General features: G+C 46.0%; 5 protein-coding genes, 2 long non-coding RNA genes and 3 other non-coding genes across 25 annotated transcripts; 7 read left to right on the top strand and 3 right to left on the bottom strand.

The window, feature by feature from the left end:
- Positions 1-6,666: 6,666 nt before the first annotated feature.
- CSE1L (chromosome segregation 1 like) lies at positions 6,667-55,264 on the top strand. Its single transcript, XM_050807442.1, has 25 exons — positions 6,667-6,839; positions 19,095-19,190; positions 22,333-22,475; positions 25,276-25,377; positions 25,449-25,594; positions 26,258-26,348; positions 27,574-27,681; positions 29,404-29,496; positions 31,486-31,653; positions 31,768-31,897; positions 33,320-33,385; positions 33,853-34,055; positions 35,158-35,242; positions 36,713-36,774; positions 42,156-42,292; positions 43,406-43,509; positions 46,090-46,187; positions 47,315-47,465; positions 47,606-47,814; positions 48,800-48,897; positions 48,992-49,077; positions 50,102-50,183; positions 52,504-52,650; positions 53,104-53,335; positions 55,024-55,264. The coding sequence occupies exons 2-25, from the start codon at positions 19,106-19,108 to the stop codon at positions 55,111-55,113; spliced, it is 2,916 nt and encodes a 971-aa protein (XP_050663399.1). The 5' UTR covers positions 6,667-6,839; positions 19,095-19,105; the 3' UTR covers positions 55,114-55,264.
- Positions 55,265-68,882: 13,618 nt separating this feature from the next.
- STAU1 (staufen double-stranded RNA binding protein 1) lies at positions 68,883-149,353 on the bottom strand. Of its 13 annotated transcripts, XM_050807454.1 has the most exons (15): positions 149,064-149,353; positions 131,185-131,255; positions 122,340-122,628; positions 114,477-114,541; positions 109,644-109,778; positions 107,654-107,819; positions 91,504-91,602; positions 80,248-80,478; positions 78,976-79,119; positions 75,848-75,994; positions 74,200-74,275; positions 73,644-73,963; positions 72,993-73,115; positions 71,335-71,420; positions 68,883-70,430 (listed from the first exon to the last, which is right to left on the bottom strand). In XM_050807454.1, exons 3-15 carry the CDS (start codon positions 122,406-122,408, stop codon positions 70,415-70,417), a joined length of 1,677 nt encoding a protein of 558 aa, XP_050663411.1. In that variant the 5' UTR covers positions 122,409-122,628; positions 131,185-131,255; positions 149,064-149,353; the 3' UTR covers positions 68,883-70,414. The 13 variants fall into 13 exon arrangements, with proteins under 13 accessions (XP_050663411.1, XP_050663406.1, XP_050663409.1 ...); XM_050807449.1 differs by lacking the exon at positions 114,477-114,541 and having other exon boundaries at positions 109,644-109,782; XM_050807452.1 differs by lacking the exon at positions 114,477-114,541 and having other exon boundaries at positions 80,248-80,460; positions 109,644-109,782.
- DDX27 (DEAD-box helicase 27) lies at positions 81,251-216,492 on the top strand. Its single transcript, XM_050807448.1, has 22 exons — positions 81,251-81,260; positions 192,711-192,836; positions 194,850-194,996; positions 196,185-196,244; positions 196,499-196,661; positions 198,175-198,218; positions 198,339-198,425; positions 199,665-199,770; positions 201,646-201,819; positions 203,114-203,264; positions 205,933-206,032; positions 206,194-206,335; positions 207,562-207,715; positions 208,466-208,547; positions 208,653-208,830; positions 211,287-211,393; positions 211,574-211,676; positions 214,623-214,717; positions 214,813-214,936; positions 215,326-215,413; positions 216,052-216,126; positions 216,249-216,492. Exons 2-22 carry the CDS (start codon positions 192,744-192,746, stop codon positions 216,265-216,267), a joined length of 2,292 nt encoding a protein of 763 aa, XP_050663405.1. The 5' UTR covers positions 81,251-81,260; positions 192,711-192,743; the 3' UTR covers positions 216,268-216,492.
- A 1,780-nt stretch (positions 216,493-218,272) lies between these two features.
- ZNFX1 (zinc finger NFX1-type containing 1) lies at positions 218,273-251,156 on the bottom strand. 4 transcript variants are annotated; one of them, XM_050807424.1, is made up of 15 exons: positions 250,960-251,076; positions 249,445-249,563; positions 248,747-248,855; positions 242,855-244,663; positions 239,153-239,284; positions 237,749-237,897; positions 236,139-236,288; positions 233,304-233,418; positions 229,631-229,878; positions 228,046-228,185; positions 227,113-227,267; positions 225,970-226,115; positions 225,018-225,128; positions 223,852-223,947; positions 218,273-222,080 (listed from the first exon to the last, which is right to left on the bottom strand). In XM_050807424.1, exons 3-15 carry the CDS (start codon positions 248,805-248,807, stop codon positions 219,636-219,638), a joined length of 5,757 nt encoding a protein of 1,918 aa, XP_050663381.1. In that variant the 5' UTR covers positions 248,808-248,855; positions 249,445-249,563; positions 250,960-251,076; the 3' UTR covers positions 218,273-219,635. The 4 variants fall into 4 exon arrangements, with proteins under 4 accessions (XP_050663381.1, XP_050663379.1, XP_050663380.1 ...); XM_050807422.1 differs by lacking the exon at positions 249,445-249,563 and having other exon boundaries at positions 250,960-251,156; XM_050807423.1 differs by lacking the exon at positions 249,445-249,563 and having other exon boundaries at positions 248,747-248,847.
- Positions 251,157-251,575: 419 nt separating this feature from the next.
- On the top strand, positions 251,576-260,738 carry LOC126964401 (uncharacterized). The gene is made up of 5 exons (XR_007729355.1): positions 251,576-251,672; positions 252,040-252,144; positions 253,406-253,491; positions 253,823-253,871; positions 260,519-260,738. It is a non-coding gene; the product is annotated as an uncharacterized LOC126964401 (long non-coding RNA).
- Positions 251,874-251,964, top strand: LOC126929928 (small nucleolar SNORD12/SNORD106). The gene has a single exon (XR_007717360.1). It is a non-coding gene; the product is annotated as a small nucleolar SNORD12/SNORD106 (small nucleolar RNA).
- LOC126929926 (small nucleolar SNORD12/SNORD106) lies at positions 253,238-253,328 on the top strand. Its single transcript, XR_007717358.1, has one exon. It is a non-coding gene; the product is annotated as a small nucleolar SNORD12/SNORD106 (small nucleolar RNA).
- Positions 253,606-253,695, top strand: LOC126929927 (small nucleolar SNORD12/SNORD106). The gene has a single exon (XR_007717359.1). It is a non-coding gene; the product is annotated as a small nucleolar SNORD12/SNORD106 (small nucleolar RNA).
- Positions 260,739-334,980: 74,242 nt separating the features above from the next.
- KCNB1 (potassium voltage-gated channel subfamily B member 1) lies at positions 334,981-453,961 on the bottom strand. Its single transcript, XM_050807446.1, has 2 exons — positions 453,209-453,961; positions 334,981-346,121 (listed from the first exon to the last, which is right to left on the bottom strand). Exons 1-2 carry the CDS (start codon positions 453,773-453,775, stop codon positions 344,112-344,114), a joined length of 2,577 nt encoding a protein of 858 aa, XP_050663403.1. The 5' UTR covers positions 453,776-453,961; the 3' UTR covers positions 334,981-344,111.
- On the top strand, positions 453,881-470,849 carry LOC126964404 (uncharacterized). The gene is made up of 3 exons (XR_007729361.1): positions 453,881-453,971; positions 454,524-454,637; positions 470,788-470,849. It is a non-coding gene; the product is annotated as an uncharacterized LOC126964404 (long non-coding RNA).
- The last annotated feature ends 1,548 nt before the right edge of the window (positions 470,850-472,397 follow it).

Here is a 472,397-nt window from a genome sequence, read left to right as displayed (position 1 = left end):
TTCTTCAGCCTTTAACTCTCACAATAACCTGCATAAAGTAGGTACTATTATCATCATCACCAACACCCCTCCTTTTTATAGAGAGGTACGGGCTCAGAGAGGTTGACGAACTTGACTTAGGCCACTCAGCTGGATTCGAAGCCCGGCAGCCTGGCTCTAGAGCCCGCCTCTTAAACACTGCTTAGATCTAGCCTGGTACCATGCTTCACACCTGTAACCCCAGCTCTCTGGGAAGCCAAGGCAGGCAGATTGCTTCAGCCCAAGAGTTTGAGACCAGCCTGGGCAACACAGTGACACTTTGTCTCTATTTATTTATTTTTTATTTATTTATATATTTTTTGAGATGGAGTCTGGCTCTCTCGCCCAGGCTGGAGTGCAGTAGTGCAATCTTGGCTCACTGCAACCTTGGCCTCCCAGGTTCAAGCAATTGTTGTGCCTCAGCCTCCTGAGTAGCTGGGACTACAGGTGCGTGTCACTATGCCCAGCTAATTTTTGTAGTTTTAGTAGAGATGGGATTGCGCCATGTTGACCAGGCTGGTCTCGAACTCCTGACCTCAGGTGATCTACCCACCTTGGCCTCCTAAAGTGCTGGGATTATAGGAGTGAGCCACCACATTCAGCCTTGTCTCTATTTAAATAAATAAATAAATAACTGCCCTGCTCCACTTCCAATGTATTTCTTCCACTTCAACCTTGATGCTCTTTTCAGTCTTGCCCTGGAGAGGAAGGGCTGCTCTGATGTGCTGGAGAGCAGATGGACAGTGGTAGATAATATGGGGCCCTGGCTCCTGTGTACAGAGAACACACTTAGTACAGGACTAACATTTGCAGGCTCTAGGGCAGAAATACAAATGTCAGCTCAGATGCTCTGAGGGTCAACGTTTTAAAGCTCTATGTAAAGCTTTTGAATAAGACATTCTGTCTTCCTTCCTTTATAAATGTACCTTTGAAAAGATCTGGAAGAGCAGGTCAAAGATGGAATTCTCAGGCTCCTCAGAGCTCCACACCAGAAAGCAGCAGCACCGGGTGGCTGGCCCAAGACCAGCACCTTGCTCTCTCCACCTCAGGCTTCACCCTGCACCACAAGGCTTTGCATGTGTGCATGAATGCCCAGCCCTGTCCAAACCCCCTGCAAACCCCTTTTTGACCCAAGTCACCCTTCCAGCATGTGAGTGCTCACAAGCTGCTGTGCAGCCCGCCTCTGAAGAAGTGACCCAGGCAAGGGTCTCCACAGGCCAGGGGCCTATGGGTCGGGAATTCCAGGGCCCTGTGCAACAGCAGCGTGGTCTCAAAGGGAGTGGCATGTGTTCTAGATGTGCACACCCATTCGGCTCACAGACAGGAGGGAACAGCTGGAGGAGGGCCAGGATGAAGCCCTCTAAAGCAGGGGCATGGCAAAGGTCTGCAGGCTTGCCCAGGTCTAAGGCAGGTCTAAAAATCCCACTTCAAGAGATGGAAAAAATATAATTTCCCATCAAGAAGCGTGAAAAATACACTTCTAGGTCAGGCATGGTGCCTCACACCTGTAATCCCAGCACTTTGGGAGGCAGAGGTGGGTGGATCACCTGAGCTAAGGAGTTCAAGACCAGCTTGACCAACATGGTGAAACCTGTCTCTACTAAAAGTACAAAAATTAGCTGGGTGTGGTGGCACATGCCTGTAGTCCCAACTATTTAGGAGGCTGAGGCAGGAGAATTGCTTGAACCTGGGAGGCGGAGGTTGCAGTGAGCCACTGTAATCCCAGCAATTTGGGAGGCCAAGGTGGGTGGATCACTTGAGCCCAGAGGTTTGAAACCAGCCTGGGCAACACAGAGAGACCCTATCTCTGCAAAAAAAATTTAAATATATACATTTAAAATTGTTTTAATTAAAAATATATAAAATAAGGAAATAGAGGACATAAATAATATATTAGCTACAACTTATATCCTAATAAAGGAGATTTCCTGTTTTGTATGAGTAGATTTTTTTGTATTTTTGAGACGGAGTCTCGCTCTGTCACTCAGTTGGAGTGCAATGGCGCAATCTTGGCTCACTGCAACCTCTGCCTCCTGGGTTCAAGCAATTCTCCTGCCTCAGCCTCCTGAGTAGCTGGGATTACAGGTACATGCTACCACGCCCAGCTAATTTTCATATTTTTAGTAGAGACGGGGTTTCACCACGTTGGTCAGGCTAGTCTCAAACGTGTAGATTTTTGTAACATGTAAACATATATTTAAACAGAAATAGGCCAGGCGCGGTGGTTCACGCCTGTAATCCCAGCACTTTCGGAGGCCGAGGCAGGCAGATCACCTGAGGTCAGGAGTTTAAGACCAGCCTGGCTGACATGGTGAAACAATCTCTACTAAAAATACAAAAATTAGCTGAGCATGGTAGTCGGCGCCTGTAGTTCCAGCTACTTGGGAGGCTGAAGCAGGAGAATTGCTTGAACCTGGGAGGTGGAGGTTGTAGTGAGCCAAATTTTGCGCCACTATAGTCCAGCCTGGGTGACAAAGCGACACTCTATCTCGGAAAAAAAAGAACAAAACAAATTAAAGTGCCTCCATTTTAAGAAAGATAACAAACAACAATCAGATACTTCTCAATGTTTAGCTGTTAACACTCTTCTGCATCTCAGTTGGGCTTTAAAAGTGAGATTGAGACATAAGACTTGTTCTTTCCCAGCATAACCAAATGTGTCCATGCCTTTCTGGATCCAAAATAAAATGAAAAGTTATCTTCCTCAAGGAGCACATCATAAACAATGTGTCTTTTCAGAATGTCTTACATTAGACAGATTGGGATTTTTTTTTTGTTTTTTCGGGGGGGGGCGGTTCAGAATCTCGCTTTGTCGTCCAGGCTGGAGTACAGTGGCACGACCTCAGCTCACTGCAACCTCTACCTCCCAGGTTCAAGTGATTCTCCTGCCTCAGCCTCTCAAGTAGCTGGGATTACAGGCGCCCGCTATCACACCCGGCTAATTTTTGTATTTTTAGTAGAGATGGGGTTTCACCATGTTGGCCAGACTGGTCTCAAACTCCCGACCTCAGGTGACCCGTCCTGTCCTCCCAAAGTGCTGGGATTACAGGCATGAAGCACCGCGCCCGACCTAGACAGATTGTTTTATAAGGGTTTGGAAAGAAAGGAAACTACATGAATGAGTACTTAGTCTCCTGCTCCTTGAAGTGGATGAATTGTTTTCTTTGGTTTCCAACACAGTCTGTCAAGAGTTGTAGCAAACCCCAAGAGTATGTGTACGTAGTAGAGGTGGGGTGGGGAGGATTCCCAAGGGAATCTTTAGCTATCACCATGCAGAGCAGAGAAGGAGGACACTCAGCCTTTCCGTGGCTCTCACCTGCATCATTCTTCCAGTGGCTGCAAAGGGCGATAGGCATTAGGCGAAGACACCCCGACACCACGAGCGGTGTCCACAGACATGACTGTTTGGCACAGCTCGAGGGTTTTCTACAGAAACTGGCAGAGATGCTAGACAGACACAAGATGCCAGCCAGCCTCGTTTGTGACTGGCTCTTTTTTTTTTTTTTTGAGACAGAGTCTTGCACTGTCGCCCAGGCTGCAGTGCAGTGGCCCGATCTCCACTCACTGCAAGCTCCGCCTCTGGGTTCACACCATTCTCCTGCCTCAGCCTCCTGAGTAGCTGGGACTACAGGTGCCTGCCACCACACCCAGCCAATTTTTTTGTATTTTTAGTAGAGATGGGGTTTCACCGTGTTAGCCAGGATGGTCTTGATCTCCTGACCTCATGATCCACCTGCCTTGGCCTCCCAAAGTGCTGAGATTACAGGCGTGAGCCACCGCGCCTGGCTGTGACTGGCTCTTAGAGGTAGAAAATAGTAAAGTCGGCCGGGCGCGGTGGCTCAAGCCTGTAATCCCAGCACTTTGGGAGGCCGAGACGGGCGGATCATGAGGTCAGGAGATCGAGACCATCCTGGCTAACACAGTGAAACCCCGTCTCTACTAAAAAATACAAAAAAAAAAAAACTAGCCGGGCGAGGTGGCGGGCGCCTGTAGTCCCAGCTACTCGGGAGGCTGAGGCAGGAGAATGGCGTAGACCCGGGAGGCGGAGCTTGCAGTGAGCTGAGATCCGGCCACTGCACTCCAGCCTGGGTGACAGAGCGAGACTCCGTCTCAAAAAAAAAAAAAAAAAAAAAAAGAAAATAGTAAAGTCATCAGGCTCATTCTCCCTAGGACTAGAGGAACATGTTAATTATATTAAAGCATATTAGTGGGCTGGCGCCGGTGGCTCACACCTGTAATCCCAGCACTTTGGGAGGCTGAGGCGGGTGGATCATGAGGTCAGAAGATCAAGACCATCCTGGCTAACACGGTGAAACCCCGTCTCTCCTAAGAACACAAAAAATTAGCCGGGCGTGTTGGTGGGCGCCTGTAGTCCCAGCTGCTCAGGAGGCTGAGGCAGGAGAATGGTGTGAACCCGGGAGACGGAGCTTGCAGTGAGCCGAGATCGCACCACTGCACTCCAGCCTGGGTGACAGTGCGAGACTCCATCTCAAAAAAAAAAAAAAGGCCGGGCGCGGTGGCTCAAGCTTGTAATCCCAGCACTTTGGGAGGCCGAGACGGGCGGATCACGAGGTCAGGAGATCGAGACCATCCTGGCTAACACAATGAAACCCCGTCTCTACTAAAAATACAAAAAAATTAGCCGGGCGAGGTGGCGGGCGCCTGTAGTCCCAGCTACTCGGGAGGCTGAGGCAGGAGAATGGCGTAAACCCGGGAGGCGGAGCTTGCAGTGAGCCGAGATAGCGCCACTGCACTCCAGCCTGGGCGACAGAGCGAGACTCCGTCTCAAAAAAAAAAAAAAAAAAAAAAAAAAAAGCAGATTAGAATGATTAAGATGATTACTGGTACTATTGCTGCAATAGTAAAAATACATCTTTTTCACCAATGTCTCTCACTCATGTACCTTTCTCCATAGACTTCACTTATTTATATATGGTATTTCATTCAACATGCAACAAACATTTATTGAGCAGCTACTGTGTGCCTAGTGCTGGGGGTACAGCTGTGAATACCATCAATACGGGGTTGGTGCGGTGGCTCACCCCTGTAATCCCTTCTCTTTTTTTGAGATGGGAGTTTCGCTCTTGTTGCCCAGGCTGGAGTGCAATGGCGCGATCTCAGCTCACTGCAACCTCTGCCTCCTGAGTTCAAATGATTCTTCTGCCTCAGCCTCCCAAGTAGCTGGGATTACAGGCATGCGCCACCATGCCCGGCTAATTTTGTGTTTTTAGTAGAGATGGGATTTCTCCATGTTGGTCAGGTCTCAAACTCCCAACCTCAGGTGATCTGTGTGCCTTAGCCCCCCAAAGTGCTGGGATTACAGGCATGAGCCACCACGCCCGGCCCTATCCCAGTGCTTAAGGAGGCTGAGGTGGGAGGATCACTTGAGGCCAGGAGTTTGCCTGGGCAACATAGTGAGAGCTCATTTCTACAAAAAAAATTCAAAATTAGCCGGGTGTGGTGGCAGGCACCTGTAGTCCTAGCTACTCAGGAGGCTGGGGTGGGAGGATTGCTTTAGCCCAGGAGGTCCAGGCTGCAATGAGCTATGATTGTGCCATTGCACTGCAGCCTGGGTGACAGAGCAAGACCCTGTCTCTTTAAAAAAAAAAAAAAAAAAAAAAAAAGAAAAGCCCTTGCTGTATAGAATCCCTTAGGTTATGGATGGGGGGGAAGGGCAGGGGTTTAAGAGGGGAGAGGCGGAAGGAGGAACGACAATAAAGAAGAGACAATTAGTTGGGGAGTGATAAATACCATAATGATATCATGGAACTAGGGCTACCAGATCAAATACTGGGCACCCAGTTCAATGTGAATTTCAGATAAGCAATGCATGATTTTTAAGTATAAATATGTCCTATAAAATATTTATACTAGAAAATTATAAATTTTTTTCTAAAATTCACATTGACCTGGGCAGCCTGCATTTTATTTGCTAAAACTGGCAGCGCTAAATTGTGTTCTGGGTGATGCTGTGTGGGCAATTTCAGACAGGCCTCTTTGTGGAGGTGACATTTGCGCTGGAATCTAAACGTAAAGAAGGAGCCAATAATTCAGGGATCTAGAACATCCCAGCACAGGGAACAGCAAGTATAAACGCTCTAAAGTGGAAATAAGCTTGGAGCTTAGAGGAACAAGAAGAAAGTGGGGTGGCGGAGCTGAGTGAGGGTGAGGAGGAGGGAAGCAGAAGGTGATCAGGGCAGGCAGGGACCAGATCATGTAGGTTTGTCGGCTGTAATGAGTACCAAAAACTTACATACCAAGCCAGGCGCGGTGGCTCACGCCAGGAATCCCAGCATTTTGGGAGGTCAAGGTGTGCGGATGACTTGAGGCCAGGAGTTCGAGACCTGCCTGGCCGTGTCTCCCTCTAAAATAGAAGCTCCAAAAGGGACAGGAAGTTCTCCTGCGTCTGAGACCCTATGTGCATGACCTTGAATCGATCAGCATTGAACAATTCCTACGTGCCAAGCCCTGACATCAAAATAGGTCACAAGCCAGCAGCCGCTCGCTGAATCTGCGTTCCTCTTTGGAAAACGGAAACCGTGAAGCCTGTTGGAATGGTCAGAGCCAAAGGGCATTGTCACTTGTGACATCAGCGCAGAAACAGAGCGGGGTCCGGATTGGCCCTTAGAACTTGGGTGGGGACAGAGCATTCCTGGCCCCGCCCCCTGCAGCGGGCCGCTCGCGCATGCGATCTGGCCTCAGCCTCGCTGTCGCGCCATTTTGCCGGGGTTTGAATGTGAGGCGGAGCGGCTGCAGGAGCGGGTAGTGCCAGCTACAGTCCGCGGCTGGGGTTCCCTCCTCCGTTTCTGTATCCCCACGAGGTGAGGCGCGGGCCGTGCACGACCTACCAGAGTGGCTCTTGGGCCCCAGCTGAGGAAGGGATGAGGCGCTCCCGGTACTTCCGAGCTCTAGGGAGTGAGAACCGCGCCTCTGGGCGAGAGCGGAATGTGGGCCCGGGGCTCGGGCGGTGCGCTGAGGCAAGGTCTTCGCCTCCCTAGGCAGCGCTCGCCGCGCCTCGCGCCGTCCTAGGTCTCTGACCCAGGCCCGACGGCTCCGGGGCCTGTGAGGGGTGAGGGCAGCTGAGGCGCGGCCTAACGCGAGCCTGCGGATTGCCCGCCCTTTCCTCTCCATCACGGCGCTGATTGGTTGCGCCGCCGCGTCTCCGCTCGGAAAGGCTGCTTCTTATTGGTCGCGCTCGCGTGTCCGTTCTCTGCGACGGGGGCTTCCAGCCGCGCGAGCTGGGTGTGCGGCTCCGAGGCCTGCCCAGGCGGGGACTGCGGACGCGTGGAGCTGCGGCTGCCGCGCGATCCCCCCTTGCCCGAACTCTAGTGAAGCCCCCGAACTCACCCTCTCTAACCTCTGTACTTGAACCCCTGACTGTAAAACGGGCATCGTGATCTCACTTTGCTGAATCGTTTGTGAGAATTCTAGTCGGTACACCCGGGACATAGAAATCCCCTGTAACAGGGGGGTTCCCTCATTCTGGGTGAAACGCTGTGCCGTGGTGGTTCGGAGCATAGACTTTGGAATTATATCGCCTGGGTTCATTCCAGACGTAGCCTCTCTCTAGGGGTGTAACTTGGGGCTGGTCACCTTAGCTCACTGAGCCTCCATTTCCTTAGCTGCAAAATGGGTTTAATAACGGAATCTACCTCGTAGAGTGGCTTTGAGGATGCTCTGAGTTATTTACCGTTGTTTACAAAGGTTGCCTGGGAGCTGATGGTTGTTTATTCATCTCTCCCACCCATCTTTCTCCTTAGCCAGTATGGTTTTCTGTTTTCTTCCATATTCCAGGCTTATTCCGATTTAAAATTATTTGCACGTTCCTTTTGTTTGCTGGGGAATTACCAACATCATTTTTGCAAGGCAGGCCCCCTCCCAAGTTTCCCTCACCTTAGGCCTCCGCTAACCAACCTCTTTTCTTTTTCTTTTTTGTGAGAGGGAGTCTCGCTCTGCCTCCCAGGCTGGAGTGCAGTGGCGCGATTTCGGCTCACTGCAGCCTCCGCCTCCCGGATTCAAGCGATTCTCCTGCCTCAGCCTCCCGAGTAGCTGAGACTACAGGTGCATGCCACCACACCGGCTAATTTTTGTATTTTTATTAGAGACGGGGTTTCACCATGTTGGTCAAGCTGCCTAATCAACCTCTCTAGGACCCTTCTCTCATGGCTGTCCATCAACATCACCTGGTTTATTTACTTCATAGCATTTACTAACAATTACTTATTGCTTACTTGTTTATTATCTTTCTCAACTGCTAGAATGTAAGCTGTTTGAGAGCAACGACCTTGTCTGTCTTGCTTACTTCTCTCTCCCTGGTGGGTGCCACCTCCCCCTCGCCCCCACCGCCCCTGTGCTTGCCACATGGTAGATGCACAAGTATTATTCTTCCTTGGAGGCACAGAAGAGGACCCTTTACTCTTGGATTCCACCAATTGTTCTTTTTCGCCTCACCTTGGACCCACATCGTCAGATCTTTGGCCTTTCTTTGTATGTCTTTTTTTTTTCTTTTTGGCATGCTTTCAGAGGATCCTAATGGACCTAGTCGCTCCCCTCCTACAACCCTTTATCTTTCACTTCTTACCACCAGTGCAAGGGAAGTCTCTCTCCCCTTCTGATTACTTCTGCTGGTTGGGGTCTGGGATAGGATTGGATGGATGCAAGAGCAGTGCTCTAGTTTTGGAATTAATTTGTTTATTTAATAACTTTATTGAGCATCCACTTAATCTCTGGGAATATAGTGAAAAAGCAAAAATGGAGAGGGTCCCTTCCCTTGAGAACCATGTATTCTCGTGGGTGAAAGAAAAAACATTAGATAATTTCAGATAGTGACAGAATTATGTGACAGGTGAAGAAGGCTTTTCTGAGGAGGTGATATTTGGGTAGAGACCAGCCATTAAAAGGTGAGGGGCAGAACATTCCAGGTAGAGAGAATAGAAGACTCAGGGATAGGAACCGGCTTGGAATATTGAAATATTTAAGGAATATCTTAGGTTCCTAGAGTGTTATGTGAAGAAGGGAGAAGTATCCAGGACCCGGATCATAGAAGGCTTTGTAGGCAATGTAAGGAGTTTGGATTTGATTCTAAGTGGTATATTCCTATGATTAGAAAGCAGAGGGTAGGTTGAGGTGTTGGGATATGTTCTTCATATATGGGTGCCAGATAGTTTTCATTCATTGGATCTCTTTCCCTATTCCCAAATTTAAGGCCTCGGGAATGGTTCTCTAATGTGTTGAGGACATATCTAAGAAAAAGGCAGATATCTTGGATCAGCTTATGTCACAGATGTCTGTGAAATGGCTTTGGAAAACAAGGCTTTTATTCCAGAAATCTCCACCTATAACTGAGGGCCTATGGGAAGATGCTAGACTTAGGTCTGGCCATTCATTCAACAAGAAGAACTTGGAAATTTAGATGTCAGGCATAACTGATTTATTGTGATGCTTTTTTAAATTTTTAAATTGTGTATTGATAGGGATTTCCAAAGATAGTTCCGTGGAGAAAGAAAAGTATCACCCTCTCATTTAAAGGTGATAAAAATGAATTATTCTCTCTCTCTCTTTTTTTTTTTTTTTTTTGAGACGGAGTCTCGCTGTGTCGCCCAGGCTGGAGTGCAGTGGCCGGATCTCAGCTCACTGCAAGCTCTGCCTCCCGGGTTTTTACGCCATTCTCCTGCCTCAGCCTCCCGAGTAGCCGGGACTACAGGCGCCCGCCACCTCGCCCGGCTAGTTTTTTGTATTTTTTTAGTAGAGACGGGGTTTCACCGTGTTAGCCAGGATGGTCTCGAACTCCTGACCTCGTGATCCGCCCGTCTCGGCCTCCCAAAGTGCTGGGATTACAGGCTTGAGCCACCGCGCCCGGTCTCTTTTTTTTTTTTAAAGACACCATCTTACTGTGTTGCCTGGGCTGACCTGGGCTCAGCCTATCTTACCTCAGCCTCCCAAGTAGCTAGGACTACAGGCATGCACCACCACACTCAACTAATTTTCATATTTTTTTGTAGAGATGGGGTTTCACCATGTTGCCCATGTTGGTCTCAAAATCCTGGACTCAACCAATCTGCTTACCTCGGCCTCCCAAAGAGCTGGGATTATAGGCATGAGCCACCCTACTTGGCCAAAATAATTTTTTGTTTCTAGTTTGAGTCATTTTTAGATCAGTAACACTTTTTGCATTTATATATTGCTAATATTTCAGAATGTCAAAGTACCTTTACTTGTGGTCACATAAGATTAGACCTTGATCTTGTTGATAATTATGAATACCTGCAGAATGTTCTCTAAAAGTCCCTGATTTCTCTCATTTTCTCAAATCAAAGATAAGCTTAGAATTTGGTTTTATAGACTTTATCAGTAAGGCGATATAAAAAGGATTTGTTGACAAATAGTTCCTTAAAGAAAATTCCCAAAGAATAAACTTTGGGAGGCCAAGGTGAGTGAATCACTTGAGCTCAGGAGTTCTGGACCACCCTGGGAAACATGGGAACCCCGTCTACAGAAAGAACACAAAAATTAGCCAGGTGTGGTGGTGCGTGCCTGTATTCCCAGCTACTTGGGAGGCTGAAGTAGAAGGATGGCTTGAGCCCAGGAGGCAGAGGTTTCAGTGGGTCAGAATTATACCGCTGCATTTCTCCAGTCTAGGCAACAGACCCAGACCCTGTCTTAAAAAAGAATATTAAGATTCTGGGATCTATGTAGTATTTTAACTTTGAGGGATTATAACATGCATATTTATGTAACCCCTCACTTTTTCTAAAACTTAAAAATAGTCCCACCCTAGCATCTCAACTTAATCATTTTAGGTTTCATTCTATTATGTGGTTTTATTTATTTTTATTTTATTTTATTTTATTTTTAGAGACAGGATTTCACTCAGTCACCCAGACTGGACTGCAGTGGCAAGACTGCAGCTTATTGCAGCCTCGACCTCCCAGGCTCAAGCGATCCTCCTGCCTCAACTTCCCTAGTAGCTAGGACCACAGGAGGGTACCACCGAGCCCAGCTAATTTTTAAAATTTTTGTAGAGACAGGATCTCACTATTGTTGCCAAATCTGGTCTTGAACGGTCCTTGGGGTCAAGTGATCGTCCCATCTCGGCCTCCCAAAGTGCTGGGATTACAGAAGTGATCCATCTTGCTCAGCCTGTTGTGGTTTTAGAATCTAAAAGGTCGTGTCCACCTCTTCCTGTTTGACACAGTCAACCAACCAAAATAAAGATGAAGAATAATATTTTTGATGGAAACATCAAAGGTATCTAGCTTTTTAAAATAGTACAACAAATATATAATAGGTGCTCATCACTATTGTAAGACTCTAGGGAGATAGCAGTGAACAAAGCACAAAGTCCCTGCTATCGATGGAGTTTGCAATCTAGTGAAGAAAGAAGCACAGTAAATGACAAAAGAAGTTAATATGCCTGATAAAATGTACTTGGAAAATAGTAGAGTAAGGGCATGGAGAGTAACTGAGGTGAATCCTCTTTTAGATAGGATGGTGCAGCAAGGCATCTCTGAAAAAAAGATGACATTTGAAAAGAGTCCTTTCAGGCTGGGCACGGTGGCTCATGCCTGTAATTCCAGCACTTTGGGAGGCTGGGGCGGGCAGATCACCTGAGGTCAGGAGTTTGAGATTAGCCTGGCCAACATGGTGAAACCCCATCTCTACTATAAGTGCAAAAATTAGCCAAGCGTGGTGGCATGCACCTGTAGTCCCAGCTACTTGGGAGGTTGAGGCAGGAGAATCGCTTGAACCTGGGAGGCAGGGGCTGCAGTGAGCTGAGATCACGCCATTGCATTCCAGCCTGGGTGACAGAGCAAAGACCACTGTCTCCAAAAAAAAACAAGAGAGTCCTGAATGAGAATGAAGTAGGCAGTGAGAACCATGTAGCTTTCCATGGGCAAAGCTCTGCAGGCAGAGGGAACAGTAAGTACAGAACCCTGAAACAAAAGTGAAAGCACTGGCATGTTTGAACAGGTAATACAGGATAAATCTTTTTTCAGAGACAAGAGTCTCACTCTGTTGCCCAGATTAGAATGCAATGGCATGATCATAGCTCACTGCAGCCTTAAAATTCTGGGCTTAACCTGTCCTTCTGCCTCAGCCTCCAGAGCAGCTGACACTACAAGTGCTCGCCACCATGCCTGGCTAATTTTTTTTATTTATTGTAGAGACAGGGTCTCACTTGTTGCCCATACTGGTCTTGAATTCCTAGCCTCAAGTGATCCTTCTGCCTCGGCCTCCCAAAGTGCTGGGATTACAGGCATGAGCCATTCTTCCAGGCCAGAACAAGTCTAAAAGTTCACTTTCTTGAGGTACTTTTGAATAAACACATTTAATTGTGGCAATTAAGTTGGTCATTTGTTCCTCTGACATTCATGCAACTGAGTTCCCACATTATGTTGGGGCTGCTAATGATTGATCCTAAAGGAATAATCTCCAGTCTTGGCTGGAAACTCACATTTTGCTGGGTGACTGACATGTTGTGACTTATGCTTTAGGTCATACAACAAATGCTTACAAAATATGTACTGTGTGCCAGATAATGCTGAAGGTCCTGAGCATACAGACAAAAGTCCCTGCCCTCAGGAGCTTGCAGTCCAGTATGTGTGTGAGACGACAAAGAAGTTAAAGATGATTTCAAATGAGGGTAATTGCTAACACAGTAAAACAAGGATGATGTAGATGGTAGTCGTAGAAGGCCTTTTTGAAGAGTTGACAGTGGGCTGAGTGCTGAATGGTGCCCATTATCAAATTAGAGGATGAGCATTATTATGGTCAGGGAGAACTCTTGTGGCCAGTTTGTAGAACAGAAGGCTTTTGTCCCTGGAATGTAGCAAGAGCCAGGAAGAGGTACGACATGAGGTCAATAGATGCCAGATTGCGTGGACTCTGCTGTGGTAAGGGATTTGGTGGTGGTGGTGGTGGTGGTGGTGGTGGTGGCGGTGGTGGTGGTTTTGGAGACAGGGTCTCACTCCCATTGCCCAATCTGGAGTGCAGTGGCCTGATCACAACTCACAGCAGTCTCAACTTGCTGGATCTACAGGTGTGTGCCACGACACCTGGCTAATTTTTTGTATTTTTAGTAGAAACAGGGTCTTGCTGTGTTAGCTCAGGCTGGTCTCAAGCCGGCTCAAGCAATCCACCTGCCTTGTCCTCCCAAAGTGCTGGGCTTACAGGTGTCAGCCACTGCACCTGGCCAGGAATTTTGGTGTTTAATACAAGTAATTATGAGGAATCTAAGGAGTTTTAGTTGAGAAATAATACAAATGCTAGAGAAACATAATGAAGAAAGTGAAATGCAGATTTATTAAGAAGTGTGTTTTTAAAAATCAAGAAAATAAGCCCTGTGTGGTGGCATGTGCCTAGTCCCACCTATTCCAGAGGCTGAGGCAGGAGGTCTGCTTGAGCTCAGGAGTTAGAATCCAATCTGGACAATACAGTGAGACCCCCTGTCTCTCTCTCTCTCTCTCTCTCTCTCTCTCTCTCTTTTTTTTTTTAAAAGACAGAGTAGATCTGTGAATCTCCCCCTGCACCCTCCCCAGGCAAGTTTCTAACAAGCTACCTTGCCTGAATCCCCAAAGGTAGAATAAATTTGCGTATGGCAAAGAAAGGCCAATTTTCTTTAACTCAGATACACTGATGTTAATGATTTAACCTGACCACAGCAAACTAACTTTTTTTTTTTTTTTTTTTTTTTTTGGAGACTGAGTTTCTCTCTTGTTGTCCAGGCTGGAGTACAGTGGTGCAGTCTCACCTCACTGCAACCTCTGCCTCCCGGGTTCAAGTGATTCTCCTGTCTCAGCCTCCCGAGTAACTGGGATTACAGGCATGTGCTACCATGCGTGGCTAATTTTTAGTAGAGACGGGGTTTCATCGTGTTGGCCAGGCTGGTCTCAAACTCCTGACCTCAGGTGATCCGCTCCTCTCAGCCTCAGAGAGTGCTGGGATTATAGGTGTGAGCCGCCACACCTGGCCCAAACTTTCATGATTTCATAACCGATCCAACATTTCAACACAGAAAAAAGGAATAGGAAGATACATAGATTAAATCATTGCTTTCCAAAGTATGTTCTATTGAAAAGGGGTTCTGTAGCCAAATAATGGGAGAGACTAGGCAATCCTCCCACCTCAGCCTCCCAAGTAGCTAGGACTACAGGGCCCCACCACCATGTCCGGCTAATTTTTTGTATTTTTAGTAGAGATGAGGTTTTGCCATGTTGCCTGGGCGGGTCTTGAACTCCTGGGCTCAAGCGATCCATCTGCCTCAGCCTTCCACCAATGGAGACTCTGAATTAATCTATGTAAACCAGTAACTTTGTGAGTTTAAAGTGCTTTGTATTGTGAGTCTCCAGAGTGGGGCAGGATATAATGTGTAGTATTTTCCAAACTTGTGACATAAAAAAACCATAAAGGGTGTAGCCTCTCAATAGATTGTATGTGTGGTTTAATGGGACTTGATTTTCACACCTATAGAGTGGTACACCCTGGATTAGAGGGAGTGATTAGGTAGGTGGTGGGCTCTACTCAGTCAGTCAGAACATTAGCTTCCTGTGATAAACACATTTTCTAATTAAGGGGAAGGACTGCAGCATGTAGAATACAGATAATTCTCTTTAGAAGGTTGGGGTTTCTGGCTGTTGGGGAGTGCCCTGCATAAGCACAGCATTAGATATATTTTCTTATTTTCTGGCTTCCTGCTGCTCAGTTGTCCTCTGGCTGCCCTCTTTTCACATCAGCCTTTCTATTGTGTTGTGAGTGCTTTCACTCTAGGTCAGTCCTCTGTCATTTCCACCTAAGAGGCAGCCTTGGGTAGTAGAAAGAGGGTAGACCTATAGAGTCGGACTGATTTGAATCTGATCTTTATTTATTAACCATGTGTGACTTAGTCAACCTGAGCGCCCTTCTTTGTGTGTAAAATGGTTGTGTGGAATAGATGATACAAAGCCTATGAAAACATCTAGCATCATGTGCCTAGTTCATACATGTGACACCTCCCCCATTCTGCAAACCATTAACAGCCTAAAGGTCCTCTACTCCACTTACTCCACTTTCATTACATTTTTACCCACTTCAGAAAACCTTCGTGGCTTCCCCATACATTAAATCATGGCACTCTTCAGCCAAGTATGGAGGAACCTATATGATCTGATCTTGATCTCCTAGTCCACTATTCTCTCTTCCCATCTCTGTTACTTTGCTCACACAATTTATTTTGGCAGGTGTGCCCTTGTCCTACTTTGCCTATTCAGATATACATATTTTTCAAGGTTCAGCTCAAGGCTTAGGCTCTGGGAAACTCTTGGATGGCCACATAACCCCGTGACTCCCTTCTTAACCTCCTAACATTTAAGGTGCTGTCTTTGTGATTCATTTGGCACTTCAGAGGACACATGTTTCAGAATTTTGGATTTTTTTTCGATGCACGTAGTGTGGATTACACAACATCCCCAGTGGGGCTTGGGGTAGCATCCTGTAATCAAACATATTGATATTTCTTTAGTGAAACAAATTTTCATACTAAGTGAGATAAATCTATGTTGATAGCCTCAGGCAGTTTAGGCTGGTTTTGCTGCCAAGTGAGTTTGCCACAAACTTTTTTAAAAAAACAAACTTTCAGTTTTTTGATTTTTGGATTTCATCACTCTAGTAAAGGGTGTATAGGCCTGCACTTGGCATTTCAGTTGTGTCTTGTCTTCCGAAGCTCCTTCCGTATACGAACAAGAACTTGATTGCATATTGTCATAGACATTTTAAAAATAAATGGGTCCTGGCATGGTGGCTCATGCCTGTAATCCCAATGCTTTGGGATGCCAAGGCAGGAAAATTGCTTGAGGTCAGGAGTTCAAGACCAGCCTGCACAACATGGTGAAACCCTGTCTCTACAAAAAATACAAAAATTAGCCAGGCATGGTTTATTGCGCCTGTAGTTCCAGCTACGCAAGAGGCTGAGGTGGGAGGTTGTGGCTTGAGCCCTGGAGGTTGAGGCTGTGGTGAGCTATGATCATGCCTCTGCACTCCAGTCTGGGCCACAGAGCAAAACTCTGTCTGAAAAAATAATAAAATTATTTAAATTCCTGACTGTGAATGTGTAATAGATATAAGTGATTATAAGATCAGAAAAGTATGAAGAGAATAAAACTCTCCTTATATCCATCACCTAGATGTTATCACTGTTCTGCATTTTGGAGTGTATTTTTGTTTTCTTCTATATGTGAAGTTTTTTTGCATAAATCGAATTATGATATCCTTGAACTTCTTCCACTGACCTTTTTTACATTTTAAAAAAATTGTGTGTTTAATTTTTTTCTTCTTTTTCATAGAAGCCTCTGGTTAATTTGGTGCATGATTTCCCTGAAAGGGCTCCACTTTCCCATCTACATGTTGCTATGTATCTAAAAGCTGCCTAATAGGATCTAAGCATAAGTGGAGTTTTCTAAAATTTTGTTTGTTTGTTTGTTTTTTGTTTTTGAGACAGAGTCTCACTCTTTCCGAGGCTAGAGTGCAGTGGCACAATCTTGGTTCACTGCAGCTGCTGCCTCCAGGTTCAAGCGATTCTCCTGCCTCAGCCACCCAAGTAACTGGGATTACAGGTGCATGCCACCACGCCAGGCTAATTTTGTATTTTTAGTAGAGACAGGGTCCACCATGTTGGCCAGGCTGGTCTCAAACTCCTGACCTCAGGTGATCCACCCCCCTCAGCCTCCCAAAGTGTTGGGACTACAGGTATGAGCCACTGCGCCCCCCCTAAAATAGCTTTATTGAAGTACAATTTACATACTATAAGATTTATCCATTTTAAGTGAACTGTTTGGGAAATTTTAGTAAATTTATGGAGGTTATGCATGTGTCACCACAGTCCAATTTTAGAACATTCTGTGACCCCCAAAAAGTTCCCTCAGTTTGCACCTAATTTTATCATCTCACCAACAGGTTGAAGACCGTAAAGCTCCATTGATAAGATTCCCAGGATTTGTGGTCTGTTGGTAATCATGCACATCTGACACTTGTACTTTGTGTATGTGCTGTTTCTATGGTTTTTTTTTTTCCATTTTCCTTTTAATTGGGTGGGTTCAGACTCCTTTTTTTTCCATTTTTAATGACAAAATTGTATATATTTACGATATGCATGTTTTGAAATATATGTACACTGTAGAATGGCTAAATCATGCTAATTAACATATATATTACTTCACATGCTTGGGGGGGAGGGTGTGTGTGTGTGGTGAAAGCACTTAAAATATACCCAGTACTTTTCAAGTATACAATACATTTTTTTTTTTTTTTTTTTTTGAGACGGAGTCTCGCTCTGTCACCCAGGCTGGAGTGCAGTGGCCGGATCTCAGCTCACCGCAAGCTCCGCCTCCCGGGTTTACGCCATTCTCCTGCCTCAGCCTCCCGAGTAGCTGGGACTACAGGTGCCTGCCACCTCGCCCGGCTAAGTTTTTTGTATTTTTAGTAGAGACGGGGTTTCACTGTGTTAGCCAGGATGGTCTCAATCTCCTGACCTCGTGATCCGCCCGTCTCGGCCTCCCAAAGTGCTGGGATTACAGGCTTGAGCCACCACGCCCGGCCTACAATACATTATTATAGTCACCTTGTTGCACAATAAATCTCTTGAACTATGTATTTCTTAGCCTACGTTTTACTAGTTAAATCGGCGTAGGCCATTTAGTCAGCTTAAAATTTGTGGACTGGGCACAGTGGCTCACGCCTGGCAGGCCAAAGCAGGAGGATCGCTTGAGTCCAGGAGTTTGAGACCAGCCTGGGCAACATAGTGAGACCATGTCTCTACAAAAAAATTTTTTTTAATTTGTCATCTGTTAGATGTGAAGTTTTTTGGTCACTTACAAGCATATTCTGTGATTTAGTTTTGTTTAAGCTTTATGAAAACTTCTAGAATCATAATCTTAGCTGTCATCTTCTGAACTCTAGAATTTATCTCCCTAGATGCAAATTCTTAGCACATTGTTTGTAGTATTTGCGATTACATGTTGTACATGAAGGAATTTATTGTTTCTTTAATCTCAGAACTTTACGTGGGATATTTATTTGCTGTTTAAAATTTTAATTTCTTATTGTGGGGTGTTTTTTTGTTTGTTTTTTGTTTTTTGTTTTGAGACAGGGTCTTGCTCCATCACCCAAGCTGGAGTGCAGTGGCACCATCTCAGCTCACTGCAACCTCCGCCCCCAGGCTCAAGACATCTTCCCACCTCAGCCTTCCGAGTAGCTGGGACCGAAGGTGCCCACTACCACACCTGGCTAATTTTTTGGGTGGGTTTGTTTGTTTGTTTTGAGACGGAGTTTTGCTCTTACCGCCCAGGCTGTAGTGCAATGGTGCGATCTCAGCTCACTGAAACCTTGCCTCTCCGGTTCAAGCGATTCTCCTGCCTCAGCCCCCCGAGTAGCTGAGATTACAGGCTCCTGCCACCATGTCTGACTAATTTTTGTATTTTTAGTAGAGACGGGATTTTACCATGTTGGCCAGGCTGGTCTCAAATTCTTGACCTCAGGTGATCCGCCTGCCTCAGCCTCCCAGAGTGCTAGGATTACAGGCATGAACCATCATGCCCAGCTTCAATTTTTTTGTAGTTTTGGTAGAGATGGGTCTCGCCCTGTTGCCCAGGCCGGTCTCTAACTGCTGAGCTCAAGCAATCCACCTGCCTCAGCCTCCCAAAGTGCTGGAATTTACAGACCTGAGCCACTGTGCCCAGGCTCCTAAGGTCCTCCAGTGATTTTTTTTTCTTAACCTTTGTAAGCCCTTTCCCATAGCATTGAATCGTATAAACTTCCTGATGGCTTCGAGCAGTCCTTCAGCTTTTTTTTCTTATGACTATCTTTTTGAAATTTTGGGATTTTTTTTCATCTCCCTTATCATAAAATTGTCTCACTGTTGTTTTGGGGGAAAAAGACACATCTCATTTGCTGGACTCTTGCCTCAATAAATAAACTCTTTATTGCCCATACAAGAAACAACAGATGGATGACTTTCAGAGGGACCCATAATATAAATGGATTTTTTTTAAATGTAAATCACTTTTTCCTTAAGTGACCAGTTACCCAAACCTCATTTTATATTTTAGATCCTATAGCAATGGAACTCAGCGATGCAAATTTGCAAACACTAACGGAATATTTAAAGAAAACCCTCGATCCTGATCCTGCCATCCGACGTCCAGGTAAAGAAAATAAATGTTTTTTGGTTGATTAATTCCTTCAGGAGAGGTGAGAGAAACCTATGTATTATCTGCCTCCTTATAAATACATTTAAAAAAAAGATTGGTTCTCAGCCATAGTTTATATGTGTTACAGCTGCTATACCATGGTGTGTTTCTTTTTTTGAGTAAAATAGCTTTTATTTGGCATCTTCTGGGATTAAAAAGTACTAGTTTAGGGATAAAAAGTACTGACATGTTTAGAATGCTTTGTCTTTGACCTTTTCCAAAATACCCACTTAAAACCTGCCTGCTTTAGAGATAAAATAATTAGGGCATAGAAAGGAGAGTAATTGCCTAAAAAGTGATTAAGTGAATGAAACCAAATAATCAGTTACTGTCTTTTAGTTTTCTGTTGGGTTTGATTTAACTAACATATTTTAAGACCTGGAGCTTTTTTTTTTCTTTCTTGAATCTGACCAGATTCCATTAAAAACTTAGAAATAAAATTTTGATCTCAGGTGTTCACAGGACTCAGACGTTAAGTTAAATGAGGGAGATAGGCCAAATAGAGACTGGTAATATCAGGAGAATACATGCCCTGGTTAAGTGGCAAGTGTTTTTTGGAACTAGCTAATTTTGGGGATTCAGACAAGTTTTGCAAGATCAGATTTCCAATTTTGCTTGAAAAATAAGGATATTTATATGAAGTGCCCTCAGTTTTAAATATTAGCAAGTAACTTCAAAAGATTTTGGGGCCGGGCATGATGGTTCATACCTCTAATCCCAGCACTTTAGGAGGCCGAGGTGGGCGGATCACGAGGTCAGGAGATCAAGACCATCCTGGCTAACATGGTGAAACCCCGGTCTCTACTAAAAAATACAAAAACTTAACCAGGCGTGGTGGCGAGCGCCTATAATCCCAGCTACTTGGGAGGCTGAGGCACAAGAATCGCTTGAACCCAGGAGGCGGAGGTTGCAGTGAGCCAATATTGCCCCCACTGCACTCCAGCCTGGGTGGCAGAGTGAGACTTTGTCTCAAAAAAAAAAAAAAAAAGTGAAATACAGTGCAAACCAAACTACTTCTGGGCCAGATACGTCTTGTGAGCAGTCAGTTATTGATCCTTGATGTGGGCCATATTAAAATGCTCTTAACCTGTTTCTTCAAAACTTACCAATGTGCATGCTCATAGAGGATTTTGGAAGGGTTCCATGAGGAAGAGATTGTGTGTTATATATGATGAATAGAATCATGAACATGTTAATGCATCTGTCCTATTCTGGAAAAGTCTTTGTGGTTTCTGAGACGGCAAATTAGTTTTTCTATTAGTGTGTAAAGAAGTAATGTGTTCCTGGATAAAGGGAAGTTAATGGCTCTAATCTTCTTAGACTTTCAAAGAAAGCCGTTGCCAACACTATTAATTTTTTTTTTTTTTTTTTTTTTTTTTTTTTTTTGAGACGGTGTCTCACTCTGTCGCCCAGGCTGGAGTGCAGTGGCGCAATCTCCGCTCACTGCAAGCTCCGCCTCCTGGGTTCATACCATTCTCCTGCCTCAGCCTCCCAAGTAGCTGGGACTACAGGCACCCGCCACCGCGCCTGCCTAATTTTTTGTATTTTTAGTAGAGATGGGGTTTCACCGTGTTAGCCAGGATGGTCTCCATCTCCTGACCTCATGATCTGCTCGTCTCGGCCTCCCAAAGTGCTGGGATTACAGGCGTGAGCCACTGCGCCCGGCCAGTTTTTTTTTTTAAATAGTGTGTGAGGCAAGGGTACACTATTGTGAGGCAATAGTGTATGAATTCAGGACAGAGTGTAAAAATAATCTGGTGTTTCTGGGAAGTTGGGAACATAGCATTTCTCAGGGATTGAGACTGACTGACAAGACTGACTCAACTAGACTTTTTGAGACTCCTTGAGTGTGCAGAAACATATGCATATGAATATTGTGGTAAGTTGAAAGAAATGAACATAGAAAGGAACAGACTCAAACTCACTTCCTTGGTATTTATCACAATTTAGGAAAGAGACTTGGCAATTTACATGGGTTTTTCCTCAAATCATGTATGTAGTGTGTTGCCTTGTACAAAATGCTGGCTACTATGTGGAAGAAACAAATCGTTCTGTACTCATATAAAACGCTAGTATGTCCCCTCCTGAAGAACATTTTTCAGTTTAACAGTCCTCATCCTTCAAAAACAACAAGATAAGCACAAAGCAGGGAGAGTTTGAAAATGTCAGTGAAACTCTTGGGACTCAATCAGAAAGAGGGAAGGTGTTAAATGATACATGAAATTAACTTTTCAAAAAATATTAGAATCTTTGGTGTTGCCGTATGAAGCTAAAGATAGAAAAAAATTAAGAGAAACACTGTACTGCCATCACACGTGATAAACCCAGGAAATTTATCCCAGAATGTAATCTGGGTTGAAAAAATATTGGTAAATTTTTTGGATAAATTCATTGCTGGTATTAAGAAATTTTTAGTTTTTTTTTTTTTTACTTCGACAAAAAGGCTTAGGGCTGGTAACGTAGAATAAGGACTGCACTAAAACTTTTTCAGTGGTGAAGCCTAGCTGTGTGATCTTGAACAAGTTGCTTAACCTTAGTGCCTGGATTTTTTAAATGCTACCTACTTTTCTGAGTAATAGTGACGACTAGATGAAATTTTATATTTATATATATAAATAAATATAAATATATGTAATATATACTTACATATATATGTAAATCACTGGACCCATATGGCTAATAATAATATATTAGGATGAATTGACTCATTTGCTCTTCATCACTAGCCTATAGAAGAAATATTAGTACTAATAGTACTAATAATACTCCTTTCTGGAATAAAACATGGGTATATGAAGTCTTGAAGTCACTTAATCTCTCTGGGAAGCAGCTTCTCTTATAGATGAGATGATCATCCAATTAGGCCACTTTATAGGTTTGTGAGAATCATGTGAGTTAACGGATGATAAAGTGATTTGAAAACTGAAGCATTATATAAGTTTAATGTAACATTATATAGAATCCATTTAATAGAAAAGTGAGGCCCTGTAGACCCACAAATAACCTAATCTTTTCTCTTTTTTTGATATGTATGTGATACATGTATTAGGTGGAAAGATTTTTATCTTAGTCGTCTAACATGAAAATTCTTTTACAGCTGAGAAATTTCTTGAATCTGTGGAAGGAAATCAGAATTACCCACTGTTGCTTTTAACATTACTGGAAAAGTCCCAGGATAATGTTATCAAAGTATGTGCTTCAGTAACATTCAAAAACTATATTAAAAGGAACTGGAGAATTGTAAGTATTTTGTGAATACATAATTTAATACCCTGTATGTTTATAAGGTTTATATAAGCAGTGTTCTTCAAAGATAAGGCACGTGCTTGTAGTCCCAACTACTCTGGTGGCTAAGGCAGAAGGATCACTTGAGTCCAGGACTTCAAGGCTGCAGTGAGCTATAGTTACACCACTGTACTCTAGCCTTTTAGTTATACAATGAGACATTGTTTCAAAAAAAGAAAGGATTCAGATATGGATCAAAGATAAAATTAAACAGGACCTTTTTCCAAAGCTTCTGTTATTTCATTTGAATTTATATAAATTTGTCCAGCTTCATACCTCAGGTTGTTGGGGAGTGAGACTTGGTCTTAATCTCCATTATGTTTGGAATTTACACTTTACTCACTGCCTAGTGACGAGACATTGTGGGAAGACAGTCTGAATAAATGAAGTGATTTCTGATGTTGGAAAATTAAAGCTGAGAAGAAATCAGATACATAGAAAATTTGCAGAATTTAAAATAATTTAGATTTCAAATTTTTGATAAGGTATTTTGCCCTATGTCTTGTGGGATATGTGTATGTATGTGTTCTAATTTTGAGATTAAACCTATTTTATAACAGGTTTAATGATTAATAAATTATAAATTAAGAAACAGGCATTTTTTCCCTTAGCTTAGGACAGTGGTTCTCAATTGGGGGCAGTTTTGCTCACCAGGGGACATTTGGCAGTATATTTGGAGACATCATAGCTGGGGGATTGCTACTGGAATCTAGTGGGTAGAGGCCAGAGATGCTGCTGTGCATCCTACAGTGCACAAGATAGCTTCATACAACAAAGAATTATCTGAGCCAAAATGTCAGTGATGCTAAGGTTGAGAAGGCCTGGCTCATGATAGAGAAAAAGATGAGGCTTTTTTGTAGTGATAGCAGATGTTACAAAGTATTAGCAGTTGACAGAAATCATCAGTTTATCTAAAAAGTCAACTTTAAACCGCTCAGAAACTTCTTAGAGTCTTACTTTTTTTCTCATTCCATAAAAGAGAAAGTAAATATTGTTTTAAGCCTGTATAATTTCTCAAGTATCACCATGAGTGGTAAAGAAATCTTAGAGGCCAGGCGTGGTGGCCCATGCCTGTGATTTCAGCACTTTGGGAGGCTGAAGTGGGTGGACTGCTTGAGCTCAGCAATTCAGGACCAGCTTGGGCAATAAAGTGAGACCCCATCTTTACAAAAAATATAAAAGTTAGCGAGGCATATGGTGGTGCATGCCTGTAGTCCCAACTATTAGGGAGGCTGAGATGGGGGGATCGCTTGTGCCTGAGAGGCAGAGGTTGTGATGAACTGAGATCATGCCACTGCACTCCAGCTTGGGCAACAGAGCCACATACTGTCTTTTAAATCTCAGAATGCTTAAAAGTCCATCTCTACTGGTAGACATGCCAGCCCTCTCCCTCTATTTTGATTTGTAAAACTAGTGAGACTTCTAGAATCTCTTTGGGTGATATAATCTAGGATGCATTCTAACTAGTAACGGTCAAGAAATTTTCATAGAGGACTGGATATGGTGGCTCACGCCTGTAATCCCAGCACTTTAGGAGGCTGAGATGGGAGGATTGCTTGAGGTCAGGAGTTTGAGACCAGCCTGGACAACAAAGTGAGACCCCCATCTCTACAAAAAATTTAAAATTAGCCGGGTGTGTCATGTGTGGTGTGCATCTATGGTCCTAGCTCCTTGGGAGGCTGAGGTGGGAGGGATTGCCTGAGTCTGGGAGGTGAAGGCTGCAGTGAGCCAAGGTTGCATGCTACACTCCAGCCTGGTTAACAGATGGAAACCCAGTCTCGGAAAAAAAAAAACAAACATTGGAAAGATTTTTGTTCTAAAGTGAGAGCTAAATTGAAGCTTTTGAGGATGTGTATGGATTAAGTAGCATATATCTATAAAGATTTTAATTATGTGTCCTGATTAGTTTACATATAAAATGAAAATTTTTTTTTTTTTGAGACGGAGTCTTGCTATGTCGCCCAGGCTGGAATGCAATGGTGTGATCTTGGCTCATTGCAGCCTCTGCCTCCCAGGTTCAAATGATTCTCCTGCCTCAGCCTCCTAAGTAGCTAGTGTTACAGGTGCCCACCACCACATCCAGCTAATTCTGTATTTTTAGTAGAGATGGTTTCACCATGTTGGCCAGGCTGGTCTCGAACTCCTGACCTTGAGTGAGCCATCACACCTGGCCTAAAGTGGGAATTTTTTTGAGACAGAGTCACTCTTGTTGCCCAGGCTGGAGTGCTTGGCACCATCTCGGCTCACTGCAACCTCTGCCTCCCAGGTTCAAGTGATTCTCCCACCTCAGCCTCCCGAGTAACTGGGATTACAGGTGCCTGCCACCACGTCCGGCTAATTTTTGTATGTTTAGTAGAGACATAGTTTCACCATGTTGGCCAAGATGGTCTCAAACTCCTGACCTCAGGTGAGCCACCTGCCTCAGCCTCACAAAGTGTTGGGATTATAGGCGTGAGCCACTGCGCCCAGCCTAAAATAGAAATTCTTAATTGGCATCAAGGAGTAAGAGAAGTTCACTAATTTGTATGTAAAATATTTGCATTTGGGAGGGAATGTACATTTTTCTGGGGAAAGGGTTCACGCTGTCATCAGATTATTGAAGGAATCTGTGACCCATTCATGTAGAGGGAAACTAAAGACCAAACCTTCCTCTGTTTTCTTAGAAAATTAGGAAATAAAGTTATGTTTTACCTAAAATCATAAGGATATGAATATGGATTTTGGGTTACTTCCTCAGTTACTGCTTTGCTTTTAGGTTGAAGATGAACCAAACAAAATTTGTGAAGCCGATCGAGTGGCCATTAAAGCCAACATAGTGCACTTGATGCTTAGCAGCCCAGAGCAAATTCAGAAGCAGGTAACATCACTCTGCTTTTTACATGGGCTTCTCTGTAAAGCTCTCATCTAATTAATCTTTTCCTCTCCCAGTTAAGTGATGCAATTAGCATTATTGGCAGAGAAGATTTTCCACAGAAATGGCCTGACTTGCTGACAGAAATGGTGAATCGCTTTCAGAGTGGAGATTTCCATGTTATTAATGGAGTTCTCCGTACAGCACATTCATTATTTAAAAGGTATTAATGCATAGATTCATGTTTTTAAAATACTTTTTAAAGTTTTATTTGCTTGTGTAAACAGTTATGTTTTTGTGACTGTTGTCATTCCTTTGAATGTGATCACCCTGGAATGAGTGCTGAAGTTTCTGTATTGTGTTTGTTACTTCTCAACTAGGATATTTATTTCATATTGCTCTATTACCTATGAAATACTTAGTCTTAATAAACTGCTTGATTTCTTTAAAAAGAAAACTGGCTGGGCATGGTGGCTCACGCCTGTAATCCCAGCACTTTAGAAGGTCAAAGTGGGTGGATCACCTGAGGTCAGGAGTTCGAGACCAGCCTGGCCAACATGGTAAAACCCTGTCTCTACTAAAAATACAAAAAAAAAAAAAAAAAAGCCAGGCGTGGTAGTATGTGCCTGTCATCCCAGCTACTCGGGAGGCTGAGACAGGAGAATCACTTGAGCCTGGGAGGTGGAGGCTGCAGTGAGCCGAGATCAAACCACTGCACTCCAGCCTGAGCAACAGCGAGACTCCATCTCAACAAAAAACAAGAATTCCCTTTGAATTTCAGAAAACCATCTATCCATAGATGTCCAATCAGCATCTATCCTTGAAGACCTAAAGTAAGTACATAAAAAAAACTTGTAAATGTATCTGTTTTACCTTGCTTTTCTAGATACCGTCATGAATTTAAGTCAAACGAGTTATGGACTGAAATTAAACTTGTTCTGGATGCCTTTGCCTTGCCTTTGACTAATCTTTTTAAGGTATGGAATGCATCTAATGCATCTTGATGGTATTTTTAAATTAATGTTTTAAATTGTTTGAATGTTTGTATACATGTTAACAGAATGCTTTGAAAGCTTATTTGATAGATAATGTTTAGAGCATTTCTTTTGAAAAATTTCAAACCTACACAGAAATAGAGATGCTATCGTGAACTCCCATCTATTATGACACAAATTTAATGGTTAGCAACGTTTTATTTTTTCTGTTCCCTTTCTTAGGAATATTGTAAAAGCAAATTCTAAGCATCATATCATTTCACCCAAGTATTTGAGTATGTGTCTCTAAACATATTTTTATTTGACTATGTTTGGAGTTTAATTAATTTATATATTTATACATTATTTTACAGTTTACAGGATACTTTCCTGAATGTGTTCTTGGCGTTTGCAAGAATCCTATAAGATTTAAAGAAATACATAAATACTTTTTTTCTTTTTTAAAGACAGGGTCTCACTCTCATTGCCCAGGCTGGAGTGCAGTGGGGCATGATTATAGCTCACTGCAGCCTCAACTACCCAAGCTCAGGTGATTCTCCCACCTCAGCATTCCAAGTAGCTGGGACTAAAGGTGCACACCACCACTCCTAGCTGCTTTTTCTCTTTTTTTTTTTTTTTGAGATGGAGTTTCGCTCTTGCTCACTGCAACCTCCGCCTCCCAGGTTCAAGCAGTTCACCGAGTACGCTGGGATTAGAGCCTGCGCCACTGCGCTTGGTCAGTAAAACCTGTTAATTGCATTTAGAATGATAAAGACTCACAATCTCTTAAGTGACTGTATATTATTTAAAAGCCAAGGCCATGCATGGTGGCTCACGCATGTAATTCCAGCACTTTGAGAGGCTGAGGCGGGTGGATCATGAGGTCAGGAGATCGAGACCACCCTGGCTAACATGGTAAAACCCCGTCTCTACTAAAAATACAAAAAAATTGCCGGCCGTGGTGGCAGTCGCCTGTAGTCCCAGCTACTTGGGAGGCTGAGGCAGGAGGATGGCATGAACCCAAGAGGCGGAGCTTGCAGTGAGCCGAGATTGTGCCACTGCGCTTCATCCTGGGTGCAGAGCGAGACTCCGTCTCAAAAAAATAAATAAAAGCCAAATTTTGGAGAAGAAATATGAATAGTCTCAGCTTAGTGCAAGGCTGTTTCACTAAGATCAGCATGCTGGGTTTACGATGCACTAAAACGGTGTTGCTATATTCCTTTCCAAGGCCACTATTGAACTTTGCAGTACCCATGCAAATGATGCCTCTGCCCTGAGGATTCTGTTTTCTTCCCTGATCCTGATCTCAAAATTGTTCTATAGTTTAAACTTTCAGGTAAGTTAATTTGATTTCTTGCTTTTGGTTCTTACTCTTCGATGTTAGAGAGTTTTCTTTCTATTTGATAAGACTTTTTTGCCAGCATTGATTTTTCTAAAAGACAAGGTTTTTTCTGACTCCCTCTATTTATCTATAGTCTTCTGTTTTACGATATAGTTCCTACAGATGCTAATGAGATGTTTCATGGAAAAAAGCAGTATTCTTTTGTATCTGGTAGGTTAGCAAAACCCACCATCCTAACTTATTCTTGGAGAGTCACCCTGTACACTGTTTTACTGACGGCATTAAGAAGCTAGATTTCTGAGGCCTTCCTCTTTCGTTCATTTATATGGGTATTAACATTTGGGGAATCATGTTTTGGTTAGGGGTTGCTGTCCAGCTTATACAAAAGGACTTGTATTGGAAGCCATATGAGGGAGACAAAAGGCTTGAAGTACCAGACTTTGAAAGGGGTAAGAACTAGTAGTATTTCAGAGGAAACATAGCCACAGGGTTATAGCAGGGAATGCCTAGTTACCCTGTTGCTACTGAGATAGTGGCCTCCAATCATTTTTTCTGTTCTTAGCCATTAATTCAAGATTCAGGACCAAGAAAGGGGTGTTAATTGGTACAGATTGTTGCTATACTGCGATGCAAGGAGGACCTAGCCCATTCATTGTTTGTAGCCAGTACCTGGACTTATCTTCACAACATGAATAAACTCATAGTGGTAGGGAGAACATTCCCCAAAAGGAAATTGGGTTGTTTTAGCTAGAATAGGAGATGAACAGCCCAAAAGGACATGTTCCACATCAGTGTTCAGCTGGATAGCAGTTTGAGAAGTTCTTTTTTTTTTTTTTTTTTTTTTTTTTTTTTTTGAGACAGAGTCTCGCTCTGCCGCCCAGGCTGGAGTGCAGTGGCCCGATCTCAGCTCACTGCAAGCTCCGCCTCCCGGGTTCACGCCATTCTCCTGCCTCAGCCTCCCGAGTAGCTGGGACTACAGGCGCCCGCCACCTCGCCCGGCTAGTTTTTTGTATTTTTTAGTAGAGACGGGGTTTCACCGGGTTAGCCAGGATGGTCTCGATCTCCTGACCTTGTGATCCGCCCGTCTCAGCCTCCCAAAGTGCTGGGATTACAGGCTTGAGCCACCGCGCCCGGCCTGAGAAGTTCTTACTTAAATGAGTACTACTGTTTTTTCTTGCACCTTTTGAATTCTGAGAAGTCAGGTTTAATGAAGCTCTTGATAACTTGTCTGGCAGGGAGACCAAGGAAAGAGGCATAATCTGCCCTCAGGGGACTTGTACCCTCATTAAGAAGGCAGTACTATGCCACAAGAAATCAATAACTATAAGACAATTAGTTTGTCTGCCTTGGTGGTCATCTTACAATAAATGTAGTTCAGAAAAGAAAGGGGATGTATTAGTATGCACTGAGCTTGAGCTTTGTAAGGAAAGTCTTCATATAGTCTTAGCTGAACCTTGAAGGAAGATTTAGATTAGGACAAGAACTAGAGGTGGCATCATTTATAGCATACAAACAGGCAGAAGTCAGAATGCTTTATACAGCTGCCAGATGTAGCTGGAGCAGAGAATTCTTGTCAGAATAGGTAATGCTCAGGCTGTGAAGCCTGTGTATAAAATGTTTTGTCCACATGGTGTTTGTCCACATGGTGAAGGAACTTATAAAAGTAGTGTTCTTAATATTTTAATCAAAAGTTTCAAGTCAGTGTTTATTCTGTAGGATCTCCCTGAATTTTTTGAAGATAATATGGAAACTTGGATGAATAATTTTCATACTCTCTTAACATTGGATAATAAGCTTTTACAAACTGATGTAAGTATTTAAAATGTTGCCTGAGTGGTCTTTTTCTTTCATTAAGAGTTATTTGGCTACAATCTAGAAACCTATTTACTCTTGCTTTGTTAAAAGATAAAATTTCAATACTATAATAATATTTGATTCTATTTGACGTTACATGTTTGGTATGTGCAGTATACAGAATTACTCTTACCATGGGCCTGGCTTAAGCCATAGTATACAGGTAAGGCTGTTTCATTACATTATTGAAAGTGAGGCTTTAAAGTAGTCACATTGTGGATATTTCATGAAATAAAATTATTTTTCATTGAAGATACTAAGAAAACTTAAAACTCTATAATGGTAGCCCCTTTTTAAAAATCGTCTGGCCAGGCATGGTGGTTCACACCTGTAATCCCAGCACTTTGGGAGGCCAATGTGGGAGGATCCCTTGAGCCCGGAAGTTCAAGACCAGCCTGGGCAACGTAAGGAGACCCCATTGCTACAAAAAATAAAAATAAAATTAGCCAGACGTGTTGGCTCATGCTAATGGTCACAGCTACTCAGGAGGCTTAGTTGTGAGGATCCTTTGACCTTGAGCCCAGTAGGGCAAGGCTGCAAAGAGCTTTGACCATGCCACTACACTCCAGCCTGGGAGACACAGGGAGACCTCGTCTCAAAAAAAGAAAAAATTTTCCACAGCTCGAGAAAGAGAGAAAATGGTAAAAGGTTGTAATTTGTAAAGATTTCTGATACAGGTTTTATACTGTGTACTTTTAAACATACAACACTTATTCTGTGCTACTCATTTGTTAATATATTTATGACCTTTCTGAAGAGACAAAAGACAAAATATTAAGAATACTTCAATACCAAATAAACTAAAAATTGGTGATTCAAATCAGGTTTGATTTCTTTCTGGGGTACAGAAAGAAATCATTACTATAGTTGTACAACAGATTTTGTCTCAGAGTTTGACTGTATTAATAGGAACTTTAAAAGATGTAGCTCTCATGAAATAATTATTTCAGTCCATTGGGGGAAAAACTTCAGAAAACAAAACTTTTCTTCACACAAAAGTCTCAAGGAAATTTTTCGGATAGAATTCTTACAAGGACCTTTTTGCCCAGTTAACTATGTGCTACCTTGTGTCGTTTTACATCCCTATTTATGCCTTGAGTAATCAGTGTGAGGGAGTTTTGGTTTTGGCTTTGGTTTTTGGTCTCCCTCTGATGTCTTCCCCTGTCTCACTCTGTCACCAAGGCTGGAGTGCAGTGGCGTGATCATGGCTTACTGCAGCTTCAACCACCCTGGGCTCAAGTGATCCTCCCACTTCAACCTCCCAACTAGCTGGGACTATGGGTATGCGCCACCATGCCCAGATGATTTTTTTTTATTTTGGGGGCTTGCTGTATTGCCCAGGCAAGACTCAAACTCCTGGGCTTGGCCGGGTGCAGTGGCCCATGCCTGTAATCCCAGCACTTTGGGAGGCCGAGGCCATCCTGGCTATCCTGGCTAACACGGTGAAACCCTGTCTCTACTAAAAAAATAAAAATAAAAAAATTACCCAGGCGTGATGGCAGGCATCTGTAGTCCCAGCTACTCGGGAGGCTGAGGCAGGAGAATGGTGTGAACCCGGGAGGCAGAGCTTGCAGTGAGCTGAGATCACGCCACTGCACTCCAGCCTGGGTGACAGAGCAAGACTCCGTCTCAAAAAAAAAAAAAACACTCCTGGCCTCACGCCATCCTCCCGCCTCAGCCTCCCAGAGGGCCGGGATTACCAGCGTGAACCACTACACTAGGCCAGAATATACTGTTTGAATCTAATACGGAAATATTTTGTAATTCAGCAACTTATTTGAAAGACTTGGTGAAAAGATTGATGGTGACATAGCTGTAGTTTACAATAACTGATTTGATTTGGATTTAATTGATAATGAGTCTAGTTCAGGAATTTCAGTTACTCCTCTTACTTATGTTAGCATTAGAGTTGTATGTTGGAGTTTTTGTTTTCTTTTATGTGAGGATGAAGAGGAAGCCGGCTTATTGGAGCTCTTAAAATCCCAGATTTGTGATAATGCTGCACTCTATGCACAAAAGTACGATGAAGAATTCCAGCGATACCTGCCTCGTTTTGTTACAGCCATCTGGAATTTACTAGTTACAACGGGTCAAGAGGTTAAATATGATTTGGTAAGATGACGGTGGAGAAAAATAATTAAAAGACATTCTCTCCCTATTTTCCCCAAGAAATAAGCTGTTGAGTTTTGCTTTTAAAAATATTCTTGTTTTTGTGTTTTGTTCCAGTTGGTAAGTAATGCAATTCAATTTCTGGCTTCAGTTTGTGAGAGACCTCATTATAAGAATCTATTTGAAGACCAGAACACGCTGACGAGTATCTGTGAAAAGGTTATTGTGCCTAACATGGAATTTAGAGGTAATTATGGCAAAAGTATATTAGTATAAATTTACTAAGTCTTTGTTATTTGTTATATATTCAGTCTAATTAATTCAGTCTAAATAATTCAGTCTAACTAATTAATGAATAAAACTTGTATATCATTTATTTCTTATTTTCTAAACCAAGACAGAAGATGTAGTATCTGTAATGAGTTTTCTTGTGCCATGTGAAGGTTTTCTCATGGAAATATTAAATAAGACTTCAAAAATTCCTTTACATTAAGACGATAAGCTACCTGGAATCTCTGTTTAGCGAAAGAATTTGATTTTGTTTCATTTATTGTTTCACTGAATTTTTAGCTGGCTTTGTGTATTTATTTATTTGAGACAGGGGTCTTGCTCTGTCACCCAGGCTGGAGTGCTGCGTATGGTGCTGGGATTACAGGCATGAGCCACCATGCCTGGCTAGGATTGTGTTTTATATCAAAATAGTTATTAGATCAGTGGTTCTCAAATTATGTCTAGAACAAAATAAGGAAATTAAGGACAATATAGCATGAGATTTTATTTCCTGTTATGTTTTCATAAAAATATGTTTAAAGGATAAATCTTCTGGCTGGGTGTGGTGGCCCATACCTTTAATCCCAGCACTTTGGGAGGCTGAGGTGGGAGGAACACTTGAGCCCAGGCCAAAATGGCAAAACCTTATCTCTACAAGAAATAAATTAGTTGGGTATAGTGGCATGTGCCTGTGGTCCCAGGTACTCAAGCGGCTTAGGTGGGAGTTTTGCTTGAGCCCAGGAGGTGGAGGCTGCAGTGAGACATGATCACACAACTGCACTCCAGCCTAGGTGACAGAGTGAGACCCTATCTCCAAAGTGTGTGTGTGTGTGGATATATATATATATTTTTTTTTTAATTTATATGATAAAAATAGAGATGAGATCTCGCTGTGTTGACCAGGCTGGTCTCAAACTCCTGGCCTCAAGCGATCTTCCCATTTCAGCCTCCAAAAGTGCTGGGTTACACGCACGAGCCACCATGCCGGCCAGATCTGACATTGTCCACTCTACTTATTTGTTGTTGAAATGACTTTAATGAAATAATAGTGATTAAAATTAGGTTGTTGGTTTTTTAATCTTATTTGGTGAAATTTAAAGCTGGCATTCTGATATTGATCCCTAACATTTTTGACAGTTGCAGGTGTAATCCAATTCTGGGGAAATTGTCACATTAGAACAAGTGAGCCTGTCTCACAGTTGTGTGAATTACCTAATACCTCACCTTTCAGGGTAGCATTTGCTGCTCTAGATAATGATTAAGAGTATGTGAAGTAGTCATCTGATAGGAAAGAATTCTTTGCTGTAGAACAAGGCAGTTCTACATACTCTTCTGCATTCTCAGCTGTAAAGTACAGTGACGTCTTTTGGAGTGTTATCTGAAATATCTCTCTCTGTAGCTGCTGATGAAGAAGCATTTGAAGATAATTCTGAGGAGTACATAAGGAGAGATTTGGAAGGATCTGGTGTGTATCTTGGTTTTTTAGTTACTAGTCTTTTAGCAAGCCAGTTTTAAGGTGGTTCTCTTTCTAGTAAATGGGAGAAGTGGGATTGAGCATTAGTGTTTTTTCAGCTGGCTTTCGTTGAGAACTGTTGTCCTTCTTCAGCTTGTCTTAAAAAGCTCTTATATATGACCTGCATGAAAGTATCAAAAGTTGAATCATTTGTCTATTCTTACATAGTTAGTATTTATCAAAATTCTGTGATTCTGTGACCTCTTTAGTTTCATTTTGATTTTGTATTTCTTGGGGGATTTTTTTTTCATTGTTTGTGTTGCTGATAGCTATTGGGTGGCCATTTGTGTTTTGTTCTTTTTTTTTTCTTTCTACAATCATAGCCAAATTATTCCAGGCAATTTGTTTTCTTATAAATTGGGTCAGTTTGTTGTTAGTTGTTTTTTTTCCCCATAATATATTTTCTTTTCATTTCATAGATATTGATACTAGACGCAGGGCTGCTTGTGATCTGGTACGAGGATTATGCAAGTTTTTTGAGGGACCCGTGACAGGAATCTTCTCTGGTTATGTTAATTCCATGCTGCAGGAATATGCAAAAAATCCATCTGTCAACTGGAAACACAAAGATGCAGCCATCTACCTAGTGACATCTTTGGCATCAAAAGCCCAAACACAGAAGGTAAATATTTTTAATGTGGTTTTGTTTCTAAAACAGACATCAGTGACACCCACACAAGTCAAAAAGAAATAACGTCTCTGATAATAGAGCCTACTCTGCCAGATAACCTATTAATTCTGATTTAAGATTTATATAATCTCTGAAGATGGCTTTATGTTGATGTATTGAGCACTTAAGTTTCTTATAGACCAGAAAATTGATTATGCCCCACTTGTTACCTTAGCTGAGATCTGCTGTATAAAATATGCTTAACTTAGCTGTTCTTTAATTTTGGAAAGTTTATTGTCTATTAGTATAGTCTTATTTTACGTTTTTACTTTTTTGAGACAGAGTCTCGCTTTGTCACCAAGCTGGAGTGCAATGGCGCGATCTCAGCTCACTGCAACCTCCACCTCCTGAGTTCAAGTGACTCTCCTGCCTCAGCCTCCCAAGTAACTGGGATTATAAGTGTGCACCACCACACCTGGCTAATTTTTGTATTTTTTGTAGAGACAGGATTTTACCATATTGGCCAGGGTAGTCTCCAATTCCTGACTTCACGTGATCCTTACACCTCTGCCTCCCAGAGTGCTGGGAAACAGGTGTGAGCCACCATGTCTGGACAGTATAGTCTTATTTTATATTTTATACATAAGCAATTTGTGTTTTGAAGTGTTCTTTTTCTTTTCTTTTCTTTTCTTTTATTTGAGACATCATCCAGGCTGGAATGCATTGGCAAGATCTCAGCTTGCTGCAACCTCTGCCTCCCGGGTTCAAGCAATTCTTGTGCCTCAGCCTCCCGAGTAGCTAGAATTACAGGTGCATGTAACCACACTGGCTAATTTTTTGTATTTTTAGTAGAGATGGGGTTTTGCCATGTTGGCCAGGCTGGTCTTGAACTCCTGACTTCAAGTGATCCACCCGCCTCAGCCTCCCAAAGTGTTGAGATTACAGCCGTGAGCTCCTCTACCCAGCCAGTACAGTCTCATTTTTTACATAAGCAGTTTGTGTTTTGAAGTGTTCATCTCCATTTTTAACGTGGTTTTCTAAACTTGCCTAAATTTCTAATGTAGATATATACAGGTATTTTGTTATCTTACCATGTTATGAATTTGCTTTTCAGCATGGAATTACACAAGCAAATGAACTTGTAAACCTAACTGAGTTCTTTGTGAATCACATCCTCCCTGATTTAAAATCAGCTAATGGTGAGTTGTGAAATTCTTGCTTTTTTTACAGCTTACCACACTATATCTGCAATTAAAAACATGGCTTCCTATCCTTGTTCCCATTCATTCTTTTTTTCTTTTCTTTTGAGATGGTGTCTCACTCTTACCCAGGCTGGAGTGTGGTGGCGTGGTCTCCACTCACTGCAACCCCTGCCTCCTGCGTTCAAATTATTCTCCTGCCTCAGCTTACCAAGCAGCTGGGACTACAGGCACATACCAGTATGCCCGGCTAATTTTTATATTTTTTGTAGAGACAGGGTTTCCCCTTGTTGGCCAGGCTGGTCTCGAACTCCTAACCTCAGGTGATCCACCTGCGTTGGCCTCCCAAAGTGCTGGGATTGCAGGCATGAGCCTCCATGCCCTGCCTATTATTTCTTTTATTAATAAAATCTCAAATGGTTTCCCCAGGTCTTGTCCATGTGAAATTAATTATTGATAAAATATTGCTTGATTAGGAAGAAAATAGGAATAAGTACAACTAAACTGTAACTCAGTTTTGCTACCTAGTGTATAAATAATTATACATTGGCTTCCTTTTTTATTTGAAAAATGAATTCTTAAAAATTGGAGTACAGTTCAAAGAACTAGAAAATTGATAAATATTAAGGATATCTTTTGGCTGGGCGCAGTGGCTCACCTTTGTAATCCCAGCACTTTGGGAGGCCAAGGTGGGCGGATCATGAGGTCAAGAGATCGAGACCAACCTGGCCAAAATGGTGAAACCCGGTCTCTACTAAAAATAAAAAAACTAGCCGGACGTGGTGGCACATGCCTGTAAGCCCAGCTACTCGGGAGGCTGAGGCAGGAGAATCACTTGAATCCAGGAGGCAGGGGTTGCAGTGAGCCGAGATCGTGCCACTGCACTGTAGCCTGGGAGGCAGAGCGAGACTCTGTCTCAAAAAAAAAAAAAATTAAGGATAGTTTCTGATGTTTATGAATGTATTCCTCTAGATTCAGATATATTCTTTAAAAAAAAAAAAAATTTTAATGTGGGAAATTTATATACACCTAAAGGTGAAGAGAATATTGTAATACGCTCCTATGTGACTATCATCTAGCTTCAAGAATTATTAACATTTAGTGATCTATTCCTTTCATTTATTTCCCTACCACTGGAATAATGTAAAGCAAATTCCAGCTAGAGAGACATGTTTCTAATTCAGAATAGCTTCACTTCTGGGAATGTAGGTAGACATGCTCACCGATGCATGGTCCAGCTCATTTTTACTCAATTATATAATATGTGTTCCTTTGTCATGAAAGAGGCATGAGGAAAAATAAAATTATTTATAATCCTACCAAAATTAATGGCTAAATAGTAAATCATTATATAATTAACTGTGCTTTAATTACTTGACATTTTATCATTTTTTTGTAACTCTGATGATATCACTAATTTGGAAGTAATGATCCTTACCACTTAACTATGGCTTTCTGTTTTTTTAATAGTGAATGAATTTCCTGTCCTTAAAGCTGATGGTATCAAATATATTATGATTTTTAGAAATCAAGTAAGTAGCTTTTTATTTGTTACATGCTGCTTAATCTCTTTAAGAGTTTTATTATGTACCACCTTCTTGTCTACTGTGCAGTCATTTTATATCCACATCTAACAAAATCAACAGTGATTTCTTTATAACTTAGAATTTCAGACCATGCTTAATTTTCCTCAGATGTCTTTTTGCAATTACAGTAATAGAATTGGAATCTAGATACTGTCCACACATTGCTTACAGTTGATTGTGTCTTAAGTCTCTTAATTTACAACAGAGAGGTCCTTCTTTCCCGCTTTTTGTTTGAGATGGAGTCTCATTCTGTCACCCAGGCTGGAGTGCAGTGGCTCCATCTTGGCTCACTGCAACCTCTGCCTCCTGAGTTCACGTGATTCTCCTGTCTCAGCTTCCCGAATAGCTGGGATTACAGACACCTGCCACCACACCTCGCTAATCTTTTGTATTTTTAGTAGAGACAGGGCTTCCCCATGTTGGCCAGGCTGGTCTCAAACTCCTGACCTCAGGTGATCTGCCCACCTAGGCCTCCCAAAGTGCTAGAATTACAGGCATGAGCCACTGCACCCAACTGCCTTCCTTTCCTTTATTTATTTATTTATTTATTTATTTTTGAGACGGATCTCGCTCTGTCATCCAAGCTGGAATGCAGTGGCTCGGCTCACTGTAACCTCTGCCTTCTGGGTTCAAGCAATTCTGCCTCAGCCTCCCTAGTAGCTGGGATTACAGGCATCTGTCACCACGCCTGGCTAATTTTTTGTATTTTTAGTAGAGATGGGGTTTCCCCATGTTGGCCAGGCTGGTCTCAAACTCCTGACCTCAGGTGATGTACCAGCCTTGGCCTCCCAAAGTGCTAGGATTACAGCCATGAGCCACTGCACCTGGCCTCTACTCTCTTATGCTTGTTGTTGGAGAAAACACTCATTTATCTTAGAGAGTTTCTCGCATTTTACTTTTGGCTGATTGCATCCTAATGGTATACAGTCATCCCTCAGTATGCAAGGGGTATTGGTTCCAGGACCCCTGAATATCCCAAAGTTCATGCATAGTTAGGTCCCACATTTGGCCCTGCAGAATCCTCATACATGAAAAGCCAGTCTCCCATATACAGATTTTGCATCCCAGGAATACCGTGTTTTCTATTTGCATTTGGTCTAAAACAAATCCAGCCAGGCACGGCGGCTTGTGCCCATAATCCCAGCACTTTGAGAGGCTGAGGCAGACAGATCATTTGAGGTCAGGAGTTTGAGACCACCTTGGCCAACGTGACAAAACCCCATCTCTACTAAAAATACAAAAATTAGCCGTGTGTGGTAGCACACGCCTGCAGTCCTAGCTACTCGGGAGGCTGAGGCATGAGAATCACTTGAACCCAGGAGGGGGAGGTTGCAGTGAGCCAAGATCGTGCCATTGCACTCCAGCCTGGACAACAGAGCAAGAGTCAAACCTGTGTTGTTCAAGGGTCTCCTGTAGTTTATGTTGTCCCTCTAGTCCCCATATTTTCTATATCGGTAAATCTGGGGACTTGATTAGACTTAGATTCCTTGGTCGGGGGTGACACAAGAAAGCATCATAGGTATACTTTCTGTTTCATTTTATCAGGATATACACAATATCTGGTGGCCTTTTTTTTTTTTTTTTTTTCATTTTGGCTCACTGCAAGCTCCACCTCTTGGGTTCACGCCATTCTCCTGCCTCAGCCTCCCAAGTAGCTGGGACTACAGGCGTCCGGCAACACACCTGGCCCTTGGTTATCCATTTCTAATGATGTTAAGAGTGATCAGTGGATTCAGATGAAGGAGAACGTTACATTGTCAACACTTTTTAAGTAGCATTTTAAAAATTGAGATATACTTTACATAATAGAAGTTTTGCCATTTTATTTATTTTTGTTTTATTCTAATTTTTTTTTTTTTTTTTTTTTTTTTTTTTGGAGACGGAGTTTCCCTCTCGTTGCCCAGTCTGGAGTGCAGTGGCACGATCTCTGCTCACTGCAACATCCGCCTCCTGGGTTCAAGCGATTCCCTTGCCTCAGCCTCCGAGTAGCTGGGATTATAGGCATCCGCCACCACGCCCGGCTAATTTTGTATTTTTTTTTTTTTTTTTTTTGAGACGGAGTCTTGCTCTGTCGCCCAGGCTGGAGTGCAGTGGCCGGATCTCAGCTCATTGCAAGCTCCACCTCCTGGGTTTACGCCATTCTCCTGCCTCAGCCTCCCGAGTAGCTGGGACTACAGGCGCCCGCCACCTCGCCCGGCTAGTTTTTTGTATTTTTTTAGTAGAGACGGGGTTTCACCGTGTTAGCCAGGATGGTCTCGATCTCCTGACCTCGTGATCCGCCCGTCTCGGCCTCTCAAAGTGCTGGGATTACAGGCTTGAGCCACCGCGCCCGGCCTAATTTTGTATTTTTAGTAGAGACGGGGTTTCTCCATGTTGGTCAGGCTGGTCTCAAACTCCCGATCTCAAGCAATTCGCCTGCCTCAGCCCCCCAAAGTGCTAGGATTACAGGCGTTAGCCACCGTGCCCGGCTTTATTCATTTATTTTTGAGACAAGGTCTCACTGTCGCCCAGTGCACTACTATGATCATAGCTCACTGCAGCCTTGAACTTGTAGGTTCAAGCGACCCTTTTGCCTAAGCCTCCCTGAGTAGCCAAGACTATAGGTGTGTGCCACACCACCTGACTAATTTTTTATATTTTTTACTTAGTTTATTCTTTCCTTCTTTTCTTTTCTCTTTTCTTTATTTTTCTGTCTTCTGTCTTTTTTTTTTTTTTTTTTTTTTTTGAGAGGTAGTCTTGCTCTGTTGCCCAGGCTGGAGTGCAGTGGTATGATCTCGGCTCACTGCAGCCTCCGCCTGCCAGTTCACGCAATTCTTCTGCCTCAGCTCTGGGATTACAGGTTCCTGCCACCATGCCCAGCTAATTTTTGTATTGTTAGAAAAGACGGGGTTTTACCATGTTGGCCAGGCTGTACTCAAACTCCTGACCTCAGGTGATCCACCACCACCTCAGCCTCCGAAAGTGCTGGAATTACAGGTGTGAGCTACCCACACCCGGCCCATTTCTTTATTTTTTGAAACACGGTCTCGTTCTGTCGCCCAGGCTGGAGTGCAGTGACATGACCACAGCTCACTGCAGCGTTGAACTCCTGGGCTCAAGCAGTCCTTCCACTTCAGCCTCCCAAGTAGCTGGAACCCAGGCATGTGCCGCCACGCCCAGCTATATGGCATTACTTTTAAAAAATGAATTGAGAAAAACAATAGAGAATACCTGCTTCCCCAGTTAGAGTGTGTTGGAATTTGCCAATCTTAAATGGTATCTATCTCATTGCAGTTTTAATTTATATTTGATTTATTTTGAGTTCAATTAAGCACCTTTCCATTTGAAGGGTCCATTTTCATTTCTTTTCTGTGAACTGTGAATTCATATTCTTTTGCCCATTTTTCTGTCTGATTGTTGGTCTTAATTTTTAGAGAACGTGTAGTTTTTCTTCTGATTCTTAACGCCTAGGTCTGAGAAAAAAATCAAAATGTTTTTTCTGAGATGTACTGAGAAAAATGTACTGAGAAAAAAATGTACTGAGAAAAAAATCAAAATGTGCAGTCATTTTATTCCTTTGATGTCTTTGCCCAGTAAAAGTGGTGCCATCTTGCAAAATATTTTAAACACACAAGCAGGAATAAAACAATATGATGATTACTGAAATAATCCTCGAAAATCTTAAAACTCCAGGCCGTATTTATTTATACATACATATACAGTGGAGGTACTCCAGGTGCTCCCTGCCCAGTCAGTGCCTTTCTCTCTATAGGTAATTACTGTCATGAATTCAGTGTATTTTATACCCATGTAAGTGCTTTTCTTATACTTTCACTACGTGTTTATGTTTCTGCAAAAATTATTTAGTATTCTGTAGGTTTTAATTTTTTTTGTTTTTAGATGGAGTCTTGCTTTCTTGCCAAGGTTCAAGCCATTCTCCTGCCTCAGCCTCCCAAGTAGCTGGGACTGCAGGTGCCCACCAATTTTTGATAGAGACAGGGTTTCGCTATCTTCGCCAGGCTAGTCTCGAACTCCTGACCTCAGGTGATCCACCCGCCTCAGCCTCCCAAAGTGCTGGGATTACAGTCGTGATTCACTACGCCTGGCCTAGGTTTTAAATTTTTGTTTATATAAATGACATCATACCGTGGGTTTCATTTTTTTTTTTTTTTTTTTTTTTTTAAAGACAGAGTCTTCGCTCTGTCGCTCAGGCTGGAGTGCAGTGGCATGATCTCAGCTCACTGCAAGCTCTGCTTCCCTGGTTCACACCATTCTCCTGCCTCAGCCTCTTGAGTAGCTAGGACTACAGGCGACTGCCACCATGCCCGGCTAATTTTTTTTGTATTTTTTAGTAGAGACGGGGTCTCACCGTGTTAGCTAGGATGTTCTTGATCTCCTGACCTCGTGATCCACCCCCCTCGGACTCCCAAAGTGTTGGGATTACAGGCGAGAGCCACTGCGCCCAGCCTTTTCTGTTTTATTTTGAGAATGGGGTCTTGCTCTGTTGCCCAGGCTGGAGTGCAGTGGTGCGATCATAGCTTACCTCAGTCAGGAAATTCTGCACTCAAGCGATCCTCCTGCCTTAGCCTCCCTAGCTGATGGGATTACAGGCATGCTCCACCATACCCTGCTACATCATGACTGTTTGTGCTTAACATCGTTTTTGAGTTATTCATTTAGTGCCTAAAGTGATCCACCTACCTCAGCCTTTCAAGTAGTTGGGACTACAGGAATTCACTACCATGCCCAGCTAATTTTTTATTTTTTATTTTTTTAAATAGAGATGGGGTCTCGCTATGTTGCCCAGGCTGATCTTGAGCTCCTGGGCTTAAGCGATTGTTCTACCTTGGTTTCCCAAAGTATTGGGATTACAGACAGGAATGAACCATGATACCCAGCAGGCTTTTCTAGTTTAGACTAATGAATATTTCAAATTTAGAGGTTTTTAATGAAGATTGTTCTTATATTTGTTGCTTTTTGGGGGTGGGGAGAGAACAAAAAATGAAACACAAAAAGGTTAAATAAGTTTTTCAAGAAATATCTGCTACTGATAATTCTTAGGTTTGGTGAAATCTTAGTCTGCTCCTCTGTGATATTATTCTATGGTATGTTGATTTATCTACAAGATGTTATTTATCCTCATAGTTTTGTGCTCTGAAAAGGAGAATTTAGAAAGTGGAAACTGAACCATTATGTGCAAGTAAAAGTTTTGATCTGGGCAGCAGCATCATCTGTTAGAGCTTAAAAATAGCAAATTGTTTAAATCAACAGGCCCTTCTCTTCCAATTGTTTTTTACTCAAATATGGAATCATTGCATTTAGAGCATGTATATTATTGTGTTTTTTAGGTGCCAAAAGAGCATCTTTTAGTCTCGATTCCTCTCTTGATTAATCATCTTCAAGCTGAAAGTATTGTTGTTCATACTTACGCAGCTCATGCTCTTGAACGACTCTTTACTATGCGAGGGCCTAACAATGCCACTCTGTGAGTATTTTATTCTAAAGTTTTTAAGCCTGGGATAGGGGCTGTACTGTGCTTCTCAAAGATATCTCTGAATGTTTTCATAATTTCACTAGCAGGAAAACAAATGTCTGCTTTTTATTCATTTATACTGTCTCATTCTAAAAGGATTTGAGGCTGCTTACCAGAATAGCTGCATTATGACAATACAATTAAATAAACTGGAGCCGAGGAAAGTAACTGGAATAAAGTTAACAAACAGAAATGTGTGTCAAAGGATCCTATATAGTAGTTAAAGAAACTCTAGATTTTATTTGGAGTCTCTTAGCAGCCAAGGCAAAGAGGGAAACTTGGGGAGTTAAAATTTTCACAGTGTCTATTAAAATTAAAGCAAGAGAATACTGTACAATAGTAGTAGTGGTGTTCTCAGCAACATCATGTAACAGTTATTTTCATGTGGCTGTTTGCCTAATGTCACTTATTTCTGAGATATGACCAAACCGAATGAAAGTAATTCACTAGGGGCCAAGAAAATAGCTCTTCTGGCCTGAACTAAGGATGAAATATAGAGGAATGGATGGTCTGCCTGTCTTTCAGGCCACTGTTCAACAGTATTATTTCTTGAAATTAAGCTTTGGGTAAGAGATGGAAAACAGTTCTAGGTTCTTTCCTTCATCAAGAACTTGAAGTACAGATACTCTCAGTGGCCAATTAAGAGTAGAAAGGACATCCTTTGAGGTGAGTCAAGCCAGTACCTATCTTCAGGCCCAGAATTTATACAGTTCTGAATCTTGCTCCACCTCCAAAAAAAAATAAATAAATGATGGAGACTCCTGAGATTCTGAGTTCTGTTCTCAGTGGTAATAGTTACAAACCAGGGACAACTGTTGCAACATTAGATGTTGTTGGGTTTAGCTGGCTTTTTGGTTCAGTTGTATTTGGTTCTCGATGTGCCTTCTTAGGAGATTAACATGAGCACATGTAAAAAAGTTATTTTCCTAAACCATCTATCAATTGTCAGTGGTGGGAGATGGCTCAGTTTTATGCTGAGAAGGGTGACATAGTGGTTGCCAAGGGTAATCCACAGTGACAAGCTCAAGAGTTGGTAGTGACTGAAAGCTGTTTTTTCATCTATAGCTTTACAGCTGCAGAAATCGCACCGTTTGTTGAGATTCTGCTAACAAACCTTTTCAAAGCTCTCACACTTCCTGGCTCTTCAGAAAATGAATATATTATGAAAGGTAGGCTGTTTCCCTGGTGTGCAGACTACAGGTATCCAATCTCAGATTGTAAGGGTAAGTATAACCTGAGTTATACTTCAGGTTATACGGTCTATGAACCAGATAATGTTTACCAAGGAGTAAGTTAGTTTAGGTATTTCAAAATGAAAAACATTATCTTGTTTATTGTTGACAGTAATCTTTTTTTTTTTTTTTGAGACGGAGTCTTGCTCCATTGCCCAGGCTGGAGTGCAATGGCTTGATCTCAGCTCACTGCCACCTCTCCCTTCTGGGTTCAAGTGATTCTCCTGCCTCAGCCTCCTAACTGGGATTACAGGCGCGCCCCACCATGCCCGCCTAATTTTTGTATTTTTAATAGAGACAGGGTTTTGCCATATTGGCCAGGCTGGTCTCAAACTCCTGATCTCAAATATCTGCCTGCCTCAGCCTCCCAAAGTGCTGGGATTAGAGGACACTGCACCTGGCCAACAGTAATCTTAATTTGATATGGAACCTCTCGTTACAGAAAATGTAGCAAAGCCCTTTTTTTCTTCCCTAGGCTGAGTTTCTTTAAGGCAAAGAAGAGATCATGCAACATTTATTAACTACATGTTCATCTTGGTAGGGGCGAAATGTGGGTGCCTGTGGTAGACTATACAAACCGTCTTCTTACATACTGCCAAGGACACAGGCAGCTGTATGCATCCACAGTCCGGTGTATCCATCCACCAGGCACTACATTAGTTGGGTGTCCTGGTGCCAGCTCTGAATTTAGAGACAGTCTCAGTGTTTTTCACTGTTGAATCCCAAAAGCCTAGCACATTGGGTCATAGGAAGCACTTTTCACAGAAACTCCCTGATCCTTCCAGTCGGGATCAGAAATCCTAGAGTGGCTGTGTGTGTCTGGGTGTATGTTTCCAACACTGTCCTTCCCCCAACAATGATGTGTAATTACTGTTGTTTAATGTCTTTTTTTTTTTTTTTTTTTTTTTTTGAGATAGAGTTTGACTCTTGTTGCCCAGGCTGGAGTGCAATGGCACAATCTCAGCTCACTGCAGCCTCACCCTCCTGGGTTCAAGCATTTCACCTTCTTCAGCCTCCCGAGTAGCTGGGATTACAGGCATATGCCACCATGCCCAGCTAATTTTGGATTTTTAGTAGAGACGGGGTTTCTGCATGTTGGTCAGGCTGGTCTCGAACTCCCAACCTCAGGTGATCCACCCGCCTCGGCCTCCCAAAGTGCTGGGATTTCAGGTGTGAGCCACTGCGCCCAGCCTTAATGTCCATTTCTATGAGAGCAGCTAACTAGTTTGTGGTCTTCATTACTGTGTTTTTAGGGTATGTAAGTATACACAGTATATAATACCTTCTCTGTACAGCTGTATGAGTGAATGAAATAATTATGTGCCAGCCTAGTGGAGGAGCACCAATTTATCCTCTACCCTTTTAACCCAGGTCAGGGAAAGATTTTCTCTAGGAAGTGATGTCTAAGCTGAGATACGACCTAACCGAATGTTAGGTGTGAGGGATAGGTAGCAATCTGTTGAAGGGTGGATGAGTCTTTGGCTCTGGTAAAGGAGGAAACATTATGTGCACAGTTCAGGAGGCAAGAGCAGATGGCCTTCTATCCTTTCTACCTGGCATGTATTTGGGGCTCTGCTTAGTAAACATTTATTTTGGAAATGTTATTTGTGGAAAGAGCTTTCATATATTTTTAGCTGACAAATTTCTTTTTCTCCCATGCTTCCTATTTTTAACCCATTTATGGTCTTACTTTTGAGCAATATTTTTGCAATTTGGACTCTCTGTGGCTTTACATGTATTTTTAGAATTTTTTAAGGCTCCTAATCTCCCTTTTTTTGAGTGAGGTGGGTAGGCAGTTTTCTCTTTCAGTTTCCTGTAGTGTGAGATCATGTTTCCTTTAGTCTAGGGCTAAACATTTTCTGATGCTGATTTCTTTTTTTTTTTTGAGAGAGAGTCTCACTCTGTCTCCCAGGCTGGAGTGCAGTGGCATGATCTTGGCTCACTGCAACCTCCACTTCCCAGGTTCAGGTAATTCTCACACCTCCGCCTCCCGAGTAGCTGGGACTACAGACGTGCACCACATACCTGGTTAATTTTGCTATTTTTAATAGAGATGAGTTTCTCCATGTTGGCCAGGTTGGTCTCAAACTCTGGCCTCAAGTGATCCGCCAGCCTTGGCCTCCCAAAGTGCTGGGGTTACAGGTGTGAGCCACCAAGCATGACCTCTGCTACTGATTTCTAAGAGAAAGAGACCCCCAAACAGTTCTCTCAGACTCACCTGCTCCATTCATGTCAGCTCACTGTTTCTTCCTCTTAGCCTCTTTAGTTCATTATTTTTTAAACCTTGAGCCTTCTAGAAATACTTATTTCCCAGCTAAATTTTGTTGCCAACCCCTGTCCTAATTTTAAAAGGAAGGGAAATTTAGATTATTTTTAAATGTGGAGAGCTATCTTGGGGTCGTCTAAGCATCTTAAAATTTAGTTGATGAATTAGTGCGCTTTTTTTCCCCCCAGTCGCTCTCTTATTCTGAAGTTTAACTAAACTCTATTTGTTTTTGCTGTTTTTATATTTTACAGCTATCATGAGAAGTTTTTCTCTCCTACAAGAAGCCATAATCCCCTACATCCCTACTCTCATCACTCAGCTTACACAGAAGCTATTAGCTGTTAGTAAGGTAATAGAGCCAATTTTGAAAGTGGGGTTCCTTTTTTATTTGCTCCAAACTGTTTGGGCCTCAGAACTCTTTGGCATTACGTGAAGCTTTAGAGAAGGTCTATGAATTCTTACTGACGAGCCGCTAATGTACTTTTCTGAAACTGTGGGCATGCTGCTAGATTGGAGACATAATAGCAGTCACTTTTAAGTGTATGCTAGAAGCTTGAATACATTTTCATTCTCATTACAAAAGCAACATGTTTATTGTAGAAAAAGAAAGTGCAGATGATCCAGAATTACCTTAAATAGAGTTAAGTAGGCTTTGCACTAAGATACAAAAGAGGCTATCTGGACTTCCATGAAATGATTATTAAAATTCCTTTGTGTTTTCTTCCTTACTCTTATTTCTCAAAAGGAAAGTTTACTCTTCGATCAAAATTTTACAGATACTTAGATTCATGTTTATTAACACTGTTTTAGAAATAAAATATCAGTTTAAGGCTGACAATTCCTTTTTAGATGCTATTCTTGATCTTATGAGAATTACATCAATTCATAGGAAGTGTTGGAGGGATTTTGGAGAACAGAGTGATTATTGTTCAACTGAGTAAGGGTCTTTGGATTACTTAGGGCCTTGAGGGATGGAGGGGGAAGGGAACCCAAGTCTCCACTTCCCATACGTATACAATCTCATGTTCTGATTCAGATTTGTATGCTAATAGCCTTCCAAGAACCTATTTAAAGAAAAACGGGGTTTTGTTGCTTAAAAAGAACATAAAAAACTACTCGTTTGGGGGATTATCACTCAATAGACATAGACATTGCGGCCCACAGAAGTTAAGGCTAGTGGCATTACTAGGACTTAGTATTTCTTCTCTGCAAGGGCACATGGGTTTAAGACAAGTTACTTACAGCTCTGGGAGCTGAGGTTTGTATAAGCAACTCTGTAACTCTGAAGTATTTTTTTCATAGTGGACTTTGGGCCATTAAAAAAAATTCAGATGAACAAGTACTAGATTGTTGTAATTGGTGTTTTTTTCTTAATTTTGATTTTTAAAAAATAAGATGGCCTCTATTTTAAATGTGTTTTATAAAGGTTAAGTGTGGATTATTAGCATAATTGGCTTTTTTTTTTTTTAATTTCAGAACCCAAGCAAACCTCACTTTAATCACTACATGTTTGAAGCAATATGTTTATCCATAAGAATAACTTGCAAAGCTAACCCTGCTGCTGTTGTAAATTTTGAGGAGGCTTTGTTTTTGGTGTTTACTGAAATCTTACAAAATGATGTGCAAGGTAAGTTAACGAAAATTATTTTCTTTGTAATGGAATAAAATTAACATTGCTATAAAATGCAGCCTGCCTAAGCGATGTGGGCCTTTTGTGTCAGCCATTCCTTCTGAAGCTCACAGCTCTGTTTTTACTTTTATCAACAGAATTTATTCCATACGTCTTTCAAGTGATGTCTTTGCTTCTGGAAACACACAAAAATGACATCCCGTCTTCCTATATGGCCTTATTTCCTCATCTCCTTCAGCCAGTGCTTTGGGAAAGAACAGGAAATATTCCTGCTCTAGTGAGGCTTCTCCAAGCATTCTTAGAACGTGGTTCAAACACAATAGCAAGTGCTGCAGCTGACAAAATTGTGAGTCAGGTTTTGGTATAATTGTAATTTTATAAAGTAGCTTGGAGAAACTGGGGATGGCAGATGTTTGGAATTTTTTTATTTAAAATAAATTTAAGGCTGGGGGCAGCGGCTCAAGCCCACCACTTTGGAAGCCTCTAGTGGAAGGATCCCGTGAGTCAAGGAGTTTAAGACCAGCCTGAGCAACATGGTGAGACCCATCTCTACAAAGAAAAAAAAGCTTTTTAATTAGCTGGACACAGTGGAGCAATGCCTGTGGTCCCATCTACTTGGAGGACTAAGGTGAGAGGGTTGCTTGAGCTCAGGAGTTTGAGGCTGCAGTGAGCCATGATCTCACCATTGCACTCCATCCTGGGCAACAGAGCTAGACCCTGTCTCTTAAAAAAATGTAATAATAAGGGAAATAATTCCTAGAAAATGTTATGGTATGTTTTATTAGAATTCTATATCCTTTAGTTATTTATATCCATGATGGAAAATTGTAAAAACAGAGCCAAACAGGTTGATTTTAAGAACTTAACTTTGGTCAGGCGTGCTGGCTCACACCTGTAATCTCAGCACTTTGGGAGACTGAGGTGGGCACATCACCCGAGGTCAGTTCAAGACCAGCCTGGCCAACATGGTGAAACCCTGTCTCTACTAAAAATAAAAATTAGCTGGGTGTGGTGGCGCGTGCCTGTAATCCCAGATACTTGGGAGGCTGAGGCAGGAGAATCATTTGAACCTGGGAAGCAGAGGCAGTGAGCCAAGATCACCCCATTGCACTCCAGCCTGGGCAACAGGAGTGAAACTCCGTCTCAAAAAAAAAAAAATTAATAGCTATGTGGGAGGAATTTTTCCCCATATGTTCCAGAAATAATTAAAGAGAAAAGGATAATTAGATTATTACGGTATGAACTCTGTTTTAAGACACACATCATGTTTAACTTTTTGAATAATTATTCCTGTTGGTTAACCATTTGCTCTTGGATCTCATTTCTTACAGCCTGGGTTACTAGGAGTCTTTCAGAAGCTGATTGCATCCAAAGCAAATGACCACCAAGGTTTTTATCTTCTAAACAGTATAATAGAGCACATGCCTCCGTGAGTATGACTGCTTTGTGCATTTATTCAGAAATTTTGTTAGGTGCTCAGAAAAGTGCTGAATTTATATTGTTGATTTTTTTAAATTCTTTAGTGAATCAGTTGACCAATATAGGAAACAAATCTTCATTCTGCTATTCCAGAGACTTCAGAATTCCAAAACAACCAAGTTTATCAAGAGTAAGTAAAATCATCTGGATGTTCTGCAGAAGTAATGAAAGAAAGTAGCTAAAACTCTTAGACTTTATGGTTGCAGATAAACTTTTTATCCATTTTAAACTTTATGCAAAAAATACTTGGCCACGTGTGGAGGTTCACGCCTGTAATTGCAGCACTTTGGGTGGCCAAGTGAGGCGGATCACCTGAGGTCAGGAGTTCAAGACCAGCCTGGGCAACATGGCGAAACCCTGTCCCTACGAAAAGTGCAAAAAAATTAGCCAGGCATGGTGGCATGTGCCTGTAGTCCCAGCTGCTTGGGAGGCTGAGGTGGGAGGATCACTTGAGTCCCAGAGGTTGAGGCTGCAGTGAGCCAAGATCATACCCACTGTACTCCATCCTGGGTGATAGAGTGAGACCTATTTCAAAAAAAAAAAAAAAAAAAAAAAATATTTTAAGGGCCTGGTGCGGTGGCTCTCATCTGTAATCCCAGTACTTTGGGAGGTGAAAGTGGGAGTATTCCTTGAGCCCAGGAGTTAAAGACCAGCCTGGGCAACATGGTAAGACCCTGTCTCTGCAAAATAGCCAAGCATGGTGGTGTGTGCCTATAGTCCCAGCTACTCAGGAGGCAGAGGTGGGAGGATCCCTTGAGCCTGGAAAGTTAAGGCTGCGTGAGCTGTGATCACCCTATTGCACCCAGCCTAGGTGACAGGGTGAAACCTTCTCACAAGAAAAAAGAAAATAGTTTAAGATGTTTGTGTTCTCCAAACATTTAGTGTCAGTCATATTGTGTTCCAGAGGTTGGTTTATGGTTGGATACCAAAACATTTTTTCAATAGAGAGAATGATATAAGGAAATATAAATCAAGGAGAGATGGCATGTAAAGGTCTAGGATAGAAAGGCAAGTTTGTATTTATTAGAAGGCAAGTATTGACGCCACAGCCTTTGGATGTTAATGATTATGCATTGGTTTATTTTGCAGACTTCTCAATTACCAGTTCAGTGTGTGAGTTCTCTGTGTTGATATTCTGCATCTTCTTTCAACAGGTTTTTTAGTCTTTATTAATTTGTATTGCATAAAATATGGGGCACTAGCACTACAAGAAATATTTGATGGTATACAACCAAAGTAAGTTTGTTTTTATTATTTTTTAAAGGAAGACAATGTTTTGACTTTTTTTTTTTTTAGTACAAATCAGTATCTCTGTCTTATAGATGACGTTGTGGTTCTTGGTATGGAGATAGTATCTGTGGTTTTCAAAATATTCTTAGGTATTGGGTGTAAAGAAAAAGTAGTCCTGGCCCGGCTCACGCTCGTAATCCCAGCACTCTGGGAGGCTAAGGAGGGAGGATTTAGCTCAGGAGTTTGAGACCGGCCTGGGCAATATAGTGAGACCCCATCGCAAAAAAAGAAAAAACATCCTGGAATCATTGTTCTAATCCTCTAGTTAGAGGCCCCTCTACACGCTGGCATTCTCCACAGCCAGTGTTCTGTATTATGTTAAATGGTCAGTGTTGTCTCCAGGAGCCTGCCTTATTCAAACTAACAGCAGAAAACACCACATGTTCTCACTCATAGGTAAGAATCGAACAGTGAGAACACTTGGACACAGGGCGGGGAACATCACACTCTGGGGCCTGTCATGAGGTGGGGGGCAGGGGGAGGGATAGCATTAGGAGAAATAAGTAATGTAAATGATGAGTTAATGGGTACTGCAAACCACCTTGGCACATGTATACATATGTAACAAACCTGCACGTTGAGTACATGTACTCTAGAACTTAAAGTATAATTTAAAAACCAAAAAAACCCTAACAGCAGAATTTTCCTTCCCCCTTTTTAAAAAAATCATGCTAATCTTCTCCATATTGTTCCAATTTTAGTATATGTACTGCTAATGCAAACGCAGCAGAATTTTTCAAATGAGAAATACTTAGGACCAATAAAACTTTGTTTTTGACTTATCTGGTAGATATGCAAAGAATGTATCTAGGTGGCATTTCCCATTAGGGAATAAAACAATTACAACGAAAATAAAAAGAACAACTATTAGGGAAAATTTCTTTGGAGACGGTTAGATCACTGTACCTCAGTTATGTCTCAAAAATTCTACATTGACTAAAAAATGAATTACTCTGGAAAGCAGACCAGAAAACATGGCTTCCGGCAGTAGGGGATTTTGAGGAAATCTCATGCACTGCTAGTGGGAGCCTGAATTAGCATGATCTTTCTGGAAAGCAAAACATAAGGACTTTTTATCCAGAGCATTAGAATTGCCATACTCTTTGAGCCATATTTCCACTTCAAATAATTGATTCTATTAACGCATAAACTGAGGATTTTGCATCATTTAGAATTGTGGAAAGCTTCACTTCTAGCATGTTTGCAACAACATAGAATGATTGGCCAAATTATTTTAAACAGCCATTAGCATTTATATACCTGCAGGTATGTAAGCAAAGACAGTTGGGAAGCTTATAACCCAAAAATGTTAAAACTAGTTGTTTCTGGGTGGTGGGATGATGGGTGATTCTTTTTTCATTCTTTGCCCCTCTCTGCCTTTGTTTTGTTTTGTTTTGTTTTGTTTTGTTTGAGACTGGCCAGGTGTAATTTTTTTTTTTTTTTGAGACGGAGTCTCGCTGTGTCTCCCAGGCTGGAGTGCAGTGGCGTGATCTCGGCTCACTGCAAGCTCCGCCTCCCGGGTTCATGCCATTCTCCCGCCTCAGCCTCCCGAGTAGCTGAGACTACAGGCGCCCGCCACCACGCCCGGCTAGTTTTTTTTTTGTATTTTTAGTAGAGAGGGGGTTTCACTGTGTTAGCCAGGATAGTCTCGATCTCCTGACCTCGTGATCCACCCGCCTCGGCCTCCCAAAGTGCTGGGATTACAGGCTTGAGCCACCGCGCCCGGCCGCCAGGTGTAATTTTTAAAGAAAAAAGCAGAGAGGTCTAGGAATGGTGACTCACGCCTATAATCCCAGCACTTTGGGAGGCTGAGGCAGGTGGATCACTTGAGGTCAGGAGTTCGAGATCAGCCTGGCCAACATGGTGAAACCCCATCTCTACTAAAAATACAAAAAATCCGCCGGGCATGGTGGTAGGCGCCTGTAATCCCAACTACTCAGGGGGCTGAGGCAGGCGAATTGCTTGAACCCCGGAGGTGGAAATTGTAGTGAGCTGAGATCGTACCGTTCCACTCTAGCCTGGGCAACAGGAGCGAAACTCCGTCTCAAAAACAAAAAAAAGGTTATGGCATTTGGCTTCAGGGTAGAGGTGTGATGGGATTTTTTTATGTTTTGACTTTCAGTCTCTTCAGCTGATCAAAAACAGCAGTCTTGTTATTTAGTAATTTATTATATTCATAAGAAGTAACTGAGTGTAAATAACATCTATTTTACTATTTCATTATAGTGATGGTCTAATATTGAGTGGATTTATTTTGCTTTAATAGAATGTTTGGAATGGTTTTGGAAAAAATTATTATTCCTGAAATTCAGAAAGTATCTGGAAACGTAGAGAAAAAGATCTGTGCGGTTGGCATAACCAAATTACTAACAGAATGTCCCCCAATGATGGACACTGAGTATACCAAGCTGTGGTAAGAACTTCGTTTTAATGTTTTTGTAAGTTATAGCTTCCTTCCCATATGACTGCAAAATTAACAAAGCTTAGTCTCTTGGGGGCCAAGAGAATTTTGGTCTGATCTCAGCTTATCCACAAGCTACCATCAGATCCAAGACATGATTTCTGGATCCTTCTGGGCCTAGAATTATCTTGTTTCCTGGTTCTTTTTCAGGGGGATTCATGGACCCCTTTAGGAGTCTGATCTAGGTTATCTCTAAGACAGTTTTATGACAGAAGCCCAACTAAACTGACTTATCTTTAAGGGGAAGAACTGAATAAGCCAAGAAAAGAACCATCTTAATTTCAAAGGTCCCTTTTTCTTGAGACTATGAGTCTGTAATTTTGTGTCTCTGAGTAATTGCTGCTTTTAAGTCTTCAGGGTATTTTCTTGACCTTTTTATCTCTTGCTTTCTTCCATCCAATCCAGGACTCCATTATTACAGTCTTTGATTGGCCTTTTTGAGTTACCCGAAGATGATACCATTCCTGATGAGGAACATTTTATTGACATAGAAGATACACCAGGATATCAGACTGCCTTCTCACAGTTGGCATTTGCTGGGAAAAAAGAGCATGATCCTGTAGGTCAAATGGTGAACAACCCCAAAATTCACCTGGCACAGTCACTTCACAAGTTGTCTACCGCCTGTCCAGGAAGGGTAAGTTCTACTCTGTGATAAATGAAGACTTTAATGGGAGGGCAAAAGGATAGTAGTTGTTCTGGTGTCTGTTTTCATTGGTGGGCATAATAAAACTAAATCTCATTGAGTTACAGCAAGCTTATTTTCTTTAATTAAAAACACTGAGCCCCTTTTTTTCTTGTATTATGTACTACATATATATATATATATATATTTTTTTTTTTTTTTTTTTTTTTTTTTTTTTTTTTGACAGAGTCTCGCTCTGCCGCCCAGGCTGGAGTGCAGTGGCGTGATCTAGGCTCACTGCAAGCTCCGCCTCCCGGGTTCACGCCATTCTCCTGCCTCAGCCTCCCGAGTAGCTGGGACTACAGGCGCCCGCCACCTCGCCCGGCTAGTTTTTTTGTATTTTTTAGTAGAGACGGGGTTTCACCGTGTTAGCCAGGATGGTCTCAATCTCCTGACCTCGTGATCCGCCCGTCTCGGCCTCCCAAAGTGCTGGGATTACAGGCTTGAGCCACCGCGCCCGGCCTACAAATATATTTTAAGTGAATGGATTTAGGAGTGAGAACAAAGGAGGAAAAATCCCTTCATTAGAAATGTGTTTATTTCCCAGATCGAAGTACTCCATCTGTTATTAAAATGTGGTACCATTTTTTCACTTTTATTTTATTTATCTATTTATTTATTTATTTATTTATTTATTTTTGAGACAGGGTCTCTCTCTTATCCAGGCTGGAATGTAGTGGTACAATTATGGCTCACTGCAGCCTCAACCTCCCAGGTTCAAGTGATCCTCCTGCCTCTCAGCCTTCCAAGTAGCTAGGACCTACTGTACCCAGCTAATTTTTTATTTTTTTATGGAGACAGGGTCTCCCTGTGTTGTCCAGGTTGGTCTCAAACTCCTGGGCTCAAGCCATCCTTCTCCTTCAGCCTCCCAAAGTGCTGGGATTACAAGTGTGAGCCTGGCCACAGTTTTTTTTTTTTTTAATTGCAGCATACTCAGAAATTAATAGATCACGGCATAAACCTAATAATGGCTGTATAGTTGCATTTTGTCAGCACTTTATAGAGTTCTTACATGTTGCCTGATAAAATATATATTTTTCAAGCCAGACACACTGATTTATGCCTGTAGTCCTAGTGCTTTGGGAAGCCAGGGCTGCAGTAAGCTATTATGGTGCCACTGCAATCCAGCCTGGGCAACAGAGCGAGGTCCTGTTTCTTAAAAAACGTGTGTGTGTGGTGTGTGTATATATATATGTATATATTTTTTTTCATTGTATTATTACGGAGACTTTCAAACATACATAGAGCAGAATGAAGCCTGCATGTACCCAGCTTCAATAATTACCAGTATCTTGCCAGTTTTGTTTCATTTGTTTCTCCTTTTATTCTCTGTATTGAGCAAGTCTTAGACATCATATCGTTTCACCTGTAAGTACCTCATTCTCCATCATTAACCAGTAAGGACTTTTTAATTAACCACAATACCACTATCACACCTAATAATAGTAATTCCTTATGGATCTATTCTTTAGACCTGTTTTTGAAGGCATTAAAGCAGTTGAGTTTCTGGAGAATCTTTGGATGGTGATTAATGATTGGCTGCTCTTCCCAGAGCTGTGGCAGCTTTCCCGTGGAAGATGGGGTTTGTATTGGTGCACCAAGATCTCCAACAGCCAGTGTTTGTTTCCCATCTCTTGTAGGTTCCGTCAATGGTGAGCACCAGCCTGAATGCAGAAGCGCTCCAGTATCTCCAAGGGTACCTTCAGGCAGCCAGTGTGACACTGCTTTAAAATGCATTTTTCTAATTGGCTAAACCCAGATGGGTTTCCCAGGAAATCACAGACATCTGAGCACAGCTGCATTAAAACAAAGCAAGTTTTCCTTTTGAACTTGTCACAAATTCCATCTTGTAAAGGATATTAAATGTTGCTTTAACCTGAACCTTGAGCAAATTAGTTGGTTTGTGTGATCATACATTTATGTGGGTGGCTTCTAGTTTGCAACTTCAAGGGACAAGTATTAATAGTTCAGTGTATGGCACTGGTTTGCGTTGAATATTTGCACGGTTTGGATAATCTTAAATTTTGACGGACACTGTGGAGACTTTCTGTTACTAAATCCTTTTGTTTTGAAGCTGTTGCTATTTGTATTTCTCTTGTCCTTTATATTTTTTGTCTGTTTCTTTACGCTTTTATTGGAAATGTGAGTAAAGAATTACTTGTGTTACTTGCCAAGCAGTGCACATTTCATAGTTTTAAATCTCTAATCAGCAATAAAAATCCTAAAATATGTACCTAAGAACATCTTAAGGACAGGTTTTCGGTGCGCTCTCATGCTTTTGTAAACATGAAGAATTTCTTTAAATTTCTCCCTTTTCCTTTCCTGGACTCTATAAAATCCTAATTTCTAAATCATATAAACTCAGATTATTTAGTCTTTTTTAATATGGGGGAAGGGGCATTAATATAGATTTGGGACTTATTTACTAGAATTTTCTATAGCAGTTCCTAGGTGGCAGTGTGAGTTTTGGGTAGGTGACTCCTCTGGGAGAAATGCTCTGCCTGGCTTAATGGGGTGGTGGTTGAGAGTACTTGAGACTGTGGATGTTTGATCTCTTTCATCTCTGCTCTTTCCTGGAGAGTGGAGGTTACTTGGAACTTTCCAAACCCAGACACCTTAGAACCATGTCGTCCAGTGGTGCATCTGGCAAGGATGCCTGGTGAGGTTGGTTGCACTGGCTCCCTCCCTTGGCCTGGCCTATGGAATTGTATAGCATTCGTTTTTGAGGAATGAAGAATCAGTATCTAAATTTTGTGAGGCACAGTTTATTTATGCTGGAATTGTTCATTGTCCATTCAGTGTAAACTGGAACTTTCGTCTTCCAGCTCAAGTGATTTCTCACAGGAGTTATCAATAACCCTCACTCCCCTCTCAAGATGGAGTCTTATTCTGCTGACCAGGCTGGAGTGCAGTGGCACAATCTCAGCTCACTGCAACCTCCATCTCCCAGGTTTGAGCAATTACCTTGCCTCAGCCTCTCAAGTAGCTGGGATTACAGGTATCCGCCACCACACCCAGCTAATTTTTGTATTTTTAGTAGAGATGGGGTTTCACCATGTTGGTCAGGCTAGTCTCGAACTCCTGACCTCATGATCCACCCGCCTCAGCCTCCCAAAGTGTTGGGATTACAGGCGTGAGCCACCGCGCCCGGCGATATCTTTAATTTTAGGCACTTCACTCGAATGGTTTTTCTTACTTTTTTTTTTTTTTTTTTTTTTTTTTTTGAGAGAGTCTCTGTTGCCCAGGCTGGAGTGCAGTGGCATGATCTCAGCTGATCGCAACCTCCACCTCCCAGGTTCAAGCGATTCTCCTGCCTCGGCCTCCTGAGCGGCTGGGATTACAGGCATACACCACCATGCCTGGCTAATTTTTGTATTTTTAGTAGAGACGGGGTTTCACCATGTTGGCCAGGCTGGTCTTGAACTCCTGACCTCGTGATCTGCCTGCCTCGACCTCCCAAAGTGCTGGGATTAAAGGCTTGAGCCACTGTGCCCAGCCACTTGTTGTTTCTGTAATGTTGCGTGAGAAATTTCAAGCTATCTTATGAACCATCTACTCATTTAAGTGCTTTGTTGTTGTCGTTGGTTTTGACACAGTAATGGGAATACTACATTTTATATTATTACTTTGGCTTAAGTGGTCGTTGGTGGAGATACTGAGATATTACTGGAATCCATTTTTAAGCCACAAACAACTTATGTGGAAAGTCTGGGATGGACAACAGGGAATTGCTGGTGATGGTTTCTGTATGTTTTTCACTCACGTGAGCTCCTTAAGTATTTGGCTTCGCTCTTGCTGAAGCTGCTTGTGAACAGTGAGTCAGTGCCCAGCAGATACCGTTCTGGAGGCTGCTTGATTCAGCATATTAAACTCAGATCGTGTTCCAGACGTTTTCCTTCTTCAGTTCAAAAGGCTGAGTAGTAGATGGTGTGCCTTTTAAAATAGTTACTGAACAGCAAGACTAGTACCTTTACTTACTTTACCACAGTTCATTAATTACCAGACATTTTTTTTAAATGCCTTCTACTGAAGTTGCTTATTCAATCATCCAAGACAGTTTTTATATCTGGCTTTAAAGATTTTAGGACATGGTGGACAGAAACTGCTGGAGTGGTTCTTTCACAAGCCTTAGTGACTGTAGCTCAGTGGTGATGCACACCACTGTGATCTTGAGCAAACTATTTGACCTCTATGCCTTTATTTTCCTCTTCTGAAAAATGAGCGTATTACTCACCTTCAAGGTGGTTGTTAAGAATGAGATGGTGCATGTAGAATACTCAAGCAGAGAACTTATGCAGAGTAAGCACGCATCAGGAAAAGCTGCGGGGGGAGCGGAGGACTTGGCTGGGAGAAGCGTTTGTTAGGGAGCACACTTGCCAACGTGCCGCATCCCTGGGAGGCGAGAAGGCTTTGTGGGGAAGAGCCCGGGCATGGGCGGCCCCACCCACACCCCAGGATGTTTTTACAGAAGGGAAGTATTGCCAAGTTTCTCATCAGAGCTAGGTCCGCTCATTCTCCATGGTATTCAATCATGTCTTTTAACAAGCTGATTTTTAAATAACTGAGTTTTAAAAGTATTTTTATGTATTTATTTTTTTGAGACGGATTCTTGCTCAGCCCAGGCTGGAGTGCAGAGGCGTGATCTTGGCTCACTGCAACCTCCGCCTCCTGGTTTCAAGTGATTCTCCTGCCTAAGCCCCGAGTAGCTGGAATTATAGGTACGCACAACCACGCCCAGTTAACTTGTGTATTTTTAGTAGAGACAAGGTTTCACCATGTTTGTTAGGCTGGTCTCAAACTCCTGACCTCAAGTGATCCGCCTGCCTCAGCCTCCCAAAGTGCTGGGAGTACAGGCGTGAGCCACTGCACCTGGCCACTGAGTTTTTATTTTAAATGTATTTTCTTTGTGGGAAACTTGGAAAATACAGAAAAAATATTTTAAAATTAAAAATCATTCATATTCCAACCTACATTAAGCATTTTGGTTCATTTGAGATCATTCTGTATATAGTTTTGTAATTTTTTTTTAACAGTAGTTACTTGGTAAACATTCAGTGGATATATGTGATTTATCATTAGGATATTTCATTACCAGATTATGTAATTGTAGCCATTGTTGAATGTCTTGGAGGTTTTCTTACTTTGTAGACAACTTGAGATGAACATCTTTATGCATCAATCTTTATTTCCTGAAGGTGGAATTAGTGAGCCAATTTTCTTGTGCAAAGTTCATGTCAATTTATTTAACACACCTTTACCTACACTGGGCATTATTTCTTTGGCTGCCATTTTGATAAGCAAAAATGGTATTTTTTCCTTACTTCTGAGGCATAATCAGATTGGCATTTAATCAAGCTATTACATACATGTGGTAAAATTCATTTTTTTCTTTAACTTTTTTGTTGTTGTTGAGAGGGAGTCTCGCTCTCCTGCCCAGGCTGGAGTACAGTGGTGCAATCTCAGCTCGCTGCAACCTCTGCCTCCAGGTTTCAAGCAATTCTCCTGCCTCAGCCTTCTGAGTAGCTGGGATTACAGGCACCTGCCACCGTGCCTGGTTAATTTTTGTATTTTTAGTAGAGACAGGATTTCATCATGTTGGCCACGTTGGTGGTACAGTGACGAGCATAGCTGCTTTCCAATTTACTTTATTTTTTTTGTTTTTGAGACAGAGTTTCACTCTCCCACCCAGGCTGTAGTGCAGTGGTACGATCTCGGCTCACTGCAACTCTACCTCCCAGGTTCAAGCGATTCTCCTGTCTCAGCCTCCCAAGTAGCTGGGACTACAGGTGCGCACCACACACCCAGCTAATTTTTTGTATTTTTAGTAGAGGCGGGGTTTCACCATGTTGGTCAGGCTGGTCTCAAACTCCTGACCTCAGATGATCCACCTGCCTCGGCCGCCCGAAGTGCTGGGATTACAGGCATGAGCCACCAAGTCCAGCTGAGCCGGGTTTACTTATTTTTAATAAAGACAGCGCCTTGCTACATTGCCCACGCTGGTCTCAAACTTCTAGCCTCAAGCAGTCTTCCCACCTTAGCCTCCCAAAGTGCTTGGATTACAGACGTGAGCCACAGCACCCAGCACGTGTGGTAAAATTGTCATAATAAACAGGGATTGTAACTGAGCAACAAGTTTCTACCCTACCCCTACTTTCGCTCTTGGAGGTACCACTTGCAACTAATGCTGTCCATAGTTCTCCTATGGGTTTCTTCCTTAATTCTTCACCATTACATTCATCTTAATAGGTGTCTTTTTTTTTTTTTTTTTTTTTTTTTTTTTTTTTTTTTTTTTTTGAGATGGAGTCTTTCTCCATCACCCAGGCTGGAGTGCAGTGGCATGATTCTGGCTCACTGCAACCTCTGCCCCGGTCAAATGATTCTCCTGCCTCAGTCTCATGAATAGCTGGGATTACAGGCACCCACTACTATGCCCAGCAAATTTTTGTATTTTTAGTAGAGATGGGGTTTCACCACATTGGCCAGGCTGGTCCCGAACTCCTGACCTCAGGTAATCCACCCACCTTGGCCTCCCAAAATGCTGGGATTACAGGCGTGAGCCACTGCACCTGGCCTAAGACAACGGTTAATCCCTTGCTATGAAATTAAGGATTTAGTTTACATTACTACTCCTACCGTCCAGGTTTTAAAGTGTGGTCCCTGGCTTCAAATGTTGCAAGTTCCAGGGGCTTTTTCACTTTATGATAAAAAGGTGACACATCCTCAGCAGAAACTGTAAAGTACCCATATGACCATTCTGTTTTTCACCTTCAGTATTCAATACATGAAATATTCAACACTTTTTTCTTTTTTTGGACATAGTTTCGCCGTTGTCACTTAGACTGGGGTGCAGTGGCGCCATCTTGGCTCACTGCAACCTCCGCCTCCCGGTTTCAAGCGATTCTCCTGCCTCAGCCTCTCAAGTAGCTGGGATTACAGATGCCCTCCACCACACCCAGATAATTTTTGTATTTTTAGTAGCGATGGGGTTTCACCATCTTGGCCAGGCTGGTCTCGAACTCCTGACCTCAAGAGAGCCGCCTACCTGACTCTCCCAAAGTGCTGGGATTACTGGCTTGGCCTCAACTCTTCATTATTAAATTGGCTTTGTGTTAGATGATTTTGCCCAACTGTAGGTGAATGTAAGCATTCTGAGCGTGTTTGAAGTAGGACAGACTAGGATAGTGGGTCGGTTAAGTGTGTTAAATGCATTTTAACTTACGATATTTTCAGTTTATGGTGAGCTTATCAGGATGTGACCCCCATCGTAAGTTGAGGAGCATCTGTAATAGCATTTTGTTTTTTAAAAATATTTAATCATCTTTGTCAATGTCTCTTGAATCCTCAGCATTGACAACGAAGATATGTCCCCACCCCTCTGCCTCTCAGGCTTGCTAACTGGTGGGTTCTGCTTTCACTTTCACATTGTTAAAGGAGATGGTGTTTCCAGTTTTCTGTGCATTATCTGTAGTTCCCTTTTAAAAGCTGAAGCTGATAAATACTTTTTATGACAGTGTAAACTGGGCTTAGTGCTGTGTCAAGCAGTGTGCAAAGATTACATTTCCCCCTCCCCATGTCTTGACTTCTGCATCCCTCCAGAGAGAATGAATGTTCATAAGGTTAAGGTCAAATGGAATAGAGTTTGCCTCTCATATTTCATCAGTTGCTCAAAGGCATTCCCCATTTTAACTTGTGTTTGGATCCTTTCTCGTGGTGGTTTTTCTGGACTTTTATTAGCTTTGTCATCCTGGGTATTACATGCCCCTGGATGTTCTTTTTACAGTCCTGGCTCGTGAACCAAAACAGTTCTTGGTTTGGTAGGCTGCTAGGGCTCCCACTGGGGCCTCTCCATTCTGGTGTTCCTGGGCAGATGGGCTCCTATCCCTACTGGTCTGTCCCGCTGGTGTTTAGGGCCCTGACTTCCACTTTGCAAGGTCACCTTTCAGGATTCATGTGTATCCACTTTCCTGTGTCAGAAACACTCTGCTGCTGACCTCCCCCTCCTCTTTGCTGTCATTAATGGCCTCTCATTGTAGGAGATAAACATATGCTCAGCCTAGAATACCACATGATGTTTGTTTTCTTGATTCATTGCTTTTTGCCTATTAGCCTTGTTGTTCTTAAGTAGTTCGTTTTTCTAGTGTGCTGCTTCTTTCCCCTCAATGACCCCTACCCCAAAACAGTGCCTAAATACCATTCATGCAGGCTTTGATTTGAGAATCAAACAGGTTCACACTCTTTATTCCTGAGAAGTACAGAAACTTACCGAATCTCACAGCTGGATAAAGCCGGGATTGAAACTCTGGCAGCTTTGCTTTTGCGCAAGAGGTGGCAGAAAAAAGATCAGCTGTGGTAATTAGGGCCCATGGGGCCCAGCATCATCACCCCGGGAACCGTGGGCCTCGCTGGGCCAAAAATAGTGTGGTCCCTGGGCTGCAAAAGTTCTAAGCATTTCCGGTTTTCTCAGCTGAAGTTTGATTCAGCCTTCAACCGTGTTTACATTTTTCTTGTTCATAAATCCAAGGAACCAGGAAAGAAACTTACTAAGACTCAGAATTTTCAGGCACACATTACAAAGTTGCCAGCACATTTTCAACCACCCACCAGGTGCGCATATTCTCTGCATACAGCGCAGACACCCATCAGAGGTTAGCACAGCAAAAGGGCCAAGTGACTTCCAAACTACAGAGGATCTCAGGCCATCTGCCTTGGGAGGTCTTCTGGCAGCCATCACAAATAGACTGAAAAAGGCAAATCCTACAAAGAACACAGTCTGAAGAAGTGACACACAGGATGCTGACAGACCCTTAGTAGAGATCCTTATTCGAAAGGGGCATCAGCTGCTTGCTAATCCATCCAGGGTCAGAAAGAGACTCCTAGTGAAGCCGCTACTGCATTCTAAGGAGTGGGGACAACCACCAGCCAGACTGGAGCAGCCCAGCTCTGAAGAGAAGGGGCTGTCACCTGATCCTGCCTGTGCCCCATCAAGCTCTGGGGACCAAGCAAAATCAGAGCTCCAGGCACACCTCAAAAATCAGAGCTCCAGGCACACCTCAAAAATCAGAGCTCCAGGCACACCTCAAAAATCAGAGCTCCAGGCACACCTCAAAGCTCGCCTGACAACTGATGGAGCCAGTGTGTGCACTGTAGGTAAGGTCGTGATAGAGCTACCTGGGGAAGGATGGAAGACACGTTAAGATTTATGATTGGATACAGGGCTTGTAGGCAACTTCCAAATTACTTTTAAATTAAAAAACCATCGTAGGCCAGGCACAGTGACCCATGCCTCCTCCTAGCACTCTAGGAGCCCAAGGTGAGAGGATTGCTTGACCTCAAGAGTTTGAGACCAGCCTGGGTACACAGTGAGACTACATCTCTATGAAAAAAAGTTCATAATTAGCTGGGCATAATGGCACATGCCTGTAGTCCCAGCTACTGAGTAGGCTGAGGCAGGAAGATCAGCCTGAGCTTGGGAAGTCAAGGCTGCAGTCAGCTGTGATAACACTGGTCTGAGCCTGGGTGACAGGGATCCTGTCTCCAAAAAGTCCCAAACAAAAAATAATTTTAAAAATTACTGACTGGACGTGGTGGCTCACACCTATAATCTCACGCTTTGGGAGGCCAAGATGGGTGTTAACCTGAGGCTAGGAGTTTGAGACCAGTCTGGCCAACATGATAAAACCCTGTCTCTACTAAAAATACAAAATTAACCTGGCATGAGGGCATGCACCTGTAATGATAGCTACTCGGGAGGCTGAGGCAGGAGAATCGCTTGAACCTGGGAGGCAGAAGTTGCAGTGAGCTGAGATTGTGCCATTGCACTCCAGCCTGGGGGAGGAGAGAAACTCTGTCTCAAAAAACAAAATTACTACTATACATAGACTGCTTTACTGTTGCCATTGCAGACCTGATGTCTGTAGGTTTCAGTGACTGTAAAAGAATGTGTGGATGAAGGGGTTTTTTTTTGTTGTTTTTGAGACAGAGTTTCGCTCTTGTCGCCAAGGCTGGAGTGCCATGGTGAAGTCTCAGTTCACTGCAACCTCTGCCTGCCCAGTAGCTGGGATTACAGGTGCCCACCACCACGCCCGGCTACTTTTTAGTAGAGAAGGGGTTCCATCATGTTGGCTAGGCTGGTGGTCTTGAACTCCTGACTGCAGGTGAGCCACTGCACCCGGCCGGATGAATGCATTTTTTAAATATTAAACTTAGGTTAGAAGCACATAACAAAGCAGTACAAATCTCCTACAGTTTTTGCTAGTGAAAATTGGGATGCCATTTAAATTACAAAGTCTGAGAATGTCCTACAGCCTAGTTTCACATGCTCTACTTACATGCCTTGTATATATACATTAAACACGTCAGTACAGCACACAAAGTAACAAATTCCAAGAACTCAGCACCATAGGAAAGGTTTACCAAAAAATCCAAGAAAACGGCTATGCTGCCTCTTCAACAAACTCCACCTCCTATCTTTGAGTTAGCCATTGCTTCTTAAAACAACATATCTCTTTAAAAGCCCTATTTAAGAACATTGGCCAACTCCTCCACTCTTCCCTCTGCCAATCCTGCTCTGATTAAGTGCGTGACAAATCCAGTATCTATGGATTTGGAATTTCAAATAAGTTTTGTTTTTAAGACTTGCACACAGACATTTAAGCCCTTAAACCAGACGTAGTGATGAATACTGCTTTTTATTGAGGCCGGGTCTCTGACACCCAGGCTGTAGTTGCAGTAGCATGATCTCAGCTCACTGCAGCCTGGACTTTGGGCTCAAGTGATTCTTCCACGTCAGCCTCCCAAGTAGCTAGGACTCCAAGCCCACAGTACTGCCATGATACCATGCCGGGCTAGTTTTTTGTTTGTTTTGTAGAGAAGGGGGTCTCTATGTTGCTCAGGCTGGTTTCAAACTCCTGGGCTCAAGCAGTCCACTCACCGTGGCTTCCCAAAAGGCTGGGAATACAGGGATGAGCCACCGTGCCCGGCCAGTGGATGCTTCTGACATGTTACGTGCAAACAAAGCCAGACCTCTCAGGCCTCAGGTTTGCTTCCTGCGATGATCCTATTCTACTGAACTCACACTGATCCCTATAAAAGCAGGCAGCAGCAGCATCATGCTTTTGGGAATGGCCAGTATCTTTTCCTGTTGATCACACCAATCCCAGGTGTCCTCCTAACCGGAGGGATCCAGACTGCTCAGTGTCTGTCACTGAGCATTCACCCAGCAAAGCCACTTAAAATAGCTCAGTGAGCCCTAGGAGGAAACCTAAATTCAAAAGTGATACTTGTTTCTAAACCTAGCCACATTACTCTGGCTTAAGGCGGCCTGGAGAACCAGAAAAACACCCAGCTATAGGTGAAAATACTTACAGGTGAATGTTTTTGTCTACGATTAGCATTAAGATACTTTAGGAAAAAATAATGAGGAAGATGATACAAGAACAACAAACTCAAGAAAAGACAGCTATGAGGAAATAACCATTACCCATTAAATTTTCCCTTTAATGACCGTGAGGACAAAGTCATGACAATGCAGTCACCACCCACTTTCTGAAAAAAACAATGCCAATGTGGGAGTCCCAAGCTTGTCTGCCCTGATGACTGTAGGATCCGAGAGAGAGAGAGACAATCTCAGTGTTGGAGAATGCACTGAGAACACACAGACGGAAGGATACAAAGAACCCTGAGTATACAAATGCATACAGACAGATTTGTGTAGATACATATACACATAGATTTCCTGTCCGTTACAGGGGTCTGGAAACAACACCCCAGTAGCAGTAAGCCCTCAGAGCATCCAGATCTTGGTTTCTAAATGCTGTCTTCTACTAAAGGGAACCAAGGCTCCTTAGAAAAATGGCTGAATCAGGCCAGGCATACGGTGGGTCATGCCTGTAATCTCAGCACTTTGGGAGGCTGAAGCGGGCAGATCACTTGAGGTCAGGAGTTCAAGACCAGCCTGGCCAACATGGGGAAACCCGTCTCCACTAAAAATACAAAAATTAGCCAGGTGTGGTGGTGGGCCTCTGTAATCCCAGGTACTTGGGAGGCTGAGACAGGAGGATCACTTGACCCTGGGAGGTGGAGGCTGCAGTGAGCCAAGATGGCGCCACTGACCCCAGCCTGGGCAGCAAAGGGAGACCACGTCTCAAAAAAAAAAAAAATTATATGCAGCAATTCCACTTCTGGGTACATACCCCAGAGTTGAAACCAGGGTCTCAAAGATTTTGTATACCAATATTCACATGCGGAAGCAACCCAAATGCCTTTTTAAAATTAATTTATTTTTTTTGAGACAGAGTCTCGCTCTGTCGCCCAGGATGGAGTGCAGTGGCGCGATCTCAGCTCACTGCAAGCTCCGCCTTTCAGGTTCACGCCATTCTCCTGCCTCAGCCTCCCGCAGGCTGGTCTTGAACTCCTGATCTCAGATGATGTGGAGTGCTGGGATTACAGGTGTGAGTCACCATGTCCAACCCCAAGTGTCTATTGACAATGTATTGATAAGCAAAACATGGAATAAATACACAGAATGGAATATTACTCAGCCTTAACAAAGGAAGGATATTGACATATTACAGCATGGATAAACCTTAAGGACATTAGGCTGTGTAAGATAAACCAGCCACAGAAGGGCAAATACTGTCTGATTCCATTTACAGGAGGTTCCTAGAATGAAAATCATAGACAAGTGGTGGTTTCCAGGGGCCAGAGGGAGCATAGAAAGGGGAGTTTGTGTTTCATGGGGACAGTTTAAGTTTTACAAAATGAAAAGAGTTATGGAGTTGGATTGTGGTGGCTACACATTATGAATAAACTGTACACTTAAAAGTGGTTAGTCTGGGCAACATAGCCAGACCTCAACTGTACTAAAAATAAAAAAAATTAGCTGGGCATGGATGTGCACACCCGTAGTCCCGGCTACTCGGGCGGCTGAGGTAGGAGGAAAGCCCAGGAGATCAAGGTTGCAGTGAGCCAGGATCACACCACTGCACTCCAGCCTGGATGACAGATTGAGATGCTGTTTAAAAAAAAAAAAAAAAGTAGTTAATAGGATGGTAAATTTTCTGTCTTACCACAATTTTTTAAACATGCTAAAAGAACACAAAAGTCACTTTGACAGGTCTTCTGATGTCCAAATTTGAGGTAATATGAACATCAAATAAATGGTTGCAATGGATTGCGACCCAAACTAGGAGTCCATTAGCTGACACAACGAATCAATGGGGAGGGAAGGCTTCTCCACACAGGGGCGGGGTGTCGGCAGAGGGAACAGTGGACATGGAGGCTCATGCATGGGCAGTGGTGGTGGATTCAGATGGGAGTTGTCAATGAAGGACAAGGATGGAGGGTAAAGGTTTGGAGAACAACAGGCTGGTCATGTGCTTTGAGGATGCCTCCCCACAAAACACTCCTTGATTAACAAGAGACATAGTGTGACCTGACAGTGGAGCCATCTGCCTGTGTCACCAACGTTAACAAACTGTGCCCCTGGAGTGACATACAAAGAATAGCGCAGCATAATTTCTGTGGCTTTCCTGCCACAAAAGTGCTGCCTAGGTTTGGTCACCATCAGCCAGACCCAGGCTGAGGGTGTACTACAGAGAGGCCTGGAGACTTCACCCCACTAGGACGTGAAACAGAAGCCGAGAGGACTGACGCAGACAGGAGAAAACTAAAGGAAACACACACCTCTTGACAGGGACCCTGGACCCGGAAAGGACAAGATACTGTTAGGAAAGCTGGCGAGATCTGCATGGGGTCCACAGACTGGATGCAGCGTGCACTCCCTGACTTGGGGGGGGGGGGGGAATATCTAAATTTCGAAGAGAGAGGGAGCCAGAGGGAGACAATAATTTCAGTAGAATGTACCTTTTCTCCATGAAATCATTTTGAAATAAAAATTTAAAAGTTAAAGGACTAGGTGCAGTGACTTACACCTGCACTTTGGGAGGCTGAGATGACAGGATCTCTTGAACCCAGTTGGACCGGCCTGGGCAATGTAGTGAGACCCTAACTCTCTCTTTAAAAAAAAAAAAAAAAAAATTTTAGCCAGGAATGGTGTCATGTGCCTGTAGTCCCAGCTACTCAGGAAACTGAGGTGGGAGGATCACCTGAGCCCAGTCAAGGCTGCACTGAGCTGTGATCATGCCACTACACTCCAGTGTGGGCGACAACAGGACCCTGTCTTTTAAAAAAAAAAATGTAGTAAAGAAAGGCTATATACTGCTGGGCGCAGTGGTTCACACCTGTAATCCCAACACTCTGGGAGGTCAAGGCAGGAGGATCACTTGAGGCCACTGCACCCCAGCCTGGATGACAGAGCAAGATATTGTCCCAAAAAGGGGTAAAAAAAACAGCTATATTGTAACGTCTTACTATGCAAAGCTACTCATGGAAAAACTCATTAGGCCAGGCGCAGTGGCTCACTCCTGTAATCCCAGCACTTTGGGAAGCCAAGGCGGCCAGATCACTTGAGGTCAGTTCACGACCAGCCTGGCCAACATGGTGAAATCCCATCTCTACTAAAAATACAAAAATTGGCCAAGCACAGTGGCACATGCCTGTGATCCCAGCTACTTGGGGAGGGAGGCTGAGGCAGGAGAATTGCCTGAACCCAGGAGGAGGAGGTTGCAGTGATTCGAGATCTCACCACTGCACTCCAGCCTGAGCGACAAGAGCCAGACTCTGTCTCAAAAAACAAAAATTAAAGAAAAACTGTTTTTGAACTATAATTTTTTTACTGTAATATTTTAAACTTAATGCTCAATTAATTTGAGTGTGTTACCAAAGTTGCCTCAGGCCACCCCTTCTTCAATGGAGTGCCCAGAATGAGTTTTTATAAACAAGTCAGAGACACAAAAGATCACACTGGTCGGCTTCCAGTGTCGCTGCCACCACGTACACTCCCTGCGAAAGTGCATCAAGTCAGGGCCCCAGGCTCAGCTGCTCGAAGAACCTTCAGTCTGGGGGAGGGTTGTGATGTGAGTCACAGGTCCATGAATCCTTTTTTTGTTGTTTCTAAAGATGTAAAGACACTTTTTCTCCTTTCATTGCTTTTATCCTCAAAATGTTGCATTTCCTTCTGCCCTTAGCGTTTTCCATAACCTTCTGATCACTTTCAATTATTCTGGCAGTACACTCATCGGCTGGATTTATAGTGAAACCTTTACAATCTTCTTCCACTTCTTCTAAAATTAAGAAACGAAAACCAACTAGCCCACCCCTCAACCAGGCTGGAACGCATGTCATCCTCAGTACTCAGTATGGTGAGAGATGAGGGTGCCCTGGGAAGTGTCCGGCAGTCTCCCCTCAGCTCCTTGGGGTCATTTCTTTGGGTAGCAATGTCAGGTCTGGACGGGGCACAAGTCCCTACATCCAGGTACCCAACATGCCCGAGAGGCAGCAACGGTTCCCGCAGGGGCTGGCCCTGGTCCCCCACGACGAGCTTCCATCCCCTTACTCATATCTTCCCTTATTTTAGTTACTGCTCAACAGGACCAAACACTTCATTAGTAGCTGTTTATTGATCAATGGTTTGATATAAAGTTATTTCAGATCTTCAGATTTTTGCCCAGATGGAATCACAAGCATTACAAAGTTTTTTCTTAAAAATAAAAAAAGGATAGGGGCAAGTTGGGAGGGGACCAACCTAGCAGTAGTGGCATTTGAGAATAAATTAACAAAAAAAATTTAGTATTACCATTTATTGGTGACAAACACTAAGTTTTACTTACATTCCATGGGGAGAAAAATTCCAGCGTAAACAATGAATGGAAGCAGTACTTAACTCGCAGGGCTACCAGGCTTTCCATATGGACCACACGCAGAGCCTCAGTGCACACACTTCTGTGTACAATAACACAACATCAAAAGCAACACAGCTGTATAGAGAAATGTAGGTCATTCTTTTCAGCCCTAATGGAGATGTAATTAACAGTATCGAGCACTCTGGAAAATCAGTCTGCAGGTTTATATGGACTACATGGAGATCATATCCTGTAGTGTAGTGAAAGCTAAGTCCTCAAGAGCTGTATGTATAGATACACAATTTTTTTTAATAATCTTTAAAACAGAGATCAAAGTTCATTTAAGTCCTGTTTGCATTAACAAAAATAAAAAAGAAATAAAAATGGAACCAAATGATCATCTAAAGTTTAAAATTCCTAAATTGTCCAATTTATACAACTGTGGGAGACTTATTCAAGGTTTTTGAAAGTCCAGGACTGTTTCAGCAGAACCAGAGGGCACACAATTTGCATCACTGAAATTGTCCTGGGTTAGTCAATTAAATAAAAATATCTAACCACATACACATGGATATGATCTTTGTCGGTTAGATTATTGATAAAGTCAGTCTCAGACAAGTTTCCAAACTGTGCTATATAACTAGATACAATTGAGAAACTCTCAAATGAAAATTTTATATAGTGTCATATCAATCAAAAGAAAATAATGAAACTAAGAATACAGATCACTGTTGGAAGATAAAGCAGTGGTGATGGTGTGGGTACTGCAGGAGGTGGTGGGGCCATAGCACGCTAGAAAAGTTGGGTCACGCTGAGTAGGAAGCATTTGATTTTCTCTGGTGCTTTTAGCTCTGGGGCCGGTCAAAGGCCTTTCTCTGGCATGGCTGTCCAGGGTTTGTCCCAATGTGTCTGAGTGAGCCAGCCTGAGAAAGGGTCATGCTGTTTCTTCTTTCACACAGGGGGAAAAAAAGACCAAACACGGAGGTGCCCAGGGTGTGGATCTGCTGGTGTCCCGGGAGAACCAGCTGGCTGGGCAGCCCTTCTTCCCCACAGGCAGCTGCTATTGCATAGGGACCACCAGGTCACCGAGTGGCCGTCACAACCCCAGCACAGTCCAGCCCGGCCACAGCCGCCGCCTCGTGTCTGTTGTCTTCCCTGCTGCTGCCCACATCCTTTACCCACCGTGTCTCTCGGCCCACTGGAGGTATCAGAAATTCCAAATTTTCAAAGCAGTTTCAGTATTTTCAGTATATATGTTGGGATTTTTTAATGGTTCATGGCCAGAAAAGGTTCAGCACCTCCCACACCTTTAAGGAAGAAAAATGAAAATGATGCTAGTTTTGAAATGTAGGAGAATTAAAGTACTATTAAAAATGAAAACAAATTGGCAAGCATCAGGAAGTACAATATACAATACTAAAAGCCCCAGTTTATGATAACAAAAGTTTTCCCAGGATATGCCAGTAAATAAAATAAGCAAGGAGAGTGTGTGTATTTGCTACCTCTGCGGGGGGAAAGGAAGAAAATGAGGGAAGAAATATATGTCTATATTTGCATAAAGAAACATACAGGAAAGATACAGGAGACACTAGTAAAAATGTGATCTATGGGGGAGGCAGTGGGAAGAATAGGAGGGATGGGATGGGGGCTGTCTGAGGAGAAGATTGTACCTTGTAAAATAAAAGAGAGCTCTGACCATGTGAAGGTATGACCGACTCAAAAAGGTAAAAAGGTTTTTTTTTTTTTGTTGAGACAGAGTCTTGCTCTGTCGCCTAGGCTGGAGTGCAGTGGTGCTATCTTGGCTCACTGCAACCTCCACCTCCCAGGTTTTAAGTAGTTCTCTGCCTCAGCCTCCCGAGTAGCTGGGATTACAGGTATTTGCCACCACACCCAGCTAATTTTTGTATTTTTAGTAGAGACAGGGTTTCACCATCTTGGCCAGGCTGGTCTTGAACTCCTGACACCTCATGATCCACCCACCTCGGCCTCCCAAAGTGCTGGGATTACAGGCGTGAGCCACTGTGCCCAGCCTCAAAATGTTTTTTAAAAGTAGAGCTCTCTGCCCAGAGAATTTGGAAACCTTTCAGGCAAAAGGGCCAGAAAGTAACTCAGGCAAATATTTCCCCGCTGAGTCAGCAGATGGTGTGAACTCAACACAAACGAGGGGCAGCCTCCCCATCATCAGTGCCTCCCCTTCATCAGTGCACTCACACAGACATTGGTCCGTTTCCTGTTCTTGGCATCTCTGTACTTTGTTGGTCCAACTCAGACAGCAACTTTAAGATGTTCAGCGCAGCCTAGTGGGGATGGAAAGAAGAGTAAAGCCACAGCCATCACTTGGGACCACAGCATGACACACTGGTTAGGCAGGCAAGAGTTCCTGCTGCCCAGCAAACAGGTGGCAACTTCTTAAACTCTTGTACTACTAAATAAAACTTTGAATTTTTAATTTAAAATACAAATTTAAAAAATACTCAGTTACCTCATTGAATCATAACCTCTGAAAATGTTGTATTTTTCCTTCTAGTATTTTTAGCCTTGTGGTAACCAGACTGTATAAATGTTATATCCTGCTTTCTAACAAAAATCTATCATGTATTTTTCTTTCTACAGAGACAGGGTCTCACTAAGTTAAGTTGCCCAGGCTGGTCTCAAACTCCTAGGCTCAAGCGATCCTCCCAAAGTGCTGGGATTACAGGTGTAAGCCTCCACACCCGGCCTATCATGTATTTTTCCTATTACGTTATCTTCAGAGACACTGTTTTGTTATTTTGTTTTGAAACAGAGTCTCACCCAGTTGCCCAGGCTGGAGTGCAGCAGTGCGATCTTAGCTCACTGCAACCTCCACCTCTTGGGTTCAAGCGATTCTCCTACCTTGTCTCCCAAGTAGCTGGGATTACAGGCGCCCACCACCACACCTGGCTAATTTTTTTGTATTTTTAGTAGAAATGGGGTCTCACCACATTGGCCAGGCTGGTCTCGAACTCCTGAGCTCAGGTGATCCGCCCGCCTCAGCCTCCCGCAGTGCTGGGATTATAGCGTGAGCCACCGCACCCCACCCAGAGACATTAATTTCATGCATGCATGATGTCCCATCAAGTAAATACACCACAGTTTGCTTAGATTTGTTAATCTGATCAATTCCTTTTCTGAGTTTTCTTTTTTTTTTTTTTTTTTTTTTGAGACGGAGTCTTGCTCTGTCGCCCAGGCTGGAGTGCAGTGGCCGGATCTCAGCTCACTGCAAGCTCCGCCTCCCGGGTTTACGCCATTCTCCTGCCTCAGCCTCCCAAGTAGCTGGGACTACAGGCGCCCGCCACCTCGCCCGACTAGTTTTTTGTATTTTTTAGTAGAGACGGGGTTTCACCGGGTTAGCCAGGATGGTCTCGATCTCCTGACCTCGTGATTCACCCGTCTCAGCCTCCCAAAGTGCTGGGATTACAGGCTTGAGCCACCGCGCCCGGCCCCATCTCAGTTTTCTTATAACAGTAATTTCATCTGAATAGAACACCAAAGCAAGTGGTTTTTACAGCTGCCAGAACATGGACCTGCAGTTCCTTGTTCTGGTGAGAGAGGAAGTGAGTGCAGTCTCCGGGTGAGCTGCAGGATCCCAGTCGCCCCTCCAGACCAGCAGGGAAAAGGGAAAGGTGGACTAAAGCTGATGAGTTCTGATCAAGAGTGAGAAATCAATCCAAGCAGCTACGACAAAAAGTCTTAAAAAATATGAACACTATCAAAGAATTAATTGTTCTCAAAGTCTATGGGAGAATCTTTCTCCCACATTCCTCAGGCTAGTAACAAGCTGAACCAAGGCAAGCTCCACATAAACACACAACTTAACACCCTAATCCCTCACCCAAGGTGTGACATACCATATCATGGCAGGACTCCACATCCTTGCCGATACCATGGCTGATCAGAGGTGGCTGAGAGGAGCAATTGATAAGAGATACAAATTCGTTCTTGTTGTTTTTGGGGAAGTCTTTGTATTCAACCTAAGGAGGAAAAGAGAGCTGAGGCTAGGTAGGGTAGGGAACAGCAAGTATGAGTGGGCTGAAGGGCTACAGCTCCGGGCCCCACAAGCAAGGAGATCACCCGCTCTTCTCTCCAACTCAGCCTGACTGTGGCTATACCAAGACCTGCTCTGTCAGCCCAGAACCTTCCAGGAACCTAGGTGTCTGCTCAGAAGCCCTAGACTGGGAGAAGCCATATCCTTTCCCACCAGGCAGAAGGTGTCATCATGATGAGTCCATTCTTTGAAATCCAAATTTACAACACTGCAAGTGGTTAGAAGCTTTGTTTTTAGGGTTGGCTTGCATTTTGAAATATTACTAAAGGATAAAGATGTTTCTCTCACCACATATGCTTACGATACTTCTATACCTCCTTCCCTGCCACCCTTCCACCACTGCTCCCCAACCCATCCCTGATTTAAGAAACAAAGTCCAAAGTTCATTTTCTGAGAGAAGCCAAAGGATGACTGTCCTGAGGCACAGCCATCACAGCTCAAGCCTGACAGTTACCTGGAATCCCTGGACTCTGGAAAGATAGTCCAGTTGTTCAGAGGGTCTCGTGAGAGGTCCATGGGGTACGTGGCCTGAAGAGATGTTATTCTTTAAAATGGTCTCGGCTGTGGGCGAGGTGCCCCCATACAACAACTCTCGGGCTATCATGGCAGTTACCGTGGCCTTGGCAGGATTTGGAGCTGCCCTGGTAAAATCTTTGGTGTGATGTCCTTGACTAACTCCTACAGCCTGGGCGACCTCGGGCACCATGGGAAGAATTCCAGCAGGCAGCTGCTGATGACTTAGGTAAGGCATCCTGAACTCATCCTCTTTATTACCTGGGAGGGACACACACGGTAAACACGAATCCACATCCACAGCCTGGAAAAACGCGATGACACCATCAAACCCCACGCTGGCCCTCCCCTTGCCATGCATGGCGGCGCAGGGAATCGGGCAATGATACAGACACTTTGCATGCAGGACCTCACTGGCTGGACTCCTGCTGTCATTCAGGACCCATGCAAATCCCAGAATCACGTTCAGAGGAAGATGATATTAAGATCACACTTACTAGTCCCATTTTCATCCCCAGAGCCAGGTTCAAAAAAGGTTACTTTTCTTCCATCCCCTGGTTTCTTTATGGGTGTCTTAAAAAAGAAACAAACAAACAAACAAAAAAAAAGGCCATGAGCATAAATCAGATCATTGAAAAATTAGCTCCTGCTGTCTAAACCTGCATAAAATCCAATCAGCAATAACTGAGGCAATCGGCAGAAAAACCCTGCCCCACCTGACCACTGGCACGCTGACAGACACCTGGGCAGAGCCTGTCTCCTTCTCCTAACGCACCCTCCTGCCCACACCCCTGCCCACAAAGAGCATCTAACAAAGTGCACTAACCTGTGAATGCTGAGCTGCACTCTGCACCCACAGGAAGACGGGAAGCATTTAACCAGAAAGAGCAGAGATGCTAGACGGTAGAGCCCACCAAGGTGGGGAAAGAAGCTTTCAGACTGAAGCTAAACAAATAAATCAAGAATATTTCCTGGAGCTGATATCCAATTAAAAAATAAGGTGACATTCCAAAATTAACACCCTTATGGGGAAAATGTTATTACCTAAGAATTCTGTCAAACACTACCTCACCTTTCTACGAAGTAACAAAGGACACTATGAATGTCCTACAAGATTCTGAAATGAAAAACTCAAAATCCAAGTCTAAGATCTATACTGGTGGTATCTGGGGTCTCAGTCAGTTATTAACTGGCCACGACTGAAGCTGTTTCTCACTGTCAATACGACTGGCAGACATCAATGAATTAGGCTTGATTTCAAGTTTATCTCACCAGGACCATACAGTGACGGGAAAGAAGATCAGCCTTGGCTTTTGCCGAGGTCCTGCTTACCACTTCTGGCAGACAAGAATTTTTCTTTTTACGTTCCTTTTTTGTTGTTGTTGAGACAGGGTCTGTCGCCCCGGCTGAGTGCAGTGGCATGATCATGGCTCACTGCAGCCTTGACCTTCCAAGGCTCAATCCTCCCACCTTAGCCTTGTAACTCAGACTATAGGCACAAGCCACCATACCTGGCTGATTTTTAATTTTTTGTAGAGACAGGGTTTCATGCTGCTCAGACTGGTCTTGAACTCCTGGATTCAAGGTCTCAGCCTCCCAAAGTGCTGCGATTACAGGTGTGAGCCACCACACCTGGCCGTGAATTTTCCACAGGGGATTATTTTCATCTGATATTTAACTCACATAGTAAAAAAGAAATCCCAAACCTAAACTTTGGATTTGGCCTGTCTCTGCTGTCATACCATCTTATTTTCCCAGAAAAAACTGTCTGTTCCACAATTAACGAAAGCCTAACAGTTATAAATCTTTCACACGGGCTTCATTTCTAGAGTGCAAATCACACTTAGTAACTTCAATCCTAATTACCATCCTACGAATGGAGAGGAGCAAGCTGCCCTCCACAAAGGGTCCCCAGACCACAAAAATACTGACACAATCACGATCTAACCAGAGCCTACTGGGGCCAGTGGACATGCGAGGCCCCTCTGAGCACCTTATGGTCCAAATGGATGAGACACTGCTCAGCAGGACTGCTTGAACTGCCGGGAGGATGAAGCCTTGCCTTGAAGCCTGCCCCTGAAGGTGCCCCAGTTCCCTAAGGTGAGGCGAGAGACCATTTCGCAATCAGAGAGCCCACACACTCACCTTCTCCTCTGACTTGAGTGCTGGTTTGGTGGGCTGTGCCTGCGGGACTTTGAAACCAAGGATCTCCAGCATGTTCTCGGCTGCATTGCGCTTGGCCACCTTCTTGTTGGTGCCCGCTCCTTCTGCAGTGTGGTTTCCAACCTTCACCTGCACAAAGAAGTCAAAACAGACCAGTGCTTAAACCTTCAGAACAACCACCAGGCAGGAATTGGTGTGTCAGCAAAATAACCCAACTATGGTCAGAAGCGAGATAACAGCAGTGCCCCGAACCTGGCCTCCTCGTCTGTGGGAGCTAATTATCAAACAGTCAGTAGTTTGGGAAGCTGGATGTTAAACATAGCTAGTATTAAACCTTTAATTACATAAGCTGATAATTATTTTAACAGAGGTAATTTTTGACTGCATTTTATAATTATCTGTGTTCGAGGGTCCTTCCGGCTATTGCATTTGTACGATGGAAACAGTCTGTGATGGTGAACTACTGCACATCTCTTCTGAGCACTGCGATTGGAAGTATCACGTTGAGAGCTTGAAATCAGCCATAGTGAGACTATTGATACCACAGAAACATACAAATGCTACATATCAAAGATTAAGTTGTTTACTGATTGTCTAAACCTACAATGATGAAAAGGCTAATAAAGCACGTTAATCTTAAAAGCATGAGAAGTCTGCAGCCATTACATTGTAACTATTACAAAAAACTGAAATATCTTCCCATCTTTGAAAATTATTATCTAATTTAGCAGAGAAGCCACTCATATCATTTACAAATGAGTGATATTACATGTCTTGTTTTTACTTTTTTTCTTTCTTGGGGGAGACAGGGTCTCACTTCATCACCCAGGATGGAGTGCAGTGGCATGATCTTGGATCAATCACTGCAACCTCCACTTCCCAGGTTCAAGCAACTCCCCTGCCTCAGCCACCCAAGTAGCTGGGATTACAAGCGTGTGCCACCATGCCTGGCTAACTTTTGTATTTTTATAGTAGAAACGAGGTTTCACCATGTTGGTCAGGCTGGTCTTGAACTCCTGACCTCAAGTGATCTGCCTGCCTCGGCCTCCCAAAATGCTGGGATTACAGGCGTAAGCCATCAAGCCCGGCCTGTTTTACTTTCATCTTACCTGTTAACATAAATAAAAAATATCAACCAGCCAGGCGTGGTGGCTCACGCCTGTAATCCCACCACTTTGGGAGGCTGAGGTGGGTGGATCACCTGAGGTCAGGAGTTTGAGACTAGCCTGGCCAACATGGTGAAACCCCATCTCTACTAAAAATACAAAAATTAGCCAGGCATGGTGGTGGGCGCCCGTAATCCCAGCTACTCGGGAGGCTGAGGCAGGAGAATCACTTGAACCCGGGAGATGGAGGTTGCAGTGAGCCGAGATCGTGCCATTGCACTCCAGCCTGGACAACAAAGCAAGACTCCATTCACCCCCACCCCCCCCAAAAAAAAATGGAGCAAGACTCCATTCACCGCCCCCCCAAAAAAAACTCTATATGTTATATATATCTCAACCAGTATTCATGCTAGAACCAAAATCTTAAAGTATAGATTTGTCAATGACATGAGCAACACCTTTGCTGAACTGGATAGTAATAAACCATTATGTGTTGTCTGATTTTACAAAACTATCGTTGGTGACTGTCACACTGAAATATGTATGAAATTTACAATAAAGTGTATTATATATGATTTATAAATTGTGCTACACATCCTGTCAGTAAAATTTATAAAACACATGTATACATGTCAGTATAATTTATAACACACATCCTTTGTGTCAGTAAAATTTATAACACACATGTATATATATAACATACATATATTCAGCTCCTTCCACCAAACCACCCTCCCCCAAGAGCTGGATGTTAAACATGTTCCAGCACATCACTGCTTACAACCCCCTTCCAAGTTGATTGTAATAACAGGCACCTGGCTGCTAAAACGAAAGCCCAGGTCACAAGACTCAGAGAGTCAAAGAAACCATTCCCTGGCCTGGGACTAAATTCCAACCTGGCCATCTACCAGCTATTTCATCTTGGGCAAATTACTGATGCTCTCAGCAAACTGCAATTTCCTTGATCATTCTTTTCCTACCTTCTGACTGCATAGGTAAAACATACAAGGTCAACTTTGTAAGTTATACATTGCTATACAAGATATAAGAATTCTGTCTTACATCAGAAAGCACTTAAATTCAAATCACAATTAAGTTAAGCTGCCTATGTGAAATGACCACTTAGCTTTGAACTTAATAAGCTAAGTACAAAGAAATATTCCATACTAATCTGAAGTGTCACCCAATCTAAGGAAGAGGCAACCCTGGATTCCAGACTCCACAAGAATTAGGAGGAAGAGGAACAGATCTCTTGATACTACTTACAAAATTTACCTTTGGAAAAGAGCAATGTCATAAACCTTCAAGGAGATGTAATGAAGAAAAACTTCACTCAGCACCCACCACCCCAGGACTCTCTTCTTCCAAATTTCGGTGCAACACACCTACATTCCCACCAGTGCACACAGCAGTAATGCTGGTGTGCAGACATTACATTCACATGTACTAAGTGTTTATTTTAAGCATTAAGATAAACAACTTAATCTTTGATATGTAGCCTTTACAGATTTCTGTGGTATGTTTAAGCTGTCAAATTATTGCAAGCCACAAGGTCTTAATAAGGATCACAGTTGGCTGGGTGCGGTGGCTCACGCGTGTAATCCCAGCACTTTGGGAGGCTGAGGTGGGAGGATCACAAGGTCAGGAGATCAAGACCATCCTGGACAACATGGCAAAACTCCATCTCTGCTAAAAATACAAAAAATTAGCTAAGCGTGGTGGCACGTGCCTGTAATCCCAGCTACTCAGGAGGCTGAGGCAGGAGAATCACTTGAATCAGGGAGTCGGAGGTTGCAGTAAGCTGAGACCGTACCACTGCACTCCAGCCTGGGCGACAGAGTGAGACTCTGTCTCATAAATAAATAAATAAGGACCACAGTTGCTGGCAGAACATGGCCACAGGATCCAGCCTCCTCATGAAGGTGTCCAGGCCTTGAACCGCCATCAGCCCCCAAGGCTGGACGTGGTCAGAGGAAGAGGCGCCCATCATCCATGCTGACCCACCTGCATCACAAACTCCCTGCGGCGCGGGAGGCCTCGCTCTGTGAGCAGCATGTACTCTGGCTCCTTCTCCTTTTTTGCCTGCTGGATCTGGGCCAGTCTGCTAATCGGATTGATCCCCTGGCCATATTCTGGGCTTGTCTGTGGCTGAGGAACAAACAAGGCAGAAACTCTGTAATGTTATTCATTCCATGAACTTGGTCAACTCAGAGATCAGGATAAGAGAGGAGATAAGAGATTTTGGGTTGACCTAATGGCTCAGAATTAGATTTTTTTTAATTTAACATTTTGAAAATGAAAAGATGCTTTGATTTTGTATGATTGTTCTAGGTGGTTTTAAGTTCTTAACAAACCAACATCAACATTTCACTATAACGAAGCATCACTATTACTGCAACGGCTGCTTTTTAACATATTTCAACATATGACAGTAAATGGACAGCAAAAACATAAACCAATATTCCTACAACTCCCCAAAAGTCTGAGCTATGATGGGTTCCCAATTTTCTTGAAAAGAACTCAAAATCCAGAAACCATTTTTTAAAAAAAGCTCAAGCTGATGCCACATGGCAAGAAGAACCTCAGAATCCCAGTTACTTCCTTGTGGCCACCTTTTGTGCCAAGGAACCCTCATTCACTCTGCTGATCAGAGAAGTGACTTCCAGGCTATATTAAGCAAAAAAGGGAAACAAAAGGGTATACACAGTATGCTTTTATGTAAGAAAAATTTGGATCTTGATACAGCACGAAATTACACATACTGAAAATCACAAAGTCCCCCATGGAATTATGTCCCCTTTCTGGGGTTGGGAAAGGGGTCAATATAATGCTTTCACAGATCCATTAGTGTGGTTCAAAAATCCAAAAGAAAAGGCACACAGAAAAATGTCTCACTCCCACCCTCCCGCCATGGGCCTCCTGCCTGGCACAAATCTCCTCCACCTTCAGAACAGCACCATGGTCACTGAGACAGAGGCACTGTTATTTCACCACGTGCCCCACAGACGGGCATGGCGTTCCTGCCCAATACCCCACTGTGATTGCCGGGGCTGTGATGATGTGTGTGCCCATCTGCAGGTACCCCTACTGAACTGGCACAGTGTCCTTATCTTACCTGACAGGTGGCTCTTGCAGCACCTCTAAGGGGTCTGGCAGGCCTGGGGTGTGACACGCTGGTCTCATCCCCTTTCACCTCGGGGACAGCAACCAGCCTTCTAAACCCCCCAACCATCTACAGGTCATGAAAACACCTTCTGTGTTCAGAAAAGTTCTCACCTTGACGATGGGTTTTGTTTTCTTTTTGATTCTAGGCTTTACTCGTTCCACTGCAGGCAGGGGCGGTAACTTCTTCAGCTCCTCAAGAACAGCTATGGCGGCGTTTTTCTTTGAAATCTTCTTGCTTTTCCCTTCACCTTCCCCCACAAACTCCCCAACCGAAACCTTGGTCACAAAGTTCTTCATGTGGGGTGGGCCACTCTCCCGGGCCACCTGTTTCAGAGGGAAAGACTGAGTGAAAGCGGACAGACACTTATTAAAAGCTGCAAGGCACACTGGCTGGCACACTTCACACAGACAAAGGGAAGGGGAATCAAGGACAAGGCCTACTAAATGAAATGAAGCGGGGATCATTTCAAATGCTTTCTCGCCTTTCTTCTTACTTCTCAAACTGGTTTATGCTCTTGAGTCTGGTGAGTCCCAAACAGTCAGGCATGAAAGAAGAAGACCTTTTTACTCCCATGCCCCTGGCTCGCAGGCTGTCCTGAGTTTAGTGTGGTCCAGTGCAACTGGCAAAAAGAAAGCTTGCCCAGCAAAGCCCAGAAACAAATGCAGCACAAATGCTCAAGTTTAATATCTGCTCTGAGCCTCCAGCCAGGACTAGGCCTACTAAATACTGGCTGCTATGTGGCCACAAAAGAGAATGAGACAAATCTCTAAGCACTGATAAAGAGGGATTCCCCGCACACATTAAGTTAAAAAAAAAAAAAAAAAAATCAAACTACAAAAGAGTGTATATGGTATGGTAGCTTTAGTTTAAGAAAAAAAAGGACTTTATATAAATATCTACACATACATAACAGACACATGTTTATAAGCTCATTTATGAAAAAAAAAAAAAAGACAGAGGAAGGATAAAGAAATCAATGGGCTGGACGTGGTAGCTCACACCTGTAATGCCAGCACTTTGGGAGACTGAAGCAGGTGGATCACTTGAGGTCAGGAGTTCAAGATCAGCCTGGCCAACATGGTGAAACCCCGTCTCTACTAAAAATACAAAAATTAGCTAGGGGTGGAGGTGCACCCCTGCAATCCCAGCTACTTGGGAGGCTGAGGCACAAGTATCCCTTGAACATGAGAGGCAGAGGTTGCAGTGATCCAAGATCACAACACTACACTCCAGCCTGAGTTGGACAGAGTAAGACCCTGTCTCAAAGGGGAAAAAAAAAAAAAGCAAGCATTGGGCCGGGCGCGGTGGCTCCCGCCTGTAATCCCAGCACTTTGGGAGGCCGAGACGGGCGGATCACGAGGTCAGGAGATCAAGACCATCCTGGCTAAGACAGTGAAACCCCGTCTCTACTAAAAATACAAAAAAAATTAGCGAGGCATGGTGGTGGGCGCCTGTAGTCCCAGCTACTCGGGAGGCTGAGGCAGGAGAATGGCATGAACCCGGGAGGTGGAGCTTGCAGTGAGCTGAGATTGCGCCACTGCACTCCAGCCTGGGCAAAAGGGTGACACTCCGTCTCAAAAAAAAAAAAAAAAGCAAGCAACAAAATTAGTTACCTACAACAGGTGTGAGGGATTAGGGTAGAGAGACAGGGGATGAGATGGGAATGCTAGTTTTGACTTCTGGAAGCATTTACTGTTTTACATATTAAATAAATAAAACTAAGTCAACAAAGATGGGAAAAGAACCTAAAACAGCTGCATATTAAAGTGATTACAATCTCAAAATGGACCAAAGACCTACACAGAGGTGCTAACATGCACAATTCTCAGAAGCAAACATGGGCGAATCTTCATGACTCTGGGTTTGGCAACTGGTTTTTAAGATATGAAACTAAAAGCACAGTCAACAAGAGGGAAAAAAAACAAGTCATGCTTAATCAAACTTTAAAACTTTTGTGTATCATGGACATTATCAAGAAAGTGATTACAATCACATAGACAGAAAAATCAGGCTGGGCAGGGTGGCTCGTGCCTGTAATCCCAACGCTCTGGGAGGCCAGGGTGGGAGGATCACTTCAGTTCAGAAGTTCAAGACAAGCCTGGCCAACATAGCAAGACCTTGACCTACAAAAATAAAAACAAAATTAGCCAGGTGTGGTGGTGTGCCCCTGTATGTAGTCCTAGCTACGTGGGAGGCTAAAGCAGGAGGATCACTTGAGCCCAGGAGATCAAGGCTACAGTGAGCTATGATCGCACCACTGCACCCCAGTCTAGGCAACAGAGCAAAACCTCGTCTCAAAAAGTAAAAAAAAAAAAAAAAAAAAAAAAAAAAAAAAATCTAACCGACATTAGCCAAAACACTCAAAAAAAGAAAAACAAAGTTAGAAGACTTACACTACCAGATTTTAAAACTTCCTATAAAGTCACAACAGCTAGCATATGGTTTCGTGTAAGGATAAACAGATCAACAAAACGGCATGAAAAAGACCTGCACATACAAGGTCACTCAATTTTTGGCAAACACACCAAAACAAATTAAAAATCTCTCTTAAAAAAATAGTACCAAAGCAACTAACTAGATACCTGCATGGAGCGGGGGAAAAAGAAAAAAAGAAAAAAAAAAAAAAAAATCAAACCATCATCTCTAACTCATACCACAAACAAAAATTAATTAGACCTAGGATCACTTAAATGTGATCCAAACTAAAACTACAAAGATTTTAGAACAGGAGAAAGCCTCAAGCTGTAAGGTTGACAAAGAGTTGAACACAAAATATATCCACCATAAAGACAAAAGAAAGAAATTCCTCAAAATTAAAAACCACTGGCCAGGTGTGGTGGCTCATGCCTGTAATCCCAGAACTTTGGGAGGCCAAGGTGGGCAGATCACGAGGTCAGGAGTTCGAGATCAGCCTGGCCAACATAGTGAAACCCCATTGCTACTAAAAATATAAAAAATTAGCTGAGTGTGGTGGCAGGCACCTGTAATCCCAGCTACTCAGGAGGCTGAGACAGGAGAATTGGTTGAACCCGAGAGACGGAGGTTGCAATGAGCCGAGATAGCACCACTGCACTCCAGCCTGGGCAACAAGAGCGAAACTCCGTCTCAAAAATAAATAAATAAATAAATAAATAAATAATAAAATAAAATAAAACAGCTCATCAAAAGACATTTAACAAGTAAAAAAGGGGGCCGGGCACAGTGACTCACACCTGTAATCCCAACACTTTAGGAGGCTAAGGCAGGTGGATCACCTGAGGTCAGGAGTTTGAGACCAGCCTGGCCAACATAGTGAAACCATGCCTCTACTAAAAATACAAAAAGTAGCTGGGTGTGGTGGCACGTGACTGTAATCCCAGCACTTTGGGAGGCTGAGACAGGAGAACTGCTTGAACCCAGGAGGCGGAGGTTGCAGCGAGCCAAGATCACGCCACTGCATTCCAGCCCGGGCGACAGAGCAAGACTCTGTTTCAAAAAAAAAAAAAAAAAAAAAAAAAAGAGGGCTGGGCGCGGTGGCTCAAGCCTGTAATCCCAGCACTTTGGGAGGCTGAGACGGGCGGATCACGAGGTCAGGAGATCGAGACCATCCTGGCTCACACGGTGAAACCCCGTCTCCACTAAAAAATACAAAAAACTAGCCGGGCGAGGTGGCGGGCGCCTGTAGTCCCAGCTACTCGGGAGGCTGAGGCAGGAGAATGGCGTAAACCCGGGAGGCGGAGCTTGCAGTGAGCTGAGATCCGGCCACTGCACTCCAGCCTGGGTGACAGAGCGAGACTCCGTCTCAAAAAAAAAAAAAAAAAAAAAAAAAAAAGTAAAAAAAAAGTAAAAAAGGGGCCAGGCACAGTGGCTCACTCCTGTAATCCCAGAACTTTGAGAAGGCCAAGGCGGGCAGATGGCTTGAATCCAGGAGTTTGAGGCCAGCCTGGGCAACATGGCAAAACCTCGTCTCTACAAAAAAATACAAAAATTGGCCGGACTCGGTGGCTCACGCCTGTAATCCCAGCACTTTGGGAGGCCGAGGCGGGTGGATCACCTGAGGTCGGGAGTTTGAGACCAGCCTGACCAACATGGAGAAACCCTGTCTCTACTAAAAACACAAAACTACCTGGGCGTGGTGGCGCATGCCTGTAATCCCAGCTACTAGGGAGGCTGAGGCAGAAGAATCACATGAACCCAGGAGGCAGAGGCTGCGGTGAGCCAAGGTCACTCCAGCCTGGGCAACAAGAGCAAAACTCTGTCTCAGAGGAAAAAATACAAATATTAGCCCAGCATGGTGGCATGTGCCTGTAGCCCCAGCTACTTGTGAGGCTGAGGTAGCAGGATCGCTTGAGCTGAGGAGGTCAAGGTTGCAGTGAGGTGAGATCGTGCCACAGAACTGCAGCCCGGGTACAAAGTGAGCTCTTTTCTCAAAAATCAAATAAAATAGTGATTTCAAAATATACATATTTCCTAGCTCTATTCCTAACAAGGCCTAGGAGCCATGGCTCTCCAACAGGAACAAGCATGCTAGCACTCTGTCCTGTCTCTACACACAACTCCCAATTAGAAGGAACCGGAACTTCTTGGAGGAATGGCCAAGACTGTTTCTATTAGAAATTTCTGTTTCCACTGGGGCTAAAGCTAAAGCAGGGAAAGTTCAAAGTGGGGCTAAAACATTTTATTGTATCAGAAAGCATGGAAGTTCTCAAAATGTGAAGAGGGGAGGTACAAAGGTTATTTAATAAGGACCGTCTTGGCCAGGCGTGGCGGCTCAAGTCTGTAATCCCAGCCTCGGCGACAAGAGCAAAACTCTGTCTCAAAAGGAAAAAAAAAAAAAAAAAGGACTGTCTCTTCAATAAACAGTGCAGGCACAATCAGACATCCAAATACAAAAAAAAAAAAAAAAAGTCCCTTATGTCACAGTACATATGAAAACTAACTTGAATCATAAACCTAAATTTAAGAGCTAAAACTAAAATTTCTAAGGAAAATGACTTTAGGTTAGCAAAACATATCTTAGCACACAAAAATTTGATGGCCAGGCGCGGTGGCCCACGCCTGTAATCCCAGCACTTTGGGAGGCCGAAGCGGGCGGATCACGAGGTCAGGAAATGGAGACCATCCTGGCTAACATGGTGAAACCCCATGTCTACAAAAAATACAAAAAAAAAAAAAAAAAAAAAATAAGCCAGGCGTGGTGGCGAGCGCCTGTAGTCCCAGCTATTCGGGAGGCTGAAGCAGGAGAATCGCTTGAACCTAGAAGGCACTTGAATCCTGAGGTAGGAGAATGGCGTGAACCCAGGAGTGGAGGTTGCAGTGAGCCGAGATCGCGCCACTGCACTCCAGCCCGGGGGACAGAGCAAGACTCCGTCTCAAAAAAAATGGACAAACTACACCTCACCAAAATTCAGTACTTCCGCTCTTTGAAAGTCACTTAAAATCAAATGACAAGCCACAGACTTAGAGAAAATATCTGCAAAATACTTATCTGAGAAAAAACCTGAATTCAGAATATATATAGAACCTCCAAAACTCAGTAATAAAAAGACACTCAAAAAAACTGACAAGACATGAACCTACATTTCATCAAAGAAAATAGTAAAATAAAAACATGAAAAGAAGCTCAGTATTGCTAGTCTTTATGGAGACATATAAATTAAAACCACAACAAGATACTACTATCCACCTGCTAGAATGACTAAAAAAAATTATTTTTTTTGAGACGGAGTCTCACTCTGTCCACCCAGGCTGGAATGCAGTGGCGCGATCTCGGCTCACTGCAACCTCTGCCTCCTGGGTTCAAGCAATTCTCCTCCCTCAGCCTCCCAAGTACCTGGGACTACAGGTGCGCACAACCATGCCCAGCTAATTGTTGTATTTTTTGTAGAGAAGGAGTTATACCATGTTGGCCAGGCTGGAATGACTAAAATTTTAAAAGCTGACAATACCCAAGTGTTGGTGAGGATGTAGAGCAACTAAAACTCTCTCATATAGTGCAGGTGAAGTGCACAACGATACATGTGGTTTAGAAAACAGTTTGGCAACTTTTTTTTTTTTTTAAACAAAGTCTCGCTCTGTTGCCCAGGCTGGAGTGCAGTGGCATGATCTCGGTTCACCACCGCAACCTTTAACTCCCATGTTCAAGCGAATTCTCATGCCTCAGTCTCCTGAGTAGCTGGGATTACAGGCACATGCCACCATGCCTGACTAATTTTTTTATTTTCAGTAGAGACGAGGTTTCACTTTGTTGGCCAGGCTGGTCTCGAAATCCTGACCTCAAGTGATCTGCCCACCTTGGCTTCCCAAAGTGCAGGGATTACAGGCTTGAGCTCATGAACCCAGACAACTTCTTACAAAGATATTTATTTATCATGTAACTCAGCAAATCCACTCAAGTATTTATTCAAGAAAAATGAAAACATTGTCTCCATAGATGTATATGTTTACTGTAGATTTACTAACGATCACCAAAAATTCAAAACAATACAAATCTTCAACTGGTAAATAGATAAATACCTTGTAGTGTGTACACACCATGTAACACTCTTGGTGATAAAAAGGAACAAACTACTGAAACACAACAGCACGAATAATGACTCCAAGCTAAGTTAAAGAAGCCAGACAAAAGGCAATGTACTCTATTTTTTCATTTATGTAATATTCTTAAAAAGGCAACACTATAGGGACAGAATGAGATCAGTGCTTGCCAGAGCCTGAGGATAGAGGGGAGAGACTGACTGCAGAGGGACACAGGGAAATTTACTGGGTGAGAGATGTTCTATTTTGACTATGGTGCTGGTCACAGAACCATATACACTTATCAAAACACATCAAACTGTGCACTTACACAGGGTGACTTTCACTATAAATTATACCGCAAGAAGCCTGACCACCCCTTCATCCAAAAAAACAACTGATGGGGGCATGTTAAAGGGCACAAGGGCCAATTTAAAGGACAATTTGGACATCAAAATGGGTGACGATAACAATGGAGTAACACTTTGGGTAAAAAAAAAACAGCAGCAATGCATCTATACTGATAAAATTAACTATAAGAGGGGAGGAAGGAAACTTTTTTCTTTACTGTAGAATGCCAGCCTGGAAATGCAAAAAATCATCATTTTGACATCTACCACAGTGACAATCAACGCCAGCAAGAATCATCAAGATCCCTGGGGCTGGGTGTGGTGGCTCACGCCTGTAATCCCAGCACTCTGGGAGGCCAAGGTGCATGCCTAATCCTAGCTACTTGGGAGGCTGAGGCAGGAGAATCGTTCGAACCCAGGAGGCAGATGTTGCAGTAAGCTGAGATCATATCACTGCACTCCAGCCTGGGCAACAGAGCGAGACTCTGTCCAAAAAAAAAAAGAAAAAAGATTGCTGGAACCACCGGGGAGACCTGTGAAGGCCCAGCCTTCAGGAGTTAATTACAAAGTGACATGAAGTGATGCTCTGAGAAGGATCAATATCACTCCCATGGCGATCCTGCCAAAAATGCATAACTAGACCTAATTATGAGTAATCCATCAGAAATACCCAAATTGAGGGCCACTGTACAAAAATAACTGATCTTTAAACGTGTCAACGTCATGAAATACAGAGAAAGGCTGACAAAGTACTGCAGATACTAAAGATACTGCAGAGGCTAAAGAGAGACGTCAGCTAAGTGCAAGGTCTGAGTCTGCATCCGACACTAGAGCGGAAGAAACATTTCTATAAAGGACATCATTGAGACAACTGGTGAAATGTGAATATAGGATGTGTATTAGCTAACAGTACTATAGCAATGCTAAATTTCCTCTACTTAATAGATTGTGGTTAAGAGTATGTCCTTGCTCTTAAGAGATACATGTTGATATATTAGGAGTTAAAGAGTATATCTGCCACTTTCTGTCAATCCAGCAAGTAAAAAACAGAAAATAAAATAATATGTATATTTATGGAAAAAGAAAAAGCAGGCTGGGTGCGGTGGCTCACGCCTATAATCCCAGCACTTTGGGGGCCAAGGTGGGTAGATCACTTGAGGTCAGGAGTTCAAGACCAGCCTGGCCAACATGGTAAAATTCCATCTCTACTAAAAATAAAAAAATTAGCTGAGTGTGGTGGCATGCACCTGTAATCCCAGCTACTCAGGAGGCTGAGGCAGGAGAACTGCTTGAATCCGGGAGGCAGAGGTTGCAGTGAGCCAAGATCATGCCGCTGCACTCTAGCCTGGGAAACAGAGGGAGGCTCCAAGGAAGGAGCGAGCAAATATGGTAAAATGTCAACCACTGGTTAATCTAAGTGAAAGTTATACTCATTGTTCTATTCTTGTAACTTTTAGATAGATTTGAAATTTTTGAAGTGAAAAATTCAAAAAATGTCTAGTTAAGATAAGTGAGCCTATGAAATGGATGTACCTGTTTTTCTTCTTGTTGGTTTTTTGTTTTTTGGTTTTTTTGGTGTCAGGGAGGGAGACAGCAGGGAATGGGGGTAGGAATTCAGCACAGTGGCCAGGAGCAGAGATGTGGGAAGGACCTGGTCTGCTCAAGCACCTGTGGACTGATTTTAAAGAACTCCCATAGGTGCCGTCCACACCCAAGGGTGGAGATTCTGAAACACTTCTTCCCACAACAGTGTTTTTCCTGTCCTCAGGTTAGACTTTGGAGGGACAGGTCAGCCACCCTGACGGCTCATTACAAATTCACCCAGACCCACCCTGGCCCTCTCCAACGGCTTGCATTGTCTGCCCACATCAAGATCCCAGCAATCTAAATCTGGAGGATCACCTGGATTGCATGTGGTATGAGCATGTCACAACTGCCTCCCAATGACCGTATCAATCAGCACCATTACATTTTCTAACTAAAACTGTATGTTATATCAAAAGTCAAATTGGTGGCTGGGCACAGTGGCTCATGCCTATAATCCCAGCACTTTGGGAGGCCAAGGTGAGTAGATCACCTGAGGTCAGGAGTTCAAGACCAGCCTGGCTAACATGGTGAAACCCTGTCTCTACTAAAAATACAAAAATTAGTCAGGCGTGGTGGCGTGCACCTGTAATCCCAGCTACTCAGGGGGCTGAGGCATAAGAATTGCTTGAACCCAGGAGGCGGAGGATGCCGTAAACCGAGATCGTGCCATTGTACTCCAGCCTGGGAAACAAGAGCAAAACTCCATCTCAATAAAAAAAAAAAAGTCAAGCTGTATATATTTTCCCAAAAAACCGGTTCCTGTCTTCCCCTATTAAAACACCTAACGCATCTTCCTATATGACAAATTTATTATCAAAAATTACCATGTTCATTTATTCAATAACTGTTTCCTAAACATCTAATACATGCCAGGCAATCTTTCAGTGGCAAGAGAAAGGAAAGACCTTGCTCATCATATTAATGCAAGCTAGTAAGAAATTCCTGATACGTGAGTTAATGAATGTAAGTACTCATGCCACCAACTACATGCAAGCTGTGATAAATTACTTTAAAAGATCACCACCAGAGGGCACTCCTACAATTCTTTTATGTGACTACTGTTAAGATTCCTGAACACAGTTGAGAGCCAAATCTGAAACCTTAGCAAAAGTGAAGGTGGAGAGGAAGCACTCTGACCCCAAATACCCCAGAACAGAAACATAAAATAGCAATCTCTAAGTTTCCAGAAATCTCAGTGACTCTGGGTAGCAGCAAAAGTGGTAAGCTTCTCAGGAATCCAAGGCTCTGGCCCAAGCCATCAACTCTGAACATGAGGTGACCCGGGAAGCCAGCCAGGCATCTCCCACTCCCCACAGTCTTGGTAACCCTCCCCAACAACCTGTAAAAATCCACTCTCATGATAGACTAATCTGTCAGCAAGGCAGAAAAGCAACACTTCTCCCCTTTCCTGAATCAGGTGCCAGGGGAGACCTCATGATTCCTTGGGATGCAGCTCCCATCTCGTTCCCACTCAACAGTGAGCCCAAACAGCCATTCTGAATGTCACCTGTCTCATTCCCTCCCCAAGTGCATCCCAGCCTCCACTGATGGAGAGAGAAAGGCCAGGGAGGGAATGTAGGGCCAGGTGAGAAGATTCCAGCCCTAGATCCATGTGGGAGCTCTGGACTCCAAGAGAACAGTGTAAACCTGCTCTTGCCTGCTGAGGGTGGAGGGGCAGGAATGAGTGTCAGGGGAATGGAGAGGAACAAACAAGCCCTCACACCTAGGTGGGCCACAGGAGGGAGCCCTGGCAACTACCATCCCACTTCTGGCCCATGGCAGGCAGAAAGGCATCAGCAGGGTGAGGTGAGAAATCATCATCACTTGGCCGAAGGATGGAGCACTGAAGCTGGGTAAGTTTAGGGTGCTAGCACATAGGAGGAGAAGGTATACATCGCCTGTAACTGTAAAGAATACTTCAGAATTATTTTACAGGAATGTAAGCTTCAGATAGGCTTTTTAAGAAATAAGCCACAATCAAGTACATAAATCAAAAGAATCTGCAAAGAATCTGTTGTGGGTCAGATCTTATTTCTAAGGGAAACATTAAACATCCTCTCTTACTGGGCCGGGAACGGTGACTCACGCCTGTAATCCCAGCACTTTGGGAAGCCAAGGTGGGTGGATCATCTGAAGTTAGGGGTTCGAGACCAGCCTGACCAATATGGAGAAACCCCATTTCTACTAAAAATACAAAATTAGCTGGGCATGGTGGAACAAGTCTGTAATTCCAGCTACTCAGGAGGCTGAGGCAGGAGAATCGCTTGAACCTGGGAGGTGGAGGTTGCGGTGAGCTGAGAACGTGCCACTGCACTCCAGCCTGGGCAACAAGAGTGAAACTCTCTCCCCAAAAAAAAAAATCCGCTCTTACCTCCCTCATCAATTTGGATGGACTATATTGTCTTTTAAGGCAACATATATTAAAATGTATCTTATTTCCCACTTTGCACAGACAACTCATTGATTATTGTTTTTAGAACACAAGGTCTCAACAACAAATGAAGTTATTAAACAGGAATTGAGGGCAGACGCTAGACAATGACAAAAACTGAGTCCTTTTCACAATTACTCTGAAGAGACCTTTAGGGATCACAAATGCTTCTGAGACTGATCTAAGTGATGAACCAGCCCCTCCAGTCCTCCCTGTCCAGAAGAATACACATGTGAACACTAACACAACCATCTTTAGGCCGCTCAAGAGGTACCCACACCAACTGAAGCCATCATCAACTCTCTACACATCCATGAATGCCCCTTAGTTAGGGGCTCCCAGAAGAAGAGAATAAACACTGCTTCACTGAAGTATGAATCTTAAATCTGGAGGTTCATATTATGTGAATATTACTCCAATGTTATTTAGGGAAAAAAATCACTCTTATGATAAACGCTAACAGGATTTTATAATACAAAGTCCTACATGTAAAATTAGCTTACCTCAAAATTCACAGGCAAGTTCCGTTTAAGTGCAATCTCAAACACTTGACTTATTTCAGATTTATTTAGATTTTCTTCTTCGGATTCTCTTCCATTCACCTGTAAGAATAATTGTTTAGTAGTTAGCTCTTATTAAAATCATCAATGGCCGGGTGAGGTGGTTCATGCTTATAATCCCAGCACTTTGGAAGGCCAAGGCAGGAGGACAGCTTGAGTCCAGGCGTTTGAGACCATCCTGAGTAACACGGCAGTTTGAGACCAGCCTGAGCAACCTTGTCTCTAAAACAAAAATAAAAACAAAAAAACAAAACTTAGGTGGATGTGGTAGTGGTACATGCCTGTAGTCCCAACTACTTGGAGGGCTGAGGCAGGAGAATTGCATGAGCCCAGGAGGTCAAGGCTGCAGTAAGCCATGACTGCGCACCACTGCCCTCCGGCTGGGGTGACAAAGCAAGACCCTATCCCCTGCAAAAAAAAGCACCCATAGACATCCTAGCTGCAATGGTAAACCTTAAAAGCACTGAGTCTTGGCTTTATGAATTTAACCAAGGCCACACACACCTATCAAGTGTCACTGAATTTAAGAGGTTAAAAATATGTATGTCCTGTCAAGTTTGAGTCAAATTGTACCTCGTAAGTTCACCATAAACAATCCGCACATAACTGACCTTTGGATATGAGTCAGCCTGACTGTGGTTCAGCAAGATGTCACTGCTGCTCGGAACAGTGACTTACAAAAGTACTCCTCAAGTAGTGGGAAGCCACACTTTGGAAAAGTCAAAGTACAGACAGATACATGTGGGACGTGGCAAATTCAGATTAAGGCTGTCCACCTGAGTATGCAGGCTTATTTGAACATGAATTCCCTGGAAAACCACTTTTTCTTTCTTCCTTTTTTTTTTGGAGATGGAGTCTTGCCCTGTCGCCCAGGCTGGAGGGCAGTGGCGTGATTTCAGTTCACTGCCACCTCTGCCTCCCGGGTTCAAGCAATTCTCCTGCCTCAGACTCCTGAGTAGCTGGGATTGCAGGCATGCACCAACACGCCCGGCTAATTTTTGTATTTTTAGAGAGATGGGGTTTCACCATGTTGGTCAGGCTGGTCTTGAACTCCTGACCGCATGATCCGCTTATCTTGGCCTCCCAAAGTGCTGGGATTAAGGCGAGAGCCACTGCGCCCGGCAGGAAACCACTTTTAAGAGAATGCAGCCAGGCATGGCAGTACACGACTGTTGCCCCAGTACTCAGCAAGCTGACAGTTGAGGATCAGTTGAGCCCAGCAGTTCAAGGCTAGAGTGAGCTGTGTTCATGCCTGTAAACAACCACTGAACTCCAGCATGGGCAACAAAGAGTCTCTATCCCTATAATTAAAAATAAAGAAATAAATAAGGATACGGTGAAACAAAGTACAAAACTGCCATGTATCTCATACTCAACTGCTGTTGGCAACAATACAAGGCACAAACTAATAAAGCCTCCTCAACAAAGGCAGAGATTCCATCTTTCAAACAAGGTTCACTGGTGTGGTGGCTCAAGCCTGTAGTCCCAGCACTTTGGGAGGCCGAGACGGGCGGATCACGAGGTCAGGAGATCGAGACCATCCTGGCTAACACGGTGAAACCCCGTCTCTACTAAAAAATTAAAAAAAAAAAAAAAAACTAGCCGGGCGAGGTGGCGGACGCCTGTAGTCCCAGCTACTCGGGAGGCTGAGGCAGGAGAATGGGGTAAACCCGGGAGGTGGAGCTTGCAGTGAGCTGTGATCCGGCCACTGCACTCCAGCCTGGGCGACAGAGGGAGACTCCGTCTCAAAAAAAAAAAAAAAAAAAAAAAAAAAAAAAAAAAAAAAGAGTCTTCCAATCATGGATGAGATTAAAGAGAAGCAAGGATCTTACTTCTGCGTGCTGATAACATGGATTTTATACTGTGCTGTAGTGATAATAAGAGGAACTAGATAAGCTCAAAACTTATCTAGCAAAGTCCCCCAAAACATGGCAAAAGAGCTGTTTTTCTTCACATTGTTGCTTATTTTGTCAAAGAATTTATAAAGTCCTGCTTCTAAGATCAGAACTATCTGAACAGGAACCCATGGCTGAAACTGCTAAATAGGCAAGGTATAGGACTATCCAAGATGTTACCTGTTGTGGATTTCCTTGTTTATCAGGTATATTCCACCTACAGTCAACTTTTTTTTTTTTTTGAGATGGAGTTTTGCTCTTGTGTCGCCCAGGCTGGAGTGCAATGACGTGATCTTGGCTCACTGCAACCTCTGCCTCCTGGGTTCAAGCGAATCTCCTGCCTCAGCCTCCCAAGTAGGTGGGATTACAGGCACCCACCACCACACCTGGTTTTTTTTTTTTTTTGTATTTTTAGTAGAGATGGGGTTTCACCATCTTGGCCAGGCTATTCTCGAACTCCTGACATCAGATGATCCGCCCACGTTGGTCTCCTGAAGTGCTGGGACTACAGGCATGAGCCACCATGTCTGGCCATTGAATATTAAAAGCTGTAATTGGCTGGGCATGGTGGCTAGCGCCTATGATCCCAAAACTTTTTTTTTTTTTGAGACGGAGTCTCGCTGTGTCTCCCAGGCTGGAGTGCAGTGGCGTGATCTCGGCTCACTGCAAGCTCCGCCTCCCGGGTTCATGCCATTCTCCCGCCTCAGCCTCTCGAGTAGCTGAGACTACAGGCGCCCCCCACCACGCCCGGCTAGTTTTTTGTATTTTTAGTAGAGACGGGGTTTCACCGTGTTAGCCAGGATAGTCTCGATCTCCTGACCTCGTGATCCACCCGCCTCGGCCTCCCAAAGTGCTGGGATTACAGGCTTGAGCCACCGCGCCCGCGATCCCTAAACTTTTTAAGGACAACGTGGGCAGATTGCTTATGCCCAGGAGTTAGAGACCAGCCTGGGCAACATGGTGAAATCCCATCTTTACAAAAAAATACAAATATTAGCAGGTGTGGTGTCACACATCTGTGGTCCCAGCTACTTGGGAGGTTGAGAGGGCAGGATCACCTGAGCCTAGGGTGTTGAGGCTAAGGTGAGCTATGATCACAGCATTCTAGCTTCAGTGACTATGAGACTGTGTCACGCACACCAAAAAATGCTATAATTAAAATTAAAATAAAACAAACTCTAGGTTAAATACATATACAACCAAGGGTATAATACTGGATAAATATATTTATTCCAGATGCTTTTTGTAATTCCTTCTATCTATCCTTCCATAATCTTTTCTTTCCAATCTGGTTTCAGTGTATCTCACCTTAGTCAAAACTATTTTCATAGCACTTGTGGTGGTTTGTTAACCTACACATATTTGTTTTGTTTTGTTTTTTGAGACAGTCTCTCACTCTATAGACCAGTCTGAAGTGCAGTGGTACAATCATAACTCACTGCAGCCTCAAACTCCTCACCTCAAGCAATATTCCCATCTCACCCTCCTGAGTAGCTGGGACTACTGGCATAGGCATCACTCCCAGCTATTTTTTTCAATGTTTTGTAGAGATGGGGTCTCACGACATTGTTCAGGCTGGTCTTGAACTGGGCTCAAGCAACCCTCCCACCTCAACCTCCCAAAGTGTTAGGATTATAGGTGTGAGCCACCATACCCAGCCCACACTTGTATTTTTGTTTAAATCCTAAGCAGAAAAAGGGTCTACTTCTTTATGAGTGAATCCTTAAAACTGGAAATTTCTTTTTTTTTTTTTGAGACAGAGTCTCGCGCTGTCGCCCAGGCTGGAGTGCAGTGGCCGGATCTCAGCTCACTGCAAGTTCCGCCTCCCGGGTTTACGCCATTCTCCTGCCTCAGCCTCCCGAGTAGCTGGGACTACAGGCACCTGCTACCTCGCCCGGCTGGTTTTTTTGTATTTTTAGTAGAGACGGGGTTTCACCATGTTAGCCAGGATGGTCTCGATCTCCTGACCTCGTGATCCGCCTGTCTCGGCCTCCCAAAGTGCTGGGATTACAGGCTTGAGCCACCGTGCTGGGCCAAAACTGGAAATTTCAAGCAAGGTGCCTTAAAGGCTGGGGTTCTACAGAGGTTTGGCTTGAAATTTATAGGTTGGTGCAAAAGTAATTAGCAATCTAATAGTTAAATAGATACTAAACTTAAAAAAAATAATAATACTGTAAACTTGTTCAACAAATGGTGCTAGGAAAACTAGATATCCACATGCAAAATAATAAGGCAGGACCCTTACCCCACACCACTAAGAACTCAAAATGGATCAAATACTTAAACATAAGAGCTAAAACAGTAAAGCTCCTAGATGAAAACATAGGGGAAAAGTGTCATGACACTGTATTTGGTGATGATTTCTTACATATGACATGAAAACTGCAGACAACAAAAGAAACAGATTAATATTAGACTTCATCAAAATTTAAAACACTCATGCATCAAAGGACACTATCAAGAGAGTGAAGACAACCCACAGAATGGGCTTTGCAAATCATTTATCTCATAAAGGATTAATATCCAGAATATATAAAGAACTACAACTCAACAATAAAACAACCCAATTAGAAAATGGGCAAAGGACTTACATAGGCATTTCTCTAAAGAAATACAAAAATACAAATAGCTGGCCTGGCGTGGTGGCTCACGCCCGTAATCCCAGCACTTTGGGAGGCCGAAGCAGGTGGATCACCTGAGGTCAGGAGTTCGAGACCAGCCTGGCCAACATGGTGAAACCCCATCGCCACTAAAAATACAAAAAATTAGCCAGGCGTGGTAGCAGATGCCTGTAATCCCAGCTACTTGGGAGGCTGAAGCAGGAGAATTGCTTGAACCCTGCAGGCGGAGATTGCAGTGAACTGAGATTGTGCCATTACACTCCAGCTTGGGCAACAAGAGCGAAACTCCGTTTCAAAAAAAAAAAAAAAAAAAAAAAAAAAAAAAACCACAGTAACACACCTCTCACACCCTTAAGGATGGCTGTTACCAAAAGAAATGGAAATAACAAGTTTTTGGATATGGAAAAACAAGAAGCTTCCAGCCACTTATGAAAATGTAAAATGGTTGTGCCAGATTTGGATTTTATTAAAAATAAAACAGAAAATGGGCAGGGAGTGTGGTGGCTCACACCTGTAATCCCAGCACTTTGGGATGCCTAGGCGGGGGGATCACCTGAGATCAGGAGTTCGAGACCAGCCTGGCCAACATGGTGAAATCTCATCTCTATTAAAAATACAAAAATTAGCTGAGCATGGTAACGCGCACCTGCTGTCCCAGCTACTTGGTAGGCTGAGGCAGGAGAATTGCTTGAACCAGAGGCGGAGGTTGCAGTGAGCTGAGATCACACCACTGCATGCCAGTCCAGTGAGACTCCGTCTCAAAAAAGAAAAAGTAATTTAACAGAAAATGTAAAATGGTACAGTTGCTGTGGAAAACAGTTTGGTAGTTCCTCAAGAAATTAAACATACAATTATTATATGATCCAGGAATTCCACTTCTAGATATACACCCAGAACATCTGAAAGTAGTAACCTGAACACATTTTTATACACCAGGGTTCATAGCAGCATTCATAATAGCCAAAAGGTAAAAACAACCCAAGTGTACATCAACAGATGACTGGAAAAACAAATGTTTACTATTCATACCATAAAACATTCACATTTAAAAAAGAAAGGAAATTCTGAAACACGCTATAACAGAGATGAACCTTGAAAACATTACAGTAAGTGACATAAGCCAGATATAAAAAAACAAATATCCATTTTTATGAAGTGCCTAGACCAGGCAAATGCATAGAAACAGAAAGCAGAGTAGAGATTACCGGGGATTGCGAGCAAGGGAGTGAGGAGTAACTCTTGAATGAGTCCAGAATTTCTATTTGGAATGATGGAAAGGTTCTGAAAATGAGTACTAGTGATAGTTGTGCAAAACTGAGAATATATTTTAATGCCACTGGTACACTTAAAAATGTTTAATACTAAAAAAAAAAAAAAAAAAAAAAGTTTAATACTTTTAGATGTATATTTTGCTTGAATTTTTTAAAAAGCAGCAACAAAACTGTTTCACACCAAATATTAAGATACTAGAAAAACACAGTATTTGTGCTAACCCCAGATTAACTCATTTTTGTGCACAACAGAATAAAGCTTGAAAGCTGTTTCCTTAAAGAGCATCCAGAGTTTTTTTAAAATAGATGGTCTGTTTAAAAAAAAAAAAAAGGTCCACATGCTAAGAACTGTGCCAATGGGAATGCTCTCCTTATGTGCAGCCAGAACACAATTTGGAAATAAACTAGGTGCTCAGACTGTCATAAGACTTTGAACACCATGTACATGCCCCAATTTTCAATGTTCTGCTCATTCTATCAGCCCAATTAGGTTTAACTTTTATTTTTATTTATAACCTATTTCAAACATACAGAAAAGTACAGATAATAACGTAACAGGCAATTTCCTGGATTTAACCAATGTCAACAGTTAGGTGCTACTGACATCAGACTGTTTTTTTCTGTTTTAAGAAAAACAATAAGCCATGCACGGTGGCTCACGCCTGTAGTACCAACACTTTTGGAGGCTGAGATGGGTGGTTTGTCTGAAGCCAGGAGTTCAAGATCAGCCTAAGCAACAAAGTGAGACCTTAATCTCTACAAAAAAATTTTAAAATTACCCAGGTACAGTGGAGTGTGCCTATAGTACCAGCTACTGGGGTGGCTGAGGCAAAAAGATCACTTGATTGATTGCCCAGGAGTTTAAGGCTGCAGTGAGCTATGATCGTGCCACTGCACTCCAGCCTGGGTGGCAAAGCAAGACTCCACCTCTTAAAAAATAAGGCAACAGGCCAGGCAAGGTGGCTCACGCCTGTAATCCCAGCACTCTGGGAGGCTGAGGCAGGCGGATCACTTGAGGTCAGGAGTTCAAGACCAGCCTGGCCAACCTGACGAAACCCCGTCTCTACTAAAAATACAAAAAGTAGCCGGGCGAGACTCCTGTCTCAAAAAAAGAGGCAATGGCTGGACGCGGGCGTGGTGGTTCATCACACCTGTAATCCCACCACTCTGGGAGGTCAAGGCGGGCGGATCACAAGGTCAGGAGATCGAAACCATCCTGGCTAACGCGGTGAAACCCCATTTCCACTAAAAATACAAAAAATTATCCAGGCATGGTGGCGGGTGCCTGTAGTCCCAGCTACTCTGGAGGCTGAGGCAGGAGAATGGCGTGAGCCCGGGAGGCGGAGCCTGAAGTGAGCCGAGATCGTGCCACTGCACTCCAGCCTGAGCGACAGAGCGAGACTCCGTCTCAAAAAAAAAAAAAAGGCAATGAAGTCCATCTCACTATCATTCCCAGGGCAGTTAATCACTATCCTAAAGTGAGACTGCATCTTTCCCAGCCGTGTTTTTAAATGAATATATTTTTGTGTTTTGAAAACTCACATACCTCATTCTCAGAAATTGCCTTTATCATTATTATAAATCCAAACTTATAAGTTTACACTAATGACTGTAATCCCAGCACTGTGGGAGGCCAAGGCAGGAGGGTCACTTGAACCCAGGAGTTTGAGACCAGCCTGGGCAACATAATAAGACCTTATCTCAGCAACAACAACAACAAAAAATATTTATTTTTGTTGTTGTTGAGATGAAGTCTCGTTCTGTTGCCCAGACTGGAGTGCAGTGGTATGATCTCGGCTCACTGCAACCTCCATCTCCTGGGTTCCACTGATTCCCCTGCCTCAGCCTCCCAAGGAGCTGGGACTACAGGCACATGCCACCATGCCTGGCTAATTTTTGTATTTTTAGTAGAGATGGGGTCTCATCACATTGGCCAGGCTGGTCTCGAACTCCTGACCTCAGGTGATCCACCCGCCTCGGCCTCCCAAAGTGCTGGGATTACAGGCGTGAGCCACCGCGTCCAGCCAAAAAAAAATTTTTTTAGTAACAATTTATATTAATGAAATGGTCCTTTTCTATTTTATATACATGTATCAAGGTTCCACATAAGACTGATAGAAAACTATGGGTCTACTGCTCAGTTCCACACCCTAAGCCAGTGGTTCTCAACCAGAGCAGCACTACAATCACTTGAGAGCTTCACAAGTTCAGATACTGGAGCCTGCTCCAGACAATTGAACTCAAATTTTTGAGGGCATGGCCTGGATAGCAGTTTTATTTATAGTATTTGTTTATTTTTTAAATAAGTCCCCAGGTGACTGGAGTTGCGATTCACTGCTCTAAGCCATTGCTTCCAGAGGAGTATCATTAGGAACAAAGCAGCCAGTAAAATAAAAATGCAAAAACCATATATTTGAAAATGAAATTATATTGCTCTTTTACATAGTTTTTGTTTGTTTTTTGAGACAGGGCCTCAGCTCTGCTGCCCCGGCTGCAGTGCAATGGCATAATCAGAGTTCACTGCAGCCTTGATCTCCCAGGCTCAAGCAATTCTCCTGCCTCAGCCTCCACAGTAGCTGAGACTACAGGTACTTGCCACCATTTTTTTTTTCCAAGTATTTTTGGTAGAGATGAAGTCTCTCCATCTTGTCCAGGCTGGTCTCAAACTCCCGGGCTCAAGTGATCCTCCCACCTCGGCCTCCCAAAGTGTTAATTATAGGAATGAGCCACCACGCCTGGCTCATTAAAAATTTCCTATTATCCAGACTGAGAAAATGTTCCAACTAGGGAGGCAGCAAATGGTTCAAAACTAATCCACAAAAACCATTCCCACCCAGTAAAATGAGGAAAGTTTAGTGAGCACCCAGTCTTGTCTTCACAACACAGGAATTACTGTTAACACTGATTCCATATGTCTAGTTCAGCAATAAAATCCAGGCAACATTAAGAAAGAGGCCAGGTGTGATAGCTCATCCCTATAATCTCTGCACTTTGAGAGGCCACAGTGGGCGGATCACTTGAGCCCAGGAGTTCAAAACCAGTATGGGCAACATGGCAAAACCCGCATCTCCACAAAAAATACAAAAATTAGCCAGGTGTGGTGGTGCACGGCTGTAGTCCCAGCTACGAGGGAGGCTGAGATGGGAAGATGGCCAAGAGGTCAAGGCTGCAGTGAGCCGCAATTGTGCCATTGCACTCCAGCTAGGGTGACAGAGGAAGACCCTATTTCAAAACAAAACAACAGAAAAGAAAGAAATGCTCTGAACCATACTTAACCCTCACAGTATGCTAGGAAAATCAGCCATCACCATTTAATAATGGCTCCAACACTCTTTTATTTTTCTATATCTAAAGCCATTTTACAAATAATTTACCAAATAAAAGGATGACAAAAGCCATTTTATCAGACATTTTAACAAGAACTTAAACACAGCAAACCCAGCTTCTTATCCCAATGTTTCTAATTTGGAAGGCATATATACCCCAAAAAAAAGCAAGGTCCTCTATATGCAACTAACTGCTCATCGCCTGCTGCACCTGCACCTGCACCTGGGGCACAGCCCACCTGCAGAGATGTCAGATTCCAAGTCCATCTCCAACCGGTTCTAACTTATCAGGACCTCAGATTCTTCATGTACTGGCACTATCAAAACATACTCCTTTTGAAACAGACTCATAATTCTATTGAAGAGAAAGCAGCCATTTCTTTGCTCTGTAAGTGCAAAATGCTTTCATTTTTGGATTTATAAACACCAACGGAAGGACCAATCCAGTGACTTTTGTCATTTTTATATCTACTTTCTTCCAATCACCTTTGGACACACACCTCCTTGTGCATTTGTTCACTTATTTTGTTAACAATAAGTGGTAAGAAATAAATGTTGGCGGCCAAACATAAAAGAATGTTGTCACGCGTATTTTTTTTTAATGCAAACAGGATGGGGCAGGTTCTTGTTGAAAAATGTTGCATGATGAAGTCCTTTCTGTTGAATGACTAGATGAGAATACCACATTTCCTTTCCATACATCAGAGAAATAATCACCAGCTGATTCGTGAGTATGGGAAAATTTATGCTAGCATCTGAAGACTCACAGTCTGAGATTTTGCTTAGACAATCTCACCATCATCATTAACGTCTGGAGTGCTGCCATCTATCTGTCTTTTTGTGTTCATCTTCTGATTTGTTAATCATCAGAAATGTCTTCCACTGTCAGTTCTCTTCTCCTTCACATTACAGATGAAAAACAGAAAAATTCTGGATTCTCACTTGGGTTCAATGAAAGCAAAAAGGAGACTCAAAAGATGGTGTCTCCAGTCTTCTTTTTTTAACTTCTTGAAAGATAATGCAATAGACTAGGCAAGGCCATAAGAATAAAAAAAGATGGTGTCATCATGACAATTATTTCACTATTATATATCCACCTCAGAGGCTTTATCATTCTTCCATTTTCTTATGATTTTCATCTCATCTGGTATATGTGGGAGTAGATGATGAATAGTATTGAAATAATTACGTGGAATAACAAATAGCAAAATGTTCAAAACGCAGGAAAATTAAGATCCCTAAGATCCCATCATGTAAAGGTTTATAAAAAGGTCCAAAAGGCCCCTATGATAACTGTAAGAAAGAATGAGTTTTGCACTATTTAAAAAATATATATACTTTCTCTCAGTTCTTTATAATACCTCTAAAAAAGAATACAACTCATGTAATATCATTCCTTAAAGAGCTTAAAAAAGCAGCTTCAAAAACGAAAACCTGGCTGGGTGCGGTGGCTCATGCCTGTAATCCCAGCACTTTACGAGGCCAAGGCGGGCGGATTACGAGGTCAGGAGCTTGAGACCAGCCTGGCCAACATGGTGAAACCCTGTCTCTACTAAAAATATAAAAATTAGCTGGGCGTGGTGGTACACACCTGTAGTCCCAGCTACTTGGGAGGCTGAGGCAGAAGAATTGCTTGAAGCTGGGAGGCAGAGGTTGCAGTGAGCCGAGATTGCGCCACTGCACTCCAGCCTGGGCAACAGAGTGAGACTCCATCTCAAAAAAAAAAAAAGAGGCCAAGTGTGGTGGCTCACGCCTGTAATCCCAGCACTTTGGGAGGCCGAGGCAGGTGGATCACGAGGTCAGGAGATTGAGATCATCCTGGCCAACATGGTGAAACTCTGTCTCTACTAAAAACACAAAATTAGCTGGGCGTGGTGGCACATGCCTGTAATCCCAGCTACTCCGGAGGCTATGGCAGGAGAATAGCTTGAATCAGGGAGTCAGAGGTTGCAGTGAGCTGAGATCGCGCCACTGCACTCCAGCCTGGCAATAGAGCAAGACTCCATCTCAAAAAAAGAAAGAAAACCTGAGCCAGGCACAAGCATGCCTGTAGTCCCAGATAATCAAGAGGCAAAAGGATCACCTGAAGCCAGGACTTCAAGGCCACAGGGTACTATGATCATGTCTGTGTATAGCCACTGCACTCTAGCCTGGGCAACAATAGTGAGACCCATCTCTGTTAGAAAAAAAAAATAATAAAAAGAAAACTAGGTCCAATGAACACTGAGGAAACAAGAGGGGTTAAAGTCTCCAATTTTAGGCCAGGTGCTATTGCTTATGCCAGTAATCCCAGCATTTTGGTAGGCCGAGGCAGGTAAGTGGTCACTTGAGCTCAGGAGTTCGACACCAGCCTGGGAAACATGGTGAAATCTCATCTCTACCAAAAATACAAAAATTAGACAGGTGTGGTGGCATGCACCTGTGGTCCCAGCTACTTGGGAGGCTGAGGTGGAAGGACTGCTTGAGTCCAGGAGGTGGAGGTTGCAGTGAGCCAAAATCACACCACTGCACTCTAGCCCAAGTGACAGAGTGAGGCCCCATCTCAAGAAAATAAATAAATTAAATACTTAAGTATGCACCTGTCCCAAGTGAAGATAAGGACTCAAAACCAGAAAGAGCTGCATTTATTCATTTTTACAAAAGTATAAAAAAGTATTTTAAAAACTTCAGGCTGTTTACAGTGGCTCATGCCTGTAATCCTGGTATTTTGGGAGGCCAAGGTGGGCAAATCATTTAAGCCTAGGAGTTTAAGACCAGCCAGGGCAACATGGCGAAACCCCATCTCTACAAAAAAATACAAAAATTAGCAGGGCGTGGTGGCATGAATCGATAGTCCCAGCTACTCAGGAGGCTGAGATGGGAGGATCACCTGAGCCCAGGGAGGTCAAAGCTGCAGTGAGCCTGCATGCTGGGCCTCTGCGCTCCAACCTGGGCAACAGAGTGAGACCCTGTCTCCAAAACAAAAGAAAAGAAACAAACAAAAATACATACACACTTACAGCTGGCTCTACTGTTTACTGAAACACCAACAGGATCACACTGTACACACAGTAACAGCTCTGCAACTTCATCCCCTTTCATGCCTGTGTATACGAGATACCACACTCGTACTCATGGGATAAACATAGCCATTTTTTTAACCACTTCCCTAGTAATGGGCATTTAAGCTAGCTCCTGTTTTTCTCTATTACAGATACTGTAGCTATGACCATACTGCTCCTAATAGCTCGGACACTGAGTAAAACTCATCCTCCGTTAGCACAAACCTTAGATTAAATAAACAAATAATCCATGCACTTTCTTAACTTGGGGCCTTTGCAGCTGCTGCTCCCTCTCTGGGCATACACTGTCCCTGCTCTTTGCTGATCTTTAGTCTCAGCCAAAATGTCTCTTCCTCTGAAAAGACTGCTCTGAACTCACCACCATTACTCCAACCTAAATGAAATACTTTACGTTCTTCTAATCCTTGTCACTTTTCCATCCTTGTACTAACTGCACTTTTTGCTGATATTGATGTTAATGTGTGGCAGCTCCATTTGACCAAGTTCACAGGAAAAGGGACGGCACTGGCTGTTTTCAACTCAGGGTCTAGCGCAGCGCCTGGCATAGAGGGCCCAGACTATACCTGTCCTGTAGACAGCAAGTGCTGGCTTTACTGCGTATCTTCTAGAGAAGATGCATTGATCCACCACACAATCACATGCTCCAAAAATTTGCCACAGCTAACCTGACAATTTGTTTAAAATTATCATTTCCAATGCTGGCAGGCTGTGGACAGACAGGTTGCTTATGGCCTGTCAGCAGGTTGTAAAATGGCACCCTCTTCCTGTGGAGAACTTGGCCATATGTACCACTGTGCATACCCGCTGGTTCAGCAATTCTACTTCTAGGACTGTGGACAAAGACTTTACTGCAACAATGTTCTTCCCGACCCATTTCATAAGAGGGAAAACTACAAACAACCTAAATAATCAAGTCCCTGCTGGAAAACAAAGCAGTGCATTCACTTAGTGGAACACTTTGCAGCCATTAAAAAGTGCTTAGGTGTGTGCTGAATTTGAGTCCTCCAAGGAATTTTAAGTAAATGACGTAACATATTCAAAATATACACGTCAGTGAAAAAAGGTGTTTTTGTTGTTGTTGTTGTTTTTTCCCCAGCAAAGCTCCTCAGAGTTTTCACAGGACCCAGTGAGAAAACAGCCCAGGAGAACATGTCCACAACAACTGCTGCCCTCAGGACTGTGCCAACCAACGCTGCTCTAGTGAGTGAAGGTGGGAGACTCAGAAATACCAATAGGCACTTATCCTTTGTAGCAATACTGTCATCATTCTCATGGAGGAGTCAAGGGGAAGAACTGCTGGGGAAGTGCTGACAGCGCTTAGATCCGTGGTTCTCCAACCTTGACCATACCTCAGAATCACTCCAAGAGCTCACTAACAACAACATGGCTGGGTATGGTGGCTCATGCCCGTAATCCCAGCACTTTGGAAGGCCAAGGTGGTCAGATCACCTGAGCTCAGGAGCTTGAGACCAGCCTGGGCAGTACAGTGAAACTCCATCTCTACTAAACATACAAAATTTAGCTGGGCGTGATGGTAAGCACCTGTAGTCCCAGCTACTCGGAAAGCTGAGACACAAGAATCGCTTGAACCCAGGAGGTGGAGGTTGCAGTGAGCCAAGATCATGCCACTACACTCCAGCTTGGGTGACAGGAGACTGTCTCAAAAAAAAAAAAAAAAAAAAAAAAAAAAAACCCAGCAAGAACAATAAAAGCAAAAGCCAGATTCCTGAGTCTTACCCTAGACCTACTGCATTAGAATCCCGGGGTTGGGCCTAGAATTTCTTTTTTTAACTTCTCAAGTGATTGTGATGCACAAAATCCATATAGCAGTGTCCAGCAATTGTTTATCAACTATTGGCTGGAAGTACTAGAAATACCTATTCCATCTGACTCCAATTAAGATTAGCACCAGTCAGGTAAAAAGCTGAAGAGCCTCCAAAATAACTCAAATTCCACTACCTTTTTGGTGTTTTAACAAATCTCACCACTGAAAAGCTCATCCTTTTAACTTCACTAAATCCTCCTCTTTTAGCTACAGCCTCATTTTCTTTGATTTGGTCCTTAGTGGGCCATGGAAACAGATCATCTACTAGAATAGGTGATTACAGTGGAAAATGGAAACGCAGCGTAACAAAAGAAAAACAAATCGTTCCTGTGCAGCCAGCCATGAAGCCCGAGCTGGGTCGCCCTGGGTGGCAGTTGGATACAACAGACCTCAGCAGGCACCCTGCCCAAGGTCCGCTTGGGTCTACACCTCTCATCACATACTTAGCCCACTGTTCTGTGCAGGATCTTCTTGTTCTTTGTGAACATGTTTCCTGGTGAAGAAAAGTCAAATGCTACCCAGAGATATTTTCAGGTGGCATTTCCTGCTGTGATTAAACAGAATTATGAAATCTCAATGTTTTCAATTCACTGGGCTTCTTCTGGCCTTTGTGACTCTACCTGTGATAAGATTCTGCCTGGCCAAAGATATTCACTAATGCTTTGACCCCCTCAATGGCATGGAGTTACTGATTCCCTAAGAATTATATTGCTATTGAGTCACAAAAACGTTAATAATCCTTTTCCTATCATGGTGGTTTTAAAGCATGGTCCCTAATTCTTTGACAATCCCTTCATCATCTGGAAATGGGATTCTCCATATTGTGAATGTACTAAAATCTACTGAATTGTACACTTACACTAGTCAATTTAGGTTATATAATTTTTACCTTCAATTTTTTTTTTTTTTTTTCTGAGACACAGTCTCGCTCTGTCCCCAAGGCTGGAGTGCAGTGGCACAATCTCGGCTCACTGCAAGCTCTGCCTCCTGAGTTCACATCATTCTCCTGCCTAAGCCTCTCGAATAGCTGGGACTACAGGCTCCCACCACCACGCCCGGCGAATTTTTTGTATTTTTAGTAGAGACAGGGTTTCACCGTCTTAGCCAGGATGGTCTCGATCTCCTGACCTCATGATCTGCCCGCCTTGGCCTCCCAAAGTGGTGGGATTACGGGCGTGAGCCACTGTGCCTGGCCACCTCAATTTTTTTTTTTAAGTGACATTTTATATCTCCTTCCTTTGAATCTGGGCTCTGTGCCTGCTTGACCTGTAGAACATGGCAGACACGATGCTGTGATTTCTGAGCCTAAGCCTTAAGAAACTGGCAGCTGCTTCCATTTCCCATCTTCTAGGATGCTTACTCTGGGCAACCAGCCACCATACCATGAGGAAGTGTAAGCAATCCTTCCATAGGTCACCCAGTGATGAACTGAGGTCCTGGGGCCAGAGACCCAGCTGAGCTCCTAGCTGACAGCAAGCACCAACTTACCAGCCACACGAGTGAGCCATCTTAAAAGCAGATCTTCCAGCCCCCTGCAGAGTCACCTCAACCAAAGCTGTGTAGAATGAAGACAAGCTACCCTTACCAAGCCCGGCCTCAGTTGCAGACTTATGAGCAAAATAAATGCCTGGAGATGTTTAAACCATCACTAAATTCTGTGACGGTTTGTTATGAGGCAATAGATAACAGGCGCTTCTATATAATCAAGAGTGGCTGGTCAAAAACAGCTTCAGAAAATTCTCTAACCTGGTACCATATATCACAAGCAAAATCTTCAGTACTGAAGACTTCATCCGTACATGTTCTTCACAACTCAATTGAATCGCAAACTTTCTAACGTGTTCACACCATGTCACTCAAAACCATGCCATAGACTGAAAAAGAAGGCAACTGACTTTCTTGTTAAGAAATTTTAAAACGAAAAAAGGGGTAAAAAGCAAGAAAGCTACAGAGCATAAAATCTTGGAGGCATTCAAATAAAAATTATGGACAGCTGTCAACATGCCTTCTTAGAAAAGATAACGTGCAGTGACATCTCCCCACTACCCTCCCACCCTGTCGAAGCGTCAGGGAGCCTGGGCTCCGCTCCTTACCTCCAGCCTCTCCGGTGGGGGCTCATTCTGCAGGATCCTCAATGCTTTGGCAGCAGCATCATGTTTCGCAGCCTGTCTTGTCTTTCCTTTCCCATTAAATTGCTGTCCTCCCACAGAAAGTTCCACTTGATAAAGTAAAGGTGGAACTGGAAATGGGTAAAAGTACCTAGAAATAAAAGGAGGTTAGGCAAATTACAGTCTCAAGTTGATAAGTCACCTATACACTCTCTGGCAAATGTTCCTTCATCACGATCCTACTCACATTAGTGTTTGATGCTAATCACTCTTCATCAATATATCCAGAGATTTCATAAAAGCTTAAACTGGATTAGAATTGCTACACAGTATAAGAAAAGAGTTTTTAGCAATCCAAACTTACATCTCAGGAAACACAATGGCTTAGAAATTATGAGTTTATCATGCTAACCTGCACTGACAAAATCTAAAATGAATTAGGCTTTGGCGGAGACAGACACTTGGTTTGCTCTGCCTTCTCAAACCTTAGCTTTAAATTTGCATGTCTCCAATAGAAGGCTGGGAATTTTAACGCACAAGTCTTTTAGAAAGGACCCTCATTTCAAGAAATCCCAACAAGCTGTAGCCTACCTAGCAGAACCCAGTTTCTCATTCATTTCCCTAGCAGAACCCAGTTTCTTATCCATTTCATAGCTTGTATTTTTAAAATGGCTTTATCCCCCAACAGAGAGCAGGGAAATGAAGAATTCCATTTTGTTCATCATCTATCCACTAATTTTTTTTTTTTTTTTTTTTTTTGAGATGGAGTTTCTCTCGTTGCCCAGGCTGGAGTGCAGTGGCGTGATCTCAGCTCACTGCAATCTCTGCCTCTTGGATTCAAGTGATTCTCCTGCCTCAGCCTCCCGAGTAGCTGCGATTACAGGTGCCCACTACCAGGCCCAGCTAATTTTCATATTTTTAGTAGAGACAGGGTTTCACTGTGTTGGCCAGACTGGTCTCAAACTCCTGACCTCGTGATCCGCCCACCTCAGCCTCCCAAAGAGCTGGGATTACAGGCATGAGCCACCGCGCTCGGCCTCCACTAATGTCTTACTACTGCCGGCAAAAGATTTTTTAATCCATGGCATTTTCAGGTTTCAATTAATATTTTACTGCAGCAAAGCTATTTACAAAGCGCACAAGTTCAAAAGTCAGAAAGTACCCAATTATCAGGTAATCTACAAATGCTGGGAATCACTGTCTTGCAGGAATCATGATGCTATGGGAATCATGTTTGAATAAGATTCAGTTACACAAAGCAGTTACAAGGGTGATCTTTAGCCAGGCTGCTAGAGGGCACAAGCCACACTGCCAGTGAGAAATATGCTCAGGCCCTTTCCAAGAGCAGTAAAGAAGCACAAAGGGCCGGGTGTAGTGGCTCATGCCTTTAATCCTAGCACTGTGGCAGGCTGAGGCAGGAGGACTCCTTGAGCCCAGGAGTTCAAGACCAGTTGGGGCAACATAGGGAGACACTGTCTCAATGAATTAAAACAAAAAAAAAAAAAGAGGGGCGGCCGGGTGCTCTGTGAGTTTGGGACTCACTTTGGGAGGCCAAAGTGGGCAGATCGTCTGAGGTCAGGAGTTCAAGACCAGCCTGGCGAACATCGCAGAACCCGGTCTGTACTAAAAAATACAAAAAAAACTTAGCCGGGCGTGGTGGCAGGCGCCTGCAATCCCAGCTACTCGGGAGGCTAAGACAGGGAGAAATCACTTGAATCCAGGAGGCTGAGGATGCAGTGAGCCGAGAAAGCGCCACTGCACTTCAGCCTGGGCGACACAGCAAGACTCTGTCTCAAAAAAAAAAAAAAAGCAGGGGAGGGGCACAAGGCACAAGAGTAATTAAGACCGACTTCAACATTTGGCAGGCCCAAACCAAATCATTACTCCCTCCACAATCTAGAGGTACTAGTTTATGTAAAATATCACATTTTCACCTGTATTTTATGGAGAAAAAAAAAAAAAAACTCACACATACCTCGGGGGATAAGCACCTCCTCTCATGTTGTAGTTATAGGTGGACTGCATCCGAGAGTAAGGGTCAACAGGCTTATACATTGGTTTTTTTCCAAGTTTCATGCACAGTGCATTTAGTTCTACAGTAGGAGTTATGCTTTCTACAAGAAAGAATCGACAAATAACTGTTTTGTTCTGATATGAGAATGATACTCACTAAAATAAAATGTAATAGCATGCTTTCTGCTAATCGGATTCATGATACATAAAAGGACCTGGGTCACTGCTAGGCATCAGACAAGGAAATCCAAGAATATGCTGTGATTTCTCGATATTTATATACAGTCAACAGCACAAAATCTACTCTGAGGGTTATCAGAGGAGCCACAATTTAACCCAAGACATTATCAGTGAAAGCTATATGGTACAGCTGTCAGAAATAAGTTCCAAAACACATCAAATTTCACGATTAAAAAATCCCATGTAAATGTCCAAATTATTTTAGTGTCTGAGAATATTTAATCAATATAACCTTGGTTGTACTGATTTACAGGATTATTGGCTTGCACTCAGAAGTATATCTGTACACACTATTGAATGATGCATTTATTACATTACTAACTGGATGCAAAGCACTGTGCTAAGCTTAAGAAATACAATTCCTGGCCAGGCATGGTGGGTCACGCCTGTAATCCCAGCACTTTGGGAGGCCGAGGCAGGCGGATCACGAGGTCAGGATATCAAGACCATCCTGGTTAACATGGTGAAACTCCGTCTCTACTAAAAAATACAAAAAATTAGTCGGGCGTGGTGGTGGGCACCTGTAGTCCCAGCTACTCAGGAGACTGAGGCAGGAGAATGGCCTCAGGAGGCAGACCTTGCAGTGAGAGTGGCTCACGCCTGTAATCCCAGCACTTTGGAAGGCTGAGGCGGGCAGATCACCTGAGGTCAGGAGTTCAAGACCAGCCTGGCTAACATGGTGAAACCCCATTTCTACTAAAAATACAAAAAATTTGCCAGGCATGGTGGCACGCACTTGTAATCCCAGCTACTTGGGAGGCTGAAGCAGGAGAATCACTTGAACCCAGGAAGCGGAGGTTGCAGTAAGCCGAGATTGCCTCACTGCACTCCACATCGGGCAACAAGAGTGAAACTCTGTCTAAAAAAAAAAAAAAAGAAACAATTCCTGCCCCAGAGGAGTTCAAAGAACACAAAGCACACTTAAAGAGCTACAATACAACACGATGTGCAACTCAAGGAAAGGTGAAAAATCACTGAGGCGGCCGCAACCCAATTCTTTTTGGAGAAGTTACACAAGGCCCACAAAATATTCAGATATTTCCATTCTTGATATTTCTAATGGAATTTGACCTGTGGTAATACTTGCTAGGAAAATGAGTTCCATTTTCATATACAACAAGTTATCTCAAAATGTATCAACTTCAGAAGATACATGCTATTCATTTTCCAATTTTTCTTTCTCTCAGTTCATCCAATCCATAAACTTTTAAAAACCATTTAAAAAGAAAACCAGCCTGGAAAGATTAGTGTCAGTGCACAATCATACTTAAAAACAACACTTTCATATCAAAAACAGAACACTAGAAATGGCAAAATCTAAATGCACACAAAAATCCACTTTAAAATGCCTCTTTAGGGTGTATATACAGAGAAATAAAAAAGACCTTATTCTGTACTATAATTGGTTCAACTAAATTTAATGCATGAATCAACTCTATAAGAATAACATTGGGTTGCCGGGCGCGGTGGCTCAAGCCTGTAATCCCAGCACTTTGGGAGGCCGAGACGGGCGGATCACGAGGTCAGGAGATCGAGACCATCCTGGCGAACACGGCGAAACCCCGTCTCTACTAAAAAATACAAAAAACTAGCCGGGCGAGGCGGCGGGCGCCTGTAGTCCCAGCTACTCGGGAGGCTGAGGCAGGAGAATGGCGTAAACCCGGGGGGCGGAGCTTGCAGTGAGCTGAGATCCGGCCACTGCACTCCAGCCCGGACGACAGAGCCAGACTCCGTCTCAAAAAAAAAAAAAAAAAAAAAAAAAAAAAAAAAAAAAAAAAAAAAAGAATAACATTGGGGTTTGCACAGAGGGCCACATGAATTACAGATCTCTCTCTTTCTTGCATTAGAATTATATTTTTTACAGAATTCATATAATTGCATTTTAAGTACAGTCTGAATCATTTTAAGAGCAGTTCTGATCCACAGAATTTGTCTGCAATAGAGAATAACCATGAAGAAAGTATACTGCAAAGAAATCAAAAGTAACAAGAAAGATGTGACTGATAACTTCCCAGATTCCTTCCTACATACCAAGATCTGGGATGACTTCATGCATCTGAGGGGGTCTCTGCTAAAACAGCCATTAATGACACAGCCTCCAGGTCACTGATCCCCAACCCTTTACCAGCCACACCTTCTTGATTAGCATACTCCCCTTGCATGGGTCCCTTGTTTGAGGAGATACTACCTGCTGGCTTGTATTTAAGTAATATTTACATTTAATATTACATTTTCTCATTCTTTTTAATTAAGAGACATACAACTGACAATAAGCACTTCTGACCAACAAAATTACAATCGATATTACCACACTGACTTGATGTGACTCTAGATAAAATTTATATTATTGCTAATCTATACAATCTTATCAAAAATATATTTCATTAAATTTTTCGGAAATCTTTGAAATTATCTGGTCACCTGCCATCCTTCCTACGACCGCCTTGACCGCCTTTCCAGACTGTCAGGCGTTGAGGCATCACAGATTGGAAACCACTGCTTTACAATGAAGTTAAGGATTCCCAAAAAATAAGCATTTGTCACTGGTTGTGTAGAATCTGTGCTTTCAAAATCGACAAGTTTGTTAAGAAACCATTCGTATACATATTAAATGGTAGTACCTCTAGATACACTTTTGAAAGGTACCTGTTTGGCCCATGCATAAGACCTGGATTCCTTCCTTCGCTACCAAAGGACAGACTGTGGGCTTAGGAAATTTTGTTCCCTCCAAAGCTTTAGCAGCAACTGTGTGTTTGACCTTTTTAATACCAGTTCACTCAGCTCACCGGTGCTGATCTCCAAGTGTCAGCAGTACTGTAAATTCCTAGAAATGAAAAGTGTGAGCTCTCAATTCGTGAAACCTGACATTGACTGCAGTAGGTCACTTGAACCTTGAACACTTTCTATGGTCACGGTTTAAGAGGCCTGGTCTTATCTTGATAATTCATCCTGTCTTCCCCTTCTTATCCTTTTTTGTCGTTTTTATAAACAAACAAAAAAAAAGAGATTGTGTTGTGTATGCACTGAAATTCTTTTTTGTTTTTAGAGACACAGTCTCACTCTGTCCCCAGGTTGGAGTGCAGTGGTGTGATCTCGGCTCAATGCAACCTCCACCTCCTAGGTTCAAGAAATTCTCCTGCCTCAGTCTCCCAAGTAGTTGGGATTACAGGCACCTGCTACCATGCCCGGCTAATTTTTGTACTTTTAGTAGAGACGGGGTTTCACCATGTTGGCCAGGCTGGTCTCAAACTCCTGACCTCAAGTGATCCACCTGCCTCAGTCTCCCAAAGTGCTGGGATTACAGGCATGACCCACCATGTCCAGCCTCAAAATTCTCTTCCAATTACTTCTCATGAAAGAGATTTTGTAAACTTGATTTAAACACATAGTAGTACTTCACACAAATTAAGACAATGTTTTGATGCTGCAATGTGTTTGTGGGCTTTTGTTTGAAAGCATAACCACCCTTTTTTTCAATTTTTGAGATGGGGTCATACTCTGCTGTCCAGGCTGGAGCTCAGTGGCACAATCATAGCTCACTGCAGCCTCCAGAGTAGCTGGGACTACAGGCACACACCACCATACCTGGCTTTTTTTTTTTTTTTTTTTTTTTAAAGACAAGAGTCTTGCTCTGTCGCCAGGCTGGAGTGTAGTGGCATGATCTCAGCTTACTGCATCCTCTGCCTCCCAGGTTCAAGCAATTCTCCTGCCTCAGCCTCCTGAGTAGCTGGGACTACAGGCATACACCACCACGCTCAACTAAGTTTTGAATTTTTAGTAGAGACGGGGTTTCACCATATTGGCCAGGATGGTCTCCGTCTCTTGACCTTGTGATCTGCCCGCCTCGGACTCTCAAAGTGCTGGGATTACAGGCGTGAGCCACCGTGCCCAGACCATACCTGGTTAATTTTTTAATTTTTGCAGAGGCAGCGTCTCCCTATGTTGCCTAGGCTGGTCTTAAACTCCTGGGCTCCAGTGATCCTCTTGCCTCAGCCTTCCAAAGTGATAGGATTTAAGGAATGAGCATTTGTATTTTTAACAAGTTCCCAAAGTAATTCTGATGCACCCCAAAGATTTGAGATTCATTACTTCGGAATTTATCAAATCAACTGAAGCGGCCCGGCGTGGTGGCTCACACCTGTAATCCTAGCACGTTGGGAGGCCGAGGCGGGCCGATAACCTGAGGTCAGGAGTTCGAGACTCGCCTGGCCAACATGGTGAGATCCTGCCTCTACTAAAAATACAAAAATTAGCCAGGTGTAGTAGCACATGTCTGTAATCCCAGGTACTCAGGAGGCTGAGGCAAGAGAATCATTTGAACCCTGGAGGTGGAGGTTGCAGTGAGCTGAGAACACGCTACAGCACTCAAGCCTGGGTGACAGAGTAAGACTCCGTCTCAAAAAAAAAAAAAAAAAAAAAAATTAATTGAAGCTTTTACTTTTCTGATGTTATCGCTGAATATCACTTTATCTCACTTACAAACAATTTACAAGGGAAATCTGGATTTCAGTATGTCTAGGTCATTTAAGTTTGGTGCCTTAAGGGGTGGGGCAACTTGCCTTCATAGCTGATTTTTCTTGTAGGTCTTACTTTTAGGATTCCCTCAGTGCACAGCTTCCACTAAAGGAAAAAAACATAAAGAATCCTTTATTGGCCAGGTGCAGTGGCTCACGCCTGTAATCCTAGCACTCTGGGAGGCCAAGTCAGGCAGATCACTTGAGGTCAGGAGTTCGAGACCAGCCTGGCCTAAATGGTGAAACCCCATCTCTACTAAAAATGCAAAAATTAGCCAGGTGTGGTGGCACGTGCCTGTAATTCCCGCTACTTGGGTAGCTGAGGCAGGACAATCACTTGAACCCAGGAGGCAGAGGTTGCAGTGAGCCAAGATTGCGCCAGTGCACTCCAGTATGGGCAACAGAGTGAGACTCCATCCCAAAAAAAAAAAAAAAAGAAAGCCAGGTACGGTGGCTCGTGCCTATAATCCCAGCAGGTCGCGCCACTACACTCCAGCCTGGGCCACAGAACGAGACTCCATCTCAAAAATAAATAAATAAATAATCCTTTACTCCCCCCGCGCCCTTGACACTTGACACATCAGGACATCAGGGATCTCCTTTATATATTCTGCAGTTCACCGGGCTACTCATTTAAGAACAAATAACAGTATGACCTCAAAACCCTGGCAGGCAGGAAGGTCAAACGGCAGAAGCCTGCAACGCGGTACAACCCCTGGGTCATCTTGGTGATTGTCTCATGGATAAATGCTGAAGGAGAAAATGCTAAAAAAAACAAAAAAAACAAAAAAAAAAAAAAAACAAAAAAAAACCACACACACACACACAGTTATTCTCATGAACAGTCTTGCCTTTTCCCCATCCGGCGCTAGCTGCCACTCTGCTGCATGCTGTTGGTAGCGAGGTTAGAATCTTGGTTTTGACAGAACTAAAGTACACCACATTTCTTGATTTTTCAAATAATCTAAATCACCCAAGAGAACAACTTCTCCTCTTTGAACAACTTGTGGGTAAAAAAATATGCGGTTAGAGATGAACACACAGCCAAACTACCTAAATTATTAAAAGTTAAAGTGAGAAAGTGCATAAGCCAAAATATAATAAAAAGTTAATAAAGGGAATCCCAAAGTTAAGGTCTGCAAAAAAATCCTGTAAATACAACAGTTACAGAAAAATTACTTACGGCCTTCTATTTCTATTTTAATTAATTGATTTTTTGATAAAGGGTCTCACTCTGTCACCCAGACTGGAATGCAGTGGTGCCATCTCAGCTCATTACAGCCCCCGCCTCCCAGGCTCAGGTGATTCTCCTGCCTCAGCCTCCTGAGTAGCTGGGACTACAGGCGTGCACCACCACATCCAGCTAATTTTTGTATTTCTTGGTAGATACGAGGTTTCACCATGTTGGCCAGTCTGGTCTCAAACTCCTGACCTCAAGTGATCTGCTGGCCTTGGCCTTCCAAACTGCTGTGAATACAGACATGAGCCACTGCTCCCAGCCCCTAATTGCCTAAAAGTGTCTATAAAGACACATTTCAAATAGAATTATGCTTTAAAACAACATTTTTAAGCTAGTTTTGTGTGAGTGGGAAATATTCGTTTTTCTTAAATGCTTAATCCTGCCTCAGCTACCCAAGTAGCCAGAATTACAGCTACCATTTCTCAAGCATTTACTAGGTGGCAGGCATTGTGCTCCACACGTTAACATACATGCTCTCATTTAATTCTCACAATAAATCTATTTGGTGGGTATTATTATCCCTATTTTACAGATGAGGAAACAACAACAAAGTAGTAACTTGCACAAGATCACACAGCTAGTAACACGCTGAGATTCAAACCCAGATCTGTCTGACTTCAAAGGCAACTCAACCGTGTTATGCTATGGTGACTATTCATGTTTGTGCCTGATGCTACTTTCAGTCAAATGAAAAGAAACACTTGATTTATTCAAGGCTTGAGGTTTGCATGTGAAGGAAAATGAGGCATAATGAGATAAACAGCTCATCCTTAATTAAATTATCTTTGCTGCAAGGTTATGATCAGAAACAGCGTTAATTCCTTATCTCTCATACTATATCATCTTATGCTACAACTGCAAAAGACAACTCCGTATCTCCGTGTCCTTAGATGGTTGGGAAAAAAGATAACTACAGATATGCTGTTAATACAGATAACAAACAAGTTTCAAAGACTGAATTCTTTTTCCTTTTTTCCACGTGTTCTAAAAAGACTGAATTCTTGAATAATGATTAGCAATTTTAAAATTATAGTCAGACTTTCATTCTCTAAGATAAGGGGAATGACAAGGATAACTGAAACCGGAGACAATACAAAATACTCACTTTGAGACTACATGGTGAAACCCCATCTCTACTACAATGCAAAATTAGCCAGGCAATTGCATCTTCAAACCTTTTGCCTGGATTGCTAACAAGTGAAAAAACTGATTTCCCATCATCTCTTCTCCCTACCCTAAGGTCCTTGTGCAAACAAGCAGGAGAGGAGCCAGAAGTAACCAGCAGACAAGAGGTGGCCCAGAGCTGGAAAACTTACGGGCAATCAATCACAGGTGCTTGAGAACTGTCTCTGTTCAGAATCCCAAACAACCACACACTATTTGGAGTTTTAAAAGCAAAATATGTCCAGGCGGGGTGGCTAACACCTGTAATCCCAGCATTTGGGGAGGCCAAGGCAGGCGGATTGTTTTGAGTCCAGCAACTCAAAACAAGCCTGGGCAACACAGTGAGACTTCACCGCCACAAAGAATTAAAAAAAAACTAGCTGGGCATGGTGGCATGCCCCAGCTACTCAGGAGGCCAAGGTGGGAGGATTGCTGAAGCCTGGGAGGTCGAGGATGCAGTGAGACATGATCACACCACATTGCACTCCAGCCCAGGCGGCAAAGAAAGACTCTAAAAAAAAATAAAATAAAACCCAAATATTCCAAAAAGAAGCAGAGATTTTCTTTGACCCATTGGCAAGGATGAAAAAAGAAGAAACTTCAAAAATCTATAATCTTGTCTAAGTATAGTTTTTGTTTAAGACAACCTCATCAGTTTGAAAATACGTATTTTGAATCACAGCACCACTTTCAGGAGTAAAAAAAAAACAGAAAACATTCCAGGTGGGTTATAAATGCACTAGCAGTATGGATGCTATTTACCTTACAGTGGTGAGCCGGACCTTGCTCACACAAAAGCTTATACTCGGCCGGGCGCGGTGGCTCAAGCCTGTAATCCCAGCACTTTGGGAGGCCGAGATGGGCGGATCACGAGGTCAGGAGATCGAGACCATCCTGGCTAACCCGGTGAAACCCCGTCTCTACTAAGAAATACAAAAAATAGCCGGGCGAGGTGGCAGCGCCTGTAGTCCCAGCTACTCGGGAGGCTGAGGCCGGAGAATGGCGTGAACCCGGGAGGCGGAGCTTGCAGTGAGCTGAGATCCGGCCACTGCACTCCAGCCTGGGCTACAGAGCAAGACTCCGTCTCAAAAAAAAAAAAAAAAAAAAGCTTATACTCAAACTAGATCTTGCTGAAACAAACTCACTCATTCACAAGACACAGCTGGGATTTTTTTCTATGGGGTTTGCCACACGAGAAGGAAGTGAAAAATAATGTAAGAGCACTGAAGTCAACTAGCAGTATGTAAGACTACTATTCTCCTAGGGATATGAAAATAGAGGAAAAACAAATGGAAGGCCTACAAATGTAGGCAGCCATGATACAAAACTGCAAATCATTCCAGGAGTACGTTCCCAGAGAAGACACAACTAGGGTCTTTTCTGAACCAGTTGAAGCCAGGTAATCTAGGAGAGGGTGTGTCTTCAAAAGACTGAAGTCAGGGGAATAACTAACCCATAATGGGCAAGCAAGATTTGAAATCAGATGAAGCACTGCTATTAAAACCCACTGGAATACAAGGTCTTCTGAGCACAGACTGGTTTCTGAAACAGTTGCCAGCTGTTTATGACAGTTGCCAGCTGCCCATTATTTCGCTAAACTCAACATACCACTACCATCTCTCAAACAACGGTTGTCATCTTTCATACAGTGAAACTCTCATTCCCGGGCATCCTCTAGTCTTTTCTCCAAAGGCTGCCATCCTAAGACCTTATCTATTTCTAACAATTATATAAGTAAAATAAAATGATGTTGGTGGGCAGGAGTTTTACAAAGTCAATAGGATTTGGACACCAGAACTCATTAGAAGAAAAAGCAATAAATCCCAGAGGACTGAAACAGTCTGTGCCTTTTCCTTTTCAGAGAGTCTCACATGACAAATATGGGGAAAACAACATCTCTACAGGACTATGAAAAATCAAGAATGTTATCTGGTGAACCAGTCCAAGGAACCGTGGGGGTGGCGTGGAAGATACCATGCAGCCGAGTGGGAGAAGCAAACGCTCTAAGAACAGATTCATAAAGTAAAGGAAATGAGAAGACAAAGGAGGAAATTGAAAGGAAATAGGCATAAGGAAGGGGAAGAAAAGACTCTGTTATGAGGTGACGCTGGTATAGAAATACCCACACTAGGCTGCGTGTGGTAGCTAATGCCTGTAATCCCAGCACTTCGGGAGGCCGAGGCGGGTGGATCACGAGGTCAAGAGATCGAGACCATCCTGGCCAACATGGTGAAACCCTGTCTCTACTAAAAATACAAAAATTAGCCGGGCACGGTGGCATGTGCTTATAGCCCCAGCTACTAGGGAGGCTGAGGCAGGAATCACTCGAACCCAGGAGAAGGAAGTTGCAGTGAGCCAAGATGGTTCCACTGCACTCCAGGATGGTGACAGAGCGAGACTCCATCTCAAAAAAAAAAAAAAACCCAACAATATTATATAATTCATAATATTATATTATTATAAAATTCTTTATTAATAAATATCAAATTTTACCATTATTACATATTAGACACTGACACTCCATTTATTTCACTGGTCTTGCCATGTAGCAGGGAGGGTGTTGGGAGGCAGAATATTGTTTTTATTTATTATCCCCCCCTCCCTTTTTTTTTTTTTTTTTTTGGTCAGACCCTGTCTCCTATTCATAAGAATATTGGTTTTAAGTTTTCTTTCTTTAGCCTCAGTTTCTTGTCTATAATATTTTTAGGTATTTTTCAAAGGTTTTAAATCTTTTTTTTTTTTTTTGAGATGGAATCTCACTGTTGCCCAGGCTGGAGTGCAGTCACGTGATCTCGGCTCGCTGCAGCCTCTGACTCCCAAGTTCAAGCGATTCTCCTGCCTCACCCTCCCAATTAGCTGGGAATACAGGCGCACACCACTACACCTGGCTAATTTTTGTATTTTTAGTAGAGACATGGTTTCACCACGTTGGCCAGGCTGGTCTCACACTCCAGACCTCAGGCGATCCACCTGCCTCAGCCTCCTAAAGTGCTGGGATTATGGGCATGAGCCCCTGTGTACAGTAAAGTACCTTTAGTTCATTTTCCTAATAATCAGATTTGAATGCTTCTAAACTTTGTTTTGAGTCAGACGTAGTCTGCTGCCCAGCTGGAGTAAGACAGCACTATCACAGTTCACTGCAGCCTTGAACTTCTGGGCTCAAGCAATCCTCCTGCCTCAGCCTCCCAAGTAGCTGGGACTACAGGTGCACACCACCAAGCCCAGCTAATTTTTAAATTGGCCTCCCAGTCTGGCACAATGACTCACACCTGTAATTCTAGCAATCTAGGAGGCCAAGGCAAGCTGATCACTTGAGGTCAGGAGTTGGAGACGAGCCTGGGCAACACAGCGAAACCCCGTCTCTACTAAAAATACAAAACAGCCGAGTGTAGTGGCAGGCACCTGTAATCCCAGCTACTCAGGACGGCTGAGGCAGGAGAATTGCCTGAACCCAGGAGTCAGAGGTTGTAGTGAGCCAAGATCACACCATTGTGCTCCAGCCTAAGCAACAAAGCGAGACTCTATCTCATAAATAAATAAGCATACCAAAACACTGAAATTACAGGTGTAAACCACTGTGGCCAGCCAAGAAGGAGAATTTTTTATTTTTTTAATTTTTTTTTTGAGACAGGGTCTCGCTCTGTCTCAAAATTTTTGTATTTTTTTGTATAGATGGGGTTTCACCATGTTGCCCAGGCTGGTCTCCAACTCCTGGGCTCAAGCAATCTCCCGCCTCGGCCTCCCAAAGTGCTGGGATTACAGGTGTGAACCACCATGCCTGGCCATGACGCAGAAAATTTTAACAAGAAAATAAATTTGGACATTGTAGCTCACACCTATAATCCAGCAGTTCAGGAGGCTGAGGCAGGAGGATCCACTTGAGCCCAGGAGGTTGAAGCTGCAGTGAACCATAATCACACTACTGTACTCCAGCCTAGGCAATAGAGTAGAGACCCTGTGAAACAAACGAAAGGAAAGGAAAGAAGAGAAAAAAACTCTGCTTCTTTATTCCATTTCTAATTGGTCCTCATTATGATTTCTGAACTACTTCTGGAACCTTCCAAACTTAAACTTACTTGTTCAAAACAGAAATAAAAATAAATAAATGTCAATGTACTTTTTTGCTTTCTAGTAAATCTGGCTGCCCCCTTGCTTGGGATAAAATCTTACAGACACTCAAAAAGAAGGCTTATGCAGATACAAGAGCTCTTCGTCAGTTGTTAGAAATTTATTTGGCCGGGCGCGGTGGCTCAAGCCTGTAATCCCAGCACTTTGGGAGGCTAAGACGGGCGGATCACGAGGTCAGGAGATCGAGACCATCCTGGCTAACACGGTGAAACCCCGTCTCTACTAAAAAATACAAAAAACTCGCCGGGCGAGGTGGCGGGTGCCTGTAGTCCCAGCTACTCGGGAGGCTGAGGCAGGAGAATGGCGTAAACCCGGGAGGCGGCGCTTGCAGTGAGCCAAGATGTGGCCACTGCACTCCAGCCTGGGTGACAGAGCGAGACTCTGTCTCAAAAAAAAAAAAATTTTTATTTATTTATTTATGAAGCAGAGTCTCTTGCCCTGTCGCCCAGGATGGAGTGCGGTGGCGTGATCTCGGCTCACTGCAACCTCTGCCTCCTGGGTTCAAGCGATTCTTCTGCATCATCCTCCTGAATAGCTGGGACTACAGGCACGCACCACCATGGCCGTCTATTTTTTGTATTTTTAGTAGAGACAGAGTTTCACCATATTGGCCAGGCTGGTCTTGAACTCCTGACCTTGTGATCCACCCGCCTTGGCCTCTTGAAGTGCTGGGATTACAGGTGTGAGCCACTGCGCCCGGCCTAGTTTTTACTTTTTTCTTTTTTTGACATGGAGTCTCCCTCTGTTGCCCAGGCTGGAGTGCAGCGGCACAATCTCAGCTCACTGCAACCTCCACCTCCCAGGTTCAAGCAGTTCTCCTGCCTCAGCCTCCTGAGTAGCTGGGATTACAGGTGTGTATCACCAAGCCCAGCTAGTTTTTGTATTTTTTGTAGAGGCAGGGTTTCACCATGTTGGCCAGGCTGGTCTCGAACTCCTGACCTCTGGTGATCCAACTGCCTCAGCCTCCCAAAGTGCTGGGATTACAGGCGTGAGCCATGGCACCTGGCTTGTTCTGGGAAATAATTTTAAATGCAGAATTATCCCATACAACGATGAATATCCAAGGTGGTATTTACTGCTCAATTCTTTCTGCCAGCCACCACTCTTTAACAGAGGAGGCTTTATAGTCTGTGTAGTTTTCAGCTTTCAATTCTCTTTCTCACAACCTACAATGGTCTGTCAACTGAGGCCTCTGCAATCCCCTACAAAACCAGTGTTGTATAACTGGGATAAAGAAGTGTGGGTGGTGATATTTTCTTTTACTTTTTGAAGGTAAATGTGAGAGCTCCCTAAATCTGCAACCTACTTATCAGATCAGAAAACAGGGTAAGAAAACATTTGAAATAGAAGACACTTGGATTCATATGCTTACCTGCAGCTGCACTGGTGGATGTAATAGATGCAGAGGGTAAAGCAGAGTTTTGAATGGGTCTACCTGCATTTTCAGAGGGCAGAGAGCTAGTAGTAGAAGGAATACTCATCAAAGGCTGTGAGAGAAGAGACTGGTTCTTGTTCAGTATTTGGCTCCCTGAGAGAGCAGCAGATGGGTTCTGAACTTGCACTTGAACTTGAGACATGGTCACTTTCAACAAAAGTGAACAAATGCAGGTAAACAGCTTTCAGTGCAGGTTAATTCAGTGCTATGAAGTCTAAAGTTCTACCTAAAAGTTGTAAGGGAAAGAAAATAAAAAGGTAAATTATAGAGGAGATATGTAATTGCCAATATTCAGTCAAAATGGTGTCACCTACTCAGTTATGAAAATAGTTCCATTTAGCATGGAGCTATGTTCATTTATTCGAAATATGTTTCTCCTTGGTATACAGTAAGTTTCTTGGCCTTGTGACTTTCCCACAGTGTTTTTTAAATGATTTACAACACCCGTGTGCTCTGCATATTCATTATACAAAGAGAATCAGTAGGGTACAATATTTATTGGTGAATATTAAGAATTGCAAACTACAGCTTACATTCAAAAATGCAAATTAAAAAGTATGGAGAGGTTTCTATAGTAATTGGGGCATAGTAAAGGTTTCTTTCTGGTCTCAAAATTACGAGAAATTGAAAGCAAACTAGGTTTATAATACCAGGAACAGGTGAATGTGAACACTGCTTCCTCTTAAGGACCAAGGCTCAGGTTGGCAACCTTAGGGTTTTAAGTTGACAGAAGGAAGGTAGGATACTTCTGTTGTTTCTTTTTCCCTATGGTGATGACAGATGTATTGTTTTCCTAAAAGGCTTATTTGAGGTCTCATTTAATTACAAACCCCCAACAAGAAAACTATCCCACCCCTACCCAGGCTCACAGATCCTGAGAAGTGATGAGAGTAATGAAGAACATACTAGAGAATTTATACTATTAAAAGCAAAAGCGGAGATGAAGAAGACAGGAACGGATTTTAGACTGGCAATTTTACTGGTGTGGTGGTGGGGTGGGGAGCACTGGAGCTTGTTTACCTCATCTTGTAAATTAAGAGAATAATGAAGGCATTACATCTAAATACATTAAATTTCTTCACGAGTCAAAAATAAGGACAGTTGTGCTCATCTTCGTGGCCATCCTTTAAAAGCCGAAAATGTTTTTAATGAGTCAAAGTACTTAAAAATAACCAGTGGCAACAAAGGCAGAATGACAGGTCTCTCAGGAAATAGCCAACCAATGTAGACACCAGCAAACCAACTAACTAGAAGTTCTATTATAAAGAAACAGTTTGTTACGTTAATTTTTTTTTTGAGTATCAAAATGATTTTTAAAGCTGGTCCTCAAGAAAGAGACGAATGACCAGAGCAATTAAGCTACTTGAGGAGTCCTGGCACATTCTCTCTTACTGAGAACAAAAAGGACTGCAAAACTCAAAAGAAACTCAGTCGAAATGTGACTCTGGATAGCAGAGGCATAAGTATTACCTTATTCAACAAAATTCCCCAAGAGTGCAGTTGTTCCTTTTTACTTTTGGAATCAGAACAAAATAACAGAGGAGTTCCATTGAAGATCTACATAATGGTCTTAGAAGACAAGTCACCAGTGTCAAGAAACAAGTCCAGAACCATTCAGAAGTCAGCTATGACCTTATTTCATAGGGTATTTTTCCCCCGTCAGCTGCTAAAATAGAAACTTTTTTCCTCCTCTCTTCCCCTCTCTTCATTTACTCACTCACTCCTTCTCCTTTTCCTTTTTGTAAACTGTCTTAAGAAGAGCACTTTTCATAACAAAAAAAGTCACTCGTAGTATATGTACGACTTCACAACACCAACCACAGGTCTCAAGGTCAAATAATAAGCTAGGAGTAAAGTATCTGCTCCAGAATGTACTCCCATCCCAGAAAGAGCAACCCAACTGTGTCCTGAGTGGCCCTTAGAGTTTGAGACTCTGAATGAATGCCTAAATTTAGAAAGGGTGTGGACCAAGGGATTTTTGGTTAATGCTCTCTAAAGCAGGCTGACTGCCAGGATTTCAAGTCAGTCATAAATCTTTAATTTTTTTTTGAGACAGAGCTCTGTCGCCCAGGCTGGAGTGCAGTGGTGCAAACTTGGCTCACTGCAACCTCCGCCTCCTGAGTTCAAGCAATTCTCCTGCCTCAGTCTCCCAAGTAGTTAGGATTACAGGCGTGAGCCACCATGCCTGGCTAGTTTTTGTATTTTTAGCAGAGACAGGGTTTCACCAGGTTGGCCAGGCTGGTCTCAAACTCCTGACCTCAGGTGATCTGCCCACCTTGGCCTCCCAAAGTCCTGGGATGACAAGCGTGAGGCACTGCACTCAGCTCAAGTCAGTCATAAATATGTAAGTTTTCTAGAAGCTGAGAAAGGAACAGGCTTTTTAAATTAAGACTGCCTCAAAAATGTTATCCTTAAATTCACCTAAAGGAGTTACGTCTAACAGTTGGTTGAAACATGTAGTTCAAAACAAAACAAAACAAAAAAAAGTTAAACTCTCCAAATAAGACTAGGTAAATTCAAATTTCCAACATGATAAATATGAAAATTCAACAAACAATACTCATAAATTATTAGTCACCTGCTAATTTAACATTTTTATGTGTCTTATTTAAGCCTGAACAGAGCATCTAAGGCAATGATTCTCAAGACCGGGCAATTTTGTTCCCCCAGGAGACATCTGTCAACGTCTGGAGACATTTTTTGGTTGTCACAACCAGTGTGCAGAATGGGGGATCTACTGACATCTAGTGGATAGAGGGGCCAGGGATACTGTTTCAAGCACACATATACTAACCCACAAAATACAATCTTACTAATGGAACAAGTAGCTTATAGTCCTATTTTTTTTGTTTTTGTTTGTTTGTTTGTTTTTTGAGATGGAGTCTCGCTCTGTCACCCAGGCTGGAGTGCAGTGGTCGGATCTCAGCTCACGCAAGCTCCGCCTCCCGGGTTCACGCCATTCTCCTGCCTCAGCCTCCCAAGTAGCTGGAACTACAGGCGCCTGCCACCTCGCCCGGCGAGTTTTTTGTATTTTTTAGTAGAGACGGGGTTTCACTGTGTCAGCCAGGATGGTCTCGATCTCCTGACCTCGTGATCCGCCCGTCTCAGCCTCCCAAAGTGCTGGGATTACAGGCTTGAGCCACCGCACCCAGCCATAGTCTTTTTTTGTTTTGTTTTTTTGAGACGGAGTCTCACTCTGTCACCCAGGCTTGAGCGCAGTGGCGTGATCTCGGCTTACTGTAAGATCCGCCTCCCGGGTTCACGCCATTCTCCTGCCTCAGCATCCTGAGTAGCGGGGACTACAGGCGCCCACCACCATGACCAGCTGAATTTTTGTATTTTTAGCAGAGACGGGGGTTTCACCATGTTAGCCAGGATGGTCTCAATCTCCTGACCTCGTGATCCGCCCACCTCGGCCTCCCAAAGTGCTGGGATTACAGGCGTGAGTCACCACGCCAGGTCACAAGTAACTTATATTCTTAGACAGGAAAAGAAAATCCCCTTCCCATCTCAAAAGGCCCTAAAAAATAGATGCTAATTTTTTTTTTTTTTTGAGACAGAGTCTTGCTCTGTTGCCCAGGGTGGAGTGCAGTGGCACAATCTTGGCTCACTGCAAACTCCATCTTCTAGGTTCAAGCGATTTTCCTGCCTCAGCCTCCCGTTGAGACGGAGTCTCACTCTGTCGCCCAGGCTGGAGTGCAGTGGCCAGATCTCAGCTCACTGCAAGCTCTGCCTCCCGGCTTTTCGACATTCTCCTGCCTCAGCCTCCCGAGTAGCTGGGACTACAGGCACCCGCCACCTCGCCCGGCGAGTTTTTTGTATTTTTTAGTAGAGACGGGGTTTCACCGTGTTAGCCAGGATGGTCTCGATCTCCTGACCTCGTGATCCGCCCGTCTTAGCCTCCCAAAGTGCTGGGATTACAGGCTTGAGCCACCGCGCCCGGCCCCGAGTAGTTAAGATTACAGATGTGTACCACCACACCCAGCTACTTTTGTATTTTCAGTAGAGACAGCGTTTCGCCATGTTGGCCGGGCTGATCTTCAACTCCTGACCTCAAGTGATCCTCCTGCCTCGGCCTCCCAAAGTGCTGGGATTACAGGCATGAGCCACCGTGCCCAGCCTGATGCTAGTATTTTAGCACCCAAGCAGATGCTCCTCTCCCAAAGAGAAGCCGGGACAGACATCACAGTTATGAATGGGGGAAAATATATCATTTGCCCACATAACTCAAAGAACAAATTAAGTTTTTCATTACTGATATTGATATAGTTAATAGCAGCCTTCAAGGAACTGTGGAACTTTAGAAATGCAACTTCTATATAAATTCTGAACCTGTTGCTCAACAGTACTGTCCTGAAGACTAAGTCCTTAAATGCAAACAAGTCTTCCTTTAAACCTGTCTTTAAGGATTGTTTTCCATCAGGTAAATTAAGGACTCGAGAGATCAAAATGCTTTGTTAGAGTCTTCTTAGAGACAAACACTATTTTATACACAGTAAAATTAGGTTGAAAAGTTTGAAACGCAAAGATTCTTCAGATCTTGCTGGTGCTGGAAAACACCTCTTACTGTGAATTGTGTCGTGCTGCCATTTCCCTGCCTCTCTGCCTCCCACACAGATGAGGACCTTTCATCTCCTGGTTTTTTCCCTATTTGAAGGGCTTCAGACACCAGATCAAGAAAACATACTCATCTTAGTCTCAAGCCCTAATTTTACATAGCATACATAAGCACCATAATAAAACGTGCAAAATGATGGAGTTACAGGTATTTCTTTTAAAAGATTCCTTAATTCCATGTCCTCCTGCATCTTAAGATTGGCTTGGTAACACAAAAATCTTCTCATAAAAATAGAATCTTGCCTTGGCTGGCAGTTACCATTTTACAAGTGTCAAATAGCTTTTATGGGTTGTGGTGAAGAAGAATCTGGGCACATGAGCTCTACGAAAGTTTTTTTTAATTACACATGATGTACTTAAAAATGGTCACAAAATGTGTATTTGGCACTCAGCAGTGAACCTACCAAGACTAGACTGTACTGAGCACAATCTGAGTGATTTAATATACAAGAAGGCAGACCCTTCTAGAAATGGTTTACAGAACTATCTGCAATCGTGCTTAGTCTTTTTTTAATTATCTTGTGCTATGGCTAATACATGCTTAGTCTTATCCACTTTCAACTTACAGATTGTTAAATCTTTGCACTATGAAATATTTAAGCAATTATGGGAAAACATTTTTTTTTTTTTAACGGAGTCTCGCTCTGTCACCCAGGCTGGAGTACAGTGGTGCAATCTTGGCTCACTGCAAGCTCCGCCTCCCGGGATCATGCCATTCTCCTGCCTCAGCCTCCTGAGTAGCTGGGACTACAGGCGCCCGCCACAGCGCCCAGCTAATATTTTGTATTTTTAGTAGAGACGGGGTTTCACCGTGGTCTCTATCTCCTGACCTTGTGATCCACCCGCCTCGGCCTCCCAAAGTGCTGGGATTACAGGCATGAGCCACCATGCCCGGCCTGGGAAAACATTATTTTTTTTGGAGACAGTCTCACTCTGTCGCCCAGGCTGGAGTGCAGTGGCACGATCTTGGCTCACCGTAACCTCTGCCTCCTAGGTTCAAGTGATTCTCCTGTGTCAGCCTCCCGAGTAGTGGTAACTACAGGTGTGCACCACCACACCTGGCTAATTTTTTTGTGTTTTTAGTAGAAACAGGGTTTCACCATGTTGGTCAGGCTGGTCTTTAACTCCTGGCCTCAACTGATTCACCTGCCTTGGCCTCAACAAAGTGCTGGGATTATAGGCGTGAGCCACCGTGCCCAGTCAAAAAAACATTTTTAATAATCAATTTTTAAACTGGATTAACACAACTTATAATGTAGTAGCTGTACTTTTGTTTCATCAACATATCATTCCCCTTCATAGTAAGTGATATTTCCAAACAAGATGTGTCTGAAAAAAAAACAGAAGGAAAGAAGTGATCCCAATTTTGGAGAAGCCTCCTTTTCAGATCGTCACAAACATTTCACTAAATGTCTCCCCTTGGAAGTCTTTCGGTAAATCTGATGTAACACGGATATACAGATACAAAGGAGCACTCCTGTGCCTCGCTGTTATAAAGCAAAAGCAATTCTAAAATATACTCACTTAATAGTCTACAAAAACTTATTAAGCATCTATTACATGTAAACCCACAAATGGCAGACTGCACATTCTTAAATGCTGGAAAGGATCTGTGTGTTAAACTCTTCCTCAAAGACACAAGACGACACCTTTAAGCAATCACGTGTAAATCTATTATTCTGTTCTCTTTAGTTTTTTGAGAGGCTCCACTCCTACAGAAACTTGGTCAATTGAAAAACATTAAGTAATAAACCACTTTTTCTACAATATAAAGTCCTTTTCAATAGCCTTTAAATACATCTAAAATACCCACATCATTCCTTATACCGGTTATTTCTAAGATTCTTTTCTGACACATCTTTCTTGTTGCAATATGGTTGAATGTTTTCTGAAAGTAAACTCACTCTCCATTACTTCTCCCTCCCAGCCCCCCAAAACAGTAATTCATTGACTCCAAACATTATCCAAATACCTGTAGGCAGGGCAGACGCTAGTACACGAAGCATGTCAATCACTATCGTCCTATACGATCGTTTCCAAAATGACTGCTTTAAGGTCAATGTCAAGCAAATAATGTTCAATAGCAGGCCTATATATACTAAATAACCAATAACAAAAGGTTTTTTTAAAAGAAGTATGACCAAACTACTTAAAAAAAAAAAAAAAGAAACAAATCACTATGTACCTGATGCTCAAGCACAAAGAGGAGATTAGCCCTGAGGAGGCACACTCACTTGCAAGACAATAAAATTAACCAAAAATAATGTCTGGAAACAACCCAGGTTGTTCAAGATCTTTGCACTTGCAATACAAGTGAGACTGAATGTAGTCCCTGTCTCACACTTGGCCCAATGCCATGGGCAATGGAGGACTTTCTTTCCACACAAATGTAACAGTTGGGAGGTCAGATGGTCTGCTTAAAGAAACACTTCCTAAAAGAGATTTTCATTATTAATTTTCATCCTAGAAAACCCATCACACCATGCTAAAGTGAAAAACAATTTACCTCTACAGCCTAAAAAACTATAAACCTTATTTTCTTTTCTAGTTTTAAAACTTTATCAAGCTTCCGTCTCTCCTTCTCTAGGAGATATTCTCAAAACTAACAAAATTCAAGCACATATATTTGTAAACAGTTTTTAATCTAAACTTATACAAACATAGAAAACTTTCAAGGCAATAAAAATGAATACCTGTTCATGATCTGCTGGAGACTTTTAAAAGTAGTACCGTGTGACATATTCTTGACTATGAAGGGGCTTGGTTCAACATAATGGTTAACAGGCTTTTCCTTTCAGAAAAGGGAAACTGTAATCTGTAACCATGTGCCACCTACCTAGAAACACAACTGCATTTACCAGCATCTTCATGCAAAACAGACCAGTGCCAAGACTCACTTTCTAAGAAATCACCCTTGCTGCTAAGTAGCAACCAACAATGTTAAATCAGATCAAACTTCTGAGTTGTAGCTTTCAATTCCACTCCCAGCTCTTGGCAACCCACTCCTCTGTGCCTCAGCTTCCCCAAAACACTTCATAATAGGATATTTGATAAAGCCTCAGTTGCAGCAATCAGACAGTCAAAACACTAAAGGAATCCTGAGGCATGATAAAACAATTATTTAAAAAGAAAAGCATTAGGCCGGGCATGGTGGCTCACACCTGTAATCCCAACACTTTGGGAGGCCAAGGTGGGGGGATCACCTGATGTCAGGAGTTCAAGACCAGCTGACCAACATGGTGAAACCCCATCTCTACTAAAAATACAAAATTAGCCAGGCGTAGTGGCACATGACTGTAATCCCAGCTACTTGGGAGGCTGAGGCAGGAGAACTGCTTGAACCCGGGAGGCTGACGTGAGCCGACATGGCGCCATTGCACTCCAGCCTGGGCAACAAGAGCAAAACTCTGTTTCAAAAAGAAAGAAAGCAAAGCAAAGCATTATACAAATCCAGTGTGGTGAGTTTAAAACCATTCGCTGAGCTTTGTACAACTTCTATAATTTCCTTATGTTTCCACTTCCTCATTCTCAAAAAAAGTGGGTTAACTTGTCTCCTAATTACTACCTCAGAGATATGGTATGGCAATGTGCTTTCAGCTTTTAGAGGGAAAGTGTTAAAAGCAGGAAGCAGTGCTAACCCACATAGTGTATTTGGCATTGCCCTGACAAAAGACCAGAAAATCTTGAACACTCTTAGAAAACTCCTTTTTCATCTGAATGTTCACAAGCTGCTAGTGGTAAACGAAGCTTGATTCATAACCCTATCTCACGATAGAAAACAATGCTAAATTTGTTCCACAATTTGAAAATCACATTTAACAAACAATCTGAGAAATCGAAGGGTTTTTTTTAAAAAACCAAACTACAAAAGATACTATGACCAAGAAGCTTATTGAGCCAGTCATGTTTAATGACAGCTTCAGTCATCAATTCTCATGTCTCTATATTTAAAGAACATAGGCTTTACATTCTTGCCAATAACTTTTCGTACTTACTTTCTAATTAAATCAAGAGTAAAGATGAAATTCAAACTGCATAAAATTTATTTTGCTTCTCTAATATTACAGCCAGAAGTAAAAATCATTCTCCACACAACTCATTAAAGAATTCAAAAGTACCACTGATTATCAACAGGCCAGAAATTATAAAGCCAAATTATATGTACCTTAAAAAGAGGGCGTTCCAGGAACAATGTTGTTTTCATTCAGTTCTGAGAGGTTAAGTGGTTGATAAACTCTGGAAAATAAAAAATAGTAATTTAGTAGGGTAGGTCTTTTTTCTGAAACTGAAGACATACTGCTCAAGTTTTGGGGAAACCTATAATTTACAAGTAGGGAAGACTGAAGGCATGATGTCACAGTTTGAGGCAGCATGCAGTAGAGTCTTCAAAAGACACAAAAGACCTGGTGGCTCATGGCCTGTAATCCCAACACTTTGGGAGGCTGAGGCAGGCGGATCACCTGAGGCCAGGAGTTCGAGACCAGCCTGGCCAACATGATGAAACCCCATCTCTACTAAAAATACAAAAATTAGGCTGGGCACGGTGGCTCATGCCTGTAATCCCAGTACTTTGGGAGGCGGAGGTGGGCATATTGCAAGGTCAAGAGATTGAGACCATCCTGGCCAACACAGTGAAACCCCATCTCTACTAAAATACAAAAATTAGCCGGCATGATGGCATACCTGTAGTCCCAGCTACCTGGCAGGCTGAGGCAGGAGAATCCCTTGAACCTGGGAGGCGGAGGTTGCAGTGACTTGGGATCGCGCCACTGCACTCCAGCCTGGCAAAAGAGCAAGACTCTGTCTCAAAGAAAATAAATAAATAATACAAAAATTAGCGCAGGCATGTAATCCCAGCTACTTGGGAGGCTGACGCACAAAAATGGCTTGAATGCAGGAGGCAGAGGTTGCAGTGAGCCAAGATTATGCCACTGCACTCCGGCCTGGGCCACAGAGTAAGACTCTTAAAAAAAAAAAAAAAAAAAAAAAAAAAAAAGACACAATTGCCTGGAAGCTGAGTGAGGAATATTTTGCAGACACATTTATAAGAGACAGCAGAACTTTCCTTTTCCAGTTCCAATTATTTCCTGATGAGAGTAATGTGAATATCTCATAATCTTTGGGTTTTTTTGTTTGTTTGGGTTATTTTGAGATGGAGCCTCACTCTGTCCCCCAGGCTGGAGTGCAGTGGCGTGATGTCGGCTCCCTGCAACCTCCGCCTCCTGGGTTCAAGCAATTCTCCTGCCTCAGACTCTCGAGTAGCTGAGGTTACAGGTGCCCGCTACCACGCCCGACTAATTTTTGTTTTTTGGGGTTTTTTAGTAGAAACGGCGGGGTTTTACCAAGTTGGCCATGCTGGTCTCGAACACCTGACCTCAGGTGATCCACCCACCTCAGCCTCCCAAAGTGCTGAGATTACAGGCATGAGCCACCACACCCAGCCTCATAACTTATATTACATATTGTCCAACCACATAAGACTGATTTTCAAACCTGTGTTTTCTTTCCCTTTATACCTACTACTTTATTCATAAATGTCGTTAGCATATGCTTGGTGACCCAAATACAATTTCATGGAAAATTTTACCAATAGGCACTGGGTACATAAAATAGTGGTATATTAACTTGCAAAATATGAAAAAAGCACATTATCTCTAATAAGTACAAATCATAATCATTTTTAGAAGTGAACTTTAGATGACAGAATTTGAGTTTAATTCTCAAATTCTGCAGTCTATCTAGAGGTCCCCCAAGTTAAATGGTAGTCGTCAGTAGTAACACATAGAATTTCTTACCTTGAGATGCTTTTATACATTCTTACACTGTTTTTGCTTGTTTCAGTTTCTAACTGCTACTATGGCTTCACAGGCAATAAAAAAATCGCTGTTCACTGTCTAACTGATTCCACAAATAAACCATGAGCTCTAGTTTATTTTCTGGTATTTTAACAGTTCAGGTTCTTTTCGTAGATAGTATATTATACTAACAACTTTCCAGTCTAGAGCCCAGTTGTTCTAATACCTCAGCTATTCAAAAGACTGGCATGAATGGGAACTGAAAAAGGCCTCTGAGCAGCCCAAATACCTAAGACCTTCTAACACAGCCCATGCTTTTTAACAACAGGGGCCTCACTCAAGCCAAGCTTTTCCATGTTGAACAATTATTCTAAGTTTGGGTGTCTAGTTTTTGTTTTGTTTCCAAATCCCCTATTCTGAGAAGCAGGGTGTCTAGTTTTCTTTTTTTCTTTTATTTTTTTTTTTGAGACGGAGTCTCATTCTGTTGCCCAGGCTGGAGTGCAATGGTGCAATCTCGGCTCACCGCAACCTCCGCCTCCCGGGTTCAAGCTATTCTCCTGCCTCAGGCTCCCGAGTAGCTGAGATTACAGGTGGGTGCCACCACACCTGGCTAATTTTTGTATTTTTAGTAGAGACGGGGTTTCATCGTGTTAGCCAGGCTATTCTCCATCTGTGACCTCGTGATCTGCCCATCTCGGCCTCCCAAGGTGCAGGGATCACAGGTGTGAGCAATCACACCCCGTCCAGGGTGTCTAGTTTTCTAGCCCAAAGCAGAAGTAAAAAATAAAAGACAAGTGTGATGGCTCATGCTTGTAACCCCAGCACTTTGGGAGGCTGAGGCAGGTGGATCGCTTGAGCTCAGGTGTTTGAGACCAGCCTGGGCAACATGGCGAGACCTTGTCTCTATTAAAATAAAATTTAAAAATTTAAGGGCCGGGCGCGGTGGCTCAGGCCTGTACTCCCAGTACTTTGGGAGGCCGAGGCAGGCAGATCACGAAGTCAGGAGTTGGAGACCATCCTGGCTAACACGGTGAAACCCCGTCTCTATTAAAAATACAAAATAATTACGGCAGGCACCTGCAGTCCCAGCTACTCAGGAGGTTGAGGCACAAGACTGGCGTGAACCTGGGAGGCGGAGCTTGCAGTGAGCCGACATCACACCACTGCACTCCAGCCTGGGTGACAGAGTAAGACTCCGTCTCAAAAAATAATAATAATAATTTAAAACACACACACAAAAAGTTAAATATAAGAATGGGAAAAGGGGCTATTAGAGTCAGACATAAAGATGATGCTAAAAAATAACCATCAACTTAGCAAAGAAAGAAGAGAGAGAGAGAGGAGAAATACAGCAGACTGCGCCCATATGGATCTCAAATACTTTTACACAGTGATAGCTGAGATTCATACAAACATTCACATTTTGGCCAGGTGTGGTGGCTCATGCCTGTAATCCCAACACTTTGGGAGGCCAAGACAGAACTTCTTGAGCCCAGGAGTTCGAGGCCAGTCTAGGAAACAGATGGAGACCCCATCTCTACAAAAAATTTTAAAACTAGCTAGGCATGGTAGTATGTGCCTGTAGTCTCAGCTACTTGGAAGGCTGAGATGGAAGGACTGCTTGAGACCAGAAGGTTGAAGCTGCAGTGAGCCCTGACAGCATCACTGCACTCCAGCCTAGGCAATAAAGCAAGACTCCATGTCAAAAAAACAACAAAAATTCATATTTCCATATGCAAATCTATTTTTTCAAATCCTCCAATTTCAAAAGATAATTCAAAGCCATCATGATCATTACCAATATATCTACATAGTGCACACTTGCCACTGCAATTTTCCCCAGTCAAGAATGCGTACTAAGCCGGGCACGGCGCTCACGCCTGTAATCCCAGCACTTTGGGAGGCCAAGGTGGGCCAATCACCTGAGGTCAGGAGTTCGAGGCTAGGCTGGCCAACATGGTGAAATCCCATCTCTACTAAAAATACAAAAATTAAGCCGGCGCAGTGACTCATGCCTGTAATCCCACCACTTTGGGAGGTCAAGGCAGGTGGATCACCTGAGGTCAGGAGTTCAAGACCAGCCTGGCTAACATGGTGAAACCCTGTCTCTACTAAATATAAAAAAAATTAGTCTGGCATGGTGGCACATACTTGTAATCCCAGCTACTTGGAAGGCTGAGGCTGAAGAATCACTTGAACCCAGGAGGCAGAGGTTGCAGTGAACTGAGATTGGGCCACTGTATTCCAGCCTGGGTAACAGAGCGAGACTCTGCCTCAAAAATAAAATAAAATAAAAATATAAAAATTAGTCAGGCATGGCCAGGTACAGTGGCTCATGCCTGTAATCCTAACACTTTGGGAGGCTGAGGCAGGCGGATCACAAGGTCAGGAGATTGAGACCATCCCGGCTAACACTGTGAAATCCCGTCTCTACTAAAAAATAAGAATAAAAAAATAGCCAGGCGTGGTGACGGGCACTCGTAGTCCCAGCTACTCCAGAGACTGAGGCAGAATAGCGTGAACCCGGGAGGCAGAGCTTGCAGTGAGTGGAGATCACACCACTGCACTCCAGCCTGGGCGACAGAGCGAGACTCCATCTCAAAAAAAAAAAAAAAAAAATTAGCCAGGCATGGTGGCACACGCCTGTAATCTCAGCTTCTTGGGAGGCTGAGGTGGGAAAATCGCTTGAACCTGGAAGGTAGAGGCTGCAGTGAGCCGAGATCACGCCAGTGCACTCCAGCCTGGGTGACAGAGCAAGACTCCATCTCAAAGGAAAACAAAAGCATATTAGAATACAAGAGCATGAATTAAATTCACTACTTTATTCATTCAACAAATAATTATTCAACACCTATTTACAGGCACTATTCTAGGCACTGGGGAAAGGTATGCACAGTAAGACACAGTCACTGTCCGGATGGAATTCACATTCGTACACCCAACACAAATTTTTTAATAAATAACTCACAGTAGCCCTTTAGTAGTAACATAGCACTGGCCAGGCGCGGTGGCTCACGCCTGTAATCCCAGCACTTTGGGAGGCCAAGGTGGGCGGATCACAAGGTCAGGAGATCAAGACCATCCTGGCTAACACAGTGAAACTGCATCTCTACTAAAAAATACAAAAAATTAGCTGGTCGTGGTCGTGGGCACCTGTAGTTCCAGCTACTCAGGAGGCTGAGGCAGGAGAATTGCTTGAACCCGGGAGGCAGAGCTTGCAGTGAGCCAAGATTACACCACTGCACTCCAGCCTGGGTGACAGAGCGAGACTCTGTCTCAAAGAGAAAAAAAAAAAAACACAGCACCTCATAACTGAAAAAGACACATAAAAATGTAAAAGATGGCTGGGTATGGTGGCCCACGCCTATAATCCCAACACTTTGGGAGGCCAAGGTGGGAGAAAGAGCCCAGGAGTTTGAGACCAGGCTGGGCAACATACTGAGACTCTGTCTCTACAAAAAATTTTTTTTTTTTTTTTTTTTTTTTTTTTTTTTTTGAGACGGAGTCTCGCTATGTCGCCCAGGGTGGAGTGCAGTGGCCGGATCTCAGCTCACTGCAAGCTCCGCCTCCCGGGTTTTTACGCCATTCTCCTGCCTCAGCCTCCCGAGTAGCCGGGACTACAGGCGCCCACCACCTCGCCCGGCTAGTTTTTTGTATTTTTTAGTAGAGACGGGGTTTCACCGTGTTAGCCAGGATGGTCTCGAACTCCTGACCTCGTGATCCGCCCGTCTCGGCCTCCCAAAGTGCTGGGATTACAGGCTTGAGCCACCGCGCCCGGCCTACAAAAAATTTTTTAAAAGTAGCCAGATGTGGTGGCACACACACCTTGATCCCAGCTACTTGGGAGGCTGAGGTGGGCGGACTGCTTGAACCCAGGAGGTGGAGGCTGCAATGAAGGGTGATTGTGCCAGTGCACTCCAGCCTAGATGACAGAGTGAGACCCTGTGTCAAAATCAAACAAACGACGACAACAAAATATGTAAAAGGGTATTTAGGGTAAGGGCAAACCAGATGTTGGGTATGATGTAAAAAAACTCTCAACTGGGGATCTGAGTTTGGGTTGCAACTCTGCCACTCACCTGAATAACCCTAAACAAGTTACATCTGCAGGCCTCACCCTTTTAATATGTAAAATGGGGTTATGCCTGTAATCCCAGCACTTTGGGAGGCTGAGGCAGAAGGATCACTCGAGGCCAGGATTTCCAGACCAGCCTGGGCAACAAAGTGAGACCTCCATCTCTACAACAGTTTAAAAATTAGCCAGGTGTGGTGCCATGTGCCTGTAGTCCCAGCTACTTGGGAGGCTGATGTGGGAGGATTGCTTGGGCCCATCAGGTTGAGGCTACAGTGAGCTATGATCGTACCACAGCACTCCAGCCTGGGGTGATGAAAAAAAAAAAAAAAATGGGATACCATCACAATTTTTTAGGGTTTTTTTTTATTGTTTTTGAGACAGAGTCTCACTCTGTCACCCAGGCTGAAGTGCAGTGGCACCATCTCCACTCACTGCAACCTCCACCTCCCAGGTTCAAGCAACTATCCTGCCTCAGCCTCCCGCACAGCTGGAATTACAGGCACCCACCACCACACCTGGCTGATTTTTGTATTTTTAGTAGAAACAGGGTTTCACCATGTTGGCCAGGCTAGTCTTGAACTCCTGACCGCAAGTGATCTGCCTGATGGCCTCCCAAAGTGCTGGGATTACAGGGGTGAGACACCGCGCCCAGCCTACCACAATGTCTGGGTTTTTTTTTTTTTTTTTTTTTTTTGAGACGGAGTCTCGCTCTGTCTCCTGGGCTGGAGTGCAGTGGCCGGATCTCAGCTCACTGCAAAAGCTCCACCTTCCGGGTTTATGCCATTCTCCTGCCTCAGCCTCCCAAGTAGCTGGGACTACAGGCGCCCGCCACCACGCCCGCCAATTTTTTTTTTTTGTATTTTTTTTTAGTAGAGATGGGGTTTCACCGTGTTAGCCAGGATGGTCTCGATCTCCTGACCTCGTGATCCACCCATCTCGGCCTCCCAAAGTGCTGGAATTACAGGCTTGAGCCACCGCGCCCGGCCACAATTTCATATGATTAATAAAATGGTAATCATATGATTCTTGGGTGGATTAACTGGTAATGTAGGCGAAATGCTTGTAAACTATGACATGCCGGCTGGGTGTGGTGACTCATGCCTGTAATCTCAGCACTTTGGGAAGTCGAGGCAGGTGGAGCACAAGGCCAGGAGTTTGAGACCAGCCTGGCCAACAGGGTGAAACCCTGTCTCTACTAAAAATACAAAAAAAAAAAAAAAAAAAAAAAAACCTAGCCGGGTACAGTGGCAGGCACCTGTAATCCCAGATACCCGGGAGCTGAGCCAGGACAATCGCTTGAACCCAGGAGGTGGTGGTTGCAGTGAGCAGAGACCACGCCACTGCACTCCAGCCTGGGCGACAGGGCAAGACTCCGTCTCAAAAACAAAAAAAACAAAGTCCAGGCACAGTTGCTCACGCCGGTAATCCCAGCACTTTGGGAGGCCGCAGTGGGCGGATCACAAAGTCAGGAGTTCAAGACCAGCCTGACCAACATGGTGAAACCTCATCTCTACTAAAAATTAAAAAATTAGCCGGGCATGGTAGCACAGACCTGTAGTCCCAGATACCTGAGAGGCTGAGGCAGGAAAATCACTTGAACCCAGGAGATGGAGGTTGCAGTGAGCCAACATCACATCACTGCACTCCAGCCTGGGCAACTCAGCCACACTCCTTCTCAAAAAACAAAAAACAAACAAAACAGTATGACATGCCATGCCAAAGTCAGCTGTTAAACATTATTAGGGTAGACCATAACTTACATTATAAAATGATAATAAAAAGCCACATTCAAAACACCCTATTACGAAGATTAAAAAGGCCAAGGCCAAGGCGAGGGGATCGCCTCAGGTCAGGAGTTCGAAACCAGCCTGGCCAACATGGTGAAACCCTATCTCTACTAAAAATACAAAAATTAGTTGGGCATGGTGGTGGGTGCTTGTGATCCCAGCTACTCGGGAGGCTGAGGCAGGAGAATTGCTTGAACCCGGGAGGCAGAGGTTGCAGGGAGCTAAGATTGAGCCACTACACTTCAGCCTGGATGACAGAGTGAGACTCCATCTCAAACTATATATATATATATATATATATAAATAAAAAGAAAAGCAAATGAAAAGGCCAGGCACAGTGGCTCACACCTGTAATCCCAGAACTTTGGAAGGCTGAGGCTGGCAGATTACGAGGTCAGGAGATCAAGACCATCCTGGCTAACATGGTGAATCCCGTCTCTACTAAAAATACAAAAAATTAGCCGGGCGTGGTGGCGGGCGCCTGTAGTCCCAGCTGCTCAGGAGGCTGAGGCAGGAGAATGGTGTGAACCCGGGAGGCGGAGCTTGCAGTGAGCCAAGATCGTGCCACTGCACTCCAGCCTGGGCAACAGAGCAAGACTCCATCTCAAAAAAAAAAAAAAAAAAAAGGCTGGGCATGGTGGCCCACACCTGTAATCCCAGCACTTGGGAGGCTAAAGCAGATGGATCACCTGAGGTCAAGAGTTCGCGACCAGTCTGGCCAACATGGCGAATCTTTACTAAAAATACAAAAATTAGCTGGGCACGGTGGTGCATGCCTGTAATCCCAGCTACTCAGGAGATTGAGGCAGGAGAATCGCTTGAACCTGGGAAGCAGACGTGGCAGCGAGCTGAGATCGTGCCACTGCACTCCAGCCTGGGCTACAAGAGAGAAACGCCATCTCAAAAAAAAAAAAAAATGATAAAAAGTAGCAAATTATAGAAAGTCCTTCACGCAAAAGAAAGTTGATTTCACTTGTATTCTTTTTTATGTTTGGTGCTTGAATAAATTCTCAGCTAAAAGGAAAATTACTATACAGAAATAGTCACTTGCTAAACATTACAGGTTGCAAAGGTTTACTCAATGATAAACCAAAAGGAAACTTATTTGCCTAACTATATTTGAATGTCATCTAGGTAAAGGGTCATGGAGCTTTCATGAGCAGGTTGGTTCAATTGTGCAACAAGGAAAATAAGCTTCCAAGCATAATTAGAGTTATCATTACACATAAATTGTTCTTTCTGACAGAGGAAAGGACCGCCCAACATTCTGCATAAAATCACAATGGCTTCAGCAAACAACGGCCCTATTTGTATCGGGGTGGAATCTGCAAGGGTAGAAAATTCATGCCTCAGTTAATTGTAATCTATAGACGGCACAGACTTCAAAAAAGCAAAGACAGGAGAAAATCAGACAAGATCTAGTTAGATCCTAAAGCACATCTCTGAAAGGAGCTAATATAGTAACAATGTAAGCAGCATTATCTGCTCACTTCATCCCAAGGGGTATTTCCAACACCTTTTAGTGATTAGCGAGACATGCTATGTCATTACAGACTACACGGTAGCCTCAGTTGAAGTTAAACACAAAATGGAACTTCAGACACCATCTCACTAAAAGCTCAAATCCAAAGGCAGATTTAATTTCATTGATCCAGCCTTTTAAGACTAGCCATAAAAGACGACGACTGCCCGGGTGGAATACCAAAGAAGCTTCTGATTCAGATCACCGATTCAAAGAAAAGTAAAACAAAATTGTTCAGGAAGCAGCTCAATTCCAAACAGAAAGCTGCATTAAATACTCCCAACAGTATCAGCCACAAAAGGGATGTTAGAAAGGGCTAGGAAGCAAAGAGGACAACCAGCACCTATCCTATAAAGTTAATTGGAAGCTTAATTAACTCATTTCCACTAAAGCAGAACGTTAGAATTCAGAAGAAATGAATTTTTTAGCAACAATCTGGACTATTGGTTTTTTGTTTTTGTTTTTGTTTTTGTTTTTGAGACGGAGTCTCGCTGTGTCTCCCAGGCTGGAGTGCAGTGGCGTGATCTCGGCTCACTGCAAGCTCCGCCTCCCGGGTTCACGCCATTCTCCCGCCTCAGCCTCCCGAGTAGCTGAGACTACAGGCGCCCGCCACCACGCCCGGCTAGTTTTTTGTATTTTTAGTAGAGACGGGGTTTCACCATGTTAGCCAGGATAGTCTCGATCTCCTGACCTCGTGATCCACCCGCCTCGCCTCCCAAAGTGCTGGGATTACAGGCTTGACCCACCGCACCCGGCCATTGTTTTTGTTTTGTACATGGAGTTTTGTTCTGTCGCCCAGGCTGGAGTGCAGTGGCACAATGTCAGGTCACCACAACCTCCACCTCCCAGGTTCAAGCCATTCTTCTGCTTCAGTCCCCCGAGTAGCTGGGATTACAGGCACACACCACCACACCCAGTTAATTTTTGTATTTTCAGTAGAGACAGGATTTCACCATGTTGGCCAGGCTGGTCTCGAACTCCTGACCTCAGGTGATGCGCCTGCCTTGGCCTCCCAAAATGATAGAATTACAGGCGTGGCCACCGTGCCAGCAATTTTTAACAAACTTGATGGCACATGATAGTAGTAATTTAGGAGCTGGCCTCCTTCAACACAAAGGTTAATAAGACAGCCCCTCCCCACACACAAACCTGTGGATCAGTTTTAAGTTTTAGCTTAATTTGACAGAACAAATAAAAGGAAACTGGAAAGCTATTTCAAGGGTCCATTTAAAAGACTATTACTTAACCAGGCTTTCTTTCAAACTGATCTAAGGTTCTAATGAGCAAAATTCATCCTAGCTGCTGTGGTGGGGAGAGTCGGGGGAGGGCCGCTAGTGACAAGCAGAAACAATTATCCTAAACAAAAAGCACCTAAGCATAATTTAGAGACAAAGCATGGTTCAGTGGAAAGAGCACTGACTTCGGAGTCAGACCAGCCTATGCTCTAGAACTAATACTTGCTGTCTCAGGACTCTGAGCCAGTTATCTGGCCTCTCGGAAGTATCCTCAGCAATTATGACCTTTACGCTGCAAAGATGTTTGCATTAGAAATACAACATAAAGGGTCTAAGAAACCCTTTTATTTTGGTTCAAGGAAAGAGCTAAATGAACTGCAACTTTTATATTATTAGGTAAATTCAACTTGACCTTTTAGATTCCTTTTCTGCATAAAATAACCTTCATCCTGTAATTCTAACCTGGCCCATGGTTAGAATCACAGAGCTCAATAGTAGCGAATATTATTATCCAGCAAATTCACTAAACCTGTTCTTACACATGAACATCTATAAAACTTACAGCGACACTCCACTTGTAAAAAGTTTTAAATGGGATCAGAGAATATGCTGACTAAAACCAACCCACTCACTGAGCAACCAGTTCTGTAGCTACATCAAATACAGGGGTAAGGCCGGGCACAGTCGCTCAAGCCTGTAATCCTAGCACTTCTCGAGGCTGAGGCGGGCAGACTGCCTGAGCTCAAGAGTTCGAGACCGGCCTGGGCAACACAGCAAAACTCTGTCTCTACTAAAAATACAAAAAATTAGCCGGGTGTGGTGGTGCTCGCTTGTAGTCTCAGCTACTCGGGAGAATTGCTTTAACCCAAGAAGTGGAGGTTGCAGTGAGCCGAGATCACACCACTGCACTCCAGCATGGGCAACAGGGCAAGATTGTCTCCAAAAAAAAAAAAAAAAAAAAAAAAAGCAGAGGCAATCTAATGAAGGTTTAACCCTCAGCAATCATTTTCACTCAGGGGAAAAGACCCCAATGTATTTAAATAGATTTTCTTAGTCTTTATTGTCTGGGAGACATGACACAAAATTTTTATCATAATAAAATGGCCAGTTTTGCTTCCATTACTTTTATAAACCCAAGTAGTCATCACACTTCTTTCCCAAATTAGATTCCAGATTAAACAGAAGCCAGATGGGTTACAGATTTGATATTTAGAAGACTAATTTTTAATCGAAAGCAAACACTTTCTCAAATTTTTCCACTTTTGCTTTCAGTAAATATACTTTGAGGGAGCTCCCTGAGTCTACTTCTTTAATAAACACATGTAATCCCAGAAAATATACAGTAATTAACAGCCTGAGGGATTTTTCTCTACTTCCATTTATCTGGTGACATAAATCACTGTTACATCAACCTTATTCACTAGTATGGGAATGTAAACATTTAAAAAATAAATTAAGCTATTTGCAGTAATTTCCATTTTACCACTTTAAAAATATTACTTTTCTTTTGGTAAGGTTTTCTAGTTCAGAGCATTAAGCTGTCAATAAGACAGATATCTAAGCCATCCATCCGGTGGCATTTGATAAGATAAACTTAGCTATATATTTATAATCCTATTATCTCCTTAGCAGGTGAGAACAATGGATTTAGCCAACATTATTCAAGCTTCATAATACTGTATGGTAAAATGTTAATGATAAAGAGTAGATGGTATTCACCACCATGAAACAAGGCAGAAATAAACAGAAAGTAGACAGTATCTAAAGAGATGTACAATAAAACTTCATAAACTTTGTTAATATGTTTGAAATTTTTCATAATAAAATGGTGGGGGTAAATAATCATAGCAACTAACATGCCCTCTCATAGTTCAACCGTTAACTGGCAATTTATATTTTTTGGAACAGCACAAATGGTATACAGCTTTGATTCTGGTGAAGTTTTATTTAAAGAAAACCTCATGTAGAAAATTACACGAGAAGCATTTCAACCACAAATGTCTCCATCACCAGAAGTCAAGGTAAAATAACCTGTTATAGGTCTAATGTGAAACAAATCTGTCATAAAATTCTCTAAATATTTTTGAAAGCTCTAAAAAAGCTACCTCAAAGCTCTTGAGAGGGGAGGAATTTATACTTCCTGAAACTGAACAATTCTGCATCACTAAATATGACATCAAATAGAAGCTCATGAAAACAAGGCCTCTGCCTATAATTGCAGCTACTAAGGCGGCTGAGGTGGGAGGATCACTTGAGCTCAGGAGTTCAAGATCAGCCTGGGCAACAAACTCTGGAACTGGCTTGTGGAATCCCACAAAAAGATACCTTTTTCATGAAAGTTTCATCTTTATGCTGAATTACACTCTTACTCAATCCAGTAAAAAGGCTCAAAGAAAGTTGCCCTACAGGCCAGGCGTGGTGGCTCACGCCTGTAACCCCAGCACTTTGGGAGGCCGAGGTGGGCGGGATCACAAGGTCAGGAGATGGAGACTATCCTGGCCAACACGGTGAAACCCCGTCTCTACTAAAAATACAAAAAATTAGCTGGGCGTGGTGGCGGGCGCCTGTAGTCCCAGCTACTCGGGAGGCTGAGGCGGGAGAATGGCTTCAACCCAGGAGGCGGAGCTTGCAGTTAGCTGAGATTGCGCCACAGCACTCCAGCCTGGGTGACAGAGTGAGACTCGGTCTCACAAAAAAAAAAAAAAAAAGAAAGAAAGCTGCCCTACAAACTGAGACTACCTTGTGGTATTGGGGAGAGAGACGGGATGAAGCAGCATCCAGTATGATAACACCCAGAATGATATTAATGATCTGGACTTTAGAATGGGGGTGGAGGAGAGTTCCATGAGTCATGGCCATTTCTAAACTTAAAACACAGTAAATCCTCTCTTTTTTTTTTTTTTTTTTTTTTTTTTTTTTAGGCGGAGTCTCGCTCTGTTGCCCAGGCTGGAGTGCAGTGGCGCGATCTCGGCTCACTGCAAGCTCCGCCTCCCGGGTTCCCGCCATTCTCCTGCCTCAGCCTCCCGAGTAGCTGGGACTACAGGCGCCGCCACCACGCCCGGCTAATTTTTTTGTATTTTTAGTGGAGACGGGGTTTCATTGTGTTAGCCAGGATGGTCTCGATCTCCTGACCTCGTGATCCGCCTGTCTCGGCCTCCCAAAGTGCTGGGATTACAGGCTTGAGCCACCGCGCCCGGCCAGTAAATCCTCTCTTAATATAAGGGATAGGTTCTGGGAAACTGAGACTTCCGACTAACACAGGCTAACTGATACAAAGAAGAGTTAGGTTCTAGGGCATATTTCTCATCAGAAAAACATCACCAAACTTTCAAATAAAGACCAAACACTTCTAATATTAAACACTGAAATAAATGTGAAGTAGATATAATTTTTTTTTTCTTGAGACATACTTCCGCTCTTGTTGCCCAGGCTGGAGTGCAATGGCATGATAACCGCTCACTGCAACCTCTGCCTCCCAGGCTCAAGTGACTCTCCTGCCTCAGCCTCCTGACTAGCTGGGATTACAGGCGCCCACCAACAAGCCTGGCTAATTTTTTGTATTTTTAGTAGAGACAGGGTTTCGCCATGCTGGCCAGCTGGTCTCCAACTCCTGATCTCAGGTGATCTGCCCGCCTCAGCCTCCCAAAGTTCTGGGATTACAGGCGTGGGGCTGCAGTAAGCCGAGATTGCACACAGCCTGGGCGACAAGAGTGAAACTCCATCTCAAAAAAAAAAAATTTACCACTTATTCCAGTTCAGGGTTGGGGTGGCTGGAGCCTATCCCAGCAGCTCAGAGTGCAAGGCCGGAACCGGCCCTGGACAGGACATCCACTGCAGAAAGCACTCACACATACACACACTGCTCCACACACCAGTGAACCTCATGTGCACAGCTTTGGGATGTGGGAGGAAATCAAGAGTACCCCGAGAAAACCCATGCAGGGATAGGGAGAACGTGCAAACTCCACAAACAGTTTTTTTCCTCACATTATCTTGAAACAACATTATTCAAGGATCTGCTGTAATCTGTATATACCTGGGCTTTCTGGCTGAAGCATAAAAGAGAGCAACTTATTCTGAAGAAACTCTATTTATGGTAACAATTCTCAATGCTTATAATTTTTACTTTAAGCTTAATGAGAAGCACTACACATTTTCTAAAATGTGTTGTGTCCTTTCCCAGATACTAAATTGGTGTTTCTTTCCTAAATCAATTTTAAGAGGTGTATCCTTCCCCATCTTCCAGGTAGTAATAACTAAAACGTAACATGTAACATTTCCACTGTACCAGATCAAGCTCAAAAGTAAACCTACAAACCTGAAATAACGTTACAGATCTAAAAGCTGAAAACTATTCATGAATAGAAATTTGAAAGTTATGCAACAATGACAAACATTTATAATATTCCTGTCAAATTCCATTATAAGAGAGATCTTTTAGACACAAGAAAGAAAAACGTGAACACTCATGCTGTGATTTCATACTATTCACAAAAATTAAGGTTTCATTCATATTTGCTAAATTTGTTATTTGGAAATAGAGCACATGGGGGCTCTTTGGAAAACAATTCTATGATAAAAGATTATCTTTTGCTTAATTCTTAACCTAAGGTAACAGCAGTATCTTTACACAACTACTGTAAAGAAACTTTTTAAGTTTTCGTTACGAATTATTAACTGTAGTTTAACTTTGACACAAAGTTATCTCTATTAAAGTGGGTTAACAGGCAGGTCTCTGCCAAACAGGACTAGGGAGATCTGTATTTCTGTTTGCTTTTCAATTATAGTCATTAATAGCTCAAGAATTTTTGCTTTTGTACACAACAAAGAAGCAAGGCTATATTTTGACTTTGAGGAGCTGAAAGCATTGAATCAAGAGTTAATTTTCTTTTTCTTTTCTGCTGTACAGAAACCATTTATAAACAGAGAAGGGAAGCCCAACGAACAAAATGATAACTATTATTCTACTAAAAGTAAATTGTGACATTAATCTAGAGCAATCTGGTAAAAGCCAAAATCGCTAATGTTGCGATACAACGTTTAAGATTTGTTTCAAAATAATCTAGTTTGTGTGGGGGGATACAACATGAAACAAAACCGACCTTGGCTATGAGTTAATAATTGTCAAAGCTGAGTGAGTGACTAATACATGGGGTTCTCCATACTATTCGAGTTTTACATATTTTCCAGAATAAAAAGATTTTTTTAAATGGTATTTAAAATACCATTTCCCTATTGCAATATGCCATAGTGATATGGCAGTATTAGACATGCTTTACACTGTTTGTATAGTTGTTTGCTTACGTGGTTTTTTTGGTGTTTTTTTTTTTTTTTTTTTTTTTTTTTTTTTTTTTTTTTTGAGACAGTCTCGCTCTGTCGCACAGGCAACCTCCGCCTCCTGGGTTCAAGCGATTCTCCTGCCTCGGCCTCACGAGTAGCTGGGACTGCAGGCGCCCGCCACCGCATCCGGCTACTTTTTGTATTTTCAGTAGCGACGGGGTTTCACCATGTTGGCCAGTATGGTCTCCGTCTCCTGACTTCGTGATCCACCCGCCTCGGCCTCCCAAAGTGCTGGGATTACAGACATGAGCCACCGCGCCTAACCTGCTTATGGAGGCCGAGGCGGGTGGATAACAAGGTTAGGAGTTCAAGATCAGTCTGGCCAACATGTCAAAACCCTGTCTCTATTAAAACTACAAAAATTAACACGGTGCGGCGGCGGGCGCCTGTAATCCCAGCTACTCGGTAGGCTGAGACAGGAGAATCGCTTGAACCCAGGCGGCAGAGGTTGCAATGAGCCGAGATCGTGCCACTGCACTCCAGCCTGGGCGACAGCGTGAGGCTATCTCAAAAAAAAAAAAAAAAAAAAAAAAAAATTCAAACAAATATTTTAAATTAGAAACAATGGTAAGACTGTCAGAAAATTCTAGGAAAATGTCAAAAACAAGGAGGCCACTTTGCCGCATGTGTGTTGAGAAGCGTATAAGTAAAAATATTTTCAGTCCACTAATGAAATTTAATGCCTAAAACAATCCTAAGATACAGGAGGATCACTGAGGTAAACACACACTCCTTACTCGTATAAAACTGAACACCCATAAGTTGCATTTCCTTAGAGTACACCTATAAAACTAAGTACAGAATTTTTCAAAACCCAGTATGCTTTAATAAAGTTGCTGTACTAAAAATCCCACCTGTCATCAGGAAAACCGAAACTGCTCCCTCTACACTCCAACTGTATTTTTAGTTTTTACCTCAACAAGTAGCAATGTAATTTACATTTGGTAAGCACGGATTCCTGAAAGGCCAAAATCAACCAGGAACCTGACTGAACTCTTTCCACCACGCTCTTAACAATGAAAGCTACAAGCAGAAGAGAAGTGTGAACTTAAAAACGTCCACACAGCCGAAGAACAGTGGCAGAATAGACTGAAGCACGTATCTTCGCGGAACAGGAGAAAACTTCCACACAAGCAATACTGCAACACGGAGGCGGGGCAAGGGCTTAAAAGGAAAGCCAACAGGGAGGGGGGAATATAAGCAAAGCTTCAGTGAAAAAAACTTATCGAGGTGTAGAGAAAGAACAGACAGACAAATTTTTCCATCTTCGTACACCCCGCTTCAGAGCCTGATACACAGTAAGTGCTCCAGATAGGTTTGCTCAACTCAAGGGAAGCTTCTGCCAGCAACTTTCCCAGAAATGGAATGACAACAAGAAGCTGGCTGATGGCGGGGCGGGGGGAAATGGACAGGTTGCTCATCCTGGGGGAGATGGTGAATATCCTGCAGTTGGCTAAGCGGAGGACATGGAAAGAAATAGCATCCATCGTTTACAGACTGCAAACGACAATGTACCAATTAAGCGTACGCCCCTTTCAGATGTTAAGAACTCAAAACAATGCCCTGGCTCTGGACATGGGCACGCGGAACACTGCAGCCTCTAAGAAACCCAAACGGATAGGTAGGTCAACTTCTATCCACTCTGTCCATTAAATTATACCTTCATATCACGCTAATAAATTATGCAGACGGTTTATTGGGACACGCTCTGCGTCTGGCACTCTGATAAGCGCTTTACACGCCCCATTTCACTGAACCTTAACAGTCTTAAGAGGCAGGGACGGTATTAGCAGCCCCCTTTCCAACCAAGACACAAAGAGTTTAAGTGTCTTGCCTAATGGGGCAGAGCCGGGTTTGGCACCCGTTTTGGACACCTGGGCCGTGCTCTTAACCACTAAGCTACAGACCTGGGCCGGCGACACTGAGAGGCTCCAGCCCTAGGGGACCTGAAGCGGTCCACCCCCCAACCCGCGCCCCAGCCCCGGGAATAACTTCGGCATCCCCGCGCGCGCCATGCGGGACGAGGAAAGGCGGCCGCGGCACCTGTTTGTGACACCGGCGAGGGCTGGAGGGGATGGGGGCGCCCGAGGCCAGGCCTCAGGGCGCCCGGAGGCGGGGGGCGCCAGAGGACCCGCCTCCTCCGGGAAGGCCCCGCGGGCTACATAGGCCCGGAGGAAGGCGGCGGGGCGCGCGGGCCCGCCGAGGCCTAGGCCCCACCCGCCGCCCACCTCCCCACCACCGCGGCGCCCGCGCGGGCTCCGCCAGGCCCGGCTCGGCCCGGTCGCCTCACCTGGCTGCTGCCCCGAGCTCGTCCCCCGGCCGGCGGTCCTGGGCGGTGGCGGCGAGGAGGAGAAGGAGGAAGGAAAAAGGGAGAGGAAGAAGGGACGAAGGGAGGGAAGAGGCGGAGTGGCCGTGGAGGAGGCGGGCGCCGCCGGGCCGGGGGGTGGGGGGGCGGTCAAAGGAAGCAGGAGCCGAGAGAGACGCGGCGGTCGCCGGCGCAAACGCTGAAGAGCCGCTCCGGCGCCCGCAGCCCGGCAGGAAGTGACGGGGGAGGGGCAGGCGCCCGCCCCCGTCCCCCGCCCGCCTCCAGGCCCGGCCCCACCCCCACCTGCGGCCCGGACCACAAGTTCCGGCGGGCGCTGCGGCGGAGCCTGCGCTCGCAAGGCACGCCGGGAGCTCAGCGGGAGTGGCGCCCTGTCCCGCCTGGGCCGCCGCGGGCCGCCCTGGGCCCCGGGGCCTGCCGGGAGTTGTAGTTCTGGTGGGAGTTTCGTGCTGCCTGCTGGACTTGAAGCGTGTCTGGGAGAACCCAGCCTACCTTCTTTCCTCCTCCACTTCCTTTTTCCTTCCTTCTCTCGGTCTTTCCTCTTGTCTTGCCTCTGGCCCTCCTTTCCTTCCTGCAGTTGTTGCTTCCTTCATCTGTAAATGTTTATTAAATGCTTGCTGTATGCAAGGCATTGCTCCAAGGGCTAAGAATGTAGTGGTGAACAGACAAAAATCCCTGCCCTCGTAGAGCTTACATTCTTGTGTGAGTAAAACACACAATAAATAAAATCAGAAAATTTTACAGTGAGATAAAAGACAATAGCCCGGATGCGGTGGCTCACGCCTGTAATCCCAGCACTTTGGGAGGCCGAGGCGGGCAGATCACTAGGTCAAGCGATCGAGACCATCCTGGCTACCACGGTGAAACCCCCTCTCTACTAAAAATACAAAAAATTAGCCGGGCGTGGTGGTGGGCGCCTGTAGTCCGAGCTACTCGGGAGGCTGAGGCAGGAGAACCGCACCCGGGAGGCGGAGATTGCAGCCGAGATCGCACCACTGCACTCCAGCCTTGGCGACAGAGTGATACTTGATCTCAAAAAAAAAAAAAAAAAAAAAAAAAAAAAAGACAAGAAGTGCTAGATTGCTATTTATTTCACCCACTTAGTTTATCTAGATCACCCACTTAGATCTAGATAAACTAAGTGGGTTTTAGCAGCCGTATTATATGGGAGGTTGGAGGAAGCGTGGCCAGTAAAGAATCAGTGGCTCACGCCTGTAATCCCAGCACTTTGGGAAGCCGAGGCCGGCGGATCACCTGAGGTCAGGAGTTCAAGACCAGCCTGACTAACATGGGGAAACACCATCTCTACTAAAAATACAAAAAAAATTTAGCCGGGTGTAGTGGTGGGCGCCTGTAATCAGAGCTACTTGGGAGGCTGAGGCAGGAGAATCTTTTGAACCTCGGAGATGGAGGTTTCAGTGAGCCAAGATCACGCCGTTGCACTCCAACCTGGGCAACAGAGCAAGACTCCATCTCAAAAAAAAAAAAAAGAAAAGAAAAAAAGAATCTTGAACTTCTGAGATCAGACTCAGTGAAAATTATGCTCGTGTTGTAAGAGGTCCAGGAAACTGAGAATGAGTGAAGGAACTGCAAATACACAGAGCTTGTCTCTCCTGCTCACTCTAGGACTGCTTCCCCACTATTTAAAAATAATTTTCTCTCTCTTAAATATCTCTCAATCTAACAATTGCTCAGTCTCTCTTGCCAAGGGAATATAAATTCAAAATACGAGCTGCTGTGTCTGAAGGAGCCCCTCCAAGCGAGACTTTGGAGCCTTAGCCAAGCCTGGGAGGACACTGTTCTCTAGACAAGGCCTCCATACATTGCTTCTTGTGAAGTGCAAAGACACTGAATTTCAGAACACCAAAAATAGTCAAAGGACTTTCACCGTTCCTTTAGTGCCCATCCAAGACAGTACTAAGCAACATTCAGATATTGTCCAGCCCTCTGCTAAAAGTGATCTTTTTTTTCTTTCTAACTTCCAAGCAGTGTGGATCCCATACCTCCTTGGGTAAAGGAGCAGATGCAGAGAGGTCTCCCTAAACCCAAAGCTGTGCACAATCAGACAATCTCATCAAAGGTGATTTTGCTATCACCCATGGGGACAAAAGTGGTGGGTCTATGACTTCCAGCCCCAATTTTCTTTCTTCCCTCTTCCCTCCTTCCACATATCTTTTTTTTTTTTCTTGAGACTGGGTCTCGCCCTGTCACCTAACTAGAGTGCAGTGGCATGAACACGGCTCACTGCAGCCTCAACCTCCTGAGCTCAAGAAATCCTCCTACCTCAGCCTCCTGAGTGGCTGGGACCACAGGCATGCGCCACCACTCCCAGCTAATTTTTTACCTTTTTTATAGAGAAAGGGTTTTACTAAGTTGCCCAAGGTCTTACTAAGTTACTAAGTTGACCAGGCTGGTCTCAAACTTCTAGGCTCAAGCAATCCTTTTGCCTCGACCTTCCAAAGTACTGGGGGGATTATTCCAGGTGTGGGCCACCGTACCTGAACAGGAGTAGGTCACCTAGATTTGTTTTCTTCAAGAAACTGTCAGTCATTCTCTTCCAAGATCCTGAAGACTTCTTGACTCTTGCTAAGTAATTAAGGAATTATTTTTCTTTATCTTGAGAAAAAGATTGAAGCTATGTATTCTTAGTTCACAAGAAACTGTGAGCATTAAGTATGTTATGATAAATTCTGTGTGTTCCTTCTCACAAGATAAATTATATGCATTTGAACTAAGGAATGGAAACATGCAAAACTCATAAAAGCCTTTTGAGACATTGACTTTTTTTTTTTTTTCTTTTGAGACAGAGTCTCACTCTGTTGCCCAAGCTGAAGTGCAATGGTGTGATCTCGGCTCTCTGATGCAAAGCTCATAAAAGCCCTGTGAGACATTGATTTTAATTTTTATTTTTTATTTTTTTTGAGGCGGAGTCTCACTCCCAGGCTGGAGTGCAGTGGGGCGATCTCGCTCACTGCAAGCTCCGCCTCCCGGGTTCACGCCATTCTCCTGCCTCAGCTTCCGAGTAGCTGGGGCTACAGGCGCCGGCCACTGAGCCCGGCTAATTTTTTTTGTATTTTTAGTAGAGACGGGGTTTCACCGTGTTAGCCAGGATGGTCTCAATCTCCTGACCTCGTGATCCGCCCGTCTCAGCCTCCCAAAGTGCTGGGATTACAGGCGTGAGCCACCAGGCCCCGGCCTTTTTTTTTTTGAGACAGAGTCTCACTCAGTCACCCAGGCTAGAGTGCAGTGGCACGATCTCGGCTCATTGCAACCTCCACCTTCCAAGCTCAAGCAATTCTCCTGCCTCAGCCTCCTAAGTAGCTGAGACTACAGGCGCATGCCACTATGCCCTGTAATTTTTGTATTTTTAGTACAGATGGGGGTTTTGCCATGTTGGCCAGGCTGGTCTCGAACTCCTGACCTCAGGTGATCCACCCACTTCGGCCTCCCAAGGTGCTGGGATTACAAGTGTGAATGTTAACCTCTGATGAATTATCTCTGTTCCACTCTCATAGCCTCTTAGTAGAACTTTGTACCCTCATAATTTTTCTTTTTTTTTTTTTTTTTTTTTTTTTTTTTTGCTGAGACAGAGTCTCGCTTTGTCGCCCAGACTGGAGTGCAGTGGCCGGATCTCAGCTCACTGCAAGCTCCGCCTCCCGGGTTCACGCCATTCTCCTGCCTCAGCCTCCCGAGTAGCTGGGACTACAGGCGTCCGCCACCTCGCCTGGCTAGTTTTTGTATTTTTTAGTAGAGATGGGGTTTCACCGTGTTAGCCAGGATGGTCTCGATCTCCTGACCTTGTGATCCGCCCGTCTCGGCCTCCCAAAGTGCTGGGATTACAGGCTTGAGCCACCGCGCCCGGCCATAATTTTTCAATTATCTGTTGAGTATATTAGGCTAGGACTAAGAGATCAACTTCCATGACAGCAGAGACTCACCCTGTCTTAAGTCATCATGATAGTCCCTGGCCCCTAACACAGTGTCAGGGACACAACAGGTACATGATAAATTTCCATAGACTGCTGAAAAACTACAGCCTTGCTTATCTCTGCGAAAGTCCCGAAGAAACAGGGAACACCTGTAGGGTTGACTGGTGTATGTCAGGGTCACCTATAGTATGTGTAGCACAGGAAAACAAGGTTGAGAACTACTTGCTGGCCTAAATAAGTAATTCTCAAGCTTATTTGAGGTGGTCTGCACCCTGGGGATATGTCAGAATCTAAGAGCAACAAGTAGAAGACATAAAAATATAATGGGGCCGAGCACAGTGGCTCATGCCTGCAATCCCAGCACTTTGGGAGGCCAAGGCGGGCAGATCTCTTGAGGTCAGGAGTTCAAGACCAGCCTGGCCAACATGGTGAAACCCCTCCACCTCTACTAAACATACAGAAATTAGCCAGGCGTGGTGGTACGCACCTGTAGTCCCAGCTACTCAGGCGTCTGAGGCAGGAGAATCGCTTGAACCTGGGAGGCGGAGGTTGCAGCGAGCTGAGATCACACCACTGTGCTCCAGCCCAGGCCACAGAGTGAGACTCCATCTCAAAAAACAAAACGAGGCCAGGCACGGTGGTTCACGCCTGTAATCCCAGCACTTTGGGAGTATGAGGCGGGCAGATCGCAAGGTCAGGAGATCGAGACCATCCTGGCTAACATGGTGAAACCCAGTCTCTACTAAAAATACCAAAAATTAGCTGGGCGAGGTGGCAGGCGCCTGTAGTCCCAGCTACTCGGGAGGCTGAGGCAGGAGAATGGTGTGAACCCAGGAGGCAGAGCTTGCAATGAGCTGAGATCATGTCACTGCACTCCAGCCTGGGCAACAGAGCGAGATTCCATCTCAAAAAAAAAAAGAAAAGAAAAGAGAAAAAAAATGAAACGAGAAAAAAGATATAATTTACAAAGCAGTAAAAACACCTAGAAATAAACTTTACAAGAAATATGCACAGTCTGTGTAAAGAAAAAATGTTTAATTCTGCAAAAGGATACAGAAAAAGACTTGAACAAAGAGAAATATAGGCTATGGTCTTGGCTAGGAAGGTTCAATGCAGATCATTAAGATATCAGTTGATCAAGACATTGAAGGACAGCCTGGCCATCATGGCAAAATCCCAACTCTACAAAAAAAGTACAAAAATAATTAACCGGGTGTGGTGGCGTGTGCCTGTGGCCCCAGCTACTTGGGAGGCTGAAGTGGGAGGATTGTGTGAGTCCAGGAGGTTGAGGCTGCAGTGAGCTGTGATTGCACCCCTGCACTCCAGGCTTGGAGTAAGACCCTGAATCAAAAAATACATTAAAATTTAAAAAGATGTTGAATGAGATCCCAAGAAAAATACAAACATGATTTTGTTTTGGATCTCTATGAGCCATTTCTAAAGTCTTATGGAAAAATTAATAAGAAAAATAGCCAAGAACTTTCTGAAAACTCCTGACCAAATAGCAAACATGCTATAAAGCATTACCAATTAAAATAGTTAGATGCTAGTGCCTGATTAGTTCCACAGTCAATGAAAGAGATATTTCCAGATAGACACAAACACATGTATGAATTTAATACTCAGTAAAAGTGGTATTTCAAGGTTGGGCATGGTAGCTCACGCCTGTAATCCCAGCACTTTGGGAGGTCAAGGTGTGTGGATCACTTGAGATCAGGAGTTCGAGATCAGCCTGGCCAACATGGTGAAATCCCATCATTACTAAAAATACAAAAATTAGCTGGGGATGGTGGCAGGCACCTGTAATCCCAGCTACTGGGGAGGCTGAAACAGGAGAATTGCTTGAACCCAGGAAGTGGAGGTTGTAGTGGGCCAAGATCACGCCACTGCAGCCTGGACAGCAGAACGAGGCTCTGTCTCAAAAAAAACCAAAAAAGTGGTATTTCAAATTTGTGAGGAAAAGATAGATTTCATTTTATAAATGCTTTGAGACAACACAGTAGCTTCTGGGGCAGGGGGAATTAAATGTGTACTTCATATTATATACTAGGGAACATACCAAATTGATCAAATATTTAGATAGAAGAAAGGAAACTGGGCTGGGCGCGGTGGCTCACACCTGTAATCCCAGCACTTTGGGAGGCCGAGGCGGGCAGATCACCTGAGGTTGGGACTTCAAGACCAGCCTGAGAAACATGGAGAAACCCTATCTCTACTAAAAATACAAAATTAGCCAGGCATAGTGGTACACGCCTGTAATCCCAGCTACTCGGGACGCTGAGGCAGGAGAATCACTTGAACCTGGGAGGCAGAAGTTGCAGTGAGCCGAGATCGTGCCATTGCACTCCAGCCAGGGTAACAAGAACGAAACTCCGTCTCAAAAAAAAAAAAGAAAGAAAGAAAGAAAAAAGAAAGGAAACTGGCCAGGCATGGTCACCCATGTCTGTAATCCCAGCACTGTGGGAGGCCAAGATGGGAGGATTGCTTGAGCCCAGGAATTCGAGGCTGCAGAGAACTTAAATTATTGTTACTATTACTATTATTATTTTGAGACAGTCTTGCTCAGTCGCCCAGACTGCAGTGCAGTGGCATGATCTCAACTCACTGCAACCTTCACCTCCCGGGTTCAAAAACTTCCTCGTGCCTCAGCAGCCCAAGTAGCTGGGATTACAGGTGCACACCACTACACCTGGCTAATTTTCGCATTTTCAGCAGAGATGGGGTTTCACTCTGTTGGCCAGGCTGGTCTCCAACTCCTGACCTCGAGTGATCTGCCGACCTCGGCCACCCAAAGTGTTGTAATTACAGGCATGAGCCACCCTGTTGGCTTATAGTGAGCTATGATCTCACCACTGCACTCCAGCCTGGGCAACAGTGAAACCCTGTGTCAAAGTAAAAAAAAAATAATAATAATAACGGGAAACCATAAAAGTAACAGAAGAATTCCTGCAAGAATGTTTGTATCACTCTGAAGTGGAGAAGACTCTTAACTATAACACAAAATTCAGAATCCTTAAAGGAAAAGATCAATTCATTGACTCAGGAAAATAAAAAATGTGGTAAGAGGCAATAAAAAGAAATGATAAACTGGAAAAAATTTGCATCTCAGTCAGAGAGGATGATTTCACAAATTTCATGACATATAAGGAACTCCTATGAATAACAAAATGATTAACAACCCAATGAAAAATGATTAAAAGATAGCAACAGGCCTGGCGCGGTGGCTCACGCCTCTAATTCCAGCACTTTGGGAGGCCGAGGCAGGTGGATCACGAAGTCAGGAGATCGAGACCATCCTGGCTAACACAGTGAAACCCCATCTCTACTAAAAATACAAAAAAATTAGCTGCGCGTGGTGGTAGGTGCCTGTAGTTCCAGCTACTCTGGAGGCTGAGGCAGCAGAATGGCATGAACCCAGGAGGCGGAGGTTGCAGTGAGCTGAGATCGTGCCACGGCCCTCCAGCCTGGGCGACAGAGCAAGATTCCATCTCAAAAAAAAAAAAAAGATAGCAACAGACAGTTCATGGGAAAGGAAAAACAAATGGTTCTTAGAAATAACAACATAGGCTGGGCGTGGTGGCTCATGCCCGTAATCCCAGCACTTTGGGAGCCCAAGGTGGGCAGATCACCTGAGGTTGGGAATTTGATACTAGCCTGACCAACATGAAGAAACCCCTTCTCGGCCGGGTGCAGTGGCTCACACCTGTAATCCCAGCACTTTGGGAGGCCAAGGCGGGCGGATCACAAGGTCAGGAGATCGAGACCATCCTGGCTAACACGGTGAAACCCTGTCTCTACTAAAAATACAAAAAATTAGCTGGGCGTGATGGCGGGCGCCTGTAGTCCCAGCTACTCGGGAGGCTGAGGCAGGAGAATGGCATGAACCTGGGTGGCAGAGCTTGCAGTGAGCTGAGATTGAGCCACTGCACTCCAGCCTGGGGGACAGAGCAAGACTCCGTCTCAAAAAAAAAGAAAAGAAAAGAAAAAAGAAACCCCGTCTCTACTAAAAATACAAAATTAGCCGGGCATGGTGGCGCATGCCTGTAATCCCAGCTACTTGGGAGGCTGAGGCAGGAGAAGCGCTTGAACCCAGGAGGCGGAGGTTGCAGTGAGCTGAGATAGCGCCATTGCACTCCAGCCTGGTCAACAAGAGTGAAACTCCCTCTCAAAAATAAAAATAAAAATAAAAAGAAAAGAAAAGAAAAGAAAAACAAAGAAACAACTGGGCACGGTGGCTCACGCCTGTAATCCCAGCACTTTGGGAGGGCGAGGCGGATCACGAGGTCAGGAGATCGAGACCATCCTGGCTAACACAGTGAACCCCCGTCTGTACTAAAAAAGAAACAGGCCGGGCGCGGTGGCTCAAGCCTGTAATCCCAGCACTTTGGGAGGCCGAGATGGGAGGATCACGAGGTCAGGAGATCGAGACCATCCTGGCTAACATGATGAAACCCCCGTCTCTTCTAAAAAATACAAAAAACTAGCTGGGCGAGGTGGCAGGCGCCTATAGTCCCAGCTACTCGGGAGGCTGAGGCAGGAGAATGGCATAAACCCGGGAGGTGGAGCTTGCAATGAGCTGAGATTCGGCCACTGAACTCCAGCCCGGGCTACAGAGCGAGACTCCGTCTCAAAAAAAAAAAAAAAAGAAACAAAAAGGTAGCCGGGTGCGGTGGCAGGTGCCTGTAGTCCCAGCTACTCAGGAGGCTGAGGCAGGAGAATGGCGAGAACCCGGGAGGTGAAGTTTGCAGTGAGCCGAGATCGCGCCACTGCACTCCAGCCTGGACGATAGAGGGAGACTCCATCTCAAACAAACAAACAAACAAACAAAAAGAAAGAAACAACAACGTAATGGCCAGGCCCACTGGCTCATGCCTGTAATCCTGGCACTTTGGGAGGCCGAGGTGGGTGGATCACTTGAGGTCAGGAGAATAGCTTGAACCCAAGGAGGTGGAGGTTGCAGTGAGCCGAGATCAGACCACTGCACTCCAGCCTGGGTGGCAGAGTGAGACTCTGTCTCAATAAAATAAAATAAATAAAATAAAATAAAATAAAATAAAATAAAAACATCAATGTCTATCAACCTAAGATTGGCTAAATAAGTCATGACACATTCATACAATAGAATAATGATCAGTGGTTAAGAAAAAAAAAAAAAAAAAAACCGAGGAAAGACACCGTAAAGAGAATGAAAAAGCAAGCTGCAGATTTAGAGAAAACATTTGTAAAATAAAAAGTTGTATTTAGAATACATATATATATACACACACATATTTTTTTTCTTTTTTTTTTTTCTTCTGAGATAGAGTCTCACTCTGTTGCCCAGACTAGAGTGCAGTGGTGCGATCTCAGCTCACCCCACCTCTGCCTGCTGGGTTCCACTGCTTCTCCTGCCTCAGCCTCCTAGGTAGCTGGGATTACAGGCATGTGCCTCCAGGCTCAGCTAATTTTTGTATTTTTAGTAGAGATGGGGTTTCGCCATGTTGGCCAGGCTGGTCTCGAACTCCTGACCTCAGGTGATCCAACCTCCTCGGCCTCCCAAAGTGCTAGAATTACAATCTTGAGCCACAGCACTGGGCCTATAATTTTTTTTTTTCCAGTCAGAATCTTGTTCTGTTGTCCAGTCTGGATAGCTTGATCTTGGCTCACTGCAGCCTCAAACACCTAGGTTGAAGCAAACTTCCTGCCTCAGCCTCCCAGGTAGCTGGGAATACAGGTGCACACCACCACCGCCAAGTCAATTTTTTTTTCATTCTTATAAGAGATGGGGGGCTCACTATGTTGCTCAGGCTGGTCTCTAACTCCTGGCCTCAAGAAATCCTCTGGCCTCAATCTACCAAAAGTGCTGGGATTATAAGCGTGAGCCACTGTGCCCAGCCATATCTGGAATATATTAAGAACTCTTACAGCTTAGCAATAAAAACAAATGGGCAAAAGATCTGTACAGACATTTTGACAAATAAGTTTATAAAAGTATATGAGTGGCAAATAAGCATATGAAAAGATGTCATTAGGAAATGCAAATAAAACACACATATACATACATGTGGGAGATACCATTACACATTTATTAGAATGGCTAAAATTAAAAATAAAAATAGGCCGGGTGCGGTGGCTCACAACTGTAATCCCAGCACTTTGGGAGACTGACGTGGGCAGATTATGAGGTCAGGAGTTCGAAACCAGCCTGATCAACCTGGTGAAACCGCGTCTCTACTAAAAATAGAAAAATTAGCTGGGTGTGGTGGTGTGCGCCTGTAATCCCAGTTTACTTGGGAGCCTGAGTCAGGAGAATGACTTGAACCTGGGAGGTGGAGCTTGTAGTGAGCTGAGATCATGCACTGCACTCCAGCCTGGGCAACAAGACCATCTTACAAATAAAAAAAAAAAAATGAAATAATAAATAAAAATAAAAATGGGATGGGTGTGGTGGCTCATGCCTGTAATCCCAGCACTTTGGTAGCCCAACACAGGCAGATCACTTGAGGTCACGAATTCAAGACCAGCCTGGCCAACATGGTAAAAACCCATCTCTACTAAAAATACAAAAATGGCCAGGCGCCATGGCTCCCACCTGTAATTTCAGCACTTTGGGAGGCCAAGGCAGGCAGATCACAAGGTCAGGAGATCGAGAACATCCTGGCTAACACTGTGAAACCTTGTCTCTACTAAAAATACAAAAAATTAGCCAGGCATGGTGGCATGTGCCTGTAGTCCCTGCTACTTGGGAGGCTGAGGCAGGAAAATCGCTTGAACCCAGGAGACAGAGGTTGCAGTGAGCCAAGATAATGCCACTGCACTCCAGCCTGGGTGACAGAACAAGATGAGACTCCATCACCCCCAACAACAACAACAACAAAAATACAAAAAATAGTTGGGCGTGGTGGTGGGCACCTGTAATCCCAGCCACATGGAAGGCTGAGGCGGGAGGATCACTTGAACCCGGGGGGCAGAGGTTGCAGTGAGCTGAGATCATGCCACTGCACTCCAGCCTAGGCAAGAGAGAGAGACTCTATCTCAAAACAAAACAAAACAGACAACACCAAATAGGAGAATGCAGAGCAACTGGAACTTTTTGGACTAAAGGTGCATACCACCATGACTGGCTGATTTTTTTTTAATTTTTATTTATTTTATTTTATTTTGAGATGAAGTCTTGCTCTGTTGCCAGGCTGAATTGCAGTGGTGCGGTCTCAGCTCACTGCAACCTCTGCCTCCTGGGTTCAAGTGATTCTCCTGCCTCAGCTTCCCAAGTAGCTGGGACTACAGGCATGCGCCACCATGCCCAGCTAAGTTTTGTATTATTAGTAGAGATGGGGTTTCACCATGTTAGCTGGGATGGTCTTGATCTCTTGACCTTGTGATCCGCCCACCTCGGCCTCCCAACATGCTGGGATTACAGGCCTGAGCCACCGCGCCCGACCATGTTTTTTTATTCTTTATTTTTATTTTATTTTTTTCTTTTATTTACTTACTTTTTTGAGACAGAGTCTTGCTCTGTTGCCCAGGCTGGAATGCAGTGATGCGATCTTAGCTCACTGCAACTTCTGCCTCCCAGGTTCAAGTGATTCTCCTGCTTCGGACTCCCGAGTAGCTGGGATTACAGGCACCTGCCACCACGCCTGGCTAATTTTTTTATTTTTTAGTAGAGATGGGGTTTCACCATGTTGGCCAGGCTGGTCTTGAACTCCTGACCTCAGATGATCCGCCCACCTTGGCTTCCCAAAGTGTTGGGATTACAGGTGTCAGCCACTGCCCCTGGCCATATTTTTTATATTTCGTAGAGATGGGATCTCACTATATTGCCCAGGTTGGTCTGCAACTCGTGGCCTCAAGAGATCCTCCCACTTTGGCCTCCCAAAGTGTTGGGGTTACAGGTGTGAACTGCTGCACCCAGCCAGGAACTCTTATTCATTGCTGATGGGAATGCAAAATGGTACAGCCACCTGGTATGACAGTTTGGCAGTTTCTTACAATGCTTAACATACTCTTGTCATACAACCCAGCAGTCCCAGTCCTAGATGTTTACACGACTTAATTAAAAATTTACTTCACGGCCGGGCGCGGTGGCTCAAGCCTGTCATCCCAGCACTTTGGGAGGCCGAGATGGGCGGATCACGAGGTCAGGAGATCGAGACCATCCTGGCTAACCTGGTGAAACCCCGTCTCCACTAAAAAATACAAAAAAATAGCTGGGCGAGGTGGCAGGCGCCTGTAGTCCCAGCTACTGGGGAGGCTGAGGCAGGAGAATGGCATGAACCCAGGAGGCGGAGCTTGCAGTGAGCTGAGATCCGACCACTGCACTCCAGCCTGGGCAACAGAGTGAGACTCCGTCTCCAAAAAAAAAAAACAAAAAAACTTACATTCACACTAAAATTTTACACTCATGTTTATAGTAGCTTAATTCATAACAGCCAAAACCTGGAGACAACCAAACTGTCCTTCAACATGTGACTGGACGAACAAACTGGTACATTTGTACAATGGAATCCAACTTAGTAATAATAAAGAACAGGAGCTGTGTCCATGAAACAATATGGATGAGCCTTAATTGCATCTCTCCAGGTGGAAAAAAATTAGACCCAAAAGCCCCCATATTGTTTGCTTCCATTTCTATGACATTCTGGAAAAGGTAAAATTATAGGGGCAGAAAATACATCAGGCCCGGTGCAGTGGTACTTTGGCAAGCCCAGGAGGGAGGATCACTTGAGCCCAGGAGTTTGAGGCTAGCCTGGGCAATATAGTGAGATGCTGTCTCTACCAAAAAACCCTCAAAAATTAGCCAGGTATGGTGGTGCACTCCTGCAGTCTCAGCTGCTCAGGAGACTGAGGCAGGAGGATCGCTTAAGCCCGGGAGATTGAAGCTGCAGTGAGCCGTGATCATGCCACTGCACTCTGCACTTCAACCTGGGCACAGAGTAAGACCCAGTCTCAAAAAAAAAAAAAAAAAAAAAAAAAGAAAAGAAAAGAAAATAGATCAGTGAGATCAGTGGTTGTCAAGGGCTGGGGAAGGGAAAGGAAGTTGTTTGAACTGTTCTCTATGCTACTAAAATGATAGGTACATGACTGCATATTTCAAAACCCTTATGCAGTAACCTTTAGTGTACACAAATATTTAAGAATCAACAAGGATGTCTGAGGATACGAGGATGGAATGAAAACTGTAACAAACTAATGTCACTGATGAGGAAGGGAGAAAAAAACCGTCACTGACTTAATTAACTTTGGAAAATGTTTTTTGACTGACTAAGGCAAAAGCCAAAAGAACTGCACATTGACACTGTACTCTAGTTGGTAAATTTGTCTCTCACAAAAATGGGGAATATTGGCCTGGGTGTGGTGGCTAATGCCTGTAATTGCAGCACTTTGGGAGGCTGAGGCGGGAGGATCACCTGAGATCAGGAGTTCAAGACCACCCTGGCCAATATGGCGAAACCCCATCTCTACTAAAAATACAAAAATTAGCCGGGCATGGGGGCAGGCACCTGTAATTCCAACTACTCAGGAAGCTGAGGCAGTAGAATTGCTTGAATCTGGGAGGCAGAGGTTGCAGTAAGTTGGGATAACACCACTGCACTCCAGCCTGGGGGACAGGGCAATACTCTGTCTCAAAAAAAAAAAAAAAAAAAAAACAGTTGGTGGGGGGAGGACATTAAAATATCGTGAACTGAATGAAGACAAAATTACATGTCAGAAATTTGGGGATGCAGTTAAAGAAATACTTAGAGAGGGCCAGGCACAGTGGCTCACGCCTGTAATCTCAGCACTTTGGGAGGCGGAGGCTGGCATATCACAAGGTCAGGAGATCAAGACCATACTGGCTAACATGGTGAAACCCCATCTCTACTAAAAATACAAAAAATTAGCCGGGCGTGGTGGCGGGCGCCTGTACTCCCAGCTACTCGGGAGGTTGAGGCAGGAGGATGGTGTGAACCCGGGATGTGGAGCTTGCAGTGAGCCGAGATGGCGCCACTGCACTCCAGACTGGGTGACAGAGCAAGACTCCGTCTCAAAAAAAAAAAAGAAAGAAATACTTAGAGGGAAAGTTGTAGCATTAAATGCTTGCATTAGAAAATAAGAAATGCCTCAAATCAGTAATCTAATTTTCTACCTTAAGAAACTAGAATAGGCTGGGACAAGGGGTGTGATGGCTCACACTGTAATCCCAGCACTTTAGGAGGCCGAGACAGGCGGATCTCTTGAGGTCAGGAGTTCGAGACCAGCCTGGCCAACATGGTAAAACTCCATCTCTACTATAAAACATAAAAATTTGCCGGGCTTGGTGGTGCACGCCTGTAATCCCAGCTACTGGGGAGGCTGAGGCAGGAGACTTGCTTGAACCCGGGAGGTGGAGGTTGCAGTGAGCCAAGATACACCACTGCACTCTAGCCTGGGTGACAGAGCAAGACTCTATCTCAAAAAATAAAAAAATAGAATAGGCTAAAACCGGTGGCTCACGCCTGTAATTCTAGCACTTTGGTAGGCTGAGGCAGGAGGATCGCTTTAGCTCAATAGTTCAAGACCAGTCTCAACAACATAGGGAAACCCCCGTCTCTACAAAAAAAAAAAAGAAGAAGAAGGAGGAGGAGGAGGAGGAGGAGGAGGCCAGGCTCCGTGGCTCACGCCTGTAGTCCCAGCACTTCTGGGAGGCTGAGGAGGGTAGATTGCTTGAGGCCAGGAGTTTGAGACCAGCCTGGCCAACATGGTGAAACCCTGTCTCTACTAAAAATACAAAAATTAGCCAGTATGGTGGTGCTCCTGCCTGTAGCCCCAACTACTCAGGAGGCTGAGGCATGAGAATCGCTTGAACCCAGGAGGTAGAGATTGCAGTGAGCTGAGATCACGCCACTGCACTCCAGCCTGGATGACAGAGGGAGGCTCTGTCTCAAAAAACAAAAAAAAGGAAAAAGAAATTAGAATAAGATCAAATTAAACCCAAAGTAAGTATAAGAAAATAAATAATAAAAGACAAGAGTACATATCAATGAGGGGCGGGCACAGTGGCTCACGCCTGTAATCCCAACACTTTAGGAGCCTGAGGAGGGCAGATCACCTGAGGTCAGGAGTTTGAGACCAGCCTGGCCAACATGGTGAAACTCCATCTCTACCAAAAATACAAAAATTACCCAGGCGTGATGGTGCATGCCTTTAGTCCCAGCTACTAGGGAGGGTGAGGCAGGAAGATCACTTGACCCGGGGAGGCAGAGGTTGCAGTGAACCAAGAACAATACAGAAAATCTGTGAAATCAAAAGTGATCTCTTTGATGAGGGAAAATCAATAAAATTGATAAGTTTCTAAGTAGGATGATCAAAAAAAAAAAAAAAAAAAAAAGCCAGAATATTTGTGACAGGTCCAGAGCATACATATATGCTTGGTAATGAACATAGCTCCTCTGGATTTTAAGGCGACGATTCAAGAGGAAAGCTTGGGGATGAGAGAAGAAAGAACACTTTCACTGAAATACCTTTTAGTATTCTTTTAAATATGCATATATAATTACATATGCAATAATTATTCGGCTGGGCACGGTGGCTCACGTCTGTAATCCCAACACTTTGGGAGGCCGAGATGGGCGGATCATGAGGTCAGGAGTTCAAGACCATCCTGGCCAACATGGTGAAACCCTGTCTCTACTAAAAATACAAAAATCAGCTGGGCATGGTGGTGCGTGCCTGTAATCCCAGCTTCTTGGGAGACTGAGGCAGAAGAATTGCTTGAACCAGGACCCGGGAGGCAGAGGTGGCAGTGAACTGAGATCACGCCACTGCACTCCAGCCTGGGCTACAGAGCAAGACTCCATCTCACAAAAAAAAAAAATCACAAATAAAATGCTTTATATTTTTATTTATTTATTTAACTTTTTTTTTTTGAGACAGAGTCTCGCTCTGTCTCCCAGGCTGGACTGCAGTGGCCGGATCTCAGCTCACTGCAAGCTCCGCCTCCTGGGTTTACGCCATTCTCCTGCCTCAGCCTCCCGAGTAGCTGGGACCACAGGCGCCCGCCACCTTGCCCGGCTAGTTTTTTGTATTTTTTAGTAGAGACGGGGTTTCACCGTGTTAGCCAGGATGATCTCGATCTCCTGACCTCGTGATCCACCCGTCTCGGCCTCCCAAAGTGCTGGGATGACAGGCTTGAGCCACCGCGCCCGGCCTATATTTTTATTTATTTAATTTATTTTTTTGAGATGGAGTCTCGCTCTGTCACCCAGGATGGAATGCAGTGACACAATCTCAGCTCACTGCAACCTCCACCTCCCTGGTTGAAGAAAATCCCCCGCTTCAACCTCTCGAGTAGCTGGGATTACAGGCCTGTGCCACCACGCCTGGCTAATTTTTGTATTTTTAGTAGAGACGGGGTTTTACCGTGTTGGCCAGACTGGTCTCAAACTCCTGACCTCGTGATCCACCGCCTTGGCCTCCCAAGTGCCAGGAAAACAGGCGTGGGCCACCTCGCCTGGCCAGGGGGTAGTAGTTTTAAAAGGTATATTTATCCATTAATTTAATAACTGGTATTTATTATTTCTATAACACACTTTTTTTATACTAACAGAGTACTGCAAATGAAGGTTTTCTAAAACAATATTGTCTTGTGTATTTACTTTTTTTTTTTTTTGGACAGTCTTACTCTGTCACTCTGTTACCCAAGCTGGAGTGCGGTGGCATGATCTCTGCTCACTGAAACCTCCCAATCCCAGGCTCAAGCAATCCTCCCACCTCAGCCTCCTGAGTAGCTGGGGCCACGGGCCTGCACTACCACGCCGGACTAATTTTTGTATTTTTTGTTGTGTACTTTAAAATTTTATGTAAATCGGCCGGGCGCGGTGGCTCAAGCCTGTAATCCCAGCACTTTGGGAGGCCGAGATGGGTGGATCACGAGGTCAGGAGATCGAGACCATCCTGGCTAACACGGTGAAACCCCGTCTCTACTAAGAAATACAAAAAAATAGCCGAGGCCGGGCGCGGTGGCTCACGCCTGTAATCCCTGCACTTTGGGAGGCCGAGGCGGGCGGATCACGAGGTCAGGAGATCGAGACCATCCTGGCTAACACGGTGAAACCCCGTCTCTACTAAAATACAAAAAATTAGCCGGGCGTGGTGGCGGGCGCCTGTAGTCCCAGCTACTCGGGAGGCTGAGGCAGGAGAATGGCGCGAACCTGGGAGGCGGAGCTTGCAGTGAGCCGAGATGGTGCCACTGCACTCCAGCCTGGGCGACAGAGTGAAGACTCCGCCTCAAAAAAAAAAAAAAAAAAAAAAAAAAAATAGCCGGGCGAGGTGGCGGGCGCCTGTAGTCCCAGCTACTCGGGAGGCTGAGGCAGGAGAATGGCGTGAACCCGGGAGGCGGAGCTTGCAGTGAGCTGAGATCCGGCCACTGCACTCCAGCCTGGGCTACAGAGCGAGACTCCGTCTCAAAAAAATAAATAAATAAATAAATAAAATTTTATGTAAATGACATCATGTTATTTGAATTCTTCTAGACTTGCGTTTTTTCTCTTCAACATTATATTCGAATGGTTCGCCTATGTTTATACGCATAGTTCTATTTTGTTCATTTTCAGTGCTGTGCAGTATTCCCACAAATGGGTATGTTATTTTATATTTACCTAGGCTTGTTCCGCGGGTCTTAGGTTGGTGTCCTTTGTTGCTATAGTAAACAATGTTGCTGTCAACATTCTTGTATATCTCCTCATGCAATTGGTGGATTTTACATTTTACATATATATACACATATATATATATACACACACACACACATATATATATATATATATTTCTTTCTTTCTTTCTTTTTCTTTTGAGATGGAGTCTCACTCAGTCACCCAGGCCGGAGTGCAGTGGCATGATCTTGGCTCACTGCAACCTCCACCTCCCAGGTTCAAGTGATTCTCCTGCCTTAGCCCCCGGAGTAGCTGGGATTACAGGCGCCCACCACCATGCCTGGCTAATTTTTGTATTTTTAAGTAGAGAGAGGGTTTCCCCATGTTGGCCAGGCTGGTCTTGAACTCCTGACCTCAGATGATCCACCCGCCTCGGCCTCCCAAAGTGCTGGGATTATAAGCATGAGCCACCAAGCCTGGCCCATTTTTTATATTTTTTATTGGCTTCTTCCCAAGGCACCCATGACGTCCCTTTTAGTAAGGACTATCTTACCTGTTGATTTTTCATAGATCTGCTAATTATAGATATAACTTATGATAACTTTATTCACATCCTTATAGACCTTGGGAAAGTGGGGCGTTACAGTCACTCACTTAGTCACATAGTAGGTAGATGTTACTGAGCCTTAACTATGTCAGGCACTAAGAATACTGAGACAAACAACACAGACAGGACCTGTCAGGAGGTTACATGAAGAGCCTGTCTCTTTTTACTCCTGGTCTTTTTCTTTCTTTCTTTTTTTTTTTTTTTTTTTGAGATGGAGTCTCACTCTGTCACCCAGGCTGGAGTACAGTGGCACAATCTCGGCTCACCGCAACCTCTGCCTCCCAGGTTCAAGCCATTCTCCTGCGTCAGCCTCCTGAGTAGCTGGGATTACAGGCGCCCGCCACCATGCCTGGCTAATTTTTTGTATTTTTCGTAGAGACAGGGTTTCGCCGTGTTGGCCAGGCTGGTCTCAAACTCCTGACCTCAGGTGATCCATCTGCCTCAACCTCCCAAAGTATTGGGATTACAGGCGTGAGCCACCATGCCCAGCCCACTTGTGGTCTTTTTCTCCACACACTGTCATAAAAAAAATTCACAAGATTTTGTACAGAAATATTATGGGCTCAAGGGTAATTGAGGAGAGAGGCAGTGATCATGAGTTCATTTTAGGTCAACGAGATAGCCCCTGTTGGCTTAACTGACCTGGTTATTTCTCAAATTTAATACCAAGTAACCCAATGGGAAAAGCAAATCTCTTGCTATATAAGTTTAAAACATATTTTCATATTATACTCGAGGTAGAAGGCTAAAGGGAATCATTCTCCTCATAATGATGGAGAGTGTTTTGGTCATGCAAAATAGCTTTTGGTGGCCTTGTGCAAGTTACTTCTCACTATGCACACAAGTGCTCTTGTTATATCCACATATTGCGTGGTCTCTAGATAATTTCTATGCTTTATGACAGTTTTTAAAATTAATTTTCTTTTTGAGATGGAGTCTAGCTCTGTCGCCAGGCTGGAGTGCAGTGGTGCCATCTTGACTCACTGCAACCCGCGCCTTCCGTGTTCAAGTGATTCTCCTGCCTCAGCCTCCACAGCTGGGATTACAGGCACATGCCACCAAGCCTAGCTAATTTTTGTATTTTTAGTAGAGATGGGGTTTCACCATGCTGGCCAGTATGGTCTGGATATCCTGACCTCGTGATCCGCCCACCTCGGCCTCCCAAAGTGCTGGGATTACAGGCGTGAGTCACCGCGCCCAGCCAAAATTAATTTTCTTTTTCTTTCTTTCTTTTTTGTTTTTTGAGACGGAGTTTCACTCTTGTTGCTCAGTCTGGAATGCAACGGTGCACAATCTTGGCTCACGGCAAGCTCCGCCTCCCAGGTTAAAATGATTCTCCTGCCTCAGCCTCCCAGGTAGCTGGGAATACAGGCATGCACCACCACACCCAGCTAATTTTGTATTTTCAGTAGAGATGGGGTTTCTCCATGTTGGTCAGGCTGGTCTCAAACTTCTGACCTCAGGTGATCCGCCTGCCTCAGCCTCCCAAAGTGCTGGGATTACAGGCACCCGGATCCTATCCTATCCTCCCCTCCCCTCCCCTCCCCTCCCCTCCCCTCCCTTCCCCTCCCCTTTTTTGAGGCAGAGTCTAGCTCTATCACCCAGGCTGGAGTGCAACTGCATGATCTCGGCTCACTGTAATCTTCGCCTCCCGGGTTCAAGCGATTCTTGTGCCTCAGCCCCTCAAGTAGCTGGAACTACAGGCACTCACCACCACACCCAGCTGATTTTTTGGGTATTTTTAGTTAGTACAGGGTTTCACCATGCTGGCTAGGCTGGTCTGGAACTCCCGACCTCAAGAGATCCACCCACCTCGGCCTCCCAAAGTGCTGGGATTACAGGCATGAGCCACCGCACCCGGCCAAAATTAATTTTCTTAATCAAAGTAATATGTGTCCATAGTTTAGAGAATCAAATAATTTTAAGAAGCTTATCATAAAAAACAATGTCCACTCAACTCTTCCTCTTAGCATCTTCCGTTTTTTTTTGTTTGTTTGTTTGTTTGTTTTTTTGAGACTGAGTCTTGCTCTGTCGCCCAGGCTGGAGTGCAGTGGTGTGAAATTGGACTACCACGCCTAGCCATCTTCCGTATTTTTTGAGACAGGGTCTCACTCTGTCACCCGGGCTGGAGTGCAGTGGCATGGTCATGGTTCACTGTAGCTTCGACCTCCTGGGCTCAAGTGATCTGCCAAAAGTACTGGGATTATAGGCATTAGCTACCATGCCTGGCCAACATAGCAAGACCCTGCCTCTATTTTTTAAAAAAATAAATATTTCAAATGAAATTTAAAAAATATATATTTTTCGAGACAGAGTCTGGCTCTGTCACCAGGCTGGAGTGCAGTGGCATGATCTCAGCTCACTGAAATCTCTGCCTCCCGGGTTCAAGTGATTCTCCTGCCTCAGCTTCCCGAGTAACTGGGATTAAAGGCACAAGCCACCACACCCAGTTAATTTTTGTATTTTTAGTAGAGACGGGGTTTCACCATGTTGGCCAGGATAGTCTTGATCTCCTGACCTTGTGATCCACCCGCCTTGGCCTTCCAAAGTGCCTGGATTACAGGTGTGAACCACCACACCTGGCCAAAAAAAAAATTTTTTTAAAAATTAGCTAGGCATGGTGGTGCATGTGCCTGTAGTCCAAGTTACTTAGGAGGCTGAGGTGGGAGGATCACTTAAGCCCTAGAATTTGAGGCTGTAGCCAGCTATGATTATATCACTGCATTCCAGCCTAGGCGACCAAGTGAGACCCTAAAAAAAAAAAGAAGTCAAAAGTTCCCTGGGAGAGGAATAGTCCCTTATAAGCACCTACCAAGTCAGAGTGCCCACCCTGCCACTTTTCTCTCACCTCCACTGCCCACTTCTGTCCTGGAGGAGCCAGGGGCCGACTCGTGAGTGGAGCAGGGTTAGTGGAAGGCTTGGGTGGAAGAAACAGGAGCAGTCCTCCAGGCAGCCCTCTTTTTCTGTCTTCGTGTGGCCAGTCCAAGCAGGCTGAAGTGGAAGAAGGGAATTTAATTAAATTTAAATGAATTTTGAAGTTTTTTCGTTTGGTTGGTTTGTTTTTGAGACGGAGTCTTGCACCGTTGCCTGGGCTGGAGAGCAGTGGCGCAATCTCCGCTCACTGCAACCTCCGCCTCCCAGGTTCAAGCAATTCTCCTGCCTCACCCTCCTGAGTAGCTGGCATTACAGGCACCTGCCACCACACCTGGGTAATTTTTTGTATTTTTGTTTGTTTGTTTGTTTGTTTTTGTTTTTGTTTTTTTTTTTTTTTGTTTAGTGGAGACAGGGTTTCACTATGTTGGCCAGGATGGTCTCAAACACCTGACCTCGTGATCTACCCATCTCGGCCTCCCAAAATGCTGGATTATAGGTGTGAGCCATCACGCCCGGCCCCAAATGGGCTTTTAAATTACTGAACCAAGACTGTTTGGGGGTTGTAAGCGACCAAGATAATTTTATTTTATTTATTTTGAGATGGAGTCTCTCTCTGTCACGCAGGCTGGAGTCCAGTGGCTTGTTCTCAGCTCACTGTAACCGCTGCCTCCTGGGTTCAAATGACTCTCCCACCTCAGCCTCCCGAGTAGCTGGGATTACAGGTGTGCACCATCACACCCAGCTAATTTTTTGTTTGTTTGTTTGTTTGTTTGTTTGTTAGGCTGGAGTGCAGCCATCTCAGCTCACTGCAACCTCCGCTTCCCGGGTTCAAGCGATTCTCCTGCCTCAGCCTTCCAAGTAGCTGGGACTACAGGCATGTGCCACCAAGCCTAGCTAATTTTTGTATTTTTAGTAGAGACGGGGTTTCACTCTGTTGTCCAGGATGGTCTTGACCTTGTGATCTGCCCGCCTCGGTGTCCCAAAGTGCTAGGATTACAGGTGTGAGCCACTGTGTGCGGCCTATTTTGTTTGTTTGTTTGTTTTTGTATTTTTAGTGGAGATAGGGTTTCACCAAGTTGTCCAGGCTGGTCTTGAATTCCTGATCTCAAGTGATCCGCCTGTCTTGGCCTCTCAAAGTGCTGGTATTACAGGTGTAAGCCACTACGCCTGGCCCAAGAAAATTGTATTACCTGAGAGTCACTAAGAAAGCAATGGCTTTGGGAGGCCGAGGCAGGAGGATTGCTTGAGGCTAGGAGTTCAAAACCAACCTGGGCAACACAGTGAGATCCTGTCTCTTTTTTTTTTTTTTTTTTTTTTTTTGAGACGGAGTCTCGCTCTGTTGCCCAGACTGGAGTGCAGTGGCATGATCTTGGCTCACTGCAAGCTCTGCGTCCCGGGTTCACACCATTCTCCTGCCTCAGCCTCCGGAGTAGCTGGGACTACAGGCACCCGCCACCACGCCCGGCTAATTTTTTTGTCTTTTTTAAATAGATACAGGGTTTCACCATGTTAGCTAGGATGGTCTCCATCTCCTGACCTCGTGATCTGCCTTTCTCAGCCTCCCAAAGTGCTGGGATTACAGGCGTGAGCCACCGCACCCAGCCGATCCTGTTTCTTTCTTTCTTTATTTAGAGAAAGTGTCTCACTCTGTCACCCATGCTGGAGTGCAGTGGCGTGATCTCGTCTCACTGCAACCTCTGCCTCCCAGGTTCAAGTGATTCTCCCACCTCAGCCTCCCAAGAAGCTGGAATTACAAGCACATACCGCCCCACCCAGCTAATTTGTGTATTTTTAGAAGAGACGGGTTTCACCACGTTGGTCAGGCTGGTCTCAAACTCCTTGGCTCAGGTGATCTGCCCGCCTCGGACTCCCAAAGTGCTGGGATTACAGGTGTGAGCCACCATGCCAGGCCCCTGTCTCTATCTAAAAAAAAAAAAAAAAAAAAAAAAAGCCATGAGACTTTCCCTAGGTTTCATTCAAGGTATGAGGAAGAACTGGCTTCCCAGAGACAAACTGAACATGCAAAGAATAAACTTGTTTTCTGTCTACACCCTATGCATGAGTCCCACCTGATCAATAAATTGGCTGGACAACATAGTGAAACCGCATCTCTACAGTAAAAAAAAAAAAAAAAAAAAAAGAGGAAGGTCAGGCATGGCACCTCCCACCTGTAATCTCACACTTTGCATGAGGCCAAGTTGGGTGGATCACATGAGGTCGGGAGTTCAAGACCAGCCTGACCAACATAGTGAAGCCCCGTCACTACTAAAAGTACAAAATTTAGCCGGGCAAGGTGGCAGATGCCTATAATCCCAGTTACTTGAAGGTTGAGGCAGGAGAATCACTTGAACCCAGGAGGCAGAGGTTGCAGTGAGCTGAGATCATACCATTATACTACAGCCTAGGCAACAAAAGCAAAACTCTGTCTCAAAAAATATATATAATAATAATTGGCCAGGTGGCTCATGCCTGTAATCCCAGCACTTTGGGAGGCTGAGGTGGGCAGATCACAAGGTCAGGAGATCAAGACCATCCTAGCCAACATGGTGAAACCCCATATCTACTAAAAATACAAAAAAATTAGCCGGGCGTGGTGGCAGGTGCCTGTAGTCCTAGCTACTCAGGAGGCTGAGGTACAAGAATCCCTTGAACCCAGAAGGCAGAGGTTGCAGAGAGCCGAGATAGTGCCATTGCACTCCAGCCTGGGCGGCAGGGCGAGACTCTGTCTCGAAAAATAATAATAATAAATAAATAAATAAATAAATAGGCTATGCTTAGTTTTCTGTATACTTATCTCTGATTGGCATGGTTTCCTCTCCAGACCAGTTGGGCAGCTGTGGCATTGTGTCTAGCTTTAACCTCTTTCCTGGGCTGGATCTCCTATTTCCTCAATTCCATGAGTTCCTTTTGCATAGTTTTCTGTCTCATGCTCCACTCACTTCCTGTCAAAGGGGTGGACACTACATATCTGGAAATGTCTTTCTGTTCTCACACTTCATGGATAATTTAGCTGGGTATACAATGCTAGGTTAGAAATCACTGTCCTTCAGGAATGGTATTCTTTCTCATTCCAGGGGGCAAATGTGTTTCTTAGCTACTTTACACATGGATGGGAAACCAACTTTTTTCTTCCTCCTCTTCTCTCTCTCCTTTTTTTCTTCCTTCTCCTTGTTTCTGGTAGTGGTGGGGGAAAATTCTACATCATTAGGTTTTCAAACTCTAGAGCTGTCAAAAAGCACACAGCTGTTTTCCTAACACAGATTTTATTTACATAGCAGAAAAAGGACTTGGCACTTACACTTTGCATATTGTTTGAATTACTGTTAACAGGGAGAGCAGGCTTATGTAATCATGTCTGGCTTTTCTTGGTAGAAAAACTTGTGCTTGTATCTTCATAAATGGTAAAAATGACTTTTCTATCATCCCCAATACTGCAACTCTTCCTTTTAATTTTTTCTTTTTAGAAATTATATATTGAGATGAATTCACATAATATAAAATTAGCCATTTCACAGTGAACAATTCAGTGACATTTAGTACATTCACAATGTTATGCAACCATAATCTCTATGTAGTTCCAAAACATTTTAATCACTCCAAAAGGAAACCTGCATTCATTAAGCAGTTAGTCCCCATCTCCCAATTCCCTAATCCCCCACATTTCTGGCAACTACCAATCTGCTTCCTGTTTACCTAAATAGGATTTACCTATTCTAAATAATCAATATGAAGGGAATAAAATAATATGTAACTTTTGGTGTCTGGCTTCTTCTACTTAGCATAATGTTTTTGAGGTTCATCCACAATGTTGCATGTATCTCATTTCATTCATTTTTATAACTGAATAATATGCCATTATATGGATATACCCCAAATTGTTTATCCATTCATGTATTACCATGCTTGGCTAATTTTTGTAATTTTGTATTTTTTGTAGAGATGGGGGTCTCATTATGTTGCCTAGGCTCATTTCTCTCTTTTTTTTTTCAGACAGAGTCTTGCTCTGTCACCCAGGCTAGAGTGCCATGGCGCAATCTCGGCTCATTGCAAACTCCGTCTCCTGGATTCAAGCAATTCTCCTGCCTCAGCCTCCTGAGTAGCTGGGATTACAGGCGTGTGCCACCACACCCAGCTAATTTTTGTATTTTTAGTAGAGATGGGGTTTCACCATGTTGGTCAGGCTAGTCTCAAACTCCTGACCTTGTGATCCACCCGTCTTGGCCTCCCAAAGTGCCGGGATTACAGGCATGAGCCACCGCACCCGGCCTCAATTTTTTTTTTTTTTTTGAGATGGAGTCTCGCTCTGTTGCCCAGGCTGGAGTGCAGTGGCCAGATCTCAGCTCATTGCAAGCTCCGCCTCCCGGGTTTACACCATTCTCCTGCCTCAGCCTCCTGAGTAGCTGGGACTACAGGTGCCCGCCACCTCGCCCGGCTAGTTTTTTGTATTTTTTAGTAGAGATGCAGTTTCACCGTGTTAGCCAGGATGGTCTCGATCTCCAGACCTCGTGATCCACCCGTCTCGGCCTCCCAAAGTGCTGGGATTACAGGCTTGAGCCACCACGCCCGGCCCCGGCCTCAATTTTTAAATTGTAATAGACTCCTTTACTTTTTGAAAATCATGTGTCCATATAAAAAATAAAAATAGCCTGGCATGGTGGCTCACACCTGTAATCCCAGCACTATGGGAGGTCAAGATGGGCAGATCACCTGAGATCAGGAGTTCAACACCAGCCTGGTCAACATGGTGAAACTCCGTCTCCAGTAAAAATACAAAAACTAGCCCGGCATGGTGGCATGCGCCTGTAATCCCAGCTACTCATTCCGCTCTGACCCTGCTGTCCTCTTCCTACTGCCTTCATGTATTTTGGCGTCTGACTCACATAATTCCCTTCCATCCATCATTCTTGTGACCTCAACATTCACACAGACAGCCAATCCAAGACCTGGCCATTCAGTTGTAGGCCGCAATCCTTCCACATTCAATGACTCACGAAAACCCTTCTTCTAGCTCATTAGATCTCCAGTCAATTTTCTTATCTAGGCCAGATACAGTGGCTGATACTTGGAATCCCACCCACTTGGGAGGCTGAGGTGGGAGGATAGCTTGAGCCCAGGAGTATGAGTTCGAGACCAGCCTGGGTGACATGGCAAGACGCTGTCTCAAAAAAAAAAAAAAAAAAGAGGGCCAGGTACAGCCACTCACGCCTGTAATCCCAGCACTTTGGGAGGCCGAGGTGGGCCGATCACGAGGTCAGGAGATCGAGACCATCTTGGCTAACACAGTGAAACCCCATCTCTACTAAAAATACAAAAAATTAGCCGGCTGTGGTGGCGGGCGCCTGTTGTCCCAGCTACTCAGGAGGCTGAGGCAGGAGAATGGCATCAACCCGGGAGGCGGAGCTTGCAGTGAGCTGAGATCGCGCCACTGCACTCCAGCCTGGGCGACAGAGCGAGACTCCGTCTCAAAAAAAATAAAAAAATAATAATAAATAATAAAAAATAAATAAAAATAAATAAAAATAAATTGAGATGGGGTCTCACTATGTTGACCAGACTGGTCTTGAACTCCTAGCCTCAAGCAGTCCTCCCATCTCGGCCTCCCAAACTGCTAGGATTAAAGACATGAGCCACCGCATCCAGTCAATTCATAATACCTGTTCTAAGACTGTAAATGTCGGATATGGTACTTAAAAGTTGGTGCAGCTACAGGAGGAACTGACAACAAGACTTGGAAGAAGGACGTTTATTATATTCACAGGTCCCAGAGAGGGGATCTCTGCATGCCCTGAAGGACAACAGGGGAAGCACCAGATTTTGGTCAGGTGGCAGAAAATAGGAGTAAGGGGGAAAGCCTGAGCCAGACTCTTATTGGGGTTAACTTGGGAATGTCAAAACATCATAAAATACCTTTTTTTTTTTTTTTTTTGGAGACAGGGTCTTACTCCATTACCCAGACTAGAGTGCAGTGGTATGATCTTGGTTCACTGCAGCCGCCAAATTCTGGGCTCAAGTGATCCTCCTGCCTCAGCCTCCCGAGTAGCTAGGACTACAGGAATGCATCACCACCCCTGGCTAATTTTATATATATATTTTTGTAGCGGTGAGGTCTCTCTATGTTGTCCAGGCTAGTGTCGAACTCCTGGCCTCAGATGATCCTCCCTGCTCGGCCTCCCAAAATGTGAGATTAGAGAAATGAGCTGCTGTGTCTGGTGCAGAAAAAAAAAATAAAAAACATGACTAATGCAACACCTTCCAGGGAATGGCATTACTCTTTCACATATTCATATGTTGTCCTGATATTTTCCATTAAATATTAGAAGGATGGCTCATGCTTAGGGACCAGGCAGACAGACATTGCATGAAGCAAGCACATTACATCACAGCTACAGCGGTTGAATGCCTAGATCAAAGAGCAGGGATGGTATTACTTAGATTAAATATCCTTCATACTTAAAAGAATAGTACAATCCAAGGCAAACAGAGTAGACCCGTGAAGCAAAAGCTTTTGGATGGTGTAGGCATGAACTGGGCTTCTGAAAGGAGCAGCTGGCTTGACAAGTTTTTGTTTTATAAGCCTTAGAAGAACACAAAAGGAAGTAACTACTGGTAGGTGAGTAAAGGAACATCCCTTGGTTTTCATCAGCACTTAGGAGAAAAGAGGGAGAACCATGACTCAGTTACTGTTATGATAAAGGGTTGCCATAATGAGGAGCTCAGGTTTTGGTTTCAGATGAACTTGGGTTCAAATCCTGAATTGACCACTCATTTTCTTTGGACAATTCCAAATGCTAATACATAATATTTATGGAGCATTAAGTATGCGTCTGGCACTGTTTTTGCTTTGTTTTGTTCTGTTTTGTTTTGTTTGTTTGTTTTGTAACAGGCATCTCGCTCTGTTGCCCAAGCTGGAGTACAGTGGCTTGATCATGGCTTATTTGCAGCCTTAACCTCCTGGGCTCAAGCCATCCTCTCACCTCAGCCTCCTGAGTAGCTGGAACTACAGGCACGAGCCACCACCCCTGACTAATTTTTGTATTTTTGGTAGACACAGGGTTTTGCCATGTAGGCCAGACTGGTCTCAAACTTCGGGTCTTACTCCATCTTCCTGCATCAGCCTCCAGAATGGCTGGGACTACAGACATAAGCCACTGCAACTGGCTTAACACGAACCTTCTACATGATACGGCCATCAAAATAAATATTAATATGATACTTTACTATCATCTAGTCTTTGGACTTCTTTATTCTTATTTTTTTTATTATTATTATTTTTGAGATAGAGTCTCACTCTGTTGCCTAGGCTGGAGTGCAGTGGCGTGATCTTGGCTCACTTTAACCTCTGTCTCCTGGGTTCAAGCGATTCTTGTGTCTCAGTCTCCTGAGTAGCTGGGATTGCAGGTGCATGCCACCACACCTGACTAATTTTTGTATTTTTAGTAAAGACAGGGTTTTGTCATGTTGGCCAGGCTGGTCTTGAACTCCTGACCTCAGGTGATCCACCCACTTCGGCCTCCCAAAGTGGTAGGATTACAGGCATAAGCCACCATGCTTAGCCCTTTTTTTTGTTTTAGATAGAAGTTCACTCTATAGTCCAGGCTGAAGTGCAGTGGCACAATCCAGGCTCACTGAAGACTCAACTTCACAGGCTCAAGTCATTCTCCTATCTCAGCTTCCAAAGTAGCTGGGACTACAGGCATGTGCCACCATGCCCAGCTCTTTTGGGGGGCTAGTCTCAAACTCCCGGGCTCAGGCGATCATCCTGCCTCGGCCTCCCAAAATGCTAGAATTATAGGTATGAGCCACCCTGCCCAGCCAGAACATTTTCATCACCCCGAATACAAAATCATGCCCATGAAGAGTCACTCTGCTTTCTTCTCTCTCCCAAGCCCTTGGCAACCACTAATCCACTTTCTGCTTCTATATATTTGCCTCCTGTACATTTCACATAAACAGAATCATACAGTATGTCACTGGCTTCTTTCACTTAGCACAATGTTTTCAAGGTCCATTTTGTAGCATGTGGCAGCAGTACTTAATTCCTTTTTATTGCTAAATAATATTTCATCGTATGGCTATATATCACATTTCCGTTATCCACTTATCAATTGATGGACATTAGGGTTGTTTCCACTTTTTGCCTATTATGAATTATGCTGCCATGAATATTCATGTACAATATTTTATGTGGAGATATATATATGCTTATTTTGGGTTTTTTTTTTTTTTTTTGAGACTCGGTTTTACTCTGTCACCCAGGCACCCAGGCACCCGGGCCCGGCCTGATTTTCATATAAAGTAGAAAGTATGGGTCGAGGCCAGGTCTGGTGGCTCACACCTGTAATCCAGGCACTTTGGGAGGCTGAGGTGGGAGGATCACCTGAGGTCAAAAGTTCAAAACCAGCCTGACCAATAAGGTGAAATCCCTTTTCTAGTAAAAAAAAAAAAAAAAAAAAAAAAAAAAAAAAAGTCAGCTGGACATGAAGCCGCGCGCATGTAGTCCCAGCTACTCAGGAGGCTGAGGCAGGAGAATCATTTGAACCTAGGGGACAGAGATTGCAGTGAGCCAAGATCGAGCCACTTCACTCTAGCCTGGAGAACAGAGTGAGACTCTGTCTCAAAAATAATATAAAATAGGCCAGGCATGGTGGTTCACGCCTGTAATCCTAGCACTTTGTGGGGGCTGACGCAGGCAGATCACGAGGTCAGGAGTTCAAGACCAGCCTGGCCAAGACGGTGAAATCCTGTCTTTACAAAAAATTCAAAAATTAGCTGAGCACAATGGTGGGCGCCTGTAATTTCAGCTACTCGGGAGGCTGAGGCAGAGAATATCTTGAACCCAGGAGTCAGAGGCTGAGATCGAGCCACTGCACTCCAGCCTGGGTGACAGAGTGAGGCTCTGTCTTAAAAAATAAAACACAAAATAAATAAAGTAGGTGTCCTATTTCAATTTTTTTTTTTTTTTTTGCACATAGATTTCCAGTTTTCCCAACACCATTTGTTGAAAAGACTGCTCTTTCCCTGTTGAATGGCCTTGGAACCCTTGTAGAAAATCAGTTGACCGTGTGTGTGTGTGTGTGTGTGTGTGTGTGTGTGTGTGTGTGTGTGTATATATATATATGTATATGAAGGTAAATGTCTGTACTCTCTTTTCTGTTTCATTAGTCTATATGTCCACTTTATGCCAGTACCACACTATTTTGATCATGATATCTTTGTGGTATGTTGTGAAATCAGGAAATATGCGACCTCCAATTTTGTTCCTTCTTTTTCAAGATTATTTTGTTTGTTTGGGGTTCCCTTGAATTTTAGCGTAAATTTTAGGATGGATTTTTTTATTTCTAGAAAAAAGAAGTCATTGGAATTTTGAGAGAAATTGCATTGAATCTGTAGATCTCTTTTGGTAGTGTGTGTGTGTGTGTGTGTGTGTGTATATATATATATATATATATATATATATATATATATATTTTTTTTTTTTTTTTTTTTTCCCCAAATACCCAGACTTCAAGGAGAGGGTAATATAGACATCTTAACAATATTAATTGCTCCAACCCATGAACATGAGATGTTTTTCTGTTTATTTATTTATTTATTTTTTTTTTTTTTTTTTTGAGACGGAGTCTCGCTCTGTCGCCCAGGCTGGAGTGCAGTGGCGCGATCTCGGCTCACTGCAAGCTCCGCCTCCCGGGTTCACGCCATTCTCCTGCCTCAGCCTCCCGAGTAGCTGGGACTACAGGCGCCCACAACCGCGCCCGGCTAATTTTTTGTATTTTTAGTAGAGACGGGGTTTCACCGTGGTCTCCATCTCCTGACCTTGTGATCTGCCCGCCTCGGCCTCCCAAAGTGCTGGGATTACAGGCGTGAGCCACCGCGCCCGGCCATTTTTCTGTTTATTTATATCCTTTAAAATTTCTTTCAAAGGCGGGTGGATGTGGTGGCTCACGCCATAATCCCAGCACTTTGGGAGGCTGAGCTGGGGCAGATCACTTGAGGTCAGGAGTTCGAGACCAGCCTGGCCAACATGGTGAAACCCATCTCTACTAAAAATACAAAAATTAGCAGGACGTGCTCGCTTGATCCAGGAGGTGGAGGTTACAGTGAGCTGAGATCATGCCACTGCACTCCAGCCTGGGCAAAAGAGAGACTCTGTCTTAAAAAAAAAAGAAAAAAGAAAAAAAATTATTTCATGAACATTTTGTAATTTTTATTGTATAACTCTCTTTCTTCCTTGGTTACATTTAGTCCTAAGTATTTTATTCTTTTTCATGCTATTATAAATGGAATTCCCTTTTCAGGTTGTTCATTGTTAGTGTACGAAAATGTAGCTGATATATGTATGTTCATTTGGTATCCTGCAACTTTACTAAATTCATTTATTAGTTCTAACAGGTAGGGTTTTTTTTTGGTGGAATCTTAGGGTTTTCTACATATCTAATCATGTGATCTGTGAACAGAGAAACAGAGATAAGTTTACTTTCTCTGTTTTTTTTTTTTTTGAGACAGGTTCTCACTCTGTTGCTCAGGCTAGAGTGCAGTAGCACAATCATGGCTCAATGCAGCCTCAACCTACTGGGTTCAAGTATCCTCCTGCCTCAGCCTCCTGAGTAGCTGGGAGTACAGGTGCTCACCACTACACCCAACTAATTTTTAATTTTATGTGGAGATGGGGTCTCACTACGTTACCCAGGCTGGTCTCAAACTCCTGAGCTCAAGTGATCCTCCTGCTTAGGCCTCCAAAATTACTGGGATTGCAGGCATGAGCCACCGTGCCTGGGCTAGTTTTACTTCTTTCTTTCCAATCTTAATGCCTTTTCTTTCTTATTTCTCTTTCTCTTTCCTTCCTTTCTTTTTTCTTTTCTTTTTTTTTTTTTTTTTGATGGAGTCTCTCTCTGTCACCACCCAGGCTAGAGTGCAAGAGTGCAGTGGTGTGATCTCGGCTCTCTGCAACCCCCGCCTCCCAGGTTCAAGCAATTCTCCTACCTCAGCCTCCCAAGTAGTTGGGACTACAGGCATGTGCCACCACACCCGGCTACTTTTTTGTATTTTTAGTAGAGATGGGGTTTCACCGTGTTAGCCAGGATGGTCTCGATTTCCTGACCTCATGATCCACCTGTTTCGGCCTCCCAAAGTGCTGAGATTACAGGCATGAGCCATCGCGCCCGGCTCTCTTTCCTTTTCTTTTTTTTTGAGACAGAGTTTCTCTTTGTCACCCAGGCTGGAGTGCAGTGGCACGATCTCGGCTCACTGCAACCTCCACCTCCTGGGTTCAAGCAAGTCTTGTGCCTCAGCCTCCCGAGTAGCTGGGATTACAGATGTGCACCACCACGCACGGCTATTTTTCGTAAAGACCGGGTTTCACCATATTGGCCAGGCTGGTCTCGAACTCCTGGCCTCATCTGATCCAATCACCTTGGCCTCCCAAAGTGCTGAGATTACAGGAGTGAGCCACTGTGCCTGGCCTTATTTCTCTTTCATGCCTAATTGCTCTGGCTAGGACTTCCAGTACTGTATTGAAGAGCAGTAGCAAAAGCAAATATCTTTGTTTTGTTCCTGATCTTAGATTTCCTCTAAGGATTTCTTCGAAGGATCTTAGATTTAGAGGAAATCTAAGATCAGGAACAAGACAAGGTTTTGGTTTTGTTTTATTTGTTTTGCATATCCCATCATACTTTGAGCACTTCCTTGCTTTCTGGCCCAACAAGATGTTCCAGAATAATCATGCACTTTTCCTGTCCCAACCCCGGAATTAGTCATTTCTCCAAGTGACTCTGGTTCCTGTTAGTGTAGAATGGTATTTTAAAAGCCAAGATCTAGACGCCAGACAGGTTCATTGCTACTGAGTCACTATTTCCAGATCCTCTAAGAAAACATGCCTTCAGTGGTGTGCTAGGGAAGCTAGGCAGTGATGTGCTGACAAATGTAATTTATCAGGGAAATGGGCAGGGGGAATTTGTAGTGTTTGGTAATGTTTGCTGATTTCTATGGTATAAATACTTGCATCACGGCTAACTCAGACTACCAACATGGTGTCACTGAACATGACATTGGGGAGACACTCCCATGATGACTCTCTTAAGCAGTATGATCTGATTCCAGCACATCACTGAATGTATTACACACACACACACGCACACAGACACATATTCACACATATGCATTTGCATCTACACTTATTTCCCTATATACTGAAAGCCATAAGTGAGCAGCAATACATCTGATCCCTGCCTACCACAAAGTTCTTTCCAGTTTTCTCCCTTTTCATATGTTTTTTTAAAAAGTTTTCTTTTATTATCTTTATTTTAAATTTGATTTACTTATTTATTTATTTATTATTTTTTGAGACGGAGTCTCACTCTGTCACCAGGCTACAGTGCAATGGTGTGATCTCAGCTCACTGCAACTTCCGCCTCCCAGGTTCAAGTGATTCTCCTGCCACTGCCCCAGCCTCCCGAGTAGCTGGGATTACAGGTACGTACCATCACGCCCGGCTAATTTTTTGTATTTTTAGTAGAGACAGGGTTTCACTGTGTTAGCCAGGATAGTCTCGATCTCCTGACACCGTGATCTACCCGCCTTAGCCTCCCAAAGTGCTGGGATTATAGGCATGAGCCACCGCGCCCGCCTCCTTTTAAATTTTTTAAAGAGACAGGCCGTTAGTTCAGTGGCTCAGTCATACCTGTTGCCCAGGCTGGAGTGCAGTGGCATAATCATAGCTAACTGTAGCCTCAACTTGCTGGTCTCAAGTGATCCTCCTACCTCAGCCTCCTAAGTAGCTAGGACTACAGGCACATGCAACCACACCCGGTTAGCATGTGTGTGTGTGCGCCTGTGTGTGTGTGTGTAGATGGGATCTCACTGCGTTGCCCAGGCTGGTCTCAAACTCCTGGTCTCAAGTGATCTTCCTGCTTTGGCCTCCCAAGGTGCTGGGATTATAGGTATGAGCCACTGTGGTAGGCCTATGGTAAACTTTTCTTAATGAAAAGCCTCCTCCTTGTAGAAAAATTTGAAAATAAAGATAAATTTAAAAGAGAAAACAAAATTTTCTTTTATTTAAAAACTTTCAGTACACAAATAATGAATGTTGATTAGAACAAAATTTTAAAATGTGGAATAGTTGGCTGGGCGCAGTGACTCACGCCTGTAATCCCAGCACTTTAGGAGGCCTAGCTGGGCAGATCACTTGAGGTCAGGAGTTGGAGACCAGCCTGGCCAACATGGTGAAACCCCGTATCTACTAAAATACAAAAATTAGCCAGCTTGTAATACCAGCTACTCAGGAGGCTGAGGCATAAGAATTGATTGAATTCAGGAGGCAGAGGTTGCAATAAGTCAAGATCACACCACTGCCCTCCAGCCTGGTGACAGAATGAGACTCCATCTCAAAAAAAAAGAAAAAAAAAAAAAAAAAAAAAAAAGATATTACCTTGCCAGGTGCGGTGGCTCATACCTGTAATCCCAGCACTCTGGGAGGCGGAGGCAGGTCAATCACCTGAGGTCAGGAGTTTAATACCAGCCTTGCCAACATGGTGAAACCCTGTTTCTACTAAAAATACAAAAAATTAGCTGGGCATGGTGGTGCACACCTGCAATCCCAGTTACTTGGGAGGCTGAGGCAGCTATTCCACAACTAACCACCCAGGAGGTGGAGGTTGCAGTCAGCCGAGATTGTGCCACTGCATTCCAGCCTGGGCAACAGAGCTAGACTCCATCACAAAACAAAACCAAACAAAAAGAAGGGCTGGGCGTGATGGCTCACGCCTGTAATCCCAGCACTTTGGGAGGCCAAGATGGATGGATTACCTGAGGGCAGGAACTGGACACTATCCTGGCCAACATGTCGAAACCCCATCTCTGCTAAAAATACAAAAATTAGCTGGGCGTGGTGGCGGGTGCCTGTAATCCCAGATACTAGGGAGGCTGAGGCAGGAGAATTGTTGAACCCAGGGCATGGAGGTTGCAGTGAGCCGAGATTGAGCCACTGCACTCCAGTCTGGGTGACACAGAAAAACTCCTTCTCAAAAAAAAAAAAAAAAAGAAAAGAAAAAGAAAATAAACCAAAGACAACAACAACAACAACACAAGATATTACCTCTAATGCACAACCAGAGATAAGTTCTATTAACATTTTATGGTATATCCAAGCAGACTTTTATATGAATATTTCATTGCTGGAAAAATGGCATTATGCTGCACATATTGTTCTGTTACTTTATGTTTTCATTGAACAGTATGTTGCAAATATATTTACAAGTCAATAAATACACTTTTACAATACCACTGTCAGCTGCTGAGTGTATTTTATTGTATCTAGTCTTTCTTTTCTTTTTTTTTAAGTGAAGTCAAGTTTACTAAGAAAGTAAATGAACAGGCTGTGTGTGGTGGCTTACTCCTGTACCCCAGGAGTGCAGTGGCACAATCTTGGCTCACTGCAACCTCTGCCTCCCGGGTTCAAGCAATTCTCTTGCCTTAGCCTCCCAAGTAGCTGGGACTACAGGTGCCCACCACCACGCCCAGCTATTTTTTGTATTTTTAGTAGAGACGGGGTTTCACCATGTTGGTCAGGCTCATGTTGAACTCCTAATCTCGTGATCCACCCACCTCGACCTCCTAAAGTGCTGGGATTACAGACATGAGCTACCGCGCCTGGCCTGCTAATTTTTTTTATTTTTATTTTTTGTGGAGATGGGATCTCACTATGTTGTCTAGGCTGGTCTCAAACTCTTGGGCTCAAGTGATCCTCCTGCCTTGGCTTCCTGCAGTGCTGGGATGACATGTGTGAGCCACTCCACAAGGTCAACAATGCCTTTTAAGGGTGACGAATTGTTAATCAGGTGAATTTGCCCTGTGTATTTCTATAAAACAAATTATGTGAAGCTTAGTGGCTTCAAATAAACATTTTAATACTATTATCATGATTTTGAGACAGGGTCTCACTCTGTCACCCAGGCTGGAATGCAGTGGTGCTACCAAAGCTCACTGTAGCCTTGACCTCCTGGGCTCAAGTGATCCTCACACTTCAACTCCCAAGTAGCTAGGACCATAGGTGGGTACCACCACACCTGGCTAATTTATCTGTTTATTTTGTGTAGAGATGGGGTCTCACCATCTTGCTTAGGCTGGTCTAGCACTCCTTGGCTCAAGCTATCTACCCACCTCGGCTTTCCAAAGTGTTGGGATTACAGGCGTGAGTCACCACACGGTAAAATAAACATTTAAAAAGAAAACAAATACTTATCATCTGTTTTTGTGGGTGAGGAATTCAGAAATAGTGGAGCTGAGTGCAGGATTCTATTCAGTGTCTCTCATGAGGTTGTGGCTAAGATGGCGGCAGGGGCCGCAGTCATCTGAAGGTGTGACTGGGGCTGAGGGATTCCCTTTCAAGGTGGCTTCCTCATGAGGCTGTTAACAGAGGCCTCAGTTTCCTGCTGGCTGTCAGCAGGGGGCCCCAATTCCTCATTACATAGGCCTCTTGTATGTTGTTTGAGTGTCCTTAAGACAAGGCAGCTAACTTCTCCCACAGCATGTGATTCAAGAAAGAGAGCAAGGTAAAAGCCAGTTTTTTATGATCTACCCACAGAATTCAAACTCTGCCATATTCTTTCGAAGCAAGTCACTAAGTACAGCAAACACTCAAGAAGAGAATTAAGCTCTACCTGTTTTATTTTATATTTTATTTTGAGACAGTGTCTTGCTCAGTTGCCCAGGTTGAAGTACAGGGACATTATTATGGGTCACTGCAGCCTTGACCTCCTGAGGTCTTCACAAATGATCTTCACACGTCCACCTGCTGAGTAGCTGGGACCACAGGTGCAAGCCACCAAGCTCAGCTAATTTTTTTTTTTTTTTTTTGAGATGGAGTCTTGCTCTGTCACCCAGGCTGGAGTGTAATGGCGCGATCTCAGCTCACTGCAACCTCCGCTTCTTGTCTCAGCCTCCCAAGCAGCTGGGATTACAGGCGTGTACCACCACACCTGGCTAATTTTGGTATTTTTAGCAGAGATGGGGTTTCACCATGTTGGCTAGCCTGGTCTCGATCTCCTGACCTCAGGTGATCTGCTTGCCTCAGCCTCCCAAAGTGCTGGGATTACAGGCGTGAGCCACCGCACCCGGCCTCAGCTAATTTTTTTTTTTTTTTTTTTTTTTTTGAGACGGAGTCTCGCTCTGTCTCCCATGCTGGAGTGCAGTGGCACCATCTCAGCTCGCTGTAAGCTCCGCTTCCTGGGTTCACGCCATTCTCCTGCCTCAGCCTCCCGAGTAGGTGGGACTACAGGCGCCCACCACCGAGCCCAGCTAATTTTTTGAAGTTTTTAGTAGAGACAGGGTTTCTTTTTTTTTTTTTTTTTTTTTTTTTTTTTTGAGACGGAGTCTCGCTCTGTCTCCCATGCTGGAGTGCAGTGGCACCATCTCAGCTCGCTGTAAGCTCCGCTTCCTGGGTTCACGCCATTTTCCTGCCTCAGCCTCCCGAGTAGGTGGGACTACAGGCGCCCCCACCACCGTGCCCAGCTAATTTTTTGAAGTTTTTAGTAGAGACAGGGTTTCTTTTTTTTTTTTTTTTTTTTTTTTTTTTTTTTGAGACGGAGTCTCGCTCTGTCTCCCATGCTGGAGTGCAGTGGCACCATCTCAGCTCGCTGTAAGCTCCGCTTCCTGGGTTCACGCCATTCTCCTGCCTCAGCCTCCCGAGTAGGTGGGACTACAGGCGCCCACCACCGTGCCCAGCTAATTTTTTGAAGTTTTTAGTAGAGACAGGGTTTCTTTTTTTTTTTTTTTTTTTTTTGAGACGGAGTCTCGCTCTGTAGCCCAGGCTGGAGTGCAGTGGCTGGATCTCAGCTCACTGCAAGCTCCGCCTCCCGGGTTCACACCATTCTCCGGCCTCAGCCTCCCGAGTAGCTGGGATTACAGGCGCTGCCACCTCGCCCGGCTATTTTTTATATTTCTTAGTAGAGACGGGGTTTCACCGTGTTAGCCAGGATGGTCTCGATCTCCTGACCTCGTGATCCGCCCATCTCGGCCTCCCAAAGTGCTGGGATTACAGGCTTGAGCCACCGCGCCCGGCCAAGACAGGGTTTCACCGTGTTAGCCAGGATGGATTAGCCAATTTTTTTTATTTCATGTAGAGATGGATTTTGCCATGTTTCCCAGGCTTGTCTCAAACTGCTGGGCTCAAGGGATTCTCCCTCCTTGGTCTCTGAAAGCGCTCAGATTATAAGCATGAGTCAACGTGCCCGGGCTTAAGTTCCACCCCTTGAAAGGAGAATATCAAATAATCTGCAGACATATTATAATATGTCTTGCATAATATGTCTTATATAATATGTCTTGCATAATAGGGCCAGGTGCGGTGGCTCACACCTGTAATCCCAGCACTTTGAGAGGCTGAGACTGGAGGATCACCTGAGGTCAGGAGTTCGAGACCAGCCTGGCCAACATGGCAAAACCGCATTTCCACTAAAAATACAAAAATTAGCCGGGCGTAGTGGTGGGCACCTGTAGTCCCAGCTACTTGGGAGACTGAAGCAGGAGAATTGCTTGAACCCAGGAGGCGGAGGTTGCAGTCAGCCAGGGTTGCACCACTGCACTCCAGCCTGGGCAACAGAGTAAGACTCTATCTTAAAAAATTAAAATGAAATAAAACTAAGTAGTTTAGAGAAAGGATCCTATGTGGAAGGAGCTCAGATCTTCAAAGAGATGGTGCTGATACCTCAGCCCAGAGGTTCCCATGGCGCTGGGACCCAAACCTTGGAGAAGGAGGCGCTGCTCAGCTGTTGCTGGTGCTCTGCCTGGGTCAGAAAAGCTGGTTCTGTGAGTGTTAAAAAGAAAAACAAACAAAATCCCCCCGCGCTGCCAAGTGGAATGAATCGCTGCTTCCAGGCAGAAGTGCTGCTGGAGTGACACAGGAATGCGAAATAGAACAAGACCAAGTTTCCACTTCCTACTCCAGCGCTCCGTTCTCTCTCACACGCGCCCCCTGCTGGCAGATCCTAACAAGGAACTTGACGGCAAAAGACAAACATGGTTCCCGGAGTCCCGCCCCAGGCACCTGAGCCAGGTATAGAAGGGTTAGTTTGAAGCTGACAGTACCTTAATAACGGGCACAGCTTATTAATTTGAAAAGTATTAGATGAAACTACACAAAGAACCAAGAACAAAAACTTGTGTTCCCCAATACCATTTTGCATCCTTTGTATCCAGAGTTTTTCTTTAGCTGTTGTATATCCTTCCTAACAGTGTCCTTATTTTATAAATAAGCAAACTGGAACAGAAACTAGGAAGTTACCCAAGTCCACACAGTAAGGAGCAGAAGCAGATTTGAATCAAGGCTGTGTGACTCCAAAGCCCATCCTTTTTTTTTTTTTTTTTTTCCTTTTAAAATATATATATATATTTTTAGGCCAGGAGCAGTGGCTCATGCCTGTAATCCCAGCTACTCAGGAGGCTGAGGCAGGAGAGTCGATTGAACCCCGGAGGTGAAGGCTGCCGTGAGCTGAGATCGTGCCACTGCACTCTCACCTTGGCAACAGAGTAAGACCCTGTCTCAAAAAAAAAATTAAATAAATAAAATAAAATAATTTTTTTTTTTTTGAGACAGAGTTTTGCTCTTGTGCCCAGACTGGAGTGCAATGGTGTGATCTCAGCTCACTGCAACTTCTGCCTCCTGGGTTCAAGCAATTCTCCTGCCTCAGCCTCCCGAGTAGCTGGGATTACAGGCACACACCACCATGCCCAGCTAATTTTTTGTATTTTTAGTACAAACAGAGTTTCACCATGTTGGTCAGGCTGGTCTTAAAACTCCTGACCTCAGGTGATCCACCTGCCTCGGCCTCCCAAAGTGCTGGGATTACAGGCGCAAGTCACCGTGCCCAGCTGGCAATATATTTTTTTAATTCACATTTTCCATCACTCTTACAAAGCCCAATCTTTTAACCACTATGCTGTAGTTCCTATGTACACAAATCATAGCTCCTATTCTATGGACACATCTTTCTGCAACTCCTTTTTCACTCATAATCATGTTTTTGAGATCTATCCATGTTGATATCTATATTTTTAGTTATATCATGTAAACTGCTACTCACATTCTAATATTAACCACATTTTATTTATCTACTGTCCTATTAGTGGACATTAGATTTATTTATTTAGAAACAGGGTCTCACTCTGATGTCCAGGCTGGAGTGCAATGGTGCGATCATAGCTCACCGCAGTCTTGCACTTCTGGGCTCAAGCCTCATAGGATTCTCCTGTCTCAGCCTCCTGAGTAGCTGGGACTACAGGCATGAGCCACCATGTCTGGCTGATTTTTTTTTTTTTTTAAGTGATGGGGTCTGACTATGTTGTCTGGACTGGTCTCAAACTTCTGGCCTCAAGTGATCCTCCCACCTCAGGATGAAAATGTTTTTAAATTATACTGTGATGATGACTGCACAACTCTGAATACACTAAAACCATGAAACTGTCCACTTTAAATCAGTGAACTGTATGACATGTAAATTATATCCCAATAAAGCTTTTTAAAAAATTCATTTGAGATGGAGTCTCACTCTGTTACCCAGGCTAGAGTACACTGGCACGATCTCATCTCATGGCAACCTCTGCCTCTCAGATTCTAGCAATTCTCCCGCCTCAGCTTCCTGAATAGCTGGGCACCTGCCACCACTAATTTTTGTATTTTTAGAAGAGATGGGGTTTTATCATGTTGGCCAGGCTGGTCTCGAACTCCTGACCTCAAGTGATCTGCCCACCTTGGGCTCCTAAAGTGCTGGGGTTGCAGGCGTGAGCCACTGTGCCCAGCCTAAAGCTTTTTTTTTTTTTTTTTTTTTAAGTAAACCTTTTATTAGGATACAGTGAGGCTGATGCATTAGAATGGAGTAGGAGTAGCAAGTTGATAAGGACGGAATTGTTTGTCCCCAAAATTCACACATTGAAGTCCTAACTCCCAGCACCTCCAACTGTAACCATATGTGGAGATAGAGCTTTTAAAAAGGTAAGTAAATTAAAATGAGGTCATTAATGGGGTGCTAAGCCAATATGGCTGATGTCTTGATAAGAAGAACTTAGGGTTTGGTGAGGTGGCTCACACCCGTAATCCCAGGGCTTCAAGAGATGGGAGGACCTCTTGAGCCCTAGAGTTTGAGAGGAGCTTGATAGCAAGATCCTATCTCTACAAAAAACTTAAAAAAAATTAGCTAGGCATGGTGTCGTGCACCTATAGTCCCAGCTGCTCAGGAGGCTGAGGTGGGAGGATTGCTTAAATCTAGGAGATTGAGGCTGCAGTGAGCTGTGATTGTGCCACTGCATTCCAGCCTCGGTGACAGAGCAAGACCGTGTCACACACACCAAAAAAAAAAAAAATAAAAAAAAAAAAAAAAAAGAAAAGGACTTAGGTCTTATGCACAGAGAGAACACCAAGTGAAGACATAGAGGGAAGATGGCCATCTCCAAGTGGAGGGGGAGCCCTGGGAAAACCAACCCTGCTGATACCTTGATCTCAGACTTCTAGACCACCAAACTGTGAGAAAATACATGTCTATTGTTTAAGCTACCCAAACAAACTAAAATGTTTCTAGGGCCCGCAGGAAGCATAAATGTGTGAAGAGTGTGGTGCTCCCAGGGTGCAGAGAGATCTAGGATGAGAGGATGAGCTGAGAGTGTGGATTCTACTTAAAGCAGCAGGTTCTCAACCGTGATAATCAGGAGACAATTTAGGTTATCACAATGGGTGAGAGGGGTGCCTCTGGCATTTAGTGGGTGCAGGCCAGGGATGCTGCCTACCATCCTACCATGCACAGGGCAGCCCCCACAGCCAAGACGGAGAAATTCCTGATTTAAAGGAATTAAAATTGTTTTGATGTCCCTGATTCTACATTGGTCTTTGATGTTGTGATCCTTAAACTAGATTTTAAATAAAGGAGTGGTTGGATCTCATTTGCATTTTATTATTTTTTTGTATTTTGTATTTTAGTAGTTTTTTTTGTACTTAGTAGAGATGGGTTTTCATCATGTTGCCCAAGCTCGTCTCAAACTCCTGAGCTCAGACAATCCTCCTACCTTGGCCTCCTTAAGTTTACAGGCATGAGGATCCTCCTTAGGAGGATCAATCCTCCTAAGGATTACAGGCATGAGCCCCCGCACTTTGCATTTTAAAGACTGTTCTGGCTGCTTCGAGGAGAGGAAAGTGGAGGGGATAAGTCTAGAAGACCTGTGTGGTAGTTACTGGCCCATCGAGAAAGGAAGGACGGCAGTGAGGGTGGTGGGGAGGTCTCCATGTATTCAATACAACACATAGTCATTCATTCTTCATTTTTTGAAATAAAGGGTCTCGCTCAGTCACCCAGGTTGGAGGGCAGTGGCGCGATCATAGTTCACTGCAGCCTTAACCTGGGCTCTGGGGATCCACCTGCTTCAGCCTCCTGAGGAGCTGGGACTACAGGCGTGTGCCACCATGCCCAACCATGCTCTGTCACCAGGCTGGAGTGCAGTGGCACGATCTTGGCTCACTGCAACTTCCAACTCCTTGGTTAAAGCAATTCTCCTGCCTCAGCCTCCCATAAGCTGGGATTACAGGCACGTGCCACCATGCCCAGCTAGTTTTTGTATTTTTAGTAGAGACGGGGTTTCACCATATTGGCCAGGATGGTCTCGATCTCTTGACCCCGTGATCCGCCTGCCTTGGCCTCCCAAAGTGTTGGGATTACAGGCATGAGCCATCGCGCCCAGCCAACATTATTTTTAATTAAAAAAAAAAAAAAAATATATATATATATATATATATATATGAGATGGGGTCTTGCCATGTTGCCCAGGGTTGTCTGGAACTCCTGAGCACAAGCCATGCACCCACCTGGCCTCCTCAAGTGCTGTGACTAAAGGTGTGAGCCACTTTGTCTGGTCTTGATTTTTATTTTCTTCTGAGATTTTTTTTTTCCCTATAATAAACATTAATTTTCATTAAAAAGTTTCGGGCTGGGCGCAGTGGCTCATACCTGTAATCCCAGCAGTTTGGGAGGCTGAGGCAGGAGGATTGCTTGAACCCAGGAGTTCGACACCAGCCTGGGCAACATGGTGAAACTCCGCCGGGCATGGTGGTGGCGCCCGTACTTCCAGCTACTCAGAAGGCTGAGGCGGGAGGATCGCTTAAGCCCGGGAAGTCGAGGTTGCAGTGAGCCATTATCTCCACTGCACTCCAGCCTGGGGGACAGAGCCAAACCCTGCCTCAAAAAAAAAAAAAAGAAAAGAAAAAAAAGAAAAAAAAATTACTTAGAATTTTACCACCCAGAAACAATCACAGCTAACTGCTTATTGTATTTTCTTCTACATTTTTTAATATAAATATCCACATCTAGAGTTTATAAATGCAACTCTTTAGACTCTCTCACCCCTTGCACTTTCCTCAAACATTCCCACCATTTTGAGGCCGGAGACCGTGGAATTTGCTTACCGAAAAAAGCCCCTCCCCTTGATGTCGTCATACGAAACTACGCCCCAGATTGCCGCATGCGCACTCTTAAGAGGTCGAAACGGGGAGGGGGCAGGGGCTCTCGAACGGAAGTGACGCATGGTACATGCGCAATGACGACGAGGAGGTGGTAAAAAGTCAAGTGCTGGTCCGCACGCTGTGCTCGCTTCCGGAAGTGGCTTCTGCGACAACATGCTTGCAGACCTCGGCTTAATCGGGACCATAGGCGAGGATGACGAGGTGCCGGTGGAGCCCGAGTCTGACTCTGGTGACGAGGAAGAAGAGGTATGAGGACGGTTCTGGTCTTTGGGCTTCCTTGACTGCTTCTCTTCCCCGCGATGCCTCAGGTCCCTGTCCCCGAATCCTCATCATCGCCTGCCAGCCCGGGAAGTTTCCCTAAAAGGATCTCGCCGGGACCCCAAGATCTTCCTCAGTTTTCCGGCGACTAGGTTTTCTCTACGTCCGCCTGCTTCTTTGGCCGTGTCGTTCCCTGTCTCCTTGCTGAACTCAGTATCCATTCACTGAATTGATATTTAACCACGCCCTGTGTAAGAGACATGCAGGTCTCTTACACCTTGTAAGAGGTGAAGTCAGCCCTGGTTCCTGCTCAAGGAGCCGTGGTTAGCTGTCCATTCATATGTTCATCGAGCCAGTGTTTATTGTATACTTATGTGTGCTAGGCCTAGTGTTAAGCGTTGGGGACGTAGCAATGAACAAGGTGAGTGCCACTCTTCTGAAGCGTATGGTGGTGTGGGGGCTTGCAGATATTAAGCAGTATGGCAATTAAAGAGGGATCGGTGTTCTGAAAAGGATGCTTGCCCTTCAAACATTCAGCCCAGATGTTGTCCCCTCTGCAGTCTCATCTGTCCGCTTGATACATTTATTCAGATGTCCCATGGCCTCTACAAATTCAACTCCTCCGAAGTTGAACTTGTGTTCGCTCTCATCCTGTTCCCTTCTCAAGCCAGCAACCTTAGAGTTATTCTTTTTTTTTTTTTTTTTTTTTTTTTTTGAGACGGAGTCTCACGCTGTTGCCCAGACTGGAGTGCAGTGGCGCGATCTCGGCTCACTGCAAGCTCCGCCTCCCGGGTTCCCGCCATTCTCCTGCCTCAGCCTCCTGAGTAGCTGGGACTACAGGCGCCCGCCACCGCGCCCGGCTAATTTTTTGTATTTTTAGTAGAGACGGGGTTTCACTGTGGTCTCGATCTCCTGACCTTGTGATCCGCCCGCCTCGGCCTCCCAAAGTGCTGGGATTACAGGCTTGAGCCACCGCGCCCGGCCTAGAGTTATTCTTGACAGTTTTTTCTTCCTCAGCGCCGCCAGTGCTCTGCAAGCTAGCTCATGAATCTCTCTTAAGCTTCTCCCGCCTCTCTCCATTCACACTGTACCCACCCTAGCTCCGGCCACTGCTGTCTCATGCCTGCACACCAGCACACCAGCACACCACCAGTCCAAACATACTTCATTTCTTTATCTTGAGCACTTCCAGTGTATTCTTCGCTTAGCAGCAGAAGGATCTCTTTGTGATACAGTCACGTTAGAGACCTCCCTTGCTTAAAACTCTCCAGCCTGCTGGTAGAGAGCCCCAGGCCTGTCCACTCTGCAGAGACTCCTCAGGCAGCCTGTGGGTCCTGCACACTGCCCTCATTTCCCTGATGTCCCCTGTGGGCGCAGGTGGCCTACTGGCTGGTGCAATCTTGGCTCACCACAACCTCTGCCTCCTGGGCTCAAGCAATTCTCCTGCCTCAGCCTCCTGAGTAACTGGGATTACAGGCATGCGCTACCATGCCCAGCTAATTTTTCTGTATTATTATTTTTTTTGAGATGGAGTCTTACTCTGTTGCTCAGGCAGGAGTGCAATGGTATAGTCTTGGCTCACTGCACCTTCTGCCTCCCGTGTTCAAGCAATTCTCCTGCCTCAGCCTCCCGAGTAGCTGGGACTACCAGTGCGTGCCACCACACCTGGCTAATTTTTGTATTTTTAGTAGAGATGGGGTTTCACCATATTGGCCAGGCTGGTCTTGAGCTCCTGACCTCGTGATCCGCCCACCTTGGCCTCCCAAAGTGTTGGGATTACAGGCGTGAGCCACCATGCCTGTCTTTTTTGTATTTTTAGTAGAGACTGCATTTCATCATGTTGGTCAGGCTGGTCTTGAACTCCTGACCTCAAATGATCCACATGTCTTGGCTTCTTAATGTGCTGGGATTACAGGTGTGAGCCACTGTGCCTGTCCCCTTCTTCCTTTCTATTGTTCTTTATCTCAGCCCCAAAGTCACTCTGTCTCTTACTCTTCCCAGGGGCCTATTGTGCTGGGCAGACGACAAAAAGCCTTGGGGAAGAACCGCAGTGCTGATTTCAATCCTGACTTTGTTTTCACTGAGAAGGAGGGGACTTACGATGGCAGCTGGGCCCTGGCTGATGTCATGAGCCAACTAAAGAAGAAGGTGAGTCTGACAGTGATGGACAGTTCCAGACCTTGGACTATTAAGATTGGACTGTGGGTTTCAGGGCCTAGTCCTGACCTGACTGACCATCTGTTTACATTCAGCAGATACTAGAACTCCTTTGAAAATAACTGGTTTAAAAAAAAAAAAAAAAAAGAAAGTATCTGGTATACTTTTGATGAGATCACAAATGACTCACTGTCTTTTTTTTTTTTTTTTTTTTTTTTGAGTCTGCTTGCTGGGGAAGACTCGTCTTGATTAATACCAAATGAAGTATGAGCACTTGCCAGGTGTCTCCTGTGGTGTCACTGTGCAGTGTCCCTGCCCACACAGCACAGCCAAAGCTACCACAGATGTCATTGTCATCTGCTTGTTTGCCAAGATCCCATGCCTTTCTGTGAATCTGGTTAAACTAGAAGATGCATCCAAGTTATTTACCATTTCATGTGCATCAGAGAGAAAGATTGCCTGTCCAGAACAGTGTAATCCAGGCTTTGCTGGTCCTTATTCTGATTGAAATAAATCAGCATTGCCTTTTCTTTTTTTTGAGACAGAGTCTCTCTCCGTTTCCCAGGCTGGAGTGTAATGGCGCTATCTCGGCTCACTGCAACCTCTGCCTCCTGGCTTTAAGTGATTCTTGTGCCTTAGCCTCCCGAGTCGCTGGGATGACAGGTGCCCACCACCACGCCCAGCTAATTTTTTGTGGTTTTTTTTTTTTGTTTTTGAGATGGAGTCTCACTCTGTCACCCAGGCTGGAGTGCAATGGTGCGATCTTGGCTCATTGCAACCTCTGCCTCCTGGATTCAAGGGATTCTCCTGCCTCAGCCTCCTGAGTAGCTGGGATTACAGGCATGTGCCACCATGTCCAGCTAATTTTGTATTTTTAGTAGAGATGGGGTTTCTCCATGTTGGTCAGGCTGGTCTCGAACTCCCGACCTTAGGTGATCTGCCTGCTTTAGCCTCCCAAAGTGCTGGGATTACAGGCGTGAGCGACTGCGCTCAGCCTTACCAGCATTGCCTTTTCAAGATCATCTGGAGAGGATTTTAAAATTTTTGTATATATAATATGTATATATATTTTCAGAGAATGCCAACATTTTTTCTTTTTCAAATTAATTATGAAGAATTTGTTCTCTTATTCGATGTTTCAATGACAATTTCTTTTCACCTCTTTATTTTTATCTGCAGAGGGCAGCCACTACATTAGATGAGAAGATTGAGAAAGTTCGAAAGAAAAGGAAAACAGAGGTGAGAGGAAAAGTGGCTATTTCTCGTTGTTATGCCCCACACTTTACTCTCACCGCGACCCCAGCATCTCTCTGGAAGCCCTTACAGAGCGGGGCATGGCTGGGGCAGGCACGCTCTTCTGTGCGTTTGCTGTGCATCAGTACTGAGAATCCCCACAGCCGTCTGTTCAGGCCGGAGAGCTTCCTGTTGCTCTACTTAAGTTCTGTATCTGTAGAAGTTTGTCATCACCGTTGCTTTAATTTTTTTTTTCCCAGGTTAAAGAAGCCAAGTCTGGGAAGTTGGAGGAGAAGGAAACAAAGGAGGGCTCTGAACCAAAAGAGCAGGAAGACCTTGAAGGGAATGATGAGGAAGGCTCAGAAGATGAAGCCTCAGAGACCGACTACTCATCAGCTGATGAGAACATCCTCACCAAAGCAGGTAGACGTTACGGCGGAGGTGTCAGCAACGGGGACAGGAGATCAGAAGGCATCCTCCTTTATTTTGTAGGGTTTCCTTCACTCTTCTGCACAGTTTAAGATATTCTGCCTACTACATTGAACTCCATTGAACTCCTTTCTGTTTTTTTTTTTTTTTTTTTAAGAGATGTTGGCTGGGCATGGTGGCTCATGCCTGTAACCCCAGCACTTTGGGAGGCCAAGATCGGTGTATCGCTTGAAGCCAGGAGTTTGAGACCAGCCTGGGCCACATGGTAAAACCCCGTCTCTACTAAAAATACAAAAATTAGCTTGATGTGGTGGCATGGACTTGTAATCCCAGCCACTCAGGTGGCTGAGGCATGAGAATCACTTGAACCTGGGAGGTGGAGATTTCAGTGAGCCGAGATTGTCCCATTGTACTTAAGTCTGGGCCACAGAATGAGACCCTGTCTCAAAAAACAAAGCAAAACAAAAGAGATGTGGTCTCACTCCATCCACAGGCTGGAGTGCAGTGGTGCCATCATACCTCACTGGAAGGCTTGAACTCCCTGGTTCAAGTGATCTTCCTGCCTTAGCTTCCCAAGTAGCTGGGCCTACAGGTGCATGCCCCTGCGCCTGGCTAATTTTTTTTTCATAGGGATGGGCTCTTGCTTTGTTGTTCAGGCTAGTCTCAAACTTCTAGGCTCAAGCAGTCCTCCCGCCTCGACCTCCAAAAGTGCTGGGATTACAGGAGTGATGAGCCACTGTGCCCACTGAATCCTTTCTTTTAGGTTCTCTTTTCTCTTGGGATTTTGTTTGGGTTGTTGTACTTTGTAGGTAGTTTACTCTTTTCCCATTTAGCCCCGTGCGGCTGCTGGATGCCTCTGTGATACAAACTCATTTGGGGTGACATACTCAGATGGGTCCAGCCACATAGTGGGTGCTCAATATATATATATATTTTTTCCTTTGAGATAGAATCTCACTCTGTTACCCAGGCTGGAGTGCAGTGGTATAATTTTGGCTCACTGCAACTTCTGCCTCCCGGGTGCAAGCAATTCTCCTGTCTTAGCCTCCCAAGTAGCTGGGACTACAGGCACACACCACCACACCTGGCTGATTTTTGTATTTTTAGTAGAGATGGGGTTTCACCATATTGGTCAGGCTGATCCTGAACTCCTGACCTCAGGTGATCCATCTGCCTCGGCCTCCCAAAGTGCTGGGATTTTAGGCGTGGGCCACCGCTTCTGCCCTCACTAAGTATTTCTTGCAGAAATGTGTGCTAAAGCATCATAATGCAGTGTAGTGGTCGAGAGCCTGGTCTCTGGACCAGAGACACTGGGTTAGCTTTCTCTCTGACTTTAGGCAAGTTACTTCACCATGCTGCCACAAAGTGTCCTCATCTGTGAAATGAGGTTGATGATGGTCACCCCTCAGAGGCTGATGTGTGGTATTGGCACTTAGGACAGTGTCCAGCAGAATGCAAGTGCTTTGTAAGTCTGAGCCGTGGTCATCAGCTAAGTTTTTCTCCATAGATACACTCAAAGTAAAGGATCGGAAGAAGAAGAAGAAAGGACAGGTGAGCTCGGGGCTGCAAGATAGTGTGCGGCTCGCTGGCAATCTGAAAGGAGTTTAAGGTCGTTTGGGTTTCTTGGCCCTTTTGTTGAATTCTCATCTCTCTTTTGGTTTTCTGGCATAGGAAGCAGGAGGATTTTTTGAAGATGCATCTCAGTACGATGAAAACCTCTCGTTCCAGGACATGAACCTTTCCCGCCCTCTTCTGAAGGTAGCAGCTTCTTGTAAAAAATTTTCTTTGCAGAAGCAGGGTCTTGCTATGTTGCCCAGGCTGGTCTCAAATTCCTGGCATCAAGCAATCCTCTTGCCTCATCCTCCCAGAGTGCTGGGGTTTGAGCCACTGCGCCTGGCCAGTAGTGGCTTATTTTGGCAACCATGGGATTATTGCAGCCACCCCTAACTGGACTTTCTGCTTATCTGTTTGCCTTCCTCAACTCTCTTGTCCACACAGTTGCCAGAGAACTCTCTTAAGCAATGAGTTCCATCATGTCCCTCTTCTTCTGTAAGCCCTTCACTACTTTATAGTCTCACTCAGCTTAAAAGCCCAAGTCCTTATATTGACCTACAAGGCTCTGCCCCTTCTGGCCCTCTCTGATGACACTTCTGCACTCATTCTGCTCTGGCCACACTGGCCTCCTTGCTGGCCCTCAAACAGGTCAGGCCTCCTCTTCCTCAGGACGCTTGCACTTGCTGTTCCCTCTGCCTGGAAGCCTCTTCCAGAAACCTTTTTTTTTTTTTTTTTTTTTTTTTGAGACGGAATCTCGCTCTGTCGCCCAGGCTGGGGTGCAGTGGCCAGATCTCAGCTCACTGCAAGCTCTGCCTCCCGGGTTTACGCCATTCTCCTGCCTCAGCCTCCCAAGTAGCTGGAACTACAGGCGCCCGCCACCTCGCCTGGCTAGTTTTTTGTATTTTTTAGTAGAGACGGGGTTTCACTGTGTTAGCCAGGATGGTCTCGATCTCCTGACCTCGTGATCTGCCCATCTCGGCCTCCCAAAGTGCTGGGATTACAGGCTTGAGCCACCACGCCCGGCCCTCTTCCAGAAATCTTTTGGGGTGCTCTCTAGCTTCCTTCAGGGTTCAACTCAGTATCCCTTGCTCAGTGACACCTTCCCTGGCAGCCCTACTGTGAACAGCACTCCCCCGCTGCCCCTCTGACCGCTGCATTGTTTTCCGCAGCATATCTCCATATGACATGTGTTTGGTTTTGGTCTGTTTCTACCAGACTGTAAGTTTCCTGAGGGCAGGGTTTTTATTTCTTTTATTTACTGCTGTGTCCCCAGTGTCTAGAACACCACCTCACACGTAGTAGGCGCTCAGTTCAGTGAATGTTTATGGAATGAATGATTGGTGGGGATTGGTGTGGTCCCCACTTGTATGGAAACCTGCCCTGTTTGCGTCGTGCTGAGACTTCCCCTGCTCAACCCTGTCTGACTCAGTCTTTTTTCCTCAGGCCATTACAGCCATGGGCTTCAAGCAGCCCACCCCAATCCAGAAGGCATGCATACCTGTGGGTCTGTTGGGGAAGGACATCTGTGCCTGTGCAGCCACTGGGACAGGTGAAAAGGATAGGGACCCGGGGTAGGCGGAAGGGTGTTACAGCCAGGGCTGGGCTCTAGGTTGACTTATCAAAAGTCTGTTTTGCTAAATAAATACTCTTGGTTTTTTGAACTATTTTGTTTTTATTTTTTATTTCATAGAGATAGGGGTCTCACTTTATTGTCCAGGCTGGTCTCGAATTCCTAGGTTCAGGTTCAAGTGATCGATCTTCCCATCTTGGCTTCCCAAAGTGCTGGGATTACAGGCATGAGCCACTGTGCCTGGCCATAAAATTTTTTTTAACACAAAAAAGATATACTGGTGCAATTGAGAGAGTAAAGGACTTTTAAATTTTTAAGCATTTTATTTTGAAGTATTTGTAGATCAATGGCAAGTTGCAAAAATAGTGTGTAGGGTCTCTCGAATCCTTCATCAGTGGTGACATGCCACATAACTGTAGGACAAAATCAAAACCAGGAAATTGACACTGATATAACAGTGTTTCCTAGACTGCAGAGCTTATTCAGTTTACTGAAGGATTAATGTTTTGTTTTGAAATGGAGTCTCACTCTGTCCCCCAGGCTGGAGTGCAGTAGCACAATCTCAGCTCACTACAACCTCCGCCTCCTGTGTTGAAGTGATTCTCCTGCCTCAGCCTCCCCAGTAGCTGGGTTTACAGGTGCCTGCCACCACATCTGGCTGATTTTTGTATTTTTAGTAGAGACAGAGTTTCACTGTGTTGGCCAGGCTGGTCTCGAATTCCTGACCTCAAGTGATATACCCGCCTCAGCCTCTCAGAGTGCTGGGATTACAGGTATGAGCCACCGTGCCTGGCCTACTGAAGGATTAATTTTGTAAGATAAACAGTGCATGAGAGGATGTTTGGGCCTAGTAATGGGCCCGGTCTAGTAATGGGCCACAAATTTCAAAGGGTCTGGTGAAGGTCATTTTCATTTAATGCTCTTGCGGTATCCTTGATCTCTGTGACCATGGCTTCCTGGCCCTGTCATGTCAGAGGAGTAAAGTTTTTTTTTGAGACAGAGTCTTGCTCTGTTGCCCAGGCTGGAGTGCAGTGGTGCAATCTCAGCTCACTGCAACTCCACCTCCCGGGTTCAAGCGATTCTTCTACCTCAGCCTCCTGAGGAGCTGGGATTACAGGTACACACCACCATGTCCAGCTAATTTTTGTATTTTTAGTAGAGATGGGGTTTTACCATCTTGGCCAGGCTGTCTTGAACTCCTGACCTCGTGATCCACCTGCCTCAGCCTCCCAAAGTGCTGGGATTATAGGCATGAGCCACTGCGCCCGGCCATATTATTATTATTATTTTTTTGAGGCAGAGTTTTGCTGTTGTCACGCAGGCTAGAGTGCAGTGGCACGTTCTCAGCTCACTGCAACTCTGCCTTCCAGTTTCAAGCGAATCTCCTTCCTCAGCCTCCTGAGTAGCTAGGATTACAGGCGCCTACCACCATGCCTGGCTAATTTTTATGTATTTAGTAGAGATGGGATTTCACCGTATTGGCCAGGCTGTTCTCGAACTCCTGACCTCAGGTGATTTGCCTGCCTTGGCCTCACAAAGTGCTGGGATTACAGGCTTCTGCCACCATGCCCAGCTAAGTTTTTTGTATTTTTAGTAGCACTGGGGCTTCACTATGTTGGTCAGGCTGGTCTTGAACTCCTGACCTCAGGTGATCCACCTGCCTCGGTGTCCCAAGGTGCTGGGATTACATATGTGAGCCTGACCATATGATTTGAAAGCAGAAAAAATATTCTATGAAAAATTAATTCCTTTATTTTCCCCGACCAGACGTGGTTTTTCTGTGCTCTGGTGAAAACCTAACCCTGGAGGGAACTGAACGTCTTCTCATTGCTTCCTTGCTGCCCTTCCCTCCAGGTAAAACTGCCGCCTTTGCCCTGCCTGTCTTGGAGCGTCTGATTTACAAACCCCGCCAGGCTCCAGTCACCCGCGTGCTGGTGCTGGTGCCCACCCGAGAGCTGGGCATCCAGGTGCACTCTGTCACCAGACAGCTGGCCCAGTTCTGCAACATCACCACCTGCCTGGCTGTGGGTGAGTTTCTGGCCAAGGGTTGCCAGCCCCTCAGAGACTGTGGTGGGGTGGAGGATGGATGTGCCCTGCCATCTGTTGGTGTTGGTGCCAGGTGCCAGGATAGGCCTTTGTGTTGATTGAATTCACTTAAAACCTGGAAGACATGTTTTTTTGTTTTTTGAGATGGAGTCTTGCTTTGTCACCCAGGCTGGAGTGCAGTGGCGCGATCTGGGCTCACTGCAAGCTCCTCCTCCCAGTTCACACCATTCTCCTGCCTCAGCCTCCCAAGTAGCTGGGACTACAGGTGCCCGCCACCACGCCCAGCTAATGTTTTATATTTTTAGTAGAGATGGGGTTTCACTGTGTTAGCCAGGATGGTCTCGATCTCCTGACCTTGTGATGATCCGCCTGCCTTTGTCTCCCAAAGTGCTGGGATTACAGGTGTGAGCCACTGTGCCCAGCCGACGTGTTTTCATAGTGCTTTAGGCAGGTGGGATTTGATTGAAACTTACCCAACCTTGACAAATGAAACCTGACAACTATGAACATTTTTTTCTTGGTACTGAACAAATTTGGAATATAATTTTTGCTTTGTGAGAATAATAAATATTATTTTGGACAGCGTTTATCCAATGAAGTTATATGATAGTGTTATCTAGCCTGCATTTTGTCCTCCTTGTGCAATTGGAAGTCAGAAGTGATCTTTGTCTCCCTGTAACAGAGACTTCATCACTTTCCGCAGCTGCTTCTCTTAGTCCTTGGATGTTTCAGGCATTCTCTTTTTTTTTTTTTGAGAGGCAGTCTCACTCTTTTGCCCAGGCGGGAATGCAATGGCATGATCTCGGCTCACTGCAACCTCTGCCTCCTGGGTTCAAGCGATTCTCCCACCGCTTTCAGGTAGCTGGGATTATAGGCGTGCACCACCACGCCCAACTAATTTACATATTTTTACTAGAGATGGGGTTTTGCCATGTTGGGTGGGCTGGTCTCGAATTCCTGACCCCAAGTGATCCACCTGCCTTGGCCTCCTAAAGTGCTGGGATTACAGGCGTGAGCCACCGCGCCTAGCCCATGCATTCTCTTCTGAAATGCTTTTGTGTCATCATCATTGTTGATTTTTGCACTTAGCACAATTTTAATGACATGATCTGTCTTTCCCAGTGTGTTGGGAAACCCATGTGCTTGGGCCTTTGTTAGTCTTACTCTCTCAGTGGTTTCCTCTGCATCTGGCCTGAGGCCTGGTGAGTGGCTGGTGCTCAGTCAACACCCATGAGCAGCTGACCTGGCCGCCTGGTGGGGCTCTTCCTCTTTGCAGGCGGCTTGGACGTGAAGTCTCAGGAAGCAGCTCTTCGGGCAGCGCCTGACATCCTCATCGCCACCCCAGGCCGGCTCATCGATCACCTCCACAACTGCCCTTCCTTCCACCTGAGCAGCATCGAGGTGCTCATCCTGGATGAGGCTGACAGGTGCTCCTCCCAGCGTGGGGCCCAGGGCACTGTGGGGTTCCAAGGCCGACAATCAGGATGTGGACCTGCTACACTGCGTTGTTCTTTGCGGCTCTGGGCCATGGCCTTTGGTGTGCGATACCAGATCAGCCACTGGTGCTGGGGCCTCTGTCCAGCCTTAGCCTGTGTTTTCCTGTTTTTTCTCTTTCTCTCTCTATTATGGTGGTTAAGTGATGAGGCCGGTCAGATGTTGGCCCTGCCACTTCCTAAGGGAGATCTGGAAACATTTAGATTCTCAAAACAAAATCTTTTCTGGTTTGTAAATGGGAGATAAGGACATACGCACATCACAGTGTCGAGGAGCTGAGGAGGGAGGAAGAGGAAGTGCCAGCGCGGCTCCCACAGGGCCTCTGTGACTGCAGCCAGGACTCCCTCTCCCCCCACCCTGCCCCCCAGCTCTGTTCCTCTCTTACGTGTGCCGTCTGCTCACCTCTTTGCTCTGGGACTGAACAGAAGGAACTCTTCCTGAACTCTGGACTGAGGCTGGAGGCGGGGCAGGGGGAGGAGCTCTCAAACAGCCCCAGGGCATGCTAAGGTTACAGGCCCTTAAACCGCTTCTGATCCTGACACCCCTCCCTGAATCTTCACCAGCTTGGGGAATGGCAGCTCCGTCCTTCCGGCTGTTCTGAGTTCTCTGCGTGTTCTCCTGTTTTCACACCCCACAGCCCGCCTGTCGGCACAGACTGTCCACACGCCCCCACTTTGTGTCTTCTATGTTTGCCTTTTCCTCAGCCTGGAGCCATCTCCTGCCCCTTCGGGTTTCTGTTCCAGTTGTCACCTTGTTAGTGGAGCCTTTGCTGGCCGCCCTGTGATGGTCCTGCCCTAACTTGCTCCTCCCGTCCTGCCTGCATTGTCACTGAGGGTTCATGGAGTGCCATGTCTCCCCTGTCTCCCCAGGATACAGTATTCATGAAGGGGCTACATGCATAGGGGCGTGTCTAGTATATAGCAGGCACTCAGTAAATACTTGTTGAATAACCGATTGGCTGACTCCCTCAGAACAAAAGACCCATTCCTGAGGCCTAAAGGATGAAAAGGAGATCATTTTAAGTCAAGGGGACTTGATCTGGTTTAGGTTTTAAAGGGGGAGGGAAACTATTCAAGTATGTATCTCAAAAGACCAAAAAAGGCGGAGGAAGTATTTGAGATTTGGAAGATCAGAAGACAGCTCTGTGTGACACCTGGACCTAGACTGCAGCCTGCACTGGGGGAGAAATGCTGTAAGGGGTTGGGCTTGCTGAAAATATGGAATCCAAGGAATCTCACAGATTACTATTATATATAAAGAGAAAAAGGATCCTTTACAGTGGAGCGATCTGGCAGACACTATAGCCAGTGACCAACCTCACATCCCCGGTTCTAGAACAAACCGGCTGTCAGTGTCTGGTGATGGAGCATGAATACAGGGCACAGCTGCGCCCAGCAGTGCCGTCCCCTTGAGAATTTCTCTGAATCCAGTTACTGGGAAATAATTAGATGAATCCAGAGTGCGAGAAGGATGAGGGGACTTTTTGTTCTTTTTTTTTTTTTTTTGAGTCAGGGTCTTGCTTTGTCACCCAGGCTGGAGTGCCATGGTGCGAACACTAGCTCATTGCAGCCTCTACTTCCTAGACTCAGGTGATCCTCCCGCCTCAGTCCCCCCACGTAGCTGGGACTACAGGCACACGCCACCATGCCTGGCTTATTTTATATTAAATAAGTAGAGACAAGGTCTTGCTGTGTTGTCCAGGCTGGTCTTGAACTCCTGGGCTTAAGTGACCCTCCCGCCTCAGCCTCCCAAAGTTCTGGGATTACAGGCATGAGCCACCTTGCCCGGCCCCAGCTCATTTTTGTATTTTTTGTGGAGACGGGGTTTTGCCGTGCTGCCCAGGCTGAGGGGGCTTTTCTAGATGCAAGAAGACTAGAGACGTGGCAGCCAGTTGCAAGGCAGGAACTTTGGTTCTTGTACTAAAACAAAAGGTAACTATAAAATAACACTTGGCCTGGCATGGTGGCTCATGCCTGTAACTTCAGCACTTTGGGAGGCTGAGGCAGGCGGATCACCTGAGGTCGGGAGTTTGAGACCAGCCTGACCAACATGGAGAAACCCCATCTCTACTAAAAATACACAATTAGCTGGGCGTGATGGTGCATGCCTGTAATCCCTGCTATTCAGGGGGCTGAGGCAGGAGAATTGCTTGAACCTGGGAGGCGGAGGTTGCAGTGAGCCAAGATTGCGCCATTGCACTCCAGCCTGGGCAACAAGAGTGAAACTGCATCTCAAAAAAAAAAAGACACCTGGAGGCAGCTGAAGGAATGTGAATGTGGCCTGTACTTTAGATATTCACCCACTTGAAAGTCTTGGGCGTGTTGATGAAGTTGTGTTTCTGTAAGAGAAGGCCCTAGTCCTTAGGAGTTGTGTGCTGAAATATTTGGGGTCAGGTGTTACGACATCTGCGACTGACTTGCCACAAAAAGACAAAGCAAATGTGGCAAAATGATAATTCTTGGTGAAAAGATAAAATAATAAAATAGATGAGTCCTAAATGTAACCAATGACAACAAACAGCAGCCGGTATGCGATCCTATGCCCCTCACTGTGACCGAAGGGCACTCTCCCCAGTTCTGACATGTCTTTCTTTGCTCCCAGGATGCTGGATGAGTACTTTGAGGAGCAGATGAAGGAGATCATCCGAATGTGTTCCCACCACCGCCAGACCATGCTCTTCTCAGCCACCATGACAGACGAGGTGGGCTGAGGGACTTCTCTGTGGCGGGTGGCAGGTGTGCGCGGAGGGGGCTGTGCAGAGGACCCTGACTGGGGTTGGGGGGTTTGCCGGGGGTGAGCATTGCTGCCTCCTTCCCCACTACCCGGTTGCCAGCTGAGCAAACCCGGCTTTGCGCTTGGCAGGTGAAAGATCTGGCTTCTGTCTCCTTGAAGAATCCTGTTCGGATATTTGTGAACAGCAACACGGATGTGGCTCCCTTCCTGCGGCAGGAGTTCATCCGGATCCGGCCTAATCGGGAAGGAGACCGGGAAGCCATCGTGGCAGGTGGCAGCTGAGGGCGAGCCTGGGCAGGGTGGGCTGGTCAGCTTCCTTGAGCTCGTGGTGTCCATGCCGAAGTGTTTGGTTTTTCCCCCGCGCCTCTGCCATCCAGTCTTCCCCAGCGCAGAGGCTGCACTGCACTAACGATGATCCACTGCCTCACTTCTCCATGGGTCCTTCCTCCCTTTGCCTTATCACCTCACCAATCCTCTTTGTGTCCTGTTCAACTCCCAACCACTTGGCATCAGCTGTGGTTGTACGCATCGGTCCAGACCACTGGTCTCTGTCGCCTGGATTGTTGTGCAGCCTCTTGCTCGAGCTCCCCGCTTCCACTCGGCCCTTTGTGACTGCATTGCAGAGCATTTATGATGATTGCTTGCAGAAGACATTTGTACTTGTTACATCCTTATTTGAACACCCTGCTGTGGCTTCCATTGGTTTTAGACTAAAATCCAAACATCTTAGTGAGTCTTTTAGGACTCTTCGGGCCTGGCCCTTGCCTGCCCGGGGTCCCCAGCCATGTAGGCTTGCTCATGGCTCCAGCCACATTCGCCTGCTTGCACTTTTTTTTTTTTCCTTTGAGGCAGAGTCTTGCTGTGTCGCCCAGGCTGGAGTACAATGGCACGATCTTGGCTCAATGCAGCCTTTGCCTCCTGGGTTCAAACGAGTCTCGTGCCTCAGCCTCCCAAGTAGCTGGGATTACAGGCACTCGCCACCACTTCTGGCTAATTTTTGTATTTTTAGTAGAGACAGGGTTTTACCATGTTTGCCAGGCTGGTCTTGCACTCCTGGCCTCAAGTGATCTGTCCTTCTTGGTCTCCTAAAGTGCTAGGATTACAGGCGTGAGCCACTACATCCGGCTGCCTGCTTGCACTTCTCACTATAAGCTCGTTCCTGCCTCTGGGCCTTCATATTTGCCATTTCCTCTGTCTAGAATCTTCCCCTGGATCTTCCCATGGATCATCTGCCTTATCATTCAACCTAATGTCACCTCTTCAGAGAGGCCAGCCCTTAGCTGCTTCCCCTCCTCCCTGCACTCTCTCTTACAACATTTTTCACCCCCCAGGAATTGGTTTCTCTGTATCCACCCTGGAATTTGAGTTCCACAGGATAGGGACAATGCCTGTCTATCCAGTGCCAGGCACAGTGACCATACTTTGTGGATGAGGAGGGGGTACATGTTGAATAAGAGCCTAGAAACAGCTGCCAGCTCAGTCCTCTCTTCCTGCCAGCCTTGTTGACGAGGACCTTCACTGACCATGTGATGCTGTTCACGCAGACCAAGAAGCAGGCCCACCGCATGCACATCCTCCTGGGGCTCATGGGACTGCAGGTGGGCGAGCTCCATGGCAACTTGTCACAGACGCAGCGGCTGGAGGCCCTCCGGTAACATTTGGGGTGGGGACTCAGGCTGCCACCATCCTTCTGGGGCAGAGCAGATAGAGGGAAGAAGAGGACCCTGAGCATTCTATTAGAGCATTAGCAGGGGACACATAGGATGATCTTGGCCTTGAACATTTTAACCCAACCACTGTGAGGTCATGTCTTAGATGCATGTAGAACTCCAACTTCATAGTCAGAGATGACCCTCATGCCCTTGGGTGCTTGTCCCTAGCATGGGAGCTGTTGTGTGGGGCGACAGAGGAAGCCGGCTTGGAAAGGCAGCACATGGTCCCTTCTCTGAAGCTTTCTGAGAGTGGTGAACATTCCTGGGTCTGATTGAACAAGATTTAGAGTCAAAGTCAGCAGCCATTACTTGAGCATCTACTTTGCCAGGCACTGTGCTGTGTGCTTTCCACGTGATTTCTTGTTTAATCCTCAGAGAATGGCATCAAGGTGGTTGGCAAGGAGGAACCCTTTAGAACTCTCCACCCTGTTCATCAGAGGGTGCCGAAAGGTGTTTGTTAAAGATAGGCTGATTTAAACTGAGACAATTGCCCATGCTGTTAGCAGACACAGAACTACGCTTGCTCTGTGTGATGGGTTGTTGAAGGGTGGGTGTAAACATCCCATGTGCTCACATTTAGAATCTATCCCCATTTTAATGCCCTGTTCTGTCCTCTGCTGGCTCAGGCTCTTGTGGAACATTATTAGGGGAGGGTGTCTGGATGAACAGCTGTTTGTGATTGTTTCTAGGCGTTTTAAGGATGAACAGATTGACATCCTCGTGGCCACTGATGTGGCAGCCCGTGGACTTGATATTGAGGGGGTCAAAACGGTGAGCAGACCCTATCTTCCTTGGACTTTTGGTGGAAGTCTTTTTGCCTCTTCGCACCCCCCTTCCCTTGCCAGGCCTGACTGATGTTCATTTTTGACCTTCTAGGTAATCAACTTCACAATGCCTAATACTATCAAGCATTATGTCCACCGGGTGGGGCGAACAGCGCGTGCTGGCAGGGCTGGGCGCTCAGTCTCTCTGGTGGGAGAAGATGAGCGGAAGATGCTGAAGGAGATTGTAAAAGCTGCCAAGGCCCCTGTGAAGGCCAGGATACTTCCCCAAGGTGAGCAGGCAGCCCTGTGGCAGTGCAGAATGGCTTGGGTGGGTGGGGCAAGGGCAGAGTGTAAGGGCTTTGCAGTTCAGAGCCAGATTTGAATTCTAGCCCTGCTGCTTCCTTGCCGAGTGACCATGTACAGGTTTTGCCTCACCTCTCTGAGCTTGCCTCCTGTGTGTAGAAGGGAATTATGACAGAATTGTAAACACAGTGCCCCATTTAGGTGGAAAATTAGGAAGAGAGGGTCGCTTGGGGCAAAATTCTCACTAACCTCCTCTTTCCCTTACTATTGGTGAGGGGAAGAGAGAGATCAGTACTCATTCCTTTTGGGTCCTTTCATTGCTTTTGTTCCTCTGATCTGTGGGGGTCCTATAAAGCACAACCTCTTTAAAGTCTTTTTTAGTTTTGTTTTGTTCTTGAATTCCTAGGCTGAAGCAATCCACCCACCTTCTGCCCCCAAAGTGTTGGGATTACAGTAATGAGCCACCATGCCCAGCCTTAAAAATTTTTAAGTTATAAAAATAATACATATTTAGTCTGAGCATGGTAGCTCTTGCCTTTGTAACCCAAAGTAACCCAGCACTTTGGGAGGCCAAGGCAGGAAGATTGCTAGAGGCCAGGAGTTCAAGACCAACCTAAGCAATGTAGTGAGATGCCTGTCTCTTAAAAAAAAAAAAAAAAAAAAAATTAGCTGGGCGTGGTGGTGTGTGCCTGTAGTCCCAGCTTTTCAGGAGGTTGAGGCAGGAGGATCGCTTAAATCCAGGAGGTTGAGGCTGCAGTGAGCTATGATTGCGCCACTGCACTACAGCCTGGGCAAAAGTGCAAGACCGTCTCTAAAAAATGAAATAAAAAGCATATATTGATTGATGGAAATTAGTAAATAAAAAAACAAAAATGTAATTCTGTGTCAAAGAGCTCACCACTGGTAGCATTTAGGTGTATGTCCTTTCAAACCATTTTTCCTTTCTTAAATGTCCCTTTTATTTTTTTCATTTTCATAGTCTTTATTTAATCAATGACTAGTTATTGAGTCCTGCTGTGGGCCTAGTGCTATTTATTATGTTCTAGGTGCTGGGGATACAGCAGGGAACAAAGCAGGGCTGTCGTTGTGGTGGGAGAAAGAGACAATAAATAAGCTAACAGTAGATGTGATTGAGAACAACAGGAAGAGAGTGCCTCATTAAGCTGTTAAGGAAAGACCTCTGCACAGCTGGCATTGGAGCTGAGTCCTGGATGATCGGAATGAGGCAGCCAGGAGAGGTCTGAGGGCAAAGTGCTGAGCTGAGAGAACAAGGGCAAAGGCTGTGAGGTAGGAACGAGCTTAGTGTGTGAGAACAAGAGAAAGGGCAGGAGGCTCAGGCGTGGTGAGCAGGGACACACAGAAGATCAGAGCAGTAGGCAGGGGCCACTCTGACTTTGGGGGGTATGAAGCAGAGAAGGCACACATTACAAACACCATTTCCTATGTCAGTAAATGCACAGCTAAATTATTTTCATCAGCTACATAGTATTAGTAGTCACCCGTATTTTATTTATTTATTTTTGAGATGGAGTCTTGCTCTATCACCAGGCTGGAGTGCAGTGGTGCGATCTCGACTCATTGCAACCTCCGCATCTCGGGTTCAAGCGATTCTCCTGCCTCAGCCTCCCAAGTAGCTGGGACTATAGGCGTGTGCCACGATGCCCAGCTAATTTTTATATTTTTAGTAGAGACGGGGTTTCACCATGTTGTCCAGGATGGTCTCGATCTCTTGACCTCGTGATCCACCCGCCTCGGCCTCCCAAAGTGCTGGGATTACAGGCTTGAGCCACTGCCTTATTTTTTTTAATTTTAAGATAAGGTCTTGCTTTGTTGCCCAGGTACAGTGGTGCGATCATAGCTTACTGTTGCCTCGAACTCCTGGGTTCAAGCAGTTCTTCTCCTCAGCCTTCTGAGTAGGTGGGACTACAGGTGCGTGCCACCATGATGGCTAATTTTTTTTTTTTAAGATGGAGTCTCACTCTGTTGCCCAGCATGGAGTGTAGTGGTGTCATCTTGGCTCACTGCAACCTCCGCCTCGTGGGTTCAAGCAATTCTCCTGTCTCAGTCTTTTGAGTAGTAGCTGGGATTACAGGTGTGTGCCCCCACACCCAGCTAATTTTTGTATTTTTAATAGAGACCAGGTTTCACAGTGTTGGCCAAGCTGGTCTCGAACTCCTGACCTCAGATGATCCACCTGCCTCGGACTCCCAAAGCGTGCGATTACAAGCGGGAGCCACTGAGCCACTGTGCCTGGGGTTTTTTTTTTTTTTTTTTTTTTTTTTTTGGTAGAGACACAGTCTGGCCATGTTGCCCAGGCTGGCCTCAACTTCCTGGGCTCAAGCAGTCCTCCCACCTCAATCTCCCAGAGTGCCGGGTTACAGTTGTGAGCCACCATGCCCGGCCTACCCTTATTTTTAAATCCTTTTTATTTTCTCCCGTTGAGATGTCATCCTCAAATTCCGGGACAAGATTGAGAAAATGGAGAAAGATGTGTATGCAGTTCTGCAGCTAGAGGCGGAGGAGAAAGAGATGCAGCAGTCGGAAGCCCAGGTGAGGGTGCAAGGTGGGATCTTGTTCACGAGGCTGCTCAGTGAGCAAGCTGCTGCATCCCTGCCAGTGCTGCCCTTCTGAAATGTTTCTCCCATCAGAGCCACAGGCATTTGCAGGCCATGGCTTCCTGTGTTAGTAGATACAGGTTTCACAGCAGGCATCCTTTTGTTATCTCTACAGATCAATACAGCAAAGCGGCTCCTGGAGAAGGGGAAGGAGGCAGTGGTCCAAGAGCCCGAGAGGAACTGGTTCCAGACCAAAGAAGAGAGGAAGAAGGAGAAAAGTAAGTCAGGGAGGTTCTGCAGAAATCTCAATACAGAATTACCCCACAGGACTCAGCAGTTCCATTCCTAGTTCTATACTGTAAAGCAGCGGTCCCCAACCTTTTTGGCACCAAGGACCAGTATTGTGGAAGACAGTGTTTCCACATTTGGCGTGTTGGGGGGTGCATTAGATTCTCATAAGGAGCACACGCCCTAGATCCCTCGCATGCGCACTTCACAATAGCGTTCATGCGCCTATGAGAATCTAATGCTGCTGCTGATCTGACAGGAGGCCGAGCGCAGGTGGCAATGCTTGGTTGCCCACCGCTCACCTCCTGCTGTGCAGCCTGGTTCCTAATAGGCCATGGACTGGAACCGGTACGTCAGCCTGGGGATTGGAGACCACTGTCGTAAAGGACTGTAAACAGGGACTCAGACAGATACTTAGATGCCAGTGTTCTTTGAAGTACTGTTCATAATAGCAAAAAGGTGGAAACAAACTATGTCCATCAACAAGTGAATGGATAAACAAAATTTGGGGTGTGTGTATATATACACACAATGGAATATTATTCAGCCATGAAGTTCTGATACATTCCATAAGGATGAACCTTGAAAATATTAAGCTGAATGAAATGATCCGGACACAAAGGGACAGATACCGTCTGATTCCACTTACCTGAGGTACCTAGCTGGGCAAATTCACAGAGATAGAAGTAGATTATGGATTACTTGGGGCTAGGGGAAGGAGGGTAATAGGAAATTATTAGTGGTTGTAGAGCTTCTGTTTTCGATGATGGCAGTGAGTAGCCTCCTGGTAGGAGTTTTGGAAACAGTTAGTGGTGATGGTTATACAATGTTGTGAATTTAAGTAATGCCACTGAATTGTATACTTAAGATTGGGTAAAATGGCAACCTTTGTTTTATATATGTATATATAACCACAATAAAAATAATTTTTTAAAGGTCAGGATATATTTAATATAGATTTCCTCTCCATCTTCCTTTAAAAAACACCCAAAACACTTATAAGTTCATATTGTTCTATGCCTTGCCTTTTCACTTAATTTTGAAGCTTAGAGATATGTTTTATATAGGCCCACACATGGCTGCCCTTTTTGTTTTTTGTTTTGAGACGGAGTCCTGCTCTGTCACCCAGGCTGGAGTGCAGTGGCACAATCTCGGCTCACTGCAAGCTCTGCCTCCTGGGTTCACCCCATTCTCCTGCCTCAGCCTCCCAAGTAGGTGGGACTACAGGTGCCTGCCACCACACCCGGCTAATTTTTTGTATTTTTAGTAGAGACGGGATTTCACCATGTTAGCCAGGATGGTCTTCATCTCCTGACTTTGTGATCCGCCTGCCTCCGCCTCCCAAAGTGCTGGGATTACAGGCGTGAACCACTGCACCTGGCCCCCTATTAGTTTTTTTGAGGCCTCCCAAAGTGCTGGGATTACAGGTGTGAGCCGCCACGCCCGGCCCCCTGTTGGTTTTTTTTTAATGGCTTCACGTTCCTCCATCATATGAGTAGATTGTTGAGGGACACTGAGGTTGTTTACAATCATTTGCCATCCAGCCTGGGCAACATGGCAAAACCCCATCTCTACTAAAAATAAAAAAATTAGCCAGACGTAGTGACACATGCCTGTAGTCCAACTACTTGAGAGGCTGAGGTAGGAGGATCATCTGAGCCTAGGCAGGTCAAGGTTGCAGTGAGCTAAGATTCTGCCACTGCACTGCAGCCTGGGCAGCTGAATGAGAACCTGTCTCAAAAGAAACCACCATCACCAACAACAAAAAACCCAAAAAACAATCATTTGTTATTATAAACAAGTGATGTAGTGAATAACCTTGTACATATGCCCTTTTACAATTAAGCAAGTATATATTTTTTTTTTTTTTTGAGACGGAGTCTCGCTTTGTCGCCCAGGCTGGAGTGCAGTGGCCGGATCTCAGCTCACTGCAAGCTCCGCCTCCCGGGTTTATGCCATTCTCCTGCCTCAGCCTCCCGAGTAGCTGGGACTACAGGCGCCCACCACCTCGCCCAGCTAGTTTTTTGTATTTTTAGTAGAGACGGGGTTTCACCATATTAGCCAGGATGGTCTCGATCTCCTGACCTCGTGATCCGCCCGTCTCGGCCTCCCAAAGTGCTGGGATTACAGGCTTGAGCCACCGCGCCCGGCCGCAAGTATATATTTGCCTTGCAGGATTCATTCCTAAAAGTGGAATAGTGGGTCAGAGGATATTTGTATTTCTAGTTATGTTAGAGGTTGCAAAATTACCCTCCTAGAGGGTATACCAGCAGTTTTAGAAATACTGTCTATATTTGATGGGACAAAAAAGGCTGTTTATAAGTTAAATTTCTGATAAAAATAGAGTCATAACTGTATTGGTGGTAAAGTAGTGTAAGTGACCTAAATCTTCATCTTTCATAGCAGGAGGTTTGTAATGAGTATCTTAAATGGATTGAGAAATAGTCAGAAAAGCATGTTATTTAGTGAGATGGAGGTAGTCAGTGGAAGAAGTGCTTGCGGCTTTTTTTTTTTTTTTTTTTTTTTTTTTTTTGGAGGCAGGGTCTTGCTCTGTCGCCCAGGCTGGAGTGCAATGGCGCGATCTCAGCTCACTGCAGCCTCCTCCCAGGTTCAAGCAATTCTGTCACTCAGCCTCCCGAGTAGCTGGGATTACAGGTGTACCACCATGCCCGGCTAATTTTTGTATTTTTAGTAGAGTCAGGGTTTCACCATGTTGGCCAGGCTGGTCTCAAACTCCTGACCTCAGGTGATTCACCCACCTCAGCCTCCCAAAGTGCTGGGACTATAGGCACAAGCCACTGCACCCGGCCAAGAAGTGCTTGCCACTTTTCATTTTAATCGGCTAACTTACCAATTTAAAACATGTGTACTTCTTATCATAAGCTTAAAAAAAGATAAAATCATCCCTGAAATCTTATGCTTTCTTCTCATCCCAGTTGCCAAAGCTCTGCAGGAATTTGACTTGGCCTTAAGAGGAAAGAAGAAAAGGAAGAAGTTTATGAAGGATGTCAAAAAAAAGGGGGAGATGACAGTGAGTGGCCTCCCTTTTGGAGTTTGGACCCACTTGGTGGGGTGGGTCAGAGTGGCCTGGTGTGTTCCACACTCACACCTCCCCACTCCCCCTAGGCAGAGGAAAGGTCCCAGTTTGAAATCCTCAAGGCGCAGATGTTTGCTGAACGGCTAGCGAAGAGGAATCGCAGAGCCAAGCGGGCCCGAGCAATGCCTGAGGAGGAGCCAGTGAGAGGTCCTGGTAGGTGAATGGGGAGCCCAAAGGAGCTTGTACGAAGGTTTTCCCTGAAACCTGTGCTTTGGGTCAGGGAGAAAATCTGAGGGATGACGACGATAGCCCACATGATTTGAGTAATTAGTATGTACCAATGTGTACAGCTATCCCTCCATTGGTGTAAGGGGTGCAGTGATCTTGTGGTTGGTAAGAACTAGGATTTGAACGCCAGCTTTTCTGACTCCGGAGCCTAAGGCCTTACCAGCTGCTACTTGGAGGATCTGGTGAGGACAGAATGAAGATAGTCTTTGGATGCCAGAGCATCCACTGAACTTGGAATCATTACCTTGAACTTAAGGGGATTTAGGAGCTTGGGCCAAAGACAACCATATGTAACCCATTCTCTCTGTGCACAGCCAAGAAGCAAAAGCAGGGGAAGAAATCTGTATTTGATGAAGAACTCACCAACACAAGCAAGAAGGCCCTGAAACAGTATCGAGCTGGGTAGGATTTTAAGTCATCATGGAGCCCTTGGTATTCTAATGGAAGCTATGAGTCTTCTCCCTCCTTCCCTGTTCCCAGTTCTCACATACCTATAGCTTTATACTATGTAAATTCAAGGGTACCTGTCTGTTCTTCACCCCCCACCCCTCTCAGGGCCACCTGAGGATCCCGAGATGAGACCAGGAGACGGGTGTTCAGTTAGCACTGTTCCTGCCTTGGAGGAGAAATAGTACATTGTTGGGTTCAGAAATGGAGCTTTCCTTCAGGGGAGTGATAACTCTTTCATCTCAAGTTCCATCCTACAGAACCCCAAACAGAGAGTCCTGGCTTGCTCTTAGGCATATGTTGTCCCACGCCACTTTCCCCAGCCCAAGGTTGGGATGGGGCAGACTAAGCTTCCCAAGTAGTTGTATATACTTAAGAAGGGCCTCTTTCAACCTTGTTTTAAAGTTGGGCCCTGACTTCCAGAAACACACGTTATCAGGTGGAAACACATAAAGGCTTAGAACTTAGGGCCTGAAAATGATGCATCCCAGAGATGCTGCTGCTTCATGTAGGAGCTGGGTAGGGTGGGGGTGAGACAACACCCATTTGTTCAACAGCTTGCTCATTTCAGCATCTCATCTTCTCTTTCACAGCCCTTCTTTTGAAGAAAGGAAACAGTTGGGCTTGCCCCACCAGAGACGAGGAGGAAACTTTAAATCTAAATCCAGGTGATACTGGCTGTTTTGGAGGGGCATAGGTTATGGCTGTTTGGGATTAGAGATAAAAACCTTTCATGGAAAAGGAGCTTCTCCATCCTCATTCTGGTCTTCACTCTCTGATTTTCTTACAGATACAAGAGGAGGAAGTAGCTGTTGTGGCCTGAAGAAATTCTTGGGGGCAGCCCTTAAATCCCTTCCCTGTGGGAAGTCATCCTGGCTGGTCTGTCTTTTCTCCGTTTGTTCAAAAAACAAAGTTTGGTGTGGTGGTATGGTATGTAGCTATTTTCCTAAGCATGTCTATCAATCTCCTTTCTTGCTGATTAGCTTTCACATAATGACTATATTAAATGGAACTATTTTTGGAAGAGAAACCAATCCAAGTGTATATCTTATTACTATCTCGTTCTCAATGGCAAAGTGTGCCCACAGTCTACTAGCTTGGTATCACCATATACCACTGGAATGCATCATCTTTATGCTTAGAGAGGAACTGGGTATGGAGTGAGGAAATTCTTGGTAGAAGTTCTCTTCTAGCCTGGGGAACATAGCGAGACCCTGTCTCTTAAAAAAAAAAAAAAGTTCTCTTCTGTTGATATTCTAGAACTAAGAGCTAAATGATAGCTGAAGATAGCTAAATGATAACTCTTAGTTCTAAAACATCAACAGAAGAGAACTTTAGCATGAATGCCAACCATGCACCAGATATTCTGTGTGCTGAATAGAATCCAATCAACTCACTGCACTCCTGTGAGGCAGGCAGTGATATCCTCATTTTCCAATAAACAGAGGCTTGGAAAGAGTAACTTTCCAGAGTTGCACAGCTAGGAATTCAGGTTTTCAACCAACATCTACTTGAACCCACACCCTACCTCTTGCTGCTGTACTGTGGAAATGCTGCTGGAGAAATGGAAGCCCAAAAAGGACAGGAGTCTTGACACCATAAATTAGTTACTTGCTGCAAAAACCAGAGTCTCTTGTCCCCCAGGCTGGAGTGCAGTGACACAATCTTGGCTCATTGCAACCTCTACCTCCTGGGTTCAAGTAAGTCTCCTGCCTCAGCCTCCGAATACCTGTGATTACAGGCGTCCGCTACCACGCCTGGCTAATTTTTGTATTTTTAGGAGAGACAGGGTTTCACCATGTTGGCCAGGCTGGTCTTGAACTCCTGACCTCAGGTGATTCACCTACCTCGGCCTCCCAAAGTGCTGGGATTACAGGCATGAGCCACCGTACGTGGCCAAAAACCAGTTTTGATCCTGTAAGAATGTCGGTTCTCATCCTTTTCTGACTCAGAATGAGATGAAAGCTGTAGGGCCCCACCTGGGAAAACTGTATAGTTTGTTGTAATTTCAGGGAGTACTTAACCACCCTACCCCCAGCTTAAAAATTATAAGTTATCCAGTAGCACATACCCTAGATACTAAAGAGTGTGTTCAAAGCTATTCATTCAGGCTGCACCTAAGTCACCAACAGAGGGTCCAATTCAGAAAATGATGGCACAACTGTGGGATAGGAGTACAGTTCAGACTACTGTCTTACTGGATTTTACAGAAAGTAGGTTATTAAGCTAAAAAAAACCAAGTGCAGAACTGTGTACTTTTTCTTTTCCTTTTTTTGAACCTTTTTTCTCACTCAGTGGCTTCACTGCTCACTGCAACCTCGACCTCCCCAGGCTCAGGTGATCCTTCCACCTCAGCCTTTGGAGTAGCTAGGACCACAGGTGTGAGCAAGCACAACTGGCTTATTTTTGTATTTTTTTTGTGGAGATGGTTTCGCCATGTTGCCCAGGCTGGTCTTGAACTCCTGGGCTCAGGCGATCTGCCCACTGTGGCCTCCCAAAGTGCTGGGATTACAGATGTGAGCCACCATGCCTGGCCTAAGGGATATGTATTACATGTGCATAAGCTCTCTGTGGGAGGACTCAGGAAGTGCAGGGTTTGCCTCTGGGGAAGGAAACTTCAAGTATACCCTTTGTACAGGTTGAAAAATGTTCTTTTTACCATGGGTAAAAATGATTCATTCACCAGGTAAATAAAAATCCTGTATCACAAAAACAAAATCACAGCCTCCTTGTGGACAGTGCCTGCCTTGTCCCTGTCTTCACTGTCTTTGGCTGAGTTGCTTCTGAAAATTGAGGATACACATGGACCACTGATTTTCTCAATCATCGTTTTTAATTGGCTTTATAAGCTAAAGTGCATAGTAAAGACAAAAAAAGGAAATGCATACACAGGAAAGGGACACTTAGAAAGGACCTGAGATACCTAAATGTCTGTTCTAAGGAACACTGGAAGGAGGGAATGCAGATGCAGGCAGCAGGCCTGGGTCTGGCTTCTGGCCTGGGTTTGGAGCCTGCAGAAGCTGCTGGCATGCTAGCCCTACCCAGGCAAAAGCTCCAAGAGGGAGTGTTGGGATGAAGGATCACACTTGGGATAGGTGCTGCTGGTACCAAATGTGACTTTAGCTCCACTCAGGGCCCAGGGGTAACCAGCAGTGCCACCAAACCTGTCAGACAGCAGGTAAAGAAATTTCCACCATCCCAAAGTGCAGGTTACAGGAAAGGGGTCACTCCTTAATGACGACCTGGGCCTGCTGCATAAGGCCCATCTTATGCAGCATGTGGGCTGTCCCATCTTCCCCACTCTCGGTGACTATGTAACTGGGTCAGGGTGAGTTGGTGCAGTCTTTGTCTTATTACATGCCTCCATCTCCTGGAGGCAGGGTGCCCAAGGAGGGCAGGAGGGGTTCTTGTGCTCCTTTTAAGAGATAAGCAGTTCATAAACAACTCTGGGCCTCTGTTTATTATGAGAGTTAGTTTGCAAATTAGGGCCTGGCAGTTAGAATCAGTCTGCATCAATGAGCTCATACTCTGTTCCTGGGGAACATAGAATAAACATTTGACCAAGTAAAGACCCAGAGATACCACTAGGTGGCCCTAGGTGGAAGCCCCAAACATATTCCAGGAGTCTGTCCACTAATTTGCAGGAGAGAAGAGGTGAGATTTGTTAACTTTGCTCTCAGTTCTGGAGATAAAGTGCTTACTCTAGCGCAGGGATAAATCTAGAAACAAATGTGGGCGAGCCCTAAAAGTGGATCCTTAAATAGGTGCTAAGACTAAAAAGGATGATTTTTTTTTGTTTTGTTTTTGAGACAGAGTCTTGCTCTTGTTGCCCAGACTGGAGTGCAATGGCATGATCTTAGCTCACTGCAACCTCCGCCTCTGGGGGTTAAGCAATTCTCCTACCTCAACCTCCCAAGTAGCTGGGATTACAGGCACCCACCACAACGCCCAGCTAATTTTTGCATTTTTAGTAGAGACGGGGTTTCACCATGTTGGTCAGGCTGGTCTCGAACTCCTGACCTCGTGATCCGCCTGCCTCGGCCTCCCAAAGTGCTGGGATTACAGGCGTAAGCCACCGCGCCTGGCCTAAAATAAAAAACAAACTTCGGTTCCTTCATAAGGGAGCTGGCCCCAGTCATTCGGTGGCAAGGGCAAAAGGCAGTGGTATACCATCTTCCTACATCATTCTCTGGATCTCCTCAAAGTTCATCAGGTTGTTGGCTGTGTCAGACCAGGCAGCATGCTGGGCTCCATCCATTTCAGAAGCAAGCTGGTTGCTTCTTTCCAGAGTATGATTTGTGCCACCAATCACTTCCTTACAGTCAGGACACGTGCCCCTCTCCATGGCTCCCCCACAATCGCCAATCACATAGATATGGCCATTGCGGCACTTGAACCAGTGACCACGAGGATAACCTATAGCGCTGACAATCTGCACTCGCTCTTCCTCTGAGATGCCCAGGCCAGAGCAGGGAAGGGTGGCTTTCAGAGCTTCCATCTTTTCCTGCACAAGTTGTTCATCCTCTTGGGTGAACTTACATGTTTTCTCAAGGATATTCTGGACACTATAGACCTCTACTGCTATGCTATCTTTCACCTTCTTCTCTGCTATCTTGTAGCGGGTCAGAAGGTTCACCAGGTACGTGAGCCTCTGGATTTCGCTTCGGAGGTCACTTAGTTCCTGGCTAGTGAAGCTCAAGCGCTTCTTGGCCAGCCACTCATGGACCTGGTCTAGTCGAGTCCTCACTCTTTTCTGTTCTAAGACATGCATCTTTTTCAGGGAATCCCACAGGCTGGCCAGGTGGTCATAGAAGCTGATGTAATTCTCAACCAGACCCAGGTCCTTCACTGACAAATTTTTCTGGGCCAGCTTCTCCTTTATCATCAGGAAGTCTTCAGGAAGCAGCTGGTGGAGGAGGCTCTTCCTCTCCAGCAGGGCCTTAAGCCGTTCCTGGCTGGTTGCTATTTCCCCTGCTGAACCCTGGATCTTTTCCTTGATGATTTCAATCTCTTCTAGCCGCTGTTTTATGCTAGTTCCATACCTCAGGTTTTTGCGGATGGGCACCTGGCAGATAGGGCAGACTTTCAACCTGATGGCGACTTCATCATCCTTCTGTTCATTCATGTAGCGGTCTAGGGCTTGCACCTCAAAGATGTGGCTGCAGTCTTCCAGCTGCACAAAGCGGGCATCAGGCTCATCCTCAAAGCCAAAGAATATTTGAGTGACCTCATCCATGTGGCAGATCCGGCATTTCTTGGGGCATGGCTCCCCACAGAGACCAATGCAGGGGTGGCCACAAACTAGCAGCTTAGTACAAGGCACATAGCATGGGGGTCGGTTGCAGGGCTCAGAGCAGAGTTTGGTGCACTGGTAGTGCTGGCAGCGCCAGACACAGGGTTCCACGCAGGGGCTACACAGCTCCCCACATTTCTTCTTGCACTGGCTGTGGACACAGCGGTTCTGACAGGTCCGTTGGCAGGGTGGGCACTCACCAGTGCATGGTTCCTGGCACTTGTGTGAGCAGATAAGCAGGCGCTTGCAGGGCTGCTGACAGCGTTCATGGAAACGCCCTTCAAAGCAGCTGTGGCAGGAGCCTGGGCAAGGATGCCCACAGTCCAAGATAGTGCCACACTTTGTGGTACACTTGACTGGCAGACCACCATACATGAGGTCTTCCACATGACCACATTTTACCTGCTGACTGTGCCCACACTTGAGTTTTACGGTGACCATTTCTGAACACAACTGCACACAGTCCTCACCACATGGGTGGCTGCATCTGTGCCCACATCTCAGAGACTTGGAGCAAGGCTCCTGGCAGCAGAAATCTGACTCAGGCACGGAACAAGGGACCATTTGTTCATGGCCGCACCGAGGAATGGTTTTGGGCACCTTCACCTGACAAGGCTGACACTCCTGGAAGCAAACAAGGGGACACCGGTGCCCATCCTGACAGATGACCTTCTGGCATGGCTTCATGCACTGGAACTCCTTGTGTGAAGAGTCATAAGGGTGGCAGGCACGGGTGCAGACATGCCCACAGCCCAGGCGGAACTCACAGGGCAGGCTGCAGCCTCCTTCGGGTACTTTTTGGAAGTCAGAAGCTTTGGATACTAAGGTGTGGGTATCAGGGTGGTTCTGGCAGCAGAGCCGGAGCATGGGGCCTATTTGATTGTTCTCTCGAAGTGTATGAATGATCTTGCTCCACAGGGGCACCTTGGCCAGCATCTGCATGTTTCCGATGCAGTACATTCCCTTCTTGGCTCGGGACAAGGCCACACAGATGCGGTTGGATATCTGCAAAAAACCCACCTTGCCTTCTTGGTTGCTCCGCACTAGGGAGAGGAGGATGATGTCATTCTCTTCCCCTTGGTATTTGTCCACAACATGGACCCTGACGCCAGCAAATGTCTTGGCAGGCATCAGTTTGCGCAGGCAGAAGAGCTGCCCGGTATAGGTAGTGAGGATGGTGATCTGGGAAGGCAGGTATTCCTGGCACAGGAAGTACTTGCACAGCTCTACCACAAAGTGAGCCTCGTGCTGGTTCTGATGGCTTTTGCCCTCTTGGATTTCCTGTTCAGGAAAGCTGTGTTCTACAAAGAAAAGGTTGGAAGACACCCCCTGACAGGGAAAAGAAGTGACATGTTAAAAGGTTCACTCATGGCACTTGTTTTTTTCTTCCTCTCTTCACATGCACTGGCCACTGACTGCTCCAGAGAGAGACCTTGGAAGGCTTTTTGTACCCTCAACATCACTATCTTTAGTTAGTCACTGTGTGCTTTGGGGCCACAGCAAGTTATGAAAATAAAAGATTATGTCTCTCAGTTTTCAAAGTACTTGTTTGATGTTAATATTTAAAACAGCTGGCCGGGTACAGTGGCTCACGCCTATAATCCCAGCACTTTGAGAGGCCAAGGTGGGTGGATCACCTGAGGTCAGGAGTTTGAGACCAGCCTGGCCCACATGGCGAAACCCCGTCCCTACTAAAAATACAAAAATTAGCTGGGCGTGGCAGTGGGCGCCTATAATCCCAGCCATTCAGGAGGCTGAGACGGGAGAATAGTTTGAACCCAGGATGCAGAGATTGCAGTGAGCTGAGATCATGCCACTGCACTCCAGCCTGGGTGACAGAGTGAGACTCCATCTCAAAAAAAATAAAAAAACAGCCATCCACAACCCAACCATTATAGCTGAGAGAACAAGCAGTGCTGTGATGATGACAGAGCAGCTAACTTACTGAGCACTCCACTGTGCTGACTGCTTTATATACATTACCTCCTTCCATACAGTAATGGGATATGGCAGGAGCCATTATTCTTATTGTCCAGAAGAACCTGATACTCAGAATTTATTTATTTTTAAAATAGAAACAGTCTTGCTATGTTCCCCAGCCTGGTTTTGAACTCTTGGCCTCAGCTGACAATTTTTTTTTTTTTTTTGAGACAGAGTTTCACTCTTGTTGCATAGGCTGGAGTACAATGGCACAGTCTTGGCTCACCGCAACCTCCACCTCCCAGGTTCAAGCAATCCTCTTGCCTCAGCCTCCCAAATAGTTGGGATTACAGGCACCCACCACCATGCCCAGTTAATTTTTGTATTTTTAGTAGAGACGGGGTTTCACCATGTTGGCCAGGCTAGTCTCAAACTCCTGACCTCAGGTGATCTGCCCATCTTTGCCTCCCAAAGTACTGGGATTATAGGCAGGAGCCACCACACCCAGCCAAGCACACGCCACCACACCCAGCTAATTTTTATATTTTTAGTAGAGACGGGGTTTCACCATGTTGGCCAGGATGGTCTCGATCTCTTGACCTCGTGATTCGCCTGCCTTGGCCTCACAAAGTTCTGGGATTACGGGCATTAGCCACCGCGCCTGGCCAGAATTCTTATATAACTTGCTTAAGGTTACATGGCTACTAACAGGCAGAGTTGGGATTAAAAACCCCTGGTATTTCAATTTCCTCCCAGTAACCAGCTTTTAAAAAGCTGGCTCTACTCCCTTCTGAAAGGCTTTCTTTTTGAGAGGGAGTCTCTCTCCGCTGCCCAGCCTGGAGTGCAGTGGTGTGGCACGATCTCAGCTCACTGCAACCTCCACCTTGCGGGTTCAAGCAATTCTCCTGCCTCAGCCTTCTGAGTAGCTAGGATTACAAGTGCTTGCCACCATGCCCGGCTAATTTTTGTATTTTAGTAGAGACAGGGTTTCACCATGTTAGTTAGGCTGCTCTTGAACTCCTGACCTCAAGTGATCTGCCCACCTCGGCCTCCCAAAGTGCTGGGATTACAGGTGTGAGCCACCGTGCCCAGATGCTGAAAAGCTTTTTCATCTTGAGAAAATTACAGCCTTTTTAGGTTGCTGACACCATCCAAGAAAGATCGGGTAAGAGAGACTCACCTTAATCTTCTCATAGTTAAGAACAGATGGATGATTCTCCAGATCCTGGTAAATGTGGGGGGTCAAAAGGCGGGCAATTTCAGGGCACATACGGTGCTGAAAAAACACATGCATGTCATTAGAAACATGGGCAGAGCACACACGGACAATTTCTTTAAAGATGAGGTTGCTGTTAGAAAATTTAGGGAGGGCCAGTTGTGATGGCTCATATCTGTAATCCCATCACTTTGGGAGGCCAAGGCAGGAGGATCACTTGAGCTCAGGAGTTCGAGACCAGCCTGGCAACATAGTGAGCCCTCGTCTCTATTTTTCTTTCTTTTTTTTTTGAGACGTGTCGCCAAGGCTGGGGTGCAGTGGCACAATCTCAGCTCACTGCAACCTCTGCCTCCCAGGTTCTAGTGATTCTCCTGCCTCAGCCTTCCAAAAGTAGCTGGGACTACAGGCATGAGGCACAACACCTGGCTAATTTTTTGTATTTTTAGCAAAGACAGTGTTTTGCCACGTTGGCCAGGCTGCTCACGAACTCCTGACCTCAGGTGATTCGCCCGCCTTGGCGTCCCAAAGTGCTGGGATTACAGGCATAAGCCACCACACCTGGCCTCTATTTTTTTTTTTTTTTTGAGATGGAATCTCACTCTATCACCAGGCTGCAGTGCAGTGGCATGATCTCGGCTCACTGCAATCTCTGCCTCCCGGGTTTAAGCGATTCTCCTGCCTCAGCCTCCCGAGTAGCTGGGATTACAGGCGCCCACCACCACGCCAGGCTAATTTTTGTATTTTTAGTAGAGACAGGGTTTCACCATGTTGGCCAGGCTGATCTCGTATGCCTGACCTCATGATCGACCCGCCTCGGCCTCCCAAAGTGCTAGGATTACAGGTGTGAGCCACCACACCTGGACTCTATTTTTCTTAAAAAAAAAAAAAGGAAAGAAAATCTAGAGATATAGAGATTATCATTTGAAAAAAATAATAAGGAGAAGGCATAACATAAACAGATCCTTTGTCCAACAAAAACTCAACACAGGGTGATCTTGTGGTGTTTTAAAACAGAAAATGTGAGGTTGACAGAGTCATTTCAGTATTACATTATTTTTATTTATATGAGACCTCTTTTGCGAGCAACTGGCAGCTTCCCAAGAGCTTTCTCCTGGGCATTTGCTTCTCACCTGGTAGTTCAGACGGACAAAGGGAATGTTTACTTTCACTAGCCGTTCAAAAAGGGACACCTCAAGGTTGAAGTTCTTGGCCAGATCATACACGTTGGCACTGGGGCGCAGCTGAGAAGAGAAACATGGCTGAAGATTCTCTACTGATAAAGTCATTTAACCATCCATACTTCCATCCATCCAACCAACCATCAAATGTTTTTCAAGTGCTATGTGCCAGGTACTCTTCTACATATTCACAGTTTAAGGATTAATAATGACAAGGGTTAAGGATTAGTAGAACTAAAGGTGGTATGACAGAGTGCCCCATGGTGGGTTTTTTCTAGTTAGGCCTCTGAACAGTGACATCTGAGTAGACACTAGCATGGCAGAGGTTGCCAGTTCTTCATTCATTTGAAAAGCAAGATCCACAATGGGGAGCGGAAAGGACACAGAGGGACACCATAAGCAAATGGGATGAAGTCAGAGAAATAAGCTGAAACCTGATCACACAAGCCTTTGCGGGCCACTTTAAGAAGCTTGATTTTTATTCAAGTGCAATGGGAAACCACTGGAGGGTTTTTAGCTGGAAAGTGATATTATCTATCTACCTTTTTCTTTTTCTTTTTTTTTTTAATTCACTTTGGCTCCTTTATGTAGAGTGCATTAGAGGGTAGCAAAAATGGAAGCAGGGAGACTGAGGAGCATGCTATTATAATACAGTCCACTCGAGAGACCATGGTGGACTAGGTAAATAGCAGAAGGAATGGATGAAATAAATGATGTTGCCACTAAAATATACCCCAAATCTAATAGCACCTGCTCTTAGACTGAATGTGGGAGGTGAAGGCAAGAGGAATCACAAAAAGCTAATAATAAGCTTGAGGACTGTTGAAGCAGAGGCCAGGGTCTTCCTTTATGATCTCACCCCCAAAGAGAGCCAGCCCATCTTCTAGGGGAGCTCCTGTGTTACCTGCTGGTGGTCCCCAATCAGAATGAGATGCTGGCAAGCTTTGCTCAATGTGGCAATGGTATGGGCCTCAAGGACTTCTGCAGCTTCTTCCACTATGACAATCCTCGGCTCCACCTTCTGTAGGATCTGGCGGTATTTGGCAGCACCTCAAGTGAGGAAAGAAGAGAAAGGCTCCTCTGGGCTGAGGCACAGGACCCGCAGGGCCACTGAGCCTCTGGGAATCCGCTTTTGTATCTTCCCTGAACCTGGATCAGCGACAAGTAGTCCTTATAGCGTTCTGGGTGGTCTCCAGAACATTAAAGCTGTGTTGGTCACTGTTAGAGTTTCAAACCCAGTAGGAGAAAGTGAGTGAATTTCTTTTCTTTTCTTTTGTTTTTTGAGACAAAGTCTCATTCTGTCACCCAGGCTGGAGTGCACAGTGGTGCAATCTTGGCTCACTGCAACCTCCGCCTCCCAGGTTCAAGTGATTCTTTTTTTTTTTTTTTTTTGAGACGGAGTCTCGCTCTGTCGCCCAGACTGGAGTGCAGTGGCCGGATCTCAGCTCACTGCAAGCTCCGCCTCCCGGGTTTACGCTATTCTTCTGCCTCAGCCTCCCAAGTAGCTGGGACTACAGGCGCCAGCCACCTCGCCCAGCTAGTTTTTTGTATTTTTTTTAGTAGAGACGGGGTTTCACCGTGTTAGCCAGGATGGTCTCGATCTCCTGACCTCGTGATCCGCCCGTCTCGGCCTCCCAAAGTGCTGGGATTACAGGCTTGAGCCACCGCGCCCGGCCTCAAGTGATTCTTGTGCCCCAGCCTCCCGAGTAGCTAGGATTACAGGTGCCCACCACTACGCCTGGCCAGTTTTTGTATTTTTAGTAGAGATGAGATTTCACCATGATGACTAGGCTGATTGCAAACTCATGACCTCAGGTGATCCACCTGCCTTGGCCTCCCAAAGTGCTGGGATTACAGGCGTGAGCCACTGCGCCTGGCGAAAGTGAGTGAATTTCACCAAAAGTTCTCAAAATATGGGTGCTTTCAGTAGCTTTTCATGTTATTTTCCTCTAACCTACCAAAGAAGTTCCTCTTTACCTGTCCTTAGATAATCTGGCACCAGAAGTGAACTTAGATGCAACAGGTAAATTTCTCCACAGTTTCTCACCTGTGGTTGTCATTCCTACAACCTGGGCATCTTTAAGAATGTGCAGGTCTTCCTGGAGTCTCAGCTCAGCCATTCTTTCTGCTGATGTGCGGTACTGGCGTTCATAGCTGAGGATCTTCCGGCGGGTGTCAGCCTGGTACAACTGTAGCCAGAGCCTGGAGAATGGGAAGAACCAAGGAAAGAAAGCCACATGCTCTTTGAGAAGGTGGAAGAACCCCCTTCAGTGTGCCCAGTATATGAAGTGAACCTTGGACCTTTGGAGCATAGTGACAAACAGATATATTCAGGGAACCAAGAATCCAAAATGCCCAACAGAAAGATGTCCAGAGTGGTCAGGAGCTAAGGAAAGGGGTGAGATAAAGAACAAAGGTTAACTATGGGAAGAGAATAAGAGACTTTAAAAGTGATGATGTCACTAATCGCTGTAAAACTTTCCAACGGCTTTCTACTACTCTTTTTTTTTTTCCCCCTGTAGAGATGAGGTCTCACTATGTTGCCCAGGCTGGTCTTGAACCCTGGGCCTCAAGTGATTCTCTAGCCTCAGCCTCCCAAAGTGCTGGGATTACAGGTGTGAGTCACTGTGCCTGTTACCGCTCTGTTCTTTTCTGAGTTTTTATACCCATTTGTAACTTTTTATTTATGGAATTATGTGATTAATTTGTTACCCTGGATAGACTCCATAGGCTCCATGAAGGTAATAATTAATTTGTTACCCTGGATAGACTCCATAGGCTCCATGAAGGTAGAGCAAAGTGTCTATTCTATCCCATGGCTGTATCCCTATCACTCAGCTCAGTGGTTCGTTGAAGGTCTTGGAGGTGGAGAATGTTTGAACGGAGGTGGAGAATGTTCCAGGAACAGAAAAGGAAAATGTTCCAGGAACAGAACTTCCTGGGGAAATTACATGGGTTGGCTGGATGTGGAACACAGTACCTATAAAGCTGCCAGCGAGAACTGAGGTCCAGCTGCCAAACATCCTCGATCTCATTGGCCTCGGCTGCAGTCATGGTGTTCAGTTTGCGAAGCTCATCCTTCACTCTTTTTTTCATTTTCTTTTTCTGGTTGCGCTGGGTCTGCAGACATCAATACCAGCAGAGGCAGGCTTGGTTTTAAGCCCAAGGCAGGGGCCACAGCACAAGAAAAAGGGCTGGCATCCCTGATTAATGTCAAGTGTCTTACATTCTCCCAACAGCTCTTCCACTGTAGAGTGGCTAAACAAGGACTCTGGAGCCAGTTTGCCTGACTTCAAAGCCCTACTCTACCTCTTACTAGGTTGTGGAACCTAAGGTAAATGACCTACCCTCTGTGTCCCTCAGTATCACCTTCTATAAAATGGGAATAATAATAGTATCTCTTTATAGGATTGTTGGCTTGTCAGGAATAAATACATGGAAAGCATTTATACTACTGCTAGCACTAGTTATCATTAAACATCTTTGACCATAGCCTGTTTCTTGTTCCTAAAATGTATGCCATGAAAGTCATGGGGGTGGTATTTTCTTGTTGAATGCTACACAACCAGTGCCCAGCAACTGGTGCTTCACACAGGACTTGGCACAGTGCCTGCTAAAATGGTCCTACTGCCATCGTATCAACACAGTACCTTTAACAAGTGGGTAGAAAGCAGTTTATGAGAAAGTGCTCTCTTCTGTCACTGAGTCTGAGGCTATGAGCCTTTAGAAGGACTTGCAAGTCAAACAGATGTCACTAAATAAAGATCTCCCTGCTGCTTCAAAATGAAACAAATCAACCTTTCCTGATGCCTCCTGGGAGAGATGCTGAAACCATGCTTCTAAGAATTGAGATCATGACTCTGCTCACCACATATAGTGATACTGAACTGAACTAGGAGATCAGGTGCAAACCCAGCACTCAGGTGAAAACAGCATCCAAAGTTGCCCTTCAAAGTTCTCGAATCATTGGTAAGGTTTACAAATTCTTATTTTGAGTATCTAATCCTCGATCATCGTAGTTATGCATGGTAAATAGTGAGGGCTACTAGGCTCCACCAAAAGGAGCAGAGGGAAAGCTACATGAAGACACCTGGGCATTCATACAATTCTGGCTTTAAGAGAAGTGTCAAATTCCAGGGTGAATGAAGGAGGAATAGTCCATCCAGCCTGGAGGTCTCATTTCATTGCTTACTTTAATCCTCTAAAATCTTAGTACATGTTTACAAACTCATTTGAAATGAGAAGACAACACTCCTGAAGGCATTAAGTGCTGAGACCGTGTTTGACCTGACTCATATGTGCTACATTCTTCCACAAGTTCTACAAAAGCACTTGGCTACCTGCTACCTGTCTTTCTAAGCTGGCATTTCTTGCCAGAGGCCCTCTGAAGAACTGTAGTATTTATATCCATGGGAATTAGTACACCCATCTTACACCAGGGTAGGCTGTAATACAGGTACTTAGTTAATTGCAATGATGAAGTGAATATACTGTTATCAAAAGTGGGGGAAAACAAATGGTCAGAACACTCTCAAGCCTGTTTCAACCCAAGGAAGTGAGTTTACCTGCCACTCTCCCGTGGCTTGCTCCTGTCCAGCTGCTGTCCCAGGGCCACAATGGTCTAGCCTCATGGCCAGAAGCATTTTAGCCAACTCCTGGTCTGCCCCACTCTCTTCCTTCTTCCGTCGCTGGGGCCTCACCACCTCTTCCTCCTCAATCACTCGGTCTGCTTGAATCAGGTCAGCTTCCTCTGCGATCTCAATCAGCGAACTCTCCTCCTCCCCTTCTTCCTCCTCATCCCCTTCTGCCTGGGCTAAGAGAAACAGATAGAAATGAACACTCTTTTTTTTTTTTTTTGAGACGAAGTCTCGCTCTGTTGCCCAGGATGGAGTGTGGTGGTGTGATCTTGGCTCACTGCAACCTCTGCCTCCTGGGTTCAAGTGATTCTCTGGCCTCAGCCTCCCGAGTAGCTGGGATTACAGGCACCCAGCACCACGCCTGGCTAATTTTGGTATTTTTAGTAGAGATGGGGTTTCACCATGTTGGCCAGGCTGGTCTCGAACCCCTGACCTTGTGATCTGCCTGCCTCGGCTTCCCAAAGAGCTGGGATTACAGGCGTGAGCCACTGTGCCTGGCCAGAGATAGAAACTCTTGAAGCTAAGGGACAGAAGAGGGCACCTACACGAGCTCAGATGCATGAAGACATTATCAAGGGTTTATGTGATTTTTTTTTTTTTTTTTTTGAGATGGAGTTTCGCTCTTGTGGTCCAGGATGGAGTGCAATGGCACAATCTTGGCTCACCACAACCTCCACCTCCCGGCTTCAAGTGATTCTCCTGCCTCAGCCTCCCAAGTAGTTGGGATTACAGGCATGCACGACCATGCCCAGCTAATTTTGAATTTTTAGTAGAGACAGGGTTTCTCCATGTTGGTCAGGCTGGTCTCAAACTCCCGACCTCAGGTGATGTGCCTGCCTCGGCCTCCCAAAGTGCTGGGATTACAGGCGTGAGCCACTGCACCGGGTCCTGTATGATTATTTTTGAGACAAGAAACTAGAAGGAATGAGAGGAGAGTTAGGAAAGGCTTAGGTCTCCTTATATACTTTTTGTTACATGTTTTACATTTTAAAAAATCATATGAATGTATGCCTTTTAAAGAAAGGTTTTGGCTGTGCGTGGGGCTTAGGCCTGCATCCCAGCACTCTGGGAGGCTGAGGCGGGTGGATCACCTGATGTCAGGAGTTCGAGACCAGCCTGGCCAACACGGTGAAACCCTGTCTCAGCCGGGTGCAGTGGCTCATGCCTGTAATCCCAGCACTTTGGGAGGCCAAGGCGGGTGGATCACGAGGTCAGGAGATCAAGACCATCCTGGCTAACACAGTGAAACCCTGTCTCTACTAAAAATACAAAAAAAAATTAGCCGGGCATGGTGACGGGCACCTGTAGTCCCAGCTACTCGGGAGGCTGAGGCAGGAGAATGGCGTGAACCCGGAGGTGGTGGCGCTTGCAGTGAGTGGAGATCGCGCCACTGTACTCCAGCCTGGGCGACAGAGCGAGACTCGGTCTCAAAAAAAAAAAAAAAAGAAACTCTGTCTCTACTAAAAATACAAAAATTAGCCAGTTAGCCAGGTGTGGTGGTGCATGCCTGTAGTTCCAGCTACTTGGGAGGCTGAGGCAGGAGAATCGCTTGAATCCAGGAGGTGGAAGTTGCAGTGAGTCGAGATCATGCCATTGCGCTCCAGCCTGGGCAACAGAGCAAGACTCCATCTCAAAAATAAATAAATAAGGCTGGGCGCGGTGGCTCCTGCCTGTAATCCCAGCACTTTGGGAGGCTGAGGCGGGCAGATCATCTGAGGTGAGAGCTCAAGACCAGCCTGGCCAACAGGGGGAAACCCCATCTTTACTAAAAATACAAAATAAGCTGGGCATGGTGACTGTGCCTGTAATCCCAGCTACTTGGGAGGCTGAGGCAGGAGAATTGCTCAAACCTGGGAGGCAGAGGTTGCAGTGAGCCAAGATCACGCCTTTGCACTCCAGCCTGGGGGACAGAGTGAGACTGTGAGACTTAGTCTCAAAAAAATAAATAAACAAAAATAAAAAAATTAAATAAATAAATACAAAATAAATAAATAAATAAAAGGTTTTACTTATACCAAATACATATACAATGGAGGGCATTCAATGTAAATACGTAATATAAAGGATAATAAAAATATATAAAATGAATACCCACGTACCCTCCACCCAATTTAAGTAGAAAACTGCCAAGTTTTTTGAAGACCTTTGTGAGCCTTCCTAACCCGAATTTTACTCATTTCCTTTCTAAAAGATAATGTTACCACATTTATACTGTATCAAAGTAACACACTGTCTAGTATATATGTTTCCATAACTTGTCTTTTTTTTTTTTTTTTTTTTTTTTGAGACGGAGTCTCGCTATGTCACCCAGGGTGGAGTGCAGTGGCCGGATCTCAGCTCACTGCAAGCTCCGCCTCCCGGGTTTTTACGCCATTCTCCTGCCTCAGCCTCCCGAGTAGCTGGGACTACAGGCGCCCACCACCTCGCCCGGCTAGTTTTTTGTATTTTTTAGTAGAGACGGGGTTTCACCGTGTTAGCCAGGATGGTCTCGAACTCCTGACCTCGTGATCCGCCCGTCTCGGCCTCCCAAAGTGCTGGGATTACAGGCTTGAGCCACCGCGCCCGGCCTTTTTTTTTTTTTTTTTTAGACTATGTCTGTCACTCAGGCTGTAGTACAGCATTGCAGTCCTGGCTTACTGCAGCCTCAACCTCCTGAGCTCAAGCCATCCCCTCGCCTCAGCCACCTATGTAGCTGGGACTACAGGCACGCACCACCACAACCAGCTATTTTTTGGTTTTGTTTTTTTTTTGATAAAGACAGGGTCTCATTATGTTGCCCAGGCTGGTCTCCAACTTCTGGGCTCAAATGATCCTCCTGCCTTGTACTTGCAAAGTGCTGGGATTACAGGCATGCGCCACCATGCCTGGCTAACTTGCCTTTTTCATTCAGCATGTTTTTGAGATTCATATGTGTTACTGTATATGCTGTGATTCATTCCTTTTCACTGCTGTACAGTATTTCACTATCTGAGTTGACTTAATTGATCCATCCATTGAAGAAATGTTGATGAACATTTGAATTCTGATTTTCTGGTATGATAAAGTGGTTATATAAATTTAAATATCCGCAGCAGCAGTGCACAGAGTTTCCATTGCTTCAAATTCTCATCAACATGGGGTTATATCAAACTTTAATTGTTGCCAAACTGGCGCGTATGTAATAGTATCTCATTGTGGTTTTAATTCCTCTAGTTTTTAATGAGTACTTTTCATATATCTATTGAACAGTAAGATTTCCTATTTTGTGATGTGCCTGTTAGAAGTCTTTTATCTCATTAACTGGGCGTGGTGGCACATGCCTGTAATCCCAGCTACTTGGGAGGCTGAGGCAGGAGAGGAGAATCACTTGAACTCAGGAGGCAGAGGTTGCGGTGAGCCGAGATCGCGCCATTGCACTCCAGTCTGAGCAACAAGAGTGAAACTCCATCTCAAAAAAAAAAAAAAAAAGTATTTTCTCTTTTCCTTATTTTAAGCTATTTGTCTTTCTCTGACTGACTTATAGCTCTTTATTTATTCTGGGAATTATTTTTAAGTCTCCCTGTTCTGGTATTTACTATATTCTACCTTAAGATTTGATTCTAGTAAGACATGCACTTCTTACCTGTATTCTCAGGTCCTGCTGGAGAAACACTTTGGGTGAAAGAACCGACACCAAGACCTAGCCACTCCAGCATCATGGAATGCTTCCAGTGCTGGAAGCAAATCCATTCACTATCCTAAGGAAAGAAGAAAGATCATTTGTGAGGATTCTATGACAACCAATGTGAAGGCAGGGTCTCCTCAAAGAATCAAAAGCAGATTGGGGCATGGTAGCTCATGCCTCTAATCCCAGCAATTTGGAAGGCCAAGGCAGGAGGACTGCCTGAGCCCAGAAATTCAAGACCAGCCTAGGCAATATGGTGAGACCCCATGTCTTAAACAAACAAAAAAAAAAAGACTGGGCGTGGTGGCTTGCGCCTGTAATCCCAACACTTTGGGAGGCCGAGGCAAGGCAGATCACCTGAGGTCAGGAGTTGGAGACCAGCCTGGCCAACATGGAGAAACCCCGTTTCTATTAAAAATTCAAAAATTAGGCTGGGCGCGGTGGCTCATGCCTGTAATCCCAGCACTTTGGGAGGCCGAGAAGGGCGGATCACAAGGTCAGGAGATCGAGACCACAGTGAAACTCCGTCTCTACTAAAAATACAAAAGAAACATTAGCTGGGCACGGTGGCGGGCGCCTGTAGTCCCAGCTACTCAGGAGGCTGAGGCAGGAGAATGGCGTGAACCCGGGAGGCGGAGCTTGCAGTGAGCCGAGATCCCGCCATTGCACTCCAGCCTGAGGGACAGAGTGAGACCCCGTCTCAAAAAAAAAAAAAAAATACAAAAATTAGCCAGGCATAGTGGTGCATGCCTGTAGTCCCAGCTACTCAGGAGGTTGAGGCGGGAGAACTGCTTGAACCCGGGAGGCGGAGGTTGCAGTGAGTGGAGATTGTGCCACTACACTCCGGCCTGAGTGACAAAGCAAGACTCTCTTAAAAAAGCTGGGTGTGATGGCATGTGCATATAATCCCAGTTACTCAGGAGGCTGAGGTGGGAGGACTGCTTGAGCCCAGGAGGCCTAGGCCGCAGTGAGCTATGATTATGCCACTGCCCTCCAGCCTGGGCTCAAGACCCTATCTCAAAAGAAAAAAGAATCAAAAGTAATTCCCTTAAAGTTTATAGGCTGTACTATTCACAACAGCAAAGACATCTAATCAACCTAAATGCCCATCAATAAAGGACTGGATAAAGAAAACGTGGTACATATACACCATGGAATACTATGCAGCCATAAAAAAAGAATGAGATCATGTCCTTTGCAAGGACATGAATGGAGTTTGAGGGCATTATCTTTAGCAAACTAACACAAGAACAGAAAACCAAATACTGCATGTTCTCACTTATAAGTGGGAGTTAAATGATGAGAACACATGGTCGCATAGAGCGGATCAACACACTGGGGCCTATCGAAGGGTGGAGGGTGGGAGGAGGGAAGGGAGCAGGAAAAATAACTGATGAGTACTAGGCTTAGTATCTAGGTGACGTACAACAAACTGCCATGACACAAGTTTACCTATGTAACAAACCTGCACATGTACCACTGAATATAAGTTAAAAAAAAAAAAGAAACATTATATCGCTAAAAAACAAAACAAAACAAAACAAAACAAAAAACAGTTCATAGGCTGCAAACTGGCATCTCCTTGGACAACTGGAACATTTAACATGACTTGCATAGAATTTTAAAAATCAAAGGGCTGGGCACAGTGGCTCATGCCTATAATCCCAGCACTTTGGAAGGCCGAGGTGGGTGGGTCACCTGAGGTCAGAAGTTCAAGACCAGCCTGGCCAACGTGGTGAAACCCAGTCTCTACAAAAATTAGCCAGGCATGATGGCAGGTGCCTGTAATCCTAGCTACTCAAGAGGCCGAGGCAAGAGAATCGCTTGAAACCAGGAGGCGGAGGTTGTAGTGAGCCAAGATTGCACCATTGCACTCCAGCCTGGGGTGAGAGAGTGAGATTCTGTCTTGGGGGAAAAAAAAAAAAAAGAGAATTTAAAAAATTTTCCAGCCTATTTTGACAAAATCAGGAGCTATGGCAACAAATGGCTGGAGCTGGGTTGCTACCACATCTGTTCCAGTTTGCCACAGTCCTCTCTGCTTCTTAATATTTCAAATCTAGATTGCTTCACTTATTTGTAAGACCTGAATGACCTCTGTAAGCTTTTGGATTTGTAATCCTATAAATCAGCAACCTAATGATAATAAAGCTACCATTTCACTGGGTTCCTGGCCCGCCACATTACACAGACTGTCTCAGTTATTTCTTACAATATCTTTTGAAGGCAGGCATTATTATCATCCATGTTTGATCACTGAGGATCACATGAGCCCAAGTCACATAGTCAGTCTGCATGACTATATCTATCAACTCCCAAGTTCTCTATCTGTGCTAGTTTGCCTCTGGTTATGATTTTGTTCATTTAACAAACACATAGTACAGTTACTAAATGAATAAGTTTACAAATACTACCTTGCTCATCTAAATAACAATCCTGTAAGAACAAATATCTGTAAGAAATTGCCTTTTTGCAAATCAATATTATAGATATTGGCAATTTCATATGGTTCAACTTAATGCTTATTATTATCCCCATTTTATAAAAGAGGAAACAGCCACAGGAAATTAAGTAACTTGTCCAGAGCCAAGCCCAGATTAAAACCCAGCAGGCTGGTTCCAGAGTTTTGTTCCTGACCAGCATATTCAGCTGCCTCTCATCACAAAAGGTAACTTTGCACATTGTGGCAGCATCAGATTATCAAACAGCTAAAGTTTTGGACTGATGATTCTCCTGGAGGCTACCTCAAAGTACTGAAGCCAGAGACATATTTGTGTCCCCCAGGATGACCCCTACCTGCACTGGTCCATTCATGAGACTTTCCCAGTGCTGAGGTGAGATGTACTTCTGCAGGTACTGTTCCCGTAGGACACCGCGCATGGTGCACTCCAGGGTCTTGGCTCCTTCATGAAGCTCTTGCTCTGACTCCTTCATCTGTGTCATGATCTGCCAAGAAGAGAGGGAAAGAAATGATGAGGAAATATCATCATCCCCCAAACTCAGTCCTCACCTTGAGGGAAAACAAAGCTAAGACAGGACAGTAAGGAGGGAGAATAAATAGACTGGTCAACAAACCGATTTCCCAAGGCACATTATTGTGGTCTTGAAACCAAAGAACTAGTATCAGCCGGGCGTGGTGGCTCATGCCTGTAATCCCAGCACTTTGGGAGACTGAGGCAGGTGGATCACTTGCGGTCTGGAGTTCAAGACCAGCCTGGCCAACATGGCAAAACACCGTCTCTACTAAAAATGCAAAAATTAGCCGGGCGTAGTGGTGAGTACCTGTAATCCCAGTTACTTGGGAGGCTGAGGCACAAGAATTGCTTGAACCCGGGAGGTAGAGGTTGCAGTGAGCTGAGATGGTGCCACTGCACTCCAGCCTAGGTGACAGAGTGAGACTCCGTCTCAAAAAAAAAAAAAAAAAAAAAAAAAAAAACCAAAATCTCTGAAAGATTCCTACCAATCAGTAAAAAAAGAAAACAAGGAATGCAGGTTGAATATCCCTTACCCAAAATTCTTGGGACTAGAAGTGTTTCAGATTTTGGAATATTTGCATTTATACTTACTGGTTGAGCATCCCAAATCTGAAAATCCAAAATGTGAAATAATGTTGGGCAGGGCGCAGTGGCTCACACCTGTAATCCCAGCACTTTGAGAGGCTGAGGCGGGCAGATCACCTGACGTCAGGAGTTCGAGACCAACCTGGCCAACATAGTGAAATCCTGTCTCTACTAACAATACAAAAATTAGACAGGTGTGATGGCAGGTGCCTGTAATCCCAGCTACTCAGGAGGCTGAGGCAACAGAATGACTTGGACCCAGGAGGTGGAGGTTGCAGTGAGCTGAGACTGTGCCACTGCACTCCAGCCTGGGCAACTGGGCAAGACCCTGTCTCAAAAAAAAAAAAAAAAAAAAAAAAAGAAAAAAAATAATGTTGGCATTCAGAAAGTTTTGGTTTTGGATTTTCTGATTTGAGATTCTCAACCTACACAACAGAAAAACAAACAGGCCAAGAATACTGTGGCAGAGACTTCAAGCTTCACAATATCTGTTCTCTCTCTTTTCCTTAGTAATAAGAATCCAGATTTTGATTGGGGACATTGCTGCCCAGCTAAAAGATGACATTTCCCTGGTCAGTTGGCTCTACACAGAGGTGCTGTGGGTGGTATGGGGGAAGGAGCCTTAAGGGAGGGTGGGATGGGCAGTGTGTCCTTGTCTTTTCTCCATCTTGGATTGCGAAGGCAAAGGTCATACCAAAGGATTAGCAGAATACAATGCTGAAAGGAACCTGGGTCCTCCAGAGCTCTGAGGAGCCTCTACATCTACCCTGGGCTGCCTACGCAGAAAGCCACTGCTATCTTGTTTAGGTCCCTCGTTACCTCAGATATTTCAGAGCTGGGACTTACACTCATGTAGGCCCTTCGGAGGTGCATGGGGAGGTTGCGGCGGAATTCCCTCTTGTTCCTCAGCTCCCTTAGGGTGAACTGCTTCAGGATTTCACTGTTGCTCCTTCCACCCACCCGCACAATGCTGGTCTTCTGACACTTGTAGATGCCTGTGGAGCAAAGTGGAGCACGGCAGAGTTGAAAGGAGCTATGCTAGGTTCTCTCAGGTGAGAGCTGTGTGTATTTGGGATCTAGTCTGGTTCCTTAGAGAACACACTTGTGCTTAAAGGAAATTTACCCCATTAATGAGTGAGAAGGTCCCCGAGAAGATGTGACCTGCAGAGCAGTAAAGTATAGCGCTTAAAGAGTACAAGTTCTGCAATCATACAACTAGGGATCTAACTCTTAGCTCTACCACTTATTGCTGTGTAACCTGGGGCAAGTTACTTGAGTCTCAGTTTCTCTGTCTGTGATTTAGAGATGGCAACATCTCCCACATAGGGCTACAGTCTGGATAAATGAAAGAAAATCTTTAAAGCTCCTAGCTAGGGTCCAGCACAAAGCAAGCATCCAGGAGATGTTACATATTTTTCACTCTGCAGATTTACTGATTGTTCGTATGTTCTAGGCATGTGCCAAGTTCTGAAGATATAGCAGTAGAAAAACAGGCCCAGTTTCTGATTTGTTATCATTTCTTTGTCTCTGGCAAGAAGTTACTCATTAAATAATCAATACGACAGCAATAAATGTAGTGAGTACTGGTAGCAGGGGACATCACCTAGTCTGGGTGGCGTAGGGATCTATTCTTAAGAATCTAATATTTAAATTCAGACTCTAAGAATAAAGATTTATCTAGGTGAAAGGGCAGTATAGAAGAATGAAAAATACAGGAAAAGCATATTCATTCATCCATTAATGTTACTTAGTAGTTTTTGAGTGCCTAATATGTGCCAGGATATGTGAATACAGCAAGAAAAGGACCAATCCTCATCTAGGGTAGAGATACATAAAATAGATTATAAAAAAATAAAAAATGCAAAAGAGACTTCACTTCAGGGCTACAGAAAAAGTCCACCTGAGAAGAGAGATTTAAAGTGGGACTAGAAGAATGAGTAGGGCCAGCCAGGTTGAATAAGCTCAAGATGGAGAGGGAAAAACTATTCCAGGCATGAGGATGGCATGGGCCAATGGAGGACGTAGAGGCTTTCAAGGAACTGAAGATAACCAGTGTTGCTGGAGTTGGGGAGAACAAGGTTAAGAAGTAGGAGCTGTGGTTCACAGTCCAGCTGGGACAGATCACAAACGGCCATGTAAGTGATGATAAGGACTGTCAACTTTGTTCGAAGAGCAATAGAAAGCTACTGGGTTGCTGATGGTTCAATCATCAACATCTTGATAGAGAGCAAATTTGCCTATAAATATTACCTTCCAGAAACTGGTCCAAAGCATGATTAGTATAACACACAACCAAGATGGGGAACTTCTGGAGGCTAATTTGCCAAACAGACTCGTTGGTTAGGAGGGCCTGAACAATTTTTAGACCCACATAGGTTTTGCCTAGAAAATAAGGAAAAAGGAATTTAATAATTTAGATATTTTCTAAATAATTAATTACTTAGAGCAAAATCTTGTTTTTTTAATTTAATACATTAAGATAGTTTAAAATCTAAGAAGCATACATGGTATATTGTGAAAAGTCCCTCTTGTACTCTGTCACCCAGTTCTCTGGGTGGAAGCAACCAATGTTACCAGTTTCTTTTGTAACTTTACAGTGGTAGTATATCCATGTATATACAAACAAATACAAATGTATATTCTTTTTCTAGCCTTCCCCTTTTCTCCTTAAAATAGTAATAGTAACAGACTATTTTCACCATTCTACATCTTGATTTTTTTTCACTTAACTATCTTTTTTTTTTTTTTTTTTGAGACGGAGTCTCGCTCTGTCACCCAGGCTGGAGCGCAGTGGCCAGATCTCAGCTTACTACAAGCTCCGCCTCCCGGGTTCACGCCATTCTCCTGCCTCAGCCTCCTGAGTAGCTGGGACTACAGGCGCCCGCCACCTCGCCAAGCTAGTTTTTTATATATTTTTTAGTAGAGACGGGGTTTCACCGTGTTAGCCAGGATGGTCTCGATCTCCTGACCTCGTGATCCGCCTGTCTCGGCCTCCCAAAGTGCTGGGATTACAGGATTGAGCCACTGTGACTGGCCACTTAACATATCTTGAAAAAGGTTGTTCTCTATCAATACACAGGAGAATCTCGTCCCGTCCCCCGTTTTCTTTTTACAGCTGTAAGGTAGTTTTAGTCAGTTTTCTATTGATGACATATATGTTGTTTCCAATCTTGCAGCAAATTCTTTAGAAATACTTTTTATATACATGGTAGATTTGCTTTTGTGATGGGAGGGGAAAACTTGTAGAAATCAACATTGGAATGAGTTACAGGCTCATTAGTAAATAGCCATTCATTAATTAATTAGACTAAAAACTGCTGCATTCTTTTTTTTTTTTTTTTTTTTTGAGATGGAGTTTCACTCTTGTTGCCCAGGTTGGAGTGCAATGGTGTGATCTTGGCTCACCACAACCTCTGCCTCCTGGGCTCAAGCGATTCTCCTGCCTCAGACTTTCAAGTAGCTGGGACTACAGGCGCGTGCCACCATGCCCAGCTAATTTTTGTATTTTTAGTAGAGACAGGGTTTCACAATGTTGGCCAGGATGGTCTTGATCTCTTGACCCTGTGATCTGCCCGCTTCGGCCTCCCAAAGTGCTGGGATCACAGGCGTGAGCCACCATGCCTCGCCTGCTAAATTCTCACATTGTGTCAGGCTGGTAAGGTAGACACTGTCCTCAAAAATCTCCTGCCTCATTCTCCTGCCTTAGCCTCCCGAGTAGCTGGGACTACAGGCGCCCGCCACCTGGCCCGGCTAATTTTTTATATTTTTAGTAGAGATGGGGTTTCACTGTGTCAGCCAGGATGGTCTCGATCTCCTGACCTTGTGATCCACCTGCCTCGGCATCCCAAAGTGCTGAGATTACAGGCGTGAGCCACCGCACCCAGCCAACTGTATAATGGTTTTAGTAATGGTTTCTATTTCACAAGGTTGTGAGGATGCAATTAGTTAACATATGTAAAGCAAGCAAAATGTTGCTTCACACATAGTGCTATTATATATTTGATACTATTTACTTTAATATAAAATAGAACCAATTATATAAAGCAGAGATCACACATCTCACTACATTTGACCTCTAGCAGTCCTGTATCTATTACTATGCATGACGATGGGTTCCTATTGGAAAATCCCTATAACCAGCTACTTTATAAACAATTTTTATGCCCATTTCGGGAGGAATGTTATTAACTAGACATTCTATTGCAACAAAACCAAAAATGGACCAGTGGTACCTAATTAAACTAAAGAGCTTCTGCACAGCAAAAGAAACTATCAACAGAATAAACAGACAAGCTACAGAATGAGAGAAAATATTTGCAAACTCTGCATCCATCTAAGGTCTAATATCTGGAATTAAATAACCCCATTAAAAAATGAGAAAAGGGCCGGGCGCGGTGGCTCAAGCCTGTAATCCCAGCACTTTGGGAGGCCGAGGCGGGTGGATCACGAGGTCAGGAGATCGAGACCATCCTGGCTAACATGGTGAAACCCTGTCTCTACTAAAAATACAAAAAACTAGCCGGGCGCGGTGGCGGGCGCCTGTAGTCCCAGCTACTCGGAGGCTGAGGCGGGAGAATGGCGTGAACCCGGGAGGCGGAGCTTGCAGTGAGCTGAGATCGTGCCACTGCACTCCAGCCTGGGTGACAGAGTGAGACTCCGTCTCAAAAAAAAAAAAAAAAAAAAAAAAAAAAAAAATGAGCAAAGGACATGAACAGACACATCTCAAAAGAAGACATACACATGGCCAACAAGCATAAGAAAAAAATGCTCAACATCAACATCATTAATTATTAGAGAAATGCAAATCAAAACCACAATGAGATACCATCTCACACTAGTCAGAATGGCTACTATAAAAAGTCAAAAAACAACAGATGCTGGCGAGGTTGCAGAGAAAAGGGAAAGTTTATACACTGCTGGTGGGAATGTACATTAGTGCAGCCACTGTGGAAAGCAGTTTGGAGATTTCTCAAGCAACTTAAAACAGAAATGCCATTTGACGTAGCAGTCCCAATATTGGGTAATAACGGGAAGGAATATAAATCATTCTCCCATAAAGACACATGCATATGCATGTTCATCGTAGCACTATTCACAATAGCAAAGATATAGACTCAACCTAGATGCCCAACAATGGTGGACTGATTAAAGAAAATGTGGCATATATACACCATGAATACTATGCAGCTATGAAAAAGAACAAAATCATGTCCTTTGCAGCAAAGTGGATGGAGTTGGAGGCCATTATCCTAAGCAAATTAATTAAGGAACACAAAACTAAATACCACATGTTCTCACTCATAAGTGGGAGCTAAACATTGAGTACACATGGACACAAAGAAGGGAACAGGCACCAGGGCCTACTTCAGGGTAGGGTGGGAGGAGGGTGAGGATCTAAAAACTACCTATCAAGAGCTGAGTGCAGTGGCTCACACCTGTAATCCCAGCACTTTGGGAGACCAAAGTGGGTGGATTACCTGAGGTCGGGAGTTCAAGATCAGCCTGGCTAACATGGTGAAACCCCGTCTCTACTAAAAATGCAAAATTAGCTGGGCGTGGTGGCGCACGCCTGTAATCCCAGCTACTCAGGAGGCTGAGGCAGGAGAACTGCTTGAACCCAGGAGGCGGAGGTTGCAGTGAGCCGGAATTGTGCCACTGCACGCCAGCCTGGGTGACAGAGTGAGACTCTGTCTCCAAAAACAACAACAACAAAAAACTACCTATCAGGTGCTATACTCATTACCTGGATGACAAAATAATCTGTACACCAAACCTCTGCAACACACAATTTACACATGTAACAAACCTGCACAGGTACCCCTAAACCTGAAATAAAAGTTGGAAAATAAAATAAATAAGTAAATAAGACATTCTAGAAATCTAGAGTCAAGGCTCTGTCCCTTGCTTATCTTACAAAGCAGACCTTATGTACTCTGAAACATTTTGTCTTACCTGTTCCAGGAGGTCCTTGAATAATAGCCAGTTCCCTTGTGAGAGCAAACTGCAAGGCTTCCATCTGGGAGTCATCCAGCTTCAGGGCTTCTTTTGAGGGCCACTGGCTAGGATCTAAGACATTAATTCTGGGATGTCTCAAGCCCTCGACATTTCTTAGAAATTCCCCAGTGGCTGAGGGATTCTCTATTAAGGGGGTAAAGTCATATCTGCCCCCCATTAGCAAGTACCTTGGCTCCTTCACATGAGAGTCACACTCCACGATATTCCTCTGAAAAGGGACATCTTCTTCCTGGACCTCCTGGAGTCCTTCCAGGACATGCCTGTAAGCCTCAAAGTATGCAGTTGTCTCCACCATGAGGAAAGAGTCAGAGGGCTGGACTTCTGCTAGCAGCTGTTGGCTCTGCTCATTGAAGCAGAGCTGGACAATTCCTCGACAGAGATCTTCCTGCTCCCTGTTAGATACGGTGGCAAAAAGAAATGTCTCAAAGTTGTCCTTGGACATGCATACCAAAGACCCATAGAGCAATCGTTTGGAATTCTGCCAGCGAACAAACTTCAGTGGTTTTGTGTCAAACTGCACCTTGTAGACTATGCCTGATGATGAACACATGGGGGTGATAATCCTGGTGTCAAAGTAGATTCGGATGTCATCAAACTTTCTCTTTCTCAGGCCCTGGTCTTCAAAGCTTTGGAGAAGTTCCAAAATGCCTTCCCGTAAAGGTCTGACGAAATCTTCTCGCAGGAGCCGGAAATGGGTATCCAGATAGATAGCAGTGCTGTCATATTTTCCAGAAATGATATTGGGGCGAAGGAAGGGCCTCTCATCCAAGTGCACTTCATTGTAGGTAGGGTAAACGGGCATGGTTCGGTAGCTCTCAACATGGTCTTCTGCCTCAGGCTGCACTAGAGTGTAAGTATCCACTCTCAAAGTGCCCTCTCGCCTCTTTTCCTGCAGATGTTCAATGATAGTCTGTACCTTTTCCAGGTTCTTCTCTGTCTCCTCTTCTATGTCAACACCAGAGGCTCTCAGAGCATTAAGAGAGGTTGGTAGGAGGGAAACCAGCATGGAAGTTTCCTGCACAGAGCTGGCAGGGAAGACACTTACAAGGTCCTGGAGGAGGGAGATGATGTTGCTTATGTGCTCTGGATACTGATTTCGGATGTCAGGGATGGGTTCAGTGATCATCCCTACCACATAAGCAGGCAGGCAGACTTTGAGAAATTTGGAGTTTTTCAATATGCCCAGTACGTGGAGAACACTCTGACGATCCATTTTGGAGCTGCAAGCCTTCCGAAGAACCTGGCATATGAGCTCAAGGAAGTTAGATTTCATGGAAGAATGAGAAAGGAGCTCTTTCAGCCCTAAACTTGTGGCAAGTGTGATGACCACCTCAGAAGGGTCTTTCTGCAGAAGACTTTCTAAGAACTTGTAGCCCAGTTTCTTCGCCTGCTGTGGCTGTTCTGTAGGCTTCTGGTGGGGAGTCCGCCACTGCTGGAAGTTGTCATTGGACCATGGTGGTCTGCGGTTCCTACACTCCTGGTTGCCATTTCTCCACCTGGTGTCATTCTCCTGATCATGTCTTTGGTCTCTAGCTTCGTCACTGGCATGCCCCTCCTGGTTTCTTCTTCCTTGATGTGGGTTCCTGCCCATGGCCCTAAATCTCTCTTCCCTCTGCCAGTAAGCAGCAGGATGGTTGTTGGCCCTAGGATGCCTTCCAGGATGGCTGACTCCTCCTCGGAGAGCACTGGCTGGTGGGTTACTGGCCTGATTTCTAGCTCTTGGTGGTAACTCTCCATCCATAGGGCCTAAACACAATGAAATACTGAGTAACCACAAGAACCAAGTTCTGTTGGAAACCCAATAGAACAACAACGAACATGTTTTCATTTTCCAAAATAACTGAAGAGCTCAGGTTTTATATGATGAGAAAAATGGTTTCTACCAAGTCATATGATAAATGAAAGACAATTATTGTTGCTGTAGAGGTTAGGAAAATATTATTTTTCCAAAAGATGCAAAAGGGAAAAGGAATAAACATTTGTTGAGTATCTGATATGTGTTAGAAAATAAATACATAGGCCGGGTGCGGTGGCTCACGCCCGTAATCCCAGCACTTTGGGAGGCTGACGCAGGTGGATCACGAGGTCAGGGGATCGAGACCATCCTGGCTAACATGGTGAAACCCCGTTTCTACTAAAAATACAAAAAAATTAGCTGGGTGTGGTGGCAGGTGCCTGTAGTCCCAGCTACTCAGGAGGCTGAGGCAGGAGAACAGCGTGAACCTGGGAGGCAGAGCTTGCAGTAAGCTGAGATTGCGCCACTGCACTCCAGCCTGGGTGACAGAGCAAGACTCCGCCTCAAAAAAAAAAAAAAAGAAAAGAAATACATACAGTATGTCTCATTGCTTCTAATCTCACCCCAGTACCAAATAACACTCAGAACATGAGTTTAGAGGCCAAACTGACTTGGTTCAAACCTTGGCCTGGCCACTTCCTTACTATATAACCTTCGCCAAGTTGTATAATTTCTCTAAGTCTCAGTTTCTGCGTTTTTTTTTTTTTTTTTTTTTTTTTTTTTAGACGGAGTCTCGCTCTGTCTCCCAGGCTGGAGTGCAGTGGCGTGATCTCGGCTCACTGCAACCTCTGCCTCCCAGGCTGGAGTGCAGTGGCGTGATCTCGGCTCACTGCAACCTCTGCCTCCCAGGTTCAAGCGATTCTCCTGCCTCGGCTCCCAATTAGCTGGGATTACAGACGTCCGCCACCGCGCCCGGCTAATTTTTATATTTTTAGTAGAGATGGGGTTTCACTATCTTGGCCAGGCTGGTCTTGAACTCCTGACATTGTGATCCACCCACCTCAGCCTCCCAAAGGGCTGGAAGTGCTGGGATTACTGGCATAAGCCAGCGTGCCTGGCCGGGTTTTTATAAAGATTAAATGTTTATAAAGTGCTTAGTATAGTACTGGACACATTAAAAACTCTCAATAAATGTTAGTTATTACTAGTAGCAGTAATTGGGAATATCCTATTGATTCTAAGGGGGCCACTGGTTCTACCACTAAACAATTATCACAGCCAACAGAGGCATCAAGTGAAATAATATTACAAAGGGAAGTACTACCTGAATGCTGTCCAGCATCAGCAAATGCACTTTGAATGGGAAAGAGAAAGGTGGGGTTTCCTTTACTAAGATGTTTTTGAGCTAACGGACTGTGAAAGAAACTGAAAAATGAAACTCAAGTTTTCCTCCTTTCTGTAGCATGAACTTCACCCTCATAGTACTTACCAATGACCAACCCTTATACAGGAAGCCCAGCATACCCAAGTCCAGTTTTTTTCACTTTCCTTTTTGCTAAAACTGATTCAGGGGCTGACCTAACTTAGCAGAATGACATGGAGATTTTAAAAACAAATAAAATATGACTGTATACAATGATTTGATTAAAAAGTTATAAAAGCTCTAAATGCATGTTATATTTGAGATGATTATACCATTTCCTGACATCAGATACTAAATCCATTTATGTACACTTTCCCTTGTTTTGCATTTTGTAGAGAATTTTTTTTTTTAATTTTTTTTTTTTTTTTGACAGGGAGTCTGGCTCTGTCACCCAGGCTGGAGTCCAGTGGCACGATCTCGGCTCACTACAACCTCCACCTCCCAGGTTCACACCATTCTCCTACCTCAGCCTCCCGAGTAGCTGGGACTACAGGCACCCGCCACCACACCCGGCTAATTTTTTGTATTTTTAGTAGAGATTGGGTTTCACTGTGTTAGCCTGGATGGTCTCAATCTCCTGACCTCATGATCCGCCTGCCTTGGCCTCCCAAAGTGCTGGGATTACAGGTGTGAGCCACCGTGCCCGGCTGAGATTTTAATGTGACAACATAAAGGAATATTCAGTAAAATATAAATGATCTACAACTGAACCCTAAATTTGTACAATTGTTACTCACGTATTTACTTTTCAAACTACCCCTAAAATCAGAAGAAAGTACTACTTTTAATATTTTTATCTGATTAGAAGACGCTATGTCGTGGAAGAATGGAAAATCGTACCATTTATTCTTTTAGCATTCATGGCTGGGTGTGGTGGCTCATGCCTGTAATCCCAGCACTTTGGGAGGCTAAGGCAGGCAGACAGCTTGAGCTCAGGAGTTTCAGACCAGCCTGGGCAACATGGAGAAACTCTGTCTCTACTAAAAACACAAAAATGAGCCACACGTGATGGTGCATGCCTGTGGTCCCAGCTATTTGGGAGGCTGAGGTGGAATGACTGCTTGAGCCCAGGAGGTCGGGGCTGCAATAAGCCAAGATTGTGCCATGGCAATCCAGCCCGGGCAACAGAGCAAGACCCTGTCTCAAAACAAAAAAACAAACCATTCACATAGCTCATAAGAGCCCATAGTTCTTCCTCACTTGTTGCACAACTAAAACTCTTTGGAAAACACATTGCAAACTTCTGGAAAAACAGGAATCCATTTGGTTGTTCAGTTTTAGAAAGTGTTGAGCAAGCAGAGTAATTCCTTTAGTAGAGTGATGCTCTTGGAACTAATTTAGCTTTGGTGACTAGGATTCATGATCTGCACTATCCAATACAAAGCCATTAGCCACATGTGGCTGCTATGTTTGTGAAATGTAACTACTTTGAATTAAGACGTGTAAAACACACAGGAGATTTTGAAGGCTAGTACCAAAGACTGTTAAGCATTACATTAAAAATTTTTATGTTGATAGTATCTTAAAATGAGTATTTGAGGGAAATAAATATATGTGAATTATTAAAGTATGATAATAAACTATAGTCAATTATTACAATCAAATGATAATATTTTGGTTATACTGGGTTAAATAAGACATTATTAAATTACTAAATTTTATTAAATTGTCATCAAATTTAAAAAATAAATTTCAAGGCCGGGCGCGGTGGCTCACGCCTGTAATGCTAGTACTTTGGGAGGCCGAGGCGGGTGGGATCACCTGAGGTTAGGAGTTTGAGACCATCCTGGTCCAACATGGTGAAACCCTGTCTCTACTAACAATACAAAAATTAGCCGGGCATGGTGGCAGGTGCCTGTAATCCCAGCTACTCAGGAGGCTGAGGCAGGAAAATCGCTTAAACCTGGGAGGTGGAGGTTGTAGTGAGCCGAAATCGTGCCACGGCACTCCAGCCTGGGCAACAGAGCAAGACTCCATCTCAAAATAAATAAATAAATAAATTTCATCTGTTTCTTCTTACGTTTTAAAATGATGTTTCTAGAAAATAAAAAATTATGCTCTTGGCTTACGTTGTTTCTGTTGGATGCTGCTCTACACCAAACATTACTTCCCTTTCTGAAACTCTATCACTGTTTTTGTTACAGTGAACTGCATCCATTCATCAGTTCTCTTAGGAAAAGCGGAGGGTTGGCTATTTTTCACAGTAATTCATGCTGTAATTAAGAAATAAGTTATTCTTTTTTTTTTGAGACAAGGTCTCTGTCACCCAAGCTGGAGTGCAGGGGCCAGATCATAGTCCAGAGCAACCTCTGCCCTCTGCACCCACCCCTTTCTGAGGTTCAAGGGATCCTCCCACTTCAGCCTCCCCAGTAGCCTAAGTAGCTGGGACTACAGGCACACAGCACCATGTGGCTAATTTTTATATGTTTTGTAGAGAAAGGCTATTACCATGTTGCTCAGGCTGGTCTCAATCGCCTGGGCTCAAACAATCCTCCTGCCTCAGGCTTCCAAAGTGCTAGGATTATAGACTTTAGCCACTGCATCCAGCCATAGTCATTCTTTACTTGAGAGATGCAGATAATCTTAGGTAGGCCTGCTCATTCATAGAGAGCCCGATTTCTTTTTCTTATTACTAGAATTTCCTTCTCATTAGGTAGGAAACCTTGCTTACCTCTGTGGTTGGTATGGGAATTCCTGGGCCTGGCATCCAGACGAGGTCTTCTCTCCTCCATGTCTGAGTCACCTGAATTCCTCCACGTTACTTTCTGTTATCTGGAAAACTGTACATGTTGAGTTATCAGTGTCCTCGAAACACAGCATCTAGCAGCAAAAACCCCAACATCATCAAGCCAGTCCTTCTGCCTTTGTTAACATTTTAATGATTTGTTAACTAAGGGTTAAATACAGATTTTAATCTAGAGCACAAGTGCTCAACTCTGCAAATGCCCAATTATGATATAAAATATTAAATTCACAATTTAGCTAATTTCAAGAGATAGAATTCCCCTTTCTTTTACCCTTGCACTTTCTTGGGGTAGAGGGAATGTCATCAATTCCCATTCAAAACTGCTGTTTCGTTTATGCCTTTAGCCAAGTTACTTAATCAGTTGCTAGGTTTCATTTTCCTTTCCTAAGAAGCAGATAATATTGTTGCCAGGGCAAAAAGGAGTACATTTTTGTTAATCCAAAATCATGTAGTCACCACCCTATCTGGCATTTACAAATCTGCCACTTACATAGTACCCAAATAGCTTGCAGTACCCTATAGTTTATAAATAATTAGTGAGCAGTTATCCCCTTAGCCTACTCTTTGGAATGGAGCCAAATGATTAAACTCTCTGCTCTACTGAATCAAGAGAAAGAAATTACATGTTTCAATAACCAGGAGGCTTGGCAACTACGAGGTGCTGTTTCCTCAGGACCAACTGGAAATCTGATATTCTTTCTTCCTCCTCGTTCTTCTACTTTGATGATTTTTGACACTGCTCCTATAAGAGGAAGAGGAAGCCCCTTTAAGGGAACTTCTCCACCCAACTCATACACATTGTGTGGGCTGGGTCTAAGGAAAGAGTGGGTGACTCAGAGTCCTCAGCAAAGGGATTTTTGAGACGGTCTTCACCGAGTTTTAAAATATTCATACTTGGAAACTGTGACTACATTTGGCATTATATGAGGGGCAGCTTTTATCCTCATCTGAAAAAGGAGTCTCTTTTCTTCCCCATGGGAATATCTCTGGTAACTCCCCTCCCTCATCTTATCAAACCCAGCCCTCCTGGCGCAGGCTCAGTATTTAGAGTTTGTTTGTTTATTTTCAATTCTCCGAGGGGAAAATTCCTTCTTCCCCTGGTTGAAAAATGCTAAAATAGAAACTCCAGAAAATTTAAAGAAACGGAAGAAAAAAAGAAATGTTAAAAAGAAAAGGCAAGGAAAGGAAGGGAGGAGTAGATATGAACAGGAAATGCTGGGATCGAAAACAGACTGAAGTGTTTTTTTGGGGGGTGAATCAAGGCCTAAAGGGCACGAAGAAGAAAATCAGTGATGATCAAGCTGGCCTGGGGTCAGAATGAGAGGGGCTGGTCATCACCAGGGTGGGACGCAGGAGGCTGAGGCCGGAGGCAGAGCTGGGTTTGGGGAAAGTCTCCAGGCTCCTGGGGAATCCCACTGTCCCTAATGGAAATGTTATGGGGTCAGGGAGCGCCAAGGCTGTGAGGTGGCGGGGTTATGGGGGCCTCCCGGAGAGGGTGGCAGGGAGCAGCTGGGGGTTCTTGCTGAGGACGGAGGTGGGGGGCAGGGAGCAGGCTGAAGGGGGTGCCGAGGTGCTTTGTAGAAGAGGGGGATTGATAAGGTGACAGGTGGTGAGGCCGGAGGAATGAGGGGGTGCGAGTGGCAGAAGGGAGGGCACAGACAGGGGTGGGGGTAGAGGAGATCGAAGTGTTGAGGGCAGAAGCGGTGATGGTGTCGGGGGTGCTGGGGAGAGCGACGGGCCAGTTGAGAGGGGATGGGGACACTAAAGAGAGTACAGGGGAGCCGAAGGGGCGACGGGGCGCTGAGATGGGCCAGGGGCTGAGTGGGTGACGGGGAGCTGAGTGGGTGATGGAGGTCTGGGTCTGAGGAGGCGACGGGCGCTGAGAGGCGCTCTGAGTGGGTGCTGAAGCCCCCGGGGGCTAAGGAGGTGACAAGGCTGAGTGGGTGACGGGGGTCTGGGGGTTGAGGGGGCGACGGGGCGCTGAGGGGCCAGGGGCTCTGAGCAGGTGACGGGGGCGCTGGGGGCTTGAGAGGGTGACAGGTCTTCTGGGCAGAAGCAGTGGCCGGGCGGCGCGGGCGCCGGGGGTCGCGGCGGGGCAAGGAAGAGGCAGGGGCAGGGGCAGTTGCGGGGCCACTCACCCGGCTCCGGCGCGTCCTTTCACTGCCGCCGGCGAGTACTGGGGCTTCGGCCCAGGCAGGTCGGTGGCCCCGCCCGGCGCCGCGCACTTTCGGTTTCCGTTCCCCGCAGACCCTGGGCGGAGCCGGGCGGGCGGCCCAGAGGAGGAAAAGGAGGAGGTGGGGGCCCCGGGTGGAGAGCGCGAGGGCCTGGCCCAGGCACAGCCTGCGCCTCCGCCCTCGAGGAGGGCGTCACCTCAGCTCCCCCGGGCGGCGGAGCCGGCGGGCTCAGGCGGGCGCGGTGGAGGGGAGCGGACCGCAGGGGGCGGGATGACTGCGCCCAGAGCCTTTGCGGGCCTCAGCCGGCCCCAGAGGAAGGGGGACCCGTCGAGCGGTTTGGTGCGTGTGAAGCGCGACATGGCGGGGAAGCAGACGAGCCCGGGTGGCCCAGCGTGTACAAGGAAGGGGGCGGGGCTAGATGCGGCCTTGACATCTACTAGAGCGCCTCGGGCTGTGCGGCTCGAGACTACATTTCCCAGGGGGTCCCGCGCGGAGCGGGCGGAAAAGAGAACGCCTCGGATCCAGTGCGCAGGTGCGAGAGCCATCCTTGGTTATATAAGGGAGGTTTAGGCAACCGTTCGTTCCTTTGCGTTGGGGGCGCTCGTAGTGTGGTCGTACGGCTTACAGCCAGGCTTCATATGCTATCGTCCTGCCCGTGAGTTCCCGTTTTGTGGGTGGTGAGTGGAAACTCCATGTTCTTCGTTGGAGACCCCTGGTCCTCCCTTCCCTTCTTTGTGCCGTGGTCTCCGCGGCCAGCCGTAATCTCCCTCTCGTGGCTTCTCCGGCTCTGATCCCAAACAGGCCTTAAGGGCGTGGGAGAAATGAGTTTATAGAGCTGGAAAAGCCAGTGCCTTCTGCACGGGCCTGAGAAGCCCTTGGCTGGTGTAAATGATGACTTTTCACTTTTTTCCCCATCAGATCGACAATGCTGACGTCTTATATTTTGCCAGTTAGTTCTGATACATCGGCCTCTAAAGGCTTGGTCTTGTTCATTTCTGACCGTGGGAAGATGGCGGTTGACGCCCTTTATTTGTTGGTTCACAGGTTAGAGCAGCCAGCGGGTATAGAATGGATTTTGGAGGAGGGAGTCACCACTGGGCCTCCAAGGAAGCCACGTGCAGACATCTACAACCTTCGATCTCCTGACGAGTAAGACTTTGTCTCCTATGGGCCTACTGTAGAAAACACGTGCTTTGAGAAGCTTTAGCTTCCTGGGAAAACGTGGGATTTAATAAAGCAGTTTTTATCGAGTACCCGTTAGGTATTTAAAGTGTTCTGACGGCCGGGCGCTGTGGCTCACCCCTGTAATCCCAGCACTTGGGGAGGCTGAGGCAGGTGGGTCACCTGAGGTCAAGATTTCGAGACCAGCCTGGCCAACATGTTGAAACCCCGTCTCTATTAAAAATACAGAAATTAGCTGGGCGTGGTGGTGGGCCCTTGTAATCCCAGCAACTCGGAAAGCTGAGGCAGGAGAGTTGCCTGAACCCGGGCGGCGGAGGTTGTAGTGAGCCGAGATTGCGCCACTGCACTACAGCCGGGGCAACAGAGTCAGACTCCGTCTCAAAAAAAAAAAAAAATGTTCTGAATGTTTTATTCTCACAACTTAACTATTGGACCTAGGTTTCTGGTGAAGAAACAAGTTTAAGAGAAATGCTTAAAGTGGAAGAACCTTGTTAATGAAAAGGCGTTTAACATTTTAATGCCACTTAAACATCTTTTTGGATTCCATTCTTCCTGTGTGTGGGGCACTTAAATTTCCAAGTGGAGGGGTGATTTATTGACATATTTTGGAAAGCCAAATGTGTTTTTCTGTTGAACTAGCCCCTCAAACCAGTGCCCGACTACATAACTAATATTTTTGCTGGAGTCCAGGAGTGAGGCATTTATAAAGTCTGGGCTTCATGGGAACACATGTGAAGCTTATTGTTCCAGATTGTTCTTTTGTAAGGTAACTTGTGTTAAAATGCAACCTCTTGGCACTCGTTCACTTCCCAACTCAGTAAATGCCAACTACTTCCTCAACTCTTCCAGCCACACTGGCTTCTATCATGGGCCTATATACTCAAATAGAGTGGAAGCACCGAAGACAGGGGTGTTTGTTTTGTCTACTAAATTATTGCCAGTTACAGGATACAACACAGTAGTGCTTAAACCCTGCATGCAGATTTGCAGATACCAAACATACCAACTAAATCTTACTCCTCATGGCTTTCAAATCTTACTCCTCACTCAAGAACTTCCTGCTGGCATATATGATGACTTAGCTTTTTTCCCCGACAGATCGACCATGTTGATCTAACTTTTCTAAGCCAGTTTCTGTCTGATATGCCAGCTTGAGTAGCTCCTTTGTCCCATCTCCCCTGGGCATCTAACTGATGGGAGCTCATTTTTCTGTTTTTTTTAATTTCAGGTTTATTGTTGGCCAAAACCAGGCTTTGACTGAACCAGGATGAATGCGGGTGTTGGGAATAGAATATATATATACATATAAAACCGGTAAGTGGTGCCAACATGTCTTCCTTGGCTGAGTAGACATAGGCTCTATGGAGGGGGTTGTAGCTGCTTTTCAGTGTGGGTTTGTCACCCTACTTCCTGTATGACTCAAATGTGGCCTTTGCAGCTGATGATACAGCTTCTTTCCCCATCAGATCGACCCTGTTGATCTCTACACTATTGGCCAGTTTTGTCTGATGCATTGGCCCCAGTAATAACTCATATCTTTGTTTTCTGCTTATCTTTATCAGAGATTATTGCTTGTTCATGGGAATTGGGCTTCTCTTTTTTCCAGCATTCAGATGGCTTATTTTGATCTATTAACTTTCTATAGGTTGGGAGCCACGTGCACCAGTGTGTTGATCTTGGCTTGATTCAGTCAGGTGAGGTTTCTGCTTTCTAGCTGTCAAACCCCACAGCAAAATTTGTCCAACTGGGCCTAACTTCGGGACCCATTTCCAAGTTGGGTGTAAAACTGGAAGAATAAGTCATTAGGACTGACATTGGCCTGTTGGTATTAATAGGTCTTTGTTGGAAGTAAGAGCTTGGAGTTGCAAAGAAAACGAGCACTGGAACACAAGATTTCTCAGCAAGGCAAATTTACTTCTGCTGGAGGGTGTTGCTAGCATTCCTGGCAAGAGCACACCGAACAAAACAAAAGAGAGAGACATTTTTTATCCCTAATGCAAGTAGTCCCTGTTTCTGTGTTCTATCCCCATTGGCTGGAGTCTACAGCACAATCTAAACTAGTCCTGATTGGCTATTTTAAACAGGAGGGGTGTAGGTTACAGCTGTGGGAAGGGCAGGAAACTTGTTTACAGAGCGGGTTGCTAGGAGTGAAGGGGACTTTTCCAAATAAGGAACAGGATACAGGTTGGGATTGGCCAGAGAAGTTGTTTATAGAACGGGTAACTAGGAGCAGGCAGGTATGAGGAAGTTGACCTTAAGAATAAGGAAGAAACCCATTGTATCTAACAATTTCCCCCTTTTTGATTTTTATAATTCTTTCTCTTGAGACTTTTTTAGCATGTCTTTGTTTCTCTTGGTCCTCAAATTAGAAACTTACCTGAATAAGGCGAGGAAGGATTGAGGAAGATTTTGGTGATAGCTGTTCAAATAAGCTTTTGTATTAATCCTGAGATACAGGGTATGATACAGCCTCCTGCAAGAATGAGCTGATGGCAAGAGAGGTGATGATTGAGGACGTAAATCCTTTCCTTTTGCCAAACGATTTTTCCATTAAATTCGTGAAGAGGTCGTTTATTCCAGAATTTTTAGCTAGCTTATTGGATAAAGTAGTAAGTTCTTGTGCCTTTGTTATGGTTCCATCAGGAGCAGTATTATTAGGGATAAAAGTACAACGCTGGGTTCCAATCATGACACAAACTACACCTTTCTCTGCTAGTGTCATGTCTAATGCTATTGTGTTTTCCCGGGCCATTTGACTGGTGGGCCCTAATTGTTCAGCTATTCCCTTAATAGCATCCCTAGTATAATTAATGAAATGTTGCTGGCTTACCTTTTTTTTTTTTTTTTTCTTTTGAGTTGGAGTCTCAATGTCGCCCAGGCTTGAGTGCAATGGTGCAATCTCGGTTCACTGCAACCTCTACCTCCCGGGTTCAAGCTACTCTCCGTCCTCAGCCTCCTGAGTAGCTGGGCTACAGGCGTGTGCCATCACGCCTGGCTAATTTATTGTATTTTTAGTAGACATGGGTTGTCACTATGTTGGTCGGGCTGGTCTCAAACTCCTGTCCTCGTGATCCACCCGCCTCAGCCTCCTAAAGTGCTGGGATTACAGGCGTGTGCCACTGCTCCCGGCCCAATCTATTTTTATTTAGAGTTGGCCACCAGAACAACATGGATTCAAACCTTGTAGCTATTTGATTTAGGGCCTTAAGTTTATCTGGTATCTATATAAACATGAGAGTCACGAGGGACATCCATTGTTTTACGATGTTTTGTTTTTATGTTTTATGTTTTCTGGTTGAAATGCCAGGGTGAAAGGGAGTAGCCAATTGGATTAGAGCACAAGTGCCACTCCAAGTTACTTGGCATAGTATTCAGTAATGGTCCACCACAATACCACCATACATCTGCTAGAGAATGAATAAGGGACGACTGATTGGACGATTGAAGCCCTGGAAGGGCTTAAGCTCACTGCGTCTCGTTAGGTCTCCAAGGAATGCCAAGTTCTCCCCCTGTGAGAGAGACAGGTAAAATTGGCATTGGAAAGAGGGATGCTGGATGACCCTCGGGGGCTGACCTGCAGAGTGTTGGACTTCAGGGAACAGCAGCGAGTTTGGCATAGCTTATTGCCCCAGGCTGTGCGGTCTTGGAAGAGAGCTACCATGCAACTCATGCCTCAGCGGCTGGAGGGCCATCTGAGTGGAAAGGGGACAATCTGGGGCTCTGGTTTACCATGTGCATAAGCATAACAATCGCTTTGTTTAGAGAGTGGACAGAATATTTAATCCATTTCACCCAGGCATTTGCATCTTGGTACCCTGTTACAGTTGGTAGAGTTTGCTTTAGATCTTTAACCTCTACAATGGTCACTTTGGTTTTGTCATTGGGTGTTTGTTTAGAAGAAGGGGATAGAGGAGCAATGAAGCGCATTTCGAAAGATCTCATGGGGTCTATCCCTAATGTTGCAGCTCCCATGCAAGGGTCGTGTGAGGATTTAGAATTTATCTTGGAACGGCAGATATACTTTTCTGAGGAGGCCAGCTGCCTCTGGTTTTGGAGATCCCCACAGGGTATGACAAGACAGGCATCAAACGTGATTGAGGTGAGCTTGATCTAGTTACATTAATGATAAGGTGGCTGACAGTAGAGAGAGGAAAAAAGAAGGCAGTATAAGAGGGTTAAAGTTTTCTTAGGTTGGTAGAAATTGGTCCTGGAACAATAGCGCATGACTCTGAAGATGGCGATCCTCTTTTGACTCAGGTATGATGGGTCCCCCCCTTTTCGGCGGTTCAGGCTGCTGTTTCAGTTGTTAGGAGTACTAGGTATGGTCCTTTCCAAGCTGGCTCAAGTTTTCCCTCCTTCCAGCTCTTGATGAGGATGTGATCTCCAGGCTGGTATTGATGTGCCAGGAATGTAAAGGTGGCATCTGTGCTAAAAGACCTTTAGTTCTGAGGGAAGAGAAAGTGGAAGATAAACCAAGTATATAATTTGATCCTTTGTTTCAAAGGTAGGAATGTCAGTAGTAGAGTGTAAATAAGGCAGTCCTCTCATAGAGAGGCCAGTATCTTTCCGAGGGGCAGTCCTGATTTAATTAGGTGAATCTGTAAACCCTTGGGGTAGGACTCTGCATTGGTATTGCTGCTTCCATCCAGAATGAGGATTTTTCCCACTCAAAAGTACATCTCTTGTCTTCAGCCAAGGGGCATGCCCAGAAGGCATCTTTTAAATCTATTACTCTGAACCATTCTGCTGAGGATGGTGTAAGGATTGGGGACAACAGGGTGGGTAGTCTGGACTATTTGGTTGGTAGCCCAGAGATCTTGTGCTAGTCGATATGACCTGTCTGATTTCTTTACAGGTAATATTGGGGTGTTATAGGGGGACATAGGGTTCAGGGAGTCGTCCTGAATGAGACCTTCAACTCCAGGCTTTAAGCCTATTCTGCCCTCTAGGGGAATGGGATATTGCCTTTTTCTTACTATTTCCCCTGGGGTCTTTAGCTTTATATGCATTGGAGTGACTTGAAGTCTTTCCTGATTTTTTTTTTTTTTTTTTTTTTGAGTTGGAGTCTCGCTCTGTCACCCAAGCTGGAGTGCAATGGTGTGATCTTAAGCTCGCTGCAACCTCTGCCTCCTGGGTTCAAGCAATTCTCCTGCCTCAGCTTCCTGAGTAGCTGGGATTACAGGCGCCTGCCACTGCGCCCAGCTAATTTTTGTATTTTTAGTAGAGATGGAGTTTCACCATATTGGCCAGGCTGGTCTCAAACTCCTGACCTCATGATCTGCCCATGTTGGACTCCCAGGTGCTGGTATTTCAAGCGTGAGCCAGCACGCCCAGCCTCCCTGATTTCTTTTTCCTGCCTGTACATCAAGACAAATGTATTTTTCTTCTGTGGTGGTAAGTAGATTTAATGAGATGAGGAATCTCTCTGGGCCAACATGTGAGCCTATACCTAGTTTTAGCATTAAGTCTCTTCCTAATAAGTTAGTTTCAGCCTCAGGGACTAACAGGAATTTAACATGGGCTGATCGAGTTTTGTATTTGATCTCTGTCTTTTTAAGATTTTTGCTTTAAATCTTTTATCCCTGAGATAGAAAGTTCTTCTGAAGAATAGGTGATAGATGGGAGGGAACAGGAGCGAGTTGCAGCTGAATCTGTTAAAAAGGTTGTAAGTTCACATTTGGGTCCCACCTCTAAATTTATCAAGGGCTCTTGGTGGGACGCAAGGTAAAAGAGACAGAGCCCCTGACCTCCCTGTTCTTCCTCAAAGGCTGTAAGTGGAATGATATTTTTTCTCTTTTTCCCATTTGGGGCATTTTGAAGTGACCTACTCTTCCACATTTGAAACATTGTTTTCCCCTCTTCCCTGTCCTGCACTGTGACTTCCAGGTTTTATTCCCTTACTCCTTGTATAGAGTTTGGTTGCTGGTGGCCTAGAGGGTTTATAAGTTTTACTTCCTTGTGTCTCCTATTGCAGAGCTCCCTGTCGTAAGGTAGACAGCATGATTTTTGCCTTTTGTTTCTGCTGTTCTTCGTCCCTATTTACATGCTTCTCTAAGAAGTTTGTCTCTGGGACGATCTTTCCAATTCTCTATCTTTTGTAGTTTTTTTAGGGATGTCTGGCCAAATCTTAGTAGCAAAATGAAGCTTTAGCATCCCTTGTCGCAGTGGGTCTTCCATTTCTAAACCTGCATATTGTCTCATCTGTTCTTTAAGCCTATTTAGGAATTCCATGGGTCCTTCATCCATCCCTTGTATGTTGAATGCTCAGGAAATATTCTCAGTTCAGGATACTGACTCCCAAACTCCCCTGACTATCATATCCCTAAGGTCTCTCATTTTCTTGGTGAGCTGCGTTGTTACTCCACTGGGATTTTGGGCTGGGAATTTTTGCTCTGCAGCAGGAACATTTTGACCAGTAGGGTGTTCATGTTCCCAGACTACCATAGCAACCCTATGGATCATAGTTCTTTTAAGAAGGAAATGCCTAAAATGGACATAAGCTTGGCCCAACCATACAATTGGGGCCCTAAAAATTGATCAATTTGATTTTCTACCTCATAAGGGTCATCTTAACAAGGGCTTGAGTGTTTTTTTAGATTTGGGACTTCTGAGCTGGTTAAGGGGGCATTTATGACGCTGATGCCTCCTCCCAAGGGGAAGAGTGTTGGGGCCGATTGGCTATGTTAAACAGGAGGGGTGTGGGTTACAGCGGTGGGAAGAGCAGTTTACAGAGCTGGTTGCTAGGAGTAAGGGGGACTTTTCCAAATAAGGAACAGATGCGGGTTACAGGTTGGAATTGGTGGGAGAAATGTTTACAGAATGGGTAATTAGGAGTGGGAATGTATGAGGAAGTTGACCAAAGAACAAGGAAGTTAAACTTTGAAGAGAAACCCATCATACCTAACAGTCTTGTAAGAAAGGATGACAAAGTGATTGAACATTGGGTGGAGCTAATTTTCCCTGGCCAATGCACTTAGATAAGGAGCTCCAAGTTGTATTTAAGTTGGGAGTCAATTTACTTAATTCTTGTGAGGTTCAGGTGTAAGATTCCTCATACTACTGCCATGAGCCACCCTAGCTCCTTGTTACATGGGCCTGTTAACATGGCAGCTTTGTCAATGAGCGAACCCGGGAGAGACAGACATAGCAGAGACAGATGTTTGAAGTCTACACCTTCCACCCCCTTTAAAGAGAAAGTAACACCACTCCTTTTCTGTCCCTTGGGGACACTGCCTCCATGTCTGGTCACATGGCTGGAATTTACAGCAGATAAGCATACTGCGGTCTGAGACGTGATTGTATGCTTTCCTTCTGCTGACCTTTACAATCACTCAATAAATTGCATTAACACAGGGAAGTTCTTTCACCAAATACCTGTGTTGCAAAGCTTGCCATCATAGATGAGGAGTGGCTCGTGATAATTCTCCAACTTTTACATAAAAAAACCAAAACCTCAAAAAGAAATTGTAGTTCATGTCAGTTAGTGATGATTCATCTTAGAAGTATTTTGTTTATGGATGTATGAATGTGCATAGTTCACTAAAGTCCAACATTCATGTAATAAGACTTCTTGCATATAAAATGACCCTCTAAGATGTTAAATAGATCCTAAGCCTGGTATAACTTTATTAAAGTATCCTTATTTGCCCCTAAAATGTCTTTAGTACACATTACTTTTGGGTTGTCTCTTGAATGAACACAAAGGTATCCAATTTCTTTTAAGAAAATGGGGTCTCTCCAGCACCCAGGCTGGAGTGCAATGGTGCAGTCATGGCATACTGCGTCCTTGATCCTCCTGCCTCAGCCTCCCAAGTAGCTGGGACTAAAGGCACACACTGCCATGCCTGGCTAATGTTTTACTTTTTTGTAGAGTTGCAGCCTTGCTACGTTTACCCAGGCTGGAGTGTAGTAGCTATTCACAGGCATGATTGCTTGAAACTCAAGGCCTCAAGGGAAACTCCCACCTCAATATCCTCCATAGCTGCAACTACAGCCACACACCCCACTGCTCAGCTTCTCATCCTTTAAAAGATTTTTACTGGTAGTGTCCTCATTCTGGGTTTCTGTCTTCTGTGTTTACTGTGACATGAAGTCATTTTTAGATGAAGGTTAAACATTTTGCCAACACAGGTACAATATGGGATTCAATAAAAGTACAGAATTAGTTGTCTTATTAGAGACTGGGAAGTTTCCCTGCTCCTTTTATCAGTACTTGGCTATACCGATAAAGGGGATGGGCTTGGAGTGACCAGGTCTTAGTCACATACATATTTTCATACCCTCAACAGGAAGCACTATAGACCAGAATGGAGCATTGATTGTAATCCACCTTCTTTCTTAGAAACTGGCGAAGGAATATGAGAGGAGTCCTCTGGAAAGAAAAGAACAGACCCTGTGCTTTCATGAAAGTGAAGATCTGGCTGAACCAGTTCCACAAGGTTATTGTATACATAGCCTGGGTTTAAAAGGCTGTGCCCACTTTGAAGAATGTCATTGTTAGACTTTGCTGAAATTTCTAACTGCCTACCTGGATAAAGAAAATAAAATCTTTTAAATCAAAATGCTGTTTGTTTGGCCATTGGAGATAACCATTGAACAGGAATAACAAGTAGTAGTTGGGTATTTGCAGTTTCATTTGGTTTTAGTTTTTTGAGGGGAAAATCACCCTAGTGGGCAGTTGGTTTCTGTGGGCAAAGCATGGCTTTCCACAGGTGTTAAGTGCCTCATGATTGGCTTCTGCATTGGAAACCTAAGAATAAGCAAGCACACTTGGGCCAGAATTCGAACTCCAGGGGCAGAGAAGCAGAGGGTCAATACAAAGGTATCTCACTTGTATGCTTATACCTGTGCAAGATTGTATATGTTAAATCGTGGGTATTGGGCCTTAATGGTTGCATGAGATGAGTAAGGATGATTTGGGCTATGGTATTTGTGTTTATAAACTTCATAGAAAATTGCAAATATAGGCTGTATCATTTATCAACGATGATTTTTAATTTAAAATAATACACACTGAATAATTTTTAAGTATCTGAAAATATCACCTCAAAGATGGGACCTCTAAATTTTTTTTTTTTTTTTTGAGGCAGAGTCTCGCTCTGTCTCCCAGGCTGGAGTGCAATGGAGTGATCTCGACTCACTGCAAACTCCGCCTCCCGGGTTCACACCATTCTCCTTCCTCAGCCTCCTGAGTAGCTGGGACTATAGGCGCCTGCCACCACACCTGGCTAATTTTTTTGTATTTTTAGTAGAGATGGGGTTTCACTGTGTTAGCCAGGATGGTCTCCATCTCCTGACCTTGTGATCTGCCCACCTCGGCCTCCCAAACTGCTGGGATTACAGGCGTGAGCCACTGCGCCTGGCCTGGGACCTCTAGATTTCTAAAATGGCTCCTGGTATTGACTCAGAATCCCCTCCCCTTGACTAGGCTGGACCTAGTGTAACTTCTGAGTCTTACTAGCTCTTTTTCTTATTCTCCTTAGCTTGCTCACTTTTTTTTTTTTTAGATCTCAGCTCACTGCAACTTCTGCCCCCTGGGTTTAAGCAAATTCTCCTGCCTCACCCTCCCAAGTAGCTTGGATTACCACGCCTGGCTAATTTTTACATAGTTAGTAGAGGGGGTTCACCATTTTGTCCAGGCTGGTCTTGAACTCCTGACCCCAAGTGATCTGCAGACCTCTGCCTCCCAAAGTGTTGGGATTACAGGCATGAGCCACCACGCCTGGCCTAGCTTGCTCACTTTTAAATAAGCTGCCATGTTGGGAGAGGCCAATGTAGCAATCAACTGAGGGTGAACCATTAGTGTAGGAGGAGTAATCCAACAACCATGTAAGTTTGTAAGTACACATGGTTGTTGGATTACTTTCTATAGCGGAGGCTTGATGACTGCCACCCCAACAGACTTCTCAGAGATGCTTGTGAGAAACCTTGAAACAGGACCCACCCAGATTGTGCGTGGATTTCTGACCTATGGGAAATGTACTTCAAGCCACTAGGTTTTGAGATAACTTGCTACAAAGCAGTAAATTCACAACTCTGTAATGCCCACTCTAAAGGTCCTGACATGGGCATCTCCATTACCTTAGTCATTACCTAAGTCATCTCCATTACCTAAGTCTACTTCAGTTTCTCTGCACAGCATTTGAAGCGTTTATGTCTGGCCCCAATCTGCATTTTCATACTTAACATGCATTTGACTTAACATGTCCAAAACTAGATGCCTGATGCTTCACTCCCCTAACCCCATTCCCTACAAGTCTGTGCTTCCTATAATCTTCCCTTCCCAGGTATTGGTAACACCAGCAGTCCAGCTGGTCAGGAGCTATGGAATCAACCTCATGTACCCTGTGAATCCCCTCAGCAAATCCTATTGGTTCTACCTTCAAAATACGTCTGAAACCCATCCCCTCTTAGCATCTTCATTGCTACCACCTTGGTACAGACCATCAAACAAGCTTGGAATACCGGTCTCTACTTCAACCTTTGCTCCCTACAGTCAATTCAGATGGAACCAGAGCGATCTGTGAAAACATGAATTAGGTATGGAGCTCTTTGCTCAGAAGCCTCCAGTGTCTCCCCACCTCACACAGTAAAAGCCAAAGTCCATCAGGGCCTACATGACCTTCCCCTTCCCTTAACCTCCCAACTTTATCTCTTCCCTTTCAATCTTAGCCACGTGGGCCCCCTCACTTCTCCATTCCTTTAGGATTATTCCAACCTCAGTATCTTAGCACTTGTTTTTCCCTCTGCCTGGAATGACCAGCCCTAGACCTGCAGAGCTTTGCATGGCTGTCTGCCTTGTGTCTTTCAGGTATTTGCTCAAATATCCCCTCTGGGGAACCAATCATCTTCCCTATCACTTTCTATTCCCTTACCTGGTTTTTAATTTTTTTAAATAGAGACTCTATGTTGCTCAGGCTGGTTTCAAACTCCTGGGCTCAAGGGATCCTCCCTATTTGGCCTCCCAAAGTGCTAGAACTACAGGCATGAGCCACCATGCCTGGCCATGTTTTTACCTACTGCCTAACACATACTGCCTATGCGTATGGTATATACATACATGTGTATATACATCTGTATATGTGTATAGTGTGTTATACAGCTGGTAAGTGGCAGAGCATGCATTTGGTTCTGCCAGTCTGGCTCTTGTATTTCTGGGGTTTTTGTAGACGGAGTCTTGCTCTGTCCCCCAGGCTGGAGTGCAATCTCGGCTCCCTGCAACCTTCGCCTCTTGTGTTCACACAATTCTCCTGTTTCAGCCTCCTGAGTAGCTGGGATTATAGACACCCGCGCAGTGTGTCTTAATTTTTGTATTTTTAGTAGAGGTGAGTTTTCACCATGTTGGCCAGGCTGGTCTCGAACTCCTGTCCTCAAGTGATCCACCTGCCTAGGCCTCCCAAAGTGCTGGGATTACAGGAGTGATCCACTGTGCCTGGCCTGGCACTTGTATTTGTAACCCTTGGCTTAATTGCAGCATGTTACTTAAATGCAGTCTAATGGATACAGGAAGGAGATAATTTCTGGCTCTTAAAAGCTCAAATGCTTTTGCTGGATTTCTGTGTTGATGAGATACCACTGAGGTCAGAAATGGCCCCAAATACCTGCCAGCCAAGGGCCAGCTTCCTGGAGAACTCCCAGCCACACCTATAGTCTCAGCTTTGCTGTTGCTTTTTTGAGCTCCAAGGTAGTTGTAGGCCTCTAATGATCAAACTATTTGCAACCCGTCTCTAGCTTTAGCTCCCACGAGTCCCACCAAACATTTGATGCTTCAGTCTAGTTTTAGCTCTTCGTCTTCTTGACTGAGGAGTCCTTTCCTTCTATAAGCTTCAGTTTCCTCATATGTGAAATGAGGTTTATTGGGGGCTTGCCACGTGCTGATATTGTGCTATTACCTTATTTAATCTATACCCCAACTCTGTTATTACCCTATTTTATAGATAGGAAAACAGGCTCAGGGAGGTTTGGTGAGTTCATACACCTTGAAGGTGGTTCTTGGAAGCTGGGATGTGAACCAGTACTATCCTAGGCCCCTAATTTGCCAGGGCCTTTGCTTAAGACCCTCACCAACTGCATGGGTAAAAGCACAAGCATGGCCAGGCGCAGTGGCTCACGCCTGTAATCCCAGCACTTTGGGAGGCCAAGGTGGGCAGATCACGAGGTCAAGAGATCGAGACCATCCTGGCCAACATGGTGAAAACCCGTCTGTACTAAAAATAAAAAATTAGCTGGGCGTGGTAGCATGCGCCTGTAGTCCCAGCTACTTGGGAGGTTGAGGCAGGGGAATCACTTGAACCCTGAAGGTGGAGGTTACAGTGAGCTGAGATTGCACCACTGCACTGCAGCCTGACAACAGAGTGAGACTCCATCTCAAAACAAAAACAAACAAAAAAACCCACACAAGCATTTCTGGGAAGCTGTGGGAAAAAATAAGAGATTCACAATGTCTTCCAGAATTTTAGCTGAGAGGTGGTGGTATTATATCCCCCGTACCTCACTATACGTTTTCTGGGAACAGAGCAGTTTTACAAACGGTTTGGAGCTTGGGCTTGCTTATTCCCAGCTCCTGGCAGACAGCAGTAACTTCCCCAGATCTCCTGTCTATAAAGTGGGCATAACATGTCTTTCCTCCTGGAGTTACTGTGAGGATCAAATGAAAATGTGTCCTCTAAATGCTTGGCCACAGGGTTAGGTCAGTAATACTCATCTTCATCAGAGTGAAAAGGAATAAACTAGTGATTGTGCAACAACTTGGATGAACCCCGGAGACGTGACGCTGAGTGAGGGAAGCCAGCCTCAAATCTCAAATGGTCACATGCTGTGTGATTCCATTTGACATTCTGGAAAAGACAAAGGTATGATGATTGGGAAGAGATGATGGTGTTGCCAGAAGTTAGGATGGGTGGTGGATATGGATGTGAAGGGATCACACAAGGAAGTCTTTGGGGTATCATGAGTGCGGTAGTGGTTACATGAATGTGTACATGTGTTAAGATTCATAGTACTGGGCCAGGCATGGTGGCTTACGCCTGTAATCCCAGCACTTGGGGAGGCCAACCCCTAAGGTAGGTAGATCACCTGAGGTTAGGAATTTGAGACCACCCCGGCTAACGTCATGAAACCCCATCTCTACTAAAAATACAAAAATTAGCTGGGCGTGGTGGTGCATGCCTGTAATCCCAGCCACTTGGGAGGCTGAGGCAGGAGAATCGCTTGAACCTGGAAGGCGGAGGCTGCAGTGAGCTGAGATTGCACGATTTCACTCTAGCCTGGGCAATAGAGTGAGACTCCGTCTCAAAACAAAACAAAACAAAAACCCAGATTTATAGAACTGTACAGCAAAATAAAAAATAGTTTTATTGTATGGCAATTTTTTTTATTATTTATTTTTGAGACAGGGTCTTGCTCTGTCACCCAGGCTAGAGTGCAGTGGTACAACCACAGCTCACTGCAGCCTTGACTTCCCAGGCTCAAGCAATCCTCCTACCTCAGCGTCCTGAGTAGCTGGGACTACAGGTGTGTGTTACCACACTCAGCTAATTTTTAAATTTTTTGTAGAGATAGGGGTCTCACTATATTGCTGGAGTTGATCTCGAACTCCTGGCCACAAGCGATCCTCCTGCCTCACCCTCCCAAAGTGCTTTTAAAAATGTTAACAGGCCGGGCACGGTGGCTCAAGCCTGTAATCCCAGCACTTTGGGAGGCCGAGACGGGCGGATCACGAGGTCAGGAGATCGAGACCATCCTGGCTAACACGGTGAAACCCCGTCTCTACTAAAAAAAATACAAAAAACTAGCCGGGCGAGGTGGCGGGCGCCTGGAGTCCCAGCTACTCGGGAGGCTGAGGCAGGAGAATGGCGTGAACCCAGGAGGCGGAGCTTGCAGTGAGCTGAGATCCGGCCACTGCACTCCAGCCTGGGCGACAGAGCGAGACTCCGTCTCAAAAAAAAAAAAATAAATAAAAATAAATAAAAATGTTAACAAACATAGTCTCTGGAGTTAGACTTGGGTTCAAATCCTGGATTTGCTATGTATTAGCCATTGGCTCAATCTTCTTTTTCTTTTCTTAGATTTTGCCTGCCTGAGTTCCTCTAGTAGTGGCCATGATTGCCAGAGAAGATAGAGCAGGTCCCTCCCAGGACTTGCAACTCCAGCCTGTGTCTGCAGGGGGTGCTGTAGGGACTGATTTCTCCAGCCCATGGCAAGAGGCCTTCATCTTGTGCCTGGAAAGAGGGAAGTCCAAGTCTGTCTGGCAGAGATGGTGCAGATGGGCAAGTTTTTCAGACACTGCAGCCAGCACTTCTGGGACCGCAGCAGTGGAGCCTGCAGAGGGCCAGTTCCCCAGGCGTGGGCTATTGCCACTGTCACTTACAGACTCCTCATGTGATAAACAACCCCTAAACAGATTTATCCACAGTCTCTCCATCCTAACAAGTCAGTGATCAGTTTTCACTTTTCCACGTTCCCTTCTGTCTCCATTATGTTCCCATAGTGGGGCAGCTTCTACCTGCATGGTTGGAGCTTCCCATTTTTAAAGAGGCCAGAAATCCTTTAAAGTTCTTTAAAATGTTTGTAGCCTGTTCCAATTTTGTAAACTGTGAAGACTGAGCAACACACATGCATGGGCCTCATATGGCCTGGAGACCACCAGCTGGAGACCTCTGTAGCTTGTGTCCCTTTCAGCACTGTTCTTGTCATTCCTGAGCTGGGATGCCAGCTGAAACATAGGATGCTCAGTTAAATTTGAATTTCTTTCTTTCTTTCTTTTTTTTCTTGAAATGGAGTCTCGCTCTGTCACCAGGCTGGAGTGCAGTGGCGTGATCTCAGCTCTCTGCAACCTCTGCCTCCCTAGTTCAAGCAATTCTCCTGCCTCAGCCTCCCGAGTAGCTGGGATTACAGGTGCGCACCACCACATCCAGCTAATTTTTGTATTTTTAGTAGAGACGGGGTTTCACCATGTTGGCCAGGATGGTCTTGATCTCCTAACCTCATGATCCACCCGCCTTGGCCTCCCCAAGTGCTGGGATTACAGGTGTGAACCACCACGCCTGGTCGATGGCATTCATTCTTTAAGATGCAGCCTCCGTGGACCTCGTACCTTCTCAGTAATTTCCATATTCTTTGCTGACTTGGGTTTTTCCTCCAAAATTGTCTGGGAGAAATTGAGGTTTGTGGAGTTTCCCAATGGCTAGTTTCCAAACTGGCTTCAAAGCCTGGGCTTGTGGAATTGGCAGGGTCTGCAGCCAGCCTAACCCATCCTTCGGTCGCAGCCTCCCATGGTCCTGATATTAATTCATCACAGGTCTGTTTAGAAGGTGGCAGAAACAGACCGTCTTGGGCTTATTTATATCTGTGACTTTTTTTAAAAGACAGAAAAGGAGAAATCTGGATCCTTTCCCTTGTCAGCCTCCTTTAACTAAATGGTCTTTTGCTAAAATAGACTGGCCCTACTGTGTGGGTAGGAAGGGTTGAGATGGGAGTGGGCCGAGTGGGCGAGAACTTTTTTTTTTGCCCTGATATTAAAATGGCAGCATGTGCAGTCTTCTGCCTCTGCCCAGGTTGGCCTGATGTTTTCATAGGGAGAGAGGCCGCTTGTTGAGTGTGGTGGTGTTTATCATAGTGTATGTTAGGCTGCCTGAAACATCCCTCGCTGTCGTACCTTTCAGCCATCTCTAACGTACCTCTCTCAGCCTGATTTCTCCCCACTTGAGTTATAATAACAACAACTGCCTTTTAAAAAATTTCCTACTGGGCTTCATGCTAGGGACTTTCCATGTTTTATTTTTATTTATTTAGTTTTTGAGGCAGAGTCTCACTCTGTCCCCCATGCTGGAGTCCAGTGGTGTGATCGCAGCTCACTGCAGCCTCAAACTCCGGGGCTCAAGCGAGCCTCCTGCCTCAGCCTCCTGAATAGCTGGGACTACAGGCGTGTGCTACCACACCCGGCTGATTTTTCTATTTTTTTGTACAGACAGTGTCTCCCTTTGTTGCCCAGGCTGATCTCTCCTGGGCTCAAGCAATCCTCCTGCCTCAACCTCCCAAAGTATTGGGATTACTGGTGTGAGCCACCATGGTATGTTTTAAATAATTTATTCTTCACCTCAGGTGAGTGAGGTAATATCCCAGTTTTACAGATAAGGAAACAGATTGGGCAGGGGAAGTGACTTGCCTCAGATGCACAATAAATGGCTCTGCCAGTGTCTTCCTTGGCGCCTCCAGATCCCCTTGTCACCCTTGTCCCCTCTGCTCCTCTCTGCTCCATGCTTCTGGAGCATGAACTGCATTAACAGCTCCTTGTCTGGTGGCCTTAAGGTTCCCCAGGAGGCAGGGAGGGTGAGGCTGAGATGTGTGTTCCCCTAAGGCACATGCCTCAGCCTGGCCGCCTCTGTTTAAGGCCACAGGCCCTCAAGTGCTTCCCCACCTGACTTTCCAGGCTCGGGTAACTGCTTCCTGCCTGCCCCGTCAGGTGTAGGGGGTGCTTCATGGGTCAACACTAGCTTATGTGGTTTCCTTATATCCTGGGCACACCTTTGTTATTCTCAAATTACACTCTGCTTGAACTATTCTCTATCCAGCGGGTTGTGACTATCCAGAGGCGGAGTTGGGATTTGAACCCCAGGACTTCAAAATAAGCTCTGTGCAAATGGCCTCCCAGAGCTGCCTGCTGGTTTCTTCTCCCAGGCCCGGCTTCTCCATTCTGGCTTGGACCATGGTCTGCTGTCATTTCCACAACAATTGCAGGAAGTTGCCAAATGCGTTCTCTGTGACTGCCAGGCTGATGACCCTGTTTAAAAGCAAAACAACAACAAAAAAAGCAATTTCTTCAATTAAAATTACAAAACAGAAAAAAAAAGATGTCACACTTGGGGGAAGCTGGGTGAAGTGTACTTGATATTCTACATACTATTTTTGCAGTTCTCTGTGAATCAATGTTATTTCCAACTGAAATGTTAAAAAAACTTCATTACTAAATCAGAAAAAATAAACAACAAACAACAACAAAAACCAGAGGAGAATATGTGGTGCACTATTGAGGGAAATATAAAAGGATAAAAACAAGAAAATACTGACACAACTCAGACTCCATTGTTGAATCCTATTTTATTTTATATACTTCTAGGTCTTTTTTTTTTTTTTTTTTTTTTTTTTTTTTTTGAAAAGAGCCTCAGCTCACTGCAACCTCTACCTCCCGAGTTCAAGCGATTCTCCTGCTTCAGCCTCCCGAGTAGCTGGGATTACAGGTGCCCGCCACCACGCCTGGCTAATTTTTGTATTTTTAGTAGAGACAGGGTTTCACCATGTTGTCCAGGCTGGTCTCGAACTCCTGATTCAGGTGATCCGCCCGCCTCGGCCTCCCAAAGTGCTGGGATTACAGGTGTGAGCCCCTGCGTCAGGCCACTTCTAGGTCTTTTTCTACATGTTTATATATACACTATATGTATTTTTTACCAAAGTGGGATCATACCATAATGCTGTTTTTTGTTTGTTTGTTTGTTTTTGTTTTTAAGACAGTCTTACTCTGTTGCCCAGGCTGGAATGCAGTGGTGTGATCTTGGCTCACTGCAACCTCTGCCTCCCAGGTTCAAGTGATTCTCCTGCCTCAGCCTCCTGAGTAGCTGGGACTACAGCTGCCCGCCACCACGCCCAGCTAATTTTTTGTATTTTTAGTGGGGATGGGGTTTCGCTATGTTGGCAACACTGGTCTCGAACTCCCAACCTCAAGTGATCCACCTGCCTTGGCCTCCCATAGTGCTGGGATTACAGGTGTAAGCCACTGTGCCCGGCCAATAATGCTGTTTTGTAACCTCTGTCAGTTAACCATCTCCATTTTTTCACATCAATAAATTTCCCATTTGTCCACAAAAGTCCTGTACAGCTGGCAGAGGGTATATGTGACTGGAGGCCATTAGGTCCTTCAGGTTCTTCCAACCTAGCACCACCCTTTCTTCCCCTTTACCATAGAAGCTTGTCCTGGAGAACGTCTCACCTTCTGGATTCATCTGAGTGTTGCCTTCTGGGGGTGTCATTTCATTTGTTCCTCTGTATCCTGCATCCTCTGTAAATTGGAGAGTCATTCTAAAGTTTTGATAAGATCAAGTTAAATATTTTGGCAAGAAAGCATCATAGATGATGACGCTGTGCACATCAGGTGACATCACATATTTAATGGACAAATAAAAGTTGTATATATTTACAGTGTACAACACGATGTTTTGAAATATGTGTATGTTGTGGAATGGCTAACTCAGGCCAATTAAAATATGTATTACTTCACTTTTTTTTTTTTTTTTTTTTTTTTTTAAAGAGGCAGAGTTTTGCTCTTGTTGCCCAGGCTGGAGTACAGTGGCGCAATCTCAGCTCACTGCTACCTCCGTCTCTCAGGTTTAAGCGAGTCTCCTGCTTCAGCCTCCCAAGTAGCTGGGATTACAGACATCTGCCACCACGCCCGGCTAATTTTTTGTGTTTAGTAGAGACGGGTTTCACCATTTTGCTCAGACTGGTCTCAAACTCCTGACTTCAGGTGATCTGCCCACTTCAGCCTCTCAAAGTGCTGTGATAACAGGCATGATACTTCACATTTTTTTGTGATGAGAACACAAAATCTCGAGCAATTTTTAAGTACACAGCGTATTCTTATTGACTATAGTCACCATGATGTACAATAGAGCTCTTGAAGTTATTCCTCCTGTTTAACTGGAATTTTGTACCCTTTGATCAATATCTCCTGAACACAATTTTCTCTGCTTCTCTCCTATGACTTTGACTTTTATGTGTAGATGCCACATAGAGGTGATATCTTCCAGCCTGGGCAACAGAGTGAGATTCTGGTTTTGTTTCTTTCTTTCTTTTTTTTCTTTTTTTGGAGACAGTCTCACTCTGTGGCCCAGGATGATCTCGGCTCACTGCAATTCTGCCTCCTGGGCTCAAGTGATCCTCCCACTTCAGCCTCCCGAGTAGCTGGGACTACAGGCATGCACCACTACACCTGGTTAATTTTTGTATTTTTTTGTAGAGATGGGTTTCGCCAAGTTGCCCAGGCTGATCTTGAACTCCTGGGTTCAAGCGATCTCCGCCTGCCTCGGCCTCCCAAAGTGCTGGGATTTCAGGCATGAGCCACCATGCTTGGCTGAGACTGTTTCTAAGACAGTCTCACTCTGTTGCCCAGGCTGGAGTGCAGTGGCGCGATCTCGGCTCACTGCAGCCTCCGCCTCCCAGGTTTAAGTGATTCTCCTGCCTCAGCCTCCTGAGCATCTGGGACTACAAGTGCCCACCACCACACCCAGCTAATTTTTGTATTTTTAGTAGAGACGGGGTTTCGCCATGTTAGCCAGGCTGGTCTTCAACTCTCGACCTCAAGTGATCCACCTGCCTCGGCCTCCCAAAGTGTTAGGATTGCAGGCGTGAGCCACCATGTCCGACCTCACACAGAATTTTAAAAACACATTTTAAAAGTGTATTCAAGGGTTGACATGCAATAAAATTAGCAATTTGTACTGCTTTATCAAGGACATTCCTAAGTGAAACTGGCTGTCTTTTCTTGTTACTGTGGGCTTGTAGAGGTGAAGAATACAGTGATTACTAATAGAATTAGGTGCCACTACTTTGATTCATGCTAAGGAGCTAGCAGCTTTGCCCTCTTTTGTTTTTATATCATTTAATGCAAATGTCACACAGGGGAATGTTAAAAGATAAAGTCTTACTATCATTATGAAAATTCTTTTGACCTTGCACCCCCCTGAAAGGGTCTTAAACACCATACTTTAAGAATTACCAATCTGTTCTATAGACTTCATTCAAATGTTGCCAATTTTCCTACTAATATCCTTGTTATGGTCTAAGATCTAACCCAAGAGCACATTAAAAAAAAAATCAACTTTTACTTTAGATTCAGGGGGTACACGTGCAGGATTGTTACAAGGATATATTTCGTGGTGCTGAGGTTTGGGTATGATTGAGCCTGTCATCCAGCTAGTGAGCAAGGTACCTAGTAGGGGGTTTTTCACCCCCTGCCCCATCCCTCTCTTCCCCCTCTTGTAGTCCCTGGTGTCTAATGTTTCATCTGTATGTGTCCACGTGTACCTAATGTTTAGCTCCCATATATATGTGAGAACATATGGTATTTGCTTTTCTGTTTCTGTGGTAATTCGCTTATGATAGTGGCCTCCAGCTGCATCCATGTTGCTGCAAAGGGCATGATTTCCTTCTTTTTTTTTTTGAGACGCAGTCTTGCTCTGTCACCACACTGGAGTGCAGTGGGGTGATCTCGGCTTACTGCAACCTCCGCTTCCCGGGGTCAAGCAATTCTCCTGCCTCAGCCTCCCAAGTAGCTGGAATTACAGGGGTGTGTCACCATACCCGGCTAATTGTATTTTTAGTAGAGATGAACGTTTACCATGTTGGCCAGGCTGGTCTCGAACTTCTGGCCTCAAGTGATCCACCAACCTCGGCCTCCCAAAGTGCTGGGATTATAGGTGTGAGCCACTGTGCCTGGTCTATAAATCTCTTTAATGCCTGGGAAGCTGAAACACAAGAATTGCTTGAACCCGGGAGGCAGAGGTTGCAGTGAGCTGAGATCACACCACCACACTACAGCCTGGGCAACAGAGTGAGACTCTGTCTCAAAAAGAGAGAGAGCAAGCCTAAGGAGAGAGGACATCTAAATAGAACATGTTTCAACATTAGCTCTTCATGCACACATATGTTCATCACAGCACTGTTCACAATAGCAAAGACATGGAATCAACCTAGGTGCCCATCAGCACTGGAATAAAGAAAATGTGGTACATATACACAACAGAATACTACACAGCCATGAAAAAAGAATGAAATCCCCGGGCACAGTGGTTCATGCCTGTAATCCCAGCACTTTGGGAGGCCGAGGTGGGTGGATCACCTGAGGTTGGGAGTTCCCAGCTACTTGGGAGGCTAAGGCAGGAGAATTGCTTGAACCCGAGAGGCAGAAGTTGCAGTGAGCTGAGATTGCACCACTGCACTCCAGCCTGGGCAACAAAGCAAGACCCTATCTCCAAAAAAAAAAAAAAAAAAAAGGATGGGAAAGAAAATTACTAGAGGGTTACTTTGATTACAATATTCAGGAAAGGCCTCTCTGAGGGTGTGACATGTGAGCCAAGATCTGAAGGATGAATAGGAGCTGGGCACAAGAAAATTTGAAAGGGAAGAGCATTCTGGGAGCGGGGACAGAAAGTGCAAAGGCTCAGAGATGAGAATGAACTTGGCAACACTACACAGAATTGTGTCCAACGTTCTTCAGCTGCTGAAAAACTTGTTCATGATAAATTTGGGCCCCAGACACATACGACAGCCATCAGTTAAACCCTTATCAGAGCTAGACTCAAAGGTAGAATAAAAATGTCAAACTCCAGACATTTCCATAAACACTCAGCATGTTTCGTTTGCTTAGGAGGAATTTTCCTCATCTCTAAATCACGGGGCTCCAGTTTCTCAAACCCTCTGCCAGGAAGGGAAATTAAGCTGGAAAGTGAACCATCAGGGAAAGTTAAGCACCCGGCTCCACCCTGAGCTTTATCATTTATCAGTGGAGACAGCTAGACATTTGGCAGAAAACGGTGAAACTAAGATTTGCCTGTGTGTCTAATGGTTCCATATGCATTTTGGGTTGGGTGGCATCCAGAAGCAGCTGGGAAAATTCCAGTTGTATCAGGCATTCACCTCTTCTCTCTGACTGTGGCTAGCCACTCAGGAAGTCACATGGGTACCTTACTGCTCCCTGATTTAGCTCTGTCTTTAAAAAAAAAATTCTTTTTTTTTTTTTTTTTTTTTTTGAGATGGAGTCTTGCTCTTGTTGCCCAGGCTGGAGTGCAATGGCGCCATCTTGGCTCACTGCAACCTCTGCCTCTCGGGTTCAAGCAATTCTCCTGCCTTAGCTTCCCAAGTAGCTGGGATTACAGGTGCCCACCACCATGCTCAGCTAATTTTTTGGTAAAAGTGGGGTTTCACCACGTTACAGGCGTGAGCCACTGTGCCCAGCCAAAAAAATCTTTCTTAAGATATAAACACACACAAAAGGCAAAAGGAAGGCAACTTGAGGAAGTGGCTAGATCACTATATTGGACTTTACAGAATCTGGGTTCAAGGCCCATTTCACACACTAACTGACTCAGCCCTCTCATTTGTAAACATTTACACCAGGCCGTGCATGGTGGCTCACGCCTGTAATCCCAGCACTTTAGGAGGCCGAGGCGGGTGGATCATGAGGTCAGGAGATCGAGACCATCCTGGCTAATACGTTGAAACCCCGTCTCTACCAAAAATACAAAAAAAAATTAGCCGGGCGCGGTGGTGGGCGCCTGTAGTCCCAGCTACTCGGGAGGCTGAGGCAGGAGAATGGCATAAACCCGGGAGGCGGAGCTTGCAGTGAGCCAAGATCGCCCCACTGCACTCTAGCCTGGGCGACAGAGCGAGACTCTGTCTCAAAAAAAAAAAAAAAAAAAAAAAGTTACATCAGTTTCTTACAAAGTGGCAGGTACTTTTTAGCTGTGTGATCTTAGGCAAGTGACTTCACACCTCTGAGCCTTGTCTTAACCTCTGAAAATGGGCATTAATAATATTTATTTGTGGTAGACACTGATGGTTTCTACCCAACAGCTGTTTTCCCCTCTTGGGTCTTTGCTTCCTTCTCCCATGACAGAAGCAGATGAGGCCAGACCCTCACCTTCCCAACTTCCTCTGCAGCTGATGAATGCAACCTAGTTCTGGCCAATGAGATGCATGGAAAAATTGGCTAGGGAGCTTCTGTATGTAGTGCCTGTGATTTTTTGTTTTCACGTGGTTAATAATATGATTTCATGCTATTAGTAGATGGGGCCAGGCGTGGTGGCTCATTCCTGTAACCCTAGCACTTTGAGAGGCCAAGGCAGGTGAATCACCTGAGGTCAGGAGTTCAAGACCACCCTGGGCAACATTGTGAAACCCTGTTGGTGCTAAAAATACAAAAATTAGGGAAGCATGGTGGCACACGCTTGTAATCCCAGCTGCTCAGGAGCTGAGGCAGGAGAATCGCTTGTGTCTGGGAGGTGGAGGTTGCAGTGACCTGAGATCAGGCCACTGCACTCCAGCCTGGGTGACAGAGTAAGACTCTGTCTCAAAAAAAAAAAAAAAAAAAAAAAAAAAAAAAAGTACGTGGGGCTAAATAGAAAGGCCTAGAAAATCCAAAGCATGTGTGCTGCTGTATAAATTGGAGCAGTGCTTTTGGATGGTTCCCAGCTAAAATGCAGATTCTGGTTCAGTGGGTCTGTGGTGGCGCTTGAGAGATGTGCCTAAGGAGGACCATTTAGGGTTGGCTGATCCACCATTTCAACAAGTTCTTCAAGGGCCCGAGATCTCTCCCACTTTTCTGCCTGCCATCCTGGATGGTTGGTGTGTTGTCCCCAGGCTTGTTGCCTGAAGGTTACAAGGTCAAGGACACAATACCAGCGACCACACCCAAACATGACTGAACTTTCAAAGGAAGAGGAGCACGTACCCTTCCAGGCATCTCTCTATCAGTGGGGAAATCTTTCCCAGGAGCCCCTTTGTCCAACCCCCATCACTCATCCCAGCCAATGGCTGCCGTGTGGCACAAGCCAGGAGTACCATTTTAATAGAGTCTCTGGGAATGTTGCCCCAGAAGTCGCAGCAGCCTTCTCCTTATATCTCATTAGCCAGATGTGTGTCATGTACTTCAAGCTTAAGCCAGTCATAGCTAGGGGAGTAGAATGACTGTGATTGGCTCAGGCCAGAAGTCTCAAACTGAAGTGCTGGGACCAGCTGCACCTGCATCACATCGCCTGGGAAGCTTGTTAGAAATACATATTTTGGGCTGGGCGTGGTGGCTCATGCCTGTAATCCCAGCACTTTGGGAGGCCGAGGCGGGCGGATCACAAGGTCTGCAGTTCGAGACCAGCCAGGCCAACACAGTGAAACCCCGTCTCTACTAAAAATACAAAAGTTAGCCAGGCATGGTGATGCATGCCTGTAGTCTCAGCTACTCGGGAGGCTGAGACAGGAGAATCGCTTGAACCTGGGAGGCGGAGGTTGTGGCGAGCCTAGATCATCTTACTGCACTCCAGCCTGGGCAACAGAGCAAGACTCTTATCTCAAAAAAAAAAAAAAGAAAAAGAAAAAGAGAAAAAGAAATACATATTTTGGGGCTGCACCCCAGACCTACTGAATTAGAAAGTCTAGGGGTAGGGCCCAGCAATGGATTCTAACAAGGGCTCCAGATAATTGTGATACACACTAGAATTGGCCCTGGCTGCGCATTGGAATTATCCAGGGATCTCTTAAAGCTACTGCTACATAGACATCGGAATGGTGGTTACCTCTGTAGGCTGCATTGGAGTATAGACCCTGAAGTAGTGTGACCAACTTGTGGTTTGCTTGGGAGTTTCCTGGTTTTAGTACTGAAAGTCCTCTGTCCCGGAAAATCCCCTCAATCCTGGGCAAATTGGGATGGTTTGCCACCTTACCTTGATGGAGCAAGAGGGAACTTTCTGGGGTGTTGGAAATGTTCTATCCCATCATCTGGGTGGTGGTTGCATGTGTGTACGCATGTGTAAAAAATATCAAGCTGAGCTGGGCACTGCGGCTTGAGCCTGTAATCCCAGCACTTTGGGAGGACAAGGCAGGAGGATTGTTTGAGCTCAGGAGTTTGAGATCAGCCTGCCTGGGCAACATGGCAAGACTCCCTCTGTACTAAAAATAAATTTTAAAAAACTTTAGCATTAACCAGGCATGGCAATGTATGCCTGTAGTCCCAGCTACTAGGGAGGCTGAGGCAGGAGGATCGTTTGAGCCCAGGAGGTTGAGGCTGCAGTGAGCTATGATCGTGTCACTGTGCTTCAGCCTGGACAACAGAGTGAGACTGTCTAAAAAAAAAAAAAATCAAGCTATCCATTTAAAGTTTGTGCACCTTACACATGCTACTAAACGTACATCACAACTTAAAAAAATACTGATGTCCAGGTTGTATTCCAGACTGATTAAGTCAAAATATGTAGCAGAAGATCCCGGGCACTGATATCATGGAAAACTCTCCAGGTGTTTCTCACGTTCAGCCAGGTTTGTGAATGAGTATGATCAAATCTCCAGGGAGTTAAAGTGAAGGTTCTGATTCAGCAGGTCTGGATGGGCCTGAAATTGGGCATTTCCACTACACTTCCGGGGATGCTGATGCTGGACCACGCTCTAGGGAGCGAGGGCCAGGCCTGGTCAACATCTACCTTCTCGGGCAGGCAGAGGGGCGCTCCCCTGAAACATCTTGGTGGTCTTAGTGAGGAAGGAAGAAAGTGGGGCTCATGGAGGACTAGCTGTGGGGTAGGCAACTCCCGTGGCATTCAAAGAATTAAAGGTTAGGGTGAGGTTAGAAGCTTACACCTGGGCAACCACATGAATGCAAAAGTTCAGACATCTGTTCCCAACTCCCTGATGTGCCAGGAGGGCCATGTTTGCCTAGGTCTTGGCTCTCCTTCCTAGCCAGAGTCAGGCCTGAATACCCCAGTGTGGGCTTAGTTTGCTTCTCCTAAGGTTACCCAGGAACCTGCCTTTCTGGAGAAGCCAGTGCCATGTCCAGAGGCGCCCTCCTCCTCTGCCCTGCAGACACCGCAGAGACTGATAACAGGGCTGCCAGCTGGTTTAATTACCCAGATGGGAAGCTGGCAGGCAGGAGCCTAACCTTGAGAGAGATTAATGACTCCATTATCTTCCTAGGCTATCATCCCGTGCGGGCCCCAGTCCGGAATGTAGATATAAGGTATAAATAAAGTCCTTCTTCTGAGGGAGCACAGTTTTCATTGTCTTCAGATGGGAACTTGCCCCCAGAAACCCTTGACTCAAATCCAGGAAGTATCTTTGTTTGGCAGAATGACCTGGTTGGTTTCCGGATATGTGACGGTCTCCTAAAGGCTGGGCTGAGGCTTGCGGGCAAAACCAGTATTGCTTTTTTCCTTAAACTCATAAGTAATACATGCCTGTTGTAAACAACTTAAAGTGACAGCTCTTGTCCCCTTTCCCACTCTTCGAAGGTAATTATTATACTTAACTCTTTGGTGTATAGTCTTCCAAATATATTTCTTTTTCTGTTTGTTTTCTTCTCCAGACAAAGTTTACCCCCAAACTTTATTGGGGTATAATTAAAGTACAGTACATGGCATATATTTATTTATTTATTTTTTGAGATGGAGTCACTCTGTCACCCAGACTGGAGTGCAGTGGCACAATCTTGGCTCACTGCAACCTTCGCCTCCTGGGTTCAGGTGATTCTCCTGACTCAGCCTCCTGAGTAGCTGGGATTACAGGCACCTGCCACCACTCCTGGCTAATTTTTGTATTTTTAGTAGAGACTGGGTTTCACCATGTTGGCCAGGCTGGTCTTGAACTACTGGCCTGAAGTGATCAGCCCTCCTCGCCCTCCCAAAATGTTGGGATTACAGGCCTTGAGACACTGTACCTGGATGGTGGCACATATTTAAAGTATATGACTTGATTGGTCTTTAAAATTTTTTTATTTTATTATTTGTAGAGATAATAAATCTTCCGTAATAAATAAAACAATCTTCCTTCCTCACTTTGTTGCCTAGGGCTGGTCTGGAACTCCTGGGCTCAAGCAGTCCTCCTGCCTTGGCTTCCCAAGGTGTTGGTATTATACACATGAACCTCCAAGCCCAGCCCCAATTTAATTACTCTTGACATAGACCCATTAAACCATCTCCCCAACTAGGGTAGAGCACATATCCATCACCCCCAAAAGTTGCCATGTGTCCCTTTGTGATTCCTTCCCCCCTGCATCCCCTCCACTACTGAACAACTTCTGTCACTATAAATTAGTTTGCATTTTCTAGATTTTATGTAAATGGAATCATGCAGCATGCATATATATGCTTTTGCCTGGCTTCTTTCACTCAACATGATAATTTTGAGATTCATCTATGTTGTAGGAATCAATAATTTGTTGCTTTTTATTGCTGAGTATATCCCATGGTGTGGATATATCACAATTTGTCTATCCATTCATCTGTGGATGGACTTTTTAAGTTGCTTCTAATTTATGGTGATTACAAATAAGGCTGCTGTGAACATTTGTGTACAAATCTTTGTGTGGACAAATATTTTAGTTTCTGTTGGGCAGACACCTAGGAGTGGAATGACTGAGTCATGTCACATGGTAGGTACATTTCACTTTTCAAGAAACTACCGAACTGTTTTCCAAAGTGATTTATCTCATTTTGTGTTCCCACCAGCCCCGGGTGAGAGTTTTATGCACTCCACATCCTCACCAACCCTGTGATGATCACTCTTTCTAATGTTTGCCATTCTAATGAATACGAAGTGGTATCTCATTATGATTTTAATATGCATTTCCCTAATGCCTAATGCTATTGAGTATCTTTTTATGTGCTTATTGGCCATTTGCGTGTATTATTTTGTGAAGTGTCTGTTGAAAATTTTGTTGCTTTTTCTTTTATTGGGCTGTTTTCTTATTGTTGAGTAGTAAAGGTTCTTTACATATGTTAAATGTCTAAAACGCTACATTTTAATATAGTGGTGTCCTCAAAGTGGGATTGATGAATTTTATCTAATTTTATCATCGTCAGGGGAGGAGTTGGGCTCTGGAAGCCCATCCATGGGGAAGGTGAAGTTCAAACTCTAAGATTAAAAACTCTAGGCCGGGCGCGGTGGCTCAAGCCTGTAATCCCAGCACTTTGGGAGGCCGAGGCGGGTGGATCACGAGGTCAGGAGATCGAGACTATCCTGGCTAACACGGTGAAACCCCGTCTCTACTAAAAATACAAAAAATTAGCCGGGCGTGGTAGCGGGCGCCTGTAGTCCCAGCTACTTGGGAGGCTGAGGCGGGAGAAGGGCGTGAACCAAGGGGGCGGAGCTTGCAGTGAGCCGAGATCGCGCCACTGCACTCCAGCCTGGGAGACACAGCGAGACTCCGTCTGAAAAAAAAAAAAAAAAAAAAAAAAAAAACTCTAGATAAAATTTTAAGTCCTGCTGTGGATGGCTGTTGTTTCTTTCTGCCCAGTATTTACACCTTTTCTGATAACAACTCACCCCAGTGTTTTCCAGGGAGAATCATTCTTCCACCACTTTTAGTACCTGTGATTTGGGTGAAGCTGACCCTAAACCCTGGCTCCTGGGGAGGGGCATGACCTAGGCCTGGCCAATCAGCATTTTCATCTTCCTGGCTCCAGAATGTGCAGGTAACCCAGATGGATCCAGTGGGATTCAACTTTAGCACTTTTGCAGGAGTGACTCTCTGTATTGGTCTCAGCTTTCTCCTCAGCCACCTCCTTCCTCAGCCACCTCCTCAGAGAAGCCCTCCCTGACTTGCAGAAGAGATGAGGCACCTCTGATGTGCTCACATAGCTCGCTGATCTTTCATGCACAGCACTTATCACAGCTATTAACTAAATATTTGTGTGATTATCTGTGTAATATATTTCTGCCCTTCAGACTGCAAGCTCCATGAAACCAGGGGCTGCATCTGTTTTGTTCACTCTTGAGTCCCCAACATTGGTATAGCCTATCTGTATATTTTGAAGGTGAAGATGACAGGATTTGCTGAGGAATTGGATGCATGCTGGATGTGATAAAAATAGAAAGTTGAGACTTAATACATACTTATTGAGTGAATGTAGGAAGCTATATTTGTACATGAGAAAACTGAGGTCCAGAGAGGTGAAATGACTCTCCCCAAATCACACAGCAAGTCAGGAGCAGAGCTGGAATGTGAATTCAGGGCTGTCCAACTTCAGAGCTTGTGCTCTTCCTCACCACGCTAAATGCTTCCTTGCAAACTGAACATAACTTTTCCACAACAAACACAGCTTAGGCATGGCAGATACCTCTGAAATAAACTGTGTTAGTTATCTATTGCTTCATAACAAATTACTTCCCAATCTTAGTGGCTTGAAACAACATTTATTCATTCATGATTTCTGTAGGTTGGGATCCAGGTGTGGCTTAGCTAGGTCCTCTGCTTTGGGGCCTCTCATAGGCAACAGTCCAGCTGTTGGGTGGGGCTGCATTCTCATCTTAAGGCTTGACTGGGGAAGGATCTGCTTAGGGAAGGATTTGCTTCCAACTTCTCCGTCTGTTTCATTGGAGGGATTCCGTTCTAAGGGTTCTTGGGTGAGGTCCGTTCCTTGCCACATGTGCCTCTCCCTTGGGCAGCTCACAGCATGCCACCTGGTTTTATCAAAGGAGTGAGTGAGTGGGGAAAAAGTGAGCAGAAAGGAAGTCCTCATGGTATCTTGTAGCCTCCTCATGGAAGTGACATCCCATCATGTTTGCCTTATTCTATTCATTGGAAGTGAGTCACTAGGTCCAGCCCACACTTCAGGGAAATAAATTACATAAGTGAAAACACAGGTGTAAACGCCTAGGTCAGTGGGAGTCATTTGAGAAGTCTGCCTACCATTTAAACTAAGTCTCTTTCTCATGTAGCTTAACTTCTGGTCAGGGGAAGTGCACAAAAAACAAACAAATAAATAAAAACATAACACGTTAGATGATGCTAAAATGCAGAAAATCATGTGGAGGAGGTTACGCAGGGCTGGGGGCAGGAGGAGACTAAGCATTCTTACTTTATATCAGGTGGTCTGCAGAGACCTCGGTGAGAGGGAGACATCTGAATAGAGAGCTGAAGGAAATGAAACAAGCCAAGAGGATACGGGAAAGAGCATTCCAGCAGCAAGAACAGCAAGAGCAAAGGCCCTGGGGCACAAACCTGCCTGAAGTGTTCTAAGAACAGCCAAGGTAGTGTGGCTCCAGTGATGACAGCAAGAGAGAGAGTACCAAGTCACGGAGTTAGAGAGATAACAGGGCAGCTGAGCATTGTGGCTCACACCTGTAATCCCACCACTTTGGGAGGCCAAGGTCAGGAGTTCGAGACCAGCCTGGCCAACATGGTGAAACCTGATCTCTACTGAAAATACAAAAATTAGCCGGGTGTGGTGGCAGGTGCCTGTAGTCCCAGCCACTCGAGGCATGAGAATTGCTTGAACCCAAAAGGCGGAGATTATATTGAGTTGAGATCATACCACTACATTCCAGCCTGAGTGACACAGAGAGACTCTGTCTCAAAAAAAGGAAAAAGTGATAACAGGGCGTCGGGTCATGTAGGCCCTTGCAGTTCCACTGAGTGAGATGAGAAAACATTAGAGGTTTCTGAGCAGAGAAGGGACATGATCTGACTTAAGTTTAATAAAATCCCTGGCTGCTGGTTGGAGGACAGACCTTGGGAGACAAAGGTGGAAGAAAACAAATTATGAGGTGTTTTTTTGTTTTTTGTTTTTGTTTTTTTTTCACCTGGTTCAAGTGAGCCATGATGGATATTTGAAGAATTTGCTAAGGGTGACAACACAGAGGAATCCAGGCCAACTCCAAGATATTCGACCTGAGCAACTGGAAAGACAGAGCTGCTAGTAGCTGATTTGGGGAAACTTTGTAAGGAGAACGTTGACTGAGAGCAAAGGATGAAAGGCCCCTTTATTTTATTTTATTTTATTTTATTTTATTTTATTTTACTTTGTGTGTGTGTGTGTTGTTTTGTTTTCTTTTTTGAGACAGGGTCTTGCTCTGTCACCCAGGCTGGAGTGTGGTGGCGCTATCATGGTTCACTGCAGCCTTGACCTCCCAGGCTCAAGAGATCCACCTACCTTAGCCTCCAGAGTAGTTGGGACTATAGATGCATGCCACCACGCCTGGTTAATTTTTTAATTTGTTTGTAGGGGCAGGATCTCCCTATGTTGCCCAGGCAGGTCCCAAACTTTTGGCTTGAAGTGATCCTCCATTTTGGCCTCCCAAAGTGCTGGGACTGCAGGCGTGAGCCACCACGCCTGGCTGAAAGGTGGCTTTGGAGCTGCCAAACATCAAGGTCCCTGTGAGATATCCAAGCAGAGATGCCAGGTTGGCAGTTGGAGACTAGAATCTAGACTTCAGGGGAGAAGTCCAGGCTGGGGATGTAAACTCAGAAGTTGTCAGCTTATTAATGTTTAGAGCCATGAGTCTGGACGAAATGGGAGAGAAAGAAGAGGCCCAAGCCTGAGCTTTGGGCACTTGATTAATTCAAAGCCACAAGATGAGGAAGAACCACCTGAAGAGGTTAAGAAGTTGTGGACAGTGAGGTAGGAAGAGAACTAAGAGAAGAAAGTACTGAATGACAAGCAGCATCATGGTAGCTGGCTGTGGGAAATGGCCCGCCAAGAACTGCACACTGCAGTTCACATTCTTGCTCGGCCCCAGCCACATTCCTCTGGGCTGGCACCATGGAACCAATAAAAAGCAGCAGAAGTGACAGCCTGGCTTCTGAGGCCAGGTCACAGGAAACCTCACAGTTTCTACCTTAGCGTTTTTGAATACTGCTCTGGGGTAAGCCAGTTGCCATCAAAGAAGTCTGACTACTCTGAGCCACCATGATATGAGGAAGCCCAAGCTAAGCGTGTGGGAAGCCCAGTATGGAGGGAGAAGATGGTCAACCAGGGCTGTGGTTGTTCCAGCCATCTCAGCTGAGGCACCAGCCACGAGAGAGAAGAATTTGTTTTAGACATCCAGTCCAATCAAACCTTGTGATGACTTTGGCTACAGCTGCACCAGCATAAGAAACCCTAAGGGAGAAACCCACAGGACCAGGAGAGATAGTGACGCACTGTTGTTTTAAGGCTCTACATTCTGGGGTGGCTCATTCCACAGCAGTAGATAATGGAGACAGGAGTTCATTGCAAAGGGAGACTGACCAGTCCCCTGCCCCCAACAGAGCACAGCCCTCTTCACCCAGACCCATGGAGAGGTGGCTGAGCAGACCTCAGCTGGGCAGCCCTCCACACTCTGAAGGCTCCCCCTTTCCTGCCTTAGTGGGGAGAAGAATAATTTTCTCTTTGTGCCCAGAAAGCTGGCAACTGCCAAGTGCCCTGCTGTGCCCAGGGTCCTTACAAAAGGACTGCAGGGGAGATTTTTCTGAGAACTGGGTCACTGGTTACTTAGATGCTTCAAACCTGGCAGAACAGAGAAACATCAGATAAAGGAGACTGGGAACTTCATAGGAAGCCACTGGTCCTTGTCATGGGGACACACCGTGGTTGGGAGTGGCTGCCTACCCTCTCTGGACCCTTATGTCATAGGGACCTCCTCTCTTCTAGAGAGCTCTCTCTTTCTTTGTAAATGTTTGCAGATCATTCTTTGTAAACATTTTGGAAAATACACATTAATCAGGCCAGGCACGATGGCTCAAGCCTTTAATCCCAGCACTTTGGGAGGCCAAGGCAGGCAGATCACTTGAGGTCAGGTGTTCAAGACCAGCCTGGCCAACATGGTGAAACCCCATCTCTACTAAAAATACAAAAATTAGCCGGGCATGGTAGTGGGCACCTGTAATCCCAGGTACTCAGGAGGGTGAGGCAGGAGACTCACTTGAACCCGGGAGGCAGAGGTTGCAGTGAGCTGAGATTACACCACTGCACTCCAGCCTGGGTGACGGAGACTCCGTCCCCCCAACCCCCACCAAAAAAAGTACTTATTAATCGTTGTGTGTGTGTGTGTGTGTGTGTGTGTGTGTGTGTATATGTATAAAAGTGTTCCTGGCCAGGCGCAATGGCTCTGAGGTGGGCAGATCACGTGAGGCCAAGAGTTCGAGACCAGCCTGGCAAACATGGTGAAACCCCGTCTCTACAAAAAATACAAAAATTAGCTAGATGTGGTGGCACATGCCTGTAGTCCCAGCTACTCGAGAGGCTGAAGTGGGAGGATCACCTGAGCCTGGGAGGTCCAGACTGCAGTGAGCTGTGATTATGCCACTACACTCCAGCCTAGTGACAGTGAGACCCTGTCTCAAACAAAACAAAATGAAACAAAACAAAACAAAACAAAACATTCCTTGTTCAGTTCTCGAGAGGCAATTGCTTAACATTTCTTTCACATTTATTGGAATACGTAATACAAGGCATATGCTAAAAATTTCAAAAGGTACAAAAAAGGTAAAGAGATTAAGTCCCCCTCCTTCCATCTCCCCACCCAGCTCCTCTCCCTAAAGCCAACCACTTTTACCAGTGTATTACATCTCCTTCCAGAGATGTGCTATGCATATGTCAGCATATAATATAAACAGCATTAAAAAAATAAAACAGAAAGAGCTGGGAATGGTGGCTCATGCCTGTAATCCCAGCACTTTGGGAGGCTGAGGTGGGTGGATCACCTGAGGTCAGGAGTTCAAGACCAGCCTGACCTACATGGTGAAACCCTTGTCTCTACTAAAAATACAAAATTAGCCGGGTGTGGTGGCTCATGCCTGTAATCCCACTTACTTGGGAGGCTGAGGCAGGAGAATTGCTTGAACTTAGGAGGCGGAGGTTGCAGTGAGTTGAGGTTATGCCATTGCACTCCAGCCTGGGCAACAAGAGGGAAACACTGTCTCAAAAACAACAACAAAAACAACAATAACAACCACCACCACCACCAACGCAGAAAGGGCAACTTGCTACAAATATTGTTCTGCACCTTGCTTTTCCACTTAACAATATATTTTGGAGGTCTTCCCTATCAGTCAGTAAATAACTGCTTTATTATTTTAGGGGACTGCACAATATTCCACTGTAGGGATGGACCATAATTCATGTAACCAGCCCCTACTGAGGGACATTGAGGTTGATGCCAACCTTTTGATATTACAGTGAAACAGCAAATAATCTTGTACTCATGTTTTCTTGCACATGTATGCCTCTCTCAGTAAAGATTCTTGAATCAAAAGATGTGTGCTTTTGTTGTTTTAAAAATTTTTATTTACTCATTTATTTTTGAGACAGGGTCTCGCTCTGTCACCCAGGCTGGATTGCAGTGGCACGATCATGGCTCACTGTAGCTTGACTTCCCAGGCTGAAGTGATCCTTCCATCTCAGCCTCCTGAGTAGCTGGAACTGCAGGTGTGTGCCACCCTGCCTGGCTAATATTTAAATTTTATTTTTAGTAGAGACAGGGTCTTCCCATGTTGCCCAGGCTGGTCTCAAACGTCTGGGCTCAAGCAATCCTCCCACCTCAGCCTTCCAAAGTACTGGGATTATAGGCTGTGCTTTTGTGATTTTAATAGGTATTGACAAAATGAGACTACATTGATGTTCTTGTTTGCAGACTTCATACTTAAGTGCCCCTTTCTCTGCACCTTCCCCAATTCTATCTGAATAAAAATCAACATTTTTAAATCTCTGCTGTAGAATTGGTAAGAAATATATTTATGTACTTTTACATTTGAAATATATTGTTAGAAGGTTGAGCATCTTCATATGCTTAATTGTCATGACAACCACTTCTAGCCTTTGTAGCGATTTCTTCTAGTTGTTTATTTCCATAGAGCTAAGTAATGCTTGAATGTAGCCATTCATTGATTTATCAGCTTTAGACGTTATTTATTGATTTTTGCTCCAGTACATGAGGATTTAGCTCACTTACAGTGTTATCCTTGCACCTCCCCTATCTTTCTACCTTTCCTTCCTTCTCTCTTTTTTGTTTTTATTTTTTGAGACAGAGTCTCGCTTGTTGCCCAGGCTAGAGTACAGTGGCACAATCTTGGTTCACTGCAACCTCCACCTTCCAGGTTCAAGCAATTCTCCTACCACAGCCTCCCAAGTAGTTGGGATTACAGGTGCCTGCTGCCACACCCAGCTAATTTTTGTATTTTTAGTAGAAATGGGGTTTCACCACATTGGCCAGGCTGGTCTTGAACTCCTGACCTCAGGTGATGCACCTGCCTCGGCCTCCAAAAGTACTGGGATTACAGGCATGAGCCACCTTGCCTGATCTCTTCTCTGTGTTTATGAAAAATTTTGCTGGTTTTCCATTTATGGTAGTGATATATTTTTTCCTTTCCTTTCCTTTTCTTTTTTTTTTTTTTTGAGATGGAGTCTCACTCTGTCACCTAGGTTGGAGTACAGTGGTGCGATCTCGGCTCACTGCAAGCTCTGCCTCCCGGGTTCACACCATTCACTTGCCTCAGTCTCCCAAGTAGCTGGGACTACAGGCACCTGCCACCACACCTGGCTAATTTTTTATATTTTTAGTGGAGACGGGGTTTCACCATGTTAGCCAGGATGGTCTCGATCTCCTGACCTTGTGATCTGCCCGTCTCGGCCTCCCAAAGTGCTGGGATTACAGGTGTGAGCCACCGCGCCTGGCCCCATTTCCTTTTCTTATTAAAATAGACTTTATTTTTTAGAGAAGTTTTAGGTTCACAGCAAAATTGAACAGAAAGTACAGAGTTCTCATATATTCCCTGCTCCCCGCACCCCTCAGTTTTTCCCACTACCGAGGTCGTACACCAGTGGTACATTTGTTACAATCGATGAACCTGCACTGATACATCCTTACCATCCAAAGCCCATAGTTTGCCTTAGGGTTCACTCTTGGTGCTGCACATTCTATGGGTTTGGACAAATGTACAATAACATGTATCCACCATTATAGCATCACGCAGAATAGTTTCACTGCCCTAAAAATCCTCTGTGCTCCACCTATTCATCCCTTCCTCCAGCTTAACCCCAGGAAACTGCTGATAATTTTACTGTCTTCATGGTTTTGCTTTTTCCAGAATGTCGTATAGTTGGAATCATAGAGTATGTAGTCTTTTTCAGATTGTCTTCTTTCAGTTTAATGCACTTGAGTTTCTTCCATGTCTTTTTGTGGCTTCATAGCTTATTTTTTTTTTAGTGCTGAATAATATTCCATTGCCTGGATTTCCCACAGCATATTTATCCATTCACCTCCTGAAGGACACCTTGGTTGCTCCCAAGTTTGGGGAATCATTAACAAAGCTGCTAGGAACATCTGTGTGCGGGTCTTTGTATGGAAAAACATTTTCAGCTCATTTGGGTAAATACCAAGGAGCAGGAATATTGGATTATATGGTAAGAGTACATTTCATTTTGTAAGAAACTGCCTAACTGTCTCCCATAATGGCTATACTATTTTGTTTTCCCACCAGCAATGAATAAGAGTTCCCGTTGCTCCATGTCCTCACCAGCGTTTAGGATTTTAATCCTTTGAATAGACATGTAGTGGTATCTCATTAGTATTTTCATTTGCAATCTCCTAATGACCTGTGATGTTGAGCATCGTTTCATATGTTTATTTGCCATCTGTATATCTTCTTTGGTTGAGGTATCTGCTTAGTTCTTTTGCCTATTTTTTTTTTTTGCTCTTGCTGCCCAGGCTGGAGTGCAATGGTGCAATTTTGGCTCACTGCTACCTCCCCCTCTTGGGTTCAAGCGATTCTCCTGCCTCAGGCTCCTGAATAGCTGGGATTACAGGCACCCGCCACCACACCTGGCTAAAATTTTGTATTTTTAGTAGAGTTGGGGTTTCACCATGTTGTTCAGGCTGGTCTCGAACTCCTGACCTCAGGTGATCCACATACCTCGGCCTCCCAAACTGCTAGGATTACAGATGTGAGCCATGTTGCCTGGCCTCTTTTGCCTTTTTTTTTTTTTTTTTTTTTTTTTTTTTTGAGACGGAGTCTTGTTCTGTTGCCCAGGCTGGAGTGCAGTGGCCGGATCTCAGCTCACTGCAAGCTCCGCCTACCTGGTTCAGGCCATGCTCCTGCCTCAGCCTCCCGAGTAGCTGGGACTACAGGCGCCCGCCGCCTCACCCGGCTAGTTTTTTGTATTTTTTAGTAGAGACGGGGTTTCACCGTTTTAGCCAGGATGGTCTCCATCTCCTGACCTCGTGATCCGCCCGTCTCGGCCTCCCAAAGTGCTAGGATTACAGGCTTGAGCCACCGCGCCCGGCCTCTTTTGCCTATTTTTTAAATGAGGTCTTTTGTCTTCTTGTTATTGAGTTCTAAAAGTTCTTTATATATTTTGGACAGCAGTTCTTTATCAGGCATGTCTTTTACAAATAATTTTTCCCAGTCTGTGGGTTTGGTAGGTTTTTCTTCTCATTCTCTTGAGTGATGTGGCATTAAAAAAAATAAAAATAAAAAAAAACAAAAACGGCACTTTTTAAACTTTAAGTTTAAAAAGCAAGTCCATTTAAAGAGCAACACCCAGGAAATAATAGCCAAGGTGGTAGAATACGGTGAAAAATGAAAGGGCACCCAAGAGACCCAGGCTTGGGCAATACGGATAACACATACCGCCTGGTTCCCTGGCAATTATTATGGTGGTTACTACTATTTTAATAATATTAGCAGTTACTGTTGGTATTTTTGCTATTACAATTAATGGCATAGGGGCTGTATCGCCACTGTCTTCCTGGAACCTGGAGGCAATGAGGAGCTTTGCAAAGTTTTTGAGGTTATTATGACCATATCTTGGTATTTCACCACCACAAAAAGCTGCGCAAAGTTTGGACGGTACGAATGGGGGTGGATATCAGTTCGGTGACAGGTAGGAGGTGGGTCCGAGGAGGGGTCGGGTCTGGGAGCCTCCGCTCCCAACTCAAGGCAGACTGCACAGGATCTGTCCCCGTTGGGGTCCCGGTACCCAGCTTGAGCCCGACCATGGGCCTGCGTGGCGTGGATCCTGTCCCTGTCGCTCGTCCTGGCTGAGGTGGCCACGGGGGCCTGGAAGCGGGGGCCGTTGGGCGTGCTCTTGCCCTGGAAGGGCTGCGCCGCGCTGGGTCGCTGCTGTCCCGGCCGTGACCCGATGTGCGTCGCCCGCGGGGCCCAGCGCTGCTTCTGCCACCAAGCGTGCCGCGCGGCGCGGGACTGCTGCGCAGACTACACGCGGGTCTGCGGGGGAAGGGCAAGGCACTAGCGGAACGCTCAGAGGGGAGGGGAGCTGGGGAGGGGGACGCGCGGAGGAAGGGAGCCTAGCACCTAGGGGGCTCTGGGCTTGGAGGGGGCACACAGGCCGAGGGCGGAGCGCTTGGGGACTGGAAGGGTGCGCTGCGGGGCAGGCGGGACGTGCAGGGGGTCGCGCGGGCAAGGAGGGACGCAGACGCTCAGGACCTAAAGGGGAAGCACGGGCTGTGGAGCTGCGAGTCGGGAAAGACGCGCAGGCTATGAACCTGGGTGCGCTCATCTTGGGGGACCTGAAGGAGAAGGACTCGTGGAGAGTTGAGCGGTGTTTTGGAGGAGGGGCGCAAGGACTGCGCACAGGGCTTGAAGGGCGACAGGAAAGTGGGGGATTCGGCCCAGGTGCAGGATGCAGCGGGTGGAAAGGAAATGAGCACAAGAGGCGCAGGCAGGAAGGAGAGCGCCTGGTGCGAGGAAGGAAGGGGTCGGGGGTCATGAAGCTTGGAGGGCTTCGAGGCGGCGGAGGCGCTTGGGTTGAGGTAGGGTGCCAGATTTCGCAAATCAAAATATAGCATACCCAGTTAAACTCTCATTTCAGATAAACAAATCTTTCTAGAGAAAAATATGTCCTAAATATTGCATGGGATATACTTACACTAAAAAATTATTGGTTGTTTTTCTGAAATTGAAATCTATCTCGGAGTCCTGTATTTTATCTGAGAGCCCTAGCTGGGGGATGGGCTTGGGGCCAGAGAGCTGCGAGGGAGGAGGGGTTGCAAGCTTCTTTTGGGCGGAGGGGTCACAAGGCGAATGGAGAAGTCGACAAGGCGAATGGAGAAACCAAGAAAAGGGCTCACGCTTGGAGAACAAGGATGAACGCTCGAAACGAAGGCGGAATGGGCTGAGTGATTCCAAAACTAGTGTACCCAAGCTGGTTAGAACTCGGGCAGGCGGATCCAGAAGCCGAGAGGCCTGATAGATACGCAGGTGAAGTCCCTCTGCGGTCCGCGTGCTGGGCGTGGCCAGCGGACTAGTCCAAGCATTCCTGGTAAAGGCCGCTCCAGAGTAGTACCTACAGCGCTCTATTAGGGGCTATTTTAGTTGAATCATTAGTGGGAAGGACGCTGCCTCCCCCTCGCCCGCCCCACCCCCTTCTTCTAGAGATGGAGTCTTGCTCTGGTTCTCATGGGCCCAGTTTGGATTAAATGGGATCATTGCTGACCCAATCAATCACTGAGCCTAGGGAGAAGGAATATATCAATTGGCCATGTTGGGGTCACCTGCCTCACACCAGGAACGAGAAGGTGAGATCAGCCCTGTCCAAACCATGTGAACTGAGAGCAGGCAGTGTTGGTTTCTCAAGAGAAAACTGAGGTGGTGTTCCCAGAAGATGGGGGAAAGGAGGCTGGGAGGGTACTACTCAGCTGTGGGAGACCACGTGCTTTGGGAAACTTTGGGTACAGTGTGCTGAGACATTGAATAGGAAGAGGGCGCGGTAAATGACTGTGGATGAGTTGCAGGAAAATGTAGATGTTTAGCCGCTGAGCTTGTGGGGGTCTCCATCTATGATCCGCTATCAAAAATGATCTTTCTTGAACCTCCTCAGTAGGAGATGGGAACCGCTGAGGGATTTCAGGGCACAGGCCAGAACTGTATTCTAGAAAATCCTTTTGGTAGACAATAAGGAGGGCAGATGGTAAGGAGGCTGGGCAGTGAGGTTCAGAGGAGAGAGCAGCGTTTGGATAATGTAGAAAGAGGTTCCTTGGCCAGGCACCATGGCTCATGCCAGCATTTTGAGAGGCCGAGGCAGGTGGATCACAAGATCAGGAGTTTGAGACCAGCCTGGCCAACATAGTGAAACCCTGTCTCTACTAAAAATACAAAAATTAGCTGGGTGTGGTGGCATGTGCCTATAGTGCCAGCTGCTCAGGAGGCTGAGGCAGGAAGATCGTTTGAACCAGGGAGGTGGAATTTGCAGGGAGCCGAGATGGCGCCACTGCCCTCCAACCTGGGCGACAGACGACACTCCATCTTAAAAAAAAAAAAAAAAAAAATGTTCCTTCATGAGCCTGGGCCTGTAAGGATGGGGTTCAGCAATTCTAAGGGGTCTGTGGGAAATGTGGCCTGGCCATGGCAGGCTCAGCTGGCATGATGTTATCTGGGTATCCAGGACTCAGTGAACAGCCTTACCACTGCCCTCCACCTTTCTGTAAGACTGGAAAGCTAGAATTTCTCCCTTAGTCAGGAAAAGCGGGCCAGGCTTTGCTTTGAGGAACATCGCTATCTGGTGGTGCTTTTTTGCAATGTCAGCCTGTGGTTGTATTTCCTTTGTTGTTGCTAAGGCAAGATTTGCTCACTCAGTGTTCAGTGGCACATCACTTCCTGAGTTGCTGTGTGCCAGGCCCTGTGCTTGGTGATGGGACACAGCAGGGAACATGACAAATGAGGACCCCATTGCTGTGGAGCTGACACTCTAGTGGAGGAGGCAGGCACGGCACGAATAACCACAGATGTACTGAGTTTGTGATCCTGGGCCTATGCGAGGGGTGATGATGGTTCTCTCTTGTGTGCGTGCTGCCAGCGAGATGTGTAGAACACATGCAGGGTGGTGTCTGCCTAATTTTCTGCAAAATCTCTCACCTGCCTGGCAGGCAGAGCAGGAGATCGTGGTGGACTTTGGGGATCCCCCTTGGTCCGGCTGTCCAGCTAGTGCCTGAATCTGGTCTGCAGTCTTCCTGCTAGGGTTTTTAGTCACTTTGTGAACACTTCCAGTGACACAAAACTCATTCTTCTAGTAGCTTCTTCTACTGTAGATAATCTTTTCTCTCCTGGGAAACTGCAGGAGCCATCATGCTTCTACCCTCACCCCCACCCAGAGAGATGGGCAGTCATCCTTTTGAAACCTTTGGTGTCACCACATCACACCTCTGCTCAGAACTCGGCAATGGCTTTTCATCATGCCTACAATAAAATCTGAACTCCTTACAACAGTCCTCAAGGCCCTGTATGCTATATCTGTCCCCTCCCTCTCTGATGGCACTTCCTACCACTTTCCCTCTGGCTTATTTTCCTGCAGCTACACTGGCCTCCTCACTGTCCCTCCAATATCCTGCCTTTACCGTGCCTCAGCGACTTTGCACTGCCTGTTTTGTGCCCAGAATACTTTCCCCGAGATTCCTACACAGCTCCCTTCATCACCTCCTTGGGGTCTCTGTTCAGATGTCCTCTGTCTTGGAGGATTTCCTTGACTCCTGCCTAAAATAGTTTCTTGTTAACCCACCCTTGGCACTCTTTCTTTTTTTCCCTGCCTCTCCCCCAACCCTTGCCACTCTTAACCTGCTGTTTTTTTCTCAGAGCACCCATCACTAGTTGAAATTACATGGTTATGTTATTGTTTATTGTTTGTTTCCCCCACTGAATGTCAGCTCCTCCAGGGCAGGGCCGTACCTGCTTTGCTCATCTGTGTTCCCAGCACCCAGCCCAGTGATCTGCACACTGTAGGTCCTAAATTGTTGTTGAAGGAATGCATAAAGACCGTTGAATTGGGCATTTACGATATGGCCAGTGCTTTGCATTCACCATTGCAGCAAACCCGAGACTGTGGTTCAAATCCAGGTTTGTCTGACTCTGCATCCTTGACTCGACTTAGGGATTCTGCCTCTTAAGCCCCAGTGGCCTCATCCCTGAGCTGGGTTTGACAATAGTGCAAACACATTAGGAGTTGGGGTCCTGGCAAGTGACAGATGGTATCCCCAGAAGGGTATAATAGAAAACAAGGGCTGTATTCACAGAGGTGGGGGCAGCAGTACAGGACAGGAGGAAATGGTATTATTGGAGCCTGTGAGGGTAGGATCCGCAGCCGAGGGCCCCATTCCCCAAAATGGGAGACAAGAAACACCTTGGGTGCACTCTCCTCCTGCCCTCTGCCCCTCTCATCCCTGCTGGCGTTCCCCACTGGTTCAACCCTACTGGCAGCCAGGGAGAGGCTGGGAGATGCACAGGCTTGCTGAGGGCTGAGTATGAATAGGGAGTACAGAGCTTCAGGAGACTGTTGTGAGAATTAAATGAAGTCACGTATATGACTTGCTTGGTTTAGCACCCAAAGCACAATGAATGGGGTTATTAGATGGATAAGGAAAGCACTTGGTCATTCTTAGGTTGTCACACTGGATTTCTCCCCTCCCTCCTCCTCCTTGCCCTCCCTCTTTCTGTTTCCTTTCTTCTCTCATTTACCTTCCTTTCTTTCTTTTTCCTTCCTTCCCTCTGAGCATTTCAACTCTGCTAAGATGGGCAGATTGAAGGATTCTTTGCTCCAAGAAAAAAAGTTTAAACCTCTGAGATTTATGCAAAGAATATGTGACTTCTTGACATGCCAGAGGCACTGCTGTTTGTCTTCAGTGCAATAACGCCATTCCTTCATCAAGGATGCGCACGATTTTTTTCCCCCTTCACATTTTCACGTTGCTGAATTAGGACATGTCTCATAGCTGGGAGTGCTTTTCCTGAAGACAGACCTCATCTTTCTTGTTAAACTCTGTGTCTCCGGCATCCAAGACAGTTCTGGGCTCGCTGCAGATGCTTGCTAAATATTTGGGGAATGAGTGAATTAATTCTGACGGTGGTAGCCGCCTTGCATGTGCAGCAAATGTGTGTGCGCCGTTGACAAAACCTGCTGGCACATCCGTAGAAAGTCTCTCGCTGGGGAAGTGCCCAGATTCCGTTTCTGCCAGACTGCCTTTCCCTGTCTGATTTGCTCCAGTCCTGAGCTGGGACTGTGGACTTGGAATGAAGAAGCATTGGTCCCAGGGGCGACATCATTAGAAATACTGCCTGTGGTAGACAGGTGAATCACCTCAAGGGTGGGGGAACCCAGCATGTTTCTTTTGTGATGATGAAATATTTCGGACATACACCACCGACGTAGAGAGATAATACAACAAACCCTCGGGAAAAGCTAAGAAACAAACCTTGACAATTGCCACTGGAGTGTCTGTTTCCCCCCTGCAGTCACCTTCTTTCTCACTCTCCCCAGAGATAATCACAATGCAGAATTTGACATTTAAAATTCCCATGCGTGTGTGTGTGTGTGTGTGTGTGTTTATGTACATAAATATATATCGTACTTTTTTTTTCCCACAGAATCTTGATCTGTCGCCCAGGCTGGAGTGCAGTGGTGCAATCTCGGCTCCCTGCAACCTCCACCTCCCAGGCTCAAGCGATCCTTCTGCCTCACTCTCCCTAGTAGCTGGGACTACAGGCATGCACCACCATGCCTGGCTAGTTTTTGTACTTTTCTTTTTTGGTAGAGATGGGATTTCACCATGTTGCCCAGGCTGGTCTCAAACTCCTGGGCTCAAGCAATCCTCCTGCCTTGGCCTCCCAAAGTCCTGGGATTACAGGCGTGAGTGATGGCACCTGGCTACAGGACGTTCTTGTGATCCACAGTAGTTATGTTCTGTAAAGTTGCCACAAAGACTGAATTAACCAATACCGAATTAACCAGTGGCCCTTAGGGGAAATATGCACACACATATCTCACTTAGATTATGCTTTAGATCCTAAAAACAACTCATTCTGGTCAATTCCATTTTCTTCATTTTATAAGAGTGTTAGGAAGTGTTAGGAGACTCGCCCGAGGCTGCCTCCCTAACAGGTGCTGGAGTTGGGATTCAAACCCCATCCAGCTGGCCCAGGGCTGGAGCTTCTTGTGCTACATAGACCTGTCTCCACTGTCTCTGTCCTCTGGTAACATCCATATGAGGCTGGAACAAAAAGACAGAGTGGGGCCCTGTTTGACTTCAGCTTGGAACCTGCACATTGAGTAACTCAAATTTTTCACTCATCTTCGCTTGTCCGTGAGTAACTACAAATGTGCTGCAACTATTGATTTTAGGGTTAAAAATAATTTTAACAAATAAGCAAAGTAGCAAATACAGAATCTGTAAATCATGAGGACTGGCTGCATGTGTATGTATTTACTATACCTGTATGAATGCCTAAATACTTTCTAGTACCCTTTTGCAGGTTTTAAAAACTGTATATAGGCCGGGCGCGGTGGCTCACACCTGTAATCCCAGCACTTTGGGAGGCCTAGGTGGGTGGATCACTTGAGGTCAGGAGTTTGAGATCAGTCTGGCCAACATGGAGAAACCCTTTCTCTACTAAAAATATAAAAAAATTAGCTGGGTATGGTGGTGGGTGCCTGTAATCCCAGCTACTAAGGAGGCTGAGGCAGGAGAATCGCTTGAACCCGGGAGGCGGAGGTAGCAGTGAGCCGAGATCACACCACTGCACTTCAGCCTGGCGATACAGCGAGACATCGTCTCAAACAAACAAACAAACAAACAAAGACTGTATATAAAAAGCATCACATTAGACATGTGAATCCTTTTGCAAGTAATTTATTTCCCCTTCAGGTTACTGATAGTGCAGCTGTGGCTCATTTTCACTGATGTAGAGGAATAGTTAGTGTTTATTAAACACCTGCTATGTGCCAGGAGCAAATGCTTTATATTTCACATTTGGTTGAACCCTTAAGGCCACCCTGTTAGATACTATTCTTATTCCCATTTGCCAAAAGAAGAAATCGAGGTATCAGTTGGCTTAAGTGCTTAGGAAATGTTTATTGAAGGAATGAATGAAGTGATCATCAATAGGATGCTTGGATAAAGGTGGAATTCTAAGTTTAGGTGGACATATGAACAGTTGCCATAGGGAAACTTTCAAGGAAGACATAGACTGAGGTTTGCAAGAGTTCTAGCACTTGGTGTGGTGTTTTGGAGGTTCAGATTGTAGGGAAGGTGGAGAAGACTTGGATGCTGGCTAGCTAAACCCCACAGAGGTCTCCCTTGACACCACCTTCTCTTCCAGCGGTCTCCTGCACTGTGGCACAGTGGAGTGGCTGGAGTCGCTGTGTGAAGCCCTGCCAGGTCTCCTACCGTGTACACCAGAGGCATGTCCTGCAGGAGCCGAGGAATGCAGGTGTCCCCTGCCCCCTGCTGGAAGAGTGGGCTGGCTGTGTGGAGTACTGGAGCCACCAGGGAGTGGAGTGCCAGCAGTCCTTGCGTGAGTGGGGGTGGGCCCCAGGGGTAGCTCTTAGTGGGAACAGTCAGGCTGGACTGCAGGGCCCTCCATGAGTTCCTGGGTGGGATCTGAGTTTGGAGTGGGGCTTAGCCTTCCTTTGCCCTGATCGCCCTTCTCGTCTTGTGAATGAGCTCAGAAGCTCTGAACTCCATTGGGCTTCTCAGTCTTTCTGAACCTCTCCCTGTGTGAATCAGTCAGGACTTTTGATGCAGGTGATAGGAGACCCGACTTAACCTGAACTGAGGAAAACCATGTGGCTCCTGTAACGAAAATTCCAGGGGCTGCATTCAGGCATGGCTGGATCCAGGAGCTCAAGCAATGTTGCCAGGAATCTCTCTCCATGTCTCAGCTCTGTTTTCCTCTCAGTTGACCTCGTTCTCAGGCAGGCTTTTCCCTGTAATGGTCTTTGACAACTTCAGGTTTCCCTCCAACCAGCCTAGCAGCTGAATAGAAGGCCTCTTTTCCCATAGTTCCAGCAAATATCCTAGGATGAAGTCTTACGGCTTGACCCAGGTCCTGTGTCCACTGCTGAACCAATCAGTGTGGTCAGGGAGATGGCATACTCTGACTGCCAAGCCTGGGGCACGTGCTGTCTTTGAAGCTGCAAAGGTGACTCAGCCCCATCTGAATGAGAGTAGAGAGGGGTGTTCTCAAAGGACAATTGTGGAGAATGGCTGCCAGGCAGGCAAAGCAACAGATGCCTGCTACATTGTTCACCCTGGTCAAGGTCGCTACAAAAAACAGGTCGTGATTTTTGTGGCTACAAAAAGTGGTGATGCCCATTTTATAGCTGACGACACTGACCAAGAGAATGAAAGTGGTTTTCCTAAGGGGTAGAAGACAAGCAATGGAGCTAAAATGTCCCCTTCCAATCTCTCCCCATGCTATAGCCTGATGGGGAGGGAAGGCTATTCTGAAACACAGATCCCACCATGGCGTCACTCTCCTGCTTTAAATCCTTCAGTAGCTGCCCATTGTCCTCTGGTTAAAGCCCAAACTCCTCATTAGGCATATAAGTTCCATGTGGGCTGGCTGTTGCCTTCTGAGACCTGGTTTCCTCGCTCCTTCTGCCTGTGTTTTAAAGGATCAGGTTGTGTGTGGTGGTGAGCACACCTGCAGTCCCAGCTACTTGGGAAGCTGAGGCAGGAGGATCACTTGAGCCCAGAAGTTTGAGGTTGTAGTGAACTGATTGCACTACAAGACCCTATCTCTAGAAATCAATCCAATCAATCAATCAATCAATCAATCAATCAATCAAAAAAGGTTGTTCTGACTGTTATGTGGACAGCAGACTGAGAGGGGTCAGAGGGAATCAGGGAGCCTAGGGAAGAGGTGGCTGCAATGGTTCAGGCAAGAGACTATGGTGGCTGGACCAGGGAGGTGGTAGTGGGGTGATGAAAAGTGGGAATGTTGTTTCCTCTGCTTGAAATCCCTCTCCCTACCCCCTGCCACCCCCATCCAGCCATTCCTGGGTCATCACTTCCTGTAAAGATGTTAGTTTCCCTGAGGAAGATCAGGAAGGTCATCCTGACTTGCTAATATGTGCCAAGTGCCTCACCACATGACCTGACTCTGACTCTGTGAGGTCAGCGTTACTGTTCTCTTCTTACAGACAGGGAAACTGAGGCTCAAGGAGGTGACAAAGCTTGTCCAAGTCACATGGCTATTGACTAGAGAACCAGGACCCTCCTATTCTGACCCCAATATCACCCACCTACAATCTTTTTGTTGTACTGTTTTTTTTCTTTTTTTGAGACAGGGTTTTGCTCTTGTTGCCCAGGCTGGAGTGCAATGGTGCAATCTCGGCTCACTGCAACCTCCTCCTCCTGGGTCCAAGTGATTCCCCTGCCTCAGCCTCCCGAGTAGCTGGGATTACAGGCACCTGCCACCACACCTGGCTAATTTTTTGTATTTTTTTTGTAGAGATGGGGTTTCACCATGTTGGCCAGGCTGATCTCAAACTCCTGACCTCAGGTGGTCCACCTTCCTCAGCCTCCCCAAGTGCTGTCAGAATGTAATAAGATGATATATGATGAGCACCTACGACATAAGTGCTCAATAAACAGCAGCTGAATTATTTTCTTTGCTCACTGTTCCAGCCATGAGGCTCTGATCTTTGTGACTGAGACCTTGAAAGAATTTCAAAACATTTCACCTCTGTATTTGAGTGCTTGTCTCTTCCCCATAGCATGAAAGTAATAGCTGCATCACAGTAGCTAACAATGTCAAGCAAATTACAAAGGGAAGAAACACTCTCTGAGTACCTGCCTTGTGCCAGACCCTTGACCAATGTTATATTACATTCTGACAATAGCACCAGCTCGTAGGTACTGATATTATTCCCATTTTGCTGATAAGGAGAATGAGGCTCAGAGAGGTGCAGTAACTTGATCAAGGTCACTCAGCTATAACAAGGGGAGCTGGGACTAGAACCTCGGCTTAGCTGGGGCTCTCCTTACTGCTCTAGGTGACACCAAAAGTACCACTATGGCTGTTGGAAGAGAGAAGGGAGGCTGTGTGTTAGGGATTCCTAAGGAATCACCAACCTCTTGTGAATTGATTATCAATTCTCCTCTTCTATGTTCTCCTCTGTTTGATCTAGAAAGGAAATTTGGAAGCTGGCCCAGTAAAATAAATTTATTTATTCATTTGTCTATCAATCCATCCCCCATACCTCCTTTCTTCTATCCTTCCATTGTTCCATTCACTCATTCATCTATTCTCCCATCCATCCATCTATCCATCTACTTGTTCATCTAGCCATTTCCACTCATCTCTCTGCACATCCCTTCTTCCATTCTTCTATCTTTCCATCCATCCATCCATCCATCCATCCATCCACCCATCCATTCCTTTATTCATTCCCATATCCATCCACCTGTCAACTCTCCATCCATCCTTTCCATTCATCCTCTCTTCCACCCATCCATCCTTCTGCTCATCTCTGTCTCTCCTTTTCTTCCAGCCTCCAATCTTCCCATTTATCTACCTATTATATATCCATTCTTTCTTTCTTCCATCATTTCAGCTATCTATCCATTTATTCATTTAGTCATTGACTTTAAACATTTTTTCTTATTTTAAAATTATTTAATGTTTTACCTTTCCTATGGTGCTGATAGTTATTGACTCTTTTTTCTTTTCTTTTCTTTTTTTTTTTGAGACAAGGTCTTGCTCTGTTGCCCAGGCTGGAGTGCAGTGATGTGATCATGGCTCCCTGCAGCCTTGATCTCCTGGGCTTGGGTGATCCTCCCCTTTCAGCCTCCCAGGTAGCTGAGACTACAGGTACATGCCATCACATCTGGCTAATTTTTGCAGGATGAGGTTTCACCATGTTGCCCAGGTTGGTCTTGAATTTCTGGGCTCTAACAATCCTCCTGACTCGGCCTCCCAAAGTGCTGGGATTACAGGCACGAAACATTGCTCCTGGCTAACTAACTCTTTTATCTACTCTTTTAAAAAAAATCATTCACTTATTCATTCAGCAAATCATTCATTCAAAAAGAATTTTTGAGACCACTATACACCAGGCCCTGGAGTCTCAGAGATGACTATGATCCTGCTTCCAGCACTATAAAGGGCACTGGGAGGGATCATCTAACCAGTTCAAAGATCATACAGTCTCCTTAGGGCTGTCTTGTAAGTGACTTGAATACCAGAGGTTCCAAGCTCAGTGTGCCTATGGCGCCATAGCCTGGGATGCGGTCCATCCTAGCTCTGTTTTCTCCTTGACCCACCATCCCTGCTTTGATAACCACAGGCAGCCATGAGAAAGAGCGGGAAAAGCGAGATATTCCCAAGAAACAGGCAACAGCAGGGTAAGTGAAGACCAATGAAGCTAAAGTCAAACTAAAATTTGTGAACACGTTTTCTTGAACTAAATTTCTTTTTCTTTTTATTTGGGAGATGGAGCCTGCTCTGTTGCCTAGGCTGGAGCTCAGCGGTGTGATCTCAGCTCACTGCAACCTCCGCCTCCCGGGTTCAAGCCATTCTTGTGCCTCAGCCTCCTGAGTAGCTGGGATTACAGGCACACACCACCCTGCCCAGCTAATTTTTGTATTTTTAGTAGAGACGGGGTTTCACCGTCTTGGCCAGACTGGTCTCGAACTCCTGACCTCAGGTGATCTGCCTGCCTTGGCCTCCCAAAGTGCTAGGATTACAGGCGCGAGCCTCCGTGCCTGGCCCTAAATTTCATTTATCATGTCTTTCTCTTACTTTGGCAACATCCATATCTCCCCGTTTCTCACTCTGTTATATCTGCAAGCTCATTAACATGGATTTTAAAGTCCCTAATAATTGGTCTCCATTCAACTTCATTCATTCATTCATTCAACTTTGATTGAGTGCCTACTATGTGACAGGTACTGTGCTAGGCCTTGGGTTATGACAAGGAACAAAAAAGACAGAAATACTTGGTCCTCATTGAGTGGACAGTCTAGTGGGAGGAGAGAGACAAAAAACAAATAACATGTTGGAGCCTAAGTGCCATGGAGAAGATAAAGCAGGGAAGGGGGTGGGGGTGCCTTGAGAAGGTAACATTTGGACTAAGATCTGGAGGAGGAGATCTGGGGGAAGAGTGTGCTTGGAAGAGGGAAACAGCAAGTGTAAAAGTCCTGGGGCAGGGCATGTCTAGTGTGTTCAAGGATCAGCAAGAAGGCGGGTATAGTTGGGGTGCAGGGAAAGAGTAGGAAATGAGGTTGGAAAGATAACGGGGTAGGAGGTAGATCCTGTGGGGCCTGTAGGCAGTGGTGAGGAGCTGGGCACTTTCTCACATGAAGTGGGAGTCATGGTAGAGTTTTTAGGAGAGGAGTGACATGATCTGACTTAAGTCTTTGCAGGATCCCTTGGGATCCTACTTGGAGAATGGATAGAGGAGAGGCAAGCGGGTAACTCGGGAGACCAATGAGGAGGCAATTGCAGTGGTCCAGGCGAGGGAAGAAGGTGGTTTGGACCAGGGTGGTTTCGGCGTACCTTGTGAAGGATGGATTGTGAGGACTGATGACAGATCAGCGTGTTGCAGGATCGCAGAGCTGAGGTCAAACTTCCAGGAGAGTGCCTGGCACATGATAGGTACTCAGTAAATATCAGTTGAAAGAATAAGGTCTGAACTAAGTCAGCGGCAATGGAGATGGACAGGAGAACTAATAGAGTTAGGATTCTTTTGATTGCAAGTGACAGAAACTTAGCTCAGACTGTGGCAAGTGAAAAGGAGAAGTATTGGTTTAGATAACTGGGAAGGAAGTTCTGAAATAACATTACTTCAAGCAGGGCTGGGGCCAACGGTGCGTGTAAGGCCGTCAGGGCTGGCTCTCGTCCCCTCTCTTTCTGTCACCCGCTCCGTGGGTTGGCTTTATTCTCAAGCAGGCTCTTTCCCTGGAGTGGTCAAGATGGCAGCTTGCAGAGATCGTGGGGATAAGCAGCCCTACAGCCTCCCAGATCAGTAACCCCAAAGGTGTCCTCTTGGAAGTCTCAGTGGATCATATCTGGAGGAGACCCCGATTGGGCCAGCTTGGATCCCGGGCCCATCCCTGAACCAGTCGTCGTGGCCAGGAAGATGGGGAACTCTGGTCGGTCAGCTCCAATCATGTACCCAACTTAGTGGCAGCTGCAGGAGCCACGGCCAGGCCGGCCGAATGATGGCCCCTCCAATACCATAGGGCGAGGGCAAGAAATTTCCAAACAAACTGCCAAAAGGGGAAGAGAAATTATATGGGGAAGACGCAATTTCTAGTTATCACAGACTTCTGGTAGGGGACAGATTCCCGAAGGGATATAGGGGCAGTTCAGAGAGGAAGGGACTGGGGATGGGTTTTGGGCTGCACCTGAAAGAAAACCGTGGACTCCTCTGGCCACCAGGGGGCAGCAGCTTCACACAGAGTCATTCACAAGTCCTTGACATGCGGCATCTCTTCCAGCAGGGGGTGCTATTTACTGCTCCTTGTAGAAAAAGTTGGGTAGAAGCAACATTTTGGCAAATTCTGGGTCTTATTTCAGATACCCTTGAATGGGGAGCTTCCCTTTTGAATAATTCTCATTGCAAATCTTTTTTTTTCCTTTTTTTTTTTGGAGACCGAGTCTCACTCTGTTGACCAGGCTGGAGTGCAGTGGCGCCATCTCAGCTCACTGCAACCTCTGCCTCCCCGGTTCAAGCCTCAGCCTCAAAAGTTGCTGGGACCACAGGCGTGAGCCACCACGCCTGGCTAATTTTTGTATTTTTAGTAGAGACAGGGTTTCATCAAGTTGGCCACTGCGGTGAGCCACCGCACCTGGCCTTTCCCCGCCCCCCCCTTTTCTTTTTTGAGGCAAATCTATCTCTTTCTTTCTTTCTTTCTTTCTTTCTTTCTTTCTTTCTTTCTTTCTTTCTTTCTTTCTTTCTTTCTTTTTCTTTCGTTCGTTCGTTCTTTCTTTCTTTTCTTTCTCTCTTTCTTTCTTTCTTTCTCTCTCTCTCTCTCTCTCTCTTTCTTTCTTTTCTTTCTGGCAAATCTTTTTAATAAAATAGTATCTTTTGAAAAAACGCACAGTGCGCGGTGGCTCATGCCTATAATCCCAGCACTTTGGGAGGCTGAGGCGGGTGGATCACCTGAGGTCGGGAGTTCGAGACCAGTCTGACTAACATGGAGAAACCCCGTCCCTACTAAAAATACAAAATTAGCCAGGCGTGGTGGTGCATTCCTATAATCCCAGCTACTCAGGAGGCTGAGGCAGGAGAATCACTTGAAGCAGGGAGGTGGAGTTTGCTGCGGTGAACTGAGATCGCGCCATTGCACTCCAGCCTGGGCAACACCAGCAAAACTCCATCTCAAAAAAAAAAAAAAAAAAAAAAAAAAAAAAAAAAAAAAAAGAAAAGAAAAGAAAAAAAAGAAAGAAAACACACAGTGGAGTGCTTAAGAGTATCCGTTTAGGCTTAGGCTTAGTTTCAGCAGAGATGGTTCCATTTTAGGTCCCACGGCTTATTAGTTGTGTGAACTCGGGCGAGTTGTCTCTCTGATCTTCAGTTTCCTAATCTGTAAACTAGGGGAAACACCTACCTTGCAGGGGTTCCATATTCCGTCAGCCCCAGTGACTTATTTAACATTTTAAAAATTGAACTGGATATAATTCTAGGAGTTGGACCCAACAGTAAACAAAACAAATGAACATTCCTGGCATTGTGGCGCCAGCGTTCTAATGGGGAAAACAGATGAAAAATAAAACATTCAGTCTTTTGGATAAAGTGCTTAGAATAGGGCCTGCCTGGTACATAGTAAACCCTCAATAATGTTAACTTGAAAAGCAGAAGCTGAATCTTGTTGTATGCAACCTGTCGAGGCCAATTGGGTTGCACAAAAGGTTCCTGTATCAGGGAGAAATTGTACCATTCTGGGCCTAAGATAGGGCTGGGTGCACAGTAGGTGCTTCATAAATGCTCATGGGCACTTGGGGTGGTATCTCCCTGTGTGGCTGCAGGTACTGTGTCCAGTTCCAGTTGGGGTCCATTCCAGGGAGCTGCCGGCAGGCAGTGGACAAGGTGTCTGACCCAGGGCCACACGGTCTGTGTGAAGTGTGAATGGTCTGCCCAGGACACCAGGAGCCGGCGCTGCTATGGGGACAGTGGTGGGGCCAAAGGGTGAGCGACAGGACTTGGGCATGGGTAGGTGTGGCTGTAGAGCCCAGGGAGTCTCTGCTGCCTGAGATAGCACCCCGGGAGAGCAATGCTGCTCCCTGGCCAGGGCGGGGGCCAGCAGAGTCCCGATCCCAGGGTCCAAAGAGACCAGCGAGTTAGGAGCCGCGCTCCTGCCACTTTCGGTGCTGTAAACTTGGGCAAATCTCATCACCTCTCAGATAACTAAGTGCTTCATCTGAAGACACAGATAATGAGAGGACTTCCCCTTCAGGCAGGGGTGGGGGCTGAGTGAGATTGTGCAAGGTGAGAACCTAGGACAGTTTCTGACATCCAGAAAGTATCCAAGAAAAGGGAACTTGCATGGTCATTGAACCCTCACGAGTCCCTTAAAGGCCACATTTCGTTACTCTCATTTTATAGATGGGCAAACCAACTCAGAGAGGCAGTGTAACTTCATCAAGGTCGCACAGCAGGCTTTGACCCACATTTGGCTTACATTACCCCTCCAGACAGCCTCCCGTGGGGTCAGGGTATCTTGGAAAGCGCTTCACACATACTTATTATAATACTGGCTTACATTGATTGAGCACTTCCTATGAGCTGAGAATTATTCCAAGCTCTTTATATTCCTTCATTCATTCAGTGTTGAGCATGTGCTAGGCACTGTTCTGGGCACTGGGGATTCTGCAGTGAACGAAACAACTGTGGTCCCTTCCCTTATGCAGACAGTAAGGTCCCTTCCCTTCTGCTGGGAGGAGGCAGACATTGGGCAGGTAAATCTATAATTTGTCAGATGGGAGATGAATGTTAGGAGAGAAAGCAGAGTGAGGATGATGTCCTGGGGGTTGTTAATTTTTTTTTCTTTTCTGAGTCTCGCCCTGTTGCCCAGGCTGAAGTGCAGTGATGTAATCTCAGCTCACTGCAGCCTCAACCTCCTGGGCTCAGGTGATCCTCTCACCTCAGCCTCTAGCTGGGACTACAGAATGCGCCACCATGCTTGGTTAATTTTTGTATTTTTTGTAGAGACAGGGTTTCACCATCTTGCCTAGGCTGGTCTTGAACACCTTGGCTCAAGTGATCTGCCTGCCTCAGCCTCCCGAAATGCTGGGATTATGGGTGTGAGCCACTGTGCCCGGCCATTATTTTTAAAAGCCTGATCAAGGAGGGTAACAGAAAGGAGGTGATATTTGGACGGACACCTGAAGGAAATGAAGGAGGAGCCATGTGGATCTCTGGAGGAATAGCTTTCCAAGCAGAGGGACGGCGAGTGCAAAAGCCCTGAAGTGGCACGTGCCTGCTGCACTGCGGACCAAGAGAGGCCACTGGGGCAGGAGCAGAGTTAGTGAGGGAGAGCGTGGAAGGAGGTAAAGTCACACAACGAACAAGGGATGCAAGAATCTAACATGGAGACTTTTAGGATCTCTGCTTTCCAGATGAGTTGACTGAGATACAAAGAGGTGCCCAAGGTCACACATGTAGCAAATAGCAGAAATGAGATTTGACCCTGAACTGCTCAGACCCCCAAGCCAAGCTCTAAAATCTGGTGTAGACTGTTTCTTTTTTTTTTTTTTTTTTTTTTTTTTTTTTTTTTTTTTTTTTTTTTTTTGGAGACGGAGTCTCGCTCTGTTGCCCAGGCTGGAGTGCAGTGGCCGGATCTCAGCTCACTGCAAGCTCCGCCTCCCGGGTCTACGCCATTCTCCTGCTTCAGCCTCCCGAGTAGCTGGGACTACAGGCGCCCGCCACCTCGCCCGGCTAGTTTTTTGTATTTTTTAGTAGAGACGGGGTTTCACTGTGTTAGCCAGGATGGTCTCGATCTCCTGACCTCGTGATCCGCCCGTCTCGGCCTCCCAAAGTGCTGGGATTACAGGCTTGAGCCACCGCGCCCGGCCGACTGTTTCTTAATGAACATGCTTTTCCAGCGCAGGGATTAGTACACTGTTGGAACGTGAGCTCTCTCTGGGGTCTGTACAGGGAGTTCTACCATTTCCAAGGGTGTTAATTTCCTTCTTTTAAAAATTAAGCAGCCCTGCTCACTGTAAACTTAGAACAGGGAATGCCGAGGCCAGTTTGGGTGTCAGGGACAGACACATCTATACAGGAGGCATTGGATCACACAGATCTGGGTTCAGATTCCACCTCTGGCCCTGATTGGCTGTGTGACTCTGGGCAAGCCCTGCACGTGACCCTGACAGTCACCACCACATACGACTGTGGGGAGGATCCTGAGCCCTTTGTACGCACCTGATCCCCACTGGTGGGGGCTGCTGTCATTATGTCTAATCTGTAGAATAGATATAATAAGATCTATCTTGTGTAAATGAGATGTAATGGATGTGATGAACTTGGCACATAGTAGGTGCCCAGTAAATACATGTCCAACAATATTATCACACTATAGGGTGGCCCTTCCTGCCAGCCTCCCTTCTAACCTCCCTCCCACTTAACTGTCCTAGACCTGAGATTCCACTGTTAGAGATTCATTCTTTGGGATAGGCGGTCACTTTTTAGAGCCTCAGTTTATCCATCAGTTTTTGGAAACCCTTTCTAGCCTTAAGACTCTGATTAATCCCAAATTTCTCTTTTTGGACACAAATACTCTGGGATGTGAAACACGGCACTTTGGCAAGGCTGAGATGTGGGTCCCAGGGACCACAGTCTCCACCAGGAATGGGAAGGGACAGAAAGGAGAGCCAGGGCTGGGTCCGAGACAGGCATCTCTCCATACTCCCCACCTGGGGTCAGGCTGGCAGAGCAGGTAATGGAAGGTCTGATGGGGGCATGAGCTCACCAGGAAGGACTGGCAGAGCAGGCAGATCCAAGAGAGGAGAGGCATGAGCCGTCAGCCGAATTCTTTCCACGGGCAGCTGTGAGAGCGGGCGTGCCAAGGGCATGGGCCTGGAGAGGGATTAGCCTGTCAGTCGGGAATTTTTGAGGGTTTATTTAGCTTGAGAAGTATCCCTGAGTTTGGGTCAAGCGTAAGGAACACCTGCCATGAGCCACTCACCTACTGCATGCTGGGCACCAAGCAGGTGCTTCACACGTGTGTTCACAGTTAGGCCTTAGGGGCCCTTTTAGACAAGGGACATGAACTCCATTTTATATAATGATGATGGCAGTAACAATAGTAACTTTAAATGCTATCATTTGTAAAACACCTATTATCTGCTAGGTATTGGGCTTAGAAGCTTAAAACGGTGCCTGGCACCACGTGGAAGGTGCTCACTCAGTGTTGTTTTTTTTTTTTTTTTTGATGGGAGTTTTGCTCCGTCACCCAGGCTGGAGTGCAGTGGCACGATCTCGACACACTGCAACCTCCACCTCCTGGGTTCAAGCCATCCTCCTGCCTCAGCCTCCCAAGTAGCTGGGACTACAAGTGCATGCCACCATGCCGGGCTAATTTTTGTATTTTTTGTGGAGACATGGTTTTCCCATGTTGCCCAGGCTGGTCTGAAATTCCTGGGCTCAAGCAATCCGCCTGCCTTGGCTTCCCAAAGTGTGGGGATTACAGGTGTGAGCCACTGCGCCGGGACCAGTGTTTGTCATTATTGATATTGTTTTGCATTTTTTTTAAAGATTCAGATTGTACCTACAGAAAATTGGCTTAAAAATATATGAACAGGTTCACAAATGTTTGAGAAGGTCACACACCTAGGTAAACACTGCCCTGGCAAGGAACAGAGCCTGACCAGCCCCCTAGCCCTGCACAGGCCACCTCCCTCGGTCCCTCCCTCCCCATAAAGGAGGCCTCTGCCCTGACTTCTCTGGTGATCCATTGTGCGACATCCTTTCCGGCTTTAGGAACGCGATGTGGAGCCCTAAACACTGTCGTTCCGTTTCATTTCGTTTTGTTTTGTTTCTTTCCAACTTTACATCAATGAAACCACGCAGGATGTGCTCTTTGGAATTCGACTACCTTTGTTCCACATGAGGTTTCCAAGGTTCATCCACGTGGTTGCGCTTGCAGCATTAACTGGTTCATTCTTGTTGCTGAAATAGTTAGCTATTATTATTATTATTATTATTTTGAGACAGAGTCTGGCTCTGTCGCCCAGGTTGGAGTGCAATGGCACGAACTCAGCTCACTGCAACCTCCACCTCCCGGGTTCAAGAGATTCTTATGCCTTAGCCTCTCAAGTAGCTGGGATTACAGGCAAGTGCCACCACGCCCAGCTAATTTTTGTATTTTTAGTAGAGGTGAGGTTTCACTATGTTGGCCAGGATGGTCTTGAACTCATGACCTCAAGCAATCTATCCACTCAGCCTCCCAAAGTGCTGGGATTACAGGCATGAGCCACCACGCCCAGCCGGTTAGCTATTATGATTATCATTTTTATTTTCTTTGCACACAGCATCTCAGATGACCTCCCCACCAACACCTCGGGACGGGGGGGCAAAGATTATTGATATCTCTTTCTTCCACTGAGGAGAGAGAGGCTCCTATGAACCAGGTCCCAAATCCCACCTGATTCCAGAGCCTGTGCTCTTAGCCACTCCACGGTGTGGCCTCTCAACAGAGGAGGAAAAGGGGACACAGAGCAGTTAAGCAACTTGCCCAGGCTTGCCCAGCAGGGATGTGATCGAGCCACCTCCCCAGACCCTCAGAGCTGACTCTGGAATGCCCTTGTGGCCTCTGAGGGTCGCTGCCTCTGTGGCCATCCCCAGTGTGACTTACGAGGGCCCAGTACCCATACGCTTTTAGGGCCCACAAAAACATTTTAATTTTAATTTCTTTTAAAACCAGAAGAAAGAAACTGATGATATAATAATCATAATCATAATCATAATCGTAATAATATTAGTGGATCACAAATCCAACCTGGATTTTGCTTATCTTTATACAGTGCAGTCACAAGCTAGAGGAAGGGTCCCTGAAAGCAAACGTCCTTGGAGCCCAGGAAAGCCATCATTTGACTGAGCCAGTCCCATCTATGGCAGGAACAAGATGTTGCTGTGGCAAGCGGCCGGCCACCCCTGGTGCCGAGGGACCTGGGAGAAGCTAGGGCAGCTCTGGCATTGTTCGTGCCCTGTGGTCCACAGCCTCGTCTTCATCTAGCATCCGCACCCCCTAACCGGCCAGAATCCCTCTTTCCAAAGCCTCTGGGATGGCAGGGAAACTGCAGGGCTTGGGATACTGCAGGACCAAAGAGTTGGGAAAGTCTGCAATTTTGAGACTGAAGGAACAAGCCTTGTCGTTATGTTGACACTGAAAATAGCTTTATGCTTCCACTCAGTGCCAGCTGAGTCACAGGCCTCCTGACATCTCCTGCCCGTTCAGGGCTTCCCACACTTCATCTCCCAAACACACTCTCCTGGCCTTTGCCCTATTCTCCTTATTGTGTACTTAATTTTTTAATGAACTCTCTACTTTCCTTCCCTCCCCCCTCCCCTCTCTCCCCTCCCTCCCCCCTCCCTCCCTCCCTCCCTCCCTCCCTCCCTCCCTTCCTTCCTTCCTTCCTTCCTTCCTTCCTTCCTTCCTTCCTTCCTTCCTTCCTTCCTTCCTTCCTTCCTTCCTTCCTTCCTTCCTTCTTCATCTCTCTCTCTCTTTCTTTCTTTCTTCTTTTTCTCTTTTTTGGATGGAGTTTCACTCTTGTCACCCAGGTTGGAGTACAGTGGCATGATCTTAGCTCACTGCAACTTCCACCTCCCGGGTTCAAGCGATTCTCCTGCCTCAGCCTCCCGAGTAAGCTGAGATTACAGGTGTGCACCACCATGCCTGGCTAATTTTCATATTTTTAGTAGAGATGGGGTTTCACCATGCTGACCAGGATGGTCTTGAACTCCTGACCTCAGGTAATGTGCCCGCCTCTGCCTCCCAAAGTGCTGGGATTACCGGCATGAGCCACTGTGCCCAGCCCCTCCCTCCCCTCCCTTCCCCACCTCCCCTCCCCTCCCCCTCCCCCTCCTCCCCCTCCCTCCTCCCCCTCCCTTCCTTCCTTCCTTCCTTCCTTCCTTCCTTCCTTCCTTCCTTCCTTCCTTCCTTCCTTCCTTCCTTCCTTCCTTCTATCCTTCCTTCCTTCCTTCTTCTCTTTCTTTCTTGACAGAATCTCCCTCTGTCACCCAGGCTGGAGTGCAGTGGCACAATCTCTGCTTGCTGCAACCTTGGCCTCCCAGGTTCAAGTGATTCTCTCGCCTCAGCCTCCCTAGTAGCTGGGACTACAGGTGCACACCACCATGCCCAGCTAATTTTTGTGTTTTTAGTAGAGATGGAGTTTCACCATGTTGGCCAGGCTGGTCTCGAACTCCTGACCTCAAGTGATCCACCCACCTCGGCCTCCCAAAGTGCTGGGATGACAGGCATGAGCCATCATGCCCAGCCTTCTTTTCTTTACTTAAATAAATTTATTTTAAAAGAAAACTTCTACTTAAATATATGTTTAAAGAGGAAACATTTTATCACAATTAGAAAATAAATAATAATAGCAAATGTTTATTAAGCACCCATAAGAGTGCCAAGCACTGTCTCAGCCTTTTACACATATTGACTCATTGGATTCTGAGTTAGATGCAATGATTATCCCCATTTTATAGGTGAGAAAACTGAGGCTCAGAGAGGTCTGGCCACTTTGCTGGAAATTGCACAGTGAGTGAGTGGCAGAGTGGGGATTCGAACCTAGGAGCTGCACTTACTGCTTAGGTTCCCTGCACAGTATATCAGCCTCACAAGGGCAGGGGTTTTGGTTTCTGTGTCCCTGGGCCTAAAATAGTGCCTGACACACAATAATGCTCAATAAATATTTGTTGATAAAAACAAATGAATAAATGATCAGTTGCTATACTAAGAAGATAATCAGGCCGGGCGTGGTGGCTCACGCCTATAATCCCAGCAGTTTGGGAGGCCAAGGCGGGTGGATCACCTGACGTCAGGAGTTCGAGACCAGCCTGGCTAACATGCTGAAACTCCATCTCTACTAAAAATACAAAAATGAGCCAGGCATGATGGTGGGCACCTGTAATCCCAGCTACTCGGGAGGCTGAGGCAGGAGAATCGCTTGAACCCGGGAGGTGGAGGTTGCAGTGAGCCGAGATGGCACCACTGCACTCCAGCCTGGGTGACAGCATGAGATTGTGTCTAAAAAAAAAAAAAAAAAAAAAAAAAGGCAATCAGAAAAATAAATACAATGGAATCCAAAGAAGTCCACTGTTGCCTGCTTGAGATACTGAGCATGAAGCCTCCTCTCCTGATTCAAACAAGAAACTAGCAAGTGTGGAGTGATAGGAAGAACACACTCATAGCCAATGGAGACTTGCTCCTTAACAAATTAGAAAAAATATACTGGAATCCTGGCACTTTGGGAGGCCTAGGTGGGAGGATTACTTAAGCCTAGGAGTTTGAGCCCAGCCTGGGCAACATGGCAAAACCCCATCTCTAAAAAAAAAAAAAATACAAAAATGAGCTGGGTGTGGTCGTAGGTGCCTGTAGTCTCAGCTACTCAGGAGGCTGAGGTGGGAGGATCACCTGAGCCTGGGAGGCAGAGGTTGCAGTGAGCTGAGATTGGGCCACTGCACTCCAGCCTGAGCAATAGAGGGAAACTCTTGTCTCAAAATAAATTAAAACAAAAATTTAAAAAAAGGCTTAAAATGGGGCTAATTTTCTTCCTTTAGGAGTCAGTTGTTATAAACATTTTTAACAGCAAACTCACGTACCACGCCATTCATCCATTTAAAGTGTACAGTTCAATTCTTTTCAGTATATAGAAAAAATTGTACAACCATCACCACAGTCCAATTTAGAGCATTTTTATCCTCCTCTAAAAGAAACCCTGTACTCATTAGCAGCCTCTCCTTCCTCCGACCCCTCTAGCCCTCAGCAACCACCAATCTTTTTCTGTCTTTATGGATTTGCCTATTCCGGACATTTCATATAAATGGAATCACACAATATGTGGTCTTTCGTGACTAGCTGCTTTCACTTGGCAGAATGTTTTCAAGGTTCTCCCATCTTGTAGCCTGGATCAGTACTGGAATCAGATATTTAATGCTGCATCCTGGGTTCGGGTAAAACGACCTAAAATATGAGTCCCCCGCTTCAGGAAGCGCCTCTGTGATGAATAAAGAACCTTTTGGGGGAATCTCTTCCTGGTTCTAAGCAGGCGGGTTCAGGCTTCCCTGCGGTGGGGTTGGGGCAGGAGGTTTATCTTTCAGCTGTCCTTGGGACTGGGCAGGAACTGGTTCAAATGTTACTGCTACTCTATCCTCCTTCCTAAATCAGGACTCTGGGTGCTCCTGGGAATCACTGTCTGTTCCTACTCTCTGGGAGTGTGAATGAGTCACTGGGTGAGCATGTCAGCAGCACCTGTGTGTGCTGGTCTGGGGTGAGAATCCTGGGCCAAGGGGCAGTGAAGGGGAGAAAGAAGCAGACGGCCACGAGGCCAGCAAGGGGCTGTCCGACTCGTACCCCGCAGCCAGCGTTCCCTGCCTCTACCCTTACACTTGTTTTGGCTGCAGGAAGCTGTTTTAGGTGGAAATTGTTTGATATGTGTAGGTGCTGTCTTCCCAAACACACCGTGCTTGACAATTGCCCCAGCTCTGCAGGATATACTTTTTGTAGCTCTTGGTAGCTATCAGTTTTTTCAGCCCCTAAATAGTGGTGGTGCCTGTTTTAATACCCTCATGGATTGTGTAAAGTAGGTGAGCTTTTCCCCATTCACAGATGGGAAACTGAGCCTCAGGATAGTCACATGACTTGTCCAAGTTCTCACGATTAGGAAACGCTGGAGCTGGGCTTTGAACTGGACTGCAGAGCTTTTGCTCTTGACCAAATAGGAAGACAGAGGCTGTGGCGGGGAGCAGCTTGGTCATGGGTACCCGGAAGGCAGAGCCATCTCTTGCATACCATAAAGTGGGACATTTACCTTGGGTACTCCCTTTGGAGTGGGTTGCTGGAACTTGTGCAGGGACTTAGGGAATCTTCTGGGGAAGAGACCAGTAATGTGTTGGGGGTGGAGACGAGTAACATTCAGTGTTACGTTTTGGAGCCTTGCTCTATACCCGAGGACCTCCAAGTCTTTCTATCAGTCAAGGCCCTTTGGGAAGTGAGTGAAAGAACTCAACTCAACCAACTTGAGCAAGGATAATTTATTGACTTATGCAAAGAAAATATCCAAGCTAAGACTGCCTTCAGGTATGGCTGGATCCAGGGGTTTAAAGGTTGAAGTCACTGCCTCACTTTCTTTTGGCACTGCTCTCCTTTCTGTTGACTTCGTGCTTAGGCAGGCACCCTGTGGTGGCACTAATGGCTGCCAGAAGCTCTAGGCTTTCCTCCTCCCCGTTCTGCATCATGAAGGTGAAGACAGCATCTCATTTCCAGTGGTCTCGGTCTCAGCTAAAGTTCTGGGGTTGCTGCTTATTGACCAGGCTCATCTCACATCCCTGGTTCATATTCCTGAATCAATGGGTGGGGGGAAGTGTGGGGGAATGCACTGTTTTGATTGGCTGGTGCTGAGTCAGGTGCATATCCTTGGAAGTGGAGGCATGGCTAGTCCTACTTGAACCACGTGAACCAAGAAGTTAAACTTGGGACCTGTGTATCAGAAATAATGGGAATGGATGCTGGGAATGTTGCAGGCCACAGACATCCTCCTCGTGGGTGGTAGAGAAGCCACCATTCATCTCTCTGGCTTTGCTGACAACTTGCCATGGGACCTTGAGCAAGCCACTTCCCTTCTCTGAGTCTCCATTTCCCCATCTGGACAGTGATTATCTTTAAGGGTCCATACAGCCCTGAACTTCTGAGGCCAACAGATTTTGTCTAGCCAACAGCCTGGCATCCTAGCTTGACAGGTCCAAGCTAAGGCTTAGGAATGCATGGCCTTCAGAAACCCTGGGGTCGAACCTGGGGCTGGGCGCCTGGCCTCTTGTTCTTGCCCATCCTGGCAGGGTACAGCCTGTGATGTGGGAGGGAAGGGTTCTGAGGAGGTTTCTTTGCACATCCCCAGCATTCTCCGTCTATAATTGGCTCCAAATGAAATGATCTCATCCCTGAACACTGAGGAAGAAAGGGTGGGGGTGAAACAGCTCGCTGGCAGCATCTGACATAGTTTATGACTAACCGCTTCCCTCTCGAGGCGGGGAGAGACTGTCCGCTCTCTCGAAGACAATGTACAATTTTGAAAAAAAAAAAAAAAAAAAAAAAGTCTTGGTAAATAGATTGAGGGGGCTCCAGCCTCCTGGGTTTTCGGGAGGCCCAAGGCATTTCTCCCCTCTGCCCAAATCAGGTATCTTTTGACCATTGCTCACAAGTCAACGTGACCCATGCTATTACCATTCCCCAAACTTTTCACGTCAAACCCTGGCCGGGAAGGTGGTGAGTGTAGCCAGTCCATCAAGCGATTTGTCCCATATGGATTCTCGATTGAGTTTTGTGGCCGGCTGAAGCTTGTTTAAATGCCCATACATTAATTTTGAAAGATGAGCTCCTAATCAACTTTTAAAAAGCTTGTCACAGCACCATCTGTTTGGCGTTTGTCACTATTGCATTACATAAGAGGAAAGACATTTTTAAAGAATGCGGCTACATTTAGTAATTGGATCGCCGGAGAGAAGCCAAACCGGGGCGGATGGCACCGTGATTCAGAAATGCCACGGGCCCTTCTCCGGGGCGTGGCGGCCTCCCCAAATTCCACGCGGTCTTGGCAGAGACCTGAGTGCAGCCCAACTTGGGAGACAGGCTTGGGGCAGCTTCTCTTCCTCTTGCCTTGGTCTCCCTCTTATTTTTTCCATTTGTTCTCCCTCACCCCTTGCCACCCCAGAGTTAGCAGTGACCAAGTGGCTTCACTTCCCTGAGTACCAATTTCCTCATCTGGAAAATGGCATTCACAAGAGCACCATCTTATGGTGCTGGTGTGAGGTTTAAATGCATTGATGCCTACGGTGCCTGGCACGTGGTGAGTGCTTTATAAGTATTGCTATTTTATAAAGCTATGTCTGATGCATAGTAGGTGCCGACACATATTCATTTTCCTTCCTTTTTCTCTTCCATTTATTTATTTATTTATTTAGAGACAGAGTCTCACTCTGTCGCCTAGGCTGGAGCACAGTGGTGCGATCTCAGCTAACTGCAGCCTTTACCTCCCAGGTTCAAGCAATTCTCCCACTTCACCTCCCTGAGTAGCTGGAACTACAGGCGTGAGCCACCAAGCCTGACTAATGTTTTGTATATTTTGGTAGAGACGGGGTTTCACCATGTTGGCCAAGCTGGTCTGGAACTCGTGACCTCAAGTGATCCATCAGCCTCGGCCTCCCAAAGTGCTGGGATCACAGGTGTGAGCCACCGTGCCTGGCCCCTTCCTTCCATTTCGTTCAACAAGATTTTAGAAAGTGCCCATGTTTGAGGCAGAGCTGGTGTCATGCACATGCACAGCCATTTGCACAGGGCCCCACACTCACAAGCAGGCTGAGTTTGGTTTAGCATTCTGCTGTCGCTGGCTTGACATTCTTAATTTTTGAACAAGGGGCCCTGCATTTTCATTTTGTCCTGAACCCCACAAATTATGTAGCCGGTTTCATCGGGAGGTCTAGAACGACGTTGTCTTATTTGAGCGTCTGATATTTAAAATAACAATGGAGTCAACGTTTTAAAATCAGGAGCGTTCACACAACAGTCTGGCTTATTTTAGCAAATTAGAACATCTTGCCACTGTGAATCTGCATTCCCACACACTGCCACATGGGCTGGAGCTGGAGTCCTCTACACAGGCCACATCCGCCACTGTCCCCACCACTCCTGGAGGCTTTGGACTGAGTCTCTTTGCTCATTTGCAGAGCTTCCAGCATGATGGCTGGGATCACAGGCTTTGAAGCCAGGTGTGTATTCAGCCGTACTGTTAATCATCACAGTAACCTCTCTCTTAGGGTAGTAAGGATTAAACTAGTTAATATATGCAAAGCATCTGGAATATGTTGTACTGTTATTGCTACTTTTCTGCTTTTTCCTGGTGCTGAAGCTCAGACCCCAAGTCTGAGGGCTGCCCCTCCAGGAGCTGGAAACTGCACCTGTGAAAACTGGCTATGAGAGCGTCTCTTCCTGCTGTCCCACGTGGCAGCCCTTGTCAATGTCCACTTTCTCCACCTGCAGCACCAGAGTTCACACCTTGGGCCCGCCCTCCTAGCGTTATTTTGAGAGAAGGGCCTTCTGTCCTGTAAATAGGCTGAGTCATTGCTGCCTCCGGGCCTTTGCACACGCTGCACTTGCTTCCTAGAATACTTCTTTTCCCATCGCTTTGCTTGGCCATCTTCTCATTTTGGTCTAGCTCAAATGGTACTTCCTCAGGGAGGCTTTTCCTGATCGCCTAAGAAGAGTAGCCCTGTCCTCTTTCCCCCATCATACACATCGGTCTATATTATTTTCTTCCCAGAATTGGTTTGTCGTGTAACTCCCAGAGGACCAGGTCTGCCTTGGTCACTGCTATATCCCTAGCACTTAGGCTGCTGCCTGGCACATGGTAGGTGTTCGATAATTATTTGTTGAATGAATGAAGGAAGGAAGAAAAGAACTCATCAACTCTTCATGACCACCCTATAAAGCAGGGACGAGAGACCTGAGTCCTGGAGAAGAGAAGGGACTCCTCAAGGCACAGCCCAGAAGGAACAGAAAGGGTGATGGGGACCCAGGTTTTCTGCTTCTACACCCCCTGTCCGCCAATCCCCCAGGTGGGAAGCAGCAGGGACATTTGGATCTTTGACTCACCCAGCCGCCCAGAATGGGTCAAGTGTGCAGCAAGGCCCAGGGCACAGTGTCTGAGGGTGGTGAGAGCGATTCACCCAGGCAGCCAGGAGGCAAGACTGTTTACAGGGACTGGCGGCTGTTGCCATGACAACTGGACAGCCTACAGCTTCCTGCGTCACCAGGGACGCAGGTTTGCTCTTGGCTGGGATGCAGTGGGGACAATGGAGGGGGGGCTGGGAAATGAGGGGACCCTAAACACTCAGTCTTGGAGGAGGGAGTTCTCATTTCTGTTTGTTTTTTTTTTGAGATGGAGTCTCGCTCTGTCACCCAAGCTGGAGTGCAGTGGTGCAATCTCAGCTCACTGTAACCTTCGCCTCCTGGGTTCAAGTGATTCTCCTGCCTCAGTCTCCTGAGTAGCTGGGATTACAGGCATGTGCTACTATGCCCAGCTAATTTTTGTAGTTGCAGTAGAGAAGGGGTTTCACCGTGTTGCCCACGCTGGTCTGAAACTCTTGATCTCAAGTGATCTGACTACCTCAGCCTCCCAAAGTGCTGGGATTCCAGATATTAGCCACTGTGCCCGGCCGGGAGTTCTCATTTCTGAGAGTTGCTTGAAGGCTGGGAGGGACTGGTGATGCTACCTAAGTGTGTGTGTGTGTGTGTGTGTGTGTTGTGTGTGTGTGTGTGTGTGTGTGTTCAGTGTCTGGGCTGTGTGGAGCCAGGTTGCCTGAGTCTCAGCTTTGCCTCTTCTGTGCTATGGCATTTTGGGCAAGTGAGTTAACCTCTCAGTGCCTTAGTTCCCTCTAATGTAAAATGAGGTGGACATTAGTACCTCATAGGACTGTTATGAGGATTAAATGAGATACTACTCTCACAGCACTTACAATGCACCTTGCATTGTTCCTTAATTCTTGACATCAATCTACATCTGACTCTAGGTTGCCTTCTTGCTGGGGTAGTGGGAAATTTGGTCTCAATCATCCTCAGAGATCCCCACTTCCCTGGATTTTTTCATTCGTTCAACAAATACTTATTGAGCACGTACTGCGTGCCAGGTATTGTTCTAGAGGCTGAGACCACAGCAGTGAACAAAGCAAACAAAAATCCCTGGCAGAGTAGAGCTAATATTCTAGTGGGGATAGATAGACATTAAATATGACAAAAAGGAAAATAGATATTATATCAGATGATAATAAGGAGAAAAAGAAAGCAGGGCTGGGGGATTCCAACTGTAGAGGAGCCATTGCAATTTTAGAAAAATTGGTGTGAGGGGATGTGAGTGTGTCAGGGTAGGCCTCACTGAGACAGTAACCTTTGAGTGCAACTTGAAGAAGGTAAAAGAGGGGAGTCACATGGTTATTTGCAAGCACATTCCAGGCAGAGGGAACAAGTGCAAAGGCCCTGAGGCAGGAGCATGAACATGTATGTTACTGTATCGTGTAGTCATATCTCTTGGCACGTCTGCATGTGTGATGTTATGTGGGACACATTGGTGGCATATAGCTGGTTATGCCTGTCCACATGGGTGGCAATGCACATACATGTTTGTTTATGTACAGGGCTGCTGTGTTCAGTCACAGAGGCTGTGCCTGCACAATTCAGGGAGTGGCATTCACACAGATTGCAATGAAGTGGGACCTCCTGGAGTTGTGCAGCACAGTGGCCCTGAGCATATACATAAGTAAATCAATGTAAAAATGTCTGTGAAAATGTTCATATGTGTATGTGTCTGGATATTTAAATATAATAATATGCAAATATGTATATATGAATGTCTTTATTTAAAATGCTGATATTTAAAATGCTGATATTTCATTCCTCATGGACTTTTGCATGAGTATTGATTTTTAAAAAATATTGCATTAAGATATTATTTCTCTTGATTACTCAGTTTTTGGGTGCATCTTACATTTGCATCAGAGGCAAGTGCCTCACTCTCTTTATGCTGGTCCTTGCCCTGCCTTGGAGCTGGGCAATGAATGTGCGGAAGGCAGGGATGAGGCAAGGGAAGCCTCTCCTTCTGGCTCCTTCCAGCATCTGGGCTCATCAGCACATGACTAGAATCCAAACCTAATCTGAACACATTTTGTTCCTTTAAAACAGGATTTATTGAGAGCTGACTGTGCGCCAGGGACTCTGCATACATTATTTTATTTTATCCTTACCACCATCTCTGGGGGTAGATATTTGCTCATTCAATTGAACAGACATTTGCTTAGGGCCTACTATGTGCCAAGAGTATACGCTGGCATTTGTGCTGGCCTGGCAACCACTCCCGATTTTTCTGGTAAGAGCACCCCAGTTTTCCTTAAGGGAACCTACCTCTTCCCTTTACCGTCCAAGTGGTTTCACCTGGGCTTTCTGTACCCATCCCTCAGACTCCAGGGGTGGGGGTGTGATCCAGGTGACCCAATCAGCATACTCCATCCCTCTTGCTCTAGGGGTTAGTTATAGGACGAGTATCTAACCCAAGTTGGTCCAATCAGAGCGAATCCTGGGATTTTTGTGCCCTGTTGGGAAAAAGGGCTGACTTTCCTTCCGGATTCCTAGCTGTAAGAATTCTGTAACCCTGGAATTCCCTATGAGAGTCCACTACACGGAGAGAGAGGAAAAACTCATTCTTTATGATGTCTTTGGAGCCCCTGGATCCAGCCACACCTGAAGTCAGTTACCCTAAGATTTTTCAATTCTGTGAGTTTATACTTGTTTTTCTTTTTAAAAGTCAGTTTGAGAGAGAGGTTGAAATCCTGTGCTTGGCATCTTTGTACATTTTTTCCTTTAATTTAGAGATGAATCCTGTTGGGAAGGGGCTCTGATTGTAAAAGAACTCATCTTCAGAGAGGGAGGTGACTTATCCAAGTTCACACAGCAGGTTAGTAGTTGGAGCTTGAATTCAAGCCCAGGTCTCTACTCCTGAGCCTTTCTGCCGTTCCACATGGTCTGAGCGCTGGACAAGAGGGTTTGTGTGAGTATTAGTGACATAGACCCGAGTCCTGTTATGGCCACTGTTTTGCTCTGTGACCTTGATCAAGTCATTTGTCCAATATGAGCCTCAGTTTCCCATCTGAAAAAATGGTAGTGCTTACCCCATCATGTTGTCATGAGATGATCCATGTAAGTAAAGTACTCAGAGAAGGGCTAGACATGCGGCAATGAACATAAACTATTGTTACCATGGCTCTCTTTTTTTTTAGATTTTTTTTTTTTTAATTTCATAGGTTTTTGGGGAATAGGTGGTATTTGGTTACATGAGTAAGTTCTTTAGTGGTGATTTGTAAAATGTTGGGCGGTATACACTTCACCAGAGCAGTATACACTGAACCCAATTTATAGTTTTCCATCCCTCACCCACTTCCCACCTTGTGCCCCCAAGTTCCCAAAGTTCATTGTATCATTCTTATGCCTTTCCATCCTCATAGCTTAGCTCCCACTTATGAGTGAGGACATAATGTTGGTTTTCCATTCTTACCATGGCTCCCTCTTTGAAGGAAGAAAGGGGACCCAGGGGGCTCCCCTGCCACCCTGCTCCCATCCTCCCCGATGGCCACAAGCTCCCAGCAGCCCTTGATGGCACCTTCATCCATCTTCTGCCAGACACACAGAACTGGCTTACTTACCCGGGAAGCAGGCACTTAAGGAGGCGCTTCCCCAGTTTCTCTTTTAATTTTCGTTACATAAATTTCACATTTCCTGGAATAGAGAGCTTGAACGTCTGGACTCATTTGGAAATCGAGTCAGCAAAGGGCCTCATTTATATTAATGGGGCCTCGAGCCTGACTTGAGACGTGGCAGAGACAAGGATGGATGGCAGCAGTTCGTAGGCCCAGCCCTCCAGGCTGAGCTCAGATGCTGCCTCAAGAAGCAGATGCCTCCAGATTTAGGCTGGGATCGTTCCCATTGTGTGGGGGGCTCCTGGATGCAAGGGCGGTGTTGGCACCCCTCCCCCACTGAAACCTTCCCAATGGCTGCTCACTGCTCTCAGAGGGAACTCCAGTCTGCTTAATCTGCTTGACAAGGAGGCTGCGTGATGGACCCCTGCTAATCTCCCCGCTCCTGCCCACCACTCTCCTCCCTCATCCTTTTTCAGTCCGGCTGGCCTCCTGAGAGCATTCCTGGCTCAGGGCCTTTGCACTTGCCGTGCTCTCTGCCTGAAAGGTTGTTCTCCTATCTCTTCCTGTGGCTAGCTCCTTCCATGTCTTGTCTCACAGTCACCACCTCAAGGAGGCTTTCCTTGATTGCCCATCTGGAGAAACACTCTCCAGTTACTTTGTATCACACCCATTTCATTTTCTCCATCACACTGAGCAATAGCTTGTATTTTCTTGTTTAGTTATTTGCCTATTTATTTACTGGCTCTCTTTTCCATGAGAGTATAAACACCATTAGAGCACAGACTACATGTCTCCTTCAGCTTTGGCCCCCTAGGATCTGGCTCAGAGAGACAGATTTCTTAAGCACCTTAATAAATATTTGTGGAATGAATGCCTGCACTCATTCAGCAAACCCTTTCTGAGTGCCTGTCTGGTGCCAGGCTCTATTCTGGGTGCTGGGAACACAGGTAAGAAAAGATAAGAGGCCGGGCATGGTGGCTCATGCCTGTAATCCCAGCAATTTGGGAGGCCAAGGCAGGTGGATCACTTGAGGTCGGGAGTTTGAGACCAGCCTGGCCAACATGGTGAAACTCTGTCTCTACTAAGGATGTAAAAATTAGCCAGGTGTGGTGGCACGTGCCTGTGATCCTAGGAGGCTGAGGCACAAGAATTGCTTGAACCTGGGAGGTGGAGGTTACAGTGAGCTGAGCTCGTGCCACTGCACTCCAGCCTGGGCGACACAGTGAGACTCTGTCTCAATTAAAAAAAAAAAAAAAAGAGAGAGAGAGAAGATTGTTGCCTGCATGGAACTCGTGGTCTGGCACAGAGAGGAAAACACCATAGTAACGAACATTTATTGAGTGTGACAAGGATTTCACAAACAGACATCACATTTAATCCTAACTATAGCCCTCGGAACTATGATTTGTACCAGTTCATGAGGCACGGAGAGGTGAAATAGCTTGCTTAGGGCCATACAGTTAGAAAACAGAGGAGCCAAGATTGTGGCCAGGCCATCTGGCTCCCCACTCTGCTGGTTTAACCAGCTCACTGAAGCCACTGGGAGTTAAAGCCTTGTGCTGTGAAACCTGTGATGGGGGAGGCTCTGGAGGCTGTGGGAGCCCAGAGAAAGCACCTGACCTATTAGGTTCGTGCAAAAGTAATTGCAGTTCTTGCCATTGAAAGTGATGGCAAGAACTGCAATTGCTTTTCATAACCTAATAGCTTTTGATAGGAGAAAAGATGAGCAAAGCCTCCTGAAAGATGCAGTACCTAAGCTGTGTCTAGAGTTTATTTATTTTTAACTTTACGTTATAGCTTAAGAACTTTTAATATCTCCATGCTGTCCACAGTTAAAATTTGAAGTAATGCATAGTATTCCAGTGAGAGGCAGCACCATCCATCATTGTTGGGGAGTTTCATGCTTACAATTTTGAGGTTCTCTTTAATGCTTTGAGGACCAACTCCCTGGACTTACTGGAGTAAGGCAGTGCTCAGGTTTCGGCTCCTCCCTTTACTTGGCTCTGAGGATTCTACATGCCTGGAACAAGGGGCATCTCCAAAGTCACTGACGTGGCTAGATAATGGATAACTAGAAGTGCCCGCCCCCTCCACCATCCTTGCCTTGATGCCAGGTGAGATCCAGGCTCCTCTGCCCCAAGAAGGGCTGAGCTTACCTTATCTCCAACTCAGCAGGTCCTTGGAAATTAGATTGTTTTAAGGAAATAAAGAAGTGTGATATTTCAACAAGATACTAGAACAGCGGTTGCCTCTGCAAAGGGAAACTGGGTGGCCAAAGGATAGGGTAAGAGGGAAATTTTCGGGCCAGGCGTGGTGGCTCACACCTGTAATCCCAGCACTTTGGGAGGCTGAGGTGAGTGGATCCCTTGAACTGAGTCCAGGAGTTTGAGACCAGCCTGGACAACATGGCCAAACCCTGTCTCTACAAAAATCCCTTCAAAATTAGCTGGGTCTGGTGGTGCATGCTTGTAGTCCCAGCTACCTAGGAGGCTGAGGTTGGAGGATCACCTAAGCCTGAGAGTTTGAGGCTGCAGTGAGCTGTAGTGGCACCATGCACTCCAGCCTGGGTGACAGAGACCCTGTTTCAAATTAAAAAAAAAAAAGGGAGATTTTCTTTGCAGATCCTTTTATACCTTTCCCATTGGGCACCACGTGAAATTATTACCGAGTTAAAAAAAAAAAATTTTTTTAAAACGTAGAATAAGTTAATGTATTATTTCTGCATATCAGTCTGTGGACTAAGCTTTATACGATGCATTCATTCTTTTCATTTACCTCAAATGTGGGAAGTAGCTATTATTGCCTCTGCCTGACAACAAAAAAAAAAACTGAGGACTGGAGATGGGCTGTGCCTTACCCAAGCTCGAATGGTGAATTAGTGTCAGAACTGAGACTCCACTGGGTGCAGTGGCCCACGCCTATAATCTCAGTACGTTGAAAGGCTGAGGCAGGTAGATAGCTTGAGCCCGGGAGTTTGAGACCAGCCTTGGCAACATGGTGAGACCCCATTTCTACTAAAATAAAAAATACAACAGTTAGCCAGGTGTGGTGGCATGCACCTGTAGTCCCAGCCACTTGGGAGGCTGAGGCAGGAGAATTGCTTGAACCTGGGAGATGGAGGTTGCAGTAAGCCAAGATTGCACCACTGCACTCCAGCCTGGGTGACACAGCGATACTGTCTCAAACAAACAAACAAAAGAATTGAGACTCTACTCCAGGCCTTCTGACCTGTCCAGGGGGTCTCCACTTCTCCAGGTACCCCTTACTTTACTAGCAGAAGCCATGCGGAGGTGTGGACAGAAGGGCAATGATACCTCTGTAGTTATCACCTACAGTAGGGTGGTCACACGTCACACCGGTGTTACGCAATCTGGGCTCAAATCCTGGGGCTGTCCCTGGCCTGCTGCGTGGCCTTTGGTAAATCACAAAACCTCTTGGGCCTTGGCTCTGTGGTAGCTGGGCTCCAAGATGGCTCCAATGACTCTTACCTTCCGGCACTCACTCCTTCGTGTGACCCTCTTTGGCAGTGAATAGGGCTGACCTGTGGGACCAACAAGGTATTTTGGAAGTGACTGTGTGTGACTTTCACAGCTAGATAATAAAGGACCACACAAAAAAGGTATTTTTTGGAAGTGGGCGGATCACTAGGTGGAGATCGAGACCATCCTGTAACACGAAACCCCGTTTCTACAAAAAACTAGCCGGGCGAGGTGGCGGGCGCCTGTAGTCCCAGCTACTCAGGAGGCTGAGACAGGAGAATGGCCCAACCCGGGAGGCAGAGCTTGCAGTGAGCTGAGATCCGGCCACTGCACTCCAGCTTTCTCAAAAAAAAAAAAAAAAAAGAAAGGACGTTCTGGAGTATGCTACAACACAGATGCACTTGGAGGACATTGTGCTCCGTGAAATAAGCCAGACACAAAAGGTTACATATTATATGATTCCATTTATATGAGATACCCAGAATAATCAAGTTCATAGAGACAGAAAATGAGGAGGTGGTTGCCAGGGGCTGGCGGGGAAGAGTAGAGAGTTACTGTTTAATGGGTATGAAGTTTCAGTTTGGGAAGATAAAAAAGTTCTGGAAATAGATGGTGCTGCTGGTTGCACAAAAAAGTCAACATACTCAATATCATGGAAGTGTCCAGTTAAAAATGGTTAAAATGGTAAATTTTATGTTATGTGTATTTTACTGCAATAAAAATATTTTGGGGGAAAAAGACATTATGGTTTCTCTTTCTCTTGGATCACTCATTCCGGGAGAAGCCAGCACCTACGCTGTAAGGACACTCAAGAAACTCTGTGGAGAGATTCATGTGCTGAAGGATTGAGGCCTCCTGCCAGTAGCTCCACATCAATATGCCAACATGTGAGGGAGCCCTCTTAGAGGCAGACCCTGCAGCCCAGTAAGCCCCTGGAGAATGTCAGCTCTGGCTGACATTTTTTTTTTTTTTTTTTTTAAGAGATGGAATCTTGCTCTGTTGCCCACGCTGGAGTGCAATGGCACAATCATAGCTCACTTCGGCCTTGAACTCCTGGGCTCAAGCAATCCTCCCACCTCAGCTTTCCACGTAGCTGGGACTCCAGGCGTGTACCAGCATGCCTGGCTATTTTTTTTTTTTTTTTGAGACGGAGTCTCGCTCTGTCGCCCAGGCTGCAGTGCAGTGGCCGGATCTCAGCTCACTGCAAGCTCCGCCTCCCGGGTTCACGCCATTCTCCTGCCTCAGCCTCCCGAGTAGCTGGGACTACAGGCGCCCGCCACCTCGCCCGGCTAGTTTTTTGTATTTTTTAGTAGAGACGGGGTTTCACCGTGTTAGCCAGGATGGTCTCGATCTCCTGACGTCGTGATTCACCCGTCTCGGCCTCCCAAAGTGCTGGGATTACAGGCTTGAGCCACCGTGCCCGGCCTCCTGGCTATTTTTATTTTTATTTTTGTAGAGATGGGATCTCACTGTGCTGCCCAGGTTGGTCTCAAACTCCTGGCCTCAAGTGATCCTCCTGCCTCGGCCTCCCAAAGTGCTGGGATTACAGGCATGAGCACTGCGCCTGGCCCTGGCCGACGTCTGTCTTGACTGCAACTTCTCAAGAGAGTCTGTACAGGAACCATCCAGCTAAGCCACTCTCAAATACCTGAGCCACAGAAACTGTGTGAAATGTAAGTGACGATTGTTGTTTTAAGCTGCTAAGTGTTGGGATAATTTGTTACACGGCAATAGGTAATGAATACGGTTCTTCATCTGTAAACTAAGGATTGTGGTAATTTCACAGCGTCATTGATGATGATAATTTCATGATGACTCCTCTGATGATGACTTCATAGTTTGTATTTCATAGGGTTGTTGCTAAGAAATTAGCAAATGCTAATTAGTGCTTGGAGCAGTGTCTGGCACCCAGTAGATGCTGAGTAAATGTTAACTGGTTTCATTTTATGTTCTTTGTGATTTCTGGCACTGTGAGATGCTGAGCCTGAACATAGATCCGCCCCCCCACCTTTTTTTTTTTTTTTTTTTTAAGATGGAATCTTGCTCTTGTCACCCAGGCTAGAGTGCAATGGCATGATCTCGGTTCACTGCAACCTCTGCCTCCCGGGTTCAAGCGATTCTCCTGCCTCAGTCTCCCAAGTAGCTGGGATTACAGGCATCTGCCACCACACCTGGCTAATTTTTGTATTATTAGTAGAGACAAAGTTTCACCATGTTGGCCAGGCTGGTCTCGAACTCCTGACCTCAGGTGGTTCACCTGCCTCGGCCTCCCAAAGTGCTGGGATTACAGGTGTGAGCCACCATGCCTGGCATAGATCCCCATTAAGGAACATAGCTAGGCCCCAGGCTGCAGTGGGATAATAGAGATGGTTAGGATGAGAGCTACCATTATTGAACGCTCACTCAATGCCTATTCATAAGCACTTCATATCCTTCCATTGAAGCCTTAGCAGCAGCCCCTTGAAGTAGGTGCTATTATTTCCCCCATTTGACAGACTAGAAAATCAAGGTCCAGAGAGAGAAAATGACTGGTCCTAAATCACACACCAAATAATTGGGGTAGCCAGGGTCTGAACTCAGATGTTTCAGACCCCAAAGTTTCTATTCTAAACCACTAGGCTGAGCTGCAGCTTGACTCCCCATCCCACATCCCCACCCCTGACACAAAGCTTATCTTTTCCCTTTACCAGTTTCCTGCTTATTGGTACAGAGTTAATTGCCCACACATCTGAATGGAATCATTAGTTCCTTCACCTCCTATCTGCAGAGTGTCAAACTCCTTTGCATTCAGGAGACTGGAGAGTACATTCCATTAGAAGTTTGTTCTTGTGATCCATGTTCCCTCTCCCAGGCTATCCCCTTCGATAGCTAGGATTGGGAATAAGAATGCACACATGTACAGAAAAGCACAGAAACATCTGCCCTGCCTTAGTTCCCTACAGTGTCTCATCAGAGGTGGTTTCATTTGCCCCAGGCCTTTGCAGTCTGGCACCTTCAGACATGCCACCAGCTGGCTCTCCTAATAGTTGCTGTGGGGCCATGTGGTCATCAGGAGGGACAGGTCCTCAAACAGGCGATGAGCTCAGGACATGGGCATTGCCGCACCTGCTCCTCTCCCCAAGGAGGGGGGAAACTGTGCAGCCACTGACAACATGGCCTTTTATAAGCTTGAATCTGATGTGCATACTTGTGTGTGGGCAGGAGAGCAGACAGGGACCAAGCCAAGGCTGACAGGGATCAGAGGGAAGGACAGGGGTGTTTGTGGGTGCCTGCAATGTGGCAGTGGCTGAGCTGGGCCTGCGTACCTGCACACCATTGTGTTTCAGATGTTTTTGACTAAGTTTCAGGATGAAGTGTATTTTGCAGCATGACCTGTAACACACACACACAATTGACATGACAGTTTCATGAATCTGTACTTACCTTTTATGAGCAATGCTTGATGACTTCAATTTTATTCTAGTTTATTCTACTCCAGTCTATTTTATTCTTTCATTACAAAACTGCTAGTCATGACCCATGAAACATATGTCAAAACCCCCAAATGCAGGAGTTCATAATCTGGGTCTACAAACTTGTGTAGAACAAAACTGTATAATTTTATTTTTACTGACCTCTAGGTGAAATATAGCACTTCCTTTAGGTATGAATATAGGCAACAAATCATAGTAATATGTTCCAGTGACCTTGTCATACACACAAAAGTCACAGGCTGGGAGTGGTGGCATGCACCTGCAGTCCCAGTTACTTAGGAGGCTGAGGTGAGAGGATTGCTTGAGCCCAGGAGTTTAAGGCTGCAGTGAACTATGATCATGCCATCGTGCGTCAGCTGGAGCGACAGAGTAAGATCTTGTCTCTAGAAGAAAAATCACAGATTGTTTTTTATCTCATTATGATTGTTTCAGATATCTCAAAACAACATTTATGATTTCACTACCTCAAAATTGTGGTCAGTATTATACTTAGTGCTAGATCTTTTTATTTATTTGAGACAGGGTCTCACTGTGTTATCCAGGCTGGAGTTCAGTGGCTCAGTCATAGCTCACTGGAGGCTTGAATTCCTGGCCTCAAGTGATCCTCCTGCCTCAGCCTCCCAAAGTGCTAGGATTACAGGTGTGAGCACCAGGCCTGGCCCTATCTTGTTATTTAATTTGTTAATAAAGAAGCACTTGTATTACTACATCACACATATAAAATATTTTGGTAATTGCATTTCAGTAATTGCATTTCAATATTATGGTAATTGCATTTCAGGTGCAGTGGCTCACGCCCATAATCCCAGCACTTGGGAGGCCAAGGCAGGAAAATCACTTGAGGCCAGGAGTCCGGAGAGCAGCTTGGGCAACATAGTGAGACCCTGTTTCTACAAAAAATAATAAGAGACTCCGTCTCTTAAAAAATAACTGAGCGTGGTGGCAAGCCCCTGTAGTCCCTGCTACCTGGGAGGCTGAGGTGGGAGGATTGCTTGAGCCAGAAAGATCGAAACTGCAGTGAGCCATGATCATGCCACTGCACTCCTGCTTGGGTGACAGAGTGAGACCCTGTCTCTTTAAAAAAAAAAAAAAAAAAGAGAGAGAAAAAAAACCCCTCATGTATTGGCATTTAAGTATTATTCTGAGTCTGAGAAGGGAGTCTGTGGGTTTCATTGGACTTGTGAGAGGGTCCGTGGCACACAGAGTTTGAGAGCTGCTGCCCCAGTGGGTCCTGATACACAGTTCATGAAATGCTACCCCATGCTGAAAGCTCCTGGGGGGCAGAGCTCCGGAGTCTTGAACCTCAAGCCCAGCATGGAAATCACATCGGTGGCCAATGTTTCCATAGCACATATGGTGCCAGCCTCTGTACGAGGCCCTTTGCATGGATTATTTCTTTTAATCTTTACACCAACTCTTGTGTGAGGGGTACTATTCTTAGCCCCATGTCTCTGTCTCTTTACCCAACTTCATTTTTCTTCTCAGCACCAGAAGTGTCATATATTTTTATCTGTTTATTGGCAGCCTCCCCCACTGGGATGTGTGTCTCTTGAAGGCAGAGATTTGCTTTGCTGAGTGCTTCATCTCCAAAATATCAAAATATGCAAGACCTAAGGGGGTACCAACAACGCAGGAATCATGCTATGTCACATAACATGTTCACACACACACAAAACCTCAGAAGTCAAAATAAGGAACATTTTACTGCCTTTTGTTGAGGGGGAGGGGGACAGGGTCTGGATCTGTCACCCATGCTGGAGTGCAGGTGTGATCATGGCTCACTGCAGCCTTGAACTCCTAGGCTCAAAAGATCCTCCTGCCTCAGCCTCCCAAGTAGCTGAGACTACAGGCACACGCCACCACACCCAGCTAATTTTTTTTTTTTTTCTTTTTTTTTTGAGACAAGAATCTTACTCTTTCACCATGCTGGAGTGCAGTGGTACGATCTCAGCTCACTGCAACCTCTGCCTCCTAGGTTCAAGTGATTCTTCTGCCTCAGCCTCTTGAGTAGCTGGGGCTACAGGCACACGCCACCACGTCCAGCTAATTTTTGTATTTTTAGTAGAGATGGGATTTCACCACACAGGAATCATGCTATGTCACATAACATGTTCACACACACACAAAACCTCAGAAGTCAAAATAAGGAACATTTTACTGCCTTTTGTTGAGGGGGAGGGGGACAGGGTCTGGATCTGTCACCCATGCTGGAGTGCAGTGGTGTGATCATGGCTCACTGCAGCCTTGAACTCCTAGGCTCAAAAGATCCTCCTGCCTCAGCCTCCCAAGTAGCTGAGACTACAGGCACACGCCACCACACCCAGCTAATTTTTTTTTTTTTTTTTTTTTTTTTGAGACAAGAATCTTACTCTTTCACCATGCTGGAGTGCAGTGGTACGATCTCAGCTCACTGCAACCTCTGCCTCCTAGGTTCAAGCGATTCTTCTGCCTCAGCCTCTTGAGTAGCTGGGGCTACAGGCACACGCCACCACGTCCAGCTAATTTTTGTATTTTTAGTAGAGATGGGATTTCACCACATTGGCCAGGATGGCCGCGATCTCTCAGGACAACTCGTGATCTTCCCGCCTCAGCCTCCCAAAGTGCTGGAATTACAGGCGTGAGACACCGTGCCCAGCCTAATTTTTGTATTTCTTATAGAGACGGGGTTTCACTACGTTGCCCAGGCTGGTCTTGAACTCCTGGGCTCAAGAGATCCTCCTGCCTTGGCCTCCAAAGTATTGGGATTATAGGCATGAGCCACTGCACCCTGTCTGTAATATTTAAAAAAATAAAAATTAATGCCCAAATCCATAAACAAAATGTCAAATTTTCAAGTAAAGATAGCATCCAACCTCCCGCATGTGTACATTACTGTCTGGATCTCCTTACCCTGTTACTAGTCCTGAGGGGCTTAAAACCTAACAGTTGCTAAAGTGAATTAACCTCATTCTGCAGATGGAGACATTGAAGCAAGGATGCTAGAGAACTCCTCGGTGCCAATTGCCAGTAAGTGGAGCAGTCAGGATTTTGAACTCAGACAATTGAGTTCCAGACCCATCTTTCTTAAACCCTGCACAGCCAACCTCATGAATTATCATGCTTGATCTTTTTGGTAGAGGCAGTAATCTGGTAAAATCGGATAGGTTTGAGTTAAAACCCCAGTTTTGGCTGGGTGCAGTGGCTCACGCCTGTAATCCCAGCACTTTAGGAGGCCGAGGTGGCGGATTACTTGAGGTCAGGAGTTTGAGATCAGCCTGGCCAACATGGCGAAATCCTATCTCTACTAAAAATACAAAAATTAGCTGGGTGTGATGGCACACGCCTGTAATCCCAGCTACTCAGGAGGCTGAGGCAGGAGAATTTCTTGAATCTAGGAGGAGGAGATTGCAGTGAGCTGAGATCACACCACTGCACTCCAGCTTGGGCGACAGAGCAGGACTCTGTCTCAAAAAGAAAAAAAAAAATCAGTTTTGCCCCTTCTTAGCTGGGTGATCTTGGGCCAGTCATCTCAGTGCTCTCTGCACAGATTAAAGAGGGGAGAGGGGACTGGAAGGGGATCAGAATGTGGCTACTTCATTAGGTGGGCCCACAGTGGGTGTGTCTGAGAAAGAGTGAGGAGACCGGGATGTTAGAGCAGGCACCATTGGGTGACAGCCATGGGAGATGAAATAGAGAGGCATGCAGGAGCCAGTGGATGTAGGGATTTGCAGGCCAAGCCAGTGACTTTGGACTTTATTTAACATGTGACGGAAAGCCTTTATTTAACATGTGACGGAAAGCCTTTAACATGTGATGGAAAGCCTTTGGAAGGTTTTGATGGCAAAGTGACATGATCAGACTGACAGAGCTTGACAGGACCCCTCTGGCCATTATGTTGAGAAGAACCTGAAAGATCAAGGGCAGAAATAGGGAAGCTGGTCTGGACACAGTACAATATGAGGGCAATAAACAATGGTGGCCTGGCCCCAAGCTGCAGCAGTGGAGGAGCAAGAAATGCAGATCCCAGATCTATTTTGAAGGCAGAGCCCAGAGGAACGGCTGACAGGCCATTCATTTCAGCACTGTTTGTTATAGCAAAAGTTGAAAGCAACTGAACATTCAGGAGTAGGAGACTGGCAATTACCACGTATAATAGAACACAACATAGGCTATGGAAGAATGAGGAGGCTCTTCGTGTATTAATACAGAATGATTTCCAAGATACATTAAATGAAAAAAGCAAGATGCAGAGCAGTGTATATGGCACTTTTACTCTTTGTATGGGGTAAAATAAAACAAAGCAAAACAAAACAACACACACACGCTACACATCGGGTATATGTATGTGTGTGTGTGTTTGCAGAAATGATCTCTGGAAGGATACGTGAGATACTAGTGGCAGTAATTGCCTCTAGGGACAGGAGGACGGGGGTGCAGGGGTGTAAGGGAAATTTCACTTTTCATTGCACCTTTTGGATTTGAGAGTTTTGTACCTCTTCTCAACTGGAGGTGATGTCCCCCAGGGGACATCTAGCAATTTCTGGAGACATTTTTGGTTGTTGCAACTAGGGGGAGGTATTACTGGCATCTGGTGGGTAGAGGTCAGAGATGTTGCTAAACACCCTACAGTGCCCAGGGCAGACCCCACAACAGAGCATGAGTTGGCCCTAAATGTCAGTAGTGCTGAGTTTGAGAAGGTTTGATCTATTAAAAAAACATAATAAGGCTGGGTGTGGTGGCTCACGCCTGTAATCCCAGCACTTTGGGAGAGCAAGGCGGGCTGATCACCTGAGGCTGGGAATTTGAGACCAGCCTGGCCAACATGGTGAAACCCCTTCTCTACCAAAAATACAAAAATTAGCCAGGTGTGGTGGCGGGCACCTGTAATCCCAGCTACTCAGGAGGTTGAGGCAGGAGAATTGCTTGAACCTGGGAGGCGGAGATTGCAGTGAGCCGAGACTGTGCCACTGCACTCCAGCCCAGGCGACAGAGTGAAACTGAGCCTCAAGAAAAAAGGGAAAGAAAGAAAGAAAGAAGGAAAGAAGGAAAGAAGGAAGGAAGGAAGGAAGGAAGGAAGGAGGGAAGGAAGGAAAGAAAGAAAGAAAGAAAGAAAGGAAGACATAATAGAAGTTTTGTTTTTTTCAGGTTGGTCTTTATTCTGAGATTGTGTATTTGATGGGTTTGATATATCCTTTGTTTTACTAAGATAATATATAGTACATGATAGTCACTTTTTCCACATCTTTACTTGGCAAAATAAAATGTCAGCAAGGCTTATACACTTCCCTAAGCTGAATAAAAAATTATCTGGGCATGGTGGTAGGCACTTGTAGTCCCAGTTACTTGGAAGGCTGAGGCAAAAGGGTGGCTTGAGTCCAGGATTTCAAGGCTGCAGTGAGCTAAGACTGCACCATTGTGCCCCAGCCTAGGTGTCAGAGTGAGACCACATCTCTAGACAAATAAGAATAAATTTTTTTTTTTACCTTATGACATCCTAAAGTCTGGAAACTACCCTTTTCACTCAATGCGCTTTTGAGAGGTAATGATTTTAAAATATGTCCACAAAATATTTGATCCTTTTTCCCCAAGAGGTAGAATTACCTCTCTCTAAGTGTGAACTGGATTTGGTGACTCACTGCTAACATATAGAATTTGGTGTGAGTGATGGTTTCTGATTTCTGAGACTAGGCCACAAGATGCATTGCGCCTTTCTCCTTACCCCTCTCTTTTGGACCACTGCCCCTGGGGGATGCCAGCTTCCATGCTGTGAGGACATTCAAGACCCCTATGGACAAGTCCACATGGTGAGCAACCGAGGCCTTCTGCCAACAGCCAGTAAGGAACTGAGGCCTCCTCAGTCACCTTAGAGACAGGTCTTTCATCCCAGTCAAGCAGAGAACTGCAGCTGGTGTCTTGATTGCAACCTAGTGAGAGATCCCTAGCCAGAACCACTCAGCTAAAGATGCTCCTGAACTCCTGACCCACAAAAACGACGAGATCATAAATGCTTCAACTTGCTAGAGTTTGGGGGGGTAATTTGTTACACAGCAGTAGATAAATACAGAAGGCTGGGCACATGGCTCATGCCTGTAATCCCTGTACTTTGAGAGGCTGAGGCGGGTGTATCACTTGAGGCCAGGAGTTCAAGACCAGCCTGGCCAACATGGCAAAACCCTGTCTCTATTAAAAAATACAAAAAATTAGCCAGGTGTGGTGGCATGTGCCTATAATCCCAGCTACTCTGGAGGCTGAGGCACAAGAATTGCCTGAACCCGAGAGGTGGAGGCTGCAGTGAGCAGAGATTGTGCCACTGCACTCCAGCCTGGGCAACAGAGTGAGACTATGTTTCAAAAACAACAACAAAACCCCCTAAAACACAAGTACAGAAATCTTTGAGCCCTATCAGTAAGGCATGGATCACAGAAAGGTAGCCTATGGGCTCTGGTCTGCCTACAGATATATTTCATCTGGCCAGTAAAGGACTACAAAAAATGGAATTAGTCACTAATATTTATTTATTTTCGTTTTTTATTTATTTTATTGTTTAGTAGAAACAGGATTTCACCATGTTGGCCAGGCTGGTCTCAAACTCTGCCTTGGCCTCCCAAAGTGCTGGGATTTCAGGTGTGAGCCACATGCCCAGCCATAGTTGCTAACATTTAAAAGTTGGGTATTTCCTGTAAAAATGCAGATTTCTGACTTCTCTTAGAAAGATCTAGCATTGCTGGGCCCACATCCCTATGGGGTAACAACCAGTTGGAGATGAATAGTGTTCACCCCTTTAGACAGGGTGTGTGTTCTCTTTTTTACCACACTCACCATCACCCCCTTATGTCTCTTAGTTAGGTTGCTTTACTCATTTATGTTACCTGCTCTGCCCTAGTATTCATTTGAGCTTATACCTTCTATTGTGGGATAGTTTTTAATGAGATGCCCAGGCATAGTTGACATGAGAACTAAATGACCATAGTTGGAACTTTGATTCATGAATGTCATATAGGGTGGGCTACCACTGGCTTACACAGCAGGGGTGACAAACCAGTTATATTTTCATGTCCTCCCTCTTCCAGAAAAAGCTGATGCCGCCTAGAGACAGGATCCCCGATTCAAGTCCCCTTACAGCGCTTCCCATCTCACCTCCCTGTGCCCTCCAAAAAATAAATTCCACCAGGCTTGTTTTTTCCATACCTTTTATTGAACTCTGCAGACTTCATTAAAGGACCATTTGCTTAGAAATTCTTAAACATTTGGACATATTTTACAAGACAAGACAGCAGCTGGAGGTCACACAAAGATCACAATTTCATCTCACCACATGCATAAAAAGACACTGGGATTTTTGTTTGTGTGTGTGTGTGTGTGTGTGTGTGTGTTGCGCACATGTGCAACGCTCGTTTTCACCTTTACGGGAAGGACTAGAGACGTTAACTGACGAGAGATGAATAGGACCCACAAATGCACCCCCGAGAAAAGAGTGGCTGAGGACATTGGTCATTTATGGCTAATGTGATTGGCTTGGCCCCTGTCAAGGGTGGGGTGATCAGAATGGCTTTACTGGCAGAAAAGCCCCAACCTCACACCACGACTTCCTGGGACAGACAGGGTCTTAGCTGATGGAATCTGGGGGCATACTATCATGACGGCTTTGGGGCTCAGAAAAAAGATCTTCGGCTCTAAAAGCTGGAGGGCAGGCTGGCGTTAATATCCAGCTGGACTCCCATGGCTCAGGGAATGCGATCCAGTTTCCAGATGTCAGCTCCTGTGTTTCTGCCCCAGCAAGTCCCAGACCAAGGGAAGTCCCAACTTCGAACCCTTGGCTTAGTCCATTGGAAAACCACTTGGTGGTCACCCCCATGGGTCATGCGTGAGCTAAAATAGAACATGAGGCTGAGAAATGCAGGGTAGGGGAAGAGGAAGGAGGCCGGAGCTGCCCTGTGGGCCCCCAGAAAGTGTGGCTCTGAGAGGGCTGTGGTCCTTATCAGCTTGGGGCCTACAAGCATCAAATTGAGATGTCATCTTGAGTCAAAGAACAGATGACATTGATGGGGCAGTTATGGGTTTCAGTGGGAGAGGGGCTCCTCATTTTTTTTTCTCTTCGCCGTTAGGTAGGAATTCGTTAATTCCCCCATTCACTCATACATTCACGCATCCAGTCGTCCACTCAGAGGCCAACCAGTCACACATTCACTCACTCATAAAAACACAGGTTGGATGACCATCATGTGCCAAGGGCATAGGTTGGGGATAACCCTGAGTTCCTGGTGCAGAAAATAAGATTCTCAATTTTTGACCTTGGACTGAAATCAAATAGGCCTGGAGAATCCTCCCTGTTCCCACCCACTCAGGCACACTCAGCTCAACCAAGAGGAGGCCCAAACCCCAGTGAAGTCCAAGGGATGGAGCCAAGCTGTGGAGATGTCAGAGTTTCTTGGGCATCTTCTCTGCTGTCTGCCTCTTTCCAATCTTCGTTCAGCTCAGGGAAACAGGAAGTACAGGAAGATCCCCCTGAATGGCCCTTGAGGGCATCCTAATGGGACGGAATTGGGAGTTTCCTACATTTTCATGAATTATCTTATTGTTGCCTCCTTGGGTTGCTGCAACTTGAGTGATTCTGCAGGGCAGAGCCTCCAGTGAAGAATTGGGAGGAATCTTGAAAACTGGTTTTTATTTTATTTTGGTTTCAGAGGAAGGCGGCTGCTCATTCTACCCATCCAAACATATCATCCTGCCTAACCTCATAGTAAAACAACTAAAGATCAACCGGTCTTGGGTTCACCCTGAGGTTGAAGTGTCACTTCCTCCCAACCCACCATGCATAAACCCTCTCTTGTCAAATGCTTTCCTTGGAGAATGCAGTATACAGGCTGATTTGGGATGGAGGCCACAGCTGCAGGAGAGCAGGCATTCTGCCTGGAGGCAGCCAAGAGCCTGGTTTTGCTGTGAAACTGGATTAAAAGCTGCCTTTCACTTTTGACCCCTCTGGATTTTTTTCATCGATGGGGACTTTCAAAGGTCTTGAGTGGGATTTCTTATTTGATTTACCAGAAAAACAAGCCCTTTTGGAATGGATTTGTTTTGAAATGGGTTCGTTCCCAGGCAATTTGCTGTTGCCTGGGAAGTTGTTCACTGTGGGGATGGCTAGTGGGGAACAGATATCATTGCATCTTTTGTACAGAAAGCCCCAGGCTCATGAGGGCACAGGAGCTGGGTGGAGGGGCTGAAGCACCATAAAACAGCCAGCCAGGGATGGGGAACAGCGTGGATTGCTCCTTGGCTGGCCTGGGGAAGTAGCATGAGTCTTATCCCAATGTGGTACCTGGTAGGCCATTGGGGATGGGTTGGATTGGTGACTGACAGTCATTAAAATATTCCAAGACAGGGAGCCGGAAGGAAGCAGACTTGTGTTTTGGGCACACCCTCTGACAGCTCCAAAGCCCAGAAGTTGTATTCCTGCTAATTGTGCTGCATGCCTTTGCCTCAGTGGCTTGAGCTTGTGTCCAGAGTGTTCAAACCACCTACACACACACACACACACACACACACACACACACACACACCACCCCCCCAAGAAACAAAGATGAATTTCTGTGGTTGTTCAGCCCAGTTTCCATGCAATGCTAGGGCCCCTCTGCAATGCCCATTTTGTACACCATCTAGCCAGCCTCTCTTTAAACATCTGTGATATAAGGGAGCTCACTGTCCACCATGGCATTGAGTTCCATGGTCAGACAACCCAGCCTATTAGGAGTGCTTCCTTAATTTGAGCTGAAATTGACCCCATCCCTTTCACACAATAGAAATTTTCGGAGAACTTGCATACAGCCAGCTGGCAGCTAAGTGGTTTTTTTCTTCAGATGCACTGCCCCACTCCACCCCATCCTGGCCAGCCTTTAGGAGATCTTTTCAGGATCTTTGGAGGGAGGAACAGAGAATTAGGTTTATAAGTGAAGATGAGGGTTCCTTCGATTAATGGAGCCCCACCCAAATTCAAGCTGGCATTTGGGGAAGTTCAGGAGAAATTCTAGGTTAAGATAAAATCGGGGAGAGTGGATGGAAATGCAAACTATATAACCTCTTTCTTGATGAAAACAGCAACAGCCATAGGCAACAGTGTTTGCTCATCTGGGCATCAAACCCAGGAAACTACTGGCAGACATTTTTTTTGTTGTTGTTTTTGTTGCTCTTGTGCAAAGGAAAAAAAAATCTTGTCTGTTTCATTTGACTCTGGTTCAAACCAGACTATCAGAGGTTTTTGGGGTGGGAGAACTCTGATCAGGGTCACAGTCCAGAATAATACAATTCATATTTGAGTTGGCTTCCTCTTGGCAGTTATCCGATGGGATGGCTCACTGCCATCTGAGGGTCCCAGTTTGGCTCAAATTTCTGATTCTAGGCAGAGCCCTGAGCCCTGCAGCTGACAGTGGGGTGGGTGGGATACCAAAACCTAAGCGAATGCCAGTTGGAGATTATTTGGGCTTTCTTCATCTTCCTGCGTGAGTTGACGGATGGAGAATCACTTTCTGCTGAAGATCCTGCCTAGTGAGATGTCCTCCGCCTACCCAGGGCTGAAAACTGCCTCGTGGAATTAATTATCAGGACCGTCCAAAACTGCCCCAGGCGTGGATAGGTGGAAGCTGGAAAACTGCCCCTGTCCTTGCCACACACCTCTTGCTCTATGGAGCCAAGCAGCTGGCAAGGGAAGGGGAGATGAGCTAACAGATTTGGGGACATCTCTTCTCAGGGTTTGGCTGCAAGGGTGTCTGGCCACTGTTTTTTGGTGAAGCTGTTAGAAATGGATTGAAATGGGCTGGGTGCGGTGGTGACTCACAACTGTAATCCCAGCATTTTGGGAGGCCGAGGCAGGCGGATCACCTGAGGTCAGGAGTTCAAGACCAGCCTGGCCAACACGGAGAAACTCTGTCTCTACTGAAAATACAAAAATTAGCCGGGTGTGGTGGTGCACTTCTGTAATCCCAGCTACTCAGGAGGCTGAGACATGAGAATCACTTGAACCTGGGTGGAGGAGGTTGTAGTGAGCCGAGATCGTGCCATTGCACTGCAGCCTGGGCAACAAAGCAAGACTTTGTCTCAAAATAATAATAATAATAATAAAATAAAAATAAAAAATAAACAGATTGAAACAAGGAACTGATAAACAAGTCGGTGAGATCTGAGGCCCAGCATGTTCTTGTGAGGTTCACGAGAACCTGAAAAAGCTCTGACCTTCAGATCTGATTGACGTTACAGGCTGACAGGGTGCTGGACATGGGAGCAGCCCAGCCAGGAGGGACTCACATGTGTTCTGGATCTCAGAAATGTCAGTGATGAGTTTGCTTGCATGAGATTTTTGGTTCCCCAGAGAGGATGAGAAAACTCAGTCCCTTCAGATCCCTAAAGGGGTGTGGGATATAAGCGAAACCAGCCCACATCCCATCCTGATTTTGAGGGCCATCTGTAGCTCCGCTTCCCTGGGTCTCATTCCTGCATTCATGCCCTGGATTCTTAAGAACAACGAATAGGAGAAACACACAGAGTTGAATGAGGAAACTCACAGCATTGACAGACTCCAGGCCTAGTGTCAAGAAATGCCTACACAAGGAAGTCAGACCCCAAAGTCTTTCCCCACCCTCAAGAAATCAGAATCAAAAGGAAGAAAACCCAAACAGCCCAAGGGACAATGGTAGGAACTGCAAAAGACCAGAAAACATCAGCTACGATAATGACCAACAATGAAACTCCTAAGATATTGTTCTGTATTACAAAAGAAGAAATCAGACTCAATTGCCCTATTATAAATTTGCTAAAAATACATATATATATATATATTTTATCTGAACAGAAAAATAGACTACTCTGAGATGCGTGGACATTCTATGACATAGTCGCGCATCAGATACTTCTAGAGCCAGAAAAATGGCAACAGAAAATGCAGAGGTAACTCTTATTTCTGGGTGTAGCCAGGACTGGTTTGGGTTGCCTGGGCTGAGCGACATGAAAGCATTTGGATGCTGTCCTATAAGCAGTGATAGGTGAGGAAACATCAGCTCAGGACTGGAAGCTTTCCATTGTCCTGCCGGGGTCTCAGGGGAGCCCCTTCTCCCTCCTTCCCACTCTGCAGCTACAAAAAAAGTCCTTTCCCAAAGAAGCACGTCCGGAGGCTTTTTGCCTTGCTCTCTTTTGATTCAAAGTTACTTGAATTGAGGCTGAAAAAAGCCTGGGGTATTGTTACTTGAGATTAGTTGGTAGAGAAATAACAGGAGAGAGATTAGCAATAGAGACCTGGCTTTAGTGGCCCTTGTCCGTGGTGAATTTTAAATATCCCCTTGTCCATGGAACTAGACACTCCAGCTGGGACTGGAGCAAGACAGAAATATACAATAGTTACAAATATCAACAATACATTACAGTTTTACAGAAGAGAATACTGTTTTGTTTTTCTCCTTAGAAACATGGATCTTATTAGGAGAAAGGGCAGAGACGAGGCTACAGTTACCAAGACACATGGAGAAGCTGGGAGTCAGTTTGAAAAAGTTTGTGTCACCAGCAGTTTTCAGGGGCAAGCTGGGTGGGTTAAAAGAAATGGCCTCCTCAGGATTTTGTCGTTTTTCCTTCTTACTCTTCTTCCTTCTTGATCCCCAGTCCTTTGGAGAAAGGGACTTCACGGGAACAAATGTTCTCTCCTCCTTTTATCTTTCCCCTTGAAGTGTGCTTAAGATAGAATTCCTAAAGAAGGCACTGAGAAATCTACTGCACCAAAGTCCTGTTGGTTTCTTTTACCCAAAGATAAAAAGGTGAATATACTGTCTCCTCCAAAGCTTCCCCACCTCTCTCACCGCTGGTGGCAGACTCTCCCCCGTGTGATTGGGACACATAGCTACCTGGTCCCTAGCCCTTTCTGATAATGGTGTAAGTTGGAACGCAAGTTCAGCTGGGTTCTTGATGAGTTTCAGTGAATTCGCCAAACTGACCAGCATCCATTCGCCGCGTCCAGCCCCTAGTTTGCTTGTTTGGGTTGACTTGTTTCTTTCTGCTCTCATTGGTTCAGGAATGAATGGGAAATGGACCAGCAAGTTAAAGCAGGATTTGCCTTCAGACCATTGCTTTCCTCTTCTCTATCAAGACCTTTCTATCAAGTGAACTTCTCAGTGAAGACTCTTAGGTAGATTCCCCAGTGTGTGTGTATTCACACATGTAGGTACAGGTGGGGTGGATGCATATTAAAATTTGGATATGTTCTTTTTTAGCGGGTGGATGGGCTGGGAAAACTTATAATACTCTATTTCGAATTGAGCACAGAATAAAAGCTATACTCCCCCAATACATACACACGCAAGTAAAAGAAAAAAAAAAAAAACCCAGTCGAACCCAAACGGAATACTTTCTAAGGCATAGTATATGCTGAATTTCAATTATTCTGTTTCTATAAGAACTCTATAGGACTCTGGCTATGAAGCCTGAAAAGGTAGGTTCTTAATGATACTTCTGAATTCGTCTTTCAAAAGTGACTCAATAAAATGCTACTTTAAGGTCGGACAAAATGCACAAGGAAGGAAGGGCCAGGTCCTACATGACCACAGAAGGCAGAAAGGGCCTTTGGTTACAAGGAGAGTTGCACCAATTGGTTTCCTTTTTTTTTTAAAAAAAAAAAAAACAAAGAAATCATGTTCAATCTGTACACTTCTCATCTGCTTCAACCAACAAATGAAATGCCTCGACTGGAAGAAGGGGTGGTAAGTTCCTTCTCAATATATATGGCTATATTGAAACATGTTCACTTTCCTGATATGTAAAATAGACTATATTATCATTATTATTAATTTTTACAGATAGCATCAGCTCTAAAAATATCTGAATTGGAAATCACAACTATTTACTTTTATCAAAAAGCATTTGTTTTTTTCCCTGAATTTTCACATTTGTGCTGATGGTGGACATTAATGGTGATGAAAACAAAGAAGAGACATGTGAGATGGTCGGAGAACTGTCCCACAGTTGTTCCTCAAGAGGCCCCCAGCTCAGACTGCATGTTCAGCAAAGTGTTTTGGGAGTGCTGCTTCCTCTGCCTGGCACAGGACGCCCTCACACTCTCCCTGCCCCTAAGTCCCTTTGTAGTTGCTGCGTGAATACTCTGAAGATACCTAGGAAGAGTGACGTTCTCGTTTTCTTTGTTAATGCAGCAAAGAACAGGGCTGCTCCCTCTTGGGGGGATCCACAGTCTCTGGAGATGCTGAGAAGTGTTATGAATTGGGTTTGTATACAGCAGAGAAGACGTATTTTTAAAAGTGGTGGAATGATCCCATCTCATCATACGTGTGGCAGGTGGCTCAACCTTATGCCTTATGTATGAAGGGCAGGCAGAACAGCTCCATGATATTTGTGTACTGAGAGGTGAATCATTGCCATTGTACTAACAGGCAGACCAGCAACAGATGATATTGAGACTTAAGACTAGGTGAACCAATACTATATCTTTCTTCCATTGGGAAGACATATGCCTGTTACTGTATTGAGGATAAGCAGAACTACACTATTGTACTTGGGACATCATCCATCAATATTACATTAAGAGAACAACATTGTTCCATTGTACTACAGACAGGCAGACCAATAACATGTCATCTTTACTGACAGGTGAGCCAACACTATAGCATTGTATTCATCAGTGGTTCAACCCAATGCCACTGTACTGAGGAACGGCCAACAACACCATGCTGTTGGACTAAAAGCAGGCAGGACAATGTCAGGTCATCAAACTAGGACAGGAAAACCAACACCAAGAAATACACCAGAACCACTCAGGATGCACACAAATACTTATTGCTTTTGTCTGTACTGGCTGCATCGATGGCTGCAGGAAGGAGAGTTGAGCTTTGAGTACAGACAGTGACACTGAAAAACCAATAGCTGGTTGACAAGAAAGAGAACAAAGTAAAACACCCAATGTCCAACTGTCACTGTGTCCTTTGAGATGTGCATGTCTCCTGTATACTCGACTTCATGAGAGGCCCCACCCAAGGGGCAAGAACCCCTCCTGACCCATGAGGGTTAAGGGAAGGCTTCAGAGGGGCGGGGAAGGAGCCCACAGACTTTGATATGGCAGACAGTAATACCAGCACAATATTACCCACGGTGGCCAGAAACAGGCAGGTAGCAACAATCCAACTACAGTCCCAACAATTGGCTCACGGGAAATAGTGCTTGTTTTAAAGTGCAAGATGTTGACACTGTCCCTGGCAGAACCTATTTTTGAAAAACATAAAGTGCTTTTTATTTTAACTTTTTTTTAACTTGAAAACCACAGAAAACAAAACAGAATTTCTATTATAGTAGGTACTTTCCTTGCTGCAGCAGGAATTATTCAGTCTGAACTGGGCATTTCAATGCGGGGTATTTTTTTCCTTTCATTTTTGCAAGTAAAAAAAATCATATTTTTATACTGTTCTTCAGTAACACACAGTCTCTTTGAATAAACTATTTCTTTTGCATATTTGACACTTGCATATCTTTTGAGTCTACACTAGTGATGTAAAGAAAGCGTGTTCCTCCTCCAACCCTAAAGCAATGCTCTGAGTTCATGCTGTTGGCTGGGTTCCCACCTTCTGAACCCTTCCCAGATTGCCAGGGGGCAATTAGAATTGAGTACAAGTGGTGCAACTCACCCTGATGGTATCTCAAAATAAAATCTCAGGTACTACGGAATACTGAAGTCAATGAAGACATTTGAGTAAGGGTTTTGAGCTGGGATCGTGGCTTATGGCGCAGAGACTTCCCCGTGACCAGTCATTCCCTGTAGCTGTCTAACAGTGGAATCCATCCAGGAGGTGATGGACAGGTGTTCCTAGGGGTGGCCGGGCAACATTCAATACCAAATTGGTCAACCCACTCTTTCAACACCAGCCGCTTGTTCCAGCATCCTTCTCCAGCTGAAGCCAGGAGGATTGGAAATGTTGCCCTCCAAGGCTGAGATGGAAAGCCATGAGAGAAGAATGGGGAGTATGTGGCCTCAGTCTTGTCTAAAGTGGTGGTAGTGGTGGCTGTGAGTTACACTCATGTCATCTCCCAAAAAGGGCAATAGAGTTGTTACAAGGAGGTGCTGTGCCCTATGGCTTGGCCAACTTCATGCTGATGGACCTGTCATGGCTCTCAAGGTCTTAGGGAGCCTTCTCTGGAGTCTCTCTTCTCTCTGAGGGCTTTACAGGGCCTTTCTGTTCCAGAGTTCATGCAGAAAAGCTCTGTGGCAGGTAAGCTGGACAGCTCTCCTCTTTGGACCTCACCCAAAAGTCTCTCCTCCAAGGTGGGGCAGTTCAGATGCTCTGGTCTCGTGTGCTTCCATGGGCTCCTCCCCCTGGCAACACACGGACGTCAGGGGAGATATGGTTTTCAAGTTTGCACTTTTCCTGACCACTGGGGCCTTTTCCAGTCAATGCTTCTGTGGAGTAAATACAGTTCTGCCTTAAGAACTTAGGGGAGGTGGGTAAAGGGGAGCTTTCAAAGTGGTTTTTCTCCGATCTTGTCCCTGTGCTGAACTTCGGACTGGTGCTCCCAGGGAGGCTTTTGGGGGGGCTAGAGTCCACACTGTAGAGCAGCTGCCCCTCATCATCTGTGTCTGCGTCAATGTACTGGTGGACACCCGCCTCAAAGTTGAACGCTATTGCTGTGTGTTTCTCAGGAGACCGGGGGGGTGTCTTAGCACTTGCTGTGGTGTAGATGGAGGACTCTGGGCTCAGCACAGCCTTGTCCAAAAGTGTGGCACACTCCAGTCCAGCGACAGCAGCTGCAGCACTCCCCCGGTTCCTAAGAGGGTCATGGTACATCCCTAGAACGGGGAGGAGTGGACTGGGGTCACCCTCCATGAAGTTGACTTTAAGTGCTCGGAGCTTCAAAGGGTTGTTATTTTTCATGGAACTCTTGGGGCTCTCAATGAAGAAACTAGAGTGCTGGCTGGCATCAGGGCTGGGGTTGGCCTCCACGAACCTACCACCACTGGCACCCAGAGCTCCTCGCCAGCCCACTTCTGGGGCTGTGCTGCCCCCAGTCTTGCTGGGGAGTGATGTCAAAGGGCTGTGGGAGAATCTGGTGGCCTCAGGGAAGTCTGTGGCACAGCTAATGAAGCTATCAATACTCGACATACTTCGCATGTCGATGACCCCTTCTGTGCGAGTGGGCAGAGGGGCTACGGGGCTAGGGACACTCTCCATTTCAAGTTCTTCCTTTGGTTTGCTCTGTGCTGCTGACTCCTTGGTATTGAGGATGGGTTGGGATTGGGTCTTGGCCATCTTATTGTACATGTCTTCCAACTGCTGAACGTTCAGGTGCTGAGGACTAGAAGATGATCTGGCTTTTTCAGGGGATCCCTGCTCCTTAGTTTCAAAGGACTTACTTGAGCTGGTTTCAGACAGTGTTCTCTTTGTCCATTTCCATTTGTTAGGAGACAAGTGGTTATCTTGTACTTTGTCTTTCTTACCCATATTCTCCCCATTTTTCTCAACCACAATGTCCATCATCTCAATGCTCCGGGCAAAAGCATCCTTCATGTTCATGGATACGATGCTGCCATTCCTCTTGGCTCTCTCTAGAGCCTCTCGCCGTTTGATTGCTTTCTCCTGTCTCTTCTGCTCCTTATAGAACTCAGAGAAGTTATTGACGATGATGGGGATGGGAAGAGCAATCACCAGGACTCCCGCGATGCAGCAGAGTCCCCCAACAATTTTCCCTAGGAGAGTCTTGGGGTAGATGTCTCCATACCCAACAGTAGTCATGGTGATGGTGGCCCACCAGAAAGAGGCTGGGATGCTTTTGAACTTGGTGTCGTCCTCATCCTTCTCAGCAAAGAAGACAAGGCTGGAGAAGATCATAATGCCCATGGCGAGGAAGAGGATGAGCAAGCCCAATTCATTGTAGCTCCTCCGCAAAGTGAAGCCCAGGGACTGGAGGCCAGTGGAGTGGCGTGCAAGCTTAAGGATGCGGAGAATTCGCATGATGCGGAAGATCTGGACCACGCGGCGGACATTCTGGAATTGCAGCACGCTCTTGTTGGATTCGGTGAGGAAAATGGTGACATAGTATGGCAGAATGGCCAACAAGTCAATGGCATTGAGTGGGCCCTTGAAGAACTTCCACTTCTTGGGCGAGGAGAGGAACCGCAGCAGGTACTCCATGGTGAACCATGCGATGCACACAGCCTCCACGTGGGCCAGCTGGGGGTTGTCTGTGGACTGGCCGAACTCATCAAGGCTCTGTAGCTCAGGCAGCGTGTTGAGGGACAGGGCAATGGTGGAGAGGACGATGAACATGATGGAAATTATGGCAAGGATCTGTGAGGAGAAGAGAGTGGGATTTAGTTATCAACCACCTCATGGGATGATCATCGTAACACCCTGGATCTACAGGGCACTCCTCAATGTTCAAGAGCATTTTCACATCTCACTAGTCATTTAATGAGCCAAAAAGAGAATTTGTTGTAATCCATTTATTGTCCAGATGTGGAAACCAAGGCCCAGAGAAATGAAATGTTTTAAAGCTATCAGCAAGTCCAGGGTTCAAACATACTTTTTCAGATAGTAACCATTTTATAGGCCCTGAAACACTGCATTCTCTGTTGCAACAACTCGACTCTGTAGCTGTAGCATAAAAGCAACCTTGGATAATACATAAATGAATGGGCATAGCTGTGTTTCAATAAGACTTTATTTACAAAAACAGACAGTAGACTGAATTTGGCCTGTGAACCATGATTTGCTGACTTCTGATCTAGACCAGTGGCTCACACTGGGTGGGGAACTACCTTCATGGAGATGATACTAATGGTAATAGCTATCCTTGATTGAGTGTTTGTTGTGTGCTAGGCACTTTCCATGAAATAGCTCGTTTCATTCTTATAATAACCCTGTTCAGTGCTATTAGCTCCATTGAACAGATGCGGACACTTGGGTTTCCACAGCTAGTAAGTGGAAGGGCCAGCATTTTAACCCAGGTCTGGGTGACCCAAGAACATGAGCTCTTAAGGCTGTGTTAAAAATCGGATGTGGCTGAGTATGGTGCCTCATGTCTGTAATCCTGGCACTTTGGGAGGCCTAGGCAGGAGAATCGTTTGAGGCCATGAGTTCGAGTCTAGCCTGGGCAACATAGTGAGACCCTGTCTCTATAAAAGAACAAAAGAAAAAAAAAATCAGATGAAAGCTAACCTTTTGCTGGAAAAATGCCTAGACTTTCAAGATTTTGCAGGTAATTCCTAGGGAGGCACAGACATTCTGGGCCCATGTTAACTCTTGACTGGAACTATGTGCCTTTGAGGGCTAAAGACCTTAGCTTAGCTACCTTCGAGTGCCCTGGATCAAGAAGAGGGCTTGGCCCAGAGAAAGGGCTCAATGGATATATGTTGAAATTAATGGAATCTAGGCCAGTCTACAGACTGTGCAGGAAAGCAAACAGATGTAATCAATTGCTCTGAGGGTCTTTTTTTTTTTTTTTTTTTTTTTTTCCAAAAATACAAATCCAATCACACTACTCCTTTGCTTAATAAATCTCCAGGGCTCCTCATGAAAAAATCCAACCCCCTAAACCTGTCTATTGGGTCCCCTATACCTGTCTTACTTTTGTAGATTTTTCCCTTTCTCTTCCTCTGACCCTGTTAAGTGGGAAAGGGGGGCCTGGTCACCGTGGTTGTATTATTTGATCCTGGCTGCCACTGATCAGAGCACGAAGTTTGGATAAAAAATCTAGGCGGAGCCAATCTGTATACTGGGGCTTAGCCAACCTACCTTTGAGAAATTTGAGCTCAGGAACCCAGGCAGCGAGTGGGTTACAGGAGGGTGAGTCCCTGAATTAAATGTTAAGTAGAATCTAGGCTTGAATCAGCTTCATGATAAGCCCAATCCTCAAGCAACTGTCTCCCAAATGTAGGGGACAGAGATGCCATAAAAACATCAGAGAAAGCTGAACCTTAGCCTAGGCATGGTGGCTTACATTTGTAATCCCAACACTTTGGGAGGCTAAGGTGGGGGAATTGCTTGAGCCCAGGAGTTTGAGACCAGCCTGGTCAACACAGTGAGACCCTGTCTCTACAAAAAATAAAAAATCTGCTGGATGTGTTGGCACATGTCTATAGTCCCAGCTACTTGGAAGGCTGAGGTGGGAGAATCTCTTGAGCCCAAGGAGGTTGAGGCTGCGGTGAGCCATGACCACACCACTGCACTCCAGCCTGGGTGACAGAGAGAGAAACCCTGTCTCAAAAGAAAACAAAAGAAAAAGGAAAAAAAAGAAAGAAACGAAATTAGCCGGGCGGGGCTGCACCTGTATTCCCAGCTACTTGGGAGGTGAGGCAGGAGAATCGCTTGAGCCCGAGAGGCAGAGGTTGCAGTGAGCCAAGATCGCACCACTGCACTCCAGCCTGGGCGACAGAGTGAGACTCCATCTCAAAAAACAAACAAACAAACGAAACAAAAGAAAAAGACAAAGAAAGCTGAACCTTCAAGAAAAGGCAGAGAATGAAGGGAAGGTGCAGATGAAGGAGGAGTGGGGACCACAGGAGGGCCATAGCAAGGTGCAGAGGGCAGCAGTTAAGAGCTGAGGCACTGGTGTCAGCCTGTTTGAGGTTCAAGCCTCAGCTCTCTGCCATTTCCTTACATTGAGCAAGTTATTTAACCTCTCTAAGCCCCAGTTTCCTCATCTAGAAAATGGGCTGATAACAGTATCTACCTCAGAGAACTGCTGTGAAGATGAAATGTGTTAGCACAGGCAAAATGCTAGGACAGCTTCTAGCAGCAGTGGTGAGTGTCTAATAGATGCCAGCTGTCATCACAGGGGAAATCTCAGCCCACATCACCCCATCCACTCAGATCACCCAGCCTTGGGGTGGCCCAGTCTCGGTCTTTGCCTTCTGTCCTTGTTCTGAGACTGTCTGCTGTATCCTGTAAGTCAACCCAATGCTGCATGGGTGAGTGTGAGAGGTTTCTGGCCCTGCAATGAATCCCCAGGAAGGACACATGGTTGTCAAGTCCTTCTCATTTTGACTCTGACCCCTCTCTCTGGCCACTCCTGCCATGGGTTCTCAAAATTCACGCTCCTCTAGTCACACACTATCATTGGTCAATTCTGTATGTCCAAGCTTCTTGCTCACTGTCTGGTGAATTCCAATCCATCTTTTCAAATCCAGCCCACGCGACTCCTTCCCTCTGGAGTTCTCCCTGCTTTCCCCAGGCAGGGTTGACTGCTCCATCCTTGGGTTTCCTCACCATTTTACCATACCTTGGGGATACTTACCACTCATATCCCATCACAGATGTGCGTGTGTGTGTGCATGTGTGTGTATGCGTGCATGTGCGTGCGTGCGTGTGTGCGTGCGCGTGCGTGCGCGTGCGTGTGCGTGCGTGTGTGTGCATGCACGTGAGTGAGTGTGCTTATTGCTGCTCAGAATCAGTCAGCACTGGGAGGATGAGGATGGGTTCTGAGGTTTATCTGTGGGCCCCCAGCACCTGACCCAGGGTGGGACACCTAACAGGCGCTCCCCACGTATTTGTTGGCTGTTGCTCAAGTTCATGGAGCTAGAAGTAGAAGGGTCAGGACCAGAATTCAGTTGTTATTGTTGTTTTAAGAGACAGTGTCTTTCTCTGTTGCGCAAGCTAGAGTGCAATGGTTTAATCATAGCTTACTGCAGCCTCAAACTCCCATGCTCAAGCAATTCTCCCACCTCAGCCTCCCAAGTAGCTGGGACTGCAGGAGAGTACAATCAAGCCCAACTAATTTTTAACTTTTTTTGTAATGATGGGGTCTCACTTTGTTGCCCAGACTGGTCTGGAACTCCTGGGCTCAAGCTATCCTCCTGCCTTGGCCTCCCAAAGCACTGGGATTACAGGTGTGAGCCACTGCACTGGCCTGGGAAATATTTCTTGGTCATCTACTCTGCGTGAGGCACTAGGCTAGACACTTGGGATGCCACAGGGGGCAAGAGAGTGCCAGTGCCCTGATGGGCCAGCTCTGAAGATGAAAGGGAATGTTCTGAGGTGTGGTGCCTCCCCAGCCTCAGGGGTTCTATAACTTCTGATTTTTTTTCCTGTAGTTAAGTCTGACACATCCTATGTTTAAAAAAATAGGTTTTGAGTTTCTTGATTTGCACCCATTGAAAAAGAAATATTCTGTAATATTTTATAAAATGAAATGTTTGAGGCCGGGTGCGGTGGCTCATACCTGTAATCCCAGCACTTTGGGAGGCCGAGACAGGTGGATCACCTGAGGTCAGGAGTTCAAGACCAGCCTGGCCAACGTGGTGAAACCCCGTCTCTACTAAAAATACAAAAAATTAGCCAACCATGGTGGCAGGCGGCTGTAATCCCAGCTACTCGGGAGGCTGAGGCAGGAAAATCGCTTGAACCTGGGAGGTGGGGGTGGCGGTGAGCCGAGATCATGCCATTGCACTTCAGCCTGGGCAACAAGAGCGAAACTCTGGCTCAAAAATAAATAAAATAAAACGTTTGATATATACAAAAGTAGACCTAATTTATATATATATATATATATATATATATATATATTTTTTTTTTTTTTTTTTTTTTTTTTGAGACGGAGTCTTGCTCTGCCGCCCAGGCTGGGGTGCAGTGGCCGGATCTCAGCTCACTGCAAGCTCCGCCTCCCAGGTTTACGCCATTCTCCTGCCTCAGCCTCCCGAGTAGCTGGGACTACAGGCGCCCGCCACCTCGCCCGGCTAGTTTTTTGTATTTTTTAGTAAAGACGGGGTTTCACCATGTTAGCCAGGATGGTCTCGATCTCCTGACCTCGTGATCCGCCCATCTCGGCCTCCCAAAGTGCTGGGATTACAGGCTTGAGCCACTGCGCCCGGCCTAATTTATATATAATTTATGAACCATAATCAAACGAACACCTAGAACCCACCACCCAAATGGAGAGACAGAATAGGCAGCAGTAACACTGACACTTCCTTTGTGTCCTTCCCACTCCAGAGACAACCTCTGTGTGCAGTTTTTCATCCCTTGGTTTCTCTGTATGATTTTCAATAAGAATGTATGGGTCCCTAAATTGTCATTTTGTTGCGCTTTTTTTTTTTTTTTTTTTTTTTTTAAGAGAGAGAGTCTCCCTCTGTGGCCCAGGCTAGAGTGCAGTGGTGCAATCACAGCTCAAATGCCTAGGCTCAAACGATCCTCCTGCCTTAGCCTCCCAGGAAACTTGGACTACAGGCACATGCTACCATGCCTGGCTATCCTGTGTAGAGATGGGGTCTTACTATGTTGCCCAGGCTGGTCTTGAACTCCTGGCCTCAAGCAATCCTCCCACCAGGGCCCACAAAGTGCTAGGATTATAAGCGTGAGCCACTGCTCCTGGACTTCCCTCAGTTTTGAGGCTATACTGTATGTATTTTGCTACTTGTATCACTCTTTCCTTAATGGTAAAAACAAAAAATCAAAAAAGCCTACTCACCTTCTTTGTTTCATTTTAGCTTTATTCTAAGAAATAATATGCAAAATTGCTGATTTTTCATGCCAGGGCTATATGTATTAAATATTCACCAAAATAAATATGTGATTGTTGGAATAACATCTTGGCAGCACACTTTTTAGCGCTCCTGTGTTGAGGTGAGGAGTGTGGGTCCTGGAGTTGAAATTCTAGCTCTTGCCATTCATTGGTGGGATGGCCTTGGGCATCCAAATGTTCACTGCCACAGTTTCCTTATTTGTAAAATGAGGACATACTAGTGGTTTTTAAGGGGATGATTTTTACTCCTAGGGGACACTTGGCAATTTTGGCAGAAATTTTTGGTCATTACAACTGGTGGGGGGGTGCTCCCGACATCTTGAGGGTGGAGGTCTGGGATGTCACTAAATGCCCTACAATGCACAGGACAGCCCCCATGGCAAAGAATGATCCAGCCCGAAATGCCATTAGTACTGAGGTTGAGAAACTCTGGGACATGCCAATAGTCAGCCCCTCACAATTGCGGAATTGGGGACACGGACTGGGTCAGAGAGGTCAGTCAGTGGGCTTTGGGCTGAGCCCTACAGGAAGCCGCTCTTGTCTGGCGACTTCTGGCAGGAGGGCGCCTGCACAGGGAGGAATGGATTCCCGGGGAGTCTGTTCCTTTAAGAGCTGGGAGGTCCTATTTTCCCCCAGAGGCTAGCAGGAGAAGCCTGCTTTGGTTTCTAACCCCCAGACAACTCCAGGGAAGGCCCACATAATTGATGTTCTGATGACAGATGCATGAATTATGCACCCAGCTATTGTCCAGACCTAAGGCAGGCACCCACTTTGTACTGAGACTGCCCTCCCTCTCCCCATCCCTCAGCCCAAGGAGGCCTAGGAAACGAGCAAAGCAGGGGCAGGGGCCCTACTGGACCCCAAGGTGTAGGGGTAGGGGGGAGTGCCTGCTGCTCAGGGTTGGGTTGGGAGGTTCAAAGCACACCTGGCGTCTGTCTGTGTGAATGTGCATCACACAGCATGTGCGGTAATGCAGTGTGGGGGTCTCCCCTGACCCACTCCTCCTGGCCCCACCTGCAAGACCTTTTTCTTTTCCAGACTCAATGAGGCCCTTAGAGTTAGGGCCACACTTCCTGCCTGGGGAACTTCCCAACGTGAGTTAAGCCCTCTGTGCCTCAGTTTCCCCATCTGTAAGACGGGGATCATTGCAAGACTGCAGTGAGAATTCAATGAATTCAAAATGCCCTTAGCTAGTGGCACAGTTACTTTAAACTTTAATAGTATTTATTTCTCCACATTTCTTTACATTTATTTATAAGCTGATTTTGGACTTGAGTTTGAGTCCCAGGGCTATTAATCCCCAGCTGTGTGGCTTTGGACAAGTCACTCCCCCTCTCTGAGCCTCTGTTTCCTTTTCTCTAAAATGAAGATGAAGGTAACTGAGCACTTGACACCTAAAAGCTACCTAATATATAATGTTATTAAACTATTATTCAGGGCCAGGCGTGGTGGCTCACCCCTGTAATCCTAGCACTTTGGGAGGCCGAGGTGGGCGGATCACCTGAGGTCAGGAGTTCAAGACCAGCCTGGCCAATATGGTGAAACCCATCTCTACTAACTATACAAAAATTAGCCAGGTGTGGGGGCGCCTTTAATCCCAGCTACCTGGGAGGCTGAGGCAGGAGAAACACTTGAACCCAGGAGGCGGAGACTGCAGTGAGCTGAGATCGAGCCACTGCACTCCAGCCTGGGTGACAAGAGGGAAACTCCGTCTCAAATAAATAAATTATTATTCAGATAATTTATGGTCAGCCCCACCCTTAACCTCTGTGCTGGTTGCTTTTGGAACCAGGAGTAGGTGTATAGACCCCAGTGACTGCCTAAGGCAGCATGCATCCTCTAAATAGCTTGTGGACCCAGATGGACTGTGTTGATTTGGTTTCTGGGATAAGCCCCAGGAGTGGGGAACTGGCCACCACCTGGGAGTCCTCCCGGCCCCAGCTCAGGCCTGGACAGGCCTCTGCTTTTCTGGGATCTGAGCCCAGTTGGGCTTGGCAGAACTCCAGGAACCCGGGGAGCAGAGGCAGGAGCCAGTACCAGAGACTGGGAGGCTGTCCTCAAATTCCCTGTGAAGAGGTTCTGGATCCTGGAGCCTACCTGTCTGCACCAAATGGGAGAGGGGGCTTTGGTCCTCTGGGGGAAAAGATTGGCAGGTGGGGATCCCCAGGGTGGAATCCAGGAGTGCTGGAACCAGGCCCTCCTCATCCTAATTGTTGACTCTGGTGGTTGATCACAGAGAGGCCTAAGGTCTGTTTATCGTGGCCTCTGCACACTTCTCTGCTGTTCCAGGAAGGTGGATGAGGCACAGACTGGGGCACAGAAAAGGGCTCAAGCTCCCCGCTGGGAAGATGAGGAAACTCAAGCAGAGAATGGAAGAGACTTGCCCACAGTCACACAGCCCATTGCGGTCAATACTGTTCAGTAACACTAGAAGCTTTGGCAAGCTGGAAGCTGCACCTAGTGTTTAGGGCTTGCAAATTGCTCTTCATAAACATGCAGGTTTATAGCTGCGGTATTCATAATAGCCCCACAGTGGAAACAACCCAAATGTCCATCAACTGATGAGTGGATAAACAAAATGCAGCTATCCATACAATGGAATATTCTCATCCATAAAAAGGAATGAAGTGCGGATATTTGCTACGACACAGATGAACCGTGAAAACATTATGATAAGTGAGAGAAGTTAGACACAAAAAGCCACTTATATGATTCCACTTATATGAAATGTCCAGATAAAGCAAATCTATAGAGACAGAAAGTAGGTCAGTGGTTGCCAGGGTGGGAGATAGGGATTAACAGTTAATGAGCATAAAGGATCTCATTAGGATGAAAATGTTCTAAAAACTGATTTAGGGCAAAGGCTGCACAACTTGGTAAAATTTAATAAAAATTATCGAATCGTATGCTGGAAATGGGTGCGCATTGTATGATATGTAAAGTAAAGCCTCAATAAACTTATATAAAAAGTTGCTTTCCATAAACAGAAGCCCATTGCTTTTCTTTTCTTTCTTTTTGAGACAGAGTCTTGCTCTGTCACCCAGGCTGGAGTGCAATGTTGCGATCTCGACTCACTGCAACCTCTGCCTCCTGGGTTCAAGCGATTCTTGTGCCTCAGCCTCCTGAGTGACCGGGATTACAGGTCACTACGTCCAGCTAATTTTTGCATTTTTAACAGAGATAGGGTTTCACCATGTTAGCCAGGCTTGTCTTAAACTCCTGACCTCAGGTGATCCACCCGCCTTGGCCTCTCAAAGTGTTGGGATTACAGGCGTGAGCCACTGCACCGGGCCTTTTTTTCTTTTTTTTTTTTTGAGACAGGATCTCACTCTGTTGCCCAGGCTGGAGTGCAGGGGTGTGATCTTGGCTCACTGCAGCCTCAACCTCCCTTTTCGTATTTTTTGTAGAGATGGGGTTTTGCACGTTGCCCATGCTGGCCCATTGCTTTCCATCCCCACAACATATGGCTAGTTCAAAGGAGAGAATAAGAAGCTGAGCAAGCCACAGAGCTGCTGTAAGCCCTGCAGCGACTCCTCATTCTCTCAGTTAAGTTCCAGTTCCTGTGCATTTAGTTGGCATGTGCTTATTGAGCACTACTAAGTGCTATGCTAGTTGCTGAGGGTGCTGCATGAATAAGAAAGAAAATTTCCCAGCCTCATGGAACTGGTAGGGAGAGGCAGACCAAAAAAACCCAAAAATGTAAACCAGGAAAGAGGCAAGGTGATGTCAGCTAGTGTTAGGTGCTGTGAGTTACTGAGAAAAGCAAACCAGGGGGATCGATGGAGAAGCACTAGGGGTGTCCACAGGAGGCCGAGTGGTCAAGGCAGGCCTCTCTTAGGAGGTGTCTGGTTGCTGAGACTTAAAAATAAGGAGTGTGTGTCATTCAAAGATGCGAACAGTCTAGGCAGAAGGCACAGCACGTATGAAAGCCTTGGGTGGGAATAAGCCTGGTATATCAAGCAACCCAAAGAAACTCAGTGTGGCTGGGGCTGCATGAGTGAGAGCGGGAGAGCGGGGTGAGCCTGATGAGATCTGAGGAAGAGATTTGGGCTTTATATTAAGATCACCTTTCTTCTCTCCCCTGACTATTTCCCCTATTCCCACTGTATTCCACACTGAATCCCGGAGAAACCACTTACAGTTGCCAAACTACACCACCATGGGTGCTTGCAGCTCTAGATCTTTGCTGTTCCCTTTGCCTGGAGTACCCTTCCTCCTACTCCAAACCCACTTCTTCTGGCTGCCTATTCAGGCCTCGGCTTTGGGGCCACTTGCCCCAGCGAGTCCTCTCTGGACCCCCGGTCTGCATTGGGTATATCATTTCTTTGAGCTCCCACAGCCCCTGCACATCTCTGATCACAGCCCTGGTGCTGCTGAGCTGAAATTGTTTTCTCCTTTCTGTCCCACACTAAAGTGTCAGCTCCATGAGGGCCTGGACTGGGTCGGTCTTGTCCACTGCCGTGTCCCCAGCTCCTGAAACAGTGCTTGGTACAGATGGGAGCGTCCTACATAGCTGACAAATGAATGAACAAACGGATAAAGAAAACCGAGGCTCAGAGAATGAAGCGACTTTTCCAGAGTCTCGCAACTTGTAAGCGGTAGTTCCAGACCCGCAGACTTGAACTCAGGTCTGTGGGTCTCCCCAAGACATTTTCAAGGACATAGGAGGAGGTGACTGCTGGCCCATCAAACCTTCGGTCCTTTTATGGTGCTTCCGCTTCCCCCAGCTTTAAGTGGGGATTATAGCTGGGGAGTTTTAATTAGAAGGGTCACTGGTGCAGATCCGATTAAGGGGATTGGGAGCAGTCTGATGGGGTTGCCCGCATCCCCTACAGGCAGTGGCTCCTGGCAGAGGATTGGTGAGACATTGGAGTCAGGAGCCTGCAGGGGGCGCTCGTGGGCTCAAAGGGACAGGAATCCCGTGCTTGTACAACAAAGGATGAAGGCAGAGGGCTTTGCCATGAGAAGAAAACAGTCTCAAAGATGGAAAGAGGATGCAGGGCCAATGTGGAGGGCGCCCTAGCCCTTATAACCCAGAGGCTTTGCTGCTGGGAAGTTTATTTTTACTTGGTTGACCGAGTTTCAAAATTGGGAGATTTTACGTAAAAATCCAGATTTTCAGATTCTTTTGGAAAATTAGATGCTCTGTCTTCAGTCAACCTGCATTCCCAGTGGCAACCACTGGCTGGAGCTAAGGAATAGCAACCCCTTGGGACAGGGAACCGGCTGCCCAGTGTGCCACAGGCCCTTCACCTGTTTTGTGATCCGTTTCTGAGGCAGCTGGGTTTGCAGTCACTGACCCACCTGAGGCGATAATGAAGACAACACCTGCCATAGGGTGTGAAGAACTTTCCAGACAAGATCTGCATCGGACTCCACAAACCAGGAATATGGGGGTCACACGTGCTATACACTGCCCTATTCTGTTTCCCCATACCCAGGAGTCAGGAGTCAGGAGCCTGCAGGGGGCAGGCTAAGAGCTAAGAAGGATGAATAGGAAGTAACCAGGCAGAGTGAAGAGAAAAGCATTCCAGGCGGAGGGAACAGTGTGGGAAAGGCCCCATGGCAAGAATATAGTGGTTGCTAAGTCTGATCAATTCAAGTTCACCAACATCTGTGCATCCGTTCCATTCTCTCCACCTGCACAGCCCCCACCCTCCCGCATCAATACTTCTTTCTGGCCTCCCCAAAACCACTCTCTGGCCCACTATTGCAAAGACCACTAGCTGTCACCAATATCTGTTCTTCCCCTCTTCCATTGTCATAGAGTTTTAGCTGGACCCAGGGCTAACCAGAATAAAGACTACATTTCCCAGCTTCCCTTGCAGTTAGATGTGGCCATGTGATTAACATTGGCCAATGGAAGGTGAGCAGAAATAATACAAGCCCTGTCTCCTTTTCCTCCTTCTTGCTGGCTGGGAGGCAGATGTGCTGGGCAGAGCTGGAGCAACTGTCTTGGATCTGAGATGGAAGCGAATCCCAGCGCTAGACTGGCCCTTTACGGAAAAAGTTTGCTAGCTCCTGGTCTATCTCATAACATCCATCTTGTTTAAGTCACTCACTGTATTTTGGGGTCTTTGTTACAGCTGTTTAGTCTCTCCCTGCCTAACTCTCCAGCCTTCTCTTGTTCCATGATCCTCTCTGCCCTCTCCTCTCAGGTACATTAATCAGTAACCTTCCTTTGGTCGTTCATAGTCTCCACTATCTTCTTGCCACGGGGCCTTTCCCACACTGTTCCCTCTGCCTGGAATGCTTTTCCCTTCACTCTGCCTGGTTACTTCCTACTCATCCTTTTTAGCTCAAGAGCACCTGTTCGAGGAAGCCATCCTTGACCTTCCTAACCAAGTCAAATCCCAATCACAGACTCTCATAGCACTATTATCCTTTTCTTCATAACACTGTTCAAGTTGCAATTTTGCAGTAATGTCCACCTCTGCAGACTGTAAGCAGTGTGAGGGCAGGGGTTATATCTGATTTTTCTCTATCTTGAATCCTTAGAGCACATAGTTGGTTTTCAATACATATCTATGCAACAAAGGATCTCATTTCATCCTGATAACAGTCCTACAGGCTGTGCTGTGCCTCCACCTGTTTCATAATTGGGGAAACTCAGGCTTAGAGGACAAATATCCAGAGGAACACTTAAGAAAATAATAGATGGCCAGGCATGGTGGTGCAGGCCTGTAATCCCAGCACTTTGGGAGGCCAAGGTGGGCAGATCACTTGAGGGCAGGAGTTTGAGACCAGCCTGGCCAACAAGGTGAAACCTTGTCTTTACCAAAAATACAAAAATTAGTCAGGTGTGGTGGCATATGACTGTAATCCCAACTACTCGGGGGGCTGAGGCAAGAGAATCGCTTGAGCCTGGGAGGCAGAGTAGTGACACTGCACTCCAGCCTGGGCAACAGAACAAAATTCTGTCAAAAAAAAAAAAAAAAAAAAAGAAGAAGAAGAAGAAACTAGTAGAGAAAGAGTTTAAATTGATGTTTACTAGACTTTGATGCCCTTCTTTATTTTAAAAAATATATATACTTGGGACCTTTCTTATCCTAGTATCCTGGGGTCTGGTTTTTAACTTATGCCTTCACTTGAACCGTCTCCCTGAGGTAACTGCACTCTTCTTAACAAGCCCTGGGTTGGGCAACGTCTTCCTAACAGGCCAGCCAGGTTCCCACAAGCCTCTCCAAAGGCAGGAATTCTGGGAGGTGGTGATGTCACCATCTCGTGCCCACCTGAGGACAATGGTCTCTGGTGGAGGAGGAGGAGGGACTCAAAACTGATCCCTGCGGAGGGAAGAGAGGATGAGGAGGCTTGTCTCTGGAGGGGAGAAATGCGGGACAGTGTGCTCCCTGCCTGGGTGATTGCCAATTCCCTATATTTGCCGAGGACATGAGCAGTTGAGGGAGGAACTGTCAGTGTTAACTGTGATGAATGGCATGGGTCCATTCCTGTTGTTGAGAGCAATGTATTGAATGAAAAATGAGGAGTGCAGGAAGTGTTAGGCAAGGACAATGTCCCCAGGTTCTGCCGGCCACAAACCAGTTCCCTTGTCCTCTGAGTCTGGCAGGAGGGGAATTGGGGAGGGTAGTCTCTGAGAGCTTGACCAAGGTGGCTGGGGTTGCTAATGGAAGCTAATTACGTGAGTCTGGAGAGATGCTGGGGTTAGGTGCTACTCTGGCTAATGTCAGAATAATGGCTCTGTGAGTGGTCTTTTTTTGATAATAGCCAGATTTTCTGGTTAATGTCCAATCTACTTTTTGAAAGAGACATTTGGGTGGCTTAACAATAGATCTTTCTCATCTATTATGAAATTATAGCAGTTTAGTCTCACTAGAGATTCATACAGAGGTGAAATGGACACGTGGGTAGTCTGGAGACCTACTTTTAATTCTGGCTGGGCATCCTTAGGCAAGTGTCATCACATCTCTGATCTTTCTCATGCAGGATCCACTGAGAGTCTAATGGGTCTCCAGTACAGTTCCTTTCTAGGTGGCAAGGATCTAGTGGCTCTACCATCTCAATAGGTGGCCTCCAGTCTTGCCAAGGCAGAGGAAGGGACAGTGTGGACAAGTCACACTTGCTCTTAAATGCCTGCACCCAAAAGTGATACACATAATTCCCTCCCTCAATAGTGAGGCCTCTGGTCTCTTACTGTGTCCTCCGGGGGACACAGTAAGTGCTTTGAAACTTACAAAATGCTTTATAACAGGCTAAGGAGATGGTCCCCAGTATGGGTGTGTGCAAAATATGATACACTGGAGTGCAGAAACAAATGACTGGCATTTCTACCCTTTACTGTAAACCAAACAAACAAAACAAGAAATCAAGTTTTCCTGATGTTAAGTCCACGAATTAACGTCGGGATCTTTGTTCACGCCGTATGTCAGGCAGCCTTGGAGAAAGGAGAAGTGCCCTGGGGGAAGAGTAGGGGTGCTTCAGCTTAGCGGGGTCGGCAAGGAAGCCGTCACATTTTTGTCTGATGGCCACAATGCCACGTATGTGTGTCTGGGGTGGACAGACTTCTAGCACTCATGGGTGTCTGGTTCCAGTCTTCTTCCTGGGCATAATGTCTATTTCCTAGAGGCAGTGGGGCGGAGATATCTGGTTCTGCCTGGGCTCTGTGTGGATACTGGCAGAGGCATTTAAGAGTGGGTGTGAGTTCTTCACACACAAACTTTGATGGGTAAAGTCAAGAGATTGTGGATTTGTTCATTATTGTAGCACAATCTAGCATCTTCTGACTAATTCATCTGGTCGAGTCAGATTACAGATTCTATTCTCTGATTTTAAGCTAACTAGTCCTCTCAGACAAAGATGAATGGCTTACAAAGATCCTGGAAAACGGGCATGGTGGCTCACACCTACCATCCCAGCACTTTGGGAGGCTGAGATGGGAGGATCACTTAAGGCCAGGAGTTCGAGACCAGCGTGGGGAACATAGTGAGACCTTCCCTCCCCCCCAGTCTCTAAAGAAATAAAAATAAAACATAAAGATCCTGGTAAAGCCACAAGGGTTTGGGGGTAGTATTAGTAATGGCAACACAGGAGAACATCAAGATAGTGGCTGAACTGAAGCTTCCCCCACCCGGTGGTCCGAGCCCTTTGGCAGTGACAGCACGAAGTTAAAAATAATGATGATCTCATCAGATCTGACAAGAGGTTGGCCAGAAAAGGGTTGAAATGATCAGGAAGACTCTTTGTATGTGAATTTTCATCTACTGTCTTTTACAGTGAGCCCTATTTTCATTCATTCATCAAAGAAAGAAGGCAGGATAAATGAAATTTGATAAGGAATGAACGAGCTGGATCCAGGGGGAGGGAGGCACTAGAATGCGTTGGTTAAGAACCGGGACTTACATTTTCATCTGTTTCCTAATTTTCCAGCTGTGAGGCCTTAGATAAGTTTCTCAACCTTCCTGAGCCTCCATTTCTTCATCTGTGCAACGGGGACCACCAGGGTTTCTCCCTCACTGGGTTGTCATATGGGAATTCAATGAGAGAATGCATGTGGTACCTGGCATGCAATAAGGCCTCGATGAATGTCAGATGTTCGTTTGTTTCAAAGCCGTGAGGAGTACTTCGCCTTGATATCAGGAAGACTGTTCTAATGGCGGGAGCTGTTACAATGAGCTATTGTTGTTATTCAATGGAGGGAGGCCAAAGAGAAGGGTGGAATCAGCAAGACCTGGGATCAAATCTTGCCCCTGACATTTACTGGCTGTTTGAATTTACACAAGGAACTTCATCTCCCTGAGCTTCAGTTTCCCCATCTATAAAAAGGGACTATTAATACCTACATGGTCAGATTCTTATAAGGATTTGTCTCATTCATTCATTCATTCATTCATGTGGGGATGTGCCAGGTAATCCTTTAGGCCCTGGTGATACTGCAGTAAACAATTCAGGCAAAAATCCCAGTTTGCACGGAGCTGAGGGTTTTATAGAGGGAAGGGGCACACAGTGCACAGTAATAAGTCAACAGGATCATTTCAGGCTATGATAATTGCTATGAAAAAATGAAGCTGGTCAGGGGAAAGAGAATGACTATGAGACGGTTTACTTTAGCTGGGGTGATCAAGGAGGACCTCCTTGTGGAGGTGACATTTGAGCTGAGACCTGAATGATAAGGAGGAGTGGGCCACATGACCATCAGTGGGAAAAGCATTCCAGGCAGAGGGAACAGTAAGTGCAAAGGCCCTGAGGTAAGAATGTGTTTGGCAGGTGTGGTTGAAGTAGGGTAAGTGGAGGGGAGAGTAAGGAATGTGGTAAGGGGGACAGACCTTAGGGTGCCTCTAGGCCACACACAATGGGTGCAGAACATGCTATTTTTATTAGTATCATTAGCAGCAGTCTTCCTCTGACTCCCTTTTTCGTCCCCCACTAAGGATCTCCTTTGGAAAATAAGGACATCCATTCTTGTGGTTCTCCTGGAAGATTCCTTCAGTTATTCAGCTGTTCCACATGAAAACATTCAGGGCAGCAACACTCCAAGTCCTTGGTCTGGTTGTTGAAGGGGAGGTTGACTCATTAGAATGTAAGGAATAATTGCATTAATTGTCCAGGAAAGTGACAAGGAGGTGACTCTGGTCATGCAATTTTGAGCTTTGGCTTCAACCTTTGGGGGCCTCGCCCTGCCACCTCACATTCTCTCAATTCTTGAGGCTAAGGGGTGAGATCTCTAGGGGCCTCGGGCCACTTTGAGGACAGCCATGTGTGCAAGGACAAGTCTCCATATTCTACTCTTTCACCGAATCCTGATTTTCAACTGGCTTCTATGACTACTTTGCTTAAAGATCACACCGCCAAGCCTCAGCCTCCCCTGCAGCTAGATGGAGGTCACATGCTTGGATCTGGTCAATAAGATGGGAGTGGGAGTGTTGTGTGGGACTTCCAGAATCTCTTTTTTTGTTGTTTTTTGTATTATTATTATTATTATTATTATTATTATTATTTGAGATGGAGTCTCACTCTCTCGCCCAAGCTGGAGTGCAGTGGCACAATCTTGGCTCACTACAAACTCTGCCTCCCAGGCTCAAGCGATTCTCTGCCTCAGTAGCTGGGATTACAGGTGCGCAACACCATGGATGTAATCAGTAGCTGGGATTACAGGTGCACAGCACCATGGATATAATCAGTAGCTGGGATTACAGGTGCGCACTCTTGAGTAGCTGGGATTACAGGTGCGCACCACCATGCCTGGCTAATTTTTTTGTATTTTAGTAGAGACGGGGTTTCACCATGAGCCACGGCACCAAGCCCCAGAATCTTTTTAAAGCAGGGAAGGCTGCCTCCTCTTTTTAGATCTTCCTCTATCCTGCTGCCAGGGATGATTACATGATTGCTGGAACTCTAGCAGCCACTGAGAGTCATGAGACTGAAAACCCCGCTCTGGGAAAAGCAGAGCAGAATGGTGGAATGAGGCCGGGGCCATGATAACTTTATAGAGCCATGGTACTAGTTCTGGACTATTTTCATGTGGACTGATGAGAGAAATTTACTTCTCTCCCTGTCTCTCTTTGTTATAGCAGCCAGGCCTAGATTCTAATCAGCACCACAAAGGTTAGCCCAGTAATTCTGCAGTTTATGGAGAATACAGAGTACAACTTACACATGGACTGCCAACCCATCTGATAGTAACACAGGCAAAAAGACACCGGTTGCCCAGAATAACATAGCAATGGACTGGGAACAAGTTGCTATGAACACAACTCCACTCCATGGAGCTTGAGTAGTTCCCTGTGTCCTTAACCAGCTCCACTCCACACCCTTCCTTCCTTCCCTTTCCGGACTCTCAGGAGACTCTCATTTTCCTGTTCTAAGAGATCAACAGAGACCTCCGCACCTTCTCGTTTGCTGTTCCCTGGGCCTGGCCTGGAGAGACGTTTTCCCGTCACCTCCCCTGCCCCTTCACCAATTTGCTTTCTTCCTTCTTTCAGGACTCAGTAGCAATGTCACCAGCTTTTCCTAGACTGAATTAAGTTGAGTCAGGCCTTTGATTGCCCTGTCACAGCAGTCTTTGTGAAATCAGGTTTCATCACTGTCCTTCTTAAAGTCCTCCAGTGGTGTCCTGCTGCACTCGAAACAAGGTCCAAACTCTTATGGAGGCTGCAGAGCCCTGCCTGACTTGGCCCATGTTGCCCTCTCTGATCTCTTTTCCTCTGTGCTCTCCCACACGGTCACTCCCTTCCAGCCACACTGGCCACCTGTCTGCTCTTCCACATGCCAAGCCCACTCCTGCCTCAGGACCTTTGCACTTGCTGTTTCTCTGTCTTGAACGTCCTCATCCCAGATTGTCTGTGACTGGCTCCTTCTTATCCCTCACATTCTCTCCTTAGAGAGGCTGTCCCTCACTGCCTGATTAAAAATAACCTCTTCCGGCTGGGCGTGGTGGCTCACGCCTGTAATCCCAGCACTTTGGGAGGCCGAGGTGGGTGGATCACGAGGTGAGGAGATCGAGACCATCCTGGCTAACATGGTGAAACCCCGTCTCTCCTAAAAATTCAAAAAATTAGCCAGGTATGGTTGCGGACGCCTGTAGTCCCAGCTACTCGGGAGGCTGAGGCAGGAGAATGGTGTGAACCCAGGAGGCGGAGCTTGCAGTGAGCCGAGATCGTGCCACTGAACTCCAGTCTGGGAGACACAGCGAGACTCCATGTCAAAAAAAAAAAAAAAAAAAAAAAAAAAAAAAACAAAAAACAAAAAAACAAAGGAAAAAACCTCTTCCTCAGTCATTCACTCTTGCTGCACTGTTTTACCTCCTTGGTGATTTGTCACAATCTGCAGTCACTTTTTTTTTTTTTAGACAGGGTCTCAAAAGGGTACAGTTGTGTGATCATGGTTCACTGCATCCTTGACCTCCCAGGCTCCGGCAATCCTCCCACCTCAGCCTCCTGAGTAGCTGGGACCACAGATGTGCGCCACAATGCCTAGCTATTTTCCTTTTTCTTTTTTCCTTTTTCTTTTTGTAGAGATGAGGTCTCACTATGTTACCCAGGCTGGTCTCAAACTCTTGGGCTCAAGGAATCCTTCCATCTCAGCCTCCCAAAGGGATAAGGGATGGGATTATAGGTGTGAGCCACCATGCCCGACCAAGTCGTTTTGTTTATTTGTTTGTTTACTCATTTATTTTCTGCTTCTCCACCAACCCAGGTTAGCACATCGAGGGCAGGGACTGTGTCTGTTTCACAAGGCTGGATCCCCACTGCCCAGCACAGAGCCAGAGATGGGGTTGGTACTCAACAAATACTGGTGCACTAAATGACTGCCTGAATGAATGAATAGGCGAATGGTTTGTCGGTTGGTCAGCTGGATGGAGGGATGGATGGATGAATGGGTTTAGAAGCCATGACCCCAACTGGACCACCCAAATGCGGTATGTTTACTGAGCACCCCTCCTATGCAAGGCATTATTGGGAAATGCAAGCTTGAATTAGCAGCTGAATGCCTGATACTAATGATATAATAACAGCTGATATTTATTGATTTCTCACCAAATCAGGCACTGCGCCAACCGCATTGCATGACCAATCTCATTTACTCCTTATCTCAACCCCAGGAGGTGTTCCTGCTTTGCAATTATGAAAACCAAGCCTCAAAAAGGTGAGGTTCCATTGGAGGAGGAAACATCTGGGCTGGGGTGTGAGGGCTAGAGATGGATTCCAGCAGGCAGAGATGGGAGTAGGGGGTGTTCTAGGCAGAGGTAACTGCATATTCAAAGGGTTGGAGGTGGGGAACAATAGTTAATTCAGTTTGACTGGGGCAGGTGTGCACAGAGAGAGAAAACTGGCAAGAGGGGAAGCCACCATTTACTGCACACCTGCAACGTGTAAGGTACCAAAGCGTTTATTCACCATCACCCCAGGAAGTAGCTCCTCTTTTCACCTTCATTTTTCAGAGGATGGATCTGAGGCTTGGAGCCACTAAATAACATGCCCAGAGCCACACAGCAGGATTAGGACTTGAATTCATGCCTGTCTCACTCTGAGGCTGGGTCAGAGATGGATAGTCAGGGGTTCAGGAGGGAGTTGACAAGGCTAGCTATGGAGTTACTGAGCATGTACCAGGAGCCAGGCACAGCATATTATCTCATTTAATCCTCACAAGTACCTAGGAGGTAGGTATTAGCATGGTAGATGTGTTTTTGGATAGTTTAGCATTGTTTTTTGGGAATCGTTCCTCCTCCACAATCACGTATTAAGTGAAGTTGACCCTGTTTCTCAGTTTCAGGGGGTAACAGTGAGATCCAAGCTTACCAGTTAGGATCATTCATCTCCCTGGCCACAGAGATTACTTTAGTAGTGTGGGCATGACACAAATTGGTTAATCAGGGTTCATCTTGGAACTTTTTCTCGAATTATTGGGAAAGAGGCGGTCTCTTTCATCAGGGGCTGTTGAGTTGACAGGATACCAACCAGAAGGGGCTGGAGAGTCAACTCTGGCTCTCTGGGGAAAAAAAAAATCTGCCCAAGAATGTAGCCAAAGCAGAGGGACTCTGTGCCAAGACACAAAGACAGGTTTCTAATGACATTATTTGAGCACCTGGATCCAGCCATCCCTGAAGCCATCCCTTTGGATTTTTCAACAATATGAACTGATGAATGCTCTTTTTGGATTAGGCCAGTTGGGCTGGATTTCTGACCCTTGCAAATAAAGTGACCTGACTTAACAAAATTGTTATCTTAATTTTACAGGTGAGAGAGCTAAGATTCATAGAGGCAAAATGACTTGCTTTTAGGATCCATAGGAAGGAAGGGGCTGAATCACACTGAGATATCACAAAGAAAGTGCATGGAGCCTACCAGGTCCTCAAGAAATGCCAGTTCCCTTCTTCCATAGACCAAGGAGTGGTGGAGAGAAGGACGGGAGGAGGTATACCCACTGGTGGAAGCTCCCCCATGAGCTCCAAGCTTCTGGGCAGATTTTAGATTGCATCTGGAATCCTCCAAACTTTCCCAGCCTGCACTGGGGTCTGGCAGGAGCAGGAACCAAAGCCCAGGAGTTGACATACAAAGTGAACCAGCAGTCAGATGTCAGCATTTGAACAAAATTCCTGAGGATCCCACTCTCTCCAAAAAAGTGTCATCCAAGAGTCCTGGCTGCAACACAGGGTTTCCACAGAAGGGCCAGAAGTCCTAGCACTTCTCAGGAGCTTACGCTTAGTAGGATCTTGCACAGAATATTGTTTCAGTACCAAAAGGATTCTGTCACTTGAACTTCTCAAAGCTCCTTCACATTGGAACTGGACAGAGAGTAAGGGGTTAGCCTACAAACTTTGACTTTGGACAAAGTTGAGTTCCAATCCTGGTCCTTGCCAGCTGGGTGACTTTCAGTACATTACTTAACCTCTCTGAGTCTCCCGCGTGAAACAGGCAGAATTGGAAGTTGAAGTCAGACAAAACAGGTAGACACTCTTAGTACAGAGTTTGGAACCTCTTCAGCTTTTGGGCAAGCAGATGAGTTCTAGATATAGGTGGAACTCTGGCATGGATGATCCCATTATCTCCCTGAGCCTCAGCTTCCTCATCTGTAAAATGGGGCTCAGAATAATACCCCCTGCACAGGTGGTTGTCAGGCAGCAATGAAATCGTGCATGGCAAATGTGTACCCCAGGGTATGCATGTGAACCGAGGCCACCCTGCCAACAGGAGGGCCCCTCATCCACCGGCAGGGAGTTTTGGCTCACACAGTGAATTTGTTGCCAACATTGATTTTCCCTATGAATTCACATTCGAGCTTCTCAAGAGAAATCTGAAGCTCTGGGTATTCTTGGTCCACGCTGCTCTGTGGCAAGCCCGGGCTGCTGCTGCGCGGTGTTAAGTCCAGGCCTGCACTCTAAAATCTCACATGCACCCTGTGCGTGTTGTTTATGAGGCTTGCTTGGCTTCTGCAGGAATCTGGGTTTGGGAGCCCAGGAATAAATCATTAGAAGTGTAGCCAGCGATGAGGGAAAAGATTAAACAGTGCCAGAGAAGCAGTCATGGGTTCCTTGGGGAATGCTGAGCCAAGAGCTGGGTCCACGAGACGCCCTGGATCAGGAATATGGGGATGGAATCCCTGCCTGGGCCAGCCCCTCATCCATCCGTATGTCTGCAGAGAAGCCGTGTTGCTGCTTCCTTAGAGCCCCTGGCTGCATTTTCCCCTCGTCTCTCCTGCTTCTAGACTGCTCTGAAGCGCCTCCTAGTCCCCACCACTCATCCTGCCACACCTCAGTAAAGCAGAATTATAGGATAAAAAAAGACAGGCAGGAGATAGGGGACTGCTTTAGCTCAAGTGGCTTTGGAGGGCCTCCCTGAGGAGGTGATGCGTGAGTGGGGATCTGAGGAATGCAAAGGAGCCAGCTCGCAAAGATCTGGGGAAAGGCCAGTCCGGGCAGCAGTCACAGCAAATGCAAGGGTTCCGGGGCAGGGAAGAGTTTGGCAAGAAGAGGAGGAGAAAGGAGACCAGTGTCCCTGGTGCTAGGGAGGAAGACAAAGGGCGTGACAGATGAGGTCAAAGAGAGAAGGGAGGCAGGCCTTGAACCTGGGGAGGATGTTTTTTTTTGTTTGTTTTTTTTTTTTTTTTTTTTTTTTTTTTTTTTTTTTGAGACGGAGTCTGGCTCTGTCGCCCGGGCTGGAGTGCAGTGGCCGGATCTCAGCTCACTGATCCGCCCCCCGGGTTTACGCCATTCTCCTGCCTCAGCCTCCCGAGTAGCTGGGACTACAGGCGCCCGCCACCTCGCCCGGCTAGTTTTTTGTTTTTTTAAGAGATGGGGTTTCACCGTGTTCACCAGGATGGTCCTGACCTAGTGAATCCTGGGCCTCCCAGCCAGGCTTGAGCCACCGCGCCCGGCCTGATAGGATGTTTTTAACCAGAATCCTGGCCTAATGTAGGTTTAAAGATTCCCTAGCTCTAGCAGGTGTGGTGGCTCACGCCTGTAATCCCAGCATTTTGGGAGGCTGAGGCGGGCAGATTACCTGAGGTCAGGAATTCGAGACCAGCCTGGCCAACATGGTGAAACTCCGTCTCTACTAAAAACACAAAAATTAGCTGGGCACGGGGATAGGCGCCTGTAATCCCAGCTACTTGGGAGGATGAGACAGGAGGATTGCTTGAACCTGGGAGGCAGAGGATAGAGTGAGACGAGATTGCGCCATTGCACTCCAGCCTGGGCAACGAGAGTGAAATTGCAATTCAAAATAAAATAAAATAAAATAAAATAAAATAAAAGATCCCCCAGTTGCACCTAGGAACAGCATGTAGGGGGACTGGAATAGAAGCAGGAATGAAAGTGAGGAGGCTGTAGTAGGTGTCCAGGCAAGAGACAGTGGCTGTTCACAATAGAGAAGACAAATTCAAGTTATATTTTGGAGGTGAAATCAACCAAACTGCTGATGGCTCAGATGTGTGGGGCAAAGGAAAGAAGAGTCAAGATGGAATCCCAGGGTTTTGTCCTGAGCAACTGGGAGGATACTGGTGGTGTTTCCTGAGATGGAGAGGAATTGGAAGAGCACCTGGGACCAGATCATGGGGGCGCTGTGAACATCGGCTGAGGGGTCTGGATCAGACCCCGCAGACAATGGGGAGCTTGGGAAGGCTTCTGAGCAACAGCAGAATATTCATTCAGTCATTCAACAAACATTTGTGGTAAAAGCTTGCTCATATTCTACTCTCTCACAGACGGCAAAGCTCCCCACAACCAGCCGTGGGTTATGGGCCACAAACATCCTTCCTAGGCCTATAGAGTACATGAGAAAGTTCTACCTGCCCATCCACATTTTCCCTTCCCGCCTTCTTTACCTCTGGCTTGAGGAGCTGAAGGGCATTTAAAAAATATTCATGGCCGGGCGCAGTGGCTCATGCCTGTAATCCCAGCACTTTGAGAGGCTGAGATAGGCAGATTGCCTGAGTTCAGGAGTTTGAGACCAGCCTGGGCAACATGGCAAAACCCCGTCTCTACAAAAAATACAAAAATTAGCCGGGTGAGGTGGCGTGCACTTGTAGTCCCAGCTACCTGGGGGGCTGAGGTGGCAGAATCGCTTGAGCCCAGGAGGTCGAGGTTGCAGTGAACCATGTCGTACCACTGCACTCCAGTCTGAGTGACAGAGCGAGACCCCATCTCTAAAAAAAAAATAAAAAATTAAAAAATGAAAATATTTACTCCCTGCCTGTCTTTTCCTCTAAAAGCTCCATGAAAGCAGGGACCATCTTTGTAACTTCAGCATCTCTCATGCCTAGACCTGTGTCTGGTACATAGTGGGTGCTTAATAACGATTGAGGAACTGAATTTTAAAAATAAATAAATGAGCTATAGTGTCCCAGACTGAAGGACTGACTGAGAGCCTGTAAAGTGTCCCGTTCAGGGCCTGGTACACAGTAGATGTTCAATAAACAGTAATGAAAATATACACAGAAAATACAGCCACTCTGTCAGGTCTCTGGTAGGTCTTGAGGCTTCTCCAGGGTAGGAAGGGCCAGAGGAGTAGGAGGGAGAGGTGGCCTGTGACTCACCCTCCTGGAGCCCCTGTCTTGGGCCTGGGCCTGTGGGCGTGGCATCTGCACTAATCCGGCTAAGCAGCTGGATGTGCAAAGGTGTGTAATCCCAGGCCTGCTGGCTTTAGCCTGACCTTGGCTAGGATGACCCAAGTCAAGAAGAACACTCCTGTCCTCTTAGGCCACCCAGAGCTAAGACCCTCTACACAACCGGGGACAGGGACCTAAGAGAGCCCTTCTTGGGGGACAGAGGGTGGCAGGCTCACCTAGGTCTCCCCCCAAAGCTCCACTCCAGTTATTTGGGGTATGCATCTCTGCACCCCTCCCCCATTGCTACATCTTTGCTCCAGTGTCCTCCCTGATGCGTGATGCAGCACAGAAACACTATTGGCGAAGAAAAGGGGCATTCATTCATCAAACATTTATGGAGCCAAGCTATGTGCCAAACACTTTTCCAGATCCTGAGGACACAGCAGTGATCACGACAGACTCTGTCTTCAGGGAACTGACATTTGGGTGGGGGAAGCAGACATGAAATGAGGAAATAGGTAAATTAACAAGGATCTCTTCAAGGTGCAAGAAAGTAGGCTAATGGGATAGAGAGTGATTGGGTGTAGGGACATCATCCACTATGGTAGTCAGGGAGGGCTTCTCTGAGGAGGTGACATCTGAGCTGAGACCCAAAGATGGAGGATCGAGTTGTACGAAGATCTGGGAAAGGAGCATCCAGGTGGAGGGAAGAGATTTTAATCCTAGTGAGTCATTTAAGTTGGCACCATTAAGTCCACTGAATAGATAATGAACATAATAACTAACATTTACTGAGTACTTATAATGTGTCAGGCCCTCTTCTAAGCGCTTTGAATGCAATAACTCATTTAATACTCAAAACAATCCATCATTATCATCCCATTTTACAGATGAAGAAATCAAGCCACAGAGAGGTCAAGTGCCATGCCCAAGGCCACACAGCTAACAAGTAGCAGAGCTGGAATTTGAACCCAGGGCTGCTCTACCTCACAACCTATGGGTTGTTCCCTATCCTTACAGCACATTAATGTTTTACAATTACAAACATTAATTGTTGAGCATTACCAAGCACCAGGTCCTGGGACCCATGGCATCTTTACCTGGTCCTGCCTCTGAAGGCCACCCGCTGGTCCTCTGCCCTGCACCTCTCTCTCACCCTCTTCTGATGTCTCTACTCTGAGGCCACCTCCAGCTCCAGGAGTGGCCATGTGACTCAGCCTGGTCCAATCAGCATAGACCAACCCTCCCAGCCTTCATGACTGACTAAGGGATGGGCTTGTGACACAAGATGGCTTCATGAGAGTGGATCTTGGAACTTTGCAACCATGGGGGAAGAGTTCTCTTTGTTTTTTTGTCTTTTGGTTGTTTGTTTTTTTGAGATGGAGTCTCACTCTGTCGCTCAGACTGGAGTGCAATGGCACGATCTCAGCTCACTGCAACCTCCGCCTCCTGGGTTCAAGCGATTCTCCTGACTCAGCCTCCCAAGTAACTGGAACTACAGGCATGCGCCACCATGCCCAGCTAATTTTTTGTATTTTTAGTAGAGACGGGGTTTCACCGTGTTAGCCAGGATGGTCTCGATCTCCTGACCTCAGGTGATCCACCGGCCTTGGCCTCCCAAAGTGTTGGGATTACAGGTGTGAGCCACTGTGCCCGGCCAGGAGTTCTCTTTTGAGGGAGACTGTCTAGCTGGGAGATAGGAAGCCTGGGAGCCCAAAGAGCTTGCTTGAGAGTGAAGCCTTCATAGGGGAGGGCAGAGACAAAAGATGGAGAGAGACTGAGTTGCAATGACAAGCACTGATGGTATTGTTCGAGGGCCTATGTATCTGGGCCAGAGCCAGAACCACTTCTGAACTTTGCAGTTGCATCACCCCTCCCATTTTTTTCAAGCTTAAGCCAATTTGAATTGGATTTCTGTCTCTTGTAACTGCAATCAGAACCTGTTTTCCTCCTGGAATGTTCTTCCTTCTTTTCTCTCCTGCTACCAATTAATGTTACTCTTATTTTTATTTTTTTATTTATTTTTTAGACGGAGTCTTGTTCTGTCGCCCAGGCTGGAGTGCAGTGGTGCGATCTTGGCTCACTGCAACCTCTGCCTCCCAGGTTCAAGCAATTCTCCTGCCTCAGCCTCCCAAGTAGCTGGGATTACAGGAGTGCACCACCATGCCAGGCTAATTTTTGTATTTTTAGTAAAAGGCGAAAGATTTATACGATCTGAAGAGAAACCGGAGAATAATTTTTGTATTTTTAGTAGAGACGGGGTTTCACCATGTTGGCCAGGCTGGTCTCGAACTCCTGACCTCAGATGATCTGCCCGCCTCGGCCTCCCAAAGTGCTGGGATTACAGGTATGAGCCACCACGCCTGGCCCCAATAATGTTATTCTTATGACCACCATTAATATGACCATCACTGCCATCACCAGTACGGTGACTATTCTCATGAATACTTCTATTGCCACTGCCAGGAATGATAATGATAGCATCATCCTACTTTTAACGCAGTGACCACAGGGGCCGTTATTGCTACACTGATGCTGTTTCTACTACTCTTTCTATTAGTGTCGTACTTCCCATTTGTAAACCTCTCCTGAGTTTACAAAGCACTTTCAAAATCCTGTCTCCTACTCTTCTAAATCTCACCACACCCCCCATGAGTGGGGCACGGTCGCTACTGTTAGTTCCATTGTAGGGGCAGGGGAACCGAGGTTGCAGAAGTGACGGGAACTGCTTGCAGCCACAGCCAATGGGACTCAAACCCACCTACTCATTCGTTTATTGACGAGGTGGCACTGAACGCCTTCGGTATGGGGACGGGTTCTGCTAGATGCTGGGATGCAGCAGTGAACAACACCGACATGGCTCCTGCCCTCTCTGAGTTGCCCTTTGGGTGGGCTCCAGAACATTCCAAGAGCCTCCCTCACAGGCCCCACAGGAAACCAGGCCAAGATCGTTCTGTTCTCCTCAGGGTTCTGAGACCAGAGTGGAGGAGCCCAGTTTGTGAGCAGAATTGAAGCACTGCTGTGGATTTTACTTCTTACCTGAGCTGCCTTGGGCAACAGACTGAGCCTTTGAGGCTTCCAACCAGACAGTGAATTCCTTGGCAAGGAGGGTCCTGACTTTACTTTTCTGTTTCTGCCACAGTGCCTAGCACAGGGCTGGGCACAGAGTAGGCACTCTGTAAATGCTTATTAATGGGTTGCTGCTCAGAGGCAGAACTAGGCCTCCTTCCATCCACCCATCCTTCCATTTGTCTAGCATCTATCAATTTCCTTCCTTCTTCTATTCATCCATCCACCCATCTACCCACCCATCCACCTGTCCATCTGTCCATCTAAGCATTTTCCTACCTTGCTTCCTCCCTCCTTCCTTCTCTCCCCATCCCTTCCCTGTTCTCCTTGGGCAATGAAGAATTAGTCCAGCCTCCAGGTTTTTGCTCCTGCTGTGGCTGCTCCGAAGGCTCCTTCCCCAGGATGTTAACATTTTCCTGGCTCTTAGCAATTTGCAAAGAGCTTGGGAGATTGAACAAACAAACAAAAACCCTGATTCTGTCAACCACTTTTTTTTTTTTTTTGAGACAGAGTCTTGCTCTGTCACCCAGGTTGGAGTGCAGTAGCGTGATCTTGGCTTACTGCAACCTCTACCTCCTGGGCTCAAGCAATTCTCCTGTCTCAGCCTCCCAGGTAGTTGGGACTACAGGCATGAGCCACCACGCCCAGTTATTTCTTTTATTTGTCATACAGATGGGGTTTCGCCATGTTGACCAGGCTGGTCTCAAACTGCTGACCTCAAGTGATTCTCCTACCTCGGCCTCCCTGATTGCTGAGATTACAGGCATGAGCCACCGCACCCGGCCTTCATCCACTTTTTGAGGCACTCTGAATTCCTACTAGATTTCTTATCTTTCCTGACAACCCAGTCCCAATCCTACGCTTACTTTTAAAACTCTTTCTTCTGGTTTTCTGAATAATGTGCTCTCTCTCCTCCCCTCTACTGCCAGTTTGGGATTGAAAACTCAACCAGGCCAGAGCGGTGACTCATTCCTGTAATCCTAGCATTTTGGGAGGCCAAGGCTGGAGGGTTGCTTGAGACCAGGAGTTTGAGACCAGCCTGGGGAACATAGTGAGATCCCGTCACTACTAAAAATTAAACATGTAGCCGAGTCTGGTGGCACACACCTGTAGTCCCAGCTACTGTAGGATATAATAAATTCCTCTTCAAAGGTTTTAGCCTGTAAATTGTTTTTTTTTTTTTTTTTTTTTTTTTTTTTTTTTTTTGAGACGGAGTCTCGCTCTGTCGCCCAGGCTGGAGTGCAGTGGCCGGATCTCAGCTCACTGCAAGCTCCGCCTCCCGGGTTCACGCCATTCTCCGGCCTCAGCCGGACTACAGGCGCCTGCCACCTCGCCCGGCTAGTTTTTTGTATTTCTTAATAGAGACAGGGTTTCACCGTGTTAGCCAGGATGGTTTCGATCTCCTGACCTAGTGATCCGCCCGTCTCGGCCTCCCAAAGTGCTGGGATTACAGGCTTGAGCCACCGCGCCCGGCCTAGCCTGTAAATTGTTAAGTACGATGAGCTCTGAGATCCTCTCCAAAGAACCAATGTATCAGTATGTTCAGCTCCCCTGTACTTTGTTCTTCATTTTAAAGTTTAACTTCCTCGTTCTTTACGTCTCCTTGTCCCTAGTTTCAGTAAACAGCCTCCTCCTAGCCTCTATCACCTGCTCTGACCTTAGTCATCTTTGGTCACCTGCTCTGTTCTTAGTCATCCCGGGTCACCTGCTCTGTTCTTAATCATCTCGAGTCACCTGTTCTGTAACCATCCTTCCCACCAAACTACTCACCCCACCACTCCAGGTGGTACCTCTGCTCTCTTTAAAATAGCCAATCGGAATTAGCTTAGACTGTGCAGTCCAACTCTAGCCAATAGGGGAAAGACGCAGCAGCAGGAACTAGCTGCGTTAGGATAAGAACCCCTTCCCCTCTCTTGTCTGGTGTGCCCTCCCCATCGCTCCATCTGCAAGATGCACCCTTCTATAGAAGTAAAATTGCTTTGCTGAGAAAATTAAATTTATGTTTGAGTGCTATTTCTTTTGCGGCACCGAAAACTTATTTCTAACACTACTCAGGAGGCTGAGGTGGGAGGATTGCTTGAACCCAGGAAATTGAGGCTGCAGTGAGCTATGATTGCATCACTGCATTCCAGCCTCGGTGACAGAGCGAGGGCCTATCTCAAACAAAAAGAAAAGAAAACCTAACCAGCTAATGGGGCTAGGCAGGAAATGCAAATGACCAAAGCAGACTGGATCTCAAACCCCAGGAAGGAGTGCATGGGCCACCTCTCAGGCGGGCGGCCACTACCGGCTCCAAGAGGGACTAGATATGGCCCAGAGTGGTCTAATTTTCCAATTTCTCAGTAGAAATAAATGAGTGAATGTCTAGGGGTTCTTTTGGTGAACTCTTCCTGATTTGTTAATGTGGATAACTCATTAAAATATGTAAATGCAGTTCAGTTCAAATAATACACGCTTACAGGCTAGAGCTGCCTCTCTTCTCTTTACAACCCCTCTGGTCACTGGCCCCCTCTTTCCCTCTCCACCCCCCAAATTGCCACAAGAGAACTCAACTCCAAGAAGAGCTTATTGCTTTGAATACGAACAAAATACTACTAATAATAGCAGCTATCCAAAACTGAACATCCAAGTACTCAAGTCACCTCTGTTGTTATCGTTGTTTTACAAATGAAGAAAACAAAAGGCTCAGAGAAGTTAAGGAACTTGCCCAAGGTCACACAGCTAAGAGACACACTGAATTTGAGCCTAGGGCTGTGTGACTCCGAAGACAGTGATCTAGCCCAGTGGTGGTGGCATTTTGCCCTAGCAGGCATTTTGGAAATGTTAGGGAGGACAGGTGTTTCTGGTTGTCATGCTGGTACTGGCATTCAGTGAGTGGGACCGAGGGACAAGAGACGTCTTGCAATGCACTGTCCTGTGTCGTGAAGTCTTGTCTTGCTCCCAATGCTAATAGTACTGTGGTTTTCCCTCTTCTCCCACAATGGCAGCCATTATTGAGTGCCTGGTGTATGCCAGGGACTTTAGATCCAGCAGTCCAGTAAGGTAGGTACTATTAGTATCTCCATTTTACAGACAGAAAAACTGCAGTTTGAAGAGGGGAGGTGACTTAACAAAGGTCACATGAACTGGGAAATGGCAGCAGGGCTCAGTCCAGGGTGAAAAAAATTACGGGTGTGAAATTTAAGGCATTGCCAAATAACTCAGTAATCAAGATAAATAATACTTTAATGTAACGTTTAAAAAAATCAAACTTAATGTAAAAATCCCCATGATGAACAAAATATCTACATTTTCAATAAAGACAGGATCAGTAACAGTGGTGCGCTAAGCCATATGGGAGTGTAAGGGAAAAGGAAAAATTAATACTGATCTTGTTTTGTTTTGTTTTTTTTGAGACAGAGTCTTGCTTTGTCGCCCAGGCTGGAGTGCAGTGGTGCTAGCTTGGCTCACGGCAGGCAACCTCTGCCTCCTGGGTTGAAGCGATTCTCCTGCCTCAGCCTCCCAAGTAGCTGGGATCATAGGCATGTGCCACTATGTCTAGCAAATTTTTTTTGTTTTGTATTTTTAGTAGAGACAGGGTTTCACCATGTTGGCCAGGCAGACCTCGAACTCCTAACCTCAGGTGATCCGCCCGTCTCGGCCTCCCAGAGTGCTGGGATTACAGGCGTGAGCCACTGTGCCTCACCTGATCTTGGATTTTTGTGCCCAAGGTGAGTGCTTCCCTCGACTCACTTTAGTCCTGTTCCTGAGTGGCAGGCCATGCTAATGGGATCTGTCTCTATCTCACCAGCTTCAGTAAGATGTGGGGAGTCCATTCTTCCACTCCCAGTGCCCCAGGACTTCAGCACGAACGGTGAAATTACAGGCTCGGGAAAGCCATGATTTGTAAAGCAGAAGACAGACAGGCCTTTAATTAGAGCCAGGCGGGTGGGTGGCCAGCTAATACTAAGTTCCATAATACTAAGTTCTGTAATAAGCACTATATTTTTGAATTCACTGGCTTGATCACACACATCCTGGAGGCATCTTTGGAAATCTGTTCATAGAAAATAGGGTAAACAGCTATTTCTACCCTAAGAGAAGGAAAATGGCTTTACAGTGGGGTGGCTATGACAAGGGTGTGCTCTGGGGGCAGCAGATCTGGGACAAACCCCCCCCTGCCACTCTCTGGTAGTGTGGGGCTGAGCAAGTCACAGCCCTCTGAGCCTCTGCTTTCTCGTCTGTAATGGGAATGAGAACACTGACCTTGCAGGCGACGGGGAAGATTAGGATTAACAGACAGTAGAGTCACATCCTCATGGGCTTGGTTCCAATGATAACCAGTAAAATGAATATCTATCACCTGCTTTTGAAAATCCCTACCTTTATATTGTGATGACCTGAAAACTAGAAGCTCAGAAGCCAGGAAATGATGCATTTTATCCCAGATGTGGCCTCTCTGTTTGAGGCAGGAAGGTAACCAGCTAATGCGGACGGTAGGGTAGGGGACGGTTAGGGAAAGGCCAACAGGTGAAGGAGAAAATAAAAGAATTTTTCTTTGTCTCTCTTCCTTCTCAAGTCTCATAGATTAGATGCTCAGGTGCGAAACTCTGTTCTAGCTAAACTTCTCTGGCATGTAGAAGAGCTCATTCTGGTTCAGGTTTTTCAAAGAACAATCGGCAGGGGTTCCAGACTGCACAGATTGCCTGTTTCTGGCTGTAATCACACGTGGGAGCTGGCTAATGTCCACGGAGTCAGGCTGGAGTGGCCGAGACAATCACCGTGGATTCAGCCAGGGGCTGCTGCCCTGGGAATCTTTATCTGTGCTTGTGTTGCCTCCTCTACTTCCAAGGATGATTACCAGGGGTGTGTACAAATTGGAGGCAAAGACAAGCCACTGGTAGTGTGCAAAGGACCCTGAGACAGTGGAAGTAAACAAACCATTAGGAATGCAAAGATCAACAGATAACAAACAAGACGCACGGGCAGGTGCAGTGACTCACAGCCGGTAATCCCAGCACTTTGAGAGCCTGAGGTGGGTGGATTGCCTGAAGTCAGGAGTTCGAGACCAGTGTGGCCAACAGGGTGAAACCCTGTCTCTACTAAAAATACAGAAATCAGCTGGGTGTGGTGGTGGGTGCCTGTAATCCCAGTTACTTGGGAGGCTGAGGCAGGGAAATTGCTTGAACCAGGGAGGTGGAGGTTGCAGTGAGCCGAGATCGTACCACTGTACTCCAGCCTGAGCGACAGAGCGAGACTCCGTCACAAACAAACAAACAAACAAACAAAAACAAACAGGATCTTCTGAGCAGGGGCCACTGTTAGCTGGAGGTTGGATCCAGTGATTCTCAGCAGGATGGCACTGCCCATAAGGGCATGCTCCGGAAATGTGTGAGGGTGTCACAAGGATGGGAGAGGATACCACAGGCATGAAGTGAACAGAGGCTGAGGACACCAGGCCACCCGTAACGCACGAGACAGCCCTGCTTATGGATAACCTTCTCTTGTCCTGCTCAATGTTGGAATGTCCCAGGGGATACTAAGGTAGGTGAACAACAACTTGTTTAAATTAATTTTAGACTTGAACTCCCTTTTATATATAAACCCGCCAAATATGTTTTGCCAATGTTTTAATCTACCCTGAATTTTCCAGAAATGGCAACACTTGGTAAAGCAAGGGAAGAACTGGACTTTCTTCTGTTCAGAACTTTACCGGGAGTTATTCGTCGTATTGGAAAAGTCACGCAGCTGATGTCAGTGCCGCTTGTGATAGCAGAGCTGCTGGCACACCTGTACCTCTGTTTTTGTCACGGTCACACTCACAGTGCTTCTATGTATAGTGGAAGCATCTGACAACCTCATGGTGTTTTCTGGTGTCATTGTCGTGACCAGGCATATTTGCATACTGAAACACATACAAGTACAAATGTCCTTGTAATTATTCGTTCTAAAGTTAGGGAATTATATTGATTTTTTTGAAGTTACATGTATAGTATATTATCTGTGAATTTCATTTTAGAGTATGAAGTGGTGGGAGAAGTTAACAAAATATTTATCATGTATAAAAGGGACTTGGGCTTTGGGAGTGGAAAACTGTGACTCTGAAAGGTGCACGTGTTTATATGTCTCACCCATGCAAGGTGGCCTTCCTTGACTGTCTTCTACCTCCCTGATTAGGCTACAACTCTCTGCTTATATTTTCAGAGTGTCTGCACTGTTTTTCTTTGCGGCACTTATCAGAACCAAAGTGCACATGCACCCCCTGAGAGCGAGCTCCTACTTTAATTTTGCATCCTGGGCACTTCACTCTTCCACCCTCTTCTGGGTCCTGCGAACTAGCTTTGGCTATTTGTAGAATTAGCTGTAATGCCCATCTCCCCAACCAAGCTGGGCACTCCAGTTCAGGGATTATGTTTGCTGCATTTATTGCTATATCTGCAGTGCCTAGCACGGTGCCTGGTGTGTTTTAGTCACTGACTGAATGAGTGAAGGGCTGTATATTTCAGATATATATCATAGGCAAATAAAAATGAATGAATTTTAAATTTATGGCAAGGCTAAAAGACGATCAGCCCTGGGTCAGCACAGAGAGGGTCTGCGAAAGCAAGTAAGACCTAGTCTTCCTCCACCTAGCAGCGGAGAGACAGATGCAAAGCTGAGGCAAGGGAGACAGGGACCCTGCCACTGCTTGGGAGAAACACGTCTACCTTAGCTGGGGGCAGGTGAGGGAAGATTTCCTACAGGAAATGCCACTTGAGTCTTGTGGGCAGAAGAGTTTTCCAAGCAGCCACCGACCACACGGTCCAACCCATTATTTTACAGATGGGGAAACTGAGACTGGTGGGGAAACTGAGAATGGTTCTAGGCCTGGCTCTGCCACTGTCCCGCTGTGTGACCTTGGCCAAGTCTTTCTCCCTCGGTCTTCCATCTGTACAATGAGATGACCTCTAGGGTCAGCCTCACCTTCTGGGACAGAAGTTGCAAACTGGCAGCCCCTGGGCTGAATTCTCCTGCTCCTGGCTGTTACCTGCCAGAGGTCAGGAGGTGTTTGAGCTGCTCATCTATGTCTGAGGCCTGTGTGAAGGTCACCGACTCTGTAAATTAGATGCCGGTATTTCAGATGCCACCTAAAAGCAGTGATTCTCGATCGGGGTGGTTTCACCTTCCAGGGGACATTTGGCAATGTCTGGAGACATTTTTGGTTGTCACACTGGGTGGGGGTTGTGTGTGGGGTTGCTAGTGGCCTCTAATGAGTATAGGCCAAGGATGCTGCTAAGCAATCACAGGACAGTCTCACAGCAGAGAACTCTCCAGCCCCAAATGTCACCAGTGCCGAGGTTGAGAAGCCCCGCCTAAAAGTCAAGTCCTTCTGGGCCACTCTGGCTCCTGGGAAGGCCCCAGGCCCCTGTGGTCTTTGTACTTGGTGACTGATCTCCAGCCTTCCTGCCGCTGTCTGGAGCTGTCCTCTGACTGCACCGTCACCAGGCTTTCTGCCCACTAGGCCCAGGCTCCCTCTAGCCTCGGCTTCCCAGGGCAGGGCCTGCCTCTCCAGCTCACACATTGACTTTTCTGGGTCAAACCTCACAGCACCCTGGACATAGGTGCCTGCCTGTTAAGACCCCTGTTTTCCACAATTGCAGACAGATGCACAGAGAGTGTCACTAGCTTGACCAAAGTCACACAGCAAAGGGAGTGCTGGGGCTGGGATTTGAACCCAGGTACCCTGACCCCCCTGCCCCATTTACTGCAGTTTTTGTTTGTTTGTTTGTTTGTTTTTTTGAGACGGAGTCTCGCTCTTTCACCCAGGCTGGAGTGCAGTGGTGCGATCTCAGCTGACTGCAAGCTCCGCCTCCCGGGTTCACGCCATTCTCCTGCCTCAGCCTTCAGAGTAGCTGGGATTACAGGCTTCCGCCACCACGCCCCCCAATTTTTTGTATTTTTTAGTAGAGACGGGGTTTCACCATGTTAGCCAGGATGGTTTCGATCTCCTGACCTTGTAATCCGCCCGCCTTGGCCTCCCAAAGTGCTGGGATTATAGGCGTGAGCCACCGCGCCCAGCCTCCCTGCAGTTTTGTCTCTGAGAATTGACTTCCTCTGGGTCTGGGTTTTCTATGCCTCCTCTTCTCAACATTCGATGCCTTCCTGGCTTGAACCGAGCCACAAAGTTACGTTGGAAACAGAAACGGAAGTTGCCTTTGAGATCGTCTCCCAGCATCATGTGCTGCGGTCTCAGAAGGACTTTCTGACAATGTCACACTAGGGAGGACAGAAGAATGGTGGGAACTGAGGTGACAGCCACAACACAGTGGTGGGAGAAACAGGCTCTGCACTGGGTTCCAGCATTGGAGCTTCACGCTAGACCCAGGACAAATTCCCTCACCGCTCCAAGCCTCACGTTCCCCATCTGCAGTGGGGGACAGTGAGACCTCCTTAATCATGGAACTGTGAATATTTAATGGGAACATGGATGTGGGGGGCTGGCCCAGGGCTTGTTCAATGAGGGGACCTGGGGTGGCCGTTAGCTCCTGGGTCTGTGGAGGCAGGGGATGCTCTGGTGGATTCCAGAAGGTGACAGTGTGCTCTCCTCTCTGGAGGGTGGACGAAGGCAAGTGCCTCTCTGACTGCCTTGCTTTATCTTTGGAGAATTCTCCCCAGTGCCCCTCTGTCCACTTTCATGCCACAGTTATCATCCCAGCCCTTTAACCAGCAGTCCCCTGGGGGCTGAGTACGTAACCAAGAGGGGAGCCCCGAGCCTCCGTTCAGCCCTTCTCTGGCTTGGACACGCTCCACGTTGCATGTCCATTCAGTTGCATGTCCTGAGTGCTTTCTGTGTGCCAGGCACTGTGCTGGGCTCTGAGAGTCGCTGTCCCCAAGACAGCAGAGGAGCCAACAAACAGATGAAATAGCAGGGAGGGAGTTAGTGGGCCATAGAGAGAGTGCCAGTGGGAGGGAGGCAGAGGGTTAAGAAAGCCCCTGTGAGGATGCCTCGAAGCAGAGGTCTGAGACCAAGCACCGTGGGGCAGAGGACACAGTGCGTGCAAAGGCCCTGAGATAGGAACGATCACATTTGGGCACCAGAAAGGAGGCCAGTGCAGCTGATGTGGAAAAAGCAAAGGAAAGAGTGGTCAGAGATGATAATGGAGAAGCAGGCAGGTGGCAGATCAGGCAGAGTTTTGAAGGCCAGGGTGAGGAGCTTGCATTTTATTTTAAGGACCTAGAGGAAGAGGAGGCTCTGGGCCCTGAGTGGATGAGCTGCATTAGTTCTTGGGAGCACCAGGGCTCATGGGAGAATCTGACTGTCACCCAGCCCCCAAAACCTGGCTGGCTTGTATGCAGCCTGTCCCCGCATCAGGAGGGGCCGAGCCACTACTCGCTGCACACAGCAGCCTCATTCCTGCCTCCCTACCTTTGCTCGGGCAGGGTCCCCTGCCTGGAGTAGCCTCTCCTCTCCCTGATTTGCCCACTGTGCCTCAGGAAGCCTTCCCTGGCAGCTAGAGCCTATGGGACCCTCCTCCTCCCAACCACCCTCCTGGGGTTGAAATCCACTGGGGAAGTTTGCTAGCAATGAAGATCCCAGGGCCTTCCACAGAGATAATGATTCAGGTGGTCTGTGCTAGGACCCAGGAGTCCATATCTTTACAGACTCTTTCACGTGATTCCTCTGGCCAGCATTGGAGAGACACAGCTGCTGGCACGTTCCCAGAGCTACTTTAGGCAGCAGGGCATGCAGTATGTGTGAGGGGGAGAAGAAGGGGGCTCAGTGGAATCAGAAGGCCCTGGGTTCAAATCTCAGCTCTGACACTTACGCAGATGGGTGATTGTGGGCAAATCAGGCGGAGCTTTGAAGACCCGGGTGAGGAGCTTCCACTACCTCTTAGAGTCTCAGTTTCTTTCTTTCTTTTTTTTGTTTTGGAGACAGAGTCTTGCTCTGTCACCCAAGCTGGAGTGCAGTGGCGTGATCTTGGCTCACTGCAACCTCCACCTACCAGGTTCACGCCATTCTCCTGCCTCAGCCTCCTGAATAGCTGGGATTACAAGTGCCCGCCACCATGCCTGGCTAATTTTTGTATTTTTAGTAGAGATGGGGTTTCACCATGTTGGCCAGGCTGGTCTCGAACTCCTGACCTCAGGTGATCCACCTGCCTTGGCCTGCCAAAGTGCTGGGATTATAGGCGTGAGCCACCGCGCCTGGCTGAGTCTCAGTTTCTTCATCTATGAGGTGGGAATAGTCACACTGACCTCAGAGTATTGTGAAAGGGATGACAAATATAATGTGCCTGACCCAAGGGGTTGCCCACAGTTGGTGCTTAATAAATGCAATCTGAGGCTCGCTCCACACTTGCTTCCCTAAGGGCCTGGATAAGGCAATGCTCTCCAAACCAGGGCTCAGCAAACTTTTTCTGTAAAAGGGTCAGACAGTAAATATTTTGGGCTTTGGGGACCACACAGTCTCTGTCACAACCTGTCAACTCTGCAGGGCAGCACAGACGAGCCACAGATAAACAGAAATGAGTTTGTGAGTTTGGCTCTGTTCCAAAAAAACCCTGATGGTCCTCAATTTAAATCTTATATGGTTTTCACATGTCACGAAATAATATTTTTCTTTGGATGTTTTTCAGCCTCTTGAAAATGTAAAAACTGTTCTTAGCTTGAGGGCTGTACCAAAACGGGGTGGGCTAGATGTGGCCCACAGGCTCTAGATTGCTGGCCCCTGCTCCAGGGGCTTTGCATGTATTAGCTCACAGGACCCTGATGAGATAGGCAGCCCTGCGTTCCGATGAAGAAACGGAGTCTGAGAGAGACTGGAATCCTCGGGCAAGGTTCCACAGCAGAAGTAGTAGATATTTTAGTCTTCGTGCAGCATTTGGTCTCTGCTGCAAGAGACAACTGTGAGATTTGAACTCAGGCAGTGCTGGGTTCAGAGCCACTGTTATTAACCACTGTTAATAACCACTGTTACTAACCAGAGTATACTGTCTCGTGGAAGCCACACAGGCCACAGATACACCACATTTCAGAACCAGTGACCTCATCTCTTAAAACCAGAATCTCTTTGCCTTCCTATTAGCCCAGGTGGGAAAGGCCAGGCTGGTCAGGCAGGAAGACAGTCTTTTGAGCTTAGAGGGTGGAGAGGGCTTCTAGGGCCATTAGCCACCTGAGCTGCAGCCCCGGGCAGCCTTTGCAGGCCCCTTTCCTGTGCTGACCCTATCTGGTAGGGGTAAGCCTGCCTGAGTAATTAGGTCTGACTGCTGCAGGCCCGCTGAGGACCTTCAACCTCCCAATGTTCTCCTCTGTCTTATTCATGTTTGGTATTTTTATTACATTATTTTGACATGACATTCCCTAAGTGACATTCAGCTAAACTGTATTTTTGTAGAACAGGGACTTGCCACCCTCTCGGCACTGCTGCATTCATGATGACAGCCACATGTCTGACATCTCCCCCAGGGTGCAATTACATGTTGGCAAAAGAAAAATCTGAAAAAATTTAGTGTGGAAGGAAAAAGCTCAAGCTGCCTTAATTAATTAGTTAATTAATTAATTTTCGTTCATTTGTACTGTTGGCAATACAGTGGTGAACATGACAGTCCAGATCCCTTACCACAATGAAGCTTACTTTCTAATAGGGGAGACAGACAATAGACAAATAAACAAGATAATAGCAGATTGTGATAAGTGCTATGAAGGAGAAAAAAATACTGAGATGGGATATTAAGTGGGGCAGAATATGTCCCTGTTATCTATCCTCTCCTTTTCTTAGTGTTATAGATCCACTGATGTGTATTGGGAAACATACTGCCCAGAATAAAGACTGTTTTCCAGCCTCCCTTACAGCTAGGCATGGCCAATGGATATGGTAGAAGAGAGCAGATGGCTGGGGTTTTACGTGTCCACAGGCATAGAAGGTTGTGCCTGACACTAGCTCTTTCCCTCTTCCACCAGCAAGAAATTCTCTTTCTCATCTCTCTTTTCCTACTCCATCCATCTATCTGTCTACTTATGCACCATATATATGTTCAGTAATCTGTCCATTTGTTCATCTGTTATCCATCCATCCATCCATCCATCCGTCCATCCATTCGGCAAGCATTTATGGAGAGCCTGTGGCAGATTCTGGGGATGCAAAAACGAAGTAAACTCGATCTATCCCCTCAAGAAGCCCAGAGCCCCTACAGCAGAGTAAGCACCTAAGTTGCTTTATGAAACATAACAGAAATCATAGAGTTCAAATTCCACTCTGCCACTTCGCTCATGTGACCTCAAGATAGTGACTTTTTACTCCTTTGAACCTTAACTTTCCCATGAGTACAATGGAGATGATAATCTCTGCCTCTGAAGATTCGATGAGATCAAAAAGTAGAGCACTTTTTAGAGAGCCTGGCACACAGTAGGCATTCAAAATACGGTTCTTATTAGTCTATGTGGGAACCAAGGAAGTTTCTTGGAGGCTTCTGGCCTTGACACAAAAGGATGAAAAGAATTTGGATGTGTGAGATTGGAAGAGGAGAAAGGGAATTCTGGGCAGAGGGTACAGTAAGAGCAAAGGCAAAGGGGCAGGGAAATTTAGGGTTCATCCAGGAGCCAGTGGGAGAGGAGTGCTCTGATTTCCCTTCCTGAGCATTCTCCTGGCAGCAGGTTCCAGAGACTGAAAAGGACAGGGACAGCATGGGGTGGGGTGGGGGTGACTGACATGCTCAGAGGGGTGAGGACCTGCAGTCCAGGTGACCCAAATAGCCACAGGCAGACAGAACTGGGTCATGTGCATTAATCTCCACCACCAGGCAGGCTCCCCTCCACCCTCTTTCTGGGCTCTCGGGCCTTGCTGTGTGGGAAGAGGATTGTTTTGACACTTGGATGTCTCTCAGACTTCTCAAACTTAACGAGGCCAAATGGAGCTCTTGATCCCCCACTACCTGCTCTGTACTATGTTTTGCCTGTTTTTGGCAAATGGCGCCTCCATCCTCCATCCTCCCAGATCTTCAGGCCACGATCCAAGAGCCCTCCTCGACTCCTCTCCCTTCATCCACAAATCCCATGGGCTCTACCTTCAAAATAGTCTGAGCGCTTCTCCATCTCCCTGATCATCACCCTGGGCCAGGCCCCTGATGCATCCCACCAGGACTGTGATCTCCTCACTGCTGTCCCTGTGCTATCCCTATGTCCTCCCTCACCCTCGCAGTCTGTTTTCCAATCAGAATGCTCTTTTTGAAGCATGCATAGATCCTGCCACTGCCCTCCTCAGAAGCCCCCAGTGGAGTCCCAGTGCACCTGGAATGAAAGCCAGCGGCCTCACACATCCTTCAAGACCCTGTCTGATCTGGCCCCAGCTACCTCTCCCCGCTCACCTCCACCAGCTGGGCTCACCCTGCTGCAGTCACTGGCCCTGCTGCTCCTCCAATATCCCAGACTGGGTCCAGCCTCAGGGCCTTTGCACTTGCAGTTGCTGCCAGGAATGCTCCTCTCCTAGATCTCTTCAGGTCTTTCTTATCTTTCAGCGTTCAGCTCATGTGTCATCCCTAGAAGGGCCTTCCTGGCCACCCTGGTACCCTCATCTATTATCCCATGACCCTCTTTCAGGGTTTTGGAAGCACTTGCCATTTCCTTGTTGACTTGGTAATTGTCTCATTCACTAGAATGAAGTTTCCCTGAGAGGACAGGAACTATGTCTGTCTTGATTCCTATGCAAACCTAGCTGCCTGTTACACAGTAGGTACTCAATAAATGTTTGCCGGATGAATGAATACACCATGCCTTCCCTAGTGGGAATGTTGACGTGACCTCTCAGAACCAGAAACACACTCAACGGGAGCATTTTCGAGACATCTGAGTGGTGTGGCCCCTAAAGATCATGGGAGCTGCCACACCCACTGTACAGATGTGGAAGCTGAGGCCCAGAAGGAAAGGGAAGGAACCGGGCCCCAGGCGCACAGCCCTGCCAGAGCAGAACCAAGGCTGGGACCCAGACCTCCCACCCCTCAGCCTCTCAGCGGGGCACTGGATCCCAGTCCTTGCCTCATGGAATCTTCCGGAAAGTCCCCGAAGTTTGCAGATCTGCCCTACTTCAGCTGCTCATCTTCCCCTGCCCCACGTGGAGAGCTCTTCTAGATGGGTTGGTTTCTGGAAGGCCCACGAGGAAGCAGGGAAATGCAGCCTTTCCCCTCCGGTGCCTGTTTCTCTTGGTAACTGTGGGCTGTGGGCAGGTGGGGGTGTGGAGAGGTGAGATATCCAGGGTAGGGGTTTGTGCTGCCTCCAGGGCCACAGCCAAGGGTAGCCCAGCCCCAGAGGCCCCTACCAGCCTCTATCCTGCGTCCTGCCAGACCCTGGCTGCCCGGAGCTCTCATTATGCCATTGGCAGCCACGTGACTCTCCTTCAACCTCACGAAGATTCTGGGTGGGAGTTCAGACCATATTCAGGCAGGGTCAGGCACAGTTCACAGCTCAGTGTGGTCATGTAGCTTTGGGGTGTCTTCTTCTCTCTGTGAGCCTCAGTCTCCCCACGAGTAAGATGGAGCAAAACCCAATAACATTGCAGGGAAATAAAAAAGAAAATCTTTTGCTACCACAAGAAATATCAGCAACCACAGTTTGAGCACCTGCTGCATGCACTTTCCTAAGGACTTTAATTGTAGCTTTCAAGCCTTCTGGACTGGGGACCAGAGTAATAAATATAGTTCTAAAAAAAAACCCAGCGAGTACACATACCCTGAAATAAACGCTCCACCCACAAGACGTATCCTCATGATGATAATGCACTCTGATGCTTTCTGTTCTTGGTTTTTCAATGGTGGTTGTGATCCCTTAGATTGATTTTATGACCATCAGTTTGAAAAGCACTGTGTTAACTCATTTAAACCTCACAAAACCCTATAAGAGAAGACCTATTAATATCCCCATTTTATAGATGAGGAAGCGGCTTCAGAGGTTGCGTCACTCTCCCCAGTAAGTGATGGAGCTCAGAGGCCACCACAGTGCTCGTATCCTTAAGCATGGCGCACGGCTGCCCCTTTAAGTGCTGGACCTGGGTAAGAGGGGCCCCCTCCTGCCACAGGGCAGATGGAAACCTTTCCTCGATCCTCTGGCAACTTCCCTTCCTTGGCTCCGGGCAACTCCTCTTTTGGTTTTCCTAAGCAAGATGTCAGGTTAGTAAAACAGATCCCAGAGTTTAATTAAAATAATGAGTGGTACTAGAGGAAGGGCGCCAGGGCCAGCCAGAGGGAGAAAATGAGTTACCGTTTTGTTCATGGAGAGGGGCGGAGGGAGAGCGCCAGCAGAGGGAGAGAGTCTGTCTGACTCTAGCAAGGCAAGAATGTTTCGATTTGGTTTTGCTCTAACTCTTGTCTCCTCTGACTCCTCTTTCCAGAGAATCCCAAGGATCTTTCTATAAGATCTAATCTTGTCACTCCTCTGCTTTAGAGACTTCTATGGCTCCCCAGTGCCTTCAGAATAAATCCACACTTCTCACTGAGGTTTGAAGGCCCTACGGGATCTGAGTCCTACTAACGGCATCCCTATTGCCATGCGACTCCCTGTTCCCCACACCAGTCGGACCCCAGGGGTCTCACGTGGCCTGTGTTCTCTCCCTACTCCTCTTGCCTGGGCTAACTCTAGCTCTTCCTTGAAGGCCTGTTTAAATATCACTTGGGGCATAGAACTAAACTCAAATGATAATACACGCTTCCTGTGCTCATGGTTCAGAGGGGAGACAGACAACACATGCATAAATGCATAAAAGGATAGATCAGCCGGGCACCTGTAATCCCAGCACATTGGGAGGCCAAGGCAGGAGGATTGTTTGAGGCCATAAGTTCGAGACCAGCCTGGGGAATATAGTGAGACCCCATTTCTAAAAACAAAACAAAACTAACACAAAAAACTTAGCCAGGTGTGGTGGCACACGCCCGTAGTCCTAGCTACTTGGCAGGCTGAGACAGGAGGATCACTTGGACCCAGAAGTTTGAGGTTGCAGTGAGCTATGATTGTGTCACTACACTCCAGCCTGGGCAACACAGTGAGAACCTGTCCCTACTAAAAATTAAGACAGATCATTTAAGACAGGGATCAGCACCAGGTGGAAAGGCAAATGACCAAGCTTTTTGAGGACCATCTGCCTGGCTTGTGTGCATTTACCTGTTGAATCTTGCTCTGGCCAGAGAGGTGGAAGCTCTATCACCTCCACCCCATGAGGGAATGAGCTGGAACGCAGGTTGCTCACAGCTTCTCCTGGGTTTCGCTCGAGCAGCCTGGCTTTGGAACTCAAGCTGTTAACTATCGCGCTTCATGGTGGCTCCAAACATCAAGGGGATGGGACAGGCTGGGTAGGTGGTGGGAGAAAGAAGGTGGGGAAGCAACTTGATATTCAGTGGCCTGAGAAGGTGACTTGTGAGCTGAGACAGGGGTTCTGGCCATGGAAGGACAGAGGGAGGAATAAGGAAGCAGCAGATGCCTTGAGAATGTAAATACAGCAAGGAGGCCAAGGTGGCTGAACTGGTGGTCCCACGAGTTCCCATCCACCTAAAATGTGATTGGCCCAGGCCAGCATGGGTATTGGGAGAGGCCAGAGCCAAGTCCACTGAAGGAAGCTATGGGGGGTGCAGGGGGTGGGGGCTGTGAGGCTGTGAGCCCCAGCCTTGTGACAGGGCACACAGCTCTTTCCTCTCTATGGGTGATGCTGGGAAAAGGCCTAGGGGATCCAACTGGGGAGGGACTGCCAGTCTTCCCAGCAACCAAAAGTCAGGGGAGGACCACGCCTCTTTCTTGGAATATCATGTCTTTTCACTTATCATTCATTCATTCCCTTTCCATTCATTCATTTCCTCCCACTCACTTTTCATTCATTCATTCCCTCCCATCTCACCAAAGCTCACCTGTCCCCCAAAGTCCTCTCTAACCTCATCTCCTACTACCCTTCTCTTACATGGTCCCATGCAGCCACAATGGCCTTCTTGCTGTTCTCCCATATATTGAGCTCATTTCTACCCCAGGCCTTTGCACTATAGCTTCCTCTGCCTGGAATGCTTTTCCCCCACTCTGGGACTGCCCTCCTCATTCAAGCCTCCGCTCCCAGGAAGGGGCTGTGCTGGGCAAAAGGGAGTGCCATTCCTTGCGGACCTCACAACCCCTAAGGATCTTTATTTTGTTTTATTTTTGTTATTTTTAGGGGCAGGATCTTACTCCATCACCCAGGCTGGAGTGCAGTACCACAATCATAGCTCACTGCAGCCTCGAACTGCTGGGCTCAAGGGAACCTCCTGCCTCAGCCTCCCGAGTACAGGGACTATGGGCAGGACCCATGTGCCTGGCTTCTAAGGATCTCAAACAAGAATTTTCATGATGTAGGTCTAAGATTATTCACTGAAGCATTGTTTGTTCGATCAAAAAGTTTGGAAACAACCTCATGTCCATCAACAGGGAAAAGTTAACTCAACAGAGGGTCATTTATATGCAGCTGTAAATATGAACACTATGCAGCTGTAAAAAAGAACAGAGATGGCTCAATATGCATAAATAGGGAACAGTCTCTGAGGGATGCTGTTAGCAAGCAAAGCACCGCGAGAACAGAATGTATAACAAACTCCCATTTCGATAAAACAAGGAGAAAAGAATACGTACATACATGCATTCACTTACATATGGATATGTTATTTGTGGAAAGGACCACAGGAAATTGGTAACAATTTCCTGGGTAGGGGGATGGGGTGGCTGGGGGACAGGGAGGGAGAGAACTTTTCACTGTGTGACCTTTTGAACACTTTGACTTTCATACTAGGGAAATATAGTACCTATTCAGAAAACTGACATTCCAGTATTTTTAGAATTTTGACCTTATCTCCAAATGGGTTATGTACACAAACAGGGACAGAATGATAACAATGAAAAAAAACCGCATTCCTCAAACAGCGCTACTCCTGCATCCCTTACTGAATCACTCCTAGAGGACGCCATGGGTTTAAAATATGAATATAGAAATAAATCGAATAAATCCTGGGGTTATCTTGTGAGTCTCACGTTTATATTACATGGTAATTTTATGCAGGTTGTCACGATTTGCTCAATGTTACATCTTAAATGGACCACAGCTTTAGAGATGTCTTCATTTTGTTGTTGTTTTCTTTATAAATTAATATTCCAGGAGTCTCAAAAAATAGAAGTCTTCTAGGCTTCTCTCCGCCGGAGGGACTCTGTCCCGATTCTCCTTAGGGAGCGAGAGAGACAACGGAGGCCCGAGAACAGGGACAGTAAATCCAAGTTCTCAGGAGGAACAGCAGCCCACAGTCCCAATTTAGGTGCTCCCAGGGGATGGGGACAGGTTCACCAGGGCACAGAGGCAGGGCCAGGCCTGCCCCTGGGGATGTAGCTCTGCTGAACGTGGGCAAGAGAAAATTCCCAGCCTGTGAAGCTGGTCTTGCTGTGGACTGGAGGGGAATGTCTGTGGTTTTTAAGCTGCCTCCTCTGGAAATAGCATCTCACAGTGCCGAGCTAGGAGGGCTACCCAGTTCTGAACAACTCCAGAGCCCAGGCTTTATAGCCACTAAATCAAAGAGATGTTGACTTAGTGTGGCCATGGCCTGATCTGAATCAATGTTAAAGTTTCCCAACAGCCCATGAGATGGTAGAAAGGACGAAATGATACTATTAATAATGTACACACACTTAACCCATTCATGAGCATCCCCTGCGCTGTCTTCAAACCCTATGTCCAGCTTGTATCTCACTTGATTCTCCCAGCCACCCTAGGAGGTAGCAGTATTGGTTTCATAATTCCCATTTTACAGACAAGAAAGCTGAGGTTCCAAGTGGGGAAGGAACTTGTCTAAGGTCACAGAGCTAAGGAGTGTCATGCATAGAGTAAAATCTCCTATCCATAGCTCCCTCTGATTCACCCCCTGGGGAAGCCCGGGGGGTGCCTAGCTCGGTGCCTCAGTGCCCAGGACATGGATGGGAGAGGCCCTTCATCACCAGGCAGGCAGAGTGCAGGACAGAGGTGGATGATTCTAGTCTAGACTGTCCTGCTGAGGCTGGTGGTGGGGGAGGCTCACTGAGCCACCAGCTACAGGGAGTCTCAGAATATCTACCACATCAGCAAGACCTGCCAGATCTGCCTGCAGAAGGCACCTGGAACATGCCCACCTCTCACCACCCCCAGAGATCTGCCCTGGGCCAGGCCACATCCTCTTCTACCTGAATGATTGCAGTTGCCTCCTCACTGTCTTCCTGCTTCCATCCTGGCCCCTACAATAAAACACAGCCCATTCCCCAGATTCATCCATACAGACCCTGTTAGAACCTAAGCCAGATCAGGGCACTTTTCTTTGCTCAAAACGCCTCCCTATCTCCCAGCATACTCAGGACAACAGCCAAAGTCCTTAGAACAGCCCACAAAGCTCTGCAGGGCCTGGACCCTCCGTATCTCTCTGGCCTGATCCCCTTTACTCCTCCCCTTGCTCACTCCCCTCCAGCCATGCTGGCCTCCCCTCTGCTCCTGGAGCACAACAGGCATGGTCTGGCCTCAGGGCCTTTGCACTTGCTGTGCCCTCTGCCTAGAACACTCCAGCCCCATATATAGGGCTGTTTCCTTTCTTTGTGTCTTTCAGGTCTCTGCTGAAATCTCACATCCCTAGAATGGCTCTCCCTGACCACTCTATTTCAAATGGCACCCACACCCCATCAATAGCAGTGTCCTTACTCCTGATATTTTACATATATGCATATATATTATATATTTAATTGTCTTCTTATTTCTTTAGTGTTCTTCTTTTGCTTCTAGAATGCAAGCTTTAAGAGCCACAGGCCTTTGTTCTTTTTCTTGATTGTTGTGTCCTTCATGCCTAGCAAGGGGCTGGCATACAGTAGACACAAACTAAAGAACAAACAAACAAATGAGTTCCAGGACTCCAGGCAGACTCCTCAGGACTCTGGGCCAACAGAGAGTCCGCTGAAATGTCTCATGAATCTCTCTCTCCATGAAAGGCAAACCCAGCATTACACCATGGGTTGGGCAGTTTATGGCCACATGTCCAGGTGGCTGTAGCAACAATACCCATTAGTCAGTGTATTTTTGTGGTTGAAGGCAAGGTACACTCTGTTTCCTCAAGGTAGTCAAACAAACACCATGAGAACTATGTGGAGCTTGAAGGAAACTGTGAGCTCCAAACTTTCCTACCAGAAAAGGAAACCAAGGCTAAGAGAGGTGAAATACCTTGCCTAATGTCTCACACCACTAAAAGGAAAAGTCAGCCCTCAAACTCTGGTCTTCTCACCCTGAATCCAAGAAAAGATCCTCAAAGGACACTGGCACTGGCAATTTGTTGTTAAGACAACCATGCAGATAAGCACAGGCCTGCTGGCCAGGGCCTGAACAAAACAAGGATTCTAGGTCTTCCAAAGGACAAAGGTGACCAGTCATGCAGCACCATGAGTTCAGGTTGAGGTTACAACTCATTGTCAATGTGTTCCTGGAAGACATCCAGAGAGCTCTGGCCATTTTCTCCTAAAAGCTTTGGTGAGAGGCAAGGGAATACGTGTTTGGAAACATTCTCTGAACTCCATTAAAGCAGGTGTTCTCGGGACCCAGGCTGCCATGTGCATGATGTCCTGCTGACTCACTTGTGGGTCTCCCTAGTTTGGAGAAAACATGTGGCCAAAGCTGGGCAAGAAGGTCTGGATTTCCTGCACAGGCCCTCAAGGAGGTGGGGGGTAGGGACACTGGCCTGAGGACAGAGAACAGACAAGCTGGGGAACCACTTCACATTTGGTCTGCTAGGCAACATGACATTTGGCCCAAACCAACTTTGGCCAATGTGAAGTTCTAAGAAATACCTTCTTCTGGGATGAGCACTTATGGTGTAACAGTCCCACAGAGCATTTTCTTCCAAAACCTTCTGGCCTACTGACATGCCATGGACTTGCCAACCATGTGAGTCTCAAAATATAATCCCCACATTCTCTGACACTCCTCCATCAAGAGACTAGGCTTTTGTCTCTTCCCCTTGAGTTTGGGCTCTGCAATTGCTTGTTCAGTAGAATATGGCAGAAATGACCCAGTGCCAGTTTCAGGACCCAGACCTTGAGAAACTAGCATCTTTCATTTCCTGTTTCTTGGTATGATCACTCTTGGAACCAGATGCCTCCTGTGAGGAAACTCAAGCCACCTCATGGAGAGGAACTGTCAGAAAGCAACATCTTTCCAGCTCTGCGAGCAAGTGAGCCCCAGCTGAGCCGCTCCAGGGGAGGCTGTGTGCAGAGCAGAAATGAACCAGCCCTGCCCATCCCAGCCCACACTGCAGATTCATGAGCAAATAAATGTTTTGCTTTAAGTCACTAAGTTTCGGAGGGTGGAGTGTTACGTGGCTGTAGAGAAATAGAACATCTTCCCTACTGGGAAGGAATTTCCTGGACCCTGCAGGAACCCAATCCAGATGTAGGATTTTAATAATAACAGAGAGGCCTGGGGGTTATTTTAAGGAAGACCACAAATCAGGTCAGAAAACATCATCTGCTGACTTCCCTCTGGCACTCCCTAGCCTTGTCAATGAGAATAGCTGAGAACAGTCTAGGAGTCTTCCCTATTTGAGATAGAATCTTCTGCTAATCAAACACACCTCGGGATCCTCTATGGCCAGGGTGGAGGTGGCAAAAGTGGAGAACAAATGTTTTCCCTTAATTCAGGATCTTACATATTTTTCACAGAACGTGGAATTACCTGGTGGCTATCGTCCTACTTGGAATATCAAAGAAAATAAGGCCGCTCTATAGGCAAGCATCAGAAACCTCTCCTTCTGTTCCTTTCCTGTTTTATTTATTGTGTGGGGCTGCCATGGAGATGGAGCTGGGAAGAGACAGAGAAAATTCAGCCTACAAAATCTTTGTGAAGCTGAGTGCAGTGGTGCATGCCTGTAGCCCCAGCTGTTTGGGAGGCTGAGGTGGGAGGGGTGCTTGAGCCCAGGAGATCAAGGCTCCTGTGAGTTCTGGTTGCACCACTGCACTCCAGCCTGGGTAACAGAATGAGACCCTATCTCTTTTTTTTTTTTTTTTTTTGAGATGGAGTCTTGCTCTGTTGCTCAGGCTGGAGTGCAGTGGCATGATTTTGGCTTACTGCAACCTCTGCCTCCCAGGTTCAAGTGATTCTCCTGCCTCAGCTTCCTGAGTAGCTGGATTACAGGCGTATGCCACCATGCCTGGCTAATTTTTGTATTTTCAGTAGAGATGGGGTTTTACCATGTTCGTCAGGCTGGTCTCAAACGCTTGACCTCAAATGATCTGCCCATCTTGGCCTCCCAAAGTATCGGGATTACAGGCGTGAGCCACCGCGCCTGGCCTGAGACCTCCTCTCTTAAAAAAAAAATTGTGAATGCCTCTTTTTGTTGCAGTAGGGTTTGGACTGATTCTTGGCTTGCTTTTCATAGAAGTGGGTTTGTCATGTGATTTTTAAAAGTCTCTAAAACTCTGCCTGCCAAACTATCCCTCTGTCTTATTTTATGTTAGCTAGAACTCCCCAAGGGGCCAGGATGGCAGGACAAGCTCCTAGTGGTGATGTGGGCAATAACAGTCAATGTCTGCTCTGCACTTGATGGTGCACAAGAGCTTTTATCATCATGATCTTGGAAAATCCTTTTGGGAATCCAGTGAAGGTGACTGGACAAAAACTATGGTATGCCTATACAAAGGAATACTACTCAGCAATAAAATGGAATGAGCTACTGATGCATGCCACACCATGGATAAACCTCAAAACCATGACACTGAGTGAAGATAGCCAGATGCAAAAGGGCACACACTGTGTGATCCCATTTATGTGAAATGTCCCAAAGAGACAAATCCATAGAGAAAGAAAGCCGCTTGGTGGTTGCCTGGGCCTGGATGAAAAGGGTGTAGAGAACGAATGCAAATTGGCATGGGGTTTCTTTTGGAAATGTTCTGAAATTGGATTGTAGTGATGGCTGCACAATGCTGTAAATTTACTAAAAATTATTGAATTGCACACTTAAAATGAATGAATGTTATAGTATAAAACTCCATAAGGCTGTTTAAAAAAATTTATGGTATGAAGCTGTTTAAAAAACAAAAAAAAAAAAACAGAGGGGAGTCAGAGGAAGGAGACAAGGGGTGGAGGGTGGGGTTGGTAGAGCTTCATGGGGTATAGGAGATAAATGAATATGTACTGGCTGGAAAGGGTAGAAGCTGTGATTTTCTTAGTCACCTAACTGGGGAAATCCCGGAGCAGGAGGCCTCTGAGTTCCTACTAGCTGAAAAGTGATAAAAGCTGAGAGTAATAATGACAACTGCTAACACTGATTAAGTGTCAGGCACACGCCAGGCAACTATGCAGAGCATGTTACAGGTATGAACCCATCTGCTCCTCCAAGGAGCCCTTTGAAGTGGTATTGGGAGACAATTCTCCATGGGTCTCTCCAAGGTCTACATGTCTTCAGATCAAAAGACACTGAGACCTTTGTTCTAGACTATCATCTCAAGGACATCTGTATAGCAAACACACTTGGAGGACAGAGACAATATCTCTCTCTGGAGCAGAAGGAAGAGGATAGAGTTGTTTCCCAAGCAGTACAATAATGTCTCCGTCGGAGGCAAAGGCTAGACAGGTTTGGCAATAGACCCCTTATAAGATTGCAGGTTTCCTAAGCTCTGGGAACCTCCATTGTGACCCAGATCTGCTGCTGTGTGTGCAGAATCCATTTGGGTTGTTTTGCATTGCTCTCATGGAACTTGGGAGACAATTAGAATTGACACAAATATGAAGCTTGTGCTGCCTGCTATACTGTGACTAATAAAGTCCTTTGTCTCTGACCTGGGATCTCGTGTCTTCTGCGGTCATGTATGGAATTGCAGCAGGCTAACTCATTAGCTTGTGAGCAGTGCACAATCTCGGACCCATCATAGTTCTTCAGTCATACTCACACCACCCCTGTTTTACACATGAGGACTCTGAGGCCCAGAGAATTGAAGCTTCTTTTTCAAGATCACATAGCTAACAAGTAACAAAGCTAGGATTGATACCCAGACCGATTGGGAAAGGCAGGAGAGATGAGTAGGAGATTGGAGAAGAGAACCACTGGAAATGACAGGAGCTGAAGGCCCCAAAGGTACACAGAAGGTCGTGCCTCTCAGCTTCCCAAACCCACACACCCCCAGATGCTGCCTGTCCCTACATCCGGCTGCTAGGGCTGAGCAGCCAATTTGGGACGACCGTGATATATTTAACGGTGAGTCACGCTCTCCCCCAGCAATCAGCAGTGGCAGGCTCGGGAGGATGCAGGGAGCATCTCTGGAAATCCGTGCCCGAGGGTCGCCATGGCAACCCCATCTGAGTCGCTTGCCAGCAGCTGGGATGCCAGTGCCTGAACCAAGGCACAAAATAGTCTCACAGGCTGAGTGCGGCCGAGGACAGGAGCAGGCCCCCTGCATGGCATCCCCGAAGGGTTTGCCAGGGATTGATGGGAGGGACGTGAGGACTTGGTGACAAGGGAGATTCATGGGCTCACTGTTCAGGTCACAGTACTCTGTGGAAGCCTGGGGTCCCTGGCTGGTGGGAATGAGCACACTTGGCGTGATGGGTATTTTGGTGAGCACCATCTCTTCCCGCCTTGGTTCCTCTTGGTTTGTCTGTCTCTCTCATAGTCGCTCTCCCAGAGGCCCTGCCCCATTTGAGGCTTCTACTCAAGTGTCACAACCTCTGAAGACTGACAGCAACTTAGGAATGTAACCAAGATCATCTTCCAGGATAATTCTCAAGACTTCAGAACCTAGGGCGAATCAACCACACCCACCTCAGCCTTCCAAGTAGCTGGTGGACAACACTTGAGGCTGGGAGGTTGAGGCTGCAGTGAGCCATGATCATGCTACTGTCACTCCATCCTGGGAGACGGAGTAAGACCCTGTCTCAAAAAAAAAAAAAAAAAAAAAAAAAAAAAAAAAAAAAAAGAAAAGAAAGAAAAAGATTAAGCTGCACATTCTGCATCTGTAACAGCAACTGGCTGGGGCATGAGCATTCCAGCGCCAAAGGCCCTATGTGGCCCTCTTCATTCATTTATGTGGCCATCTTCTACCTATGGGAGTCTTTGGGCTTGCAGCCCAAGTCTCTAATCTGAGGTCTTTAAGGGTCTTTGGTTTGGGATGGAAAGAGTGCAACATAGTGGTTAAGAGTCAGGCAGGTGGGGCTGGAATCCTCACTCATTCCAGTGATCACAGCTTCAGTTTCCTCACACGTAGTATGGAATCTCAGAGAGTTAATGTGCAAACTGAACAAAACAATGTACCTGGAAAAATGCTTAACAAAGAGCCTAGAAAATAGAATACAATAAGTGGAAACTTATAAAAAGCTTTTTCTGGTCTTTAATGATAGTCCATTCCTTGACCTGACTCACCAGGTCTCTTCGATCAGAAACTGGGGAGACAAGGAAAGGCTGTTTTGCTGCAATTCACTTAATGTCAAAACAGGAAAGACCTTGGACAAGCTTCAAGTCTAACCTTTTTTGTTCTCGGGTGAGTAAACCAAGACCAGAGGATGAGTCTTGCCCAGAAGAGTTTCTAACCACTCCTCCCCCGGGTATTTGTTTCCTGGTGAAATTTGCTTAAAGTTGGAATTGGCTGAGTGTGGGCCAGAGTTATGGGCATTGTTGTGGGCAACTGCTTTTAACTGCTCAGTATCTACTTGCCCTTTATCTGTAATAACTCCCTGATTTTTCCCTGGCACCATCCCTCCTCTGATCCCCAGGAAATGGCTCCAGGTGTGGGCATGTGGTTCGTGACCACAGTGGTTGGCTCAGAGATGGCCATATGATGCAATCCAGGCCAATGCATGTCAACCACAGGGCTCCTAGGAACTACTGGTACCCAATGGAGCTGCTGGGTTGGTTGGATACAAGCCTGGGGCTGCTGAGAGCCATTTTTGCTATGACTTGGGGGAGCTGCCTGAGAGGATGCCAACACAAAGGAAAAAAGGTCCAGGTGATGCAGGAAAACAGAAACCTTAGAACATAATTTAAGCACCTTGATTCAGTTGAGCCTGAAGCCGTGTACCCCTGGGCTTTTCAGTTACATAAGCCAATCAACCCCTTCTGCCTTCCTTCTTTTTTGCTACGATCAGTTAGAATTAAGGTTCTGGACTCATCCAGGCATGCTAGGTGAAGGCGTTGGGTAAGCAAAGGCCCAGAAGCATGAAAATGCAGAACGAGTTCTGGGATTTCCAATGAACAGCCTGGAGTGGGAAGAGGCCAGTAAAGTCACTTAAAGCCAGAACCTGGGGAGCTTAGAATGCCTTGCTACGTCACTTTGACTTTATCCTAAGGGTAACGGGGAGCCATAGAAGATTCAGAGGAAGGGAAAGGACCTGCCAGAGTTGGCAATGGTGTGGGGCAGTGGGAGTAAGGATTATTCTGGATATTAAGTCTTGTTCAGGGTTCTCCTGGGATCCAACTCCAGCCTGGGGTGCATGCAGTGGTGAGACAGGGTGTCTTCCACCAGCACCCACAGCGCCAAGTCCCTCCTGACTGTCTTATAATAACAGTGTTTTCAATGCAGACCTTCTGGGTTCCCTGCCGCGAATCACTCAGCCACCCTTCCAGGGAGAAAACAAAAAGCAGTGTTTTTCCGTGTCTATTTTAGGCTGCTGCCTACATCTTTGTTCTTCGTGAGGAACACGCACTCCTGGGGGGTCCTTTCCTCAGCTGCGGCCTGGCAGTCGGGTCTGGACCACCAGGCTGGGTTCCGTTATGGGAAAGAACCAGCAGATGTAATGGAATCATGCCAATTAGGCCAGGAGCTGCGTGGGGATGATGTTATCATTAAGTTCCAGAAGATGTGGAGGTGAGGGGGAAAGTAGCTCATCCCCGTCCACATGCCCATCCCAGACAGACTGCCTTTTTTGATTTGTCCTCTTCGACTATCCTGAGCAGCTAGGAAGAGCCCACCCTTGCTCGCTATCCCCTGAGCGATAGAATTTAGAAATCTGCATTGTATGAGACACTTGCGCTCATTTTACTGTTGGGCTGAAAGCAGAAGTAGAAATTCTACTGCAAATGGGTGGATCCAGCCCACCCATTTTACAGATGATAAAACTGAGGCCTGAAGAGGAAGCATAGTTTGCTCAGGATTATAGAACATTTGGTGGCAAACTATGACGAAAAAGACCAGAACATAAAATGTCGGAGGGCATGTACCTTATCTGGCTTGGTCAACATCGTGTCCCATCACAGAACATAGTACATGGCAAATAATAGGCCCTTGATATACGTTGGATGAATGAAGAACATCTCTGCTGCTGTTTTCAGCTTTCACAAAGAATTCTCACACACATTCCCTCATTTCCACTGTCATGATTGTCTTTGTAGCCAAAAATTGCTTTTGTCCTTATTTTGCAGGTGAGGAAATGGAAGTTCAGAGAGGTTTAGTTGCCTATCCAAGATCACACAGCCTAAGTAGAGACTGAATTTGAATCCATGTCATCTTGATGCAGGCTGGGGCATCCCTTAAACTTTGGTAGAGAAAGACACCTTGGAAATGTCCAGCCGGGAGGTAAAAGCCTTGATCTACAAGGACAACTCTGACCTTAATTATACTATAACATTTGGAGTGAGGGGACCAAGAGAGCAGGTCCTCAAAAACGTTCAAAAGAGTTACCATATGACCTAGCAAGTCCACTTCTAGGTATATATCCAAGAGAATTGAAAACTTATGTCCATGCAAAAAATTATACATGAATGTTCATAGCAGCTTTATTCATAATAACCAAAAAGTAGAAACCCCCCCATGTTCATCAACTGATGAAAGATAAATAAAATGTGGCCTATCCATACAATAAAGTAGTATTCCTCCACAAAAAGGAACAAAAACGGATACAGGCTGCACTGTGGGCGAGCCTTGAAAACATTTTGCCAAGTGAAAGAAGTTAGTCACAAAAGGCCACATATTGTATGATTCCATTTATGAGAAATGTCCAGAATAGGTAGCTCTAACGAGACAGAAAGTATAGAATAGTGGTTGCCAGGGTATGAGGGGAGGAAGGAATGGGGGGTGACTGTTAATGGGTACAGGTTTTTTTGGGGGTGATTAGAATGTTCTAAAATTAGATGGGATGATGGCTTCACAACTTTTTGAATATGGTAAAAACTATTGAATTGTACACTTTAAATGGGTGAATTTTACGGCATTTGAATTATACCCCAATCAAACCCTTTAAAAAAAAAAAAAGACCAAGAAGAGCATTTCCACGGCCAGGGAGCTTTAGAAGGGGGAACACACAAATGAGGAAGGGTCCCCAACATGGACAGCTCCATGCTGTCTTCTTGGATGTCCCAGGAAGAATTTCAAGAAAGTATTTTGAGGGCTTGTTCCTATGGAGTTCAGAGTCTGTAGGACACCTCCTCCAGGTAGCTCTCCCAGATATCCCAACCAGAGACAAGAAAATGAACTCATTATGATAACTGGGAACTACTCAGTGCCCTGGTTCTCTGCTTGTGATATCTCACTGAAGCCATGCAACAACCTTACTGAATGTGAGGTAGTACCATCACCCTTATTATCCAGGTGAAGAAGTGGAAGCTCAGAGAGGATAAAATGACTGGTCCAGGGTCACACAGCTCTCGGCTCTCTCAACTACATCATAGCACGTGGGACACACCCAGAGTAAGGTCTGAGGCCACTTTCCGAGGGAACCCAAGCAAGTTCCTTGACCACTGTGGGCCTTGGTTTCCCCATCTGTCCCATGAAATCCCAGCTTACTCCATTGCCCGGGTGGGAGCTTCAGCCAGAGCATCATCACCTGCCTCTGAAATAATGGTGCTTCACATTTCATCAGATTTCATTTGAACAAAGCCAAACATCTTTTCTCAGTGCCCCACCTGCCCAGGGATCCTAGTCCACATCTACGCTGTTTTTCTTCACTCTGTCCTTCCAGTGCTTGGCATGCTGCACCGCTTCTCAAAAAACCCTGATGTTGCCTGCCATTGGGTTCAAGGCAGATGATGTGATTTCACAGGCTTTCTTCTTCAGCACTAAATAAGGTGCTTTTGTGGGGCCCTTCCTTCACTTCTGAAGCTTTAGGTTCAACTTTGGAGTTTGTAGACTTGTAGAGAATTTTCCATCAAAGCGTACAGGCAGAGATGCAAACACACACCCTTTTATATCTCCATCCATCCTTCCATTCATTCACCCATCCATCCATTTACTCATCCATCCATCCATCCATCCACTCATTCACCCATCCATTTATCCATCCATCCATCTATCCACTCATCTACACACCCAATTACCCATCCATCCACCCATCCATCCATCTACTAATCCATCCATTCATCCACTCATTCATCCATCCACTCATACACCCATTAAATCATATATTCATCTACTCATCTATCCACCCATTCATTTATTTTCCCATCTGTTTTATTCATTCATTAATTCAATAGATATTTACCAAAAGCCTACTAAATGCCAGGCACTGTGTTGGCCAATGGATACAGTGGAAGAAAAGACAAAATGAAGTCCTTCTCCTCATGGAGCTCACAGTCCACTGAAGGAAGATGGGCCTCAATAGACACACAAAATGTAAGCATAAATCAGGATGAAAGCTACCAAAAAAAGTTCAGAATAATAAAGGTGCCTAATTTCCACTGGGAGATGGGGGAGGCTTCTCTGAGAAAGTTGACAGTTAAGATGAGATCTGAAGTATGATTTATGATTTATCAGTTAGGAATGCTCTTGGTTCAAGAAGCAGAAAATGCTAACCAAAAGAGGCTCCAGCAGTTAAGGTTGTTTATGATCCCACATAACCAAAAGTCCTGAAATAGGGGTACCCCATCACCGAGGTGGTATCGGTGTCAAGTATCCAGACTCTCTACCATCTACTCTACCACCCTCAGAGGACTGGCTTCATTCCCAGGCTGGCTTACTTCATGGACACAAGATAGCTGCCTTTGCTCTGGCCATCAGGTGAAGACATGCCCACTTTCATACTCAGACCATCATGAGCAAAAGGGAATGGGGCCACTGTGATTGTCTCAGACCAGCTGTTTGCAACGGGGCATGATTTTGCCCTCCAGGGGACATTTAGAGACATTTTCAGTGGCATAATTACGTGTGTGTGTTGGGGGGACTTCTACTGGCATCTTGTGGGTAGAGGCCAGGGATGTTGCTAAACATCCTACAGTGCACAGTACAGACCCCACAACAGATGATTATTCAGATGTCAATAGTGCCTGCTTTAGACCAGTTAGAACAAAATCCTGAGTCATGGGGGCACACAGTAGAAAAGGGTAGGGGAATTGCTTAAGAAAGCTTTCCTGGATGATGTAATAGCTCAACTTAGTCTTGGAAGATGGACACTGGCCAAATCAATCCAGGTAGTAAGTCAATCTAACCAGCTGGTCACATGGATGAGCAAAAATACAGCCCTTCCCTCTTTTCTGCCTCTTCTAGTGGATGTGAGCCCCATACGGTCAGGGACCTACCCGGTCCCATTCACTTCTCTATCCCCATTCTCATTTGATGCCCATTACCACAGTTGCTCAACACATTGTTGTCAAATAACAAGGGACTAAAATGGGGAGAAACCCTCTCTGGAGACTGAAGCCCCAACTCTGAAAATTCCTGGCAGTCACACAGAGTGAATGTTGGGGGCAATGACTCTGGGATAAGTATAGGAGGATATCAGTCAACATGAGGAAACTCCAAGAAAACATTTGGTTCAATCCTATCATTGTACAGATGGGGAGACTAAGGCACACAGAAGGGGAGAAAATGGTTCAAGGTCACTCAGAAAGCTGGTGGCAGATGCAGCCAGAACCCATGTGCCCATTTTTTAACCCATGATCAACATCAACTGGTGGATCGGATCCTGAACAATTGTTTAGAGACTCACGATCCAGCTGAGCACAGTTCCGAGTTCCTGAATTTGGGAATTTGGGCGTTTCCCACCTCTTATCTTTTTAGAAAGCTTTCTTCCTGGATTCACTTACCTTGGGACCCCAGAAGGATGCTGAGTGGGGCCACCTTCTGTGAGTGTGTACCCTGCTTAGATGGCAAAATGGTTACCAAACTGCCCAACCCAAATGGCCGGTTCATGGACACGTTTTGTTTGGCCCATGTTTGCTTAATTCTTAAAAAAAAATTATTATTTGCATTCTTCGCCAACAATAAAAATAACCAGTACAGTGTGCCTTAATCCAAATTTCCCTCTTCTCTTTGGTAATCAGAAGGTTTGACAGCACTGTGTCCATTTTTCTGCATGACAGCTATTTACAGGAGCTGGGCAGTGGCTGCCCCTTTTGTCAGAATACAAGTGCCCCATTTCATCCCAGTGCCCTCCTGGCTACATCACTTTCATATGGGGCTGCCTGGCCCCCGAGAAACAGTCTCAGATTGCAGCCCAGCCCCAGCTGATGGGACACAGGTATGAGTGGGTGAGGCCATGCAGGGACCACAAGCAGGACACTCTCCCTCTCTGGGAAGGAAGCACCTTGGTTACCGTGGCAACATGCTGCTGTTTGTAACACATCTTCCACCTGAAAAGGAGAGGAGATGACAAGTACATCTCTCTTCTCAGCCCAGGCAACATCAGCTCCTGGCACCCCCCAAAACCTAAGAGCGAGAAGGGGGAGTGTGATCTGTCTTCTCCAATCTGGGCCCCAAATGCAGATGCCCCAAACACCCCCATTTGTTCAACCAACCCAGAGATGAGGCGTTGGGAGGGGTTGATTTAGATTCCATCTTATATAAAAAGACCAGAACATTTTTGATTAGAGATGGAGGAAGGTGTGGGAGTCTGAGACAGTGCTTTGTTTCTGGGCAAATGTACACATTCCCTGATGCCTCTCTTCTCTCCACGTCCTCTAAGCAGAAGTATAGACTCCCTCCCCTTACCACTCCTCACAGCCAAATTCCCCTCAGCCAGGACCCCAGACCTTTCCCGATACCCAGGAGCCAGGAGACCCCAGGGAAGCAGGCCTGTTTCTAGGCTGCCTACAGAACCTGAAGGAAGTAAGGGACTGAAATAAGAGAATCAGCCAGAAATAAGGCAGGACACCGTGCGGTATTTTCCTTTGAAACTAAGAGGCTGAGAGCTGAAACAGCAGCGGAAATCAGAAGAAATCTCATTCAGAAAAGAAGCACAGAGAGGAGTGCCAATTAGCACCCAGGTCCCCTCCTGGGAGTGTCAATCCATAAATATTAATAACCGTAATCATCCAGTATTAGTTATAATGCCTTGTAAATTAAGGTCATTTTCTGTGGAGTAAATAGCCACGTTAATGGCAGCAAAAGGTAACAGCGTCCCTGGCTGCGTGCCAGGTGATGCCTGCCAGGATGACAGTATAAATCAGGAAGGACAGGTCCAATCTGTGAAGACAGGCAGTGGCGTGGGGGCAGGTGGAGTGACGGGGCAGAGTGTGGCCGCAGTCCCACATCCCATGAAAGGCCTTTGGGCCAATCTGATCTAACAGGGACCCGCTTTAGACAAGTGATGTCTGGGGCAGATGGAGTTCCCAGGGCACTAGGTGTAGGTAGGAGTGAAGAGATGGGGCTGGGTGGGTAGGGAGAGGGCGTCTCAGGGGGAGGTGGCACCAAGACTTCAGACACTTGGGTTAAGAGCAGAGGGCCATGCTTTGATCTGCTGCCTGTGGCATTTCACTTCAGACCTTGGCAACTTTGCTAAGCGACACAGCCCTTCTCTTCTTCCTCTACCTCCTTTTCCTCCTCTCCATCTTCCTTCTCTTCTTCTCCTCTTCTCCTGCCAGGGCTGACTTCTCCATTAGGCCCAACAGACACAGCCTGGGGCTCACACTACCTCTAGGGCCCCTTCTCCAAAGTTTTAATTTCTTTTATAATTAGAAGAAAAAAAGAACTTTCAGCCGGAAGAAAATGTTGTGATACTGTATGTGATATTAATATGTGATATTCATCTTTATACAAATGCAGACATAATATAGAATGTTTGATTATTTTTTCGTGGAGAGAGGCATAAGTGCTGAGGGCCCACAGAATTAATCACATGGCCCTACTTTCTGCTCCCTGCCCCCTCGTCCCACTAACCATGGGACCCTAAGCAATTAGCATTGCCTTACGGAGTCTCGGTTTCATCCTTTGCAAATGGGCTGGTAATGGTGATGCCTTCCCAAGCAGGATGAAGTAAAATAATATTGGAAAAAGCTTTGGCCACAAAGTGGTGTTTGCCTCCTTTTCAGAAGGCTCTGGGATGCCGGGAGTCAGGCGAGTGATGTATTTGAAAATCTCAGCAGATAGAGTCCCTGGTAATGCTCCCTATGGGCTCCCCAAGCTAAATGCACCATCCGTCAGGCCCTTCTCTGTCCCATCTTCCTGGGCTCCCTGGTTTCTCTAAAGAGCAAATGCTTTTCTTGACCCTCTGAGAAAACTCACAAGGCACTTGATTATATTAGATGGATGAAATAATGCCTCTAAATTCCAATGGAAAGAAAGCAGCCGTTATGACGGGCTCCAGCAAGGGTAGGGAGCTGGGAGCCTCCTTGTTCCTTTACTGCGGGGACTGGACACACTGGGTTTTGCAATAGCCAGTGCAAATGAAAATGCGGGGCCCCTTGTTCAAAAATTATGAATTTCATGACAGTGACAGCACAGCCTCAAACAAAGTGTGGGGCCCTTCTGAGAGTGGCGGCTGGTGCTACCGCACTGGTTGCACATCCGTGCCAAAGCCTGTTGGTAGCTTGCAGCTGGGAGGACGGGTGTGGCAGTGGCTGGGGAGGGGACAGCAATGATGATGATGATGTTTGATTTTCCCCAACTCCACCTTTGCCTAGTACAGTGCCTGGCATGTTGTAGGTGCTCAAGAAGTACTAGTTCATTCTCTCATTTCCCTAGCATGGGGCCCACCATGGCAGATGAGGCCTGTCCCCACCAGGGTGGAAGTTGGACCACTGGCCCCGGCTTGGCACCTGGTAACGATCCCTCCCCAGGGGGCTGTGCCCTGGATCCTCTCTCTTCCCTCTCCACCTTCCCCCAGAAAGAGTGATCCTTTATTTTGCTCCTGGCCTGTGGTTTTTGATTGGCAGAAGTGGAGGTGCTTATGGCCAGCATAGCCTCCAAACTAAACACTAAACACAGCAGAAGTATTGAGTATTATTATTATTTTTACTATGTAAATTTGCAAACTACGCCCCCCCATCACTCAGCTCGTCCCTTTTCTTCTTTACTTTTCTTCTCTGCCTTTGTCCCCTCCTGATATTATAGTGTATATCTGTCTGCTTGTGTGCTGTCTGTCTCCCAGACTGAAGGGTGGACTCCACGAGGACAGGGACTTCGTTTTAGTCACTCTGGAACCCCAGAGTTAGCACAGGGTTCGGCACATCAAAGACACTCAATAGATATTTGCAGAATGTACATACAAATCTTGGAAAGAGGGGCAGTGATGCTGTGTGTCCTGGGGCCAGGAAGCCACCTCTCTGAGTCTCCCTTTCCTCACCTGTAAAAAAGAGGTAATAGCAGCTCTTGCAAAGGCTGAGGAGCAGATGAAAGGAGACCACACCCTGCAAAGGCACTGTGAGCTGGTGAGGGAGTGAAGCGATATCACAGCTCCTAGAGCCCGGCCTGCAAATCTGGCCACAGCTGCCAGTCAACAGACCAGGCTCGGCTAAGGGTGCCATAACTTGGTGCCCACTTCGGATTTTCACACCCAGCTGGCTACGAGCCACCAGATGGCATAGAGGGTCTGACCTGGGAGGCTGCCCAGCCTCAGAGAGCATCCTTCCTAGGGACCACCTGGGCTCCAGACCTCAGCCCGGCCCTGGCCTGGAGGGCAGTGGAAGGGGCTCAGCCATTCAGACTCCTGTGTGGACTCTCACCTGACAGCATGTCATTCAATCCACTCTTTCAAGAAATACTATGATAACCATCAGGGAAATGCAAGCCAACATCACAGTGAAATACCACTTCACACCCACTAGGACGGCTAGAATAAAAAAGACAGAACAAGTGCTGGCAAGGATGTAGAGGGACTGGAACCCTCATATATAGCTGGAGGAAATGTAAAATGGCAAAAGCACTTTGGAAAACAGGCTGGGAGTTCCTCTAAAGGTTAAACATAGAATTACCATATGATCCAGCAATTCCACTTCTAGGTATACACTGAGAGAAAGAAAAACATATGTCTACATAAAAATTTGTACACAAATGTTCATAGCAGCATTATTCATGATAGCCCAAAGTGGAAACAACTCAAATGTCCATCAACTGATGAATGGATAAACAAAATGTGGTATATCCACATAACGGAATATTATTTAGCCATAAAAAGGAATGAAGTACTGACACATGCTGCAACATGGATCTAAAATCTTGAAAACATTATGCTGAGGAAAAGAAGCCAGACACAAAAGGTCACTTATTGTATGATTTCATTTACATGAAATGTCCAGAATAGGGTAATGTAGAGAGGTAACAATTAGGTTAGTGGCTGCCCAGGGCTGGGATGCAGGTGGGGAGGGATGGGGAGTGACTGCTAAGGGATAGAGGTTTCTTCTTGGGATGATAAAAAGGTTCCAAAATTGATTATGATGATGGTTGTACCACTCCGTGTATGTACTAAAAACCATTGAATTGTACACTTTAATGGGGGTAAATTGTGGCTTTAATTTAATAGGTAAATAGAACATCTCAATAATATCTCAATAAAGCTGTTATATGTGTATGTGTGTATGAATTTGAATAAAATATATTTATAGGGCATCTAATATGAGCCAAGTGAACAGCACAAAATCCCTGCTTGCTCAGGAAGCTAACCATGAAGAAACAGAGGAACGGATAAAAGTGCAATTTGACTCGAAATATGAAAAGTACAATTTGACTTTAAGAAAAATAAAGCAGGCTGGGTTAGGATTGGCCAGGACTGGAGTTGCATTAGATGGAGGAGAGGCACTGTGGTTCAAGGAAGCCACTCTGAGGAGGTAGCTTTTGAACAGAGACTTTAATGAAGAGATTGGGCCGGGGGGGGGGGGGGTGGGAGGGCACAGAAATTGGGTGGAAGAGCATTTGCAACAGGAGAAATAGTAAGTGCAAAGGCCCTGGGGTGGCAGCACTAAGGAGCCACAGGAAGCTAAGAAGTAAGGAGGGAGAACTGATGGGGGCTGGATCCTGGAGGGCCAGGGAGCTCCTGCTGAGACCTGTGGCTTGGTTCTGAGTGAAGTGGGAGCCATGGAAGGATTTGAGCAGAAGAGGGACGTGCTCTGACTTAGGTTCGCACCAAATCTCTCTGGCTGTGAGTGGAGAATGGACTGTGGGGTGGATGTAGGCAGGATGGAAGCTGGGAGACCAGCTTCCTAGGCTACTGAAATAGACCAGGCGAGAGACGAAGGGGGCCCAGGGGGTGGAGGTGGAGGTGTGAAGTGGTCAGATGCTAGTTGTGGACTAGCAATTCTATCCATGGAACCTCCATTTGCAGGGATTTTTATTGCCATTTAACTTGACCCAGATGTCAGCTGAGATCAAAAGCTTCCTACCTGATGAATAGTCTTTGAATCTCTCCCAATCGCCAAGGTCAATCCCTGATTCACAGCCCCTCCCCAGAATTCTATAAACGCCAGGGTCCTTGCTGCTTCTGTCCCTTGGGTTCAAATGTCCTGAACCCATCTGGGTGCCATCTCAGCGTCTGCCACCAATTTCCATGAGAAACTCAACCCATCAAACATGTTATCATTCTGGCAGACTTAACTGAAGAGTCAATAGCAGTAAACATCTTGTAAGATTCTTCTCCAGGTTAGATGAGTTAATGTATGTAAAAGCACTTAGAACAGTGCCTGGCACATGGTTGGCACTCAATGAAGGCTCACTCCTATTATTTATGTATTTATTTATTTTTATATTAGATTCAGGGGGTACATGTGCAGGTTTGTTGCACGGGTATATTTTGTGATGTGGAGGCTGGGCCTCTAACGATGCCATTGCCCAAGTAGCGAACATGGTACCCAATAGGTAATTTTTCAATCCTTGGCCCCCCTCTCCCTCCCCTCTCTCCCCTTTTCTGGACTTCCCAGTGTTTATCATTCCCATCTTTGTGTCCGTATGTACCCAATGTTCAGCTCTCACTTATAAGTGAGAACATGTGGTATTTGGGTTTCTGTTTCTGCATTAATACGCTTGGGATAATGGCCTCCAGCTGCATCCATGTTGCTGCAAAGGATGTAATCTCATTCTTTTTTATGGCTGCAGATTGTTTTTCTTTTAGAGACAGGATCTCGCTCTGTCACCCAGGCTGGAGTGCAGTGGTGCAATCATAGCTCAAGGCAGCCTTGAACTCCTAAGCTCAATCCATCGTCCCGCCTCAGCCCCCTGAGTAGCTGGGACTACAGGAACGCACCACTATGCCCAGCTAATTTTTTTTTTTTTTTTTAAAGAGACAGAGTCTTGTGATATTGCCCAGGCTGGTCTTGAACTCCTGGCTTCAAGTAATCCTCCCGCCTCAGTCTCCCAAAGAGCTGGGCTTCCAGGTGAGAGCCACCGTGTCCCGTCCTGGCTCCTATTATTATCATGTGGCTAGTGTAAGGGATAATGGGTAGGTAGCTTCCTTTCTGGGAAACATTGGCCCCACCCACCCACATCCAAAGGGGCTCTCCCATTTCAACAGGTCTTAAGAAGCCATCTTCTCAACAAAAGTGGGACCCTAGGAGGAATTCTCCTGACAGCCACTAAAACAGTATGCTTAACCTACATCTCATAACACATCCAGGAGGAAATGGAAGCATGGAAAGTTGGAGAACTAGGCCCAAGGTCACAAAACTTAGGGGTAGCAGAGCTGAGAATTCAATGTGCATTTGACGCTAAGCCAGGTGACAAAAGAAGGAAAGCCAGTTTTATTGAGTGCATGTTATATTCCAGGCATCTTTATATGCACTGTGTTTTTATTTATTTATTTATTTATTTAATTTATTTAATTTATTTTTTGAAGCAGAGTCTCACTCTGTCACCCAGGCTGGAGTTCAGTGGTGCGATCTTGGCTCACTGCAACCTCCAACTCCCAGGTTCAAGTGATTCTCGTGCCTCAGCCTCACAAGTAGCTGGGATTACAGGCATGTGCCACCACATCCAGCTAATTTTTGTATTTTTAGTAGAGACGGGGGTTCCACCATGCTGGCCAGGCTGGTCTTGAACTCTCAACCTTAGATGATCAGCCTACCTTGGCATCCCAAAGTGCTGGGATTACAGGCATGGGCCACTGTGCTCAGCCTGTAGTGCGTTTTTTAAAATTTCACTTTTTATATAAATTATATTAATTTTGAAGGGCAGCACCTGCATACAGTTTGAAAATCAAAAAGGTACAAAAGGGTACACAGTTAAAAAGGGGGATCTCCCTCCTGCCCCTGTCCCCTGTCAACCAGCTCTCTGCCTCAGAAGTGACTACTATTCTGTTTCTCAGGGATCTCTCCAGTGATGGATTAGGAATGGCAGAATCTACTAGCTGCCCACCCAATATCCATCCTCCACCTCCTCCTTGCTAACAGAACCCCAGTTTTGCTCACAGGTGGCCATCCGCCCAGATGAAAACACTCACATTCTCAACTCCCTTGCAGTTAGCAGCAGCCATGTGACCTGGTCTGTACAAGCAGATGTAGGTGGAAGTCCCTGGCAGGGGCATTTCTTTTCACTCCCTCAAAAGGCAAAGCGCCTGGAAAAGACAACTTTTGTGTTTTTGTTTTACTTTTGCCCTTTGCCCTTAAAAAAAAAATTTCCTGCCTGGGTGAAACTGTCTTAATTTAAAAACAAAAAAAATTCCTGCCTGGAATGTGGACTTGATGCTTGGAGGTGGAGGAGCAACCACCTTGAGACTGTAATGATCAGAGACACATACTCAGAATGGGGGAAAGGAAAGAAAGATACTTGAGTCCTTCAGCAGCTGCACCAGTGCTGGGCTGCCCAGCTCTGGACTTACTATGTTTGTTCAAGCCATCGTTTGTTGGATTTTTCTCATCCTTGCAGCTACATGCCTTCTTAACTGAAACTGTGCCTAAATAAGTATTTGCATTTATCTATGTTCTTTCTTCCTCACTAAAATGGTAGCATATACTCCACCTACCTTTCAGGAACTTATGTCTTCACTTAACAATATATCTTGGAGGTTGTTACAAATAGGTACACACAGAGCTGCCCTGAACTTTGAAACGAATGTGCTTACGACCTTGTACAGATGCTCCCTAGAGCCTTCAACTAGGTTCCTCTTGGTGTGGGTTGTTCTCAACTTTTTGCTGTCACAGATAATACTGCAGAGACGAAACAGGGACATTGTTCATATCCCACATGTGAGGGTTTGTCTTCAGAAGAATTGCTGAATGCAAGGGCAGATGCTTTTTCAGTGTTCTTAGATTTTGTCAAATTTCCCTGCAAAGAGGTCTAGCTGACGTGCATTCCACCAGCAACGTGGGAGTGTACCCACACGTTGTCTCTAATCCTTTCAACAACAAACTATGATGGTGTCCATTTTGCTGAGGCTCAGAGAATTGTACATGGCCTGCCCGAAGTCATCACGGGCAACTGGTGAGATGGGGATTTGCACCAGGGTCTGTCTGATGTCAAAACTGTGCTTGTAAACACGTGACATTGCTTTTCAGGCAGGCTGGATTCCAGAGACTTTCAGAAAAGAGGGAAGAACGAATCTGACCCAGGTGCTGGTCTGTACCTGAGAAAAGCCTTTGGGCTGAGCAGTGGGGAGGCTCGTGATTGTCTTGGGCTGCATCATCCCAGCTCAGATCTGTCACGGCTTTGCTGTGTGAGCAAGTCCGGCCCCCTACCCTCTCTCTGGGCCTCAGTCTCTCCACCTGTCAAATGGATGGCTTGGAGTTGCTGGTTCCTAAAATCCTTTAATGTTAGGTGTCTTGAAAATCCCCAAGTCTGAGGGTCTTTTGGGAGCTGCTTTTCAGACCTCAAAATGGAAACAACGATTTTTCCTCTATTCCTGACCAAGCAGAGGTCAGCAGCGTCAGGGGCATCTATTTCTATCTGTGGACTGAGGTCACATTCCCCGGGGGAGGCTGGGCCGTGGTGGGGCAACAGTCCACTGCCCTGTTTTCTCTGTAGGGCACATCTTCTCCCAGCTCCGACGGCCAGATTCTGAGGACAAATATTCCAGTTATGGTTTCATATACTGAGTGTTTTCCAAAGTGATGTACATACCTCATCTGGAACAGAGGGACTGTTCTTATCCCCATTGTACAGATGAGGACACAGGGGCACGGAGAGATTGATCAACTTGCCTGAGGTCATTCGGCCAGGAAGTGGCAGCCGGGATTTGGCCCCAGGAAGTCTGGTGCCAGAATCTGTGCCCTTCACCCAGCATTTCTCAACCTCGACCTATTGGCATTTTGGGTCAGCTCACTCAGGTGGGAGGCTGCCCTGTGCATCCTGGGATGTTCAGCAGCATCTCTGGCCTCCACCCACCAGATGCCCCCTGGGTATGACAACCAAAATGACCCAGACATTGTCAAGTGTCCCCTGGAGGTCACAATCACCTCCAGCTGAGAACTACTGTCTTAACACAGCTCTGGAGATGTGGAATCTAGGCCCACCTGGGGACTCTTGGTTTTTTTTTTTTTTTTTTTTTGAGACAGAGTCTTGCTCTGCTGCCCAGGCTGGAGTGCAGTGGTGCGATCTCAGCTCACTGCAACCTCCACCTCCCGGGTTCAAACAATTCTTGTGTCTCAGCCTCCTGAGTAGCTGAGATTACTGGCATGCACCACTACGCCTGGCTAATTTTTTTAAATTTTTTGTGGAGACAGGATTTTACCATGTTGGCCAGGCTGGTTTTGAACTCCTGGGTTCAAGCAATCTACCCACCTTGGCCTCCCAAATGCTGGGCTTACAGACGTGAGCTACCGCACCCAGCTAACTCTTGACCCTTCTGAGCCTGGTTCAGGCTCTGGACAGACACCGACAAAGGCCTAGAGAAGAACCTTGCCAGAGGGCCAAGCCCTGTGCAGGTGATAGAAGCATCACAGGGCAGCCTTCTCTGAGGCTGGCGGTGGGACAACTGAGCGAGGGGCATTGGTGGGCAGCAAAGAAAAAGCTTGGGTGGTGGAATGGGCTTGGAGGTTGGCTGAGTGACCTTAGGCAAGTGCTGAGACTCTCTGACTTTAGGCAAGTGCCTTACATTCTCTCAGATGCAGTCTTCTCAGCCAAAATCAGAGTTAAGCCTTGTAGAGTTGAGGTGTGAAGCTTAAATAAAGTATTGTCATGATGGGGGAAGAAAAACAAAACTGAAAACTATATCCATGAAGAGTCTAGTTAAATAATGTATGGTACATCTAAGCCATGAAAGATTATGCAGCCATTACAATGAGTGAGGTAAATCTGGTTTTTGCTGATATGGAAAGATCTCTAAGGTTTATTTATTTATTTATGTTTTTTGAGACAGAGTCTCACTCTGTTGCCTAGGCTGGAGTGCAATGGCATAGTCTCTACTCACTGCAAGCTCTGCCTCCCGGGTTCAAGCGATTCTACTGCCTCAGCCTCCTGAGTAGCTGGGACTACAGGTGCACGCCACCATGCCTGGCTAATTTTTGTATTTTTAGTAGAGACGGATTTCACCATGTTGGCCAGGATGGTTTCGATCTCCTGACCTCACGATCCGCCCGCCTTGGCCTCCCAAAGTGCTGAGATTACAGGTGTGAGCCACTGTGCCCCATGGCTTATTCATTTACTAATAGTTAAAAAGTAAAGTACCCAACAGTATATGTGACATAATCCCATTGGTATTAGAAATAAAAATAATCTTTCTACATAGCCTCATTGAGCACCTACTGCTTGCCAGGCACTGGAGTAAGCAGGGGAAATACAGTGTGGATAAAACAAAACTCCTATTTCCATGGAGCTGGTGGAATATGAAGACGAATATACAAATATGTGGAGGTTCTATGGGTTGGTGCAAAAGCAAATGAAATCAACCTAATATAAAGACGTGCAATAAAATGGCTTCTTCTGAGCCTGGAGATGTGGGAGTGAGATTTCTGTCTTTCCATTGTATGCCCTCTGGTATTTGAATTAGTCTTACTGTGTGAATGCATTTATTTATTTATTTATTTAGATGGAGTCTTGCTCTGTTGCCCAGGCTGGAATACAGTGGCACAATCTCAGCTCACTGCAACCTCTGCCTCCCGGGTTCAAGCTATTCTTCCAGCCTCCCGAGTAGCTGGGATTACAGGTATGTGCCAACCAGCTAATTTTTTTTTGTATTTTTAGTAAAGACAGGGTTTCATCATGTTGGCCAGGCTGGTCTCGAACTTCTGACCTCAAATGATTCACCCACCTCAGCTTCCCAAAGTGCTGGGACTACAGGTGTGAGCCACCGCAGCCAGCTGAATGCATTTATTTTAATGATCAGTTTTTAAAAGACTGGATTAAAAAAAAATGAGAGAGAAGGCAAAGAGCTCTGTTTGGCTCAATGCAAATAGTTGCTTTTATTATTATCATCATAATAAAACATTTATTAACTGTCTTTTGAGCACCTACTGTGTGCCAGGTACTCTGCTAGGTGCTGAAGATATGTAGTGAGCAAGAAAGATAAAAAACTGGTCCTCAGGGAGCAGGTGCTTTAGCTGGGGGGACACAGGAATCAGAGAAGTAACTGCAAATGTCATTAGTGTTACAACAGTCGGGGATTATGGTGGCATCGGAACCTAATAGAGGGGAGGCTTGCAGGTCTAGGGAGATGGCCGGGGGTTGGAGCCTGGGCTCCAGCCCTCTCTCCTCAAGCCTGGGCAGTTCACGAGGTTGGACCCCTCCATGACTTCAGAGCAAATAAAAACAGTTAAAATTGATGCAACACTGACCCTGTATGATCCAGTATGACCCAGTATGATACTGACCCAGTATGATCCTTGACCCTAGTTACATACTGATCCCTGACTCTGATCACAGACTAACTCCTAGTGTGATCTATGACCCAGGTCATGTACTGACCTCAGTGTCACACTGAACCCTGATCCTTGTCAAGAATAAGCCCTGACCCTTATCACACACTGAGTCCTGACCCTGCTCACTGGTTGAGCTCTGATGCAGGACACAGACTGATGGAACACATACAGCCAACAGGCACACTGTAAGTACTTTACATGTACTAACTTACTTAGAATCCTTACTACAACCCTATGAATACTATTTTTATGCCCATTCTAGAGATGAGAAAGTCAAGGCACAGAGAGATTGAGTAACTTGCTGAAGGCCACACAGCTAGTAAGTGGCGGAACCAGAATTCAAACCCAGGTATTCTGCTACAGATGCCATACTTGTAACAACTTCATTTCATGACTTTCTTCTCCTCCCCTTCCCTGCTTATCAGAGAGAGTCCTCTGCCTCCCTGTCCTCCCCAGACATGAGGATGACCCTCTGGCCCCAGCTGCAGCAGAACACGCAAGGATTGGAGGACACTCTCCAATCCTCCCCTGTCCCAGGGGCTCCTAAGGTGTCCTGGTTTTTCCCTCAGAGCCCAAGTGGAAGAGGGGACGAGGGGGAGCAGGAGCCAGCCAGGTACACGCTGGTCCCCCGTCTGCCTGTCCTTCAGGCATAAGAATCTGGGTTGTTCCTAGAGCCCAAATGTCCAAACTGAATCTAACTCCAGCACCTGAATGAGTCACAAACTGAGTCCTAACCCGGGTCACGCTGAATCTTGACCCTGGCCGCACATTCCTTCATAACCCTAGTCCTCGGCTAAGCCTTGACCCTGGTCGCACATTGATCCCTGACCCTAGTTACATACTGATCCCTGACTCTGATCACAGACTAACTCCTAGTGTGATCTATGACCCAGGTCACGTACTGACCTCAGTGTCACACTGAACCCTGATCCTTGTCAAGAATAAGCCCCAACCCTCATCACATACTAAGTCCTGACCCTGTTCACTGGTTGAGCTCTGACCCAGGACACAGACTGAGCCTTGATCCTGGAGACACACTGAACCCTGGCCCTCATCACTGACTGATCCCTGATCCTGGCCATAGAGTCAACCATAATCTGGTCCTAGGGTGAACCATGACCTACGTCACATATTAGTCTCTAACCTTAGTTATACATTGAGTTCAGCCCCGGCCTTAGATGCCCAGCCATCTCCAACTGCTGCTGTCTACTGCCCAGGAATCCAGAGACTCCCAGAATGCCTTCTTCCCACCTTACCCCAGAGCTTAAAGTAATTCCACTGGCCTGTGCAGAGGTCACCCAGCCTGTCATCCCCAGGCCTCATCTGGGGGACCTAGAGGGCTCTAAAAAAGACAGGGAAGGCGTGATTTAGACAAAGCTAAATTCTCGAGAGGCTGTTTTCCATCTAGAGGCTCCCAAACTCTTCCTATTTCTCTCTGTCCTGTCTCTTTCCCCATCCGACACATATTTCTCCTGAAACAAAATTCACCAGAAAATTCTGCCTTTAAAGAAGGGAGGTCAGACAGCAGCCGGCCCAGCAGCCGGGCAGAATTCTATTATCAGGAGGAAAGACAGCCAGCAGGAAGGACTGCGCCCTCCCTCCTGGCAAAGTGTTACTCACTCTCCCCAGCTTGGTTTCCTTCTGAAGGGCCGTGGAGCTCCTGACAGGTGGAGGTGGTGGACGCCTGCTGATGCTGACCAGGGAGCCCGTGCTCCCTCCCGCCGGTGGCTGGCTGCCCCAGACCTGGCCCCTGTCCTGGGAATCTGCCCCAGTGTCTGAGCAACACAGGGGTGAAGAGTTTGAAATGGTTCCCCAAGGTGCTTTCCAGGATTGCAGGGCCCGGGGAGAGCCTCACATATTGGGAGAGTCCTTATGTCCTCTTCGGGGAAGGCTGTTTCCCGCTTAAGACCCCCGAAAACAGGGGTATGGGATGAATGAGGAACACAGGGCTCACCCGCCATCCCCACCTCCAGGCAGTGCAAACATGTGAAACAAGAACGCATGGGCAGGCATTGAGGTTTCCACTCAGTTCCCCTTCCCTGCTCTGGCAGGTAAACGACTTTCGCTCCTCTGGACCAGGGAGCCCTGGAGGGAGGGGAGAGGCGTGGTTGCCGAGGCTGGGTGGCGGCTTCCAGATGGGTGTCACCCATGCCCTTCCGACCATCTAGGACAGCCTGGGAATTGTGTCTAGTTAGGAAAGTTGACAGTCAGGTATCCAGCGAGCTGGTTATTTGGATACCGAGGTGGGAAACAGGTAGTCAGCCAGACGTAGAGACAGGCAGATGGGCAGGCCATCACTTAGCCATTTGATCAGGCCTGCAGTCAGAGAAGCAGGCTGACAGACCGACGGTCAGTCAGTCAGAGGAGGAGATGAACAGACAGGCTTCTTCATCTATTAGTCAGATACAATAGATACCCAGCAGACAGACAGGCAGACAGACATAGACAGACAGACAGACAGGCTGTCCGTCAGCCATCTTGTCAGTCAGTCAGACAGGAGATAGACAGCTAGGCTTAGTTACTCAACTAATTACAGTCAGCCAAATACCCAGGAAGACAGACAGACAGACAGACACTCCAAAAGGCATTTGAATGAGGAGATGCAGAGAAAGGCAATTTGTTTTGTATGTAATTAGTCAGGTGCAAGAGCTGCAGCCAGGTAGACAGAGAGACAGTCTCTCTGTCTCAGAGAGGGACATTCAGTCAGACATGGAGACAGGCAGGCAGGCGGACAGGCACAGCCTTTCATCCAGTCAGTCAGCCATCCTGTCCATCAGGCTCTCAGCCTTGCGGTGGACAAGTCAGTCAGACAGTGTCCGTCGGAACCAACCTGGCTTCTGGCCAGTGATGCAGCCGGCCATTATGACAGACGTCCAGGCTGGGCAGAGACAAACACTGGATGCTATGAGGGATGTTAAGAAATGGGACCGGGGGTCCTGAGCTCACAGAATAACCCGGGGGGTAACAACACCCCTCTCAAGAGTGTGATACAGCCCCTGGACAATCAGGGAAAGCATTCTGGAAGACGAGGGAAGAGGCACCCCACCCCAAGAGCATCCCCCATCTCCCTCTGAAGCGCCTGGCCTCCCTCTACAGGCCACAGGCCTAGAGAAGGAGCCGTGTGTGTGTGTGTGTGTGTGTGTGTGTGTGTGTGTGTGTGTGTCTCAGCTCTGCCAAGTTCTCCTCGCCTCCCTCCTCCACCGGAGTGGGGGTTGGGCGGCCCTCCCAGGCCACTTCCCGTTTTGGGAATTGGGCTGAGAACTATGCAAGAGACAGAAATAATTCCTTTTTCGAGCTTGGCCAGGGCTGTAGCAGCCCAAACATTGGCACAAAACCAGTGCTGGGGAGGGGCCCAGGAAGGGGCAGCCAGGGGTGGGACGGAGCCCTGGGGCCCAGGGAGACAAAGGCCTGGGAGTCTCCAGAAGAACCTTCTCATCCAGTCCCAGGGCTAGGTACAGGTACCTGGAAGATTTGAGACTCTTAGTGGAGCTGCCAGGCCAGAAAATGTTCAGGGCGGGGAGGGAACCAGGTTACAGAAAGAATAAGAAAGAAGTCACAGAGTCTCTGCTGGCAAAGACAACTTGAAAAATGGACCATTTCTGGTGGCCAAGAAGGGATCCCTGCTATCTCCTGAGAACACATCCCCCGCTACAGGCAGACCCACTGAGCACTCACATAAGAGATAGTGGCCTGGGAAGCACCTAGCACACAGTAGGCACACACTAAATGCAAGTGTCCTTGGATCAGAATCATACAGAGCCAACTTCGCAGCCCTTTGGCACTGCTTCTTAGGGTGTGACCCTGGGCAAGTCACCTCAGCTCTCTCAGCCTCACATTTCCCCTCCGTAAATCGGGAGTAACAGCAAAACCCGCTTCCCAGGGTGGCTACAAGGATTAAATGACATGACAGGTACAGAAAATCTACCACCTAGTAGGTCTGCGATCTATTTGAGTCCTTCCTCCTTTCTTTCCTTCTTTCTCAAAGCATTATTTTCATCTCACTGGGGTATTACAGCAATCAACCAAAGGCAGATCTTGATCGTCATTTTCCAAGGGACACCGTCCTGAAATCAGCCCCTCTCTCTCTGAGCCTCAGTGTCCCCCTTGTGTAAAACAATAGCTCTGGACAGGAGATGTTCAGACAGCCCTTTCAGAGCCTCAGGTCTAGAGTCCCTGGTGATCTTCAACACTTGATTGCATCATTCCCAGCATGGAAGTGCCCTCCCCAACTACTCCCTGGGGATTCCTGTGGTTCTGAGGAAGCTGACCCTGTCCCCTGCCCCAGGGATAAGCCAGTCAGCACATGGCATCCCCCAGCTAGAGAGCTTGCTGAGTGGGGCATGTGATTCAAGCTAGGCCAATTTATTGACTTCTGAGCTTTGGCCAGGAATGCTGGGAGTTCCCTTCTCTTCTGGATAACGTAGTGTGCATGTGTGACGTCTAGAAATGCTGCAGCCTTTGGGACTCCCATGAGGGGAGTCAACCCAAGAGAAAAACTGGCTCACAGAGGAGCTCAAAGCAGAGTAAATCCTTGACACAATGATGACATCATGATCCCTTCCCTGCCCCTGCTACACACTGCCTGGGCTTTTCAGTTCCACTATCCAATAAATGCCCTTTATTGTCCATGCCAGTTTCATTTGACTTTCAGTTTCTTGCACCCAAATACACCCCAAAATACACCCCAACGGTCTAGACTTCTTGCCAGTTTTAATCCTCAATATGACTCTTCTACATAGATACTATTGTTCTTCCTGTTTTAGAGATGAGGAAACCGAGGCTCAGAGAGTGAAGTGACTTTCTGAAATCACACAGCCAGAAACTGTCAGTGCTGGGATTTGAACTTGGAAATGCCTTATGCTCTTCTCACCATGCTATAAGACCTTCTCCCTTCTCATCTATCTCTGGGCAAGTGGGAGGGAGTAAAACAGTAACAGCCACCACCAAACTCCAGTAATAATCATCCCGGGGAAGACTAATCACATAACATCAAAGCCTGGAAGATGCTTAGAGACCATTCAGCCCAACTCTCCACTTCACAAACGGGAAACTGAGGACCAGAGGCGGGAAGACACACAGGGAGCAGGAGGCAGACTGAGAGCCAGAGCCTGGGACAGCAAGAGGAGATTATTCTTGCAAGGGCAGAGGAGTCACCTGCTGCTCATACCTGTGGGGAGAGGGGGCTTCTTTTTGGTAACAAACCGTCTCACGTTTTGGGGAACTATCCCTTGCCTGCTCTCAGGCCACGTGGCTTGGAGCCTGGCGTCACCTCTGGCTCCAGGTCTGGCCAATCAGAACTGTGCATTCCCCTGGCAACAACGATTGGCCGAGTCTGGGCATGTGACCCCAATCAAGTCAATCAGAGTGAACCCTGGCACTTGTCCTGGGACTACCCGGAAAGAGATGCTCCAGGATTCTAATGGAGCTCCGCCTTCATCACAGGTAAGGACAGGCTCCAGGCCCAGAGCTGCCAGTTAGAATTTAATAACCGAGTTTATTTTCATGGTATTCATTTTAAAACCTGTGTTCAATTTAAGGTGGCTAACTTCATACGGTTTGCCGGAACCATCCAGGTTTTTTTTTTTTTTTTTTTTTTTTTTTTTTTTTTTTTTTTGAAAACTGAAAGTTCGCAGGTGAATGGAGGCAGGGGTGGTTGGTCACCCCTGCTTCAACTTACGGGTATCAGATACTGGTTTTCCACTGATGGATGGCAGCTTCCTTTTAAATATGGTTTTCCAAACATTCCTTTTAAAATAAACATTTAAATTTAAAAAGGGGCCGGACGCTGTGACTCACACCTGTAATCCCAGCACTTTGGGAGGCCGAGGGGGGCAGATCACTTGAGGCCAGGAGTTTGAGACCAGCCTGGCCAACATGGCGAAACCCCATCTCTACTAAAACTACAAAAATTAGCCGGGCGTGGTGGTGCGCGCCTGTAATCCCAGCTATTCGGGAAGCTGAGGTAGGAGAATCGCTTGAACCTGGGAGGTGGAGGTTGCCATGAACCGAGATTGTGCCACTGCAGTCCAGCCTGGGCAACAGAGCAAGACTCCATGTCAAAATAATAATAATAAAAATAAAACAAAATAATTTTAAAAATTTAAAAAGGGGGCCACTTGAGGGAAAATACCAAGAAACTAATGGTACCTTTGGTGAAAAGAAATGGCAAAAATATTGTGAACGCTGTGTCATGTGAGTGAGTGATGGTGTTGAGAAATGTACAATGCCTGCAAGTCTGGAAACCCAAGCTCAGTTCCTGGGTTGGTGGCCCACTGGCTGTTTGACTCGAAACAGGTTGCTCACCTTCTCTGAGCCTCCACATCCTCCCAAGCTCACAAGGTCAGCCATCCTCAGAGGGGGCGGAGAGGTCAGAGGCGGGGCTGTTGTGGGCAGACAGGCTCTGTTCACCCTTATCTCCTCTTAAGGTGTGAGTTGCTCCCCGTGCAAAAGCTGGCACCAACAGTAGCAACTCACAAATCTTTGGAGAGGCCCGGCATTCCCCACTCAGTGACTGCTGAGTTTGACTGATGGGGCCGTGTCAGCAAATTAGCTACCATTCAGCAGAGACACCCTTTAGAGATGCTAATTGCCAGTGCCCATGCGTCCCCACTCCTCCCTGGCACAGGCAGCTGGCTGTCGATCCCCTGCCATTATTGTCTGATAACAGTGCTTGATTTGTCTACACAGACCAGGGCCCCTGCATGCATGCTGTTAGCATCTAACTACCAGCCAGCACGGCGCATGAAGCACGGTTCATTAATGCTCTTGAGGGGAGCAAACAGGTGCTGGCAGAAATCTATTCCCATGGACAAATCTGTGGACACGTGCACCCTCATACGTGCCCACTTAGCCCCCAAGTATAGGAATGAGTCAGTGTCACGTGTGCACATGCATTCTGTGAACTACTCATACGCTGGCTAAGAAGCAGCCTCAGACACATACGCACAGGATGGAGTACATGCATGTACATAACAAGCAGTGCTACATGGGGTTGTGTTAGGATTACAGAACACCTGTAAGGCATCTTGAACAGTGCCCAGCACGTGGTTAATTACTCCTCAGTAAATTAGATCTCTTCTTATTTTTTCCCAGTGCTTTTATTTATTGAGGTATAACTTACACATAATAAAATGCACACGTTTTAAGTGTTTGGTGCAATGCCTTTTTGATAAATAGATACACTTCTCTACCCACCACCTTAGTTAAGGTCCAGAACATTTCCATCATCCAGAAAGTTCTCTTGGGTTCCCTTCCAGTCAATACCTCCAAAAGCAATCACTGTTCTGATTTCTCTCACTATGGTTGAGTTTTGCTTGTTCTTGAGCCTCATATAAATGGAATCATATGGCGTGTCCTTCTTGGCAATGCCTATTATGGATGCTCAGATGTGCGCACAGCCACGCACACTTACACACATGTGCATGGATACTCAGTCAGACTCATTCAGAAATGGGGATTTCTGAGCTGTAAATCCCTTGGCCTCGGCTGCTTGCAGCTCAGCTAAGCCTCTCTGGGTCCAGGGGGCTAAAGGAGGTGGGGAGAGCCCCTGACGCTGTGTCCAGCTGCCGTGGGGGGCTCCTTCCCCATCTCCTTCAGCTTCTCTTGCTGAGTGACCTCAGACAAGAACTGAAAATCTGTTTTCTCTTGTGAAATGAAATGAATAATAATAACATACAGCTCATAACTCCCCTGTATTGAGCACTTATTATGCAGTAGGCACTGTTCTAAGGACTGCGCAAGTTCGAGTCCACTCTGTCCTCCCAGCAACCCTATAATCCAGGTATCATCATTATCTGTCTTATGGGAAAGGAACCTGAGGCACAGAGAGGCCCAGCAGCTTGTCCGAGGTCACACAGGAAGAGGCAGAGCTGGGATTTGGACCTGGTGCAGCTCCATAGCCTTCACCTGCAACCATTATCCCTCTTTATGAGGGGATTATGAGAATTATTGATTATGTCCATGCCTTGGAACCCAGTAGGTGCTCAATAAGTATTGCATATGGTTACTACCAAGAACATTTACATCCACTATCTCACTGATGCCTCAGAACAGCCCCATTTAACAGATGAGGAAACTGAGGTTCAGAAGTCAGTGGCAAAAGATTCTGGTCTTCTGATTCTAAATCCCACATTCTTTCTATTCCCTCAGCCTGGGATATTCTATTCCACAAGGCAGATGCTTTGTTTTGTTTGCTGCTATGTCCTCAGCATCTACAAGAGTGCCTGGCACATACTTGACACTCAATACATGTTTTTTCCAATGAATGAGTACAGCAGGGAGTCAGGAGGAATCACCCAGCCCAATGCCCTCCCGTTACAGTTGGGGGACCCAGGACCTAGAGAGAGGGTGTGACTTGTCCAAGGTCACCCAGCATCTTGGTGCCATCGAAGCTATTGTTTTTTCCCTTGCCTGGCTCACCTCCTCTACCCTCGGAGCTGAACGAGCCAAAAGATTTGGGAGCCCCTGAGGCTCTCTCAAAGGCCACGTTAATGGGGAGCTGGCATGGAGCCACTCCCAACTTCATTAAGCCATCCAAGGTCGGCACGGAAGCCTGCCAAGCTAAACCTCAGAAAACGCCGGCTGAAAGGAAACAAGGCTTGCCAGAGCTTTTGCGCTGGGATGGGGACCATTCCTGGCAAAGAAGGTGGGGAGGGAGGACCAGGCCAGCCTTTCAAAGCCCTTCATGAACAAATGCTTGGACTGCAGCCCACTCTGGTCATTGTCCCCTCCAAGTCAGCAGAAACAGCCAAGTTCTTCAGCCCAGCAGGGACAATGGAAAATGGACCGGTGTCTGTGGGTGTGGGGACAGTGCCAGTGAGAGCCCACCCTGAAGATGGAAGGGAAAAGGCAGGAAGATGGTGAAGCTAGGTAAGGGGAGACCATCCCATCCTGAGGGTCACTCTTAGTTGCCAGTCCCCAGTCCCTGGGCATGGAGTAAGTTTTAAATAACACTGATCACCTCCCTTCACGTCAGGGCATCCCTAAAAGCAGAGCCTGAGACAGGGATTCTTAGGCACGTGATTCATTCTCTCCCCACGTCTCCTTTAGGAGACGTGATGGGAGAGAGAGAAGCAGGAAGGACAGGGGAGGAGCTCAGCCAGGATGTAGCCTCAGCTGAGGTCTAGCTTCAGCCTGAATTGCACCAGGTGTTGATCCCACCTTGCAGAAAGAGGGCTGAGGTTTTGTACCCCTGACTCATTGAGTCCACAGGCTGCCTGGTGGGAGGAGGGGAGAGCTGCCACGGGTTAAAATCCCCTGGCAGGTGACTCCCATAGGCCAAGGGCAATTGTGAGAGGTGGGAGTCGTGAGAAGGGGGTAGTGGCGAGCTGTTAGCAGCAGGCACCGCCAGCAGTCGGGGTGTGGGTGCACCAGCTTGTAAATGGAGTGCAGGTGTGGAACTCACGGTGTCCACCACACTGGCTGTCCTCTTTCCTTTTAAATTTAAAATCTGTGTATTTTTTATTTGTGTGGGTACTTAGTAAGGGTATCTATGGGGTACATGAAATGTTTTGATACACGCATGCAATGCATCATAATCGCATCATGGAGAATGGGGTACTCATCCCCTCAAACATTTACCCTTTGTGTTATAAACAATCCAATTACACTCTTTTAGTTATTTTAAATGTTGGATGTCCTCTTATTGTATTAATTCATCACTACCTAAACCTCCCAAACTTAGGGTCAACCCTTAGAAGAAAAGGGAGACTGAACTGAACCAAGATTCAGTTTCCACCACCCTCCATCACAGGCCATTGAATCCAGTGTACGAACAAAACAATGGCCCTGCTCACACATCTAGGCTCACAGCATGCAAGCTGTGCCTATTCCAGTTGTAGGACTCTAGAACCTTCAAGACACTGAGGGCAGAACTTCAGAATTGTAGCTTTCAGGCTCTCTGAGCTAATGTACCCACAAAGGGGGCTTCCCCAGGGAAAGACAGAATGGGGCCTGGCTCGAGGACCAGGCTGGGCAGATGAAGTTACAAGGTGAGGAAAGACAAGGCAGCTTGACCAGGTCTCACGGGAGGCCCCATGACAGGCGGTGGAGAGGATGGCAAGATCTGAGATTGTGAGAAGGTGTAGGAGATTAGGTACCAGTGAAGAGACCTTGGGGTAGGTGAGGACCTGGCTGCAGCCCTGACCCCAGCTGCAAAAGGACCTGGATGCTTTGGCTCTGAGCAGGCCACACTTCAACACCACCCATGCCAAACTGAACCCCCTCACCTGGGCACAGCACTGCACAGTGAGCAGTCTACTAGCTCAGCATCTGGAAGTGGGTGAGTTGGGGGCTAAATTTGTCGCAGGGGGAAACTGAGGCCTGGAGAAGTGCACTAACTTCATTCATTAGCAAATGCTGATGAAGCACCTACTCTGTGCCAGGCACTAATTCAGGTCCTGCGATACTTCAGTAGACAACAGAGAAACCCCTGCCCACATGGAGCACATTTTCAGGTGGGTGAGGAGGGGGGAGGGGAAGGAGGTAGTAATTGCTGTGGAAATAAAGAATGAAGCAGGGAAGGGAGATAAGAAGGCAAGAGGACCGGGCGTAGTGGCTCACGCCTGTGATTCCGACACTTTGGGAGGCCAAGGCAGGCAGATCACTTGAGGCCAGGAGTTCAAGACCAGCCTGGCCAACATGGCGAAACCCCATCTCTACTAAAAGTACAAAAAAATTAGTCAGGGCGTGGTGGCGCATGCCTGTAATCCCAGCTACTTGGGAGGCTGAGGCACGAGAAAATCGCTTGAACCTGGGAGGCAGAGGTTGCAGTGAGCCGAGATGGTGCCACTGCACTCCAGCCTGGGCAACAAAGTGAGACTCTGTTTCAAAAACAAACAAACAAACAAAAAACGGAAGGCGGGGGTGGAAACTGCCATTTGAAAATAGAGGGTCAGGGAAGGTGTCACTTCCTAAAAAGATGATGTTTGAATAAGAACGTGGAGGTGAGAGAAGTTGTGCAGGGAACAGTGGGAACAGCCAATGCTAAGCTCCCCCAGGTAGATTTGTGATGGGAGGCGGAGAGATGAGGTCACAGACGTCATGGGGGGCAGGTCCTGCAGGGCTCTGAGGACTTTGCTGTTACACTGAGTGATGTGGGAGCCACTGGAAGGCTTTGAGTGAGAGGTGAGGTGACCTGACTTGGGTTCTCGCAGGATCCCTCTGGCTTGCAGGGAAAAGGGACAGCGGGGGTGAGTGTGGATGCAGGTGACCAGTGAGAAAGTGACTGTAATAGTCCAGGTGAGAAATGACAGTGGCTTGCTCTAAAGTAGAATTTTTTTTTTTTTTGAGACAAGGTCTTACTCTTTCACCCAGGCTGGAGTGCAGTGGTGCAATCATGGATTACTGCAGCCTCAACCTCCTGGGCCCAAGTGATCCTCCCATTTTAGCCTCTCAAGTAGCTGGGACCACAGGCATGTGCCACCATGCCCAGTTAATTTTTTGAATTTTTTTTTTTTTTTTTTTTTTTTTGTGGAGATGGGGTCTCACTATGTTACCCAGGCTGGTCTTGAACCCCTGGGCTCAAGTGATCCTCCTGCCTCAGCTTCCCAAAGTACTGGGATTACAGGCACAAGCCACCGTGCCTGGTCCTAAAGGAGAGTTTCCCAGCTTCAGCGCTGTCATCATCTGGGCTGAATAAATCTTTGCTGTGGGGTTGTCCTGTGCACTGTAGGATGTTTAGCAGCATCCCTGGCATCTACCCACTAGGTGCCAATAGTACCATCCCACCTGGTACGATAACCAAAAATGTCTCCAGACAATGCCAAATGTCCTCTGAGAGGCAAAAAGCACCCCCAGCTGAGAACTTCTGGTCTGGAGCAGGAGTCAGCCAACTATGGCTCACAGGTCAGATGCAGCCTGCCACCTGCTTGTACAACCTGCAAGCTGAGAGCAGATTTCACATTTTTAAAAGGTTCCGTTTTAAGTGATTATGTAAGTACCTACAGAATATCCTCAATTTAGCCTCTTGGCCTGTAAACCTGAAATATTTACTATTTGGCCCTTTCAAGAAAAGTATGCTGACTCCTGGTCAGCAGTGTTCATGGGGGTGATGAAAAGGGGTTGGAGCCTGATACACTTTGAAAGCAGGGCCCTGGGATTTATGCAGAGGTCCCACACGGAGTGTGAACAAAGGAGGAGTCATGAGTAGCTCCCAGGTTTTTGGCCTCTGTGACTGGAAAGAGATAGATGGGGGGAAATCGGCAGAAGCGAGTTCGCAGTGGGAGGACGTGGGGCTTAGTTTTGGAGATGTTAAGTTTCAGGAATGTCGCATAGACAGGGGAAGGACACCAGCTTTGGAGTTAGGCAGGGTCAGTGTTTGAATCCCAGCTCTGCCGTGGACTCACTGCAGAACCTTGGGTGAAGAAGGACTAGACACTCTGAGCCTCAGATTCCTCACCTGCAAAAAGGAGGGCATGTTTCATGTGGGCTGGATCTCTGGATAAGGGGCTTTTATGGTGAACACCGAGGCATAGGCCATATGCTTTTAAAGTGTTTTGAGGATCACCTGCATCAGAATCAATTGAGATCCTTGGGGATGCAGATCCTGGGCTGCCTCTAGAGGCTTTGATTCTGTGTTCTGGGTGATGGACCGGGAATCTGAACTGCCTGGGGTTTGAGAACTCCTGACCTAGGGCTTGGGTGTCCAGTTAAGGAGCCTGTGGCTGCCTCTCAAGACTTGCAGGTTCCCAAGTGGAAATACCTTTAAAGATCACAGAGAACCAGCAGCCTGCCCCCATTGTGCAAATGAGAAACCTGAAGACCAGAGAAGCTGAGTGCCTTGCCTGAGGCCACACAGCTGGGAAGCAGCAGAGCTGGGTCTGGGATGGTTGATGGATAGATGGAAAGGTAACAAGCAGTTGGATCCAGACAGTGGGGGTAGGATTCAGGTCAGAGTTGAATTTCATTTTGGGAATCAAATCCTTCTGGACTTGGGAGATAGACATGTGTCTTCTTCCCATTTGAGAGTGTTAAATGACTCTCCCAGACTCCTGTTCAGCTAATGCTTGGGAGAAACAGGAGCCCATTCTCTGTGACACTCTTTGGCCAGCCAGGCCACCCCAGTCTGCAATAAGCCCCTTCCTGCGGCCCAATGGACATGCTGACCCCTTGTGGGTAGCAATGTGGGGCACACACCACCAGTATTAGATACACTGAAATCTGGATTTCTCAACCTTGGCTGCACAGTGGAATCACCTTGCAAGCTTTGAAAAATACCAATCCCTGGGTCCCATCCCCAGAGATCCCGATTTAACAGGTCTGGCGGGTGGTCTGGCATTGGGATTTTTCAAAGATCCTCAGCTGATTCTCATGCGCAGCCAAGACTGGTTTAGCTGCCCAGGGGTAAGCCATCAGAATCACACCGATTCACAGAGTGAGAAGGAGCTACCCTTTCCAATTGTCTTCAGACTCCCAGACACCCTGAAGGGGAAAGTCCCAGTATGAAGCCAGTGACATTTTAACACCTCTCTAACAGACATCTTCCCTTTTAACCCAGAGAGTTGGTGTCAGGCTTCAGCATCTGGCTGGAATTTTATGACATGATTTATGGCAAATGGCACCAGTTCTTCATGATATCAAATTTCCTGTTAAAACAACTTGATTTAGTAAAATTAATGACTTAATCTAAAGAAGACTATTAAGAAAATTCTATTCCAGGTATTTCCCCTGGACCTAATGGTGGTCTCTGACCCAAGCTGGTCCCCTCACTCATGATCCCTTCCAGCCACAGGGATTGGCTCAGAGATGATCATGTGGCTCAAGTCTGTCCAGTCAGTGGCAGTCTTGGGACTTTCATGGGAAGAGTCAGGAAAAAATGGCCATTTTCTCTGCTGGCCTTCATGCTGGGAGGATGAAATCTGGAGGCAATGTCAGCTGAGAGATGGGGAATAACCTGCTAAGGCCACTGGCATTAGTGGTGGAGTAGGAATTTGAACCAGGCCCACCTGCCCACAAAGGTAGTACAACTTCCGGCTAAACCACATTTCTGTTGAATTTCTTGGGATTCTTCATTTTATTTATTTATTATTATTATTATTTTAAGATGGAGTCTCTCTGTGTCACCCAAGCTAGAGTACAGTGGCCCAATCTCAGCTCACTGCAAGCTCCGCCTCCTGGGTTCACACCTTCTCCTGCCTCAGCCTCCCAAGTAGCTGGGATTACAGGCGTCCGCCAGCACGCCCAGATAATTTTTTGTGTTTTTAGTAGAGATGGGGTTTCACCATGTTAGCCGGGATGGTCTCGATCTCCTGACCTCGTGATCCGCCCGTCTCGGCCTCCCAAAGTGCTGGGATTATAGGCACGAGCCACCGCGCCCGGCCAGATTCTTCATTTTAAAATCTCCCTCAGAACTTCTATTTCCTGGGTTTTGAGTCTTCATATGTAGGGTTTACTTAAGTAAATGTAACGGCACCCCGTAAAATATAACCCAAATAGGTACCTTTGAAAAGCCGATGGAAGACACTGTAATGATCATTCAACACATTCTGGGCACCAGAGAAGGTATTTGGCCACTTGTAAAGAATTTGGTGCCCTGTGCTTTCAGTGGATGATAAGAAACTTCTGGCTGGAGTTCGAGCTGAACATTTCAGACCATCTCACACTCCTCAACCAAAGGAAGGTGAACTGTGGTTTCTGCCAACTTTGACTAACCTCTGAATTCATCCATCCATTCATCCAGCAAAATTTCATGGAAGATTTGCATGGAGGTAGGCAGAGTGCTAGATGCAGGAGGGACATGCCTACAGCAGACAAGGTCCTACTATTGGGGAGATCACAGCCCAGATGGAGAGGCAGGTGCTAATCAGATCGTTGCTTAAACCTATGTGAAATTACAACTGGAATGGAGGCCACCCAAGAGAGGCACAGAGAACTTTGAAAATCCATATCTGGGGAATCTGACCTATTGAGAGATCAGGAAAGGCTTGCAGGAGGAGGTGGCATTCTATCTGGGAGCTTTAGGGTGAGGAGGCAAATAACTGGGTGAAGAAGAGAGGAACAGCATTCGAAGCAGAGGGAACAGCACGTGCAAAGACTCAAGGCAGGAAGGAATTTATAATAGTAAGTATGAGATCAGCGTGGCTGGACACAGGGAGGCAGGAGATGATAGTGGAAGATGAAGTCAGAGAGTGTTAAATGACTCTGGCCTCATGGAGTCTTATAGGCCTCTGTGAGGAAATTTACCCTCTCCTCCCAACCCGTTCTGCAGCAAATCAAACAGAAAACTCCCACCTTTCCATCCACCCTCGCTTATAGCATAAAGATGTGAAAAAATTCCACTGCTCTTATGATTTTTGCAATTTGAAAAATAGAACAACGCATCCATACAATTGGGGTTGCTTATAACTTGGGGAGTTTGAGTTACTTAAGGAGAAAGGGAAGAAGAGCAAAGAGAAAGGCAAGAAGACTAAGAGTAAAAGGAAGAAGCAAGTGAGGAGAAGGCTGTGGGGAGGAAAAGGGGTGGACAGGGGAGGGGGTGTAGTGGTTCAGGGCCCAGGCTCTGGGGGTAACCGCTGGGGTTCAAATGCTACCCTGCCACCTCTTAGCTGCATCCTTGCATGTGTTACTTAACCTCTCTGGGACTCAGTTTCCACATCTGTAAAATAGGGATAATAATAACACCTTCCTTATAGGATGTCGTGAGGGCTAAATGAGGCGATGTGTGTAAAACGTGGTATATGAGTATTAGCTATTTTGCCATTGTCTTCAGAGGCTTCGTTGCACCCTCTAACTCCTGCGGTGTCTTCGGGGAAGCCCTAGACTTAGCCTGGACAGCTGGAGGGTGAGCGGAAACAGCAAACCCCATTGTGATGGGGTTAGTATGGGACAGGCTTTGGAGAGGCAGCTAAGAAATCTTCCTGGGAGACCAAAACTCCTCCCCGCTAGAGCGAGAATGCCTCATTTCTGGGAGGAGGAGCGAGTTTCTGCATTTTTCTTAGTGACAGGGAAAGGGCTCTGGCTACCTCCCTCATAAAGAACCTCCAGTTTAGGGAAGATTTATCCCCACAGTGATGAACACTGGAAGCCAAAAGCAGTGACCAAAGGGGTCTACAGATAAACTCTTGCAAGAAATACCAGGGCCTATCATGGAGGGAATGACATCACGTTCAGGAAGTTAGGGGTCGGATGTTTAGGCAGAGCCCTGAAGCATGAGTAAGGGAGGCCAAGGGAGCCAGGGTAGGGGCCATAAGATCGTCCTAGTCAGATGGCAGCATGTGCAAAGGCCCTGAGGTGTGACCCAGCACCACATGCCGAGGCTCCGAGAAAGCTCTCCAGTTCAGCTGGGAGAAAAAAGGGGGAAGATAACAGGCATGTGATATGAAGGTAGGGTGGTAGACCTTCCAGGGCCTTGGTGGTCAGAAAAAGAGTTTGGAAGTTATCCCGAGAGCAACAAGAAGCCGTGGAGTGACCAATCCCTCTCTCTCCTGCTGTTTCCCCTCACCCCCATCCACAAAATCTGGAGACAGAGTGAACTGGCTTGGAGGTGGGCTACGCATTGAATGATTTGGGGGCTCAGAAAACTCTCTAATACTGTCTTTGAAGGGGTAATAATCATCCATCCATTCATTCACTCATCCACTCAACAAATATTTATTACTTGCTCTATGTGAGGCACAGTTTTAGGCACTCGGGAGTCAGCAGTAAAATTTGACCAAGTTCCTTTCTAATGGAGCTGATACTGTCGTGAAATGAGACAGATAAGAGCCAGATAAACCTATAACATAACACGTGGCAAAAGGGCTATAAAAAAATAAAGGAAGGCCAAGAAATGGAGCATAAAGGTAGGGAGGGGAGATGTGTTACAACCGTTTCCTTGGGGACATGACCCAGCCAATCCTTCCTGCCCACCCTTGTTCCACTGATCACTCATTACTCGCACCATCCTCAACACACCCCATAAGCAATAAAGCTCCCTCTCCAGTTGGCACCAACAGTACATTTGTGGTGACCACAGTGACCAACAAACTGTTCCACTTCCCCACGTTCTGTTGCCAGCCCATCTCCCGGGCTGGAAAGCCACAAGCCCTTGGCACTTTGTTCTGCCCCTTGCCTGACAGTGTTTGCCTTTCTTTGGATGATGGAGCAGTGAGATCATCCAGGTGCCCCCCAGGGGCTTGGCAGAGCTGCTTCCTTGGATCTGCTCCAGGTCAGCCAACAAGATGGATTTAAGGGTGGATTTAAACAGGGTTGACGACAGGTTCCAGGGTCTTTGGCAGGAGTGGGGCAGGGGGGCCACACTTTGGTCGCCTTCCTGAGGATCCTGTCACCTTTATCAGCACGACCTGAGTGGATGGGCATCAGACACAGTAAGAGAGAGAGGCCTAAGTATCAGGACCCCACTGGATAAATGGGGGGTTGGGGATCTTCTGAGGTTTGCATTTCTTCAATAACTGCTGCCAGGAAGATGGATGATGAAGGGTTAAGGACACACAGAAGGGATGAGACTCCCAATATAACAAGCAGGGAATAAGACTTCCGACTCCAAACATCAGACTCCAAACACCAGTCTTCGGAACGTGCCTGCCAGAATTCTGATCATGAACGCTGCTGAAGTGTTCTGACCTTGAACCTCAGAATTCCAACTCCGTACATGAGTTCCAACCTGGGACATCAGCATTCTGACCTTGCCCGCTAGAGTTTTCATCATGAAGAGCAACTCTCTGGCCATGGACTCCTTGGCTCCAATGATGGATTAGAGGATTCTGACCTCGGATGGCAGTCGTCTGACCTTGAACTTCACAGTTGTGACCTTGAATGATGTTGCTACAATACTGGACACAACAGCAGCAATCTTGAGCACCAGAACCCCAATCCTGGGCCCCCTAATCTCTACTGAATCTCTCAATGCCCAAGCTTTCCAGCGTAAAATAGTAGAGCTGACATTACTCCACAGGATACAGAGTTTAATTCTACACAATAAGCTTTCCCATAGGCCCACAGCCCCTAGAAATAAGCCAAATGCTTCGAGGATGATGTTGATGATGATGATGATGATGATGATGATGATGATGATGATGATAAAATAACAACACAAATAATACTGGCTTGCATCTGTTACACATCAGGCACTTTGCTGTGCACTTTACATGTTTCATCTTATCCATCCTCTGGGTCACCCTAGGGATCTTATTATTCCCATTTTACAGATTGGGAACCTGAGGCCTAGAGCCAGTTCAGTTTGCTGACTTGACATCGAGAGCTTTTTCTAGCCTCTGCAGTAGCGTTTTCTCCCTGCCCTGGTTGGAGATTGGGTGTGGGAAGTTGTAACTCATTAGCTAATCAATTTACGATTTGCCCGAGAATTTCCCTGACTTGTGTTGGCATCGATCAAGCATGAACTGCCTTGATTTTTGGAGCCAAGTCCCGCCGTGGGGGGATAGTCATTCATTCAACAAAGATGTGCCACCCTAGGTTGTGCTTGATGCCAGAAATAAAAAGAAGGAAGGGGGGATATGATGGTTAATTTTATGTGTGAATCTGACTGCGTCATGGGGTGGCCAGATGAAACATTCATTTGTGTGTCTGTGCAGATGTTTCTGGATGAGATTAGCATTTCAGTCGGTGGACTGAGAAAAGTACGTGGCCCTCCCCAATGTGAATGGGCATCATCCAAGCCTCTGAGGGCCTGAATAGAACAAAAGGAGGCAGAGGCAGAGGAATTTGCCCCTTTTGCTTCCTGCCTGCCTTCTGAGCTGGGACATGGGTCTTCTCCTGCCCTTCCACTGGGATTTATACCATCGGCTTCTCTGGTTCTCAGGCAGTGGGACTCAGACCAAATTACATCATCAGCTTTCTCCTGAATGTTCAGATTGTGGAACTTCTCAGCCTCCTTACTCGTGTGAGCCGACTCCTCAGAATAAATGTCTTACTGGGGAGCTGAGCATGGGGGCTCACGCCTGTAACCCAGCTATTCTGGAGGTCAAGACGGAAGGATTGCTTGAGGTCAGGAGTTCGAGGCTGCAGTGAGCTATAATTGTGCCACAGCATTCCAGCCTGGATGACAGAGCGAGACCCTGTCTCTCAAATAAATGAATAAACAAATCTCTTAGTGATTCTCTTTCTCTGGAGAACCTTAATTAATACGGGGGACCTATTGCTTCTGTCATCCAAGCTCTGTTCTTTTCCTCCCTTCCAGGTGGGGGCCTCAGAGGCAAGAAATGCCCCCTCCCCAACATTTCTAGCCACATGAAGGCTGTATGTTCCAGAGGTCAAAAATTAGAGCCCTAAGGGCTGCATATGGCTCCAAACATATTCTGTTTGGCCCACTCAAAGTGTTTTTAGTTTTTTTTTTGAGACAAGAAAACAATGGAGCTTCCTGACATGTGACAATGATGCTATGCTTCACTCAACAAGCAAAAGGTACTCTGCTTCACTCTTCATTTTAAAATAGAAATTGAGACCATACCAAGATACCTGCTTCTATCTATTAGAGTGACAAAAAAAATCAGAAAATTCACAACACATGGTGCTGATGAAGTTGCAGGGAAACAGGCACCCTCACACGGTGGTGGTGGGAGAATAAATTGATACAACCTCTACAAAGTACAGTTTGGTCACATGGATCAAAATGTAAAATGCACAAATCTGTTATAAAATCTGACTTCCAGAGATTTCTCCCACAGATATACTCACAGACACACACACACACACACACACACACACACACACACACACACACACACACAAAAGATGTTAAGTGCAAAGACAGTCACCACAGTATTGGAGATTTTGTTGTTGTTTTGAGAGAGGGTCTTGCTCTGTCACCCAGGCTGGATTGCCATGGTATAATCATGGCTCACTGCAGCCTTGACCCCTTGGGCTCAAGCAATACCCCCACCTCAGTCTCCTGAGTAGCTGGGACCACAGGCACATGCCACCACACCTGGCTACTTTTTGTAGAGATGGGGTGTCTCACTAAGTTGCCCAGGCTGGTCTCAAACTGGGCTCAAGGGATCCTCCCACGTTGGCTTCCGTAAGTGCTGGGATTACAGGCGTAAGACACTGCTCTTAGGCATGTTTTTAATTTTTAAAAATGATTTGCCAACATTGAAAAACTGGGATACTTCCCATGAAAATTAAAATTTCTGGCTAAGCCCAGACCCAGCCTGGAGCTGAATGGCTGCTGCCTTCTCAGGCAGGCTTCTGCTCCAGTTCACCACTAGCCCCCTCCACTCCCTGCCTGAGAAGCGGCTGGCCATGGAATAGGCACATTAGGCTGGGTGTTGACCGGTGTCCTCATTGAACTTGCCCTCCTGCAGTTCTTCCAGAAACTGCTTCACTGGGTGACAAGGGCTACCTAGCTCCGGTAGCCATCAGAGTCTGAGGCCCCAGCTCTTGCCTCGGCAGGGAGGTTAAGGCCTTCTCCTCCCAACCCATAAAGACCTCTGAGTCATTCTGCCCCACGGGCAGGGCCGGCTTCATGGATGTGCAACCTGCACAGTTGCACAGGGCCCTGTGCTCACAAGGGCTCCATGCTTGGTTTGCTACTCTGCTACCACCATCTAAAAATTCTTTCTTACTTTTGAACAAGGGGACTGCATTTTTATATTGTACTGCACCCCACGAATTCTGTAGCTAGCCCTGCCAGTAGGTCACTTGGTAATTAGGGACACCCAGTCCCCCATACACCCTGCCCCCCAAGGACTGCTCTCATCTATCTGGAAAACCACCTCTTTGGATTGGTCAATTCTCCCAGGCATGAGGCCAGCAAGGGTCCCAAATTTTTATACAAGAGGTGCTTGGGGACAGTAACCTGGGATGGGGAGGGGAACAAGGGGACTTTCCTTGGGTTGCATTTGCATAGAGCTTTATGTAACATGGAGGACGTTCCATCAAAGAATGGGGGAGTGTGATGGGGCCTGCGGGTGGGGAGGTGGAGGAAGAATCTAACACTTCCTCCCCAACCATTCCTTGGCACAGTCATTGCATGAAGGGTTTGAGCAGGCAAGGGTATCATCAGGGGCTGGACTAAAGCGAGGTTAGGGGTTGACTCTCTTGAGGAGAGGAAGGAGAGAAGGAAAAACAACTTGACATGAATGAAGTACCTGTGCTCAGTACAGCACCGTGCTGGGCTCTCTGGCACAGATGAGTACACCTGTCTTTCCAGTAGCCTTGCTTGGTAAAGTCACCACGCCCATTTTCCAGCCAAGGAAACGGAAACTCAGAGAGAAAAAGGGCCTGCCCAGGGATTCATTGCTCATATGTGGGGACTGTGAACCCAGACTTCCAGAGTTCCAAACCAGAGCTCTTTCCACCTACCCTACCAGGGAGATGGCACATGAGAGGAGGAAAAACATTGGTGCAGAGAAAGGGAAAGATGCCTGCTCCAAGTGGGCATAATCTCAAAATAAACCAGAGAAACATGTTACGATGGGAAGACTGTAAACATGACCAAGTCCAAACTGGCCATTCAAGGTCAGGGAGGGCCTCTCTGAAGAGGTGACCTACGAGCTGAGATCTGAAGAAGAAGAGGCTGGCTGGCACTGCAAGATATGAAGCCAGAGGCCCAGAGAAGTTAAGTGATTCACTCAAGGTCACACAGCTAGCTTGCATCTTCCCACCCACCCACCCACCCACCCACAAACACCCAATAAGCCCCTCCTCTGCACCAGGCCCTGATGCAACTTCAGAACACAGGTCAGCAAACTTTTTCTATAAAGGTTTAGATAATAAGTGCATTTTAGGTTTTATGGCCATACATCCAAAAGCAGCTGTACATGACAGGTGAATGAATGGGCTTGTCTGTGTTCCATTAAAACTTTATTTACAAAACAGGCAGCCCACCCACCCTGCTTTAGAACACAGAAGTGAATGAGATACAGTCTTAGACTTTGAGAACATCCTGTTTTACTTGGAGAGATGAAACAAGTTAAGAAGAAAATAGAATACGAGAGACAGCGCATACTGAACAGTACTGAACAGTACAAGATAGGCGGAATGAAGATCTTATAGAAGAAGGATCACTCCTGTAGCTCAGCAAGACAGACATCAAGTTCAGCCTCCCAGAAAAGTTCACATACACTGAAAGGTCCTTTTTGACGTTGCCCCCTTAGTCTCTGTCAAAACACCTTGTTTCTCTCCTTCCAACATACATATTACACTTAGTGTGATTATTCTTTCGTTTAATTTTTAATTTGTTTAATGCGTATCTCCCTCTAGTAGGTTATAAACTCTATGATAGCCATGGACTGTTTCTGCCGGTTTATATTTATTCTCCCCACTCATGGTAAGAGGACTTCAATTTCTTTTTGGGAAATCACCTCTTTCCCATTCTCAATCCCATCCCAGCTCCAGCCATTGACATGTGACCCAGACACAGCTATGTGATTGGCTCAGGGCTGGGCCAATGAAAATCAGCCCTGGGATTTTGCTGGGCCTATTGGAAAAGAGACTTGCTTTGCCCCAGGAAGAAAGCCTGGATTTGAGGGAGCCATCTTTCCAGCCCTGTTGGTGCAGCCTGCTGAGAAGCCATGACAAAGAAGAATAGAGCTTAGAGATGTAGGATACCAAGTCCTGATGACATATTTAAGCCCATGGATCCAACCTTGCTGGAAACCTCACCCAACCCAAGACTTTTTTTTTTTTAAACATTTCGCTTAAGTCCATTGGAGCTGCCTGTCACCTGCAACTAGAAGAATCTTAACAAATAGATACACACGTGCTTCTCAAGCACCCAGCAGGTTGCCTGGCCCACAGTAACATGCACTAAATGTTTATCAGACAAACCACGGGTAGGATTGAAACAGGTCCTCAAAGCATGCACATACTGCCACCTAAACTTAAAAGAACCAGAGAAGCCTAGAAAGGAAGCCACCTTGAAACCGAAAGAAAGATCTAGAAACAGGAGGAATGGCTGAGTCAAATTACAGTCACTATTTCAAGGAACAATAAAGGATGTGCAAATGTATTCACTGAAAAGAGATAAAAGAAACTCTATCCATTCACAGATACAGTGGGAATTCCAGACAAGTGATACGCAAATGAAAGTCTGGTTCAACCTTATCTTGTCTCCATCTTTCCTTTTACCTCTCATATGCCCCTGACAGGGCAATCATCGAATGCCTCTTTGGTACAACTGAGTCTACAAAGACTCTAGAGGTGGGGCTGGCCAAGCTCACAGGCTCCAAGGATCACACAAAGCCTTAGAAAGACTCAGGGATGGCCTGTAAGGAGTGATTAGTGACAATTGATGATCTGTTTTTAGAAACTGTTTGGTTCTAGGCCCATTACCTGGTGGATGTAAGTGATGGTGTGGAATTGGCAAATGCAACATTATTCTCTCAAAGACAGTGTCTGCCTGCCAGCCCGTGGTGGGCAGCTGTGGTAGAAACCAGTCTCATTTCAGAGCAAAAATGGAGGAGCTGCCAGGTGCAGTGGCTCATACCTGTAATCCCAACACTTTGGGAGGCCAAGGTGGGAGGATCGCTTGAGCCAAGAGTTTGAGAATGGCCTGGGTAACATAGGAAGACCCTGTCTCCACAAAAAAAAGTACAAAAATTAGCTGGGTGTGGTGGTGGTGCACACTTGTAGTCCCAGCTACTCAAGGGGCTGAGGTGGGAGAATCATTTGAGGCCAGGAGGCCAAGGTTACAGTGAGCCATGATCGTGCCACTGCATTCCAGCCTGGGCAATAGAGCGAGACCTTGTCTCAAAAACAGCCAGGGAACTTGAGGGAACACCTCAAGTGTCTAACTTAATTGTGTGTCTCCTCTCTGTAAATGGAAGGCAAAAGGCCACTTCTTTCTGCAGGCAGGTAGAGACAAGAAAGGTGGAAGGAGCGGGGTGTACCTGGGAGACCCTTACCTTTTAAGGAAGACCCCTCTGATCAGTCTTCACAAGATCATGCACATTTGTTAGTAAACAAACGTTTACTAACACCTACCCGCGATAACAATAGTAATAGTGAAATATACCGAACATCTGCTGAGTGCCAGGCATGGCTCAAGTGTTTCATACAGAATTTGCCCAACATTCCTGGTTGTTATGAGGCTTTCCAAATTACGGATCAGGACATTGAAACCTAGAGAAGTTATATAATTTCCCAAAGGGCATGCAGCTCAAAAGTGGCTGAGCTGGGATTTGAACCCAGGCAGTCAGCCTGCATAGGCTGCACGCTTAAGCTTCCCTGTCTCTCTGTGGGCCAGGCCTGGCATCCACAGAACAACCCACAAGTGAATCTTCACAATGTTTTGTGCGAGGAAGGTATGAACGTCAGGTTTCCGGTGCACAGAGGAGGGAGCAGTCAGTGCTGCCTGAAGGGAAGTGTAGGTGGTGGTAGGGGGGCGGGGGATGGTTAAAGAAGGCTTCACAGAGGAGGTGGTGGGGAAGCTGGGCCTTGAAGGTGGAAAGAAAGAGGCTGCAGGCAGAGAAGTGGAAGAAATGGGTGCAAGCAGAGGAACAGCTTGGGCAAGAGGGTGACCAGCACTGAGGAAGACTGGAGTATTTGGGGAATGCAGAAAGGTTAGTGTGGTGAACACAGAGGGTGTCTGAAGAAGGGACAGGGAGGAGATGAAGGTGGAGAGTTGGGCTGGGATGCTGAAAGCCAGGCTAAGGAGCGTGGACTATCCTGGGGCAGTGGGAACTATGGAAGTTTTGGGAAGGGGATGATGAAGTTGAGCAGACTGCATTTGAGAAAGATGGCTCTGGCTGCTCTGCAGAGGTTGAACTGGATGGGAAAGGCTGGAAGCAGAGAGCCCATTTCGGGACTTAGAGGCTCCCAGGAAGGGTCAGAGTTCAGCAGTGACCCACAAGGTCGCACGTCTGATCTCACCTCCTTCTACTCTCCTGCGTGCGGCACACTCTGCTCCAACCACATTGACACCTGAATGTTCCTTGAGTGCCCCAGGCATGTTCCTGTCCCAGGGCCTTAGCACTGCTTTTCTCTCCACCCAGAGCACTCTTCCCCCACATGCCCACATGCTTGTCTCCCTCCGTTTCTGCAGGTCTTTGCTTACTTGGCACCTTCTCCTTTCCTGACCAGCCTGGTTAAGCCCCAGTACTCCCCTCCTTCCCTGCAGAACCTTCTCCACAGTGCCATAATATTATATCAGGCCAGGCACGGTGGCTCACGCCTGTAATCCCAGCATTTTGGGAGGCCGAGGTGGGTGGATCACTTGAGGTCAGGAGTTTGAGACCAGCCTGGCCAACATGGTGAAACCCCATTTCTATTAAAAATACAAAAAATTAGCTGGGCGTGGTGGCAGGTGACTGTACTCCCAGCTACCTGGGAGGCTGATGCAGGGGAATTGCTTGAACCTGGGAGGCAGAGGTTGCAGTGAGCCGAGATTGAGCCACTGCACTCCAGCCTGGGTGACAGAGCAAGACTGTCTCAAAAAAAATAAAATAAAATAAAATAAAAATTACATAATTATTTGATCTTGTCATTTCATCCATAAACACTTCAGTATGTGTATCTAAAAGATAAAGATTTTAAAACATAGTCCTAATAGCTTTATCACATCTCAAAACACAGCATTCATTCCTCAGTAACATCAAATATTCAGTTAGTGTTCATCTTTCTTTCCCTGATGGTCTTACAGTCTCATGATTTCTTTTTCATGATTGTTTTGGTCCAATGAGTATCTGTGTTTATTTTTTAATGGTCTTGCTCCTTCTCCTACTGGAATATCAGTGTCACGAGAGCTGGGATCTTTGTTTTGATCTCTACTGTGTTTCCCAGCACCCAGCACAGTGTTTGGCACATAGTAGATGCTCAATAAATTCCACTGAATGAATATACACAACCAATCATGATAATAAAAGCTTGTTATTGACCTGTTGGGCATTATGTATCTGTTATTGTTATTTGCCATAATTATCGAATCCTTACAATCTCCTTATGAGGTACGTGCTGTGATTAGGTCCATTTTACAGATGAGGAAACAGCCACGTGACCCAAGGACTCACAGCTAAAAAAAAGGCTAGGGCTTAAGACCCATTGCACAGCCTGAGGGTCAGTGACCACTGGTGGAGGCAGGGGCATTGTGGCTTCCCAGGAGCTGTCTCCACGTCTTATATCCAGAGTCCAGCCACTTTTCACCGAACTTTCCGGCCACCACCCTCTTCTGGGCTGTCATCTTTCTTCTCTTGCCTGGAATAATGCAATATCCTCCTGACAGCGGCTCATCCCTTCTTTTCTAATGCCCATTCTCCACTGCTAAACATCCTCCAATGCACAAGACAGCCCTACAGCAAAGAATTCTCCATCCCCAAAGGGGATGAGACACTAAGGTTGAGAAACTGGGCTGTGGTTGAAAAACCAGACACATTCTTCATCCAGAGCCTGGCAGAAGCAGCTGAGAGTCAGACTTCTAGCGATGTGTTAGTAATAAGAGTGAAAGTCCCAAAGTTTGTAAACAAATTCCTTTTTCACCAATTATTATTTTCAGTTATCTCTGGGATAACATCATTCATTCATTTATTCAACGCATGTATTTCATGCCTGATCTATGGCAGGCACTGAAGACACAACACTGGACAAAGCACACAAAATCCCTGCCCTTTGAAGCTTATATCAAAGTGGGAGAGAGAGAAAGGAATCATGTAATTAGGTAATTACATGTCAGGTTGAGACAAATAAAGCAGCCATGGGGAATGAACAGTGCTATTTTATATGTGGTGGTCAAGGATGGCCTTGCTGAGATGACATTTGAGCTGAGACTTGAACAATGTGAGGGGTGAGTCTTGTGGCATTGGCAGGAAGACCGTACCAGGCAGAAGGGATGGACAGTAAGTGCAAAGGCCCTGAGGTGGGAGGGTGCCTAGAACAGCAAGGAGGCCACTTTGGGTGCAACAGAGTGATGGAGAGGGAGAGTGGTAGGGAAGGAGGCTGTAAGGGTGCTGGGAAAAGGGGAAAGATTCCAGATCATGGGCCTTGTAAGTGGGACTGAGGAGTTGGGCTTTTTCTCTGAGTGAGGCAGGAGCCATAGAAGGGTTTTGAGCAGGGGCGTGCATTGCTGTGTGTGGAAACGAGACTGGGGATGGGAGGCTGGAGGCAGCAGATGGGACTGGAGGTTCCTGCAGTGGTCCAGGAGGGAGAGGATAGGATCAGGAAGGCAGCAGCGGAGTGGCAAGAAGTGACCACAACCTGGACACATGTCACTCACACTTGGATCTCACTCTCTCACTTGCATTCTGCCAAGCTGTCCTGAGTGGAAGAGGAAGGGATGAGCCATGCTGCGTGTGTCAGAGATTGCCCCTTATCCCAGCAACAATGATAACAGCAGCTGCCCCAGATGGCGACTCCCTCTGTTCCCAGCACTGCACATGGTGCTCCACAGCGTAGCACCTCTGATCCCTGCCATCCCATGTTGTCTTTTGTGGCTGGGCTTCCTGGCCATGTGCAGAATCACCCAGGGCAACAAACGGTGTGGGGAAGTTGGGGATGTCCCAGGCAATTGAATGAAGTTGGTTCCTTATCTTACACATCACATGCAAAGACCTAAAAGTAAGACCTGCAACTATCAAACTCTCAGAAGAACTTAGGGGAAAAGCTTTATGATTTCCCCCTATTGCCAAAGATTCCTTGAATATAATACCAAAACACAGGCAATGAAAAAAAAACAGACAACTCGGTCTTCAACAAAACAAAAAAACGTCTGTGTATTGAAGCACACAATCAATAGGGTGCAAAGACAACCTATGGAGTGGGAGAAAATATATGCAAATTGTGTATCTTTTTAGGGATTAATATCCAGAATATACAAAGAATCCTTACAACTCAATAACAACAACAACAAAACCCAATTTTAAAAGAGGCAAAGTGCTTGAGTAGACATTTCTCCAAAGGAAATACAGTAATCCCCCTTATCAGCAATATTACTTTCCAAGGTTTCAGTTACCTGCAGTCAGCTGTGGTCCAAAAATATTACATACAATAAGATATTTTGAGAAAGAGAGACCACTTTCACATAACTTTTATTATAGTATTTTGTTGTAATTATTCTATTTTATTATTAGTTTTTCTTGTTGATCTCTTGCCGTGCCTAATTTATAAACTAAACTTTTCCATAGGTATGTATGTGTAGGAAAAAACAGAGAATATATAGGGTTTGGTACTATCTGAGGTTTAGACATCCTGATAAGGGGGTGCTAGTGTATACAAATGGCCAAAAAACACATGAAAAGATGCTCAGCATCACTAATCATCAGGGAAATGCAAACCAAGACTGCAGTGAGATACCACCTCATGCCCATTTGGATAGCTACTTAAAAAAAAAGTAAACAAAAAAGCAAGCATTGACAAGGATGTTGATATAGTGGCTATTTGTCCCCTCCAAATCTCATACTGAAATGTGATCCCCAATGTTGGAAGAAGGGCCTGCCTAGTGGGAGGCCTTTGGGTCATGGGGGCGGATCCCTCACGGATGGCTTAATGCCCTCCCTGCGGTAATGAGTTCATGTGAGATCCGCTTGTTTAAAAAGGCCTGGCTTCTCTCTTGCTCCCTCTCTCTTCGTGTGACACGCGGGCTCCGCATTTGCCTTCTGCATGACTGTAAGCTTCTTGAGGCCCCATCAGAAGCAGATGCCAGCACTATGCTTCTGGTACAGTCTGCAGAGCTGTGAGACAAAATAAAACTCTCTTCTTTATAAATTACCCAGCTTCAGGTTTTTCTCTATAGCAATGCAAAATGGACTAATATGGACAGGAAGAAATTGGAACCCTTGTACACCATTGGTGGGAATGTAAAATGGTACAGCCACTATGAAAAACAGTGCAGCAGTTCTTCAAAAACTTCAAAATAGAATTACCATATGATTCAGCAATTTCACTTCTGGGTATATACCCAAAAGAATTTTTAAAAATTCTAGTCAGTCTCTGCTTATCCATACCCAGAAGAATTGAAAGTATGAACTCTAAGAGATACCTGTACCCCATGTGAATAGCAGCTTTATTCACAATAACCAAGAGGTTGAAGCAACAACCACGTGTCTGTCGATGGATGAACGGAGAAACAATATCTAGTGTATACATAAATGGAAAATGATTCAGTCTTTAAAAGGAAGGAAATTCTGACAAATTACAACATGGACGAAGCTGGACAACATTATGATAAGTGAAATAAGCCCGTCACAAAAGGACAAATACTGTATGATTCCATTTATATGAGGTACCTAGAACAGCTGAGTTCAAAGGGACAGAAAGCAGAAGGGGGGTTGCCAGGGTCTAGGAGGTGGGCCCAGGAGACAGCATTTAATGGGCACAGAGTTTCAGTTTTGCAAAATGAAAAAGTTCTGGAGATTGTTCGGACAACAATGTGAATATATTTTCTGAACTATACATTTAAAAATGGTTAAGATGGCAAATTTCATATTACGTGTATTTTACCAGAACTAAAATGAAACCATTTGGGGGTGAGTTTCAATTGTGGGGCCTAGGCATGAGTATTTTGCAAAGCCCAGGTGATCCTCATGTGCAGCCAGCGTGGAGAAGCGCTACTCTGTGAGGTGTGCCCCAGGTATTATCCCCACCTCCCAGTATCAGAGAGGGCGCTTTGGGGGCTCATACAGCCAGGTAGCAAAGGAGGTGGAATTTGAACCCAGGCCTGTACCCGGGTCCACAGAAGTGTGTCTCACATGGCAACATTATGTCTTATTTGTTATTTATGTCATCAGAGAAAACATTTAAGGAGCATTGGCGCCCTGGATATTAACATAAGAATTCTAGCTGCTACCCCGCCCACTCCCAATACTGGGGCTGAGAGATTCCTCCCGTCTCTGGCCCCAGCTAGTCATGCTCACTCCTGCAGGAGACACCAAAATCAAGATGATTTCACCTCTGGGAGAAAGTAGGAGGACCTTATGCATTTAGTTTATCTATTAAAATAATGCTTAATGCTAAATCTGTGTTTCCCGTAGTTCCATCCAGGAGCCTTTGGGGGTAAAGTCATCCTAGATCCAGAGCTAGGAACACTCTCAAGTCATAGGGCAATTCTGGACAAATCTCTCACCTCTCAACACTGCCCCAGTGTGAGAAGGGAACGCTGGGATCTTGCTTCTCACTTTCTGAAGGTCAGTCATACAACACAGAGATCAAAGTCGTGGGCTGGGCAGTCAGAGAGTCCTGGGTGGGATCTGTCCCAACCTTCCATTCACTGTGTGACCGTGGGCCAGATACTTCCCCTCTCTGAGCCTCAGTTTCCACGGCTGTAAGATGAGGATAGCTATCCCTCCCTTACAGGGGGGCTGTGAAAATCAGATGTGATGGGGCATTTAATGCCCTTTGCACCGTGCCAGGGAAGCACATTGTAAGCACTCAGTGTTAGCTGTTGCTGCCACTGCTGTGGTTTTCATTTTATCTAAGTGACGGAGATGAGGCTGACTGTGCTCTGCCAGACCTTGAATTTCTTCTTTTACGACAACCCCCAAAGGAGGCTGTCTCTATCGGGGGTGGGTTGTCTATAATACAGCACCAGGTCATTCTGAATAAATAATGTGTCCCACAGAGCTTTGGTTGGTTTCCACAGAACCAGATCCTAAGACAAGATTCTGAATACAAGTGGCTTATGTGATAAGTGATCCCAGAAAACTCTGGAAAGGGAGAGGGAACCTGAGACAGGGACAGGAAAGAGGTCAAACAGGGTCTGTTATCAAGCAAGTAATTGCTGTGAGCAACTGGAGCCGCTCTGGGGACCGGTGTAGAACACACACCTCTGAGTTCTACCCCCAGCCAGGGGAGAAGCACATACACACCTTCCCCATCAGCCGGCAGGTGAGTATCCCACTAGTTCCTGCTGGGGTGTTAGTGCCCTGCCTTTCCTGGACTCCAGTGGCCAGAGAAAGCCTCTAACTTTACAATGAGCAGGTATCATTTTATAAGAGCAATTTTTTGAAAAGGAGCTTATTCATCTTGCAGGATTGTCAGGAGGATTACATGAGAGGACAGTTAAAAAAAAAAAAAATCCCAACAGTTATTGAGGGCTTTCTACATACCAGGCCCTAGTCTAAGTGCTTTGCATACATTAACACATGTAACTCAATCCAATGAGGCAGGTACAGTGATTGCCCCAAAATTGCGGTTGGCTGAAGGAACTAGGGCACAGAGGGCTGCAATAGTTGACCCCAAATCACATGGTTAGTGAGTAGAGAAGCCAAACTCTGAACTGGGGCAATCCAGCGCTAAGGTCAAGCGCTTCCCATCCTGATGATGTTATCAAGTACGGGAAGTACACAAAGTCCTGGGTGTGGAGTTGGTGCCTAATGCATGCTTCTTCTCTTGCAGTTAGTTAAGCTTTGGCCAACCTGCTCATCTGACCAGGCCTTTTTATTTCTAGCATTTCACATTCACACAGCAAGTCGGTGAAAGATCAGGGGCCATGTCCAGGCCTTTCTGGCCCTGCCACCAGTACCCACTGAGGCTCAGGGATCTTTCTGTTACTCCAGGATGTTTGACCAGGATCATCTCTTAGCAGCTGGTCTCTCAGGGGGTTTGAAAGGCTATGATGGGCTGTGTGATCCTCAGCAGGTCACTGGAGCATCCTGGGTCTCTGGGTTTCTTTATCCTGTGGGGATGTGGGATTTCTCAGGCACAGCTTCAACACTAATCATGCACTATCATCCTTCATCCTTCAGGCAACCCTGTGGGGTAGGTTTTATTATCACCCTCACTTACAGATTAGGGAATGGAAGTGATGAGAGGTGAAGCAATTGGCCAAAGTCCACAGCTAGGACAAGGCTGGGCTGGGATTCAAAGCCACAATCCCACAATCGGGATTCAGAATTGCTGGCATATTATCTGCCAGGATAAAAACAGGCATCTGGGTTGACCAAGCTGGGGCCAGCAGGAGCCTAAGCCGATGACTCATCACACTGAAGGGGCCCCATGGATTCTGAGTTGGTTCCCGCATTGCTTTTGATGATAATACACAGATCCTTGTGGCTCAGGTCAAGGAAGCTGGAACCTCATTACACTAGAGACATGTAGCTGGAGCAGAGGAATTCCGTGATAACACTAATCATCGTTGCTGCCACTTACTGAATGCTTCCCATGAGTCGGGTGCTGGGCTGGGCTCTTTGCATTAGGGGCATCTCCTAACAGCCCTTCATGGTTGCCTCTGTTATAATTCTCATTTCCTAGGTAAGTAAAATGACACTCAGAGCAGGAAAGGGGCTTGCCTAAGGTCATATTCATGGTAAGCAAAGGAAACAAGAAATCAACCTTATCTGTTGGACTTCAGAGCTGATTCTTAATCAAGTCTGTGATGGGAAAAATATTGACCACTGTTCCTAAATAAAGGCCACTCTAAACTGGGCATGATAGCTCTCACCTTTAATCCCAGTGCTTTGGGAGGCTTAGATGGGAGGATCGCTTGAGCCCAGGAGTTTGAGACCAGCCAGGACAATGTGGCAAAACCCTGTCTCCACACACAAAAAATTTTAATGTAGCCAGGAGTGATGGTGTGCACCTGTAGTCCCAGCTACTCAGGAGGCTGAGGCAGGAGGATCACTTGAGCCCAGGAGTTTGAGGTTACAGTGAGCTCTGACTGCACCACTGCACTCCAGCCTGGGTGACAGAGTGAGAGCCTGTCTCTGAAAAAAGTTTAAAAATTAAAAATAAATAAATAAAGGCCACTCCCACTTTTGAATACAATAATACTTCACGCTTATAAAGTACTTTCCATTTACAAATTACATTCACATCTGAAATCTCATTGAATCATCAAAAGAGCCCTGAAAAGGAGCTATGACTATTATCACCATGGGGCAGATGAATTCACTGAACCTCAGAGAGCTAAAATGATCCACCCAAGGTCCCAGGATTTAGAAACACAGGCTTGGGAACCAGACGAACTTGGGTTCAAACCTTGACTCTGCCATTTTCATTCTTTTGACAAATATTTACTGAGAACGTAGCTGTGTGGGCTCAGGCAAGTAACTTCACCTCTCAGAGTCTCCATTTCCTCTTCTGTAAAAGTCTTCATACCACTCATCAAATCCATTCCCTCTCTCATCTGAAAATACCAGACACTTGCTTTCTCAGGTCCCCCCATAGCTAAAGCATGAGCATGTGACCTGTCCTGGCCAACGGGATTTTAAAAGAAGTCTGCTAGGGTGCTCCTGGGAAAGGGTTTTCTCTCAGAAAAAAAAAGAAAATGAGCCAGGCACTGTGGCTGACACCTGTAATCCCAGCTCTATGGGAGGCCGAGGCGGGCAGATCACCTGAGGTCAGACATTTGAGACCAGCCTGGCCAACATGGTGAAACTCTGTCTCTACTAAAAATCGAAAAATTAGCTGGGCATGGTGGTACATGCCTGTAATCCCAGTTACTTGGCAGGAGGCTGAGGCAGATGAATTGCTTGAACCCAGGAGGCGGAGGTTGCAGTGAGCCACGATCACACCACTGCACTCCAGCCTGGGCGACAGAGCAAGACTCCATTTCAAAAAAAAAAAGAAAGAAAGAAAGTGGAGCATAGGAGAAAATGTCTGTCTTCATGGGTTAAACATCACTGAATCTATGTCTGAGGGTTGGAACTGGGCAGCCATCTTGTGATATGAAGCATCAAACATGAGGACCAAGCCACTTGAAGGGGTTGGGGAGCAGAGGAGCAGAGAGATGAAAAGAATCTAGAATGCTGGTGGCATCATTGAGCCATTTACTCAACCTAAAACCAAATGCCTTGGAACTTCATATTGTATTCAATGATACATCTTCCTCCTTATTGAAGCTGCTTTGAGTTTTCTATTCTGCTACTTGCAGCCCAAAGCATCCCTAACTGGCATACTACTGGTTGTATTGTTGGAGGAATTTCAATGAGATAGCAGATATAGAGCACCACTAATCAGTGCTGGGCACAACAAACATCAGCTACTCTGGAAATTAGGAAGTTATCTCAGGGCTTTAACACTGAGACTATCCCAGGGATCACAGACATGCCTGAGATGGCAAATCGGTTCCCTGTCTGTCCTGCTGAGAAAAGCCTGTCAAGTTTTCCGAGAAAGCCAAAGCCCCGTGGTAGCCCCAGCACCGCAACCCTGTCACACCAATGGTGCTGACTCCATCTTCTAAACAAGAATCAATCACACTGCCTTTTGCCTAATGGGTTTTGATTTTCACTCCCATGATGGCAAAGCCTAGGGCCTGTGCTTTGGTTTGTCTCCGAGTTGCCAGAACATCCCATCAATTATTAACAGCGTCAGCTCAGTCTCCCTGGCACTGCTGCTATCAGAAGGAAAGGGTTTGCAGCAACTCGGCCCACCCAGCCCTAGAAAAAAGACTCTTTTCCTTATCATTTATAACAACAATCCCCACCTACTATGTGCTAGGCTATGAGCAAAATTTTGACAAATGTGATTTAATGAAGACCCTGTAAGGTAAGCCTTTTATCTCCATTTTATAGGTGGAAGGTTGGGACTTGGAAAGTTGGAGAAATTACCTAAAGCTAAAAACTATGGAAGTGGGGAGCAGCACAGAACCAGATACATCCTTGCTCTTCAGCATATGAGATACGGCCACTTTTGTATCTTAAAATCACCTAGAAATGATCCTCCATTTGGTCCTGTCACTCTGTGAGTTCTAAGAAATTTCCACAGGCTTTGCTTGTTTTGACAAGCAAGGCATCCAAGCTGGGGGGAATGGGTGGGGATGAGTGGGCAAGGTGCAGGTGACTGAAAGGAGGCCAGAGGTGCAGGGACCTGGGTTGCAGGTGGGCAGTGAGAAGAGGTGACAGGTTCCTAAACCCTGAGACACAGTGACTGACTGCTTGCTTGCTTGTTTGATTCATTCATTCATTCATTCATTCATTCATTCATTCCACATGCTTCTCAGTGCCAGGCACCATCATCGGTGCTGGGAATCAAGCAGTGAATCAATTCATGATACTCCCATTCTTGTGGGTGTGAAACAGAGAAACACAGAGAAGCAAACATAATTTCAGATGGCGTTTAAGGCCTCTGCAGGAAAGACGTTGTATGATGCAACAGAGAGTGAGGGGAGGGAAACTGTTTATAACAGCGGTCAAGGAAGGTCTATCTAAGGAGGGAAATGTGAGCAGAGACCTGCTCAAATGAGGAAGGGGGAGAAGGGGCTGGCTGAGGGGGAATCTGGGGAAGAGCATTCCAGGCAGCCGAAACAGCAAGTGCAATGGTCCTGAGGTCAGATAAACCCTGGACTGTTTATGAAACAGCAAGGCCAGTGGGGCTGGAGCCGAGTGAACCAGAGGAGATCAAAAGAGATGAGCTCAGAGAGGTCATGGGGGGCAGATTCTGCCCAGGCCTTATATGCCAGGATGAAAAGTCTGGATTTTATTTTGAGTGCGATGGGAAACTTCTGGAGGATTTTAAGCAGATGAATAATGTGATCCAATTTACATTTTGAAAAGCTCACTTTGGCTGCTATGTGGGGAATGGATTGCAGGGGCAAAAGTGGAAGCCGGGAGACTGGGGAGGAGGCTGCGGCACTTGATCATTATGGAAAGAACACTCGGTTTGGATTTCTGGCTACTCCTGTCTGCCTGTGATGTGACCTTAGGCAAGTTACTTAACCTCTTTCAGCCTCACTGTTTGTGAAAGGTGGGATAATAACAGAGCTGTGTTGTTACACTCCATACACAGTAGGTGTTTGATCATTGGCAGCCAGGATTTCTATTCTGAGGGCCAGTGAGCCTGCCTGCCTCCCGATTTCAGCTCTGGCTGCAGAAAATCCTAGATGGTCCATCTGCCAGGAATGTGAGCCGGCAGCCCCAGACTGGGATCATGGAGAGGTCACGAGGCTGTCCCTGCTAGCAGATTAACCCAAGGGAGAGGAGAGGTTCTTTATTCCCAAACAGCACCTCTTGCATGCCTCAGTGCTTGGGTCTTGCTGCCAGACCAAAACATGGCCCTGTGCCTGCTTCTTCTCTGGGAGGGCAAATCATCCAGTTCCCTGTACCTTGTTCTCATGTCTTAGGGACAGGACAGGGAGGGAGAGTCATGTTTGGGCCTAAATGGGATGTGGAGTGGGAGAACCTGTGTCATGCCTGGAAATAGCAAAATAAGTCTGTTGATCCTAAGCTGATTAAGGGTGAGTGACTCTGTCTTAGGAGGAGGCATTTTGGACACAAAATCGGGGGTGGGATTATGGAGAGAGACAGCCCACAGCCTCAGAGGAGGAATCCAGGCCCAGGAACCTCTACATCCGTGTTAGGGCCAACAGGGAAATGAAAAAAACATGTGGGGGCTCCCTCTACCCTCTTACCAGCAACCCCTTCTCCATCCACTCTCAGGGGTCTCTCCTTGGGTGGCCAGATCTGGAGGAAGGACCCCACGGAGTCTCCCTTCAGACTGGGACCTGCAGGTGGGCCTTCAGTGAGAACTGAGCCAGAGACCCCACAATGAAAGGCTGGGCTGGACAGGAGCCAGCCCTAGCTAGTAAGATATGGCTGGATGTTTAGGCTTCCTCCTCTCCTCTTTCTTTTGCCACAAATCTATATACCTGAGCCCTTTTTTTAGGCCCCACACTCAGTTACATTCTCTCCATGTTTCCCAACTTGGTCTTGCTGGATTTCAACATCATCTATCTTTTCTGGGTTCTCCATGAACCTCACACAACCTCTTTTACAGGCTTGGACACACTGTTGCATCATTTGTTCCCAACACCCAGCACTTCGGGCACATGAAGACAGGCCCCATCTCTCCCAGGCAACCTGGAATCCCAGCCTGACGTGGAGAAGTTGCTAATCAACCAATGCCCTCCAGCCCTGCCTTGGCTCCCACCCCAAGCCTTCCTCAGTCCCCTCCAGCCCCTGCCATTACCCAGCAGCACCAAAGATTCTCTGGCCCACTCTGTGTGTTCAAACTCATTCCTGCCTCCTCCTCCTCCTCCTTTATTTTTCACATTGCCTCATTTTTCTCTCCTATTTTGAAATTTACATCTTGTTCCAAGAGCCGAAGCATCTTTACAAGCTGCACCAACCATTCTTGAAATAAACTCACCAAATAAATAACCAGGGGGTGACCCCTCACCCACAAGCATCCACAACCAACTGCATGTCTCATGTGGGTTCACACCCACCCCTCTGGGTCCCTTCTTATGTTTAAACTACCTGACAGTATCTCAATGTCCTGTAAGCATGTCTGTAAGCTGCTTTTATTCCCTTCCTGGCGCAGAGTGAGGTTATAAATATGGAGATATTAAAATCACAGGGTGACCCAATCCAGCCTAGGTCTGGGACTTCACAGGGAACCAAACCCTACTCCACCCCAGCAAGCCTGTGTTATCTCTCTGTGCTCTCTCTCTTATTCATTAGTGTCCATCTTCTTGCTGTGGCTTTTTATGGGTCCCTGTAAAACCTTCTTTCCAACAAAGTAGGGGTATAACGTCTTGGATAATAAAAAGATGGAGTGACCAGTGCCACATGGGAAAAGTCTGAGGGGGTTGGTCCTCACCTCTGGGGACTCATCCTAGCCCCTCCCCATCACTAATATTCATCTTTGGGAACGAAGCCAGAGTCCTTCAGCAGTGGTCCTCAATATGGGGATGCAGGCAGATCCCCCCCAGCCCAGCAGCCCCCAGATCCCTGACTCACCTTGGCAGCCACGGAGGAATTCGGCTTCTCCAGTAGATCCCAGAGTTTTTTCCTCTTCTCTGCACAGCACGTGTTATCGAACTCCTCGCCTTCCCGCTCCCGTAGGGTCTCGGCCTCACGCTTGAGCTCCTCGTTCATCTGCTCTTTCTTCTGGTGGTAGCGGGCCTGGCAGCAGGACTCCAGGTAGATCTCGTCGATGCCCCAGTAGTCGAGCTCTTGGCTGAAGCTGAGCGCGCACATCTCCTCCATCATGTGCAGTCGCCCAGTGCGGTAGAAGTTGAGGATGGAGGTGAAGGCGCCCGGGTGGCGGTCAAAGAAGTACTCGTTGTCGTCGAGGCTGTAGTCGTCGCACACCTCGAGCAGCGAGTCGTGCGTGTTGCAGTCGCGGAGCTTGCCCAGCCGCGTGCGGGGCAGGCGGTCCAGGGTACGCCAGAGCACCTCGTGCGCCAGCCCCCCGACGTTGAGGCGGACCCGCCGAGAGCACGCCTTGCTGCGCACGATCTCCATGGGCTCGGGCGGCAGCGAGCTGGTGGAGCGGGAGCCATGCTTCGTCATGCCCGCCGGCATCGCTGATCCGGCCGCCCCCGCCCCCCCTGCCCCCCCAGGCCGCTGTCAGTCGACGGCAAGGCCCGCTGCTGCGGGGGAGGGGGGCAGGGAGCGCTGTGGGCTGCTGGGGGTGCAGGGGGCCGCGCGGGCGCGCGTCACGGCCGTCTTCTCACCTCCATCCCGACGGCTGCGAGGCAGAAAGCGAAAGCGGACGCGGGTCAGCAAACGGGGAGCTAGGCATGCTGTCCCCCCGCCCCCCACCTCTCCACTAGGCTCCCAGCCGGCCTTGACCTTCCCCGCGCTTAAGCAGCTCAGTGGGGTAGGACGGATGGGCGCTGTCCCTCCAGCCGGTGCTGAAGTCCGCCCCACCCCATGGACGGAGGGAGGGGCTGCCCCTCGGGGCGGGGAGAGAGCCCCAAGAGATGCCCCTGGAGCCCGGGAGGCCCCACCCCGGGCTTCTGCGGCCCAGGCGCGACCCAGCCGCCCGGGGCGCTGTCCGCCCCTTAGAGTGCTGAAACTCGATTCTTTATGGGTCTCCCGATCGAGTCCCGAACCTGGCCCCACCATGGGGAGAGAGGGGGAGCTGCATGAAAACTTTCTTTCTTTCTTCTTCTTTCTTTCTTTTTCTTTTCTTTTCTTTTTTTTTTTTTTTAACGAGTTCTCTTCTTTTCCTTCCCCTGCTCGAGATAATCAAGATTTTGGGGGTGGGGAATGGCAGCGGGCTTTTTTCTAAATCTTCAAAGATTTGGGGGAATTCCGGGGGTTCCAGGTGCCCACCTGTCCGAGGTCACAACAGACGGAGTGTGCACAACAGCCCCTCTGTCCTGGAGCGACCCCTCTTCCCAAACATCGGAGCATCTCCTGAGGTCGCTCCAGCGACGAGGTGAGCCGCGAGGAGGAAAAGCCCACTCTCGCCTCTCCCTCTGCGCCCCCAACCCTACCGCAGGAGGGGCGGGCAGAGTCCTCAGGATCCGCCTGCTCCGTCCGCCCCTCGCTCCTTCCCCGCCTCCTCCTCCTCCTCCTCCTCCTCCTCCTCCTCCTCCTCCTCCTCCTCCTCCTCGTTCCTCTCCTGCGATGGCTTTTTATAACTCCGGGTTCTGCGCCTTTCCCCGGGTTTGGAAGGGAAGGGGTGGGGGAGGTGGGAGGCGGGGAAATGAGCTAAATTTTCTGGCCTTTTCAAAACGTGCCATCCTCCTACCGCGCACTGGTGATTTCGGGGGGTTTCCGTGAGCACCCCCTGCATGTAGGGCTCACGCCTTAGCCCCAGAAAGGGGATCGCGCGCCCCCCCAGGCCCCAGCCCTTGCCTGCCTCCCACCCCGCTCCCCTCCAGCCTGGAGCTGCGGAGCCCGAGCAGACCAACAGGCCGAGCTGCGGCAGGCAAGCCCCCTGCCCGTGTCCCCATGCACCCCCAAGGAAGGCCGTACTCCCCAACACTCACCCCCAGGGCGGCCGCCTCCTGGGGCCAGGGACCGCGCATCGTCCCGGCCGCCCGGGCGCCCCCGCCCGTGGGCAGCGGCGGTCCCGGGGCCGGGCTGGGCCGGGCCTACCCCGGCCGGGCAGGCAACGCGCCCGGGCTGCAGGCGCCGCGGGGCCGGGGCGCGCTCTCCGAAGCTGGGGACGCGGGCGGGCGCCGGGGGCGCGGGGGCAGGACCGCGGCCGCGCGGAGCCTCCTCCACCTCCTCCTCCTTCTGCTCCCGCGGCGGCAGCGGCGGCTGCCTGGGCGAGATCAACAAGTCGGGGCTGAGCTTCGGCTCCGCGCTCGCTGCTATTCTGTCCCGCACTTCGGAGCGCCCAGAGCCGGGTAACGAGGCGGGACGGCGCCACCTGCGGGTCGGAAGCGCGCGCGCGGCTTAACTCCTGCCTGCCCGGCCCAGCCTGCCGGGGAGGCCGGGGGCGGGCTCCGGGTTTGGGCCAAGGAGACGCGCGTGGCCGTTCATCCCTCTCCACTCGGGCCACCTGCACAGCCGGCCTCGCGATCCCGCCTTCCTTCGTCCCGTCAACAACGTGGGTTGAACGCCTCCTGTGCGCGAGCCGCGGTGCAGGGCAGGGTGATAGGCGTCTGAGATACAGCTGTGAATCAAACACAAACATCCGGCCCTCGTGGAGCTGGTTGGAAACAGATCATAAACAAAAAAGAGAAAGGATATATGAGGCGGTGACAAGCGCTGGGGGAAATAATGAAACAGCAGGGAGGGTCAGAGGGTGGGAGGGGGCAGATCGGAACTGTAAATAGCCCTTGCTTTCATGAGTTTCCATTCTAGATTTTAGCGGGGGGTCGGGGGGAGTGTGGAGGCGGACAATGAAAACATCAGTACATATGCAATGTGGCAGGTGGTGATAACCGCCAAGAAGAAAAATAAAGCGAGGTGGGGGGAAGAGAGGGTGAGGAGTGAGCTGGTTTATATAGTCTGGTGATTCATTCATTCATTCATTTATTCATGTTAAGTTGGACATCTGGTTATTGACAGCTTCCTATGTGCAAGCAGAATGCCAGGCTCCGTGAAGGAAAAGTCTTCCTCCTGGAGCTCCCCATCCAGGCAAAACCCATCAGATAATCCCAGAAATGAAAACTGGAGGAGGTACCTGGAGAGGCAGGCAAGGGTTCTCTAAGGATGCCACAGATGGGCCTTGTGTTTACTCATTTATTCTTTCAAATTTACTGCATGATAAGTAAATAGGTGCTGGGGGCCGGCACAGTGGCTCATGCCTGTAATCTCAGCACTTTGGGAGACTGAGGCAGGAGAATGGCTTGAGCCCAGGAGTTGGAGACCAGCCTGGGCAACATAGTGAGACTCCGTCTCTGCCAAAAAAATAAAAAAATTAGCTGGCTATGGTGGTGCGTACCTGTGGTCTCAGCTGCTCAGGAGGCTGAGGCAGGAGGATCACTGGAGCCCAGGAGGTCAAAACTGCAATAAGCTGTGACTGCACCTCTGCATTTCAGCCTGGATAACAGAGTGAGACCCTGTTGAAAAAAAAAAAAGTGCCAGGGACGGGTATAGCAGTGAGCGCCCCTGCCCTGGAGAATGAAAACTGAACAAGACGCAGGGTTCCAACACGGGTTCCTCTCTGGCCCTTTTCTTCATTTCTAAAATTAAGGGGTTCCTTTCCATAGAGTTGCACATAGTATTATTATATATTTTTTACCTGTCCACTTATCGTCTCCATCATCATGACTCTTGTCCAGTGTACCATTGTCTTGTCTCCGTGCAACCTCCCTGCAACTTGGCATCCCTGGCTCCCACCGTGGCCTCCTACAGTTCATTCTCCCCATGGCCACCAAAACAACTGCTACATTTCATAAATTGGACCATGTTTCTCATCTGCTTAAAACCTTCCCAAGACTTTCCCTTGCTTTAGACTAAAACCTAAACTTCTGACCTATTGCCGTAATTCAGCCCTGCCTCCCTCTCTGAGCTTGTAGACCAGTGGAGGAAGACAGGTAACTAAAAAAGTGAATTTTTAAAGAGAGAGTTTCAGGCTACGGTGAGTGTTATAAAGGAAATGAAACATCATGATGGGGTGGAAAGAGACCAAGCTGCTAGCTTTAGACAGGGTGGTCAGGAAGCGTGTCTCAGAGGAGATGAATAGAGACTTGAAAGATAATGAAGGGACTAGCCATGGGGAGAATGAGGGAAGGGCATTCCAGGTGGAGGAAATAGCAAGTGCTAATGCCCTGGGCTGGAAAGGGGAAATGAACTATGTTTAAGGGACAGCAAGACAACCAGAGAGATCGGAGCAGAGGAGGCAGGAGGGACCATGATCGGGGGGCAGGGACCATGCAGGCTCATATGGGCCATGGCAAGAGCTTTGGCTTTTATTCCTAGTGAAATATGGGGAAGTTACTGGAAGTTTTGAGCAGAGTGACTTAGGTTAGACTCAGGACTCTGAAGAACAGACAGTGGGGAGCAGGGGTAGGAGTGGGGAGACCAGCAAGGAGGCTGTTGTAGTTGTCCAGGCGAGAGATGATGGTGGCTTGGTCCAGGATGGTGGTAGTGGAAAGAAGTGGTCACGCAGGATCTATATCAAGGGTAATGCTGTAAGGATTTTCTGATGGTTTGATGTGGGGTGTGAGAGACAGTGAACCATCATCCTGCTTCAAGCTGGTGTTCCTAGGGTCAGAAAGGTTCTCAGCTGGCCCCTCTGTAAGCCTAATCTGTTGAAGGCAACTTTTCCCCAGAGATCTGGGCATTCCCACAGGAGGCTGCAGAAAACAATAAATCCTTCCTGATGAGAGGGAAAAAAATGACTCTATAATGGTGAAATTTCCAGGCATTACTGCAGGCATGACTGTGCCTTCCAGGTACAGCTAAAATAACGCCTAGAAAGTGCGGTTCTTCTCCACTCCATGTAACCAAGGAGTGGGGATGAATGTTTGTTAGGCACCTACTACGAATAGTCCTCTGAAGGTATAACATCCATCAGCTTCCACATCTGGCAAAAGAGATGAGGTTTTTTATAGCTGTGGAAGCTGGAGCTCCTAGAGAAGGTGTCTTGCCCATTATCTTGCTGGCGGCTGGCACAACCAGATATGGGAATCTCTTGTTTGACTCCAGAATCAACAGGCTATCCAAATACCAGAGCAGCCTCTCTGCAAAGTCCTTTCTCCATCAATTCATTTGTTGATTAATGGAATCATTCCAGATGTTTACTGAGCATCTACTATGTGCCTCAGCATGGGTGTTGGTGCTGGGAATTGAGGGCGAATCACTTACATGGTCGCTGTCCTCGTGGAGCTACACACCTCTCTTGCCAAGGCCAGGAACAGACAGAAAACCTGATACTTATTTTTCTTCTGTATTGCTTTATTCATTTCTTAATTCCCTTTTATCTGCATTCCCCTCCCACTACCCCTTCTAACCCATAGGAAATGGTTGTCATGTGTCAACCGTATATTGTTTTGTTTGGGTTTGTTTTTGTTTTTGCTTTTAGAGATAGGGACTCACTCTGTCATCCAGGTTGGAGTGCAGTGGCATGATCATGGCTCACTGCAACCTAAAACTCCTGGGCTCAAGTGAACTTCCTGCCTCGGCCTCCCAAAGTGTTGGGATTACAGGTGTGAGCCACTGCGCCCAGCCTGTATATTGCTTCGTTTGTATGAGTTCTTGAAAACTGTTTGATGTTTTGTGTGCACTTTAAAACTTACATATATGGTTTGTGTTATACATCACATTCTATTTATTTTTCTCTAAGATCTATCCATGTTGCTGTGGGTACACCCAGCCTGCAGCTCATAATAGCTGCATAGTTGTTCCTGATGACACATGTCCCCTCTCCACTGTCCACCCGCTATGTGGTCACCCAGATGACCTCCAACTCCCACCACCACAATGAATGCATCCACGAGCATCCTCCCACATGTCTGCTTATGAGCCAGTATGATGATTTTTTAAAAAAACATTTCCTGCAGGTTTGGATTTGACACATCACGGAGTACATATGCACTTCATTTAACTAAGCATACCAAGTCTCCCTGCAGATGTCTGTTCCAGGCTGCATCTCACCAGCAGTGCTTGGGAGTTCCTACAGCTCCACACCCCAGCCAGCATTTGGTATTATCCAGATATCTAGGTTTTGACAGTCTAACACGTACAAAGTAACATCTCAGTATATTTAAATTTGCATTTCTCTGATTACTAATGAGTCTGAGACTCTCTTCGTATGCTTGTTGTTCTCTAGTATAAATCACCTGTGCACATAGCGGCCCATTTTGCTATAAGGATTCCTGTTTTATTCTTGATGATTTGCAGGATTTTTTTGTATAATGCAGATTTTAAGTCCCTTGTGGATTTTAGACATTGCAAATATCTTCTTCTGCTTTGTCACCTACCTGTTAACTTTGTCCACAGTGTCCTTTATTAAACAGAAATCTTTTTTAATGTGATCAAGATCATCTATTTTTGGCTGTATAGTTTGTGCTTTTAAAGTTTTTATTTGAGTCCTGCCCCACCCCTAAGTTGCAAACAGTTGTGTTTATTCATTTTATATTTTTATTTTTTACTTTAGGTCTTTAATCAATTGTGTGTGTGTCTGTGTGTGTTATTTAGTAGGCAGCCAACTTCATTCATTCCCTATAGTTGACTGGTTTTCTGAAAACCCCCTGTGAACCTGTGAAATAACTTGTCCTTTCCCCAGCCGATCTGTGGGCCACCTTTGTCATATGAAGCCTCCTGCACTCCCGACTCTGCTCCACTGGGCTACTTGTGCTTATGTCACTGTGGTCCTGTTTTTATTAGTATGGTTTTATAGTGTGCTTTAGTGCCTGTAGCCCTTGTCTCTTCTTTGTTCTTTTTTAGGGCAGACTTGGCTATTTGTGAACCTTTAATCCTCTCTACAAACTTTTTAGTGAGTTTATTATGGGACAGTTTCTCTTCCCTTGCACTCATTTCCTAATCCTGATCACCAACCTGCCACCGAAGCCTACCCACAGCTCCTCTGCCCACTGAAACCCCTAAGGAATGTTGCCATGGTTAATACTAAGTGTCAACTTGATTGGACTGAAGGATGCAAAGTATTGCTCCAGGGTGTGTCTGTGAGGGTCTTGCCAAAGGAGGTTAACAGTCGAGTCAGTGGACTGGGAGAAGAAGACCCACCCTCAGTATGGGTGGGCACCATCCGATCAACCGCCGGCATGGTTAGAGAAGAGCAGGCAGAAGAAGGTGGGAGAAGCTGACTTGCTAAGTCTTCTGGCCTCCATCTTTCTTCCATGCTGGATGCTTCCTGCCCTCGAACATCAGACTCCAAGTTCTTTGGCTTTTGGACTCTTGGACTTACACCAGTGGCTCTCAGGTCTTTGGCCACTGACTGAAGGCTGCACTGTAAGCTACCCTACTTTTGAGGTTTGGGGACTTGGACTGAGCCACTACTGGCTTCCTTGCTCCTCAACTTGCAGACAGCCTGTTGCAGGACTTCACCTTGTGATTGTGTGAGTCAATTCTCCTTAATAAACTCCCCTTCATATATACATCTATCCTATTAGTTTTGTCCCTCTGTGGAACCCTGACTAATACAAATGTGGACAGACAGGTCCAGGTCCCTGGAAAGAAACCTGGGGCCAATCTTCCAATCAGCTGGAAAGCCGAGGAAAGCAATTTCCCCACAAAAACGAGTGAGACAGATATTTTGATGTTATTATGTTTGTTTGTTTGTTTATTTGTTAAACAAACGGGATACGTTACAATGTCTGGAGATATTTTTGATTGTCATAACTGCAAGGGAGAGGGAGAGTGGTTGTCCTGGGATCTAGTGGGTAAAGGCCAGGGATAGTGCTAAGCACCATGCATGGCCCAGGACAGCCCCAACTATAAAGAATTCTCCTGCCCAAAATCTCAATAGTGGCAAGATTGTGAAACCCTACATGAGTTAGATGGAAGGCAAAGGTGTTTCCCAGTCTGGAAATGCCGTTCTTCAACGTTCTTCAATCATTAATGAGCACCTACTATGTGCCAAGCATTACTCTTGACACTGGAGCTACAGTGTAAATAAAATAGACAGTCCTGCGCTCATGGACTTATATTCTGGTGGGAGATACAGTTAATAATCAAGTAAATAAGTCATTCTGCTTGTGATAAATGCAGTGAAAAAAAGTAAACAGGAGGAAGTGATAGAGCCTGAGAGAGACATCAGCAACTTTAGATAGAGTGGTCAGGGAAGGCTTCCTGGAGGAGGCAATATGTCTGAGCTGAGAACCTGTAGGTAGGAAAAGCCACCCATGTGAAGTTCTGAGGAAGGAGGTACAGGCAAGGGAACAGCACAAGCAAGGGCCCTAAGGTGGGAATGAGCTTGGTGTGTTCTAAGAACAGATGAATGCCGGGACCAAGCCATGCAATGCCTGGTTGAGATTTTATTCTCAAGGTTAAGGGAGGAGTTTGAGTTTTTTCTAATTGTGATGGGAAGCCACGGTAGTGTTTTAAGCAAAGAAGTTCCATGCACTGATACGTTTTGAGGCGATGGCTCCAGCTGCTGGTGTGCACTATGAAGTATTCGAGATAAAAGACGGTGGCAGGAAAACCCATGATAAGATTTCTCCAATTGTCCAGGGCAAAGGTAATGATATTTGGACTATGATGATAGTGGTAACGATGGCTGGGCAATTTCACAACCACAAGTCTCTGATGGGAGACTGGTATCTAGTGGGTGGGGGCCAGGGATGCTGCTAAATACCATGCAATGCTCAGCACAGCCCCCCACTATAAAGAATTTTCGGCCAGGCGTGGTGGCTCATGCCTGTAATCCCAGTGCTTTGGGAGGCTGAGGCAGGCAAATCATCCGAGGTCAGGAGTTGGAGACTAACCTGGCCAACATGGCGAAACCCCATCTCTACTAAAAATACAAATAGCCAGGTGTGGTGGTGCATGCCTGTAGTCCCAGATATTCAGGAGGCTGAGGCAGGAGAATTGTTTGAACCTGGGAAGCGGAAGCTATAGTGAGCCAAGATTGTGCCACTGCACTCCAGCCTGAGCGACAGAGCAAGACTCTGTCAAATAAATAAATAAATAAATAATAATTAAAAATCCAGCCCAAATGTCAATAGTGGCAAGATTGAGAAACCTTAGGTTAATTAAATGGAAGACAAAGGTCCCCAAGCCCAAGGCGAGTGCTACATGTTCCACATCTCTCAGATTCTTCCCCACCAGTAGCCCGATATTTACAAAGTGTGGCTCCAGATTCAGATAAAGAACATCTGGGTACGCCTGGAGCTTGCAAGTGCAGGCAGTGGAAATGGCTCTGTCACTTTTCAGCTAACAGCCCTGTTGTGACTACTTGTCCATTCATTCACTCAACAGGGATTCAGGGCAAAATGACTCAGATGGCAGTGCGACCTGTGGCTCAGAGGAGGATTCTGGAGTCAGAATGGTGCTATTACTTACTTGCAGAGTGACCTTGGACAAGTGCCCTAACCTCTCCGAGCCTCAATTTTCTCATCTGAAATATAGGGCGGTAATAAAAAGAGCACTTGCTTTATAGGGTTATTATGAGGAATTTGTAGAAAGCACTTAATCATCACTAGCTCTCATTGTCTGGTAACTGTAGGTTACCTAAGGGCAGGAGCTGGTCTGTGTTGCTCATCTCACGTAACAGAATGCTTAACTAATAGAGACTTAAAGAATACAGATATTTACTCATCTCACACAAAAAGTTAAGAGGAGGGTGGCATGAAAGTTGATTCAGCAGCTCAACTATGTTATTAAGGACCCAGGTTTCTTCCACCCTTTTGTTCTACCACCCTATATATGTGGGCTTTTCATGCCCAGGCTTGTTGCCTCATCGCTACAGAATGGCTGCTATCATGTCAGGCATCAATCTTCATCAAATCATTTTCAAAGGCGGGAAGGAGGAGGTGACAAGGATGGCCAAAATAACTCTCACTTCTCTCACTCTCTCTCTCTTGTTGTAATCCTGCCACCCACTGCCAACTTCCCTACCATCTCATTGGCCGGAACTGGGTCCTATAGCCACCCCTAGGATGCCACTAGCAAAGGGAACAGGATTCACCCCATAGGGTGAGATTATTCCTGTATTAACACAACTCAAGTTCCTTTAATAAGGAAGAAGTAAAGACAGAAATTGGGTGGACAGCCAACAGTGTCTGCCATACTGTTCACCGCCATTGTGCCCAGGATTACTTTGTAATCCCTATTACAAAGTAACTGTTTAACAAATATTTTTGAACGAATAAATAAACCCTCTTATTTAAGGGCATGTAAGAAGCTTATGGAACAATTTGGAGGTTTCTCAAAATAACTAAAAGTTGAGCTACCATATGATCTAGCAATATCATTGCTAGGTATATACTTCCCAAAAAGGGAAATTAGTATATTAAAGAAATACACACTCATATTTATTGCAGCACTGTTTAAAATAGCTAAGATTTGGAAGTAACCTAAGCGTCCATCAACAGATGAATGAATAAAGACAATGTGGTACATATATACAATGGAGTACTATTCAGCCATAAAAAAAGAATGATATCCTGTCATTTGCGACGACATGGGTGGAACTGGAAAGCATTATGTCAAGTGAAATAAGCCAGGTACAGAAAGGCAAACATCACATGCTCTCACTTATTGGTGGGATTTAAACATCAAAACAATTGAACTCATGGACGGAGAGTAGAAGGATGGTTGCCAGAGGCTGGGAAGGGTAGTGAGGGCTTGGGGAGGGGGGGGTGGGGATGGTTAATGGATAAAAATATAGAAAGAATGAATAAGACCTACTATTTGATAGCACAAGAGGGTGACTATAGTCAATAATAACTTAAGTGAACATTTTAAAATAAACAGTGTAGTTGGATTGTTTGTAACTCAAAAGCTAAATGCTTGAGGGGATGGGTACCCTATCCTCCATAATGTGCTCATTTAACTTTGCATGCCTCTATCAAGACGTCTCATGTACTCCATAAATATATACACCTACTATGTACCCACAAAAATTAAAAATAAAATAAATAAAGAAGCTTATGAGTAAGACACATCTCTGACCTCAAGGGTATCCAATTCTATTAGTTGGGGTAAGGTATACAGAAATAAATTTGACAATGATTTCTCTTATTGGCCCCTCCCCATCTCTAAGGCTTTGATGAGGAGACCCCCTGAGATCATTTAAAATCTCAGTATCTCAACTGACATTTGTATATATCTTTAAAAAAAAGAAAAAAAGAATGGCTATTCTCCAAAAGTTACTGGGGAAAAAACAAACACAAAAAACAGAAATGGCTGGTACGTAAGCAGTGTTCCAGCCCTCTAGGCAATCCCTATTCCAAATAGCAGAGGGCATGAGCTGGTGGACTGTGGACTTGTGTTGTTTGGCTATGAGAGTATTTTTTAAAATTGTAATCTACAGTGAAACATCAGAAGAATTTACATAAAATATGCTGGGCGCGGTGGCTCACACCTGTAATCCCAGCACTTTAGGAGGCCGAGGTGGGTGGATCTCCTGAGGTCGGGAGTTCAAGACCAGCCTGACCAACATGGAGAAACCCCATCTCTACTAAAAATACAAAATTAGCCAGGCATGGTGGCGCCTGCCTGTAATCCCAGCTAGTCGGGAGGCTGAGGCAGAAGAATCGCTTGAACCCGGGAGGCGGAGGTTGTGGTGAGCCGAGATCGCACCATTGCACTCCAGCCTGGGCAAAAAGAGCGAAACTCGGCCGGGCGCGGTGGCTCAAGCCTGTAATCCCAGCACTTTGGGAGGCCGAGACGGGCGGATCACGAGGTCAGGAGATGGAGACCATCCTGGCTAACACAGTGAAACCCCGTCTCTACTAAAAAGTACAAAAAACTAGCTGGGCGAGGTGGCAGGCGCCTGTAGTCCCAGCTACTCGGGAGGCTGAGGCAGGAGAATGGCGTAAACCTGGGAGGCAGAGCTTGCAGTGAGCTGAGATCCGGCCACTGCACTCCAGCCTGGGCCACAGAGCGAGACTCTGTCTCAAAAAAAAAAAAAAAAAAAAAAAGAGCGAAACTCCATCTCAAAAAAAAAAAAAAAAAAAAAAAGAGTTTACATAAAATATGGATATACAATGTCACTTGAAAAATTAAAGGATCTGATTAACACTGGAACCACATTCTTGCATAGCATGGCAATTATGCTGGCACAGAGTAGTGGCTGCCCTTGAGTCACAGCTGCTCCTTTAAAGCAGGACATGCTCTCCTGTTTGCTACAGTCTCCACCTCTCCCTAAAGCCCCTCACTCAAGTCACTTCTTTTTTTTCTATTTTTTTTTCTTTTTTCCATTTTTTTTTTTTTTTTTTTTTTTTTTAGATGGAGTCTTATTCTGTCACCCAGGCTGGAGTGCAGTGGTGTGATCTCAGTTCACTGCAACCTCCACCTCCCGGGCTCAAGTGCTTCTCCTGTCTTATCCTCCCAAGTATCTGGGATTACAGGCACATGCCCCCAAGCCTGGCTAATTTTGTATTTTTAGTAGAGACAGGGTTTTACCATGTTGGCCAGGCTGTTCTCGAACTCCTGACCTCAATTGATCCACCCTCCTTGTTCTCCCAAAGTGCTGGGATTACAGGCATGAGCCACTGCACCCGGCCTCACTCTTCTTATTTATGTTACCTGCCTGGTCCTGGTGTAAATTTGAGTCCGTGCTTCTTGCATGCAAAGGCCAAGGGACTCCAAAGAGGTAATCTCACCTCTCTCTGTTTCCCCAGATGCTGCACAGTGCCTGATTTAGAATTTCCATTTTCTGAACGAAAAGACTGTAAGTTATTTGAAGGCATATAGCCTTCATTTCTAACAATTTTCTGCCATCATAAGAGGAGAGACTACCTAGAAATAAAGCCATTATAGGGGAAAGTTGGGCACCCCTGGATTTTCCAGTTATGTGAGCTCGTAAATTCCTTTTACCTAAGCAGAGTTGAGTTGTCATTGTGTCATCTATATCCACAAGATCCCAACTGATATAATCCTCTTTCCACTTACCAGAAGGTTATAATCTACTTTTTTTTTTTCCCTGATATAGGGTTTCACTCTGTCACCCAGGCTGGAGTACAGTGACACCATCATGGCTCACTGCAGCCTTGACCTCCTGGGCTCAAGCAATCCTGCCATCTCAGCCTCCTGAGTAGCTGGGATCACAGGCATACACCACCATGCCTGGAAAATTTTTGTATTTTTATAATAATAGAGATACAGTTTCACCATATTGCCCAGGCTGGTCTTAAACTCCTGGGCTCAAGAAATCTGCTCACCTCAGCCTCCCAAAGTGCTGGGATTGCAGGCATGAGCCACTGCACTCATCCAGTTGTCATCTAATCTGTATATATGTACACACACACACACACACACACACACACATTTATTTATTTATTTATAGGAAACGAGGCAAAAAGAGTAATAAAAAGCAGAATATTCTATAGAGAAGGGACACCCCATCCCAGTGATATCTCAAGTACAGGCCAGTTGTGGTGGCACACATCTGTAATCCCAACACTTCGGGAGGCCAAAGTGGGCAGATGGCTGAGCCCACTTTTTATTAAGCCCTGGGCAATATGGTGAAACACCATCTCTACAAAAAATCAGAAATTAGTCAGGTGTGGTGGTATGTGCCTGTAGTCCCAGCTACTTGGAAGGCTGAGGTGGGAGGATTGCTTGAGCCTAGGAGGCTGAGATTGTAGTGAGTGGAGATTGCACCACTGTAGCCCTGCCTGGGCAACAGAACAAGACTCTATCTCAAAAAAATAAGAATAAAATAAAATATCTCAAGTACAGCCATCTCATTTAAAGATAGGGAAATAAAAAGCTGATTTAGGAGAACAGGATCCCAGTGGTCAGCCAGTGAGTGGGCAGGCAAGTACCAACACTCGAGCACCTGACTCCCAGGCCAATGCCCTCTCAAAATGTTTTCTGCTCAACCCTCTCTGCAGGCATCCTCTGCTGAGAAGTGTTGAGATTTTTCTTAGAGGCTGAGTGAGGTCAAGTCAACCCAATTCGTCCAGGTAAATACAAGCAATATCACCTTTAAAAGGTGCTGGCAAGAGACGTGTTCACTTGAAGTCAAGTTTTTTCTCTTGGACTCCATAATACCTGTCATCATTTATTTATAATCCCACTGAGTATCCTACTCAGGTTTTTTGGCACATCTGGGCACTAAGCAAGGCTGATTAATCCCCCTTCCCCCATGAATTCCTGGGTAAGAATAATTGCTTTATGAGGGTGGTTATAGGGGTACCCAAAACCTCAAGGAAAATCATTACATCTCTGAGTGGATGTCACTCAGGACAACCGGTCTTTGCCGTGGCCCTGCCAGACAAAGCACCAGCAGCCTGAGGGATTTTTCCATCAGCTTGGACTCCAGTCTTCTCACCCACCTCTCTTTTGTCACACCCCAAAATAATAATCATAATCACGAGTAAAAATGGGATAATGATGGAATCTTCCTCTCAGGGTTGCTGAAAGAAGTAAAAAGATAATGCATGTAAAGAGTTTCGCACCTTGCCTAAAAGTAGTAAGTACTCATTAAGGGAAGAGTAGTAGCAATGCTAACAACGACAATATCAGCTAACATTGATTGAGTGCTTCCCGTATACCAGGCCCTGTTCTAAATGCTTTGCATGTGTCTGATCTCATTTAAGATTCTTTCTAGCTCTTTCACTCTCAGGCTGAATATTCTGATATAAACGAGACCTGTTAGGTGTTAGATGATACTTGAGTGAACAGATGTCTGATTCTAGTGCCTGTTCTATTTTCCACTAGCCTGATTGTCTTTATTAAGCCCTGGGTTTCCTGGCCCAATTTCCTGGTAAGTGGATGAACTTGGTTTTCTTTTCTTTCTTCATTTTCGTTTTCTAAATTAAATAAAATTTGTTCTAGAGATGGAGTCTATGTTGCCCAGGCTGGCCTTGCACTCTTGGGTTCAAATGATCCTCCCACCTCTGCCTCTCAAGTATCTGTAATTATAGGCATGTACCCAGTGTGCCTGACTGAGCCTAGTTTTCTGACCAACCCAAACACTTACCCATCTCTCCTTGCTTTCTTTTGCCTATCACCTATCCATCAACCTAATCATCCTCTCATCCATCCATATACTCAGCAACCAAATTATTCAGCTACATACCCACCCATCCATCTACCCATCACTCATCTGTTCACTCATTCACCCACTTACTCATCCATCTTTCTTTCAATTCATTCATATATTCTATCCACTATCCATCTTTCTACCTCCTCATCCACCTACCTATCCATTTATTCATCTATCCACCCATCCATACACATCTGTCTTTCCACCCATTCATCTATCTGCCCATTCACCCAACCACACATCTACTCCCTCATCCACCCCAAATAGTCATGCGTCTATCCACTACTCACTCCCCACTCATCCATCCATCCATCCTTCTAATCTATCCATGTATCTACCTGCCCACCCAGCCATCTCCACCCATCTACCACCTAACATTTGCAGTAATGCTCTGTGCTAATCCCTAGCTTGCTGTTTTGGGCTCCCTTCCTGGGAGGAAAGGTGGCTGCCATCAGAGGGTCCCCACAGAGGAAGACAGATAAGCCTGCGTGGAGTCCAGTGAGCCTCTTTGTGGCCTGGACCTTCAAAGCCACTGACTTCCAGGGTCTGTGGCCAAACAATGATGAAATGCACATGGAAAGTGAGAAGCCCTGCAATTATATGGAAAGAGACAGAGGCTCAGCCTTCCCAATGTTACAGCTGAATGCAGCCTTCCAGCCATCCCTACCAAGTCACTCCACCATAGAGTGGAGATGGATGGAGGCACATGCTTCCAGCAGAGCAATTAGAGGGAAACTAATATCTCTTTCCCACAGAGGAGACTGGGAACTCCAAGATGCGATGGAAAGGAGGCGAGTCAGCAAAATGAGGAAATCAAAGCCACAGAGATCAAGAGCTAATTAACTGATCCTCCTAAGATAATGTTTCATTAAAATCCAGTTCTTCTGCCCTGTGGGGACTGATATCTCCCCTACCGCCTCTCCATTGCCCTTTTCCACCCATTCCTGATCTCATCTGCTTCCGCTCTGATCTTTCCCCAAGTCTTATCCCTCCTCCAATTCAACCTCCCCCAGCTACTAGCGTAGACTTTCAAAGGCACAAGTCTGACCATGTCACTCCCTATTTATAAGCCTTTACGATTCATTGCCCGAGACAAAGGGCAAACTCCCAAGGTAAGGCAAAGGCCGTTCATTCATTTAACACAGATTTCCTCGGTGCTTCTCCTCTCTCACAAGCTTGGGGATGGTAGGGCACAGAAATGAGTTTCTGACCCTTGCCCTGTTTCTCCGGTTTCCTTACCCACCACTCCTTTCCACATTCCTGCATTTCAGCAAAAACTTTCCAACCTCTGGCTTAGTGAGAGCCAGTCCCCAGGGAACCTGCCCTTAGTATCCATGCTTTGCTCAGCTCACTTCCACATGGACTCTGGGCTTGGCCTTGTGACTTGCATTTACCAGTGGAATGTGGTGGCAGTAATGCCAGTTCCACGCCTAAGCCTTGAAAGGTTTGGGAAGCTTCTGCTTTTGTGCTCTTGGGAGCTCTGAACCACTGTGTAGGCAGCCAGGCTACCCTGCTGGAAGGGACTGTGTGGAAAAACCACATGGAAAGTGAGAAGCCCTGCAATTACATGGAAAGAGACAGAGGCTCAGCCCTCCCAATGTTACAGCTGAATGAAGCCTTCCAGCCATCCCTACCAAGGCACCAGACATATGAATGAAGTCATCTGGATGTCCCAGCCTCACCCAACATCTGACTGCAGTTGCAGGAGAGACCCCCAAGTGAGAGCAGCAGCAGAACCATCCAGCTATAAGCCCCATTCTCTTTCTGTTCGTTCTATTAGTTCTTATGAGAACTAATGAAAGCGCCAACTTGGCTGGGCGCTGTGGCTTACGCCTGTAATCCCAGCACTTTTGGAGGCTAAGATGGGTTGATCACCTGAGGTCAGGAGTTTGAGACCAGCTTGACCAACGTGGTGAAACCCTGTCTCTACTAAAAAAATTACAACAATTAACCGAGCATGGTGGCGGGCACCTGTAATCCCAGCTACTCAGGAGGCTGAGGCAGGAGAATTGCTTGAACCCAGGAGGCAGAGGTTGCAGTGAGCCAAGATCATACTGCTGCACTCCAGCCTGGGCAACAGAGTGAGACTCCATCTCAAAAAACAAGCAAACCAAAAGCGCCAATCCACAAAGCCATGAGAAATAATAAAATAGTTTTGTGTTAAGTCACTACATCTTGGAGTTGTTTGTTACACAGCACCAGATATCTGATACAGGGGCCTTGCTCCTGCTATTTCCACAGCTTAGAATGTTTCTCCAACCCCAGCCATCTTCTTTACCCCACATGGTGAACTCCTATTCACCTTTCAGAGCCCATATTCAGCATCACTGTCCCTGCCTCCCATAGGCTGAGTTAACATCTCTTTCCTCTGGGAAACTGTATGAGACTAACCTATAATACTCATTTTTCCGTCTCCTCCACTGACTATGAATGACAATATTTACTCATGTAATGCTCACAAGAACCCTATGAGGGAGATGATATTATTATCCATTATCCTATTTTACAGGTGAAGAAGCTGGGGCACAGAGAAATGCCGCCAAATCACCCTGGTATTAAGTGGTTCAGCAGAGATTTAAGCCCACACAGAGCCCAAGTTCTTGTCCACTGTGGCTTCTAAGTAAAGTATAAAAAAGGTATGACATTTATTGGTCTAATTTAACACAAAATCCAGAAGGAGGTGTGATGCCAGGACCTGTCCCAGCAGCAGCCTAGCTGTCTCAGGGCCCTTGTTTGATTTTTGTGAGGTTCTCTTGTCCACATAATCACAAAATGGCTGCCATGCTCAGCCTCTCACATGACAACTCCCAGAGAGGGAGGAAGAAGGAACATCTCCCATATTTCTGAAGCTCCCCAGTGATTTTCCCAGCCATCTCATTGGTCAGTACTGGATTACATGACCACTACTAGCCCAGTTACTGGCAAGGGGAACCTGATATCCATGTTTGGCTTGGCCCTGTCTTGATTTGGAGGTTGGGCCCATTTTCTTTGAGCACAAGGCTGCCTAATATCTGAAGAAAGCCAGGGTTTCTTCTAGTGAGGAAGTTGGCCAATCAATTAGTGTCTCTTCTGCAGTGGTCAGCTCTCAGAACACCCGAAATAAAGTCATGTACAGACTCTGTTCATTCCAAGGATCTAGATGCCCCAAAGGTCACTCTCCCAGGTTTGCATAATGTCAGTTGTCTTAGTCCATTTGTGTTGCTATAAAGGAATACCTAAGGCTGCGTAATTTATAAAGAAAAGAGGCTTATTTGGCTCCATGTTCTGCAGGCTGTACAAGATGTGGCACTGGCATCTGCTTCTGGTGAGGGCCTCAGGCTGCTTCCACTCATGGTGAAAGGGGAAGGGCAGCCCATGTGTGCAGAGATCTCATGGCAAGAGAGGAAGCAAAAAAGAGACAAGGGAGGCACCGGCTCTTTTCAACAATCAGCTCTTGCAGGAACTACTAGAGTGAGAACTCACTTATTACCATGGGGAGGGCACCAGGCCTTTCATGAGGGATCAACTCCCATGAACCAAACCCCTCCATTAGACCACACCTCCAACATTGGGAATCACATTTCAACATGAGGTTTGCAAAGGTCAAACATCCTAACTATAGCATGGGTGCACCTGCCTTGTCTCTCCCAGGCCACTGTGAAGCTCCATGGAAGGTCCTGGGGCAATAAGATAGCACACTGCCAGTTCTTCCCCAACTCATCGCCCTCCCGTCCTTGCAGACACACACCTCTGAACCATGTCTCAAACGGCCATGACTCCCAAATGCCAGACCAATAATGTGGTTGCATTTTCACTGGTCCATCATGGAATGAATGAGAAAAATAGGGACAATGGAATGAGATTTGTATAAAGCTAAATTGATTCCATTTAAAGGATGACGGTGGTTTACTTTCCTACTTAAACTCTCTCTTGGCTTCCCAGGGCATTTAGCATAAAGCCCAGCCTCCTCTTCCTGACAAGGTCTGCTCCCAGAGCAGCTCCTGCCACCGCCTCACTCAGCCTCAGCCTCCCTGGGATGCTCTCTTTCTCCAGCACACTGAACCCCTTGCCTCTCTAGGGTTCTTTGGATTTGTAGTCTCTTTCTCCTGGAATGTTCTTCCCCTAGTTCTTTACAAAGTT

The sequence above is a fragment of the Macaca thibetana genome, chromosome 10 (assembly GCF_024542745.1).
Source record: "Macaca thibetana thibetana isolate TM-01 chromosome 10, ASM2454274v1, whole genome shotgun sequence".
Classification (NCBI taxonomy): Eukaryota; Metazoa; Chordata; class Mammalia; order Primates; family Cercopithecidae; genus Macaca; species Macaca thibetana.
Note: the sequence above shows the minus strand (reverse complement) of the source record. Positions and strands in the feature narration are given on the sequence as shown.

Coding starts and splice junctions, on each gene's coding strand:
- ZNFX1 (XM_050807422.1), bottom strand. CDS start 248,807: ATGGAGGAGAGAAGACCTCGTCTGGATGCCAGGCCCAGGAATTCCCAT. Junction 237,898..239,152: donor TTTGGACCAGTTTCTGGAAG/GTAATATTTATA, acceptor TTTGCTCCACAG/GCATCTACAAGTGTCAGAAG. Junction 229,879..233,303: donor AGCAGGACCTGAGAATACAG/GTAAGAAGTGCA, acceptor TGTTTCTCTTAG/CCCAGGCAGAAGGGGATGAG.
- CSE1L (XM_050807442.1), top strand. CDS start 19,106: ATGGAACTCAGCGATGCAAATTTGCAAACACTAACGGAATATTTAAAG. Junction 19,191..22,332: donor TCCTGCCATCCGACGTCCAG/GTAAAGAAAATA, acceptor ATTCTTTTACAG/CTGAGAAATTTCTTGAATCT. Junction 35,243..36,712: donor TGATTTAAAATCAGCTAATG/GTGAGTTGTGAA, acceptor TTTTTTTAATAG/TGAATGAATTTCCTGTCCTT.
- STAU1 (XM_050807449.1), bottom strand. CDS start 122,544: ATGTCTCAAGTTCAAGTGCAAGTTCAGAACCCATCTGCTGCTCTCTCA. Junction 75,995..78,975: donor GCAGGGAGTTTGTGATGCAG/GTGGGTCAGCAT, acceptor TTCTTTGTGCAG/GTGAAGGTTGGAAACCACAC. Junction 73,116..73,643: donor CCAGAGTCCAGGGATTCCAG/GTAACTGTCAGG, acceptor TTTCCTCCTTAG/GTTGAATACAAAGACTTCCC.
- KCNB1 (XM_050807446.1), bottom strand. CDS start 453,775: ATGCCGGCGGGCATGACGAAGCATGGCTCCCGCTCCACCAGCTCGCTG. Junction 346,122..453,208: donor ATTCCTCCGTGGCTGCCAAG/GTGAGTCAGGGA, acceptor TTCTCCTCACAG/ATCCTTGCCATAATTTCCAT.
- DDX27 (XM_050807448.1), top strand. CDS start 192,744: ATGCTTGCAGACCTCGGCTTAATCGGGACCATAGGCGAGGATGACGAG. Junction 199,771..201,645: donor CTGTGCAGCCACTGGGACAG/GTGAAAAGGATA, acceptor CCTTCCCTCCAG/GTAAAACTGCCGCCTTTGCC. Junction 208,831..211,286: donor GGCCAGGATACTTCCCCAAG/GTGAGCAGGCAG, acceptor TCTCCCGTTGAG/ATGTCATCCTCAAATTCCGG.